The 576716-nt window shown below is 45.0% G+C and overlaps 2 protein-coding genes and 1 pseudogene across 3 annotated transcripts; 1 reads left to right on the top strand and 2 right to left on the bottom strand.

Annotated features, from left to right (window-relative positions):
* Window positions 1-20735: 20735 nt before the first annotated feature.
* LOC308530085 (coiled-coil domain-containing protein 86-like) lies at window positions 20736-36624 on the bottom strand (annotated as a pseudogene). Its single transcript has 2 exons — window positions 36586-36624; window positions 20736-21603 (listed from the first exon to the last, which is right to left on the bottom strand). The product of its transcript is annotated as a coiled-coil domain-containing protein 86-like (transcript).
* A 5282-nt stretch (window positions 36625-41906) lies between these two features.
* On the bottom strand, window positions 41907-42230 carry LOC308530084 (large ribosomal subunit protein P1-like; the record flags this gene model as incomplete). The annotated part of the gene is made up of 1 exon (XM_081106563.1): window positions 41907-42230. One exon carries the CDS (start codon window positions 42228-42230, stop codon window positions 41907-41909), a length of 324 nt encoding a protein of 107 aa, XP_080962689.1.
* A 267807-nt stretch (window positions 42231-310037) lies between these two features.
* Window positions 310038-576202, top strand: PTPRG (protein tyrosine phosphatase receptor type G). Its single transcript, XM_081106576.1, has 28 exons — window positions 310038-310211; window positions 325996-326144; window positions 392425-392520; window positions 437858-437924; window positions 454312-454469; window positions 463904-464096; window positions 485194-485378; window positions 488516-488624; window positions 494297-494346; window positions 496038-496812; window positions 507790-507922; window positions 516026-516112; window positions 526196-526287; window positions 538167-538258; window positions 545164-545260; window positions 550349-550431; window positions 550621-550755; window positions 551678-551812; window positions 553860-554032; window positions 555402-555537; window positions 556288-556434; window positions 558464-558557; window positions 559376-559452; window positions 559947-560075; window positions 563870-564016; window positions 564595-564737; window positions 573847-573982; window positions 574534-576202. Exons 1-28 carry the CDS (start codon window positions 310190-310192, stop codon window positions 574678-574680), a joined length of 3987 nt encoding a protein of 1328 aa, XP_080962702.1. The 5' UTR covers window positions 310038-310189; the 3' UTR covers window positions 574681-576202.
* The last annotated feature ends 514 nt before the right edge of the window (window positions 576203-576716 follow it).

Raw genomic sequence — 576716 nt, 5'->3', positions numbered from 1 at the left:
GAGATGGTTTTCTCAAGCTTTCAGCTCATAATTGAAATAAACCCCGTTGGTTATATTCTTGACCAAAAAGTCAGGTAGTCTGAGCTTGACTGCACCAGCACTGAAGAGCTTATTACTTCACATTGGCAATCTTTTTCATTGTTGGATAAGTTCTTCCTTATTTTGAGGCAATCTGAAGATCAGGTTAGCTTTTCTAGTAATTGTAGTATATTGCTATCTTTATTTAAACATGCAGGCAATTAAATGCTCCATTTTTATTTTATTTTTGTAACAGCTTTATTGAGGTAGAATTCATATACCATGCAGTTTACCCATCTAAAGTGTTTTTCTTATATTCATTGAGTTGAGCAACCATCACAATCAACTTTAGAACATTTCATCACCCTCAAAGGAAGCCCATACCCTTAAGTAGTTATCTCCCATTTTCCATCAACATCCCCTAGCTGTAGGCAACTACTAATCTTTTTTTTTTTTTTTTTAATAAATTTGCCTATTTAGGACACGATAGAAATGAAATGTTACAATATGTGGCCTTTTGTGACTGTCTTCTTTTACTTAACATAATGGTTTCAAGATTCATTTATCTTGTTGCATGTGTCAGATCTTCATTCCTTTTGATGGACAAAAATAGTCCATTTATGAGTATATACCACATTATGTTTATCCATTCATCATTTAATGGACATTTGAGTAGATTCCACTTTTTGGCTATTAAGGATAATGCTGGGCTAAACATTTGTTTTGTTCCAAATGCTTTGTGGACTGAACAGTTTTCTGGTTTTCCCCTGCCCCTATACCCTGTTTGCTTGTTGATTAATCTGAATATACTATTTTACATGGTAAAACCTTAGATAGTTGGTTTCAGTTTGGTTCCATTTTGCTGGATGTTTGAAAAAAATTTTTTTTTAGATAGATTGTGTGATCTGTTCATTCCAACCTTTGTATATCTTGTCAATTGGTTAAACCTCCCATCTCTGTCTTCATCCACATCTTAGTTCATAATACTGTACATGTTGGGTGTGTCTTCTCCAGCACAAGGCTTGTTACTATGGGAGAGGCAGGGCCGTCTCCTCCCAGCCACTGCTCTGTGTACAATCAGGAGACTAACACATTTTTTATGTTCATATGAAGTATTTCAGGTTCTGAAAACATCCTTTTATTTCTGCCAGCACCAAGGTGGCCTGGTATTACAGGGTTATCCATGCCACTTTCTCATCTCTGTTTAGGACTGAATTAGTTGTTTCGTGTTCCAACGCAGATCAGAATTTGAATTGTGGCTCTCGCACCGCTTACTCTCAGATTGACCTTGGGCAAGTTAGCGGAAGCCTAACCTGGTTAATTTTCTCTTGTGGAAAATGGGGGTAATAGAGGCACAGGCTTCACAAAGTTATTGAGAGACTGAAGGAAGGGATTCATGCAGACTACTCATCGAGTGCAGGGCATGCACAGATCAAGTGCAGCCCTTCCTGTGCCTTCCAAGCTCCTTTCCTGGAGGTACCCGTTTCCCAAGGAAATGCAGCACACACCCGTGGAACGTTAGATTTCTTTGGGTTTGACCAGGTTCCACACTGCCCTTCCTCAGCAGTGTAATCCAGCATTTTCGTGTGCACTTATCATCGTTGGCCATTCACTGCAAGGACAGATGTCAGTCACCGCTGAAACTGCTGGTCACCCTGCAGAGAAAACTCGTGCACAGGAACACAGCCCAGCCCTTTGAGGATCTGCCTGCCTAGTGATGGTGATGAGGATAGCCATCTTATCATTCAAGTCTGTGGGTTCTTAGTTATCCAGACTGGAGTCATCTTGTTAAGAGAACTGTGTGTAATCTCCACATCATAATCAGATTTCAGTTACCATTCAGAGCTATGACTCAGTCTTATGGAACTTCAAGGACACAATTTAAAGAAAACATTCCTGTTGCCTTTTAAAAGGTTTTTTTTTTGGTCTTTTGGTTTGTCAAACTTTTGGAAATTATTTTTAAGGTTGTGATACCAAGTTGATATTTGAAGATATTCCACAGCCCAGCCCTTTGAGGCCTTAAAAAAAACAAAAAGACTGAGGGAAGACAGACATCCTTATTGCTAATTCTCTTCAGATGCTGTTATGGAAATGATGTTTTCTGTATTCAAGTTGAAGAATATTTAAGTTAATATTTGTATGTAGTTGTTTTATTTTATGTTTAGCAGAATGTCAGGGCCAAAGCATGGGATGTATTTATCAGATTTATGTACAGACCCCGTAACAAAGGGGGACACATTTTGCAAGAACCCTGTGAATTTATCCAAGCCCCACAAACAAGATACTTAGGTTTCATTGCATGAAAGTGTCTTTTGACTGCCAGTTATCAGGGTTCTTGCCTGGTTTGGTGTTCATAAGACAGAATATTTTATTTTTAGTTTATCATGGATATAAACAATCTTGAACTTGTTGACTTTGGAGAACACCTAGTTAGTTTTTCTAATCCCATTTTGAGAAACCTTGCCCCAGAGGTGAGTCAGCTGGTAGGAAGTGAGGGCTCTGATTGTTCCCAGAAGGCTGCAGTGGTATATTCATGAAGCTCTGGGTCAGGCTATGAGATGCGATCTCTTCTTCTGAGATTTTGTTTGGTTGCAAGTTTGCAGGTAATTTTGTTTAAAAAAATTATGTCTACGTATATGTATATATAACTTAAATATATATATTTGTGCACTCGGGGGTAGGGAGTCCCTCATCCCGGCCTGTGCCCTCTCGCAGTCTGGGACCCCTTGGGGGATGACTACCTGCTGGCTTAGGCCTGCTCCCCGGGGAGGATTGGGCCTAAGCTGGCAGTCAGACATCCCTCTGGCAGCCCGGGAGCCCTCAGGGGATGTCCACTTGCCAGTGGGGAGCAGACCTAAGCTGCAGTCGGACATCCTTAGCACTGCCGCGGAGGCAGGAGAGGCTCCCACTACCACCACCGTACTGGCAGCCATCAGCCTGGCTTGTGGCTGAGCAGAGCTCCCCCATGTGGGAGCACACTGACCACCAGAGGGCAGCTCCTGCATTGAGCATCTGCCCCCTGGTGGTCAGTGTGTGTCATAGTGACCAATCATTCCCAGTCGTTCTGCAGTTAGGGTCAGTTTGCATATTACCCTTTTACTATATAGGATAGAGGCCTGGTGCACGGGTGGGGGCCTGCTGGTTTGCCCTGAAGGGTGTCCCGGATCAGGGTGGGGGTCCCGTTTGGGTGCCTGGCCAGCCTGGGTGAGAGGCTGATGACTGTTTGCAGCTGGTCACACCCCCTTCAGGGTGGGGGTCCCCACTGGGATGCCTGGCCAGTCTGGGTGAGGGGCTGAGGGCCGTTTTCAGGCTGGCCAGCAACTGAAGCTCCCAGCCTCTCCTTTTTTTCTATTTTTTTTTTTTATTCTGGGATTTATTTACCTTCTATAATTGAAACTTTGTTGCCGTCTGCTCGCTCCAGCTCTGAGGCCGCAGCTGGCTGAAAGCAGGTATCTGGGGTTTGCTTGGCTTCTATAATTGAAACTTTGTTGCTTTTGGAGCTGTTGCTTTTGGAGCTTAGAGCAGGCCCTGGCAGGTGGGGAACCTTGGCTTCCTCCATCACTGGAGCAAGCAAGCCTCCTGCTCGCTTCAGCTGCATGGCTGTCGGCCGCCATCTTTGTTGGCAGTTAATTTGCATATCTTGCTGATTAGCCAATGGGAAGCGTAGCGGAAGTACGGTTAATTACCCTTTTTGTCTTTTATTAGATAGGATTATTACTTATTAATGTACTAGGGACCCAATGCATGAAGATTCATGCAAGAATGGCCCTTCTTTCCCCTGGCTGCTGGCACTGCCTTTGCTCCAGCCCGGAGCCGCCTTTCCGCTTTCCCACGCTGCCCAGAGGCCCGGAGCAGCTGGGGCGGTGTGGAATGCCTGCATTATTGCCCTGGCAATGACGCAAGCGTCCTTCCCCACCCCTGGCCTCTTGGCGCCTATTTATGAAAATTAACCCACCATCTTTGTTGGGTTAATTTGCATACTCACGAGTGATTGGCTGGTGGGTGTCACGAAGTTATGGTCAATTTGCATCTTTTCCTTTTATTAGTGTAGATTATTTTCCATCTGAACAACTGTAAACCTACTTTTGCTCCACCCTGCATTTTTAAAGGAAAATCACTGAGTTAATGGACACTCTCATTTAGGTGCTGCTTCTAATTCATTTAAGGCTTATCAGCTTTTGTGTGTTGTCTCACCACAGATGGGCTGTGCTTCTGTTTAAAAGAGGGGCCATTAGTACTTACATAGAAACTTAATCCGGGTTTAGGACTGTCAACAGATGCTTTATGAAATCTGACAGCGATTAAGAAAAGAACCAATTCCTTTGTTTGGTTTGGGAGGGTTGGGGCCCAAATGTAGAAGCATAGTCATTGGCAGTCATTTCAGTGCTCATGCCTTTTAGGAAAATTAAAAGCCGGAAACCTTGCCTTCTGCAGAGATCTGAGGTTTAGGATGGATGGGTCTAATTTGGATTTGCATTAGCATTTAATGGCCCAGGGCCCTTTCCTGTGGCCTGGTGCACATTTAGCTAATGAATCCCTTCAGAGGGGACCTCTTTGGCCACAGGAGGTCATGTCCAGCCTCCCAGTCTGCAAGTGCCAGAAGGAAACCGGGCTCAGCCATCGCAGGGCTCACCTGCAGGGCTGTTTTTGTGCTTCCCATTCCCTGGGATTGTTAGTTTATAAAAATCAAAGGGCCGAGGCAGAAGCCCAAGTGCAGAGCCTGAGTTATTAAGTTGGCTCCTCTGGCCATTTTTCACAGCCTCCAGCCACCTTCCAGCCAGACTCCGCCCCTGCTGTGGTGGACGCCTTTCTCACCTCTGCCTGCGGGTCTGCCTGTAAAGCCCTCATTGAACTGAGTTCAGACTGTTGATTCCACTTTCCCGTGTACAGCTTGTCAGTTCTCTCTGCTCTGCTGCCCTCTGTGAGGACTTTTCCTGGCTGGCCTTGGGGCAATCATCTCTTAGGTTCACAGATGCTGCTTTGTTTGGGGGAGGGGGGTGGCAGCCCAGGGGCCTCTGACCATTCTGGGAAAGTAACTGAAGAGTGGTCTGGACCCCAGAGCCAGCTGGGCCGGAGCAGAGGCGTGGCCTGCTATCCCAGGACAGTTCGGCCTGGTGCGCAGGGAACTGTGGAGCCAGAGCGAGACCCGAGCCTCATGCGGACCCCGTGTGTGTTTTCTTCGCTGCCCTTTGTAACTGAGTGGATGTAAACCCAGCTGCATCCATCCTGACCTTTTGGAGAACTCCCAGACTCCGAATTGGACTTGACAATCATGAAGCTTTGGTTGTGACTTCTGGTGATTCTATATGTGGTGGAGGCTTAGATGTTTAAACGTGTATAGATTTTAAAAATTAAGAGTAGCTTTCCATACTGAGTGACCGAGTAGAAGAGAAGGGAGGTTTTTCCCTCTTTGAATTATAGCTGAAAATGAGGACTGAGTGATGAAAATAAAAGATGGTTATTTTGCAGCTCGATAATGAATCAAGGCATGTGGGCTTCAACGCTTAAATTTTACAACACAGAAAGGGACAGCCAGATATTCGGGGCCCTGGTGGTAAAGCATGTTACCTCCCAGGAAGTGGTCTTGCAACTCCCACCCTCCTCCCCCACATGAAAACAAAAAGACCTGAGTTTCTTCAAGCGTCTAAGAACCAATTTTCAGGAGTGACAAAGGAATAAAAACATGATAAATAGCACTATGGGAATATCATAGGTAAATTCTAGACTGGCCGAAGATCTGGAGTTTTTAATGAAAAAATTGCGAGTGGAGAAATGGGGAGGAGAACCTATAGATTAAGGATTTTAAAAGAGCTGCCTTAGAATCTCTGTATTGATGGTATTTGAATCCTGATTCAATTTGGAAGTTTTTACCCTTGATTGGAAATGGGACAGAATTAGGGAACTATTTAAATTTTTTTTTAGGAGTGAAAATAGTTTTATGTTTTTTGTGTGTGTTTTTTTTTTTTAAATAGCCGTATATTTTAAAATATTTGTGAATGAAATAGTGTAATTAAGATTGATTTCAAATAACATGCCAGGGGAGAATGTGGATGGGCATTGTGAAGTAATACTGACCCTGGGCAGTGAGTGGGAGGGGGAGGGCTTCTGTTTATTTTAATGTTTGTTGGCAATTTTCCATAATTAGAAATAAAAGGGAGAGATATGTAAAGGTATCTCTGAAAAAGCCTTTTCTAATATAAAAGCCACATATGTTCATCATAATAAGTACAGGTAAAGTAATTCTGTCTTTGAGTTAGTTACCTTGAATACCTGTTTATATGTATGTACGTATACTAGTACATGTCAGATTTTTTTGGATAAAAATGAATACTATTGTACTCTGTTGGGACTGTTTATTTAGCCTGTTGTTCTAGGCCAGCCATGGCAAACTACGGCCCGCAGGCCGGATCCGGCCAGTTTGAAATGAATAAAACTAAAAAAAAAAAGAGACCGTACCCTTTTATGTAATGATGTTTACTTTGAATTTATATTAGTTCACACAAACACTCCATCCATGCTTTTGTTCCGGCCCTCCGGTCCAGTTTAAGAACCATTGTGGCCCTCGAGTCAGAAAGTTTTCCCACCCCTGTTCTAGGCGATTAAATACTCTGCTGAAACCTTTAGAATTGACAGTAGAGAAATGTTTGATTTAATGCTTACATTAAATGTGATTTTTATTTAACTATTGCCTTATTGTTAAATAAATGGGTGCTTAAAATTTTGGTTCTTAGGATGAATGCTGTGATGAAAATCCTTCTCAGTAAATCTCAACACCTATCCTTCTTTAAATAAATTCCTTGTGAGTGTTAAGGCAAGATCCATCTCCACTATTTTAGTTAGCTTTTGCTTATAGATATATTCAATATATACATGTAGTAAAGGTGCCATCTTTTTAACTTAGGTTTGGTCATGTAGTATCTGTAAAATACGATGACTATTCAACATTTTCATCAAGCTAAAAACTGATCCCACCCTATGCTCTGACATTCATTAGTCTGAACGTAAAAATTTCCTTGTAAGCAAGGAGCACTGAAGTTGCAATAGAAGATGACCGTCAGTGCTCATATTCCATACAAATTTGGAAAATAACTTAATTTTGTCCTCACCAGTGTTTTAAAATGTGTTGGGTTGTGAGCGTTGGGTGTAGCCATCTGCTAGGGTTGCTAAGGACCTCATAGAAACATGTATTTTGTACTCAGAGTGAAGGAGAATATAGGGGGCAACCTGGGGGGTTAGCAATCTGAAGCTGTGCCAGTAACCAGTATCCTAATGCACATCCTTGTTAGCCTATAATTAAGTCACTGCCCCTTCCTTAGGCAATAATCTGTTTTCCTAAATACTCCCAGTTTACCAGGGCCACAAACCAAGAATTTAACAGTTTAGCCAGAGGGGAGGTCACTGGAACCACCCAGGCCAGACCTTTAGCTGTAATCTTACTTCTCCATCCTAACTAACTTAGGCAGGGCTACAGAAGCCCGGAAGTAAGGAAACAAAGAATTTAGGAATATATATAAAGAGTAATCTCATTGTGTAGGGGGTTCAGGTTTTGGATCTTCGAATGCCCTGAGCCAACAGCGCTGCTTTGAATAAAAATCCCCCCCCACCCTCCCACCCCCGAGTCTTCTGAGTACCCGTTGCGTGTTTTCCAGTCACCTGGTAAATTCTGCAACAAGAGGTCGAGTTCTCCCTCTCCCATATTTCCATCTGTTTTCTCCTTTCCTTACCCCCACCAGCAGTGAGGGACTGGATCATCCTTGAAAGGATGGACATGAAATTGATTTGTGTTTCCAAATTCCACACAAGAGCTCATATATTTCCCATCTCTGGATAAGGGAACTTTTAGTAACTACTGAGTGAGATGTTTGATATCGGAGGTGAGTAGGTAGGGGGTGTTGGAAGAGGTCACTTTGTGCCTTCAGATAACAGGAATATAAGTTTATTTTATTTTTTTATTTTATTTTATTTTATTTATTGTCTAAAGTTTTACATGTGTCTCCTTTTCCCCCCAATTGCCTCCCCCACCCCCCAGCCATTCCCGCCCCGGGCAAACCCCTACTGCCCTAGTGTCTGTGTCCATTGGTTATGTTAATATGCATGCATACAAGGCTTTTGGTTGCTTTCTAACCCTCCACCTCCCCTGCCATTTGTCTCTGGATCTATTTTTGTTCATCAAATTATGTTGGTCATTATATCTCACATATGAGTGAGATCGTGTGATATTTATCTTTCTCCGACTCGCTTATTTCACTTAGCATAATGCTCTCCAGTTCCACCCATGCTGTTGCAAATGGTAAAAGTTCCCTCTTTTTTATAGCAGCATAGTATTCCATTATGTAGACGTACCACAGTTTTTTAATCCACTCATCTGCTGATGGGCACTTAGGTTGTTTCCAAATCTTAGCTATTGTAAATTGTGCTGCTATGAACATAGGGTTGCATCCTTTCTGATTGGTGTTTCTGGTTTCTTGGGATATAGTCCTAGAAGTGGGATTATTGGGTCAAAGGGGAGTTCCATTTTTAACTTTCTGAGATAAGTTTCATTCTTAAAATGAGAAACGGTATGACGCAGAAATGAAGTGGCTCATCTAAAGTCAGTGCTAATGATGAAAACGAGACTCCCACCAGGCCCTGAGAAGGGTAGCCAGCCCCATGAACAGAAGTACCCTGGACCCTTCCTTTAGCCTTACAGACCCACCAATGTGGAGTGTTGCGCAAAGCCTTCAAGGAAAGTTGTGAACTCCAGCTTAGTGGTTTAAAGGCCACGGCTGTACTGTGGACAGAACTGTGTTTGAACACTACTGTGCTACATGGAATTGGCAAATTACATGAACTTGTGTCTCAGCTCCCCCATATGTAAAATGGTGGCTAGCAGTTGGACCTACCTCATAGGGTGGCTCTAAGGAGTAAATAATATAATAAATGGAATAATACACGTGTTTAAAGTGATTAGAGCAGTTCCTGGTGTGTAATAATGGCTTTATAAGTAATTATTGGTATGCTACCTTCCTTAGCAGCATTTTAAGGCATCTGTCTAATCTAGCACAGTGATTGCATCAGCAAGCAATCAGCAAATGCTATTACCTGGCCAGTTTGTATATTATAATGGTAAGTTCAATTTAATTCTTTCAGAACAATGAGGATACCCTTTTTTTCTGAGTTGACCACACCCTATAGAAGAGGACAGATTAGGCTTCTGATTTTCCCCCTCTTGGGCTCTGCAGAATCAGACCCGTTCTGTACAGAGCCCCTACTCTAACACAATCACATTTAAATCATACTGCGCACCTACAGAGCTTCAGCAGATGTGTGGGTATTAAGTTATTAATAACTAATTGGGTGCTAACTGCGTGCCCTGGAGTTCTTGGAGCTGATAAAGAGGTGTCACCTACTGTGCCAGGCCTCTGCTCAGCTCTGGAAAATCATTTGTGGCAGCTGTGCCGAAGACCACGTTTGAGCGTTAGGTTTCAACGTTGTCTCCCACGAGTCTTGGCTTTATTTTTTGCATTGTGAGACCTTTCTGTGAAAGCGATGTGACTTGCTGTAAGTAGAAATCCCATGTACTATTTCCAAAGAAGGGCGTGGCCAATGTTTGACCATAGGTTTTCATCTGTGAGGGGGTAGAACGAAGTGAACTGTGTCATTCAGGGAGGAAATAAACGCTGCTGAAGGGAATTCAAAGGTGGCTCTAAAGCCCAGTGGGTTTTTCTGAAGTGACTGTTTCTGATGGGCCTTTCACGTGGGTCTTACAAGATTTACTTTTAGCACTAAGGATATGCTTCCCCCTCTCATACCTCCAGTTGTTCAAACTCTACCCCAGTTGGTAATATTTGGGCCTTCTTTAACTGTAAGAAATCTTGGAGGTGGAAATCCTGGGTGCAAGTCAGCATGCCAGGAATGATCCATGATACCCAAGATTTATGGAACTATATAAAATCAAAAGAGATATTTTGAATGAGATAATGATTGAAAATTTCCCCCCTTTATCTCTTATTACTTTTAAGCTTTAGATTGCTGGAACTTTCTGCCTCCTGCTTTGAACAGGCAAGATACTCATTTGTCTTCAAGTCAATTCACGGAGAGAAGGTGGTGTTGCTTTATGGTTGACAGAATCCATTTTCTCCTAGGAAGTTGTTAGAACATTAGGGCTGCCTGGTTTGCTTTGTCTTTTAAAATTAGCTTCATAAATGCACACAATTGAAGAGGATCCTGAGCTTGAGTATTTCATTTCCTCTATCAAACTAAGAGCATTTAAAAAAATCGAAGCATTTCCAGACCAGGCATAAAAATATAGTATCAACGATATAAGGGAAAACCGAAGATGAAAATAAATAAATAGAAGCCCAGGCTTAGCAAATATTGACAACGATTAACACCTCTTTTTGGTTAAGTTGGCAGAAAACCCAGTGTTTGGGTTGAACCACAGAAAAGAAAAACTATCCAGTTGTGGTTGATGGCTTTGTCCACACTCCACATATCCCTTCTATGCAGTGCTTGGCTGCCTGCTGTCTGAAGCACCTTTCTGGGTTGGGCCTTTCTGCTCCGAGTCCTGGTGGAGACAGTGTGATGGACAGGTTTCCAGCCTCCCTTGCAGCTAGTGCCTGGAGCATGTGACCTGGACTCCCATCAGTCACATACATCTGCGGCAGACTTTGTTTCTGTTGCTGGTTTTGCAAAGACACAGGGACAGTGGAAAAGCCATTTTGGCAGTGGCTACAGCTTCCTGTTGATAAGGACGGTGGTGACAGTGGAGGGTTCTCAGCACCTTAACTGGCTTAGTTCCTGAACTTGGTTATCTAGCCAGGTGCTGGCTAATCTTTTTATGTAAAAGGCCTGCTGGTAGATAGTACAGGCTCTATGGGACATACGTTCTTTTTTTTGGAATTGCTCAACTCTGCTGAAAGCAGCCATAGGCAATATGTGTTTTGACTAGAGTTTGCCAATCTCTCATCTATCCTATGTAGTGATTTTGGGAGCTGAGCTACCTAATTCTTTTCAATAATTTTTTTTTTCTTCTTAAATCAGGCAGAGTAGGTTTATATTGGTTGTCTCTAGGATACTCACTCTTACTTCCAGACTCCTCAGTCCTAAATTACTGTGTACAGGGACTGTAAAATCCCACCTGGTTTACACAGACACAGGTAGGGGTTGTACCTATCTCCAAAGAGATGACAGCTCTTTTGGGTTAAATATGGCTTACTCCTGACTATCTGCAGTAGATCATTTAATTCTTAACTGTACTTAGCCTCTTTGTTCAAAACCCTTCTTAGAATTACACCCCCAAAACACTTCCATTTGAAAACATTTTTTTTCTCCCCAGGGGATTGCCGTATACCCTTTAATCAGTCTTCCCCAATGGTGCATTCTGTAGGACCATATCAAAACCAGGAAATTGACGTTGTCAAATTCACAAACTTTATTCAGATTTCACCAGTTTTACACATACTTATATATGTGATATGGGTGTGTGTGTGCATGTGTGTAGTTCTGTGCATTTTTATCACACATGTCGATTCATGTAAATCACCACCATAACCAAGACACAGGACTGTTCCATCACCACCAAAATCCCACGTGCTACCCCTTTTTAGCCACAGGGAGCCCTCGCCCTCTTCCCTTACCCCTGGCTATCAGGGATCCATTGTCATTTCAAGAATGTTACATGCTTGGTATATAACTTTTGGGGATTGGCTTTCTTCACTCAGCATAATCCCCCCAACTCATCCAAGTTGTTGGCACCGTTTCATTGCTGAGCAGCATTCCATGGCATGGATGTAGCTGTTTGACCACTCATCTCTTGAAGGACACTTTGGTTTTTCTACTCTCAGGGGCTTTTACACATTAAGCTTCTGTGCATAATCATGTGCAAGTTTCGGAGTGCACCCGAGTTTTCGTATTTCTGAGGTAAATGCCCAAGAGTGCAATTGATGGTCCATGTGGTAAGTGTGTGTTTTGTTTTATAGGAATCAGCTGAACTATTTTTCTTAACTAGACACAGACAACTTGGAATGGTAGTTTCGGACAGTTCTCCGCCTTTCATTTTACTCTCATCCAAACCATAATGGGTATTAATTTTCCCCAAACAGTAATTGCAGTTCTCCTGCATGCCAGGTATACTAAACACCAGACTTTTCGATTTAATCCTCAGAACTCCCCAAAGAAGGGGCAACACCATCATTTCTGTAGAGAGGGAAACTGAGCCACAAAGTGTGTCATTAACCTGTTAAGTCCATCCAGGTCTTTAAGAGGCAGATACAGCAATTCAGACTCTTTTTTTTTTTTAAATATATTTTTATTGACTTTTTACAGAGAGGAAGGGAGAGAGATAGAGAGTTAGAAACATCGATGAGAGAGAATCATCGATCAGCTGCCTCCTGCACATCTCCTACTGGGGATATGCCCGCAACCCAGGTACATGCCCTTGACCGGAATCGAACCTGGGACCTTTCAGTCCGCAGGCCGATGCTCTATCCACTGAGCCAAACCGGTTTCGGCAGCAATTCAGACTCTTGACCGCTTTGGAGCTAGCGCCGTTAGCCACCCTGCTAGACCGCCTTTTAAATACTATTGTATGGCCGGTGTTGCTGAGTGGTTGGCTCTTGGGACCCATGCAGTAAGGGTTGCCGGTTTGATTCTGATCAGGGCACATGCCTGGGTTGCGAGCTTGATCCCCAGGGGGGCATGCAGGAGGCAGCTGATCAATGTTTCCCTTCTCATCGATGTTTCTCTCTCTTTCTCTCTCTCCCTTCTTCTCTCTGTAAAATCAATAAAATAAAATAAAAAAGCCCCACTATATGTTTGATGCACTTGATGTCTTGAGGTGTTCCCTTATCAAGTGACCTGATTCTGATCATGGCTTTTCTTTTTTTTAAGTGCATGAGGAGCTCAGTGTTTGACTGAAGTGATCTGTGCATGGTCACCTGAGAATAGTCTAACAGTGGAAGTAGTAAAGGAAACTGTTGTAGGGTATAATGAATCACAGTGGGAATGAAGACTTTCTGAGATTAAAACAATCCCAACAGATACATGTAGCAGTGGGTTTATTACCCATGTCAGGCCCTCATACTGGATCTTATTTGGACTCAACAGCAACTAAACATTCCAGATTCCCTGGCATCTGTAAGGAACCCATCCTTTCCATCCTCGATTGCCTTCATGTGTTCCAGGCACAGTCCTAGGCTCCAATGCAGATAGAAGACACTTAGCCTGCCCCTGTCAGGGTCCCTATGTGCTTACAAGAAGGGGGGGCGGGGTTTGAAACTGGGCAGCAAGAGAGTATCCAGGGAAAGAATGAAATACTCCCAACTTATTGTGGTGTAAGATAAATTTTCTTCTGGAATACACATCTTGAAATTCCTAAATTCTTCTGTCCTGAAACAAAAAGCATTTCATTTTGTGCCAGTAGCTAAGTGCAGGGTGCTTGCTTAGGTTGAGTCCAGGCTAATGTCCCCAGGGGATGCCTGCCCCTCCTCAGCTTTCTGGAGCAGAGCCCGCCCTCCTGACACACTCACTTGGCTGCCATCTGGAATACACTTCTAAAGAGAAGGGGTAGGAATTGTTCTATTAGGTCCCATTACCCTCTGTCGGAAGAATAATGGCATATTGCTTGAATGTTTCCCAAGAGAATGTTTTCATGTGCTCTTTGTGTATTTCAAACTCCAAATGAGAAGACGAGTAATGGTTTGCAGTAGGGGGTGGGGTGGGATTGGGTAGTGAAGTTCCACTTGGAAATTCTGATCTTTGCTGAAGCAATTATTTATTTAAATGAGAAAATGAAAGATGTTATCCTTGAACTGCCTCCGCAAGCGCACAAGTTAAGAACTGCATACAGGTTCAATATAGTATATTGAGGTACTGGTTCAATATAGTATAGTGATGTGAAGGAGCGCCCAGATGTGAGTTTAAAAGAAACTAGTGCCAATTTTGGGGTTCGATCCGAATCACAACAGGGCTTTATGATGTTAAGTATAGTGCAAGGTTCTTTGTCTGTATCTTGACTCCTCAGAAGTAGGTTGTCCTATTTTATATATGAGCAAAGTGACACTTCCAGTTTTACTACTTTTTTTCAAGATCATATGGCTGGCGACAGCTTGTAATTGGTAGAGCCTGGGGTTTGGTGTTTGGATCCTGCTTTATGTCCCTAAGCCCGTTATTTTAGCCCACGCTCTCTGTTCTGCTTGTCAGATCAGACTATGAATAAAGAACACCCTTTGTAAATAGTAGCCTGAAGGTCCTAATAGACAGGGCACTGGGTTTTACTACCAAACTTAATAAGGTTTCTCTCGATTTCTGCTTGTCCTTAATTCTCCTCTCTTTTCTAACCAAAAGGGGAAATAAAACCCGAACGCACCAGGGATTTCGATGCCTGCTAATTTTGTGTTTCCCTGCAGAAATATGCAGTGTTATACAGTGAGTGTATGCAACACACAGCTGTACGCTGCCGCTGAGAAATGTGATGCATGAGAGTTGAAAAGCTGAGTCAAGGAAGCCAAGGGTGGGACTGCATATACCGTAATCCTCAATCACTGAAAGCCAGCGAAGTCTTACGGAAATGGCCATCGCCACGTACCCCGGAACATGAGCGGGAATGTGTAATACAAGATTTTTGTGGAATGAGACTCATGTTTGAAGGGCAGAGTGGGGAGTTCTGCGTAAAACTGCTGAGAAGCAGCCAAAACAGAGCTGAGGAATGATTGAGCCCTGGCCAGGAGAAGGGAAATTTGGCACCTGATTTAACAGGATGCAATAGTTATCCAACCCTGGGATGCATCTGCATTCTCAGGAGGAAGACCATGAGCCTGGGCGTGATGACTGAGTGAGGGAGAAGTTTTGTGTTGGAGGCCATGTGTTTCTAACCAGCAGTGTCCTTTTCTGAGGAATAAATACTTCTGAGCACTAGTGTGAACATTTATTCAAATTAAATAAACATTTCATCATCAAACGCACCATCGAGTTTTATTTGGAAATTTATTAGTGCAGTCATTTCAACTGCTTTGTGTTGTTTTAACTCTTGATTTGCAAATGAGCATCATTGTCAGATGTGAGCATTTGGAAGGGGCTTTTACCGCTGGATTTATGGCTTGCTTTTCTTGTTTACTTTATGTTGTAAACTAATTTTAACTACCAATAAAAGTTGTAGGAATCCTATTTACATCTGAACAATGATTCAGCAGCTTGAACCTATATTTTTGGCTGTGGAGTTGTCTTGTAAAAAGTTTATATGATTCCATTGACTAATGGCTCACACAAATTATACGTGTATCTGTGTGAATGTTTATATTTCTTTCCGCATTGCCCACATTTTTAGAACTGTACTCACCAATCTCAATTGCACGGGTGCATTTGGACATTCTCTCTCTCATTTTTAAAAAAAGAAAAACATAAATTTCTTTATGCTACCAGATGGGTGTGTTGCCCATAAGATAAAAATCCCAAAATACTTAACAGACCATCTGGTGTCTTGGTTCAGGGTTTAGTTGATTAAGTTCTTGCGTCCTGATTTCCAATCTCAGCAGAGGTGATCTTAACCTCTTTGGATTTCTACTAAAAAAATTGTTTCTACTTTGTCTTATTGTTAGATGGCACCAGCCATTCATTTATGTGCTCATGCAGTGCCCAGTTGACTGGTGCTGGCATGTCCTGAACAGGCCTGATGAGACTAGAGGACGAGGCTTTTAGTTCATGGGACACAGCTTTTTCCAGGAGATGGTAACTGGTCCATACGGACATGACCTTCCCTGGATTCACTGGCAGTGAGCTTAAAACTAAACAATTGCCACAAAACATGTCGGGAGTTTTTGAGTGTTTACATTGTACTCAGCAGGTCACCTCGTGTGTGTCTGGGGCAGTGTTAAACGCTTCCTATACGTTGTCCTGTGTAAGCCATAGAATCATTAAATAAATAGCACTATAAACTTCATTGTGCAGGTGCCAAGAGTTAGCCATTGGCAGGGCTGATCTTCACGACTATCCGTGCCTGACTCTGCAGCTGGCATTTCCTCCCTGGGTTAGCTCTGTGTTGCTCATGGACAGGACACGTCCTAACTCCTGCTCTGAGTCTGGGCAGTGCCGGGATTAGGGGTCCTCAGCAGAACAGATGTTTCCCATCTCTGTGCTTGGTAACAAAACATTTTAAGTGCTGCTACTTCTTCTCTTCTCGGATTTATATTTAGGATAGCTTGTGGCTCCTCACATGATGATTTTCATCCATAATACTCTAAAGCAGGGTTTCTCAATCAACCTCAGGACGATTGATGTTTTGGGGCCAGATAATTCTGTTGTGTGGGTGCGGGCCTGTGCGTTATAGGGTGTTCAGCAGCCTCCCTAACCTCTACTCAATAGATTCCACTAGTGCCCCACCTCGTTGGGACAACAAACAGTGTCTACAGACATTGCCAGATGTTTCCTGGGGGACAAATTCCTGCACTCCTCACCCCAGCCCAGTTGAGAAGCACTGTGCTAAAGTAACTGCTAGCTCTCTGTCACTGGGTGAAGGGTCAGAAGCCTGGCGGGCCGCTGCAGAGTCTCCTCACAGGAAGGGAGGTTTACAGCACAACTGCCCGATGTCACGGAGTTGGAACTTACGTTAACCAATAAATTCCTATTGTAGGATATTTTATGAACACATGTAAGATAGGGAAAAGGCAGTTTTTAAAAAGTACTGATATGCCCTGGCCAGTGTGGCTTGGAACTTCGTCCCATGCATTGAAGGGTTGTGGGTTCCATCCCTGGTCTGGGTGCATGCAGGAGGCAACCGGTTGATGTATCTCTCTCACATCAATGTTTCCCTCCCTCTTCCTTACCCTCTCTCTTTCTAAAAACAAAACAAAACACACACACACACACACACACACACACACGAACATGCAAACTAGTAGGTTGTTGAATTGTAATATCATGCACCTGAAACTTATATACATAAAAAGGTAAGAAGAACATTAAAAAATTCATCTCATAATGTAAAAGAGAACAGACTGATGGAGGCCACAGGGGTGGGGATGGGGTCTCGGAGCTGGTGTAAAAGGTGAAGGGATTGAGAAGTACAAGTTGGTAGTTAAACATAGTCACGGGGATGGAAAGCACAGCACAGGGAATATAGTCAATAATATCGTAATATCTATGTAGGGAGCCAGGTGGTATGAGACTTATCTGGGAGATCACTTTGTAAAGGATATGACAGTCTAACCACTATGTTGGACACCTGAGATCAATATAAAATAATAGTGAATGTAAACTGTAATTGAAAAATGAAAGTTAAAGGGGGAAAATCATATCTCAAGATAACTATGACTTGACATTTTTCTCTTCACCCTTGTAGATTTTTTTATCTATACATATTATATGCTAGTGTAGGAACAACAAGGCATACATCCAGGGATAGAAAAAACATACTACTATCTATGATGTTTCATAGTCTACCATTTCACTTTATATTGTGAACATCTCCCATTCCTTTAGGCCCCCTTTCCATCATGTTTCATAATGGACAATACCTCTTGTCTGCTATTCTACATAATTTTTTTTAACAATTGCAATAGTAGCCCTCCATTAATGGAACAATGCTTATTTTTCTATTATTTGGATGTTGCACATTTAATTTCTTTTCATTTTTCAATGCCTTGATGTATTCAGATACTTATTTATACTGTATTATGTTTCACACACTCCTGTCTCTGGTAGCCCGGTAGAACAAGTGAATAAAACAGGCTCCGGCCCTCGTGGATCTCACAGTCCAGCTCCAGCCTTGTAGCAACATCATTGTATATGTCTTTGTTTTTTGTTTTTTTGTTTTTTTGGGGGGAGGGGGGACTCATTCTGCCTTGCTGTCATATGTGTTGTCTCCTCTGCTCCAGTTTTCTTTGCTCATCTGGGCAACCTCTTCCCAGTGTAAGGAGCCACTAGAGCAGCCGTGGGCAAACTACGGCCCGCGGGCCGGATCCGGCCCGTTTGAAATGAATAAAACTAAAAAAAAAAAAAGACAGTACCCTTTTATGTAATGATGTTTACTTTGAATTTCTATTAGTTCACACAAACACTCCATCCATGCTTTTGTTCCGGCCCTCCGGTACAGTTTAAGAACCCATTGTGGCCCTCGAGTCAAAAAGTTTGCCCACCCCTGCACTAGAGTCTGCTTGTCTGTGAAACTCCTCCCAGTTTTCCAGTGAAATCAGCATGACCCAGAATCTTCTAGAAACAGCATGTGTGTGCTTTGTTAACTGGGGAAACTGTCAAGGAACATGTAAGGCTAATTAAGGAATTTAATCTGTTACACAGGGAGTTGACAGAATGGTCTTTTTCTTGTCCTGCTTTTCATGGCTGGCCTCGTGGGAAGCCGGTGCAGCTCTGAGGGAGGCATGGAGGGGGTATGGATGAGATTGTGTGCCTTTCCTAAGTCTTAATGTGCCTCAGGCATGAAACAGCTCTGGCCACCAACACAGGCATCAAGCTAGGATGAACTAAGGACTGTACATCTGCTTTGCCCCTGATCGATGTAAGAGCAACACCACCAATCAGGTGTCTCCTTGCCCATTGCCAGGGGGTTTTCCTAAGTCTTGACCTTGGCAAATTACTGATATCTTTGGACCTCACTTTACTCTTGTGCCTCATAGAGTTGTGAGAAATGGATCTGATGCGTGAGCAGCCTTTGGCATAGGGTCTGGGAAGTGGTGGCCACTCAAGAGAATGGAGACTGCTCTTGTTCCCACCCCACCTTTGGACAGCCCTTTGAGTCATTCTGTGAGTGCCCGCTGTATGCCAGGTACTTGACATGTGTTCTCAGGTCTTTAGCACAGTTGGAGATAGATGCAGGTAGAATTTTGTAGTTTTTGCTTTGTATATTTTGAGGTTTGGTCGTTAAATGAATATCCTGTATAATAAAAGGCTAATATGCAAATTGTCCCCTTGACTGGGAGTTCGACCAGGGGGCAGGGCTGGCCAGCCAACTGCCTGTGGCCCCTCCCCCTGGCCAGCCCCACCCCTGATTGCCCCCCCCTCCCACCCATGGGGCAGACCGGCTGGATCCCACCCATGCACGAATTTATGCACCAGGCCTCTAGTACATTTATAATATCTTTCTGGTCAATTCACCATTCTATTCTGGGTTCTTGCATTGGTTTAAATTTCCTGCTAGTGACTTCATGGAGGGTTCTTCCATGCTTTCTTATCAGCTTGTCAAGTTGTGATGACAAGATACTCATCCTGTAAGTGGGATGGTTGAGTATTTGTCCCACGCCAGGTACGTCCAGAGTTGCACATGGACACAGCACTGCCTCTCAATGACAGGAAATAGATATTAGTATCTCTCCCTCCATTTCTCTTTATTTCATCACTGATTATTGCCTTCCCAGCATCCAGCCACATTTGCACATTACATTTTCATTTGTTTGTTGATCTGTTCATGATCTTCCTTTACTCTGTGGATTAAAGTGAGGTTGACAGGGACTGTTTCAGTTTTATTCATCCTTATATTGTACGGTCCTGGAACAGTGCTGGCACTTGGTCGGTGCTTTGAAATATGGATTGAACAAATTTTATTATTGAGACACCTCAGTCAAGAAGGAATGTCAGTTATATGCAATTGTTTTTCTTGAAGATATATTCAGGCTGGTAAGTGCTAATGGATAATTGCATAATTTGGCAATTTCACTTTAAATATTGATATTGCTTATTGCATGAACCTGGGTTCTTCCTTTTTTTAAAAAATATATTTTATTGATTTTTTACAGAGAGGAAGGGAGAGGGATAGAGTGTTAGAAACATCGATGGAAAGACATCGATCAGCTGCCTCCTGCACACCCCCTACTGGGGATGTGCCCGAAACCAAGGTACATGCCCTTGACCGGAATTGAACCCGGGACCCTTCAGTCTGCTGGCTGACGCTCTATCCACTGAGCTAAACCAGTCAGGGTGGTTCTTCCTTTTGAGTTTGTGTTTCCTGCTAAAAAGTTGAGGTGACACAGAAGTGGCCTTAGGCTTTGTTATTGGCAAATGTAGAATTAAAATGTTTCTATAGCCCACAATTTACATGTGCGTAACTAAGAGCTGACTATTCCACAAAGTAGGGGGTGGGTTGGCTGAGTCTGTACAAAATTCTTGAATATTGAAGACATTTTCCTTTGTTTCTTTTCTTTAAATTTTCCACCTCCCCCCTTTGTCAACCATCAGCTTGTTCTTTGTACTTATTCATTTGTTTTTTTAGATTCCACATATAAGTGAAATCATATGGTATTCATCTTTGTCTGACTTATTTCACTTAGCATAATATCCTCTAGGTCCGTCTAGGTTGTCACAAATGGCAAGACTTCTTTTTCTAACTTTATGTTACTTGTTTATTATGTTTTCTCCATCCGAATGAAAGCTCCCCAAGGCAGGGACTATCAGATCTTTGGGGCTTCTGCGGAATCTGGTACAGGAAAGGGGGGGCTAGAGAGGAGCCCCCCCACCCCTGTTTTCACCTTTCAGTGTTGAAAAGTGGGTGGAGCTGGGATGGACCCAGGACCTTGAGAATAGAACACATAAATTTGGGGGTCACCCTTCAGTTACCAGCTCCCTGAGGAACCAGAAGAATTGACCCTCCTTGGTTTGAAGGCACTTGGAGAAGGAGGGAGAAGGAGAGAGGAGGGAGCTGAACCTTTTCTCCGCCCGGAGCCCCTAATCTCTGCCAGGCCCAGGCTCCTCTGAGCCTCTGTCTCACAAGGACCCACCTGAAAGCCTGCAAAGGCTCACATCCCCATCCAGAGTGGGTCCCTGTTTTGGAGCCAGAGTGGGAGTGCCGGGTCCGAGGTGCTGCGTCGCACTTGGTGGCCGGCTCCAGGTGGCCTCCGGGCTGTCCTGAGCTCAGACCTTGGCCGCCTCTGGAGCGATTCGCAGCAGGGCCGGGCGTCAGCTAGAGCTTGGATTTGGGTCACTTGCACTCTCTCTGCTTGTACTCGTTCTTGTTCTCCTGCTGGCGTTTCACGTTCCCGGATCTGCACTGTTCCTCCTGCCTGCGCCTCTCCTCCTCCAGGTGCCCGCACAGGCCTTGGCCAGCTTCCTTTCTGCTGGCCCCGTTCCCTCATCTTCCGCTGCCAGGATGTGCACAGGGGCTTGTCCTGGACCATCTGGGAGAACCTCTTCTTGGGGCGGGCCTTCCACACCCGCTGATTTGGGCTTTCCTTTCGGGATTATAGGAGCTTCACCTTCTCCAACTTCTGGGGCGCTGGGCCAGGGCTGAACGAAGATCCTTTTCGCTTCTTTGGCCAAAGGCCATCACTCTCCACACCGGGCAGGCGGTGGCTTGCTGGGCTCATGCTGGGCTCATGCCGACCCGGGGGAGCCAGGTGACAGGTGTCAGCTCCTGCAGTGTTGAGGGCTCCGGTCCTGGGCTCTGGATCTGTGCTTGCTGACTGGGGTAAGGCTCTGGGGATCCTGGGCCCTGCTGCAGCTGCTGTCGGAGGGACCCCCCACCAGTGCCTCCCTATACTCTGGGCCAACTCTGCATTGGGCTCTTCTGGCTCTGGAGGACTTTGGTGAGTCCCCACTTGGCTTTGGCTGACATTGGAGGGGGGAGGGGAATTCATGACTTGACTCTGGCTGTCTTCCTGGAGACTCCTGGGGGGACCCTTAGGCCCGGCTCCAGCCTCCTTTTGGGGGACCCCAGACTTGGGTGATCCCTGGAATGTCTCGGGCTGACATGAGTGGCGGGGGGAAAGGGACTCTAGGCCAGGCTCCCTCCTGTGTTCCGGGTTTGATTGGAACTTTCCCAGTGCTCGTCTGGGGGCAAAATTGAGGAGGAGCTCTGGTAGAGGCAGGCTTTAGGCCTTCCAGCCCCGGGCTGGGCCTCAGCGGTGTACCCATGGCCCAGCCTCAAGATTTCTTTTTTGTTGCTGAAGGATATTCCATTGCATATATGCACCCCATCGTTACCCATTCATCTATTGATTGACACCCAGGTTGCTTCATATCTTGGCTATTCCTAGTAATGCTGCAGTGCACATAGAGGGGCAGATACCTTTTCACATTAGTGCTTTTGTTTTCTCCAGAGAAATCCCCACAAGCGGAATTGCTGGGTTGTATGGCAGCTGCAGTTTTTAATTTGTTGAGGGATCTCCATCTCGTTTTTCCTTAGTTTCTTAATCTTTGCTTTCTGGTCTCAAAGCCTTTAATTTGTTTTACTTTTTTGCTGCTGTAAACAATTTTTATTTATTCCCCAAATACTATTCACAACCTAGTGTATTCTCGGCACCTCTGCTCACTGAGGATAGAACGGTGAGCAAAGCAGATCCCTGGCCTCGTGGAGCTTCCATTGTCGCTCACGCTTGCGGCGAGCTCACCGCATATGTCTTTGCCTTATTTTGTTCGTGTTTCTCTAGTGTTTCCTGTATGTGCTGTGTCCCACCCCTCCAGCTTCCTCGCTCAAAATGAACTCCGTTGATTAAAAATGAAATGACCACCGCAGGCTTTCAGGCAGTTATTCACAAAGAGCATTTGGACTTTCCCTTTGAAAATCAGTTCGCCTGGCTGCTGAGAGGGCCGTGCGTCTTTGTCTTTAAGTTGATTGATAACCGGCATCAGCTGGGAAGATGCATGTACTTTGCTTGTGGAAAAGTGGCTGCGGAGCAGCTGGGGTGCACGTGGCCTGGCCTTGCTGCTGCTGGTGAGTGTGCACTTACACAGCGGTTACTGGGCTTTGCTGGGCACGCACACTGCGTGCCCTATGGATAGGATGTTTTGGAAATATGGGCGTTCCAGGCCCTCCAGTGGGATGGAAAGAGGACCTAACTTTCAGGGGCTTCAGTACAGGAGTGTTCCCGTCTGGACCAAGCAGGTATCAGTGCCTGGAATCCATATGCCCCTGACAAGATGGGATCCCAGGAGAGGGAGTAGGTGAGGCCTCAGGAGCAGGCCCCGGGATTAGGGGTGGCGATACGCCATCATGATCAAGAGCTTGGATTGGCCCTACAGCCAAGTAGCTGTGGGTTCACATACTAGCCCTGACGTTAACCCTTACGCGTGACATTGGCAAAGTTGGATGACAATTTAAATGTATTTCTCCATCTCTAAAATAGGGGTCAGTTGTCAACCTGAGCTACCCTGGTTTCTATTCCCTCTGCATCACCCTCATCACACGAGAGCTTTCAAATATTGTTTTCCGTGTATCTCCTTATGATGATATGTTTTTATTTCTTTTTATTTCCCAATCTAGCACACTAATTCTTTGAGAGTCAGGAATTTGATTTTTTTTTTTGTCACTGTTTTATCCCAGCACCCAGCACCTAAGAGATGAAATGTTTGCAGAATGAAAGAAGAAATTTGCTAGAGGCTCGTGGTCACTATCTTTTGCTCCTTGGACCATATTTCTTTGCTGCTTCCAAGAAAGGATCTCTGAGTAGGAACCCAGTAGCTATGTTTTAGACATCCTGGATTCTGCCCACTGTGCCTGTGGCACTTAACTTCAGAGTCCTTTTCAGACCAGGAATTAAACATTTGGTCCGTGGCTGGCTTTGGGGGGTGTCGTTGGGAATTGCTGCTGACAGCCCTGTACTCAGGGCCATGATCTCTCTGTGCTTTCTCCTGCCTCTGCCCTGTTCCCTGGTCCCCTTTCTCTGACAGCGCCCAGTGCCTGGCAGGGGCACCTGGGGCTCCTGCAGCCCGAGAGACCTGCTGATCTCTGCTTTTCTGGTTCCTGAGCCACGGCCTGAACATCAAAGACAGGATGCTGGCTGTTTTATTATTATTTTTTTTAGCTCCACAACTGTCGGTTTGAATAGATGTTCTCGGGGCTTCGTATAGGCATATAAAATGTATGTTTTCTTTCATCAACAAAGGCTATGATTGTGCAAGTCTAAACAGTGCTGCTTAGTTGAGTATTTTCTAGTTCAATTTTCGGTAGCTCTTGAGGGAGATTGCATTGTGCTTCATCGGAGAGGAAGATGGTTTGATGGTCTGTGTATGCTTCTTTTTTTAATTTATTGGTTTCAAGGGAGGAGGGGAGTGAGGAAGAGAGAGAGAGAAATCCTCACCCAAGGACGTGCTTAGAGAGAGGGTGAGGGAGAGGGGGAAAGAGAGAAAGAAACGTTGACCAGTTACCTTCTGTACATGCCCAGCTGGGGATCTAACCCAGAACTCAGGCATATGCCCTGACTGGGAATCGAACTGGCAACCTTTTGGTGCATGGAAAGACACTCCAACTAACTGAGCCACTCTGACTGGGATGGAGATATATATATATATTAAAGAGAAGTTATTTCTGATGGAGGAGTAGCAAATCTTGACTTTGGTGAATATGTTATTTCTCCCCTAGTTCTGTATGCTCTTTCTTGTGCTTGTGTATATCTTATTTATCTGGCTGCCTGAGGCAGTTTAAAATATGTAAGCATTTATGCAACTGACTATTTCTTAGAATTATGGCATCTTTGGTGAATGACTTTCTAGCCTGAGACATTTTATCATGCTATAAATATCAGAAACACCAGAAATTAAATAATAAGTTTGTTTCACTTTTGTAAATAAATTCTACTCTCTTTATTTTGCAGTGAATAAAGGACTTTGTTTATTTGTTTGTAAATCACCTAGTTTTTTTTTCTTTGTAGAGAGTAAGTAGATAGATATTCATTTTTGCATAGATATCAACATTCTCATATAAAGAATGCAGCCCTGGACACATTAATACCAAGCACCTATGAGATAGTTTTGAAATGTTATTGTGGAAAAGAGAATAATGATTTAGGGACACTGTGCGTCAGAAAACCCAATCTCTTATAGTTTCTTTTCAAATATAATTCAAATTTGAATTAGTACTAGGCCTCATGCCTCATCAAGTATGCTTTTCACACTTCTGTGTTGCTCACCTGTTAACTAGATCCATTAGCAGACCAACCAATAGAAACCACCTTTAAAACCTATTTTCTGTGTCTAGACTTGTAGTTAATAAACTTGAGTTCTCCTGAAGATCGGGTTTCTTCTCATCTTAGAGGACTGTCGGTGGTGAAGATGTGGAATAAAGAGAATTGCTTCTGATTCATCTCCAAGTTGAGTAACTTCCGATGTGACTCATTTACTTCGTTTTCAAAGCCATTGGGAAGAACAAAGACATTGGAATTCCACTCAGCTTTGGATTTGAAATCCAACTTTGCCACTTTAAGACTGTAACCTCTACAGAGGCCAAGATGTGTCTGTCATTCACTTCGGAATGCCTGGTGTCGTGGGACATGAACGGTTCTTAGTAGATACTGGTTGAGTCAGTGAATAAACATCATCATGTGATTTTGAGCCACAGTATCCTGCTCCGTATAATGGGGATAAATAACCCTTCTATTACAAGGTTACTGTAAAGCTTGGAAGTAGTGTGTTTTAAAGCACATGCTAGATTGTCTGGCCTAGAGGAGATGGGCATGTATTTCTCAAAATCCTTAGATTTACTTCTGATTGTGTTGGTTAGAGAATAAACGTGAAGTTTTGTTCATGTTGTACTTTGTGTTTTGGCAGAATTGGTCTGGGTAGTTCAGTTTCTAAATTGCCAGTGATGAATTCAGAAAGTGAACTGTTGGATTGGGTTTCATTTCTGGACCATCCATATTAAATGGATTTTCTCCAAGTTCCCACTCTACACGCTCCTTATTGTCAAGCTGATGTCATACCTCTCTCCTTTCCAAGGGGGCGCTGTTGCAGTTGTGAGTCCTAGTTACCCAGAAGGAAGCCACATTCCTGGGACTCGCTTATAAGGTGGTGGGTGGCAGAGCCCTAGACACTGATGCTCATCCCTTCTTGTCTTGAAATCTTCAGTCCAAGACTGTTTCAGAGTATTTTTCTTTGCACTGAGATTGTTTTAATAAAGGGTCCTGGTGGAAATCTGGATATTCATGAAACACAATTCTCCCTTTGCGCTGTAAATAATATTTATGAATGCTAGTTTGGGGCTTAACCTGGGCATTATGGGAAGATATTGAGTAGGAGTTTTCTGTCTGAAGGGTAATATGAACTTTAACCAATTGGACATACCCTGTTTTTGCGTTACACAAATGGAGTTTTCTGATAAATTTTAGTGCTACTATTAATATGACTCCTGTTTGAACGGAGACTGTCACGAGGGAGGTCATAGTTAATGTCAGGTTCTGTTTTTGAATCGCTGTGCTGTTGTTGGGGGATGAGATTCTGGGGAAGGGAAATCTTGTGTGGGAGGCTGGGGCAATCTCGACCACGCGAGTTCCTACCTGTGCACCTTTCAGAACCTGAGTCCTAGAAGAGCTGAGAATAAACTGTCTGGCCTTCTGAAATGCTTGCCTGTATATACTTCCACATATAAAGGACTTTATTTTTCAAAAAATGAAGTGTGCAGATGAAGCTCTTTTAGTGGGAATTGTGTATATGAATTTGAGAAGTCCTGAAAATGAAATAAAATTAGATTATGATTTGACTGTGGGTGCTGGACACATAATGTAATATACAGATCATGTATCTTAGAGGTGTACACTTCAAACCTATGTGATCTTATTAACCAATATCACCTCGATAAATGTAATTTAAAAAAGAAAAAAGATTACATTGGAGAGAACTGAAGTCTAGCTCTTAAAGCCTTCTTTTTTTTTTTTTTTTTTTGGCTAAAGAAAATGGCTAATTACTCTGGGAACCAGAGACAGGTGTCTGTGAGTGTTAACTGGGTAAATAAAGAATGATGTTAACCTCTCCAGAATGCTGGTGGCTGTAGTTTGGGCAGAAAATCCTATAAAGGAGAAAGCGCTGCCTAGTGTAATAAACTCCCAGGTGCTCGATAAAAGCCCGCTCCTCTTCTGCTGGCTGGCCAAGATCAAGGGCGCTGCTGCCCAGGGAGCGGGGAGGCTCCTCGCTGGTGCGCGGTGATGAGATTTCGCCTCTCCTGCTATCTGTCTGAATTACTGCGGGGCCGACGGAGACGGGCCTCTCTTTTGATAGCAGCTCAGAGACATGGATATCTTATTTTCTTTAAGTTAAACCTACCAGTCTTCATTTGCTAAATAATTTCCACTTCTGGGAAGCCTGTGTGTTAAGCCCGACGAGATTGTGTTCAGTTCTTTGAGGGAGGCCCTGTGCCATCTTTTTTGTCGTCTGTCACTGGACAGAGGAAATGCAGCTTTAGAGTCTTGTTTGAAGGCGAAACGAAATGAGAAACACGTTGGACCTGCCAGGTGGCTTTACTGTTACTGCGTTTCTCTCAGTCTAAGGCAGGGTTTCTCTGCCTGGGCGCTGTTGCTCTTTGGGGCTGGGCAATTCTTTGTTGTGGGGACTGTCCTGCTCATTGTGGGATGTTTAGCAACATTGCTGATCTCTATCCCTAGATCCCAATAGCACTCCAGCCCCCCCCCCCCCTTGTGACACCAAGTATGTCTCCAAATTTGCCCCTGACCATGATAGAGAGGTACTTAATGAAGTCTGACATCAGGTTTCTCCTTTGATCAGAAATGGTGTGGAGTAGTACTTGGAATGAATGGCTTCAATTTAATATGATCGCTGTTATCTAATAAAGAAATGATATGATGGTAGTGACTTTCCCTCCCTTTTCTTATTCATTGATGATTAAAATGGCGTTTTTGAAACTTAGACTCAGCCACCTGCTCCTTCCTGTTGCCTTAAATCAGCATTAATCGCTTTAGGTTGGACATGGAAAACAAGAGCAGAAATGGTGTCCTGTGGACCCTAAGAGAACCACAGATGGTTCTTATAAATAAATAAGCTCAAAACTTAAATGGGTCTTCAACAAGCTACATTTGATTAGATTATGTATTTGATATGACATTTTAACTTCTATAAATCTCATTAAATAAAAATTTGTTTCTAACATGCAAAGACATTGATGAAGAGATGGAGAGAAAACGTCTTTATAATTTTTCCTAGAATGTCTGGCATCTCTGACATAAGTATACTAGAAATAAAAATATGTGTATTGGTACTGGATCTGGGATAATGATATTAGTCCTATTAAAAATAATATTTACTATAAACTTTATGGTACTTAGTATGTGCCAGCTACCGTTCCCATTGTAATTCACTTGCTCCTCAGGACAGTTTTGTGCAGTAGGTTCTGTCATGCCCACATCTCCTTCTGCATGTTACAGACAGGACACTGGACTGGAAAGTTAAGTAACTTGCCTAGAATTACCCAGCTAGTGAGTGCTTGTCTGGTCTACTACTTGTCTCTGACTTCATTTCTGCAGATTCTAAGACCTGATCCTGAAGACCAGTACCAGTGGTTGGCAAACTAGAGCCCATGGGCAAACATCTGGCCCACTGCCTACTTTTGTACATAAGTTTTTTTGAGCATAGTCATGCTGTTTGTTGACTTACTGTCTCTGGCTGTTTTCTTGCTACAATGGCAGAGTTGAGTGGTTGCAACAGTTGACTGGTTGCCAGCCAAGTCTAAAATGTTTACTATCTGCCCACCTCTGCATAAGACCATTCTCACCCACATGTGTGGTCCAGAAAGGTAGGGAAATAAAAGGAATTATAATTCCATAAACTTCCAAATAACTTCACTTAACATTCATTCATGCATTGCATTTTTAATATTGATACCTTCTTCTAGGTACTCATCAGTGAAGGATACCTGCACCCTCTGGATTGGTTATTGAAAATGTTGATGTTAGGTTGAGAGTGGACTGGGCTTTTGCAGATCAAAACAGAAAGTATGAGCAGAAGTATTTGTTTCAGGCTGAGATTTTGCAGTGCCTTATTTCCTGTGGGGTGGGTGGATGACTTTTGTGGCTTAGGCTTGAGATGGTATGACCTACTTATTGAGACCCAGCATTGGCTCGGCAGGACCAATTCCAAACGATGTGGCGTGCCCGGATGCTGGTCTGGGTGAAGCTGGAAGGAACACCGAACATGCTCACAGCATAGTCACACCGTGGCTTCCGGTGTCTGTGGGAGCAGCGACTCCTGTCCTTCCTTTCTGCTCTTCACAGACTTACCAATACAGTTAATTACAGTTCGGTGGCTATTTCAGATATAGTGTTAGTGTACAGTGGGACCCTGGTGCCCACAATATATTGCTGAATGAATGAAAATTTTCCTTTTTGCTTCTTTGAAGCAAGGAATTCCCTGCTTGGAACCACATCACTCAGGCTTATCTTAACATTCTGTAGGACACACATTACTCTACATGAGGCATGTGTTCTCCCCTGACACAAAAAAATCAGTTGCACTGGAGACAGACTGGTACAGGTTGAGAAGGGACTGTGCATATCCTGGCACTGTGGATGATAGTTGGGCAGCAAGAAGGTGGCAGGTGGGACTGGCGGTCCCCCAGGCTAGAAGGTGTGCTGTCAGTGAGGTGGGGCTGCTCCTTTTGGGGAAAAGGTAGCTTGATAAGGGAGTCCAGCTGACCTAGACTTATCTTTGAACCCTGGCTTACTGGCTGTTTGACCTTGGACAACTTTATTCAACCCCTTTCAGTTTTAGTTTCTTGTTTTAGTCCTTTCAGGCTGCTATTAACAAAAATACCATAAACTAGGTGGCTGATAATTTTATATTTCATAGGTCTGGAGGCTAGGGAGTCTTAAGATCAAAGTGCTGGCAGACTTGGTGTTTGGTGAGGGCCGTTTTCTGGTTCATAGATGGTGCCTTCTTGCTGTCTTCTCATATGGTGGAAGGGACGAGTTAGCTCTGTGGGGTCTTTTTTTATAAGGGCACTTATCCCAATCTTGAGGGCCCCATCCTCATGACTTAATCATCTCCCAAGGTCCATCTCCCAATATCATGACCTTAAAGGTTAGAATTTCAACATAAGAATTTGGGCGGGGGCGGGTGGGGGGCACGAAACATTTAGACCACAGCAGTCTCCTTGTCTCTTCGTTGGGGATAAATACCAGCTTCATCTATAATAGCCTCTTGGGAAGGTGTTGAAAAGATCACCACTCAGCATGGTATACAGGAAATTCTCTGTAATTGTTAACAATTTTTTGGTCACTTGAATCTGAATGAATTGAGTTGCATTGGGATTTAGTCTGTAGGTCAGTGTGACTAATGTTCAAAATCCTGGGAAGATACAGGAGGGGGTTGACAGGCTGGAAGGGGTCATCTAAAGATGTTAGAGAATTAACTAGTTTCTAGGGCTCTTAAAATGTCACCGTGCCTTTCAGACATACCCAGGTTATTCTTAAAGAGCTCCTTGCCTGGTAGGAGTCCATTTTGTAATATTTGTTTAAATTATTTGACGGAACATTGCAGACTTGTAATCTGTGCTCGGAATAGCATTATCTGCCCCACTGTTGATCAGCGCCACATCTTTTTACTTGTTTATCTCTGCTTCCCATATGGTCAGGCTCCAAAGCTAGACCTAGAGGAGACCCACTAACTCATTAACCTCTGCGACATGAAACAGAAACCTTCCAGAAGGGAACTGGCCATGGGAGGTATTGTGTTTAAGATCTCTCAGAGCCCCACTGCATTCATTTGCCCTAGTACAAATTTTCATAGCATGCAGGAATTTGTCATGGTCCAGTCTGTGCTGTCATTTGAAAATTATTACTTAGTTCTTTGAGAAGTAATTAAGTAGAACCGTAGGAAAGACCTTCTCATTAATATTTTTTTAAAAAATATGTTTTTATTGATTTTTTTTTTTAGAGAGAGAGAGGAAGGGAGAGGGAGAGAAGGTAGAAATATAGATGAGCTTCCCCTATTGGGTATCAAGCCTGCAACCCAGGCATGTGCCCTGACCGGGAAATGAACCAGCAACCTCTTGGTGCATGGGACAATGTTTTAATCCACTGAGCCACACTGGCTGGGCTCATTAGTGTTGTGTTTTTTCTTTTTTTCTTTTTTTAAATGTTTTTATTGATTTCAGAGAATGGAATATAGAGGGAGAGAGAGTAAAACAGTCAATGATGAGAGAGAATCATGGATCAGCTGCCTCCTGCACGCCCCTTACTGGGGATCAAGCCTGCAACCTGTCCATGTGCCCAGACCGGGTATCGAACCATGTCCTCCTGGTTCCTGGGTCTTTGCTCAACCATCGTTTCTGAATTTTATTGTCACCTAACATAGTTAGAGCCATAAGGAACTCTATAAATGCCCTATTTTTTTTTAAAGGAAGGTAGGAGGAGAAGAGCCCTCAGTTCTCCAAAAAGTTATTTTGAAGTGCTTGCTTTAATTTGATGTAGCAAATGTTATTGAGCACCTGTTTGTTGAATTTGTTGAAAATGAATTTAAAATAATTTCATCTTGACCTTTCCTTTTTGCAGTTTTTGTTGTTGTTGTTATTAATCCTCACTGGAGGATATTTTTTCCTTTTTTTTTTTTTAGATAGAGAGAGGGAGGAAGAGAGTGGGAGAGAGAAAGAGAGAGAAACAGGACATGAGAGAGACACATTGATTGACTGCTTCCTGCACCCACCCTGACCAGGGCCCCCAGGGCCGGGAATCGAACTTACAACCAGGTAAGTGCCCTTGACCAGGAATCTAACATGCCAACCATTCCGTGCATGTGCTGACGCTCCAACCACTGAGAAACACCAGCTAGGGCCCTTTTTTTGCAATTTTTATATCACCTTAGGAGGTAGTTGGAGAAGTTCTGGAATGCCTTTAAACACTGGATGGGAATTAATGATTATAAATTGTCAGATAGTGTCACTAGGTGATAATTCCCCTCTGTGTGAATGTCATGGTTACAGTCTGCTTTTTTGCCTCTAAAAGAACAATTATATTCAAGAAATTTCTTAGTGCATTTAAAAACAGCTGGGTGAAAGCCATTTTAAATCCCCAAATCCAACACATTAGTTCTTTTATGCATTTAATTAAGCAGAAGTTAAAATAAATTAGAACAGAAGACATTCAGTGCTGATTGTTGAATCAACAAAGCAAGAAACAGCCTAGCATTACCCTACCGCAGATGTCTGTCACTCAGCACTGTTGCCCTAGAAATTTGCATCAACTCTTAACATTTTTTGAATAACTATTTCTTTTGTAGTAAAAACTGGCATGTGATGTATAGCAAGTAGTGTTCTTTATATAAAGTTTACTTCGCACGTACGTGTCTGTGTGTGCATATGTGCGTGCTTATCATTTTTTTCCTTTTATACCTTTACATGGTTTTCTTGGATAAATTTTTTTGGGGGGGGGGTGGCGGTAAGGGGACTAGCCTAGAATGACAAAGTTTAGGAAAATATAGAGAACAGAAAAATAAGGTTTAGCAATAAATTTGAATATTATTAGTAAAAATGACTTGAGATTGTTTCATTTTTATACTAAAATATTCTTAAGGACAGGGTGAGTTTGAGTTTTTTTGTGTGTGTGGGTGTGTGTGTGTTTTTAAAAAGAATGTTCCATAAAAGCTGTGCTCATTTCTCACATTAACTGTGTTGGTATAACAGTGGTTATTATGATACAGATTTCAGGTGTACATCACTCTGTCTGACATCTGTGTGTGCTCACCACCCAAGTCTAGTTTTCTTCTGTTACTATGTTTGACCTCCTTTTCTCCCTTCACCCTCCCCACCCCCTCGTTTGTCTTTATAATACAAATAATGTATGGCTGGCTCATTGTTGAGATATTTGATTAAAAACACGTCAGCTGGAAATGAACACCTGTATTCTCATCACCTACAGACATTACTGCTACCTTTCGGTGTATAGGCTTTTTCTTAATATGCATATATATTTTTCTCATGGACAGGATTCTGCCTTATAGGCACTCTTGTAGTACCTTTCCCCCCCACAGAATAGAATATCATGACTGATACAGTGTCTGGTATTGGTTCCAGATAATTGAGGGGGGAGAGGTGAGCTTATGGCTAGTATTTTAGCTGAAACAAGATTTAGTCTTACATTTTTGAAAGTTTTGCCCTACCTGGTTCGGCTCAGTGGACTCAGGGGATAGAGCGTCAGCCTGTGTTCGATTCCAGTCAAGGGCACACACTGGTTGGGGCTTGATCCCAGCCCTGGTCAAGGGCGCATGTGAGAGGCAACCAATCGATGTGTCTCACATGAATGTTTCTCTTTGTCTCTCCCCCTCCTTTCCACTCTCTAAAAATCAATGGAAAAATATCCTCAGGTGAAGATTAACAAAAATAAAAATAAAGAAGTTTGAAAGTTTCTGCTGGGTCATGGATACATGAAGATTCACGATACTCTTAGTTTTGCATAAATTTTTAATTTTCCTTAATAAAAAGTTTACATATGCGTCAGTTAGTCCATAAATATCTTCTCAGTTCTCCGGATCGACATCCATGTAATCATTCTTAGGAGTCACATCTAGTGCCATTGTAGCCTGGACCATAATTTATAGCATGGCCATAAATAACCAAGACCCTATTATTGAATACCTCTGCTCAGTATTTTAGACCATTTTTGCAAATGGATGCAAACTTGTTTGGTTGTCTTCCTAGGTCTTTGTCATTTAAATTTTTTACTTCTGTAAATGATTCAACAAGGAATCTTGAATTATAACCGAAGAGATGAGAACCAGAAATCTTTAATTAGAAAAGTTATTAAAGTACAATCAGTGTGTTCTCTGAATGCAGCATTGTAATTCAATGAATCTTACACACACACACACCCTTTAATCCACCGAATAAGTTTTATTGCCAGAAGTCTTAGTGCACTGATATAGTTTAACTTGACATAGTTGCATTTGCTCTTATGGACACATATGTATTGTACTGAAGATTGAGTAGTTCACGTGTGTTCTGTCATCTTCGTGTTGTTTCTTCATCACAAGCTGCTGATTCCCATTCCTCAGCTGAGGGCTGTTCTAGGCCTATCCCTGATGAAGGGCAGACTCACTAGAAACTGGGTAACTGTGAACATGATCAACACTTTCTTTCTTACCTGCATCCACAGTTCATTAGATTGAGAAACCTGAGTGAGGAAAATCATCCGTCCTCTGAGCCGCAAGTTAATTTGAGTAAGAAGAATACATTTAATGCCCACCACCTCCTCTTGTGAGTGAAGTATGGGGCAGGTTCTGTAATATACCTGGTACCTACTTTATCTGATTGAAACTTTACAGCAACATACAGAGAGATTCTATTATTCTTCCTGTTTTATGAGTGAAGGAATGAGGCCTAGAGAGATAAAGTCGCCAGCTCGGTGGAAGTCCCACTGCTGGCTTCAGATTTTTGGACACCATCGTCAACCCATTGAGTAACTTGGATCAAGATCCCAAAGGATCAGTGGTGAGTTTTTGGTGATTGTGTATTCACTTATTAATTATAATATATGCAAATGGAAATCCCTAGATATAGGCCTGTGATTGTGATTAAAATCTGCCCGTTATGTGTCGAAAAGACTTGAGAAGATGATCATGCCTCAGGGGGTAAGTTTTACCAACTTTGCATTTTCAGTCCATCTTATTTCCATCTGGAATAAACCCAGTTCCCAGTGTGCAGGGTTCCAGAGCGGTGGAGTGGCTTGCTTATTTGATATATTTTTTTAAGTTAGCAATTTTTGGAAGCTGGTAGCCCCTTTGACATGGAACACCTAGAGCATGAGCCGGTTATGAAGAATGTTCGTGACGACCAGGCCTGGCCAGGAAGGTTGGGAAGGGACTGGCGGAGTTTTGAGAGGTAGCGTCTGTACAGCTCTCGCTCATGAATCACAGTTTATGAAAACTGTTTGGGAAACTTGATACCCAGAGGTACAGACACCTGTTGGGAAGGAAACACAACGTGCTCTGTTCGGAGCCTGAGCAGAGAGAGCTGAGTGCCTAGTAGTTTCGGGTGCTTCGTCATCTTTAGACAGTGGTGCCCCCAGGTGGTCAGGAGGGGCTGTGCTGGGGTCGAGGGCTCACCTCTGTCAGCTCCTAGTTGTAGTCTCAGCAGAAAGTCAAGGCCTGGGTGCGGACGTGCTGCCCAAGCTAAAGGGACATGGATGATGGATGTGATTATCTTTTTGAAAGACCGCCCCCCCCCCCCCCAAACCAGCAGCTGAGGAAACCATTTGGAATACCTAAAACAGGGAGCCTGGTTGGTTTTCAAAAATCAAGGAAGGGGCCCTAGCTGGTTTAGCTCAGTGGATACAGTATCTGCCTGAGGACTGAAAGGTCCTGGGTTCGATTCCAGTCAAGGGCACATGCCGGGGTTGCGGGCTCGATCCCCAGTAGGGGGATTGCAGGACGTAGACAATCGATGATTCTCTCTCATCATTGATGTTTCTATCTCTCTCTCCCTCTCTGAAATCAATAAAAAATATATTTTTTAAAAAATGAAGGAAGGGGTAGACGTTTATGTGTGGCCTGGGGAAGCAATCGTCCACTTGTGTTTTAAATCGTCTGCTTAGAGGCCTAGTCTTTACAAATAATCTGGACTGAAAACCTGGAGGGAGTGTCAAAAGCCGGGAGGGACAGGAGGGGTTGGAATTGTTAGGTATTTCCTTCTCCTTTAGAAAGAAGTGCAGTCCAGTGTGGCCTTTCCCTGTGTCTGCATCTTGGGTCTCTCCAGCTTGGAGCATCGCCAGAGAAGGTGGTCACCTCCCTGATAAAACTGTCCTGGCTGAGAACCCAAAGCCAGTTTCCCATCCTGGCTTCTAGGCTTCTCAGCTTGGCATCCGCGTTGCTAGAACAGGATTACCTGCGCCATTTCACGGTCCTGTTATCACCATGTCCCGTGTTGATAACTACTACGAATAACCCCAAACATGCCCACTTTCTGTTGGTTGGTTGACTGCAACTTTCTTTTTGTTCTCCAGAAGTCAATGCCCATTGTAATACCTAATATACTTTCCCAGGCGGCATCCCCATCCCTAAATTTTGGGGTGCCTTTGAATGCCCACCCCTCAATAAGGATCTCTGTAGTGAATACATCCTTTACACTTTTCTGGAGTAGTGGTTTTTAAATTTTTTTTTTCTTAAGACAATTATCCCTAAGTTCAGTTCACTGGACCAAGAAGGAGAGCGTGTTCGCTTAGCGCCCCAGCCCCGTGTGATTGGGAGGCCGATGGGACGCGGCGAGACTGTGCCACAGTCAGATGGGAGCGTTTGGAAAGCGGCTGCCTCGGGTGTGGATAGAAGTGCAAAGTCCCAAATGGTAGATTAATTGATTTTGATTATGTGACTCCAAAGCTTGAGCCTTTCATACTGTTTTCTAACTAATGGCTGCCACCTTTGGCAACGAGCCCAGCGGCACATTGGGCTCGTTTTAAAAGCAGATCGTGACCGCGCACCAGGAGGGGAGGATGCACACGAGGTGTCTGAATAGTTAGTTGCTCAGTTCAGAGGAACGGGCATTGTTTTCCTGAAGAAGTACCATCAATTCCCTCCACCACCAGCCAGGCCGCAGCGCCTCCGGTCAGCCCTTGGAAAACCTTGACAGTGTGGTCTCAAGGTCTCCTCCTTACATGCCCGCTAATAACACCTCCAGGGAGCAGCGGGTTCACGGGGTCCCGTGAAATGCAGTGGGAAGTAGGGGTGACCCCCAGGAGAAGTAAAATCCCTGACTCCTTGTCCTCCTCAACTTGTCCTACTTTCCCTCAAATGCCCGCTCCTGGAACATTTTCTCTCTCCATTTTGATTGTCCCCTTAAGCAATTTACTAATTAGACATTGAAATTTCCCAGCCCCTCAATCCCAAGGCAAAACCGATGAAAACAGCTAACCAAAGCAGTTGGGCTAGAAAAGAACAAAGACGTACCTGCAGAGATTTGAAGCTGGAGCCACGGCTGGTACCCATACGTCCCACTAAGGCCCTTTGTCCTAATGTGTGATTCACGGTGCCCCCTGCACTCGCAGAAAGGCCCCTGTTAGACAGTTCGTTCTGAGGACACACAGCAGTGAGTGAGGCAGGGAGGGCGGAGGTGTGGGGATAGGCAGGCCCTGGTCTCGGGGTGGCTGGTTCTCTGATCCACCAGCAATGCCGTGGGTGACTGTGCACCCACTGTTGCCAGAAGTGAGCCTCAAGAGAAGCCAGGAATAGGGATTTTTAGCCAAATGTCCCAATTTAAACATGTTGGCTTTAGAATGAATATGTGGGAGCAAAACATGTGGGTGATCTGCTGGCTATTTTTGAAGGAATTTCTCTATTCTCTTTATTTTTCTAAACTGCAGGTGATAAGGAGGGAAAAAAGGGAAGACATGGAGATAGGAGCCTCAAGTATGGCCTGGGGGGATGCGCTGCTGAGCAAACTTTTCCTCTGGCTGATCCAATCCAGGTTGCTGGGCAGGGATGACTAGGGATAGAGGATGCAATAGAAATTCGGTGTCTACCCTGTGTAGCTTGGTGGGTAATGGAAATCTGTACATGACATGTGTCTACTGCAACATGGGATGCATTTAATGGGGAACGAGTGGAATAGGAATTACTTCCAAATGTGGTCCTGGCTTTTAGGTCATGAATTTCGTTCCCTTCCATAGCCAGTTTAGACGAATGGCTTTGGTTTTGAGTCAGATTTACATTCGCCTAAAAAAAGCAATGATGGCCAAGCTTCCCGTCAGCCACTTCCGTCTCTGTGAAAAAGGCGATTTAAGGTCCACCCCACCAGGAAAGCTTTTAGGCCGTGAAAAGCTGCTTTTCTTGCTTTTAAAACCTCCCCTCTGTGTTTAGGATAAATGGCATTCCTGGATCTGTTAGATGGGCAGTTAATAACGCCAGGGAAGCTGCCCACTGTCCCGCCACCCCTAAAGCTTGTTCGGGGGACAAGGCATGTGTGGGGATTTTCTGCAGTGATCCAGAGCTGAAGGGCTACCTTCCGCCGTGGCCCTGCGATCTGCATTCTCAGGTGCCTCGTCACACACGGGGAGTATTGATCTGTTTTCGGTTTGTCCTGAAGGTTGACTGGATATTGGTCGTCTATTCGTGGTAGACTGCCTGCCAGGACCAGCTGGACTCAGGGTCCTTAGAAGAAGCATTGTCATGGGGAGAAGTCTGGGGGGGGTGTTTCCCTTTGACGTCGTTTTCAATGCGTCATTGTCTGGGGACGGGTTTTCATGCCTTTTTTTAAAGAAAATGTGGATGATGGGGACTCACACTCCAGGGAGTTTTGATGAGGCATGAATGAGATGATTCATGTAAGAAGCTTGATGAGAACATAATGAGCACCAAATAAATGATGGCCATTACAATTTTCTTACTCTGGATTTAAATTTTTAAAAATTTTGAATTTTGGAGTAGTAATTTTGTTGACCATTGAAGAGAGTTGAAAAAATATATTGCCTTTGTTTTCTTGATTATTGTAAAGCGAACTAGTAATGAAAACAAATGACGGAAATTCGGGGGGTAATTGGTGTAATTTGAATATGGACTGTAAGTTAGATTATGTTATAGCAACGTTGAGTTTCCTGAATTTGATCCTTGTCCAATAGGTAGGTGAGAGAATGTCCTTGATCTTAAGGAGGTTAAAGGGGCATGATGTTGAGGTTAAAGGGGCATGATGTTGAGGAAAAAGTATGTACCTAGAGAATCATAAAGCACATGCAGCTACCTGTTGCCAGTGATGGGTATGGGTGAAATAAATAGGAATCTTTGTACTATTCTTTCTTTCTATCTATCTATCTATCTATCTATCTATCTATCTATCTATCTATCTATCATCTATAATAAAAGTGGGCTGTTGAGGAAAAACGTAGCTAGTCAATGTTTTGTGAAACCAGGTAAAACTGCTGGTGGAGTTCTCTTAGTTTCCCACCCAAAGGTCTCTTTCTCCCCATGAGAGAGCGCCTCCCCCACCTACTCCCTGTTCCCACGCTCCAATTCCTGATGGCTGGGCACAGGGAGTTGAGAAGAGGAACTTCCTGCCCTGCAGTCAGTGTTCCTGCTGTTTCGTCTCCAACGCCCTCCCATAATCCTTTGTTCACGACATTATAATCATCACCACAAGTGGCTAATTGTGATGTCACAAACGGAGGATTATGACTCAGTGAGGAATAAACAGCAGGGGAGGGTGAATTTCTAAGCAAAGAAGAAGATTCTGGTTGGTGCAAATGCCCCAGGGTAATAAAACTGAAAACCCGAAAAAGGCGACAGGAAGGCCAAGCTGAGCATATGTGATCTATTAGCCAAATTGTCTTCAAGTGGAAAACTTTTCTCTCTGTCCTTCTTACTCAATTTTCCATGTGGCACGAATAGCTCCTCTATGGCAGGTAAATGGACTTGGTTTTAGGTATAACAAAGCTCGAGGAGTCTGGCTGACTAATTACAGGGATGTCACACCCGGACTGAAGAGTGAGTCATTAGGGAGCCATGGATGTGGTTTTATATTCCATAAAGTTGAATTGCTCCTTGCAGTCTGCATGGCAAAAGTCAGGCTGTAAAGATCAGCACAGCGGCTGCGCGGACAGCTGTGCGGATGGGCAGCGGCTCCGTCCTGGAGCCCTGGGTAAGGCCGGGGCAGGATGGGGATGGCCTCGGTCACTCAGGCCCAGGACAGTTTCTGAATGGGTTACATGTCAATGAAGCAGTGGTGACAGCTGTTGCTAGGGTTTGGCCTGGAATTAGTAGTCAATTCTCCTCGGAACTGTAATTTTCAATTCCAAGTCAAGAATGTGTTTTTTTCCCTTTTAGGAAATGTGTGGCTCCCATGCTATTTGGCTAACCAAATATCCAAACTCTCCCTTGCAAATGGCACTGACAGCGCCCGTGTCCTTGGGTTGTTTGGCTGTCTCAGGAGCACTTTTGAATTTGTGGCCTTTTCTAAAACCCTGGTTTCAGGAGCCAAACCAAACTGGAAACCCCTTTGAATTGTTTTCCTCTGCACAGGACACAGTGTTCCCTTCTCCCGTGGGGTATATTTAGTTCTCTCCTGTGGGAGCCGGAGCCCTCTCTGGATGAACTCCCCCCCCCCACCCCCCTTCAATTTTGGAGGCCTTCAGGAAAAACATGGGAGAAGGATTTGAGGCTACAGTTTGGCATTCGGAGGAGAGCAAGGAAAGCCACATTTTAAAAACACGGTACATTTAGTTATACTGGAGACTTCCCATTTGAGTCTAGGCATTTAATAATAGCCTTTATGCACCAAGTAGAAATTACGTGATTATCATCTTGGGGCTGTGATTAGAATGTGTCGCCCTATTGGTAACATTCAGGAACGTGGAACTTCATCGGTGGCCCAGGCGGCTCCGTGGGACCAGCAGGCGGAACAGCACGTGGCCTGGCAGTTGCACACTGGTTTGCAGTTCCCTGGAGACCACACAGCGGCGAGAAAGTCGTGCCTCCATTTGCCGCCGTTTCCTCCCTTGTTTCCTGAGGTGACCAGAGATGTTCGCTGTGTTTTAAGATCTCGTTCTCCCGACAGAAGCGGTGCCCTGTGTCGCGCCGGGTGTGTGTGGCGGGGGCGGGGTTGTCCCTGTTCCTGCATTGCAGCCAGCCTTCTGCAGCAAGTGTTGTCTGGGTGCTGGGATGTGCCTCTGTGTCCTTTCAGGAAGAGCCCGCTCTTTCTTTTCTTTATCCTCTTTTATTTATCGACAGTCAGCTCATCTTTCAAAGTGAGTGCACATTTACTTTAATTTTTTTCCTTTGGGTGCCTTGTTTGAGCGTTTAAGGCCCTTCAGAAACGCAGTCATTTTTATGTGGGTTTTCTCCGAGCCAGCATTTGCCACACACCAGTGACGCTGGGAGAAGCATGGGCGTGGCAGGCTCTGGAACCTGCTGTGGCTGCTCCTGCGGGAAGTCTCACCCCGAGGGCTGCGGTGGGACGCACAGAAGTTGTGGAAGGAAGTGGTGGCCTCTCCTCCTGGTCTTCACAGCTCTGATTGGGAGCCAGACTGGGCCACGTGCAACCACCTAGCAGTTCCCAAAGCAGCCAGTGCACGCAGACTAAAGCTGCTTCTGCTCTTCCAAGGGACTAGGAGATTCACATTTTGTCATTTAGGGGAGAAGGGTTCCTGGGGTAGTTGACTTTGGGAACCAGATTTAAAAAGTATCAGTATAGCATGGGGAACACCAGTTTATGATAACAGAGGCAGCTGGATGAGTCCCGTCCCTGGCATTGACTGACCTTGGGACCAATTATTTTACTTAAGTCTAGTCTCTTGGCGACGACATTCCCCCCCCCCCCCCCGACTTTCTCCTTTTTTCTCTTAAGTAGAAGAGTACCTACCTACCCTGTAAGGTAACAATCCTGAGGACTATTTAGGACAGTCCCGCCTTTATTAATTGAGAATTTGGAATTATCGGAGGTTGGCCTCTTGTGGCGGGCAGGTTAGTGAGTTTAGAAAGGAAGGTCTGATGAGGGAGGTGATGGAGTCGGTTAGGGTTAGGGATGCCCTTGATGATCCCAACAGGGTACCCTGCCCATCAGTTCAGGGATACAGACGCTGAATTAGCAGTGCATGGAGTTTGAGGGTTGATGCTTGTGACAGGTAAGGGGGAAGAGGCAGGACTGGACATGGGAACCTCAGACACCCTGCGGCTCTGACTCGGTCTCAGCCAAGACAGTGGGAAGCTGAGGAGCAAAGGTTGCCCACTTTTAGCTTTGGGCAGGAATGGCCAGGCCCCAGGCCCCCACAACCGTTTGCAGCCCTTGTCTGGAGGCTGTTTGCAAAGAGCATCGCCTTGGCCCCAAAGCTGGTGGGATCCTGAAGGTTCCTTGCAGCTGAGCATCAAGATCTGAGTGATACTCTCCACCTCCCAGCCAGGCTCCTCTAGCATCTAAATGGGGACCTCTGTCCTGTCTTATTTTCCATCTTGTTTATTTCCTTCGTGGTGTTTTATCATCAACTGTAATAAAAAGTGTGTACACTGTAATTGGCTGCCAGCACGCCAGTGGGCCAGAGGAGGGCATTTCGTGGCAGCCTGGCATACCGGGAATCGGGTGTCTCCTTGCTGTGATCTCTCATTTGGCCTTGGAAAGCATTGCGAGTGGGAATGCAGTCATGGTGAACATTTGCTTAAGCATTCACAGGAAGTGCATTGTGGATATCTCAGTTACTCTTTCCTGCGTTCCTGCATGGGGAGGGAGTAGCTTGTATTTTTTTATTTCTTAAAGTTCAGCTTTTTATTGAATATGTTACAAAAGAGGTTTATTCAAAAAGACCAAAGCCCATGTCATCATCCGATTCTTCTTTCTTCCCTTCCATTGTCCTCTCCTCAGCTGGGGCACAGGATGGAGGGGCAGGACCTCCTGTTGGGGCGGCACCTGCTGCTGGAGCAGGCCCACCGGCCCCTCCATTGCAGATGAGGCTCCCGATGTTGACATTGGCCAGAGCCTTTGCGAACAAGCCTGGCCAGAAAGGTTCAGCATTTACACCAGCAGCTTTAATAAGGGCATTGATATTATCCTCCGTCACCGTCACTTGGTCACAGTGTGCCCAGTAGATGCAGGTGAGCTCTGAGGCAGAGGCCATGGCGTGGGTGAGTGCTGGGCCGGCACTGCTGGGAGCATTGCTAGTTGTGGGATGAAGTGAGGGCCTCACCCCAGCGCGGCCTGAGCTTCCTTGGAAGGGACTGAACACGGTACTGGCCGCTGAGGGGAGGGGGCGCTTGTATTTTGTCCGTAGAAGAAGGCATGCATGCCGTCCACTTTATGGATGAGGAAACTGAGCTTAGGGACCTTAGATGTGAGGACTCTGCAGGGTCACTGAACTCAGGAGTGGCAGAGTTGGGGCAGCTCTTCTGCCCACCAAGCCCGTGATCTTAATTGCATGCTGCCACAGGGCAGAGAGGGGAGCGGGGGGTACTGGGCCCACTCCAGCCCCCTGATGCCTCGTTGTTCAAGGTGCCAAGGGTAAGGGCCTTTACAAATTGGCCTGTGCTGTAAATCGTTGGTAAGACTGGGGGGAATTGGGATTTTGAAGTTGTTGCAGCTTCTATGAAATCTCAGGCTACTCCCTCACAATCACACACACATGCCCTTTGATCCTGCAGCTCTGCCCCCAGATGTGCATCCTACAGATGAACCGATGTCAGGGTTATCCATCACAGCAGTGCTGGGATTTGGGAAGGCTTGGAAACAGCCCCGTGGCCCATGAACAGGGTTGTCGTAATAAGTGGCAATATGCTAAGTAGTGGCGTGTGTACATTTGTTAAATACGGTGTATAAGCGAAACAACTCCGTCTGAACTGATACATGTGCCTAGTTCTCTCTGCACGCATGTGTCCCTGGGTATCTGTATCTTGTTTATTAGGGGAAAAGCAAGGAGCACAACAGTATCTAGAGTAGGCCTCCTCCTTCTGGGCCATGTCCAGGAGTGTCACTACCATCGTGGGAATAGTGCTGCATTGGGAGGTTTCAGAAAGGGGTGAGCGAAGATGTAGTTTTCACTGTCCATCCTCTTGTACCTTTGACTTTGTTATAATATATGCATTATCAACTCAGGAAATTCAATAAAGAAATCCCCCAAACCAACGACTCAAAAATGAATTGTGGCCCTGGTTGGTGTGTTCAGTGGTTAGAGTGCCGGCCCTCAATCTGAAGGGTCTAGGGTTTGATTCCTGGTCAAGGACATACACCTGGGTTGCGGGTTCGACCCCTTGCCCTGTTCGGGGCGTGTGCAGGAGGCAACCAATCCATGGCTCTCTCATCTATATTTCTCTTTCTCTCTTTCTCTCTCCCTCTCCCTTTCTCCCCACTTCCTCCTTCCCTACCTTCCACTCTCAAAATGAAAGGAAAAAATAACCTTGGGCGAGGATTAACAAAAACAAACAACAACAAAAACAAAAGAATTATGCATTGGCCATTAGGAACAGGAAGGAGAGATCTTATAAAGTTTACCAGTTAGACCAGTGGTTCTCAACCTTCCTAATGCCACGACCCTTTAATACAGTTCCTCATGTTGTGGTGACCCCCAACCATAAAATTATTTTCGTTGCTACTTCATAACTGTAATTTTGCTACTGTTATGAATTGTAATGTAAATATCTGATATGCAGGATGTATTTTCATTGTTACAAATTGAACATAATTAAAGCATAGTGATGAATCACAAAAACAATATGTAATTATATATGTGTTTTCCGATGGTCTTAGGTGACCCCTGTGAAAGGGTCATTCGACCCCCAAAGGGATTGCGACCCACAGGTTGAGAACCGCTGAGTTAGACAATATCTATATTGAAATAAAACAAAATATCTATTTCCCATTGAGAGGAAACCACCAGGGAGATTTTCATTGAATTTGGAGGAAGTGTTGGAAATACTTTGACTTGAAAATCTTATTATCTGCCTTATCTGGAATTTGCATTGGGGGACCTTCAGTGATACCTAAATTGGTACTTAGCCATTTATTGTCCAGAGCACCCACAAACCCAGATTTGAAGTCCGGAGGGGGGAAGGGGGGAGGACGGGGACGGACCTGTGCTGTCTGTGTTAGCTCTGCTCAGGGTAACAGCCAACATCTATTCATGAAAGGCAGGTTGATGATTCTTGTGGGCAGTGCGGGGGAGTCCACCATCCGATGTATTTGTCAAGGCTTAAGTGGACCCCCTCTCCCCGTCTCCCCCCGGGAGCGGGGGGGGGGGGGGGGCATTAGGGGACCTGGCCGGACTTGACTCAATGTGGCTCTGGAACCCTTTTGGAAGTTCCTGGTTAATACTCTTTTTTTTTCTTCCAAAGTGATTGCAATGATAAGAAAATGAATCTGTTGACTTTCATACTTATACAAACATAAGAAAAAGAGTAAGTTAGGAGAGCATGAATTATTTCTTAAGAAGGACTTTGTCGCTTCAATAATTGTCTTAGGAATCTTTATTCAACACATTAGACACACTCTTTAGAGGCCAATTTGCATTCACGTAGAGAAACGTTTGTGGGGGTGGTGCATAATGTGCGACAATACCTGCTCCTTTTCGGAAAATCAATATGTTAAATAGCCCTCAAATTATGGCAGTTTTATGGTAGGTGGGATTAAGACTTTTTTGTTTCCAGGTCTGCTAAAGGGCTAACAGAATGTAAGACAGTTTAAATCACACACCATTGTGTTGATGGGGTAAATCACACACCATTGTGTTGATGGGGTGTGGGGAGCTCACACCAGCTTCCAGAGGTGGAATTGGGTTACAGGGCTTTTCAAAGCAGCTTCGTAGCAGAAGTCATTTAAGTATGGCTCCTGGTAAGTACGTGGTGCAGGGATGTGTCCACTGACCCCCTTCTTCTAAGGGTGTCTGACCTTCCTGGGGGGTGGCCGACATCCCTTCCCTACCTCGGTCCATTGAGGTAGTTGTCAGGGAAGGTGTGTTGCCAGATTAGGGATGTTGTCTCCAGGGAGGGATGGAGGGGAAGGCCTCCCCTGGAGTAACCCATGTTTCCAGCCGGATTTCTATTACGTACATGGGATTAGGCCGGGGCCGGGATTTAGACCAGTGCTGCTCTGGAAAACTGTTTTCTGTCCTCAAATCACACAAGGGGCTGCATGCAACCAACCTGGAGAGCAGGTTCCCAGGGGCAGCCTAGCCTGGGGAGCCCGGCATTTGCCATCCCAGCTGGGGATCTTTGAGGAATCAGCGCTAGCTGAAGCCCGAGCTCATCAGAGGCCCTCTTTCCTGGCTGCCACCATCTTTCCAGAGAGACTCCCGAGGCCACCGGCTGTGGAAGCCGGTCTTGAGCTTTGTCAGTGATTAGCTGCGCGGCGGGAAGGCTCGTAGCGTTTTTTCCTGGCCCCGCAGCCCTTTGGTGGATCCAACAGCCTAATCTGGCCCCGCACTGAGCGGATGTGGCAACTCAGAGCAGAAGAAAGGCGCCATGTCCCTTCTCCCGCCTTATGCTTTTCATACCAAAGGATTTAACGCTTATGTTTGCAAAATTCAATCCTTAGTGCCCTTGTTGACGGGCTGTTTACATTCCCTGTCCTTTTCCTGTTTCTGGGTCATTGGCTGCAAATGGTAAACATTGCCCTATCCATCCAGCTTTCTTTTTCCAGGTCCTCTGTCCGAGGCTGGTCAGTAGCGGAATCTTAGATGGGGGAGGGGTGACTTTGACTTGTCTGCTGAGTTCCTGGACTGTGCTCTTCCCAGGGCCCCGGGGAAACTATCTTGTGTCTGCTTAGAATCTTCTCTTGACAAGGAGGGCGGAGCTTGAGCTTTGGCGATGGAATTGCAGTTGGTTACCATGCTGGCCAGTCGGACGTGCGTTAGCCCGTCCAGAGGCTTCTGTTTGAGGCCTCCTTTTACCATAATAATCCACCACTCTGGGTTTTATTTCCAGAATAAAAATTATATTTACCGTTAGCCTAAGGAGAGCATTTTGCAATTCATATTTGGGACTGCTATCACAAGGCCCCTAATGCCAGCAAGAAGCGATTTGGTGATTGGAGTGACCTATTGGGGGCAATGATTCATACACCCAACCACTCCCTATCGTCCCCCATAATAAAAAGTTGAAATTATGTGTATGAATTCACACATGTGTACACACACAAGAGTATGTGTACTGGATTTATAGAAACTCTAGGATTTTCAACAAGACTAGAGGCATATGTATGATGGTCTGACTGAAATGCAGACTGTATGGCCTAAATGAAATTCACTTTAGAGGAGGCCTCGGGGGAGCACCTCAAATAGATGAATAGGCAACCATGCTCTCCTAGGGCAGCTGGAACCGAGCGAGACCCCGTGAGAGGCGATGAGGCTGCTGAGTCTCTGTTATAGGATGCCGAGCACTGGGGTGGCCTTGGAAATTTAGGCGCCAAAGGTGACATGGCAAGGGCCAGAGTGAACTGCAGGCATTGCTTTGCATCAGATCTGCTTCTCTAGGGCACTTCTTAGTATCAGAAATCCCAGTCTTTGTTTATTTATTTATTTTTGGTTAATCTCACCCGAGGATATGTTTCCATTGCTTTTAGATAGAATGGAAGGAAAGGGGCGGCGGGGGGCGGCGGAGAGGGGGTGTCCCGTAAGTGCCCTGACCATGGTGGGGATGGACCAGCAACCCAGGTATATGCCCTTGTCCCGGAATCAAACCCGAGCCCCTTCAGTGCAGGGGCTGATGCTCTAACCATCATCCATCAACACCAGCCAGGGCAAGTCTTTCTGCTTATTGATGGAAAATAATTTTCTTAAGAAATGGAGGCGAACAAAATGGTATGGAAATCATAAAGATGACAAAGTAGAAGTCTCTCATTATTTAGAGTGTGCTTATTCCATCACTGAAATTAGTTGATCGGAGAAATTGAGGATTTAACCAGCGTTGTTTTCTTTTATACTGTAGTGTTTTGGGAATCTCGGTTTGTTTTCTGAAAATTCTCCAGCTGCTAAGCTTCAGTGGAGTTAGCGATGGTGCTCCTCTTGATGACAGCCCAGCGGAGGAAGGACCCTCAGTAAGGCAAGGGGCAAACCCAGCAGGCGTCATTGTTCTCCCATATGATTGTTCTGCTCCATCTCCTCCCTTCCTCTGGGCACAGTCCAGGTTCTCCCTGCGTCAGACCCACCAAGTCAGATCCCTTTCTGAGTGTTTGCTGCAGGCCAACTCATTAATTGGTTCTCTCCAGGAGAAAAGGCAAATGCTGAATTGTCCCAATGCTCAGTGGGGACACGTGTTACATACAGCACCTGTTCAGGCTCCTGCCTGCCTTGTTTTCCATCTCACTGACATCTGATACATGCAAAGCAGAGAGACTGTGCAAAAGAGTCAAAGACAGGTTGAAGAAACACATAACATCAGGGAAAGCCTGGGACCCTTAAGCTGCTTTTTTTTAAAAAAGTTCTCACCTGAGGATATGTTTTTATTGATTTTTGGGGAGGGAGGGAGGGAAAGATGGAGGGAGAGAGGGAGAGAGAGAGAGAGAGAAAGAGAAAGAAATGTGAGAGAAACATGATTGGTTGCCTCCTGTACTCACCCCGACTGGGGATCAAACCCGCAACCAGGCTTTGTGTCCTGACCAGGAATCGAACCTGAAACCTTTTGGTGTATGGGGGTGACGCTCCAACCATTTGAGACACCCAGTTAGTGTGTTTTTACCCTGAGGGTCTATGAAGGGATGCATTCACCCTCCTTCCCCATCATCGCGCGTTAAGATCAGCATTGTGCCTTGTACAGATTCCACATCCTAAGAGAAAACCATTTGCTCATACGGTTTCTGGTAGTTGACTTCTGTTCTTTGAAATGCCCTTCTAACTCTTTGACCAGAACAAAGCTCTTTGAATAACAGCAATCCTCTGTTGGCTTTTGAGTTTGTAACAGGCTTTTGCTAGAGAGTATCTTTTCTTCTTCTTTTTTTCCAAAGAAATTAAAAGAATGGATGATACATGCAATGCCAGGCACTTTCAGATCTCAGCGGTCTTCCTGGAAGGCACGTTAGCTTATCTCTACATCTCTCAGGCTAATCTGCTTAGAGAATGATTGATTTTTGGGAGAGAATTGCTGTGTTTTTACGTAGACAAAAATAAAATCACATTATCTGTCAATAGAGGGAACAGATGAATAAAATATGGCACAGCAAAACTATGGAACATTGGGCCCCTCCAGTGATGTAAGTATGTATGCTGATGTGAAAAATGCTAACTGTATTGTTGGGCGATAGAAGCAAGATGCAGAACAGTATGGAGTGTTATCCTACTTGTGTAAGGACCGGCCTGTGGTATATGTGTGTCTTTGTGAATGTACATGTATTCACTTAGAAACACGACCAAAAAGCTATGGACAAAACGATGTTCCTGAGGGGCAGGTAGTGGTCTTGGGTGGGAGGGGACAAAGGGTGACCGTCGTGTTTTGTTTGGACGGACAGCCTGTCCTGACCTCGTCCGAGAGTATGTTTGTACCACATGACATACAAGTTCTGGAAAATGTCCCAACAAGGTCAGTGCAGACAGTATGGTGCCTGAGGTCACCATGGGAATTCCCAGCAAGAACATACATCTAGCATCAAGTATTTCAGTAAAATTTTAATACCAGGAAGGGCAGATGGGGCTTTTGCAAGGGCTGGTAGGTACGGTACAGTGGAGTCACATTAACACATTGTATGCGGGAACGTGTTTACACGTTTAGTAGAGCGCGGGACACGTATTAATACGTTTTTTATAGACTAGCGGTAGAATGCGGGTAACGTATAAATACGTAAACTAAAGTTATCGTAATTTTACTGAACGTTGCCATTTGTGCAAAAAATTAGCAAAAATGGCCCGCACCACCTGTTAGCGCGCGATAAAAACTGCCCGCAAACGATGTGTTAAGTAAGGAGGTCTATGTTTCAACCCTGCCTAATAAAGAACATATTGAGGGGGCATGGACAGAGGATGCTATATCACATACAGGTGGAAGATAAATGCAGTTTAGGTTATGGAGGGTGTGTAAGGAACGTAGGATGGAAAATGAGCATTTCATGCTGTATTTCGCTGTACAGTGGGGCCTTGACTTACGAGTGTCCCGACTAACGAGTTTTTCGAGATACGAGCCGTCTCTCGGCCGATTTTTTGCTTTGAGTTGCGAGCTAAAATTCGGGTTACGAGCCAGCTTCAGATACCCCACCGCTAGTTGGCACAGCGAACGTCACAGTGAACGCCACATCAGCCCAGCATCACGTGTCTCACTCGTTCACTTTAATGATTTGACATACGAGTAATTTGAGTTACGAGCTCCGTCACGGAACGAATTAAACTTGTACGTCAAGGCCCCACTGTATTCTTCTTTGTATACGTTCCAGTGCTAAACTGCACACTATCTGATAAATAATGAATATTTTTCTACTACCCTTGTGTCCTCCATCTTTAAGGATTCAGCTGCCCTATAGTATATGTGGTGCTAGTTAATGGCTTGATGAAGAGGTTTGAGTTGCACGTTAAGTTGCAAATGACATTTTTTGAAATTTAAAACATAGACATGTACGTAGCGATAAAAAGCCCACTCCATGGAATGGGACAACCCAGTGTTTATGGTTCCATTGTACCACTTGGTAGCAATACATCCTTGTATTATAAAATGTGAAAAACAAAATTATTTCACTTCATACAGTTGACGTCAGTATTAAGTGAAGTGGTGATAAAAATAACCTACCTACAGTTTGTGGCACATATTTGGGAGCTATTACCTGCTGTTACTGCGTACTGTATAGTGGAAATGATCAGAAGTGAAGAATTCTGCGTAAGCATGTATGAAACGTTTTAGTATGTTGTACATTTTATTCAATATCTTCTCAGCCCTTTTATTAACAGTTGTTTTTATAGCTATTGGATATGATGTGAGACAAAGAATTTATATATTAATTGGTTGCTATTCCTTAGAATAAAATGAAAAAAAGATTAACAATGGAAGAATATAAAAAATGCAATTTGCCCATTCATTACATCAGACAATTTATTTTTATGGAGAGGTAGGCATAATTTTAACATCCATCTATTTAGCAAGATGTATGAATGATTAATATATGAGAAATTTTGAATTTAATACCTGTTCAAAACTTGTTAGAATAAATGATTTCTATGTTTCTATTAGGTTTTGTGATAGGAAAGAAAATATTTTATGTAAGGGAATATTCAGATGCTTCTACTTATTACCCATGCATGGGATGCCCTTAAACTGGGCATTATACACACACACACACACACACACACACACACACACACACACACTAGAGGCCTGGTGCATGAAAATTCATGCACGTGAGAAGGGGGGTCCCTCAGCCCGGCCTGCCCCCTCTCACAGTCTGGGAGCCCTCAGGGGCGGGAGGTGACCCGGTGATCAGGGGAAGGCAACGCCCCCATCACACCTCTATTGCTGCCACTGCTGGCAGTGCAAGCTGGGCCTGCCCTGGTCACCTGAGCCTCGGGTGGCCCTGGGGGGCTGAGGGGACTGGGGGACTCTGGAGGCAGTCGCCCTGGTGGGGCTGAGAGGAGTGGGCGCCGCCATCTTGTGGCTGTGGATGTTGCCATCTTTGAGGGTGTGGTCGTCAATTAGCATATTCCCTCCTTATTGGCTATGGGCGCTGCCTTCTTTGCGACGGTGTGAGGGTCAGTTAGCATATTCCCTCTTTATTAGATAAGATTTCCTAATACACTCCAAACACTTATGGTTAAATGCCCAGGTAATGTGTTATAATTGAGTAAATTTGAATCTGTATTGTCTGTCAGGGGGAAGATAGTGAATGTTTTAGGCAGGTCATGTCATCTCTCTCACAACTTACTCAACTCTGCCCTTAGGTAGCAGGAAAGCAGCCATAGACAATATATAAATGAATGGTGTGACTTTGTCCTAGTAAAATGTTATTACTAAAACCATTTATAAAAGCTGGAATTGGCTCATACACCATATGCAAACAAACATAGCTAGCTGTGTGTGCCAATAAAGCCTTACTTACAAAACCAGGCAGGTTGGACTTAGCCCGTGGGATGGTGTCTGCTGGTGTTTTTTTCTGTGGTAGTGGTTCTCAAACCTTTCAATCACAGGCCCCCTTTGCACTCTTAAAAATGAGGGAGGACCCCTTAAGATATTTATACTTGTATTAAAATTTTAAACAGACATTAAAAATGATTAGTTAATTAAGAAGGACACTAATAAAACCATAGCATGTTAGCACGGACTTCAATGAAAAATTAACTATTTTTCAAAACAATAAATGCTAGCAGGAAGAGTGGCATTGCTTTACCCTCCCGCAAATCTCTTTAATGTCAGGCTCAACAGAAAGCAGCTGGATTTTTGTAACTGCTTCTGCATCCAATCTGTTGTGTTGTTCCACGTCATGTCTCAGGGAAGCTGTCACTGTTGGCAGTGGGTTCTTGGGGCGCTGCTGGAATAAGCATTTTGGGAGGATGAGATATGGCAGGAAGCTGTGTTTTCATGGAATTACATCCTTGTGTATCCCAAGTCCCATTTCCCTTTGTCTAGGCAGAGAAGTGTAGCTGGGGTTCAGTAAAGCGAGAAGCAAAGCCCGTGTCCAGAGTTTCCTTTCCGGAGCTGGGTCCAGTTCAGCATCAGGCTCGTTACAGCCATTAGTCCATTGTGTGGGGAGTCCACATGGCCGTGGGCCATGAGGGCCAGTGCAGGGGAGCATGTCCCCAGCAACAGGAGTCCCAAGGACTCTAGCCGGTTTGGCCCAGTTGACAGAGCATTGGCCTGCGGACCAGAGGGTCCCGGGTTCGATTTCGGTCCAGGGCATGTACCTTGGTTGCAGGCTCCTCCCTTGCCCAGGCTCAGGTTGGGTGTGTGCAGGAGGCAACATCTCACATTGATGTGTCTCTCTGTCTTTACCTCTCTCTCTCTTCCACTCTCCCTAAAAATCAATGGAAAAATATCCTTGGGTGAGGATTAACAACAGCAAAAAGAAGAGTCCCAAGGATCCAGAAAGCACAGGAGGGCTGAATTCCTTTGTTCAGGGGATTACACATCCCCAACGTCCACAAGCTCTGTCCCCTGGTGTGGCTGACAGCAAGCACCTTCCCTAGCTTTACTGGGAAGCCTGAAAGAGTGATTTGCATAAAACGGAAACACTTGAAAAACTCCAGGAAGATAAGATTCAATATAAAAGGAGACTCAACTTTAGTGTGAAATAACTTTTCAGGATTTTCAAGAACAAATGTTTCATCCTTTTGTGTTGAGGGCCCTTGAACTCTAGGGCAGAAATACCTGGAACTCTGCATTCCTTTTGGGGGGGGGGTGCTGTCTCCCTGTTCCCCTTGGAATCGATCCTTATTCCGTGAACAGGTGGTTCAGGAAACCCTGGGAGTCTTCATAACCAATGAGTCCTGATTCCTCTGAGCACTCTCTACCCCCCAGGGATTTCCATATGCTTCTAAGACTTGACTTTTCAAGAGAGAAAAAAATTGAGTCACACATTGCTAAAACCATGCTGTGAAATTCTAGTAAAAAATCCATATATGTGAGATTTTCCTTATAAAAAAAAAAGGCAAAATGATTTATCCAGATCTGTTTTGTTCAAAGATACCCGTGAATGAATAGATTGGGGGACAAACCTTCAATAAGCTGAGAATGTTCAGCAGTAAGCTTTCCTGTAGCCATGACTAGGTAGAAATGAATATTAAAATAATTCAGCATAGTGCTAAAAGCTTGTACCTAATTGCCTTTTCTTTATATTTAGCTTAACTTTAAGGGAAATTTATAACTAAATTGGGCTCAATGAATTCCTTGGTTGCATACTTTTATTACCCATTATAACATATCTCTGTTTAATTTACCTCTTAATAGCAGTGATAACTTTGGTGAGGATGTAACTATGTATTTGAAAGATGGTGACGTGAACTTGACTGCCTTTGTGTTATCCCAGAAATTGGCGAGTCCTCTTCCCCACGGTGTGCTGGGGGTGGGGTCCTTGGGGTATCTTGAGAAAAAGAAACACGGGAGGATGAGCGATTTTTATTTGCGTGGAATTACGTCCCTGGGTTTCCCAAAAGAAAAGCCACTGTGCAGAGTTTCTGCTCCATGTTGCAGCCAGGTCCAGCTCGGCATCAGGCTGGTTGCAGTCCATTAGTCCATTGTGTGTGTGTGTGTGTGTGTGTGTGTGTGTGTGTGAGTGTGTGTTGGGGGTGGGGGGAGGGCATGTGGGCAAAAGCAGGGGAGCCAAGAGACGTGCCCCCTGCAACAAGAGTTCCAACAGCACAAGAGGAGCTAAGAGCACAAGAGAGTGAGTGCCTTTGTTTAGGGAATTAGTATCCCAGATTCCCTCGTGCTTGCAGTGGCCACGCCCATTCTGGCCAATGACCTGTTCCCAGGTGTGACTGACAGACAGGTCCCTTCCTGAGGCCACCCTCATTTTACTGGGCACGTGTCTATTCTCCTCCCTGTCCAGTCCCTTCCCCCCGTGACCTGGGCGAGTAGACTCGGTAGTTCCTTGGGGAGTGTAAAGCTGCAGTGTCCTCGCAGAGCTGCCCAAATGACATGCCCAGATTTGGCCTTTCCTTTGCCCCTTTCCTGTTACTAATAACTAGTTAATTCAAGGGTATCCTTTGGAAGTTGATCTCTAAGGCTTCTCCCCAAACTCCAAACACAGAAAAACAAACAAAAACCCCCAAACAAACAAATAAAAGACCCGGCAGTGAAACCGTTGACCTCATTCTAGAATGTTCACCTTTTGGGTTTTCTCTTCTGATTGTAGAAGGATGGATGAACCCCATTTCTCAGAATCATGTTCTGCTGGGAGCACGCTGCTCCCCGTTAGCATGCCTGCCCCAGGCCTCTGTGCATCTGGAATTGCATGTGTCTGTGCTGCACAGGAAGTACATGTAAACATCCTGACAGCTCTGCTAGAAATACATGTGTGCCCCTCTCATTAAAGCTACCGCTGTGAGGAAGCTTCGCCTCTGTCCAGGTCAGAAGACCCTGCCACGTAAGGAGCCCCAGCAATTAGCAGCCAAGTCAAAACAGTCCTGGCGGGTCAGGCTCCCGATTTCTGAGAACATACGTAGTTGGAGATTCAGTAGTTGCTCTTCTCCCCACCCCAGCCCCTCGCTCGACCCTCGGTTCTGCTTCCTGCCGGCTACATATTTCTTCCTGCGTGTTCATGAGCACGGCACCATCACACCATATGGGCGTTTTCCTCTGGTGATTAATCAGGCGGCATGCTGGGCTCTCTGATTCTCTGGGGACTGTTTCCTCCTGGTCTTGTCAGAACATGCCGAGTAGCAGTGTGGTACTTCTCACAGTCGCACCCGCCGCTAACAGGATCCCCGACAACTGCACCGGCACCCGGGATGCGAGAGGCAGGATGCAGGTTGCAGCGGGCCGAGTGCTGCTTCATTTTCAGGTCTCCGGGAGGTCTGAGTCTGAGGAAGCCCAGGTCACATTTTCTAATATATGTAGCAGCTCTAGTTGCAGGTTTGCTAGTATTATCATACAGGGTGGGCAAAAGTAGGCTTATAGTTGTTCATATGGAAAAATAATACAATAAGTAGTAAGTAATAACACAGGAATAAACTGTTTCATGTACTCACAATTATAAACTTACTTTTGCTCACCCCTTTAATACTATTTACTCTATTTTTGTGGGGCTTTCGTAGGCTAAAAGGTGGGGGTTAAAAAAACAACAACTAAGTCTCGCCTGGCTGGTGTGCTCAGTTGGTTGGTTGTCGTCCCATAGACCTAAAGGCTGTGGCTTTGATTCCTGGTCAGGGCACATGCCTAGATTGTGGGTTTGATCCCCAGTTGGGGCCTGCACAGGAGGCATCTGATCTACGGTTCTCGTTCTCTCTCTCTCTCTCTTCCTTCATCTCTCTTTAAAGTCAATACACACACACACACACACACACACACGTATATAACAGCCCACACTCAGTGGCTAGTTCTTACTTCGATAACATATGAATGAAGAGAAGTAAGTGCAGACACATTTTTAAGAATTATTATCATAATGATGATGACAGAAATCATAGCAGCCTACGGGTTTTGAAGCATCGGGCTAAAATTACACCCGTCCTAACCTGTTTTCTATTTTACTACAACTTGATGAAAATAGGGGTTATTTTATCTCCATTTTAGAGAAGAAAAATTTGAGGCCCAGGAAGTGAAATATCTGGCCTTCAGTGCCTCAGCTAATAAGTGGCAGAGTTGGAATTTTTAAGTTTACTTTTTCAAAAAACAATTGAAAGCTTTTTGGTAATTAAGTTATATACAAATCAATACATAAGTTAGTTTATATATTAATTAACAGGTAATTTAATTATAATATTTACTACATTAAAGTACTATACATAGATATAGTGTATTATAAATACATTTGTAAATGTATCATATAAATATAATATTAAATACTATAGGCCCAGTGCACAAAATTTGTGCATGGGTAGGGCCCTTAGGCCTGGCCAGTGATTGGGGCCGATTGGGGCCGATTGGGGCCTTCTGACTGCCAGCCGGGGCCTTCCTTCCCTGGCTGCCGGCTGCAGGCCAGGGCCTTCTTTTGCTCCACGCCGCCCCCTGGTGGTCAGTGCACATCCTAGTGAGCAATCAAACTCCCAGTCTTCTGGTCGAACTCCCAAGGGATCACTTTGAATATTAGCCTTTTATATACATATAGATAATTATTTTGTGGTCTAAATATATTTTGCACCTACATTGTAATAGTTGATATTTTGTGCACATATATTATAATGTTTAATCCATCAGCATCCCATCTACATCAGCCATTTCTTCCTTCTCCCAGCAAGATGACCACTATTATGATTTCACTCACCATACTTTTGCCTGTTTTGGAACTTCAGATAAATGGAGCCATACAGTTATATACTCTTTTGTGTCTGGCTTGTCTACTTGTTCTTTAGTTTTCCTTGATTATATGAAACATAGCCACAGTTGACCCTCTTTCTTATTGGTATATCTTGGGGTTCTTTCTAGTTTTAGGATTTCAGCTTTTTAGGAATAAAATCTCAAGAATATTCTTGTATATGCATATTGGTGCCCATTTGTAGGCAATTCTCTTGGGTCCCTACCAGGAAGGAATCATAAGCTCTGCACTTGGATTTGAACCTTGGTCCTTTATCTATCACATGAAAATTTTAGGAGGCAACAATCAAACAAAAAGCATTTATTTGGGATCAAAATAATTGTAATTCAGGGAATACAGATTCGGGCAGTAGCCCAAATAGTGTCCCTCCCAGCAGGAGGGACTCATGGATTTTATGGGAAAAGAGGAGGTAAGAAGAGTTAATTGGTGTTAGATGAGGTAGGGATAGATTTGTACTTCAAAGACTGGCTTGAGAGTTGAAAGGTTGGGTTTGTAATTCATTGATTGGTTAACGATTTGGCCATCGGCAGAGTCCAATTTCATCAGTCCTTACAGGATATTCTTGTTCTTACTGACTGGGAGTGTTGGTGGTTTGGTCCAGTTAGGAACATAAAGAAAACAAGGAGTGCAGGGCAGTCACTCTGAAATGGCTCCTCCGGCTCTGTTGTAAGGTGGCTCCACTCATGTCATCCCTCACACCTCAGAGCTTGGCACTGTACCACAGCCCTTTCTTGCTGCCTCTAGTTTAATGATCTCAGGCGATGAAGTCATAGGTTTCCTCTGAAAGTTCAATGAGCTGCTACTTCCACTTGTAGAGAGATACAGCTGTGTTTCTTCCTCTAATCTCAGCTATTACCACACTGGTAGAGCACCCTGACACAAGATGAGTAGGTTTCCCTCACTAGCCATTCTGTATTTCTGTGCGCACCATGACTGGGTGTCCTACAGTTTAACTCAGATCCTGCAGGTTAGGGGACGAGTCCCACCAGACTTCACCCCTTCTCCTCACCATTTCCCCCTGCCCGTGAGCACTTATTCTCCTCTCTCTCTCTCTCTCTCTTTCTCTCTCTCTCTCTCTCTCTCTCTCTCTCTCTCTCTCTCTCTCTCTCTCTCCCTCCCTCCAGATGACAGTTGCATGGTAGGTCTCCAGGTTTACCCAGAACTTCTGTCTAATTTGGCCACAACCCCTTCCTCAGATTCAATCATTTGCTAGAATGGCTCACAGAACTCAGAGAAAAAACTAGATTACTTCCTGGCTTATTACAAAGGATATATTAAAGGACATACGTGAACAGCCAGATATGGGGATCGGAGGATGGGGTCTGGGCCTTGAGCACAGGGGCTCCTGTCCCTGTGGAGCTGGGGGGGCTTTCTGATTCACCAACCGGACAACTCTCTCTGCACCTGGCTTTTCATTGAGGCTTCCTTTTCAAAAGCCACCTCATTACCATCACCTGAGGGGTGGGTGAAAGGGGCATGCTATCAGCAATGAAAGACACTCCTTTGCTTTTAGGAGTTGAGTGTCAGGAACTGGGACAGTGATAAATGCATGTCTTATTCCAGGTCATAGTATCATAAGATGTTTCTCAGCCACTTGTGTGTGGCCCACAGATACAGGTGCCAGACCATTACACGGCCCATCATTTTTAGTTTGTTTTCAGCCCCGTGCCTTTTTGTACAATAGATGAAGGACAGATGTCATTATTGCTTATTTACAAGTCTGTGAAGAAGCTTCAGTTAGAATAATGTCAGAGTCCACAAGATTGGGATTGAGGGGAGCCATGTTGGACCTGTCTGACACTTTTCCTGTTTCGGCTTTATTTTATTTAATATTACGCCTTGGCACGAAAGCAGCGGTTCTCAACCTGTGGGTCGCGATCCCTTTGGGGGTCGAACGACCCATTCACAGGGGTTGCCTAAGACCATCCCAAAACACATATATAATTACATATTGTTTTTGTGATTAATCACTATGCTTTAATTATGTTCAATCTGTAACAATGAAAATACATCCTGCATATCAGATATTTACATTACGAGTCATAACAGTAGCAAAATTACAGTTATGAAGTAGCAACGAAAATAATTTTATGGCTGGGGGTCACCACAACATGAGGAACTGTATTAAAGGGTCGCGGCATTAGGAAGGTTGAGAACCATTGCACTAAAGGTTGAGTGATCCAAATTCAGAAACCAGATACATGTTTCTAAGAAATTCCATTGTTGGGGGAATTGACACCTTTCACAGGCTTCCTTCATGCCTAATTGGTCGTGTGGCCTTGAGAAAACCACTTTCTCCTGCCTTAATTTGTTCAATTTAAGCGGGGGGGGGGGGGAGGGGTGTATGTGGGGGTTGCATTAAGGGTTCTTAACCTTTTGGGAGTTTTTCAATCCCTTTGGTAATTGGAAGGATGACTCTCTCCTTTGAAAATCAAGCAGATTTGTGTCAAATTTTATATGGGCTTGTTCATGCACATTTGCTCAGAGTTCCTTGATTATAAAGGTGTTTCCATTTTTAATATTAGATAAAAGTTCATCTCTCTGCATTTTGGAGGAGATAACTTTTAGTGCATCAGGTTTATTGTCTGGATGCCAGATTATACATATACTGTCATAGCAAAAAAATACTCTGCGGTCACCCTGTAACAAAAGTGAGCTGGATGCATGGTTGATCACAAGTTAAGTCATGTCTTTGTGGACAAGCCCCTAATATTATCTCCGCACCTGGGCAGCCTTGTCCCCTGAGGGTGGAGAAGCCTCCTGGGCTTGTGGTGAGGGAACAGGGTGTGACTTGGTGGAGAGGAGAGGCAAACACTGGTTGTGTGGGAGGCCAGGTAGTGTAATAATGGTGAAGAGAGCAGGCTCCGGAGGGAGACAGGGAGACCAGATTGGAGTCTCAGATCTGCATGGGCCGGTTAACCCCTCTGTGCCACAGTTTATCCATCTGCAAAAAGAGTGTAGTAACCGAACCCCCCATTGAGGATTGGTGGGGCTTTACATGAGTCAATGCAGGCTTACTCAGCCTTGGCACTGTTGACTCTGGACCAGATAGATCATTGTTTGGGAGGACCGTCTTGTGCATTAGCCGCATCCTTGGCCTCTACCCCTCAGATTCCTACAGTTTCATCAGCCAAAATGTCTCTAGGGGTTGCCAAATGTCCCATGGAGGAGGCCAAGCTCCCCTCTTCCCCCAGGGGTCTTGCATGAAATTCAGTTTCATAAATGCTATGGAAAAGCTCTCGGTGACTGTTGTTGCTTTGAAGAAAAACTCCTGTGAATAAGCCGTAATTCTCCACCTGATGCCCTTAAGATAGAAACAAAAAGAAAAAGCTAACCAAGCCCAGGGAACAAAAGTCTGTTCCCTGCTTGCTGAATTATTGATGTAGCGCTTTGAGATGAACTGCATTCATTCAGGTAGGATCAGCACCCACCTGCTCCGTGAGGAACTGCCCCTGGCCCCTGCGTTGTGATGGTTTCTGCTCCCTGACCATTTGCAGCCCAGCTTCCTGGCACCCTGCAAACAGGCTATTTGTGGTCCTTGATCAGAGCAGACCTGTTAAGTCATGATAAAGCCAGGCATCCCTGCCGAGAGCAATAGCCTGCTGGGTGTGTGGGGCCAGGTGCCAGGCAGTGGTGAGCTTGGCTGATGGTATAAAAGCTATGCAGGGGTGACTGAGACACAAGTCCCTAATATTATCTCCTCACCTGTCAATGACTACACACCTCAGAGGTCCACTATGAAGAAGCTGTGTTTGGGGCACCTGAGGCTTAGAGTTGAGTTGGTGAAGATGCCTGTGATGGGCGTGAAGAGCAGGTGGAAATAACGCTGCTGAAACAGCACTTGGAAACTGGGGAGTGAAATGGCAGTGACTGACAGGTTTTGGGTGTTAGGGGAAGGAGTTGGAGGTTGGAAAAAAGGGTAAATAGAGTTTTTTTAAAAGATATATTTTTATTGATTTCAGAGAGGAAGGGAGAGAGATAGAAACATCAATGATGAGAGAGAATCATTGATTGGCTGCCTTCTGCATGCCCCCTGCTGGGGATTGAGCCTGCAACCCAGGCAAGTGCCCTTGACCAGAATCGCACCCAAGACCCTTCTGTCTGCAGGCCAACGCTCTATCCACTGAGCCAGACCAGCTAGGGCGATACTTTTTTTTTTTAAATATGTTTTTATTGATTTCAGAGAAAGGAAGGGAGAGGGATAGAGAGATAAAAACATCAATGATGAGAATCATTGATCAGCTGCCTCCTGTACTCCCCCTACTGGGGATTGAGCCCGCAACCTGGGCATGTGCCCTGAGCAGGAAATGAACTGTGACCTCCTGGTTCATGGGTCAGCGCTCAACCACTGAGCCACAACAGCCAGGTGGTTAGATAGATTCTGGTTATTCTCCATTTATTTGTTCAAGGATGGATGTCATTTGCTTTCCGGCATTGGATTTTTTAGGCTAGTTTAAAATAAGATGGGAGGGTTGATATAAAGTCGTTCCCTGTAAAGTTGTCCAATAGGATGCTTAAAGAAAATAAAAAGATATTTACTGACACTTTTATTGCATAAAATAAAAGGTGTTTTGTCATCAAAGAAGTAGGAGGAACATAAGCAGAGACCAAAGAGGAGTTGCCGGTGGGGAATACATTTGGGGTAATGGAAGGGTGCCCTGGTCCTTATTTTCTCTTCTTTCTCCAGGGCCAGGAGCAGATGTTATCTTAGGCCACCACATCTGTTTTACTGCACACAGTAGGGGTTTGATGCATATTGTTGAGTGACAACCGAATTCACTAACGGTGGTGTCTCACATTTGCCATTCCTGGTGAGGATGGTGGTGGAGCCCGAGGCCTTGTGGTGCCTTACGTTTGAGGTCAGGGGATTCATCTCTCATTTTCCCTACTCTTCCCTTCCCACCCTCTGCTCTTGAACTTTCCCTAAGTGGCTGGCAAGACTGTAGGAACACACGGTGTATTCCCACTTGCCAAGATGTTGCCTCTCTCTCTGCTTTTTGTTTCATCTTGTTTGTTTGCCTCCGAAGGGACAGTTCTGTTGTAGAAGAGTGAGTCCCTGGTGGCCTCCCCACCCCAGGCCTGAAGAGGGCTGGCTGATTGAAGGAGGGGGATGTGATCCCTGCTCATGCAGACAAGAGTAAGTGCTTGCAGTCCATGGACATCCTGAAATTCTTTGGACACTAAGGTTTAAAGAGAGCTTTTAGAATTGGGGACTGCCTTTCACTAAAACACACACACATACACACAAACCCACACATATACCATTCTTAAAATATAAAACCTGGGAGAATACATAGGATGCAGCTGGGAGCTGTGTCATTGAATGAGTATTCAATATGAGCTCCGTCTTCAATCTTTCTTTGACTGATAATTGGACAGTATATAGTGATATAATAGTATCTGTAAAGCTAGCAGCGAAGGGAGACCTTAATTTCTTGCTTTGGAGAATGAGTGTAAAAACGACATTAACTCAATTTCTTTCTTCAGTTTTTATCTTACTCTGCCATTGTATTGATGTTTTTGATTTTTTAAAATATATATACATATATATTTTAAAAATATATTTTATTGATTTTTAACAGAGAGGAAAGGAGAGGGATAGAGAGTTAGAAATATCGATGAGAGAGAAACATCAATCAGCTGCCTCCTGCACACCTCCTACTGGGGATGTGCCCGCAACCAAGGTACATGCCCTTGGCCGGAATCGAACCTGGGACCTTTCAGTCCGCAGGCCAACGCTCTATCCACTGAGCCAAACCGGTTAGGGCTGATTTTTTTGTTTTGTTAAAAAAAATGAATTCCAGACCCCTCTGAAAGATAAATGTTGTGAATTTTGCGCATTTGCTGCACTTTTACATATGGAAAAATAACTAATTTTCATATTACTTAAAAGATATGTGTTCTGTTAGATAACCTATTTTTTCTCTATTAATATATCTTGGAGATCTGTACAGATCATTCCAGAAATAATATCCTCATCCTTCTTAACTGCTACATAATATTCCATAGTAGAGCTCTTCCCTAGTTTATAGAGCACATAGCTATTCATAGTTGTATGCTATTGCCAAGAAATGCTGCAGTAAAGAAATAAACCAGTACATACATCTTCACGCACATGGGTAAGCATGCTGGTAATATTTATATGTAGCAAAACTACAAACACATGCTTGGGAAATTATATAGCAACTTCAGGAATTATAATCAATTGTGTATTGACAGATTATTGACTAAATTGTTTCATGGAAAATAAGTTGAGAGAATGGTGTTCCTTGATATTCCTGGGGTGTTTGTATGCTGGTATTAATAACGTTTTTTCAGCTTTAGGAATTCCCATCCAGTATCCCAAGTCCTGCCTTTCATCCTCCAGGCATTTTGCTGTTTTGTTTTGATTTTCCAATTTTCTTGCAAATTCTTTGAATGCTTGTCCTCTGATCTTTAAGTTCCTATCAGAATTTTGGCAGATTCTTTGAAGCAACAAATACATTTTAAGTCCCTGTAGGTACCCCTCAAATACTTGGTGGGCCAGAGGGGTTGGTACAACAGAGAATGAGATACATAAATAACCTTCCCCATCAAACTTATATTCATAACCTATTTCTCATCCCCCACTCCCATTTAGTGTACTACAACTTTGAAAAAGTGATATTTGCAGTTGTGTAGAGTCAGATTTTACTTGCTGGCCTCTGCGTTCAGCTGTGGTTACCGCCCACCCTGTGTGTGGCAGGCAGTGTGCCCCAGCTTTTGGTTTGTAGAAGGTGGTCACCTTCTCTATTATGTGGCAATGAGGCATCTCCACACTTTTTAAATGGCCTGCGGAAGTTATGTGCCTCCTTTCACTTGTTATTAGACATTGTGCTAATTGCATGGGTGATTTAAATGTTAAAAAGGCATTAAAGCGTTTGTTGTAATAATTAACAAAGGACTGGCAGGTTACAGATGAATGCATAACGCCATATTTTTAAAATACAGCATTAGATGTCTGTGCAAAGTGGTATATGTTATGAAACATTAATATTCAAATGAGAGATTTGAACGGAATGATCTCTCATATCCTTTCTAGTCAGTTCTTTCTGGTTTTTCCAAAGTATTAGCTCTACACCTGCTAATATATTTTGTGAGGCTCCAACTGTGTCGCCATGGCCTACCTTTTGTCATATAGCAGTGTGTTGATGGAGCCTTGGATCATGGACCAGGAATCTCTGATTTTCTTCTTTTCTCAATAATAGAATAATAATAGGTGGATGCAAAGCGGCATGGAATAAAAGACCAGCTTTCTGCCTCCGGGTGAGGTGGGATTTAAATTTAGGCTGATGGGATATAAGTGGAAATGACATGCGATTTCTAGGAAGATTCCTTAAAGGGAAAGAGTCTGTTCTTCCTCGCTCCGGGCTGGCAGGTGGACCCGGTGGCCGAGCTTGAGCAGTTGGTATTACGTGTGGAAGAGGGCAGAGCCACACGATGGAGGCAGCCTGGGCCGCACTATGGATAGAGTTGTGCTGATTGTTTCTTAGAGAAGGGCCTCTGCCTGAGAGGTGAAGGGCCTGGAATTGAATCCAGGCTCTGCTTCCCAAGTTATGTACCTGGAGAAAGGTTGGACCTTTTACTTTGCATGAAAGTGTTAGGTGTGTACTAAGCCAGGTACCTACAAGGCTGCTTTCACCTGGAGCGGGGTACCTTTCCTAATTTATTCAAAGGTACCACAGGAGCCCTGTTACTATGGGGGACTTCCCCATCCCCAGACCTCCCTGCCGCTGAGCTTCGTCAATTCTTCATCCAAGGATATGTTTTTTATTTATTTATTTTAAGAGAGAGAGAGAGAGAGAGGGAGAGAGAGAGAGAGAGAGAGAGAGATCAATTCGTTGCCTCCTATATATGCGCCAACTACCTGTCTGGACAGTAACCCTCAATCTTGTTTTAGCCACTGTTGTGCTGGCATTCCTGGAACGGGTACCTGGACCTACCCTGATAAATACATCACTGTGTTTTTCTCTGCAGGGTTCCCTTGGGTTTTTGTTTGTTTGCACAGGAGATCCTTACTGCCTGCCTGCTGTGCTGGATATGACAGGGGCACAGTGACATGATGGAGAGGGTCCTCCCTGTGGCGACGTCGCCCCGACGCCTGTGATTTGGTTTGTGCGGTGGCATCCAGAGTCACATGGCAGCTGCAGAAATGGCTTTGCAGGCCCAGCCCACTGCCGCCTGTCAGCCCTCTCTCCTTTGTAACTCTCTAGGAATGGTGTGTCTGCCTTTTCTCCAGAACGGGGGCTTATGTCTCAACTCTGAGGGCCTAACCATCTTGAGCCCTGCGGAGACATGTTTCCGCCTGTGAAGTGCTATTTGGTGGTACTTTTATGGCTTTTCCCTATGAATAATTAATCTGGAGAGCCCCAGTGTCTTTGTGTGACAGTGAAGTTTGGTGTTTATCACGGACATGTCTTCACTAGAAGAGAGAAATCAGTTTCTTATTAGAAAGCACAGCAGAGCATGCGCTCGCCTACCGCACGGGAAGGCAGCGTGTTCTATGGCCCTTCTGGGTTATTGTTATTGACGTCAGAAACCCGTGGGTCTGGAAACACAGCGTTGTCCCGTCTCCTACAGAAAACGGTGTATTTATTGCTCTCTTTGTAGGTTTTCTCTACACACCTGTGCTTAAACCATCTTGTAAAAATGTTTGCCTCATCTCTTTCTAAAAGTTCCCAGGGACATTGACTCCATAACCTATGTTGGTGGCCTATTTCTTTTTTTAAGCTCTTCTAGCTCTGATTGTAAGAACTATATTGAGGCTCTTGTTCAATTTTCATAAATATTTCTTGGGGTCAATGTTGTAAAAAGTTTTTGTGCCTCTTTTTTTTTTATATTTTATTGATTTTTACAGAGAGGAAGGGAGAGAGATAGAGAGTTAGAAACGTCGATGAGAGAGAAACATCGATCAGCCGCCTCCTATACATCTCCTACTGGGAATGTGTCCGCAACCCAGGTACATGCCCTTGACCGGAATCCAACCTGGGACCCTTCAGTCCGCAAGCCGACGCTCTATCCACTGAGCCAAACCGGTTTTGGCAGTTTTTGTGCCTCTTAAGTTGAACAGTCCATACTAGCTGTCTCTGCGCCTCTTGTGATTAGCTGCCGAATGCCCAGCGGAAGGTAGGATAGTGGTAATAATGGGAATGCTCACAATTTACTAAGTGCTTCCTAAATGCAGTGTATAATTCTGACCTATTCCCACTTTACAGATGAGGAAATCAAGGCCAGAGGCAAACAGACCCAACACTTGGGAGATGTCTGCCTCAAAACTTGTTCTCTGGGAAATCAAAACCACTTTTCCGTTTTTCTACCACAAATAGTGAATTGATAAATACTTGACGTTTAAGCATGATGGAGTAGGTATAATTGTATGGGATGGCTTGTGTTTTATGATAGGTATTAGAATATATTAAGCTCCTGTGTGGCCCAAATATAGCTTGTGAAAAGTAAGCATCAAGGCTGTAACAGACTTAGAAACTCCAACTTCCTTCTCTCCCTGCTGACCCAGGGAAGAATTTGTTAGGTTAATGCTATTAGTTACTTTATTAAGAGATTTTTTCCCATATCCTGGGCTACTTTTCACTTTAGCCCACAGGCTGTGGTAATGAATGGAAAATGCAAGTGGATTCGTGCTGCATGCTGGAGAAGGCGTGAATCCACATGAGGTATCCACTTGAATGCATTTTTGGCTTTAGTGAATTAAAATGGTATGGTGTTTTTTTCGTGTGTTTTTTAAAAATATTTTTTTATTTCAGAGAAGAAGGGAGAGGAAGAGAGAGACAGAAACATCAGTGATGAGAGAGAATCATTCATCTGCTGCCTCTTGCACTCCCCACATTGGGGATCAGGTCCACAACCTGGGCATGTGCCCCGACCAAGAATTGAACCATGACCTCCTGGTTCATAGGTCTGTGCTCAACCACTGGGCCACACTGGCTGGGCTAAATGGTATGATGTTTTGATGCTGTCCTTTAGTTTTAAAATCTGGACTCTTTTTTATTTGTCATTGGGGTTGAGGAGCAAGCAGGGAAGATGGAAATTTTGCCAGTATCTCTGTCGCTTTGAAACAAATCAAGAAAATTCTTTGTGTCCTGAACAGCATCTTGGGTACTAAGTTGAGTGCCCCTGTGACTTGGATGCTTCTCTTTGGCGATTAGAAATGGCGTTTGGAAGCAGAGGACACGGAAGGGACCTGGAGGCTCACACAACAGGCTGATGAATGAGCCATGGGGAGCCAGCTTTTCAGCAACGTTTTCATAGCCTTTTGTCCTGGTGTCCTGTCCCCTCTCTTCCTTTCCTGTCTGCAATGGAAGCGAGGAATTCAGTGCTGTTGATTTCGTGCCGTCATTGAATTGTGATGCGCTCGGTGCATTTGAAGTTTGGGTCTTAAATTGAAAGGGGATAAACAATCTACATTGAATTCTTACCTGTCACAGCTTTGTTGGCTTCATAAATTGTCCCCAATGATCCCTCAAGAACGGTGCAGATACCAGCCATTACTGGCTTATTCAAAGCCATAGAATTCCCTGGACCTCATTTTAGGCAAGGATTTCCACTTCTACTCTGCAGAAGCTCTCACAAACAACAGGGATTCCATATATGAAACATTGTGTTGCTTTGCCTGCTACCAAGCCATACAATCTTAACCTTGGAGAGAGAAAAGGGACAGTTGAGTGTGAACTGCAGAAATTTTGGGGAAAGAATTTGTTTGTTGACTTGAGTTGTACATGAAGATGTAATTGAGGACTGGCCTTGGGATCAGTTTCTTTACCTAATCTCTTTATAAAAATACTTGACTTTTTTTTATGAAAAGAGATTAGGTAAAGAAAGACTACAGGTAGTCTGAAGCATTTATCAAGGGCCCATGACCTTGGACATGAGAGCATGACTGAGATATGGAGACCTTCTCCTACAGAAGTGCCTGGGGAGTGGCAGCCTCAGAGCCCAGGACCTTTCTCTGGGTTCTTCCTAGAGGCTGTAAGGTCTTCTGCGTCTCCAAGCCTTTAGCCTTCCTGCAGTGCAGCCTGACCAAGGGTCTTCGGTGGCAGGTTCAGAAGTAGCAAAGAAAGGGAACCTGAATGAAGTAGAATAAACCTGCGTGGTGGCCCATGCTTGCCCATTTTGATTCCTACCTTATTTTTCCTCCTCTCCGCCCCCCATCCCATTTCCTCCTGGTAGCAGTTATCTCTCCATCACCTCAAATCTGAAGTCTTGTCTGAGTTGAGTCTATGTTGTGTAAGACTTGGGAAAAGGGGGGCTGACAGTGGATTGGTTTTCTCTGACATCACCAACCCCACTGAATGACACGCAAGTGTCCTGGGTCAGGGAGGAGCAGCCACTTCTCTCCATTCTTACTTCTGCTCTCCCGAATGTTCCTTCAAAAACTCCCCAAGGGCTGTAGTTTCCTGTCTTTTGCAGTATTTCTCAACTGGAGGGTGATTTTGCTTCTCCCGGGACGTTTGGCAGTGTCTGGAGACATTTCGGGTTGTCACATCTTTGGGGGAGGGGTCTTGCTAATGGTATGTAGTGGGTAGAGGCCAGCAACACTGCTAAACATCCTACAGTGCACAGCCCCCATGAACATTATTATCCTGGCCCAGATCTCACTCATGTTCAGGGGCAGAAACCCTGCCCTCCTGAGACAACCCCCTGGCCAGCATAGCAGCCTGTCTTGCCTGGCCCATGCATCATTTGCTGATTTGTGTACTTGAAGTGAATCAACCAGTTAATCATTTTTCTTTTAATTTGGGTTGCAAACTCCTTTTCTAGACAAGACCAAACTAATTGCTGCCCCGAAGGATCACACGTTACAAAGCAGTGAAATCAGAATTAGAGATTTTATTTCATGGGAGATGTGCCAGTTATAAATCATGTAGAGAAAGATGTTTGGATCATCCACGTAGTTTAACAGCATTCTGTGGGATGGTGAGTAAGAGCAGGGATTTTGAAGTTACCTGGTGGTCCAGCTAGTAACTGTGCTCACTTAGGTTGGTCAGTTATTTTGCACCAAGCCATTTTTCCTGCGGGCCTCACCTTGGCTGTCACTTTTTCCAGGAAGCCTTACTTCAGGCCTCAAGGTCAGAGTCCCTGGCCCCTCCCCTGTACCTATTGCTCTGGTAACTTAACTCCTGGAATCACAGTGGCTTGATGTTGACTTTGAGGGGTCAGCCCCCCCCCATCTAGTAATTCATTTCTTTCTGCTGGGCCTCTGTAAATGTAGGGTGTCTCCAAAAATGTATACACACACTTTTAAAAAAATATTTTATTGATTTTTCACAGAGAGGAAGGGAGAGGGATAGAGAGTTAGAAACATCGATGAGAGAGAAACATCGATCAGCTGCCTCCACACTCCCTACCGGGGATGTGCCCCTGACCAAGGTACATGCCCTTGACCAGAATCGAACCTGGGACCCTTCAGTCCCCAGGCCAACGCTCTATCCACTGAGCCAAACCGGTTAGGGCCACTTGAATAATTGTAAAGGCAGTGTTTATTAAAATACGTTTCATTTTCAAAATTGAACTACCAGCTATTGAAGTGCATACCCATTTTTGGGGGGATACTCCGTACTTGGGAAATGACTAACTCAAAGAAAACTGGAAGTCAGCACTTTGCTTAATTACAAAAGGCATTTTAGTGGAAAAAATAGGAACTCAGAGTGAGACCACGTGTCTTGGTGTTGGTTCTCTGACTCTCATTTATCAAACAAGTGGGGTGAAGGAACGATTCTGAATGGGGAGCCTCTGTGTTTTTTTGTGAGCACTGGCGTGTGTACCGAGCTATCGCTATGAAAGTTGAACTGCTTTTCTCCTTTAAAGGCGTTCTGTGTATCTGGAACCAGTAGCGGGCTGCGTATGAAAGCCTGAACTCAGATCCTGCCACTCCTGGTGGACACCCTCCTCCCAAGCGGGAGTTCTGCCAGGAGCGTGGTTCCAGCCCCTTTGACGTTTCTGCTCCTCGCTCTCTCCAGCCACTCTGGCCACCTAGCTGTTCCTCAGGCTTTCCCAGGCACCCTCGGGCCTCAGAGTTTTGTAAATGCTTTCCCCTTCGCCTGGAATGTTCTTCTCCCAGAGAGCTTTGCCTGTCCCTGACGGCCTGTGGCTCTCTGCTCCGATGTCCCATTTTGTGAGGCTCCTCGGGCCACGCTGTCTCAGCTTTCAGCCCACTCCTCACCTGCTCTGCCTCCTCTCCTTGATTTATTTATTTTTCTCCTGAGCACCATTTGGCATTCTGTATATTTTACTTTAACTGATCTCGCTTTATGGTCTCTTCTCCCCATTCTCACCCCTCTTGGACTGCAGGCACCATGAAGGCAGAGGGATTTTTTCTTCATTTTTATTGAATGGTAACTTGCTTGCAGAAAGGTGCACGCACATATTACAGGGAACAGCTGGAGGAGTGATCACAATCTGAGCGTGTCTGTGGAAACAGCCCCAGGTCAAGAAACAACATCACTAGCACTTCAGAAGGCCCCTTCATGTCCCCTTCTAGTCACTTTTTCTCACTTTAAGGGCCTGAGTTCTGACTTCATGGTTGAGATTCCGATGGTAGGGACTTGTGTTTGTTTCTCTCACTGTTGTATTCAGAGCCCACCACAGGCGTGAAGTAAACACTGGTTGAGTGAATTAAGACAATATGATCTCTCTAATTGATTTGAGAGAGAGAGAGAGAGAGAGAGAGAGAGAGAGAGACATTGATGTGAGAAACATCGATTAGATGCCTCCCAGATGTGCCCCAACAGGGAATCGAACCTGAAACCTTTCGGTGTACCAAAGTTCCAACCAACTAAGCTCCCAGGCAAGGTTAAAGCTGATCTCTTTTGTGGATTAATCTCAGTCATTGGAAAGTGCAATTAGAGGCTTTTAAAGTATCTGGTTGAAGACACTGGTTGCTATCACTTAGCCAATTTGATTTGTCACTTGTTTCTGCTGTGTTGGCCTTGATTATTTAAGCATTTTATCTGTGCTCTCTTCAAGTCCACTGTTCTTGCTTGTAATTTTAATGTATTGTCTACTAGAGGCCCCGTGCATGGATTCATGCACATGTGGGGTCCCTCAGCGTGGCCTGCGGTCTGGGACCGCAACATCCAGGACCCCGAAACCTGAAGTTCAACATCCTCCAAGGGATGTAGTAGTGCGCAAAGTGGCAGGTGGCCAGGGAGGAGCCCGAGCCTGGGCCAGGCGTCGCGGCGCCAGGCACAGCACCACTCCCACTCATCCTGGCCCCTCTGTGCCTGCTGCTGCCACCTCTTCTCTGGACAGCGCTGCTGAGGAGGTGGGAGAGGCTCCTGCCACCACAGCTGCACTTGCCAGCCATGAGCCCGGGCTCTGGCGCCCGTTGGTCAGCTGAGTGGTGCTCCCACTGTGGGAGCGCACTGACCACCAGGGGGCAGCTCCTGCTTTGAGCGTCTGCCCCCCTGGTGGTCACTGTGTGTCATAGCGACCAGTCAACTGATTCTAGTATAGACTCTATTTGCTAGGCACTTACTAGTAGGTATTTCTCTGGTGAGGGCTTACAGGATTATTTAACTTCTTTTTATTATGTGAAGTCTTTCCATTTATTTAGAACTTTAATTTCCTTCAACACTGTTTTGCAATTTTCCCCCCTTGAATACAATTTATTAAATTCATTTAAACATGAAATAATCCTGCAATAATTTGATTTGCATGGGATAAAGTTTTTTTTAAAAATAATACAAACATACAATTTTTATTCAAAAACTCACATGTTCTTTGCATGATACTTAAACTTGAACAGCAAGGGCCACCTTGAAAACATTATGACATTATGTAACTGATAAAACTCCTATTTGAACACAGAAACTGTGAGGAATACATATGTTTTCTTTTTTCATATTGCATTTATTGGGGTGACATTGGTTATTAACATTATATATAACATATAGATTTGTACAATTCTATAATACATCGTCTGTATATGGTATTGTGTGTTCTACCACCCCAAGTCAAGTCTTCTTCCATCACTGTTTATCCTCCCTTTACCCTCTTCTATCTCCCCATCCCCTTTTCCTCTGGTAATCATACTATAGTCTGTATCTATGAGTCTGTGAGTTTTTTGTTTGTTCGTTTGCTTAATCCTTTGACCTATTTCACCCAGCAAACCTGCCCCTCCCACACCTGTCAGTCTGTTTTCTGTATCTAAGAGTCTGTTCCTATTTTGATTATTTGTTTATTTTGTTCATTAGATTCCACTTGTAAATGAAATAATATGGTATGTGTCTTTCTCTGTCTGGCTTATTTCACTTATCATAATATTCTCCTGGTCCATCCTTGGGGTCACAAAGGTAAGATTTTCTTCTTTTTTAATAGCCAAATAGAATTCCCCTGTGTAACTGTACCACGGCTTCTTTATTCACTCATCTACTAATGGACAGGTGGGCTGCATACATTTTTTTTTTGAGTCAGTGTTTCGGGTTTTCTTAGGTATATCCCCAGAAGTGGAATCACTGAGTCATAAGGCAGTTCCATTTCTTAATTTTTGAGAAAACTCCATACTGTTTTCCACAGTGGCTGCACCAATCTGCATTCCCTCCAGCAGTACATGAGGACTCCCTTTTCTCCACATCCTCTCCAATGCTACATTGTTGTTGATTTTTTGATGATGGCCACTCTGACAGGTGTGAGGTGATATTTCATTGTGGTTTTAACTTGCATTTCTCTGATGGTTAATGATGTTGAGCATATTTTCATATGTCTATTGGCCATCTGTATATCCTCTTTGGAGAAGAGTCTAGTCAGGTCCTTTGCCCATTTTTTAATCAGATTGATGTTTTTGGTGTTGCATTGTTTGAGTTCTTTATAAATTTTCTATATTAACCCCTTATCAGATTATCATTGGAAAATGTTTTCCCATCCAGTGGGCTGTCTTTTCATTTAGTTGATGGTTTTGTTTGCCATACAAAAGCCTTTTAGTTTGATGTAGTCCCATTTGTTTACTGCTTCCCTTGCCCGAGGAGATATAGCAGAAAAAATATTGCTACGAAAAATGCCTAAGATTTTACTGCCTATGTTTTCTTCTAGGATTTTTATGATTTTCTAACATTTTAGTCTTTAATCCATTTTGAGTTTATTCTTGTGTATTGTGTAAGAAGATTGTCTACTTTCACTTTTTTTTGCACGTATCTGTCCAGTTTTCTGAACACCATTTATTGAATAGACTGTTTTTACCCTATTGTATGTTTTTGCCTCCTTTGTTAAATATTAATTGAACATAAAGGTATGGGTTTATTTCTGGGCTCTCTATTCTGTTCTATTGAGCCATATGTCTGTTTTTATGTCAATATCATGCTGTTTTGATTACTATGGTCTTGTAGTATAGTTTGATATTAGGTAGCGTGATTCTTCCAACTTTATTCTTTCTCTAGATTGGTGTGGCTATTTGTGTGTTTTTTTGTTTGTTTGTTTGTTTCATATACATTTTTGGAATATTTGTTCTAGAATTGTGAAATATGCAATTAGTATTTGGTAGGAATTTTGTTGAATATATGGATTGCTTTAGGTAGTATGGACATTTTAATGATGTGAATTCTTCCTATTCATGAACATGGTATATGCTTCTACTTATTTGTGTTTTCTTCAGTTTCTTTCTTCAGTGTCTTTTAACTTTCTGAATATAGGTTTTATACATCCTTGGTTAAGTTTATTCTTAGATATTTTATTTTATTTTGATGCAATTGTAAATGAGATTGTTTTCTTAGTTCCCCTTTCTAATAGTTCATTATTGATATATAAAAATGCAACTCAATTATCATTGATAGTAGTTTTCTGGTGAATCTTTAGAGTTCTTTGTATACAGAGTATCATGCCATCTGCTTAACTCCTTTTTTAAAAAATACATATTTTTATTGAGTTCAGAGAGGGAGGGAGAGGGAGGGAGAGAGAGTTAGAGATATCAATAATGAGAGCGATTCATTGATCGGCTGCCTCCTGCACACCTCCTACTGGGGATCGAGTCCACAACCTGGGTATGTGTCCTTGACCAAAATCGAACCTGGGACCCTTCAGTCCGCAGGTTGATACTCTATCCATTGAGCCAAACCAGCTAGGGCTGCTTAACTTCTTCTTGCCTTTCAATTACATTGCAAATCAGTCAAGCATAATACATTTGCACCAAATATTACCCTTAGGTCTTGATTCTTTCCTGGCTGGAATTGTACATTTTGTTCTGGTCACTGGCTGCTCTCTGGGACTCCTGGCACTTTGGTCACTGTTCCAGTTGGATGCCCACATTAGAATTGCAGCTTGAATTATTTGGTGCTTTAAGTAATAGAGCGTCCTCAGTTTTGATTGTTCACTAATCATTTGAGATTTGATGAGTTTAAGGAGGCAGGTGCTTCCTAGAAGTGGTTTAGTGTTGTCTTCCGCTGTAGAGATGTCTACAATCTCAAGGATGTGCCATTTACTACAGAAGCCCTAGGTCATTGATGAGTAAAGTTATTAGGTCTCTATTCTGGAAGATTGCCAAGAAGTGTGGCAAGGAAGAGATACCTTTTCTAACGCACACAAAGTAACCATATCAGCTGAAGGTAGGGCTCAGCTATGTATATGATGGAATATTATGCAGTCATTAAAAATAAAGATGAGCATTATATTTTAGGACAAATTTTGTGTTTTATTTCTCATGTTTAACACTATGTCCTATATGCTTTCTAAGTCAGGAATTGCCTGGAGGACTTGATTTCCTTAGAAACCTAAGGGGCCATCCCCTGGGTCAGGCTGCCAGATGAGTAATATCCATGTATCACTTAAGATGCTCTGAGCTGCTAGTGAGGGGAGACGCATCTCTGAGCAGCGAGGACAAAGAAGTGTTACAGTCTCTAATAGAGATCCAGAGGTAGTGGATTTCCAGGTAATTGGTGGCCAACCAGCTTTGTTGGGAACTTGGGCTGTTAGCAGTTGTCCGCTCTGTCATCTGTGTGTCAGGTTTGTCATTGTGGTTCTCCTCAAGGTGGCAAAATGGAGCCGCATAAAGTGCCAGGTCCAGACCAGCAGGAAGGGGTTAGACCAGTCTGGACCACTTAGCTGGTGCTGTGAATTGAGGCACAGCCTGACTGAGGCTCACAGCTGGGTGGTGGAGGGAGAATCCGCAGAGTGTGGGTTCCCATGCGGAGGAGGAAGCAGCTGGTGAGGGTGGAGAACAGATACAACAAGGTGGGCATCCCACCCACCTGCTGGGCTTTGAACTGGGCTTTTGGAGATCTGTCCATGCAGAAGTCTCCCCTGTAAGTGTCAAATTCTAAGCAAATACTTGAAATACGAAAGTCAATATCAAATTTATATTCCCGTTTTCTCTTAATGTTGTTACTACAGCTTCAAAGTGAAGCTATGAGTCTAATTGGGGAATTAATAATGGTCAACTTTTAAATGTTAAGTCTGTTAATTTTGGCTAAAATTTTAAACTTAAACAGATTGCTTTTATAAAAAAAGATTTATTGTACTGTGTGACACACAGATGCCTAATACACAGTTATTTAATCATGAGTATATGAACAAATGTTTTATTTTCTGTTCTTAAAAATTGTTTAAAGGTGCCAGCACGTGTTTTACAGTTATGACAGTAATGTTTCATTTGGAATAATATGAGAGAGAGAAGTGGAACTTGGAGAGGGGGCTTGTGGGGAGGACATATGTGGATGATTAATTCGAAGGAGTTGGTTTTATAACTTGGGTCTGGGTTAGAACTATTTGGTATTCAACCTAGGCCAAATATTTAGGACTGTGTTTATTTCCTTTCTCCTTTCTTTTCAGAAAATGTCTTTGTTTCAGAAATTACATAATCCATCCCTTAATTGCTACATTGTTTAAAGGCCTGGTAATGTGTTAACAAACTTTTGTTTCAGTTCCCAGTATTTTATCAGATGATCGACAGGAAATGACAAATTTAAATTAATGGTGGCTTTTCTATTTTTTTTTTTTCCTGATACAACACCATTAATTTCCATGGTCATATTGTCTGTGAGATACCGTCCCAAGAAATTGGTAAGATTCATGTACTGTGTAGCCCCTCCCCAATATTGCTGTTATAAATGGAATATGTGTTAAATTTGGGGGAGAATAAGAAAAGGGAAAACTGTAATGGTCTTATTGTTTTTAAAGATGCATTCCCCCCCCCCCCCCCGTTATGATTTCCTTATTTTTATGTGGAGTTATCAGAATGAATTGGCTAGAAAGCAAAACAAACAAACAAACAAAAAGTGGCCATTGTTAGGGTGTCAGAGGTTCTACTATTTTAACTTTTAATACTCTATAATAAAAGTCTAATATGCAAATTGTCCCCTTGACCGGGAATTTGACCAGGGGGTGGGGCCTGATTGGCCCCAATTAGGGAGGGCCAGCCGGACCCCGGCCCCCCCCCCCCCCGCCCCCCATGCACAAATTCTTGCATCAGGCCTCTAGTTCTAAAATAATTGTAGATTCACAGAAAGGTGCAAAGTACTAGAGGTCCAGGTACTATGGGACGATGCTCCGACCCCCCCCCTCCCCCCCCCCCCCCAGTTTTCTTCATTGGTTTCATCTTCCATTCTTATGGTGCTGTATCGAAGCCAGGAGTTTGACTTTGGTCCAAGGTGTCTGTACAGTTCTCAGCCATTGTATCACATGTGCAGACTGGTGTAGCCACCGCTGAAATCAAGATACAGCCTGCTCTCGTCACCACAGAGATTTCCCGCATTCTGCCCCTTTTCAGTCACACGCCTCCCCCCACCTTCCTTAGTTCTTGACATCCACTGGTCTGCTGTACGCCTGGACACCTGTGTCATTTCGAGAATGTTCCATGCATGGAACAACACAGTACGTGACCTTTTGAGGTTGGCTTTTGTCCCTGGTGTCCTCCAGATGGTTGTGTCGAGGGTGTAGCTAGCTCACCCTCCCTGCAGAGTCTTGTTCCAGGGCCTGGCTGCCCCAGGGTTCCTTAACCATTCACCTACTGAGCGAGGGCTTTTTTTCCCCCCCCAGATCCTGGTTGCTTCAAAACAGTCAATTATTAACAGGTTTTTGTGTGGACATTAGTTTGTACTTTTCTGGAGTATACTTACTATGTCATATGGTAAATGTTTGTTCGATTTTCTGAAGAAACTGCCGAACTGTTTTCCCGAATTCTCATGCCATTTCCAGAATCCCCGTCTCCGCCGCAATGCGTGAGAGCCAGCCTTTCTCTGTCCCCCCCCCCCCCACCATCTCCCCCCCCGCCCCCCCCTGCTCTGGGTGCCTTTGGAGCTGTTCTGATAGGTGTGCGGCGGTGCTCATTGTGGGCGCAGGTGCATCGCCCTCATGGCTAATGGTGCTGAGCAGCCTTCCCTGGCAGTCCTCTCTGGTAAAATGGCCCTTCTCGTCCCTTGCTCACTTTCTAATTAGATGGTGAGCTTTTTCACTGTTGAGTTTTGAGAGTTCTTCATGCAGTCTAGATGGTAGTCCCCTGTCGGATATGCGCTTTGCAGATGCTTTCTTATTCTGTAGCTTGCCCCCTCATCCTCCCAACAAGGCCCCTTAGAAAAAGTTCTTAATTTCCATGAAGTCTCATTTATTCACTTCTTTCCTGGATCATACCTTTGATGTCGGGGCTAAGAACCCTTGACCAAGCCTCCGGTCCAGCAGATTTTCTCCTTTTCTATTCCCTAAAAGTTTTATAGTTTCCATTGTACATTGAGATTTATGAGCCATTTTGCATTAATATTTGTATAAGGCATGAGTTATAGGTGAAGATTCTTTTTCTCCCCCCTCCCCCCTCCCCCCTCCCCCCCTCCCCCCTCCCCCATATCCACTTGCTCTATAGAGCACCATTTTTTTTTTGAAAGATCGTCCTTCCTCCATTGAATTGCTTTTGTACCTTGGTCACAGATCAGTTGGCTGTACTGTGTCGGCCTCTTGCTGAATTCTCTCTTCTGTTGCATTGATCTGGGTTTCTTTCCGTGTGTGAATACTGCACACTCTCGATTACCGCAGCTTCACAACACATTTTAAAATTGGGCAGAGGGATTCCTCACAAGCTGTCATCCCCTTCTGAAGATTTGGTTCTCATCCCCCCACCCCCCACTGTATGATTTTGTGGTGGTGGTTGTTTGGAGTGTTCTGTACAAACGAGCTCAGTGCCCCCGAGAAGTCTTCACTTTAATGTTGCACGTTTTATCCCGAGGATCAGTTCCGCAGCCTGGTGATGTCTGCTTGTAATCTGTTTTATTTTATCTTCTTTCTGGAATCCAAGTTTGAGCAGCATTGAGCGGACAAGGCCTGGCTCGGCAGGAGACTGCTGTGAAATGGGGCCGATATCTGCCTGGGATTTAGGATAAGCACATGGTGGCAACATGCTGGGTGCGTTTCTATTTTTTTTAAATTCCCACCTGAGGAGGATATGGGTTTTTTTTATTGATTAGAGAGAGAGAAAGAAACATTGATGTGAGAAACATCGATTGGTTGCCTCCCCTAGCATCCCGACCAAGGATTAAACCCGCAACCTAGGTATGTGCCCTGACCAGGAATCGAATCGAACCCACAACCTTTTGGTATATGGGATAATGCTCCAACCAACGGAGCAGCCCGGCCAGGACTGGGTCTTTTTCTTTCTGGTATCAAATTGGCACTGCTGAGTTTTAGTTTTAGCTGGAGAAGAGACCGAAGTTTATGACGGGTTGGGATGGGTTGGAGGACAGACCTTGCCCACACATTTAATCTATAACGTCTCTAGCTTAAATATTTCCAGTGAATCATCCATCATGCTGTGTGACCGTGCAACGTAGATCTGAGCGGAGCTTCTGTGCTTATCTTCCAGCTTGCGCTGAGTGTCATTACTGTGCTTTCCTTGTAACCACCTTGTCTTCTGGGCCCTGGGCCTCCTGCTGTCTGCTGCTCCTCTCCCTTTAAGTGCATGGATATCTTGATCTGTGATTTGGTGGATGTTTTTTCACCATGGGTGGAAATGTGCATGGGTTAATGGTTGAAAACATATGGGATTCAGATGTTAGAGTGTACCTGGAAGAATAGAGTGAGTAATGTTTGGGGAATATATTACCAAATGTTCCTGTGTTAAGGATTTTTATAATGGGAATATACTATCATTAAATGGAAAGCCCCGTAAGCTGGTCCTTTCCTATGGAGGATGCGGCCATTCTGTAACAGCGGTTCTCAACCTGTGGGTCGCGACCCTTTTAGGGGTCGCCTAAGACCATCGGAAAACACATATATAATTACATATTGTTTTTGTGATTAATCACTATGCTTTAATTATGTTCAATTTGTAACAATGAAAATACATCCTGCATATCAGATATTCACATTATGATTCATAACAGTAGCAAAATTACAGTTATGAAGTAGCAACGAAAATAATTTTATGGTTGGCGGTCACCACCACATGAGGAACTGTATTAAAGGGTCGAGGCATTAGGAAGGTTGAGAATCACTGCACTAGAGACTGATGGTTGTATTGTATCTCCTTTAACGCCTGCCTTCTGAATGGCCTGTTTAGATGCCTGAAGTTTCAGCATTAACGGTTGTTATTATTGTATATTGGCATCCCTAGAAATGTCCTGTAGTAGTTTGTTCCCCTGAGTTTGTGATGCGTTAAGCTCTTCCCACTCGTTGAGACTGAGCGATAGAATTCAGTTTTGATTTTCTGTGGCATGTGTCTGTGCAGTAATTTGAAAATGGGAAAGAGGAGAGGGATAGGCCTGGAGCCCAGTGTTCAGGAGAGGGGTTCAAGCCATTGTGGGCAAAATCGTAATTTTCACAAAATTAATGACTCTTACACAAACAATACATATGAAATTCAAAAAGCATTACAGAGGCAAATAATAATAATAATAATATGGTAAAGCTGGTTTGAAGAACTGGGTGTTTGTCGCTAATAAGGTAGGCCAGAATACGATTGCTAGGTTAGAGCCAACAATGGTTAATATCCTGCAGAGTTCTAAAAACGTAACCCATTTTTCTTTTTTGAAACTGGACATAAGTATCCAGGTTAACGATTAATTTCACTAAGTCTGGCATTTAATCTTAGCGGATAGCAAGTCAAACTATGGTGCATTGCCCCAGGCAATTAAATAATTTTTGGTTGACTTTGTTAAATTTGACCCCAATATGGTGTTGAAAGGAAATGCTGCATTCTCTTTACTTTATTTCTTGTTTGGGATCATTTTTCTTATCCGCAGTCTGAGAAGTTTCATGGGGACTGATAATTGCTGCTTTTTATCTACTTTATAGTATTGCTTTCGGCTAATATTGACAGCTGATCTACCCGTCTCCAAGGTGAATCGTTTTACAAACTTGCAATTGAAATATTGGTGATATTTTCTTTGCTTTTCTCCTCTACCGACATTTGGCACTTTCGGTCCCATCTCAGCCCTTACTTCTTTTCATCCTGTTGGAGTGCATGCCTGTCTAAGCTGTCTAGAGATGGGTGACTGGAGAAGAAGGCATTCTATACCGAGTGCTGGCCCACTTACTGACGTGGATGCTCTGAGCTTGGACAGGACTCACTATGTGAACTTGAGCAAAGCACTGAACCTCCAAACCTCCATTTTCTTCACCTGAAATGGGTCGAGCAATGGTGTTTGCTTTGTAGGGATGTAGTGAAGATTAAAAGATTAAATTAAAGGACTAAAATGGTGACCAGCATATAGTAAATTTTCAATTAAGATTATTTCTAGGAGATATGTGTGTGTGTGTGTGTGTGTGTGTGTGTGTGTGTGTGTGTATATATATATATATATATATATATATATATATATTTACATATTTACACATATACACACTGAGTGGCCAGATTATTATGACCTTCCAGATTATTATGACCACCCCATCAGTACTTCATTGACACTTCCAAAAATACTGAATATTGAAAACTTCCTAAGCAAATACCCTCAAGGTTTTATTATTATTATTATTATTTGCATAACTAATTCACTTCATTGTACTGATGGGGTGGTTATTATTATTTGCATAACTAATTCACTTCATTGTACTGATGGGGTGGATATTATTATTATTATTATTATTTGCATAACTAATTCACTTCATTGTACTGATGGGGTGGTCATTATAATCTGGCTGGTCATAATAATCTGGCCACTCAGTGTATACATACCTAACACACACACACACACACACACACAATCTTGCTATTTTACTTAGCAGATGTTTTCTAGAGGATTTGCAGACCCTCTTATTTAAGAGGACCAGGAGGCGCCTGAAATGACTGAGACATCTTGTAAAGGTAAGCATAGGGGCAGGGGCCGCTGACAGCTGTTACCTGGCATCTCAGCTGGGGACAGATGAGTGGTCGGTCAGGACGGTGGTGAAGTTTATATTGAGTGAAGGTGACCCAGACTGTGCATCTGGAGCCAATTGTTGCCATATGGTTCTGTGTGGCTTGATATTAGAATTTCTTGAAGCGAATGCTAAAGTCTGGATGGTCACATGTTGTCAGATGCTGGCGACGGATGCCATGCCGTGCCATGTTTGTGGGGGCTCACCAGGAGAGGCAGAGTTGTTCACATGATACCACGTCAGAGCTGGAAGTGACTGTGCAGTCACTGCCCCAACCCCTGCTGTTTACAGGCCAACAGTTGGACTTGGGCAAAGTCCCATGGCCTGTTAGTGATGGCACTTTTAATTTTTATGGAAATGAGCTTTACTTTTGCACGTTCTTCCACTTCGAGGGTTCATGAGGTGAAACACAGACTCCTTTTTGAAAGATTCACCATCCATTAAAAAAGACCCCATTGATTATTGGAACAGAGGAGGGAAATACACCCACATTTTAACAGTGGTTATGGTTATTTTTATTTTCTTTTTTATGCTTGTTATGTACTCTCCTGTCTACTTAATGTACTCCGCTCATTAATGTACTTTACCTAATGGACTTCTACCACGAATATTTATTGCTTTTATAATCAGAAAAAGCAGTAAATGCTATTAAAAAAAGAATTTATAGTGGGAATGCGTACATGTGTGATATGATTATTGATCAGCTTCATGGCCCCAAGATTGTTGCCAGCACAGTAATGGCTCATTATTCATTTGTTCCAGCAAAAAGATGGTGCATCTTGTTGTGCTGTTTAAATATGTTTAGATGGCTCTTCCTTAGGTCTGCAGTGGCTTCTTGGATGGAATGGGGTTTGCAACCACCGGGGGGTGGGGGGATGGAAGTTGCTGGTCCCACCCCTGGGCAGCTGGCCTGCCAGGGATACAGTCTGTTTTGGCGGAGCCTGGTGCTTCTCCCGCTGGGCTGGAGCCCACCAACTGTTGCAGCCACAGCGCCTCAGCTGTTAGGCTTTTACACTAACTGTTATTAGCCATGCAGACCTTTGTGGTTCAAACAAGGCCACATCTGTTGTGAGTCCCGTGACCTTCAAAACCCAGAGCAGAAAGAAATGCAAAACACACCTTTTTTACCTCCAGGCTTTCTGCAGACCCATCAGTTTAGAGGGCTTAATTAAAATATTTTCTAAACTTGTTTTATAAGAGATATTTATTTTCCTTGGCTTCCATTAACTGTGGATTTTCATTATTGATGATTTGAGCAAATTAGTGTTGCTCAGAATGTGGCCTGTTGACCACCTGCATCTGATCCCAGAAGGAGTTTTAAAAAAATGTATTCCAGAGCCTCACTGTAGACCAAAAAGTCATTATCTCAGGGTGTATTGCTGCACCAGCACGGTGCCAGTCATTTGGGTCCGGGGCCTTGTGCTCCAGGCCCCGTCCTGTCCTCGCAGAGAGCAGGCACGGGGTTAGGAAGAGTAGTTGTGGGGAACTGGGCACCCCAGAATGTCTAGACCTCTTCGAGTGCTTGCTATTGGATAGGAAATTTGGGAAAGGTCCTAAAGTCATGTTACCTGGAAAACGTTCACGCTCATTGCGAGAAGGGGAACTATATTTTCAGGTTCAACATACTGATTTATTTGGTTTTTGTTTTCCAGAGATAGTAATGTCTAAACTCAAACTGTTCTCTGCATATGCTGTGGCCCCTTAGCGTGGTCCCCTCTGAAGAATAGAATGGCCCTCATGCTGAACACTGTGATGTTGTTCCTGCATTCTTCAGTGCCCAGCCATTAGGCCTCCTGTTGATTTATGAGCCTTCCATTTCCATAGCAGAAGCAATGAAGAGATGAGACCAGCGGGCCATATGCCTCCATTAAAGTACTCCCCCCCCCCCCCCCGCCTCCACACACACCCCCTCTCCCTGCTGCTGTTGTCTCTTGTATAGAAGAGGGAAAACAAAAGCAGTTGAGCCCCTAGTTTGTGGGAAGGGGGAGACAGAAGGAAGAGGGAGGGTTTCACTGAAGTATTCTAGATCACATTTTGTACTTGGGCCAGAGCATGATGGGAAATATGTCACAAAAAAAGACAAAGAAGCTGACTTCATAGTGCTAATGTAACGTGTTTCAGACGTGAACCTGGAGATTCTGGTGGTTTTTTTAAATTTCATCCTGTATATCCAAAATATCATTTTAACATGGAGTTCAAGTGAAAAATGTTAATGAGCTATTTTACACTCCCATTTCTCGCTAAGAATTTGAAATCCTGTGTGCATTTTACACTCACAGCACGTCTCAGCTCAGGGTGGCCCTGTGGCTGGAGGCCTCCTGCATTGGCCGTGCAGTTCTAAAGGCTCTTGTACTCCCCAGTTCTCCGCTCAGATGTGAACATGTGCCCGCGTGGAACATTCTTTCCCTCTGTGTAGAGAAAGTGCATTGTTTTCTCAGCAGTTAGTTGGTGTTAGTGTAATGCCTTCCTGTGTAGGCTGTAGTGTTAGAATTCTCTTTTGCAAGCCATATAATAATTTTCAGGAATTACCATGTTTGTTGCAGTATTTTTAGTTGCAACTAGAGAGGTTTAACACTGGGAATCCTTCCAATGGGAAATCTTTTTTTTTTTTAAAACAGTCAACTTTAAAAAAAAATATATTTTATTGATTTTTTTTACAGAGAGGAAGGGAGAGGGATAGAGAGTTAGAAACATCGGTGAGAGAGAAACATCGATCAGCTGCCTCCTGCACATCTCCTACTGGGGATGTGCCCACAACCAAGGTACATGCTCTTGACCGGAATCAAACCTGGGACCTTTCAGTCCGCAGACTGACACTCTATCCACTGAGCCAAACCAGTCAGGGCAAAAGGACCATCAAAAGCACCCTGTTTCTTTTGGGGACACAGGATTGGACATCTAAGTGCCTCGTGGGGTCCTTGAGATGGAATAAGTGAAATTAAAATCACCCATGGGAGTCCTGGTGCAAAGGTCCCTTTGAATCAGTGCAAATATATTCTGTGGTAACATTTTATATTTGGCCATTATGTATGTTTTAAAAGAACCTACATTGGCCATCCATTTCCATATTGCAGACTCTGGATCTTCTAGAGCAGTGATGGCGAACCTATGACACGCGTGTCAGAGGTGACACGTGAACTCATTTTTTTGGTTGATTTTTCTTTGTTAAATGGCATTTAAATATATAAAATAAATATCAAAAATATAAATCTTTGTTTTACTATGGTTGCAGATATCAAAAACTTTCTATATGTGACACGGCACCAGAGTTAAGTTAAGGTTTTTCAAAATGCTGACACGCCGAGCTCAAAAGGTTCGCCATCACTGTTCTAGAGCCTTCCTTTCCCTGTCATGCACGGTGGAACGAGACTGGGACAGGTGCTCAGTTATCTGCTGGGCCTGGGGGACCGGGCATGCTGTGGGGACTTATTACCCCTCAGCCTTCTGGGGAGGATGAAATGAGATAATCCCGCTGGCGAGCTCTGCACATTGTAAGTGCTAAGGAAATACTAGCTATCTTCAGCATCTTTATTAACTTTCTTTGTTAAATTTAGAAACTAAAGCCAGGGCAGGAGGAATTTGAGGAATGAATTTATTTCTTTGACATTGAGAGTTTAAAAAGTATCCCTACTTCTTCCTGAAACACTTATTAAAAAAAAAAATCTTTGTTTCTGCCACAATTTCTTTAGCCCCATTTCTTTTTTTAAAAAAAATATATTTTTATTGATTTCAGAGAGGAAGGGAGAGGGAGAGATAGATAGAAACATCAATGATGAAAGAGAGAATCATTGATCGGCTGCCTCCTGCATGCCCCCACTGGGGATCGAGCCTGCAACCCGGGCATGTGCCTTTGGCCAGAATCGAACCTGGGACCCTTCAGTCTGCAGGCCGATGCTCTTATCTATTGAGCCAGACCAGGTAGGGCTTTAGCCCCATTTCTTTATTCCACCCTCAGTTTTGTCTGGGGTTTGAGCATTTCCATTCGAGTCTTCTCCCCTGCAGAGTGAAGGGACATTTCTAAGTGAATTTCAGAGTGCTTTTTCTTTTTCTGAATTATTGTTTCCCAAATAAACCTCAAATATCATGCATGATTTCTAACAAACCTAAAATCTGCAGCCATTTTTTTTAAAAAAAAGAACAGTTTATTGATTTTTAGAGAGAGGAAGAGAGAGAGAGAGAGGAGAGAGAGAGAGAGAGAGAGAGAGAGATATGTCTACATGAGAGCAAAACATTGATCGGCTGCCTCCTGCATTCCCCCCTCCCCAACCCTCTCCCCCATCCAGGCTCGAGCCCACAACCCGGCATGTGTCCTGATCAGGAATCGAATCAGCAACCTTTGGAGCAGGAGACGACGCCCAACCAACTGAGCCACAGTGGCCAGGGTATAGCTGCAGCCTTTTTGATTCCGTTGTGTTAAATATCAAAGAATGGATTCGCCTGAACATGGCCACGCACAAAAGAAAGACTGAGGTTTCCACTGCTTCCCAAGCCCTTCATATTTCCCACCTTCCACTTGACACACATTGATCACACAGAGTGGATGTGTCAGAGCGAATGCGCTCGATAAGCCTTCGTGAGTAATATTTTAAGGGCGTGTTTTTCAGAATTCGCTCAGGATTTCTGGAATCCGTGGTCCTGTCGCTTGGTACACGTGTTGTACCGATTCGTTCCCGAGGATGCACTGCAGATGCTGTATCTCTCTCGTCTGCTGTTTAAAAACCGGACCAACTATTTGTTTCATTCAGTTTCACCTGAGAGGGAAGCTTCGAAAAATATAAAATTTCCTTTCAGCGGTCACTGTATTTGTAAACATAAAGGAAAGCCTTTTCATCCCCCTTCGGACCCCCAGCTTGCGCTGTAGTCATAAAAGGAGTTACATTCAGAGTTGAAAATGTCTCCTTGCAGTTGATTTCATTCAGATTCTTGTAAACAAACAGGGAGAGGAACAAAAAGGAAAATTGAACTGAAACTTTCAGTTTTGGATTTGCGCTTTCTAAAGTCATAAAACTGCCTTTCCATTTGACTCTTCAAATGTGTTTTTCGGTGTAATTGGTCAGAGTCAGAGGTTTTAGAAAAAGCACACCAAAAATGGAAACAGAAGCAAACTCTTTGTCTATAATAGCTGCCGTTTCTTTGTCAGGAGAAGACTTTTGGTTAAATAGCTCTTTTTCCGAAAAAGAACACCCCCCCCCCCCTCACACCCACACCCACCCACACACACACACATCTTCCCAAGAATTAGTTTAATTTGGCCATCTTTATGTGACCTGGTGAAAGTTTGTACGCAGTTGGAGGTTTGAATTACATCATTGTAGTGAAGAGTCTAACAGCCCGTTTAAGCTGTTTTTGTTGAGACTTGCATCAGTTATTTCAGGCGAATAATTCCTCTTCAAGGCAGAGTGCAAGCTCTTTCTTCTGAAGGTCTCTGTCTACAACCACAGAGAACCGAGCAAACCTCATGCTTTCTGGAAAGGAAGGGACACTAGCCCCTAATGAAAATGGAGATAACAGAAATGAACTTGGAGCCCCAGGGTATTCTCACCAGCAACATGACAATGGTTGCCTGGGCAATGCTACCCAATTCCGGGGGTTAGTATTATTTTTTTCTTTTAAATTTCGGACAGATCTGCATTGATTGAATCAGACAAAGCCTATGGGAGGCCTGTTTTCCGAGCGTCAGGAGGGAGAATTGGTCCTATGCACATTGAATTACAGAGAGAGGGATATTTGGTAATTTATTTCCCTACCAGCCACAAAGCATATTTGTTTCTGAATATATTTTCATGACTAGAGACAGCTCTGAAGACTTACTAAAGACCAACTCTTTGTCATCATTCAGAGATGCATTGCCATAGATTTAATTTATTAATTCCCTTTACTTAGGTCACTTACTATTCCATTGCTCACAGCTACCTGTGGAAGAGAATTTTCTTGTGTGTGTTTTTTTTTAAAGGACTATTTAGGGAGGCAGAGAAACCAAGTCGAGTTTAAAGCCATCCACATGCATGTCTATATGAAAAAATTGTTATTAAAATAATAATCACCTACCTAATCTCATCCAACATCCATAGTAGGTATTATACAGGTAGGTAGTTTTTTTTTTCTTGTATAATATTGAGGGTGTAGTTTTAGGCACGGCATAGCTCTAATATAGTGATAATGTGGGTGGTTTTGTTTTTTTTTGCCTTTTTTTGGCCTCATTTTGTTTGCTAATAGTTGTATCTTGCTTGACTGTCATCAACTGTTGTTTTTTTTTTAATTTTTATTGACATATATAAGCAATTCATTGCCTGGTATATTAGTACAAATCCTAATTCAGGAGATAAAGGGCAAAAGGGTAGTTGCAGAAAATAATAGCAAATAAAACTAAAAACACGACGAGATGGGTAGGCAGTTAGTCAGGTGAATGTCAGGAGACTGTTTGCTCTGAAGTTGGCCTCCAGGAGCATGGGCTGCCTGCACACAGTTGCAAGTACACATTTAATGAACGATTTGTCTGGCCTCACCCTGTGGCCACAGTTTTTGGCTCTTGCCTGCCTCCCTCCAGCCTGTCCCCTTCGTTAGCAGATCACCTTTTTAAAGCATACTTTGATACACGTGTTCTAAAACTAGATTGCTGTTATGGTTGCACAACTTTGTAATTATACTAAAAACCATTACATCTCAGTAAAGCGGTTTTAAAGGAAAGCAGACACTGGTCCTGACTCCTCTTGGGGTCCTTCAAGTTCATGTCAGAGCCTGACAGTCCTGCAGGATCCAGCCCCTCTTCTCCACCAAGCAGCTCCCCAGGCCTCCCCAGGTGGCCTCCTGATGCCACACCTTTGCTGGCTTGACGTCCTCACACCTTGCACTCTGTCGTCGCATCCTGCCAGCGCTTCCAACCAAAGGGACCTCTCCTGCCCTGACTGCGGTCTCCAAGTACATTTCTTCCTTACTGTGTTCTCTGTGGCTCTGTCACGTCTGCTTCATTGAATGGTCATGCTTGTTTCACCATGTGCACAAATGATAATTTAAGTAGTTGTTGGGTGACCCGCCTCCTGGCCTGAAGGTCAGAGGACGGGAGTGATGTGGCGTGAAGGCTCCTGAAGGCCTCGGCGCAGTCACGCCCGACCTTGGCGAGACTGTGAATACCTGCGTACATCTTACCAAACTCCCTCGGGATTCTTTTCTGGCCAGAAGGAGTTAGGAGCTCCTGTGTGTGAAGGTGCAGATGCTTTGCTGACCAGACCCACAGAGTTTTGAGGAATACATAGACAATTATAGGTTACCGGGTGGCCAGGATTTAAGTTTTGTCAACCTAAAAATCTAGGAGGCAATAATTGAACAAAAAGAGGTTATTTGAAATGGAAGGAATTGCAATTCAGAAAGTACAGATTCAGGCAGAAGCCCAAATAGTGGTACCTCACATTCCCCACAGGAGAGGGACTCAGGGTTTTTCTGGGAAAAGAGGAGGAAGATGACATAAGTTTTTTCACGAAGAGTTCATTGGTGCTGCCCTAGCTGGTTTGGCTCAGTAGATAAAGTGTTGGCCTGTGGACTGAAGGGTCCCGGGTTGGATTTGGGTCCAGGGCACATGCCCAGGTTGCGGGATCCTGCGTGCAGGAGGCAGCCAATCAATGATTCTCTCTCATCATCGATGTTTCTATCTCTTTCTCCCTCTCCCTTCCTCTCTGAAATAAATACATATATATGTATTTTTAAAAAGAGTTCATTGGTGCTAGATGAGTTAAGGATAGATCTGTACGCCATAGACTGCCTTGAGCTTCCAAAGGCTGCACTTGCACTTCATTGATTGGTTAACAACAGTTTGGTCATTAGCAGAGTCCACTGTTCTTACCGACAGTATGCTGCCATTTTTACTGACTGGGAGTGTTGGTGGTTTGGTCCTCTTGGGAAGGGAAAGGAAACAAGGTGTGCAGGGCAGTCCCTCTGAAATGGCTCCTCCGGCTCTATTGTAAGGTGGCTTCACTCATGTCACCCCTCACAGTGGTGTCCCTAGTCGGCCCTAGAAGGCTCAGGGTTCACTAAGCCACTCAGCTCTGTCCACAGTTGTGCTGGGTATCTTGAGCCAAGGAAGGGGTATGATGGTTGGAGTGCCCTTTATATTTGACCCCAAACCAGCGCTCACGGCTTGTGACTATGGTTTGGGAATTAATCTTGCTGAGTATTTTTGTCACCAAGATGCTCACTACATCTGAGTTCTGAAATGTGAATCCTGTGCTCAGTGCTGGCACGTTTTGCTGGGGTTGGTAGATGGGCCATGGCTTTAAAATGGGCACCCAACAACATTTAAGTAGGGTTTTTTGGGGTCCATTTCTTTTTGTGCTGTAAAAAAAAATGTCCATTTTATTAAATATTTCTATGCAGTATTTCACAGGGACTATGTATGTAAGTGTCTTAACTGTAGTAGAAGGAGCCCAAGTTATAAAGCTTATCCTTTATTTCTCAGGTATAAAAATTTATTAGGCAGTCATGATTACACACTTTAAAGAGAAGACACAGAGAATTTATTAATGTGTCACTTTGTTTCTCTGACTCCAGTTGTAAGTTAATATTTTGTCTTAAAGTTACTTTCTTTTTTATAGACAATAACCAATGTTTGTATCTTTGTAATTGGGTGTTCTCCACATCAAGTTAGAAAAAATCACTCTCTATTTTTCTGTTAGTGCTATTATAACATGATTTTATATTAGACAATTGCCAATAGTGTTGGGAAGAGTAGACTTGAATTTGTTATGTTATTAGTTTTCTGAGGCCTGCATATAAACTGTTTTTCACTTGTGATGGTTACTTTAGAGCAGGTGGAGTAGCTATTAACACCGATGTTTTTATAAGTCCTAAAATTGAAGTTCGTGAAGAGTAGTTTTACTATGGTGTCAATTATATAGGTTTGAGAGTAATACATGGTTCAGGTCTGTGTATTCTTGGGCAGGTTATACACCATTTCTGAATAATTGTACCTAACCCACAAGATTATTGGGAGAATTATATGAGCCCTTGTATTGATGGTTAATAATGCCTACCTCATAGGCAATACTTGATTTATTTATTTTTAAAATCTATTGATTTTTTACAGAGAGGAAGGGAGAGGGATAAAGAGTTATAAACATCGATGAGAGAGAAACATCAATCAGCTGCCTCCTGCACACCCTCTACTGGGGATGTGCCTGCAACCAGGGTACATGTCTTTGACCGGAATCGAACCTGGGACCTTTCAGTCCGCAGGCCAATGCTCTATCTACCCAGCCAAACCGGTTAGGGCTGGCAATACTTGATTTAGTAAGCGACTTATTACTGAGCCAGGTCATGGGTGGCAAACTTAGATGGCCATACGGACTAGACAGGAAACAAGAATGATCAAATGTGACTGGGTGGGGCCGTGATTCTTCTCTAAAAAACTAGTCATTATTCACCTGGCATCGTGGTGCTATTTGGGGACAAAGTATAGCTCCTATAAAAAAAAAAAAACACAACAACAGATATTGGAGCTCCCACCTAGATTTTCCCCTGTTGGCAAATACTTACACACACATGCAGACACGTACAGTGGGTGAAACAAAACTTCTGGGTTAATGGCTGTATTGAGCCTGGTGGCCGGCCACCAAAATGCAGTCTGGGACCCAGGTGATCTGAATTTGCCAGTTCTGTTGATTATTAAGGATTCAGAGAGATGGTGCAATTGTCAGATTGACAGGAAGAATTTGTTACAATCGACATTAGCAAAACACTCCCCATGATTAATCCTCATTTTCGCAGGAATCTTATAAAATCGAAGGATACGAGTCTTTGAAAACCAAACAGTACTAAAATGGATTGGAAGAGTTGGCTGATTTATTTGCACCTGATGTTATAAAATATTTGAAGTCAGGCATAGAATTCTTTTTTAGGAGGGTGCCTCTGAGCTCCCGTATAAATCCGCTTTCTAGGGTACCTTTCCTTGGACCTGTTGGGAAACATGTATTTTTGTTTCTAAAGTTTTAAAACTGTGATATATTTAAAATTGTGGAGGCACGGCTCTAGTTTTTTGTCTCTTTTAGTCCTGTCTGATTAAAAAGAAAATGGTTTCCACCTTTTGGAATCAGTTACTTTAGAGGAAAATAATGAGAAAATGTCAGTATATTGCGTCTCCCCCTGACCTAAGTCCTTTTTACAAGCCTGTTGTGTGTTCTTTGCCCACTAGTAACTGCATTGCGTGTGCTTCCCCTCCCCTTCAATTACCTGTTTTACCTGAGAGAGACATGGCTCTGTGTGAGGTCTCTTTATCACTTCAGATGATGAAAAAACATATTTTTGTAGTTGGGACAATAAGTACCTTTGACTGTGATAAAATAGGCAATTTACTGTAATGTAATCTATTATATTTGAGGTCAGTTCAGTATCACAAATAACTGAGGGGCTATTTGTAAATGAAGTAGTTACAAAGGAATGCGCTTTTTGATTCTGCTTTCTTGGGACCCTAAGTACGTTTTACTACAATTAATTGAAAGCCAGGCACAAAGGAGATGAGGGGCTGATTGGAATATTGAATTACTTTAACTATAATTTGATACTTTTGCTCATTGTAGGCACAAAAAAGATAAAGATTTATTCATTTTAGACTATTGTGTGGTTTTAATGTTCTTAAATGCTCTTTAAAATGTAGAGAAAATTATGCTTGGTAGCGATTTCTCCATCCTTGAGGGATCTTTAATTAGTTTGTTGTATGAGCTCTTATAATAGATACAAACAGCCTGCTTCGGGTTGCCTGCCGCTCTGGAAGCGGGCATTCTGGGTTTGAAAGCAGGGGTGCTCTTACTGCTTTCCATTGGGCAGGTTTCTGGCAGTGACTCTGGAAGTGAACTAGGACTCTGTGTAGGAACCATCCATCCATCATCCGAAGTAATTTCAATTCTGGCACCAGGGAACCAGAATTTCTTTGTTTTGATGTTTTCAATTTTGAATGGAAGCTGGGCCAATTCTCCCAGGCGTCTAAGTCCTTTGGAATGACCTAGAATTGGACATACAGTTGAAAGTGGAAATACCCTCAAGGGCCACTACACTGTTTTGCTTTGATGGAACTTCGGGCTGTTCTCATCTCAACATACTGGTTTCACCTCTACATAACCTCTGCCATCTAATCACTTCATCCTGTGGGAGATCATGACGTAGCTGGGATCAATGGGCATTGTCGGTTCAACATGGTGAGAGGACACCGCAGGTGGGGGGACGCCGTGGTTCTATGGAAATGCTTGTAGGGACCACGTCTTCCTTTCTGGGTGGGCACCTCAGACTTCCATTCATTTTCAGGTGCACAAGTGCATATACGTAAACACCCCACCTTTGTTAAAAGCAATAAGACGTTAGTTCCACTCTGTAGTTTTCAATTTCTACATTTGGAATTGTGGGAGAAAAATGTTTATTTTACCCCATATAGATGCAGTGACCCTTTTCTCTGACAGTTAAACCGAACAGACATTTTTATCAGGAACGCTGTCTAATGTAGTGTTTGCAGAGGAGCCGGTTTCTTTGTGTGGAGAATGTTCAGCCTGCACATGAACACACAAGAGTTAACTCAACGGGAGACTCTTCCCTCCGCCCTCCCAGGTCAAAATTTCTGTGAAGCCCAGAGAGTAAGGATTATAGAGAACCCTCCTGAAGATTATGGTTGTGGCAGATGGAAAACACATCTGCTTTTATATTCCCAGCATCAAAACATTTCTTCTTGGAAACTGTGTCCGGTGCTCTGGGAAATTAAATCATGCACTTAGGAGTCAGTTTCATTGACATCTTCCGTGGAGGTAGCTCTTAGGATATTTCTGTGGGAAAGACTTGGGACTTTGGGTCAGGAAACTTTTTGTCTTTTTTGCTCCAGGATGGAAATGAGGGGTGCTCGGTAGAAGTTCTCGGAGGTGGTGGCAGAGCTGATGAAAACACCTGCCACTGGCTTAGCCCTCTGCACAGGGACCGGATGCCTCCCGCTGAGTGAGACGTGAGCAGCGGTGGCTGGTTCGTGCTCTTGGTTTTGTGATCTCCGCTGTCATCCTGTCAGATTGAGAGACTCAGAGCGTCCTGGACGGTGGGAGTCGCTGGGCTTTTCCTTTCTAAACTCACTTTATGATTATAATATCCAGACCTTTGAAGGCAGCCCAGTTTGATATTCCTCATGCCCAGGTTAGTCAACATGCGGGTGTGTGTGCATGTGTGTGCGCACCTGCGGTGAAACTCACACTAGACAGGACCTCTTTGAGGAGGAGTCCACCTCAGTGTACAGGCCTGGGCGTCCTCTGTGCCCGCTACCCTTGTCACATCACTGTGGCCCCGGCTCTTCGAAGCGCGGTGACCCCACTTAAAGCCACGCTGTGCTTTCTGCTGACCGACGGCTTCGGCGCCTGCAGTGGGCTTGGTGCTGTAGAACCTGGTAGTTTGTATGACAACAGCACCTCCTTCTTGTTAGACACACGGTAATTAAGGGCAGATTTACACTTATTGTCTGTTCTGAAGAATGAAACTACATCTTTTCATAAGCATTCTCCATTTCTAATTGTGTAATTAAGTTGCTGACATAAACAGGGATGCAATTTTACATTAAGGTAAGGATCCGTAAAGGCATGCATTTGCATAATTTAATTTTCTGCAGGGAAGATATTGAAAATCAATAGCATGATTCATAGCCTTACCATACATATCATCGCCATGCCGCTGTTGGTTGGCTGTTGGAGTTTAGAAGCTACAAAGAGTATTAAAATTGATTGAGTTTGGTGTGCTGAGTCTGTATCTTGGGAACCATGGATTGTTTCTCTCTGCAAATCTCTGCTCCTTGCCAGTAAAGTATTAAGTGCTTTAAGATACTAGATATATCTTTTTGACCGCTGTTCAAATAATAATTTTTAAAAGTTTTTTAAAATAAAAACTTTGTTATACAATTAACATACATTTGGGAACTGAGAGTTTGTTTTGTTTTAAATATGCAAGTGCCAGTAGTCCATGATTATGTTCTTACTCAGGGAAAAAGAAATCACGCATTACTGACATAGAGGAAATGACAGGGAACGCTAAATATAGTCATCTTTATTGCATGGTTTACATGCCAGGGGATAAAGGCCCCTGCTACCCTGTTCATTTCTGAGTTGCTGCCCCAAAGAACTGCTTTGAGGTCCTGGGGTCATTCCTCCCAGCTTCTCTTGTAGGTGTTTGTTGTTTCTGAGAGGGGGGAGTGTCTAGAGAGTGAGACAGTAGGAGAGAAGGTGGTGTTTCCGCTTGTGGTTTATATAAACACAGCATATACGTGTAGATACACATAATCTTACCCCCAACACAGACATCCACCAGCCTTCCCATTTTTCATGTATTTATTAATGTAGTCACTCAGAACTGAACAGCCATCATTTGCAAGGTTCCACCACGGGTGGTAGGTTGTGAGTTCCTAATCTCCAGGGAGCTCAGAGGCCGTGCAGCATGCTCTTCAGAAGCAGGCTTTTTTGCCTGAGGACATGGAGAGAGAGAGAGAGAGAGAGAGAGAGAGAGAGAGAGAGAGAGAGAGAGAGAGAGATATCAGTGAGAGAGAAAGAGAGAGAGAGAGAGATCAGTGAGAGAGAGAGAGATCAGTGAGAGAGAGAGAGAGAGAGAGAGAGAGAGAGAGAGAGATCAGTGAGTGAGAGAGAGAGAGAGAGAGAGAGAGAGAGATCAGTGTGAGAGAGAAACCTCAATTGGTTGCCTTCCCTCTGACCCTGACTGGGGATCTGACCTGTAACCTTTCGGTGCACAGGATGACGTTCAACCACCTGAGCTACTCCAGCCGGGCTTCCTGCCCATTCCAACCCCGCGTTCTACCTCAGCACTCTGGGGGGTGGGATGAAGACAGGGGGACCCACCTTCCTCGAGATGGCCCTGTCCCATATGTTACTGCTTGTTCTTTGGTCTGTATACAGCAAAACAACACCTCTTATTTTTGTTCCAAGTTGAACTACCTCAGACAGGCAGTTCCAGTGCTCACACCAGGGCGATGTGTGCGGATGGCTGGGAAGGTGTCTGCTCTTGGGGGCATGGATGCATTGATTTGCCTTCAGGGGAGGACCTCCAGTATGTAACCCGCTTGTTTCTTGGATGAAATACATCTTTGTAGTTTTGCTTTTTCACTGCTGTTTTAATGGGTTGGGGGAGCTGGCAGGTATTGGAACCCCAAACCTACAGCCTCTGTCCAGTCCAGGTGAACACTTTTGGCCCCAGGGTCTGCTTCTTGCTGCTGGCAGGTTGGCGCACTTACTGATGCAGCTCTGGACCCGTCGCCTTGCTGTCCAGCAGGATGGGCAATGCAGCTGCCAGTGTGGAAGCCACACAAATGAGAGACAGGCTGGCTGCCTTCGTCCTACTTTGCCCCAGCCTGACGTTCTCAAAGGTCCTGGGAAATGGAAAGCATCTCCTTTTCAGAAAAAAAAAGAAAGAAAAAGAAAAAAGGAGGACTGGTTGTGGATACTAGATAACATCTCCTGTAAAAGGCATAGGAGTGAATATCCTTGAGGTTTACCCCATTCCCTTTACGGTGATACCTGCTTCGTTTGTTTGTCAGTTTCCTGGCTAGAACTCTGGCTCAGTTCGGGTTTGTTGGTCTAAATTCTGAGGTTAACACCACCCCCGGGTGATTTCTGCAGCAAGTTGTTTGTTTCTGCCTGGCCAGCTCTTTACGCGTGTTATACTTAACATGTGAAGTTACAGGTTGCAGGGTAGAGGCTGAGAATGAACAGGACCCTAGGTCTGGCTTATCCAGGGAGGTTTGTGCTTCTTATTTCTGGATAACTTTAAAAAACACTGATATCTGCCCCCCCACACCCCCTCCACCCCAACCAATTAAATTCCAGTATCTGCAGGTAGGATCCAGGGTATAGGGTTCTTTATTATTATTATTACTAGAGGCCCGATGCATGAAATTCGTTCAAGAGTAGGCCTTCACAGCCACGGCTGCCTCCGCCCTTGCGGCCCTGCCCCCACCCACAGGTCATCTTGGAAGGTCACTCGGGAAGGTCAACCTGCCGTCTGGCCTAATTAGCATGTTAGCTCTTTATTATATAGGATTATTATTATTATTAAAGCATCCAGAGTTGAGAGCCAGAGCTGGAGTTTAACAATGGCCTTTATGGATGGAGAACTTGATGATCAGAAGCTGATGTGCCTTGTTTGAAGGTCACCAGGTCACAATTTGTATCATTTGGGCATCTTTTGCATATGAGAGACAGAAAAGTAAACTTTGCAGATAGTTGGTTCTTGTAGATTTAAAGCTTCCATGGGGTTGGTTTTAAATTGGCTTTGTTGCCGAAACCGGTTTTGCTCAGTGGCTAGAGCGTCGGCCTGCGGACTGAAGGGTCCCAGGTTCGATTCCGGTCAAGGGCATGTACCTGGGTTGCGGGCACATCCCCCATCGGGGGCATGCAGGAGGCAGCTGATCTATGTTTCTCTCTCATCATTGTTTCTAACTCTCTATCTCTCTCCCTTCCTCTCTGTAAAAAATCAATAAAATATATTTTTTTTAAAAAATAAATAAATTGGCTTTGTCCCTGGCTTAAAATTTGGCAACAGAAATCATGCACAGATTTTGCTTCCTCTGGCTTGGTTCCATTCTTGAGCTCCTCTGCTGACCCCTTGCTGTATCCTCAGTCACGCCCTGAGGCTTCCAGCTCATGCCCTAAGACCTCAGGAAGAGAGGAGAATCTCTCTGATTGGTGGATGTCCCCATTTTTAAACACCTTGTTGGGGGCAGGGGCATGGTCTTACTGGCTTAAGCCAAACTAGTGTCATTCTGTTGCCTCCCTAACTCCCCCATTACACACACACACACACACACACACACACACACACACACATGCACACACGCACGTGCGCGCACACACACAAAATAGCTGGCAGGGAGACAGGGGAGGTAAGGGGCAAGGCTCTCCAATGTATGACTCTGACTAAGGAAGTGAGGGCTATGGTGGTTTCAAAAACAGTGACAGCAACAAATGGCCACTGTGTTACCAGGCATTTAAAAGCACCGTATGCCCATGCTCAGTTAGGTGCTCTGCTCACAATAACTTGTATTTCTAAATAACTATCCTATGGGGTTGGATTTTTAGCTCTATTTTACAGATAAGGAAACTGAGGCTCAATCACATGCCCTAATGGAAGCCACATGGATTATTCCCAAGGCCAAGACACTCTTACTCATTGTCCTGATACTAAGAGGAAGAATTATTTGGGAATAATTAGAGTGAACTAGCTCTAAGATATACAGCAAACAGACACGTGCAAAATCTTCCTATATACATGGACAGTTAACAGTTATTCATTTCATGTGCTTTAGTCTATGGACAAAAAGTAGATGAGGAGATGAGAGATTTAATTTTGATCCATAGAAGCTTAGAATGGTCAACTTCCTGGGGCTTTGTATGGCTCATCTGCAAAAATGAGGACGGAGTGGATGATAGGTACCTAAAACTTCAACATGCTTTAAAAATGAAAAGTGACTTAGATTTCTACTGTGCCATTCAGGACCAATGACTAGGCATAAATGACATCAATTTTGCTTTTTCGATGTGTTTCCGGATTTTAAAAGATTCTTCTTTCCCTCTGAAGGGTTCATCTTACTGGAATATCTTTGTTCTTTGTTTAAGCATTAAACATGTCTTTGCAATTGACATGTAAGCATAAAGTATTTTATATGTTTCCTCATTTACTTCACGACTGTCTCAGTGTCTACATTGCTAATGCCATCATGGTGAGATTATTATTATTATGACTCTGACTAATTTGGAATAGAAAATGTATTATGTTTTCTGGTGCCATCCTAATTTTTAATTGACTGTACTGTTCCCCTAACTGCTTTCTTTGCTTTTTAAAAGCACATTTGATTTTGTTTGGATGCATTTAAATGTTAACATAGACAGCTGGGATGTATTGTTTGAAGCGTAATTCCATTTCATTTTGGATTCTGGGCACCTGTGATATTTGTCTTTTTACACATCAATGCACTCAGGTGTGGGCTCACAACAAAAGAGATTTGCATCCATGATGGGAGGGGAGGGGCGGGCTTTGAACACAAGAGCTGGCAGATGGAAGCCTCCACCATGGGGTCGAAGATCGGATTCAGTTTGAGTTTTCAAAAAATACATCATTAAGCAGTGTTTCTTTCTTTTTTTTTTTTTTAAGTCCTCACCTGAGGATACGTTTATTGATTTTTTTAGAGAGAGAGGGAGAGAGAAACATCGATTGGTTGCTTCTCATACACACCCTGACCAGGGCCTGAACCCACAACCTAGGTATGTGCCCTGACAGGGATTCAAACCTGCAGCCTTTTGGTGGACAGGACAACTCCCCAACCAACAGAGCCACCTGGCCAGGGCAGTGTTTCTTTTCTGTTGCCCTTGGAGGGTTTAAATTTCATATCCTCATGTACAATAGGTGACTGAGTCTTCAGGGTCCAAAGGATGTGGAAGTCTGCCACTCAACCTTGGGAGTCTCCTAGGCTCAGGCTGTGCTGCATGTGGGTGGCAGCAGCCCTGGCTTGGATGTAGGTACTTAAGTTCGGGTCCGTGACCTGCTGCACACTTACCTCCGTGACCTGGGCTCTGAGCCTCACTTCCTCCATCTGTAAAAGAGATGGCGTGACCCTTGCTCTCTGAAGATCAAATGAGGCTGGAGGCCCTTTGCACCCACCACATAGGCTGGATGCAGGCTCCAGGTCTCCCAGTTGTATGACCTTGAGCACATTAAAGAACTTCTCTAAGGTCCAGGTTGACTGTCTGGCAGACTAAGATCCTATATAACAAAGAGCTAATATGCTAATTAGACCGAACAACCGAATGGCCGCCTGGGCTGCGAAGGGCTGTGAGGGCCGGCCGAGGTTGCGAGGGCTGAGCCCCTTGCATGAATTTCGTGCATCGGGCCTCTAGTAATGTATATAAAGTGCCTAGTGCATTGAGCTTCTTGGGTTGTTGTAAGCTGTGATTAATATTAATAGTGACCACGGTAATATCTCCAGAGTCTCCTGTAGCTGTTTTTCTGTAAAACCAATAGGTTCTCTTCGTTATTCCAAGGCTTGTGCTTCCCAGAAGTCACTTACTGGTGTGCATCTGACACCTTCCTGGGCTCAGTGGTGCTGCCGTTGTCTCACTGTGGCTCTCCTGTCTTCCTTCTAGCATTGACCGAAGGCTACGTCGGGTCCCTTCAGGACAGCAGACACAGCAGCTCCTCACAGATCCGCAGGCGCAAGGCCTCTGGGGACCCGTACTGGGCCTACTCCGGTAAGTGACTGTTCTGAGTGGGATCTCGCTGATCAGTAGCCTCTCATTAAACTCGCTGGAAGGTTCACTTTGAATCACCTTCAAGCCAGACTTCTGTCTGTTCATACCTTTTGTGATTCCCTAAAAGTTTAAATATTCAAGCCTGGTTTGCCTCGAGGTTATTAAAGTACCTTAAATTATCCCTCCCACCTGTTTTCTCAATCTGTTTTTCCCCTAAATTTATTTCTGAACTTTACTTGTTAATGAGTTATTGTGCCAAGCTTGTCATTTTCCAAAAGATGCAGCCTTTCCTTTTCTGTCTTTCCAGTGGCTGGGATTTCAGAGGCTAGTCTTGAGCTGCTAGATACCTGCTGAATATTATAGAGCATCACATATCAAAATGATCATTTATGCTTTAATCTAAGAGATGCAACTTTAGTTTCAAGTTGGATCTTAGTCGAATATACTTAAGCCCTCTCTACTATATAGTATTCTGAAGTTCTTTTTCTTTTTCTTTTTACTTTTGGCCTTTGAGCCAGTGAAGAGAGAGCACTACAGGGCAGGCAAAAGTAGGTTTACAGTTGTGAACACACAAACACAGTTTATTCTTTATTAATTACTAGAGGCCCCGTGGATGAAAATTCATGCACTCGGGGAGGGGGATGGTCCCTCAGTCTGGCCTGCGCCCTCTCCCAATCCGGGAGCCCTCAGGGGATATCTGACTGATGGCTTAGGCCCGCTCCCCATAGGGAGCGGGCCTAAGCTGTCAGTCTGGCCTCCCTCTGTGGGAGGCTACTGGTGGCTGATCGGGGGATGGCACCGGCCAGCGAATGGCTGGTCCCACCCCACAATTGCCCCTCCGCTGCAGCTGGTTGCTACCGCCACCTCTCTGATTGCCGTCTCCTCCCTTTGCCTGCTGGCACCCACCTTGGCTGGCCTGGAGCAGCCCACTTGCCAGCCCTGACCCTGCCGACAGGTCATTCCACCATTCGGTCGATTTGCATATTAGGCTTTTATTGTATAGGATTGTATTATGTCCTATACAAACAACTATAGACCTACTTTTGCCCCACCCTGTATTATAACCATGTTGAATATCCTATTGGAAGTAATTTCATTACATTATAAAGGGGGTGGGGGATGAAAACCTATAAGAATACACAGACCTTCTAAATTAATGCCTCTAACAACTAACAGAGATATGATAGGCGATTGCTATTTCTAAAACAGATTTAGATGCTCAATACATGGAACATGTAGCTAATTAAGGAGGAATGCTTGAAGAAAATAGGCCACTTTGGAAATTTCTTTGGCACTGAATAATTTAAATTCTTTGTATGAAAGGGCTGGAAGGCACAAAGCATTAGTCTTAATAATAAACCTATATATTATAGAATGTTGTTGCATACAGAACTGAACGGTATTATTTTCATAATGATACTTGGGTTTTAAATCCTGAATTTCTACCTGCAAATCCTCTTAAATCTATGTCAGTGTAAAATTTATAGGCCTGATCTTTAATTACACCTTATCTATTGGCTTTTTGCATCCTTTTGTCTCTTGATAAATCTCCTGCCCCTACAGGGAGAATAGCCTATCTGTTTTGTTTTGCAAAGAGCAGATAGTGATTCTGAAGTCTTCCATCACACCCAGTTTCTTGTGATTAGAATGATCTAATTAGAGCCTTTTTGTCAACATTTTTGATAAATGAAGGAAATTGGGAGACAAAAGCCAAAATTACATATATAGAGAGCTCCTTGCCAAGAAACCCAAAGAAAATTTATCTTTTTGTACTCTGTGGCTGCAGTTCAGTTAAGAAGCAGCAAAAAGTGGCCTGCTATTTACAGTTCATCAATCTAGGATACTAATGGTGCTAGTCTAGAGTTGGAAGTTACATCCCATCTGCATCTCCAGTGGAAAATGGAGTGAAGGAACGCAAGGCTTACACTCTTCTCATTGCATAGTTAGGAGTGGACATAGTGTGTGATCTCTCGGATGGTGTCATTGTAGATATCTGGTGGACTTAATGCGCCTTCATTTTGTATTTCTGGAATGCCTTGTCTGGATTGGGAATGTTTTCTATGGACGGGAAGTCTAATAGTTCAACTTCAGGGGTTTCATGCTTTTCTGGAAAGATGCAGCTAGTGAATATCTTAGGCTTTGCCGGGCGTGTGGTGTTTACGGCAGCCACTCAGCTCTGCCATTTTAGTGCAAAAGCACCCGTAGGCAATATGGACAAACTGGCTGTGTTCCCATAAAATTGTATTTATGAACACTGAAATTTTAATTCTATTGAATTTTCATGTGTCAGGAAATATTACACTTCTTTTTCTTTTTAAATATATTTTCTGTTGTTGATAGTATTACAGGTATGTCCCATTTCCCCTCCCTTTTCCCCTCATCTTCCCAGCTTCTACTCATTCGCCCAGGATACTTATTATTAATTTTCCCCCCCCCTCAACCATTTAAAAAGATAGAAACCACTCCTGGCAGGTATGTTCAGTGGTTTGAGCGTCAGCCTGTGCACCAGAGGGTCTCAGGCTTGATTCCTGGTCCAGGGCACGTTACCTGGTTTGCAGATTTGATCCCTGTCCCCGTCAGTGCCCGTGTGGGAAGCAGTTGGTATGTCTTTCTCATATTGATGTCTGTCTGTCTGTCTGTCTGTCTGTCTCTCTCCCCCCCCCCCCTTCTCCCCATTACTCCCTCTCTGCTTCCCTCCCTCCCTCTAAAAATCAATGGGAAAAATATTCTCAGGTGAGGATTAACCAAAACTAAGTAAATAAATAACAACAATACGGAAATCATTCTTATTTGTAGGCCATATTCCAATAGCTGGCCAGCTGGATAGGGCCCACAGGCTAAAGTTTGTCAATTCCTATTGTGTTTTCTTTCCTGGAATTGGGGTAGGACAGTCATGTAAGGATGCCCTGAGAGGTACGGGCTGGTTTGGAAGAACCAGGGAGGTCACTTGCTGGCCCCAATTCAGCAACTAAAAGGAGAAGAGAGAATGAAACAGTATCAGTGGATGGTGTGCATTCCTCATGCTTTACACAGTTCTGCCTGAAACGTATACTGAGGTTGCTCCATCAGCAGTTGCTTCACGCCCTTAGAAAGTTCCCCTGGCTGGACTAGTAATCAGAATGGCACAGGCAGATTAACAGGAGGAAATCAGGTTTTAATTACATGTAATAGGGGAACTTACATCAACATAAAAATTTTAAAGACAATATGACAAAATGCGGCATACGTGTAGGTGAGGACTGAGGAAGCGGGGGGGAGTTAGGGGCCTAGCACTTCAGAGGGAAGTAAGGAGATGCAAAGAGGTAATGTTTAGCGAGCTCATGTTTGTTGGGCCGTCCTGAAACAATGGGCGCAGGGAGGACTTTGCTCCAGTGCGCCTTGCTAGGCTCTTTCCTGTCTATGCCGTCTGCTTCGTATTAAACTGTCGTTATCTCTGAGTATCTTTTCTTCATGGGGAAGGTCAAAGGTTTTTCCTGTCTTCTGTTTCTTAAAAGATAACCGCCTTAAAATAATCAACATCCCCAAAGACATATATTGGGGGAGCAAATTCTGCTTCCCCTCACACTAAAGTGGTGGGATATTGGTTCTCATGTCCAGAAGACTTGGGGCCCATCAAAGACATTCCTTAGCAAATGGCAAATGGACAAAGAAAGGGCAGGAAGGAGAAAGAGTTGCTGTCTATTACTTTTGGCACATCAGACCAAGGCATTTATTTTATTAAAATTTTAAAAAATATTTCTTGATTTGAGAGAGAGAGAGAGAGAGAGAAAGAGAGAGAGAGAGAGAGAGAAACATTGATTTGTCCCATTTTTTTAAATGCATTCATTAGTTGATTTCTGTATGTGCCCTGACTGGAGATTGAACTGGCCTCCTTGGTGTATCAGGACAATACTCTAACCAACTGAGCTACCCAGGCGGGGCCAGCCCATAGCCTTGAAACTACAGTAAACCAGATGTTGTGAAAGTGGATAATGAATGGCTCCGGGCTGCCTGTCACTACTTGAGTCAATTAAGCAGATACAGGATGAATCCTATATGAGCATTTTATTTTCCAAAATAGCCAGCAACATGGGAGAGCTGCAGGTCATCCACAAAAATATGCTCTAATTACTCCCCTTCCCCCGTCCCCAGCCAGCTGCATATATTAGATAGAAGGCAAAGATTACATGAGAAAGTAGGCAAAAGGAATTACAGGCATGGGGGAGTAGGCAAAAGGAGTAAGAATAGGTATAACATTGCAGGTTACAGGCAATTCAGGCTGGGGGTTGCGAAGAGCAGGATTCCATTGTTTTGACAACAAGGTTGTTCATCTTTCTGTGATGATAGGCAGTTCTAGGATACGATAGGGAGAATGGACCACATTTCTAGGTTAACCCAGGTCCAGGGCATAAAACTCCCAGCCAGGTCAGAATGTGCTTTCTTTTTTTTGTTTTGTTTCGTTAATCCTCATCTGAGGATATTTTTTCCATTTATTTGTAGAGAGAGTGGAAGAGAGGGAAGGAGAGAGAGAAACATCAGTGTGAGAGAGCCACCTGTAACCTAGGTACGTGCCCTGACCGAGGATTGAACCCGGGACCCTTCAGTGCCCGGGGCCCACTTTCTAACCACTGAGCAACGCCGGTCAGGGCAGAGTGTGCTTTCTTTAATCAGAAAATTTAACGAATTCCCGGCATAAAGTACCTAATATTACTTCGTGCTTGGTTTGCCACCTTTATTATTGTTGTGATTGGAACTCTCAGTGGGTAACTGGGATTGACAGTGGGTGGGGGTAATACTGAGAGCTAAGCAAGCTAAATTCAATTATTTGTATTTCACCAGAATTTCCCATTTGGGATTTGAGAATAAGGGTTATGAAAACTGCCCTCAAGTTCAGGGGTTGGTTGGCAAACTATAAACCACCTCCTATTTTTGAGAGTAAAGTTTTATTGGAACACAACAATTCCTTTGTGTATTTTATTTGGCTAGTTTCAGGGTACAGCTGAAGAGCTGAGTAGCTCACATAGACCTTTGACCAAAAAGTTTGGAATATTATTATCTGCTCCTTTACAGAAAAGGCTTGCCAACTTCTGCTCACACGGATACAGCCCGGGTTTTGGAGCAGATGTTAGCCTGGCTCACACAGAAGTGTTCAGAGATTTGCAACTTATCTTTTTCCCTTTTCTCCCCCTTGGGCCCTGCATTTTCCTTGAGCTGGACTATCCTTGGCAAGTGTTCACTTGGCATTCATTGTGGTTCTGGTGGTCCTGTTTTGGAGAGGACTTGGGAGGAACAAAGATGAGGGAGTGGGGTGGTAGGACATGGAGATGAGTGGGTTATTGGCCATTCTGGGCCCCTGGGTTACTATGTCCTCCTCCTTAGGTCGCCTTCCTGTGGGGGTTTGGTGAATGATGCTGATCGGGTTATTCCAGTGGCATTCCATCCCGGTCACTTGCGGAGAGTTATAAGTATTTGAGCTGTGTATTGCTTGCTTTTAGGATATTGTCATAATAGCAGTTCATTAATGTTAGTGTAACTTTGCACTTTAGAAGTAGCCAAGTAGCATCATCTGGATAATGCATTCATCCTGTTTGTATTTGAAGAGCCAAAAACCTTCACTTCTGTAGGCTTATTAAACAGCGCCATTGTGAACACCCACAGTTCTAGCACAGGGCTGGAGGAGCCCGGAGATACGTGTTCTAGTCCCATTATGATCATCTGAAGATTGGTTATCTCTCTGGTTCTTAATTTGTCTGCTGTAAAAGGTGGGTCTTAATAGCTGAGTTCAATGGGGGAAATATTATGCATCAGAGATATGAAGCAGAACATAAATGTAAGATATTATTGTTAACTGATAATAATAGCAATGTAATTTCAAGATTGCTTTATGTCTTTGGATTTATTTTCTTTATACCAAGATAGGGAAAGAAGGGGAAGGACCTTTATATGTATTTTATGAAGAATTACACTAAAAAAGAGGGGGCAATAGTTCAAGTAAGAGTATCTTATTGGAAATATTAAACCAGTTTCTTTTATATTAATTTTACTCAACTAACATACAGATATTTTTCTGTGTTACTTGAGGTGATGATAGCTTATGAATTTTGGAGTTTGCCCAGAACTTCTGTAATTATGACACAAAAACGAACACATGTTAGGTAGGTCATCATTGTTGGAAAGGGAAATGAGAAACAAATCTGGACCAAGTTTAAGTGGAAATTTGAGGCATTTTCATAAAACTTTGTTCTCTCTCCTCCCCCTCAAAGTCTTGGGAGAAAAACAGGCAGTGGTTTCTCCTCCCACCCCTTTTTTACGTATCCAATTTGGTTCTCTGCAGGTTCTATCTCTTGTTCCTTCTGTGTAGAAAGACTTCATGATTCAAAACAAGGGTAACGTTTCTCATGGTTAGAGGAATACAAACTGAGACATGCAATGACCGGCATTTCTTATAAGAAGCACCTGGTGTTACGCTGGTTGAAGGTCAAGTAGGATTATTCTAGGAGGCATTCATGCTGTGGCCAGGAAATTGTGGGAGGAGATATACGCAAGGTCCTTTCTCATTGTCCTGGGGTTTGATGACTTGCCCAGCTGTAGAATGGCGATAAAAGGACAAACCTTGCAGGGAGGCTTTGAAGAGTAGAGGTGGTGATGTATGTAATCACCTGGTATAATTCTTGGCCTCTGTTCTGAAGTGGAATAGGTATTTACTCAGTTGGCTCTTAACTATATGTCACTGCACTACCCTATTCATATAAGCATCTGGCTTTATAACACACACCTGTGTTGTGTGTGGGGGTCGGTGTATGTCTCATTTCCCCAGCTAAATGTGGAATCCTTGGGGACAAGGATTGGTGTAGGTTATAATTTTTTTTTCCTATTGTGTGCCAGCATATTTCATTTTGTGCATATTTGATGCATATTCTTCAAGTGGATGAGTGGATGGTTAGATAAATGGACTCATGCCAGAGTCTGTTCTTAGGAACTCACTAAGGGGGTCCTGCCATGAAATGCAGATAAATTAGTGGGTGATTTACAAAAGGTTTCACCGTTGGATCCTTTTAAGTAATGAGCTCCTCTGGTGAACTTAAGTTATAATTAAGTTCCTAAAATAACATTTCCATGCCTATTTTTAATAATGTTTATACAGAGTAAAGCAAAATATACATGCCTGCAGAAGCCTGCTTTTGTCTTTAGAACCATGGAAGGCACTGAAGAACCTCAAAGTTTAGTGTTAATATTGTACTATTTGCGGCCCCCGCCCCCTTCCTTCTCTGAAGTCTCAAGGGAATCATTTTCCCAGAGACATTTCCTTTGCAACAGAGACCTTCTGATCTGGTGGAACCACGTGGTTGGGGATGAATCAGCTTTGAGATGCATCTTCCCAAGCCCCAGTTCAAAGGCACCCCACCTTCATGCTTCGCTCGGCCTTTCTCTCCCCAGCTTATTCGTCTCCCCTTTAGTTTTTGCAATTAAAGTTCATCTTGGCTCTATAATTCCCTATTAGCCTATTTACAGTTTATTAACAGTCATTATTTACTTATTCATTCAACATAGTTATTAATTGCTTACTGTATGCCAGCTGTTGTGCTATAAAGGGAGGGGCCGGAGAAGCTCCTCAGAATTGCTACTGCCAGATCCCAGTCCTTAAAGATGGGCGGGCCCGGGAAGCCTTGGGGCATGAAACGATCTGGCAGGGACCAGGGACCTGGGAGCAGCTCAGTGGGTCTAAGGGCATTTGGGAGGGTGGAGAGAATTAGGAGAATAATGAAGAGTATTGGAGTTGGACCATGAAGGGTCCTGACAGGATCCTGCTTGTGTCCTAGAACATCTTTTTGAGGATGATAGGAAGTCGTTAAGGGTTTGTTTCCTGGTGGAAGTGAACAAAGTTGGTTTTATGTTTGAGTGAAACCCTTGGTTGTAGGCTTAGGGAATGGTCAGTGAGGAAGAAGATAGGATGGAAATGATGTGGTTGTTTGTCAAGGATTTGAGAGCTGAAAGGAAAGAGCCCAGGGGAATTCATTACCACTAGTGCAGGAAAGAGAGAGCAGAATGTATTGCCTAGAATGACCCCAAGGTTAATAGGAGGGGGCATTGCTCTCAATTTAAAATGAGTGAGTGAGGGATGGTGGTGTGGTTATACAGATAAAATATATTTGGACTTGGTCCTGCTAAGATGTGGCGTAATGTTTTAGTCATATATTTTACACCCCTTAAACTTGATGCTCTTTGAGCAGAACCTTTGTGTGTAATTAATCTTTGCATTCTCTGTTCTTGCTTACATGTTTTGGAACAGGAGGGCCTCAGGTAGAGGACGTATTGTGGAACAACTGTTTTTTCCTGTAGGTACTCTTTTTTCTTTACACTTGATCGGTGATTACAAGGATAGATAGAGTGAGAAAAAACACATATGGTCACACACGAATCAGGACTTTATGTATAAAAGAGAAAAATGTGTTGCCATATGCTTAGGGCACCGTGAGCATTTTTCAGTACTTGGCTGAATTTGTTTTCTTTTCCGTGCACTGTTTGAAAGAAATTATTTTTACATCTTGGAGATGTCTTTTTTCTTTTAAAACTTTTATTTTAATCCTGGCTGCCTGAGTTCTAAAGTTTCTTGGCATCTTCTCTCTGGAGATGGTTTCACAAGTGTTTGTGAAGGTAATGGATGCCATTGTGTGTTCTAGGAGGACAGCAGTAAATTTCTCAGGGCCCTTGAGACCTCTGAGAAAGCATATTAGGAAGGAAGACGGAACAGTATTCAATGCTGGGTTGATAATAAGTAATGGATATCGGTGATAACAATTTCAGTTGTTGCTATGATGGGACATTTAAAACTTGGGTTAATGGAAGCCTAAGAGGTAGGATTTAAAATTGGCTCTGATGGTAGTGAGTTGATGGAGACTTTTTGATTTTTAAAAAAATTATTTTTAAATTATAGTTGATGTACAATATTACAATAGATTCAGGTATACGGCACAGTAAGTAGACATTTATTCACCTTATGAAGTGAGCCCCACAATAAGCCCAGTGCCCATCTGGCACCATTCATAGTTATTAGGACATTGTTGACCGCATTCCCTATGCTGTACCTGACACCCCCATGACTCATTTTATAACTGGCCCTTCATACTTCTTAATCCCCTTCACCTTTTCCCCACCCCCAGCCCCCATCTGTCAACCATCAGTTAATTCTATCTCTGGCTTTGTTTTCTGTTTTGTTTGTTTATTTATTTTGTTTTTTTTTTAGATTCTATATATAAGCCAAATCATATGGTATTTGTCTTTCTCTGTCTGACTTATTTCACTTAGCATAATATCTTCTAGGGCCATCTATGTTGTCGCAAGTGGCAAGATTTCATTCCTTTTTTATGGCTGAGTAATATTTCATTGTATATCTGTACCACATTTTCTTTATTGATGGAGCCTTTTTGGAGGACTCCTTTCCAATATCTGAGAAAATGTTGAATATTGGTGGTCTTTGATCCAATATTTCTGCTTCTAGGACCCTGTCTGTCAGAAACTCTAGTGCATATCCCCAAAGTGGTCTTGTAGCCAACAGCCCAACAGCCTAAATAACCAGCACTAGGTACTGGGTAAATATAGTGCATCCTTATAATGGAATGCTTACTAAATATCTACCAAATGAAACAGGCTGAGCTACAGATATAATAACATAATAGGGGTAGGAAGTTCCCATTAACGAAGAGAGATAAGAAGTCTGGAACCTCTACATAAATGTTCATTGTGTTTCTCATTGAGAAATGAGAGCTACTGCCTTATATCTCTATAATATTTTAATATCAGATAGAATTATATCTAGGATATTTCAATTTCTTATGCCAGTACATTAACAATATTTTCTAAAATATTTTTTTTTTGCTTTAGTTTTGAATAGATGGCTGAATTGTATAGAATTCATTCAGTTTTCTTTGTAACCATTTTGAGGGAAGAGAAAGCCAGAAGGAAAGCAAAAGCCCTTTTGTTTCTGTAATGGGCTGTATCTAAACTATTTTAGGTAAAACATTTTCACTGGCATTTCAAATTTTATAAAATGCTGATATGAACCATGCAGAAGTTAATGAACTGCTATTGAACTAAGTTTGAAAATGAACATCACGATTTATTGAACAAAGCAGTCAGTAAACAGGGACCTAGGCAGAGATGAGGTCAATATTTGCTTTGATATAACATAAAACCTAATATTCAGTAACCTATAAATTTAGTGGGTCTACAGAAGGCATACAGACGTATCTATGAGTATATATTTTTCATATCTGGATGGAACTGAAACATTTTTCCCCCCCTGGTCATACATTTTGAAGGATGATGCTCTCCCCTTTGAAGCTATCTTCTTGGGGGCAGGGGTGGAGGGAGTGTGGGTTAGTGGAGGGGCATGATTAATTTTAAAGGATAATACACCCAGCCTCATACATGCCTGACAATTGGAGAGCATGATTTGCATGTGCTTTTTTGATTTACTTAGAGGCTATTCATCTTCCTTTCTAACCTGACAAAATGTACTCATTTGTTATATCTGATTTGGTTCATAAAACCCACTCTCTGCCTGTATGAAATGGGAACATCCTATCTTTCCCTTTGGTTACTGTTAAGCTGTTATGTGGATTTTTTTTTTTTTTTTGGCAAATACAATATCATTGGTATGTATCATGTTCAGTAACACTTTATTGGCCTTTTCTTTGTTGAAAATATTGAGTGTGGACTCTTATTGCTTATCCTGTCTCTTCTCTTGGTGGGATGAGCTTGGCAGCAATGCAAGCTAACAGAGAGCTGTGTCTCTGGACTGTGAAGTTTTAGTAAATGGGAGTACAAAGCAGGAATAAGTGTCTAATGCGTGTGTAAACATTGAATTTCCTCTCTGTTTAAATGTAGAGGGGAACTCAGTTCACAAGGTTAGTTGTAATCCTGTACCTGAACAAAAGTTTAGGTCTCATATGGTCCTCTCGTGGTCAGTTCGCCTTGAGTGTTCTTAGGTGAGGTGACAGTGTAGAGAGGAGCTGTTAGTTGTCAGTGCTTTAAGTGATCTGAAATGAACCCCATCTCCATCTCCCAGCTGGTCGTCTCCCAGGGCTCTGTTTGAGGCCAGCAGCACTAAAGGTAGCGTGTCTTCTTGGTCATCTCTTTTGCTACTAAAACCTTTTGCTACCAGGACCTGGTTTAGGTTAAAAAACAAATCAGCGGTACATACATAATGTAGAACTTTGCCTTCTTTAGAGGTTCTTTTAGCAACTGTAGGAACTTTATTAGATGCTTTCTAGTAATTTTACTTTTCACTAATGATACTACAGTGTATAGTAACTACTGTTTTCCCCAAGTGTAGTATTGGATATGATTTTATGTCATATAAAAAATGACTACTCTGATTTAAGGACTTGACTTTAACATAATAAAGTCATTTCTTGTTCAGATATTTATCAAGGAGAAACGCAGAATTTGGTGCTAATAGGTCTGTAATACTCCTGTCACTTGCCGGTATTTCTTTTAATAGAGGTGGATCTTTAGCTGATAGAGTATTCATTCATTGATGGAGAATTTGATCTTGTGGCTTCATTGTTTCTTGGTGACTTTCATATCTGGCAGCCATGCCAATTTTCTATTTCAGTGTGTGAAGTTTCTTATTAATTTTATGTTTAAGATTTTATAAAAACCGAGTCAGTTTAAGGAAAAAATTTAGCTCCGCATTTGTCCAGCTGCGTTCCAGTGTGGAAAAGTACGTCTTCATCTCTTGGAGGTGATCATCACCTCAGAAGATCTGAAAGGCTTCTTCCATGCGGTACAGTTATCCTATACAAAGGGCACAGCGCTTCCTTGAACGGCTTAAGAATTAAGGAAATTATTCTGTGTTCTCATTTTCAAAAGTATAGCTCATTATATGTCCTGTTTCTGTGACAGCCATATAGACGATTACAAATCATCAGAGTAGACACTGGCCCAAATCCCTGACTTTCCTCACCTCGCCTCCCTGGCCACTCCTCTCACTTCGGGACCTCCCCAGGATGGAACAGTGGCCTCTAACTCACCCCCCACCGTCCACTGTGAGTGGTTATTGCCTCCGACTTGCTAAATGCTTTAAACGTTCTCCATGCTTATCACCGTGGAGGGGGTTTTGCAGAGTACAGGGCGGCTGTGGCAGCGCTGTAGGTCGTGTCCTGTGCTCTGTGGCCCACGTGGTGGGCTTAATTGACCTTGAGATCACCCTTGGGCCTGGGAAGCCACTTGGTCCAGATTTTCTGTTTTCGCTGATCCACTTTCTTCCAGTTTGGAGGCCATTGTCTGGGAGGAAAACAAGCTCCTTCTTGAAGCTGCGTGGAGATCTGCTGCTCCCAAAGGTATCATTTCGTGGCTCTGCCCCGATTCCTGTTGGGCTCTTTCCCTCCTGGAGTCGGTTTTCCTCCGTCCCACCCTTCCCCCTCGTCCCAAGCGTGAGGCCTGCGTTCTTCCGTAGGAGGGTGCGCGCGCCGTTACTGCATTCGGTATTGACTGGGCGCCCGGGACATTTCAGCAGGAAGATGAAATATGAACCTGCACTGGGCCGCCCGCCTCGGACCTGCAAAAGCGAGAGGAGCCGCTTACAGTGTTTCTGCTTCCGGGGCTCGCTGTGATAATGGGAGGTATTTTCTCCTCGCAGCTGTGACCCGCATAGCCCGCACGCTCCTGTTGGGGAGGCATTTTGACACTTTTGAAGGCCCTGTGGCTTTTATATTTTTACACCACCTCCTAATGAGCTACCTTCCAGCATTTTTCTCTGGGTAAAGAGCGCCCTTTCTCTCACCATCCACCGGGGTGTGAAAAGGAAGTTTCAGCACTCCGGCCAGTTGGACCAAGCACTTGCACCTGCTGTGCCAGAGGAAGGACTCGGGCTTGCGTCTCTTTGTGATAACAATACTCCTGGCTGGCAGTAATACCAGGATTCTCCCCCCCCCCCCCCCCCCCCCCCGCAAATGCATACCGAAGTCATTTCCAGGAGCTTGTTTGAGTGTGAGGGTTGGTTTTTGTGTCAGTTTCCATGTTTTGTCTCTGAAGGAGACCTCCCCACCCTCCCGGCTTAAGCACGAGGGCAGTTTGTCATTTTGCAGAGGCGTCCAGAGGCAGGGCATCCCCAGGCAGCGCCTTTGCGCCTCTGCCCTCTTTAAGGAACGTTCCTGTGTCTGCGTTCCCATCCTTATGCAGGAGGCTTGACCTGAGAACCACCTTCCTCGTGGCTTTAATATTTCAGCAGCTCCCGAAGTCAGTGCTGAGGTATAAAGCCCAGAGAAAGGAGAGAAAGTGCCCCTCCCCTTTCCTGTATCTCTATTTAAGAACAAGGAAAATGTTACTCAGGGGACCCTACCTCGGGCCAATCAACCCTTCTGGTTCATTGGTCAGAGCTGGATCTCCTGTTCATGCTTAATCCAGTCACTGGCAAGAGAAATGGGATTAGCATGATTGGCTTAGACCGATGAGGGTTTACCCCGAGGTAGCGGGGGAAGGAGTGGCCTTTGGATAAGAAGCCCGTGGTGCCTGCAGCCTTCTTATCGTTTTCGGGTATTAAAATCTAAGCAACCTCATGGCTTAATAGTAATACAAGAAGCCATAGGAAAGAAGTTACTTTTGGAATGAAAAAATTAATTTCAGAAGCCTGACATGTTTGCAAATAAAACAGGAAAGCTCCATGAATTTGGGGTTCTTCACAGTACTTGGGGTTGCACTGTCCTGTTCTGTCGCCACTGGTCATACACGGCTATTGACATTGAAATAATTAAAATTAAGTAAAAACTACATAAGCCAGATTTCAGGTTTTTGGAAGCCGCAGATGGCTAATGGCCACCTTTTCATGCCGCGTAGAACTTCCCGTTCCTGCAGTAGAGCGTTTGCTCCGTTATCCAGTCTGTTCAGAGGACTTGGACGCCACAGGGGAGCCAGCAGGCAACGTTTTCTGAGCGCTGACTCTGGGCTCAGTGCTTTGTCTGTCCCAGTCGCCCTGCACACTAGCCCTCTGAGCTGGGCTGCTTTTGTCGGAAGGGAAACCTTCCTTGCGGGGAAGTGGCTCCCCGGTTAGAAACCTCTCCGGAGTGTTCACACCTGTCTGTGTGCTGTGCTCTCTAAGCCACTGGAACTAAGTGTGGAAGGGAGACAACCAGATATTTGCCAACAGCCTTCCAAGCAGAGAGCCTGCGGCGCAGATGTAAGATCTTCAGGGAAAAGCTTTCCTGTGCTCCAGGTGTATAAGCTCCTCAAATCCAGGGAGACCCCAGGGGGCCCCTCTTCCCTGTGGTGGTTCCAGAAGTTGTGCTGCGCTAGCCACTGAGCAACATTCTGGCCAAGGTTCTGTACATTTGGCTACGTAAATCGGGGACTTAGAGGAGTGACGTGTGTGTTTGTGTGCCTGTCTCCAGTCTTCAGTTCATTGCTCATTCACTGAAAGAGTATTTATCAAACACTGGCCATGAGCCAGGCTCAGTTCTAGACACCTTGGCTACAAAAAGATAGCACAGCAAACAAAATTCTTCTCCTACCTGGTGGAGACCCACAGTGAAGCATGCTCAAAATAATATAAAATCTCACCGATTTTAATGCGAGGGGAAAAGTAGAGCAAGGTAAGGCAACCCAGAGGGATGAGGCGAGTGAGGTACTATTTTGGGGTGAGGTAGGGGGCAGAAAAGGCCTCTCTGATGAGGTGATACTTGAGGAAAGACCTGGATATAGTGCGAGACTGAGCCCTGTGGAGATGGGGGCAGGCCTTCCAGTCATAGGCAAGAGAGGAGAGGATGGAACTTGGAAAGATTAAATGATGAACTGAACCTAAAATCACTCTGCTAATTTCTGTTGGTCTTATTCTAGAACCTTGATGGGCCCGGGATGCTGTGCAACCTCTTACAGGGCACAGAACAGCACTCCCAGTAAAGGATTATCTGACTCCAAGTGCCAGTAGTGTCAAGGCTGAGAAAGCCCCGTGCCAGAGGCTCAGCAGAGCTCGTGGCTTTTGCACTCCGTCACCATGATGCTGTGAGAGTCCCACCTTTCCAGCGGTTATTAATCCCAATTCTTAATTGAGCGAGCATCCCATGGTAGGAACACGGCAGGCGGTGGTGCGCAGGGTGGCTCAGGTATTGCAGAGTCAAGTGGGTGGCATGGTGTTCAGCTCTCTTCGGAGATTCGAGAGGAGAAATGGGCAGCATGGCTGTGTGCCCATTCCAGGTGTCTGTGCATGAAACCATAGAATCTCTGGTTGTGGTGAACAGCCTACCTCTCAGGTTGTGTGAAGGTGATGAATGAGCCACGAAAGAGGTGGTGAGGTTGCTTTTATTATTGTTTTATTTTTGAGGTCCCTGCTGGCTACTCCGCGTGTCCAGCCTTTGATCTAAGAGGCTGCTATGGAATAATATTTGTCTTAGTGTTGCTAGCCAGGAAGGACTCTCTAGAATGGTGGATCTAGCCACTGCAGCACCATAGAAAATCCAGTTACCCGGTGTGAACCCTGACAAGTCACTTGAAGGCTGGGCAGAGCACAGCACTCTTTCTTAAGTGGTCATTTTAAACAAAGGGCATGGGAAAGAAAGCATAGCTGTGGATGGTGACCGGCACTTTCTGTCAAGTGTTAGCAGCTTAATATTTGACATGAGTTATGTAAATGTTGTAATAATGGTCACAGGTTACCCTTCTTTCCGTGTAGGGATTAAACCAAAAATAACCTTGTGGGGGTATAAATGCGCGTGTATTCAGCTACACGTGTCATGGTGCGCTGACCTCTGGAGAGCAGGCGCTTACTCGCTGCTTGCTCTGTCCCAAGTCCTCTTGGACCATGTAGATGTAAAGACAGGTTCATGTGGGCCCTGCCCCCAGTAGGCTCTTTTCCTCTTTCGCTTTTTTTTAAAAAAAAAAATATTTTTATTGATTTCAGAGAGGAAGGAAGAGGGAGAGAGAGATAGAAACATCAATGATGAGAGAGAATCATCGATTGGCTGCCTCCTGCAGGCCTCCCACTGGGGATCGAGTCCACAACCTGGGCATGTGCCCTTTGACCGGAATTGAACCTGGGACCCTTCAGTCCGCAGGCCAAGGCTCTATCCACCGAGCCAAACCAGCTAGGGCTCCTCTTTCGCTTTTGAAAACAATTTCATTATCTGTGATAGCCAGGGACTTTGAAGGTTAAATATGCCAAGATCTAATATGTTTATCCTGACACGCCTATTGTAGGTCTACTGAGAGTTTGAAAAGCCTGGCTCAGAAATACTCTTTGAAATCGGAATGATAACATCTTACCAACGTAGTATTGACATATCTCCTTAACGTCTTCTGACGTGTGTTATTCCAGTTTCCTTGTTCCCTATAGTTTTGGAGCTCCAATCCAGACACCTCCTGATGGTGAAGGTCATGTGAGACCCGCCTGCCCCCCAAAGCGGTGTTGGAATCATTGTAGCATCTTTTTTTTTTTTTCATTCCAGACTAATTCCAAAGGACTTTTCTTCAGTCATTGCTGTTGACAAGAGACTATTTAGTTTTTTTCCTTAGAGTTTAAGTCTGACATCTCTGATTGATACCGCACTTTGCAGATCTCCATCTGTACATGAAAGTAGATTTGGGATTTCAAATCTCTCTGGTGGAAATACAGACTGCATTACAAAAAGAAGTATGTTCCTATCACAAGTGATTTAACACCATGCCATTAAAATAGGCTTTCCTAATTAAAAGTGCTTATTATAAAACACATTCATTATTAAAATATGTTACTTAGAAGAGGAGGATTGCCACACTCCATTTTCTAGTAAGTTTTATTTTAGTGGCATAAAGGTTACACCAGGCTCCTTTATTTTCTTTACTTATTCAAATATGTAATGATTTCACAGTAGTAAACACTTTTTTTCCTAATTTTCCTCTTGTAGACAACTCCAAAATACGTAGATTCTCATTTAAGTAATTTGTCTAAAGGTAGCTCCAACTAAGTGCTGCCCTTTGCAGAAGATGTTTCACAGCATATTAAGAGCTTTTAAAGTATTCTTTCGTATTAATTGCTTGGCATTTAGATGTTTTAGGTAATTAATAAATTAGGCACAGTTGTAATAGAAAAGGTGAAAAATACATGCATTCGGGGCCCAAAGGCACTACAGTGGGTTGCAGAATTCTTAAAATGCAAGCTCAGATAAATACTTGATACTTGCTTTTGAGCTCTCATCACAGAACTGAACAGATTTATGCATTCAGAGGACAGGAAATATAATAATTAAAAATATATCAATAGATTTCAGACTTTTGTCTGTAAAATACTAGTCATGAATACGGTTGTTAGAATCCATATTTATGATATTAGAATTTGATATATATATAGAGAGCTATTTATTCATCAGAAAAGCACCAGCCCTTCCATTGTTTATTGCGAGGAATTGTGAATTATATCTCTGTAACTCACAGGTGTGATGTCTGTCCTGTTTTTTTAGGGGCATTTACTGCAGGGACTAATTTTAGACATTGGGAGACTTTTGCAGCCATTTTAACTGTTAGTTACTTAAAGATTTAAATAATTTTACTGATTTCTCGATGTTGGGCTCTGGGAGTAGAGTTTGTATGAACAGAAGCAGCATGATCTATCCAGAATTGATTATTTCTGTGCTCACCTCTGCTGCGTCTCAGTGTAAGAAATCCTTGGCAAGGGGCCATGAGAAAGATGGTTGCTGAGAGAGTGTTGTCCCAAAGTCGACCTGGAACACCCTGTAAAAAGTGCCTTTTAAAAAGTTAGAACAAATAGGCTGTTAAGAGGCTTTTTATGGCAGTAGATCCTGTGGCCAGGGAAAACTGGGAATTGCTGAAATAAACATAGTGATGCAGATTTCCTGACTGCAGGACTGTTAGAGCCTTTAACATTCCACTGTTAATATCGAATTGAACACCTCGCCTTCACTGTGCACTCACACACTGCCTTAGGGAGGGAGGGGAAAAGAAGAGAGGAAAGGGAGGAGTGTGTGGGCACCTGGGTAGGAGAGGGGTTCTATTGTCTTCTGTCTCATTATTTTCTAACAGCCTTGGGAGTTCTCTGCTGGTGTTGCAGAGTATGGGTATAGGAAAATTTCACTCTGAAACGACGAGTTGCACATGATTCACATGTCAACGATGAAGTAAAATGTAGAGATATGCTTCATTAAAAGGGAAAGCCCTGCCAGTGTACATCAGAAATAGTTTCCTCTTCCTTACTTACTAGAAATGGAGCATTTGCATATGAAAGAATTCCTTGGGGAAATAAAACATCATTTAGTTTAATGTGATAAAAATATGTATTTAAGCTACCATTAATGAAACTATTTACTAGAAGTGACTACATTTAAATTTATGGTCATTTGTTTTGTAGAATACCTTCCTAAAGAAGTATGGGATGGCTTTATGTCATACTGAATTTGGGAATGGTATAGTTGTCACCAACAAATGGTTAGATGAAAGGAAGAAACCCACCAAGAACAATTTGCCACAATAAAGAAGATTTTAGTCAAGCCTGACTACACATGCTTGGGCCTCAGCAGTGAAGGCACTTTAAAGAGGTTAAGGTTGGAAGTTAATTTTTTTAGAGAGAAGAAGGAATGAACCGGGTCTGAAAGTTGTTACTGAAATCAAGGTTCTGCTACCTGCCGCCACAAAACCCAAACTCCTGAGGCAGGTGCTGCCGAAAAAGGAAAGAGGTTCGTTCAAGTGCCAGTCACCTGAGAAGATGGGGGACCCTTGATGCAAAGCCCACCTTAACATCACAGTGCAGGCAGAGGTTTTTATAAGGTGGGAAAGGGAAAGTAGAACTAAGAGATCAAGTGGAAGGGGTTGAAAAGTTCTCTACATGCCAGGCCAATACAGCCATTCCCATAAGGACCTCGAAACTGGTCAAGTGATGGCCTGGTGTGTGTCATCCTGGTTCTATGGTTGAAGGTCAGCAATTCTCCTAGAGCTGGGATGACTGAAGGTCAGAGTCTGTATCTTCTGAAGTTAGGTCCTAGGATCCTTATACAAACAGGCTATTGATCTACAAGCTACATATTAGTCAGAGTCAGCATTTACAGAAACAATGTCAAGAGATTGGTGGGGTGGGTTTACAATCACCATTATTAGAGAGAGAGAAAGAAAGATGGTGACTTACTTTTCTCACTGTCCTTTTGTTCTTTCTGACTGGGAAGAGTGACACATCCACCAATCGGAACAACCAGACATTGCCATGTGCTTCCTCAGGGAGGCAGGAAAAATTGCTCTTGCTTGGAAATCACTGCTATAGAGCATGCAAGACATATAATAATAATAGGTAGTAACAGTACATCGCAGTGTAGGCATATTAGACAGTTAGGTTGTCCACGGTGTTTTAACTAACAGGTTTATTTAGGTAATTGTAAAAGGTTCCTTATTGCAAGTGGGTGATTTTAAGTGTCTTTATTTTTTTTACCATTTGTTGTAACAAATGGGCTTGTATGAAATTTGTCATTCTTTGAGTGATTTTCTTCACTTCACATATACTTTTCCCCCTGAATTTAATTTTGTTTCATTCAGATGGTCTCTAATTTCTGTGGAAATGGCTTCACAAAAAATTTAAAACGAGCTATGATTTGAGATCTTCTTTTAAGAAATGGAAATTACATTTCTGCCGGTTAGAATTTTACCTAGACTTATAGCTTAAAAACTCTTAATATTAACTCAAATTCATATGCTAATCCAATCAAAAGTTGCTTTTTTAAGTTTGGTGCAGAAAGGATGCTTTTTTTTTTTTTTTTTTTTACCTGTCTCGTATCTGTGAAGCAATTTATATATATATTTTTGTGTGTGGACAGCTCTTTTTTACCTTCTACCTTTCTGTCCTGAGCTTTTAAATACTATTTGGCAGAATTTTCTCCCTTCCCCCTTGACCTCCCTTTGGAGCTAGACTAGGCATTTTTCCTCTGGCCCTTGTTTCTGGGACAGCTGAGCTCACCCCTTGCCATGGCCTCCTCCATTTCTTCTTTGTTTGTGTTTCATATTTGACGAGGTTGGTTGGGTGGGGGTGGATTCAAGTTCAGTGAAAAGAAAGTGGACTCATCTCTTTTACACTGTACTGTGCCTTTAAAAAAGTCAGAACAAGGAGGAAATAAGATGCATTATGATGAAACTTTGACACTAGGCCATAATGAAGCTCTTAATTTCCATAATGTTGAGTGGAGCCCAGAAAATGTGCCAACACTCTTATTCTGTGTTCAGCTGAAGTTTGCTCTGGCACCTAAAAGAGAGAAAAGGGGCTGTAGAAAACTGAGTGCTTTATCTTTTTTTCTTTTTACTTTCTACATAAGTTGAAAGTCTTTTTAATTTCATAGTCTGGTAGTTCTTTGAGTTTCATTTTGACCATAAGAGCTAACCTTTACATGTGACTTTGGTCTATGTGCTAACTTACATGTGAAGGTCATTAAGAAGCTTAGGGTTATTATTTGAATCCTTTAGCTTCCTTCCTTATTTTTGTTTTGAATTTTAATTACCATGGAGATGAGATGTAAATCCAATACCAAAGGTAATTATTATGTATATACAGTTTGTATTTTATACCTTGGCTTAGTGTGTTCCTATTTCAGAGAATTGCCTTTGGAACAATGTTAAAATGATATTCCCTTCCCTGGCCCCCTTCTCTTTTCTGTCCTGAACTATGGTAGTGTTGGGGTAGTTTGAACAGATATGAAAACTGCAACAACTGTTCTAACCTTTTTTCATAAAAGCACACACACAACACTTATGTAGCATTCTTTTTTTAACCGTTTTATTTTTGATAATGTCATTCTTTTAACCATGTAGAGTAGCTATTCATCTGAGTCACTACATACAGATCCATAATATTTTAATAACTGCATGTCATCCACAGTATAGATACTCCATAAATTATTCAAACATTTCTTATTGATGGACATTTGCATTGTATCCAGCTTTTGACACTTCCAAAGTTCTCCAGTATTCATTATTGTGTTCTGGTGCTTTTATTTTTGTAGAAGAGATTGTCAAAAATTGGGCTGGTAGATCAAAGACTATGGTGTTTCTTTTTCCTCTGCCCTTTAGTTTGAGGCTTTTCAGCTTTGATTATTTCTCCATTACAAATGGGAGAAATGAAAGGAACAACTCCATAATATATAGACTGAAAATAAGTGATTTGATCAACCGTAAAGGGATTGCTTTTATAGGCAAAGACAACATTTCAAACATCAGATATCGGCTTGCCGACTTTAAAATCAAAACATGCAGATGCATTTCTTCACAAGTATATGTGTTGAGGGCTCGTGGTGTAGGAGGAGAAGGTTCAGGAGTGAAAAACTTCAAAACTTCTGCCTGCCAGCTTGTTCATTTATTCCAGGCTTCGAGAGCATCTAAGTCAGCGGTTCTCAACCTGTGGGTCGCGACCCCTTTGGCGGTCGAACGACCCTTTCACAGGGGTCGCCTAAGACCATCCTGCATATCAGATATTTACATGACGATTCATAACAGTAGCAACATTACAGTTATGAAGCAGCAACGAAAATAATTTTATGGTTGGGTCACAACATGAGGAACTGTATTTAAAGGGCCAGAAGGTTGAGAACCACTGCTCTAAGTGCTTGCAATCCTTCTGCAGACTTGACCACACAGAACACAGGAAAGCCTGGTACCGGAGGAAGATTTTTCTCTAAAACCTAGTTAATTCGCAAAGGCAAAGCCTAAATGAGCCTGGTGATTGAGGGTCTCCGTAATGTGAGACGCTCACGCTGGTCTGGCCAGTATAGTGGGAAAGTGTGCCCAGGACCAGATTGCATAGTTACTCATTTACATGCTTCAGCTATTTATTTGTTGCAGAAATTAGTAGGGATATAAATACCCCATTTGGAGTTGGCCTCCTGGCACTTGAAAATCTGGCTTTTCAAATAAGCGATGTGAGTTGGTCTTGGCACCGTTGCACGAGGACATGGGAGCACGCAGATTCTGGCAGCTCCCACCGATGCAGGTCTCAAGTCTGTTTCCGTTTGTTTCTGCTTATAAGGTTGAACGTGTCGTGACCACTCTTCTGGGAGACTTTAAAGTTGAAATGGGTTTATAATTAGCATGTATATAACCGACGCAGAAGTGAATGGATTTGTGCTTGCAGGCGGCCGGGAGTGCGGGACCGGTTCCTGCTCTTGTCTCCGCCTCACTCCCTGTCCGCATGCGGCTTTTGAGCAGCTTCTGAGGTTATTATGAAAGCACAAGCCTAGAAAGGTTGTTGACAACAAGATTGAAATGGATGCCTACGTGACCAGGGATATCACTGTGACCGACCTGGCCCTCCTCCCTCCGGTTGCAGGTTGGGCCACTTTCCGTGCCTTGTACAGCTCTCAGCTCCCTGGGTGTACCCTCTTCCCTGACCACCAGTTAATGGCGTTTGCCAGCTTGCGATTGTGCATGACATTTTATCCCTTAAAGAAAAGTCTTTCAATATTTGAAATTTGCAAGAGTATAGGAAAGCTCACAAAGCAACATGACCTGCTCTATTTGCTGAATATGGGGGTATCTTTTTTATAGTGTTGGTATAATGTCGCAAGAGAAATGTTTGCCTCTTAAAGAGAATCTTACTTTCGATGATTTAGTTGATATAAAAAGATAGACTGGCTTATCAGGTGTTCAGCACTCTTGAAAGTAGCTTCACATAGTAAGTGGCTCATCTGTAAGTAAAGCAAAGCCCACAACCTGGGTATGTGCCCCGAATGGGAATCAGATCTACCACCTTTTGGGGTCGAGGCTCCAACCCCCCGAGCCACCCAGCCAGGGCCTGGTTTGTGAGATTCCTGAGGGGTCAGCTATAAGTGTCATTCCTCTTTGAATCTCTGCTGGGCCCAACTTGGTACCACAGATAGAGAAGGTCCTAAATAAATATTTGATGTATTTTATTGAATTACATGTCTCTGTGGAACACAGAAATAGCATTTCTTCTAGTCAATACATAATAAAGTGTTTACTTTATAGCTTTATTTTGTAAAGAGCCATACCAGCGCTGTCCAATAGAGTTCTTTATGATGATGGAAATGTCCTGTCCTGGTCTATCCATCACAGCAGCCATTAGGCACAAGTGGCCTTTGAGGACTTGAAATATGGCTAGTGCGGCCGAGGAACTGAACTTTAAGTTTTATTTAATTTTAATTAGTTTAATCCTCAATAGCCACCACTATTGTATTGGACAACACAGGCAGGGAAATAAGTTGCTTTAACCTGGATCTTTTCCTCTTTCATTTCAGCAGTCTTTATTAAGCACCTATTAGGTGACTGCATTTTCTAGGCCCTGGGATACCAAGAAGCATTTGTTAATTCCAGGATTTGAAAGCTCTCACAGTGCTGCAGGGAGACTAATAATCACTCATTAGTCCAGGACGCCAAGTGTGATGCTGTCGGGTGATCAGAGGATTGGCCACATGTGGAAAAGGGAGGAACAGAGCCAGGACTGTTTGCAGCCCAAACCGTGGAATCAGGGGCAAGACTGGGGAGGTCAAGGGTCACTTGAGGTGAGCATATTTTGTGGGACATGGTGGGAGGGCATTAGCAAGGATATGTTTCTGGATACGTGAAACATGGTACAAGTAATCGAGTGATGTGTGAACCGAAGAAAGTCTCCCATGAAGGATCGCCCTCCTAAGTTCTGTTACTTTGTCAGTTTTTTTGACTCCCAGCCTTGACACTTAAATATCCAGGCTTTTAGTTGTGATAGCATAGATGCGGTTAGCTTAAAGTTGACTCTCCACTGCCTAGCACAGTACCTGTCATGCGGAAGGTGTGCAGGAAACTTACAATCATTCGTTCGTTGATTTATTCATATAGCACGTGTTCGGTGGCCTGCTCCATGCCAGGCGCTGTGGCTCTGTGGAGAATGTGACCCTTTTAGTCCGTGTTCCCACCAGATCCCTCTAGTGGGGCAGTCAGGTAAGACATACCTAAAACTGACCTATTGTAGTAGCCAGGAAGAAGAAGGGAATGGGCCAGTGATAGCAGAGGTAGGGATCTATTTTCAGTGGATGGTGGATGAAAGTCGCCCAGTCATATGATCATCAGGGGGGTGCATCATGGAGGAAATTCCCAGGCTGAAGGAATAGCAAGTACAACAAGGAGCATGGAGTGACGAAAGAACATGGCTTGCTCTGGCAACTGGCTGAAGGCCATGGAGCTCAGAGTAAAGTGAGAGAGATGGGAGTCATGTGACATGAGGCCACGGGAGGGATGGAGGAAGGGAGGGAGGGAGGGAGGGAGGGAGGGAGGAAAGGAGGAAAGCAGGAACTAGATTCTACAGAGTCATGTAGGATGCCTCAAAGATCCTCAGGATCATGAGCAATCATTAAAGACTAGAGGCCGAATGCACAAAATTTGTGCAAGAGTAGGCCTTCCTTCCCATGGCTGCCAGCACTGGCTTCCCTCTGGCACCCAGGACCTGGGCCTCACCCCAGCTGCTGGAAGGCACCCGGGACCCGGGCTTCCCTCGCAGCCTCAGCTTTTTCCGGAAGGACATCCAGATGGACTTTCAGCCTAATTAGCATATTATGCTTTTATTATTATAGATGGGCACTCTTTACATTTATGAATGATTTACTTACACACACACACACTCTAAGGGAGTGAAATGTGTAAAGTTTTAGTCCGTTTTACACATCACTGAACACTTCTTATGGTCAATCAGAATGCTATTTTGATATACTCCTTTTGGCCATAGATTAAAATCCATTAAGAAACTGCACAGAGTTCTATATTCTCCTGGGAGTGCTTGGAGCTAAGTAAACGGGGGGAACATCTGATGAATCCTTGGAGAGACGAAAGTGGAGAACTTAATGCTGCACAAGTAGGTTTCAACTCCAGGTCTAATTTTGAGAGTGAGCCTGCTGCGAGAGGCAGTAATTGGCCAGAAGAGTGTGATTGCTCCTAATTGCCTTCCTAATTACACACGCTGGTGTTGGGGGCTGCCGGCCTGGTGCTTGGCACTGTACATCACAGATGACTTATCCCTGGAGAGGTGAGACTAAAATAGCTCCCAAGGATGAGCCTCGTTTTGTAGCCCTCCAGGCAGTGGAGATGCAGATAGGAGATGCAGAGGGATGTGGGTTAAGTAAAGGGTCTTTTGTGGGCAGATTGGCATGAGCCAGCTCAGAGTGTCCAATTCCCACCAAACCTTGTAGCTTTAAGAAGGCTGATTTAATTAACTTTTCTTGTTTAAGCCTTTGCTCATTATCAGTAGTGTATGCCAAGAAGTTGTGGTAGCATAGATGTGGTTAGTACTCTGCCCATTATTTTCTCTTCTCCTCCTCAAAGACATTTTTTGGGGGGTGCACTGGCCCGTTGTCCACCTGCTGGCTCTTGCAGATCTTTGCTGGAAGGTTCTCTATGGCTATGAGAACTTGCACCTGGCACTTGGAAAGGTGCGGTCAAGTTCATGTAGCTTAGGCAGCAGCTTTCAGCCATGAGTTGATTGGTTGAGTAATACTTCTTTGTCTCTTCTCCCTTCCTTATTGTTCCCTGGGTCACCTCCCAAATAAAGTACTAGTGCAGTTGGCCCTTGAACAATCTGGGGGTTAGGGACACCGACCCCCAGCAGAGCCGAAAATCCATGTATAATTTTTGACTTCCCTAAAACTGGACTACTAATGTTACAGAATTTACCAGGCAACCAAAAAATATGCAGGAGTACCGGAGGCACAGGAAAAACCCATTTATTTCCAGATGGTTCACATGTACTGGTACAGTGACTCAGGGGAGTCTGTTTCTCTCCAAATCCTGAGCAAACCAATATGGAGGAAGCTTCCCCTTTTTATCCCTTTGGTTTCTTTGTCCTCCAAATATGGATCATACTTCCGGACCTTTCACAGGCTTTTAGAAAAGCCCTATGGGCTGGGATGGAGGCAGTGAGACCACATCTCAAGGCCTGGCCTGGTGCCAGCACCGATAACTCCTTCTGGGAGTTGTGTATTGTTCATGGTTTATGGCCTTTGTAACATGGGAGTAGTACTTTAGGTAAACAGGTCTTGCAGGACCAGATAAGTAAAGAAGGGCCAGTGACTAGACTATAGGCTAACAAGAAGGTGCATTAGGTTACTGGCACAGATTCAGATTGCTAGCCCCCCGAAAATGTCTCATTTTCCCCATCACTAATACCTTACTGTTGGCCTTGCTCATCATATAAACAGTTGATTAATACTTCATATTTTGTGTATTATATGTATTTTATTCTTACAATAAAGTAAGCTCAGAGAAAGAAAATGTTACTAAGTAAATCATAAAGAAATTACATTTACAATACTTACTGAAAAAAAATATGTGTATACTAGTAAGTGGACCCAAACAGCTTAGACACATTTTGATCAAGGGTCAGCTATTCTTTTTTTATTATTATTTTTTATTTTTTATTTTTTATTTATTTATTTATTTATTTATTTATTTTTAATATATTTTATTGATTTTTCACAGAGAGGAAGAGAGAGAGATAGAGAGTTAGAAACATCGATGAGAGAGAAACATCGACCAGCTGCCTCTTGCACATCTCCCACTGGGGATGTGCCCACAACCAAGGTACATGCCCTTGACTGGAATCGAACCTGGGACCCCTCAGTCCGCAGGCCAACGCTCTATCCACTGAGCCAAACCGGTTTCGGCAAGGGTCAGCTATTCTTAAGTCTTTGCCTCAGTATCTGTTTCTGAGCAACCCCAAACTAAGACACTCATTCTTAAGAAAAGTTGGCATAAACAGTTAATGGCCAAAAGCTTCTTTACCAGACATGGAAGTCACATATAAAACCCAAGTATGTTTCCCTGAATGATACCAAGTCAAGGTTATTAATAAGTGTAACAAGCGATGCTAATTAAGTTGCTTTAAATTAGTCACTTAATCTTCAGAAGCTCAAGGTAATGACGGCCAGACTTGGTTTTGTTGTTTTGCAGAAGGACCTCATCTGAAGCTGGCCAATATCAGAATCTTGAGTGGGGGGCAGGCAGACAAGGCCCTGAGTAAAAATGTTGGGAATGCTTAATGGAGACTGTTGAGTGTTTCCTGCATGTGACTAAATCAGAGGCCAACTTGATTTGTCTCAATTTGGGCTACAAATATTTTGTTTGTTTACATGGTGTTTGTAATGTCTTTGAATTAGTTTCCAGCATTTGAAAATTGGGGATTATAATTTAAAAGGTCAATGTTAATACCTTCCTTAAATTAAAATAGCAGTTCACACCTCTAATGGAAACTGTGGAATCAGGCTGCCTGGCAAAGCTGGGCCGGAATCCCTGCTGAGAACAGAGCTTCCTTCGACCCTACTGCTCCGTGATTCCTTGCATTCACCATTTATATTATGTGCCTGACCCATGAGACCTTTAGATTTGCATTCATGATCTAAGAATTTGTTTTCAGTTCATTAACCATTTGAAAAACTTAATTCTTAGGCCCTCCTGACAATTAGCTTTAAATATGAAGATAAAGGGTCTATGAAATTAAAATGTGTGCCCCTGTCCATCCTCTGCTTTTGACAGGGACTGACTTGATGGCGTGATATTGTTAAGTTAATGGGATTTTGTTAACAAAAGCATTGATTAGCTCCGAGGTCTCCCAGAACGTGCCTCCAGGGGACCTGGAGGAGTTTTTATAATTATGTAGCTCTTAGAATATCTGACTTGGGTCTCTGTAGTTATGTTAGCTAATTTCAGATGACTTAGGAGTGTCTGCCAAAAGGTTGAGGGAACATGTGGATATTAAAAGGATTTGGGAAGGAAATTCTCAGCAATGACCTCTGTAGGCGGAAGGATGCCCTGTGACTACTGGGATATTCATGATTGATTCCCTCCTTCCACCTACATTTAAAAAGTTCATAAACCTTTAGGAATAGAAGAAACAGTGAAATGGAACTTGCAAAATAGGTTTACTTGTGTGTGCTTTTCAGAGTAAACATTGAAGGATGAGTGGGTATATGATTCCAAGTCTTTTTCTAGGAATAGATGATAGGAAAAAACTGTAATTTCAGTTTGGTGACTATCACTGGAAGATAATTATTTGAGATCTGTTACGTCTTTTTGAAACGAATGAGGAATATACTCTGTGTTGTGTGGAACAATAAATTTGGGACATGTCATCTTTTCCATCTCCTGACCCCTCCACTGAAGACAATTTTATCCACGATCAAGGTAGGCTTTTCCTCAGCATAGTTGAAGCATCCAGCTTTACATGTAGACAAACAGTATATTTTCAATTGTGTTATTACAGTATGAGAATTTCGATTACTTGAAGTAACTGAATTTATTAAATAATTATTACTCTTCCCATTTTTCTTAATAAGTATGGTTTAAACCTTTCTGAGGTTTCTGCCCAGCAGAAGTTGACCAATGTGCAGTCTTACTGAATGGATATAATTACAGTCGTAAGCAGAGACACCCAGTAGGTAGGTAGTTTGTATACGGTCTCTGTAATATTGGGAAATAGCATTTCCACTATGACTTTCAGACTTCTAAGGCCAATGAGCAAGGTACTTCATGTTTCCATTGTCCTTTGACTGTCATTAAAATTTGGTGGTGTTTTTTAAAAAAGATTTTTGAGAGAGAGAGAGAGAGAGAGAGAGAGAGAGAGAGAGAGAGAGAGAGAGACTCCTGTATGCCCCCTCCTGGGGATCAGGGATGGAGCCCGCAACACAGGAATCAAACTGACAACCTTTTGGTGCCTGGAACGATGCCCAAGCAACTGAGACACACCGGCCAGGGCTAAAACTTGTTTTAATGAAACACATGTACCTGTCTCATTTACCATTTCCTCAATGTCTGGTGCTGTTTATTTTTCAAATATCACTAGGCTTACTTGACAGTCCAATCAGTGCTAATTTAGTGATAGATGAGGACAGTGCTTTATTCATCGACTGAGTCGTGTTAAATCAGTCAATAACTGAGTGTGAACTGTCAGCCAGCCTGATGATCCCTCCTTTCACACTTAGCTGGTATGGAAGACAGACATGAGACAAATAATTTCACCACTCATTGAGTTAAAAGTATGATGTATGCAAAAAAGAAGTTAGTGTGCACTAGAGAAGGGTGTCTAGTGAGCTCGCTCTGTGAAGTTTGGGAGGGGAGTGATTGATGGCATTCACTGAGGGCAATGGTCGAGAGACAAGGGCCAGAGAGGTTTAGGAGCCATTGGTAACTAGTTGCTCTGGGGCATCATTGAGCTCTTCCTTGCTGATGTGCTATTTAGGCTGAGGGTTATAGCCAGGAACTGCTCTTTTTTCCAAGTTAATAATTACGTGAGTGTTGGTGTTTATCTAATTTTGTGATTCCCCCTTTTGAGTATATTGATTGATAATCCACTTTGTGCTAAACACTGTCCTGAGTACTAAAGCACTTACAGGCTGTTCATTGTAGTTGTGGTGGGAGAGACACAGATGACAGTTCACATAATGACGGCCATGTGAGAACCGCAACGACAGGGAATCTCGGTGTGCTCATGGGGCTTGGCTGTAATCACCCTAACACCGGGTTTGGTGGACGGGTAGTTTTTCTGGGGGTGGTGGTGATACTTGTGCTGAATCATGAGGAGTGCATAGAGACCATCGGATGACGCAGGTGCATTGAGGGTAGAGACTGAGATTGTTTGGTGGTGAGGGTCCTGGGGCAGGTTGGTGCAGTGGACAGAGTGTGGGCCAGGTGTGGAGGTCAGCACTGGCCTGGCTCCTGCCAAGCCACAGGCAGACCCCAAGCCCTGGAAGGAAACTCAGGGCCCTGCAGTGGGGGATAGATGAGCTTGGATCGCCAGGCAGGGGCCTCATCGTTTATTTGTGCCATGTTTTGAACTTGGAAATGGAGAGCCATTAGAGGGATCCGAGCCGGGGGTGTCTTGTTGGTAAAGTCTAGTGGTTGTTGACTTTTTGAGTCTCCATTTTGGGGTTAGCTGAGATGACTGTGCAGAGCAACATCCCCTTGAGAAACAACAGTTTGTAAAGAGCCAGTAAGGGAGAGGAACCCAGAAAGGGAAGGCTAGGAATGGTGGGAAGTACGCAGTGAAGTTATGTGGGATGAGCCAGAAACTGCTTCCGAAGACTTCAGAACACTTCGATCGTGTCAATGGGGCTTCACTCCCAGGAGCTTGACAGCCTGTTCTTAGCTGCTTATCTGAACAGGGAAGTCACATGCTGGTTGTGGTGAGAGGTTTGATGGGGCAAGAAGCAGCGGTCCTTCAGCTAATGGTTTTCTTAATGTGTTCCGTAACATGTCAACATCTTTGGAGACATATCTGCAAAGACATATTTATAACCTCGGTGTGTGTGTGTGTGTGTGTGTGTGTGTGTGTGTGTGTGTGTAAGGAATCGTATAAGTTATTCCTGGGAGGGCGCTGAGAAGGAGGCAGCTGAGGCTGACTTAGAAGCTGACATCTGTGTTTTACTCTCATCTTCTACGAGGCACACACTACATCCAGTTAGTCGATCATCTGAGTCGTTAAGCTTCTTCAAGTTCTTGCTGGGTTGTACTGGGGAATTAGGAGCGAGATAATTTCATTCAGGGACCATGATCTGTTTCTTCTGCCTTCCCATTTTCACATGTGGAAGCAAACATCATTAACAACCAAAATGACCCATTTGCTCTCATTATGAGATACGATTCTTTGAAAGAATTTAGTATGCATATTCTTGACCTTTTTTGGAATTAAAAATTATCTTGAAAATTTACCTCTACATCTGCAATTTCTGTGGTGTGCTCAAGAACAGCTTAATAGTCTGAAAACGGATGAGTTTAAAATTAGAGAGTTGAAGGTCACAACCCAGCAGTGATAACCTGGCTAATGAAATATTCATTTCCGAGCACGGAGTGGCACTGTATATCAATATGTTGTCACTGTCTGCCATTGTTACGTAAAGCACAGGTATGTTTACACATTTGTAAATAGTTGAGGGGGGAAAAGAGGTTAATTACATGCAGAAATGAGACAGAAATTTTCATGGCTAGGCTTCTAATGGCAACTGCTAACCGTTTTTTCAAGCCACGTTTGTGAGTTAAGTATAGGTTCTGCACGTTAACCTCCGTGTTTGGGTTTTACAGTGATGTAATTAAAGGAGGGCAATTGAGGGGACAGGCATGCTTTTTAGGTCATGTTCACACCAGGGGTTTGTTTATACAAATGTAAAATTAAGTGTAGAGTTTATTACTTAGCAAGAAAAATTAAATGAAAAACACTTTTGTTTGAAAAAAATCTAGAAGAGATGCATATTTATATCATTCATGTTACCAATTAAGAATGAATGTACTTTAGCAAAAATCAATGTAATTATCCAGATAATTCAAGCTAATTAAAGTCCTTCCCAAATCCTCAGACCTTAATTAGCTGCATGTCTGGTAAAAGCAGATATTTTTGGTGTTCATTTAGCTTTATAATTCGTGTTGGTCTTGCTCTGTTTTGCTGGTGTAGACCTGGCTTCAGTTGGCGGTGCCCACTTGATAAACTGGTGCTCCTCAGGGAGAAAATGAAATGGGAAATATAGAACATGGCACTTCAAATTGAAAGCATGCGGGCATTCCTGGAGACCGATCTTGGAATCAGAATCTTTATATTCAGAAATAAATGGATGACGGTAGAGAAATCATTAGAAATCATGTAAACTGTGTTGAACACATATGTAGGATCATGGTAATGATACTCTAGTGAACAACCTGTTTCACACACACACACACACACACACACACACACACACCAAACAGGGCCAGTTCTCTGAAACCCCTTCCCTTCCTTTCATTTTTATATTTCCCTGGCCTGTAAGGAACCCCTCCTCCCCATTCCCACTCTCCATTGCCCCTTTCCTCTAGTGCCTTTTTAAACAAAGTGACAGCCATTAATTAGATTTATAGCTAAATGTAGGTTCCCCAAATCCTATTTGCGTCTGGCTTTTCCCTTTCCATTCTCTGTGGAATTTGGCATACCCCCCATCCCGTTATCCGAGAGGGATGGAGAAGGTGGTGTCAGATGTGCCCATCAGAGTGGCCATTCAGAAATTAAAAGAGGAAGGCTGTGCCTCCAGCAGGTGGCTCTGTATTTTAGCTTCTAAAAGTTCATTTTCTTCTTTTTCTTCTTTCTTGATTGTTCCTAGCTTTTCATGTGAGGAACAAGCACAGACTGTAGCTTAGGCTCACCTCGTGATGAGGAGAAGGAAGATGGTAAAACCAAACTTAGTTCAGTACAGTGTTCGGCCTTGTGGGTTGACTTGCTATGTAAGCCTCACAAGGCATTTCATTATCAGCTGGTCATGAGTTTTTGGTCCTTAGTCTTTAGAGAACTTTAAGACAGATTTTTTTTCATGGCTAGGCTGCTGGTCATAATTGTTGGGGGAATGCAAGGGTGGTTGGAGAGTCAATATTGGGAAGATCTGGAAAAGAGGAAAGAAACTCACCCCAAAGTGGCGTGTATCATTGATCAAGTCAAGAATAGACAGCAGGATTATTTTTAGAGCAAAGGCCTACTTTTACCTTTGTGGTCCTTCTGTTTTTAGATTTGTAGCTAATGATTTTTGTAAACATCAGAAATATCATATGCCTATCAAGTTTTGGAATGAATGTATTTAAAAATGACTATTCTCTGTCTGATTAGGTCTTGTAGCTTTAGAATATGCTAAATCTGGGGAAAATCAGCACAGTGTCTTTGAACTGTCCCAGGGGGAATAGAGCCTTACACACTTAGCTTTGCTGAATCGATGGAGGGAAAAGAGATGCCTTCTCAGTTCTCTCTGTGTTACCCCGGAGGTCTTCTCCTCTCGCCGGCCGGCTTTTGTAAGCAAAGGACCACTGCAGTCCTTAGCATGTTACCCAAAAGGGAAATCAGCAGGTGATTGTAAGCACTTCTTCAGACGTGTTTTATGACATAGGCCAAAAAGAATCTCTCATCCTTTCTTACTAGCTGGGCTGTTTGTATGGAAGAGTAAAACAATAAATGGTTTAACTTGAGAAACAAGTTGCTTGTTAAATTGCTCACTCCCCACCCTGCACCTCCAATAAGATGATTGTTACAGAAGGAATCACGCTGATGACTAATTCCTACTGGCTTTTCAGTGTTCATTTATATTTCCTGTTGATGATGAAAGTTAAGGAAAGTTACTTGGGGAAGAGTCCAGAAACAAGAACTCGTTTCTACAAAGAATTATTTAACTTATGCTGCTGTTCGCTTTTCCGCCTTGCTCTGATGGACGTCAGGCAGCACTGATAGAATCGTTTTCTCTTTGTTTGAAAAAACTGCCCTGCGTTTAGTTTCAGTGGACGGGTTATCTCATTGGTGTTCGAAACCGGAAGGGTTCCGAGTGGTATCATGCCTGTTCCGATTTTCAGTGAACTGGTAATCAGAGGTCCCGGCGCAAGGCAGGACAGCGAGGCAGTAACCGGTCTGCTTTATTAGGCCCTTCTGGGAGCTCGTTCGTGATGCTTCATCACTGACCCCATGGACCATAAATGTCTCCCTTTGCCAGTTCTGGACCTTAACGTTCATTGCTTATTAGAAGCCTTTAATTTAGGTGTGATGGACACAATTAGATCACAATGGTTCCTATGGAGTTGTTAAAGTCAATTTGTTCTTAGAAACTTCTTTTAAAGGTCAATTTATTGACTTGATGGGCTGTAAAACTGTTTCAGTCTATTACAAGAAGTACCTTTTTTGGATAGGCATTCGTCCCACGATGGTTGTAGTAATACTTCTCGATACCCAGTGGGGTCCTGTTAAACCTTGAAATTGGGCCGTTTGTTCCCTGAGGACATTGTCTCCACTGTTGTACTTTTGTCTTGAAGATGGTGCCTGCTGTGAGCATGTCGGAGAGCATGTGAGTGTGTCTGAGAGCATGTGAGCGCGTCTGAGAAAAAGAAAGGCTCTGTAGCAATGACCAAAGGCAGCAGCTCCCAGGTCCAGAGCCTCCTAGTGCTAACTTCTAACTGCCCTCAAACTTGCCTTGTTGTCCAACTTCTTTCTCTTTCCCAGTTTAATAGCAACTATTCATTTTCAGGTCACATTTCGTACCTAGGACTACTGTATTTGTACTCTGTATTTTAAATGGCATAAATCGGGCACGTTGGATTACCGAGGGAACTAATGGTATTGATTGGCTAGGCTGAATCAGTTAGATATTATTAAAATTTGTGACTTGCAGTACATGAACATTTTATTAACGTATTATATAATAAAGATCTAATAACAGGCAGAACAACTTTTGTAATATTGAAGTTGTCATGACTGCATAGGACATTTTGAGGTACTTGCAGCAACTGTCATGTGAGTGAATTCTGATGATTATATATTGTCAGGTACTGTTAATAGTACTGTGGTTTTGCCCATGTTTTTAATTTGAAGGAAATGCTGAATGCTGAATTCAACAACCAGTTGACATTGTTGAATAGAAATATATATTTATTCTATTTCAAGTTTATAATCACTGGAATTTTAGCTACAGGTAGTGCTAGACTGAGGCAGGGGTAGAGGGGAAGGTGTCACAGTTTTTTTTTTGGTTTTTTTTTCTGTAAAGAGCTACATAATAAATACTTTGGCTCTGTAGTGTGTATATAGTTCCTGTTGCAAGCATTCAGCTCTGCCATCGGAAAGCAGCCACAGACCATACCCACAGGAATGGTCAGAGCTGTCTGTGTCCTAGTGAAGCTTTAGGTAAACAGAGAGCTGGGGTTGGCCCAGGGGCCCTCATGTGCTGACCTCTTTCCTAGACGACGGCTCTTCATGCCAAGACTCACTCCCCACCCTGGGAGACGAATGCTCACTTTGGGGCTTAATCACGAAAACCATTCTTTGTGATTCTGCACGTGTCTTTCTTATTGCTCATGTCTGGGTGCTGTGTCTTATATTACTTATATATTCCATTCAACTTAATTAGTATATGTTTTGAGCACTAGTATGTCTGGTTTCTTATAATACAAATATGATTTTTAAAGAATTTTTATTTTTCAGTTACAGTTTGCACTCAGTATTATTTTATATTTGTCCCAGCATAGTGGTTAGAAAATCATATACTTTACAGAGTGGTCACGACTAAGGTGACTAACACCTACTCTCTGCCCTTACAGAACCTCATTCTAGTTGGGGAAAGCGACACATAAATCAGTATCTTTAAATATAATGCTATAATTGCTACAGGAGTTAAGCATAAAAAGTCACTGATATTATAATAAAAATGTCATTTCCCTCTTCAGGAGACCTCTAAGTTTGCTTTGCACTCAATCCTTTATGTAAATGTTTTTTAGTTCTTTTCATAACCTAATATACCTGCAAATGACCGTGTCTATATTTAAGTATTTTATTTGTATAGGGTAGAGGGTTCATAAGTGTTTGATTTTGGCAGTGGAAGTTGGTTTCAGAAATAGTGAGTACATACTACTTTGGATGTACTTTTTTCAAGAGTTGCTTTTTATTTTAGCCTTCCGTGTTGTTGTTTTTTAATGTGTCTATATATTTACTTCATTAAAATTATAATAATTTATTATATGTTAACATAAGTGCTTATCACAAAAACATATTTAGTGAGAGGAGTGGCATTATATTATGTTCTTGCAAATAAATCTCTCCAGTGTTTAGTTTAGGAGAAACTAGCTGGATTCTCATATTTATTTTGCATTCAATCTATTACAATACGCTCTTTAAAAATTGAGGTGACATTGGTTATTAACAGTATATAACTTTCAACTGTACAACGTTGTAATTCAGTACGCACTATAGTGGCCTCACCCCTAAAAGTCTAGTTTTCATCTGTCCCCATAGAAGTGACCCTTTCCCATAGGCTTCTGTGTGAAGTGTGCTGTGAGGGAAACATCATGCTTAACACGTAGTCCTTGAATCTGTAGCACTGACTTCTGTGCAAGGAGTGAATTTCCACAACTGGCCCGTGCTTCCCCTCTGAGGCCCTGGACAGCAAGTCATTTAGGGCTTGACTGTCAGCAGCTCTTTCCTGGTACCACTGGGGCCAGTTTGGCGAGTGGGTCCCATTTGCTGTGTTTACGCCTCATGGATTGTGTCCACCTGAGTTTGAGCTCAGTGGGGTGGACTGGGGTGACAGTGCCCATCGTTACCCACCTGTCATGAGCAGTGGGGGACTGAGGGTGGCTGCCCTCTCCCTCCTCACACCTGCACTGGGCGAAGCCTGAGGACAGATTATGTCTTAATTAATTAATTAATTAATTATCTAGTTAGTTAAAATATATTTTTATTGATTTTAGAGAGAAGAAAGGAGAGGGGAAGAGAGATAGAAACATCAATGATGAGAGAGAATCATCCATCTGCTGCCTACTTCACGCCCCCTACTGGGGATCGAGCTGAAACCCCTGGCATGTGCCCTGACCGGGAATCCAATGGTGACCTCCAGGTTCATGGGTCGATGCTCAACCACTGGGCCACACTGGCCGGGCTCTCTTAATTTAGAAAGTCCCCCTCCTCTAAAATGGTTGGACTTGCCGCTGGGTGGTGGACCATGAGGGTTGGTGGCGCCCTCCCTGCGCTCTCCTTGTCTCCTGGTCCAGCACAGGGTGCCTGTCCGAGCCATCTCGTCTCCACAGCTCTTCCAAGGGCCTGTTTCTCATGAACCTGCAGCTGAATGGAAAGGGCTTTCGTTCAGCGATTTAGATTTAAATCACACTTGATGACAACACTCAGACCAGGTGCAATTTTACTGAAAACATCTACACTCAGTGTGTTTCAGCCTGTGCAGTTAGAATAGAAGTATCGTGAGGACAGAATTGCTCCTGGCGTGTTACCGACCTGAATGGATAAAATATTCTTTTGTAAGCTCGCGCATATGCACTTTCCTTTCATTACATGTGATGAAGTTTGGAACAGAAGCACCTTTATAGCTATTTACCCTGCTGTTGGTTTGACTTTAGCTTCACAAAGGCAACTTCTTAGTTCAGAATCTCTTCCATCTCTAAAGTTCTTTGGTTTCTCTGATTTTTTTTTTTTGGGGGGGGGGTGGCGGGAGGGAATTTGAATGAATTTCCTTGTGAAATTCATATTATGATTTAATTATTTTTTTCTAGGTAAGTAGGTCTGAATAACACATTCCTCTCTGCCATAGTAGGTACCATGATTGATTTGTGGAGTCTGCGGATGTCAATAAGATAAAGTATATGTGAAATCTGATCATTTGATCTCTTCTATGTTACCTAAGGAATGCTTGGCTGAAACACATTATAAATCAACACCTTTGTTTTTTCTCTTACTGTGTTAAGAGTTGACATGGGTTATCAGTTTAAAACAACAACAATGCAATCAGTTGTTGCCCTGTTGCGAAAGTATTTATGAAACGGGAAGAAATATGAGGTAATCTTTATTCGACTTTACTTCCCTGTATATCTTTGTATATAATTAATCCTGAGCTGTTGCACTTGAAACACTGAGGATTTTCGGGAAGTCAGGAAGCATCATTTGTGAGGGCAGGACAGAGGGAGTCAGCATTTACAGAGCAGATTAGGCTGTTTTGTTTCTTAGGTTTGCATGCAGGCAGCTTTCAGAGGCTGGGGATCCTTTCCCGTTGTCATGCAGAACTCCTTGCGACGCGCCCCAGCCTTTGCTTTCACATCACCAAGTAAGTCGAGGAACTAAAATGATCCTGTTCTGAAGGTAATTTGCTTGAGGCAGAGATTGGGCGGGAGTATGTAACAGTTTCAGGTGCCCAGGACTGCTGTAGTTATACCAGATTTATTTGTAATCCTTATTCAGTGATTTTTCTACAAACTGCAAATCTCTGCGGTTGTTGGGGCATTTTTTTAAGGTGCTGTCGGTGTTCAGTGGTCTTATTATTAACAAATTACTTTAATCTCATTGCACTCTTCCGACTTTGTTAACTATTTGCAGAGCTTTGAGAGAACACGAGGCAGAAGGGTACATAATTAATGCATCATCGTGAATAATAAGTGGGGTCTTGATTTCCGGAGGCTGGAATTCCTCGATTATTAGAGCTCACCTTTCGGACAAGGTTGCTGTGACCTCAGAGATCGGAGGTTTTTTGGGGAGAGGGGCGGGTGAAAGGGTCTATAATCAAATAGTTGCTACAGTGTCACCGAAGGGGCTCTGGCAAGCACATGCTGCTTTCTCAGCACACAGTCCTGAAGGCCTCCTGTTGGCACATGCCAGATTTCTCTTAGTTCTTGGCCCCTCCCACCAATGAATTCAGGAATTTGAGTTCAAATCTCAGGTGTGCTTTTCACATTTTCCTCAATCTTTTTTCCCTATGGGATATTTTTCTCTCTCTTTTTCTTCCAGCACATAGCTTATCATTCATTTATAATATAAAAAAAAAATGAAAGGGAGGCTTTGAGGTTGGCCCAAGAATATAAACAAGTGGAGGAAAGGTCTGTGGCCTTGGTAAGCAAACTGCAGCTCGCGAGCCACATGCGGCTCTTTGGCCCCTGGAGTGTGGCTCTTCCTAAGCCTTAGGAGTACCCTAATTAAGTTAATAACAAGGTGCCTACCTATGTAGTTTAAGTTTAAAAAATTTGGTTCTCAAAAGAAATTTCAGTCGTTGTACTGTTGATATTTGGCTCTGTTGACTAATGAGTTTGCCGGCCACTGATCTATGGGAATGAATGGTCATAGTATTGGAGACATCTCAAGCTTAGTCTCCCTTGATCCCCTCCCATCCCTTCCCTGAGTCCCCATCACCCCTTCCCCAGGTCCCCTCCACTCCTTCCCCATGGTCCTCTCCCATCCCAACTCTGCACAGTTCTTGGAGGCAGTTCATCAGTCATTCGAACAGGCGTGGGCCAGCCTACCTGGCTGGGTCTCTTTCACGTGGATGGGTGCGTCACCCTGGCTGTCAGAGTGCCTCGCCATAGAATGGCCTCAAGAATGGCCATGTGTCCTAAGCAAGACTGAGTGTCTTCCCTTAGTTTACCAGACGAACTCCTCGTGCATGGAGAGTCTCTCTTTTTTTGGTTGTGTTTCTCATCCAGAGGGAGGGAAGTTGTTGCAGATTTGGCCTTGCGATGGCAACTTGTTGGCTGAAAATTGGAGATAGAACCAGAGACACGATACCTCTGCAGCGCCTGGAACCCGCTGTACCTGAAGCCTCATGCTTTAAACCTTCGAATTCTTTAAATCATTTTAATTTCTTACCTCTCCTTTATTTACTTAGGTTTATGCCTCTTTCAGCAAAAGATATTCAACAACTACCCTGGGGAGAGGGGCACAACCAAGTCACTGATTGAAAAAACCAAAACAAAACAACAAAACACAAAAGCTCTTTTTACCAGCACAGGGCCTTCACGTGCAGGTTGACAGGAGTCCAGGGACAGCTTTCTGGATGCTGTCTACCTGACTCCTCTGTGCCCCTTGCCGCCCCCCCCTCCCCCCCCATTCCCTCCTGCACCCCTCACCTGCATGTCCCCGCCTTCCACCCTGGTTTCCTTTTAGGTGAAAGGATTGAAATTAACCCCAAAATTTGGTTGTAAAAAAGAAACCGTGCATATTCATCTGCTCTCTATTTCTATATGTCAGAAAGAAACATCTTTTCTTGACTATTCAGTTATAGCAACACGGATGCTTCCCATGCACGCCAAACTTGTTTTCACCAGCTGTCTTGTTGGAGTGAGCCGATTTCCGTGGAGGAGGTGACATCCTGAAGGTGGAGAAAGATAGTTTCAGGCGATCACTCCACGCTGAAGGCTCACTTTTGTGTTTGGTTTGCTCAAGTGTCTCAAGACTGTATGAGCACAGCCGATGATTTTGGATAAATGCTTTGACCTAAATCCTATCTTTTTCCACTACCTGCCCCTGTTTCTATCCCTAGCCCCATTTTACTTTTAAAAAACTCAGCATGCAATTTAGTCTCCTTAATTATTATGGACTTGTGTTTGGGATATGTCTTTTTTTTTTTTTAAAGGATGTGTTAGATTTCCTATTATTTTAAAATTCTCCGTGTCTGTATTTTCCTGTTGCCATCTGTCCATTTACATCTCCTCAGCTGGTTCCTGGTTCCCGTCCTCCATGCATTTCCTGGCAGGCGGTTCTCCTGTTCGGACACAGGAGGTCAGGCTTTCAGAAATCTGGCCCCTATGTAACTTCGCTTTCTCTGTAGTCAACACACCGCCTATGCTTTTCGTCTCTGAGGTCTCTGAGCAGATGTTAACTGTTTAAATATTTGGTTGTTTGGGTGTAAAGAAAATGGAAATGTAAGACGTCAGAGAGCATGTTTTGCTTATACCAGAGCAGATTGCTGCCTGCAAACTGAATATGCAGAAGTCTGTAAAACATGAAGTGTTCGTTCCCCTTTTGCATTTGAACCGTAATCTGCAGGTTGTGTACTCTGAAAAATGTTACACTCATCAGGTTAGAATGAAGATTTTTGTGGCGTCTGGAGCACATCTAACCACTGATGTTGTTATTCTCTGAATTAGTTTGCAACAGTGGGACGTTAGTCTTCTCCATGGGAATGAGAAATGAATGGGACTTGTTTTTATACTTTATAATTATTGGTTCATGTTGTATCGATGATGGTATTTTGATTCATTTTGTCATAATGTGAATGGCTAAAATAAATGATAGTAAGTTTCTGATATTTTAAAGTCAGGAAGGTGACATCGCTCTTAGTAGTAGCAGTGGCTTGAGTAGCATCAGTGACCAGCATTCACTGTATGCTTACTGTGTTCTTGACAGCGTGCCAGGATCATTTAGTCCTTCACCCCACTCTGTATGTTCATCCCTATGATGACCCATTTTACAGATGAGGGAACTGAGGCTGAGGAATGGTTAGCTAGCTTTCCTAGGTCATGCAACGAAAAAGTAGTGGAGCTGGAATTTCAGCCGTGTGGTCTGCGTCCGTTGCTCACCAATTGCCCTCTGAAGGGCATTTCTTTGTGGTGTAGGCCTTAGGAGCACAGGCTGTGTAGGTCAGGAGGACTGAAAGTCACTAAATTTAGTCTCTTTCATCAGTAGAAAGTAGATGGGAACAGTATCTACATTCAAAGTGATGACAAGTTCAGTGACAAAGCACAAAAGCCTGGTTGGTAAGTGCTCAGTAAATACCAACTATGATTATTATTAAGGCTGTTGATTAGTGTTATACGGTAGAATTTCATGTATATTTTCTGTGTCGTTCCCCCCCCCCCCCCCCCTCATGAACTAGCCGGTGGATAGTAAAGTTCATTATGGCTTTGAGTGTCATCATATACCTGTGGGTCGATCATGCATCACTACCTCTGTCTTACATAATATAATAAAAAACCTGAACAGCATAGATTTCCCCTTAACTTTATTCAGATTTCATCCTTGCCCCGTTCCTCACCAGCCAACATGAGGAGAAATTTGTAGCTCAGGCCCTCAAGTTGAAAGTGGGCATTAATATGAGCACATTCCCTTTAATAATCACCGCATTAAATTTGATGACCAGAGGGGACGTCCCCATAGCTTATAACTGAAAATAATGTCTCTTGGAGACAAGGGAGAGTTTCCCAAATGTTAACCACTGAGCAAGATTAAAGAGCCCGAGGACTCGCAGGCCTGATGGTTGACGTTAATAATCCGATAGTCTGCACTCAGGTAACTCACATCGGGTTTTCGGAGCATGTGTGTCCCTTTCATCTTAGCTGCAGAAATGAAGAAGATTGTAGAAACCTGTCCTAGAGCAAATATTATTAATATTTTTCCCTTTTATATGACTCAAAACAAAAGAGGACAGTCCTAAGTAATGGCTCTGATCTGTGGTTATTGAAGAGGAATCGTTAAACCCAGCAGCCAGGAGACCTGAAGACCTGATCGTTGTCAGTATGAGAGCCTGAAAGGGCAGAACTTGGTTCCTGGGGCAAATCAAGCTGTGTAGTCGCTTCGAGGGGACACACGCCTGCATAGCCCTTGTGTGGGAGATGCACATTTTGGCAAGAATTGAGGGCAGCGGAGGGGTGCTCCCGCATGCTCTTGACCCAGCTTTGGACCCTTGGGTGCATGGTTCCCTCTGCCTTTTTCTTTTCATGGCTGAATCCTCTCTGTCCAGGTTACAGGTTCAATGTTGGTTCTTAAGCGTGGCCCCTGCAGAGCACTCGTATCTCAATACATCGCCTTCTTTGTGTTCTTGCTCTGAGCTTGTTTATTGGTTTTTTCTCTCTTCCTAGACACCAAGGCGAGGATTTTGTTCTCCACCATCTACTGGGGCTCACCACAGGGCCCTGGGGACACATACTAAGAACTCAAAACACTTTAGCAAGCAAATGTCAACGACTGGGTTATTCCATATAACCATTGTTTTATCCCAGGTGAGAGGGTAGATTTTGGACCCAACTTTATATGTGTGGAAATAAGATATAAAGTGAAAGACTGATGGGAAAGGTAGGAAGCACGTCCCGGACCTGTCAGGTGTTGAAGGCCAGAGTCGTGGGCATGTTGCATGCCAGGGGCTAAGACGTCCATCGTCGGCTCTTTACGTCTGGTTTCCATTTCGTCTGTGAGCTGCAGAGGTGGTGGTGACTGTGTGGTTGGCTTCCCCTGAGGATTAGCTGATGCAGATTTCATTTCTGTGGAGATTTATTTTTTCCACATTTTAACATGTCTGAAGTCAGGATGTAATTTTCATTTTGTAGTGTTTAAAAACTAGTTCATCCTTTTGGTCAGTTAAGAAGAGTTCTTTGGGTGTTGAAAGTAATGTCAGGCATGAAATTACTTCTTCAGGGTAATTAATGCTGGTCAACATCCTGTACAACTTACTGCTCTTCCTCTGAGACTGTGCACAAAATATTTCTCAGAAAGGAATACAATATTTTTTTGTCATTTTGCATTTTAAAAACCCTTTTTTTTTTTTTTTTAACCACCCTCTTAAGGTATTCAATTTTTTTTTTTTTTTTTTTTTTTTTTTTTTTTTTTTACCTCTGTATGATTTTGAATGTTTTCATTTTTACCTTTGGAAGAGGCTTCTTAATGAAGTTTTTTTTTTTTTTAATTTGTAAAATGTTTTCAGTTAATAATTGGTTCAAAAATAGCTAGTCTGCCCTAGCTCCTCTCCCCCCAGCCGGTCCCGCTCCTGATCTGCCCGATCATCGGGATGGGCTGGCCGGGCCCCACCGTGCACGAATGATGAGGGGAGTAACCTATATTATATGTATCACTAGAGGCCTGGTGCACGAATTCGTGCACGGTGGGGCCCGGCCAGCCCATCCCGATGATCGGGCAGATCAGGAGTGGGACCGGCTGGGGGGAGAGGTCGCAGGCAAAAATAGCTATCCACTGCCACACTCAGTGGATAGAGTGTCAGCCTGTGGACTGAAGGGCCCCAGGTTCGATTCCAGTCAAGGGCACATGCCCAGGATTCGGGCTCAGTCCCCAGTGAAGGGCGTGCAGGAGGCAGCCAATCAATGATTCTCTCTCATCATTGATGTTTCTATCTCTCTCTCCCTCTCTGAAAACAGATGATGTCCAGTTCCCTGTGCGGCCATGGCACCCTGTGTCTCAGGACTGGTGCTTCCAGCTGAAGGGAGAGGGAAGCGCTGTCAGGACCACGTTGGGGGTGGAGAAAGGAGAGGGGCTGGTGGTGTGGACAGAGCTACACAGTTCTCAGCGTCCCTCGGGGCAGTGGCGTCCTGGTGAGGCAAAAAGTGTGGCACCAGCTGCTTCTACAAAACAGAGGCCCTGGCAGCTCCAGGAGTGTTTGCGAGGTGGGAGTGGCTGCCACTGCGTAGTTTAGCTTCAGAGGCACATAGCCTCCATGTCTCCTCCCCCAGGGCCTGTACCTGGAGGGTAGATGGTGTGTGTGTGTGTGTGTGTGTGTGTGTGTGTACATACCCATTTACCCTCCAGGCACAGATCACTGTGATGAGGGGAGTAACCTATATTATATGTATCACTAGAGGCCTGGTGCACGAATTCGTGCACGGTGGGGCCCGGCCAGCCCATCCCGATGATCGGGCAGATCAGGAGCGGGACCGGCTGGGGGGAGAGGTCGCAGGCAGTTGGCTGGCCGGCCCTGCCCCCTGGTCGAACTCCCGGTCGAGGGGACAATTTGCATATTAGCCTTTTATTATATAGGATTATTATTTTTGCACAGAGAAAGTGAAAGGAGGGGAGGAGGGGTGGCTGAGGAAGGGGAAGGCAGGTGATGGTTAAGTGAATAACCATGTCAGGTGCAAGTAGCAGAACCTCAAGTTGGTTTCAACAGAAAAGGAAAAGAAAAAAGTGTGTGTTGTCCTCAGATTTGCTTTGGTCCTGCAGCCCAAGAATGAGGTCAAGGCCGCTGTTTATTTCTGCCCCTGGTTTCTGCCACCCGCAGTGTCAGCATTATCCGAATGCTGGCTGCCCACCGCAGTGGCAATGCCATGTCTGTGTCCGCAGTGAGGGGGTCAGGGGGTGTTTGGGGAAGAATGGCCTCAGATCCCGGGAGCTCAGGGTTTCTGGCTGTCAGGTGCCTCCAGGCTCCGCTGTGTGTGCAGCTGGTTAGTAGGCTAACCGAGGTGCATGCTGTAACCCCGAGTCCCCGTATAACCTTGAAAAAACGTTTTTTAAACTCTGGAGATGATCCGTGATTCACAGAAGTAGAGGCAGTAGTGTAATAAGCCCCATGTACTCATTACTCAGCCTGAGTGGGACCTTTAAAAATCGCCAGTCCGTGGCTTGGATAGGGAAGGTGTTGACTATCTAAACCAGTGGTTCTCAACCTTCTGGCCCTTTAAATACAGTTCTCATGTTGTGACCCAACCATAAAATTATTTTCGTTGCTACTTCATAACTGTAATGTTGCTACTGTTATGAATCGTCGTGTAAATATCTGATATGCAGGATAGTCTTAGGCGACCCCTGTGAAAGGGTCGTTTGACCACCAAAGGGGTTGCGACCCACAGGTTGAGAACCGATGGTCTAGACTAAGCCAGGATTGTCACTAGGGATGCTGAAATGGAGAGTGGGACGTGAGCAGAGAGCAGGGGAAGCCCACCGGTGTTCATGCCACAGACGGCGAGGGGGGCAGGCTTACACATGACCGACAGGGCTCAGTTAATACAGTGCCCTTCAGAGGAAGCGCCACCAGCTCTCCCCATCCTTGTTTATGTCTGCATTTGGAGAAAGTTGACCCAGTTTTTATTGTAGGCCTTGGTTCCTTATCAGGAGGATAACTGTACATTCTGGTGCACGCCTGCTGTCCAGATATAATTATTAATTATGTCTCCTTTCATTCTCAGAATTGATTTTGTTTGGATGATAAATTATATGGTCAACTAACTTGGCCCCCGATAGAAACTCCCATTATCTGATTCCATTACTGTCTGGCTCCTTGTATGACACCAGCTTTACAGCAGGAATGTAAATGCGCACAGCCGTTGCACGGAGAAGGCCAGTTCCCTCGGGGAGAGATGGGGGGACTGGGGAGCGGATCACCCATGCCCAGTCTAAATGCATTCACGTTCAGATTTGCTTAAAGCCCCTACTGGGTCCCAAAACATTATCTCCAGGCTGACTCCATCCCCGGGTCCCTGGTATTTGTCTTCTTCCCGTAGGAACTGCTGATGACCCGGACCTGAGAAGGTACACCAGGACTCGCAGACCACATCCACCTGCCCTCTTGTAAATGAAATGTCACTGGAATACAGCCATGCCAGTGTGTTTATATATTGTTTGTGGCTGCTTTGGCACCAGAGACAGAGCCCAAAATATGGACTGTCAGGCCCTTCTAGAAAGTTTGCTGACTCCTATTCTAGAACAGCGCTGCCATTAGAAATATCCCATGAGTCATCAATGTGATTTACATATGTAATTTAAATTTTCTATGGCCACATTAAAAAAGTAAAAAAAGAAGCAGGTGAAATGAAATTTAATAGTATATTTTATTCAACTCAAGATCTCCGAAATATTATTTCAGCATCTGATCAATAAAAAATTATTGGTGTGATATTTTACATTCTCTGTTTTTGCTAAGTCTTTGAAATCCAGTGTGTGTTATATATGTAAGCACATCTCAATTCCCAGCCACATTTCACGTGTCTAATTGGCCACATGTGGCGAACAGCCACTGCACTGGACAACGTGGTTCTAGGTTTTAGAAGGTGTGTCTGAAGCACTTCTCTGAGAATACTGCAACTCACAGGACAGTGCTCTTTCGACTTAAGTTCAGGCTTTATCACACACCGATATTTTTTTGCCCGAAGGATTTTCTTCGTTGCCTCCTGAATGTTGGGATATGAACATCTCGTGGTGGGCGAGGCTCTCTCACTGGGTGACATGTCTTTAGGCTCCAGCTTCCAGGTCCTGGCAAGTTGTCTCTTTCTCAAGGGATTTCCAAGCCTTTGCCGTGATCACCTGGGTCTGTTAGAACAACCGCCAAGCGTTTGGAAAGTTAAAAGTTGCAAAGCCGGGGTCCTTTGCACTTCCTCTAGGACATAGCTGTCAGCTATGACAAATCTACTGTGGCTAAATCCATTTGTTGTATTAATCACTACCTTTCCCTTAGAGTTGATTTACGGTTCAGTGGGAAGTTATGGAAAATGCTTGGTGCAAACATGACCACGTTTATTCATGGAGAAAGAGTGGAATGCAGGTTTGAAGTAAAGAAAAATGACATTTCCCAAGGCCCCTGAGAAAAAGCGTTTGCTCACGTAAATTCCCATGAGCTTCCTTTCCTGTAAGTAACATCAAACCACTGGTCTGCAGATTGGTTGTCCAGCCCAGTCCTTATAACAGCGGGAGGGGGGGGTGGGGGGGGGAGTGTTAATTACCCTGGGCCAATTCACTGTTGAAAGTAATTAGTTTCCACTGTCCGAGATTACATATAAGACCGGCTGTCCAGAGTACGCCACAACTCCTGTTAGAAAGTTGCTCACTTTGTGGGCAGTCTGGGGGTTCATGGTTCGACCTAGCTCAGCTCCCTCTTTCCTGTGGCGTGAGGAACCCAGTGTCTTGGGCAAGGAATGGAACCTCAGGTTTTCGTTTTCAAGCTGCCAGACTTGGTTTTGCTTTGGTATCCCCAAGCAGTACTGGAACCTTCTATAGCCCCACAGAACCTTGTGACAGTTAGACAGCATTCGGCAACCTCCTCCTGCCAAGGGGTTAAAATAAATCGGTCTCATCAGAGCCGTTTTGTTTAAGGGCAGCTTGAAAGTGCTGATGGTTAGCTTTTCTTCTTCATCTGCTCATTCTTTATTTTTACTCCAGGAGTTACTGACTTTTTTTTCTGTCTCTCTTAAAAAAAAACCTTCATTGATATGTCAGAAAGATTAAAAGATGTTATAAACATACTTTGACTTTTTCTTTGCTTCGATACGCCCCCACCCCCACTTTTAAAAATAGGTCTCAGAGCATCAGCCATTTGCCAAAGCAGCAGTTTTGACGGGTAGGATTTTTTCCTTTCCTGATGTATAAATGCTAATTCTCCTCCCCCCTTTGCAGACACAGGCATTTTTCCTTGTGGGTTTTAGTTTTATGATCGCACATTACGAAGGGTTGACAGATCCCTTGAGACCAAAGTTTGTAGAAATAGTTGCAGGTGATCTTGGCTCCCAGCTTCAGTGGTGACGGGGACACAGGCCCTGGAAACCCACAGAGGCTGGACAGACCCACCGCCCTCCTCCGCCAGCAACGCCAGGTCTAACTGTAGTCATTGTAGGTGGGCCATCTCTTTGCCTCTAAAGCAGTGGTTCTGACCGGGGCAATTTTATCTTCAAGGGGACATTGGACTATGTCTGGCGATATTTTTGGTTTTTACAATAGGGCTGCGGCTCCCCGAAAGGATCGGGGCCAGGGATGTTGCTAAACATCCTGCAACGTGTAGGACAGGACAGCCTCCGCAGCAAAGAATTACCCAGCTCACATTGTCACTAGTGTCCAGAACCCTGCGTTAAGGGATGCTTTCTAGGATTGAACTGTGGCCTGTGTGTTTCTCTTCTCTGCCCCTCCCCCACCCCCGTTAAAAATTATGCAGTCAATGAAAAGCCACCAACTATATTCATAGCAAATTGCCTCTTAAAGAAAACCCCAGGTCTATTCTTTCTGCAAAAAGAAAAGAAAAGAAAGTCGAAGTGGTCCCCTGGTACAAGTTCCCCACTGATAACATCTCCCTCAGGGGACGTTTTCTGGGTTGGGGTAATTAACAGGCCCAAGGTTGTGAAGTCTGTGTTAAAGGGTGTCATAGAGCCAGTCCCCAGATGGGCCACCCCGCTGGGATGTACGGCAGAATGAACTGCAGTCAAGGCTCATAGTGTTTTTACTTTGAAATGGGAAGAAAATAAAGGCGTGCTCTTTAGTTATTCTTTACCAGAGCAAATCTTGTAGTTTTCATTTTGATGTGATTTCTTATGAAGGGTAGAGGCTGGGTAGTGGAAAGGGGGAAATGAATTTACAAATCTTGTACTTGGCAAAGTGTGACGTGACCTTTTGTTTTTATATTGTGAATTATGTTTTCTATTAAAGCCGTCGATCATATTCCCCCTTTGCCATTTAAGAAAAAGGAAACACAGACCTCTTTGTGGACTTTAGTACACGCTGACAGCGTTTGGTGGGATGATTGCTTAAGTTCCGGGACAGGCCCCTGGCGCTGGTTTCTTTTGAATGGACAAGAATCAAATGTACTGAAGACAGCGTTGTGCGCCTGGGTCTCTACTAGAGTTTGCATGCCACTTTCAGCCCGAGCTCATGGGGCAGGGATAACGGGAATGCTATTTCAGCGTTATCATTTTGGTCTTTCAGAATGAAGGGGGGCAGGGAGAAGGGGACGACACAGAATCAGTTATGGCAAGCATACTTGATTGAATAATCTTAGAATGGGCTTTGTGAGCAGTAATGGTGTTGGTGAGAAAGGAAGTTGGGTTTCGGAAGTTAGTGAGCCCTCATGCAAGTGCATCTGTCTAGCCAAGGCCTCCCCAGAGTAATTGAAAGGGTATTGTGATGGGCGGGTGAAGACTTTGTTTCGCCATCCTCCTCATCCAAGTTCTACATACATATGCCCTGTCTGCTTCGGGACTCTTTTTAGATGCAAGGAGTGGAAAATTGAGTTTAATGATTAAGGCCCTTTGATTTCCGAGTCATGGAAATCCTTGTGCTAATTTTTGTACTGCTGGATTTACAGTGCATCTTAATGAATACCATTTTTTTTTCCTTCTTACAGTATCTTAAGGATGTGCTAGAGGAGTTAGGAGGCTGTGCTGATTTACATCTGCAGGGGAAGGAAGGAGAAGGAGGAGACAACAGGTTCCCACAGGCCCGGGGTGAACCCCAGAGGGGTCGTTATTCTTTAAACACTAAAAGAGGGTTTTCCCCATTAAAAGCCGCATAAAACCAGTGTCCACCCTCGATCTGATTTTTCTGTTGATGCAATTTTAGGAAATCGAATGAACCGAGATGGAAATTAGGTTTGGTTCGTGGTGGCTTGTGTCCCTGGTACGTTCTATTAGATTTAATAGAGTTTTGCAGGTGGAGACACAGCAGGGCTGCAGCTTTCATCACTTCAGAGCGCAGGCCCTTCGTAGACACAGGATGCAAAGTCTTGCCTTTTATCTTGCCATTTAAAAATTCTTCATTTTCTAGGCCCAGGTTATTTATCACATGCATGGAGAGGACAATTCAGGATATTGTATTTCGAAAAAGGGAAAGAGAAGCCATTCAAATTCCTATTAAAGTGAATTGCATGAGCTGTACATCACTTTCTAATTTCTGATGCTGTTTGTAAATCATAGGGGAGAGGACATTCTGCCATTGGTCAGGGAGGGGAAATGGGAAATTTAATACTTTGTCAGAGATTAATAAGAAAGGATTACTACTTGGAAGAGACTCTGACTTGGTTTTGAGCAAGTATGTTTTGAACTTCATTAAGCTTATAAGCAGATGGAGTTTAATTAAAGTTACTTGTCATTACTCAAGTTTGCCAATTTCACTGTGTCCTGGGGACAGAAGTTATGCCAGTGACATTGTCAGAACTTAGCTTTGACCTTGAGAACTGTGGATTGTTCTTTCACTCTCTTCCCATTTCTCTTTCATCATTTAGGAACTGACAAATATCTTCCAGTTGTGGTCAGTTCTGTGTCACAAATCCTGAGCGTTTAAGTCCCAGTGGTTAATTTTATTTCTTTATTTTATTACTTTACTAGAGGCCCAGTGCAGGATTCATGCACGGGTGGGGTCTGGTTGTCCGCCCAGATGGGGGCCCGATTGGGGCTGGGCTGGTGGGGTGGGGCAAGGGAGGGGATGGATGGTGGGCACGGGTGGTTGGGAGGGCCGATCAGGGCCCCAATTGGGCCTGTTGGCCACCGCAATGTGCGTCATAGCTACTGGTCGTTAAGGTCGCTTGGCTTTTATATATATATATATAGATGTTTTCATTAATTTTTTTAGCTGATGCTGATTCATGTTGAAGTAGTCTTTAAGACTGCCAGGAAATAACTAGTATATGTATGTAAATCCTGTAAACACACACGTACACACATGTCAATACCATATTGAGAAAAACCATATTGTAAACAGAATCAAATATGTGTGTACATATATATGTGAGCGTATGTGTGCATACATCACGTGTGTGTGTGTGCGTGTGTGTGTGTGTGCGTGTGCGTGTGTGTATTATTGAATGTTACCAGGCTGTTTCTTCTTTTAAACTCTGAACTGTGTGTTGAGATGTGTCATCATTATAAGCATAGCCCGTTCTTTCCCTAGGGTTCCGGGGAAGCTCAGAGAATGCCTGCCTGCCTGCCTCGGGGAGGCCGCATTTGATCTTGGGGGGCTGGAGCGCCCCGACATGGTTTGACAGCGGCGCGTGGGCTCAGGCGCCCTCCCCCTGTGGTGCTCCTGTTAGTGCCTGTTTATCAGATTATTGAAAGGCAAGCTGCTTTCCTTGGAACATGCTTCCCCCTCCAGGGCTTGTGTAATCCGACCGGACACCGTCCTCACATCGCTGCACAAGCAGAACTCTCAGCAGGCACCGCCCAAACCCGGAGGATGGGCTCTGCGGGACCAGGCCTTCGTGTGGGTGTCACCAAACAGCGGGGCGACGCAACAGGCGCAGCCAGGAGCGCCTCAGAATCGCAGTCAGTGGAGACTCAGGCCAAACACGACGAGAAAACCCACTGACTTTTTGTTGGATTATTTTTAAACTAAGTCCAGAAGTGTTGGCACTTCAGGTGTGGACTGGACTTGAGTTCAGTGGTTCTCGAGTTTTACAGAAACCTCTGGGGACCGTTCTAAATGGCCCTTACACTGTTCCCTAACTGTGATATCGATTATTCTTTTCAAGCACCCCAGTCATTTCTTATTCAAGTGGTCCCTTGGTCCACGTTGGAAACTCCTAAAATAGGTTGTCTACGGCATCATCACCTTCCCAAGGAGGAATCAGTTTCTTTGAATGTAAGTCATGTAAATTCCTCAATGTGATTTGGATATTAAAGCAGATTTAATTATGCAAGACAGACGGTCCTTTTCACAAAACACAGGGTTTTAAGTTAGGCCTAACGTCTCTGGAACACAGGTGCATCGGGCACAGACCCGCTGCCTACGTAGCACTCATTTAAATGCCCCCGTTTCCTGCCCTCCCGCGTAGCAGTCGGCCAGGGCGCACTGACGGCTCTCACACCCAAGCCTGTTGTCAGATCTGGCCCTGAACAGGGCTTTGAAAGGTGGGTCCACGCCTGATGGAGGCTTGGCCCAAGCACTTCAGAGTTAGACCTTTGGTGCTTCAGCTGATGCAAACTGGGGTGTAACATCACATTTAAATTTTGTTCATTATTTCTTGCTGAACTTCTTGGATGTGAATCTGTTTTTGCTACCCGGGAGGTGTGTGCCCTTTGGCGGGTGACTCGGTCTTGCCACACTTTTTTCCAATCCTGTAAAACGAGGGTCACAGAATCCGTAAAGTTATTGCAGGAATGAGTATAAGATGGTGTGTAGCAGTGTCAGCTCACCGACTTCCATGGAGTAAAGGCTCAATAATAACTGCTGTCGGTTATTGTTACCCTGAGGGGGGTGGGCGGTGGAGAAAGTTACAAATGAATGAGCAGCAGATCTGACCTTAGGCAAGAGCTTGCAGCCTCAACTTTTGCAGAAGGTGCGATTAAATTACCGCAGCGCAAGTAGGAGGCTGGCAGTCATAAGGGAAGAAGAGAAAAAAAATGATTGCACTGTTTTTGGGAGGAGAATGTGATTGCTTATGGCATGTCCAGTCCTGCCTGCGCCCAGTGCTGGAAATGACCGCCTTTCACAGAGCAGCCCTGGCTTTCGTATTCTGACTAACAAAGGCGATGGACACCGTTAGACTTTATTTGAAGGTGTGATGGCTGTGTCAGTCAGATAAGGAAGAAATCGTGCCATGGGCCTTTTCCGAATTCCCACAGGCATAACATACCCCCACCGCCTCCCTCGCGGGCCGCACTCCTGGCCCGGTGCCAGAGCTCACGCTGGTTTGCTCCTGGCCCGGTGCCGGGATAGCACAGGTTACAGATCAGATCCATCGTTCATCATGAGCTCGGCGCTTTCTCTCCATCAGTTGTGTCATCACAGAAATAATTTCATTTATTAGTGGGCCCATCTTCCAAAGGAGCTTTTATTTTAAAATGTGCTTGAGGCCACAGTGGGGAAACGGCCAGCCTGCCCAGGCGTTTCAGAAGGTTGGCTGGAAGTGCTCGGAGAGGAGCCTGAACCCTGACACGGCACAACTTTACTGCAAAGAACAGATTTTCTGGCAACTTCTTTCGGGTACTTTAGATTTTTTTGTTTGTTTGTTTTAGGGTGTCAGAACCATGCTTTTAGATTTACTGTCTGAGAGGTAATTGAGCAACCATACTGACATTCTTCATGCACTTTGTCAATCCATCTCTCAGCCATCAACACATATTTATTCTCTGCTTTCTTTTCGGGTACAATCAATTTTCCTTTTGTACATAGTAATTTTTCATACAAGGTTGAAGATTATTCAAAATGGATATGTACATTTTATAATACAATGAAAAATCATCATTTAAAACCCAGACATGTTATTAAATTTCCTGTTTCCACATAGCACCTCAGTTAGCAGCCTTCTACATTAGAGTGAGGATTACTCTAAACAAACATACACCTTTACTTACCAACGTAAACTCCGAGTCATCACTCAATTCCCAGGTTCCCAGGTAGCTCCACGGTTAGCTGCTTTCCACAGTGGAGAGTCTGTCAGCAAAATGGCTCTGGGTCTTAAACAATTACTGTGCCCCTAGGGCTCCTCGGAAAGCTAGGCTCAGTCCTGCCATGTTGGTCCAGCCCCCGGTGAGGGGGACAGGAGTGGAAGAAGTGTTTGATAGCAGTGAGGCAGGTAAAAATGCTGCCAACACCTATTTTGCTGGTTTGAGGACTATTTATTGTACTGGTTCAGGATGCTGGATTCATTTAATTGTGCATACCTGTCCTAGGGTCTTAAATGCTCCATACTTTATGGGCACATTTAAATTTTAAATCCTATAATCAGCTTTGTTATATGCAATGAATAATTGCTTATAGAGTACCCTAAATGGCTTCCCATCCATTATTGTTCAGCAAAGAGCAGGGTCTTGACTTACCTGGACAGGTAGTGAGGAAGAACATAGTAAAAACCTTCAGCATGAAGTATTGCACAGACTCAACTTAATGGCAGAGGATGGGGTCCGAGACTTTGGAGAGAGTGAGGAATATAAGAACTAAAATCTGTCTGTGCGTATGCATGTGTGTGTGTGTGTGTGTGTGTGTGTGTGAGTGAGATTGTCCTGGTTTCTTTTTCAGCCGTCATGGTTTGAAGAGTTCTGGGCGCCTTTCATTATGGTATTAATAGTCATTTATTGAAAGTATGCTTTATTCCTGACCCAGTGCTATAGTCTCTACATGAAATATCTTGTTCATTGATCCCTACAGTCCTGCCATGAAGGAGCTGTCAATATTTTCACATCACAAAAGAAACAAGGTGGTGTCCCAAGGTAGTGTTTTTGTCTGTGCCTCTTAGACATGAATCCTTACAGAACTCTTAAGCGACCCTATTTTTACAGGTGAGGACATTGAAGTGGAGCAAGTTAAGGTACCGGTCCAAAGGCCACATTCAGCAAGTGGAGGAGGAGGATTTCAACTTGGGCCTCCGTCTCCTGTTGTGGGCTTCTTAACTGTGCCGGTGTTGCCTAGCCCGCCTGGTGGTGGGCTTCGGATGTGCGGTTGGACCATCTTGCTTATGAGCTTGTGCTCAGTAGCCATGACATTATTCCATGTCTCACACAGAAGAACAGATTTAAAGACAAACTATGTCTGTTCTTAACAGAGAGCAGATCTGAAATCCTCGGGAGAACTGTGTATGGTGGTAAATTGCTTTATTGAGGTTCACCTTCTTTCTAGTAGCCTCACGTGTTTTCTACTTGTTGTTGTTTATAGTTTAGGGTCTGGCCTTAAGTCTTCTCCCGCCTCAGGGAACTGTGAGTTCCATGGAAGGCTGCTTAAAATTGCATGAAGTTGGGATTAGCTACCTAGGAGAAAGAACATATGTAAAAAATTGGGTGCCCTATGGGGTTCTCTCTCTCTCTCTCTCTCTCTCTCTCTCTCTCTCTCTCTCTCGACTGGGAGGGGCTCTGGAGAATAAATTTCATTGGTTTTCTGCTTTGCGCCTAGCTCTTTGCGTGCCTGTGCTTTGCATGCCTGCTCTCATTTACCCGGGAGCAGCTCTAGCAGAGAACTCCCATTCTTATCCCTATTGTGCAAATGAAGATGCTCAGGCTCAGGTGGCCAGCAGTGGAGACAGGATTCCCACTCACATCTGCCTAGTTCTGAATCCACTACTTTCCCCTCTGCAGGGCTGTCTCGGATTCAGGCTCTCTATGACCTGCCTGCTAGTGTGGTTGTTAACAGCAGCCGCTTTCTCAGATTTACTTTCATTTATTATTAAAAGAAATCCCATTTTGGTGGCTGTAATCCTGTTTCCAATGCAGTCTAGCGATGGAACACATTATAATGAGGATAACCACTTTCCAGTGTCACCTCTCATTTGAGCTAATAGGAGAAAACGAGCTTATATATTGGCAAGATTGGAGGGACCCAGATGATGGGCTGCATTGTTTTACTGAGCCGAACTGGTTTATGCTCCTTTATTGCCAGTGCTTATTGAGAACCGTATTGCTCTAGGTTCTCAGACATTACCAGGCAAGATGAAAGATACAGTGGCTGGATACAAGGTTAAGGGAGGCCCGTGCATCCATGTGACACATATGTATAAAGCCCCTGTCACAGGCCAGGCACTGTCATAGGCACTGGGTGACTGCAGTGCACAAAGCAGGCCGGTTTCCTGGTTTTCCCTAGAAACAGAACTAGTGTTTAGAAATTCTAGAAGAGACCTGCCATTATTTTCATTTTTATTTAGTTATAGGCTACATTACTTCATAAAAATCACTGGCTACTGGCCATCTTAACCCCTGAAAATATCACTGCAAGTGAAGATTTTTTCTTTCTTTTTTTTTTTTTAAAAAATATATTTATTGATTTTTTACAGAGAGGAAGGGAGAGGGATAGAAAGTTAGAAACATCGATGAGAGAGAAACATCGATCAGCTGCCTTCTGCACACCCCGCACTGGGGATGTGCCCGAAGGGTCCCAGAATCAAACCTGGGACCCTTCAGTCAGCAGGCCAACGCTGTATCCACTGAGCCAAACCGGTTATGGCTAAGTGAAGATTTTTCTATAGCAAAACATGCCTTTAATTTAACTTTATTATGAAATCTGTAAGATAATGCCAAGTTCTTGTATTTACTAGATGCGGAAATGGAGGTCCAGGGAGGAGAAGTTGAAATAGCCACGTAACTTAGTTCAGAGTAGGATTTCGGACTTGCTGCTGTTTTGTGTCTTGGCATTCCTGAAGAGAATTCATCAACACAGAAAAAAATGGTGGGCTGTTCCCTGTATCCCGTCTACTAGTGTCTACTAGACATGATAGCTCTATTGGTCCTTAAGGTTTTGGGGCCAACGACACCTTGGACTCCTTTTCCCTAGAAAAATACGCATGGTCACATATATTCAAGTTGTTTATACATTATTTGAAAATGGATTGAAGAGGGACATCCATGGCCATGTTCGCAGTGGCCTTGGTAAGAGATGGCAAAAGTTTGGTTGAGGGTTAAATGGGGGAATGCAGAGAAGTGACCAGATCTGAAAGCTTTGCTGAGACAGCTCCTGTGTGGATTATATATCACTATTAGAGGAACTCAGAAAGGAAGAATAGAAGTAATCTGGAAATAATATAGAAATAAAACTGTGACTATAGAGATTAAGAGTAAAGTAGAAAAAATGTAAGGAAACACAAGCGTTAATACTTAAAAGTAGAGGAGTAGATGGAACATTTTAATAATCAAAGACAAATGCAGAAATGAAAAAATGTTTGAGGAAAAATTTTATAGAAACTGTCCAAAAGTGAACCAAACATATATATTAGGAGTCCTACAAGAAAAAATGGAAATTAAACAGAAGGAAACAATATAAAAGTCATAAACATTTACTGGAATAAGAGTCCTTGAAGCTACATATTAGAAGGACTACTTTGTTCCTCGCTGTATGGTCTTTAATGAAAGGAAAAAACCTTTGAGCATCCAGGAAAAAGGACTTAACTATATACGGGGAAGAAAATTAGATTCTCATGAGACTTTTTAGATAGCAATGTTTTATGCAAAAAAAAAAAAAAGTATAATATTTAAGATAATCATGGAAAGAAAATGTTAGCCATGAAAGTTAGAACTAGCTAAACTGATCTTCAGAAATAAACCAGCAGGCAAATTGTTGTCAATGTTGTAGAAATATGGAGATGTTTTTCCTGTGAGCTCTTCTTGAAGAATTCAATAGAGAATAAGCTTCAGACAACTTTAAAACTTGGGGAGGAAGCATTGACGTTCAGAGTACAGGCAGGTAACTAAATGGTTGATGAAGGATCTTTCTCTGTATAGAAGTGTTTCAGCTTTATTAGCTTTATTCAGGTTTACCTTTGTGATCATCATTGTAGTTTCTGGCAAATTCAGGGACGCTTACACCAGTGGTGATGGTGATGTACCACTGCGGGTACATTCATGGATCTAGGCTGTGATCTTTAAGGGCCGCTAGCATTACAGATGCAAAGCCACGTGGGCACAGTGTACTTCTTCCTAGGTGTACACAGCACTGCCTGGGAAGTAGTCTTGTCAGAAAGATACGGGGCTTTACATCTGATCAAGCTTCTAGATCTAGCTGCCATATACAGAAAATAGTGGGGCTGTCGTCAGCAAAACGGGTGAAATCAGACCACGGGAACCTTTACAATAAAAAAGATTTAGTTTTAAAACAAAGGGGGCAAAGGAAATGAAACAGGAACCTGTAGATTAAAGGGATTTAGGAGTTCATCAATTTATCTTAACGTGTGGGCCTTTTTAGGAACCTGAATCGAGCAACTAAATTGTAAAATAGAAAAATACATAATGTAATTGGGAAAATGTGAATACTGGATGTTTAGGACTTGACAATTCATATTTTAAGTGTTTTGTGACATTTGGCTTTGATTAGTAATAATTAAAAACAATAAACGAAGGGGGAAAGGGTTTGAGTAACAAAATAGAGAACATGGGATGCCGAATAACTCACTTGAAATCGTAGCATGTGTTAGAGTTCACCAGAGAAGCCGAACCAATAATATATAGATAAACCAAAATAAAGCAACCCAAGCAAATCAAAATGAGAGATGAGTTATGTGGAATTGGCTCAGGTGATTTCGGAGGCTGAAGAGTCCCAGGAGACCCCGAGGAGCAGGTGGTGTAAGTTCCGTCTGAGTCCAAAGGCCTCAGAAGACCGGTGTCTCAGCCCAACACTCAGACTTTATTCCCCTGCCTTTTTGTTCTGTCCAGGCCCTCAACAGATTGCAGGATGCTCACTCACCTTGGGGAAGGCTGTCTGCTTTCCGAAGTCTATCCATTTAAATGCTAATCTCATCTAGAAACACCTTAACAGACACACACACCTGGAAATAATGTTTCACCAAAATCTATGCAGCCAAGTTGACACATAAAATTAATCATCACCGCAGAAAGCGCATTTTTTATTTTCCATCCCTGTGCCTTTTGTCCCCTTGGCCGTAGGTGATCACACAGTAATTCACTGGTGTGGAATCACTGTGGTCATCAAAATGGAAAACGCAGGCTTCCTGTTCTGTATGTGGAGGCCCCTGGTGGCTGGGGATTGTGCAAATAACATCCGCAGGGGTTCCTTTTTTGCACTTCTTCTGTGAGGGTAGTGAGAAATTGTATGTGAGTGTGATTTCCTAGGGTTTGCGGGCCCCTTGAAGAACTTGATTACTTGTTACCTCTAACACCTTTATAAGACACGGTTTTTTTTTTTTTGGTTTTTTTTTTTTATGCACTGACTGTGAACATTTGTGGGCTTATTCCTTTTTGTCCACCAAATTTTAAAAAATTTGCTTTTCTTAGATTTTTAAAATGCCATGTTCTAATGGACTTTGTCTACATTTTCTAGAATCCATCTCAATGCAAATTTTCTCTCATCTTAGCCGTAAGACTCTTAATTTTTAAAATATAGGAACAATGATAACAACAAGGAAATCATCCTTGTTTTGTTCTCGTTTGTTTTCAATCAGTTCTCCTGTGTACGCTCTTCTCAGGTTGGAGGAAAACCAGAGCAGTTGTACATTTTCTGCATTTTTTAATCCTCTTTCTTTCGTTTTGAATGCCAGAAAACTGATGCCTAAAAGATAACTGACTTGTTCTGAGTCAAAAGATAAAGAGAGAAAAATAAGATGACTCTAAGGGTACTAGAAAGAGGCATAAGAAGAGGGAGAGAAAGGAAGGTTCTCGCGGTGTAAACAGTAGGGGGCAGTGAGTTGTGAAGTATTCTAACAACAGGAGGAGTAATGATGCTGTTAATGATCATGCTGATAGACAACATTCTCCCACGAAGTGTGCTAAGAGCTTTGTAGGTTTGTGCCACTAGATTTCATAGCGCTTTTATGAGGGCGTCATCATTACGTTCTCCATTTTACAGATGGGCAAACAGAGCCCCTAGGATATTTTGAAACATACACTGGGCAGGCTTAGCAGTAATAATCACCTGCCTCCTCCTGCCCATCATAGTAATGCCTGACTCCTTCTCCCAGGGCTCAGCAACCCGGCCAGGCTGAGTAACTGCCCTAAGCACTTGCGTTTCAATCAGTGGCAGAGCCAAGAAAAGAATCTCTGTTTTCTGACCGGGAAGCCGTGTGAGTTTGTTCAGTGAGTTTGTTTTTGGAATAGCTCCTCTAAGGCAACATTCTTGTCTTTTCTGTCCTGTCTCTGTGACTTCCTCGCCCGGTTCTTCTTGTTCACCTCTTCACTTTCCATCCACGTTCCCAAGTGTGAAGTAAGTCACTGCTGGGTTTCACATTATAATTGGGGCAGATAAAAGGCGGCCTGAAAATAATCTGGCCCGTTGGGAATCTTGGCTTGATGTTTAGAGAATTTCTTTCTTGTCCCTGGCTTTCGACTTAACTTTCCTGCTAATGAGGAGTAACACGGTAATGTTGTCCCTGAACTTTTACTCACTAATAATTCACCCATGGAAGCAGTCACAGCCAGCTCTGGTAATGAATGTAGAACAGCGACCTTCTGTAGAAAAGGAAAGAAAAGAATCTTTTCTGTTCTCACAGGGATCCTTCCTGTGTGGAAAAACCAAACAGAACAAGAAAAATAAATCAGGCACTTGAAGGAAAGGAGCGACATCGTGAGAAGGTTATATTTGTAAAAATTCGAATAGCCCCGAGGTTACTTCCCAGTTTAAGCAGTGAGGAATTTTCCGACGTGAGATTATTCTCCACATGGCCACGAAGAGGGTATTTTTGGTGCTAAAATAATTGCTGGTTCTTGGTGTAGTGATCTTTACCCTTCCAGCCACATGTAGTAGGAGAATTTTCTCTGTACCTGTGTCCTCAGACCTCCCCGCCTTCCCCACAAAAAGACACAGGAAAAGCTATAGAGGGGAAAAAATTACCATATTTAATGGTATTTGTTTTAGACCAGTGGTTCTCAACCTTCTGGCCCTTTAAATACAGTTCCTCATGTTGTGACCCAACCATAAAATTATTTTCGTTGCTACTTCATAACTGTAATGTTGCTACTGTTATGAATCGTCATGTAAATACCTGATATGCAGGATGGTCTTAGGCGACCCCTGTGAAAGGGTCGTTCGACCGCCAAAGGGGTCGGGACCCACAGGTTGAGAACCACTGTTTTAGACAGATCCTTTACATGATGCAGGTGTTTGAGAACACCTTTGCTATGTTGCTCTTCAAGGGAAAGAGAAGAACAAGGGTGAGGATCCATTCTCTCTGACAGTTAAGGGTCATCATCCCGGAGATATTCTTCGTGTTGTATTTCCCGTCCGGAGTTCTGGAGGCATTTGATGAATATTTCCCATCGCTCACCTTATCCCATTTGGTGCCCTTGGCACCTGAAAGTTTGGTCACCCGGGGAGATTGATGGAGCTGCAGCTAGTGAACCAGTTGCCCCAGGGTTATTAATTAGTGAAATGATGCTACTCAATGCAAAGGAGTAAGTAGAAGCTAGCTGTGCTATGCATTTTTGGTATAAGAAATCTGTAATTAAAATGAAAAAAAGATTTTAACTTTACAGAAGCGATGGGAAAACAAAGCTATCTTTGTTTATGTTATTTTTATTTTGTTAGCTAGATATTAGGCGAAACAGAGGAAAACAAAACAAAAGAAAACCCACCCCAAAATCCTGTTCCTCTTGGAGATAAAATCCACAATCCAAGTAGAAGTCGATAAAGTAGAACAACAGAGAGGTATCTTCAATTCTTCGGTTTGTATATCCAACAAATTTGAAATCTGTGTGATTTAAAAACTTTTTATTCTTTAATTTCAGCTTTATTGAGGTATCAATGATAAATAAAATCATAAGACATTTAAAATATATGTCATGAATATTTGATATACACATACTATATCAGTGTTTTAATGATTTTGGAAAATTTGTGACATTGGGAGATTTGGGTCAGATAACTTGAATATTTTCACAAACCAGGCAATAGCAAGTATTCCTGTTGAATTATTTTAGATTATTTTGTAGCCTTCCCATAGAAAATACTTGCAATATTTATAGTTGAACATGTTCATTCGGCCTAGGAAGCCAGGTTGAGTTTTCATTTGTTTGCTTCCTTGGCGAGTAAGATTGTACTTTATAAAATGGTAAGCAAACCCCGAAGGGCAGTGCGGGTGCTCTGGCGGGACAGTGATGTAGAAGCGAACCTAGATTTACCACGAAGATGGCTTCCCCTGCAGCACGGAAAACACAGCTGCCAGTTCATTCTCACTTTCTGTGAGATGTTTACGTAAAAGTAGGATTTTACATAATCAGGAACATTTTGCAAGAGGTAGACTAGAACCCCTTCACTAGCTGCTTCCCGTGTTCATAAGCCATAAAACGTTCCACTGGCTTCCTAGTTTCGTGACCCACTTAAGACAGTGCCCGGGCAGTGGGGGGAATGCGCTTGACAGCCAGGGGACTTGTCAGGCGTGGCTCGGGCCTGTCCGGAGAGGTGGCAGTGCAAGCTGAAGGAGACAGTCTAGAGTAGAGAGAGGGACCGTCTTCCCATGCTGGCTGCTGTGTCTGCTCGGAGGGGGATTTGTGAGAAGGGTCAGGCCAGGAAGATGCACCGGAGAACTGGAGAGACTTTCTGGGCTCTGTCAGAACTTGGTGACATCACGCATCACACAGATCACCAGTTCAGAGCAACCCAGAGGGCCTGCCACCCTCTCGGTTTTACTTTGAAACTTGTAAGTTAAATGCTTCAAGTAGAAGGTTGGTCATACTGATCGCAATAAACAGAACGACAACAGGAAAGTGCAAGTAGGTACCTGGGGTTAGTGAAGAGATGAATTTGCTTCTGGTCATAATCTGTGGAAATAGCAAGAACCAGAACATACAGAAGGGAAATGTGGGTGTTTAAGTATTCCATATCTACTGATTTGGTGATTTTAAAATATGCATTATAGTTAATTAAAAATACACACACACACATAACATTGTGTGGTAGTTAAATTTTACAAAATTGAAGTCAGACTAAGATTTGATTATGGTTCTATTATTGCAGATTCCATCATCTTGTTAACAAATTGATAATAATAATAACAATTTCATAAGATTCATAGAAATAATCCATGTAAGTTACCAGCAGTGTGCCTGGCACATGGACAGGACTCACATTTTGGGGCCCTAATTGTTATTACCAACTATCTGTATAGTTTTGAGAGGATTAAATAGATTTCTGAAAAATTGAAAATTAAAAACATTGGTGAGTGTGGGTTTTGGAAAAGCCCCTTCCTTTGTTTTTCTTCTGGAGGTTCAGTGTCTGTCAGCTAAAATATTCACCCTTTTTCTGTCGGAGGGACCTCTCTCCCCACGGTGTCCTGCATATGGCCACTATCACTGCAAAGACATTGTAATCATGGAGGCGCCGGGGGACGGGCCTGTGGTGTTGCTAAGTGGATGCAACATGACAGGGATCTGGAGGTTACTGGTGATGAATGCCGGTCACCGGGGATCACTGGGCAATGCATTTGTCCTTTCACTTGGCCCTCTCACCTGCACAGAAATGTTTGGCAGGAATCTCGATGTCACCTAGTTCATGTCTCCACACATTCCAGAACCTGAAATTCGGGTATCTGTACTGTTTTCCCCTTCCCACTTTTGCTGGCTGCTAATTTGTTGAAAACATAAGAAACGTTAGATGTCTAATGTTTATGTTAGTGGCAACCTGGAATTTTTTTACGGCATTTTCTTTAAGGTGATAAAACTAGTTGCTTCTCACCCTCCCACTTGATGATTCCTGCAGCCTGCTTAACTTTTTCTCAGCAAAGACAAGTGACTCTTCTCTTTTCCACCTGTTAAGTTCTGTAGGCCTAAAGCCCCTGAGATGCTCAAATCTAAAATTTTCTGAAAATGGAAAATTATTTTTTTCCATTGGTCAGATGATGGAGAAATCTAACGTATCCTGAAATCATTTGGAGACTGCAGTAGTAATTACTGCGGTCCCAGAAATAGCTTTAGCTGGACTCCTGTAGGAGGATGGTGGCATCACACTTCCCTGCCCTCTTCTAAGCTGGGCGTGGCCCTGAGCCCTGAGCCCTGAGCGGTGTAGCTGGAATGCGAGTGGGGTGAGCAGTGCTACCTGTAGGTGACTCTCAGAGTGGCGCGTGCTTTGCTAGGTTCTCCGTGTTCAGTTCTCTGCAGTCTGGCAGGTGGGAAGGTCAAGCTTCCCTCAGCCCCAGCACCTGAGGGAGGGAGATGCTGAGCGCAGACTCCTAGAGGGTGCATTCGCAAGAAGACACCTGTATTAGGTTTCTGCTTTGGAGGACTGATTGTTCGTCAGTTAATAACTTAATTTACCCTGAGGAATAGGGGTCAACAAAAAGCCTTCCATTTTTCGTCTTTAATGCAATTCAGTACACATTTTGGAGAAAAGGTTCAATTCCTGGTTCCCAGTGTGACCTTTCTACCCTTTGTTCCTAATTGGGCTCCATCATCTCCCTCCCCCACCAGCAGAGCAGCCCACATCCCGAGGGAGTTCAGAACCTGGGGTTGCCAGTCTCACTCATAGATTCAAGGGCAGATGTTTTCTAGGTCCTGTGTAGCCATTGAGGACTCTCTCCTGGCTCCTTGGCATCCAGTGCCAGCCCTAATCTGTCCTTCAGTCCATGCCCCTGGCTGTCGGGATAGTTTCTTAACATATATGTGTATATGTTTATATATAAAAATTCTTCATAGATCTATATATCTAGAAGGATCTATCTATCTAGCCATTCAGCTACTTCCTAGTATTAGACTGTACAGTTATGAAAGGATATAAATATTAATAGCAAGTACATAAAATACAAAGATTTTCTATTCTAAAGTACAGGTTGTCGCTGGTAGTCCTTTATATAGCTAGCTTAGAGAGCCAAGGAAATATTATGTACATTTGTACAATTAGTTCAAGAATGGAGTATGTGCTGTGCCCACTATGAGTACCTTAACAATGTCTATGTTAAGAGATAATAAAATATCATATTATCCCACGTGTACTATTTGAGGAGCTATTGGTCTTATTTTATTTATTTGGACACATTAGGTACTGTTCTTACCATTACAGTATATTTTTTCTTAAATCATTCCTTAAATCAACTCATGATTATTAAATCAAGGCAGTTATGCATTTTTGGCTTAAGTTCCACGTACAAAACTTAGTTTTTGTTTTGCTGTTGTACTGAGTCATTGCTACATTTTTGTGGTAAGTATATGGTTTTACTCTCTACATGGCCTTTCTTCTCAGTGTAGCAGCTCAGGTTATATGAATTGTATGTTCCAAGCATTTCTATGAAATAAAATAATTGTCAATCACATTTTAAAGGTTTAAAATCCTGGACTGGAAAAGGGGTAAGTTACGTTCTCACATGCAGTAATCAAACCTGGTGACACAGTAGGAAAGGTATTTCAGGTCTGTGTGCACATGCGTACATCCTTTTGTATAGCTATATAGTCATGTGCTCCCCTACAGTGGAGGCGGAGGCGGTAGCATCTGGGAATACACAGAGGAAGGAGTCCCAAGTCCTCCCTGCTCCGTGGGGAGAATGACTCCAGACTGGAACACGGTAGACAGGGTCTGCTTGGACGTGGTGTGACCTCTTCCTTATGTGCACAGGGCCTGGCAAATGGTTAGCAGCAAATGGTGATTGAGTGAGTGCATGGGCCTGTCACCGACAACTGCCAGGCACCCAACAGGTGCTGGAGCTCGTCTCTCAAGGAGCCGGGGGTGGGGGTGGCAACATGTGCATGGCTGGCTGGGGTGTGTTGGGAAGGTTTCAGGTAGGGTGCTGTTGGACTCGGGCCCGTGGGAACTGGCTTGGTGAGGACACCGGGGTGTGTGTGTAGGCAGGGGGGAGGCGGGGGAGAAGGGCGTGCCTTGCCCACAGTGACAGCAGTTTGTGTGAAGAAGGCGCCTGGCAGGGACTCAGTGAATAGGGCAAGCTGTGGTTGTCTTTTCTCTGAGAGATCTCTTTATTTGGGCCAACATCTTTTGTGTTTCCTTTTTTTCTTGTTCACGGGGATAATGTACTTACCTATGTGACCGATCCTCTGCTCAGAAGAGGATCAAGCCTGGAACGGACCATTTCTCCAGTATTTTTCATATGATGTTGTGTTGGTATCAGCCTGCTTTGATACAGATATACAGCCTTAGCACACGGAGTGTGTGTGTGACGCATGTGAGCGTGCACGTGAGAGGAGGCAGAGACTCGGTGTGTATCATGAGAAATGAAGACATTAGCGTTTGCTCAGACCTGCATCCCAACGAAGGAAGTAAATGTCTCTGGTATCCCACACAAAACATAAGCACTGAGGGATATTGAGAGAGCCTCGCTGAGCCCTCCACCAGCAGTGCATTCATGCTGAGAAAGTGTTGAGGAATTCCCAGAGGGCATTGCAGTTCCAGAATGACCCTTCTCCATCACACCTGTGCACTCTGTTCGCATTGGGTGATGAACGACCTTTCTGGTTCCGTGGCCAAGGCCAGAGGACCTGTGTCGCCTCTGGTGCCGGCTGGGGTCATTCCTCATGCCTCACTTAGCCGATCACTGCCTTAAAGGACACCACAGGGGTACACTCCTGCTTAAGGGATCAGTTACAAAGAAAGTCTTCGTGGGTTAACTATCAAAAGCAAAGACTGTCTGATCCTCCCTGCTGCGCCGCCCTTCCCCGCCCGCGCCCCCCCCCCCCCCCCATTTGACTCTACCAGAGTTTGAATGGAATCACTTGACCAGGAGAGTGTATTAAGCCACAAATACGTGTTTTTCCAATGCTGATGACCGGCAGGGTTTCGTTGTCCTGTTTTTGTATGGCAAACCTACCTTTTTTTTTTTTTTTTTAATACCAAAAATTTCTATCAACTTTCACGTAAGAGGCCTGCAGCCCACAAACTCGCTTAGTAATTTGAATTCACTGGTCCTGAAGTTGGGGTGAAGGATTGTTATGCCCGTGGTCTGTTTGGCTGTTGGCTCAGCCTGCACCTGAGGAAGACCATGTCATCCATTGTGGCTGGTGATGCCACGGGGCTGTCGCACCCTCCAGATGGCGCGTGGCCTATGGGAGGGCAGACAAAACCTTTGCGTGGGATGATTATGATACTGCAGCGTGAAGACAGCACCTTTGTTCAACACAGTAGTTGTTCAGAAAAGTTCGATTTACATCAAAGGCTGGTCAAATTTATTCTCTTAAAAATGTATTTCACAGTTGGCTCTGAGAAATGCTGTGATGTCACCTGGCATAGCCCTAGGAGCACTGCCGGTTCTGAAAACCTGTGTAGCAAATCAGAATTGCAGTATTTTTGGAAACTTCACTGTGAATTCTCCTGTGCTTTGGAATTACACGGGGTGAGCTGCCTCACTCTCCTGTACTGAAGGATGCTGTTGTCTTTTGAGTTGATCCTGGTTTAGTTGTGTTTGTATATCAAACATAAAACCAATTTTCTCGATATATATATAAACATACACATATGAAACATGAACCACATATGTTATATACAGTATACACATAAGTATATTAATTTTTAATGAAAAACATACTTTAGTGTCTTCTCTAGGTTGGCTGGTTTTTGGCAGGTTTGTTGACAATTTTCTCTCCATTTTGACTGCATTGGTGAAAACTGGTGATGGGTCCAGCTGGCGTGGCTCAGTGGTTGAGCGTCAACCTATGAACCAGGGGGTCAGGGTTCAATTCCCGGTTGCGGTGTATGCTGGGAGACGGGCTCCGTCTCTACTGTGGGCTGTGCAGGAGACAACCAGTCAATGATTCTCTCTCATCATTGATGTTGCGATCTCTCTCTCCCTCTCCGTTCCTCTCTGAAATCAATAACAAACAAACAAAACAACAACGACTGGTGATGGTTCTCTTCTCTTCAGGAGCAAACAGCACACTATGATTTATGGAGCCAAAGTGAAGTTTGGGCTTTGTCTTACTATTATTTTTTAATAAATATATGCTTTTATTGGTTTCCGAGAGGAAAAGAGAGGGAGAAGGAGATAGAAACATCACTGATGAGAGAGAATCATGGATCGGCTGCCTCCTGCACACCCCACACTGGGAATCAAGCCCACAACCAGGGCATGCGCCCTTGACCGGAACCAAACCCAGGACCCTTCAGTCTGCAGGCCCTGGAATCAAACCCAGGACCCTTCAGTCCGCAGGCCGATGTTCTATCCACTGAGTGAAACCAGCTAGGGCTGGGCTTTGTCTTTGCTATAGTGGCTTCCTGTCATTATGACCCAATGGCCATGTGTAAGTAACAAACACTCCTGTTCATCCTTTGAGGCCTTAACTTGCACAGCCTGGTGTTCTCATGTTTTTGAGACGTATTAGGAGAGTGATGGACATTTTGCTGTGAAGTATATTTCTTCCATGATCTGCATACTTAACTCTGAGAGAAGGCCATATGGTTTTCTATCATTTTTATGGAGGAATCAAATTCAGGCACAGCTCAGCATGCTCCTAGCTTTTGTTGCAAACTTTTTCACTAAAATATATTAATAATGTGTGTAAACATCTGTCTCCCAAAACTTGTGTGAGAACACAATATCCATTTATGGTGAAGAGAAGGGAGAAGCTGTTAAATAAAGCAGTTACATGAACAATTTTAAGTCATATAATTTTCAAACAATCATAGGGTAATTTTTGCCCAACACAAATATGTCAAAAATTGAACAAACTTCTTGCTCCATTTTGTAATTCTGGTGATAACCTGTCTTTTTTACCCCATATCACTTCCTTTGCTTGATGCTTAACCCAGGTGAAAGTGAAATTAGACTCAAGCTGCCATTCATTCTTCTTCTTGGCTCTTCATTTTTCTCTCAAAGATTCCACCCACCTGTTATATTTTTCCTATGTTAATTTATTTGCTCCATCTATAAGTGTTTCTCACTTGGGAATGGATGAGTTGGGATAATGCCAGTAACCATTGAAACAGACAAAGTACTACCAAATTCTGGGTGTTTTTCACTTCTCTCTTATGGGTGATGATTTTTTTGTGATGTTTTCCCCATTGAAAAGAGGATATATAATTTTATTAGTAATTATTGGTTCTAATATTGTGTGTTTTTATACATATAGCTATACACATAGACGTACAATGTGTGTGTGTGTGTGTGTGTGTGTGTGTATATATATATATATATATATATATATATATATATACACACATCTCCATATGGTGCATATTTATGGTGGTAAATTTTGTTAATTGCTTCAGAAAGAAGACTAAAAAATTACTTATTAAATAAGAAAAGAGGATAAACTCACATCTTGTTTATAACTATTCTAGAGGGAATGGTCTTTGAAAACTCAATATTTAAAAATATTCCCAGATGAAGAATTTTATTTATACATTGATTTCTACAGTTGTAGCTTATAAAATACCCCAGAAGGAGTCAATCATGAAATTATATCAGCCAAAATAAGTGTAATCATGTTTCCCAGCTTAAGAAGGAGGAGGAGGTACTTTGCATGCACAATTCCATGCAAATGAATTCATATTTCCATCTAGCTGTAACGGGCATATTCTCTCCGCAGCTGTGCTTTTAGTTTTGATGTGGTGATAGAAACTCCACTTTCAAAATTACTGGATTTGGAAATAGGATTTGGAATATTGAATTTGCTGCCGAAAATAATGATGCTATCGCTCTCCCTTTATTTTTCAAAAAATGTTCCTACATAAAAGACATTGCTCAAAACCCTTTGCCTTTGAATTCTAATAACAGCCCCATGAGTTGGGTACTGGTACAGTCTCATTTTTGATGGAAATCTTGAGGCACAGAGAGGTTAAGCCTTTGGCTCAGGGTCACACAGCTGGTAGGAGACTGGGTGGACTTTGAACCCAGGCCTTTTGGCTTCAGAGCTATCCCTGTGAACCACTGTGACTGACATGCTGCCATCAGGGGATCAGCCCCTTACTTCACACTCTAGCCTCTTTCCCCCAGTCCTAATGGGTATTATCTTCACTTTACAGCTGAGGAAACTGAGACTCAGATGAATTCCCTGGGACGCAGCAGTTACCAACCAATGGTCTGTGGACCACCAGTGGTCTGTGAGGTCCGAAAGGTTGGCAACTGCTGGACTAGAGAGTTGGAACTCTTTTTTTTTTAAAATATGTTTTTATTTATTTCAAAGAGGAAGGGAGAGGGAGAGGGAGATAAAAACATCAAGGATAAGAGAATCATTGACTGGCTGCCTCCTGCACACCCTTACTGGGGATCGAGCCAGCAACCCAGGCATGCGCCTTGACCGATAATGGAACCGTGACCTCCTGGTTCATGGATGGCCACTCAACCACTAAGCCACACCAGCTGGGCAAGAGAGCTGGTACTCTTATCCTCCATTTTCTTGCTCTTTTTGTTGTTGTTGGACAGACGGAGCAGAATTGGTCTTAGGTGTAGGTGGAGTTTCTTGATGGGAAGTTTTTCAGTGAATTCTACAGGAGTTCCTACATATTCTATAGGCATGTACTTTAATACAATTTTGCAGGGCAGTCTGCTACACCTATTAAAACTTGGCATGCAGACTTTTGATTTTGAAAATCTGCTTAGAAACTCACAGAAGAAATCATAAGAACGTTTACTGGCTAATTTCTAGTTAATTTCAGCAGTTTAGCTTTTGTATCTGCGGTAGTGTTTGCAGTTACGCTATACCTAATACAAAGAGAGATCTGCTGGGTTATACCGAGCACGTGTACCCATTCCCAGATGTGCCCTTCGCCAGATGTATATTTTGTAACTTTAGTGCTGAGGTGTTCTCCATACAAGCTCACCTATGAAAGGAGAGCTCTGTCTAAATGTAGGTATTATTGTCCTCAAGGTTATGGGGTTTCTTTGTTTCTTACCTACACGCCTGCTTCAGTCAGTCCCACCGCAGTAACTTAGTATGATTAATGAATTGAAGGTCAGCTTTAGGACTTCAGAAAGTATTGTTCTTGGGCAGATAAAGATTTCAGATAGTTTATTCTTATGTTCTTTCTTTTAGCTTATTTGTCAAAAAAGAGATTTGCCTTGAAAGGAAATGTTTGTTTTAGCATCTTCTTTGGACAGGTTGCCGCTCTCAAGGCATTTCTTCACACACACACACATACACACACACACACACACACACACACACACACACACCCCGACTGTGGTTACAGTTGTTGGAATGAGCTTTGATAAAAATTGGTAAGAACCATCTGGGAGATTTTATTGTCAAGTTTGTTCATAAAGATTTCTTTATTTTGGCTTTCAGATTACTTTTCTCTCAAAAATATTCTCCCTAGTGTGTGGTTGTGGGTGGGTGGGGGGGGGCGGCGGTGGGCGGGGGTTGGCAGTTTATAGTACAAAGCTTTCTTTTCTGTTGGGCTTAATTTATTTAAAAATCTGGTTCTGACATGCGATGCTGATTTTGGTTTTTCATCCTGAAACTTTTTCTGAAGTGGACATACCAGCAGTGCCAGGCTTAGGGCTCACACAGGCGGCTTTAACTTGAGACACATTGTCATTCCTAGCAATGAAGCCTTAATTTGTCAACTTATTTATTTATATTTTGGGCTTTGTTTCATGTTGACATTTCCTTTGATTGCTTTCCATCTTCAATTCAGCTACATAGAGAAGTACACCTAAGGTCCAGCATCCTAAATGTCAGCTTTCCTGAGAGATTATGTACATTTGTATTCAGAATTATGTTGTCACCTTTGGGGTGTTGCCTTTGGTGACTCTTTTACAGTGACTTCTCCTTAAAGTTTTTTTCCAAGAAAAGGGCTCAGGTTGTTGCATCAGCTTCTGGCCAGCCCTTCCTGTGACTAGTGTTCTGTCATGGAGTCATTTTTCTTCCTCAATAGGGTCATGTCATGGTCACCATGCAAGTCATTGCTGGTCTGGCCTTGTTGGCAGCCCACACCAGTGGCTCTCACCCCTGGCTTTCCACCCCTGTGCCCCACCGCAAAGGAATAGCCCTTCAGGTGTTCTCCGGCCTTGTTCTTAGAGCTGTGACCGGGAACCACTGCTGAGTCTCCACCTTCACAGCCTCTTCTGCTGAAACTCTTGTTCTTGGTGTGTGGCTCCGTGTTGGCATGCACCTCTTACCTGTCTCATCCACCAGCCTGTGAGCTCTCTGGTACCGGCACACCTCAGCTCACACTGTGGAAGTCTTGGTGTGTGGCTCCGTGTTGGCATGCACCTCTTACCTGTCTCATCCACCAGCCTCTGGCCTCTCTGGTACCGGCACACCTCAGCTCACACTGTGGAAGCAGTGGTTGAGATGAGTGCGTTTGCGATGGTAATATCGTATTCTGGGGCCTGCTGTTGGTGTAAAGGGAGGTAGGCTCATTCCAGAACGAGCTAAGTCTCCTCTCTCCTGCCTTTACGTGGTGTACTTAGTGGCACAGCAGCTTCTATGTGCTGTGCTCTCTCTTCTAGTCACCCCGCTCCGTGCCTTTACAAATATATCTATTGATTTCAGAGAGGAAGGGAGAGGGAGAGAGAGATAGAAACATCAGTGATGAGTGAGAATCACTGATTGTCTTCTTCCCGCATGCCCCCTACTGGGGATCGAGTCTGCAACCTGGGCAGGTGCCCTGACTGGGAATCGAACCATGACCTCCTGGTTCATAGATTGATGCTCAACCACTGAGCCACAACAGCCAGGCATGCTTCATGCCTTTTTAATTTTCAACTATGCGGTGTTTTCCGTGTTCCATTTTGAGGGATCATCCAAAGTACATGAAGAAACCGAAGGCAGGTGTATTAACCTACTAGGGCTGCAGTAACAAAATACAGCCGACTTAAACAACCAATTGTGTTTTGTCAGTTTGGGAGGCTGAAGTCCGAGATCAATTTGTGGGAAGGTTTGGGTTCTCCGGAGGCCTTCCTCCTAGGCTTGCAGACTGCCACCTTCTCGCTGTGTCCTCATGTGTCCTCTCCTTAGAGGAACACCAGTCCTATTGGATTAGGGCTGCACCCATTTGCCCTCATTTATCCTTCATTACCCCTTTAAGGGGCCCGTCTTCAAGTACCATCACATTGGGAATTAGGGCTTCAATAGGTGAATTTGGGGGGACACAGTTCAGTCCATAGCATGAGGGGAGGTTAAATGACTGACCTGAGATGCCACACATGGTGAGTGGGAGGGAGGCAGGCATTGGAGAACTTGAGTTGAGCACTTGTCTTGAGCGTGGTAAGTGAGGAGCAGCTTCCAGGAGGGGTGTGCTGTCGTGTTGGGTGGCCTACCTCAGATCAACTGCAAAGTTACTTTTATTTTAAATGATTAATTCTAGAGGTTGGTCCTGAATATAAATAAAGGCCACCAAATCTACACGGGCATGTATACTTTTTTTTCTTGGAAAGGACCATTTTAGATTTCATTACAAAATAAGGTCGCCAGATTTAACCTCTAGTAAGTTTTAGCATGCCTTTGAATTTTCTACATTTTCCATTCAGTTAGCTTGACTGCCTCCGTAAGCCTGGTCTAAAAGGGACAGCAGAGTGCCTCCAATGCATATGCTGGCTACCTGGGTGATAAAAACAAGTCTTTCCCTTTAAACCTCTACATAGCAGTTTATGGCTGTGAATTTCTATAGTAAAGACAATTCCTTAAGTGATGACTTAATTTGCTTGTGTGGACTGGACCTTTAGAATCAAGTACCAACTTAGAAAAACTTAAAAAAATAGTTGACTAAGGTTTGTTTTTTTTCAATAGTACCATTATATTCTATGTCAAACGACTGCTTAAAATTGAGTGTTTTTACGGTTCCCCTAAGCTTTTTCTTCATTTGCTTTCGCTTGCTAAATTTGTCATTTGGAATTATTTCTTGTTTTGTGTTTCTGTAAATAAAATAGATAGCATGTTATCAGTGTCTTTGTTTCCAGGATTCGGAGAGATAGCCCTTAAAAAGGAGCTGTATAAAAATCTAAGCTTTTCATGCTTCATAGGCTGGTCTTTAAGTGAACAGTAGTGTGAAGTTAGCACATATTACTTAAAATGCCTGGAAAACGGGTGCTTTATGTATTCAGTAATGGTTGAGAGAAGGACGCAGGGTTCTGATTTATGTGTTTTCATCAGAGAATTTTTAATGTTGTAAGCAAATCTAAAACCAACAGCATATATCTTCGGTAAGATAATAAGTACTTTTCATTTATGGGTTTTAAGAAGCTGAATTGTAAAATAAGGACTTTTGTTTCACAGAAAATTTTCATTTTTATTGGTGGCAGGAGAAACTTACAGGGTGTTCCCCAAAAATGTATACACACTTAGCAGCTGATAGCTCAATCGATGTTTTTTTCTTTTCAGATTTAACTCATTGGAGTGAATAATTATTCAAAGTGTGAATACATCTTTTTGGGACACCTTGTAATTGATGTGTTAACTGTATTAAATAGCCCTTGAGTTGATTACACCTGGAAGTATTTATTGTTAGATAGACATGAGTTTGGCCTCTGTAGAAAGTAGGACTGTTTTCAGATGCACAGATAGCAGTGGACACGAGAGTGTTCTACAATATTGTTCTGCTTCTTTAAAAATGTGTCCAGCTGCTCCTGGACACCCGAGGTCATCAAGGAAGATGCAGAAACAAACTCATGTAAAATGGTAACTATTCTCCAGCTGCCGGAGCAGTGGAATTTCTAGGATGGACCAGCTCCAAAAGCTTGGCCTGAAATGTTTCAAACCGCCAGTGACTGAATTGAGGCTCGAGCTGAAAAGATAGGAATTTGCCTAACACAGCTTTATATAGCAACGTTGCTTTCTTGTTTGAAAGAAAAACTTTAAAAATGGTTTTGTTGATGTTTAAGATTATAGAGGCGATGTGTGCTCAATATAGAGAAGTTGCAAAATTTTTAAAAAGCGAGAAATAAAAATTGTTAATGATATGGAGGAAAAAATTATTTTTGACATTTTGTGTATTTTATTCCAGTACTGTTCTCCCACTGTGTTCTCTCTCAGCTCTCACCCTTGTACTCTTGCTTACATATTTTATTCATTATAAAATTCACCCTTCTCACACATTTGGGTTCTTTTGTAGTCTTAGTGCATCTTGGAGTTGTGTGTTCTTTACGTGGTGCTATTTCTTTTTCCTCCAAAAAAGAAGTTGCTTTTAAAATGACTTTCAGAATTCATGCAGTTTTAGAATGTAGGGAATATAGCAAATATATATATTTATGTATACATTTCTAATTTGTATGCACATATATGTTAGGTGTGTGCTTGCATTACCCCCTGGATATTGAATCTTAAGCATTTTCTAGTTGTATCAAGGGTTTGGCACTCATAATGGCTAAATCATATCACTTTGTACAGTTGTGCCTTAGTTGATATGATTTTGCTTTCATTATTTAGGTTGCCCTTAGTATCTTGATTAAATATAATTGACTGTCTTAAGAATATTCTTTGTTAATTTTCTGCCTTAATATTCAGGACCTATATTGGTTTGTATTTTACCAGTTATTAAATCTTCAAAGTTTAAAGTATTGAGGGTTTTAAACCCATGTTATCTAAAAAGTGAATGTCTTACATATTGAATTATGATTTGGGCAAATGAATGTTATTATTCTAAGGCAGCAAAACACTAGGCTTTTATCTCTTAAGCTAAGTGATTTAATAAGCAGTTTATAGGTGAGTAATGAGGATGCTTTCGGTTTTATAATAAATGTTGTCAGAGTATTAATTGTATATCTATTTTTTGCGTTGGTCATGATGATTTAAGCCTGAGGAAAGTATTCTTTTATTAATCAAAGAATCATTGAGTGCCTACACATTCTGGATGCAGGTGAATGGGCAGAGAAGTGTTTTATTTTTTGGAGCTTACATCGGAGGAGGGAGGAATGGCATTGAGATACTACATAAGAAAACAGATATATAAGATATAGATCATTTCAGAGAGATAGCTCTAAATTTTCTGTAATACCTTTGATACTTCCATTGATTATTTTACCAACTATAAGGAAGAGAAAAAATAGACATCAACTCATGCAGTGTTGCTGTTATAGAAATTAAAACAAAAACTGTTCAAGAGGTGTTTTATATATATTTAAGATAACCATATTACAGTGAGCTGGGAAACACCTTTTATTTGGTTTTCCAAGTCAAATGTGTATTGAAAGACAGGAGTTAAAGTGAGGATTTGAGTGCATGCTCTACGAGGAGAAATTTAGAGCTTTTTAAAATAGTTTAGTTTTGTGAGGTTTAGTTTTTGTTTTTGTTCTTTAAAGAAAGAGAAAAATAATCTTTGTCTTGAAGGTATAAAGTCATTACTCGGACTAATGGGGCATTGAACTAACCAGAAGTACAAGATGGACTCTTTTTAAACCTTTTTATTGAATACTTTTGACTATTGGGTGAGGTGGAAGGAGATGTAATTAAAGTTAGTCTCCCTCCCCAATCCTTCTGTTCCCAAGAAATGTTTTCATGCTTAAGCAATGGCACCAAAAAGGGACAATTATGTGCTTCCATCCATTGGCCATATACTGAGTGAAATTAACTGAAAGTAAGAGACAGAGAGAATACCATGGAATGGTCAAGTTGCTTGAGTACAGGTAAGTGGGTAAACAAGGACCATAAATGGATGTGCCACCTGGTGAGGGGAGCTCAGTGTAAGTCTGACTTAGGAGCTGTGATCTCCCTAAGAATCTACCCTGAGGTGCTGGAGGCAGAGGAAGCCGGACCCAACGGAGCTTTCTTGAGGCACAGTTGGGGTAAATCAAGTGTTTATCTTCGTGGAACCAAGAAGGGAGTGTGGGCTGCCAAGGGCTGTGCAGCTGGGGAGGTGCAGGAGTCCTGGGGAAGGCTAGGACCAACAGTGGGAACTGGAAGAGAAGGCTGTAGCCTTCCGGATGCTCAGGGCTCGGTGGTATAGGAGCCCCGCCTCAATGTAGTGTCAGAGTGGACGGACAGAGGCATGAGACGGAAGACAGGTGAGACCGGGGACCCACATATTGGAATCTCTTAAAATTAGAGTTAGAAATTGGTATGTAGATTTTAGGCAAACCCAGTCAAAATACTGCCAGGCATTTTAAATAGAAATTGGCAACCCAGTTCTAAAATGTATTGGAGGTATACAGAACCTAGGATAGCCAAACAAATTGGAAAAAGAGTTCGGGGATTGAAATGACCTGATTTCAAGACTTCAAGATTTCAATACTTACTGTAAGGCTACAGTAAACACAACAGTAAGGTCTACAAAAAATGTAAGTGTTTATAATTGCCAAACACTGGAAGCGACTCAAATATACATCAACTGCTGATAAATTTATACAGTGAAATTCAAGTCAGCAGTAGAACAAAAGGTACTACAAGTACATGCAACAAATTGGATGAACCTCAGAAACATGATGTTGAGGGAAAGAAGCCAGGCATAAAAGATGACATAATGTATGATTCCATTTTTGCAAAATTCTGGAAAACATAACTAATGATGGAAATCACCTGGGTAGTCTATAAGCACAGTGTTAGGGAAGAAATTGACTACAAGGGGCTTGAAGGAACATCTTGGGGTTATGTAAATGTTATATAACTTGATTGTGGTGCAAATGTTTTATAACTTGATTTGTGGTACCAAACTGTACACTTAAAATGAGTGGATTTTATTTTACATAAATTATACCTTAATTAAGTTGACTGAAAATTACAACGAGGAGTACTTCTATCTCCTACTTTCTTCTTTGAAGTCATACCTGAAAGGAAGGTTTGGAAAGGTATTCGTTTTAGTAGCTGTGGATGTGAATTTTCTAAGCTACACGGGACATGAGCATAAACTACCATGTTATTTTACTTTGCCTGCATTTGGTAGCATTTTATTTTATTTTATTTTTTTTAAAATATATTTTATTGATTTTTTACAGAGAGGAAGGGAGAGAGATAGAGAGTTAGAAACATCGATGAGAGAGGAACATCGATCAGCTGCCTTCTGCACATCTCCTACTGGGGATGTGCCCGCAACCCAGGTACATGCCCTTGACCGGAATCGAACCTGGGACCCTTCAGTCCGCAAGCCGACGCTCTATCCACTGGCCAAGCCGGTTTCGGCATGGTAGCATTTTACATGCAAGGAATTGATAACTTGGAGAATTTTTTTCTTTTTTAAGAGGCATTCAATTTTTAAGAGATTTTTCTGCTCCAGTACCTTGGGTATCAGGTGTTGGTATCAACTACTAACGTATTTCACTTTATCCCTGTTAGAGGAGGATTTGAACTAACATTTCAGAGTTGTAAAGGAAAACTCTTTTCTAGTCAATGGAATCCTGCCGATAAAATAGATATTTTGGGGATGGTAGTTTGAAAAAAGAGAGGAAAATTGCCTCAGGGATATATACTTCTTGGATTTGGGAAGGACAGAAGAATTTGGGAACGGCCAAAGTTATTAAAATACATTAGATATAAGCTTAATCAGCATTTTAGCTTCTTCAATAAAACGTTTCAATTAATTTTTCCTACTGTGAGTTGTCTCAAAATATTCTCTGAGGGTAGGTGCCATTTTATATTGATTTATATCTCTCTTAGTTTCCGTTTGTACAGGGTCTGTTTCTAGGCCCTGCGTGTATATTTTATTTTTCTCTATCATTTTGGTAGTACCACAGCGGAGGGTATGCTTTTCTTGTAATGCAAACCCTTTGTCTTTATTTTTCTTCTTTCAAATTTTTCATGGTGATTCTCGTTCCAGATGAATTTTGTAAACTTAACTTAGCCACTTCCACATATGATGATAACATAGCTTATGAAAGTTTAAATTGACATATTCAGCAAAACTGGATTTTCTTTGCATAATGAGTCAACATGAAACTGAGATAAAAGATTTTTTTCTAAAGTAGGGAAGTATTATAAATCAGGCTGGAGTGACACAGTTATAGAGAGATTTCATTAAATTCCATTTCATAAAATATAATTGAGATTTCCATTTGCATTGCAATGGCATGGGAACTTATTAATAGAAATGTTAGCTGAAACATGATAAAACAGTTTGCTTTTAACTCATGCTAAGTTAGTCATTCAGGTCCAGGCTGTCACTCATGGAGGCAGGCTCCTTCTGTCTTGTAGCTCTGCATCCCCTTGTAGCTTGGGTTGGGCCTAGAATTGATGTACATCACTTGCCACATTCCATTGACCTACATGATTTCTGTTGTGCACTCCTGCCCTGGAATGAGGTACTTTGGGAATTTCACTATAGTTGTGTCATCAGGAAGAAAGAGAAACAAGTTTTATTGTAGCAATGTAAGTCTTTGCTGCAGCATTTAAATAAGCGCCCTGCACATATTAAATATAAACCTGGCTGCTTTAATGTGGTCCCTCAGAATATTGCCTTTGGAATACAGATGGCATGTAGTGAAAGTGGACTTAGACCACCCTCGCATGGGGACATTTCTGGTGCTGTCAGGGGTCAAGATTGAAGACATGAGTCAAGAACTGATGAGAGAATGTATTTGTGTCTGTGTATGCATGTACTGGTATATGTCACAATGAATCCACCACCTTTCAAGTGCCTGGCATTCCCTCTAGAAACAAGAAATTTTACTGCTGCTGGTGATGGGTGCACATAGAATTGATGGATCCTTGGAGGGGCAGGTTACTAGCCTTGACTCTTTTGGATTAAATGTGATACAGGGTGTGATAGCATACTCCAAGACATGTTATTTATCTCTGGCTCTGTTCAACACTGCACTGTTTCCTGTAACTGTTTATCAGGTAAATCCAGAAACCGCAATCTCATAAGCCGAACTTGAGCTAAACCTTCCATTTTTTTGTTCACTTATGGGGTGCCATTCACAACTGTCCTGGAGTTCCATGGTGACCCAGGTTCTCTTCGTTAATACACTTTAACACAAGGATTGGAATGTGGTAGTTAGCCGGAAGTTAGCAACTCTTAGAGCTCTGGTACAAAAATCAATATTTCATATTTGTTCTGCAACTTAATATTAATGACCAGACCATATGCTATGTTTGCCAGGTAAAATATAAGACATGCTTGTACTCAAATATTGTTTATCTGAAGTTCAAGTTTAACTGGTCATTTGAATTTTATGTGCTAAATCTGGCAACTGTAGTTTCTGGAACTGTATCGTTATGTAACTAAAATAGGTATTAAATGGTTCGACAGTCTGGGGTTAACTACATTAAATATTATAACATTGAAAGATTTTTAAGTCTCTTTGTACTGGGTAAGGCTGTATCTGACTTATCTGTTGCTCGATTCCTAGTCTTATCACAGTGATTGTCGCATAGGAAGTGCCCAGTACCCATTTCTTCCTGGATTGTGTTTGAATAAAGGGAAAATTGATCCATTCATTCTGTGTGTTGTTTTGTTTTGTAGGTTTGTCACACTTTCCCTCGGGCCCCCTTATAAGCATCTTGTCGTTGGAGATTGTTTCATGTTCTTCTTTTGTGTTTTCGTATTAATGATTTGAAAAGCACCTTGTAGGTCACTGCTAGGAGCTCTGTGAGTGAGCACATACCGATCCAGGGTTTTCAGTGGGTGTGCGACGCTGAGGGAGGGCGCTTATTTGGGAGAGGAGCTTGTGGTTACCCTGTTGGAATTTAGCAGAAAGAATTTGAGGCTGTAGATGAGGAGGAAAAACCTGACAGTGAGGATGATTAAGCTGCGGGGTGGCCTCTTGAGGCGAACGGCAGAGACTGCTGCTTCAGCCAGGCGAAGGCAAATGCCTCCATTGGGAAGTTGTCTATTGATCTTATTATCTGGGGACTTGAAATAACATTTCAATTTTCCCCTTGAAAAGCCATGATGTTGTTATTTAAAATCACATACTTTATCCTCAAACTCTCATGCAAGCCTATTACTTGTGCCAAACCTTTGTCACCAGAAATCTCTATAAGGAACACCCTTGGTGTAAGGCTGTAGGTTGTGGAATTATTAGGAAAGAAAGGATTTGCGTTTTCTGTGTTAACATGGCACGGGGGCTGTGAAGATCTTCATGTCACATACCGTGTTCGCCATTATTTTTATTGGCACATGAGCATATGTTTGAATAAGTTGTATGTACTCAGATGGCAGAGTGGGTCAGGGAGAGAGATTGGAATCCAGGCGGATGTGAGTTGGGGTCCACGCATTTGCTTTGTTATCTGAAGCCATTCGCTTAACTTTTTCAAAGCCTCGGTTTGCTCATCTATTAAATAGGGATAGTAACAGTAATTAGTGTCAGGATTGAAGAATATCTGTATAAAATGCTCACGTCAGTGTCTAACATCTGATAAATGCTGCAAAAATTTGGATTGTTATATTATTTATACATGTGCTCTTTAAGAGATAATTATTGTTACATTATTAAGAGCCAGCGTGGCACAATAGCAAGTAATTAACCCCTGTAATAGCAATTAATATCTGAGTGGTGAATTGTCTTCACATAGAGGCAGCTAGGAACGTAATCGCTCGTGGCACTGTGGCCTGTCCCGGGACCGGTCCGGAAGTTCAATCGTAAAGGAAGCGCTGCCGGGTCGGCTTTGGGGTGAAAAATCTCCACGCCCTGATGCGTGTCCTGACTTTTTGACCTTGAACAATGTCCTTGAACTAATACATACTTGGTTCTTATGTATTTATTTTGAATTTACTCTATGAACTGAGACTTCCTCCTTGGGTTGCTATGGTGACAGTACCTTCCGTGCACAGAGTTTCACAGAGCCTGAGCCCTGGGTGCAGGAGGGCAAGTCCGGGTGGAACTATTTTGGTGGCTGTGTTGTCCAGTGCAGAAGCTGCTAGCCACTTGGCCATTTAAATTCAAATGAATCAGAATGAAGTAAAAATAAGTTCCACAGTCTTTTGTTTTGAATTGTTCTCCCCCAAATTTATATGTTGGGGTCCTAACCCCCAGTAGTTCAGAACGTACAGCTTGGCCAGCAGCTGTATAAAAGAGGACATTTGGACGCAGACGCACACACAGGGAGAACATTGGAACATGAAGGTGGAGATTAGGGTGATGCTCCCACAAGCCAAGGAGCGCCAGAGATTGCCTGTAAGCCACCAGAAACTAGGAAAGGGGCCTGGAGCAGATTTCCTCACGGTCCTCAGAAGAGCCAGCCTTGTCCACCCCGTGAGCTGGGACTGCCAGCCTGCAGAATTGCGCGACAGTAGATTGCAGTTTTGTAAGTCACCCATGTCACACTTCTGTCATGCAGCCCTAGCAGTGACTGCACAGAGTCCCGCCAGCTGTGTTGCTGGCCATGTTTCCAGGTTCTGAGAGAACAGCCACATGTGGCTGGCGCTGCTGCACTGCATGGCGAAGGGATTGGACATGGCTCTCCCCGCAGGCACTTCCACCGGGCAGTACTTTTGGGGGCATTTAAGGCTGCTCATAGCTTTAACAGCGTCAGCTAAAAAAGGACGAAAGGTTGATTGGATTCTATGAAGTATGTTCTTTGTCCTGAAATCCAGAGCAAAAAACATAAATGATTTAAAGGAAAAAAGAAAAAAAAAAGCTCTGCATTAACACTGGGCTGGTCAGCCAGCCAGATATTGGCAGGACTTCCTGTCCTGGAGGCGGTGGAGCACGTGGCCCAGAGCCTGGTCCTCCGTGCAGGGAGAATTTCTGCCTCTGCTCCGCAGCTCAGCTCTGAGCAGGATCACACTCTGTCTGTAGAGCTTCCCTTTGTATCCAGCGCTGCTTTCCCGTTTCCTTCTGCAGAACGCGCACAGCTTTTGCAGCGACTCCTTGCCCACTCCGTGAGCTGCAGACAGACGGGCCGACGAGGGTTTGCTGCTCTACTTTCCCAGCTGTTTCAGGGTGTGCAGGGGTCCTGGAGCCTTTTCGAGTTCCCAGCCATGGCCAAGGGCGCAGTACCAAACTCTCTGTACCCTTTGTTTTTGGCTGGAGAGCGGGTGCCAGGGAACCTGTCTCTGTGGCTCAGGACTGGCTGGCAGTGAAAGGCCTTGCAGGCTGGTGGAGAGCTGAGCACCTCCCTGTGGGGACTGAGCCTCTTCCCGGGTGGGGATTTGGACTTGCTGGAGATGGTTGTGACCTGTGATGGGGGAAGTTGCCATCTTCTCTGCAGTCTTTGCCCTTTTTTCAAGCCTTGGATGCTAGACGGGCTTTCCCTGTCCCTGGTCAATTTAGAACTGTGTGCACCTGACCCCCAGCCGTGCCTCTCAGCCCTGAAATGCCCTTGTTGGCAAATGTGGCCTTCAGTGAGTCAGGATGAAAGGGAAAATGCTGAAGGAATATTTGCATTTTATACCTTTTTTAAAAAATCATTTGTCTTTATTGTTGAAAGTATTACAGATGTCCCCTTTATTTGTATTTTTTTCCCATTGACCCCCCTTTACCCCGTACCCCATTTTTTACCTTTTCAAATTAAGGATGTTCTTTTGAAAGCAGAGTTATACTTTAGAGTATCTATAATATATATTTTATAGCAACTAATAGGGTCTTGAACAATTATCTTTTCATATTAGAATTATTTCAGATTTTTTTTTATTCATTAGGCATTCTAGTAAGCTGAAGTCATTGCTCTAATGAATATGGAACAGAAAGAGCTGCTCTTTCTGACATAGCTCAGTGTACTCTGTCTTAGCTGTGTTGTACTCCATCTAATGTCTATTTTTGAAAAATTATCTCACTGTGTGTGTTATATATAAAACCATTATGGTGCCCTGCTATGAGCAAGGCATCTGCTAAGCACAGTGCATTCATTTTAATCCTTATGAGCCATCTTACAAAGAGGCTGGCATAATCCCGTTTTCTAACCAACATGAGGAATCTGAGGAACTGATCTACTGACCAGAGAAGGACATGAAGCTCATAGACGTCACGGCACAGACCCCTGCCAGAGAGCTTGAGAAAGGGCGAGTTTGTGAAACATGGTTAAAAGCAAAGTTGTGTTTGTTCTTGCAGTCTTGGGAGCACATGGGGCCTTGTGCAGCCTGGACAAGCCCATTTCCTCTCTCAGCGGGAAACACTCCAATATTCCTCTGGAAACAAAACGCCAAGGATTATTTTTGCAGACTTCTGTGGAGTCGTGTTTTGGACAACACCCTGGAACAGGAAACCACAGCTTCTCCTGAGTGTGTCCAGGATGGAAGTAGATAGCATTCTCCACGGAACCACTGCCACAATTCGTGCTTTCAAATCAGCTTAATGGCAGATGGTCTGATTTGTGTATTTCTCGACTGAATAAATTATTGGAACCTGCCACGTAGGAAGTTCATGAATAATTTCACAGGGCTTTCCTTTATAAACTAGAAATGTAGCAAAAAGACGTGTGCAGTTGAGGGAAAAGAGCACTCCATGATTTAAGCTATTTGAGAGCTTGCCCTGGAAAATGGATCTGAAATAAAACGGGACACTGCACCATCCGCGCTGAGAACGCAGTTGGCTGTGGCTTCCCGAGGCCCAGGTACTGCTCACTGTTACCGGAGCGAATGTGATGTACTGATAGGACACGAGGATGCATGAGGGAAGCCAACACAGTAATCAGAAGGTGGCTGCACTCAGGCATTGGGGTTTTCCTGGTTACAGTACAGTAGCCAAAGCTAATTCTAGAACAGTCCCAGGTTTACCTAAGGACCGGCGCACTAGGGCCACCGTAGTCTTTGTGCCTGGACTCTGATGCTCTTTTTATATTTCCTTCTGCTTTCTGAAAAGTTCCAATAGCTGAGTTAACTTAAACTGAATTAAAAATTTTCAGGCTCAAAAAAATTTTTTTTCTGGCTGTAACATTTTTAGGACTAGTTTTTAATTATTGTAAGGAATACGTGGTTATATTCTCCTGGTTAAAAAAGGAATGTTTTGTACAAATCTCATTCCCTACTTGTTCCCTATCCCAGACCCTTTTCCTTGTTCCCTATCCCAGATGAAATCTACCACTGGTTTTGTGAATGTAGTGCTAGTTTGCTTTTAATGTGCATACAAAGTATCTTCATATCCCCTTGGGAAATATTTACATGGTTGTTCTTTTATTTTTAAAGATAAAAGGTATAACACGTTTGTGTGTATATAGATGTGTGTATAAATATCCTACTTTTAAAAGTTGATGTTTGGCCCATTTGTGCCTTGTGCATGTTGTTTGCTTAGTTCTTATGTATTTATTTTGAAAGTAGTGCTACGTAGTACTTTGCTCTCTTGGCGATTCTGTGGTTGTGTATTTGCTTCTCCATTATTAGAGGTTTGGATTTTTTACATTTTCTTGACATTAAGGTTGATCCTTGACTGAACACCTGTCTACAGTGTGTCCTTGTACAGTTCAAATGTTAACAGACACTGCACGTGTTTCAGGGACCCTTTTTGCAAAGCAAAACCTTTGTATGAAATAGTCTAGAAGGAAAAGTAGGTGTCATTGTGGGTTCCCTATGACGGGCTGGTAAACGGAAGCTGACGTGGGTGCGTGCTGTCAGTTGGTATCCAGAGGGCACAGCGCCGAGGCCTCGGTGCCACGTAGGGGCTCCTCTCAGCATGGGAACAAGCAGGCCTCTTCCTGCCCGCTCACCGGCAGCACGGTGCCCGGCTGCTGGACAGCTGCCGCCCGGGACTACCACCGGGCCCACAAGCAATACCAGCTCATCTTAGCGCGCGCCAGTCGGTGTCGCAGACAACCCGGGCTCCCCTGGCTAAGCATAAGCAGAGATGGACTTTGGTGCAGGAAGACAGGGCGGCTGGTGAAATCTCTAGGAAAGCTGAAAACCCAGCTCAGCACGGGCTCGATTCGGGGAACGGCCTGGCGCTACCTGCTCCGATGCCATTTTCACTGCTGGTGTTTAAAAGTCTCCGGGTTGTAAGATGGGCCTAGGGAAGGGAAAAGGGAATGCATACCTTGCTTAAATGGCCCATTAAGAAAAGATCCAGTCTGGAAAACCTAGTAACGCCAAAGGAAACCCAGCTGCTTTGAGCAGCAGGAGGAAGACAGCTGCCGGGCGGCCAGACACCTCGGTATCCGCCGCCCCTGACTCGTTTCCCATTGCACCTCACAGCTGGTTTCTTCAGCACCTATCATTTTCAGATTGGTTTTCACATCTAATGCGTGTTTACTCACACGGTGGGGAACTGATTGTTTGAATTAAGTATGATATCTAGTTTCAAAAAAATTAGGTTAAGGTGAAGTGTATATAAAACACATTGGAATTGCAAAGTACCTGAGAATTGGCGCCAGGAGGCCTGGCCCTGTGAGACTGTTCTTGATGGGTTCCTGGCCACTTCTTTCCAGTGACAGGAAAGTATTCTGATTGGGGTTCTGGTCTGGCTCCACAATCACTTTGTTCTTTTCTCTTTGGCTTTCGATGGCCTCATTTTGAAAGTAAGAAATTGGAAGGTGTGCTTAAGAAATGATAACCTCACGTAATTTGCTAATGTTTTCTGATTACCGTTATTTAGATTGGCTGGCTCTCAGAAGCATGGTGTAGCGCCCTAACCGGTCTGGCTCAGTGGATTAGAGCATCGGCCTATGGACTGAAGGGTCCCAGGTTCGATTTCAGTCAAGAGCACATACCTAAGTTGCAGACTCAGTCACCTGCCCCGGTCAGGGCACATGCGTGAGGCAACCAGTCGATGTGTTTCTCTCACATTGACGTTTCTCTCTCTCTGCCTCTTTCCCTCCCTTCCACTCTTTCTAAAAATCAATGGAAAAATATTCTCTAGTGAGGATTAACAATACACACACACACACACACACACACACACACACGGAAAAAAGACAAAAAACGTGATATAGCAAATGTTAGTGGTTTTAAGCCACTAACTTTCAAGTAATTTGTTATGTAATCATTGATAACAAATACAGGATGGACACAATTGGACTACATTTCTGGTCGATGGAAAAGATTTCTGATAAGTTTTTGACTAGATTTTGGAGAGTTTAACAAAACCCTTCGTATTGACGGCCTTCTCTCTATGATGTGTAGACAATACTAGGTCCTGTGTTTCTCTCTCTGTCTCCACCCTGCTCTAAACAAAATCTTTGAGAGGGAGGCGCTTTGCTGGTGGTTCACTTGCTTTTCCAAGGCTCCGACTTTCTCTTCTCGTGGTGAGTTCTAACATTGCACCGGGGTTACCTTGTCCTCTCCTGAGAGTCTGTCCTGGTGGATTTTATTTCGAGCAGGTTGTACCGTGATGTTAAGATGGGCTCAGTGCCAGGGAAAAGAATTTAAAAACAGAATCTGACGTTCAGATGCAGGCCTGTGTGTCGATGCAGCCACTTGCACAATTAGGATTTCCTTACCTGAGCAGACTTTTCAGAAACCCTAGTCAGATGCTGTCACCTCCAGCCTCGGCGACGTTATAATAGAGTTGAGCTCCTTGGTATAAATATGTTACGTCTTATGAGCACTGACAGCCGAGTCCCACAGAGGTGAGGGGAGAGCCTCCAGTTCACCCTGTTAGAAGTCACACGCTGTCACTCCTGCCATGTTCTGCCCGTCACACCGCCCAGCCGTGACTCTCGGTGGGAAGACATCAGGGAAGCGTGCGGACACTGGAAAGTGAGGATCGGTGGGGCCGTGGGAGGGCTGGCACACGTCTTATTCAACATTTCCATTATCTCGTAACTCCTGCTTTAATATTTCCTCTGTTGAACTCAGCACTCATCTACTTGTTCCTTCGCCTCACTCCTGGCCTGTTTCCCTCAGGAGAATGTGAGCTGCAAGGACAGGGACTTGTGTGTGTTTGGTTCACTGTGCTGTCCCTTCTGAGACCAGGCCAGAGAGCATGCGGCTACTGTCGCTGGCTGTTTGCTCTGGAGCAAGCTGACCACCGATCAGGGGACGTGGGAAGAAGTGAGGCTGCCGCCAGCCACCAGCTCGGTTTTGCCAGCCACGTGACCGAGCCGCTTTGGAGATGGATGGTCCCGTCCCCGTTCAGCCTCAGGGGGTTGCAGGCCCAGCAGACATCTTGGTTGCAGCCTCATTAGAACGGGAGCCAGAAACAGCCACCTGAGCCGTTGCCAAATACTGACCGGATGGAGACGGTGACAGAGAGTAAACGTGCACGGATGTTTCAAGCCACTGAGTTTGGGCGGATTTTGTGACCCAGCAATTGAGAAGCAATGGTGGGCGCCAGGCCAGCTCGGCATGAAAAGGCTTTGAGAAACACCTGTGCCCTCCTGCCCTTCCTCCAGGTCGCTGCGTCCTGGGGGGGCCGTTCCTTCTCCCGGGCTCCAGGAGTGGGTGAGGGGCCCAGGCCTGGGCGTTCAGGGTCTCAGTGCTTTGACTGGAGACTCAGGTCTCTACTTTCCATCAAGTGACCAGCAGCCCTTTGTGCTGCGGGTTCTGTGACGATTGGACCGCCAGCCCGGAACTCCGGGGGCTCCTCGCGGGGAAGGCCTGCCTGCCAGTGCCGCCTGGAAGCAGAAGGGAGCGGGCAGGAGGGGGCGCTGTGATGGGAGACTCCTCGGGATGTCGCGGTGCCATGCTCGCACACGAGGCGCCCGAGCATTTCTGTTAGGGGAGCCAGGCGGCCTTTGCCCCTTAGTTTTGTCTTCTTGAAGCCGATTTGAGGTGGATTTGTTTTATTTTTTCTTCTTCTATAAAATGGGTCTGATTTTACCTATTTCAGCCTATGTGTTGTGAGACGTTAATGAGGGAAGGTATATAAAACATTTCTCTGTTCCCTCTATTAATTCATTTCCCTTCCCCAACCCTGGACTCCATTTCAAAACACTGAGATTTTTTTTCTCTTAAGGTTCATACCTCTTGAATGTGTGTGTGTGTGTGTGTGTATCTCCCTATATATACATAGCTAGAGACCTATAAATATATCTATGTCTGTACACCTTTTTTTAACTTGTTCTATTAGGAAGACTAAAAGTCCACTATTATATATCAATCTGCAGGCTTAAGAGCTGTTCTAGTGGACAGATAATAAGACACAGCTGTAATCCGAGCTATCCGAGTGGTCAGTCCTCGGCCAGCTTTAAATCGGGTGTCAGGTACCGCCCCCCGGAGAAGCCCGTGTCCTGACAATCAGTGATGTGGGGTGTGCAGAGGAAGAGACTGCGGCCAGGGCCTCAGGGAGGGCTAGTTGATGTTTCTGGTTCACCGAGAGAGCCGAAGCTGTGTCTGCATGCTACACTTTTGAATGTAAGATTCAAAATTCCATCTGTTGTAGGTTCTTTTTCGGACAGAGTTCAATATTTGCCTTAATTTCTGCAGCGAAGCTGGGGAGATGCTGGTTTGTGGAGGTATGCAGTGTTTTGGAGGTGGCTGGGTTGTTTTTGCCTATTTTCATGGCACTGGAGAAAGCATGGTTACGGTACGGTTCTCACGTTTGACAGTAAGCCTTGTCGTGTCTGTTCCCTGCCTGGATCTGCTTTTAGGGTCCTCGACAGACCGCTGAGCTCTCTTGTCGTTGTAACTGCTGACCTCACTCCATGAACCCCGGGGGCGGGGAGGGGGACAGCAGCAGGATATAAAGATTTCACAGCTGGACAGTCGGACTCCATTCTTTCATCCCTGCCCTTCTTTTTCCTGTTAGAATTTTCTGAAGTGATTCCCTGAGAACCATGGGTTTTGAGGTCAACTCACTGCAACTCACACCTTCAGTCTTTTGTAAACATGCCCCCTGTTGGTTTTCAAAGTGTGTTCTAGAATTCTGTGGTTCCCTGGAGCCTTACAAATGTCACTTTTCTGTATTTTGGTCTTCCACGTAAAACTTCAAAACTCAGTTTGAAGAAAGACATGAAATAGCTTTAAAAAGTTTGTCACGTCCTCTTTATAGTTCTGTAATGCTTTAGATAGGGATATAAAGCAATGTAATAGGGGAGACCTTTTAAAAACGAAGCACGTTGGCAATTATAGTAATTTCACACTTTTACTTCCCAAGTTCTTGGTTTGAAAAGTGCTCCAGGCCTCACGACAGGGAGCTCGCTGGGGCTGAAAGCTGCAGGTTGGCTGAACCCTGTCTTGCTGGGGGTCCTGGGGACCTTGCGTTTGACAGACATGAAACCAAGGAAACTCCGGGAGAGACAACTGCTGCACATCAGGCGGCGTGGGACCTGGGCTCGGGTTCCCTTGCGTTAGGGAGAAGCTGATGTCTGTGTCTCCCCAGGCACACGTCCCCCTCTCATCCCTAGACGCCCTCAGAGGTCCCTTCCTTCTGTTCAGCACTTTCCTTTATTGGCCTAATATCTAATGGTGGAGTGCTAGTGCTCTTGGTTTCAGACTCTTTATCCATAGAGAACACTCAGAACGAGGACTTTTAAAATGGCAAAGTACACAGGACATAAACTTTAACACTGTAACCATTCTACACTGACAGCTCAGTGGCACTCGGGACATTCACAGGCTGATGCTACGGGCACCGCTATCTAGCTCCAGAGGCTTCTTCATCCTCCACAGGGAAACGCCATGCTCACGAGCAGCCACTCCCCATTGCCTACCGCCCACCCCCCACTCCCTGGCAGCCTCTAATCTAAGACCAAGAATTTTTGAGACTATTTTAAAATGATAAGATCGGTCTTCTAAGCTGTAGCATAAGAATAAGCCAAAAGGGCGAGTTATGCTGAAATGAACCCCCTAATCTAATACACAGTTTCATTCTTCTTTTTGCCACTCCTGCTGTTCCATTCAACCTCGGTGCTGAGCATTTTGGGGTGCGTCCCTTCACACTTTTTTTCTCATTTCATGCGCACTTATGCGTTCACACGTCTTCGGTTCATTCTCTTATTGCTTGTGACTATGGGGTGATGGTGCACCCTTCCCTCTGCAGCTAGCTTCGTGTGAACATACTCTGAGCAGTGCTGCAGGGAGTCCATCCATTACTCAGTCAGGCTGCCCGTGGGGCCCCGTGAAGAATTAGTAATTAATATAAGCAGTGGTCCTCAACCTTCTGGCCCTTTAAATACAGTTCCTCATGTTTTGACCCAACCATAAAATTATTTTCGTTGCTACTTCATAACTGTCATGTTGCTACTGTTATGAATCGTAATGTAAATATCTGATATGCAGGATGGTCTTAGGCGACCCCTGTGAAAGGGTCGTTCGACCGCCAAAGGGGTTGCGACCCACAGGTTGAGAACTGCTGATCTAGAGGAAGTCCTGTGAGGCGGGTCAGGCAGGACGAATCAGCCCCCTTTGTATGTTAGGACACTGACCCTCAGAGAGAGGTTAAATCGCTAAGTCACAGACTCTGTACTGCTCCATGACAGTGTGACTCACACTGAGGCCTTACGAAGCGAATTCCAGTGCATTTTCTCTGTTATATGCTATTCCTTTATTTTTAAAGATAAATCACCTCTCCCTCCCTCTTTTTGTTGGCCGTTTCTTTTTCTGGTCAATTCCCACCCTACTCTCATATTCCTGTGTGTGTCTGATCAATCGTTCTTCTTCACTCCCTTCACATAGCCTCATACACTGAGCGTTTGGCGGTTTGGCAGTTCATTACTCCAGAAGGCTCTTAGTGCAACATCTGGTTTGGAATTAGAATTGAAAGACCCTTTCTGTGTGTTATATAGTGAGGGACATAGACCCAGACGAGATTAAGTGACTTGCTGACATTAACACAGCCCTCCAGTGGCCAAGGCAGGACTTGAACCCACCCCTCCTGAAATCACATGCCATCCTGAAGGCCAGATAAGACGGCATCTCCCATGCCAGTCCCGTGGCCTGGAACACCATGTGAGGAAGATTCTGACTTTGATTAATGACGTCTGCTATACATGGGAAGGAAGGGATGACCGAATGGTGATACAGATGCCCCATCACACCAGGCTGACAGTGACAGTTCCTGAGTGTGGCCAGGGAATTCTACTTCAAGCGACAGCCTGGGGAGCAGTCACAAATTCAGGTTGAGATCTTACGGGTTGTAAAGCTGGGAGGCTACTTAGCCAATGTTGCCTTATTTTCTCTAAGTGGTCGAATTCTAAGTTGCTAATTGGCGCTGCACTGGTGTCTTCATGCTAATCTTGGGAAGATTGATGCAGTCCCTAATGTTTTATGCACTTTGAATCAATGTATTGCTGGGAATGATGGGTTTCTGAAATCGGCTTTATGTTTTCTGCAATCAGATATGGCTTTCTCTTTCCAGGAGAAGAGATGGTACTGGTTTTGGTTAAACCTGGCTGTCTCAGCCTCAGCATTTTCCACATTGGGCTGGATAATTCTTTGGGTGGGTGGGGGGATACAGTGCTGTGTATTGTAGGATGTTTAGCAGCATCTCTGACGTCTATCTATTAGAATTCAGTAGCACACACACCTCAATCTTGACAACTGTAGTTCCTCCAGACTTTGCCAGATGCCTCGGGGGCAAACTCACCAATGGGTAAAGTCCACTGGTGCATGCTTTAAGTGGGTTGTAATACAGTTTTAAAGGTCATTTTCTCTGTGGTCCATTTGTATTTTGGTGTTAGAAGTGCCAAGAAAGCAGGGAGGAAAGTAAACAATCTATCTTTGGAAAGACAGCGGGACGCTTGGCTTCCCTGCAGGACGGAGCAGGAAAACCACACACACAAATGCTGCTCTCAACGATAGGTGGCACTGCTCTCAGGCGCTCCTGCAGAACTCGGCCTGGGAGGTGCTTTCAGGAGACAATGCATTGCTGTCCATTTTTATTAACAGTATTACCAACTCTTGTATTTATTGTAAAAGGATATTCTACTGTAACACTGCTTCTACCGCCAATTTTATTCTTAAAATCGAGTACAAATTTTCTACTTAGTGTAAAAAAAACAACCTATAATCAATACAGTGTTTATAATACAAAGAGCCTAGCCTACCTGGAGTAAACCAAGTAACATTATTTAATGTGCGGATTACTTTCTCAGTGCAGTACAGAATAATGCTTTTTTTTTTTTTTAAACATTTCCTAGGGTATTAGGTGTTCCATGTGTGGTTTTTTGAAGAGGTACATGCTTTATTATTCTGGTTAAGAAGCTCACTATTATTATATATGGCTTCTGTTGGAAATAGGTCATCAGATGCCCATTGTGGGAGCTGAAATTATGGCAGGCCAGTTCCCACTTTACCAGGAAAAGTAAATATCCTACACTTTCAATTCTGATGCCTTCATGTGCCATTGGAGAAGACTATAAATTGAATTTTAAAGGTGGTAACGACAATGTTTATATCTAGCACGGAAGACTAGTTCATTACAAACTCCTTTTATTATATTGTTCACTAACATCAAAACTGCCCTTTGCTTTTCCTGATTTAGGAACCATCACTTCCAGTGTTTTGCATATGCAAGTTGTGATGAAAAAATTAGAAGATGGGGTCAAAAATTTCCTTAATGACTATTTATACTTTTATTGTTGTGTCTCTATAACTTTTTTAGGGGTTGGTTTGAAAAAAACACACAAACTTTAAGTGGAATAAAGTCTAATCTATTGAAGAACAAAAAGAATGATAATCTAATACTTACTCAAAATAATTCTATGTTAAATACATTTTAACAGTAATGTTTTTTAAAATCGTTAAAGATGCTTAGGTTCTTTATTATCAGAATATCTTTATCCTTTATACTTTTGATCATTTAGTACAGCGGTTGCCAACCATTTGGACCTCCCGGACCACTGATTTAGTACATACCGACTATGTGCCAGGCATTGTTTAACAGGGTTGGGGAACCCTTTTCCTGCCAAGGGCCATTTGGATATTTATAACATCATTCTCAGGCGATACAAAATTATCAACTTAAAAATTATGTTGCTATGAAAAAAGCTCATTAAGATTTATTGAATTGCAAGTCCTGCCTGCGGTTGCCTTGGCAGGGCCAGACCAAAGGATTCGGCCTGTAGGCCGGATGGATGTTCCCCACCCCTGGCGTAAGACCTTAAGGAGATTTTTCTCATTGTAATTAATAATCTATATAAATTGGTAGGAATGAAGAAATTGAGCCCCAAGGATGAGTCTTAAGAAGCTCATGTCACAACGTTACTACGTCACGGAGCGGAGGTTTAAATCCAGGTCTGATTTTAAATGATCCTTTACCTAAAATCGTAGAATGTCACCTCCAGGACAAGTCAGAGCATCATGAAATAAAGCCTTACTTATTCCCACACTCTTGTTCCCCTGCCTCCTTCCGTTAGGCATGGAGACCTTTGTTCAAGTAACAATCACAAGGGAGCCGTGTACGCGAACACAGGAGCGCTTCTTGGTCCAGGCCGTGGTGGGCAGCCCAGGGTGTGGCTGCTACGTCCTGAGGAGTCTGGGTTGTCAACTGCTAAACTGGTCAAGATTCTTAATTTTTTTTTTTTAAATACACAAGAAAATTTAAGAACAGAAAATTTGGTAAATGAGAAGCATATTGAGCAGTGGTAGAACTAATGACCTGGACTCAGTAACTGCTCTTGTCTTGTGTCCTCCATTTTTCTCATAGGACGCATTATCTGTTAACTACCATTTCCTTTTAAAATTTCGTGAACTCTGGGAAAACCCTGAGGGATTCCAGTTTGGATGTCCATGCATAAAATCTGATGTTATTGCTTTGTCATGTCACTAAAGATGCTGAGATACCGTGGAGGAAACATTCTATGTACATTTCAGAGTGAAAAGCTCCGCCTCCAGGTAGGATGTGAAATTGAGACAGTTGATAAGAGTGCCAGACTGAGAAGGAATCCTTTCCCTAAATTTTTATGTCCTTAATCACCGTATTCCATCTCTTGACAGTTGGGCTTGTCTTTTCAGCTGTCACAGATTCTTAGATGATTCTTTTCTGCTGTTAGCGGAAAATGGCTCCCCTCCCCCCACCCCCCGGGCATAGAAGTGTAGCTCATTTTTTAAAATTAAAACTTGAGATAACTGATGCTTTACATATAGTTGTATACCTTTGCTAGTTAACTGGGGAGTGCCTCCCGTGGAAACATTTGCAGAAGTGTAGTGTCATATCACAACCAGGATATTGACATTGATACCATCCAGCTGTTTTATTCAGATTCACACTTCTCCCAGTTTCTTCTCCCTCTCTCTCTCTCTCTCTCTCTCTCTCTCTCTCAAGTTCTATACACTTTCATCACTCCCCCCCGCCTTTTTTTTTTTTACCACCACAGTCAAGATTCTGAACAGAATAGAATCATACAGTAAGTACCTTTTGGAATTGCCTTTTTTCATTCAGTCTGATTTTTCTGGTGAATCATCCAGATTGTTGAGTATATCAGTCAGTGTTTTGCCTTCTTTTTTTTTTTTTTTTTTTTTAAATTACCAGCTATGCATGGTCATACTAAGACAGTCCTTTAGGAACCAAGCTTTAGTTATGGTATTTTCAGTGACCTAAGGTGCTGAAGGCAGAGTGTTTGCAAAAACTGTTGTTCTTCAGAGTTTCCACTAAGTAGCTTTTATTTATTTATTGTTTTTTTAGTAAAAACAATAAAAATTAAAAAAAAATTGCCACAGACATTGCTCCTAAAAGCTTTTGTCAAACTGTAGGTTGAAAACAGAATTCAGGAAGACTGAGATCAAAAATCCCATTGTAGGCGGAGTCCTGGGGGCAGAGAAGCGCCGTCTTATCTGCCTTTTGTGGCCCTGGCTGTCCCCGGAGTCCTGTCCTTTGTCTCCCGAGCTCAGGAGAGATGCTACACGTGAAAGAAATGACTTCGGGGCCACCGTGGAGGCTTGCTTTTGCCGCTGTGCAGTGGCGAGTATTGTTCTGTGCTATTGGCAGAGTAATTTCCAGCTCAGGGTGAACCCACAGCAGCCAGGCTGGTTTTCACAAGCCGGGGGGCGGCCTGGAGTGGTGCTAATTGGGATGCGCAGGGAGGGCAGTGTTGGCACAATCACTGCGGCCCCCCAGGGGCTGGGCATCCTCAGTCCTGGCTGCAGGAGCTCAGCCAGTGCTTGCGGATACCCAGGGGTTCTATCAGTTACGGAAGTTTCCTGCCGCGCGTGGTAGGCCTGCACTGCCGCTCAGACTTGCTTTTGGGTTGTGAAATTAGACTGAAAAAATGTTATGGGGCAGGATTACTTTACGGCACAAGCAGAGGCTAAAAGGGTAGAAGTTGTTATACTTCGAAGCTGTATCCTCATGTGTTGAAACTCTTTGATATTGTCACCTACAAGAATGGTCTCCCTGGAACTTTGGCCGAGGAACCATACTTAGTATTAGATGGCAATGCGGGTGTTTCCCAGATTTAAAGAATGACAGAGTACAGCTACCTTTTACTCATCGGGACTCTGTTTTCTAGGCCTGCTTGGAACAACCAGGTTCAAGGGATTCCCTTCCTGCTTTTCTTAGTTTCTGTCTGTCATCCACCCGAACAGTATTGCTGTGAAGTCTCAAGGTGGTTTATTGGAAGGTTCTAAGTTCCCTGCTAACATGTGACTCTGGACGTGGCATTTAGCGTCTTGGGTCTCACTTGCCTCGAGTGAAAAAATAAAAGATCAGACTTCACTGGATGACCCCCAAGCTCCCCTCGGGTTTAGCAGTCAGTGAAATCCATGGGCCTAAAGCCTGAACCTGGGGCCCTTTTCTGAAGCGAGATTCAGAGACTGTGCGGGCCTGGGGCTTCTGGTGCCGACTCGGCCGCTGCCTGTCTAGTGAACGGAGCAGTGTCTCAGGGTCCCCGCGCTCGGGGCCAAGCACAGCAAGGACTTCCCACGCTGTGAGGAACAGGTTGGCCATGGACTGGTACTGTCTGTACAGCACCTTGCTCCACCCTCCTCCTTTATGCGGATGTTTGCCTGCCTCACCTGTGTGCTTGCTTGGTGATGGCAATGAATGCGTTTAGGTGGTGAGCATGCAGGTACTGACTATAAAATTCGTTTAACTTTATTGTACATTTGAACATTTTCTTAGTAATATATAGGGGAAAAAAATCTAGTGGGAATTTATTGGTTAAACCTTGAGAGCAAATCAGAGTTGTGTGTTTAGCTCAGCTGTGGGCAAACTACGGCCCGCGGGCCGGATCCGGCCCATTTGAAATGAATAAAACTATTGGAAAAAAAAGACCGTTCCCTTTTATGTAATGATGTTTACTTTGAATTTATATTAGTTCACACAAACACTCCATCCATGCTTTTGTTCCGGCCCTCCGGTCCAGTTTAAGGACCCATTGCGGCCCTCGAGTCAAAAAGTTTGCCCACCCCTGGTTTAGCTGCAGGTTCCAGTTGCATAGACTTAATTTCTAACCCCCCTCAGGCCCATCAGGCATGCCTCCGGAGAGACCAATGTCTACAGCAAGCATGTCAAACTCGTGGCCCACAACGAATATTTTTGCGGTCCCGCCAATATAACCCTGTGAGCAGTTATTTACAATTATGAAAGGAAATAAGTCTCCTGTCAGATCCAGAATTACTGTGCACAAGATTTCCTCCGAAGTAGGAAATATAGTGGCAGAGAAGAGATGCCAAGTGTCAGGAAGAAAACATTATCCTCTTATATAATAAAAGTCTAATATGGTAATTGTCCCCTTGACCAGGAGTTTGACCAGGGGGTGGGGCCAGCCAACCGCCTGTGGCTCCTCCCCCTAGCCGGCCCCGCTCCTGATTAGGGCGGGGTCTGCTGGATCTCACCTGTGCACAAATTCGTGTGCCGGACCTCTGGTAGTGTTTATGAAAATTGAAGCTTTTGTTTTTTTGCGGCCCACATAAACTTAAACCTTGTTTATTTGTCCCGTGTTAGCCTTTGAATTTGACAAGCTTGGTCTACAGGGCAGGAGTGACGGGTCTTCGCCCATGTCCCCTCTCTCTGCTCTGCGTGCTTGCTGTGCAAGGGCCTGCATCCCAGCTTTCCATCCTGGGCTCAGGAGTTTCTGTGATTCGTGGAACAGCGTGACACTGGGTTCCTAAGACAGGACTCTAATGCCCCCTGCTCTTTCCACACCCTGGATGAGTGCAGTTTTCACCTAGGTTGCCTGACATTCAGAACATGGCATTTAAGGCCAGCTTTGCATGCGTAGTGAATATGCAGCTCACCTTGTTTTTCGCTTCCACTGGGAAAGCGGCAGTTGAGCATATTGGGAATTACCTGACATGAGCCTCAGAGCTTTCTTCTGTCGTCAGCAGAGTTTACATATCAGAACCTACTCTGAGCAGGTTGCTCTAGGTCAGGTTCAAACTGGTTAAGGAAAATGGCAGTTGAACCGGACCTCTGGGTCCTAATCTTAGACTTACCTTCTCCTCAGTTATGGACTTTAGCAAGTCATGTAATTCCTTCGGATCCCCAGCTCTTCTTCCCCTTGTAAGTCGGGGATAGTAAAAGTATCTACCACATGGGAATTATTATGAGAACAAAATCAAACCATCACTTTAATATTTCTTTGCACCTGTCATTGGTAATACCCAGTAAATGTTACCTGGGGTGGTAGAATTCATCCTGCTAGCTAATTAATTGAGACCTTTTGTATAATTTTACCCCTTTATTTATTCACCCAGGTTTTAGGCAATACCCCAGGAGACAAAGGTATTTTGTTCTCACAGCAACATAGGGACTATGTCTGGGGACAGTGATCTCTAAAGATGTCCTTTCTGCCTGATAAATAGGTAAGAGGACAGTGTTTCCCTTGACCCCGGGTCCCTGGGTGCGGAGGTTCCGAACCTTCTAATGCTGCCCAGTTGTAAGCAAAGCAGCTGAGGTTTCTGGGAGAATTAAGGCAGGTCCCAGGGGCATTAGGGAACCAGAGTCATTTGCGTGTCACTTGATCTTTCTCTAATGAACTATCAAGCTCAGCTTTGCGTGGTGAACTGAATTTGTTTCAGCTGCTGATTTTGCACCTTGCAGCGAGGCCCCGGCTGCCTTTGCTGTCTTTAGCTCTGGTTCACCAGCCGCCTAGAGCGTTCAGTAACCCAGGCGTTTTAAGGTTTCACTTCAACATCTGTGCTCTGCACACGGAGAGGAGGCCGCGGTGTTGGAATACACTGCGGAGGAGGCAGGGACGCCGCGGGGTCCATCTCCTCGTAATGTGCAGGGTCTGTTTTCTCCTCTCCAGGTAGTTTCACAGCGCTGCTCTCTGCCCCGAGATTTCAGTGGCTCTGCGGCAGCTCTGTGGTGAGGCTTAGGCGTCCTAGAAGGACGGCCTTGTAGCATGCCGCTGTCACGTGGGCGCGCTCAGTCAATCATTCTCTTGCTTGCATGCTCTGAGGCTGTTCCCTCCCTCGCTCCCGCGGGCTGCAAGCTTGAGCATTTAAAAAATATATATATTTTTATTGATTTCAGAGAAGAAGGGAGAGAGGGAGAGAGATAGAAACATCAATGATGAGAGAGAATCATGGATCGGCTGCCTCCTGCACGCCCCCCAACTGGGGATCCAGCCTGCAACCCGGGCATGTGCCCTTGACTGGAATCGAACCTGGGACCTTTCAGTCCGCAGGCAGATGCTCTAGCCACTGAGCCAAACTGGCTAGGACAGCTTGAGCATTTGGCAATGTCTGGGTGTCCAGGGAGGGGGGCCCTTTTTGCTGATCAGTGCGGAGGATGGTGCTTTTGTCCAGGAGCAGACTGGGGAGCTGCTTTGTGTATATGGCTGGCGTCTCTGTGGGGTCAGGACATTGCAAATGAGGCTGCTGTTATCCAGCGTCTGTTTATCTCAGCTCTGTCCCTGCACCCACCACCATCGTGATAGTAACTGATGAAAGCAGCTCCCAGGGAGCGAGCTGTGTTGTTTTGAGGTCTCTTTCATTTTCTAAAGCAGCGTTCTCAACCAGTGGGTCGCGACCCCTTTGGGGGTCGAACGACCCTTTCACAGGGGTCGCCTGAGACCATCGGAAAACACATATATAATTACATATTGTTTTTGTGATTAATCACTATGCTTTAATTGTGTTCAATTTGTAACAATGAAATTGGGGGGTCACCACAACATGAGGAACTGTGTTAAAGGGCGGCGGCATTAGGAAGGTTGAGGACCCCTGCTCTAAAGAGTCCTGTGGGAAAGTACTGTTGTTTCTCCATTTTTTAGATGTGAAACCGGAGTGCGAGAGGTCTCCGCCCAATACACATGTCTAGTAGTAGGTGGTGAAGCCAGGACTTGAACTCAGACCTACGTTTGTACCCCGTGCTTGGTTCCCTGACGTTACCCTCAGGTGTGGAGCCTGTTGGGGAGGGCTTGCTGTCTTCATAGGGATGGTCTCATCCTGTTTGGGGCTTGGGCACCCGCACGCTGGCTGGGCAGGTGGCAGCGAGCCGCCTCCGCTGCGGGAGCCTGGCAGAACCCATTGGCCTCCTCACTGACTCAGTCCTCCTTTTCCGCCCGTGGAGCCAGATTTCCGAGCCCACTGCCCGCAGGACCCAGTGTGTTTCCTGTGAAGGTCCTGTAGCCAGAGCAGCCGCAGGAGGCCTGGGTGCTGTCCTGCTCTTCCAGGCAGTGCCGAGGTCCAGCAGCTGTTCAAAGGCCCTGACAGCTGGTTACCATCCTCTGGGCTGTTGCCATAACAAGTCAGCAGAGGTGAGTCCGTCACAGGGCTCTGTTTGTACAGAAGGACGTTGGGAAGGCTCCCAGGACAGTTTTATACAAGAGCCGGGAAGCCCCTCCGGGCCTGCTTAACGGTGGCGTGGACGATTCATGCAGGTGGCATTCCCGCTGCATGGGGAAGGGCTGCCTTCGATCTGTCCACTACTTAGGGGCACTGCCCGCAGCTGCTTTCACTGGGTGTCATTTTGTTACTATGTTGCCTGTTGAACACCTGTATGTCCCTTTTCCCTCAGGTCTTGGCACACAGGGAGGAAAGCTCTTCACATTGCCCACAGTAACACTCATCTGTTTGCACTTGACCATGATCTTTGTCTTTAACTACTAAAGGAGCAGACGGTGATGTTGGTCAGGAACTGGGAAGCTTCGGAGACTGCTGCCAGGTGGTGGGGCTGTGGCTGTAGCCGAAAAAGGACCAGCAGGGAAAGGGGGAACGTGCCCCCACTTTCAATCCCCTGGCCGGGAGGTGGGAGAGAATCAGAGCTCCTTTCTTATAAAAATTAACAGTTATGCTCTTTTATCCCAGCAGAGACTGTTTGTGTGGGAGAGAGGTGGGGGTGATCACAGTCAGAGAAGGGTTTGACAGGAGAATCAGGATTCCTGTTGACGGGGTAGAACATCAGCCTCCGAGCCAGGATTGGAAAGGGAGCAGCACCAGATGGCCTCCTGGCTCTGGGAGCCTGCTTGTCGCTGTGGTTCAGCAGCAGTAAGCTCTGATGGCGCCCCTGCTGGGTGCCTGGCAGCCCTCCCACCTCCTGCTTCCCATTCTGCAGCCGGCCTCTGTGGCCAAGGAGTGACTGGGTGAGGAGACACACCAGCAGCCCCCACTGAGCTGACTTGGTTGCCTGAAGTGAGAATGGCAAATGGATGGAAGCGAAAAGCCAAGAGAAGGGGCGCCCTGTCGGGTAACTGGTTAATTACGAGGCTGTGAATATACGGCGAGGCCGACGGCGGTGACATTTCCCGAAGCAGAAGTTCGTGAGTCCTTCCCCTTCTCTTCTTTCTCCCAGAAGTGGTTTTGTTCCTCTGTGGCTGTCCTGTTGATGTGGTTGGTGAGCAGGATCTGTGCTTACGGAAGGTTTCTGTTCACGTAAGCCTCTTCCCTCCGCCCTTGGATTCTCCCTTAACCAGTGAAGAAGTGCAAAGAAGAGAGGGGGCATGTCTTGAGACCTGGCTTTGTACCGGGCTCTGGACTGTGCATTTCAGATCTTAGTTATCCCTTGCCGCTCTCACTAAACCTCTGCAGTGGGTCGTGTTCAGTCTAATCTTGCGGTAGAAGGGCCCCAAGATCGAGAGTGTGAAGTATCTGTTGTTACTTCTCTGCTCACGACCCTCTCGTGATGCCGTGCCTCTCTGAAAATCCATTTCAGAATCCCTGCGTTCCAGGAGAAAGGCCTTCTAGAACCTTCCCTGGTTATCTCCTTGACTTTACTTCCTGCCACTCTGCGGGCACCTGGCCTCTTTGCTGCCCCTCGACATGCTGTGGACGTCCCACCTGGGCCCTGGCTTTCAATGTCCTCTTCCCCTCCTGGTTTCTCCTTCTGTGATGTTGATTTTGAAGGTTTTGGTGGGCAAAGGGAACACATTTGGTTTATAGAATTACCCTGAGGTTAATTTGTAACAGAAAATTGTTGGTAAAGTGATTTCTTTTTGTTTGAGTAAGCCCCAGTAAGGCAGATAACCCAGGGTCAAGGTCAAATACAGGTTCTTACAGATTTCAGGTTTCTAGGGATAGGTTCTCTAGATTTCCTTTGGGCATGGGTCTTTGTACCTGAAATAGCCTCATATTTAATTCAATGTGCACATTTATTACAGCGTCTTCCTGTTTGATGACTTGCTCAGAACTGTGGGGGTTTTTTTAGATTTCAGCAGAGTATGGGATTTCTGGTTTGGGGTTGGTCACCTCTAAGAACTCTTTTGGTAAAACTAATCTGGTCTCCTCTGTGGCCCACCTTGTCTCCCTGCTTTGCAGACCATGAGGAGGATGGGATTTCACTTGCTAGTCACTGTGGCCTTACATGCTGCTAATTTTACTGGTGCCCTGAGACCATTCACCATCACTGGTCCATTCACCATCATTCTGTGTGGGTGCTGCTGTCTGTGATGGCCTGGACCATGCGACGAACACGCCAGATCCCTCCGCATAGCCATTTCCCACTTCTTTGAAGTGTCTACATGGAATTCAGAATTTATTTTCTATTTTGACTTGGGGTGTCCTTTCACAAATCACTGGGTCTTCTTTTGCAAGAAGCACAGAACAAAAAGTTCTTGAGGTTGGTCTGTGGGCAGATCTTTGTGAGAAATTAAATCATGTGTCCATATTTTGGCTCCACGACTAAAAAAATGTCAGTACCCAGAATGAATATTTGTTTTCGATCAGGTGACTGCACACTTTTCAGATCACGCCAGTGGATTCTTCAGTGTGTTCATCTGTGAACATCCCAAAGTTGCCTGCCTCAGGCTCTGGAGCCTGGGGGCCAGTTCTTGACTATGTCCCATAAATGCTCCTTGTCACTCTCTCCTCCCTCTTACCCCTTCTGCCACCAGCATCCTCGCCCTCCTGCCCTTCTGCCCCTTCTGCTTGTCTCCAGCGCCCATTGAGCTCCCCGGCCCTCTGTCTGTGCACTTTTCTCAACAGCTTCTCAGATGTGGGCTGTGTGGCTCAGAGCAGGGATTGCTAACCCTTTCCTGGAAGGGGCCCAGTGGTCAATGTTTCAGCCTCGTGGCCCCTCATTTTGTTTGCAGGCACTCACCTCTGTGGCCGTAGCAGAAAAGTAGCCATGAGACGGCACATAATGAGTGAGGGGCTCTGCTTGGGAACAGTCTGTAGGTGGCTGACCTCTGGCTTGGAGAGGTCACTTGTCCAAGAATAGGGAGCTGTAAGTGCCCGGAGCGAGACTGGAACCCTGCAGTCCAATTCTGCAGCCTCTCTGTGCACCTCATAAGAGACCTACTGGACTGCTCAGCAACTCATTTGAGCCTTAACTCTTTTCCCTAGGAAATACACTTACCAATTTATTCCTAGATTATTGTAAGAGTCACATGCAGCATAGGGAAGGGTTTGTTAAGCAAATGAATAATGTTACATAGAAAGTAATTTAGGTTCCTAGTAGATCAGTAATGATTACATAAATTTTTTATTCTGCCTTTTCTTTTGACTTTTAATTATTGAAATGCTAGGGAGCAGATAGAAAATCAGTTATGTATGTTATTGTATGAAAACACAGATTACCTATTTATTAGCCTTAGTGTAGATTGAGGTGTATGCTGATCAAAGAGATGTTTTGACTTTTCACAGATCTTTCTAACTTTTCCTAAGACCATCGGAAAACACATATATAATTACATATTGTTTTTGTGATTAATCACTATGCTTTAATTATGTTCAATTTGTTACAATGAAAATACATCCTGCATATCAGATATTTACATTACGATTCATAACAGTAGCAAGATTACAGTTATGAACTAGCAACGAAAATAATTTTATGGTTGGGGGTCACCACAACATGAGGAACTGCATTAAAGGGTCGCAGCATTAGGAAGGTTGAGAACCACTGCTATAAATGGACTATAAATGGACTCCTACGATATGTACATTGCGATGCCTGGGTTTTTCTCTCAGCATTGTAGTTGCATATCATACCTGTTTGTTCTCTTTTTGCCGTGCCTTTTTCTCTGCATGCTGGTACCACAGTTTGTTTATCTCCCCTCCTATTGATGGATATTTGGTGTTTCCATTTTGAGGCTGGAGTAAATCAAGGTGCTGTGAACTTAAATGTAAATGTTATTTTTGTGGATATATATGTGTATATATTTATTTCTCTTGGATAAGTATATTAGTCTTCTTTCTAGTAGAGGAGATTGGAATATTTGTATTTGAGGGGTGTTTAATAGTAAGAGCCATTGCAGAAGACTTAGGTTTATTCCAGATATGTGCATATTAGGGGTTTAAGATAAAAACACATAAATAATGTAATTCTGAAAATATTGCAAGTATTTTTTTAAATGAAGGAGTAAACATGAAGATGTATATTGTCTTAGTTAATTAAACTACAATACTGTGATTTAAAATCATCCAAGCAAGGATACATATGAAGTGAAAATGCCCAGCATTATTGTTCCCACCGTTTTAGAACAGAAGTGTGTATATGCTATTGTATAAATACCCTTGTTTTCTTGCCTTTGTTGAGACTATATATAAATAGTTTTTCTGCACAAATACCCTTTGCTGATGCTCAATTTTCTGTTGTAAAGTGGGAAAAATGATTTTCACCTTCCAGTTTTGAGCATTGGATGATTATATAAATGCTCTAAAAGTGCTGTATAAACCATAAAGTTCTATTGAAACGTTGGCTGAAATAGAAGCAATCATCATCATAATAACTGGGTTGGGTTAGGAGTCTGTTTGTGAAATAAATTAGGTCATTTACCGAAAGCTCAATTAATGAATGTGACTAGGAATTTTTTTAAATCACATTTTAGATCTCAGCAGAATGGAAGTTTAGATGAAAATTCAATTCAGAGGTTTTAGGAAAAACCTAGAGTAGTTTGTTGAGATTGTCAGTCTCCTGGTGCTTCATGCTCTTGTTTCCAGAATGAAGGGGCCACCAGCAGAGCCTCTTGAAGGTCCCTCCCAGCACTCCACTGTCCCCACATTCCTTCTACCGTCAAAAATTGGATTCTAGTACAGAGATTTCACCCTCTGGGTCCAGTTGGATCATGGGGTGTATTTGACAGAATCTGTAGTAACTTCTATTTTTTAAAAAAGACAGTTTTGTTGATATGATAAAATTATTTTATTTCCTCTGGCAGGACCTAACTGTTCAGTTAGGTTTCAGGTAACTAACCTTAAAAGTGACAGGTTTACACGGCGGGGGGGGGAAAAAGACTGTTTCTTTCTAGCCTTCCATATATACACTGAGTGGCCAGATTATTATGACCACCCCATCAGTACTTCGTTGGCCACCTTTTGCCTTCAATACTGCAGCGATTCTTCTTGGCATTGACTCCACGAGATGTTGAAAGGTGATGCGAAGAATCTGACACCGTGCCTGATGAATAGCACTGTCCAGTTCTGTGAGATTTGATGGCTGTGGAACCAGCTGCCTGATGGCCCTTTTAACTTCATCCCACAAATGCTCAATTGGATTGAGATCTGGTGATTGTGGGGGCCACCTGAGCAAGGTGAAGTCTCCCTCATGTTCTTGAAAGCACTCCTGCACAATACGAGCACCGTGGCATGGCGCATTGTCTTGTTGGAAGAAGCCGTCTCCATTGGGATACACCATCAGCATGATAGGATGAACTTGATCAGCAGCGATACTTAGGTATGTTGTGCTATTCAGACGTTTATAATGGTCTGGCCCTCTAGCAACTTCAGTGCGAAATTATAGCTAATTTGCCTACAAACGTCAGGTGGTCATAATAATCTGGCCACTCAGAGTGTGTGTGTGTGTGTATTTTTTTTAAATTGATTTTAGAGAGGAATGGACAGGGAGAGATAGAAACATTAATGGGAGATAATCATTGATCAGCTGCCTCCTGCACGCCCCCTGGTGGGGAATTGAACCGTGACTTCCTGGTTCATAGGTCAGCACTCAATTGCTGAGCCAGGCCAGGGGGGCTCTAGCCTTATACTTTTGAATTCATCTTGGGTCCCACTTCCCCTCGTTTGTGGGGGTGGTAGCTTTGGTGGTCAAGGCAGTGGTTCTGGAAATCACCAGGGCCATACATGTCTGTCTGTCTGCCTGTCTCTGTTTTTCTTTCTGTCTTTCTCAGCAAGGCTTTTAAACGTTAAAGGCCGTAAGCACTAAGGAACCGGGGCTCTGTATTTAAAGCTGAGTGTTCTTGCCCCCCATTTCAGAAGCCAAACTCAAAGCTCTGAGCAGCTGAAAACACCCCTTCGTTTATTCAACCACTGTGGAAGCAGCTGATAACGGAGTTTTCTCATGCACTCCGTTTACTGTTGGAACCTCATAAGGCAAACACTGTTCAAAAGTCTTGTTATGGAGAGGATCGGGCCAAATAAATGTATTTCTTGTGGAAAAGGACGCACACTTGTAGTGCAGGGCAGTCGCTGGAGCGTATAAGAGTAATTGGTTCTGGAGGTAGAATGAGTTGCATTTCTAGTGTTTGGCTCTGGGGCTCACTAGCTTTGGGATCTTGGGCAAGTTACTTATTGTCTTCATACATGGAGAAACCCCATTTCTCCATGTATGAAGTGGGTCACACTTGTTCTGAGGATGGCTGAGAGGTGCAGGCACAGCTTGCCTGGCCCAGCAGGAGCCACACTTTCCTTTTTCTTGGCCTTTTTCCTTTTTGATGGCTCTGTGAGGAGCATCATCATATATTTGTAAAAAGGGCACATCATTTTCTCCTGGGAGTTTCCAGCGTCTGCTTCGGGGAGCTGTAGTGCGTTTTCTTGAGAAGGGAGCAGTCCCCGGGCGGGTTTGTATGTGAGGCTTCAGCAGGTCCCGTCTGTGTATTCCCAGAAACATCCAGACGCTGAGCAGAAGTAAAGGCCCCAGCCCGCTGAAAGCACTACACGGAATTTCCTTGAAATTGTATTTCTCATTTGAGATCCATCCTTAGAAAATCAAGGGGTTGATTTGCCATCAGGCCTATCCATCACTGGAATGATGAAGAGTCAAAAAATGAAATAACGGAGTTGGGAAGTGTGACTTGTTTTCTTTTAGCGGAGCCATTGAGTGGGAGTGACTAGATACAACCATTTGGACAAGCTGTTTAGTAATTCAGTAGTGTTAACATGTCTGTGCTTCATGATCAGGTAATTTCATTTGTAGCTCAGAGGAACTCTTGATACTTGTAGCCTGGGTGACATGTACAAGATTGTTCATCACAGTTGACGATGGGGAAACTGGCTACAACCTGAATGACTTTCACTAGGCAGTAGTTTAATATATGAGGTTTACTCATCCGTTGGTGGGGACCATGTAGCCGCTAAAATGAATAAACAAATCCAGCAAATCAAGGTGGATAAGGTTTTAGCTTTACCTATAAATTCTATATCTTTAATATTAAATCATCTCAAGCAAACAGAGCAAAACATTAAATCTTGTTAAATAATAGTAGTGGCTGTGTTATTGTCAGTTATATTGTCTCTGAGCATTCAAAACGTTTCTTAATTTTAGATAGCTGGTAGAAAAAAACAAAAAAAGGAACACCCGGTAGGCTGTGTTGTGGCTGTATTTATTTTGTTATAAAACAGTATTTCCTTGAGGAGAATACATTGATCACGTGTGGCACATGGAGTGTTTTGTGTGAATGTGGCTATTTTCTGTGGGAGGGGGCAGGTAGTTTTCCCCACCCATGGTCTACCTCCATGAAGACATTTGCCCTCCTCGGCGCTCTGATGTGAGAAAAGCTGAGTGCCAGGTCGGAAGGCGGTGAGTGGCTGGCTGGGTGACCCAGACGCTGAGTCGGGCACTGCGTCGGCCACTGCGGGTTTCCGCCTGGAACCCCACGCAGAGCGAGGCTGCGGGTTTCCGCCTGGAACCCCACGCAGAGCGAGGTGCGGGTTTCCGCCTGGAACCCCACGCAGAGCGAGGCTGCGGGTTTCCGCCTGGAACCCCACGCCGAGCGAGGCTGCGGGTTTCCGCCTGGAACCCCACGCCGAGCGAGGCTGCGGGTTTCCGCCTGGAACCCCACGCAGAGCGAGGCTGCGGGTTTCCGTTTGGAACCCCACGCAGAGCGAGGCTGCGGGGATGGGGCTCGGCCCCTAACTTCAGCCCCGCTGTGTGTCAAGAGGTGTCCAGGGTGGGAGGCAGGGAATGGGATTATTTTGATTCAAATACCAGACAGTGTTTGACACAGACCGGGTGTTCGCTCTTTTCCCTGTTGGAGTTCGCTGAGGGAAAAGGCACTTGGGCCGGCAGCAGTGGCAGCCTGAGCCAGAGCCTGGGGCCCCAGGGACCGCGGCCCTAGCCCAGCTGCCCCACCTGCTCCCCCGCAGCATGGCAGTTAGGTGCTGCCCTCTTTCCTCCCGGCCACTCCTTAGCTGCCGGGGGCAGAGCCCAGCAGCCAGTTCTAGGAAGCCTGGTGACATGCACAAGAATATTCATAACCCTCCGTGATGGGGAAGCTGACTACAGCCTGGATGACTTTCACCAGACACCAGTGAAGGGTGTCTTGTCCACTGTAAAGTAAGTCTCCTAGGCGTTCCCTCACCGAAAAAGGTTAATTTGGGGGGGAAAAAGGAGTGCAGTCTTGAGGAACCACATGGAGGTCTGGGCTGGGGTGAGGCCCAGGGTGTCCTGTGCAAGCCCTGTGAGCACTCACCAGTGACATCACCGGCGAGCTCCGCCCACAGGCCGCGGCTCCGCCCACAGGCTCCCCGTGCTCTGTCCAGGTTGAGGTCTGTCATAAATATTAAGTTTCATCGAATGCGTTTCTCTCCAGGGCGTTATCTAGCTTATGCAAATATGTTTTCAGTGTTGCTGATGGACTGGGTATTTAAAGGCACCCAGATAATATCAAAATGAGTGGGCACTCCAGGGGTGGGGGTGCCTTTTGAGTCAGAGAGGTCACTCCCCTCCCCGTTCCCTCCCATGCCCACAGGGCTGGTCCCCATTCTTCCTTCTCCTTACACTCACACGCGCAGTTGAAGTCTGTAGGGCTTGCCCTGGGACGGCGGTGGGTTCTCAGCCCGGAGCGCTGCTCCCCAGGCCGCATGTGGCCCTGTCTGAAGGCAGTTTTGACTGTTAGGACTTGAGGCCCAGGATGTGCCGCTGGCCGCAGTGGGTCCAGGCGGGGGATGCTGCTGACACCCTCCAGCGCCCAGGAATTCCCATGTCCCTAAGTGCTGAGGATCAGACATCCTGCCCGGGCCTCCTGAGGGAGCCGTAGGTCAGGCCTCATCACATTGGTGTCATTTCCGTGTAAGACAAATCTGGCATCAAAGACCGACTTTCATATGGAGATGAAAGACAAAGCAGGTCCCGGGAGGGGCAAACCTGTCCCGTGTGTCCTGGGGACCTTTGGGAATCCGCCCTCCTCCTCTGGAGAATTCTCCCGCTGCCCTGGGCCCTTCTCTAAAGAAGGGAGAGTCGAGTGGATGAGGAGCCGATGGAAGATGTTGCTCTGGCTTTTGATTTCTCTTCTCAGTTTCTTTTTCCTTTTTATTGTGTGGAAATCATCAGTCGAAGTGCAGACCTGCTTAGAGTACCTATTTAATAAAGGCTGGAGCCTTCTTCCCGCCGCACTCTGGCTCAGCACTGACACCTGAGGAAGTGTTTCCTGTTGATATGGCTCAGGAAGCCGGTCCAGAAGGGCCCTGGAGTGCCCAGGGATGGCGTCGGAAGCACTCGAATTCCATCTGCAAGGCAAAGGCTTTTGAGAGAGAGGGAATCCTCTTTTTGAGGAATCATAATGTTTTTAATGTTAATTTGCAGGCTACTTGATAAATCAGTAAACTCCCGTCTTTACATATAAGGGCAACTGTTTCAAACCGAAGGTACCTAGTGGCTTGCAAAAGCTATTTGCTCTGTGATTATATTCTGGGACTTGGGTAGCTATCAGGATGGAGGGCTGTCTGCGTGGATTTGTGGCTCAGACATTGCCTTCCCCCGCCACACACACACTTTGTAGACTGTCAGTCCTTCTCTTCTTATATTTTAAAATGTCACTGTTCCTTGCAGTGGTGTAACTGGAAACACAGCTTGCAGAGATAGTTAAATTGTTTTTCACTCCTACCTTTTAGAGGTGTAGATTTAAGGTGAAGTATAAGCTACATTCCTTTTGGTTCTTCACGCCCTTTGATAAGAACCCAAGGTGCAGGTCACCAGTGGCAGCGGGGAAACCTTGTAATTGAAACCCCATCCCTACGTTTTCAAGCCTTAATCATGATCGACTCATTGCAGTTTTTCTTTAAAAATAAAAATTATAAATGGTGCTTAAAAGGTTCATTATTTGGTAGCTCAATGTCAATGACAGGCATTTTTACAATAAAAAAAAACAGTAATTAGGAAGGACACAACATCACTTTCATGGTTTTCTTGCCAAACATGCCTCACCTCATTCCCCTCCTGGGTGACATCAGACAGGCCAAATAGAAGGACATTCTGTTACTGGTTGGGGTTATCGGCTGGGACCTTGGATCTTCTCGTCGACGCAGAAAAGATTTTAAGGTCAACAAAAATGAAAATAAATCAAAGTGGGATTTATTAAAGATACACTCCGAGTGACGATTGGGCCCATCGAGAGAGACGGTAAGGCCCCTCTGAGGCATGTCCTCTTTCTCTGAGCTTGCACCAAGAACCGGCCGGCTCTGAGTCTACCCGCTGGCGGTCTGCTGGCTGCATAGAGGGGCGATCTGAAGGCAGTGTTGGTCCTCCCCCTGTCAGGACCCCTTGGCAGGCCCCACCCCAGCCGCTCTGTCTAACTTCCTATCTAACGATGCTACAGTAACTGATCAAGAGGACTCCCTTGTCAATTTATGAATGAGCATGAGAAGAAATAACTAAATGCTATATGGGATCCCGGAATTGGATAAGGACATTCAAGGAAAAGCTGGTACAATTCAAATAAGCTCTGTCTTTCAGTTCAGTAATGCCATGCCAGTGTGAATGTCCTGGTTTTGTGAGACCCCCGAAGAGGGACCCTCACTCTGTCCCATAGATTGACGGCGACCCCAATCATCCGCAGGAGACATCACTTGATGCAATCAGCAAGAGGCTTTATTCCAGCATGCTGGGGCACAACTCGTACTCACGCAGGAGCAGAGGAGTTGGGCCCCCAGCAAGGGGTCTTTCAGCTATTTATATGCAAAAATCACACATCAGGGAGGGGTTGCATGCAGGAGGGTGTCTTGATAGGGTTAGGGCATTCCTGCCTGGTGTTTTTACAACCTGTTTATCTCAAGGTTGATTGAAGCCTGGTTTACTCAGCCTGCCCTTTGTTGGGGCTATCTCCTGGAGGAACAGCCTTGGGGAGGGCGTCATTCTCTCTGTTCCTATCTCTAGTGGGGGAAGCCTAGGGAGTTGAGATAAAACAGGCAGCTAGGCCTGGCAGCTGGGCCTGTGCAGTTTGTAACATTCTTTCAGTTTTAATCTTTGTATTGTGGTTATGTAAGATGACAGCATTTTGGGATGCTGGGTGAGGGATATATGGAAACTCTATAATTTTACAACTTTCCTGTAATTCTAAAATTTGTTCTATCCAAATTGGTTGTTTTAAAAAGCAGTATGTAGTAAGTATAAAAACCAACAGATTCTGTTGTTTTTCCAATCTAGATAGCACTTTCAATAACATTTCACATAAATAGTTCACAAATGTGTTGTATGAGTGGCAAATTAATGTATTAAATTTAAGGGATTTACATTAGTAAGCTTTTTGAGGTTAATGCTTAACATTTTAAAATATTATTCTGGCCCAGCCTATGTGGCTCAGTGGTTGAGCGTCCACCTATGAACTAGGAGGTCACAGTTCGATCCCCAGTAGGGCTCAAGCCTGGACATGCAGGAGGCAGCTGATCAATGATTCTCTCTCATCATCTATCTTTCCCTCTCCCTTCCTCTCTGAAATCAATAAAATATATTAAAAAATATTATTCTGAAAGTAATAGACTTACAAAAGTGATAGTGAAAAATTGAGTAGTATAAAGTAGAAAAGAATATTTTCCTCCTAGTAAAATCCTATCTTCACTCCCTCTGACATTATCACCGTACCACCCCCACTCTCCAGGAATTCAAGTTCACAAACCTGTGTCTTAGTAATATTTATTAATCAGAATGTGATCATTCTGTATAAGTCTTTCTAAAACTTGCCTCCTTCCTTCCCACTTATCAGTAATTCATGGCTTTCTTCAGTACACAGATTTCTACCTATGTAATTTACCTGCTGTAAAACATTACATTTTTAATCTGTCATAATGTATTTATGGGAATTTCAGCTGTCTCAGAAATCATTCATAAAGTGTTGAACATCTCTTCTCTGTGTAGTCCCCTTTTTTGATGTTAACAAATGTAGCTCTTAATTTGGGCCTACATTTTTTTAAAAATATATTTTTATTGATTTCAGAGAGGGAGAGGGTGAGAGAGAGAGAAACATCAATGATGAGAGAGATTCATCGGCTGCCCCTTGCATGTCCCCTACTCGGGATCGAGCCCAAAACCCAGGCATATGCCCCGGACTGGAATCAAACTTGGGCCGACACTCTATCCCACTGAGCCAAACCGGCGAGGGCCGGGCCTACATTTTTGTATCAGAAAGGGAATATGTAGTCTTTGCCGTTTGCAATCCTTTTAAATTATTTTGTATCTAAAGTGTAATTTCCAAGATATCAACTGTCTGGGTTCACATATGAAAACGTTTTACATTTAACCTCCTAAGAAGAAAAGTCATCTTTAAATTATGCAATTTCCAGCTTTTATGCAATTTTTCAAAGTACTTTTATTTTTTTAAATAGGTTTTATTTTATTTTATTTTTTTGAGAAAAAGAAGGGAGAGAGACAGAGAGACAGAAATATTGATCAACTGCCTCTTACAGACCCCTTGCTGGGGATTGAGCATGTGACCTGGAATGGAACTGTGACCTCCTGGTTCATAGGTCAACACTCAGCCACTGAGCCACTCTGGCCAGGCTCCGGCTTTTATGCAATTTTTAGACCAGCAGGGAGCCCAGAAGCTGACTGAAGTGTTTGGGTACTTGCTCCCTGAGTGTTGAGACTGTGAGTGTCTGCAGTGGTGGAGAGGTGTATGGGAATGGAGGCCCATCCATCAGAAGTTAATTTTGTGTTTTTAAACTTTGCTGCAAATGCTTAGGCCCCCAGCAGGGGGTTAGTAAGTCAACCACAGAGAAGCCACACAGGTGCCTTTATAGTTTCGGTTCCTTTAAAGTTTATAGACCAGAAATTGGGGGGGAGGGGGGGGAGGATGCTGATTGAACACTTTGCAGAAATTTATCATATTTGAGTGTTTAGTAAAACTATTCTAAACAGAATAAACTTCAGTGGTTGTGTGCAGGCCTTGGTAGAAAAAGCAGTAACTATTTAATTGCGTGTCAGAAACACACTCATGGAATGCTAACATATTTACACAGATAAATGTGGGACTGAAATAATGAAAATGCTGGCACTAAGGAGAATAGCTAATAGGAATGAATGCTTGTTGATGAAAAAAAATTGTCATTTTAGTTCCAAAATATTTAAACTCGGAACAAGCTGTGTGTGTTGTGCAATGTATTGGGTTATTGGTGACACCTTTCAAAATGACGAAGAAGTTGTGTTCTTGAATATTAGAAGGACGGCGTAATGACTGAAAGCACAGTAAATGCCCCATCATTCCTTGGGTTTCATCTTAAGTAGCTCCTTGCACAATAGAGTATTTAATTTGAAATGCTGCCAACGCTTATTAAGTGAGAGAAGTACTTCCTGAGCCCTCCGTTGTTAAATGTGGAACTTTCTGTATGAGATCATTTTCACTAGAAATGTCAGGGTACCAGAATGGTTGAGCATATTCTGGCATTTATCACTAAAACTCAGCAAAAACACTTAACATTTTCTGTTTTATGGATGGGGCCTTTTATGAATATTGGGAATGTACTGCATCACATGGAAAGAAATGAATCTGGGGAGGCCTGACAAGTCTTCTGAGTGATAGATCCATTTGCCCTGCAGAGCTGCCTCGTTCAATGACTTGGGTGGTAGTTGGATTTAATTCTCTTATCTCTGATTGTCGGTTTTCTATCATTGCTAACTGCTGAGTCAGGTTAGGAAATGTAAAATGTGAACACTGGTTTTCTGTGGCTTGCATTTCTGTCTTGGTTGTGACTTGACCAAAGTTTGTAACATTCAGTAGCATTCTGCAGCTTTTGGAGTTGGAGTGCGCGGTATTTTAATACGGTTTGACAGTTTGCAGATGTATCAGCGACATGGTTTAGCTTTAGCCAGTAATGCATGTTATGCCATAAGATCACTAAACCTGTGTATATTAGGATTCCCTGGTCTTTTCAACTATTTCCGTATAGAATAGAAAGAAAATGAAAATCCAATTAAGAGTATAAGAGACTGAACAGCAGTCATAAAAAATCAACATAAGTTTGGCAGAATAAATCCCGTGGAGCTTATCTTATTTCATTTTTTGATAAGAAATAAATTAAAGTTCTAAAATACTTTTACAAAAGTGAATGGGAAATGTGAGCTGTGTGTCCATAAGGCTGTTTACGTTCCACGGTGTGATCACACCTGAATGTTGATGAACAAGGCCATGAAAGCCGAGATGGATGGGCAGCATTTTTGTTGGCGTCCGGGCTGCTTATCTGTGAGTCCTCAGGATCAGTTAGTTCAGACTGGAAAACTGGAACAGTTTGAAGCCTTCTGATAACTAAACATGTGATGTCTTTCCATTTATTTAGGACTAATTTCTTTCCATTAAACTTTGTATTTTTCAGCATGCAAGTCTTGAACTTTTTTAAATAAAATTTATTCTCATATATTTTATTATTATTTTTTTTAACAGAATGTTTTTCTTGATTTCATTTTTGGATTCTTTATTGCTGTGTATAGAAAAACCACTGAGCTCTGTGTATTGATCTAACCTGCAAACTGCTGAATTTGTTTTTCTCGTGTGTTTTTTTAGCTCTTACTTGTGTTTCGATGGTTTTCTGTAGGATTTTCTATATATAAGATCACGCCGTGTGCTAGCCGAGATAGTTTGACTTACTCATGTCTAGTCTGGACGCTTTTTATTTTTCCTGTTGCCTAATTGCCCTGGTTAGAACTTCCAGGACGGGGTTGACTGGAAGTGTTGAGAGCGGGCCTCCTTGGCCTCTTACTGTTTTTCAGGGTGTCTTTCTTCTCCTTGGACTGTGTATACAATCTTGGTGGTGCTTCTTGAAGTCTTTACATTATAATGAAACGAACTGCAATTCCTTCCAGAGCTGAGGAAGGCTGAGGCGGAGGTCTCTCCTGCAGCGCACTGACCTTTTCGGACTTGGCTTGTTATGTTTATATGAAAAGTGATCCAGCAGTGGTTCTGGTGACAGTTCCTTTTCTGCATCTTCACTGCATTGCAGTGTGAAAAGGAGCTTCACATTCTCTGGCTCTATCAGGTGAACTAATAAGATATTTTAATTCATTTCTTCACCAGATCGTTTTTGATTGCTTACCAAATACCAGGCATAATTGATGTTCTGGAGAAATAGCAGCTCATAAGAAATTTAGAGTCTAGTTGCTAGAGGCAGACAAATTAACAACTAAATTAATAAATATATAGTTTGTCTAGAATTCCTGTTTTATCATGCATTCAGCAACAGCCGTGTGGCAGGGCGAGAAGGCCTGTAACCGTGTGATACGAGAAGAGCCAAGAGGAGTGATTGTATGATGTTGAGCCAAGAATCTTGGGATATGGAAGAGGAAGGAAGGAAATTACAGGATAGTAATTGCAAATATTTGTCCTCTGGACACAGTAGCATTTTGATCAGCATGTAGACTGATGGCCAGTAGGGGATTTCCAATGATTCTTTCCTTGGAACAGGTTGAACTGGGTAGCCACTGGGTATTCTTTATTGCCACAGCCCTTTGAAATAAGTGATCATTTTAGAGTTTTAATCACCTTTCATAGTACCTACTCCTATGAAGTATATTCTTGCAAACCCCTACCCTCACCCACATGACCACAGACATAACACACAGATGTAACAGAACTGCTGCTTTCTCCTGGAGTCTTGTATTAGGAGTCAGGCCTCTGCAGGATGGGAATTCCACGTTTGATGAACTCCTCCTTACATGGCATCGGTCCTGACAGTGTCCCTCCTTCTCAATAAAGGACATGCCAGTCCCGATCTTTCATTTCCTGAGAACATAAGCTGGGAACAATTTTCCAAATGGAAAAATCATTTGGCATTTTGAAACATAATTAAAGAGCATCTGGGCAACTCATAAATTGTGGGTCAGTCACTGCATGTGCTTTTCACACAATGCCAATAACTAGATGGAAAGCTGTTCTTCCTGAAAGGAACGGCTTGCTCAGATGGATTTACTTCTGAAAGACTAAGTTTGGTAAAATAAGTTGATACACGTTGGGAGCCATAATGTCATGCCTGGAAACTGTACTTCCCTGATATGACATACTTTGAAGTTATATGAATACACTTACTGTGGAGTGCTCCCAAGGGCATTAGGTAGATGAGTCAGTGACCTTGGAGATGAGGATTTGGCTTGGTTAAATCTTGGTGAAACAGTGAGCAGGGGGTATTCTGGGTTTTTAAGCTTTGAGCCATTTCACTTATCTCGATTTTCCCAGAAAAGTTTAGAAGTCCCACACACTCCTATGAATGTTAAAACTTGTTGTCATCGATTTATGCATCTAAATATTTTCTACCTCATGCCAGTTGATATCTTAATTTTAATTTTTTAAGACTTTATTGATTTCCGGAGAGAGAGAGAGAGAGAGAGAGAGAGAGAGAGAGAGAGAGAGAGATTAATGTGAGAGCAAAACATTAATGAGCTGCCTTCTGCAGGGCCCCTACTGGGCATGGAGCCACAATCCTGCAGGGCCCCTACTGGGCATGGAGCCACAATCCAGGCATGTACCCTGATGACTAGGAATCCAACCTGTGACCTTTAGGTGCATGGGATGACACCCAACAACTGAGCCACACCGACCAGGGTGACATATTAATTTTTAGAGTATTTCTCTCTGAATTCAGAGTGTTCCGCGTTTACCTCTGTAAGAATCCCTGTTACACTGTGTTGCCATCGCCTGTTCACTTGTTCGTCTTTTCTACCAGGTTGTGTTCTGCTAAGCACTTGTTTTTGTGTATTTCTATATCGTGCATGACCCTAAAGAAAGTAGACACACAGGAAATGGCTGCTGATGACATGAGTGTCCTGGTTCTTCCTTCTTAACCTCTTTCAGTCCTTCTCCACCGCCTTCCTCTACATCTGCTGCCAGCTCAGGTCTCTGCCATCCTGGCTGGGCCATTCTAATAGGTGCTGGATGGTCACCCTAATGCAGTCTTCCTCTTAGAAGACACTTTATAACCTTCAACTCCAGTGTTCTGACTTTTCAGGAAGGCTGTCCATGTCCACAGGTGGCCCCCAGCAGTTGAATGCCTTGGCTATTCATATGGACAGGTTTCTGAGGCTGGGCCACCAGGTTGTATGTCCTTGTTAGGGATTTCCAAAAGAATTTCAGTCATCACTGTAAAGGAACGAATGCCTTGGAGAATAAAAGAAAAACTATACAAAACTTTCATGCTGACCTACATATCCTATCTTTTCACTAAATCACCCCTCCACTTCCTTCTGTTCCCATGAATTAGGACATCAGGAGCTTTAACACCTGTGTGCTGGTGAGGATCCTGTGTTCCCTCTCAGATTGTCCTTCCCTGTGGTTCTCCATCCGGGGAGCGCCAGCCCATCCCAGAAGTCCGACATCTGGAAAGCTTCTCATGGCTCTCCAGGCATTTAGTAATGCAGAGCTCATGTTGTTCCCGAAAAAAAAATAAGAGTCAGTAAGAATTCCTTGGGGACAAAAACCAGTAGTGTTGTTGAGGGTTAAGATCTGAAACATAGCCAGAAATGAGTTTAATATAAAAATGCATGTTTAAGATTTCCTGTTTTATTGAGATGGAATCGCCATTCAGCACTATGTAAGTTTAGGTTGTACAGCCCAATAATTTGACTTACATGAAATAAGTACTGCAATATGTTTAGTTAACATCTGTCATTTCATATAAAAAAGAAACACTTTTCCCCTTATGATGAGAACACTTTGGATCTATTCTCTTAACAACGTTCCTATATCACACGGTAGTGTCAGCTGTAGCCATCATTGTGAACCTGACACCTTAGCGCTTTTTAAGCTCACAACTGAAAGTTTGTTCCTTTGACCACCTTTATCCATCTCTGTTGTATTCTTGTTGTTTTCACTGAGAAGCTTTTGGTGAGCCATCTTTGGGACATTTGTAGCCCTTTTCTCTTGCCTTGAAAATATTTTCTGGATTTTTACATCTTTTTCTCCTGCCTTTTCTCTCAAGCCCCTTTTGAAACTTACCTGCCTGGTCGCTAAATTGATACCTATGTTCCCGTCATCAAGTGCTGTAGGAGACAGAATATCGATTTAGTCATTGCAGTGAAGTTGGTGTTGTTCACCTTGTATAAAAGCAAGTGCACCAGCCAAGTGTAATGAGTGCTAAAATAATGAGTCTAAGTCAGAGGAACAAGGGCATTAAATGGTTAGAAATTGGGATCGCCCTTTGGAGGACAGAAAGGTCCGAGCCTGTTGATCTGTTGTGAATAGACATTGTGAGAGATATTCTTAGGGTTGTGTTTAGGCTGCACAACCAACCATTGAGACAACATGAGGTTTTTCTTGGTTGTTGGGGGTTGTTGTCTCTGGCGGAGGGTCCAGTTTACCCACAGCCCCAGGGCTGGCATTACCCTGATGTGCTTGAAGAAGTGAGGAATATCTGTGAATCTAGGTTAATAATTTGAACTTCTTCTTGGAAATGTTGACATTCTTTAAAGGCATGAATTTTGTTTCTTTGAAGGTCCCCAGCTCTTTTTGATTTGAAAGAGCAGGTGTGTGTACAAGGGTCCATGGGCCTTTGAGGTTCCCACATGCCACTTGTACTAAACACTAAGGGAGCGAACCTCAAATCTGATTCTTGACAGATTGAAAATGCCCCTAGCAAGTGAAAACGCCAGAGAAAAACATGGTTAGAGCTTGGGAAAGTGGATGCTTCAGGCTTAATCAGAATGCCTGCCCCTCTGCCCAGGGCCGCTCAGAGATCTGTCCTGCATGTGTAGTCGGTAAATAATCTTGACATGTGGTGTTGGCTTTCATTGTTGGCTGGAGCAAAATGTCACTTATTTCACTCTGCCAATTTGAAACCCATGTTCTTTTATGAAAATACAAGTAGACGAGGTGTGGAGGTGGGGTTTTTGCTGTCTCTTCCACCAATTTGCAAATTTCATAGATCATATAACAGGCTAAACTCTGACAGTTTTGCTTAGACTGAGACACTGGGTAAAATTGGTTGTGAGTTTTTGCCTATAAATCTTCATGCTGCTGTTTGTCACAAAAAACACTAGTGTGAGTTTTTTCTTTTTAATACTGTGGAATATTTGGAAAATACACTAAAGCCTTAAGAAGCAAAATAATGACTCCTCATTCTTTTGACTCTAAGAGCTAACTATTATTAGGAGGATCTTCTTTTAGTTTCTTTATATGTGCACATTCACACTAATTGGTGCAGGAACTGGTGTGTGTGCAGCCTTATTATCCCTTTGTCAGGCTCACACCCTTCTCCCAGTAGTCTCAACAGTTGTCAGATCAGACTCACCAAGTCATCAGTGGCGATGCTGAATTGAATAGCACCACTGGGATCACCAGTCACACTGGAGCACTTTTCTAGTTTTCCCTTGAGCCTGAGTTCTGGGACCTATCCATGCAGAGACAGGGTATGCAAGGTAGACCTAGAGCAGTTAGACAGCAAGAACACGACTCTACATGTCACATACGGGGCGGGGGGGGGGGGGGGGCGGGGGGGGAGGAGGGTGCGGAGAGAAGAGATATAGGATATTAGAACTTATCATGGACAAGCTATCCCTAAATTTAGAGAACCTGTAAGATACTTCAATATACCTATTAGGTCCCTCCTTCCAGTTAGAAATCGGAAATGGAGAAATTATTACTTTCCTCTTATAGGGGATGGAGTATAAAAGCATTTCCTCCCATGGTCCTTTAATGATACACAGAAAAGTAGGCGTTTCCTCTTTGAATTTTCAAATCTTAACGTCTGGTTTAATGGCTATCTAATTCATTTTTTGTGTGCCTTTTTATGGTGAATGTTATTTTTGTTTGTTTTATTTGGTTTGAGATGACAAGGGAACCATTGCAAAAGAATGGGCGAGCTGGATATGTAGGATAGTGTTCAAGGACATCGGTATCTGATGCTGGTTGTTCTACATCTGCTTCTCCGTGCCTGCTAGAGCCCAGGGTAGCTGTGAGGGGGCAAGGAAGTCTGAGAGGGAACGGTGGGCCATTCTAATCAGGTAATCAGCCAGCTGGAGGGAAGGGATATCTGACACAAGACATGCTGCTGGACAAATACTTTCTGGATAGTCATGACCCAGGACTATTTTGAGCTACATTAACTAGCCTTTCCTTTTTCTGTTTCTTTTCAGATTTGTGTTTTATAGATAATCTTCTTTCAAATACTAGTAGAAGGGTTTTTATTTTCTGCTTAATTGAGTGTAAACAATTGATTACATGTTTGCTTCACAGGGTCTGAGTGTTGTGGCCTTTTTCTGTTGTTGGATAATTGATCAGTAAGAGGACTGGACTTCTCCTTTTTAAAGTGAGGTTTTTTGTGTTTTTTAAAAATTTATTTTATTTTTTAATTCTTTATTGTTGAAAGTATTACATATGTCTCTTTTCCCCCCATTGACTTCTCCCCGGCCGTTCCTACACCCGCCCCACCCCCACCCCCCCAGCACATGCCCTCACCCCCCTACTGTCTGTATCCATGGGTTATGCTTATATGCATGCATACAAGTCCTTTGGTTGCTCTTCCCCCGCCCCTGCTCCCCCCCACCCCCCACCCCCGCCTCCCCTCATAGAAGCATCGAACAGACCTTCCAACTTAGGTGAGGTTTTGATTAGGGATGAAGTCCAACAGCGCTCAGCGTCCGTGGATGATCAAGCAAAGCAACGAAGCATCTTGTGTGCTCCGCTAATAAGAGGGAAAAACTCTCTGGTTCCAATTTTCTGATTGTCTTCCTCTTAAACATTGTCTGTAAATACGATTTCTCAAGTATAAATAACTCTAACGTCTTATTTTTAAGTGCCTTCATGAAATACTCATTTCAGCTGAGGAAAACAAATTCAGCCCTTCCCAAGGACAGGAGGGAATGCTGGAAGCCAATCTGCAGGATGAGACTCTGCTGTGATTTCTAAACCCCTGGCCGTCATTTTGTATTTCTAACCAAGAGCCATGAAAGCAATTTAAACAAGACCTCCAGACACAGTGAAAAGCATATGCTAAGAATAAAGAGTCCAGCAAAACTATGAAGATTTTCTCACTTAGAGATTTCCCAGCGCACTATTTACAAGCATGTCCTCTATCTTGATGAGTATTTAGATTATCTTAAGGCTGGTGGGCGTCGGGGGAAGCACCACATACACACACCAGAAGGGAAATTTATTTACCAATTAGAGAAATTCTTGGAACTCTGGATGGGAACTGCTGTTCACCATTTTGTTGCTGTGTGGTAGCTTCAAGCAGTGACCACTGTATATAGTTGGACTGCTATTGTTTGGCAAATTCTAAGCCATATGTTAACAGGCTTTATAATTATAGATGATGACTTTCAGTAGCCACCCCCCCCCCAAAAAAAAAAAAGGAGGGGGGAATTTAAAAAGAGCTGACTGGTAAATCATCTATATTTATTTAGGGCAAAAAAGAGGACTTCTGAGTATATTTGCATTTATTCTTTACTCCTAAACAAAAATGAATACATCACTTACCTAAATATTGCTGAGGTCACATTCCTGGAAATGTGAAGATATTAGAGGAAGGTTACTCAGAATCTAATTTTTCATAGGGACAATGCTATAGATTCAATCAGAGAGTTCTGGAGAATCCTAAAATGGATTAAGGTGATATCAAATAAGGGAGATATGTTTAAAAAAAAAATAGAACCAAACAGAGTGAAAGAGATAGAAGTTACTCAAATAATGTGTTTCATGACCAAGTAAATTATTCATGTCTTTCTCTAGACTCAAGAATATTTTTGGGTACCTTTGTATTTTTACATAAGTTCAAACTTTAAGTTTAAAGAATAGTACAAAACCATCTCTGTACCTTGGATCCAGATTCACCAATTTTATCAGGTTTTTTTCCTCTGTGTGTGTATTTATTTTATAAAGCTTTAAGCATTATCCCCCACTACTTACAAATATTTCACTGTCTATCTCCTGGGAAAAGGATATTTTCGTACACAACAACATAAAGATTCTGAATTAGGAAGTTCAGTCTGCCTGATTCTATTATCTAAGTCCACATTCCACATTCACATTCTGCCAGTCACTTCCATTGTGTCCTTCATGGTGGTTCTCACTCCAATCCAAGGTGACTTAATGCATTTAGTTGTCACGCGTTTTTAGTCTTCTATAATTTGGAACGGTTTCTCATTCTGTCTGTCTTTGCACTTTATGAAATTGGCATCTTGAGAAGTAAAAGCTAGTTTGTTTTTTTGATTGTTTGCTTTTCTACAGGATGTTTGCTTTTCTACAATGTCCCTAAAATTAGGCTTCTCTGATATTTCCTTATAAGTAGATTTAGGTGATGCATTTTTGACTGGAATTATCACAGCCAGTGTGTGTTTTTCAGTGCCTTGGATGCCAGGTGAAATCCATCAGGTTTCTCAGTTGTAAAGCTACCATTTTCCCGAGTTATTACGTATTTGTTGATGATGCTTTGCATCTGTGTAAATATGCTCTACCCACTAGTTTTAACACCACTTGATAATTGTTGTTGGTACCATGACAGTGGCCAAATGGTGCTTTTCTAACTCTGTGATTCCTTTACACTATTTCTCTACATTGGTTGGCATGCTATTGGAAGGAAGTACTTCTCCCCTCCCGCCCCCCAATTATATATTATTCACTCATTGATAAGCATGAATTCACTCATTGATGTTTATCATTAGGACTCATTACTCTCATTATTTTGGTGTTCAATTAGATTGTCCCTGACTTGCCTAGTGGGATCCCTTCCAGCTGATTCCTGGGTCATTTGTACATGTCCCCATCATGTCTAACATGATTAAGCAAGTTAAATCTTAACACAGTAGTGTAATATTTATATGTGAAAATTTAATGGCTGTAATGTTGCTCTGTTCCCTCTACTACCAGTATTATTATGTCGCTTGTACCAAAGGCTGTTATTATTTCTGGTGCATATATATGAATTGTTAGCTGGTCTAGACTTTATAGTTTACTTAAAGTTAATTAATCTTGTCTTAATATGGAATCTTCCAATAAGTGGATGATTCTTGGGGGGATAGCATTGCAAGCTACCCCAGAAGTCAGCCATGCCCTGCTAAACTATTTGCATAATGAACTGCAGATACAATTTAGTGAGAATTTTCTTGTCATTTTAATATTTAGCTTATTTCCCCTGTCACTTCTGCAGCAGCCCATATTGATAATCTGGGTTTAATTAAAAAAAGAGACTTACAGACGTACCTGCACACAAGTCAAGAATCAGTGTCAGGGAGCAGAGGGAGGGTAGGGAGGAGTCTCGATGAAACATCTGGAATCATTTTAGCAAGTGATCTGTCAAGAGGCCGCCAAATCTTGAGGTTTTGCACCTAAGTTTTCTCATATGGTTAGAAGAAAGTTATTTTCAGCTTTCCCACTTGAAGCTTTTCTGCCGGGTACATAGGGACAGCTGTTGCATTCTTTTACTAGCAGAATAGGATGCATATTGCTATCTGAAGTTCAGACTTGAACTGCAATTACTATCCTTAAGGTATTTGTTGGATGGAAAGGAATCCATAGCTTGGGATTTAAGATGAACCGCATTGCCTGATTTAACTACAGGAACAATTTAGCAGAGGATGCTGTCATTTCTATGCTCCGATTCTATCTGTCTCCTTTTTCTGTGATTCCCTGTCTTAGCCTTTTGGATTAACCAGCATTTTCCCACACAAGGTGTTTGGGGACGGAAATGTTTACTAGTTTTTGCTTTGTCTTTGTTCTTTTTAGCCTTTTTTTTAGGTTTTGTCAGTGTTCTTTTCAGGTTCTAACTCAAAAGCCCTGCTGTCTTTGATCAAAGACTTCTGGCCGCTCTAGCAAGAGTGAAATTACAGGCATTCCTTGAAATAGCTATGCTACTGCGCTCCGTCCCTTCTTAGTTCCAAAGGTGCAGAGGGTTGAAATCCAGTCTCCATCTTGAACTCTTGAATTCGAGAAAGGGAATTTGGTATAAAATTTGCTTTTAAAATCCAAACCCAACCTGAGTCCTATCAGCCATGGAGATTCTAACAAAAGACATTGCTTATGTCTGTGTGAGAGATGAGGAATGTTCTACAAATAGTGTTAAAACTGTTAAATCAGTGTAAAAAGATAGCTCTTTGTTTGATAATTCGTAATGTACTTTCACCAACTTTGACCAGTTTAATATCATTTCATTGGTTCTTGAGAAGTCACTGTTTTTATGGATAGAGAGCTGTTGGTTTTAGGTGTCTGTTTTATCTGTTTAAAATTTTTCAAATTTGATATTACAGTGACCTTTCTCTTCCTTCGTCCCCACCCTGCATTGGATCTCAGCTTACTCGACACCCTGAGAGACCTTTTCCTGAATCCTCTGAATGACAGGAGGCCACAATGAGGTTCTATGTGCAATCCATTTAATTATGTCTAGTAGTGGAAACACAGCTCCACACTTATTCTTTCAGTCTTATACATTTTTTGGTGAATTGACCTGGTGATTGTCTAATGTTGGTGAATAAATACATGAGTCAAAGGATAAAGTTATAGATCAAGATGTGCTTTTATGTACACACTTGCCTTCTGGAAGGCAAAGGCAGTAGTGATGACTAGATGTTGGTTTTCAATAGAAAAGACTATCATCTAAGCAAGCATGTCAAACTCGCGGCCTGCGAGCCTCGTGCCTGGTTTATTTGGCCCCTGTTAGCTTTTGAGTTCGACGTGCTTGATCTAAAGTCTTTAAAGAGATGGTTTTAGTACAGGCCAGAGTGACTGGGAAATAAATGTGTATTTGCTTACTGATTGTTTTTGGCCCTTTAACTTGCTATGGGAAGACACTCAGATCTCACTTTCATGGAATGTGTTCACCCACACGAGTGTCAGTCCTTCTGGAAGTTAGTACTTTGCAGAGAACAGTTGTGTGATTTCACTAAATTGTTAGCACAAACCCATCATTCATTTTCCATATAAATGAATGTGGCTGATTTAAAAAATAATTTCCTAGCTGCCACTAGGAAAATGACAATAGCTTAGTTTTACTGAGTGATGATCATGTGCCTAGGCATTGTGCTCGTTTTAAGAAAGACTTTCATTCATTGTTCTCAGTAGCTTTGTGAAGGAGTTAATATTGTGATCTCCATTTTATAGATGGGAAGGGTGTATCTCAGCTTGATGAACATTCCCTAATCCATCTAGCTGAAGTTAAAGTCGTAGAAATTCACTGTATGTAGGTAGTTATCTGGACCCCTCTAGCTTATGATCAATATCGACATGTATTAATGAATGGGATAATATATCAGGGACACTTTGTTCAGTTTTGAATTAGATGGCCTTAAGGGTGTAGGCTGGCTAGTAACTAAGGAGAAGTTGTAATGCAGAATAAGAATCAACCTTGATGTGTTCAAAGCCTCCACTCCCAGTTTCCAGCCCAGAGATGTAGCAGATGCTACTGCGTTTAGACTGTTATCTCGATAGGTGGCACGTCGTTATGGGCAACTGCTGATGGGGAGCAGATGAATGCTCCCAGGAGCCGCGTGCCGCAGGGGAGGGCGTTCTAATTGGAGTGCTCGGAGTTCGGAAAAGGTAAGAGCTTATCGAGGTTTCGGGAGGCAGCATATTTAGCAGGTAGCAAGTGGGTCTGCAAGCTCCTGAAAGATGTTATGGTAGACATGTTGGAGAATCCAGAACTCTGAGACGCAAGGTTGCAGAATTCAAATTCCTTTGCTAATAAGGGTAATGGCAGCACTACCCCTTGAGCACCGGGTACCGTTCAACTGCATTGAACGAATTTAATCTTCGTAAGGACCCCATGAAGTAGGTACTGCTTTATCTCTTATTAGCATTCTGAGCAAATAAGACCCATCGTGGTTTGGGTGTATGGATTGTAGGTGGAGGAGCCACTCAGTGTTTGAATTCTTAACTCCTATGCTATAGGTCAGCTGGCACTGTGGTTTGATGGCTCCTGCAAAGATCCATTTGAAGATTGGATAATATTTCTTTTTTCAGAAAAGGATTTCCTTCATCTATCTGATTAGACTACGGTGTGTTTTGGCATCTTTAGGTACAAACAGTTCCTTTCGAACCTTGAAGTGGTGCCTGTGTGTTCACCACTTTCTTCTGAGTGTCCGGCACAGCCAGGCCTCTGTGATGTGCAATGAGTCTGTGTTGGCCAGACTCGCACGCCTGAGCTAAGGCATCTAGGTGATGTGGCCAGGGACCAAAGGAAACACTTTGATTGTGCAAACACCTCTTAAGGGATTTATCTGCCAAACGTTTCCTTGGTGTCAGTCTCGTGAACTGCTGCTTGGATCATAGGGAAGGCGCTTTCCTCCGAAGGCGCGCTACCCCTGCATGAGCGGACTGGGGAAGTGACTCGAGGGGCTGGTGAGGATACTGGGCAGGTTGTCCACAGCGAGAGCAGCTGGCACCTGGCACTGAGTTTATAGAAATGGGCAGCCCCTGTCTAGTGCCAGAGGAGAGGAAACCCGTTTACAGATGAATGGAATTGAACCTGAGAAAGATGAAGTATCAGAAACGGTTCACTTCTTTGGCCGGTGAAAAATAATAAATATGGGGGTGATTAAGGGTGAGAGTTCATTGACAACAATAAAGCACATTTATGCCTGGGGTCTATGCAGAGTCTCCGAGACAGCCAGATCGTACTTATTTTCATTCTCCTACCAGCTCTTAGAGGGAAGAGCAGTTATGAATTCCCCTTTCAGATAATAAATGGATACCCACCATAGGTAATTACCTACTTTAATGTCACCCAGATATTAAGCGGCAGGACGGGGATTCTGGCTTGGATTTTGTGGCTCTGGAATTGATGCTTTAAAGCTCAATGACCACCAAGAGAACCCTCTTCCTGGGGCCAAATCAGCCGGAAGAGGGTGAAAGGAGTAAGAGCTACCTATGCCCTTGGAGGTGTGACCTCCGCTTATTAGCTCTGACTTACTAAGTCTGTTCCACATGTTTATGGTACGCGAGTCTTCCTCTTGTTAAAGCCAATGCAAGTGTCCTCTGTGTCGGGGAGTTTCGACCTCAGCACGAGTAGTTCTGTGTCTGGTGACTGTCCTGTGCCTGTAGGACATTTAGCTGCACCCCGGTCTCTACCCACTGGAGGCCACTGGCACAGCCACCTCACTGCACTCCCCGGTTGCACCGACCAGAGCTTCTGCCGACTGCTCTGTATGATGAAGAAAGCGATAAGCCGTCAGCGAGCAGTTATTTTAACAGGGGCTCTGAAACTTGCTGGGTGTGAAGTCACTCGATGTCTGTTCCCAGCGTTTCTTTCCTAGCATTGCTCTGCCTTAGAAGGTCTGGGCAGGAGCCGAGGAGACCTGCAGAGGATTGACCCGGGGTGTAGTTGGAGCACATGTTCAGAGGAAGTGACCACAAGGAGATGGAACTCCCGTGCTCCCCGAAAGGCCAGCCATGCTTTCTACTTAGCTACACAGGGTGGTAGCTTTGCGGCGTTTATTTGCTTTTCTCTCTGTCCTTTTAATCTTCCTCTGATCTCTTGGCCTGTCTTGCCAGTGATTAAGTTTACAGTTCATCTAACGCTGCGCTCTCGGTTTCCCAGCTTGTAAAACTGTATGCCGTGCATATCAATGTGTAGGATTTTGACCTTATAAACCAAGAAGCAATTATCTGCATATGTTTTGACTTTGAAAATATCACCAGGAAGGCATTTTATTTTAGGAAGTCAAGTTTTGTGTTCTTAAGCATCTGTTTATTGGACTTCTTGGTAGCAATTTAAGGCAACAATTTATTGGGAATAGAGGCTCAAACAATTGATGAAAACGAAGTATGGGATAAAGCGATGTGACTTCATTTTTAGGTGGTGTTTCATCCCTGTTGCTGCAGGTAAGCAAGCCTGGCTCTCTGGGTGAGTCCTCTTATTCAGTATTCAGTGTGTTCTTATCCAAACCTCAGTTTAGAAGGCATTGCATTGGGAGGGGATCCTTTACCTTAAAAAGGCACCGTTTGCACCCTGGCCAGGTAGCTCAGTTGCTTAAAGTGTCGTCCGGATACCCAAGGTTGCAGGTTCAATCCTGCATCTTTTTTTTTTTTTTAAATAAATGTCACTTTTTTTATTTTATTGAGTTTTTACAGAGAGAAAGCGGAGGGATAGAGAGTTAGAAACATCAATGAGAGAAAAACATCAACAGCTGCCTTCTGCACCCCCCCCCCCCCAACGAAGGTACATGCCCCTGACCGGAATCGAACCTGGGACCCTTCAGTCCACAGGCCGACACTCTATCCCCTGAGCCAAACTGGTTAGGGCAATTCTGCATCTTTTAAGAAAATATATTTTATTGAGATATTACATTCATTTGCAATTGTACAAAATAATACAGAATAATCTCTTATATATAACCTCTTAATATACTTTGCCCAGGTACCCCATCTTAACATTTAATAAAACTTTAGTATATTATAGGGTCTACTATATATATATATATATATATATATATATATATATATATTACATATATATCCTGCTGATCTTATCTAGCTTTCTTGAGGTTAATTTATATTTAGTTGTGTGTGTGTATTAAGTTCTACACAATTATATCGCCTGTGTAGGGTCATGTACCCACCAGCATAATAGTCAAGATACTCAGTAGTTCCAGCACCGTCAGGCTCCCTCATGATTCCTTTCTGTACTCATACCCACCTCTTTCCTCCCTCCCCAACTCCTAGAAACTTCTAATATGCCCTCCATTTCTAGAAATGTTGTCACTTCAAAAATGTTGTGTACGTGGAGTCATACAGCATATATCTTGAGAAATCGACTTTTTTCATCAGTAATTTGGGGGGGATTCATCTCAGTTGTATCATCCCTAGCTTTTCTCTTTTTAGGGCTGAGTAATATTCCCAGGCGTGGCTATGCCTCCGGGTAACCTTCTCCCTGCGGAAGGACATGCGGGCTGACTTCAGTGTGGGCTATTAGAGATAAAGCTGCCGCCCGCCAGCATTCCTGTGCAGGCTTCTGTGTGAGCCGTTTCCATTCCTGGGATAAATGACCACGAGCGCAGTTGCCGGGTTGTGTGGCCGCTGCATGTGTCCTTTATAAGGAACTGGGGAGTGATTTTCCAGAGTGGCAGCGCTCTCACATTCTCACAGCTTTATGGGGGATCCAGTTTCTCTGCATCTCCTCCAGTTTTTCTTTTGCCACTGTTTCTTTATTTTACCCATGTTGTTAGGAATATAGTGATAATCTCATCGTGAATTTAATTTTCATTGTGATGGCTAATCATATTGGCCTTTTTGTTATGTGCTTAATTTTCATCTGTATATATTTATTCTGTTTTTTTAATTATTGATTTTAGAGAGAGAGGAAGGGAGAGGGATAAAGAGATAAAAACATCGATGGGAAAGAGACATCAATCTGCTGCCTCCTGCACGCCCCCTACTGGGGATCAAGCCTGAAACCCAGGCATGTGCCCTGACTGAGAATGGAACCAGTGACCCCTTGTTTCATGGGTTGAGAACCACTGAGCCACACTGGTTGGGCTCATCTGTATATTCTTTTTAGTGTAATGCCTTTTCTTGTCTTCTGTTCATTTTCTCTTCTAATTGGGCTATGTTTTTTCTGACTTCTGAATCTTGAGTATATGTATTCAGATTTTTGGTTTGCAAGCGATCTCCCTAGTCTGTAACTTGTCTTTTTATTCTTTTCCTGTGGGCTTGCAAAGAGCAAAAGCTTTTAATTTTGATTATCTTCAATTTACCAGCTTTTCCTTCATAGATCATGCTGCTGGTTCAAGTCTGACAACTCCTTTCTATGTCCTAGATCCCAAGAAATGTTTCCTATGTTATTTTTTTTTTCAAATGTTAGAGTTTTGCATTTTACCTTTAAATCCATGATCCCTGTAGTGTTAATTTTTGTGTAAGGTCGATGTTTGTTTCCTTTCCCTTGGCCTATGGATGTCTGGTTACTTCAGCACCATCTGTTGAAAAGGCTATCCTTCCTTCGTTAATGTTAACCCTTCCTTAAAGAGTTGAGCATCGTTGTGCTGGTCCCTTTCTGGGTTCTCTTTCCTGTTCCATTGAATTATGTGTCTGTTCCTCCTCCAATGCCGCACCGTCTTGATTACTGGGACTATATGGTAAGTGTTAATATCAGGCAGAGTCACGCCTCCCTCTTTATTTTCACTGTCAAGATTGTTTTAGCTGTGCTAGGGTTGTGCCTCTCCATATAAATTTTATAAGAAGCTACTTTACGTCCACACAAACTTTGCTGAGGTTTTTACGGGAATTTCATTAACACTATAGATCAGTTTGTGGGGCATCGGCATTTTTACTGTCTTGTGTCACACTGTCCATGAACACTGTGAGTCTCCATTTATTGGGATCTTTCATTTCTTTCAACACCATTGGAATTCTCAGCATACAGATCCTGTACGTGTTTTGTTTAGTGTATGCCTAAGTATTATTTCATTTTCCGTGGAGCAATTGTAAACAGCATCATTTTTGTTTTGTTTGTTCATTGTTAGTGTGTAGCAATGTGAATTATTTTCATGTGCTGATCTTTTACTCTGATACCTTACTTAGCTCACTAGTGCTAGGAGGTTTTCCTTTGTAGATTCCTCGGGATTTTCTGTGTGGACAATTGTGTCTGCACATAGAGATCATTTTACTTCTTTTTTTCCCCCCTGACATGCTTTTAGTTCTTTTCCATGCTTTATTTTTGGGGCTAAAACTTCCAGTACTATGATGAAGGAGAGTGAAGGGAGCAGCCATCCTTGCCTTGTTCCTTATCTTAGAGGGAAGATATTCAGTTCTTTGGGAAATGTGGTGCTAGCTGTAGGTTTTTCACAGGTGAGTTTTTCGATGCTTTTTATCACATTGAGGTAGTTCCTCTTTATTTGTAAGTTCCTGAGAATTTTTATTGTGAATGACTATTGGAGTTTGTCATATGCTTTTCCTAAGGCCCTGATAAGATCACACGATTTTTCTTATGCAGGTTGTTGGTATGTAGGACTGCATAGCCTCCATCTTTTTTAATCCTTCCATTTTATCTTTTCTTTTCATGACATTGGGTTTGGGAAGGAAAGGAGTCTTGAAGCCTCTCTCTTTTTAAACATTTCACGAGGCGCACTTGCTCCTGTTTGCCCTTGTGCCCTTCGATTTCTCTTGGCTCCCTCTTGTTCTGACTTTATCTTTGTTTCTCTTGTTACGGCTTTACAGGTTATGCCTCAGATAGTCCAGGCTGTCCCTGCTGGAGCAGGTGCTATTGTTGTATGCATCGGATCGTATGAGTTCATATTTAAACCTTACTTTTCTTGATTTGGCAGTGGAAGTAGCTGCTGCATGTGGCATTGCGTTGCTTTCCCAGGCCCTACTCATCCTATGAGTTTGCAGTGGATTCTCTTTTGTCATTGGCTGAAGCCTATGGGGAGGGACTTTACACGCAAAGAGCGCCATTTCTTAATGGTTCACTAGATGCTGAAGTGATTGAATCAGGGAAATAAAGAGCAAAGGATTAATTTAAATAAGAATACAAAAGAAAATGATTATATTCATTCCGAGGTCCGATGAACATATCTTGGACCTGGGTTCTGGGAATGAGTATGTCCCTGGGCAACTTTCTCAGTCCTTATAAAAGTTTTAAATCTGTGAAATGGGGGCATCACTCTCAAGGTGGGTTAATGCAGGTTGCCCGCCCTGCCAGTTTCCTGGTTAGCTCTGGCCCTGGGCTGCTGTCTGCACATGGATGGAATGGCTGAATGAATAATCTTAGCAGGGAAGAAGAATGACACCTAAGAAGGTAGTTGTGAAATGAATGCTGGCATGGAATTGCTGCCGTTTGGTGTAAAAAGAACACACAGGAAGATTTTTCAGGAAAAAAAAGGCTCAAATGCCTGAAACTGTTGTGTTTGAGAGGAACATGGTGGGAACTCTGGAAGGAAAGTGGTTTCAAATGGTTTGTTACGGCTGCTTCTTGAGAGAGAGCCGCCAGGTTCTGCTGTGCGGAGGTCACGCCTGGGTGCAGACTGCGGCCCGCTCTTCTGCCTGTTGTTAGCTGCCTGCTCTTCTGCCTGTTCTCCGCACCCTGTTCTCGGCTGCCTGGAGGAGTGGGCTGAGCATCAGGAAGACCCCAGCTCCAGGTCCAGCCTGAGAGCCCCGCAGGCTCCGCTGGGCATAGCTGTTACAGGAGTAGATTTGGGGCCTGGATCCTAAGTCAGCAGGTTTGGGGGAGGGCCCGGAACTCTGTATATGTTCACTGAGAGGAAGATCCCAGGAAATTCTGAAATGGAGTCAAAAGAGGAATGAGTACCAGCGGGATGAAGTCGCCCTTTGAGGTTTCACAGCGGTGGGGACATTGTAAGTTCTGCTGCCGACTGTGCGTGCACGCCCAGGAAAATCACTTAACCTTTCTGTACTTTTCTCCACTCAGCCTTTTGAGAAGGGAGGCATAAGGGGAAGAAACCCTGACCTACTTTACATGGTTGTTGTTACGAATTATTCTTAGAAAAATAACTGGAAAGCATCTTGCAAATAGGAATTGCTCAGTAAATGCCTTTTTAAAGAAATGTAATTTTCCAACACAGTTTTAAACACAAATAGTTTTGTTGGGTGCATCGGCTCAAATTACAAGCATCCGATGACCTGGTAGCATGATGCCTGGAACCCAGAGCTGGAGGCATTGAGCAAACAACGTAAGGTTGTAATGTTTCCTTTTATCTGTATCATCGTGAAAAATATAGTGCTGACATTAACCTCTAAAATCCACATTTCCTCGTTTAGTTTGTTCTGTATTTTTAATAGGATACTCCCACCAATTTGAGAATTTAATTAGAAAAATAAATGACTTCCACCCTGGCTACTGTGCTGTTTGTCCTGCTCTCTCCCCCTCCCCCCGCCGCCCCCCCCATCTCTCAATTCAAGGCCCGCTCCTTCTGTCTCAGACTCGCCTGTGACCTGCTAGGAGTCTGTGAATTGGTATACACCTGCAGAGCTGACGAGGACACTGTTAGTCTGGCCTCTGAGGCAAGGTGTTCTGTTCTTCATCCATCCCAGCAGGAGCACCTGAAGTTCAGGTACGCGGCCTGCAGCACCCAGGCCGCCCTTCCTCCAGTGTTAAAATGGTGAGGCCCATTCATGCAGAGGTACATGAGTTAAGTTTAAGATTTACAGCTTATAAACTCGTTTTTTAAAAATATATATATTTTTATTGATTTCAGAGAGGAAGGGAGAGGGAGAGAGAGACAGAAACATCAATGATGAGAGAGAGCCATTGATTGCTGCCTTGTGCACGTCCCACACCAGGGATTAAGCCCACCACTCAGGCATGCACCCTGACTGGGAATTGAGCCGTGACCTCCTGGCTCATGGGTCAGTGCTCAACCATTGAGCCATGCTGGCCCGGCTATAAACTCATTTTCCACCTCAAAATTTGATGACAGCATCGTTGAGTGGTAACAACTGTCAGACAGGTTAGGGGGTAGAGTCCATGGGCAATCAGAATGCATTATTTTAGGCAGCTGTTGGTATATTCATGTCCTGTAGTTTAAAAAAATGAAGGTGGCAGTTCTGACTAATTGTTCTGGAGTTGGTCTGGCCCCGTACAAGTCTGCAACCCATTGTGGCCTTAGGCAAGGGAGCAAACCTCAGCAGTCTCCATCTTCAGTCTGAGGATGCTACAAAGGGCAGTGGAAATTGGCATAGCGAGTTCCTAGCTGGGGCTTGGCTCACGTGCTGTGCTCCACCTCGCTGAGCAGTCTTACCTGCTGACAAAGGCCACGGTGCCTTGTAGAAATCAAAAGCAAAGCAGGTAAATAAATGTGGATCTCAGAGGCTGTAGTAGCCTGCATTTAAATATTAAGTCCAGAAACCAGTAAATGTATCTGTAAGTATTGTGTACATTTTGTGGGATTTTCTCTTTAGTTTTATTTTGCTACCATGTCGGTGTATGTTTGCAGTTCTTTGGTGTAGGTGAAACCGCACAAAGTGAGGCTCGGTGGTTTTCCACAGTGCGTTCTTTATAGGATAATGAGCTTGAACCTTGGATTGGTAAGTAGAGAGCTGCCTCTGTGTGTGAGTTTTGTGCACAAAATTATTGGGTGGCTTTCTACTCCTAATTGGTGGCTATGTCTGTAGACTGCTGATGATGGCAAAGTGGATTAATTGCCCACTCTGGGTAATATACCAGGAGGTCAGGTAGAATTGAAAATAAATAAGAAAAACTTTCAAGATTGTGGTTTAGGTTCCTTGGAAGCTGTAAATTGGAAGGAAAAGCTGCATGATACGTACATGATTTTTATGCTCCCCAACTTCAGCTGGAGACCCCTCACCCCCAGAGAAGCGGCCCCTCCAGCACTGTCCACTGAGATTGCAGTGTGTTAATAGCTTCCCAGGGCCTGCAGCCGGGAGCTGGGATAAGCTGCAGTCCTTTTCACACTGCCCGAGAGAAGCCAATCTGCCAGCTGCTTTCCTAGGGTGCCCACCTGTCCCTAGGTCTCCTCCATCCTGCTTTAGACCAGTTCAGTATCCTTGTTTTGTAGAATGCCTTTCCTCTATGTTTTCAGCGTTGATATCCTTGACCCGTATTTGCACCATTAAAAAAGCAAAAGGAGTCTAGTAAAAAATGACATTTTCAAGTAACATTACCTCATAGTTTTGATCGCTTATTTTTATGCCTTTTTACTCCTCAGTGAAGATTGTTATCTTGTAATGAAACATGGCTGTAAGGAGCAGATTGGTGAGAAGGTACTTTACCTTCCTACCAGCTCAGCGTGGAGAGAATGAAACATTAAGTGGACCCGGCTTGGTTGGTTATGGCCCAGTGTGGGCTGTCCGTCTGTCCCTCCGTGCAGAGGTTCACCTGCAGACCAGTTAGCCTGTCTGGAGGCCCGGGGGGAGCCGCTCTGCTCTGTCTCTAGGCTGATGGGGACTGAGGAGGGGTCAGGTGTCTCTGGTGGTGGCCTCACTGCCTTTCTGCCCGGCTGTGAGGAAAGGATTAGGTGGACAACATCCAGAGAGCAACTTTCCGAAGCGTGGCTGTTGTCACTGTGGAGCTGAGCAGCCTGTGCTTGGAGACAGGTGCGTGGGGCCCGGGGAGCAACCTTAAGTTCATGGAGCCCTAGTTTCCATCACCTGCACCCTGAGATTTCTCATTCTTTTCTTTTATCAAATTGAGTATTACTCATACTTTTATTTCACAGTTGTTTGTAAAACTTACCACTTTTTTTTATGTACCACTAGGGAAGAAATTTCATGTATTGCTAAGGATGCCATCAACTCTAAGCTCTCTCCTGATTTCAGAGAGATAAAGATAAGAGTTGTAAAAATAAGGAAGCGATCACAAGTTTATAAGGACCGTAATAGCTAATACTTGTAAAACCTGAGCCGTGTATTAACATATAGTGAGTGTTCAGTTATCATTACCTTCTTTCCTCCTCTCTCCCAGTGCTGTTTTCTTCCAAATCAATCAAGAAATCTTTTTTTTTTAAAAGATTTTTATTGATTTTTTTAGAGAGAGGAAGGGAGAGGGTGAGAGAGAAACATCGATGTGAGAGTGGAACATCAATTGGCTGTCTCCTGCACACACCTCAGCGGGATCGAGCCCTCAACCCGGATATGTACCCCCAGCCTGGAACCTAACCATCAACCCTTCAGTGCATCGGACACCACCCAACCAAATGAGTCACATGGGCATGTCTTTGGGACTTGATTATGTGTGTCAGTAGCATGTACATAAAGATCTACCAGACTCCTTAGAGTTCATTACTCTCCAGCATTTTCTCTGTACCTTGCACTCCGGGTAAGCTGATGGCTCATCTCAAATCTCAAACCATGCCATGCCTCCCTCTTCTCCCCCCCCCCCCCTTTTTTTTCCTTTCCCTCCGGTGTTTCCTTCCCTCAGCCATGAACATGCAGCTTCCCCAGCAATCCCAGAAGCCACCTCCTTCCTGATGCCTTTCCTAGGCCTTCCATCTGAATATCTTTTATCTCCTCAGGCCTTTCCCACTGTGCGCTTGCACATTTGCTGCTAATACAGTGCTGTACTGGAGATAGGCTCCTTAAGGGAAACCGAGTCAACAACAATTGCAGGCCAGAGATACGTGTTTTATTAATGCGCATCAGCAAGTCGTGTTGAATTAGACAAATGCAGATTCTCTATTTTAAAGGAATCAAGTCCAGGGCCTTCTAGTTGGGTCATATGGCAGTCCTGCTCTTAATTATTTTTACATTTTATAACGGGAAGCTCGTCATTAAAATCTGAAGGCTGTCCCCACCCCTTTCCTTTTAATATGTGTCTTTTCTATTTTCTCACATTTCTGGATCCACTTACACTTGTCAGCCTGAAAGATGGATGTCACTCAGGTACTGGCAGGAGGAGATGCTTCTGTAAAGAGTCTTTTTCACATCTGGGTGCTCAGTCCTCCGGCTCGGGCTGCGGGGAGCTGACGAGCTTTGTATGTTTTTTCCGTCCCCAGGACAGACGGAGCCTGTGCTGCTCGGTGCTTCCGCTCTGTAACCTCATCCTGTTCTTGCTCGTTTTCAACACCCAAGTGCAGCTGTGGGGCCCGGCATCCGCCTCAGCCTTGCCAGAACCCACCACTTGAAACTGGGCCCTGCTGTGATTCTCAGTCTCCTTCCAGAAGGAGCTGGGTGGTTTTTTTTTCCCCCTCGGGACTCAAGAGACTGTGAACGTCTCAGGAAAAGGAAAACTTTTGTGCCAAGAGAAAGAGGTGCAAACACTCTCTGTTTTCTGCCTTTAAAGCGGGGCCAGTGGTTTCCACTCCATGTTTTTTTTTTTATGTCATTTGACTAACCATCTCCTTACAGGCCCGAGCTCATGTGGGCAGTGCTGGCCGAGCCCCCGGGGCCCCCCGAGAGGGACTGTGATACGGTATTTTACTGCATCATGACTACGGCTGTCCTCTTCACAGGATTGAAAACCTTCCTGTCCATGCCCGCAGGCGTCCAGCTGGCTCATAGCTGCCTACTTCTGTGGCCAGCTTTCTAACTCTTACATAACCCGCAAGCACACAGCTGCATGTTTCACTGCATTTACATTCTTACTCAGAATTTAATGTCGTCTTTTCAAAAAGTCATCCCCCAGGTGGTTTAAAAAGGTGTAAATGCAGTCTATAAAAGCCTCAAAAGGCAAGTATATGAGTACAGTTGGCATATATATATATATTTTATATTGGCAATTCACATATTTTTTTTCCAGTTGACAAAATTCAACCCAGTACTTTTACACTGGGTTTCCATCCCAGGAAAGTAAGTTGTTAAGTATTACCAGTGTCCAGTGATCTTTCATTTTAATCAGAAGACATTCTTTTTGACGCTCAAGAGCAAATTTGTAAGTGGGCAAAGCAGTTTACATCGGTTCCTCTGTCTGCCTTCCCCACGCTGTGCTGAGGGGAAGGCTTTTCTCAGCACATGGAAGGCCTCAAAGAAGCTCCTTTTTTGTAAAGGAACAGGCTCCTCCCTGCTCCAAAAATTGCCGCACTATTTATAATTAGATAATTGAAAACCAGATGTAGTAATTTAGGTTATTCTGCTAATCTGATGGCACTGACCCATGTCGTTTATATTAGACTCATATGTATGTTACCCCATGAGAGCCAGGCAGGGCACATATACTTCAGTGGAGGTAAACTGAGGTTAGAGAGGGCCCGTGATCTTATGACCAATGTGTCATATGATTCAGTTCCCCTCTTTTAGGGGCCTTGCCCCACACTTTCCAGGAGTCACGTCGAATCTGATGGCTCAGACCAGGTCTAAGGCTGGGCAGTCCTCTCAGGATCACCTCCCCACTTGACTCTTGACGCTGTTTATCTACACTTCAGGATTCTGTGCCTCCTAGACTTCATTCCCGGGATCGGATGTTCCTCTTCTGAGGGTGCACATGCTCTTTCAACAGCTGCTGGCCATCATTTACTCGCTCTGCCATTCATTTGTTAAACGCTTAACACAAATCCCAGGACTCAAGGGACGTCGGTGCACCTCCCAGAAGGTCCTCAGTTTTGGCTGGTCTCTGAGTGATGGATCACGTTCAAAGGACGGCTTCTGACACCACACCAGGCAGGGTCAGATATCTGCCTGACGTGGCTGATTTTTAGTCCTGCTCTGCTGGAATAAACCGTGGCCAGATTAGAAATAATAAACTGTGGTCATATTAGAAGACTTTGAGCTGAGTTAATAAAAATTAAAGCAAGGACCAAAGTGTCTTCACTCTTCATCTTTGTCCATTTGATTTTCCAAATACTTCTTCTATGGAGGAAATAGAGCATATATGCTATTTAACACTCACTTAGATTCATTATGTATCAAGGAAGGAGGTCCTTTGTGTTTGGGAGAAACTGTGTTATTCAGAAATAATTATGGAACTATTAATTTTTTTCTTTAATGTGTTTCATTTTGGAGGGCCATGAATGTATTAACCTTATTTTTAGGTTTTCATTTAGCTCCAGAGTAGCAAGTGCAATCATTAAAGTTGGAAAATTCTTTTTTGCCATGGAGAAAGTGAAGTCATATTTGAAGAAAACATTTGAACACCTGCTATGTAAAAGCTATGGGGTTGTTATTTTTATTGCAGACTTCTAACATATTTGAGTTTTGTTCCTAAAGTTCTATCTGGCTACTGTTGCTCCTAGTTAAAGCATTTAGAAAAATGTAGCTTTCTCTATGGCAAAGAGCTCGATTTTTCGTCCTTTATAAAAAATAGAATTAATTGAGCCATTAAATGAAATTACTGCAGTTTTCATTTGGACAACTTAAAACATTCAATATTGAAATTGTAAAGAATTTTCTTGGGGTAACATTTGGTTTCCCTCCTTTTTTACATTCAATAACTATTGTTTTACAATATGCCTGCTTTGTACTGTTGCTAAGAAAAGCGTAGGGTGACTTTCAAATCTAAGATTTTTTAAAAACTCAATAGTTAGAAAGCCTTCATCTGGCCCAGCTGGTGTGGCTCAGCGGATTGAGGGTAATCACGTGGACCAAGAGGTCCCGGGTTCAGTTCTCAGTCAGGGCACATGCCCGGTTGTGGGCTTGATCCCCAGTAGGGGGCGTGGGGGAGGCAGCAGATCTATGTGTCTCTCTCATGGATGTTTCTCTCTCTTCTCCCTTCTTCTCTATCTAAAAATAAATAAAAAGATATTTTAAAAAAGAAAGCCTTTGTCTGGATCACAGGCACTTCCCTGTGTCCACGCTCCTGGGAGACATCACCCAGTCAGCCTCCCTGTCAGAGCCCAGAGAGACCCCTGGTCCCTTCCCCCTGCTCTGCCAGCTGCCTGCCTCCCCCAGGCCAGCTTAAATTTCTCTCTCCGGTCTTTGAATGAGAGTGTCTTTATTGAAGGTCCTTCTGTGGGCAACACCCTGTGCTGAAGGGAGGTACAGAAGAAATTTTTTATTCTAGAAATTTATATTTCTGGTTGGGAAGGTTATCCCAACAATGGACAAAACCACAAGTGAAGCTCCTGTAATGAAGAGACACGGATGACCACTGTCTGCCCAGGAAAGTCCCGAGTTGCTATGATTTTATCCACAAATTGTCATTGGAACTTCTTTCTCAATTGTGGTAAAGACGGAAAACCTGTGTTCTCTGTAAGTTTTTGAGCAAGCACCAAGGTACAGGTGTGAACCAACATTTAAAATCAGTATTTTAGAAATGGAAATCCTAGTTGTGATATAGACAGGGTGGGGCAAAAGTAGGTTTACCATTGTGAATACGTGAAACAGCTTATTCTTGTTTTATTTATTCGTTTGTGTATTATTTTCCATACGAATAGCTGTAATCCTACTTTCGCCCCTCCCCGTATATGTTGGGAGGCCACTGGCTGCATTTGGCTCCAGATCTACACAGGCACTTTGGTTGGAGTTTTCAATGGTTTAGGATCCACAATTTACTCCTGTATTATTTAGTGACTCAGCACAGTAATAAAACCTGGAACCTTCTGCTTCTGTGTTTCTTCTGCAGGAATTAAAGGCAGATAGGAAGAAGGCAAACATGAATTAATTTGATTTCATGTGCCTAAGCAGACATAATGAGAATCTGTTGGTGTGGCAGAAGTTACCACCAATCTGCATAAAAATGAAAAACACTGACATTCAATGAAAGAGCACTAGTTATGTTGTGATTGCAGACTTGCAGCATTTCAGGGGCAGTGCTTACACCGAAGTCTCAGGTCCCCGGATTTGTTGGATATCACATGGCAGCCAGGATGGGGGAGGGTCTGAATATTGCCCTGTCTCTCTCAAGTGAAACTTCCTGGTGTTCTTCCACTTTGTAACCCTTCGAGAAATAATGCTATCTTTTCTCAGAAAGACTACAAGGGCTTTTGTGTTTGAAAGAACAGGAATAAACTGGGTTTTCCCACCCCTTGAATGACCAGGTGCTTTTAATAGTAAGGCTAAGTTTGGCTTCATTTCTTGGCCAATACTGTGATTTTTTTTTTTTTTTTGAGCATGTTGGCACCCACATGCTCAGTAGCAGTTCTTGAGTAGAAAATTCAAAGATGAGTTACCAAGAATTCCAGATTTCTTGTTACAAGAGATCAATGATACAAGTTACCTAAGTATTTCTTGGAGAGAAAGGAGCTGTTCTCCGAGGCTCATGTGCCCTTCAGCTAGCTGGCATGAATCTCTGTCCTCTCAGGTTCTAATCTTTAGTGCACTTCAGATGTGAAAGACGGCAAAATCATTAAAAAATGCCCAGCTGGCGTGACTCAGTGTTTGAGAGTTGACCTATTAACCAGGAAGATCATGGTTCAATTCCCGGTCAGGGCACATGCACAGGTTGCTGGCTTGATCCCCAGTAGATGGTGTGCAGGAGGCAGCCAATCAATGATTCTCTCATCATCGATGTTTACTATCCCTCCCTCTCTCTCCCTTCCTCTCTTAAATCAATAAAAACATATTAAAAAATATAAAAATACCCAGCTAGAATTGATATTTGTTAGAAAATATAATTGCTAATATTGCTGCCATGAAATTTGTATATGATAAAATATTAAGTGAGGTTTTTAAAAAAATCACTGGTAAAGATTAAAGTTTGCTTCAAAATCATTTAGAAATTTTACTATAAAAATTTGTGTGTACGATTCAGAGGGTATCCTATACTTTCTGGTATATTATCCTTTCTGGTTTGTGTAGAGGCCTTTTGTGGTTTGTTTTATCTTTATTATTTTTCTCCTTCGCTCTGCTTTCATTCCTGTTCCTCTAAAGATTGTTGCTTGTGATGTTTTTAATTCAGCTGAATGTACTATAGATCTCATTCTATTATTATGCATTTTTAATCAGTGTAATCTTTGAAAATCTATTCGCTTTGTTTTATATACATCTTGATAATTGCTTTCGGTTGCTAGGTAAATTTCCAGGCATCCATCAGTCCCATGTCATTTATTCCCCCAGGGAAGGACACCTTGGTTGTCTATAACCTGTTGCCTTTAGCATCTTTATACTAGTATATAAAGATGTGTATATATGTATATGTATCCATCTATCCATCCATCCATCCATCCATCCATCCAAAAGTGAGTTTCTTGTATTTTTGGTGAATTGATAAATTTTGCACTTAACCAAATTAGTGAATTTGGTTACTGATGCATTTCACCAAAATCTGCTCTCTTACCTGCTAGAATGACTGTTTTATTCTATACCACCATTGTTTGTATATGAATTCACGTGAGCTTACCAATAACGAATTATCTGAAATTCTAGTTTCGCCAACCCAGTGGATAACTCAGTCTTTTAAAAATATATACATATATTTTTTTATTGATTTCAGAGAGGAAGAGAGAGATAGAAACATCAATGATGAGAATCATTGATCAGCTGCCTCCTGCACGCCTCACACTGGGGATCGAGCCCGCAACCCGGGCATGTGCCCTGTGACATCTTGGTTCATAGGTCGACGCTCAACCACTGAGTCACGCCGGCTGGACATACACTCTTTTAATTCTGCTTTTCTCTTGTTGCGGTTGAACATCATCTTATATCTTTAACCGCCTAGAAATGGCCTATTCAAATCTGTTTCTGTTCTAAAATCTGTGTTTCCTTTTCTTGGAGCGGTTACTGTTTAGCTGTTTAAGAAGTTGAGCATGAAGTGAGGTACTTCTTGCAGCCCTTGGGGCAGACCCCGTGACTGAAATACCCCTGTGTTTACTCCTTACATTTCCTTCTGCCTTTTAACAGCTCAAGTCTTGCTGGTCCCTGTGCACTTGTTCCCCACCTGCTTTCCCCACAGAAGCTCCAGCTGCCTGCAGTGCAGCCAAGAAAACACAAGCCGACCCATGGGGTCATTGCTTTGCTTAAAGCCTTCAGTGGGCTTGTTAGGCATTTGGGAGAAAGGCCTGGATCTTTGCTGGGTCTCAGGCTCCCCTTGAGTTAATCCTTGACTCTGGGCATCCCTGTGCCGTGTCTGGCCTCTCTGGCCCAGCACATGCGGTTCCCTCTGCTCCCATTGCTGCCCTTATGTACCCGGGGCTAATGTTTACTCTCCAAGTTTCTCATGGCATCATCACACTAGGATAGATCTCTGTGTCTCCCAATGTAACCCCTGCTTCCTTCCTTGAAACTCCTTCTGCACTTACAGTATTCAATACATTATTTTTAATAAAAAGGGTGGGGGCAGAGGCATTTGGGAACTCCATGAGTTCAGTCACTGCATCTTTGTTTTTCTCTGCTGTACCCCAAGCATCTAGTTTAGCAGTTGAGACACAGAAGTGCCATTAATATTTGTTGACAGAGGGATAAACATGTATGCACATTAAATGCTAATTCTATGACTTTCGCTATGTGTCTCATTTTTACTAAAATATTGGGATCGTTAGTCCATTTGGACCTACTTTTGATTCTGCCTTTTACATTCATGATATAAATACATTTAATTGCATTTGCTTGTTGATCAGATACATATATTTAAATACATTTCTCCCTGTTTGCATTGTCTACAGGTTTATTTTTAATAGTGATGTGTGTGCATATTACTGGCTTACGTATCCTATACTGTGCTGCTCTGTCATGGTTTGTACAATTGTTTCCTTATTTTGAAGCATTAGGTTGTTTCCAATTTCATTACTTTATAATGAAATATAATATTTCTTGGCATAAATTAATTTCCTTTTCCCGCAAGCTATTTCTTTGGAATTACTGCTTTCGAACAGCTCTTATTAAAGGCTGATAGATTGTTTGGAAAGATTGAAGTGGTTTCATTGCGAGGCAGTTTGTACCTGTTTACCCATAGTTCCACCAAAATTCAGCTTCCGAATTTCTTTGTATTTTAATAGCTCTGAAATATAACTTTAAAGTTGTTTCAGTTTGCATTTCTTTCTCTGCTGGTAATCTGTGCATTTACACTGTGATCATTTACACCCTCAGTTTCCTCGATGTCCTCCAATGTCATCAAATTTTGTCTCTCTGTGAGTAAAGACCAGGTAGTCAGGATCCAGCTAACTACTTTTTGGAGTATTTTTGGAGATTCGAATGATTTGCTTGTAAGAATATTCTTTGACAGTCTTAGAAAATATGCAACAATGTCAACTCACCTTCAGAAATACTTCTTTATAAGTAATTCCCATTTAAATGTAGTTAAGGCCCCTTAGCACTCTTAAAACCAAACCAGAACAGTAAGTTTTCTTCGTTTGGGTGAGAAATACTCCACTGAAAAGATAGAAATTCATATAATGGAGAGTGTTTTCTGGGTTCCCTTTAAAATGTAAAAGTTATGTATGGATTTGCATTCCATAATGTCCCACCATCATTTAGAATTAGGCTTTGCTTTCTGAACTCAAACTCCACTTAAGCATGACTCAATTACCCTTTAATGTACAAAAAAAAAAAGCAAAGAAAAAAAAAATCCGTCAGCATTTGTCATTATGATTGATTCTTGTGCACAGAAGACTGGCAATCTTCCCCCAAACTTTCATAGTTTTTTTTTTTTTATCTTTTGCCTTTTTGTTTGATATACTTGAATAATCTACATGGTTTTGATATTTAATTCCCCTTGTTCTTGATCAGTGGGGAGCTAGAATTGGGAGGCTGGTATTTATCCTCCATGCAGTTAGGGGTTTTCTCTAACGCATTTAAATGATGCAGAGCCTAGAATTATTTCAAGAGTGGTTTGATAAGGGTATTTGAGTTTACTGGGAAGGAATCAGACTTCATGGATTTAAAGCAAGTCATAGCTTGATGTTTAGGTTTTAAGTTATTTTCTGTACCATTTAAAAATATTTTCTCTTCCAGTTTCTCTTCTTCTTGCTGTATTTTTCTCATGCAGCCCTTCGCATGACCTTTTACACGTGAAGGGCGGCCATGGAGAGCTGGGCAAGATGCTCACGGTGTGAGCTGCTCGCTGTGGAGAGCACTGGCCAAGGGCAAATGGTGGCTGCGTCCCCCAACAAACCATCGCTGGGGCCTATGACGTTACCAGTTGCTGAGCGTTCTCTGCGTTTTGTGTTTCTATTTGAGTTCCCTTTGTCTTTGGATAGCTTTGCTTTTGTGATCCTCAGGTGTCTGGGCCTTTTTTCTTTCTTATTTATAGCGTGTTCCTCGATAAGTGAGCACCCTTGGCTGGATCATCATTACCCCGTTCATTTAGCCTCAAGTGGGTGTACCCCATTGTATTCGTAAAGCTCCGAGGGAACACTCCCCAGCCTTTCGTTCTTTCTGCTGCTTTCTTCTCACCAGTGGAAATGTCTGATTTTTCAAAGCCAGGTAAACTGAGAGGCGCCGTGTTAGCAAAAAGCTCAGTTCTCAGATTGGCACACACATCCTAAAGGGTTTTCTTTTGTGTCGGGGCTATCACAAAAGGAACCCTCCCTTGCTTTTCAGCCTAATTGAGTGTATTTCACAGCGGGATCACTGTGAATGGAGCTCTGGTTTATTTCCCAGGGCGGGGGACACCTTGGGTCATGGAGTTGGCTTTCTTCTCGTCCGAAGCTCTTGCCTGCCTCTCTGGAGTGGAACAGGAAGGGCTGCCGGGCGGTGGTCCTGTCATTGGCTTCCCAGCCAGAAATCAGACGAGGTCAAGATAGAGACGCCACTGGCCCCTGCCCTTTTTACTTCCTTGGCCCACGTCCCCTGGGTTGGAAATGGTTAATTTTCCCGTGGCAAAGCCTTTCTTTATGATTCCATGCTGGTTGCTGGCATCAGATAGAAAGTTCATTGTTCTTGGAGACCTAGATCAAGTCAGTGCCCTCTGGGGACTTCACCTGCCTGCCTGCCTCTGGCTCGATGTTCGAGAAATGTGCTGGGACGCAGCCACAGTGGGCAGCTCTTGGCCGGCTGGTGGCCGTCACTGTCTACATCCCCTCCATGCTATGGAGACAGCTGTGGAGAAGGGGATGTCTGCCCCTCTCTGGTTTGCCTGTTCCACGTTTAAGCATCTGAACGTCTTCTTCCTGAGCAAGTCAGAATAGCCTCTGTCTTTATGAATAGAGATGTTGTTCGCAGATGACATTGTTTTTTTCTCTTTGGAGTGCCATGTCTACCTGGTTTCGTCAGATCCATTTTCTTCTTAGCGTATAACCAAGGAAATAAAAGGTTGTCCCTAAAGAGAAGGTATGAGTGCCTCAGTATGTTAGTCAGTTACAGAAAGAGACCTGAAAGGGTATACATAGACCTAGTCTTCCACAAGGCGGGGGAGGGAACGGGCCGGGGGCACACCGGCTTTCTCAGGGAAGTATTTTGTTTCACCAAAATGACTGTATTGTTTGACTCGTTGAAAATGGGAATCTATTTAACTTACAAAATAAATTTTTACATGGACAAAATTTTAAAAGAAATTGTTTTAATCTTAACGTCTCTGTGGGTCATCCTGCATCCCCTCTCCTCCGGCCGTGTTCGCAGCAAGGCAGTGTGTCCTGGCCACTCTGCCCGCTCTGTTTCCGGATAGTCCAGGACACCTCTCCCTTCCTCCCGGTGGCTCAGCGTGGCAGAGGGGGCGCGGTGCCGAATCCTGGCTAATGGGGGAGTATTGCTGTTTCTGTACCGCTTGTAGCAAGGGAAGGCTTCAGTTGGAGGATGGTGCGGCGGGCTGTAAATAGACCGTCGGAATCTGTCTTATTTGTCATCATCTTATTCCTGGGCCTGTTTCTGCAGCTCGGTGAATCAAATGTGTGACTCCTTCTTCAGAAGCTGTAGTGTGAGCCTCTCTGAGAGTGACGGGCCTTACAGGAGTGTGCCTGTCCCCATCCGCACACCCGAAATCCAGAAATTGCTTGTGTCCGATTACCTGATTATTTTTCAGATATTCAATGTAACTGGAAATTAAATTTTCAGTAAGAGCACTGAATCTTACTGGATGTTATTAGAGAACAAAGCATCACGTCATCACTTGATTTAAAGTCAACTACCTGACCAGAATCATATAGAAAATCCCAAATAGTGACGGTGTCATAAGGCAGCCTGGGCTGCATTCAGGAGCAGCACACATTGCAGGTCCTTGTGGAATGGATGTGTCTGGGCCCGTGTGCCTTCGCACAGAGGAGGGAAAAGTCGGCGAGTAAACGATTCAACTGTGGTTAATTCTTACGGATAGAAAATACACAGAGCACTGCGAAGTCAGACACGAGCGCCGTGGCACTTTAATTCCTCCGCCCAAATGGAGCGGCTGCATTTGACGCTGGAGAAATTTTAATTTACCTTTTAGTCGGGAAGCTGAAGAAACAGTCTCCTCTGGAGCCATTAAAACTTGGCTCGCTATTTTTCTTCGCTGGCGTTTGTAAATGGAGGTTTTCATAGCGTCCTGGGCTGATTTGAGGCTTTATACAGAGAGCCCTGATATCTAATGAAAATATAATTTGATTTAGAATCAGAGCAGTGTTGAAAATTATTTTAGTAATAAGGTTATCACAGTTATAAATTAATCTTGAAAATCCTCATTTGAGTGCTAGATGGCACCCAAGAGACCATCTATTTGAAACCCCTCTGTGTTTTTTAAAATTGATTTCTGGAAGCGGGGCTGAGGCAGGACTGTGCTGCGAATAAAATCTCACTCTCAACTCAGGCACCTCTGCATGGGACTCTGGGTCACACATGGAGTTCTGTGGAAGCCTGTGTAATTAACTCTCTTTAAACCTATTTGAGGAGAAAAGTTTTAAGTATACCTTACTATGTTTATCTATGCATTTCAGTCATTATACATTTTTAGTCTTTCACTTGTATTGGGCTCCATACATATCCAAAATCCCAATTAAATTATATGTATATGTAATTGTCATAATAGTCATGTGACACAGGCAGTGTGATCATGCCCATTCAAAAACGAAGATACTGAGGTATAGGAATAGTGAGTAACTCGCCTTGGGATCAGTGAACTGTGGTTGAATGTGGTAAATGCATTTCCATTCCAGGTCTCAAGCTTTTGATCACTATTTATGAAACTCTAGCCGCTAGCAGTGTCTTTAGATTTTAAAAAATGATAACATTCTGAAAGTGTCAAAATAGGGGAATCAAAGCAGTGGTGAAGGATGTCCTTTCTTGTGGGTAAATTCCTCTTGTGTGCTGAGCCATTCATTCCCCGATAGAGCCTCTGACCTGTCTTTGTCCCTGTGATGTGGGGACTGGAACTCTATGGCATCAGTGGTACTGGCTGGTTGGTGGCGGTTGCATCTTGGGTCAAGGTGGCAGCCAGTGCTTTCGGGGTCCCCACAGCTGTTGAGACGATATGAGTCTCTGCTATGGAGGTCTGCCAAGTTGGCCTCCCAGCTCCTCATTACGGCTCGGGAACTCACACTTTGCGCAAGCCTGCTGCCCCGCAGCCGCTCACATCAGTGCATTGCTATGTCAGGCTGAATAATTCGCAGCATTTAGCACTTAAATTGGCTCATTGCAGACAATCCAATTAGAATAAAGTCTATTATCGTTTTGGTACCTTGGAATGAAATGGAGTGTTTAAGCGATGAACATGCCACGTTGCCTGGCAGTCTCTCCACGTCTAACTCATCTTCGTCTTGCAGGTTCTTCGCGTCCTGCTAGAATGACACCCTGTACGAGCCATGCATGAAGCTCGCTGACACGTTTTTCTCACCCAGACTTTCTTTTGATGTGTCCGTGTTTGGAAGCTCCTCAGAGCTCGACAAACACCTCTCAGGAGCTCCGTTCCATGTCTTGCTAACAAGGGAACATTCAGTTAAGGTTTATTTTCAGATTGAAGTCAAGAACCCAAACAGGCATTGATAAAAGAGGTAGTGGAGAGAGGACCCAAGAAAGATGCTACACAAAAAGCACCTGCATTGGGTTCAGGATAGAGCGCTGGTCTCTGGTCGGTTTACGAGTTCTGATGTCTACATGAAAGTGTGGCATTCTTGGGAGACTCGCCCAGAAAGAAACCATCAGCTGTTCTAGTAAAGTGATGTCATAAGGACATAGGGACATTTGGACTCATAAGGCCATAAATAAGAAAAGTAACCAATTATTGACTGGAGATATATTTTTATTTATGTATTTTTAATTGCCCTAAGAAGCATCGCAGTACTCTGGAAAAGCATTGGGTTCCAGAACTGGATTTGACATTCATCTCCATTGTCTTCCAGTCGTATGACATACCAGCTAGAGAGAGGCGTGCCAACGAACCCTTCAGGCTTTATCTAAGAGGAGTATGACATCCCCCTGTACAATAGTAGTGAGGGTAGGAGGTGGTATGTAAATGCTACTTGCATTTAGTAGAATCCATAAATGTTGTCTGTTTATTTCAGCTGCAAGCTCAGAAATCACGTTGATAGGAAGGTGACCGGAATAGCTTCCTCTATCCTTTTAAGACTTTGAAAGGGCTGTGTTTTAATCAGACACCCAGATTGGATTGGAGGGTGGGAGGAGGGAAATGCCCTCGCCATTCACTGAGTGTGGCAGTGATTGAAACCATCTCTCTCTGCCTCTTTTTCCTTTTTGTCTAACGTACATTTTCTATTGCTGGCCAGCTGATCCTTATTGATTTCTTTTACACGGAGTCGAAAAGGCCACCTCATTTCCTGGGGAGAGCCTGGTTCTGTAAATACCCTTTTATTTCTCTGTAAATGCTGTTAATGGCTTCTCGAGGAGAGTCCAGTGGTTGTGACCGTGGAGCTGGGAATCTCTGCAGTCAGCTCCCACACTGCAGCGGGTGAGCTGGTGGTTAACTTGGTTCTCGATGGAAATGCCCCTGAAAGGCCAGGACAGTGGTGCACGAAGTCTTGTGATCGCCTGCATTTGAAGTCAGAGGCCTGAGCTGCAGTAGCCGGGCGCTGTCCTTGGGCGGCACAGCTTTGGAGTTGCTAAAGGAGTGTTGCTTTTATGGGGCCTCTCAGAGGAGTGTTGCTTTTATGATGCCTTAGCTCTGGCTTCATTTCAGATGATGCACAGAGGGCTGGAGATGCCCATGTGGTCGTTTGTGGCTGGATGAATTTGGGGAGTGTTTTGGGTCTTTCCAAAATAAGGATGCTACAGAAATACAGGACTTTAGGAGAATGGTCAAATGGCTACTTTCCGTATATGTTGCAACACATAGAAAGCAAATGAAAAGCCAGACATTATCCATTTTCACTTGCCCAGGGACTTCCTTATCCACTAATCTTACTGTGGATTAAACAAGGAGGCCATGAGACTGAGGTGGCTCTAATGCCTTGGCAGCCTATGGACCAACCCAAACCAAAGCCTGTAAATGCCTCAAGGTTACAAACAAAGGACAACCAGTCACAAACCTGAAGGCCAAGCAGCCTTTACGTTTCCTGACTTTGCCTCCGTTTTTTCTCTATAGAAGTCTCTCCCCAGCTTCTGTGGGTGGATTGCTGGTAACTGTTTTCGGTTTGGTGCTGACCTGTTCAAATCTACCTTTGCTCAAACAAACCCTTAACATTTCTAACACGCTTCAGTCTATCTTTAAACACTACCTATCCGCCGTGTGTGAGAAAGCAGCATTTTAAAAACAGAAATGCTTCCAGTTTTGGCTAAAATATGATTGCCCCTGCTTTCCTTCACCCATCCCTGCTCAGCATGGCCTTAGGGCACAGTCACCCTCACAGAGCCGGCCCTGAGAGCAGTCACCATAGTAACTCTGTTAATCCTGCTCGGCACCCCTGAGAAGGACAAGAAATGGTCACATGGAGGTGCTGGGATCCAGGCCCCGCTTGGGGAATTCTCTTGATTTTTGCTCGTAACAGGAGGAGCTGTGAGTGTGAAAGTCCACTGTCCAGCCCACAGGTGGCCTCAGAGTGTGGGGAACTCTGGTTGGAGAGGGAGGCGGTCCCGTGTGAAGAGAGGTTTTTCTCAGAAGGAGACGGAGCGTGCCTGCGCTTGTCCCGCACATCTCAGTCCCGGAACAAACCCATGCTCACTTGTCAAATGTGCTTCCCAGAGTATTTCCGCTCCGTGTAGGGGAGGGCGTGTCCAGAAATCTTCTATAGCCTCCATCATTCGCAAGCTCCTCTCAAATGCGTGAGTGTACATGGGTGAGATTCTGCTGAGTATTTTAAGAAATTTTAAAATAATTCCCAAATACCACCTGTTCCCGCCTAAGCATAGCCTCCCTCATTCTGCACATCCCCCACCGGAGTGGACCGTTTGTTATGAGCCTACATTGATACATCATAATCTCCCAAAGTCCAGTTTACGTCTGGGCTCACTCTGGGTGTTGTACATTCTGTGGATTCCTACAAATGTGTAATGACATATATTCACTATTGCAGTGCCATACAGAGTGTTTCACAGCCCTAAGTCCTGTTTTCCTCCTGTTCACCCGTCTCTGCCTCCCAAGCCCTAGCAACCTCTGATCATTTTTATGATCGCCATAGTTTTGCCTTGTCAAGAATGTCAGATAGTTGGAATTGTACACTCTATCGCCTTTTCAGAGTGGCTTCTTTCACTTAGTAATATGCGTTTAAAGTTCCTCCGTATCTTTTCATGGCTTGATAGTTCATTTCTTGTTAGTGCTGACTATTACTTCATTGTCTGAATGTATTACAGTGTATCTGTCCATTCACCCACTGAAGGACATCCTGGATGCTTTCAGGTTTTGGCAATTATGAATAAAGTTGTTATAAACATTTGTGTGCGGGCTTTTGTGCGGACATAAGCTTTCAATAGTGTGATAGTTGGATCTTATGGTAAGAGTATGTTTAGTTTTGTAAGAATCTGCCAGCATGCCTTCCAGAGTGGCTGTATGCATTTGCCATTCCCACCAGCAATGAAGGAGAATTCCTATCTCCACATCTGTGTCAGCATTTGTTGTTATCAGGGTTTCAATTTTGGCGGTTTTAATACGTGTATTTGCTGAGTGTTTTGGTAGATGTATTCCATTTTAAGTTAGACATATTAAGATAATTATAGCATTTAAAATGGAAAGTGGGAGAGGCTGGTAAAGAGTACAAACTTTCAGTTAGAAGATGAATAACAATAAAAAATTAGATGTACATTTTAACATTTAAAAAATAAGTGCATTTTTTAAACATTGGGGTGCTATTTATTAAAGAACTAGAGGCCCAGCGCACGATTAAATCGTGCAGTTAGGATCCCTAGGCCCAGCTGCAATCAGGGCCATGTCTGCAGCCCAGCATTGCTCCTCCACCTGCATGGCCCCTGCCCATGAACCTCCACACTCACAGCCCCTGCCCCGCGAGGCTCCTCTGCCTCAGCTACCCCGGGAAGTTCAATACTAACAACCCCTGCCCCACGAGGCTCCTCAGCCTCAGCTGCCCCATGAAGCTCCATGCTCACAGCCCCGGCCCCACCCCGCCATGCTGTGAGAGCCAGACCGGTCCTTTGGTCATTTGGGCCCACAGTTCCCTCCTCCCACTGCTGCGCCATGGGCGGCCAGGGACTCACAACTCCCACTCCCTCAACTCCCTAGCCTGCTGTTTGGTCGTCCATCCGGTCATGATGGCACCTGGCTATTTATATATATTAGGATTGGGAATACTTTAAGAATTATAATGATGCAGTTAATAAAGGTTAATTTTGAAGTGATGGCATTGTAGATTTGGTGAATTATGATGTTTTTCTTTGGCTTCTTCTGTTCAATTATAAGTTCCCTTCCGCATCCCCACTGCCCTGGAAAAAAAAAAAAAAAAAAAAAAAAGCACTCTTTTATTCCATTGAACACCACAAACCTTGGTTTACAACAGGCAACTTTATGTCGCAGCACACGGAGCGGGCCTTGTTACAGTAAAATAATTAAGAGTTGATTTCTTCTTTTTCCCTCCCTCCCTCCTTCCTTCCTTCCAGTTAGTGCCTTATTAATAACAGATTAGAAGACAAGAATTGGACAGTGTGCTCATTTGGTTTCAGGAAAGTGTCATTGTCTTCCGTGCTTTTAATTTAACCGTAGGCTGCTGTAAAAGTAAACCTGGATGAAAAGAAAATCTGATGCAATTGAAGTAGTGACGGAAGGAGAAGGTACGTGGGTGTTACAGAGGACGGTAGAAACAGGTCTGGCAGGGCGAATGGCACATTGGAAGGTCACGCCTCGCCGAGGGATAGTCCTGGGTTCTGTACTCATAGGTCAGAAAGTTGGCTTCCTTCCACACAGTCTTCATGGAAAGCAGAAAGCAGAGTGCACGGGCACAGAGCTCAATGAAAACAGACCTTAACCTTCACATGTCACTTCACGTTGCCTCTGTGTGTTTAGCATGATACATTAAGCATTCAGACCTGTTTTTAATTGTATCAAACATGAATCTAGATTCATTATAAAAAAAAGCTCTTTCTAAAATGCAAACTGCAGTAATTAGACGCCATGTCTGAGTTAGTAGGCGTGATCTGCTACTGAGCGACTTAGTCCAGTGCATGGGATCTGCCTCTAGGGTGCTTCCCAGCATGCTGCCTGTCCGCCAGGGTTATACCGTCCCCGTATGGACTTGACTGGGGTAAACTTTACACATAATTCTTGAAAACGTTGCTTTCCTGGATCACTCTCCTGCATATTCATCTGGAAAATTTTCTGTTACTCCTCTAACATTTCATGAATGTTTGTGCCAAAATGCGAGGCAAACAAGCTTTGGGCCTTCTGGGGTACATGGACTGGAGTGGGAGATGGGTGAGAGCGCTGGGCACAATAGAGGGGTTCACAGGGAGGGAACCAGGGGGCACGGAGGTGAAGATCCTCCCTGGTGAAGGAGTGAGTGTGTGTGTGTGTGTGAGGGAGAGAGAGAGAGAGAGAGAGAGAGAGAGAGAGAGAGAGAGAGAGAGAGGAGAGAGAGACACTATGAGTATGAGTGGGTGTGAGTGGGTGTGAGTGGGTGTGAATATGAGTGAGTGAGTGTGTGTGTGTGTGTGTGTGTGTGTGTGTGATTGTTTTGGGAGCCAAGGCAGGCCCTCCTTTGGCACTGGCTCAGGGGCGTGCATGTCCTGTTTTCTGTCTGGAATGTGATTTTCTCTTTACCCCTCCTCCCCTTCCACCCCCAGGTGCATAACTTGCTCCTTCACTCCATTCTGTGTTCAAACCTCACCTTCCCAGAGAGATGCACCAATAAGCCTCGCCTTCCCAGAGAGATGCACCAATAAGCCTCGCCTTCCCAGAGAGATGCACCAATAAGCCTCGCCTTCCCAGAGAGACACACCAATAAGCCCTCTAAGTGCTCTCTCATTCCTTGTTCCTTTCTCCCCACGTCCTTTAATTTTCTTCAGAAAACGTATCCCACCCGCCATGCTGTCAGACTCCTCCAATAGACTTTAACTCTTAGAAGCCCGATGTTTTCCCGCTGCCTACAGCTTGGTAGGAACCGATTGAAATTTAAGTTACTTAATCCTGAGATGTCAGTTCAGTCTTCTTCATAAATTTGAGCCCTTCAACTAACTATTTGTGTGTCTTTCCTGCAAATATCACAAAACTAAGCTGTGTTTTGCAGGTGTGTAGGTGGAGGCCCTGGGCTACATAATGATAAATAACAATTTTAGAATTGTGCTAAGGGTGGATTTTAAAGTACATTGTATTTCGTTACTTGCTGAGTGGAGTCATCTGGGTTTCCCCAAAGGAAAGGCCTCATATTGCAACCTTTTCTTATTCATGTTCCCTTGAGGAGGAATATTCAGACCCAGCCTGCAGTGGATTATTAATGATCAGCTTATATGTTACTTGTAATACCTTTTTCAGGCACAGGTAAATGGTATGGGATGTGGCGGGGGGGGGGGGGGGGGCGGGGGGAGTTGCAATATAGAAAATGAATGGTTTGATGTCAATATAGTGTATGTAAGAGGAAAGGCACTCAAGTGTTTAAAAGGGTAAAAGGTTGTTAGGTCATGTATTTGAATGATTTTCTATATTTTCACTTTAAAAATGAAACGGCAACCACAATATCTTTTTATCACCTAAGAAGTATTCATCTCACAAATATATAGTAGAGGTCTTAGTATTATACCTATTTTATGGATTAGAAACTGAGGCTCGGAAAGTAAAAATGATGTTCCCAGGTGCCCATGCAGGAACTCCAGCAGGCTCCGACTCCACAGCCGTGTGGTTTGTTTCCTCGCTGTGCTGTTGTGCTGTAAGTTATAATAAAAGGAATGTATTGGCTGCTTTTTTTCTTTAATCCTCACCCGAGGACATGCTTAGAGAAAGGAAGAGAGAAAGAGAGATGTGAGAGAGGAACAGCGAGCAGTCGCCTTCTGTATGTGCCTCAAATGGGGGATCGAACCTGCAACCACGTATGTGCCCTGACCAGATTCTAAATGGCAACCTTTTGGTGCACAGGACGGCACTCAACCAACTGAGCCACACCAGCCAGGCTCAACGGCTACTTTTATCAAGGGCATTATTTCTCTTTGAAAATAACTAGTAAGCATAGTCTCCATCATACTGGTCTGCAAGAACACACTTAGAGGTCTCTTTAAGATTTCCTGTAGTAGCTCCAATGCTAGAGGACAGTGATTTTCAGCTGGTTGCTGCAAGGATTTTTAAAACATGCAATAACCAACTATTTAATCAACTAGCCTCTTTTCCCTTAGATTGTCAAATAAGTCAGTGACAACAGCCAACACAACCATAGCCATCTGGTGTGAATGCATCAAAATTATACCTCTATTTTTTGTCAGATTGGCAAAAATATCTTTTTTTGGTGTGCTGCAGAATTTTAGTAATTAGTTTATATGCGCCATGAGATATAAAAGGTTGAAAATCGCTGCTGTAGGAAGTTGAGGCTTTTATCATTGTTGGATCTTCGACTTCTTTTTTCTTTTCTTCCTTTATTCAAACTTTATGTTTCCTGTTGGGCTCATAAAAAGCCACCCGCTGCGGTGTGTTGTCTCTGGTGCGCACTCAAGTTGGCCAGAGCCCAGGCCGTCTGTTCTGCTGTTTGCCAGGGGCCCGGTGGTCATGCGACCTCCGACCTGGACTTCCAGGTCTCGGGTCCCCTGCTGCTGGATGCAGCCAGTCCACATTTGGAACCTCCAGACTGTCCTGCCTGCAGAAGGAAGGAAACGGAGTTTGTGGAGGATGCAAAGTGGGTTGTTGTTGTTAGTAATAGGGGTTATATTAAGAACTGTCATTTTTAGCATATTCTCAACGCCTTAAATTGAAGCGCCAGATAAGGAAACAGAAACTTCAGAACATCTTGATTAAAAAATATAGACTTAATTACAATTTGTTCAACTTACTGAGCAGCTCCTATGTGCCGGGTACTGTGCTAAAGGCTGACGTGTAGTAGTAAGCCAAGTAGCTGAGGCGTTTACTCTGCATCAGGGAAGACAGCGAATGGAGAAGAAGTGCTGCTGCTGAATTGCTACCAAGGTGGAATGGAGGGTGGACGGAAGCATATGGGTGGGTGATTTAATGATCTTGGCTAAGGGTCAGCAAACTTCTGAAAAGGGCCGGCGAGTACACATTTTAAGCTTCTAGAGCCATATGGTCTCTACCGCAGATACTCATTTTTGCAACCAAAGCACAAACACAACCACATACAGTCAGTAAACAGATGAATGTGGCCCTGCTCCAATAAAACTTTATTTACAAAAACAGCTGGCAGTCCTCATTTGGCTTGTGGCTCACAGCTTGCTGTCCCCTGATCTTGGCTCTTTTTTTTTACTTTCACTCTATTGTCCTCTATGTGTGTCCTTTCTCCCGCATTCTTGTCACCTTGTGGTTCCAAGATTACTCCTAGAGCCTCTTTTAGCCCAACCTCCCATGGCAGAGGCAAAGCAAGAGCTAAGGAGGGAATGGGACTTTTTCATCACAGGAACTCCAGTTGGCTTCTTTACAAGTCATTGGCCCGATGCTAGTGTGGAGCAGAGGGGACTCCCAGGATCGGTTGGTGCCAGCATGAGTCATCCTTGGGTGGAGTACATTGCTGTTCCAATGGCATCAAGGACCTCTGATGGAGGAGAAAGGAGAAGGCTGTTGGTTTGGTAGCCCATAGTGTTTCCGTATGAACAACCTGTCTGCTCTCAGCTTGACCCTCTGACGAGCGGAATCACACCACTGGGGGCTTGTTAGAAGTGCACAACCTCACAGCCTGCCCACAACCACCCAATCAGAACCCAGCCTGCATTTTCACAAAATCCTCAGGTGATCTGCAGAGACATCAGAGTTTCAGAAGTGCCTCCAGGGTCATGCAAGGCCACCGTGAGGATGGCTAAACCAAGACTTGGAGAGAGTGGATTGGTGGCCCCTTCCTGACTCTTATTCATATAAGGCCTTTATCAATTCCGTTCTGTGATGGCACTTCACGTTTCCAATCTTAACTTCATTTCATGGTGTTCAGTGTTCACAGTGGACCATGATTATTTGTAGGACCCACCCTATTGCTTCCCCCCTCCCCCCTCCCAGCAGTGTTCATGGTGTTATGAGGTTGGGGCGGGGTGGGGGAGTGGAACACAGTCTAGGGGAGTAAGGCAAAGTCTATAAACGTCCTTTTTACCCATATTCATATTACAGTGCACATAGGTGACCTGGTCCTTCCTTATTTGAGCATAACTCGCCATCATCCATGATAGGCAACTGCAAGAATGCGTATGACTGTCAGGTGTCTGGATTCTATTTTTGACCACAGGAAACTCCACAGTGAAGCAACCCAATTCCATTTCAGAATTCTGTTTCTATTTTCTGTTCTGTTCATTTGATCTTTTCCTTCGGCAGACACATTAGCTTCCAAAGCATCAGTATTTTTTTTCCTACTCAAAACTCTGAGGGCTTTTCCAAGAACTGAAAGCCTGGCTAACAGGAAGTGTGGTTGGTCTCATGGTACATGTTTAGGTCCCAAACAACAGGTCTGTGCCAGGAGTTATCTTTGCAAGACTTGCTACACATTCTAAGGCAGAGCTCTCCGCGGTCCCTTGGAATTTCAATAACCGTGTACTCTTGTGAGCTAAATATGGGGAGAGGCCTATTGAAGACTGTCCTTGCCAGCTGGGCAGGTCTCCCACTTGGCTGTTCTGAGGATGATTATATCCTGTCCTGTTGAAACAGGATGAACTTGGCCATGAGTGTCGGCCAGAAGCCCTCTATCCCATTTGTGCGGCTGTGCTGGCTGGGTTCTGAGAAGTGCATGATTTCATTTGGGAACTCGCTGTGGTTTGCTGCTAACCTTCTGAGTCTGCAAAATGATGCCTTTTAAGCATGACCGGGACAAAATAACCCTGGGGCTGTGTTTGGTGTGGTTTGTCGCAGGGTTTAAAAGCTCGCTATAGGATTTTCTTGCTTTGTAAAATTGAGGCCTTCTTTAAAGCTGTGTCCTTGCTATGGTTTGTAAATCAGATTATCTTCCTTTTGTAATGGTGGTAGTTTAATGTTTAGTAGAAATTGGAGATAAGATTCCCCTGTAAATATTTCGTAATTGTTTGGTAAAATTGGATGCTTTCCACACGTCCACTCAGTTAGACTTGGGCTGGGGTCATTGGGAGGGAAAAGGGGTGTCAGGAAGCCATCTGTAGCTTGGGGTGTTTTTGTGTCTCTTGGCCACCATCTGAATCTGAAGGGGAGTTTTCCAGGACGTTGTGGAGGAAGATAAGTTAGCCAGATGATGGATTGCCCGCCATCTTCCTTCAGCAGTAAGGAACAGGAGGCGAGAGGTTAATTGACCAACAAGCAGTCACTTCATTTGTCAGTGGGAGGACACAGTGGCTCGCACGGCCTGTCGGGGTTCCTTGTGCTCACACCCAGCTGCTCACCGTGTCCCTACCGGTTCCTTCTCTGTCTTGGCCTGAGAACTTACCTGAGATACCTGGACAGCAGGCAGCAGATGCCCCTGACGAAGGCATCCCCACCCCAGAACTCACAGGACACCGAGGACCCCCAGTGTGTGTGTTACCCACACGAAGGTGACAGTTTCCCGTCTCCAGTGAATGTGGAATGAAACCCAACCTCATTTTCAAATCAGACTTGTTACCTGGCCTGCCTGCTCATTTCTGTATCCCCTGCTTTCCACGGGGAGGATTCGATTACGTGAATTTACTGAAAGAAAAATCATAGCAGTTGTCACACTGCGAGAGGGTGGGATTATGCATCTTCCATGGATGGGACCAATATTTCCTAGGATCAGTTTCTGAAGTTTATGAGCTTTTAAATTATAGGATGTTGTTTGGGAGTCACTATAAACCTTAACTTGTCTACCCCTGGACCCTGAGAAGACCGAGGCAATGGTGGCTTAATTTTTTCCCCTTTTGGTTTTCACTCGCATTTAAAAGTTTTAGGTTTATTTATTTATTTTTTATTATTATTTTTTATATTTTTATTTATTTCAGAGAGGAAGGGAGAAGGATGGAAAGACAGAAACATCAATGATCCTCATGCCCCACACTGGGGACTGAGCCTGCAATCCAGGCATGTGCCCTTGACCAGAATCGAACCTGGGACCCTTCAGTCCGCAGGCCGACACTCTCTCCACTGAGCCAAACCGGCTAGGTTTATTTTTTAAATTACAAACATGTTGGAGATAAGGACGCTGAACGTGTCTTATCTCTTTTCAGAATTGATATGTTTATATAAAGGCGTCAACGGTATGGTGACGGTCTCTGGTAGGGTAGCGATTCTCCCTGAAGGTGGGTTCTGTGTCCCCTCCTGGAACATTAGGCCATGTCCTGAGACTTCTGTGCTTGCCACACAGGGAGACATGCCGCTGCTGGCATCTAGTGGGCAGAGGCCAGGGATGCTGCTAAAATAAACATCCTACCAGGCACGGGCACCAGTGAATTGTGTGGCTCGAAATGTCAGCAGGTGTGCTACTGAGAACCTGGCGTAACCAAACCCAATGTGCTGCCCCCGGCTGTTACTTCATATGACCTTTCAGACATTACCATGAACTTGTCTGAAGCGTTTCACCCCTTTACCCAATGCAAAAAGCATTGCTTTTTTCAAGTAACAAACGTGAGCCTTCGAGCTCAACTTTTTCCTAGAGGTTGTTCCGACTTGGGGAATAAAGACCGAGGAGTTCTTTTCACATTACAAAATCGTAGTTTTCGAAGAAGTATCCTCTTTAATTCAGTGATTTTCAAACGATGCCATATTTAGTCCTATGGTTTCTTTCCGAGACTGGAACTCAGCATTTCATTGTAAAATGAATAGCCCGTTCTGCTTCTGTATGGTTTTCATTGTGAGCTTCCTTTTAGAAAAGCCCATTAATTGAGCCAGAGTGCCCTTTGGGTGTGAGTTTTTCATTGTGGATCCCTACCCAAAAGGTGATGAATTAATCGTTTTAGTTTTGACCTGAGCTGAACACACATGCGTAGGGTAAATGGAACACAGGTTGCTTACCAGCCGATGGGACCCTCACCCTCAGACTCATTGCAGATCTCGCTGCATCCTCGCCCCTCCGGCCTGTGCCCATTGAGCAGAAAGAGCTATTGCCGGGCTCTTTGCCAAGTGACATCCTCTTGACCTTGAACTGCACTAAAGGTTTTTTTGTGTACAGTTCCAGCTCCTTGATTTTTGTTTTCCTTTGGTGCGTATCATATGAGTACAGATTCATATATACCAGTTTGTACTAAATAAAAGGCATCGAATTGCCAGTAACGATCTCTCAGGCTTTAACGTTAGTAGCAATGCCCTTTCTTGCCCTGGGTACTTAGCTATTGGGAGTGTTCTCAATGATAGAATAACAGCATGTGGTCTTATTTGAGTCGTACAAATGGCTTTCAATTCTTCATGATCAGGTTGACAAATGCACTGTACTTATTTATAGGCACAGAGGACGATGGGGCTGCCTACACTGCATCTATAAATACAGCCGAATGTACAAAACGTGATGGCAGCAAGTCTCCTTACTATGTCAGATGTGCGTGTTTTTAGGATGTTTGAATATAGAACATTTATGCTTATATGAATTCGTTTTTGTACTTTGTGTGGCTTTTTACTTTCAAGGGTGACTTTGAAAGACGTTTTGACCCAAGGACACCAGAGGAATTAGTCCCAATGAATTTCACCCTGAAGAATAAGAATGTTGGTGATTTTCTGATGGTCGGAGTTGTGACTTGTTCTCCCTCTCTTCTCTCTCTCTCTCTCTCTCTCTCTCTCTCTCTCTCTCTCTCCTCTGCTTCACATTCACCTTCCTTTTTGTTTCTGCTTCCTCTGGCTGAGAGGCTCAGCTCCTGGCTTCTGTTCACCCTCAGTGTCTCTGCTTAAGGTTCATGTCTTGTTGGGGCTAACGCCAAGTTATCTTGTTGACTTCTGAGTTGCTTTAGAATTATTCAGTACAGTTTCCACCTCAGGAATGTCAATCCTGTATGGAGAGAGCTTGTCCCTCCCCACTCCCCTGTGCTCTACCCTTGCCCACCCCATGGAGTGAGTGCTCAGTAAATATTTGTTGAATGGATGAAATATTTTGTACCCCAAATAATTTATGTGATTGCAAATGTAATGTTTAAAGGAGCAGACACCCATTTTCTGGAATTCTGCTTGACAGTATTTGAGAAGTAGACTGTGGTTTAGCACAGATTGCTTTAACATTTCTTCTGCTAACCAGGAGATGGCCTGTACCCAGTCAGTAGATTCCTTCCTTCCCAAGTTGTGACCATTGGTGACCACTCTGTCCTCCATGCTACCTCCAGAGATAAGCTAGTCACTGGATCTTCTCACCCCAACTGGGTTATTGCTCAGAGCACAAGCCCTTGTCCCCTAGCCCCAGTCAGGAACTAAGCCACCTGATTGCATGGTTTGAGGACAGCCAAACTAGCAATGGACTCAACTCTGTTTACTTGTGGTAGCTTAAAAACAAAAGAGTATGCCCTCCATCGAAAACAAACAAACAAACACAGACAGTGCCAGTAGATTGTTCAAGAGTGATGACCACGTTAACCTTTTTCGGAGTTTAGTCCGTGAGAGTTGCTGGATGCATAGCATCTTTACTTAACAGCATCTGTCCTGTCCTCGGCGCCAAGCGGAGACCTTTGGGCCTGGAGGGTTTTCTAAGATTACATTTGAAACATTACTCTTCTGTGTTGTCTTCCTTTCTCATCAACCAGCACCGTTTATTTTTAGCCTATTTTTTGCCATCCAGTAAATATGGCAGTTTTTCTTTATTTGTATTTTTATTTTTTCACTTACTTTTTTGTTATTTAAGACATATTTCCCCCACCCAAACCTGTTTGCTTTTTAACAATGAATAAGATCAGATTTCCCCACCAAGTGCATGTAAGATGAGGTGAGGTCTGAGGCTGTGGGGCTGTGGGGCTGGGGCCCCTTTCCGAAGCCGCTGTTTCGTAGAGCTTTTCCGGCCTGGGCGCTGCATCTTTGGACTGGCTATTGCATAAATTCTTGTTACCAGTCCTGCATGGAATTATCCCCGTGTGGGCATCGGTGTTGAACACAGCAGACCATAAAATTCCATTTCGTTTCTGCTGCATAAACGTAGGATCACAAATAGTGTGATTATTTCTGGCAGCCTCGGGCATCTTCGCTGGGAGGAAGATGTAGGAAAATATGAATACTTAAATGCATTATGAGTTTCCCAGCGTGAGCCGACAAAGTGCCTTTGGCACTACCAGCCTTAAAGGGGTCAAATATAAAAACGTCTAATTCCGTCGTTTGCCGAGTTCTTCACCGTGTGCCAGGCACTGTCTTCATGGCTGCATGCGCCTTCGCACAGCTTGTCCTCCGCATTATAGTATCTTCAAGTTTCCTTTTACATCCGAGGGAGCGGGGGCCCACCGAGGTCGTGACACTTGGCTCAGTGGCACAGGATCAGAAGGAGGCGGGATTTGAATCCATATCCGTTGACCCCCAATCTTGTAACCACAGTCAGAAAGAATTCACCATCTCACTGTTTCTCTGACTTTACTGGCGCTCCCTTGCAGACTGCGGGGATTCCGTGTCCCAGCTCTTCCTCATCCCAGTTCTCTTGAGAGGCAGGCCGCCCCTCAGAGAGCAGAGCTGGGAGAAGCCAGTGAAAGCCCCCACCTGCTGCTTTGAGCTAAAGAAGCTCAAGTCCAGAAAAGTTATTACGCTGGCCGTCTGGAGAGGCGACTGCCAATTAGGAAACCCATATGGCTCAGAATTTGTGGTCAGACAAGCAAACCTGTTTGAGAACGCCCCCTCCCCTTTTTTCCCCCCTTTTTTCTTTTTCCCTCAAAAGCCACTGTCTGCAGGAAGCCAGTCGGGGTTATGAATATGTCAAAAGGGAGGTAGGAGATAGGAGGGAATGGTGGCACCTGGGCTACTTGGCCACCCGGTGCCACCCAGAGAGAAGCTGCGGGCAAGTGTGTGGTGAAGACAAGGGGTTGATCAAAAGCTCATGCTCTCGTCCACTTCAGGTGAAGAAAATAACAACAGTGCATCTTAAAACTTGGTGGCGATCAGAATGTTGCGGGGGTTCGAACTTGTGCCTCTGCAGCTACAACACTCGTCTCTAAGGCAGCGGTTCTCAACCTGTGGGTCATTCGACCCCCCAAAACGACCCTTTCACAGGGGTCGCCTAAGACCATCGGAAAACACATATATAATTACATATTGTTTTTGTGATTAATCACTATGCTTCAATTATGTTCAATTTGTAACAATGAAAATACATCCTGCATATCAGATATTTACATTAGGATTCATAAGAGTAGCAAAATTACAGTTATGAAGTAGCAACAAAAATAATTTTATGGTTGGGGGTCACCACAACATGAGGAACTGTATTAAAGGGTCGCGGCATCAGGAAGGTTGAGAACCACTGCTCTGAGGTCTGTTCTTCACCTGTTAGTCATTGCACACAGTATTCCGTAGGCGCGCTTTCAATGTTTTCCATAAATTGTCAGCTGGAGTTGTCTCTCCTGTAAAATGGTCATGATAACACTTCACAGCTCAGGATTTTTGAGGGATAAACTGAGATTCTCAAAGTACACTTTGCTTCTAGTGCAACCGTGGGCAAACTACGGCCCGTGGGCCGGATCCGGCCAGTTTGAAATGAATAAAACTAAAAAAAAAAAAAAAGACGGTACCCTTGTATGTAATGATGTTTACGTTGAATTTATATTAGTTCACACAAACACTCCATCCACGCTTTCGTTCCGGCCTCCGGTCCAGTTTAAGAACCCATTGTGGCCCTCGAGTCAGAAAGTTTGCCCACCCCTGGGCTAGTGTCTGGTCAAGGGTAAGTGATAACTAAAGTGTTTGCTAATAGTTTCCAGTGGTTGATTAATTGATTTCTACCCTGTTATTCCCTTGCTTATTTGGCAGCGATAAACTTTGGAAATGATCACCCAAGGTCTTTTCACATTCACAGTGGTGACTGTCTCACATCTTCTGCTGCTCTTGTTTTTAACCAAAAATTTTTTTAACAATTACCTTTGCATTCAATATTATTTTGTATTAGTTTCAGGTGTACAGCATAGTGGTCAGTCACATACCCTATAACGTGTTCCCGCCGAAGTCTCCAGTACCTGACTCACACCATACACAGTTATTTCAATATTACTGACTCTGTTCCCTACGCTGTACTGTGCATCCTCATGACTGTGTGTGACCACCAATCTGTATTTCTCAATCCCTTCCCCTTTTCCACCCACCTCCCCTCCCCTTCCCCTCCGGCAACCATCAGTCTGTTCTCTGTATTTGAGTCTGTTTTTGTTTTGTTTGTTTATATTGTCCTTTAAATTCTACATATAAGTGAAATCATATGGTATTTGTAGGTCTTTGACTGACTCATTTCACTGAGCATAATACCATGTAGATCCATCCAAACTGTCACAAATGGAAAGATTTCGTTCTTCTTTATGGCTGAGTAATATTCCATTGTATGCATGTACCACAGCTTTTTTATCCACTCTTCTATTGATGGGCACTTGGGTTGCTTCCATAACATGGCCATTGTAAATAACGCTGCCATGAACATAGGGATGCACCTATTCTTTCAAATTAGAGTTTTGGGCCGGCGCTCTATCCACTGAGCCAAACCAACCAGGGCTGTTTGTTTGATGAAGTTGTAAAAAGGGATTGTTTTCTTCGTTTCCCTTTCTGATAGTTCATTATTGGTTTATAAAAATGCAACTGGCTTCTGGATATTTATTTTGTTTTGTGCTATTTACTGAATTTGTTTATCAGTTCCAGTAGTTTTTTTAGTGGAATCTTTAGGATTCTTTATATGCGGTGTCATGTCATCTCCAAATAATGAGATATCTTACTTCTTCCTTTTCAATTTGGATGCTTTTTATTTCTTCTTTTTTGATTGCTGAGGCCAGGACTTCTAGTACTGTGTTTAGTAAGAGGGGTGGAAGTGGGCATCCCTGTTTTGTTCCTGATCTTAAGGTAGGGTGAAGCTTTTGCATTCCCCCGTGCTGATTCTGTACGGAGGGTAGTGGTCCACCCTGAACGGTGGCATCTGCAGTGGGGGGGAGGGACTCAGCACAGGGATCCTGGTGGCTGTCCCTTCAGCTCTCTCCCAAGAGCTACAAATTCCAATCTCTCCTCACAGGACTCTAGTCCACGCCACCCTTTCTCCACCGGATCCAGGGTGAGTTGCTCTGAATGACATTCAAGAGGGTGCCTTGTCTCTATTCTGGAAGACAGCATCCCTGCTGATTTGTACAGCCAGATGTTGCATGGGCACCTTTTCCTGACTGTGGTGCTCCGAGCTGGGTCGCTAGGTGTGGGGCTAAGACCCCGCGCTTCTCAGGTGGGAAACTTTGCAGCTGAGATATCCTTCCGAAACCTCAGCTGCAGCCCGTGGGTACGGACCGAGCCCTTTTGCCTCTTTGCCCTTCTTACCAGTCTCATTGTGGCTTCTTGTGTAAATCCTTGGTTATGAGACTTCTGTTCAGCTGCTGTTCAGTTGGTTGATTTATATTTTAGTTGTAAGTTTAGTTTGGTCCTGGAAGGAGGTGAGGGTAACATCCCCTTACTCTCCTGCCATCTTGGGTCTTCTGCTGCTGCTCTTTTAATCCCATTGTTTCTCTACATTTTCTGGAGTGCTTTTCAGATTCTACTATTAGATCTCGCCTGTAGCAATGAGATAATCTCATCGGTTTTCCCCTTGTCTCCTCATTGAAACAAGTCTTTTCTTTATTGGCATTTATATTCAAGCATGTAATCAGTTGATCAGCCAGTTTGAAAATAGCCTCCATTTTTAAATTCACCCCATTAGATATCTGAGCCATCACGCCCAGGGCAAGCAAATTTCCTCTCTTCAAGTGAGCCCTATGTGGATCAGGCTGGGGGGCCTGGCTTTCACTCCTGCACCTGTGTTTTCGTTCCTGAATATTTTATGGACTCCGGGATGCAGTTGTATTATAGTTGCCTCGCTTTGTGAACACATTAGCTTGTTTTCTTGGGTGTTTTGATTCTCGTTGTATTCCAGTTATATATCCTCGTTAGAGTAAGAGGAATGGTGTCTGTCTTATACTCAACTCTCATGACATATAGCATATGAATTAGAACAGAATCACTGACATTGCTTATTCTGATGAATGTCAGATTGCTCCTGGAGGTGCCTGCTTAAGGGATCGACAAAGTAGAATATTCTTGCAGTTGCTTTGAGACTTGGACTTTCTAATACTGATCTGCCACTTACAAAATCAATGTTTTTTTGTAGGCATGTGAATTTGGAATCCTGTTCATCTGCTACAATAATAGCCCAAGTAATAGTGGCTTAAACAATTTGGTGAACTTAATTCTCATGTAATAGTCTACAGCCAAGTAATTCAGTATAGAGTAGCAATACAGAGTTCCAGGCTCCTTCTGTCCTGTTCCTCACCACCCACAGCATGTCTGGTGATCTGAGGTCAGAGCCCTAGCACCAGCTATTATAGTTGCTCTCTAGCCAGCTGGAAGGTGTGTGTAAAGGGGAAGTGGAGGGTATGTCCCATTCTCTTTAAGTATAATTACTTTGAGCTGTACACGCTGCTCCCACTCTTGTCCTGTTGGTCAGAATTTATTCACATTTGCATACATAGCTGCAAGGGAAGCTGGGAAAAGTCAATTGGGTGGCCATTGGGGTTCTATTACTCACTTTTTTTTCCAGCTGAGTAAACATAGTTTATTATCTTACTATGAGGAGCCTGTGTGTCCTTTTGAATGCTCAGCTCAGTGGTTGGCACATCACCAGTGCATTGCTTGAAGCAGTGAATAAAATGGAGCCCATCTCATCTTTGGAACTTTCTGAATTCCACGTAATTCTCTTTCACTTCCCTCTTGTTGCTCTTCTTTGTGCTCCAGGGGTGCACAGAACAACCCCATTACCCATCCTACGAATTGTGCCTGTATTGCTTTGAAGACAATTGCCAGCTGCAGCTCTTCCTACCTCCCCCACCACCAGGCTCAGAAGGCTCGGGACCCAAATTTCTTTGAACTATTGCATGTTTTCATAAACTGAGGCTCTTCCCCATACTTGCCTCTCACCTCCAAGCACCTTCCCGCTTTGCTCATTTCTCATTTAATGGTGTGATTGATCTACAGCATGGAGCACAGCTTCTCAGCTTTGCACGTAACAGGTGGACAGAAAGCAGTCTGCTTCCTGAGCTTTTGATGTGCACCCTGACAGCTTCTTTTCTGTGTGGCACAGATTGGCAAATGTATACACAGGCATACATACCCACTGACATGCTGCCTGACCAGAAACACACATGAAATGAGGAATGAACTTCCCTGACCCTTCTCTAGAAGCTGGGAGAAGCCCCTGCAGCTGAGTCCAGGCGCATTGCCTCGCTGGGTCAGTGGTGCATTCACACCACTCTCAGTGTGGTAGCACCAATGTAGGGGTTCATTTTGACCACTGGGTTTGCTGCTGTTAACTCTTTTTGCCTGCCCTCATTCTCAGATGCCCTCACCCCCCCCCCTTTTTAAATATGTTTTCTACATATTTATAAGTTGTTTCAATTTTATGAAGACACTGATTATATTAAGTCTGTCTATTTAAAAATTATATTAATATTAGCCACCCTTGCCTAACCCTTGTTCTGACCTGAGCATTGTTCCCCAAGCACTTTATTTAGAATATTTAATAACTCTTTGGGGTATTTTCCTCCTCCTCAGGAATATTGAGGTTGAGTTACTCAAGCAACTTGTGCCATTTTCCTGTTGGGAAATGAGACTCACTCCAGGTCTGATTCCAGATGTCTTACTCTTGAGCGATCATTAAGCTCTACAGTCTCACTGTGACTCTGAAGCTTGGCTTTTACCAGGGCAACCTGTGGCTTGCATCACAGTTCAGTTTGCATTAAATAAGCGATAAATAAAGCCAGAAAATAAATGCAGCCCCCCAACCCCCCTTGCCACACCTCCCCTCCTGCACACAAGGGCATGTATATGCAAACACACTGGTCAAAACAGAACCATGCCCAGTCTGCTGAGGTACAAATGCGGTCCCAGCGGGGAGAGCTCTGTGTGGAAAAGGCCTTTATTTCCATTGCAGCTATGTTGCTCAAATCATGCTTTTTTGCTTTTTCTTCGTGTGTCTTCAGCAAAGTGGGCATAATCACACTCCTTCTGCCAACACGGTGAGGGCTCTGGGTTACATCTCAGTCCCTTAAGCTCTGGATGTGGGCATTGCGTCTCATTTATAGCTGAAACGTGACGAGGATTATCAGAAGTGATGACAGGGAAGGAATACCTTCTGTGGCTTTTCTTTATAAAAGGCAACTGCAACCACATCCCCTTGATAAACTCATGCCAAGGAGTAGGATCTTTGTCTTAGAAGCCAAACTTGATCCTTGAAGAAGTTCAGAAAAGTAAGGTACACTCAGCATTTCTTGCTTAGTCCCCTCAGGTGTCTTGCAAATCCAGTGGCCAGGCGGGTTGAGGCTTTCATTTTAAACATCCCTCTGCGTGTTCGGAGCTAAAATAAGAGGCTTCTTCTCTAAACACAGTGCATCAGCCTGGCCAGTGTGGCTCCGTTGGTTGGCTGCCGCGCTGTGCATGAAAGGTTGGCAGTTCAGTTCCTGCTCAGGACACCTGACTAGGTTGTGGGCTTGATCCCTGGTAGGGGATGTGCAGGAGGCAGCAGATAGATGCTTCTCTCACATGGATCTCTCCCTCTTTCTTCTAAAAATCAATAAATTACTTATTTATTTATTTATTTTTTGTTAAAGAATGCAGCACTGCCCAGTCACTTAACTTAGAAATAGGATCAATAGAAAGCTCTCAGGACATTTCAGTTGCAAATGTCTTCCCTTGAAATACCTGGGTCTTGGAGGAGACCTAACCTGGGGGAGTCAGAGTCAGAAAGTAGAGGGATTGAATTTGCCCCACAGATGTGGCTCCCTGGCCAGTTCCTTCTCATGGAAAATTACCGGCCATTCATTTATACTCTCCTCTCTCCCTGTTGCAGACTGGCCTTCCGCAAGGCTTGCTCATTCTCCCGTCATGGCGATGCTGCGCGCCAGGCCCTGGAAACTACACTTGCATTCTGGGCCAGACCATCCCTCAGATACTGGTGATCAGATCCAGGGTCTTGGAAGCCATTGGAAAAACCCTTATCCTCACTAAGGAGATAAAGCTCATCATATGTCCATTATTCTGAGCAAACACTTACAGAGGCAAAACCAACTTGCCTTTGATGCAGGCAGCTGAAGCAGCCTCCCTTTCTGAGTTCTCTGTTCTCTTCTTTGAGGCCTGGAAACTTGGAAACATTTTCACAGCTTCTTGCTTATTTTAGAGGCAAGAAACAGGCAGTCAGAGTGATCACATTTTTAGATTTATAACAGGTGACGGCAAAGGACAACACTGTGCTCATCGAGCTGCCGCTGCCGCTCCCAACCACCAGCCTCCGGTATATTTATTAACATCTTTTGAGTAAAGCCTTAAAATTATCTATCAGGCATAATTTTTCACCCTTTCTGACAGATTACTGGTGCTGCCAAGAAGCTTTTAAGCTGTAAATGAAAAGGAAAAACAATCCGGCATTTGATCTTGGTTTCTTTTTCCCCCTCCTGTGAATTATCTGAGAATAGAATTTTGCTCTGGGTGCTTTTATTGGAATTTTAAACTATAATGCCACCTTTCCTTCTGTCTGGAATTAAGGTTTCCCACTGTTCTAAGACTGCGTGTGTTTGAAGTTATCTATCTTATCTTAGTAACAGCTTTAAAAATGCTCTTGCTTTTAATCTAAATTTCTTTTCTCTGTAGTTAACCAAACCTGAAGGGCTCATTTTAACAAAGCTTCAATATATTTTTTTTTCCTACACTTTTTTTTTTTTCCCTCTTCCCTTTTCCAGTCTTTTTATTTTTTTGACATTTAAATTTTCTTTCCAGATTGGCTTGGATAACTACATGGTATGGGTGTAGAAACTTTTTTGTGTGTCCATAAAATTTGAAAATGGGCTTAAAGAAAGTATTTGCACCATCTTACGCTGCAAATTAGAGACTTTCTGATCTGGAAAAAGACTTTTGGTATGCCTTATATATTTCCCTGGAGTTTTATGCAAATTGAAATTTATTATGAATCAAGTTCTATTTTAGGTGTTCTTGAGGAATCTGTAAATGCCAGGAGAGAAGGGAAATTGATTTAGCTCTCAGCACTCTATGGTGAATATTGTGTTTGAAATGTGTGAAGGTTCCACGTATATTAGTTATATATTTTTTAATAACCTTTCAGAAGAGCCTGCTAATGAAAGCTGTTACCAGTTTTTCACTTAGGGTGTGGTCATTTCCAATAGTTACTGTTGCTCTATACTTTGTACAAAATGAAGTATAAAATAAAAAATAACAATGATTATGATATTGGTCTATTTTCCTAGAAGAAGTTCACAGTTAGATCTTCCGGGAGGAGAAGAGGTGCCAGCACTGGTTAACATTTTCATCATTCAGGGTTCAGGGTGATCTGTGTCCAGATTTTTGGGTTTGTGTGTCAAAAATTGTCTAAGGAGTTTTTAATTTTCAGTCATTAATGCAAAAACAGCTCTTTTCCTATGAATGGAAACTAAAGTCAGACATCAATAATAATTCCTTGAGATGGCCTGCTTACGTCCACTGTGAGGGTGTCGCTCCAGTCCTTCTGTGTAGACGTTACCAAAGCCTGTGGCAAAACCAACGTTGGTACAGCGCAGGGTCCACACTCTTGGTTTTGACAGCTGTTTGGATCCTGTGCCGATGAGGCCAGACATTTGCAGTGTGTTTGGGAGCATTTTTTTGGTACAAATTGAGGAAACTTTTAAAAATAAGATGTTTACTGAGGCAGAGCAGTTCTGTTTACTCACTCCAGGCTTGCAAATCTCAGTGGAATAACTTGTCATAAGGTGCCTCCAAGCAGACCTCAAACATGCTCCTTACCTGCAGTGAGTTTAGAACAAGGATGCTTGCATCTCCAAACGGAGGGAACACCTGCAGAGCTCACGCAAAGTCATACGTGACTGAACCTAAGAAACAGCCAGTGCTTGAGGAGATCACCATGTGAATGGAGGTGTATGGCTGCATGTACTGTCAGAGCCAATTCCCAGGAAACGCAGAGAATTTGCCGAAGATTTTTTGAGGTGTGGGCATTAACAGACGTAAGGTGCCGCATTGTGGAGAAAGTAAATTACACTCTGTTTCTGAAATCACGGGCTTCCATTTTTGTTAATAGCTCGGGAGAAGTTGGAGAGGTGTGTTTATTCTCCTGTTTTGATCCAGGGGTCCAAATGTTGCTGACTTGTTGTTTATGAAATAATAGTGATCTCTTTTGAGAGGCCAAAGAGAACTCCAGCTTCCCCTCTCATGAAGAGGAGGAGTTTCTGAGGGGTGTCCACCATGGTAGATGGAGACAGGGACGCAGCTTGACTTTCTGACAGACTGACTCTCCCTTTTCCAAGGGCCAGACCGCCTCAGCCTCACTATAATCCGGTGGCTGTGATTCCAGCCTTTTGAATTCATCAGGGAATGGCCGGGGTAGTTGTCAGGCTTTGTCTTCCCAACGTATAATCTTGAAAAAAAATTTTTTTCCCCAATTTTAATCGACAGTCTTTTCCTCTGGAATGTGCTATTACCTGCGATAGACTGGCTCTGATTAAAAAAATGGTTTTCCTTGCGCGGTCCAACCTGCACCTGCTGGTGTTAGCTGCGGTGTTCACTGCGGATTCAGGGGCGCCTTTGCCAGCTGGCACCCCACCCCTCTGAAGTTCCCTGGGGTTAAAGGTGGTGTTTTGTAAAGTTCGCTGAGATGTGTCCTGTAGACGGCAGTGGTTTTGCTGAGGAAGACGGGGAGTATATTATGTCACAGTATGTATTGCGAGGACCTGGTCATTGTGAGAAGTGCCTTGGACAGCCACGCTCTTACACAGAATAGCAGCACGTGTTTTAAGGTACATAGTCGTGGTCAACAAAGTATAAACCAAACACTAGGAGATCTCAGTCTAGTACAGTGGTCGGCAAACTCATTAGTCAACAGAGCCAATTATCAACAGTACAACAATTGAAATTTCTTTTGAGAGCCAAATTTTTTAAACTTAAACTATATAGGTAGGTACATTGTTATTAACTTAATTAGGGTACTCCTAAGCTGGCCTTTGCTAAAAACATCCTCCAATCTGATTGAGGTACGTTCGCTGAGGTCGACCCCTTCCAACTCTCCCATCCACACTCCTCTTGTATACTTGTTTCGTCTACCTCCTTTCCGAAAACCGACTTCTGTGCACGGGCCACGAAGTTTCAATCGCACTGTACGTGCGCTCATGCACGTGGTATTTTGTGGAAGAGCCACACTGAAAGGGCCAAAGGGCCACATGTGGCTCACGAGCCACGGTTTGCCGACCACGGGTCTAGTAGGAAGCTTTGTCTACTCTTCCAGACACCCATTGAGACGCGTGATCCAGCTGACACTGAAGTCCTGAAGGGCAATGTTACACTCAGGCCCTCCTGGGAGGCCTCGGGACTCATCTGAGCCACGAGGGTTTCATCTGCAGGCTTCTCTGGGCTACCTTAGTCAGACGCTATAACCGTACACTTGTTTCCTCTGTTCAAGTGATTTTGCTAATTTTGTATTGTTAAAAAGGGCCACCTTTTATTGAGCACGTACTGTGTATCCTGGCACTGTCCTGAGAATTCTGAGTGTAGAATTAAAACTGACAGGGACCATGAGGATGGGCCCAGCAGTTGACGTGGTTACTGTTTGTATCCCAGGTGATCAAGTTATTAATCATCCATTAGGTTATTAATCATCGCTAGCCAAGTTTTTTTGAGTGACTCAGTCATTCATTGTATTTTTAGCATTGTTTCTTCCCTTTTATGAACTATAAATTGTCACTTAGAGTAGTGGACTTGTGATTTAGTTACTGAATATTCAGGCAGCACAAAATCAAAAACTCCTTTTGCTGGGAGGCCCTTAAGGCTCGGCTGGGATTAGTATTTTGTGTCCTCCTCGTGTAATAATTCCAAAAGCAGCTCCACCTTCACTCACGGTAAATAAAGAGCACACAGGATGAGTTTCAGCTTCTCTGTCTACCAGATGGATAATCAGGCCTGGGCTCCGAGAGTGACTCCACAACTGGCAGAAGCTATGAAGCAGAAGACATGTCTTAATGCGATAAAAATGTTAATTCCTACTGTGTTTGAGAGGTTTGGAATGAGGAACAGAAAAGGAATTAATTTAGGGAGCAGAGGAAGGTTTAGTTTGATTTCACAGAGACTTAGGTTATAATTAAGAAGAACGAAGGCCCACAACCCCACACTGTCCTCTGGGGCCTTTCATAACCGGTCTGCGGCTGCCTTCAGAAGTGCTCTCCGTACCTCATGAATTGCATTGAGATCTCATTCCCAAGGGGATGCCGATTTGCAGATAAGCCAAGTGCAGGTATATTCCATCACCATGGATTTAGCTCTGTCTTGATTTTGTAAACAGGAGGCCCAAAATACCTGTGCTCAGTAATTAGTACCGCCTATTGCATCCATGTGTTATTTTGGCACCACGCTCTTCTGTTGCAGAAATTTGAAGACATCTGTTTACCTTCAACTCTGAAAGACCTTTTCAAGCATCCTAAATAAGTAGGACACGAGCAGGTTCTTCCATTAGATTTCCTTTCGGTATCTTATCTCTTCTAGAACATTTTCCCCAAATTATTGCAAATTAGTGAAAACATTTGAACAGATTTAGACACGGTCTGATGAGAAATGACAGCTCCTCATAAAAGAACGGGTGTTCTGCCAACATCTGTTCTTGGGGAGTGTGAGCGCTGGTTCCGCTGGGAAGAGGTTCAGAGGTTTCCAGCAGAGATTCGTTTATAGAAAAGGCCCCGGTTCCTTTTAAAAATCACCAAAGCGAGCTGACCGGAATGACGGTGCTTTTATGAACTGTGATAATTAGTCCAGCTTAAGTATGTCAGCCTTTGGGCTTTTGATCCCGTGCTTATCTGTGGGCCTGCAGATGGAGATTAGCTTTTGTGGACTAAAGGTCAGTTCTGTGGTTGGCCTGTGTAATGAGCGTCTCTTCAAAGGACTGTGCAAAAATTCACATCAACTTTCAAAACTCCCTCACGATGGAATGGACATGGGTTGATTTATGCCTGAGGGATTACACGTATGAAATGCCTGATACTGGGGTGGATTAATTTCAGCAGCAGTGTTTCTGAGCAGTCCCTGGGCAATGTGGGAAGGACAGATTGAGACAGAATGCTGTGAGGTATGCCGTGAGGGCTTGCTGGTGACATGTAGGACGGCTTCGGATTGGGGGTTGTCCAGATGAAGGTAAGGAGTCACATGTATCCTTTAGGACTTGTTCAGGAGCATGTCGCAGAAAATCCAGAACAAACTGGACTGAAGCAAAAATTGGAATTTATGGGCTGAAATGACTTAAAAGTCTGGGTCTCAGCTTGACTGGGCCTTGTGTGCATCTGCCTGCGGCGGCCTCCTTTCTAACAGAGTGGGGTTGTGTCCGTTCTGTAAGTTGACTGAAATGATCCTTAGGGCTTGCAATACTAATGGACCAGGAGCTCCTTTCCCTAACATCTCCTGTGCAGTTCTGATCCTTGGACTACTCTCTCTCCATCCTTACATGAGTCTAATTGTTAGGTCCGGATTGTTGTCTGCCTCTGTATTCAGAGGTCCTGACACCTGGCTTGGCCTTTTCAGAAAGACTGGGTATGGATTGAGCCGGTGGTTCCCCAAAAGGAAATGTGTGTGGTCAATGCTGGCTAGGCAAGAGCTGTACCTCTTATGTAAGGACCTAGGAAGGAAACCGTGGTTCGTTCATTCAGTCATTCATTTGTTCACTCATCCTTTCAACCTAGAATTATTGAGCACCTACTCTATCTAGGCATCATTTGAGGTGCTGGGAGTTCCACAGTGCACAGAACATCTCCAAATCTCTTTCTTTATTGAGCTTCTTATGTCTTCATGTTATTGTTGGAGGGGTCAAGAGTGGGGTATGTTCTTTAGATATGGACTGATGGTTGCTGTAGATGCAATAAAGGGCAGAGGGGTTGACTGGTTCTGGAGTAGCACAAATAATCCAGGGAGAGTAGACTGGGTGTATTCGAGAAACAGAGAGAAATGATGGCGCGAGGTTTGACTACCTCTGAAGAGGAGGCTGGTCCTAGGTGCCCGGAGCAGTGTATACAGCACAGAGGGCTGTAGCTGACATGTGAGGAGCCTTTTTGTTAATTGGGAGCGAGATTTAATGTATTTACCTTTGAGAATGCAGTCATGATACTGTGTTATTTTCGATACTTGGCCCGCCCTGGGAGAAGCACCGAGCTGATGATCTAATAGCTTGTTACCACTGTTAATATCTAGGATTATCTTTGTCACAGTGGGAATATAGCTGTCAGGGAAAGAAAAAGGCATTGCTTTTTCACTTTCAGTAACAGAGCTCAACTTGCTAACACTCCAGAGACTCAAAGGCACACTCAACTACAAAAAAATAATAAGGAAAATGATGCCATGAGATGGTAATGGGAATCTCAAATGGTCTCACCAAAGGCCTGACCCCCCCCCCCCGCCCCCAGGGCCTTTCTTGTGTAGAGTATTACCTGATGACTTTAAAAACAACAACAACTAAAAAACGGTGTGATAGGGCTTTTTATAACTGAGAAAAAAAAGGGGGGGGGATTTAAATGAGGAGGTGGAAAATTAAAATAACACACTTTTTCTTACTGGTAGTAAAACAATGAGGATTCTGTCGCTATGTATTTTTTGAGGGTACGGCTATGAAGGGGAGGATCTGAATCAGGCCGTCTGATGAAGGATAGCAGCTTCAGAAAGTAAGGATCTGGGCATTGTTGGGGGGGGAGAATCTGTAATTCAGCAGGGGCTTTGTGTACCATTTACCCCATGCTACTTGCCTCACAAGGGTCCAGTCTCTCACCTTTCACACAGCTCATGCTGCCTGGGAACCAGTGTTGTCCTAAATGTACAAGTGCGGAGTTTGGGACAGAGAGAGGGTAAGGAAGTAAGTTTCCTATGCCTTCTGTTTTTAACCACCCCCTGGACTGCCCCAGATCGTCTGATAAACCTTGGAAAGGTGGTCAGGACCCTGCCTCCAGGATTCCCTGAGTGGCTTTGCGTGTTGGTAAGATAAAGACTTAAATTGCTTTGCGTGGGTTACAAAGTTCTTTCTGACCCCGCGCCTGCTCCTGCAGGCGGCTCCCTGGCCTGCAGGGAATGGTGCTGTCTGTCCTGACACTCATCCGGCTCCCTCCTCTCCTGCCCCTGAACTGCCCCACCTTGATGGCTGTGCAGTCTTCTCATACCTCTGGTGGGAGGATGATGCCTCCCGTTCTTTTTCCCTCTTGCTTGGCTGTGGGAACTTCTGGGGGTTTCAGTCTTGCACAAGTTGTATCCTGTGATCCCCCCCCCCCCCCCCCCCCCCCCGCCGAGAGTAGGTGTTCAAAGAAGTAAATGCTGAAAGAAAAAGTGTAAATGGTAGGTTTGCGAGAGCAGATAATCCTTACTAGTATTTCTTTTCAAATTTGAGCCTGAAGAAGAACTTTAGGAGCAGCAATCATGTCTTAAATGGTTATTAATAATATAACTTAAAATCACTGACCACAGGGTTTTGTTAGTTTAGTTTTGTATGGTTGTGTTAAGGACAGATTGCATTTGCTTTCTTGTTCCCTAAGTATGGAAACCGCCCTCCCCCCCATTTATCCGGGGGGTTCATGGTTTTAGTTATCCATGTTCAACCTTGGTCCAAAAATGTTAAATGGAAACAAAATTCTAGAAATAAACAATTCATAAGTTTTAAATGGTGCACCGTTCTTAGTAGCATGATGAAATCTCGTGCTATCCTGCTCTGTTCTGCCTGGGACGGGCATCATCCCTTTGTCCGGCATCTCCATGCTGTTATAATCGCCCGCCGCACTTGGTAGCTATCTCGGTTATCAGATCTGCTGTCACGCATCACAGCGCTTGTGTTCAAGTGAGCCTTATTTTACTTAATAACGGCCTTAACATGCACAAGTAGCGATGCTGGCAATTCAGACATGCCAGAGAGAAGCCCTAAAAGTGCCTCCTCTCAAGTGAAAGAAAAGTTCTCAACTTAATAAGGAAAGAAGAAATATCGTAAGTAGAGCTTGTTAAATCTATGGCAAGAACAAATCTTCTCTCCATGAGATTGCCTAATTTATAATTAAACTTTACCATAGGTATGTACGTATAGGGGAAGCCATAGACAGTAAATATCGGCTTCAGTAGTAGCTGTCGTTTTAGGCACCCACTTTGGAACGTGTCCCCAGCTGATAAGGGGTGCTGCTGAAATTGGGTGAAAAAGTCTTCATTCACCTGGGAAATCTTGGTTCATACCTGAACTGGCTGATGCAACCCTCATGTTTATTTCACTGTATTTATGCCTGCCACAGAAAAGGTGAAATTGTTTAATTTTAGATTCAAAGGTTTAAATTATTGATAGAAGGAGTCAGACCTGGAAAGGGCTCAGTTGCTACTAGTATGCTATATCTAGAAACATCCTCATATTGAAGAATAGGGTGTGGGATGAACCATGGCAAGCTTTGCCGCAGGCCCTGGTCCGGGGGTGGGGATACGGCTCTCCGTGTGCAGGGCCCCCAGGCTCCCAGCCCTGCCACCCTTCCCTTCCAGGTCGCTGTCTTGCCGGACTTGCATTGAGGAAACTTGGGACTTAGATAAAAAGCCGCGTTCCTGAGGAGGGCAGGAGGCTATGGATTCCCAGTTCGCTCTAGGGACAGTAGTCACTGTCAGAGGTGACGATGCCACGCCCACTCAGGAGGGACCCATGCCTGGGTCTCCTTCAGCTCCTGAGCTTTTCTGTTCATTAGGAGCCTTCTCCCCTCCCAGCTGAGCTCCCTGTCCTAGCTCCCAGGATTGGAGGTGACAGTCATTGCTAATCTAGCCTGCCCAGTGCTTTTTAGGCGGCCTCTTCTGGAGCTATTTAGAAGTCTGATGCCCTTTTCTATTGGTTTCTTATGGGGCTCCTCAAACTATAGTTTTTAGTGTTGTTTCATAATAATCCTCTCTTTTCAGAATTTGCTTGGAATTCCTGTTTCTTTAACTTATTTTAGAAACAGATCCTTTCACTTAGTGCTCGGTATCCCGTCAAAGCTGCGTATTTTCTTCAAGCAGCCTTTTTGGTAGCGTTCTTCCTCCGTGTCTGGTGGTAGGAATTCAAGTGATGGCATCTGGACCGGGCAGCAGCGGGACGCACCCCACTCTGCCGTCTTTGGCTCTGGGAGCGTGGGGGGCTCTGCGGATTTCCTGTCTGTCACCAGCACCCGTTCCAGTGCCTGGCTCAGAGGCATCCACAGGAAATGTCTGCGGGGATTGTGCAAGGATTTCTTCTTGGCAACAGCTTACTAACTTCTGGTTTCCCCCCAAGTGCAGAAAGTGTGTACTATGTTACCCAGGGAGTTGTTTATTTGTTCCTAAGAAGTTCACTTTGTCTCACTGCGATTACTCAAACCCAAATCAAAAGTAATAGAATCAGAATCCACTGTTTTTCAGCTCATTCTTAGCAGCCTGAGAGAGCACTTCAAGCCAGGGGTCCAGAAAGGCAGCACTGACCTCAGGTTGTTCCCTTTGGCCCTTGACCTGTCAGCCAGGATTTAAAATTGTTGCTTTGAGTGCTCAAGGGGGATTCTTTGAAGTTTTGTGATCAGTGAGTGACAAGCCATTATTTCAACCACATCAAGGCTCTGCATGATAAAAGGGTTGAGTCATTGTCAGTCATTAAGTTCATTGAACTGCTGGCATTCCTCTAAGGATCCCTGTGGAGGCCCCTTCTCAGCTCACTCTGTACCCTGTCTTACCCAGCAGCCTCAGGGTGGCCTGTTGCCATCTATTCTAAGAGCACTCTCAGGTTGATATTTCTGGCTGAGCTCTCCCTTTTGATCCTAAGCCTGGGTAGCCTACTTGCTTCTTGACATGGGACCATTGGGGTTCCTCAGGGGACCTTAAAGTTGAGCTCAGTATCCACATCCTCCGCTATTTTGCCTCCAACCTGTTGCTCTCCCTGTGCTTCCTGTCCCATTGATGGCGGAACCATAGTCTGTTTGCATTCGCTCCAAACCTGGCGTTCCTTTGTCCCTCCATGTACATGAACCGTTAGCTGGCCATGTCAGTGTTGCCTCTGAATGTCTCTCGATTCCGGTTTTACCCCTACGCACTGCCACGGCTCAGCTCTATAAGTTCTTGCCTAGGTGACTGTGGGAGCCTCAGGACATCCCTCTAGATTTACTTTTTTGTGACCTCACTCTTTTGCACAGATACCTGGAGCATCTTTTAAAATATCACTGTGTTACTCCTTTGTTGACAACCTCCTCTTTGGTGGCTTTCCATTGGTCTGAGGATGCAATCCAGGGCCCAGAATGGCTTGTCTTCTTGATCTCCCTGCTTTCCTCCCTGGCCCCACACCACGTCCACACTTTCCCAGCAAGCTCTAATTCTGCAGCCACATCTACTTGAAAATCTTCTGCTCCCCCAGCCTTACCTTTCACCCTCACTGGTTATCCTAACTCACGCATTAGACCTGAACTTAAACTACTTCCTTTACGAGGCTTCTCTCCCACTGAAGCCAGAGCCTTGCTTGTCTTCCCAACACCCTGCACCACCTTTGTTAGGATGGTTAAGGATTACTGGGGAGCGGCAAAAATGCAGAGCAAAGAGGTACTGGTGTAGCTGGTCAGGCAAAAGGAATGGTTAGAGAAGGAATTGAGGGTAAGCCTTTTGTTATTGAATTTGTCGTTTGGTATTTAAAAACCAGGGCATAACCTAAAAGACAATATACCACATGATATTCTAGAACTCTTAGAGACAGTACTAGACAGCTCAGTGATTGACAGGTTGGAGAGGGGGGAAGGGATGAATAGGCAGAGCACAGAGGATTCTTAGGGCAGTAAAAATACCCTTTGTGCTGCTGTTATTGCCTGTGATTACACCAAACCCATACACTGTGCAGCACCAAGAGTGAACCTAAGGCAAACTGTGGCTTTTGGGCGATAATGATGAGTTGATGTATGCTCATTAGCTGTGACAGAGTCACCACCCTGTGTGGGAGGTTGATGTTTGGAGAGGCTATGCACCTGTGGGACAGGGGGTATATGGGAAATCTCTGTGCCTTCCTTACCTTCCTCTCTGTTTTGCTATGAACCTAAAACTGCTCTAAACACACACACACACACACACACACACACACAACAACAACAACAACAACAACAACAACAACAACCCCAAACCCGGGCAGAATCCCTAGTCTTACTCTGCAGGAGCCTGAACACTTTTGATCCCAAGCAGCACTTCTACGGGTTTTCGTAAGGGCTCCCTAGGAACCTAATATTGGATATGGCCATGGCATTTCGGCAGTGTAATAAGTAAAGCTGTTGTGGTTGTTCTGTGGGGAAGGGGAGACTCATCCTGCAGGCTGCGCTGGGCATATTCCCTACTGCTCTTCTAATTAACAGAACCTCTACCCCAAGGCTCACTGCTGAGCTTTCTCTTATGTAGGACTACGGAGATTCCCTTGCACTTAACATTTTTTTTAAAAACGTAAATGTATTGGGGTGACATTGGTTAATGCAGTTATATAGGTTTTCAATATACCAGTTCTATACTGCATCATCTGCCTATTGCATTGTCTGTTTACCACCCAAAGTCAAATCTTCTATCACCATATATTTGACCCCCTTTACCCTTTACTAATCTCCAACCCCTTTCCTCCTGTGTCTATGAAGTTTTGTCTGTCGTGATGTTCATTTGTTGCTTTCAATTTTATATCCCACATATCAATGAAATCATATGGTTCTTGACATTTTCTGTCTGACTTATTTCTCTTAGCATGGCATTTTCAAGATCCATCCATGCTGTGGCGAATGGCAATATTTCATATTTTCTTAAGGTGGAATAGTAATCCATTGTATGTATGTACCACATCTTCTTTATCCAGTCATCTATCTAAGGACACTTTTGTTGTTCTATGTCTTGGCCACCATGAATAATGCTGCATTGAACATAGGGGTGCATATATCTTTACGAATAAATGTTTTCAAATTTTTAGGGTAGCTACCCAGAAGAGGGGTTGCTGGATCATGTGGTAGCTCTGTTTTGAATTTGAGGAACCCCCATACTGTTTTCCCCAGTGGCTGTTCCAGCATACATTTTAAAATCATATTCAGCTATACTGAGTGAGAGTGAGGGGAGAGGAAACACAGGCCTTGTATGTAAATAGTGCACGTGATTGAACCAACCACTCACCTCTAAAGCACATTGGTCTGAGGAAACCGTTTTCCAGAGAACATCTGAGGGGCGATGTGCGAATCTGCTGCTCCCAGATATTGCAACGTCTTCATACAGTGACCCTCACATGATTCTGAATTTAAAGATATGTCTAGTTCCTAACCAAGGCCAAGTTGTAAGCCAGCTTGTATTTAGTGCTCCCTGGACAAACAGTGATGGGTTGGATCACTGGGGAAAGCAAACCTTGTAGAGCTTTTCTATTAATGAAGTAAGCGATAGGGGCCTACAGAGATTCATGGGGAGGGTGATTCTTCCGACCCTGAAAAATGGCACAGCTTGGGCAGGCAAGATTGGAGAGGGGAGACTGGACTCGAGATGCAGGCAGAAAATTTAAGGCGAAGATTTCTTGGATGCTGACACTCGTAACATACCTCCCTTTATTCTTTATGAAACCCCAACTACATCCATTTTTCTTTCTGGAGCTAAGTTATAGCAGAGGTCTGCTGGAAATATCTTGTGGTGAAATGATGGGAATTCTGCAGCATAAATTAGAAAGATCAGGAGATGTACAGGAAAGAACATCTCAATGACACGAGGAGCAGAGGGCTTAGCAAATCAGATGGGCAAGGGGACGCTCGCAAGGAAATCAATTCAGGTGAAAGGGAGGCCTGCATCTGAGATTGATTGAACAACACCCACATGTCCTGGGAAACTCATAATAATGGTCTGATCGAATCTCCTTGCTACACTGTTATAATCACAGGATTATTTCAATTTAATGACCATACATACTAGCATCTCCCAGCAATTAATCTGACATTAACCCCCACCTTAGTCCGTGGATATAAACTATAGTTTGCGCTGAAAACATGATGGACAAGAATCACTGGCAGCTCTAGACCTGTGCACTGTCTGTCATCTCCTTCAACTTGATTGTTTTTTCTACTTCAGTCTGTGGCCCAGTGGGATGTTAGATGTTTTTAACTGAAAAAAAAAAATGTTAATGATCATTTTTTATGAGAAGTAAATGTTTAGTATAAATTGAATTTTAATGCTTTTACTGTCCCAGAGGAAGATAAAAACCATTAGCTAATGACGATGTTAATGTCCAAATTGTTTTTAATTTTAAAATAATATTTATGCCCTGTAATACTGTGCCGTTTCATTTTAGACGTAGGAAACACTTAGGAACATCTACATAAATGTATGTGAATTAGGCATCAGGAAAAAATGGCTTAAAAATGCAACCATGGCTTCAATATATGTATGTGCATATTTGGAATCTGAGCAGCATGGGTAGTTATCTGGCTAGAAACCTGCCTGCTCAATTAAAACTAAATGTCAAATTTCCCTACAGTAACCCATTATTAAAAATATCTTTGTCTTGAATTTATTTTGAGAGGGACTGTGCTCGGTGATGATCATACTGTGTTACTCTGGGGAATTAAAGATTTATATAATGTTTCTGTTCCACTGGAGTAGTAGCATTTCCAGGCACACACGTGTCTGTGTGTGTCTACAGATGGACTCGAGAAAGCTCTCCTTTAACAGGAGATGATTTAATGTTGTCTGAATTTTTTTTTTAAAGCATTGTTTCATATCACTGTGGAATGTCCCAGAATTTTATTTTTTCTTCTCTCCTAAAATAGGTAACACAACATATTATGTTGTGCTCAATTAAAGAACAGAATTTTAGTTTCAGTGATAGGGTTGCCAAGTTCATTACTTCTGGGGAAAGGAACAAATCTCAACCCCTTAGTTTAACCTGAACTAATGAAATGTATTTATTAAAAGATGGAATTTTCAAAAAAAAAAAAAAAAGGATGGAATTTTCTGTCTTAGAATTGTCTTGTCTGTCTTTATTTCCAGCAGACATGTGATTACCATCCTCCAAACAGTGCCTGGAGGAGTTATCTTATATTTTTTTTCCTTAATTATTTGTATTGCATGCATCACCGTTTAACACCCATCCTTCATACACATACGAACACGCTCACTGCACACTGACACATTTATTTTATAGGGAGAGTAATGGAAGACATAATTACTGATACTAATATTCCAGCATGTGCAGAACCATTTCAGAATCTTCTTACTGAACATTTACTATTATTGCCTCTCAGTGTCGCTATTTATTGAAAAAATTATTAATGAGGATCTCCTAGTTCACAGTCTGGTTAGTTTAGAGAGAACTAGAAAGACTGATCATTGACCAATCCCTACTCTAAAATTGAGTTAAACATTCAACCCAGTGGATATACCAGACCCTGGATCTGGAGGCTGAGTAGGGAAATTGAAAGCTAATGATGTGAGGAGGGTGAAGCCAAGCAAGAAGGGTTGCTATTGATAGGTTAAAATGAAGCCATATACTAAGACTTCCATACCCATATGTGGAGATTTTTCCCTTGTCCACAATAGAAGAGTATAATTGCATACCGTTATTTTCAGAGCCATTTCAGGATGTAGCAACGTTTCTGACCTGACTAGTTATGTGACATTCCGGCGGGGTTTTGAGTTACTGTCTACATAGCTGTGGTTGTCATCAGTAGTACCTCAGCATGCCTCTCCCTCCTTAATGAAATTGCGTCCTGTCACACCAGCCCTATGATTTGCTTCTTTCATTCTGTTGACTTGCTTAAGGAAGTTGGGTTGGAAACTTGTTAGTATTCCACATTTATGTCAACTCGGCGTCTCGCCCGTGTATCACTAAATCACCACAAATAAAAACTGGCTCTGTGACGTATATTGTTTGCCTATAAACATCACCTGAAACAGAGAGCAAATAAAGCCGTGTATGTTTAACGTGGAATAGCTGAGAATTAATGCTAAATTAAAATATTGTCACACAGCTTAGTGGAGGCATCCTCACAAGCCAGTCTCCGATGTCTCTCTCTGCTGCGAACACTGAATAATAATTATCTTATGAAGGTAGTGCATTGTAAATATTTATAAACAGAAATGTAAAACAGTGAGACCACAGTGAATAAATTATTTTGAAATATTTTAAAATCCAGTTTTTATATGCTTTTTAGTCAAAATTATTCATGGTGATCAATATTTCTTTCTCACTTGCCATCTGCTCGGATCTGTGGCCGTGCAGCTCGCGGCGAATGAGGCACCGCGCTGCATAATGCCCTGCGCACACGCGCTGACTTGGGGGCAGCGTTTTCATGGAGAGCGTGCATTCGCGCCATCACCCAACATGGGCGCTCTGGTGCAGGCAGTTGCCAGTTCTTGGCACCTCATTAGGCCCGCAGCCGGTTGCCTGGCCTCCTCCCTTCTTCCTGCAGGTGTGGTTCTGTAGGTCCTCTATCAGAAAGTGGAAGAAGTTCATTCCACGTAGTCCTGGGGTGCCTGGTCAAAGGGGATTCATCCGACCCTCCTCTCACAGGCCATTTCCGTATTTCTCCTTTGCGTCCGTTAGTGAAGAGCCCCTATTTGCCTGCAACTCCATTCTAATGGGCTTTTCAGCAGCCAGTTGTGCACTATTGAACGGGCCCGCCTGCCAGCCTCAGAGAGGGTCTCTGGGCTGAGACAATGGCACTTAGGTGGGTAGACCCCCCCCCTTTCTTAATCTGAAAGCAGGTGTCTGTAGCCAGTTAATAATCTGTGACTCTTGTACTTCCTCTCCTTATCGGGCTTGGAGGATTTTCCTTAATGAGGTTGATGTCTTTTGCTGGTTTATTGGATACACTTTCCATTTCCCCAAGCAGACCGTTGCAGACCTTATTATGACCACTTTTATTCTGCACGTCATTGGGCTGGCTACAAATATTTAAGGAATTTTCTTGAATCAGGTAAAATAATAGTAACCTAGGGAGGTTGCTTATGTCTGAGGACAGATGAGGGCCCAGGGTCCTTAATGCTGCCCTCCTCTGAAGCCGCCTTTGATTCGAGTGGCCCTCTTTGGTATGTTCCCATAGCTCCTGGTTTTCATCGGTGGTTTTCTTTTATGAGGCCACTTGGCGAGAGTTGCCTTAATGATTGTCTGTGTACCGGATGGCAGAGTCTTTGGAGACAGGAACTGAGTCTTACTCATCTTGGCTTTGCTCTGCTGATCACAGAATATGCACTCGATAATGACTTGTTAAATCGGAGATGGCCACATTTCCTAGACTAAATGCCCTCGGAACCTTCCTTGTATCAGTCAGGGATCATTGGGTTGGAGAATGGAAATCCACGTAAACTTTCTTTAGGCAAAGGCAGTTTATTTGGAGAATTCACGTGTGTCCCTAAGACTGGAGGCTGGGAACACCTCCAGTCAGGACTCAGGGCTGGATGGGGCCACTGATGGGAATGTCCTGGGGACCCCCCTCCACTCTGGAACTAATGGTGCCACTGTGCCAGGGTCCCAGCGTCTGTCTGTCTGTCTGTCAATAGATCTTTCTTTCTCTTCCTGGGCCACTAAAGCCCAGAGTGAGCTTGCTTTTCTTTACACTAGAGAGTCCTACATTCCGTTCATTTCATGTCTACTTGGGCCCAGCCCTGCCCTGCTCCCCAACTGTCTGTGCTATGCTATTCTTGCCCTTGTCTCCTGTATTACAGCTTCTGTTCATGCTGTCCCATGGGCCTGGAATGCCTCCCCTCACCTTTTATGTCCATCAGGGCTGAGCTTAAATGTTACCTCTTCAAGAGACCCTATATTTTGTAGAACTCCTGATCATTTTACTTTACATTCTGTTATTTCATATTCTTTTCCACAAGTTGCATACATTTGTTCTTGTTTACTTTTTCATGCCTTTCTCTCCCACTAGAATGCAAGCTCCCCACAGTTTGGGCCCTCTCTGCTTTGTTCACCTTGGAACCTGGTGCTTGGTATACAGCGGGAGCGCCGTAAATGTCTCTTCCACGTGCAGTTTTCTGGCTGTCAGACTCCTCCCAGAGGTGTGACGCAGCCACTGCTTAAATGACTGAACGTGAGCCCTGCGCCGGGGCCATCTATATCAGGGTGACCAAGTCCCTGTTTGTGTAGTCAGCTGTCCTGCCATGAACGCAGCCTTCTGCAATGTGCATAATAGGATCATTTAGCTTTTGGGGTTGTTTTTCTGCATCATTTGAACAAGTCAAGTTATGAAGTCAATTGTAGAGACTCAGTAACACAAACCCATGAGATCTGTTTCAGGAGCAAGCGTCCCAGTGCAGGACTAATCGTCCAAATGTGACAAAAGGTGGTTTTGAGTTTGTTTTTGATGAACAAGGTAGGCAGTTTTGTCCCCTCTACTTCTGAATCGGAGGACAGGATGGGTTTTAGCTGGTTACGTTGTTGAAGTGAGAAATTACAACTTTATTGGGACACATGGGAGGGATCTTACATCCCTGTGTTCCGACTAGTGCCCCTTATACTCGGGTCTGAAATTCCTACAGTTAAGGGCAGCTAATGGTAGGGGGTCCAAGCTTGCACACTAGAGACTGAGTTCAAATCCCAGCTCCTTCACTGGTCTGCTTCACCGCTGGCTCAGTAGTATTATGGGGTCGGGTCTAGCCCACTGCAGTAAATCGAGTCGCAATCTTTTTGCTGGTGGCGGGTCTTGCCTTCAGTTTGTAAGAAATGCAACATTTGTGAAGTGCAGTAAAGCGAAGCACAATGAAACAGGTGCGCCTGTATTATCTTGAGCAAGTTAATCCATTAGCTTCCATTTTTCATTTATAACGTGGGCATAATAATAGTATTGTCTATGCTGGGATCTAGTAAGGATTCATTAGGATGATAAGTATTCTCAGCACAAAGCCAAACCGACAGCTAAGCATGGTATAAACTGTATCATCACCAGTGTCTTCATCATCTTCATCTCTCCAGGAGACCCTGAAAAGGTGCAACAGGTGTGACCTGGAAGGAGGCCAGGAAGGGAGAAAGGAGTTACTTATACACATGACCTTGGGCAAGATAAACACCTATCAGCGTGTGTTCATTGATTATTTCTTGCTTTGAATTTAGCTTGCCTCCTTGTTTCCGAATGGCATCTTTAGGGGCTGAGTGTGGAGATGGGTGTGCACACAAGCTTCTCTCAGCAGTGGGAAGGTACCTATGGGCTGAGGTACATACCGGCTTCTCAAAATTCTACACTTTGCTTGGCTCAGTGCATTTTATTTAATTTTATCGCCTACCTCAGGTTGAGTTCTGTTTTCTTGGGTAAAATGTGGCTTAATGCTTTGTTTCGGCCCCTACATAATAAAGGTTGGACATATTGGTCTCCATCTATTTGATTTACATACTATTATAAAATAGAATGGGGAAAATCTAGCCTTGCTTGAAAAGTATTAGGGTTTCTGTGGATCTAAGTTTCTCCATTGCAACCATGGGCTGGAGCCGAGTGGAAATGACTCCCCTTAGACCAGCTGTTCTCACAGTGTGGTCTCTGGACCCGCAGCCTCAGCATCGCCTGGGAGCTTGTAGGAGACGCAGGTTTCCAGGGCCCACCCCAAGGCTTCTACGTGAGGGCGTCTGAGGCTGGGCCAGCGGCCTCTCTGGGCCCCTCTGCAGATGCTCCTGTAGCCAGAGGCCAAAGAGCACCGTTTGGGGCAGAGCTGGTGCCTTCCCTGTCAGCATACCCCCATCTCCCCTCACTGAGTGAGGTTACCTCCCTGCTACCTGAGACTTTTTGTCTGGGAACTGGTGTGGATTTCAGGGTTGGGCTGAATGTGTGTTGATTTGTGTTCTGCCTCAGATAGATCTGACACCTTAAGCTTTTAAGTCCCCTAAGCTTCTGTAAGCCTGAGTAAGAAATTCACTTTGAGAGGATGTGCCTCTCAGAGTATGTTTAACATTATGGACAACTGTTGACAGCTGTGTTGACTCTTAAGACAAGATCTGGATAATAGACTGTCTAAAACAGTGGTTCTCACCCTCTGGCCCTTTAAATACAGTGCCTCATGTTGTGACCCAACCATAAAATTATTTTCGTTGCTACTTCATAACTGTAATGTTGCTACTGTTATGAATCTGATATGCAGGATGGTCTTAGGCGACCCCTGTGAAAGGGTCATTTGACCGCCAAAGGGGTTGCGACCCACAGGTTGAGAACCGCTGGTCTAAAAGGAGAATGTATTATTTTATTCTTTAAGATATAAGGGAATTAGCTCTAGTGACTAGAAAACTGGTTACAGTTTTAGAATTGGGTGCCCCGGGTTGCAAAAGCTCATCTTTGCTCCTGAAACTGATTGGCATGAATGAGCATTTTTAACCTCTCTGAACACAGCTTTCCTGACCTATGAAGTGGGTTTACTATAACCCAGCTCAAAAAGAAATGGTGAGAGTTGTGTGATATGCATACAGGAAACTTGTTCTTCAAGATTAATTTTTCATATAATCAAGTTTATCAAGCTTTTCTGAAGAATGAACACAGACTTTAGGAATATAGTCAAAATTGGTGCACTTATTTGTTGATTAATGTCATTTATTTAACTATATATTTATGTGTATGTAATAAATATAAAAATTATAAATCATATTGAATTATAAAAATGATGTGAATCCTTTTTAGTTTTTCTAATGCTTAATATATGGAGCAGGCACTGGTCTAGAAGCTGGGACACAGAGAGCTATCCAGATCAGATCCCTGTGTTTACGGTCATGTAGAGAGGAGACAGTAAACAGCATCTGAAATAAAGGAATGTTGTGGTTTCACTGATTCTTCCAAATAGCATTCTATCTGGTACTTTAGTAACTGTAGCTTATTTAATGCTGCCAGGAACTAGCTGGAAGGCAGATTTTATTAGTAAAAATAGAATTGCAAGTGTCACGTGGAGTCCGCTTGGGGAGGTGTAGACCACAGCAGTTAACACACTATCTTTTCAGGAATGCAAAGCTAAGTTGATGAGACAGAGAGAACAATTTCATTCTATAATCACTAACGTGGTTTGGAGACTTTCCCAAAGGTATTGGCAGGATGGCTGTATAACATAAACCATGACCTGGAGAGGATAAAATCAATTAGCTCTTTCTGCTGAGGTATAAAGTAGTGAATGAGGTGGGAAATGTCACGGAAAGATCCTTTCATGAACATTGGGGAAATATTTTGGATGGTTCTGCCATGGTGTCCGGTCCTGGGCAGCATTGCACCTGTATGTATTGCTGTGGGTTATGAGTTAACCCCCAACTCCATGGCCTCTGCCACAACAAAATGTTTCTTAAAGATCAAACCCCAAGCCTGCCCTAGCCAGTTTGGCTCAGTGGGTAGAGCATAGGCCTGCCGACCAAAAGGTCCTGGATTTGATTCCAGGGCTTGTAACTTGGTTGTGGGGTCCATCTCTGGCCTGGGCCTTAGTCAGGGTGCGTGCAGGAAGCAACCAATCAATGTGTTTCTCTCACATAGATGTTTCTCTCTGTGTTTCCCTCTCTCTTCTACCCTCTCTAAAAGATCAATAGGAAAATACCCTCAGGTGAGGATTAAAAAAAAGAAAAAAGAATGCATGCCCAACGTTGTTGAATTCCAAACCACTGAACTACCCTTCACTGCCCTTCACTGCAAAGGGAAAGGCTGCGGCCTGTCCTGTGTTTCCGCGAGCCCGTAAAGCCCATGACCCGCCATCCCTGCGCGTCTCCTCTTGTCTCTATGACCTCAGCCCCTTTCCGCTCTTTATTGCACTAGTTGCCGTGTCGTCCTTGCTGTTTAGTGGTGGGGCTCAGCCTGAGCTCCAGGCTGTGTTCTTTTTAAATGCCTTTTTGATGAGTTGCTGGGTCATTCCAACCCACTATTGTCATTTGATCGCATATCGTCTCATTGACCTTGAATTGTAGAAGAAAATGCCGTCTAGAGTAGTGTCTCTGAATTATTCAGCTTTTTAAAAAATCCTACAAAAATGGAATAATTGTGTAGTTAGTAAGGAACTGGGGATGAGTTGAAGCTTTCAGGAGAGGCCCACCTTCATGAGTGCAGAATGTCCGAGTTGTTTGTAAGTGCTCCTCCTCCTAAAGTATCTGCAGAAATCACGTTTCACGTGTGTCAGTCAGTCCGTCAGTCATCCCGTGGGCCTACCATGTGCTCAGTTTCAGGGAAGAATAACGCTCAGAGTGCTAACAGCTACTGTTTCATACGCAGTGTGCTCAGTATTGGCAAGGCTTTGCTTTGAGCACTTTATTTCGTCCTAGTGCTATGAGTTAGGCACTATCCCTATCCCTACTATTCCAACAAGGAAAATGAAGTGCAGAGGATTCAGGTAATCTGCCCAGGGTGGCTCACCTACCAAGGGGCACAGGTGAGATTCAGAGTCCAGTTCTGGAGCTCACGGCTTTTATCTCGGGGCTCTGTGTGCACGTGTGGCGTCTTTCCTTATTGAACGTGTCGTCTAGGCACACGTGATCCACACAGCTTTATTTTCGGGACTCTGAAAGCAAGCCTGTTTTCCGCAGAAAAAGCAAGTCTTTCTCTTGTTCCGTCTACATTAACGCAGCACCCGAATGAATGCAGTTCAGAGGAGTGAGATTTACCTATAGTCACAGGCCTCCGCACCTGACATGTGACTTGTATGTCAACAAGGTCTTCCATATTGACTTGACACTTACATGCGATATTTGATTATTGAGTTCAACTTGGGACTTGGCTTGCTTGCTTAGTCCCTGCTTGGGAATGTTTCAATGCCATGGAATGTGTCAGGGCCAGTGAAGCTGTGCGAGTTAATTACTCGCATGCACAGCAGAAGGTGCTACAAGCAGGTAGCCACCTGCAATCGGAGGGCAGGGCATTGCCTGAGACCCTGAGATTGGGCTGTCCATGAGTCATCCTGGTCAGGAGGGAATGGGGATGTCAAGATGGTTCTGTTCTGGTGGGATGTTTAGCCAGGGAGCCAAACCATTGCTTTAGGGATGTGTGCTGATGGGAGGTTGCCTTCTGGTGGCACCAGTGGAGTTATATGACAGGGATTCAGAATTTATAATGCCTCACCAGCTGCTTAGGGACAGCATGGATTAAGATGTATGGAGCCAGCAACTTAGTTCCCATTCATTTATTAGTTCGTTTCTCACGTTACTCACTCAAGAAAGATGGACGGGGTGCTGTTATGTGCCAGATACTTTTTCTACACTCTGTGGGAACAGTGAAGACCAAAACAGGTAGGTGGGCTCTGGAATTTCTACAGAAGGTCCAGCCACTATAGTCTGGGTGCACGTTGGAGCTGTTGGGATCTGTCTTGCAGCAACACTTGTGCAGCAAGCACGCTGCTTTTCCTTAACTTGGATGTTCAGTTAGGTGACTTTGGGAGCCCCATGGCCAAAGTCCTCTCCTCGCTCCTTGTCGGAGCGGCCATGAGACTTATTCTTGGGCTGGTGGAAAATAGGAGTGACAAGCAACATAGGTTCAGATTCTTTGAAGCAAATGAATAAAACTAAGATTAGTGGTCCCAAAGGACAGCATTGTGGTTGTCTGAAGCTTATGACAACGCAAACTGGCCTTAGAATGGGGGGAAAAGGACCAATTTCTTGACAAAGGGACTTTTCTGCTGCAATTTGAATATGTGGCACTAACCTCAGCCTGACCTGGCCATTGTGACACCAGACCCAAGGCCTGCGCGGGTGTCAAGGGGCTTCTGCTGATCTGTGATTTGACCTCTCACATGGAGTTGAAAAGCCTTTCTAACAAAGTAGGCAGAATGAAGAGTTAAAAACCTCCATTAAAAGAATATTATTACTCATCTTATCAGCAAGATCTTCAGTTCATCTCAGCGTTTTCAACTCCCTAATCTCTGTTCTACTTGTCAAAAGTAGTAAGAAATATTAGCCTGCCATAGGAATGCTCTCAAGCCTCAATTCAAATGTTAGTAATGCATCAAAACCCTTGGTCTTGTATTAGCTGCCTTTCAGATGTCTACATTTATCCCCTTACAGAGAAGAAAAGGAATATAGCTAGAAGCAGAAAATGGCTAATGGCAATAACTGATAGCCATGGCCTTCTGATCAGAAAAGAGTGACATTCCCCCACATTTAGTACACATGACTGTCACTCACACCGATCATTCATCTATTTAATTTAAACAAATGCTTTCCATGTTGGTTAAGACAGCTATGTCTATCTCTGACTATTGCTGTAGGAAAACATTCTTTGAAGTGTAATTCGTGCTCAAAGTGAGTGGATGTTTTTAAAGATGTATAAGAAACAAAAGGTTGTGTTTTGTGAATACATGTATATGTATATATGTATATACATACACACACAGATGATTTAGATTTTTCTCTAGTGAGTATGTGAAACATGTACTTTATGTCATAATAAAAATGGTGTCTAACTTTATTTATTTTTACTTATTGATTGATTTGAGAGAGACACAGAGAGAGAGATTTTGTTGTTCCATTTATTTATGCATTTATTGGTTGTTTCTTTATGTGCCCTGACCAAGTATTGAAGAATCAACCTTAATGTTTTGGTATGACGTTCTAGCCAATTGAGCTACTCGGCCAGGGCCAACTGGTTAACTTTAGATATAAAATCTTGGACTCTCATGGGAAGACATGTCAGGCATGCCTTATTAAAGTCCGAATAAAGAGAAATTCCTTGCAATAACCTCTTATTTTTCCATGAAATAATTGCTTCCTACATTAAGCTAAATGCCATTGATCATGATCAAGGTCTACATTTGGCTAACAAAATTATCTGAACTTTTAAATGTAAAGAATTTATATCTACCCTTTGTTGCTGTTATCATCATGGTGGATTTTTAACTTAATTAATTAATTTATTTCCTCACCCAAGGATGTATTTATTGATTTTAGAGAGAATAAGGGAGGAAGGAAGAGAGAGGGAGTGTGATGTGGGGGAGAAAATGGGGGGACCAGGGATCGAACCCATGACCTAGGTATGTGCCTTGACTGAGAATTGAACCTGCAACCTTTTGGTGTACAGGACAATGCTTCAACCAACTGAGCCACCCAACCGGGCATATCTGCATTTTGTAACCATTTCCCTTGTAGAATCATCTTAACTGTTATGTTTCAGAGCTCTGCTATATTCCACCTGGTGAATGTGCCTGCCCACTACTGGGCCAGGCCATATGTCCTTCTTTTCTGGCATAAGCCAACTGTGCACAGCTCTCTGCTTTCACTAAATTGGCCTTTCTTAGGTGCTGAGATTTTCACATATAGGCTCACTGGTGTTTTATGTGCAAATTGTTAACCCTTTCATACATATTGTGAGAATACTACCTCCAAAAGAACATTGAACGAATTAGCAATATATCAATAAAGGATTATCCGTATGTTACAATAATTAATTATTCTTCTTGGGGGAATATTAATTAAATACATGGATTCAAAAATAGCAGTTGGCTCACAGGAGTCCAATACTGAATTGTGTGATGCAAATGATCTTTCTCAGAAAACGTATTGAAGAAGAGGGGGAAGGCTTCATAGAGAGGAGCAGCATGTGGGCAGTTGGTTAGTGGAAGGGGCTCAGGGAACAAGGTGAGGAGGTGGGGTGAAACTGGGCTTTCCAGACCCCTCCTTTTAGAATGACTTTCCTATCAGACCCTGCAGTCTCAGTGGCCTTCATTTCTTCCTTTTGCACGTGATTTGTGGACGCTGGTGAGGACGTCTCACCTCTCAGGACTACACATGCGGCATCTTTCAGCTGCACACAGCCAACCTGGGTAGCAAGCCACGGGCCCAGCATGCCTCAGGCCTGTGATGGGGGAGGAGGAATAGGGGATGCAGGCTTTCGCCTGGGAAAGCTGCAGTGGGAGGTGGAACACGCCCCTCTGCTCTGGCAGTTCTATCTGCGGGACAGATTTATTTACACGGGTGTGCAAATCAATCTGAAATCTCCGAGGTTGTTTTGAAGATTACCTTTCAAAATAAGTTTGAGATAATGTTGAGGCAGATCTGTCTCCAGCTATGGGCTCCTGTTATTTCATTTTAGCACGGATAATTGTTCACTTGACTTCAGTCATAAATATTCGTAAGCAGTGTAATGAAATGCCATTTTGTGGAGCCGTGTGAAATATTTCTTCTGGTTGTTTGCGTTAATAATGTCAATTCAAGTTAGTTTGTTTCACCAGCATGGAGGAGCTGGGAGACTTCTGGGCTGTGTTGAGAACCTCCAGCTCTCAAGAGGAAAAGAAAGACTGATCAGTAACTCCTTTGTCATCTCCTGATTTCTGTCTGTTAGTTTTAGTGTTGGGAAGAAAATCATTTTTTTTTAATATATTTTATTGATTTTCCACAGAGAGGAAGGGAGAGAGATAGAGAGTTAGAAACATCGATGAGAGAGAAACATCGATCAGCTGCCTCCTGCACATCTACTGGGGATATGCCCGCAACCCAGGTACATGCCCTTGACCGGAATCGAACCCGGGACCTTTCAGTCCGCAGGCCGACGCTCTATCCACTGAGCCAAACCGGTTTCGGCAAAAATCATTTTTGAGGAGTATTTTTTTTCTTTTTTGATTTTAAAAGTTACCATGAAATTCAAAATATAGAAACAAATTTGGTGTTACTGTTTGCAACTTTTGAAAGCCAATTTAATAGCTTTGTCTGCAAACATAAGTAATATTTGAAAGGACAGCTAGCCAATGTGTGCTTTGCTTTGAGATTCTATTTGTTAATGTGTAACAATACCATAAATTTGGAATTGGAAAAAATACCTTTGGGTTTAGTAGTTTTTTATTCTGTGGGGTTTTTTTGTTTTTGTTTTTTTACATAATTAATAGTAAAGGCAGATTAGTAGTGGTGTCTTAATTGTGATTTTTAGGATGGATATTTAGAATTTATTTTGAACTCTCAATGAAAACTTTAGGATCTGGTTCTGCATCTTAAAGTCATATTGAACTCTTGGCTTTGAACTCAGCAAAGTTAGGAAAGAAACACCCACAACGGAATTTGAGCCAGTGGGCTCATACATGGGCAGTTATACCTGCCACTATTCTGAGTTTCCTGAAACCTTGGGAAACCTAAGGTTAACAACGAGAGGTTGATTCGCTTTTTATGTATTTTCTGTTCTACCATTAATGTCAAAGGGTGGTCTAAATATTAGTGAATGATAGTTTCAGAAAGGGCAGGTTGCTATCCTGGAAGGACATGACTGGGACTATATCCAGCCATTCAAGTGGAGAAAAGCCTTCCCCGCTGTGGTAGAGCTAGTGCTAGGAAATCAGTATTTGTATGTTGATTTCCTGTGTATGTTACTTAATGTTTCTGGTAAAGGAGCAGGATTCAAGTTCCACTCATCTTATTTCAGCTGCTCTCACAGTGCTGAGTACTGTGAATCAAAAGAAAATCATAGATTGATGACTAACAGTGGTCTAGGAGCAAGTACTTCAAAAAACGTGTTTCTAGACGTTTGATTGCATTGTACAACAAGAGGGGAGATGGAGTGTAGATACGTTTCGAGTTAAAAATCCGTCTCTGGACCAGTTGGTGGAATGGAAGTGTTCTGAAACGGAATTGTCGGGATGGTTGTACAACTTTATGAATTTACTAAAGAACGTTCCATTGTGCACTTGAAAGGATTAGATTTCAGCACGAATGTTATATATCGGGGACGGTGTTTAAAGCCTCGCTGAGACTTCCTGGTTGTGTATGGTGTTTGGAGTATTCGTTGGGCTCTGTGTGCACAGCAGCAGGTCGGGGAGCATCGCCGTCCTTTGGAGTTCGCAGTCCGGTGGGTGCCGTGGACAGACAGCAGACGGTATACAAAACACATCGTGTGTATAATTTTAGGAGGTGAGTGCAATGGAGGAAAAAATATAAAGAGGAAGAAAGCACATTGAGATGAGGGGCTTTGCCCAGAGAGAGGTGGCTGACCCTCGTTTGACCTTTTATACAGCAAATTCAGAATGAAATGGTAGGAGCAGTGCTGTCAGTGATGCTTGGAACCACAGTGGTTAGACGTCTGTTCATGTGACCCGTAGGCATGGTTAAGAGCCTGCTGTTTAAAGAAATGTTTATACTTTATCAAATGGGCCTTTTTGTCCTTGTCTTTCTGAGTTTGGTGTTTTCGGAGGGAGTTGGGACAACATTTGATGCTAATAAATGAAAAGAACCTCTCCCACCTGCAAAGGTCTCATCCTTTCCCCCGCAGAAAGGATGGAAGCGGGTGACAGCCGCCTCCTCCCCCTTGTCCAGCGTCTTCTGAAAATGCTTATATTATGTTGCGGCTTTGTCTGCATTAGCGGTGTTATCTTCAAGGAAGAGACTTCTAATTTGCTAATTACAGAGCCTGTTTTTCACAATCAGGATCCTACTGACTTAGGAGATCACAAAGCGTTTTCTGTGGGACGGGAGCTCCTGAACTGAAAAACTGCAGCTAAGTTCACCGATGTGGTGAACCCTTCAGATTTGTCCTCTAGAATCCAGAGGGAAAAGTGTGATGTTCTCTCTCCTGCTTTGTCACAAGCTCTGGGTCCGAACTTTTGTTTCTTATGAATTCTGTTTCTTTATGCATTTTGCTAAATAGGATTCTTCATTGTATTGTCTAAAAAAATGAGTCCTTTCTTCTTTTTTTCCGGAGTTCCAGACTTTTTGTAAGCCCCCATTTAACTGTCAAACTATGCTCTGTCTTCTTAGTCATGCATGGCGCATGTGGTCAGGGCTATTTTTTCCTCGTGGAATCAGTGATAGTTAATCAGCTAGTTGAATTATTTCTGAACCAGCACCACACAGCCCCACCTTCAGGCAGAGATTTGTGTTTTCATCTCAGTGTTTCCTGGGGTGATTTCCCCAGGAAATCTTTAAATATATATTTAAAGATCTTTATCTTTAAATATATATTTTATTGAATTTTTACAGAGAGGAAGGGAGAGAGATAGAGAGTTAGAAACATCGATGAGAGAGAAACATCGATCAGCCGCCTCCTGCACACCTCCTACTGGGGATGTGCCCGCAACCAAGGTACATGCCCTTGACCGGAATCGAACCTGGGATCTTTCAGTCCGCAGGCTGACACTCTATCCACTGAGCCAAACCGGTTACGGCAGGGTTATCTTTAGAGTGAGTTGGCATTGTTTTAAAAACTTTTAAATCTTTTGTTACCTTAATTTGGACAGACCCTCTTGAGAACACAAAGTTGTGTGATTTGAATTCGGTGGACACGTAGTTTCCCCACCAGTTTTTCCTTCCATCTTAGTCTCGCAAGGTGTATGTCATGGGTCTTTCCAAATGCAGTCGGTGATTGCGGGGCCTTGTGTCTTCCTGTGAAAGGCTGCCTGTAGACAACAAAAGCAGACGGTTACTCACTTCATGTTCCTTTATCTGCCCACTTAGCTGCGTGCCCCACTAGGCTGTTCTCCCTGCTTATCGCCTTGGCTGAGAGATTCAGTTCTTTGTGGAACAGCATTTTGGACGCAGACATGCACTCCGAATCGATACTGATTTCCAGATTTGACTGATATCAGAACTGCCCAGAAGTGTCCAGCCGTTTAGATTTTACTATAGCGGGATGTTTCATCAGTGTTTCTGGAGCCAGCTATCTGAGTTTGAATCCTGGCTCACTACTTGCTTAAATTAAAGATGTGATCTAAATACCAAATCATTTTACCTTTCGAGGCTGCAGTATCTTCATCCTTAAGGTAGGGATAGCATTGCCAGGAGCCGATGGCACCATCCATGGACATTGGTTCACTGCCGGTGGCCTGGAACCGTTAGCTGTGTGTAAAGAACAGGCCGGAAGTGGAGGGTTGGTAGCTTCTTACTTGGAGAGCGATCATGGACAGGTTACCCTCTGACCCTCAACATTCCTCGTCTGTTTAACAGGGATGAAGTTTATAGCTTCCGCTGATGTGAGAATTATGTGAGGTGGTTCCTGTAAAGCACTGAGTACCTCACTGTCAGCTCTTATTAGTACTTACTATTCATGGCTGTTTTCATTGTTCCCACAGCGCAGTTTCCCGGACCCCACTCTCGGAGATGCTGACAGGGGGGCTCAGGAATGTGGGTTTCATTTTTAATTCTGGTTTTTGGCTCAGCCTTTGGGAGCCATTGTTTTCATTGTCCACAGCTCCATCTTGCCACTTAAATCCTGACATGAAAGCTTGCTTCACGTACAAAAACCATCCTGCTATCTTTATATGGGAGGCCTTTTTTTAAATTATTTTTATGCTGACCACCTTCTTTGCTGTCAATGTAAGTAGATCCCGTCTACAACTCTTACACTTGCTTTTGTTTCTTCTCCGTCAATGATCACTCAAGTCCCTAAAGATATAATAGTGATCCTTTATGAGGAGTTTTATCAGACATTTTCTTTGACCCCAAATAAATGAATGAAAAAGAGGACAGCTGGCCATTTTGTGCTTTCTCAGATTTATATTTTCATATTTCCCTTGTGTGCCTCATTTATTTCATGCAACCGTATTTATCCAGTGCCTGCTCTGCCGGGCGTGGGTAAGAAGGGTGAGGAGGTACACCTGTGCCTTGCCCCCAAAGCCCCATGTGCTGGTGTTCTTCCAGGAAGTTCTTTGCTATCCCCTCCCCGTCTTAGAGTTCTGCCATGAGTTGAAAACATTACAAGATTTTCCAGTGCAACCAACATGGGCGTCAGGGTTTCAGAGAGAGAGCCTTGACACAGTGTGTCTTGAGATTCTCAGAGCTGAGATGAGGAAAAGAGGATTTGTAGTAGATTGAAAAATTCTTCCCAGGGAGTCCTGATGCAGCACTGTAAGATGGAGAGTTCTGTCATTGGCCCCGGCCTTTGGAGCCTTTTTATCTGCCCCTGGACAAAGGAGATGGCTTTATTAGGTTTGTGAATGGCAGGTGGCTGGGAGGCATGGGTGTGATATTAGGTGACAAAACCAGGATCTCCCCAGTTCCCGAGTGGCAGGAGTAATGGGTGAAAAGTAAATATGACTTAGTGGGGAAGCAACAGGGAGGGCAGCCAAATGGAAGAGCTGTGCAGATCCCAGCTGTGTTTGCTCAGCTAGTCAGTTGCGCCTCAGTTTCCCATTGGTAACAATGGGTGTATTACTAACTTACAGGGTTTTCATATGGGGTAAATATAAAATCCCAGTGAGAACCATAATGACTTCTTGATACTATTGGCTTTCTGAAATACTCTTCTCCTCATTTTAAGGCTAAAATAGAAAATCTGCTTTAATATGGATCTGACTTAACAGTCACATGAAAAACACCAGAGGATCTTTGTTGCCCACATCATTCCAGAATCCTTTTTCCTCAAACTCGTTTTCTTCCCCAAAATGCCTTTTTAGACATATTTTTCCCCCTGACCAACCCCTAGCCCTTGAACTTTTAATACCAGAGATCGACTGTATATCTGATCACGGACTCTGTGCATATGTGTGCTTTAGAGATAGAAAATGGTAACGAAAAGCCCACTCCACTCTCGCGTGCACTGGTGCCTGTTGAGAGTATCTGCCAGGATTCACGACCTCAGAGGTCCAGCTTTTATCCAGAATGTTCTCAGGTCAAGGCTTTAGGAGTGTATGTGTCCACTTTTTAAAAATTAGTTGTTGTTGCTGTTAATTACAGAAGTGCTACATGTATGTATTCACAAAATAAAAACCTTTGAACCTTCCATCCCAAAGTAACCACCATGCACACAGTTCAGCAAGTTTCCCTGTAATCTTTGTGCCCTTTCAGGCACGGATTTGGTTTGTATATAATTTTTCTTTATGTGATACCATGTAATTTCATAATAATTCCTTTGCCGCTAGCTTCCCCCCCCCCCCCCTGCACTGAATGGTGTCAGATACTTCTTCCTCCATTTAAAATTTCTATGAATTTTTGAAATTTCACTTTTAAATAACTAATATATTAGCATGGCTTAAGTTTGAAGAGTAAAAGGAAGGAAGTAGTGAAAAATCTCCCCCTTTCTCCATCGTCTACTGGCGTTATGGCTTCTTTGTATGTGTAGTATGGCCATACAATAAATATATATGGTCATTTATCTCGTCACTGCCTAAACAAATGGTAGCATATTATCATGTATATTAGGTTTTACACTAAAAAGTACAACTTTTAAGTTTTACCACTTTAGCTTAAGGAGGTTTCTTTTTATGTTCCAGTTCTGCACTGTTCTCTTACACTGGTTTGCCATAATTTAGTTAATTAGCCCATCGGTGATGGACATTAATCTTGCTTCCAACCTTGGATGTTTCCAGCGCTGCTGCCTTGACTGACCTTATCCTTGCATGAACGCCAGTGCGTCTGTCTAATTAACACCAGGGGCACGGGCGTGCACATTCGTCATTTCAATAGTTGATGCCAAATTTTCTTTTATAAAGATTGTGTCAGTCTCTCCGGGGCCGTAAATGGAAGTGCCTATTTGAATCCATCCTTGCTGACAGTGTGCAATCAGACATCTTGATGTTTACATTTAGCATGCGAAAGAACGCATCTACACAACTTTAATTTGTGTGTCTCATTATTAGTGACGTACAGCAACTCTTCCTACATCAAGGGACCACTTGTATTTCTTTTTTTGAACTGTTGGTTCATATCCCTTGCCCATTTTTATGCAGTATTTTGGGCTTATCAATGACTAGAATCTCTTGATATATTAAAGAACTTTCCCTTTTGTGGTCTGAATTACAAATGTTTTCGCTGATTTTATTTGATGTTCTTGATGGTGCTTTCTGTAATCAGAAAATTTAATGTTTCTTTAATGTATTTGATGTTGTCAGTGTTTTCTGCCTTTGGGATATAGAGATACTTAAAAATGCTTTCCCAACTCCAAATTTTTTTCCCAACTGCTTATGTTACCAGTCAGAAGGGATCCGTTTGCCAGCAGGCACCTGAGCCCAATAAGACAGTGCCAGGAGTTTGCACCAAGAAAGCAAGGTTTATTAAGGACCTAGCGCCTTGCCTGGAGTCACAGGTGAGCTCCTGCCCAAAGACGGGGCTCCCGGTTGGCTCCCAGGGGATGGGTGTGTAGGGGAAATCGTTAATCATGGGGACTAATACAGCCTGGCCTCTACTGGTTGGTTGGTACTAGGGGGTGATTGGGTAATTGATCATTGCATCTGGTCCTGAGGCCAGCCATGGAGTTGTTCTATCCAATTTCAAAAGGATTTGTTCTGTGGGCTCTTTTTGCTTTCCTGGGTTCTGGATCTAAAACACAACTGAGTCAGATACTATGTTTAGTTGCTTGAAAACTCAATGGTCAGTAGACCCAGGACCTTGTTTCCAAGACTACTGGGTGCTGACCAGAACCTCACTGTCCTGAGAGCTCAATGATTAAGCAAGGGACAAGCAGATGGGTGAGCCAGGGTGCTAGGCGAGGCTGGTTTGAGTCAAAGGGAAAAAAATCAGATTAAAAAGGCAGATTAAAGAAAATAAGGTTTCTGTGTGGTTACACTTTTTGTACTTTTATTTATTTATTCTAAATATTTAAATTTGGATTCACTTGGAATTTATCCTCAAGTAGGATTATCTACTGTTTTTTATAGTTTTTGAAAACAAGTTTTTATTGATTCTAGAGAGAGAAGAAGGAAGTGGGAGGGAGAGAAACATCAATGTGATGTGAGAGAGAAACACTGATCAGTTGCCTCCTGTACCCACCCCGATCAGGACCAAACGCACAACCTGGGCTTGTGTCCTGGTGGGAATCGAACTGGTGAGCTTTCGGTGCTCAGGAGATGCTCAACCAACGGAGCTAGATGAGCCAGGGTTTAGGATTATCTACTTTTGAGGCGTTGTATAGTATCAAGTAATGGACATCTTTTGTTTAGCAAGTTCCTACTGATAGATATTTACATTATTGCCAGTTCTTTCATACTATAATTTTGTAGGTTTTGTTTTCTCTTCCACAGCTGTTCAAGTCTGGTGTTATAGCTTGAAAGCAACCATAGACTATACTTAAATGAATGGAGGAGTTGGTGTTTTAATAAAACTTTATTTACAAAACAGGTGGTGGGCTTGGTTTGGCCCACATGCCATAGTTTGGGATTCCTGTCTTAGAGATTTCATATGTCTGGAATTCATGTTTTTAAAAATATATTTTATTGATTTTTTACAGAGAGGAAGGGAGAGGGATAGAGAGTTAGAAACATCGATGAGAGAGAAACATCGATCAGCTGCCTCCTGCACACGCCCTACTGGGGATGTGCCTGCAACCAAGGCACATGCCCTTGACCGGAATCGAACCTGGGACCCTTCAGTTCACAGTCCGACGCTCTATCCAATGAGCCAAACCGGTTAGGGCTGGAATTCATTTTTTAAAAAAAATATGTATATTTTTACTAATTTCAGAGAGGAAGGAAGAAGGATAGACAGATAGAAACATCAATGATGAGAGTCATCGATCGGTTGCCTCCTGCACACCCCGCACTGGGGATCAAGCCAGCAACCCAGGCATGTACTCTTGGCCAGAATTGAACCTGGGACCCTTCAGTTTGCAGGCCGATGCTCTATCCACTGAGCCAAACCAGCTAGGGCCACTTTTTATCTTTTACTGTATGAGGGCACATTTCCAGCTTCAGAACCTCAGTTTATTCATGTGTGAAAGGGGAAACGAGTACATTCTTGCTGTAAGTTGTTGAAAAGATTAAAGAAGATAAAAATGTGGTAAATGTTCCTCTCGATGCCTGGCACATAGTGAGTTTTCTCCCAGTGGATGATGCCTTATTGGTGTCATTTTCTTGATGTGCCCTATTAAATGTCACTCTCATTTATAGTAGGGATGGGACTAGGGTGTCACAAAACTCATCAATCAAGATAAATTATATTTTAATGCCATATTTTTTATTACTGATTTTTCCTTTTGCCTGCGACTTCCATCTGACTTTGTACAGCACTGTTACTGATATTACTAGTAACTTCGTTTAGATTTTTAATGTTTTGTTTGTCATGGATTTTTTTTTTTTGCATTCATTTTAAACTTTAGAATATTGCATTAAAATCTTATTTGTCTTGATAACTGAATCTTTGGTGAATGCCTCACCCTAACCCTAGACCCCAGGATGAGACGTGACTGGGGTTGAGGACAGAGACAGGGGGTTGTGCTGGGTGGTTAGTGGAGCTTCCTGTGGTGAGTGGAATGGAGTTCTTTTGTCCTGTTACTTCTGCTGAGTCTCTCCAATCTTCCTCTAGACCCGCTATATTGTAGTTACTTACACTACAAGTTTATTGCAATAGAGAAACGTACAAGTGAAACACAGGATCCGTCCTGTTGTTTTGGCCCCTCCTCATAAATGTGGCGCTTTATGTCTAGACATTTCCCCAGAGAGCATTTAATAGTTAACGCGTTTTGGAGCATGCATTCCTCCTTTTATAGTTGTCTAGGCAGGGTGTTAATCATCCTGTCTGCGCCCTCTGAAGTGTTTTCCAGCCCACGCCCTCCACGCCAGGCCCCTCAGCTGTTGAGTGAGTGCCTCGTAAAACTGCCTGTAGTATTTTTGTTCTTTTCCCTCAGCCCTTATGTCAGTAGGTTGGTATACAGACCATCGTCCTCTCAAAGAGCAAACTCCCCAATTCTGTCTCTGGGAATTTCCGCCTTTTCCTACTTGTGACGGGAATTTCTCATGAACTGGAGCAGTTTCTATCTGACTTTACCTTGTGGGGCATGACGCTGAAGACGGAGAGCAGTTGGGGGGAAAGGCCTTCCATGCAGAGACCGGAAATCCCAGCTTATGGCCAGTTTTGTTTCCCTGCCTGGGGTGCAGCCCTGACTTTGGGGAATAAAGCATGGTCCCCTCAGCAAGTCTTCCCTGCACAAAAGCATGTGCCGTGGCTCTGTGCAGAGGCAGGCCTGGTGCGAGGCCCAGGCAGCGGTTCCCATGAAGCCTTTTGGGGATTCTGATGCAGGGACTGGTCTCTCTCCTTTTGTCTAAATGAGATCTTTAAACCCTTACCCAAGTTCATTCCTCTTCTATAGGGAGAAAGTAGGAAGAAAAAGAGGGGAGGGGAGAGGAATCGGGAGATGTTATCCTTATATATTTCATCCAGCACGCCGTCTTGATTTTTATCTTTATAATTTGACATTTTCGTCTTAGTGATGAATGTGGAAAGAATTGAATAATTTCATGTTGGTATTTTTAAACCAACATTCTGATTATATCATATATTTTTTAGTTGCAAATAGCAGAAGGCCTACTGGAGCTATTTTAAATACAAAGACACTTAAAATTGAAAAGTCTAGAGATAAAATTTAAATTTCAGGAATGGTTTGATCAGGACCTACCTGTATTTTCTTTCCCCCCTTTTTTCCCCCCTCCAGCCTTTTTACTTGTCAGCTTTGGCCTCCAGCTGCTTCCCACTTGGTTTCTCCCCAGTCCACTTTCTTCCTCTTTCTTTACCTTCAGGGAGGAAGGCGGGGTCTTCCCTCAGGCTCTGAACTAGAGTCTGCTGTTTCATTTTGCTTGTACCAACCTAATTGGCTTAGTCCTGGATTAACATCCCTCCCCAGCCAATCTCTTTGTCAAGGAGGAGAGGATTAAACTAATTGCCAAATACCAAGTGGGAGCTATTTCTGGGTCCCAGGAGCAGGCTCACACCATCTAGAGCTTAGGGTTTGATTGTGGTTCTCAAAAGAAAGTGTAGATAATCATATTTATTGAACCGTTAGTATGTGCCAAGTACTGCTGGACCTGCTCTGCATGTAATAATTAACTTATTCCTCATCACGTCCCTGTGGTTACTTTTAGGGAGGTATCAGTGGGGTTGAATGTTTGCTGGACTATTAACAAATGTTTTCTGTGACTTGTGGGTTCTTCCAGGTGTTGTAAGAAGTGTTTCATAAAATTTAGAACCCTTCTGAATTTTAGAGATGTGACAGAATCTTAGAATTTGTGTGTAAGGAATTTGAATCATTGTTAAGACTTGACACTGCCTCTTTCAACTCCACTTTCCAGAGTTGAAACTGGAATGGACGAGCTTTTTGTTTTTTGTGACATGGCTGTCACCACGTGGTCCTCTGGTATCCTTGACGGACATTGCCAATTGTCTTGTCTTTATGGATAAGTAATCATATAGCACCTAGCACTAACGTGTCAGTTACAGTTTATTTACATGCTTGAACTAGAATTCAAGTCGCTAGACTGGTTACCCAGGGTTTTTCTACTATGCCATATGACCTTCTTAGTCCTGGGGGAATAGTGCATGTCAGGTTTCATGGGACAGTCCATATTCTGAAAGAACAGGCCTTTGTCACATGGAGAGTGCTGACTGCCTGAAGACAAACTTGACTTGAAGGTTGGAAACTTGAGGTCTGGAACAAACTTACCGACATTTTATAAACACTTAAGATGTTTGGCATTGGACAAGAAGAATTGTGATTTTTTGTTTACAGCTCAGAAGATTTTTGTAACCAATTCCATGAACTATGCACAAGGAAGCAAAAATAAAGTTGGCCCAACTTTAAATAGTATAATAAACTCTTCCAATTAGTAGTAGAAATTTTGATTGCATGGTTGGAGCTGGGTAGATTCAACTTGAGAGAGATAACTTTTTAAACTCAGGTACATCCAAATGTGCACAGGACTTTGTCTTTGATGAATCTTTAGGATCCTCCAGTCTGTGAATTGCATGCATAGGCACGGTGCCTGCTTTCCTATTGTCATCTCACTCGCCTATGCAGACATCACTAATCAATCAGCCTGAAAGTCTATGGCTCTGAACTCCTCAGTAGTTATGATTGGCATCTTCACTCTTTGTAATACTTTCATTTTTTAACACAGTAAACTAGGCTCTAGAGCAGCAGTTCTCAACCTGTTGGTCACGACCCCTTTGGGGGTCGAACGACCCTTTCACAGGGGTCGCCTAAGACCATCAGAAAACACATATATAATTACATACTGTTTTTGTGACTAATCACTATGTTTTAATTATGTTCAATTTGTAACAATGAAATTGGGGGTCACCACAACATGAGGAACTGTATTAAAGGGTCGCGGCATTAGGAAAGTTGAGATCCACTGCTCTAGAGAGAGCTTCAGCATCAGGGTTAGAATCTGAGAACCCTATTTAGAGATTTGTGCTGTTTCACATTTGACCTGAAATTAATTAGAATGTTCAGCCCTAAGATAGCGATCCTGGGAAATAAAACAAACAATAGTTGGTATTTTTAAAAAATGAATAAAATGGTTCCCATTTCTGGTGTTATTCTATGATATATTTCTAGTATTATGGTTAGGTAATGTAATACAATTTGTGTGAAATGGGGACATTAAGTTTTTATACCTAAAATTTAGAAATGAAAAATTTACCAAACTATTTTATTATTTGGAAAATAAATTTACCTTCTTAACTGGCTTAACAATTTGAATATTCCTATCAACAGAATTAAAAAACTTCATAATTATATAGGAATAAAATGAAAACAGTAGACATTAGCAATATGGATGCTTTTTCTTTTCATATATGCAACAATTAGTGCACAAAAGTTAATTAAGTTACCAGTAGTGGAAAATGCAAAAGAATTTTAAGCTAAATCCAATAAAGCTTTTTTTAATTAAGAAATGGAATAGCTTAAAGATGCCTTTTTGATTTGGGAGAACAAGCATTAATTATGCTATTAGTAACAAAAGGAATACTCATATTTTTGGACTGTTACTGTTGGTGAAGAGTAGACAACAAGATGCAGAGTAATAACCCTGAATCTAGGTAACATTTTCGATATAAATTCCTTGAGGAAGGCGTTAATAGGCATGTTTGACTAGAAACAGCACATAACATGTATATTAGTTTTGTTTTTAATTAGATTTAGACAGGATTCATTATTTTTAATGTCTTTTCATTAGTGAATAGAAACCATTATTTAAATGTATTATGACAAAATAAATTCAAGGTATATGCATATTTTCTGCAAAGAACCTCTTATGTATTTAAAGAAACCATTGTTTGGGACACAAATCATAGATCGACATTCGAAATTCCTTGCTTTTAGACAAAAGTGTGATTTATATGCTCTAAAAGTAGTCCTTTTATCTTTTTTCTCAGGTTAAGTATTAATAGCAAACTATATTAAAGTGAGACAGTCAAATTGTAGATAAGTCTTTTACTAACCAGTTATATTTGTTCATATTTGGATTTTTCACGTAATATTGCTGAAGGTGGTAGGCAAAATGAACTGTTTCCCTCAGATTTTTATTATATTTTTATTTGAACAGAATAAATAGTTTGGCTCAAAATGTATGTCTGGCAACCAAGTTTTTGGGTTAAATCTGCCTTAAAGAAGCAGGAACATCAAGTGGCGTCTCAGATGCAAGCCCAGATTTACAGTATTTGTCATTATTTGCACGTGGGGAATGCCGCCCGCCTGAAACAGGCCAGTTAGAATCAATCTGCAGTTGTGTGATTTATTCACCCTCCTGTAGAAATATGTCTTCCCGTTGCTGGTCCACTGCATTGGAGCATCCGAAAATGGGAAAATACAGTGACTTGTTAATGGTGCACCAAGGAGGTAGAATTGGGTTCCTTTAATGGACAAATGAGCCATAAATTAAGGTAACAGCGTTGTTCCTTAAGTATAATTTTTAAAGGTGAATTTCTCCAACTTTATAAGGTGTTTATATAACCTTATCGAATGGAATGTCAGCCACAAGCTTGTTGTGTATTCCAGGCCAGCCTTACGTTTCCTTTGGCTTTGCTCTGTGCAACTCTTTTTATGCAAAGATGATAGGACAACCATCTCGGCGTTATCTGTAAATCAGTTCCATGTCCTTCATGCCATAGGCTTTAGATCTGCCCCCAAGTGTGTAATAGTAAGTCCAGCAAAATCTGGATATGAAAATATAACCCATTTAACAAAGCTCACAGTGTATTAGGCTTCTGTATGGCTTTATAAATATTTCTTCATCTTGTTGCCAAAGTAACCACCAAAAATGACCATATAGACCAGGGTCAATGAGGAAACTTACAATGTTGTGTTCTCATTAACTGAACTCCAAACTTTATTCAGAGCTCTTGAGTTTTCCCGCCAATTTCCATTTTGGTTCCACCGATCTAGAATGCCACGTTGCATTTTGTTGTGACTCTTAGACTTCTTTGGTCTGGGACAGTTTTTGTTTTTTTGTTTTTTTAGTCTTTCCTTGTTTTTCATGACCTTGGCCTTTTGGAGAAGTGTCGGCCGAGCATTTTGTAGAATGTTCCTCAGTTGGGGTTTGTCTGATGGTTCCCTTGTGATTGGACTACGGTTATGGATTTGTAGACAGAATCCCACAGAGGCCTTGAGCCTTCTTATCACTTCCTACCAGGATGTGCGCGATGATCCGCATATCCCAAGTGCCATTACCTGCACCAGCCTCCTCCGCCCGAAGCTGCTGATTGTCTGCTTCCCTGCTCTGCTCTGTGGACGCTGGTCACTAAACCAGCCGGTGCTGGGTCAAGTCCACCTCACAGGGGGCCCAATCATGTTGTTGATTCTTGTCCTCTGCTCAAGTGGGAAGCACCAGGGAGTGAGTGCCCTCAAGTGTCACCTCCTCTCTAAGTCCTGTCCTCAGGGAGGGACCCCCTCTCTCTTTGCCTGTCACCACGTGCCTGCCTCCTCCTGCCGTAGCCCCAGGTGGGACTGCACGTTTGCTTCCTCCATTGTGTAGCCAGGTTCGCCAGGGCTGACTGCACGGTTGTTCAGTCACAGTGGCATTCACTGCAGCAGCAGCACTTGAGAGTTCTGTTGTTTGGCATGCCAACCGTCCTTTACGTGGGTGATCTCCTGTCACTCCCACCACCCGCTGAGGTGGACCATTAGTGTTCCCTGTTGTACAGATGAGAAGCCTGGGCCGCAGGCAGCGGTCATTGCCCAAGGGAACTGGGGCAACCTTGCTCCCTCGCGCCCATTTCTCAGCCGGGTGTCTGGTAACCAGCAAGTGTGGAATCAGTATTTAAATGCATACAGTGATGAATTGATTAGCAAGACTAATTTTCCTCCTTGATTGACCTTCTTTGATTAAGGAACTCCGTTAAAACATAGAAAAAAAAAGAACTTAAAAAATAATCAGGCTTCATAAAAGGCACTGAAAGCAAAGTTCTTTCACACTCCTTCCCTTTCAACTCTACAGTCACCCTTGGCGGGCTTGTTAGAGTGGCGCGCTGGTTCCAGCATGCACATTGCATATTTGCAGCTTATTTTACCTTATCACCGTTCAGACTAATTTAATGTATTAGTGAGCAGGGACAGGAATATTTAATTTCAAATTTAACATCCTGATTCTTGAGATGAAGGGAATGAACAAGAGTCAGTAAGAAGTCAGAGGGTAGACTTAAAGCCAAAATAATGCACAGGGAACATGCTATAGTGTCCTTAGCGGACAGAACTGTACAATTCTTTGATTCCATCTTCCAATTCATTTATTTGTGCCAAAAAAAATCTTGATGCAAGGCCATGTGCTAGACTAGAATAAACAAATGTGAACAAGATGGAGAAGGAACCTGTTCTCATACAGTAGCCACCTCGTGGGGAGACAGACACGAAGGCATAGACAGTGAATTGCATAGTAATAAGCTGTCCAAGGAAACCAGGACTCGCTGCCAGGATGGTGCGGATCCGCCGCGGCCGCGCCTTTCTCCCAGAAGCCTTTCTTCCCGGCAGGGGATCAAATCTGGATCCGGACGTTTCAGATGCGTTTGTTGAATTCATTAAAAACAAAATATTTCTCAGCATAGTTGAGTGAGAAACTCAGCCTAAACTGTTAGACTCTTAGTACTGATATGTTGGCAGTATGTCTCCATCGAGATCTCCTCCCTGCATGAGTCCCAGCGTGGGAAATTGCTCCTGGCAGTCCAAACTGCCTGTGGTTTCTATCCGGGCCTCACCGCCCCTGCCTTGTAGATTCGGTTGCCACGTCAAGAGTTGGCGAGCTGTTCAAAATGGGCCCAGCTGCCAAAATGTGAATTTCCTGCTCCTTCAAGCAAGTCGGCGAGAGAAGCTAAAGTGCAAACGCCTTTCACTTCTCATAGTAGGAGGGCAGAGTCATACCCGAGAGAGGAAGGCTTCTTGCTTATTTGTGTCTTCTCTCCCCCCCCCCCCCAAGATAATCTAGGTTTAAGTTAACCACAATCTTTATTTAGTGTCATGTTTTTAACTTAAAAGCATTTATTCAAAGTTTTGGAAAACAAAGCATTCAATACTCTGAGACTTGTGCAAGAGCAAATGATTAATGACATACTTCCCAGTCCTTTGTAAAGTGTCTTAACACTGAAGAGATTTATACAGTGTGGACTGGCCGGGGAGCTCCGATGTGAGAGTAGATAATCAATACCCGCAAGCCTGGGAAAGGTGTTCTATTTCCTCCACTAATGACATTGGGGTTCTGCAAGGCGAAGGTGTCTGGAGCATGAAGCACTGCGAAGAAGAATTAATTTAAAATCTGAAGTGGAAGATCAGTTTCAATTAAAATTGCATTTGAACGTATATTGGGTGGAAGTGTGAAAGCAAGCATGTAGTCGGCTAAATCTCCAGATTGTTACCAGTGAATAAATGAATCCACTGGTAGGAGCCCCGATTACATTTTTATAGAGAGCTGGGTTGTATTTCACCCACACTAGAAGGTGAGGAGAAGTAATACAGACAGCAAGTTCTTCTCAGAGGTTGCACGGGATCTTTTGCTTTATTTGTTAATTATCAGATGTCTGTGTTTCTATAAGTGATGGGTTGCATTCTTACTTCTTTGGGTCAAACATGTTTCGATTTATTTTACCATGCATCCTTTTCCCTCCCCCTTGCTTCTAATCTTATTATACTAGTGAGTTTCCAAAAGGCATCACTCTCACATACACACATGATATGAAAACATTAGTTTCCATATTTCGAAAATACAGGCCCAATTGTAACTAACCACCATTTTGGTCAGCCACCAAATATATAAACTTTACATAGTTTCTCATTGGTTTTCCAATTTATTCCGTTTTTCAGTGTTGTGGGTTTTTTTGTTGTGGTGTTTTGGGCATCTGGAAGAGAATGTAAAGAGTGGTCAGGATAATTGGAGCCATTCATTAAGGTCCTGTTTCCCCTCTTCCTTTTCCTTCAAATATACTGATTCGACATGAAAGTGAAGTTTTCTTGAACACAGGCAAATGCACGCTGTTCCTTTAGGCCTCATCACAGTCTTCAGGGAATTGGCCCAAGAAGCTAAGTGATATGAGTGAGAAGACCTGATCATTCCAAATGTAGTGGAATCCTCCAGTAACTACACGGTGCAGCTAGCTTTTGCTAGAGAGTGTTATGGCACTTGTAAATGATTTCGAAAAGTGCCCCAAGGTTGCTCAGGCTTTGCCAATCATTGAACACGTTTTTCTCTGATAGTATCCTTTATCTTACTGTTTGGATGAGGATTAGAGAAAGGACCCAGGCGTAGAATGAGACCAGAGCTAATTGCCAGATAGCAAGACGCTGAATCATTTTTAGGGAGCTACATCAACTGTTCTTGCAGCCATGAAGCTTCCATTAGCATGACCAAAAAGATTTTCTGTGTCTGTCCCTCTTTATATGGATCCATTATTATTTCAGTTATGAGCTCAATCAGGCTTCAGGGGATGGGGAAACCCATTGCAAATAAGTATGCGGCGGTGGGTTGGGCACAGGTTTGGGCTCTATTTAGTAGTAGAGAGACTTACCAGGAGGTATTTTTGTGGTCCATCATGCAAGGCGAGGTATAGAGCAAGGCTCCAAAATATGGGTTGTTGGTGGGTTGATCTCATCTCCTAAAATCATTTTGGTCATTACCCTCTTCTGTCCGAGATGTGAAGAAATGTAAGACTAAAGAACCCAGGAGCACATGTGTGCATACATGTATGTGTATACACACAGTACACTTCATTGAGTGGGCAGCCTAATGCGATCTTCTCAATATTGTAAAGTTTAGACTTCACTCTGTATTAAACTCCGAAAAAGAGATTTATTGTGATCTTTCTAGCAAAGGATTTTTTTTTTCAACAAGGTACTCCTGGTTTGTCATGCCAAGAAAGTTAAAGATTGGAGACAGAAAAATCTCAGAGCTGTTAATCAACTTAATAGACATCGCCCCCAGAATAGTTCACTGGCTCATGAGGCAGAGAAGCATGTGCAGTGTGTTTTCCTGCTCCTCACTGGTACTCATCAGGGCCAGCGTGATAGTTGCATTCTCTTCCTTTATTTCTGAGTCTTTATCCGAGTGCTGAGTCCAACCTGAAGTAACCTCATAGCCCCATCTCCAGTGATGGAGGGGGACTGAGGAGAGTGCATGCCTTATCCACCAGTGTACAAACTCGGGCCAAAGTGAGCAATCTTTCAGTTAGCCAAGGAAAACCCTGTCATTGCCTACATTATTCGTGATGCTTCTTGTCCAGTATTGTGTTCCTTTAACTTTTACTGTTTTCCTTTTCCAGTTCAGTCACTCCCAGAAACTGAGAGTTGTGTTTTGTGTTTTCTGGTGAATAACTCTGACAGCCTTTCTGTTCAACTCTTTTAATCTGATGACCAATAAAGTTAGCAAATATTCGATTACAAATCACAAACCCAGCTATCTTAAGTCACTTATCTTTTCTTAATCTTCTTACCCTGTCAAGCAAAGGGCTTGGATCCAGTTTCCAATGCACTGATGTCTTGGGGTTGGGGACATATAGGAAAATGTACCATGAGAGATGTAGGACTTGGCTTCCTACTTCTTATGTGTTCCATCGTTGACCATTGAGCCCTGAGGATTGAAGAATTGTTTTCTTTCACAGGTGCCTATGGGCCTGAGCACTGGGTGACGTCTAGTGTCAGCTGCGGGGGCCACCACCAGTCTCCCATAGACATTTTAGACCAGCATGCTCGTGTCGGCGAGGAGTACCAGGAGCTGCAACTTGATGGCTTCGACAATGAGTCTTCTAACAAAACCTGGATGAAGAACACAGGGAAAACAGGTAGAACATGTCTTTATCTATCCACAAACAACATGAAATATTTCTGGATGTCAGCCTGAAGTGTACTGCACAGAGCTATAGAGAATGTATAGCTTGGCAAGAGCTGTGCAATCAGCCCTTGGAGAAACAGCCTCTTGCTTTACTGGCTGTGTGATTTGGGCAAATTCATTGACCACTCTGTGCCTCAAATTTTAAAAATATGATACATGTGGATAATAAAATTGTATCAACCTCATAGGGTTGTAAGGATTAAATGAGTCAATATATGTAAAGAATATAGAATGGGCTTTCAAAAATCTGTTCTGTCCAATATGGTGGCCACTGGCCACATGTGAATATTTAAATTTTAATTCATTTAAAATAAGTAAGATTAAAATTCACTACACCAGTTTTATTAGCCTAATATTGCCCCTCCCAACCACGTTTTCTTAGGTTGTCTATTTGCAATGTTTTAAAGCAAAGATGATACACATTTAAATCTGTGGGTTGTTTTTTTTTTTTGGGTGGATTCACTTCACTTATTTTTTTCTAGGCTTATTGAAATATAACTGACATATAACATTATGCCTATTTATTTACTTGTTTATTTTTTGTTAATCCTAACCTGAGGATATTTTCCATTGATTTTTAGAGAGAGTAGAAGAGAGGGGGAGAGACAAAGAGATAGAAATGTTGATATGAGAGAAACATATCTTTTTTACCCAGTGCCCCAATCCTAACCCTTTACCCTAAGGCTTTAATCCATTTCAAATTAATTTTTGTGAGTGGTATAGGTAGGGGTCCATATTCATTCCTTGCATGTGAGTATCCCATTTTCCCATCATCTTTTATTAAAGAAACTCTCCTTTCCACATTGAATATTCTTGGCGACTTTGTCAAATATTAGTTGACTAAATATGCCTGGGTTTATTTCTGGCCTCTAGAGATTCTCTTCTGTTGGTCTGTGTGTCTGTCTCTATGCGAGTACCATGCTATTTGATTACGGTAGCTTTTTAGTATAGTTTGAAATTAGGAAGTATAATACCTTCAGCTCTGTTCTTTTTTGTCAGGATTGTTTTGGCTATTTGGGATCATTTGTCATTCTAAAGGAATTTTAGGATTGTTTTTACTATTTCTGTGAGGAATGCCATTAAGATTTTGATAGGGATTGCATTGAACCTGTATAGCCCTGTGAATAGTATTTCACTAGCCACAGTTCAGGTGCTTAGTGGCCAGATAGCTACCTTAACCATATCATGCAGCACAGATAGAGAGCATTCTATCATTGAAGAAATTTCTACTGGACAGTGCTCTGCAAGTGCACAAATTAAAATAAAATTCTTGGTCCGGCCAGTGTGACTTAGTGGTTGAGTGTTGACCCAGTAACCTTGAAGTCATGGCTCAATTCCCAAGTTGTGGGCTCGATCCCCAGTAGTGGGCACGAGGAGACAGCTGACATATGATGTTTCTCTCTCATCTTTCTATCCCTCTCCCTTCCTCTCTCTTTAAAAATCAATATAAACATATATATATTTTTTAATTCTTATGTTACTTGAGATTTTGCTTTGTTGGTGTTTCTTATTACATTAGAATGCAGATGAACATTTTGTCATCCCCTTGGTGGTCTCATCCCTCAGACCAGCAATTTGACTCTCTTGCTTTCTTGTACCCACCTCTGTGAATTGGGCTTTGGGCTCTGTGAATATGAAATATCATATTTTCACCATTGCTAATGCAAAGAGCTGGCTCCCTCTTAGTCACTATTATACAACTACGAGAGGCCCAGTCCATAAAAATTCATGCACTGGAAGGGGGTCCTTCAGCTTGGCCTGCCCCCTCTCACAGTCCAGGAACCCTCAGGGTGGGAGGCGACGTGTCCATCAGGGGAAGGTGATGCCCCATCACACCTCTGCTGCTGCCACTGCCGGCAGCACAAGCCTCGGCTGGCCCTGGTTACCTGAGCCTCAGGCGGCCCAGGGTGGCTGGGCAGCCAACATCTGAGGCTTGCCTGTGTCTCGGGCGTTGGCTGGGCAAACACTGTCTGAGGCTTGCCTGGCCCTCGGGCTGGCCCTCGGCAGCTGGGCAGTCGCCATCCGAGGCTTGCCTGTGCCTTGGGCCAGCCCTGGGTGGCTGGGGGGTTGAGGGGACTGGGGATTCCAGAGGCAGGCGCCCCGGTGGGGCTGAGGGGACTGGGTGCCGCCATCTTTGAGGGTGTGGCAGTCAACTAGCGTATTCCCTCCTTATTGGCTGTGGGTGCCGCCATCTTTGAGGACGAGGTGGTTAATGAGCACATTCCCTTCTTATTGGCTGTGGGCGCTGCCATCTTTGCGATGGTGTGAGGGTCAATTAGCATATTCCCTCTTTATTAGATAGGATAGGATTATAGGTTGAAGTAGTAGAGAATACTTTGTTGTGCCCCACCGTCTGGGCTGAAAACAAACATTGTGATCTTGTGATACATCTCTGCCTAATGCTACCTAGGTTTTTGTTGGTGCTTAAGATATGCTTCATATCTTAATTCTGAACTCTTATAACCCTGACTCCATAAAACAAACGTGTGCTCTCACTCTCCCTCCCTTCTTTCCCCCCCCCCCCCCCCAATGATTCCTTTGTTCTTGCCCCTTTAGGAGCCCTGGCTGCCGGAAGCCCTTTTGCCTGGCTAAAGTGACTTCACCATCAGGCCTTTGGTCCCATTCATGTATGGGTCACAGCGTTGGTTTTTCTTTTAACCTAACTGGCTGCACATGCAACTTCCGGGATTTATTTTCTTTTTCCAAAGCAGCATTTGTCAGAGATTATCCGTGGTTGATTGCTTTGGCTTGGCCTGATTTGGTCACAGAATTGCTTCCCACTCACTCAGCACAGTGATTCCTGGCTCTGGGCACTTTTTCATAACGTCCCCATAAACAATTCCTGTTCATGCTTTTCGAGCAGGCCGCCCTGTCCTGTCCTTGTTTCACCCATCTGAGTAGCTGTTCAGCACAAACATGTGAACCTGTATGTTATTTGTGCACAACTTTTCATGCCACCCCCTCCACGCTCCCAATGGAGATGCGTGCCTATGTTACAATTTGTCATTTCTCTACCAGTGGTCCTGCTTTGTATTTCACATAGGTGTGACCTTCGGAGAACTGTGATGGGAGAGTGACCCCTCAGACTACCTGAATGCGGTGGGTGGGAGCTTGGTGTAATCAGATCTTGGAGCCGAGTGCCACCTCAGCGCCACATCTTGGAAGCCTGCCAAGGCCAATTCACTGGGCTCTCTGATCTGGTTTTCTACTTGACTTGCAATGCTTGACAGCCTTCTGCAAAGATAACACATTCCTCTTGCAGCTTTCAGCTTGGGATCTCCGGTGACAGGTTTTAGACGAGTAGAGGGTTCACTCAATGCAAGCTGATTCATGACCTTGGTCTTCCAGGGGCTGATTATCCATCAGTCTGTCACTCTGCTGGCTTCCTGGAGTGAGCCACAACTTGTTGCGTGTCTGTGAGTGCCGAGCGCCGGTGCTTGATCTGGTTTTAGACTCAGCTCTCCAAAAAGAACAAACAGTCTCAGAAACTTCAGAAGAAGCACAGCGCTGAGAAGTAGAAAGAAATCCTTGTTTCTTCCCAAACCGTGCTCATTCCTATGAAATTGATGACATCCAACTAGATGGGCCAATATCGCATAAATAATCTAAGATGATTCTAGGAGTGGCTTTTTAAAAGTGGCAGCCATTTATAGGCAATTTGGAACAAGGACATGGAATTGTTTTTCCAGAAAGATTTCAGCATATGGTGGTTTAGAAACTTGGGTGCAGAGATCAACCTGCTTTGTTCTTTGTATTTATTTGATAAGCACAAACCTGAAAACTTTTCTCATTTTGTAAACTTTAAAGTGTCAAGTGAGTTCATAAATTTGTCAGTGTTTTAGAGAAATGACGATTCAGTTGCTTTGTCTGTTATGCACGGATTGTATAAGTTCAGGTGAATGACCGGCCATGTGTGGTTCAAGGCTCAGTGTGTCTAAATTAAAGGGGGAGGTGTGCCCTAGCTGGTTTAGCTCAGTGGATAGAGCATCGGCCTATGGACTGAAGGGTCCCGAGTTCAATTCCAGTCAAGGGCACATGCCAGGGTTGCATGCTCGATCCCCAGTAGGGGGTATGCAGGAAGCAGCCGATCAATGATTCTCTCTCATCATTGATGTTTCTATCTCTTTCTCCCTCTCCCTTCCTCTCTGAAATCATAAAAATATATTTAAAAAACAAAAACAGAAAACATAAAGGGGAGATTGCTAATATTACAGTGGGTAGTATTGATAGGCAACCTGGAGATTATCAGTTTTAAAACACAACTGTTATTGTACTGTAGTTTTGTAAGATGTTCCCATTTGTAGAAACTAGATAAGGAGACACAGGTCCTCTGTATTATTTCTTACAACTGCATGTGAATCTATAATTATCAGAAAAATTGAGACGTTAATGAATAAAACCCCATGTCGTAAGCCACATGGCCTGTCTTTGTTACAGCCATTTATTTTATATCTAAGTTGTCTGCTTAGATGAAGAAAAAACGTTAATCATTAATTTTTATTTTTCTTCTCCAAATGTCTTTTCTTGAAACTTGTACTTTTAGAAAATAAATTAGGAAGTAGTATTTGTTTTTTCTGATGGAAATTTAGAGGCCACTTATCTGTAAAATAGACTGTCTTTTGGATATTAAAATATGAATTTAGAAAGTTAATATTTAAAGCGGCTTAGTACGTACAGACAGTAACTTCCCCATAAAACAGCTTTAGGGCGCCTATCTGTCTTCCCCCAGGCGAGTGCTATATATCCAGTGCAGCATAATCAATGGAGCAAGTTGGTTGCAGGTAGCCCACTTCTCAAAAGTTGTCTAAAATATCTTTACAAGACAGATAGCATCTCTCTATTTCTTCCCGCGGAGCCATAACTGTCTATTGTGCCAGTTCTCATTCGATTTCATCTAAAGTTATTTTCCTTTCATTTTTGTGGAATGAAAAGATAATGCATTCATCAAGAACATTTCAAGATAAGCTTGCTGTTCTAGCATTAGCTTATAGCTAAGGATCACAACTTAAGACTTAGATGATGTTTCTGATGTATTTCATAAGCCATGGCCTCCTATGCATTTTAAACATTGGAGGGCTTTTGGGTTTGTTTGTTTGTTTTTTGTTTTTACAATTCTTTTTCTTTCATTCCACACAAAGAGCAAATAGTAAATGCATTTGTCATAATGCATGTTACTTCTACTTTCCCATTTTCTTTTCTTCTTCTTCTTCTTCTTCTTCTTCTTCTTCTTCTTCTTCTTCTTCTTCTTCTTCTCTCTCTCTCTCTCTCTCTCTCTCTCTCTCTCTCTCTCTCTCTCCCTCCCTCCCTCCCTCCCTCCCTCCCTCCCTCCCTCCCTCTCTCTCCCATGCATTTTCTCCTGTTAGACAAATACCATGACCACAGTGATTGGCTTAGATGGGACAAGAAATAGTTGCTGACATTAATACAACAGTAGATCCATGGTATGGAAAGTGGGTGTGGATTAATAGGTCAGGAACCATGTCCTACTATGTTATGAGCCCATAAAATGTAGACAAAGTTTAGAGGGCTGTCACATTCACTTTATTTTCCCTGGCCTTTGGAACTTTTTTTTTTAAATCCTTAAGTATATGTTTCTCCTTGATTAGAGAGAGAGAGAGGAAAGGAGAGGGAGAGGGAGGGAGAATAGGAGAAAGGGAGAGAGAGAGAAAAAAACATCAATTGATTGCCTCCCACTCGCCCCTGGGATTGAATCTGCAACCTGGGTATGTGCCTTGACTGGGAATCAACCCAGCTACCATGTGGTGCAGGGGACAACGCATCAACCTACTGAGCCACACTGTCCAGGGCTGGCCCTTGGAACTGTTATCTTACATCAGCACCTGAGACCCCACAGGCTTAACCTGAGAAATGCAAGCTGTTGACGGTTGGTAAAGATAAGTACAAGATCTTAACCTCAGTTTCCATGTGCTGCTGCCCTAATCCAGCATGCGACCTCTGCCCTTGTGAAGGGAGCTTTGGCCCTGTGCCTCTGCCTGTCCACAGGGCGAGGTTCCCCCCAGGGCACACAAAGGCCGGACATTCAAGGAAACTGCTGCAGGTCCCTGAGGTTCGCAGCTGAAGCTCACGGTTGCCTCTGTGCTGCCCTGGAGGGCAGCGTTCTGTCCCCAGGCGGGGACACTGATATGGGTCTGAGGGTCGGCACTGAGGGCCACTGCGAGCACCTTTCAGGGCGGTCAGCGGCTGTCTCCGTGATGCCTGATTGCGCCCACGTTGATGCACCTGAATGCTTACCTCTCGCTCAAGATGCAGCTGCCCAGGGGTAACACATGGAGAAGCCTTTAGCGATTGAAATTGGTCAGGAGGGAGTCTAGGACAGCCATTTTCAAAGGTTCTTGCCACAGGAATTTTTAACACATGCAGTTCCTTCCTACTTAGTTAGGGGCAGTGCCCTCTTTCCCCTTGGATTAGCAAATCAAAGAATGGCCACAGCCAACACACTAATAGCCATTTGACATGAATAAGTCAACAGTATACATTTGAGGGAGGGGGTTAGGAGTAGGGTGGAGGGAGTCAATGGGGGAGGGAAGAAGGGGACATCTGTCATACATTCAGCAGTAAAGATAAAAAATAAAAATAAAAACAAAAATAGGGAAAACAAAGAGTATACCTTTTTTGTGTCAGGTGGACAAAAATAGACTATATTTTTTGTTATGCTACAGAAGTTTAGTAATTAGCTTATGCGTGCCATGAGATGCACACGGGTGAAGCTCACTGGTTAGAAAGTCTTTGGGTGGTGTGTTGGTCTTTCCATTGGGTTTGCTCTTTCTGTTCCTGTTCTGTTGCTGGTCTAGGTGTGGGTCTCCCCTTGTATCTCTCCATGAGCGCCCCCCCCTTTTGTTTTTTTAACAGCAGCAACATTTTTAATATCTAATCTAATAAAAGAGAAACATGGTAATTGGCGTACGACCGCTACCCTTCCCATTGGCTAATCAGGGAGATATGCAAATTAACTGTCAGCCAAGATGGCGGCCGGCAGCCAGGCAGCTTGAAACTAACATGGGGCTTGCTTGCTTCAGTGATGGAGGAAGCCAATGTTCCCCGCCTGCCTTGCAGGCCTCTGAGCTGGCAGTTTGAAACATTTTAACAAATATAGAAGCTAAAAAAACACCCCCAGAAACCAGCTTTCAGTGAGCTGGGATCTCAGAGCTGGAGTCAGAGCTGGAGTTATACATTGTTTCGAACCGAAACAAACCAGATACCTACTTTCAGCAGTGGACGCCTAAGAGCTGGAGCCTCAGAGCTAAAGCTGGCCCAGAATAAAAAAAAAAAAAGAAAAAAAGGAGCGGTTGGGAGCTTCAGTCACCCCCAGCCTGAAAACAGCCCTCAGCCCCTCACCCAGACTGGCCAGGCACCCCAGTGGGGACCCCCACCCTGAAGGGTGTGTGACCAGCTGCAAATAGCCATCATCCCCTCACCCAGGCTGGCCAGGCACCCCAGTGGGGACCCCCACCCTGATCCAGGACACCCTTCAGGGCAAACCAGCCAGCCCCACCCATGCACCAGGCCTCTATCCTATATAGTAAAAGGGTAATATGCCTCCCAGCACCGGGATCAGTGGAGCCGAGAGGCCTCCCGGCACCGAGATCAGCGTGACGGGGGCAGCGCCCAAACCCCCTGATCGCCCTGCGGCTCTGTGTGTGACGGGGAAGGCGCCCCAACCTCCTGATCAGCCCTGCTCTGTGCCTGATACGGGGGAGCTCCCCAACCTCTGATCGCCCTGCGGCTCTGTGTGTGACAGGGTGCGGCGCCCCAACCCCCTGATCGGCCCTGCTCTGTGTGTGACAGGGTGCAGCGCCCCAACTCGCCCCCCCCCCCCGCCCCACCACGGGCCCTGCTCTGTGTGTGACAGGGTAGAGCCATAACCTCCCCATCGGCCCTGCCCTGAGTGTGAGAGTGGCGGCACCCCAACCCCCTGATCGGACCTGCTCTGTGGGTGATAGAGGGCGGCGCCACAACCCCCACCCCTCCCACGGGCCCTGCTCTGTGTGTGATGGGGTAGAGCCATAACCTCCCCATCGGCCCTGCCCTGAGTGTGAGAGTGGTGGTGTCCCAACCCCCTGATCGGCCCTGCTCTGTGGGTGATAGAGGGTGGCGCCCCAACCCCCTGATCCTCCCTGCTCTGTGTGTGACAGGGGGCGGTGCCCCAACTCCCCTATAGGCCCTACTCTGTGAGTGACAGGGGGGAGCTCCTCAACCCCCTGATGGGCCCTGCTCTGTGCGTGACTGGGGGTGGCATCCCTACCTCCCGATCCGCCCTGCTCTGTGCATGACAGGGGGCGGCGCCCCAACTCCCCAATCGGCCCTGCTCTGAGCCCGACCAGGGGCTGCACCTAGAGATTGGGCCTGCCCTCTGCCATCCGGGAGCAGGCCTAAGCCAGCAGGTCATTATCTCCTGAGGGGTCCCAGACTGCGAGAGGGCACAGGCCAGGCTGAGGGACCCCCCCCCCCCCCCGCTTTCCCCCTGAGTGCACAAATTTTTGTGCACCGGGCCTCTAGTCCTATATAATAAGAGCCTAATATGCAAATTGTCCCCTTGGATGGGAGTTCAGCAGGGAGGCCAGGAGTTCGACTGCTTGCTATGACATGCGCTGACCACCAGGGGACGGCGCGGAACGTTGCTGGCATTGGCAATGCACTGTGACCTCTTGCTGGCTACCTGGGAGCGGGTGTGACAGGGATGGAGGTGCTGTAAGAATGCCAGCTCGTTCTCACTCCCCCTGCAGCCCTCCCCCGGGACGCCAGGGCTTGCCCGCCAGGGAAGCCCCTGAGCTCAGGTGCTGGGTGCCCAGGAGGAGCCCGCCCCGCCCCCGCACAACCTCTTTCAGGTGAGCCAGCCACAGCAGCCAGGACCCCAGGGGCCTGTGGGCTCCTGGTGGGTTCGAGCAGGAGCTGGTCTGCAAGGCCGGCCAGGAGAGAGCGGGCTGCCCTCCCTGCTTCCGGGGGACGCCACTGGGCGGCCCGCAGTGTCCGGCATGCTCACCGCCTCTCCGTGTGGAGACTTGGGCACCGTGACTCAGGTGCGGGGGTGGGGGAATGCGCGGGGCCAGGGGCCCAGATGCTGCCCTGGGCCCAGAGGTCAGCTGTGACCTGCAGCGTCCCCTTTTTTGCTGTTTCCTTCTCTTGTCCTTCCTCCCTGTCTCTTGAATGTCCCGCCCCTGTCCATCTCCTGTCCACTGTTTTCTGTCTTTGGTCCCTTCTCCCCCTGTTTCCTGTCTTCCTCCCTTTCATCTGGCAACAGATGAGACCCAGGGCTGTAATAGTGTTTTTATTTATTGGATTCATGGACTGGAGATTGTGATGTTGGTGGGGAGTAACTTCTCATTTCAGTAAAACCTCTCTAGCCCTGATATATTGCTGGGGAGGGCCTGCGTGGTTGAAATGCACATGAGTCCCCAAGCATATGTTCTTGGAGTTTCCAAATATGTTTGATATCAAACCATGAAATATTTTCATTCTGTTGTTGTCGCGCCCCCCCCCCCCCCAGTTCTGAATGACCCTTCATAGGTATAAATATAAATGTGGGCACTGAAGTTGGACTTGCTGGGGGTCCTCATTTCTGGACGAGTTTTTTTGTTTAGCTCTGAGTTTTGTGTCACCAACGAAATGGTCATTTCACTCACAAAGAGGCTGCCAAGCTTTCTGATTAAAAGCACACCATCAGGCAAGTAGACAGGTGTTTGGAAACATCTGGGTGGTTAGCACCATTTACATTATGTGTGTCCAATCCTGACTTTGTAATACCCGGGAGCTCTCTAGGTAGTTCAGCTACCCCCTCCCCCCCCCCCCAAAAAAAAATACATTTAAATTCAATTTTAAAGGACTCGTTCTTCTTTGGGGCATGCTAAGTGTGCTTGGCTCTTCACTTTTCAGATTTTCCTATTTTAAATGTCTTAATTTTTAGGTCTCTTCATCCTATTACTGTTCAGTCTTGCCCGAACCCCGGAATTTAAATCAGAGCCATTTCACTGGGCCTCTTTTTGGCAAGACACACTCTGAGGTTTGTTTCATGTTTGCTAAGCTCATGTCCTTTCTCTCATTCCTACAGCTCCAGGCCCCGCATTCACGTGATAGAAACTAATTTCGTAAACAGAAGTCTAATTTACCAATTACATAATGGGAAGACAAGTGCTGTATTGCACAGATAGACTTTTGTAAATTGAGAATTTTGAGGGTCATTTTTAAAGCCCATCTTCCTTTAGGGGGCACAGAACCCCCTGCTAGACTGTCATCTGTCTTATCTTCTATGATTAAAGGCTCACCTAGTCCACTGGGTTCATCTTGCTCAGTTTAGTATTGAGCTCACCCAGACCCAGGGTAGCCCTGCGGCGTGACCTCTGTTGGGATCTGAGCTTGTTCCAACTCCGCAAGCCCAGCCTCTCCACCGAACGACTGCGGCAACTTCCATCCAGCTTTCCCCGGGCCTCCCCACCAGGCAGCCACATACTCTCCTTAATTTTAATCTAATCACGTCTCTGTCTCTCGCTCCCTATCATATCAAGGCTTTTCTCTCAGCCATTTCTCTTAGGGATAAAGACAGACTGCTCCCTGTGCCCGCCTCATTCTTTAGTCTCTAGTTTATTCTCTGGGCAGTATTCACTGACCTCCTACTTACTTCCCCTGCCACAGGGCCTTTGCGTGAGCTCCCGTCTGGTCAGCACTGCCCACCATGGCTCCTTTAATTCTCAGGGGATTCCGTCAGTCCTTCTCCTGTCTGGGGTTGCAAGTTCACCTGTCCCCACCTGTCCCCACCTGTCCCCACCTGTCACCACCTGTCCCCACCTGTCACCACCTGTCCCCACCTGTCCCCACCTGTCACCACCTGTCCCCACCTGTCACCACCTGTCACCACCTGTCCCCACCTGTCCCCACCTGTCCCCACCTGTCACCACCTGTCACCACCTGTCCCCACCTGTCACCACCTGTCCCCACCTGTCCCCACCTGTCCCCACCTGTCCCGCGTGCAGGTTCGCTTCTGTTGGTTGAGTTGTTGGGGCCTATCCTTCCTACCAACCGCATTCTTCATGAGGCAGGTGCTGGGTCTGACTTCCTTACCTTTGGTTCCCTAGCAATTACTCAGTAAACAATTGAAAAAATAAGTATCTGTGCCCCCAGGGAAGTGAGGAGAAGGCTGGAGTTAGAGCTCATGTGTCTTGACATCCAAGTCAGAGGGTTTCCCTTTTCACCAGGGACCCGGAGTGTCCCCCGCAGACACTGGTGTTGCGGGTGGTCTGGGCCCCAGTCGTCCGGTCCAGTAACGGTAGTCTCTTCCCATCCTAGCGTGAAAAAGTAGTCGGAGACGGTGGAGGGAAGATATTAAGCAGCTCGTTTTCTGTCTCATGAATTTTTATTTAACTTCTGACACCTGCGCTGTTGACTGGGATTTTGTTGGGAACATGTGTTTAGCCCGCATGACATAGACATGTTGAGCTAAATTTGTAAGCGGTTGGTAGATACCCTGCAAAGCAAGCCACGAATGCCAGGTCCTCGGTTCTCCCTTCAAGCTCAGGAGACAACTACATTCTTTTCCATGGTGAGACTCCCCCTGCCCCTGCCCCTGCTCCTGCCCCTGCCCTTCCCCTGCTCCTGTCCTTGCTCTGCCCCTGTTCTGCCCCTGCCCCTGTCCCTGCCCTTCCCCTGCCCCTGCCCCTGCCCTGCCCCTTCCCCTGTCCCTGCCCCTGCCCTGCCCCTTCCCCTGTCCCTGCCCCTTCCCCTGCCCTGCCCCTGCTCCTGTCCTTGCCCTGCCCCTGTTCTGCCCCTTCCCCTGTCCCTGCCCCTTCCCCTGCCCTGCCCCTGCCCCTGTCCCTGCCCTGCCCCTTCCCCTGTCCCTGCCCCTTCCCCTGCCCTTCCCCTGCCCTGTCCCTGCCCCTGCCCCTGCCCCTTCTCCTGCCCCTGCCCTGTCCCTGCCCTGCCCCTTTCCCCTGTCCCTGCCCCTTCCCCTGCGCTGACCCTTCCCCTGCCCTGCCCCTGCCCCTGCCCTGTCCCTGCCCCTACTCCTGCCCCTTCTCCTGCCCCTGCCCTGTCCCTGCCCCTGCCCCTGCCCCAGGGCACAGCAGTTTCACATAAGGCCCTAGACACGGGGCTGTGTGGAAGCTACAGCTCCTCTCCCCAGGGTAATAACCTTTCTAAGCAGCACAGCAAATGCAATCTTTATGCCATGAAGTCCTGTGTGAATTACTGTTCTCAACAGTTTGTCTGTGTCAACCCTGGCGATCTCATGGCAGACGAGTGAGGTTCCTATTGTATTTTTTCCGTTTTGGGGAACTAGACCCGAGGCACCAAGGACTGCAGCATGTTTTCCACAACTGGACAGTGGGCAGTCCAGACTCAAATTCACACTCGCTGGGTATAGAGTCTAGTGCTCTCTCTCTCTCCTCTCTCTTCTCTCTTCTGTCTCTCTCTCTCTCTCTCTCTCTCTCTCTCTCTCTCTCTCTCTATATATATATATATATATATATATATATATATATATATATATATCCATGCTCAGAATTTTACTTTCTGTGTCAGGAGGGTAGCTATGAGAAGGGCTTGGTCTCTGGGTTAAGGAATCCTGAATTTGAAGTCCTAGCTCTTTCCATGCCCTCCATCCTTCTGCTTTGGTGTGATCACAACCATGTTAGCAGTTTAAGAGCTGGAGGGCCTAGTTCTAGAAAGTTCTCTCCCGGGCACCTTTCCTTCCTCCCCCTCCCATCCCACTGTTCTTTAGTCTTTAGCTGTTGCTTGTTAGCTTCCCAATGGTCACCTTATCCAAATTCAACTCTTACTGCTGTTTTAAAATTTAAATGTTTCCTTCAATTCACTTACAGTACTTTAAATTAACAAACTGGTTTTAAGAGAAAACTTTTTATCAGCACCATAATGGGAAAACCTATGCTATACAACATGGATAGACTAATGTAAAAAAATGTCTATAATCAATGAGAAGAAGTTATATTTACCACAGTTATTAAATTCTAGCATAATATCTACCCTTCGGTGAAAGTTGGAAATGAATGAGTATCAGGTGAGTGTGGAGGACATATTAGCACCAAATTAGGATTTTATTTTCCTTGATGTGACTATTGGATAGGAATACTAAAGAAAAGGAAAACAGTTTTTCTCTGGGTTTTACTGATCTCAGAACATCTACTCTGCACTTAAGATCTCCTCCCAGAGTGTGGCCACGCCCACCAGGTGTGCCCGGCCTGCAGGCTTCTCACCATATGGCTTTACCATTTCACTCTCTGACAATGGGGCAGATTCCTGCGCAGTCCTTCTCTGCTGGGTTTGAGCTCCTCCACATCTCGAGAAATATGCTTGACAGCAGCCGCCAGGGCGTGTGTGCACGCTGAGTTTCTGTCACTGTCACCTGCTTCCCACGTGGGATTTCTCAGGCGTGACTTCCTTCGGGTCTGAGTGCCAGGTAGGCACTGTGGGGACAGTCGTGGGAGCCGAGGCCCAGAGGAGTGCGGTAGCTTCCCAAGGTCACACCACTTACGTGACAGAATTGGAGTCCAGCCCAGGCGTATCCGTCACCTGAGCTCCTGGTGCCCAGTACACCTGTGCTCTGAAGTGACTGCCGTGGGTGCATTTCGTGTCGAAACAGAGCCGTGTCATCAGGGGTCACAGAAAGTTGCTCCACAGCAGCTGGGAAAGTTCTCTGTTCCCAGTTTCATAGGTGAGCAGAAATAGAAGCCACTTTGCGAGCAGGGTGGGTGCATGTAGCATGCCGTGTGCTCCAGTGAGAAGTACTGTGAAATGAAAAATGAGATTAATGTTTCAGATTGTACAGTTCCCTAATTATGCTTTAATTATTCATATAAAACAAGTAAAATGACCCCTGACAGAGACATAAATGATTTAGGTGAAATCAAATATTAATAAGATGCTGCGTGTCCCTGGGTGTATTGTAACAGATGCACTCAAAATGCTTTGCCTTCGTCCTTCAGATGTAAAAAATTATCTATAGGATTTATAGCAGACTGAGAATGATCAGTGGTATTGAAGACACTGCTGAGCTAGTTCCTATGCATTTTGGCGTTGAAACTAAAGGTGTAAGACTAGTTTAACATATTTTATTTTCTAAAATATCATATTGTATTTTAGAGATCTCCAAGTGGCCTCCCCCCCCCCCTTTTGTTTTGTTTTGCTTTTTTTAGTGGTTGGAAAAAAATCAAAAGGATGATAATATTTCATGACACATGAAAATATATCCAAATTTCAGTGTGGATTAGTAAAGTTTTATTCAACATAGCCTGACCCATTCACTTACGTAGTATGTTTGGCTACATCTCTGCTACAAAGATGAGGTTGAATCGTTGCAACCTCAACTGGGACCAGAGAGCCCAGAAAACCTTACATATTTCCCATCTCACCCTTCACAGGAACAGTTTTCCAGCTTTTGTTCTAAAACTCACATGGCGTGCCCTAAACGGGGAGCAGTCCCTCAGTGTGTTTAATCAGCATACGAAACACTTGCTTTTACCCCATTTTATTCTTTAATTTGCAATCCCACTAATTGAACATTCATTGTGTATTTTCCAGAAGTTCGAGAAATACTGCCTTTTGAAATGCCATGAAAAGGGGGTTATATGAGCAGGGTTCCTTCACTTGCACTTAATGCGTCCTCTGTATAGAGAAGTGCTGAACATAATGGCATTGTTTCGGCAATAGGTTCCAAGTCTAGCGTCTGTCTTTCATGAAGACCTGATTTTCATGCAGGGTTGGTCTCCGACAGTGGAACTGGACTCCTTTAGGAAGAAGGGACCGTGAGGCTATGAGAGGGTCTCCTGAGCTTCAGCAGGCTTGGCCTTTGATCACAAACCATTCGCTATTGGTTGGCATCTTACACTTAGCAGCCAGAAACTGTTTGGATGAATGAATGAATTCACCTTAGAAATCAAGAAAGGGGGAGATGTATCACTTATAAAATAAAGCCTGTTTTTTATGCATTTGGAGATCACATTCCTTGTGGAAAACATAATTTTTTGTTAGTGTAAGTCCAAGTTCTTTGATCTTGAATTCTCTTTCCCATGTTTCAAGGAAGAGATTTTTGGGTTTGAGTTGATTGAGGCTCCCTGTGGACATGGACATTCATTCATATGTGTTCTTCTACATGGGCGAAGGGAATTTTCTTATACTCGGAATGAATGGAAACGGTAAAGTAAACCTAATCTGCAATGATTTCAGTGACTGAATGAGTAGAGTTTGTGCTATACTTTTCGGCGCACATTTATCAAATGCAATGAACGCTTTACCCAACCCCGTTACCTTTTCACTGTTGTTGCCTTAATAATTGGAAGAACCTGCACATTTTATTTTCTGATATCTTGCCTTTTTCTGATTAAAGTAATGTGCCTCTCACCTTCAGCTTATCGGATATATTTCCCATCTCATTCCAGATCTTGAATCTTGGGGTAGACCCAGGAATCCCACTCTACAGATAATTTTGATCATCAGTCAGTTTTAGGAGACTTACTCTGTCATTGTCTAGAATTTCCCATCTGTTAAATGGATAAGACATTGTGAGACCATTCCCTGGGAGTTTCCATGATTTAGTGAGAGCAATCTGCAGCTACAATGTGCTAATTTATTCAGATGGCTTGTTTTCTATTTGTTTTTTTAACAGGAAGACGAGGAAAGGTGACCATAAACGTTATTTGAAGCAACAGAAGAAACCTATTGAGTTTGCTTTGGACACTCACTTTGTTTCTCTCCCCTTTCACTTCCTACAGTTGCCATCCTTCTGAAAGACGACTATTTCATCAGCGGCGCTGGCCTGCCCGGCAGATTCAAAGCAGAGAAGGTGGAGTTTCACTGGGGCCACAGCAATGGCTCTGCGGGCTCGGAGCACAGCATCAATGGCAGGCGCTTCCCTGTGGAGGTGAGAGAACTGGAAACTCCAGCTGGCAAAGGGCAGCTGTGCTTGGCGTCTTTCCATTAGTGAGATGCTGTGTCTTTACTCCTAGTCACTTTGCAAATCAAACATGTACTGTCTCTCCCTTTGTCTGTGGAAATCCTTCATGTAAGCGTGGCAGGTGACTCTCCACCCTTACGTTCCCCACCCTGTTTAACCAGATGCACAAAGACATCACGGACATCTGGATTAAGTAGATTCAGGTCTGAGCGGTGATTTGCAAGCATTTGTTTCATTTGACACAGTCTCTTTTCCCTGTCCATTTCAGAAACCCTGCGTTTTAAAAATATATATGTTTTTATTGATTTTTTTAGAGGGAAAGGAAGGGAGAGGGAGAGACAGAAACGTCAGTGATAAGAGAGAATTATCTATTGGCTGCCTCCTGCACACCTTCTATTGGGTATGGTGCCTGCAACCCAGGCATGTGCCCTGACTGGGAATCGACCCAGAGACCTCTTGGTCCCTGGGTCAGTGTCCAACCTCTGAGCTGAGACCCTGCTTTCTGAAGGTGAAATTTTGTAGGAAACTCAGATGACTCCATGTTTGCCCTTTGGAATATAGGAAAGTTGGTTGCTCTGTGAAGAACAGACTCGGAAACTTCTCTCAGTAGGGAAGCGGTTTGAAGGCTTGCTTGCTCCTATCAGCTGTTCAAACAAGGCTGTGGCTGTTGGTGGCATGGCTGTGGTTAACTCTGCTGGGATCGATGGTGGCATGTTGCCTCCCCGTGTCAGTTTTCTGAAAGATCCATGCTGCTAGGCAGGAAAAACGTCTGGGTGCAGGGGGTCATGTCTGTCTTTCTGGTGAAGTTGGGAGGGGAAAGAGCAAGCCTCCAAACCTTATTCATGTTGGAGGACAGAACACCTGCCCGTCGCTAACCTTATTTTTGCTTTTAATAATGGTCAGGATGATAGTCTTGTGTTGGGGCAAACGTGTTTGTGGGTCGTTTGGTTCCCCGTGTGGTAAGCATTACGGGTTTGTGGAAGAGCTGAACAGCTGTGCATCCGAGCCTACGGCGGGACGCAAACATGGATAGCTCTTAGTTTTGCAACTTCTCTTAAGTCATGACCTACTTTGATAATCTGATGAATGCTTGAGACCCCTCCCTCCATAGAGAAAATACATGTGTGTACACACAGGTTTGCATATAATTTGTAGGATTTCATCACTCACCTTAGTTCCTCAAGCCCTTTAAATATCCTTAACCTGAAGTGAAAATCCCTATAAGATGAGAAAACCAATATTATTTCTTTATAGATACACGTGTGTGTGTGTGTGTGTATTTGTTTCTTATCCATGATTCCTAGAGAAACGAGATATAGCTACTTCTGTGAATGCTTCATATTTTTTTCTAGTTTAGCTGAGAAATTCTCACTATCAAAATTTTTCTGTACTAGGATGCATCTCTCTGTGGGTCTTCTTGTCCTACTCACATTAATTATAATTCTCATGAGTAGGGTTTCTACTTCATGGGCTTTCCTCCCCCCTGTAAATGGAATGAATCATTTCTTAGAAGAGTTCGCTTTACTTGTGCATGGAAATCTTGATTCCTAGAAACAAGATTGCATCATGTTTTTCAATTTGGTTTTCTCTTCTCCTGCTGAGTATTTCCCATGGGTAGTTTGAGTGGAAGGGATAGTTTGTACCCAACCAGGTTTGCTCCAAAGCCTCTTTATCTTAGAATCGGGGTGCGATTTGTTCAGTTAATGTTGTTCCAGACAAGAGACTTGTGCTGAAAAGTTTGAAAACTTACTTTGGCGTCTGCTGTGAAAAGGAAGAACTCTGGAGCCGGCAACTACAACTTCTGCCTTTTCCCTTATCACATCCACTCATGCCGAGACGAGCCTGTCTCCTCCTCGAATTTGCTTCTGGAAAAATGCATAGACTAGATGCATATTCTTTTGGAAACATTACTTCAAATTAATATTTTGGTTTTCTTTTGCGCAAAGAGTGCCATGAAGCTCAAAACTAATTAGCAATGGAAGCTGCAACGCCCAGACTTACTGTTTGACCAACTTGTTTCAATTTATGCCTTTCAAGTAACATCAGATGCTAAGGCTGCCAGTATTAATTGGGTTTCTCATCCAGTCCCATCTAGTTCATAGTTTGCTTTTTAAAATATGATAAACATGTTAAATTACTTAGTGGATATACTTAGAGGAACTTGAATTTCAGAGATCAAAGGTAATGGGATCAAATTTAACTTTAAAATATGCACAGAAAAATTGCTTACTTTTGCCCAAAACATGTCTGTAGTATTTCATGTTATACTAGAGCCTGGTGCACGGATTCTTGCACATTGAAAGTAAATTAATTAGAAGGTGGCTGGCAGGATGGGGCCGGACTGGGTGAGTTGGGCTGGACACGCCCTGGAGCCAACCTCCCGAAGTCCCTCCCCAGCCACCTGGGGCAGCGCCAGGGTTTCGAAGGGCTTCTGTGGAGTGAGTGGGGTCCCTCCAGCAGGCAGGATCACTCGGCCTGGCCTGTGGGGATCCCTCTCACAATCCAGGACTGCTGGCTCCTAACTGCTCACCTGCCTGCCTGCCTGCCTGATTGCCCCCTAACCGCTCCCCTGCTGGCCTGATCGCCCCCAACTGCCCTCTCCCAGGCCTGATCTCGCCCCCAACTGCCCTCCCCTGCCAGCCTGGTCGCCCCCAATTGCCCTCTCCTGCTGGCCTGTTCGCCCCCAACTGCCCTCCCCTGCTGGCCTGTTCATCCCCAACTGCCCTCCCCTGCCGGACATCTTGTGCTGGCCATCCTGTGGCGGCCACCTTGGGATGATGTCTCCGTGGCCATCTTGTGACGACGTGGCATGATGCCACCTAGGCTTTTATTATATAGGATAGATTGCTTTCTTTGAGCTCTTTATTAATATCAACTTTCCCTGAGATGTTCTCATTATTTGAACATCTCAGACTTGATTTGTTTCTCTCCTTATAACTAAATTTTTAATGGAATTAAAATAAAACTGTGAAAAATTATAATGTATCAAGTAGTAATATATCAGCGTTAGGGACATTGTTTATTTGTCTTGTATGTGGTGTCAGAGAAGAGCCGTTGTTGAGGGTTGTACTGGGATTGGTAGAATACAGCACTGTTCCTAACTGAGTTGTCACTGCTGTGGGCAATGGTAAGGTACTCACATTTACTGGGTAAAGGCCAGGGATGCTGCTAAATATTTCAGTTCATAGGACAGCCTTCACAACAAAGAATTATCCTGCCCCAGTGTCGCAGTCGTGAGTGGAGCATAGGAAGCAGTGCGTTCAGTGGAATCGGACCTTCCTTTATGTGTGTGGCATTGTTTCAAGTACAAGTGAATCATAAGGATTCACAGCTTGAGAAGTGTTCCACCCTCTCATGGTTTTGCGAGAGGAAGTGTACTTGTCTTATGGGTAACGCACCACTGGGCCAGGATCCTCTCCCTTCCTCCCAGATAAAGTCAGGATATGGTTTTCAGCAGCTGCCTTGGCTTTGCTCTGCAGGTGGAATTTGAAGCATCTGCCCCACAAGAATCTGGATCTGCTCCCTTGAGGGTAAATTGCAACAAACCCAATTTTGTAGGTTTTGCTGCTTCCCAGGAATTCTTTGAGGTCATCCACAACTTGTACACATCCAGAAATTAGACCTCTCCACATTTTCCTGGCCGAAATCCTAGACTTGGTCTTGTAGTTCCTACACTTAAAAATGTCCAGTCTAATAGAAAAATAATGTCCTTGTAAAAATAAAATCGAAGCCCTTCAATAGCCAACATTCTTTACAGCTCAATTAATGCTAGAAAAGAAATTAGGAATTCTATTACCAGCCATACCTAGGAGACTAGACCCCCTTTGGATTCTCAGATGTCCTCACCCCCTATTATTCAGCTTTATTCCTCGCCCTGCAGCAATTTCCCCCTAAGTGCCTTTTGTTCTGTAGGTGCTGGGTTACAAAGGTAAACCAGAGGACTGAGTCCCCACCCTTCAGGTAGTTACAGTCTAGTCATGACACAGAAACTGAACCAGCAGTCATGTAAGTAGCTGTGTAATATCAGTAGTGATCTCGGAATGAGGGGCATTTGTCATAAGCTGGAAGACCTCTGTGGAGGCAGATGTTTATTAAGATAAAAGATTTTTACTGAACGACGTTGACTAAGATAGAAGAGATGAATTGGAGCCTGCCTGTAGAACAGGGATAAGCAAAGGCAAGTTAATGCTTGGCGAATTTAAGGAATAAAAATCAGTGGCGGTTTTGGTGGGCAGGATAATGGTACCCCCCAAAACCATCCACCCCATAATCCCAGGAACTGTGGATGTATTGGTTTACATGATAAAAGAGCCGTTGAAGATGTCTTTCCGGATCCTGAAGTCAGAAGGCTCAGGATAAGCCAGTGGTTAAAACAGTGAGGTCAGAGGGTCCTGTTCTGGTTCTTGCTTGGCTTACTTGCTTTGTGTTATCCGTCTAATCACAGTTATCTAGTGTGGCTTCTAGGCTGTCCTACGTCTTCTCCCTGTCCCATACTCTTTCCCTGTCCTGTGCTTGGTAACTTAACTAAATGCTCATGTGACACTAATAGGGATTGAATCATGTGGTGTTTCCACTAATAGCTCACGCTGGAGTTAATGCAAAGAGAAATCTCCAGATAAAACCTCTGAGAGCGCCATTAAAGTGCAGGTTCATTGCATGCTTGTTGTCTGAGGTAATTAAAATCTTGTTTATTACAATAAGAGATCACAGGAGTTGTTGATTTAGACTTATTGGTGCTTTATGAGTTGAAGTCTTCAATAAGCTTAAATGATCCAAATTGATTGTGTGTGCCCTTTCCAGTGAAACTCACAGCTGGTTCATTTCAGCTCTGTTTAGAGCATCCTTGTAAGTGAATAGAGGCAACGACTTTTTTCCTAATACATACCAAGTACACATTACCATCTGGTACAGGTCTGCAGTCCCTTCGCTGAGAGCCTTGAGGCCAGATGTTTTAGACTTCAGAATCTCTTTTCTAGAAAGGTTTTATGTGCATATGCCCTGTATATTACAGAGCACATATAGTAGGGTCTGGAACTATACCCCTTGAATACATTAATATTTCTGCAACATGCAGGTGAACGTTTACACTAAGTAGGAAATATCAGTATTCAAAATAGCTTCATATCTCTTCACATCAGGTTTTACCCCCGAATTACTTTTTGCACCAAAATCATAAATAACAACAGTAACAAAACACCTTTGGTATTAGAAGCTTTTGAGATTTCATAATTGCTGATAAAGGGTTTGTGGACCTGTGTTTTAAAAACTGGTTCCATAGCATGGCACCACCGATTTATGTCCCAAAGAGCCTGGGTTAGTTGCAACCATCACACAAGCACGTTAGATTATGTGTCTACCCGGTAGGTGAGGCGTGTCCAGGTTTGTTCAGAGGCAAGAAGTCTCTAGCCTGAAACTGGCCTTTCCTGTGATTTCCATTGTAGCATCCATTGGGGGCTGCTGTTGCCTTCAGTAACCGCAGCCTTGGTATGCTTCCTTGACCTGCTGCTGTATTCTTCCCTTTTCCCCAGCTTCTACCTTCCTGCCCAGATCACACTAATGATTTGCCTTTTATTTTGTGAAATGGATCTTGGTTCTGCTTCTGTTACATTTTGGTTAGAGGACAATCTTGCACTGGATTTCCAGGTTGTGTCTCAGTGACCTACATCTGCCTTCCTTCTCCCAGGCAAGCTCACGCACTTGTGACACACACGAGGGTGTCCCACAGCGTCCCCCTGTCTACACCGATGCAAGCATGGCAGGCAGATGTGCCAGAGACTGAGCTCCCACACGGGCCCCCTTGTTTCTGTAGCCTGAGCTTCTAGAGCAGGGACTAGATGTTCAGTTTGTCCAGCACTTTTTATGTGTCTCTTCTGTTTTGCAGGAAATGAATTTAGACTTGTTAAATGCCTTCTTGGAGATTTATTTTATGCATATTATAAAAAAAGCTTTGAAGAGTCCCCCATGGAAGGATTCAGTTTATCTTTGTCTAACTCAGTGTTTCCAGCCGTATTTGGCCACGCCCCGTCTCCTATTTTCATGTAAGTTAGTGATACCAGTCCCTGGGAAATGAGGCTTATATAACTTTCTTCTCTCCTCCTTTAGTCCGTATTCCTTCTAAGACATGGAGCCCTGTTCAAGTAAATGTTTTCAGTGGACACCGATGATGATTTGGGTTTTAATTATCTTGAAAATTATAGCACCTGCTTTTCTTGTTCACAAGCAAGTTGTCCAGTGTCTGTGGATTTGATAGTGTTGCTTTGTCCGTAGGGTGAACTGTCATGAAAGGGAGACTGAGCACTTCCTATTAAAAACAGATTTTTCAATGTCACACATTTTCTTTGGCCCTGCCTTGCCCTTTACTTAAAGTCCTGGGATTTATGTCACATGTTCTTGGAAACATTGCTTTGTTCACGCAGAGCGCTTGGTCCACGGCGCTCACGGCGGAGTCTGGTTTCCTGGCCCTGCCCCTCCCGGACGGGTGGGAGGCTGTCCCCTGGTTATGTGGTGTGTTATTCTGTGGGGCAGTCGATCATGTTTACTTCCGTAGTGATTTCCATCAAGTGGCAAGGGAATTGGTTGAAATTTGCTTAATGACTTTATTGAAATAAAGATTCCATTTTACAGCAGAATGTTTCATCCTTTACTCGTGAAATATTTAATTTCCGTCCATCGGCTGATGTTTTATGTGTCTGTCCTATGGCAATTAAGAACACGTGAGGAGGCCCCGTCATTGGGTGTGCGAGGTTGGAGAAGTTCGTGCCTGACGGTGCAAAGCTGAAGAACTGGTCTGTGAGTTCAAAGCAGCCCTGGCCCCTGGTGGGGTGCATCTCTGTGAGGTCTGAGGGTCCTCTCCACACACCACCCTCCTTAGGTGTGAACTTGGCTCGGGCTGTTCGTTGGTGTGTCACTGACACGTGTGTGCGGATAACTGATCTGTACTGAGAATTGCAAACAAGCAGGTGACATTCTCTAAGATGAAAACCAGTTAAATTAGAGATATTCTCGATAGAGAAACGGGGCCCTTAGACAACCAAAGGGAAGGCTTAGGGTACAGGGATGGTGTTGGAGCGGTGCTGGTGGTGTGACTGTCCGGGTAATACTGTAGACACCAGGTGATAAGCATGTCCTGTGTCATCAACACTCCAGATGTTACCGCATTAATTTTCTCACCAGCCTGATGAGAGAGGTGTTCTGGGAAGGTGATTAGTTTGGCTGAGGTGGCTGCTAAGTCCCCCGGGACCTAGGCTCCAGCGTCTCCAAAACCTGAACCAGGTTGCTTTCTATTTGACAGGTGATTTCGTTGTTTTTCTTGTCCTGGCTTTAGTTGCTTTTCGAATCACCGATGCAGTGGAAATGATTTTGTTGGAAGCCTAACTGCTGCCTGTTGTATAGCGGGAAAGAAAAACATTAAAGAGCTGCAGTTGTTCAGAGATGGTTGAACCAGCAGTAAAACTCACAGAGCAGCGAGGGCAGGGGACAGAGATCCTCTGGCTGTTAACCTGGAGATATCCGTGGACAACGCAGCACACGTGTCTGGACTGAGCACTGCAGCCTGTGGTTAAGGACACAGACAACACTGTCTGATAGCAAATCTACTGTGAGCCATACATGGTCATTTTAAAGTTTGGGGAGCCACATTAAAAGACGTGAAAAGAAACAAGTCATTCTATTTGATTTGAATAATTTATTTTATACAATTTATAGTGTATAACAATTATTCCATACTAAATTCAAATTTAATTAATTTTAATGACCTGTTTTTACCCTAATACACTAAAATGTTAGTATTTCAACATGTAATCAATATAAAAAAAGACATTTCTTTTTTAAAAATATATTTATATTGATTTCAGAGAGAAGAGGGGAGAGGAAGAGAGAGAAACATCAATGATGAGAGAGAACCATTGATCGGCTGCCTCCTGCACACCCCCTACTGGGGATTGAGCCTCAAGCCAGGCAGGTGCCCTGACTGAGAATCAAAGCCTGACTCCTGGTTCACAGGTCTATGCTCAGCCACTGAGCCACGCCCGCCAGGCTGGAGGCATTTCTTATTCTTCGGTTGTACTGTCTTTGAGTCAGATATGGACCTTACAGCGGATCTCAGCTGAGACTGGCCACAATGCCCATGCTCGAGCCATGCAGCCTGTGGTGACTGTACCGAAATACGCTGATGGTGTTTCCATGCACACTAACGGGGTTTAGAGAGTAAACTCGCCTAACGTCTAACTAATTCTTTGGGGGCAATTTTTTTGCCGAGTTTGTGGTAATTACCACACTTTTTCGCTACCAACAAAGAAACACATAGAATAATTCAGTTTTGTATTTGGATCTGACTCGCTTATTGAAAATCCTTCGCTGGATTGGGTACAGATTTTGTCCTTTATAAATAACTTTAAGTTCTTTCTATCTCTCAGTCTATCTATCTACCTACCTACCTACCTACCTACCTATCATCTATTGAACATTTGTTTCTGGGGCTTTGAACACTGTTCGTCTTCGAATACATTTCCAAGCTGCGGGCCTCACATAGAGCTGGCTGGGGAGCCCTTTGTGCACAGACCAGAGACCTCAGGCGGCCAGAGCAGGTGCATTGTAAGACGGCCAGGGGGGTTTATGGGCATATGGCTCGGGACTGCCCCTCCTCCCACTTTTTTTTTGTCCTGTCAAAATTTGAGCAGGAAGGTTTCAAACCATCTTAAATCTAAAGCCTTTCGCAAGTACTTTTGTATCATCGTCACTCAGAAAGGGCAGTCAGAAAGATTTATAAGGAATAGAAAGAAGTCAAGATTGAATGAAAGTCCATTTCCTGGCTCCCCTTTCAATCCCCGGCTTAGAATGTCACAGTGCCCCCCACTCACGGGGATGTGGGAGGAATTCCTAAACGGACCTGCGGATGCGTGGCTGGCACTGTCCGGACCACAGCTATTGCTCCGGGTCCCTTTACCGTGATACACAGAGACCAGCTGGGCAGATTCACCAAAACCCTGTTATTTAAAAATATAAATTTCATCTCGTGGATGTTTGAGGATGTCTGAGAAAAAAGGGCTTTAAAACTCAGGTTAATACATGAAAGATATTTGGGTTAATAGTGAAATAACTTCTAAATTCCAGCTCTTGCTACACGGGTAGAGCCGACAGTTTTGAACCTCCCCGTGAACACCTTCGCTGCATTGCTTTATAAAGTCCAGTATTTCAGGGAAGTTTCCCAATTTATGCCTCAGTGTCCACTCCAAGGTTTGGGGTGAAAGAAAATTCACCCTCAGATCTTCTGATATTTCTGCCTTTGAATTTGCTTCTCTCTCCCTCTTTCTCTTTTTCACCACTTTATTTATTTAAATTTATTTATTGTCAGCATAAGTGTGGGTGGAGATATCATAACCATACATAGGCAGCACTCTTAGAAAATTATGCTCCCGGGATAATTTTCTGGATTCTTGTTAGTTGATCAAAATGCTCTGCATAAAAAGTGACCTGTGGTCAGATATGTTTGAGAAATGCTGTGTAATATGTCTTCCTCTTACAGCTTGATATTGGGCTAACAGTAAAATTTTAAAGGAATATCTCAGTAGAGCAGCGATGTAATTGCCATTTAACCAGCAATCTCCCAAAATCAGCTGGCCAGGGAAATCTTCTTATTTGCATATCCTGAGAGGCTACTGATGCGGTGAATACATAGTGACTTCCAATCGCATGTTGAATAGATGCATGAAGACACTACAGTGCCGCCCCAGTAGCTCAGTGGAGAGCCCTCTTCAATGCTGGTGCTCTGTAGGATATTTAAATTACTTCCTTACACCTCTTCAGTTTCTGAGTTATCAACAGTGTTTGCTCATTCAGGGGATTAACAGAGCCTTCATGCAAAGTGCCCCAGTCTCAAGGGACTTTTATTTCAGCAGGTGCGAAGGCCCTGAGGCAGAAGCCTGCCTGGCCAGTTAGAGCAAGGGAAGGGCAGAGTGATGGGAATGCAGTGCCTTGTGGACCATGGGAAGCTCTGTGCTTCCAGGAGAGATAGGAAGCCCTTGGAGTGTTCTCAGTGGAAGAGTGATGTAATCTGGCATATATAGCCCTAATATGCAAATAGACTGAACAACCGGTCGCTATGACGAGTGCTGATCACCTGGGGGCACGCATGCTCGCGGAACATGGTGGGTGTTGGCCCCGGTGGGATGGTAGAGCATGTGAGTGGGGGTGCCAGACCAAGACAGGGCACTGGTCGCTGTCATCTCAACAAGTCTCTGGTGGTTACTGAAAATTCTTTGCTCCCTCACCGTGGGCCTACCAGGCGCTCGCACCTGCTGACAGGGCCCACCCCAATAGCTCTGCACTGTCAGTGGGTGGAGTGGGGCTGCTGGCAGACAGGGGATCAGGGTACAGCAGGAGGGGCCGAGTGGGGTACGGAGGATGGGCCGAGACCTGCCCCTGTACCCACCGCAGCCTCATGGCCCACAGTTCCTTTCAGGTTACACGAATTCGTGCACTGGGCCCCTAGTATATATATAAAATGTATTATGTATATTATATTTTTTTTCCCTCACCTGAGGAGATGTGTGGTTTTTAAATTATTATTATTGATTTTAGAGAGAGAGGAAGGGAGAGGGAGAGAGAGAAATATTGATCAGCTGCATCATGCACACACCCTGACCAGGGATCAAACCCACAACCTGGGTATGTGCCCTGACCGGTAATGGGACCCATGACCCTTGGATGCACGGGGTGCCCCTCCAACCAAGTGAGCCATACCAGCCACTTGGTGTATTTCTATATTTTAGAAGGATCCCTTTGGCTGCACTCGAGCCATAGGAAGGCCTGTGGGCACTGAAGTCAGAAAATGATGGCAGTATTCCAAGAGATGATGGTGGCTGGGACCAGGCGTAGTGCAGTGGGAAGAGGTTGAATTCTGACTGTTTTAGGGAAGAACATGCTAATCGAGGTAGAAATGATAGTGATGTTATCTCAGGTGATAAATCTTGTATTTCTTCATTTTAACAAATCAGGGAGAGGAAGTCATAGATAACTAACTGATCTGTAATATTTTATGGTAATATTTCATTCAGTTTTAAAATTTTCTTTTAAATTTTTGATTATGTAATGTTCAAAATTTATTTTGTAATATGTATTACATATCAGTTTTCCTTACATAATGATACACGCTAAAGGAGAATGTAACATAGCAAGATGATTAAACACAATGATAATAAACCTCCCTGAAGGCTTATTTGATAAATAGATGAAGAGTGCTGTGAGCATTTCCCAAGTTCATCAGTGTCGCTCATTAATGCTATGTCCACATCTTCCCCTTACATTAGACAGCAGGTCCTGGATCCATCCCTCCTCTGTCTCTTTTCTTTTCCACTATTTCCATCCTGGTTCGAGCCATCGGCATCATGTAGATTCCTAAACCGTTTCTGTTCACCCCACAATTTACTTCTTACCCAGGAACCAGAGTTTGAAGTACATGCATTGCATTGCACTTTCCCTTTCCTTAAAATCTTCCTGTGATTTCTGATCACATGTTAAATAACTGAAAAGATCCTCGCTCTACAAGGCCTCCTTGGTCTTGCTCCTAAATCACCCCACACCCATGCTCCTCCCCCTCTCATTTTACTGGCTGTTTCCTCAATCCAGAATGTTCTCCCCTGCTTATTCCTCCTTGTGGCTCCTTCCTTTCCAAATCCTACCCTTTAGAACAGCGGTTCTCAACCTGTGGGTTGTGAACCCTTCGGTGGTCGAACGACCCTTTCACAGGGGTCGCCTAAGACCATCCTGCATATCAGATATTTACATTACGATTCATAACAGTAGCAACATTACAGTTATGAAGTAGCAACGAAAATAATGTTATGGCTGGGTCACAACATGAGAACTGTATTTAAAGGGCCAGAAGGTTGAGAACCACTGCTTTAGAACATTGCATGCTCTCTCCCTTTTCAGCTGTCACATTCCTTCCTGTTACCCAGTTTCATTTTCTTCGGAGCACCCATCACTTTTTGAAATTACTTATTGATTTGTTTACCTGTTTATTAACTCGCCTCCTCCTCCCACACACATACACGGCATGCAATCTTCTGGAGGAGAGAGGCGTCCGTCTGTCTTGTTCACGGCAGAATCTCGGCTGCTGATGGATGCGGTCCCATAAAAGGGGAAGCAGTGGTACGTGTTAGGGAACCAACATGCTCGTATTCTATCTTCATCTTGTTGCCTCAGTGGTGTAGAAGGCAAGGAGCTCTAACCCGAGATGGAGAACCTGTCATTCGTTCATAAAAGAGTCGCTTAACGAAGCAAGTCCTCCCCCAAAACTACCTCTTGTATTAAGAATGTGAAAGACCCAAATAAATTAGTTCCTCCCAAATAAACACATTTATCCTGGGGCTGAGGGTTAGCCGTGCAGCTAGCAAAGTGATCTTTTCAAGGTGTCTGCTTCCAGCGTGTAGCTGGTATTAACTACCATTATATCTGCATATCAAGACAGATTATTCCAATTAGTTGATGAGGCCCACGTTTTTTGAGAGCCATTAATATGTACATGAGCAATTACTGTAGCGGAGTTAAAAGGCTCGCCTTTGGGGATTTTACGTTGAGATGATCAGTTTATTCATAAGCCCTGCGAATTGTTTGCCGCATTTCTCTGCAGGTCCATTCACTAGAAGGTTCTGCAGTGCCCATCCATATAGAGTAAGGAAGTTCCCAGGCCTGTGCCCACCCTCCCCTTAGCCCAGACATCGCCTGGATCTGTGCTCATTGAAAACTAGACAACTGTGATCAGCGTTCCAGAGTTTCAAAATGAAAAAGAAAAACAAGCTCATTGACTTTATGGCACCTAAGAGGCCAGCAGAGTGAATCTTAGCCAGAATTTATGTCAAAATTAAGTGAGCATTTTTAATTTTTCTTTTTACCTTCCAAAACCAAATTCAAGTAATTTTGACTCGTTCCTTCTTCTTGGTAAGTAGAACACAAAACAAAACAAACAAACAAACAAGCTCTCACTGGATAGTCTGTTTTCCACATTCAGGTAAAATGCTCTCAGTCCTTAACGTGAACACCCTGCCTCTCCATCAGTTCATAGACCCCATGATGTAAGCAGCAGCTGGATGGAGTCAGGAAACAGATTTATAGACTCTGGGGGTGTCCCCCCCCCTTTTTTAGTAGGTCAGTATCTTTGAATGCTTCATTTAGGGCAACCAAGTTGATCTCAAAAAATGCCGGAAATTCCACCAGTTGAGTTCAGGTATTGCTGCCTCACCAAATGCTAACAGAAAGGAAAGAGCAACATGAAAGAGTTCCGTCTTTATTGAGCACGTTAATAAAACTGCTTGGATCCTGCTCCCATGGGAGCTTGCGAAGAGCAAGCATCACTTGAGTAAGATACATAGGAGTGCACGCTGGGAGGACACAGGTGGGGTGGCTGAGGCGCTTCCCGGGGAAGAAGGAGGGAGAGGAAGTGTTAGAGCCAGAAGGCACCCTGGTGTGTGCCTGATCTGGAGAGCATGTGATTGGCGTGAACGGTGGTGTCCACAGAGTGGCAGTGTGTCTGGATAGTTTTGAAGGGATGCTTGTGGAAGAAGCATGGACTCAGTCTTTGGGGACCCAGCTTGGAACTAGGACCTATGAAAGCAGGCTGTATAAGGAAACTGGTTACAACTCAGGCACAGCTCCCGGGCCAGCAGCAGGTGCTTATCAGGGGCTTGTCTCTGTCAGGTAATTCAGGGGAGATTTTTCAAAATCTCATTTTTTTTTCAGTCCCCCTGGGGGCCTCCTGAATCAGGTGTTCCGAAATAAACAATATTCCCCCATAATCCTTCTATCAAGAACAACTCCCGGGACAACAATAATAGTTACGTTTTCAAGAAGTACTTACTATGTGAACTTAGAGCACTCAACACTTTGTGTCATTCAGTCATCACTTATAAATACATCTCTTATGAAACCAGCAGTTAATAACCAGTGTCTCTATTTGTCAGATAAAACTGAGGTGAGTAGGAAAGTCAATCTGATGGAAATCTCAGCAGAGCCTAATGTTCATTGTCTTGGTAGAAATCATTGAAGAGCCTGAGTGTGAGCTCTGCTGTGGCTTTGTACTGATCGCAATGAGCCCTGTTAGCATTTTCATCAAATTTCTTCCCATGCGTGGCTGGGGGTAAGGGAAAGATGAAAATATACTAAGTATCAAAGTGAATATGATCGTACCTGCTGTATCACTACGCAGATTATGAATATTTTCCAAAATGAAATCTAATTTTCTTACTTTCGTCTTGCTTCATTCTACCAGTTTTTTACAATTAATATATTTTACTGTAAGATTAGGGAAGAGTCCTGGCCGGGTGGCTCAGTTGGTTGGAGCATTGTTCTGTACAACAAAAGGTTGCACATAAACTGATGGATGTTTCACATCAATGTTTCTCTCTCTCTAAAAACATGTAAAAATATATTTGAAAAAAAATTAGGGAAGAAATAATAGAACAATGAGCCTGATTTAATGTCATTTCTGAGACCTTATTTTCCTAAGCAGAAAAAAGTACAAAGTTAGCATAGGAAAGCATAAAAAATAATTTTCTTCAAAATGCAAATGGTTTCATAGTCTTTTGATTATCAAAGTAATATATGTTTATTATGTATTTGTGAATTACCTAATAATTATTACATAATGAGATTATGAATTATGCAATAATTCAAACAATATATGAGCTAAGAAGAAAGTATGTGTTTATTCTGCAAAGTATGTGTTATTACTGAAAACACATAGCACTCTATAGAAATGTCAGTTTGCTGCATGTAGTTTTATAGGCTCATTCTCACATCCTAGAGGATAGAATCTTCCATTGTCAATAAGCAGCTATCTACACTATGAGCCAGATTACAGGGGTTCAAATTTCATTATTAACTATGAGATTTGGGGCATTTATTTAACCTGTGCCTTTATCTATAGACTTATATTTAATATCTACCTGATGAGAGTTTTTATATCTATAATAATAAAAGCATCATATGCTAATTAGACCGGGTGTCCTTCCAGAAAAAGCCAGGGCTATGACCAACCAGCAGGCTGTGGCAGGTGGGCGGGGCCTCCCTCTGCAAGGGAAACCTGCATCTCAGGTGCCAGAGGGAAGCTGGTGCTGGCAGCCAGGGGAAGGAAGGCCTACTCTTGCAGGAATTTTGTGCATTGGACCTCTAGAGTGTGTGTGTGTGTGTGTGTGTGTGTGTGTGTATTTAATTGATTTCAGAGAGTAGAGGAGAGGGAGAGAGAAATAGAAAAAATAATGATGAGAGAGAATCATTGATTGGCTGCCTCCTGCACTCCCCACGCCAGGATGGAGCCTGCAACCCTGGCATGTGCCCTGACCAGGAATCAAAACTATGACCTCCTCATTCCTAGGTCAAGACTTGACCACTGTGCCACACTGGCTGGGCAAGAATTTTTAGATGAGTTAAAAGTTTAATATTTATAAAATGCCTAGTTTAGCATCACTTAGTAGGTGATCAATACATTTTTGCTTCTCCTCATGATGCAGATACGACAATTTATTTTAACAATGCCTTGATGGAGATTTTGGCTCCTTCCATTTTCCCTGGTTCTCCCTGTTATAAATGTCACAGCTATGTGCAGTATGTATTTGGGATAAACTCAGATTCTCTAGGGACCAGCCGTATGACATGAAGGTGAAAGGTAGGAATTGTTTCAATTGCTATTTGGTTTGTTGACATTTGGGAAAATAAGCCAACATTAGTCAGTAGTTCTGGCTTTTTCAAAAGAACCTGGAAATCTCTGTTTGAAAAAGCCAAAGTCTCTGTATTTATGTGTATACTACACACTTTATGTAAAACACATGGTCTTGGCCTTCACAAGTGACTGGTGGGCTAGAATTGGTGATCAGTTAGCCGGTATGTTCCATCTCAATGCCAAAGTTATTTGGGTTACAGCTCCCTATGTTTGTTTTTACTTCATGAATTAAGAATGTTCCGATGCCATATGGAGTTAATTGGTTTTGTATTCTATGGAATATAATTTGGTGGCTTTGTATATAAATTCTGCAGCTGTCTGCAATAATAATTACTTTTTTCCACCAGGTAGCAAAGTTACTAATCTGAGGTTAATAAACCTCCTGAAATTGCATATGAAATTTTGTATATTTAGGAGTGTTCTTATTTTTTTGCATGTAAAGCTTCATTCATACTCTCGTATTGTGTTCTGATACTCCTTGTCCCACCTCACTCCCCAAATAGGAAAGAATCCAGAGAGAAAGAGACCTTTTTTTTCTATAGCAGTAATTTGTCTTTTACTTTCTAATGTACAGAAAATATAAAATTTACATAAAGTTTTATTCAGACCCTCGTTACTAGTCTCAGGAATTTTCTAGAGTTCTGAAAGCTCACAGTGCAAGCTGCGGAAGTGACTGTCCTCCCAGCCTCAGTGGCCAGGGACAAAGCTGGTCTCCCGTTAGCTTCAATGACCTCAGGGTCAAGCGCAGCTGCTAGAACCTTGTAGGTGACATATTTAAATTTTTGGTAAAGTAAAGGAATGAATCTGCTGCTCTTAATTCATTTGGGCATATAAGGATTCTTTTAGCTTAGGTGTACAATAGCTAGCTCACAAAATGTCTATCTTTTTGTGAAATCTGGTTCTAATTGCCAGTCCTTGGCATACCAGAAGCAGTATTGATGGGCATTTTGTTTTGACATGCTGACTGGCAGGCACAATGCTTGTCACCTACCCTTGGCTTAGGAGAGGGTAGAAAGTTCAGCAGGTTTTACCCAACAGGCTTTGTTCAATTTAAGTAGATTATGGTGTGAACGATGGAGTTGGAGAGCAGAGCTGGCAGGGAGCTGGGGTTTGAATAGGACCCTCAATTTGTTTGACGTGGCTAATGTTCTTACGAATGGGATGGAACCGGGTTTTTGGTGATTGGTAGAAAGATTGGCTCCAGGATTGATAGGAGCCTTGGGTGGATTAGTCAATTGATTTGCTAAGAGCTAGAATGATACGCCCTTTGAGTCTGACATTCACCCAGCAACAGCTTAAGATAAAAAAATCTAGTGGCACTAGTGTTTCAAAGGTATTTTGCACATAAACTACAAGAGGTTTTTCTGTAGGACTCTTATTCCTGCAAAAGTGAAAACCATTATTTTAGTTAGTAAAAACCGATAATTAATTGCTCGGTGATAGGTTGTTTATTTGAAGCCTTTTATTTTTTGGCTGTTCTCTTTTAAAATTTGTTCTTCAACCTTATGGCATGTTTATTAAAATAATGTGATCAATAAACTCAAAACAAAACGAACACATTACTTAAGAAGATGCTTCATTAATGAATTAAATGTCACCTCAAAGGCAGCAGTCAAACTGTATTGCTACATGTGTAACCTCTTCTAAATAGTTTAATTAAATAGAAAAAAATGACTACAGTGCCTATTATCTTTTCGGTAAATTATGCCTCTGTGTTGTACTTACAACATAATCCCGAATCAATCTCAAATATAAACATATTAATAAAAAGATATTGAGGTTTGTATCTTCCTAGTCCTGATGCCTGACTAAGGATGGAGTTGATGGAAAGCAGAGTGGGATGGCGTTTCCCTGACCGGCGGTGAGCACTGCTAATACGAATATGTGTGTATGTGTATGTCCGCAGTGCAGCCATTTGGACATTCAGCCAAAGATGCTGCCTCTCCCATTCTTACAGCTTCTTGCTGGCTTTCTGCAGCATTTTTTTTCTCCTACTTATTATTAGTAAGTGCTTCATTTGGTTTGGACTGTTTCTTCTTGCTGTGCATGTCTCCAAGTGTTACCTTTGAATGTATTTCTTTTGTCTCTCTTTGTCATTCTTGTTTATTTATATGTAAGTAAACAAAATTATAATTCTTAGGCACAGTTACCAAAAATGACTAAACTTCCTGGAATTCAGATGTGTTTAACATCTTCTCTTTTTCACTGACATGGAAACCCAGAGAATCCGGGTCCAACGTTGGCAATGCCAGGCCTGAGTATGAAGAGATTAAAATCTGCTTTCCTGGCCTATGGCAAACGTTCCAGAATGTACTGGTTGTTACAGTGTCTTAGACCATAGTAAACCCAGGAATGTAAGGTTTTTAAAAAAATACAAGATTAGAACAACATACGGTGCAAAAATCAATAATGCTCTTATTAACCACATTTCTGTTGGGGAGTAATTGAATCTAAGGTTTCTCTTAGGACATAGAGTTGCTTTCTCAGTCAGCAAGAGGCTCAAAGAAGTCTGACTTTGGTCATTATTAGAAAAACAGATGAAATAAGGGTGTTTGGAGCGGGTCTGTTTCGTGGTCACTAACTCAGTCTCATCCTTTTCCCAGCCCTTTTTGCCTTAATTCACATAGGTACTTTATTTTAACCGCGCCTGGTGGTAGTAATGAATGAATTCCTATTTCTGTCAAGACGCTGTTCCCATTCCCCCACTTTTCCATGATGTACTTTATTGTTACTGTAGCCATAGCTATAATGGAAGTCCGCTGCTTTATCTTTGTGGTATGTTTACGAGGAAAAACTGTGCAGAACATGTGCTGTTTGAATGCCACGCAACTTCAGGAGAACATTTGGTGGCCTGCACTGCCTGCCTTTCAGCAGCGCTGGCATGGGATGGATTCTCGACTCACAGCAGAGCTGCTCTGGGTTCCATTCGCTGCGTGTGGATTTTGCAGGGGAATCATTTTGGCCATCTCACCACCTACTACTCTCTTGATCAAGTGGGTATCTGAAGAAAGAAAGTAAACATTTTTGGACACAGTCATCCTTCTCTAACGCGTTAGCTGATAAAGATTGATCGACTTATGAATAAATTTAAACTCAGTAAATCTGATACATGCTTTAGACTTTATATTTCTGGCTGTGGGACCTTACACAGGGCTTTGCTTTGTGTTTTGTGACACGAGACTTTCCAGTTTGCCCATATGGGCTAATAGGAAGTTACTCCTCATTTCCAGCAAGAACCTGTCTTTAAAAGTAAGTCCTGTGTTGTTCTGACCTAAGCGCCACCATTTCCTGTTCTTTATTCGCGTGAGCTGAGCGCTATCTTCCTGGAGTGTGTGAATCTACTTGTGAGCGCAGGTAGAAGGAAGATGTTTAGGTAGCAGTAGGCTTGGAGTTCGACCAGAGGTTTTCATAGGTGGGCACTGAGGTCAGAGTTAGACTCCAACAGGTAGTGGGATGAAGCACTAAAAAATTTTAATACGTGGTGTCTTAGCTGTCACTACCCACCTCTGTGCTTAAGAACTTAATTGTGAAAAAAAAAACCCAAAAAACTAGAGGTCTGGCCCTGGCCGGTGTGGCTCATTTGGTTGGAGTGTCATCCTGGGCACTGAAGGGACGTATGTTTGATTTCCCAGTTGGGTCACATACCCATGTTGCGAGGAGGCAACCCATGGGTGTTTCTCTCTCAGTCGAGATCTCTCTCTCTCTCTCTCTCTCTCTCTCTCTCTCTAAAAATCAATAAAAACATATCCTTGAGTGAGGATTAGGCAAAAAAAATATTTTTAATGATTTCAAAATTAATTATAGGTCTGAATGCATATATATATATATATATGGCAACACACATGTTCTTGATGCAAATGCACTAATCTTACTGTGGGGAGCTTTGCTTTACATTTTTGCTTTGGCATTTGAGAGCTTAGTTCTGCAACCTTGGCAGAAGGACCTGGAAGGACTGAGAATGTTTGGTGTCTGTGTTCCTTTATAATTAATTTTTTATGAATTCTCAATTCAGTACTATGGAAAATTATATTTCTAGTCCTTTTGATGCTGTTTTTCCTTTATTACACTAACCCAGCAGTTCTCAACCTGGGGGTCGCCAACCTGTGGGTCGTGACCCTTTCACAGGGGTCGCCTAAGACCATCAGAAAACACATATATAATTACATCTTGTTTTTGTGATTAATCACTATGCTTTAATTATGTTCAATTTGTAACAATGAAAATACATCCTGAATATCAGATATTTACATTACAATTCATAACAGTAGCAACATTACAGTTATGAAGTAGCAACAAAAATAATTTTATGGTTGGGGGTCACCACAACATGAGGAACTGTATTAAAGGGTCGTGGCATTAGGAAGGTTGAGAACCACTGCACTAACCAAAGTTTCCATGATTTTTTTTTTTTAATTGACACCACCTAGCTTTAAGTTATTAGAGCTTCAAAAGGGACCCAGGATTTTGTCTTGTTGACAAGTGTAAAATGTAACCATTCTGGAGTAATATTTCCCATTTGAATTCTTTTCATGACTCCAGTTATTCTAATGGTTTTTCCCTTGAGTTTCTCTCTATCCCTCAAATTAACCATGTTTCAGAATAACTCTCTTTTGAACTAATGTAAACATCAATGTGTTAGTATAAAGACACAATGAAAATTCATCTGATTGGAAATAGTGGCTGGGATAGATAGGTTATGTAGAGTCTTCAGTGTTGACCTGGCTGTCATCAGAGTTCCAAGAGAAAATCTCAAGTGGTGTCTTCCTCAGGTGTTGGCTTTTAGGAGGCAAAAACATTTTTATATTCATTCTCGGATTTTACTGATGCATTTCTAATCACAAGTTTTTCAAAAGGTTAATAGAACTTGCCATGCTTTATTGTCATGATGTTTAAATGATTTCTTTTTCAATAAAGGGTATGCTATTAAAGAGAGAAGTGATTTTGCAACCCATGCATTAAACTATGCAATGCCATTTGTCTTAAGTCTTGGTAATCAATGGTGCGAGTGGGCCTGGTTTATTTCCCATAGTTACTAGCATCGCTGCGTAAATAGCCACAATGGAATTGATCTCTGAGGTTCACGCAGATTTTACCACATACAAGGGTTTGATGATGACTGTATTAAGCGTTGGGCCTGGATTAGTATTGGTTGTCATTGAATACAGAGGTTTTAGAAACTTCATACTTATGGATTGAAAATACAATATTATGGGCGTGAAAACTTTTTTACATTAACTACTTGCCCATGTATTTTACTTCCTAGACAAGTCCTTGTACTGCATGTATCTTGACTTTTCTGAAGCTCAATAAAGTATTATGGTTACCACGGGCACCCCTTTTGTGCACATCTCAGAGGCACGAAGAATGATGTGGTCAGCGAGTGTGTGGGATGGGAACTCAGACATGTGCCTGGGTTTTGGATGCCACCCCTTCATGTAACTTTCCTTCTGCAAGCCTCAGTTTCCTCATCTTCAAAATGGGAATGAAAAGCCTACTTAGAAGATTGTTGTATAAAACAAAATAGATATGTGTTGATGGTACTTGGCAGGGTGCCTGATGTATAGCCAAATGAATGGGAACAATGACTATATCTGTTCTTATTGTCACCGCTGCTGAGTCAAAACGAGGCTCATTCCAGTCATCATTTGGAATGAGCATAGGTATTGAGGAAAAGGGGCCCCTGACTGTTCAAATTTTGTTTCCTTTTCCTTTTTTTCATGTGTTTATTTCTCAATGGCTCTTTTATAGGGTAATTGGGGAATGAAACTTATTATATTCATTCAAAATTGTTTTTCTGCAGAAGATTAAAAATCTCTAATTAATAGGGCAGAGAAGATAAGACCTCCCTGGTGGGCCTGGGGAACATTTGAGGGCAGGGAGGTCTGTGTTCTTGCAGCGCCCTCGCTCTCTCCAGAACAGTCCCCCTTAAACCGGCCTCCACTGCCTAGTGCTCGATTCTGATTGTGGTGATAGCGGCGACTGGCTGCTTCACCCTGCTTCAGAGCCACAGCCTGCTTAGACCACCCCCCTGCTCCCCAGGAAAATGCCGTTTCCACCCAGGGGGCTTGTGTCAGAGTAAACCAGCTCCCCAGACACCCTCCCACAACCAGGGCCTCAGATGTGCAGAACCGTGGCTGAAAGCAAGTGTCTGCTTACAAATAATTTGTCCCTTACCTGAACAGGCCTCGACGCCATGCTAAATCGAATTTCTCCCAATATTTTCCAGGGCCGACTCATATTTTAAGCCAAGCAGCTGACAGAAATTTACCTGAAGGCTAGTTCAGTCAGATTTTTACCTAGTCAGAGGCTGCACCAAAGAAATAAACTTACTTCATGAGCACAGATTTTCAAATGCATCAGAAAAAAAGACGCCCCAGAGCCAGTGTGATTTTTAAAGAAAGGATTTGCTAAATGGTCATCTGGGAAATGTGTGCTCATCTGCAGGACAAGGCCCGGTGAGAAGGCAGGCGCGTTTTTGTGTTTCAGTAAGTCATTTTCCTTGTTACAATAACAAGTCACATCCATTGCTGGAAACCTGGTTGGTGCCCAAATGCTCCGGACAGTGTTTGCGACTCGTGATTACTTATCCCCCCGGTCTTTCTAGATGTGCTCTCTGTGAATCAGCCCAGACTGCATTTAAGGCTTGAAAAATGTTCCTCCGGACTCCTTGCTATCAAAGCATCCATTAATTACCGAAAGGATAAAAGATAGTGGTTTACTGGAAGTCAGATCTGCATGGCTCTTTGTTCTGAAGGGGGGGAGGAGAGACGGCTCTGTAGAAAGGAGATCCACTTTTAAAGGTACCCTTTTAATGTCCTTTTCAAAGATAAGCATTTTTAAACTTTTTATAGATAGTTCTTTGAAAGTGATCTTTCTCTGGTGACATCCACATTCTACTGGAAGACATTCTTGGGTTTCTAGCAATGATCCATTAATTACCACCTATACGTGTTAATAGTTTACTCTGTCATAGTCTATGAGAGAAGTGTTTCTGATTCCACACAAAATGGAAATGCATGAGCAAACACATTATGAAATTTGTGGTTTCATTAACTCCTGTTGTTAATTCGGTCAGGAGAAAATTGTTTCCTTCAAACAGAGAACAGGAGGCTGAGGGGTAGTGTTCCAAATCTGTACACACCTTACTGTTCGTAGTCAGACCTCGCTGCCATGTTAGGTTTTGTTGTCTGGTAGCCATCAAACAAGGATGTCCCATCAGGATCCGAGCGCAGAATGCTGTTATGTGCTGTAGCTTTGTTAGCACGCGCGGGGTACATTGAACAGAAACCAACTCAAGTCAGCTTAAGCATAAAAGGGCAGTTTCTTATAAAGGTATAGGAGTGTCTCATGCAACTCAAGCGCACACATGTGGCCAGAACAAGCTGGCGGGCAGATGGAAGCTTCCTTTACGTCCGCAGTTTCTGTTTGTGTCTTCAGGTTCCTTCTTTTGTATCTTGTCCATCAGCAGTTCTCGCAGTGGGGGTGATGCATTCTGGTTCCCGATACTTTTTGTATTTGTAGATTAGGGGTTAAGACCAGCAGTCTTTCGGGCCTGATTCCAAAGACCCAGGAAAGACACCTGGTTGGTCCAGTGGTCAGGTGGTCCATGCCTGGTCCAGTTGGCTGTGGCCTTCATGTAGAGAACAAGTATGGCAGGAAAAATACCTGATTGGGCAGTGGTCAGATGGTCCATTCCTGGTCCAGTTGGCTGTGGCCTTCATGTAGAGAACAAGTATGGCAGGAAAAGTACCTGATTGGGCAGTGGTCAGGGGGTCCATTCCTGGTCCAGATGGCTCTGCTCATGGTATAGAGAACAAATGTGGCCGACCAGTGATTCTCTGTATCGGTGTTTCCAGTGAGATGGGAGCTGGCTGAGTCCCTAAACTGATTTTTCTCTCACATACTGAGAACCTACTCATTTTGTCCTTTGCAAGACTATTTGCATCCAATCTCAAGAGTGGTGGTCTTGCAAGAGCTCTCTGTTATCTTCTGGACGTGGCTTAGTAGAAGCTTGACTCATGGGTCTGCATGAGACTCTGTTTGGACACACCGCTTGTTACTTCATTCGCACAGATCTCCCATCTTCAGAAGTTTCAACTTTGCCTCCCACAACAGGAGAGATCGGTGTCTATTATTTAAGGACAGGCTCATTATCAAAAGGTGACCAGAGGTGTCCCAGCTACAATTCACATTCCTAGCACGCCCTTAAAAATGGCTAAAACCCCAGGTATTATTTATGAACGAGTCACTTTAGCAGCATGTCCTCTGAAGGGATGCCTGGGTTATTTATTTATTAATTTACCCATCTCCCTTGGAAAACGTACCATCTGGATGCTGTCCACATTTTAAAAACACATAAATTAAAATCCAAGGCAAATTGACTACAACGTGGGCGACCTTCAAACCTCCTCTTATCCCAACCAGCTAGTTCCCATTCTGATGGTTCTGAAAGGCAGGGTGGGGGGGAGTGTGGAAAAGGGAAGGTGCATATATATATATATATATATATATATATATATATCCCCTCCCGTTTACTTGGTGAGATTAGGTCTTCTTTCATAAGACCTTGCATTTACTTTAGACTTTATTATAGGCGATGACACAATGTGAATTATGAATCCCGTGCAAGGGTAACGTTTATAAGTACCACAGTGCATGCCTCTTGCCTGCCACCTTCCACCTGTCGCAAGGCTCTGTCCATTCTGATTTTCCAGCTTGCCTTTTCTGGCTCTGGTTGAGTGACTTTATAAATTGCTTTCATGATAATTCTTACATTACCGTTAAAGGATATAGGTTTGATGAGTAAATATGTTGTTCACAATTTACCTCAATCATTCGTGTATTCGGAGTGACTTCAATTTTAAATTGCACAAGGCTATGAATGCAATAATGTGTATCCAAACACAGATATGTATTCTGAATATATTCACAGTTCTAAAAAGAGAGAAAAATTCTCCCTGTATTTTTCTAACTTAAGTCATTTTTTTATACCCAAGTAAGTCCATTTTGATGTGTTAACGAAAGAAGTTTATTAAAATTTTTTGTTGTTACTGATATTTACATGTTAACCTAATATTAACCAGTCAAAATCCTCATAAATTACTTGTAAAGACAGTCTAATTGAAATATTGCCGTAGGGAATTATTAGAGGTAGGTATGAGGACAAAATATACAGAAGATGAATTAGTATTTTTAATGCATGGTACAACATTCCTATAAGTAAAGACTTTAGCCTAGGGATTTATTGTAGAGTTGTGGTTAAATGGGTATTAGCTTGAGCATGTTTCATAATTACGGGTAAAGGGAATCGGGCTTTTACTGGAAATGCCATCATTGGTCAGTCAGTTGACTTTCAAATGAGTGTTGAGGAGGCGTAGGTCTTGGAGTGGTGGGGGATTCATAAATCATAAAATCCAGTTTCGGGTGTGAGATGCACTCATGAACTGTTAAAAAACAGCAAACATGAAATGAAGAATGTTGAGTTACAGACAAACCCGAGGATATGGCGTGAGTGTCTATAATGGAATTAATTGTGCAAAATATGAACAAGGCAAGGAATTGTCATTGGCTTCATAGGGCATGAAGGCCGATTCGCCTCTGGAATGGAGCGGGAATTTAGACGGAGCCCCACTGCCTGTGTAACAGTCAACAAAGGGGTATTGAGCACTGAGCTTATGCTGGTCTCCATGCTAGGTGCATGAGGCAGAGCAAGAACCCTAAATACAGGTAGAGGGACACAGTGGACCTACAGGCGACATTGGCAGAAAGTGAACTGAGTGGTTTACCTAGCCTGGAAGCTCAGGGACAGCTTCCTGAGAGGAGTTACATACTCTGTGAAACCTAAAGAATGTAGAAGAGTTGGATGAGGGGACCCGCGGGGAGGTGTGTCCCAGGGACAGGGAACAGCATATCGAGGCCCAGAGTTTAGGGAGTGAATGGCACTTTGAGGAAAAGTTCAGGTTAGTGAATGGACCAAGTACTAAAAGCATAATAAGAGCGTGCTGGCCAGGTAGCTCATTTGATTTGAGCATGGTCCCAGTACTCCAAGTTTGTGAGTTTGATCCCTGGTCAGAGCACATACAAGAATCATTCAGCACATTCAAGAATCATTCAATGAATGCATGAATAAGTGGAACAACAAATTGATGTTTCTCTCTCTTTCTTTCCCCTCTCTCTCTCTCTCTCTCCCTCTCTCTCTCTCTCTCTCTCTCTCTCTCCCCCTATTCTCCCCAAAATCAATCAATCAATAATTTTTTAAATAAAGCATAATAAGAGGGAAGACTAGTGATGGTGTCAGAGGATATGAGTTAGGATTTTATCTTAAGGGAAATGAGAATCCTTGAAAGTGATTTGTGGAGGAAGAGTGATGTGATCAGAGTTATCTACCAGGCAGTGACTGGGACTGTGGTGGGGACAGGCGAATGGACTGAGGAGGCCTACAATCTGAGGTCACCTCTGGAGGCTCCTGAAGTTATACAGTAAGTGATGATGGTTACTTACCTAGATCTGACAGGGGCAGGGACCAGGGAAAGTAGTGGGCTGGTGTGAGGGATATTTGGGAAATGAGGGTGACAACTCTTAGTGCTGGAGTGGAGAGAAGATAGAGATGACGCGAAGGTTTGGGTTTGCACAGCTGGGTCCAAGGCCTTGCTCCCTTGAGTCAGTGAGCCCAGCGAGGGGCGGGATGCATTCTGTAGGAGACACACAAGTAATATCTATTGAAGATGTCTAACAAACCGATTGGTTTGATGGATCTGCCTCTCAGGAGATGTCTGAACTGGAAATAATGATGTGAGAGGCGTCGCATGCATGTAGAAATCAAATGCCTCTGTGATGAGAGTGCCTAGGGGCCGTTGGGTTGAGTTTAGGACTGATCATCCTGAGCTGGGAGTCACAGCCTTGAGGAGACACTGAGGAGAAGAGGGGCCTACGGTGAAGACACAAGTGAAATAGCCAGAGACGTGGACAGAAGACTGTGCTCACACACGCGAGAGGCACGTTTGTTTTGAGAGATGCAGGAGCCGTCAGCAGCCTCAAATGTTCCCTCAGAGTCACGTGAGGATAAGGTCTGTAAGGGAATTCAGCTACGAGAAAACTTACTGATGGCCTTCCCACAAGCAGTTGCTTCATTTAGATTTCATAAATATACATTTAAATAGAAATATCCAACATCCATTTGCTAAACAATCCTGAATACTGATATACCATGACAGGAAATTCTGAAGTCTCCAATGGCTAAATTGGCAACTCTAATAGACCTTTTGTGGCCCAGGAAGGAAGGAAATAACTGGCTTTTATGAAGAGCATTTCCATTTTACAAAAGTATTGAAGGAAGGAGGGAAGCAACAAATCTGATTTAGTGAAGACATTTTCCTTGACAGCAAGATTTACTCCTGGGTTATAAATTCGCCATGATCGAGACTCAAATGCAGCGAAAGTTAAATTCCACCTATATCTCACTCAACGCCTAACATGATTTAAATGACAAGATTTTAGAAGTGACATGTAGCCTTGGATCTAAATATATTTTTTATGGCTGGAAATTTTAATTTCAGATCAGTGAAAAGTCATGGCGCCTCTCCATGTGTGAGAGGCTTAGAGTGGCGTGGCCCCGGGCGCTGGCCGGTGGGACAGAGCCATGCGCGCTGAGGCCAGTGGGTGGCAGAATTTGCACGGGCTCGGCTGCAGCCTCCTCCTGCAGGATCATGCGGAGATGGTTGAATGACCCACCTAGTTCTGAGACAGACGTGATGAGCTCATCTTGTTTTCATCTCACAGGGGATGTTCAGTTTGCCAGTGATGCGCTGGCGTAGGACCCCATAAAGCATCACACGTGCATGACGCGCCCCTGCCTTCCAGCCCGGCTGCTTCTAGAAACACTCTTTCCCAGTTCTGGTCGCTCCAGTGTCCCTGTTACTCTCGTTGCCCCCGGTACTGTTTTGAGTAAATGCAAATTAGGGTGGGAGGGGAAAAGGGAGACAGTTTGGTAACAGCCACCTTGACTGCCCTTGAGGTTTCCAGGGACCCTTGTTAATTGACGATTCTCCTGGAGAAAATGAGAATACTAGTTTGTGTGTCCGAGCGCTCATTATGTGCTGAGTATATGGATTATTTTAATCCTCACAGGCACCGATGATGACAGTATTATCTTCATGTACCTTATGTGAGGAAACTGAGGTACAAAGAGGTTTTATCACCAGCCTCGGGTCACTCACTAAGCCAGTGGTTCTCAACCTTGGCTGCACCTTAGAATCACCTGGGAATCTTTTTAAAATCCTGATTTCTGGGCCGCATCCTCCAGAAATTCTGTTTCTTTGTTATGGGGTGGGGCCACAACATTAGTAACAAAGAAACAGAATTTCCGGAGGATGAGGCCCAGAAATCAGGATTTTAAAAAGATTCCCAGGTGATTCTAAGGTGCAGCCAAGTCTTAGAACCACTGCTAAGCAGTAGGTGCCTATTGAGAGTCCTCCCAGCTGGTGTCAATTTCTGTTGTGATGGTGACCAGTCTGGTCAAGTGAAAGAGCGAAAGGAATTAGGGCCAAGTCAGCACCCCTACCTCTAAAAGCAAGTTGAAAAATATCCATTCCAGCAGAATAAAACTATGAGCAATTTAAAAATAAATCAAATCAACACCATGGCTTTGCTGGGTTTCCCCTATGATGGTTGCGGTGGGCGTGGCCTCCACAGCAGCCAGTCACTGGAGGGGCCGGCTCCATAGTGCAATGCGAGCAACCTCACCTGTCCCTTTTAAATTAGTTTGGTCCTTATGGCTGTCCTTGTCCATGGCTCCTCTGTGGGAAGCAGGACTGTGATGTACTGACTCGGTGATGGGTGAGAATATTAAACATTCTGAGGCAGGACAGGAGCCCCGTGTCCTGGGCTCCACCCCTGGCCTCTGAGTAAGTTACTGTTGGTGTTGTCAGGTGAGAACAGCACAATCCTGGGGTCAATTTAAAGTTGGCATCTGAACATCGGGGCTCTGCTTGGAGCGTGAAAATGGCACTGTTTCGACACTGCATTGGAAGACTTGGTCTCAGGCCAAGGCCAAGGCCAAGCCGGAAGAGGGTGGCGTGCATTCCTGCCTGCCAGGCCAGCCCGCTCTTTCCAAAGCTCAGCAGCACCTCAACAGGAAGGCGGCACCCTCCAACATGAACCCAACAGAAAGGTTGCAGCTCCGAGTTCTTGCCCTGAAAATGGACGGTGTGGGGTGGGGTGAGAACATGTAAGGATTCTCCCAGGTCATTTCAGAATAATTGTAACAATAATGCATTAAAGTGTCAGCAGAGGAATGACTAATTGAATTTGCCTTCATTTTTCTCATTTATTTGCTTTCGGTCCTGTCTTCACCATCCTCTATTAAAAAAAAACTACAAGCCGTGCTGCCCTGCCCCGTCCCCAGCACTTTCGCTGAAGTCCTTTATTACTGCTGAGTGACATGTGAAACCTTGCCACTGACATTCATAGACTCGGAATCCGACTCCTTCAATTGCTTTATTAATGCATTGGCTTTCAGCGGAAAAGCCAGCACATTGCAGCGCACGGGACATTTCTGATTATGACAATGACATTTATCATTCTCTAATGGAAGAGCCGTGGCTTCTAGGTGGGAAGTTGGCGGGTGCATCCAGTGCGAAATCCTCATTTTAGATGCAGTCCTTGCTGAGTAGCTGTTCTCTGGGGCCCTGGAGAGAACTGCAGCCTCACACCGTCTGTAGGTGCACGCCCAGCAGTGGGGGGAGCTCTGTTACTGCTCTTTCACTCTACCCTTTATAAGTGAAGGATTCATGCCACATGAATTCAGTGATATGCTCAACACACCACCTTTGCTCTCTGTAAACCAGACACTGTCTGTGCCCTTGAGATGATATCTCAGTGAATAGATAAAAATTCTTGGCATCATGGCGCTTACATTCTAGCAAGGGGTAGGGAAACCAAAAAAACATCATAAATTACCATATGTTGGAAAGGTACAAAATACTTGGGAAAATAAGGTAGGTGAAGGGGCATCAGTTTGGCCATGGATTTGTTGGGAGTCGGGGTTGAGCTTTAATGGGCCTCCCTGGAAAGTGACTTTGAAGCAGGGCCTGGAAGGTGAGTCTGCTCTGGAACCTCTCAGAGCTCACAGCAACTCCAGACTAGCTTGGCAAGAAAGCCTTGTTGGAGGAGAATAGATCCTGAGTTAGTGGAAACTAAAAATGCTTCTTTTTCCTTCCTGTTCAACTTCTGAGTCCTGTTTCCTTCTGTCCATGCCCTGGCGCTGTTCGGGGGACCAAGACTGACCCTCCTTCCATTCCTCACTCCACTGGGGATTGGATTGAATTGGGGGAATTCAGAATCTATGTGTGGGTGCATTTACAGTGTGTCATAAAATGCAGTCAAGAGTTAAGCAAAGGGAGGGTGTTGGCTTCGGGCAGGCTTTGCCTCACTTCTGTGCCGTCAATGTGATTCACTGGCCTAATTCAGTTCTAATGGTTCACTTATATATGCAACTTCTTGGGAAGGAAAAAGATAAAGATGTCCCCAGAGCAGTTTTACTGAGATGTTGGTCCAAAAAGCAGCAGTGTAAATAAACGGCAAGAATAGCTGTAGCTAAGGCAGCATGCTCAGGACAAGCCGGAAGACGAATGCTGCTCCTTTGACCACCCTCTGATTACATGGCCATGAGCGAGTCAGCAGCCTCCGGGGCACACTCCATTCCTCTTGGTCGTGGCTGTGGGAGGACACAGGCAAGCGCGGAGCCCTGCACCTGCCCTCAGATAACTCTGCCTGCGTTTGCCATCACTTCCCACCACCCTCGTTCAGTGCTGCCCCCTCAGTGTCCCCCAGGTACAGGAGCTGGTAAGGGTGATTATCCAGTGATAATATTCTTCCGCTGCATTGCCTCATCTCACCTGATTAGAGACCTGCTTTTTATCTTCAGTTTATGGCTGTGGAAACGGAGGCCATGGGTGGTTACCTCAGTGAGCTCTGGTGCTTACAGCTAGTTAGGTGATGGCATGAGGATGGGTGGCAGGCAGTCTGGCTGCAAAAGGCACTAATATATTCAATTCTATCCAGATAGGTCCTTACTGGCATGATGCCAGATTATGGAGTTGATGGAATTTGTACCTTAATCTCTCCTTGCCTAGGTGTCCTTCTGCTAGGATGTCCCCTCTCTCTAAAAACCTGGAGAGTTTATGCCTGTTTATAAAATAGGTCACCTTTCCTGCCATAATTTTCTCAGTGTTTCCAAGAAATTTATTTCCTTTTGTTGAATATGAACGCATCTGGAGGAGGACCAGTAACCCGGTTTTTCTTTGTAGACACCAGCAGTGTCTGGCCAAGTGGGTGCTCAGTAAGTACCTATGGAATTCATCCAGGTATTTATTCAACAGCATTTATTGAGTACCTATTATATGCCAGGCAGTGCTCCAGGTTCGCAAACTCAACAGCACTGACCTTTTGGGTGGGATAATTCTGTGTTGTGGGGCACAGTCCTGTGATTGTGGGGTGTCTAGTGGCATCTACTCACTGGATGCCAGTAGCACCCCCTCTAAGTTTTGGCAATCAAACGTGTCTCCAGATACTACTAACTGTCCCTTGGGGGTGACATTACTCCTGTTTGAGAACCTCTGGTTGAGATGCTCAGGCTGCACAGACCTGCCCTCCTTCATGTGCCAAAATCTAAGTCTTAATATCTGGTCAAAATTCTGGTCCATCTAGGAACTGTGCAGTGTGACTGAGTGTATTAGTCAGCTCGGCTGCCATAACAGAATACCAGAGACCAGAAGGCTTCACCAACAGAAATTTACTTCTCACAGATTGGGAGGCTTGTGGTTGTGAGAATTAAATGAACTGATGCTGAAGTTTTCTGCTCAGCACACACAGATATTAAGTATTCATTAAATACTGACTGTCCATATTTGGTATGTGTGCAGTTGAAAAGCAGAGTTAAGGTACCTGCCAGCAAGATGAGTTTCCTTCCGAGGCCTCTTCTCTTGGCTTCTGGTAGCTTCCATGTCCGTTTGCTCATGCGAGCTCTTCTCCAGGCCCTTGGATGGAGTGAGCGAGCTGGCTGTCTTATACCGGCGTCTGAGAGCCTTACCCCCCTGACATCTTATCCTAATGACCCCTTCGAAGATGCCATCTCTCTGGGTGTTAGGGATTCAACATAGGAATTTAAAGGGGGGACACAGACATTCATTCTGACTGTGAGCATGAGTCAGGCAGATGAGACCACTCATGTTCCAGCTTATTATTTGGACACATTATTTAGCCTAATTCCTGACCTGCTAAATGATAATAATGGCCTTAAGGGTTTGTTTTGGAGAGTAAATGAAACAATCTGTCCTAAGAAGTGCAATTTTTAACAGGAAAGAGGTTTTGGTTTTTTCTTTTCTCTCCAAAAGTCTCTCCATACATACCCTTGGGTAGTTGATAGAGACCTCCCTTCCTTCTAGATTAGGAAAACACACCAAAGTAAGTTTGCAGCACTTGGTGTAGTTTTTTTCAGAGCATTTGATTAACTGTATTATAATTTATCCGGTGAATAATTATGCTTTATTTCTTAGTTCCCAAAAGTATCACAATTGAAATGAAGCAGAGATGTCTATGTGTGAGAAGGGAGGGGGGGAGCGGCAAGGGGGGGGGGGGGGGAAGAAGTGTTTATTTGTACTACTGAAGTAAAAAAAAAAAAAAAAAGTAGAAACTTCTGGAAAGTTCCTTACCATATCTGGTAAGAATCAGTGTGTTCATGCAATGAGGAAAAAATATATATATTTTCCTCTAATAAAATTGTGGAAACAAGATGAGTAATAGCAACACGAAAGCGTAAAATGTTTTTCCAAAGACTTTGCTGTTTGTCCCACTTTTCCCTTCACTTGAGGCACCTTCGTGGCCTTTACACAAACTTAACCTTCAGATCAGTTTTCGGTAGATCTGCAGCGTGTCCGTGTACAGACTGTTGTGTGCCACCCTGGCCAGTTAATTTCATAGATGATCGTTAAACCCGTGTGGCTGTGTGTTAAATTGATTTCAGAATCCCTTTGGGGTCATCAGCCACTTGGGGACTCCTGCAGCTGGTGGCCCTAACTCTGCCGCACGGAGCCCCGGGCCGCATTCAGTGCAGCTGTAAACACTGGGCGCCTGGGCTTGTGATAGCTGCGGCCCTTGCCTCCCCCGCCCCCCTCACCCTCATGAGAGCATCACGTTAAATATTTTAAAATGTTGTTTTACTCAGTGAGACGCGCTTGACGTTAAATAGATTAAATAAGAAATTGTTGGTTTCTGGTGGTTTTCAGCGTTAAGTATTTTTTATAGGTAGTTACTTTTCCAGCTGACAACCAGCTTCAAGTCGTTAATATTTAAAAAGTTGCTTTTATAGCTGCTTGGCGCATCTGTGTATACACCATAATGTGAGATTGCCTCTAAATTTTGAAAGACTCCTCCTAATGAACACGAGAAGAAAGTGTTTTTATTTTCGAAGCATATTTATATTTCATCCACCAAAGTGGATTCTGAGTTTCACAAATTGGAGACAGTTTCCCCCCAAAATCGGTTTTAATGTCTTGTAAGATGCCAGACACAAAGGCACACTTGAGAGAGATGTTTATTTCGCATTGAGCAACTACAGGGAACGCGCTGCGGGTAATGATTAAGACATCATTCTGTTTCCCTCGGAAGCTCTCTGAGACTTTACAGATGAGTCAATCTGCCTTCACAGTTTATTCGTAGTTGCACGTGGTTCTCATGAGTAGAGTTTTAAAGTGGAACATAGGGTAGGGAAGTACAGCCATTCAGACCTTGTTCAATACGTCAGATGGAGCCTGGTCCACACATTGACTTCTGTTCTGGGAGCACTTCATTCGGGCCGCTGCAGTGGTCGGGGGGGTGCTCTGTACATTTACTAGTTTCAGTCATTTTGCACTTTGATTGGGATGCCTCCTTAGGCAAGCGCTGGAGTTGCCAGGATGCAGGAGACGGATGTAGAGATGAGGTAGAGGGGATGATGCTGAACCTACCAAGCCTGGCTCTGCCCTTTTGGCTAAGCCGGAGTCAAGACACTTAACCTCTCAGTGTGTTCACCTCTTCCTGTAAAGTGTGGATGGTGACATCTCGTTCCTGTGTTGGTTTTGAGTATTAAATGAGCTGAGGCATATTGGCGCTTTCTGCCCAGCACTCACCGATCTTGAATATTCATTAAGTACTCGCTGTCTTTATTGTGTGTGTGCAGTTGAATAGCAGTTAATTCCTTGCAGCAATGCATCAGAGAAGGGTTGGCTTGGCGACCTAGAAGCCTCTTCGGATGCCACGTTTGATAAATCTAGAACACAGAATGTCGTTTCTTCTCTTCTGGCACTCCAAGAACGCCAGCATATTCCCCAAGTGTGAGTGGGCTGGTGTCAGAGGTGGAGATGATGCCATTCATGAACTCGAGAAACATACAGGACTCTCCGCCCGAAATTAACAAGGAATCGAGGATGTCCTTGGATAGCTTCCCCTTTGTAATAAAGGGAAACTCTCCAAAGTCTTTCCCTGTAGGTAAAAACCTACTCCTCCTTGGAATATTCAGGTTTCTACCACTGTGTTTAGAAACCACCTTTTGGCCTGTATTCCCACCCCCCCCCCCCCCATCCCTCGCCCCTCATCTGAAATTCTGAGAGATTCTCTTGGATGAAAGTGGTGAGCTACAAGGAACTTCTGATTTCTGCCTGCAAAACCTTCCACTGGACCGTTGTGCCCAGATATGATGCGGGTGGTGCTGGTTGCTATGGTGATGGTTGTGACTGAAAGGAGAGAATGGTGGTGGTGATGGTGATGGTGATAGCAGTGGTGGTAGTGATAACAATTTTGATGATGACGACTTTGGTGATAGTGGTGGTTTTGGTGATGCTGGTGAATATGAGGGTGGTCCTTCCCTGGAGTTGACTGCTACCATGTTAGTGGCACAGTGCTAAGTACTTAGCCTGCGTTATCTCATTTCACCTTCAGAGCCTCTTCTTAATTCGGCATCATCATCATCCCTCTCAGAAGGACAGGCTTTCGTTTACCCAAAGCTTTACCCCGGGAAATGGGGAGCCGAGGTCGGAACCGGACCTGTCCTAGCTCTGGCCTGCTGAGTGTGCTGCCTCTCAGGGTCACTGGGAGTCGGGCATGGCTGGCCACCAGTTACTTCGAGCCTCCCAGGATTTGAGGTCAATCCAGAGATGGGCCGATTTGGGCTGCAGCTTCCCCTCCAGGTGTGGAGGCTGAGGTGAGAACAGTGTCTCCAGCAGGAACACGGCCTCTCCAAGCCGGGCCCAGGGACTGGTGTGGATAACCTGGACGTGGAGGGTCGGATCCCATGACCATTTGCCTTCAGCACAAGTCCCAGGCTGGTTCACTGTCCATGTTTTAAAGACATGATTTCTACAGTATGTCCTTGTGCTGGAGCCCTTCCTACATTTAGCCTCTCTGGTCTCTTTCTATATAATGTCCTGAAGCATGATGTTTCTTTGCCTGAAACTTTCTTCCTTCTACTCCCCCACACAACATGGCCAGTTTTGACTGTTAATTATCCTCTGGGTGTCATCCTAATTGCTTTGTGCTAGAAGCCTTGAGACTTCCGACTTCCCACTCGGTGCCTAGTCCTAGGGGTAATCCTGGCAGCTTCCCCTTGCCTGAGCCCCTGTCCCCTTTCCTAGCCACACTGTGGGGGCGGGGCTTGTTTTCTTCTGTCTTTCTCTTGAGACCATGAGCTTCCAGAGATTCGAACTCTTCCTGGAGATGCCCATCCCTTTATGCTCCGCCTCAGCCACATGCTTTGGCACAGGATAGGTGCTCTGTAAATATTAGCAGCCTTGCTTGAATGAATACATGTCATATTTGCACATCAGAACCACGTCAGGATGACAGGATAAGGAGTTAGGGGTGTGACCTTTTGACCCTTTGACCTACATCTTAAAAGGATCAAATCCTTTACTTACATATAAGTAACCGCCTTGTCGTAAAAATAAACTTCCATATAGAAAGCACTCTTTAGGGTGCACTTTGTTGTTGTTGAGTGACTTGTGTCAAGGAGGTTGTTAGGCTAGGTGGGGTAATGAGTGCATCAGTTTGAAATCTTTATTGTTCACAGAGAGAAGGCTTCCATAAAGGAAGGCAAAACTCCTTTCCCTATTCTGTTTAATTTGACCTCATAAAATTACATCAACAAATACAAGGAAGCCAAATATGTCTTTTCATAAGGCTTCAATATTTATTTTGTAGAATCAAGTCTATAGGTATACATACCTCCATCATCCTGTCTTCCAAAGCACAATATTGTTTATTTGATTTTCAAATCAACATGCATTTATCACCAAATGACTTTTCTGCCTACTTCAGAATGATATTAATGTGGCGGTATTTACTTTATTAAAGATTTTTTTTTTATCTGCCCTGGGATAATGCAATTAGAATTATTCCCTATGCCATCACTTAGAACCCTTTGCACCAGAGAGTAAAGACAACAGTGAGGGAAAGAGGTTTTGTTTGATTTTAAAAGGGCATTGTCCTCTTTTTAAGGATACTGTCCTCTGTTTTAAAAGGTCTTTTTTGGCCCTGTGTTGAAAATTCAGTCAAACAGGGCACTACATTATACGTTTAGAACTTAGGGCGTCCTGACTGAGGTGTAGAAAAATGAGCTTTAGTCACGGCACAATATTTTCCCTAAAGTTCTGCCGGTTTTACTATTGGGATAGGGATAGCTTCTCATAGGTTTCAAAAAAGTAAAAGACCCACCCCCTGTCCAAGTGTGGTGTAATTTACTCAGGAAGAAAATGCAAGAAAGAAAGTGTAAAATTGTCAGTGAAATAAAGTTCTGAAATCTCCATCAGAGGCCGTTAGAACACAGGGCGGCCTTTCCACAAATTGTCGTGGCTCAGTGCAGACAGTGCATGTACAAAAAGCTAGAGGCAACATGGAAGGTGAGGGTGGAAATTTTCCGTTTTCTTGGGTAAGGCATTAGGAGAATAATTTTGTTCCCTGTGATAATGGAGCCAGTACCTTCTTACCTGGCCATGAGCCCCTCTTACTTTTCTTCGCATCTCTCTCTGGAACCTTTTTATTCTATGGCCACATTTCAGATGCTTGCCATTTTCAGAGGCAGAATGGCCAGCATCTAATTATGAATGTGGCTCCTCAGCTTTGCGCCTTACTAGCTGTGCAGAATTGAGCAAGTCACATAACCTCCCTGTGCACTTTTTGCCCGTCTTTAAATTTGAGTTAATAGTGATGCTTAGCTTTTGAGATTATTGTAAGATTAAATGACTATTGCATTTAAAGCAATTCGTTCAGGGTGACAGTAAATATTCCTGAAATCTTAGCTGTGGCTATTAGTAAAAAAGAGAATCAGTAACATATATTATGCAGCCAAATTATCATCATTGTTAATATCCTTCTAATCGTAGATATGTCAACCCTTCTATTAAGCTTTCCCTCTTCACCCATTGGATTAATTAATTACCCTTCTGTATTTTTATTTACTTATTCCTGTATGTTTATTATGGCCCTTAATATTTAATCCATTTTATTACGTATGTCCTGGAAACTTGGGACCATTTCTTATCCTTTTAATCAATCCTGAACGTCATGATTATTTTACATTGAATGGCATTGTAGAGGAGAGGATAAAGGAGTGTGACCAGGGTGAGTGATTTAACTTGTTTTCTTTGCAAGAATGGGGGAGGGGCGTTTCCAGATGAAAGGAGCCATTTGGTGAACTCACAGGAGTTGCCTCAGAATGCTACCTTGACTCTTAGCTGTGTGCTTGGGTGTTAGCTTAGATTCCTTGTTGCTATTCAAATGATGCAAACTCTGCCTTTGGTCGGGGAATATTCGTTATCCAATTCAGGAAGAAGTTTCCCCAGATGGGGAGCCTTGAATTATTTATGCAGTGTTTATCTCTGCGTTTACTTCCCATCACAACCAATTAAGGCTATTTGGTTTCATTAAAAATAGCATTTTCTCAGTTGGGAAAACATTTATCTGAAGGAAATTTAAATTTACCCACTTGGAGGCTCCAAAGCTGGTGTTGAGTTAGCTGTACAGCCCTTAGCCAAGAAACAGAAAACGGATGCATTTTTTGCTCGCTGGACTTTTTCTTTTTTAAAAAAATTCTTCCAATGACATGAATTATGTGGAGTCCAACCTCATTTTGTCCAGCATTTAGATTTAAAGCTCTACAAATCAGCAGCATACACATTGCACACGTAAGTAGATTGCCTTACCCTGGAAGCTCTTGTTTCCTGTACACGTCTGTGCCCTTAGTAATGAGTTACAACGCCTTAATACGTGTGGAGTAGGACCCGTCACTCAGCGCTTGCCATCATTCTCCAGTCATTACCGTGAATGAAATATGCTCGGTCTTGTCTTAGCAGGCCGAGGCCTCTGTCAGTCATGGCTCTGCGCTCCTCCCTCCCCCAGGCCTGGTGGTCTTCCATTGAAAATGGTTTTCAAACTCTACCTGTATTTATGCAAGCAGTGCATTGATTCGTAAACAGAGTTTTTGAAATGAGACTGAGTTTTAACAAGACCAAGCCGTAGGGCCAGAGGCTGAGTGATCACTCAGCCGGGGCATCTCAAGGACAGTGCTCTCCTAGATGTGGTTGCCCCCTCACCCTCCCACAGGAGACCATTACCATCAAGCAGCATTCACCCCTCCAGGTTATTGAAGGCCATAGCTGTCAACTGTGGGATGCGCCAGTGACCTCATCAGCGCCCTCTCCCCCCTCTGTAGACCCGCAGAAGGTCAGTTCTAACCTGTTAGGTAGGAGTGGAATGGGAGCAAGACCTACATTGGCTGATGACTGGTGACACCCGGTGGTCTCCCCCAGAGGACATCCTTGTGTGCTCTCATGCACCCTGCCACATCCATGCTGGGAAGGTGCACGTGGGGATAGGCCCTGCCGGGTTTCTACTGCTCTTGTCCCTTCGTGTGATTGTCCACCTGCCATTGACCATTTCTTTCCTTAGGAGAATGACAGCAGTATGTACGGAAGGAATAACAAGCACCGTATGAATGCACTTCCTGGGCCTATGCTAGACCTCACTAATTGATTACAGAATCCTCTCCTCTGAGACTGATGGGATTTCCTAATCCTTCATAGATTGGAGCCGAGCAGCCACCACCAATAGGCAGCTTTCAATGCTAGATTAAACCTATTAGCTGCCTTCAATTTAAGTTCAAGTCTTTCTTCACATTCAGCCTGGGGAACTTTCTTTCTCTTCCCATTATTGTGCTGATTTTTTAAAAGTCAAACTTTCAAAATTCATGCCTGAACTAGCCACATTTTCTCATGCAAAAATCTTTGTATGACTTCCTTCAAAGGAAAAATATTTTTAAAAAATCTTTTGGGAAAATTGCCCTTAAGTTTAGTGATAGATGTTTATTTATCTAGATTGTTTTGACCCTCCCTTAAAAGATGTTTTAGACCTGCTGAATGCATCGGGAAAATATGCTAATAATTGCTCTAGCTGGTTTGGCTGAGTGGATAGTGTTGGCCTATGGACCAAAGGGTCCCAGGTTTAATTCCGGTCACGGACAAGTACCTGGATTTCAGGCTCCTCCCCTGCCAGGGCCCTGATTGGGGTTCACGCAGGAGGCAGCCAATCGGTGTGTTTCTATTACATCATTATTTCTGTCTTCCCCTCTCTCTTCCACCCTCTCTAAAAATCAATGGCAAAATATCCTCAGGTGAGGATTTTTTAAAATGCTAATAATTTATTGGGCACTTACCTGGGTGCAAGATTATGTGCTGAGCTAATTATGAACCTTATGTCATTTAATTCTCATAAATGTGCTAAGTGGGTATTATTACCATCCCATATTATGGATGCTGTAAGTGGGTTGGACAGGGTTATTTGCCCATGTGTGTTAAGTGCCAGAGTCACAAATAGAGCTCAGAAGTAGAACCCATTTCTGTTGGGTTTGTAAGCTTTATCTCAAACGTAAATCATACTCCTTCTGTTTAAAATATGCTGCCTGGCATGACCCCAGGTACTTCTACTAGTACATAATTACCCTATGCTGATTTAAAAGTAGCTTCGAGAATGGAGGGAATATTTGGATCCCTTGGTTCACATGCCCAACTTCCTGTTTTTTAAATAGTTTCCCTGAATGCCTTGCTCACAGTTTGGCTTGCATGAAGTTCCAGTTTTATAGGAGACTTTGCGACCCCACTCAGCTGTCCCCCTCGGTAATAGGCATTTCCTCCTCTCTACAATGCTGGATGTCAATGCAGAGCTCCTCGGGAGAGCAAGTGCCCCTGGGTGGTGGGACCACTCCATCCTAGATGGAAATCACCCAGAGGCTTTGTGTTCATAAATGCAGTAAGCTTTTCTCTCTTCCTGACCCCTCCAATCCCTCCGCCACCTTGTAAAAGTGGATTTCAGGTTTAGATTTACATGAATGCAAAAAAGCCAGCACAGTTTTTTAGCTCCAGTCTGCACTTAAAACAGTGGGATGCAAGGCTAATTTCACTCGTATTTTTTCACATGTGCATTAGTGACCTGACACTCCACTAATTACTGTATTTCATATTGAGAAGCTAAGCTTGCTTTTCTTAGAAGCCTGCTGAAAGTAAGACCATTTACCTCCGCAAGCCACCTCTGAGCATTTCATATTTAATGTAACATGTTAACATAATAATGCTGTTTTATGGAGAAAAGAGGTGAATTTACATGCTGATGATAGAAAGCCTGCTCTAAGGTTTTTTAAAGAAAAGAAGGCAATTCGAGATTACACAGGATGAGAGCAAACACACCCACGTGAGACAGTATCTACACACACGCCAAAAAAAAGCTAACCCGGTTCAAGCGGGTAATGGATTTTATAACCTACTTGTTTGGCATTTTATAACGTCTCTGCTGCTTGCCTTTGGTTCTCAGGGAGTGCAGGTGAGAGGAACAAAACGGTCTAGAGCAGCGGTCGCCAGCCTTTCGGACCTCACAGACCAGCAGTGGTCCGCGGACCACCGGTTGGCAACCGCTGGTCTAGAAGGCACCCTTATTTCTCCCAAGATGCAGGTCTTGCGATTGCTCCTTGTAGGCGAGAAGGTGGCAAGTAAGTCCTCCTGTCTGTTCGATGGGAAACTGCGATAGCTGTTAATTACGTCTCGGAAAGTGGCGACGTAGGAAAACACGGTGGTGTTACCAGCGGGAAGGACAGCCTTTTACAAAAACGTTGGTAGGCTGAAATGGAAGGAAAACGGTGTGGCTTACTTCTCCCTCTAGAGCAGTGGTTCTCAACCTTCCCGATGCCGCGACCCTTTAATACAGTTCCTCATGTTGTGGTGACCCCCCCAATTTCATTGTTACGAATTGAACATAATTAAAGCATAGTGATTAATCACAAAAACAATATGTAATTATATATGTGTTTTCCGATGGTCTTAGGCGACCCCTGTGAAAGGGTCGTTCGACCCCCAAAGGGGTCGCGACCCACTGGTTGAGAACCGCTGCTCTAGAGCCATGCCAGTTACCCGCATGACATAATTGCTGTGTCATCACCTTTCACCCGATCTGCAAAGGTGAATGTGGGCGAATGTGTTCTTTTTCCCCTCCTGCAAGGAAGAGAGCTGGAGGGGATGTACAATTCAAAAATAGGCCCCATGACGGCACATAGCTTTCATTTAATTAAAGGCTCTGAGCAAAGGAAGTTTGAGATAAGCGTGAACCAGTGGCCTGCTGCCCGTTTCTCTCCGGCCTTTGCAAAGGGGATACAATGTGCAACTGAATATTTTGCGAGGTGAGGTGAATGAGGAAATACCAGACAGGAGAAATGGCTCTAACACGAATTTGAAGTTGATAACCTTGAAAGTGAGTGAGAAGGTGAAAGGCCTAAAAAAGTAGTTTTTTGTTTTTTGTTTTAAAAAAAAACCAGAATCTGAGGAAAAGAAAATTTTCTCATTGTTCCCCTTTGTACCTGCGGCTGCTCAGGCTGTTACCTGCCCATCTGAGAGCCGGACCATGTGCCATTTTAAGGTTTTTCCCCAGGTTATGCGAGCCTCATCTGAAAATGAGTCTTGGGTTATGGAATTTCTCCACTTTCAAATGCAGTAAATCAATGAGGTGTTTGTTCCGAAGTAATTTTCGAAGTCCCAGTGTGGTAAAAAGGTCTCTCCCTTTTGGTACATTGACATGGAAGTGCGTGTATAATGGAAGTTGACTTTGAAGATGATCGCTGTTTCGTATAATCGGCTGTTTCTTTCCTCAGTAGCTTTCCAAGTGATGTGTAGGATTTTCATTGTTTTGTGCCCATTAAAACCATCTACTGGAGTGGAACGCCTAGATATGTCCCAGAAGATGCTGGGAGGTAATGTGTTCTTGAACTTGCATGAGTATCACAACATGTTGATGGGAAAACTTCTGGGGAAACGTACACGGGAACGTTGTGTGAATTCCGCAGCCCTCAGCCTGCATGCTAAGTCAGAGGGAATTGAGAGCAGCGAAGGAATGTGTCTGAGCTGTTCAGAGACACTCTGAGGAGAGCCAGTATTTGTTAGTTGACGTAGAAGGGTGTTAGGGAGTAATTTTCATGTGGCTTTCTATGGGGTTGTTTCTCCTGGACCCTGGAACACATCAAAAATAACGTGTTAATTTGGGGAAATATTAGAAATAATTGAATATCTGCTTAAAGTGACACCAAGGAGTTTTTTTGAAGCTGTCAATTGATTGGAAAAATTAAGCTTGTTGAGGTTTTAGTGAATGTCAACAGTACCAGAAAAAGGATAATATCTAAATAGGGAAACTTTTTAAAAAAGAGGTAAAACAGTAAATCTATCATATGAAAAAAAATATATGGAGGCTCTTGACGTACGTAGAATGTAATAGAAATGCAGGCTTGGCCGGTTTTGCTGGACGGCCCGGCCACCTTGGTTTTCTCAGAAGGAAAGGGAGGAGCAGGTGGCTTGCACAGGTGTGTCATGCCGTTTTGATTGGGAACTACAGACTCTGTCTCCGTCTAACTGAAGAACAAAGTGCAAATTCAGTGGTTCAGATCTGAAAAGTCCAGGGGTCGGACTGATTTGTGGTAATAAACACAAGTTATCCGGACCCCTCTCCGTGGCCTGGCTCCTCTTTCTGAAGCAGCCTGTCTTTGGGGTTCCCTCCTGTACCTCCAGCCTCCATCCTCCCGGGCTCAAACCCAAAGGAAAGGAACACTTTTCCACTGTCCCCTGGAAAATCACCCCTTCATTGCTACTGGGTCTGAATGGATCACATTTCCATCCCTGTAGCCCAAGGCTTCACAGGAAGCTTTTCTTCCAAGGATGGGGAAGGAGTTGTTACCCAAAAATCTGGGATTTCGTTTCCAGAGGTGGGCGGAAAAACCCACAGGTGTCCCAGGTGTCCCATAGGCGGTGGTAGAGGCCGATGGGTGGCAGGTAGAGTGCTTGGGCAGGACTGGGGCTCCCCTCCAGGCTCCTGACTCCACAGCAACTGCCCTTCATTCCATTGGTCCCCTTAATCCAGCAACTAAGTATTTATTGTCACCCAGGAGCCAGAGAAAATAGCAACCGAGCCCAGTCAGCGTGGCTCAGTGGTTGAGCATTGACCTACGAACAAGAAGGTGAGGGTTCGATTCCTGGTCAGGGCATGTGCCCGGGTTACTGGCTCGATCCCCAGGGTGGGGCATGCAGGAGGCAGATGATCGATGACTCTCTCTCATCATTGATGTTTCTCTCTCTCTCCCCCTCTCCATTTCTCTCTGAAATCAATAAAAATATATTAAAAAAAAGAAAGTAGCAACAGTTTCACTCCAAATGGATTCGAGGTTGAACTGGAGCGGCAGCAGGTTACTAGGTCCTACTGGGTGCTATGGAATTTGTGGGCTCCGCTGCTGTGGACCGACTTGATCAGGATTTCTGGGAGCCCAGACCCTGACGTGCAGTCAGGTGAGGAACCACTGTGCCAGGAAGGAGTGCTCTGACTGTGAGCAGGGCCTTCCTACTGGCCCTGTGCCTATGATTTCTGCCATACCTGCAAGCCATGGTGAAATTCCTCAAAGCTAGGGGCACGGAGCACCTGGTGTGGGATGATCATGTGAAACTCTTCAGATTCAAGGGCCCACTCTGGACCTATTGGAATTTCCGATCTTGGGCCAAGGAATCTGTATTTACTTTAAACTACCCCAAGGGGTTTCTGATCTGTGATAAAATTATTCTCCAGAATGGGTTGCATAACATTGAACCATTGGGGTCAGGGAAGAGTGTTTGTTAGAATGTTACTTTTATGTTTTGTCAGTTAAGAAAGCATCATTAATATCTGGTAGATACGTGGCAGCTGGCACCCTCTGTGTGCCAGGAGGTCACACGTCTTCTGTGCGAGTATCCAGTAGAGAGAATGGTAGTGCCAAGTTACATGGCATTCAGTAGCTTTCAGCATATTGCAACCAGTTGCATTTTATGTGTGCCTCAATAAGTGAGTGTATGTGATAATATTATGTTTTAACTAAACCACCGCTCCCAAAATAGACAATGACTTAATCAACATGCCTCTGTCAGCCACCTTATGGGTAAAAATTAATGAGGATCTAATCAGTTCTGACACGAAAATTATAAATGATCAAGATAATTTTGTTGTGTGCTTTTAAGTCCCTTGTCATTAACCATCAAACTCACCTGAAATATATTTTGTAAATTATTATCAAATGGTAAAGATAGCATGCTATTTTAAAATAATGTTTATCTTTCCCTCACTGCATCCATTTTTTATTTCTACTTTTGTATATTTTAGAAACACATATTGTGTTATTTTAATACTGTAATCCAAATATATAATTTATCAGTAAGCCAAAGCAGTGGGAATGCATGCACACACAAAGGCACATGATCTGAAAAAATAGAGAGCACTTCTCTGCGAAAGAAGACATGGGCAAGCTTTGGAACTGTGGCTCCTGCAGATATAATAATAAAAGCATAATATGCTAATTAGACCTGATGGCCTTCCTGAGGAAGCCAGGGATGCGAGGGAAGCCCAGATCCCGGGTATCTGCCGGTGGCCAGGGTGAAGCCCGAGTTCTGGGTTCCAGAGTGAGGCTGGTGCCAGCAGCGGGGGAAGGAAAGCCTACTCTTGCACGAATTTTGTGCATTGGGCCTCTCGTTATGGTATATTTGGTTTGCCTTTCATTTCCTTATTGCTTGGTTTTCAAAAGACAAAACAGCCTAACTGGCGTGGCGTTTAGGAGGCAGTCGATCAATGATTCTATCTCATCGTTGATGTTTCTGTCTCTCTTACTCTCCCTGCCTCTCTTTGAAATCAGTAAAAACATATTTAAAAAATTTTTAAAGGGCAAAAGAGAAGAAGAAATAAATTGTCATTTAGTGTTAGATTTAAGCCAGAAGGAAGGTACCTCACCTGTATTTATACCTTCATAAGTTGCCTTCACCCTGTCAGATTTACATACTGTTTTGTTGATAGCACATAGGGAGATACCCAGGGTGGCCAGAAAGCTCAGCTCATGCCACACATTAATTTTAAACTATTCTTTAGATCAGGATCTCTTAAATCCAGGTGTATTTCCAGTTTCAATAGCATTTGACAGAAGGAGGTATTAGTGTGCTTTCTCTGGCTTCGAAAAATTGGTTCTAAGGATACATCAAACTTGACACATACTTGAGTGTCATTTTTCTTGGTTTAATATAGACCGTATTCATATTTATAAATGTAATTGCTCTCTAAAGGAAATCAGTAATTTGTAAGCGATTATCTGTATTTTGAATTTCACTGCTTGCGTGTATATATTTGAAACTTCTCTAGCTGTTGCTTAATATTCTGAAGGCATGAATCTGTTTGCTGTGCGAAAGATAAGCATGACATTGGGTCCACAGCTGCCATGTTGGGATCAGAGGTGTAGCTATGTCTCCCGGGAACGGTCTCTGTTCTGAGGTTCCTTCTCATCTAAATGTAAACGAAAATATAGACACCCCTGTGTTCTCCCTCACCCTTGGGGCTTCTGAAAGGCCAGGAGGCTCAGACCGGTGTGAGATAATTTGCCTTGCTAGCTCTGTGAAGCCAGCTGTTGATACAACACTGAGTTTTTAAAGCTTTGCATTGAGGTATAACATACCTGTAGTAAAGTTTCAAGTTCTAAGTGTACAGCTTAATAGATTTTACGTTTGTGCACCACGTAGCCACGTTCCTGTAAGATGTGCCACGTTTCCATCACTCCTGACGTCTCCCTTGTGCCCCTTCCCTGTCAGCTTCACCCACAGTTACTGCTCTTCTGACTTTGGCCCTCTTCTGCCTCTTCTTGGGTGACTCAAATCTCTATAACTTCAGTAGCTCTGAGCCAGGGAGAAGTCCTATCTAGCTACAGAATCTTCTGGAAGGCCTTCAATAGTACTTGAAGTGTTCATTGTCGGCCACTATTTTGGATTATGGCTGTATCCCTCCATTTGGTCTTTTCTCTGTGCAATTGGCCTTTAATGTGCATGGCACCAGTTCAGTGTAGCTTGTGAAGATCTCAGTGTCTGCAGACTCATTGGTGAAGATCAGTTGATTTGATTAGCTTGCTGTTTCCTCACAGTATTGGGGGGCCAGGTGATTTAATGCAGAGAGCAGAATCAGGAGAGTCCTGCTTCTTCTGGTGTCTCTTGACTTCGCCTGGTCTCCCGAGAAGACTGTCAGGAGGAAGAGGCAACATTAACAGTGAAGGTCTAGGCAGCAGCCTGGTCACCATCTCTTTGGGCCATTTGAATTATTTCAGTTTTATGGAAATGGGAATTCCTAGTATGTTTATGCCTTTTAAAAATCACATTTAATGGTCTTAACAAGCTGCATTATTCCTTCACATACTGAGCGCACGGCAGCATGTGGCAGGCTTTGTGGCTCTGACTAGCCAGTGCCCACTCCGGAGGGGCCTGGGTGCTGCCAACCTGGGTCACAGACTTGTCATTAAGGCTGAATAGCAGCTGGTAACGGGAGCAGAAAGTAGTCCCTGCCTCTGGGGGTCAGGTCGTGGGAGTGATAGCTCATTGCCCAGGAGATGCTTCACAGAGCAGCTGATACTTAGTTTGAGTCCTGAAAGATGAGTGGGAGTTGCCCAGGTAGAGGAAGCTCTCCTGTTTCTGGTTGTTCTGAAATGATACACTCACATCATACATTGCAATTGTGGCTAATACTGTAATTAAGGCCCAATTATGTTTCAAGTATTAGTGGAATTGAGTCCATGCTTTTACTGTGTTGCAAAATTTAAAGCTGTAATTAATATAGGGCTATTATTTAGCACTAGAGGCCTGGTGTATGAATTCATGCATGGGTGGGGTCCCTCAGCCTGCCTGGCAATCGGGATCAATCGGGGCATCTCACCCAGTCCTGATCAGACGATTGGGGTCAGCCAGCTGGGGGAGGGGCCACAGGAGGGTGGCTGTGGGAGCGCACTGACCACCAGGGGGCAGCTCCTGCATTGAGTGTCTGCCCTCTGGTGGTCAGTGCGCATCATAGTGACTGGCTGTTCCCGTTGTTCCTGTCGTTCGGTCGTAATGGTCGCTTAGGCTTTTATATATATAGATGACACTCATTTTCAAGATGCCACTGTACTTACATTTTTACATTTGCTATTAGATCTGGGAAATGTGTTAGGAAAAAGGGTGACTTGCAGCAGACGTAGCCCTAAAAGCACTCAGAGCAGTGAGGCCGGGTGTCCTTATGGGAGGGCAGCTGTTGCTTGTTGAGCATCTAAGGCAGCTAATCACTTTGCTTCACTTTGTCACATCTGCTTTCCAAAGCAACCTTAAGCACTACATACTATTGTGTTTCATTTCATTTAATATAGAAAATGAAGGCACTTACGTAGCTCCCTGTGTTGGTTTGCTAGGCTACCATAGCAAAGTGCCATCAACAGCAGAACTTAAAACAACTGGAATGCACTGTCTCTCAGTCCTTGTGGCTGGAAGTCAGAGATCCCAGGTGTCCGCAGGGGTGGTTTTTCCTGAGGGTTGTGGGAGAAAATCTGTTTGGGCTCCTCTCTCGGCTTCTGGTGATTTTCTGGAAATCACTGGCATTCCCCGGCTGGTGGTTGCATCATCTGCCTTCATCTTCGCAGAGGGTGCTCCCTGTGTCTTTGTGTCCGCACTTCTTCTTTTAGAAGGAATTGGGGTAGAGCCATTCTGATGACCCCGTCTTAACTTGATCATCTGCAAAGACCCTATTTCTAAATAAAGGCACATTGACAAGCACTGGTGTGTAGGACTACAACATCTTTTTTAGGGGGGACAGTTCAAACCATAACATTGCGTAAGCTCACCCAGCCAGTAAGCAGTAGAGACGGAATTCAAACTCAACTCCATGTGACATCACAGCCTAAGGCTCTTACAGCAGGGCCCTCACCCACAGGGACTGTGTCCATATTCAAGTATGTGTGCACTCTTAACCCAACAGTCAGTAGGCAGACTTCATGGTCTGAACATCTTGTTCAGACAGGAGGGAATGTGCCCTGGGGGGAAGTGTGAGACTGTTCCCCCAGCTGTCACGGGACTGGAGGTGTGTGATCTGCACTGAGATAGGGGTTCCGGGCCCTGTGTTGGGTGCAGAAGCATATCCATCGTCGTCTCTTTAGTGTAAGTGGAACATGGTAGCGCAGCCTTGGCACCGACGGGCGGGGTAATTCTTCACTGTGTCGTGTACACTGGAGTGCGTTTCCTGGCAGCCTGGGCCTCTATTACTATATGCCAGTAGCCCCCCGCCACGGTTATGATGACCAGAAATGTCTCCACACTTTGCCAGATCCTCCAGGGTGCCGGGGTGAGCGAGGGCACCGTTTGAGAACCACCGGTTGGAAAGGTAAGGATGGCATCGTGGCTACACTGCTGGCCTGGCCCTTGCTGAGCTTTGCTTAGACGTCCTGTTTATGCAGGCTGGCTGCGGTGATGTGTGTGAGGAGGGCAGCCACCCTTGTGGAATTGGCTGGGGGCTCTGTGACATCTGTGGATAGGGGGAGGACAACAGAGAAAATGGAGAGTTAAAGACCAAAGCATCTTCTGCATGCTTTCTGTCTAGTTTGCGATTTTTCAAAGCATGCTAGTGGTTTGGGCATAAATGTGAAATATAAGTAAAGGTATTTCATCAGATCAGCAAGGGATTGCCCGTGTTTCCAGAAAAAAAGCAGTTGATTCTCATGGAAGACCAGAATGTAATGTTTTTATTTACTATTTTGGGAGATATTTGCCATTAAGATCAGGGTTTTAAATGGGCCTTCCGTTTTAGGGAGAAGGGGTGGGGAACCCTGGTTACACCTGCGGGACAGCTTGTGAGGGTTTTATCCTGTTCTTCCTGGTGAGAAGCGCTAGCCATTGTCAGCCGGACCTGGGAGCATTGCCCAGAAATCCTGACTTGCGGCTCCCCCGCAGCCTTCAGCCTTCAGCTCCTGCTGTTTTCCTTTCTACTGCGCAAGAAGGTGAAGTATTGAGCTTCGTTTGGAAAAATGTTTCTATGTGGGCTGATTTGCCGGGGCACCCACGGGACTGTTTCCTGCAACGTGTTGGTGGATCTGCACCTCGGGGTGTCCTCATGCCCCCACACCAGTCAGTCCTGTTCTCCTGTTCCCAGCCCTAACGTGGTTGGGGAGCACTGTTAACACCCCACAGAACTGGGAACTGCACTCTCTACTGCAGGGGAACGCCAACCAGCAGAGACAACTGCCCATGCAGCGTCCGGACAGGTGCACGGCTCTGGTCCCGGGGACAGCCTGGGCATCCAATAGAAGGGGCTTGAAAAAGGAAGAAATCCATGCACTGTGCTGTTGATGTTCCAAGCAGATAATGCCCACAAACTCAGGGCCGTGATGTGCTGCTTCAGACTCGGGAATCTCCACCCTGCGCTCTCAGGCAGGGACAAGAAATAGATCTCCTCCAGTGCAAATACAGGGTCACGTGGAGGGTTCCGTGGGCAGAATTATTGAGCCAACACGTTAGAAGCACTCGCGGTGTAGGCGTTAGAAGAAATAATAAAGCTCCGTACTCCAACCTTCAGCAGGACCTGGGGCTGTATTAAGATGGAATACAATGCTCTGAATAAAAATGAAACCCCTACGGAGACCCCTTTGAAAATTCAACAATGCGTGTGTGGATGTGTTTCCCCTGCATGCACATCCCCACGGGCCCAGCCTTTCCCTCTGCAGCTCAGAGTGGGGTGGGAAAGTGCGTTCACCCGCCCTGTGTCTTTATTGTGCTGTGTCGGTGCAACCCCATTCCTAACCTCCACGTAGGGACTTTGGGAGTGAGCCTCAGTTGCCTGATGGTGGGGAGGGAGCTTGACAGATGATGACAATTAGATGTTCAGTTTAAATAAGTCTGTTCTTTTATTCTAAAGCCCCCCCCTCGTTTGTTAGGGGCCAGGTTGTATCTGCTAGGGATTCTGCTGGCCCTTGGTCTTGCCCTGTGTTTATGCCCCTGGGGAGTGTGTGTGCCAGGTGTGTGGGCAATGGGTCTGTGCTGGGCTGCAGTGCATGCCTCGGTGCTGCTGGTTGGCGTGACCCTAATAGAGGGCAGGGACCAGAGTCACTAACAGCATCTGGCAGATGGGACAAGCTTGAAGTCTGACTGTAGATGCTGTGAGACAAACCAGGTCCAAGCTCCATGAAGAAAGGAAGCAGCCCCAGTGATGAGACTCCGCGGAAGCTGAGCGCTGATCCCTGATCCCAGGCAAGGGCTGTTTGTGGTGTCTGCCTGGTTCGTCCTGCCATTCGCAGGCTTCCTGGCAGCATGCTGCTCTCGATGGGTGAAGTGAATAATCCTCCGATGGGGCACATCCCCATGTGCCCGATCTGTTGGGGAGGAGCAAGTCTGGAGCATTAACAGGGGATGTGCAATTCCATGGGGATGTGCATGCAGGGGAAACACATCCGTACACGCATTGTTGAATTTTCAGAGGGATCTCCTGCACACAGTTCCTACATTTTTCTAAGCCTCCTTTTCCCAGTCTGTAAAATGGGGAAGGGAATTGTCACAAAGATAAAATTCCTTATTCTTTGTGAAGCCCGTGGCCTGGCAGCTATTTCATAAATGGAGCTCACAAAAGTGTAGATTATGATTTTTAGACTTGGAATTTTCCAAATTCTGGTTCCTTGGAACCCCATCCCATCTACCTTCCCAGCAATCACCTTGGAAATAGCTGTATAGGTTGCCCTCTGAACACTCTGATGCCACTTCCTACAGAGCCCCCAGCATCCATACAACAAGCCAGGGAGCAAGAGATAACTGGTCAACCTTGTCAACCTTGTCAGAATGTGGGCCGAGGCCTGCTATGAAAATAGAGGATTTACTTGAAAGCATCGTAGAATCTCTAGCTTAGAATGAGGTCAGGAGAATGAGTCTTCGCTGGTGGAAGTCAGAAGATGGTTACTCCTGGTTGAGGATAGTGACTAGATAGGAGCGCGTGAGCTTCTGGGCCACGTGAGTATGGTCCCTCTGAAACTCCATCAAGATTAATTACTTACCTTGGTGTGCTTATGATGTGCACTCTCCTGTATGTATGTCAGTACTTTGTTAAGTTTGATATCAAATCTTGTCATCCATGTTGGTTTCGTTTTAATCTTTCTTTGAGTTTGTTCTCATTTACTGATTATTTGAAATATTTACAATAGAAATTCTTCTCCTTGAAAAATCCTTAAATAGTACTGATTGTATGGAGTAAAAGCTGAAGGGTAAAACCATTGTTTCACCCCTCTCTTCGTTTTCAGAGCTCACCACATTTAAATTTCTTGTAGGTTGTTCTAGTTCTTTTCCTCCCTAGGTCTTTCTGTATTTTTTCCTCTTTACTTGAAAAATGAATATGATCATGTACATAGTGTTTCATAACTTGCCTTTTTAAACTCAATAATATATTGTGGGCTTAATCCTTGCATATCAGACCTAGAACTCAGATCATTCTTTTTTAAGAGCTGTGTGATAGTCCACAGTGTGCATGCACCCAATTTATTTAGTCATTCTATTGATTGGCAGTGAACTTGTCTACAGTATTTTGCTATTATAAATAATGCTTCTTGAACACCATGAATCTTCCTAGTAACACTTCTCGAATTCCAGCTAAGGCCACCAATTTTAACCTCCTTTTGATCTAAAATACCTTCTTCATTTAGAAGATTTTGGACTGGAGTTTAGTGGGAATGACTCTATGGTGGCTGAATCTCAAATTTGGAGATAATGAACCAGGCTTACTGGGTAGACTCTTGGGTGTGTTCACTGTTACATTATATACTGTAGGTTCCAGACAAGTAAAACAAGTGTTTGAGCACAATTATATTTAATGCATAGTTTCTCTGAATGTGTTCTGATATTAGCTAATCAAGATGAGATGTGAATGGAGCTAATCAATAACATGATTATTAGTTGACACTCTCTCCTGTAGACTCTTGGCTTCATAAAGCCATTGCTTTGATATTTTGTTTTTAATCCCCTACCTTAAACTCTGTCTTTATTCCAAATTATTAACAGTTCCCCGCTGAGATGTAGCTATCAGGCTCTCAAGATGTTCTCATTAATAGAGTTATTAACCCACTTGCAAACCAGCAAGGCTTTCTCTGGCTTGGACTCAAAGCCTGAAACACATTGCTTGGCCTTCTCTTCATGCTGAGGTTACTAGTTTGACAATGGCTGCCTGTCGGAGTTTTTTTCTTTAAAACTCAGTATCGGATTAAATGGAAGGATAGAAAAATGGACTGTTGTTAGATAAAGTAAGCATATTAAAATATAAATGGTAGCACCTCGGTGATGATATAAAGGTGTTCACAGTAATATTCTTTCAACTTTGATCTTATATTTAAAATTTTTCATAATGTTGGGGCAGAGGAAAAATACGAAACAGAATGGGAAATAGAAAAGTCTAATCAAAGCACTTGATCTAAAGTCAAACAATCAGTGAAATCAGTACCAATTAATGTATTGAACAGAGACACTTAATTTTTTTAAAAGAAGGTTTATATAATAATTGTAATATTATAGGAATAATGAGGGAGCAAATATTGATAATATCTCATGGTTTTGTGGCATTCTTATTTTCCTGTGGTATTTAATCCTAACATCAAACCTTTTTTAATTCATCATCATCCAAACTAACCTACTAACATTGTCTCAAAATTTCCATCTTTGGAAATGGGAACTTATAAATACATATATTTTAAACATTTTATTGATTTCAGAGAGAAGAAGGCAGAGGAAGAGGAAGATAGAAACATCTATGAGAGAGAAACATCCATCGACTGCCTCCTGCACACCCACTACTGGGCATTGAGTCCCCAATCCAGGCATATATGCCCTGACTTGCAGTAACCTCCTGATGCATGGCTCGGTCAACACCCAACCACTGAGCCGAATGGACCTAGAAATATTAAGTGATTTGTCTGAGGTCGTTATACCAGATGAGGCAGAGCTTGAACTTACATTTTCTAATCACATCTTTGCTCCTCCATCATGTGTTTGCTCTAATTGTAAGATTCTGACATTTAAAATCATACTCTGGGGAATTCATGAAGAGGAGGATCTCTTAGCCAAGAGTGTTTTGAACTATGATCAAACCAATGCTGGTGGCAGAGCCTCCTCCCTCCTCACCTGGGGCCTTCAACCCTAAGTCATTCCTTTCAGATTGTGCCCAGTCATCATCAAAATCGCCGCTCTGCCCAGCTCTGGGCAGCCTTGTTTTCCTCCCTAATTGGCTGGCGTTTTCCGACCAAAGGTATGGGCTGGGAGAAATAGCAATTTGTGCTTACCAGGTGTGCACATTGTAATTTTATGGCTAGGTAGTCTAAGTAAATATATTTTGAAACAGATTGGTTGGCGGTTGCATTAAATGAGTTGAGTAGTCTGTGTAGATCAGAAACAGTAGCTCAGTCTTTTCTGTGTTTCCTCCCTCATTTGGAGTGTTAGTGAGCTTGAGTCATTGCAGCAGAAATGTAGGTGGAGAGTGAATTGTGTCAGTGTGAGGTCAGGAGTAAGGAGGGTCCGAGCCTGTGTGCTGCTGGGCTGTCCGTCGCTTCGGAGCACTTTGCTGATGGACCCGCCCTCTGAGTTGGGTCCCAGATGAACCCATTAGCTTCACTTTCTCCCTCTGCAGCGGTGGTGGGGATTTTGGTTTTGTTCTTTTCTTTTATAGTTTTTCTTTTTTTCTCATTTTAAAGGAGATTTCCCCCACCCCCCGCCCCCAGATGAGTTATTATTTAGAACCAGCAAATATTTATTTTACTTCTTGTTAATCCTCACCCAAGGATATTTTTTCCATTGATTTTTAGAGAGAGTGGAAGGGAGGGGAAGAGACAGGGAGGTAGAAACATCGATGTGAGAGAGACAGATTGATTGATTGCCTCCTGCACATGCCCCAACCGGGGATCTGGGATCAAGCCTGCAACCGAGGTACATGCCCTTGACTGGAATTGAAATCGGAACCCTTCAGTCCACAGGCTGACGCTCTGTCCACTGAGCCAAACTGGCCAGGGCAGAATCAGCAAGTATTTTAAACAGTTGCAATAAAACAAACCACCTTTCTTGGCCCCAAAGCAATCCAAGCCCCCTCCCTACAGAGAACCACTCTTAGAGTTGTGTTCCTTTCCAGAGCCTTCTTTCCCTCCCTTAGTTCTGTGTATCTGCGGCTACAAATATCACACGTACAGTGTTTTGTCGTAGGGCTTCTTTTCTCATTCAAATGTGTGTTTACTTTTCATCCTGACTTTCTTCATTAACAGTATATCTTTGAGAACTTTTCATCATCAGTGCCTTTTTGGTCAATTTCTTTTCTCCCCTCTGTAGGTTATTTTACCAGTTCTTCTATATACCATGTGTGACTTTTTTTTTTTCCTGATACCAACAATGGTGGGGCAAATGTACTTGTATGTTTGTCTTTGTATTTGCAACACTTGTGGCAAAGCTTTAATTTTCTGAATAAAGAGCCTCCTTAAATTATAAAAAGAAAATAATTAGAAAAATTAAGCACAGATCCTTGATTCTTTATTGGTTATTAGAAAAATTAAAAGTGAGAAGGTAGGTATCCATCCAGTGGGTAAAAAAGGAGGCTCCGTAAACCCGTGGGTAGCGATGGTGTGGGAAGCTTGGTGTTCTCTTACTGTGCTGTCTGGAGTGCAGAGGGTGTGGACCCTTTAGGGGCAGGGCTGGAACCAGATCTAGCATCTGTCTCATAAAGCATTCTGTGCTCTGAGAGGCATATTCTCCTATGTTCTCTGTAGCAATGATTCCTAACCTTTCTGGCTTGCAGAGCCCTTGAAGGGTTCAGTGGGAACCACAGACCGTGGCTCAGGGCTGACGATCTGTCGTGAGGAGCCGTCAGCCTGTCGTAATAGATGGGGCTGTGAGAGTTCACCTGGGCCAAGTGATCGGCACTGCCCAGTGCACATGTGCACGCCCTTGGCAGCGTTACAGATGTGCAGTCCTTCTGGACGCCAAGCCCATGGCTCTATGACGTCTCCCCCTCTACCTGTCAGCTCCCCAGAGCTGTGGTCTCTACGGGGGACTTAGTAATGAGAGACGTTCCAAATGGAGGTAATGTGGCGCATTTCCTCCCTTGAGGTAGAGGAGATATAACTTCCATTGATTTATTGCACAGCCATTTAATGAGTGTCTATGACAGTGGTTCTCAACCTTCCTAATGCCACGACCCTTTAACATAGTTCCTTATGTTGTGGTGACCCCCAATTTCATTGTTACAAATTGAGCATAAAGCATAGTGATGAATCACAAAAACAGTATGTAATTATATATGTGTTTTCCGATGGTCTTAGGTGACCCCTGTGAAAGGGTCATTCGACCCCCAAAGGGGTCACGACCCACAGGTTGAGAACCGCTGGTCTATGTCCTATGTGCTTGGACCCAGGGCCAGCCCCGCCCCGTGGGAGAGGGCCCCGCATACTGTACCCAGAAGCAAGGGTGCATTGTAGGGGAATCCTCTCCTGAATGCAACACCTGAGGGGCAGAGAGCTGTTTGAAGAACAGATATTCTGGTTCCGTAGGCTCAGCTCGTTTTACACAGGCTGCACAGGGTAGCCTGTCCTGAACACGGCAGGGGGTGGTTCTGGTGTATAGAACTCCGAAGCATTTGGCAGTAATGGTAATACTGCCATTGCTTTGGAAATTGTTGTTGTTGTTGTTTTAAGAAGCATTTGTGAAGTGACCAGGTTGTCTTGGATGTGTGTTTTGCACGAGCCTTTTCCTGTGGCGCCCCAGACTTGGCAACATGCGGCTGTGCAGGGAAAAGGCAATTTTCTGGGTAAAACCACCCATCTTGGTGCACAGGCCTCCTTGTGGGTTCCAGGCCGGGAGAAGGGGCGGAATGCAACCCACTCTACCTGTGCTCATTTTATGTCGCTTAATTGCAAATTCTTGGCATCATCATTTCCCCAAAGCCTATTATGGGCTAGAAATACAATACCAGAAGTGAGAAAAGGAACTCTAATGGGAACATTGGGTGAGTTAGGAACAAATAAACTGCATTTCAGGTTTCTTGTATTTTAAAACGGGAGACATATTGCTGATTCCTAGTTGGTTTTGAATGATTTATCACCTTTTATTTGTGGTTGAGTGTCGCAGTCTATGTTGTCATGGAAATTCTATTGAATTTATAGGCCCATTTATCCAAAATGATTTTCCAGACTTCATTTCATGGTGAATCATGTGGCTGTTACTCCCAAATACAAAGCAATTTCTAAAAAGTTTCATATTACAAAGAGCACAAACACCGCGGTGGTGATTTTCGTGTTTTTGAAACACAAATGAGTTCCAGATGCACCTGGGGACCCTCCCTCTCCACCGTGTCCAAGATGTTCGGCTCCACTGCATTTCAGAACCAACTGGATGTCTAAAATCGCTATGCAAGCCGGAAAGCTTGTTTTAATAGAAGAGATGGTTATTACAGTAACTGGGAAAAGGGAAGTGGTCTGGAAGTACCTGTTTTATGGGAGGGGGCAGACTGCGCTCCCAGTCTTTGGGCCCCAATCACATCTTCGTACCTGTCCCCTTAAAGCTCAGAAGCGAGAATGAGAGAGAAAAACGAAGGGCTTTGCCATACCCATCGGCTAGATTTCATGTGACAGAGGGTGTAGGCAAGGTTTCTACCCCTCAGCGCTATAGACAGTCTGGACAGGATAACTGTTTGCGGGGAGAGGGTCTCCCTGTGCACTGTAGGGTGTTCAGCTGTCTCCCTGACCTCCACCCACTAGATGCCAGTGGCATCTCCTGCCCAATTATGATAACCAAAAGTGTCTCCAGACATTGACAAATGCCCCGGTGTCCAAATCGTCCCGGGTGAGAACCGCGGGTCGGACAGCCCTGCGCTAAGGCCTAGAGAGAATGGATGGGTAGTTCCCATGGCCCGTGGGAATTCTGGGCAGGATGCTGTGCGGAGAGGATTTTAAATGTGTGGCCTCCGCAGTCAGATGCCCGAGTTGAGTCCCAGCTTTATTACTTCTGAGACAAGACCTAGTCATCTCAGCCTTAACTTCCTTTTGTAAACAATGAGGAAAAGGCTAGTAACAACCCCAAAACGTGATCGTAAGGATTGAAGGAATTAATGCATGAAAGTGTGGTAAGGTTGGGATGCAGCCCTCCTGGGATGTTTCGTGGAGGAGGCTGTCTCCTGGCCGCATTTGCAGTGTCTGCCTGGAGGTACCGACTGGAAGAAGCAGGGCTTGGTCCGTGATTGTTGCTGGGTCCTGGGCCAGCGAGATTCCCCACACCAGATGCGGCCCCCTTCGTTTGCGCCAACAGATGGGTTCTCAGACCCTGCCCTGTGGTTCCGAGCGGCCTCCGTGGCATCCAATGGTGCAGGGACCAGAAGCAGACAGCCCTGCCCTACTCTCAGGACACCCGGTTTTAAAGCGCAGCTATTTCGCCAGTTTTATTTATTATTAAAGTGTAATATGCAAAGAGGGAAATTCACACATATTGAGTGTACAACTGAACGAATTTTCATACTCTTGCAGTCAGACCCCAGATCGAGAAAGAGCACTTACTGGCTGCCCCAGACCCGCTTCCAGTACTGCCCCCCAGGGGTGACCGCTGTGTGGGCTGCTGGCTGCAGGAGTTCTTGGTTTTGTGCGTCATTCCAGGGGACTCACATGGTATATCTTTTTCTTTTTTTTAACTGGCTTATTGGGCTCAGCATTGAGATCTGTGTGTATCGTCACCAGTACCAAGTTGGGGCCACTGCTCATAGCCCTTTCACTGATTTATTCGTGTTTTTTCCTTTCTTTTCCCCCTTTAACTAATTTTTAAAGACATGAATCGGACCTACAGTGTGCAGGCCTAGGAGGTGTTTGTTTATTTAAGTTTTTTGTAACCAGGGATGTAGTTCTTTTTTTGTTTGTTTGTTTGTTGTTGTTAATCCTCACCAGAGGATATATTTTTCCATTGATTTTTAGGAAAAGTGGAAGAGAGAGGGAAAGACAGAGAGAAACATCAATGTGAGAGAGACACATCGATTGGTTGCCTCCTGCACACACCCGAGCCAGAGCCAGGCATCAAGCCTGCAACCGAAGTACGTGCCCTTGACCGGAATTGAACCACGGACCCTTTGGTCCGCAGGCTGATGCTCTATCCACTGAGCCAGACTGGCTAGGGCACCAGCGATGCTTTTCTTATCCTCCGTTTACTCGTGGGACCACTAAGGCACAGGGTGACCACTGCAACCTGATCACACAGCAGTTAGGGTCAGCCAGGTACTGAACCCACATGGCTTGTGTCCAAACTTACGCTGAACTGTTAGAAATAATCGTTAGAAATAACTCATGAATTATACATAGTAAGTCCCTGACAGACTCAAACTACTGTGAGCAAAGGCCCGAAGTCTTTCCCAAGGAGAAATTCCAAGGATTTGACATTCATTTGCGTAATCAGATGCATCTCCGAGTCAGAAATTCCAAAAATCAACTAATAAATAGACTTACCGTATAGTAGCATAAAGAAGTTACACACAAAGGCCGCTAGAAGGGATCCTGAAACGTCGCCACACCTGAGTGCGAATGAGCCCTAGCCCTGTGTGCACATGGGATCTTCCTCCAAAATGCCCCGTTCCTGCTGGAAACAGTTGGAGACAATTCCATTTAGGTGAATTGAAAGGGGGGAAATAATGAAGGAATAGTGCGCTCTGTGATTCCTGAGATTGTTTGTATAAGCAAACATTTCAGCATGTTCATCTCAGTGCTACCTTGCTTGCACAAGTGCTGAATACCGGCGATTCTTCTCAAAAGATTCTTCCAGCGAAGGCTGCGTGGAGCCCACACACAGGCTTCTTGGCTACACCTGTGGCATGACTCACTGGGGTGTTGGCTGGCCCGTGAAACAATTTGCTTTCATCTTAATTTACATCTCTCTTCTGGTCATGAAGAAAGTAGCAAAGATACGTAATAATAAAAAGTGAGAGCTGTTTAGTTGGTTCTTACTTCTCCCCAGTGCATGTGAGTAGTGAACCTTCGTTGCAGCGATGCCGTGAGGTAAGCATTACTTCTGTTTACAGAGGACACTGAGCCCTGGAGATCTGCAGTGTCTTCAGTGGACAGACCAGGTCTCCTGCTGTAGCCCACGTTGCTTGATCTGCATTTAACATCACCCAGCCACGTAGGCCGCCACCTTCATGGGCATTTCCTATAAGTCACAAGAGGGTGAAGTGGGTTGTAACAGGGGCTCCATTCTCTAGGGGGAAGCCTGTTAGAAGTGAGTAAGAAGGATAGAGCTCAAAGAAGCTCAAAAAGTAACTGGGTGCAGAATGGTTTTATATTGTGGTGCACAGACACATCTACCTCTATCTGGGTATGTTTGCTTCAAATCAGCATGACATTGGGACTGTACTCGTCAGGGTTATAGACATATACTTATTATATAGATCTAGAGGAGGCTGGTGCTGAGAGCGGTATATCTCGTGTGGGATAGGAGAGAACGAGAAAGAGAGATTGGGATTGTAAGGGATCCGCTCACTCATTTGTGAAGGTGGGCAAGAATGAAATTTGCAATGTGGCTGAGAATTCTAGCAAGGGTTTGGTTTCTATTGCAGTCGTAAGTCCAAAGGCTGGAAACTCAGGGAGAACTCCTGTGTTGCAGAAATAACCTTGACAAATAACCTTTACAACATCTATTCAAACATCTAGAATAATGCTTGACTAAACAGCTGGGCACCATAGCCTAGCCAAGTTGACACAAAATTAACTATCAAGCTAACCATCATGGGGGTAAAAGTATAATAATGATCTTGTAAATAGAAAACTGGGAGTAAAAAGTGTTTAGAATACAAGTATTATAATTCTAAATTGTGCTATATGTTTTTATATAGTATATAGAGTGTGTTCTTATCCTTTTCCTCCATAATATAAATCAAAAGATTTTCTTTTATTGGAGCATTAAAATTTCAGACTGGAGTTGCTTGGATAGGAAATTATTTGAATTGCCTGCAGATTAAAGAGAAAGTAATATAACCTGTGTTTAGCATAACCACACCTGGGGCCACTTAGCCATTTCACAGTGACTTTGGCATATATGAGCATTTTCTCTTTAAATCCACCTGTTCTCTTAATATTCTGATCTATCCTTGCTGCTCACCTTGTTCTGTATTCCTGGAGGTAGCAAGAACCTCATTACTGGTATAGTGTTTGGGCTTTATCATTTGCCAGTCCTTGCTTCCAGTCACTCAGAGCCCCCATTCATTTTATTGACTTCAAATATAAGTGACTAGTGTTTATAATGAGCATCACTGTTCAAGACCAGCCTTGAACTAGGCAGATAGATGTCCTGCCTGCATTGATCTTCCTGTCTGATGGCAATGGCAGAATTAAATAATTAGAACAGGCGGCGTTAAGCATGTGATCTGGTCAATAGCAGTAAAGGTACAGCGCGATCCAAAACTCAAGTAATATTAACAACACTTACCAAAACCTTCATCTGGCTGTATCCTGTACAAATCCCCCAGCAGTGGAACCTGCAAGTCATTAACTGGGTTGGATTTCCACTGTGCCTTCGCGACACATATTCATTCTTAGGCAACTGTTTCTCGTCCACCTCCACGTGCCCAACTGGCCTTCTGCAGGTGAGTGCCAGTGTGATTAGAAAAATACCTCTCACCTCTTCCTTCTCTTATCTACTGCCTCCTATGTGATAGCCTTTTCCGTTACCATCTTCACTTCCTCCTGTTCACATCTCATCTGTTATTTTCCTGTGGCTTTTCCTTTGGGTTCTTTCACTCTCATTTCAGGTGCCCAAGAGTATCCCGGAAATGTCTGGTGAATTATCAGTAAATTGCTGTTTCCTTACTTACTTCATCATGAGTTTTTCTTGGGCCATGTATGTGGGGGGACGGGGGTGCATGTGAAGAAGTATACGGTGGTTTTCTTAGAGGAAATGAAAATGTAGCATCTTCTAAATCACAAAATAAGGTCCTGTTGGATTGTCCATTGTGTTGGGATAGTTCCTTTTGCCACCATTGTCACAGAGATTTGAGAGCTGATGATATGTAAGAATAGGAAGTCCACCTTCAATGAAATGTCCCCTCTTGCCCATTGCCATAATATTTTAGTATTCATTTAATATATGCTTTACTTGACCATGAGCCATTTTTGCCTGATGCTTTTTTCTGATGCATTTGTCTGTGACTCAGCTTTGGCATTCAAGGGGGAAAAGTTAACCTTGTCTTAATATTGATATGTTGGTCTTCCCAAGAGCAATTGTGTCTTTATCTATCATAGTGCCCTATCCATAATACACAGTAAGTTTGCCTTTTGGAAGGAAGCACAGTGATGAAGGTCTTGATCAACTAGGATTGGAGAGATTAGGTTTCACAATCCCACCCTCTATCCTTATGAGCCTGTAAAGTTAGAAATGCTTGCCTCCTTTGGCTATAAAATGAGGATTGTGGTGGTACCCACCTCAGTGAGTGTTAAAGAATAATAGTACAGTGCCTGGCATACAGTGGGAACTCACTAACTGTTTGAAAACCAGCATTCATAAAAATATAGAAGACTTCAGTGTGCAGATTTGTTGTTTTCTATTCATTCAACTCAATACAGAGATACAAATTGGAAACCAGGGATATACATGGTTTTTAAATCAAATTACAACTAGAGTTATTTTACAGGTAAGGCAGATTAAAGGGGAAGCTAAGCAGACGTTTTGTCATGACTCTGCATGCATCATATTAGTACCCAAACCAATAAAACATTGACCGCCAGCAACCCTATGCTCACGGTACCCATTTCATCTCCTTCCCATTACGTGTTATGTTAGCATTTGTTTAGGCATTTCCATATCTATATTTTAACGCATGCTTCCTGCTCAGTCGTAGGGCTTTTCCCCCTGTAAATTCGATTTTCCACCGGCCAGGTTAGACCATATTATACTCTATGTTATCTGCTACCTTGATCTGGCTGGAGAAATGCCTGGGGTTTTTTCCACTGCAGCCATTTCATAAGGTAGAAATGAATGATGTATCCAGGCCTGTGATTCTTGCTCATGTATTGGAAAGGTTGCTTAGAACTGGTCCCTTGATTGTGGCCAGGTACACAACAGTCTGCAGTGCCTTTGTAGTTGAGCTTCATGCAGTTTGTTTGTGTTGATGGGAGACTTACATATTCCACGGCACTGTGCCTGGTGAGGGACACCCATTAAACAAAGTTGATTCAACTTTCTTTCCGTGCAAAAAGGGTCCTGCTTGGAATAGGTATATAGTTTTCTTGAAGAACCGAAGTATTCTAATCTCAAAAATATTTGGAAAGCACTGAATTAGTGATATTTGGTCTTTAAATTCCATTCCTCATCAAAAGGGACCAGGGTTCACTCAAGAAATGACCAGTTTTAGGACCAAAGCAGGGAAAATACATAATGAGCTGAGGAGGAGGTCTTAACTAATGGAAATGGTAGGAGCGTGGCAGTATGACCGAGGAATCTGTTTGAAGTCTCCTATTGGGCAGATCTGAGACAGTTTGGGCATCAGCAATACTGATAGTGATAGATTATAACCCGCTGGATACAATAAAAACAAAAATAAATGATTCCTTATTGATATAGACGAATGAAGGAGTGAATAAACTGGAGACGGGAAGGCAATTTCTTACACAAGAATGCCATGAATGGACATAGGAATATGGCAGAGTGAGAAAATCATCAATGGATACTAAAACTGGTAGGTTAAGGTTAGCTGAGGAAGAGGATATTTATGTAATTCAAAATATTTCTACAAAGTACTTTTTAATTACAAAAGGAGAATTAATAATGTTATAGTAGAGTAGCCTAGCAGACATCACCTTAACCATGTGATCAAGTTCAACACCCATTTACTGTGCTTCCTGGCATGGTGCGCTGTGAAGACACAGTATTACTACTGTGGTAACCTACCCAAATGTACCCTGTAACCTAGTCCTAAAAACCATGAGACAGGCCCCAATTCTGCACGATAACTGGCCTGTACACTTCACCCCACCAGAGTGAAGAAAGGCTAAGGGGCTGCTCCAGATGAAGGTTGGGGGTGGGAGGGGTCAGCATAGAGACATGACAACTAATGCAAAGTTTGATCATAGATTGGATTCCTGGGCTGAGAAGCCATATAAGGACCCACAATGGGCTTATTTGGGCACTTGCCAGAAAAATGCACTATAAATGAGATAATAGTGTTGCATCAAAGTGAAATTTGCTAATTTTATAATTATACTGTAGTAATATTTAAGAGAACATCCGTATGCTTAGAAATTATGCACTTAAGTATTTATAGGTGAAGGGGTATATTATCTCCCATGTAGTAGGAAATTACTCAGAAAATGTCTTGCATGTGGGGAGATAGAGAAGACGCAAGTGGAGTAAAATGTAAGTAGTTGCTGGTAGCAGTGGGTGAAAGATATGTGCGTGCAACAGTTAATCGGTCTCTTTATTGCTGCGTTTTCCACATCCTTTCAGCTTATGTGCATCATGGTTTTTCAGGAAGATGACTGCTGGGCAGTGGGCGTCACTTACTTTCACACCATTAGGAAGAACACACTTTGGAGGATGCTCTGAGTGTGGCTCTGGAGAGCAGGCACAGAATGTTGATGGGCTACTCAAGGTATTTAGTAGCCACCCAACTCCTTCCAAAGGTACTTTTGGAAAATAGGTTTCTAGCCTTTTCTCAAATATGTCTCATCAAGAATAAAACTAAGATAACTTAAAGTCCATTTCACTCAGCAAAACTCCATCTACTTATTTACTCTCCTATTGAAGATAGCTTCAAACGTTAGCATAATTCAGTAGACTACAACTTGAGAGGACTAGCCAGGAAAACTGATATTTCCAACTTGTGCTGCCGTTCTTTTTATGAGACATTGCATTATCCTGATGGGTGGAGCCATGACTCAAAAACATTTTCTAAAAATGAATTTTCTCACCCAGTTGTAAATGAAAGTGCCCTTGAAGAAGACTTAAAGTATTTTGTATCAGACACTATTCAGGTGATGCATTACACAATGCCCCCCGGCACATATGCCAAAGAATAAGAAAACCTTCTGTGAACTTACTTAATTTGAGGGCCTGAGTTTTAAAAGGAAAGTGAAGTGTAATTTTCTGACTATACTTCTGTGGAGTATCTTCCTTGGGATAGTAGCCATGTACCCAAAGCAATTCACCCAGCATTAAACTGTTTTAATCTGCACCTCATTGAATGGATTTTTCGCAGTATAAATTCATGATGTCTAAAGCTGTCCAAACCCAAATACAACACATTTGTAAGAAGCTGCAGTCTCAGTGGGAATTCGCAGTCTGAGGAAAATAATTCACTGTAAGAAAGAAAATCCTCGAAAAGAATCTACCTATTCTTCTACCATTTACTTGGGTACCTGTGTTCTTCTAGACAGTGTCCTGATTTAGATACCAGATTTCACCCTTCAGAAAAGAAATGTCACCTTGTTCTTATTGGTGAACTCAATTAACATCTTGGTTAAATCAGTCGACAGGACTCTGTTTACCTTTGACCTGTACTTCTGCTAGTCTCTATGATTATGTTTTCCCCACTGGGAATTTATCATTAATCAGTATAAACTCTCCAAACTCCATCTGGGGTGTGGTTGTTCAGTCTATTACAGCAAATAGCATCATGTCATTTGGAAAAATGGGGAAAAGAGGTCATGGAAGAGATCTAATAATATAGGAGATTTGGTTTACTATAAGGAGCAGGGTCAATCTGTAAGACTCAGTGGAATCACATTCTTGTTACAACTTTTAAGATGTCTACCAATCGTTAACTTTACAATATGTGTTGGTGGTAGTAGTGACGATGATGATGGTGGTGGTGATGGTGATGGTAGTGATTGTGGTGGTGGTGGTAGCGGTGGTTATGATAATGATGGTGGTGGTGGTGGTGGTGATGGTGGTGGTAGTGGTAGTGGTGGTGATGGTAGTGATGGTGGTAGCAGTGGTGATGGTGGTGGTGGTGGTGGTGGTGGTGGCAGTGATCACGGTGGTGGTGGTCATGGTGATGGTAGTGATGGTGGTAGTGGTGGTGATGGTAATGATTGGTGGTGGTGGTCATGGTGATGGTGCTGGTGGTGCTGGTGGTGGTGGTGGTGGTGGTGGTGATAGTGATTTGTTGAGCACTGATGAGGTCTAGGCATGGTGCTATATACGCTAACTTGTTTGGTCCCCATACCCACCCTACCAAGGGTAAATACTTGATTCTGTACATGAGGAAGCTGATGCTCAGAAATTAGCTTGCTTACCTGAGGTCTCACTGGCAAGTAAATGAGGAAACTGTAATAGAAACCCAGATCTGTTATTTTTATCATAAATGTGGTCTCAGGAGAATACTCTGTGGTCTCTTTTTGTTCTCTGAATTGTGTGAATTATCAGAATGTTCAAGCATTAAAATTTCATAATGATTTAAGTTGATTTATCTCTATTCTGCTTTTTGAATAAGAAATCCTAGCCAAATGTAAGAGAAATTATCTAAGGTTGGGCTGAGAGCATCTAGATTTTACATTCTTCCCCTGATGTTTAATCTTAGCCAAGATAACATCAACTTTCTGAAGCCCTAGTTCCTCATTTATAACCGAGTGCAGTAATTTCTGCTCTATCTTCACAGGCATTGTTAGATGGATTGAGTGAAATAATGAATGAGCTGGCTTTTCCCAAACTGTGAAGGCATTATTATCATTACCATTATATTCCTTTGTGGAGTCCCTGAAATTCAGGCTATTTCTCCAGGTTACTGAGAGACCCCTTCAAATTCTCATCCTTAGAACGGGTGGTGTTCATACAGATGTGCCCATCTGAACATTTATAATTTTAACATGTGGACTGAATCTCACAGCTCAGTTTTTTACTTCAACGTGTATAACTCCATTAAAAATTTGCTTCTTAATCAGGAACTTCCACCATAACATGAGCATCAGATAATAAGAAGGTGCTGGTGTTTTTATTTTGTTGTTATGTGAGAAGATGTGTGTTTTGGTGATGTCTGCTGAAGTAATTTTGTAATGAAAAAATATGGACAGATGAATAATCTTAGTAAGTGGGAAATGGATTCATTGTACTGATCTCTCTACTTTAGTGTAGGTGTGGAAATGTTACCAATACACTTTTAATTACTCTTTTTCAGATGCAGCTTTTCTTTTACAATCCAGACGACTTTGACAGCTTTCAAACTGCCATTTCTGAAAACAGAATAATCGGAGCCATGGCCATATTTTTCCAAGTAAGTTAACAGTGGCCCCAGTACCTCATCCAGAGAGTTCTTCGAGTATTTTTTTTTAATTCACCGAATTGTTCTGTGTATAACGAACGCATCTGTTTTCTAGTTCACACCTGTCTAAATGAAAGATATTTCATATTGTCTAATGTGTGATTTAAAATGTAAATAAGTATGTTTAGAAACATAATGAAAATTTTTGCATGAATTATCCTGATTTTATTGCCACTTGACTGGTACACAGATTGAAGAACACATTTATCATCTAAGTTACTTTCACTGCTGAAGCGTTTTGAACAGGTTCCTTCAGCATATTAAGAGGCTGATGTAAAGGAAAAAAAGTGGTTTTCTTTGGAACAACTTCAAAATTTGACATTATGTGCAAGTAGATTAATAAATGGCATCAGTCACTTCTCTGAAGAGACCCCTCTTCATTCGCTCCCAGAAATCCCCAACTGAAGTACATATTGAGACCAAATCATACTCTGCTTATGATTTGCCATCTTTTCTTTCTCTTTTTAAATGTGGGCTATTTGCATTAATGAGTGTTCCTGGCTCCTGTATTGATTTTGTTCCCAGGAGCCAAACTTCATCCTTCCACGGGTAATGTTGTTGAGACTTGTTAATGTCAAATCAAATTAATATTGACCAAGTAGCCTAGAGAGACCGGGTGCTTTATTGTGTGGAAGGTAACCTGAGTAGTAGGTATGTGACTTGCTTTTCAGTCTTAAAATTTGCCAAAGACCACATACAGGTGTTCCTTTACCAGTGACTAATTATATCTTCCTGACAAGTCAAAGGAACATCCAAGACATCAGCACCTTCCCTGACATGGTCCTTTAACCTCTGCCTTTTGGGGCAAGCTCCTTTGTCATCAAGATGGAGCTGCTCTTGTTTCTAGTAATTTCACTACTCTTTTTCGTATAAAAATAAAATGATGGAAAATTCTCTCCACTGCTTATCTCTCCCTCTTAACTACCCTCTCTCCCTTCTTTTGAATAAAGGCACAAATTGGAGGAGACTATATGTAAAAAATTGGAAAACAAATATTCTACTCAAACATCAAACACAATAACAGTGGTTGGTGGTCATCAACCTGGTTCATGGTACTTGTTTTCCAACTGTGGGTTCGGACCTTCTGGTGGGCTGTGAAGTCATGTACGTGAGACCTGACCAGCATTTTAAAAGTACTGACATAGAATAGAAAAAAATCAGAAAATATTAGTATGTCACACATAGTGAGCTTAATTATGTTTGTAACACTTTTCTTTAGTTGTTTATATCCAGAGCGACGCAGGGACTATGTACTGGGTCATGTTATAACATGTGTTGGTTTTATTGTGGTTAATCGACAGATATTTTGGAAATCATCTTTTGTATTGTACATTGGGCTGATCTCTCCATTGTCCCCATTGTCCTCCCCCACATACTTTTTTCCTGTACTTTTCATGAACCGTAGTAGAGTGTAGAGTTTTAAGAGTTTATTCACTGGAGGAAATACTGTTTTCTTTGAATCCCGTCTCTTCTACTTAACATCTATATAATGGCGACTTAGTAATTTAAACTTTCCAACCTCAGTATCCTTATCTGTGAGGTGGGGGTGGCAACTTCTACACAATCAAGATTGTAGAAGTCATTACATGGAGTCCCTAGTATCGGTCCTGGCACATAGTCAACACTGGGACATGACAAATAATATGTGTCCATGTCATCCATCTCTCACTATGGGATAGAGACCTCATGATGTGCGAGTCTTCTTTGCAGGAACAGATGACTATTCTGGACCCTGTCCTGTTGGCAGCTCATTTGGGTTCTGGCAGGTCCCCTTCTGCTTCTAAGCCATGATTAGGTTGCCTTTGACAATCCTGGGGTCACTTGAAACGTTCCTAAACAATTCCCAGCTGTGTGGTTCATCCCTTGTTTTCTGTTACTGCCCTCTTGGCATGGTGCTTTTCAGGTAGTTGGACCTCTACTCCCCTAGCCCTGCCCGCTAATCTAACCCCCTCCTCCCCTGTCATGCCCACCATGACCAGCTCAGCCAGGCCCTGGGTCATCTTTCTTGTGGGAAAAATGCATTTTAAAATTGTTTTTAGGAGCACTAACAGGGCTGGTTCACAGCATGCTCTACCCCAAAGCATTTTATTTTTCTCATTCTGTAAACTTGTTAAATATAAGACCAATTAGTCTCAGGCAGGGAAAGCACGTTGGTGTACAAACCGCAAAACACCTCAATGGGAAATCCAGGATTTGAATTTTAAAGGATTCCTAGGGCAGGACTACTAGCTCACATGCAAAGAAATTTAGATGCATTTTATTTAGTAAGTTCCTCTCTGAATTTTGGCTTCCTGTCCTCTAGACACAAAATAGCGGGCAGATAACCTGGAATGGGACAGAATTGCTGTGGTGAGCTGCCCCCATAGTTTCCCTTAGAAATGCAGTTGTACATCAGTTCATTTGTACGTCTGAGTTCAGACTGTGACATGCAATGGAAAGGGAAGCTTTACTTTTGTGATTTTAATTTCACAGTCCAGTTAGATCCCATACTGTGAGATCTTTGTATTTTGAGTCTTTCCATAGGAATGTTAAATTTGGGAGCTTGGTATTTCTCCCTCAAATAGTCAGTTAAATCTTGGTATATATTTCCCTGTTCAAACCTGGCATCACACCTGTTGGCATTGAAGGAGTATTTACCATCCCTTCAGCACTGATTCAGAGCCAGGAATACTACCACGTGCACCATTAGATAAAATACATGGGATCAGCACCTGCCCACTAGGACCCCACAGTCCCACGTGATCGTGGCCAGAAAGCGGGGAGTGGAGAAGCTTCCCCACTTGTGACGAGGCTGTGCTCTGACTTGATGCCTATGAGCCCACCTATTCATTATCCCGAGGGCCATGATGCCAGTGGCCCAAGCTCATGCCTAGGCAAGGCTAAGCCCACGCAGATGTTGTAGCCTTGATGCTGACTCACATTAGAATAATTTTTTTACATTCATTTTTTCATTATATTTGTTTCTTTTTCCTTCCTCATCATGTGCCCATTATTTCATGTAATTTTAGCTCTCTCACTGTCTTTGCTATGATTAGATAGGATGAAGTTCATGTTTCCAAAACAAACACAAGCCTAAGGGGCACATAGTTGACCAAACCATAGTTGACCTAGAGTAGAGGTTGTCTGCAGGCAGGCCTCTTGTGGTTCACAGGAGTAATGTCTGAACAGACATAGCATTTACAATTCTTTTCTTTAGTTAAACATGGGAGGTGTTACACATGACATGTAGATGATATAGCAGCAATCAAAATCTGAGTAGAGGCTGTTGGTCTACTTTGAAGGGGCCTTGCTTTCCCATTGCAGCAGTCTTCCTCATGCCTTCATGTCAGCATGACCTTCAGATCAGGATCCCAAGCTGGATCCCAGTAACTCTGAGTGGTAGCAGACATCTTTCAGTTGCAGGCAGAGTTGAAGGTCAGTGTCAATGCTGAAAGGTGAGCCAGGTCTTTCTGAGTGCTTGGTGTGAACATCAGTGAAGGAAGGAATGACTACCTCCCCGTATGGAAGATAGCGAACCTTGGAGCCGTGTATGGTTGTGTGCATTTGGGCCCACAGAGCTCTACAAGGTGCATCTACTTCATAGCCACTGGTAGGTGGAATATTTATTACAATTCTCCCACTCGTGTTAGTAGTGTGTCTGGAAGAAAGAACGCCTTGTTTTCCAGTTCATATACACCTTCGCACCAGCAACCCTCTGGAAGATATAGTGGAAAGTAAGGATAACATTTGATTTTAAAGGATTTTCAAATTAATCATGTTAAGAAACTGGCAAGGGATGAAGACATTTGTTGTTAATCCACTGAAGAAATAATTAAATGCTTGTTTAACTAAGTTATGTAAGGCAAAAATTAAAATGATTATTTTCCGTTTGTTAAAGTAGAATCTCCAGTATTCTTGACCATTAGTCTGATTTGAATTCCTGTAAAAATGTAAAATACCAAAAGTCATTAAAATGTTCTTTTAAAATATTTTATTATTCTGACAATACTCTACCTGGGTTTAAGGTAGTAAAAAATAAGAAAACAATGTTTACAGGAAAGCTAAATACAATAGTGGAATGATTAGACAATTTGTAAAGGATACTTCAGTTTGAAAATAACTGGAAATATTTTATTAGCTCTGATGTAAGATTATGGAGTCGAGAGTACCAGTACTCTCAGAGACCTTCCTTTCACTAGTAAGTAGGCATGTGTGTTTTAAGTTTGAATCTTCCATCATAACTCTCTGAATTGGATTCTGATTTGTTTTTCCTTTTTATGATCTTTTCTTCATCATTCCTCATGAACATCTCCCTCATTTACGCACCAGAACTGAAATGCCTTCGAACCATGCAACTATCTTACTGACTTTCAATCCGATGCTCATAGATGCTGGGTAACCCCAAACTTCTTATGGTTTTGATTATTGTCGTTTTTTCAAGAAGCACGTAATCATCTTTGAATTTTGGTTTGGAACATCTCATTAATGTTATGGCTTTTGAATACCTAAAATTTTAGTTCTATTTCCTGATTCCATTGAACTTTGGAGTTATAAATGCATGATCCTTTAAGAGCACCTACATTTACCAACTTTTTGTGATATTCTTTGCGGCTTCCTTGTTAGACCTGTTTGGGTGTAGTCACTTCTGAAAAATTGGCATCAGACACAAAGATATAATATTTTCGTCATGTCTGATCCAGAGGCCCATTCAATGGCACTGTTCTTGTACATTTCAGAAATAACTAAATTGCATCCCGTTTTATTTAAAGCTTGTCTGAAAAGACTTCTTTTGAAGACTCAACAGTTCTACCGAGGTTTCTTCATTCAATGTTAACAGTTTTACTTCTCCTGGGAGAGCTGAGCCCCTTTGCACCAGTATTTATTTTTTTAAAATTTCTATTTAAATTTCTACCCAGAATCTACCTGCAGTCGTTTGGTCTTCCCCAAGGTCCGTAACTCAGTCATTGGCCCCCTGTTCATTTATACCCTTATTTCAGAGTTGAAAGCAAACTTAAAAACTGAAATGTTTCGCAAGTGGCTGCCACATTCTTTATGTCATGTCGGTGCCGACTGCTTAATTATTTCCCTCCATCTGGAGCAGCTTCGTAATTAAATGAAATGGCAGCACCTGGGATTATTTATAGACACCCGAGAAGGCAAGGGGAGTTCTTGATGACTCATCCATCCAGGGCTAGCCAGGAAGCCTTCCCTCCACCTCTCTGCGTTTCACCTTCCCTCTACCCACCCCACCCCCAAGGTAGATGTGATTTGTCCTTCCTGTAATCCCTGTTTCTCTTAGCTGCCATTGGGCATTAAGCCTATAGTTTTAAGTGCCTTCTTCTGCCCTTGTACTGTGAGACCATTGAGGACTTGGGTCTTACTCCTCACTTTTGATCTCTTGCAGGAGGCTAACTCTGGGGCTTTGTTGTGCAAATACTGAACTGAATTTTGTGAAAACATATTTAGATTCTGTAGTCTTGATTACAAAGGAACAACTTGACAACCTATGAATGGCCTGTTAGAAGTAGGCACTAAGAGCTGTGAGGTTTGCAGTCTGAGTCTTGTTTTTCTTCACTTTGTATCCCATCGCCAACCTTTCCCTAGGCCTCACATCAGTATCTTCACCTAAATTACACCTCAGGACTGAGTTATTGGGAACTTCTCAGGATGCTTACCATAACATTAATGATTTGAATCTTGGAAAAGCATATCTAGGTGGATATGTCAGCATCACCTAAAAACGATGGTTATATCAGAAGTATAAGACCCTTGAGATGGCCAAGGAAGGACATTAAACTGAAGAGTGTAGGTCCGCTGATTTATTGAGGACGGTAACTTTCTGACATGGGCTCCATTGGGTCTAACATGCTATTAAAGGGATGTATCTCCTTTTATGCTTGTAGTTGTGAAAAAGCAACAGAGCCTTAAAAATCTTAAAGTAGTAGTGCATTCAGAGACTTTATTGCCAACACTATCTGGGTATGTCTGTCTCTGGATGTTTTAATAAAGTTTTCTATCAAAATGCTTTTATCTCAGCTGGAGAGACTCTGAATTTTTGCTGTTTGTTTTTCTAGCTTGCCTCTATCTCTAGTAATTCCTTCCTAGGGTCTGTCTGTGAAGGTTAATGGAGTAGTTTCTGTGTGCTTCAGCAAACATGTATGTATGTTTCTTGGTATTGCTATTCTTTACATGTCTATGTTTTTCTCCCCCCCCCCTTTTTTCCTATCAGATTCTCTAAGTAAACAAAATGTAATATTTTCTCATCTATTTATTCATGTTCTCATTTGCTAACTCATTTGCTCATTCTGCAATATTTATTAAGCACCTTCTTTATAGCATTCTCCATGAACATTACAAATACAGGCTCAGATTTGTGGCCTGACCTCAGAGTTTATGAGAAACTTTGAGCTGGCTTTTGAATTCTATCATTGAGAGTAGCATTATTTTGTCATTGGGAGGTAGGAGAAGATGAAATGTCAATAAATTAATACAAGAATTGTATCTTGTGTATAATTTCAAAGAGGTAAATATTTTATTTTGTGAGTATGAAGTTCCTATCTGTAAATTTTAGAATTGGACTCTCCTTTCTCTATTTATCTTTCACTTCTTCCAATTTTTTACATAGCAAAACTTCACCATTAAAGTATCGGTTGTCCCATGGTGACCTAAATTGATCTTGTTGATATTTTTTTAACCATCCTGAGGAATCTTTTTCTTCTTTTAATGAAGAATAATTTAATTCTATCCTTACTATAGGTCTATTTATTTTATTTTGTTTTTATTACTTTACTTTTGAGTGATCCTCTTGGCAAGGATCACTACTCCATAGGAAGGAAGGGAAGAAAGGACAGAGAGATAAGAAGGAGGGAGGGCCTTGGCCAGTGTTTCTAAGTGGTTAGAGCACTGGCACACACACACCAAAGGGTCTTGGGTTCAATTCCTGGTCAAGGGCACATACCTGGGTTGCAGGCTCAATCCCTGACCCTGGTCAGGGGTCATGGAGGAGGCAACCAATTGATGTGTCACTCTCACATGGATGTTTCTCTCTCTCTCTCTCTCTCTCTCTCTCTCTCTCTCTCTCCCTCTCCCTCTCCCTCTCCCTCTCCCTCTCCCTCCCCCTCCCTCTCTCCCTCTCTCTCTCTCCAACACTCTCCCTTAAAAAAAAAGATCAATGGAAAAAATATCCTTGGGTGAGGATTAAGAAAAAAGAGGGAGGGAGGGAGGGAAGAAAGAAAGAAAAAAGTAATTATACTCATCTACCCAACACCCACCACAGAAAAACGAATAAGTTTTTTTTTTTAAATATATTTTATTGATCTTTTACAGAGAGGAAGGGAGAGAGAGAGTTAGAAACATCGATGAGAGAGAAACATCGATCAGCTGCCTCCTGCACATCTCCTACTGGGGATGTGCCCGCAACCCAGGTACATGCCCTTGACCGGAATCGAACCTGGGACCTTTCAGTCCGCAGGCCGACGCTCTATCCACTGAGCCAAACCGGTTTCGGCAGAATAAGTATTTTGAATTGGAAACCATATGAATTGATGCCTGAGAGTAGTGATAGGTTGTTAAAACCTCCTTCTTACACTGCTTTTCAGGATAATTGCAATAAACTAATATGATTCTTAATTTATTCCTTCCCAGTTGCTGCTGTTTGAATATCATCTTTCTCACATTTTCCACATCCTTGGTTTTATCCAGTTATAAGTTCAATTCTTTCACTACATTACCTAAAAGTGTAATTTCAGAATGTTTTGGGTTGATTAAGAAGACTTTTTTTATACACACACAAAAATTAAAATACATATGTTCCAATTAAACTATTTTAACAGCTAATTGGTTTCATAGGACTTGTCATTAAGTGAAGGCCAGAGTCATCTTTAATGTTCAGATGCAATTTTAGAGCAGATTTGTGGATGTACAACATTGAATTTATAGTCTATCAGGTGTTTTCAGTGCATCTCCTGGCTGCAAATGGCCTGTAATTCAAACTTCCTCTTAACGAGCATTACCGAAGACTATTTAATAATTGGCGAAGCATTGCATAGTTAAGAAGCTTTGAGTTCTTTGAATGTGACCATGTGAAAATCTTCTTTAATTAAATCATTGCACTTCAAGGACAGTTAGCAAGTACTTTGCCTTCATCATAACCAGATAGTTTAGTATCTTCATTTAGTTTAGAATTTACTTGTTTTGACCATTAGTTCTCATACACGTCCTATAGTTTTTCATAGTCTCAGAGAAAATCTCAGGAACTCCGTAGTGATCTCCCTAAAATGAAGTGAGATACCTGGCCTCTAAGGGGTTAAGGGGTTAAGATCCTGTAGCTCTGGAATATACCAAGCGGAGGATTCTAGTTTCATGACTCTCAATCCAGTTGTCTTGTTTTCCCTAAGTGTGTCCTCCCTGGAGTGTGAACTAGTAGATTCCCTAGCTGATTAGACCTCTTGGAGAACTCTACCCATAAAGTATTTTGCATCCCAAGAGTAGAAGCGACTGGCAACTCTCCTCTCCCCACTCTTCCTCTCCAAGATAAACTAGTTGAAAAAGTGCTTCTAGATAGAATACAAATAGTGTTAATAACAATTAGCATTTATTGTGGACTTATTTTATGTAAAATGCTAAAATGAAGCCCCTACATTAAGTATCATCCGATTTAATCTTCTCTTCGGACCCTCTCAAGGTGTTGTTATGCCCATTTTACAGGTGCAGAAGCTAAGGCATGGAGCTTTTTCAATATAAATTCCTCAAGATTCCACAGCCCAGTAAATGTTGGAGCCAGTATTCAACAGAAATAGTATACCTCCAGAGTCTGTGCTCTTAGAGGAGTACCAACTGGGAAAAGTTGCGTATTCAGTTGAAGAGGGTAGAGAAGGAAGTCTATATCACTTGGTCCCTGTTATTATCATCTATATATAGAAAAGCCCAGCGACCAGAATGGCACTGTGGCAGCCAACCAGCCTGACCCGGGGCCTGATTAGCCCCCAACACCCGATTGGGGGCGGGTTAGTTTGGCCAACCACCAGTGGCCCCTTCCCCACCCCCCTGCAGGTCCCACCCCTGATTGGTTCCCAACACCCTGATCAGGGGCAGGGCCAGCTGGCCAACTGCCTGTGTCCCCTCCCCCTCTCTGGCCCAGCCCGATGGGCCCCATAGGGCAGGCCAGCCGGACCCCACCTGTGCACCAATTCGTGCACCGGGCTTATAGTGTGTATATAAGTGCTTTAGGGACTTGTCAATTATGCTGGAGCCTGAAAAGTTATTTTCTTGTAACTTAAAATTGTGTTCTTATTCTTTCCCCCCATAATTAAATCCTTTGATCCTATTCTAAATTCTCTCTGGCTCTGCACCTGTAGTTATTTTATAGATCTGAAGACAAGTTTGTTGGTTTGGTTTTTCTTTTTCTTTCTTTTTTTTCATGTAAAGGCTATAAAGAATATTGAATGGATTGCGTGGTTAGATAAGGACAGTGTGAATGAATGGGGTAGGGCTTTAAACAGTGATTTAAGAACTTTTTTAATGGAAGTAGTTCTTTCGGAGAGGAGGAGGAGGAGGGAGGGGGGAACAGAGGATTTTGCCCCCCGAGGGACAGGTGGCCATGCCTGAAGACACTCGCTGTCACACTGGGGTGGCCAGTGTTACGGTGGTGGAGACTAGAAATGCTGCTCAGCATCCTACAATGTGCAGGCTGCCCCGTCGTGGAAAACTGTCTGGCCTAAAATGTCTGTGGTGAGGTTGATATACCTGCTGCCTGGTAATTAACTGTTTGAGGGCACCTGAATGTTTTAATCTCAGTAGGTTGTGGGGGAGCGGGTGCATCGGTGGCTATTTGGGTTATACATAAGCTGATAGGAATAAATAATGATAATAATAACTACAATCTCATGTCTGAGAATCCCCTAGTCCCCTGCCAACCAAGGTTTAGTCAACTGGATTCTAAGATCAGGTGTAAAGATTTAAATGCAATTTAAATGGATGTCTCCCACAGTTGTGTGGAGGATCATTTGGAAGAGGAGAAAGAGAAGGGCAGAGGTGCAGAACAAGCAGAGCCAAAAAACCACTTAGGATTCTGGCTCAGCATCCCTAGCAAGAACGGTGGATGAGGCAATAGGAACTACAGAAATAGCAAACCCAAGACGTATTTAGCAAATAAAATCAGCCAGATTTGGTGACCGATTGGATATGGATGTCAGAGTTGAGAAGGATCCGTGGGTGAAGTGAGGACCACAGGGCAGGAGCTGTGCAGGAAAGAATGGCCTGAGATGCCAGCGAGATTTCTAAATACAGATGCTCTGTAGATATTTACAGGTGTGAGGTTTAATCTCGGGGGAAAGCGGGGCTAGAAAAGAATACGGAATCATTTATATGTATGTGTCAGCTGAGATCAGGAGAATTTTTGAAGTCAAACAAAAAAGGTTTAAGTCGAGAACATTCTGGAACAGCAATATTATGGGACAGAATTCAGCCAAATTGTAAGGAAATTTTGCTAGCCTGTTGCTAAATGCAGCCATTATAAAATATCAAATTGTACAAACTTAAAACTATAACTTAATTTTTAAAAAAAGGTAATAAGTAGGGGGAAAAAATTAAACTTACATGCCAAAATGCTGAAATTGGCATTTTCTGCGTATTCCAGCTTCATCTTGGTGCCCTTCAATTACACTCATATGGGTATGCGTTCCCCAGACACTGCAATGATTTGTGAAATAAGCACCAATTTAGTAGGACATTTATTTGGCCATAAAAATGGTAAACAAAGATAAGAACATGTGCAAACGCCTTTGAACTCGATATCAGAGGGAGCTGGTTGGAAAAACTGGAAGATCAATGCAACTCCCTTTGGCAGTTGTAGGAAAATCTGCCCCCGACACCCACATCCCTGCGCTACCCGGTTCCCGTGGTGCCACAGAAGTCGTTCCCCGGGGCAGGCTTTTAAAGCTGTCCATGCTGGTTCTACTTTAGAGGTTTGTTACTGTGTCTTCCCAGATCTTTTTTCTCTCTGGCCATCTAGGCATTGCCTCAGAAATGATTAACCACCTTTCACTGTGTGAAGCTTGCTGCTCCTCACTCGGGGTGCTGCTCCGTGGGGCTGCTCTTACTGCAAGAAGCTTGCGGCTCTCTTAGATTTAGGGTTTACACTAACGCTGCTGTTTGTTTTTTCTGTCTGTAGTGTCTTAAAATCTATGGTGCGTCTGCACCATCCGAAGCCCAGTGCCCTTGTTCGTCTGTGTATTCCGGATGATGCCTGCCTGTTTCTTGCCTGGCCCTCTGACCTCCCAAAGCACTTGTCACGTGCACCACGTGGCCTAACTATAAAGACAGAGGGCAGCTGGTGTGCACAGATCTTTCGTGGGTGGTGGGCCGATTCAGTCACTCATACACGACGTGACAGCAGACTGGGAAACTTAATCTGTCCATCTCTGTGAAACCTTTTGTGATTTACCCAGTGCCCCTTTCTTCTCTAACACCTTGATCGTGGTAAGACTGCTTGGCCAACTGTGCTATTTTTCAGGAGTGCAACTCCTGTGTTTGTGAGGGATTAGGAAACAGAGACTGTGGGAGAAATTCCGTAATAGAAATATTTTATCCTTCATGCCTTTTCACTTGCGACAAATGTGATACCGTGAAAGGCACAGTAGTTGGGACTCACGCTGTTTCTTTATGTTGCCTGCCCAGGTGTCTTTTGAGAAAAGTATTAGGACAGAATCTTCCTGTTTAGGGTTTTGTAGGGGCTGAGAAGTATACCTAGGCATCGACTGGCATGGCACATGTGGACAGTAGATTCTGTACCCAGCCCTTCTTGCTCTCTAAATAGGCACTATGTTACCTGATTTTGGTGTTTGTTTGCAAATTCTTTTGCAGCTGTGTATACAATGATGAGTAGAGCTAATTAACTTTATATCTTCCTTGTTTGGAATTTGGGTTTGTCCAAAATTGAAGTAAGCCAGGACTTGCTTAAGAAAGTGTTGATTGGGTACATCAATACTATAAATCACTTTGCAATGGAAGGGATTTGCTCAATTTTTGTGTATCAGTTGGGTATTATCACCTGATTTCATACAGTTTTCATTTGATAGTAGTCCTTTGGTTATAACAAAGAACTCACATCATACATACGGATTTGGTGAGGGATCTCCTAGAATCACAGTGCTAGTGTGAACCACATATAATGAAATATAATTGCTTATCTCAAAAGCAATAACCAGTTCTGACTGATCATTTAATTCTGGGATTTCTCAATCCATACCATTGGGGTATAGGCATCCTTGGGCACCATTCTAATGTGGTTTCAACCAATTATTTCTATTTTTAGGTCCTGGTTCTTTTTTTTTTTTTTTAACTGAACCAATTACAGGCACACCTCACTGTATGGTGTTTCGCTGAGAATGCGTTTTCATCAATGTTGAGGCAAAAGGTTCCACTAACAAAAAGATTAGAACTCATTGAAGGCTCGAATGATGTTTAGAATTTTTTAGCAATAAAGCGTTTTCAATTGAGGTACATACCTTGTGTTTTTAGACACAATGCTGTTGCACACTTAATAGTGCCGCCCAGTGTACATATAACTTTGATATGTACTGAGAAAACAAAAAATTTGTGACGTGATTTATTGCTGATACTCACTTTGTTGTGGAGGCCTGAAACCAAATTCACAATATCTCTGAGGTATTCCAGTGTAGGGTTTAGCACCAGAGGGCTTAGAAATGTTTGCAGCTAGCGGACACAAAGCCAGTTCCTAAACCTTTCAAGACAGGAAGGGAATGGTTAGAGCCCCATCTGAACTTGGTAGCTTGGCTACCCTCTTTTTTTCTTTCTTTCTTTTTCATGGAAATCAGCCTGACGCCCGGGTTCTTCTGTATTTTGAGTTATACAGGCAAAAGCTGCCCTCATCCCTGTGAACTCTGCAGACAGGTGAACCCCAGGCCTTCTAACAAGGGAGTTCCAGTTTCTGATTGTCTTTTAATATAAACAATAATTTAAAAAAAAATAGGTGATAGTTACGGACGTGGGTCATGTATCAAGCCCGCTGCCCATTCTGCCAAGCGCCCCACATACATTCGCCTACCTGATGCTCATGGCACTTCTCTGAGGAGGAGCATCTGCTCCCGGTACCTCCCCAGAGGCTGTGATGCCCTTTGAGTGCGAAATCACAGTCTAGGAGAGCCAGGAAAGGCTTGGGGGTTGGAGTGAGAAGGTCTGTGCTAAAATCCTGTCTTGCCACATACTGCCTTGCTCCCCCTCTGCCTTCGTTCCTTTGTGCAGTGCATGGAAATGTTGATATCTGCCTGCTTTGCTGTGAACTTGGGGTGAAAGCATGCATGTGAAAACACTATAGAGCAGACGGAAGCACTAAACATTTGTCAAAATAATAATAGTTTGATCATGATGATAATTACTCACAGGTGGAGTTAAAATGCTGCAATAAAAGGGGTTATTTTGAATGATTGCTTTCCCAGAAGCCTGGCCTGGAATGGACACGTTAAGGTAAACACATTGTGTTGGTGCATCGAGTATGTGCACCATCCCCGTCCGCCTGCGTTGTGGTGCCAGTGCTTTAGCTCCCTGGTCGCCTTGGCCTGGGGATGAGGTTCTGAAGTGTTGTTGGTGGTGCTGTGACCCCGTCAGTCAGGAGGAGGCAACCAAATCCAATTCCTCGAGGAGCATCTGCATATCTCTCTTGCTGCTTTGCGGAGGAGCTCAAGTAATTGGTCATAACGCCCTGGATGGTGAGATAAATAGTCACTTAATTGGAGGGGCTGGTCAGCTGGAGAGAAGGTAACACATTGACATGGGCCCAGATGCCGCACATGGTGGGGACGCCATTTGGAAGGAAGGGTCCCCATCACCTTTTTTTCTGGCCCCCAAGTGCCTGCCTAATTCATAGTAGTGAGTCCCTTTCCAGGGCTGAAGTTGTAAGCCAGGCGGCCTTTTGGTGGCCTTGCCGGTGCTGGGAGCGTGTTCTCTTTTATGGGTGTCTTCTTGGTTACAGGCGATGCAGCAATAATAATGCTGTGGTCGGCACAGGTTTTACCTGCTGTGGTGTGTGAGGAATTGCCGGACCTGGGGATTCATTCCACTCGTCCCCGGGTCAGTGTGGACCGAAGGTTGGGGTTGTAAGTGGGAGGTGCATTCCCTTCTTCACTCGGCAGCTGTGACTATTCCCTCATCTAAAGGGATGAGATCACCCCACATGCACACCCCTCCCTCCTTCGCTCTTGATGCCCTTCCGTTGCCTTCTGTGTTCGTTCCCTTTGCAAAGTCACTGTGGTGTCCCATACACAATGGCCAGCACCGTGTCCAGAGGATAAATAACTAATACAGCACGATCCCTGTCATCAAGGAGGTTTCTTCGTACACACACACACACACACACACACACACACCCTGTAACTCTCTAAGACCAGGACCTGTGCTTGTGGGATGCTGTAATCTCAGTGCTTACAGAGAGAGGGGATGAAAGCAGAGGAGATCCCTTGAGAGTCTGCGTAATGAAGAAGAGCCTCTAGGTCCACACTGTTTGACTAAGTCCCACTTTTCCCCATTAGGAGTAGCAGACTTCAGCCACGTTCACCTAACCTTTCCATCCCTCGGTTTTCTCACCTGGAAAATGGAGAAAGCCATGAAAGACCAGCCTTGGAGCGTTGGCGTGAGGCTTGTATTAGTTAATGCGGGTGAAGTGGACCTGTCCCTGGCACATTGTAAGACTTCACTAGTGTTAGCGCTCATAACTCAAACACTAGCACGTACTGTCATGGATGCCGGCAAGCATCAGCCACCGGGTGCAGCAAAGCTTAGTTATGTGGGAGTTAGTGTGAGGAACCTGCCTGTATGAGAGGCAAGGCGTTCTCGCCTCAGTAGCGTGTCACCTGGCATTTGGGCTGAGCGCGCCTGGACCAGTCGTCCTCAACAGTGGCTGCATGTTGGAGTCACGGAGCCAGCTTTAACTTGTTCTCATGCTGGGGAGACCCCCCACACTCAGGGTCAGAGCTGCTCAGGAAGTTCTTCAGGGCAGTGCAGGCTGAGACCTGCTAGTGTGGCCGGGCCCACCCCCACCCCACCAGCTCTCTGCCTGGACAGTCCGTTCATTTGGGTTCCAGTCTTCCTGTGAGGGGGGACCCTGATGCCCCTCCCTGCCTCCACGTCTCATTCCCCCCCCACCCCCCCCCCAGTCCCACTTGGATTCTGTTCCTATTTTGTAAGGAAAGGCTTCAGGATGTGCCCTTGTCTGTCGCGGACTCCGCCTTGCTGTATTATGCAAAATAGGAACATTCTCCTAGGTGTCAGGGAGCCACATGATTTGTCCCACCTCCTAGTTTGAGCCAGGAGAAAGCCAAGGGTGAGATTTGTGGGCGATGAGGGGGATGGAGGAGGACTGCTGGCCCCAGAGCTCTTCTGTCTCCGAATTTCTTTCCTGCGGGGGATGAGCCAGCAGAGGACGGCCAAGCCCTTTACTAACCCCAGGACAGTGGCCCCGCCTGGGGTCTTGGCCTAGCCCTGCATCTGCTTAATGCTGGCGGTGGAAGCCAGGACATTCCCTCTGGAGGCTGCGGCTGGGAGCTGGGCAGGCACAGGGCTGGGCTTGCTTTACTTTCAGAGGCCCCGGTGTAAGGGGCTCCCCCTGCCTTGGAGCTGGGGGGGGGGGGGGGGGGCGGTGGAGCAGAGTTGGGAGCTGGGAGCTGGAGGGGGAAGAACTTCTTCCCAGTCACCAGGTGTGTGTGGTACGAATTCCTGCTTCCTGAGCCCAGGCGGGAATGTGGAGGGAGGGCAGCAGGTTTGTACCGCCCCTGCCCTGCTCCTTCTGTCTCTCCTGTTACGTTACAGAGGAGACTGACGCATCTGTGGGCCAGTTTACACCCGTTATCTCCTTTGGTGCCTCAGACTTGTGCGCCAGGAACGCCTGTTTCTAACTGAAAAATGGGGAAACAAAGTCACAGACCTACTCGAAATTGCCCAAAGTCACAGGACTAGAAAATGGCATCATTTGAACCCACATCTTTCTTTCTCTGGACCGCTTCCCCTCGGCCTAACCTCAGTCTTGGGTTGCTCCCAGGAGTATGACCTAGGGTGGGTGCCCTAGTAACAGTACTTGGGACTTGAAGGAAAAGTCTTTATTGGGGAAACCTGTATTGTTGGACCACTTTTCCTGCCAGCAGACCTCTTAAAATTTGGAGAATCTAAGGCTCTGTGAGTTTTATGTTCTCACTAGCCTGCCTAGGGAACCTAGCTTCAAGCTCATCACAATTGGCTTTTTATGGTTTTTGCCATGTGTCTCCCCCAGCCCTGCTGCTTCAGTAAAGGATGTAAATGTGCTAGAATGTTCCAAGCCCAGGCAGCACCTGCTAGAGGTCTCAGTGGCAGAGCCAGGCCAACCCCAGCCTGACGCCTGCCAAGGCCATCCAGGGGCCGTGCTGGGAACTCACCAAGGGCCTGGAGAGACCGGGAGGCTCAGGGGGTTCTCCGTGGGCTGGCACAGCTCTTGGCTGCTGCTGAAACTTTCTGGAAGCTCGGGAGCAGTTCCGCGCACATCTGGCTATGTTCTGCCCGGAGGCGTTTGGGACCTGCCCAGGCCGGGAAGGCGGGACCTGCGCACAGGAGCTTATATCCACCCACAGGCTTATGGAGCAGAATGCTCACCACCTCCCTGCGGCCTCCTCCAGAGCCCGGCGGTGTAATCGTCCTCTCCTCTTGGCGTTATATATGATGAAACGTCGCACAGCGCTCTTCTGTCGGGCAAATATGTAAAATCAGCCTGGGTACCTGGCAAAGTACCTTCACTTACATCCTTGTTAGAAAAGCTTCATTTAAAAATCTCTGGGCCATAAAGCAACGCGAGCGCAGTGTTTGCCGTCTGTGTCGAGGGGGCCCTTTTAGGCAGTGTTGCTCTCAGTTATGGAGGATGTCAAAGCTTACTCCCCCCCCACCCCACCCCACCCCTGCCCCGGGGCCTGGAGTGAGGCCACCAGCAGCTGTCCAAGAGGACATTTTTGCGACTTGGTTTAGGTGCCGCCCACCCAGGCTGTCTGGATACACATGACAGTGGTTGGACATCACCGCTGTGCCGTGGCTGAGGGCCGCCCTGCGCTCTCCTTGGGAGAAGAGTGTGGCTCTCCGCCCTTTCCACTTTACGCAGAGTGGCCTCTCCGTAGTCATTCACCAAATGGTCCTGGTAGCCCGGTGTGTGCCCGGCACTCGGCCAGGCTCTAGGCTGCCCTGCTGGGACAGCCACGTGGCCTCGGTCCTTCTGGAACCACAGTCTGTCAGGTGACTTGGTGCTGATCACGTAGAGGTGCCGACGGACCTGTGATTTCACGTGTTGCGTCAGTGCCCAGAGAGCATGTGACGGGGGTCACGCCCAGTTTGGAGGTCACGAACGGCTACCAGAGACAAGAGTGAGCAGCATTTAGCTGGATCAAGATGTTCTCAGCACACAGGGCAGCGTGTGAGCTGCCCCAAGGCAGGAGAACTGAGCGTCGGGGGACCTGAAGGATGCCAGTAGGGCTGCAGCTGGACCCCACGGGGACTTGAAGGCCATCGGCTCTGGACTCTTACGGGGGAGCCATTGCAGAACTGGCTGGGTGGGGACAAACTTGGCCAGCATTTGGGAGCAGATCGGGACGGATGTGGTAAGAAGACCGAGCTGGAAAGAAGCTGGGAGGTTGCACTGCCATCCATTTGTCATCAATAAAAGAGATGGTGGGAGCTGGGACCTGGGGGGAAATGATCTCTTTCTATTACCGAGATTGTCGGAATTTTATGTTCTATGTAGGAGGAAGAAAATTAGTTTCAGGCTCTGGGAACATGCATTTTGAAGCAACTTGGTGACTAATGAAAATAACACTCTGGGGTAAGAAAGCTGGTCAGACCGGGTTTTATAAATGCCACTCACGACCGAGTTTGTAGAAATATCCTCGTTTTTTTTTTTGATACTGGCAATTTTTCTGCGCTCGCTCTTTGTGGCTTTTTACATTTGCCGTTTTCTCCTCTTGTGTTTGCCTCTTTACGTGTTTTGTGTGCGCTGTGTGAGTGTATTGAGTGGGCCTTCTGTCTTCTTCGGGTTCCATTTTAATTTTGGAGGGTTGGGTAGGAGGGTGGTCAGGATTGTTGGGGAGCCAGGCAGAAGGGTGGTCAGGATTGTTGGGGAGCCAGGCAGAAGGGTAATCAGGACTCTCTGTTCCTGTGCACATTTTGCTGTTGGTTGTCTCTGCAAATAGAAGTGGCTATTTCCACTGTGGAAGTTAATTTTGCAGCCATATTGTATCAAACCTCTTGGGGATTCCATTAGTGTGTTTGCAAGTAGTCCTTGGATGCCTAATATATAAAAATTACAGCCATCATTTATAGTATCGCATCATGTCTCCACTCTGTGTGTTTTACTACAGACTGACAATGACCAGGCAGAAGCCTGTTTATAATCTATAATAATAAAAGCGTAATATGCTAATTAGACCAGACAGCCGAACGACCTTCTGGACGTTGTTCTGGACAAAGCCGTGGTGGCAGGGGCTGAGGCAGAGGCGGTTAGGGGCCATCAGGCAGGCAGGCAGGCATAGTGGTTAGGGGTAATCAGGCAGGCAGGCAGGCGAGCAGTTAGGAGCCAGCAATCCCAGATTGCAAGAAGGTGCAGGCCAGGCTGAGGCCCCCCCCCCCCCTGCCACCATGCACGAATTTTGTGCACTGGGCCTCTAGTTAGTCAGAATAAAAGAACAAATTGAGTGGATGGTCCCCAGCTGGAGGGCCCTTTACTGCTGATCACATTTTATTCCCATTTACAGTTTACAGTTCAGATAGCACACAAGAAAACACAGTCTGCCAGCTCATCCTAAAAACACAAAGCAAAAAGCCATTCATCTTCAATGTGAAATCCTCGGGCCAAGCCAGCGTATGATTAGGAACCCACTGTCAGAAACAGAAAAGCCTCCAGCTGGCCCTTACGATCACTGTGCATTTACGCAAAGGGTGAACTCGGATCCTCTCTGTCACTGACTGCCTTGTGCCACTTAGGACTGTAAAAACCCGATGGTGTGGAACAGACTTGGTAAAGGGCGGCCTTCCCAGGTCCGGTAGCTCTTCCAGCGAGAAGTGAGAACATGACTCCTGTAAAGTGCAGGTCGGGATGTTCTGCCAAAGGCGATATCGCTCCAGACCCGAGACTGTTTCAGCAAATGAAAACCTAAGTAAACCCGCAAAAGTACCTGGTGTTCTCTCAAGGACTCCTGGCTGAGCATGTCCACATAAACAAACTCTTGGGAGTAAGGGTGCGTTTTTACAGGCTCATGTTACTGGTAGGTAGGTGTGGATGGGGGGCTCACACCTCTTTTAGAGGCAGAGTTCCTCTACACCCCTTCCCCAAGTTAGAAAACACCCAAGCATAGTAGGGATCTGTTAAAAAAAACAAACAAACAAATTGCTAGAGGGTATCCCTTGTATGAAATAAAGTTCACTCCATCTTTTGTACTATCTGTATCTAGAATGCTCAGAAACCAGAATTTCCGAGAATCCCCACGTCCCATAGGGGACGTCCCCACACTGCGTATGTGTATTAAATAATAAGGAAAATAATATTAAGTTATATATTTAGTACATAATAAGTATTGAATAATGTGATCAGGAAATACCTAAAAACTAGAAATTCGTTTTCCTAAAGAACCTCTCCTGTGGGATTTTTATTGTACCATAGTCTTTTCTGGTTTGAAACCTGGGTTAAATGAAACGATGCGTTTTTAATACACAGATGTGGTATTGATTTTCTTCTTTAGTTCTCTTTCAATTTTCCATTATTTTATAAGGCACACCAAGCATATCATTGGTGCTTTTAGAAAGATTTTAGTGGGATGACCAGCATGGCCAAACATGCCCGCACAAAGCACTCTCTGAAAGAGGAGGCACTTGAGATCCTCAGAAACACTTTTTTGTAAAACACTTTCAAATCCATAGCATAATGCTAGGAAATTAACTCCACTTATTAAAGTGAGGTATAAATATCTCAGAATAATAATTACCACCATCCTAGTTTCCCAGGTTTGAATGGTTGCTGTCTTAGAGATTTACTAATTCTAATTAGAAATTATCTTCATTATGAATATTAAGCTTTTGAAAGATTACATGGCTAATTGATGAAAGAACTAGAACAAATATTTTAATATCAATTTACCTTTGTACAGGGCTTGGCAATTTATCCCATGCCTTTACCTACATCATTTGAGCTGTAAGACAAGTAGACAGATAGGCTCTGTGGCTCCCATTCCATCCTGCATCCTGGCCCCAGCTTTTTCCTGGTCATTTTTCTTAACAGACTTGGGGAAAAGAAAGAACAGAAGTCACGTGACTTGCTGAAGTTCACCAAGCTGGAGTTAGCACCCAGACCTCTCGTTTTTATGCTGTTCTTTACTGCCTTCCAGGAAAGCTTTTGGCCTTCTCTGAGGTGTCACGGTGGACAGGTCGGGAATACGAGGCCCTTGTCTTGGATTTGACTGGATAAGGAGGATTTGCTTGTACTTGTGACTAGAATCCAAGGCTGGATTAGTTTGGGATTTTCATAAGCATCTTTCGTCTTTCAACACAGACTGGTCTAAGCAAACCCTTATTGTAGAATCTAATTTTGTGAAACCTTATCATCCATCACTACTTACACTAGTCTTTCAAAATGGTATTTTAGGCCTGAAATGTAATCCTAAGAGAATAATTCAAACATTGGAAAAGTTTTCGGCACACAATTGTTGATTAGACTGTTATTTATGGTAGCGCAATAGGTGTAACAAACCCAAATTCCCACCATTTGGGGAAGGGTCAGTGAATTAGGCAAATCCTGAAACTGGAGTATCTTGTAGCCATTAAAAGTTGTGCTTATGGAGACTTTTAATGACTTAAGGCACGTTATTAATTAATATTATTATGATAAAATGTTAAATACTATAAGTGAACAAAGCAATTTGGAATCGCAAGCACATACATGGTAACTGTAACCACGCAGTCATCCCTGCACTTGACATGTATCAGTCACTTTGAGGTGAGTGCTCATCGTACTTACCGGGGAAGCCCTTTTTTGGTAACTTCATGTTCAGATGCAGAAAAGGGAGTCCAGATACCAGGTCACACACCTAGTAAGCGGAGAAGGGGTCATTCGAACCCCTGACCTTAGCCACTGCTGCTGTTCTGCCCAGTGTAGTGTTTATAGCACATGATCGCACACAGGCTGTGAAATACGTTCATGAGGGGAAAGTTTGGAAGGGTGTATGACCCAGTTTCCAGCACTGGTGACCTAGGTGCTAGTCTTCCCTGTATCTTATAAAGAGTGTGTGATATCTGTGTCACAGAACAAAAGGCAGGTTTAAATAAGTTGATAGATGGGAGGCTTTTTTATACCTCCCAGCATTTCCTTGTCCCTGCGTGAACACCCACTGTAGGCTGAGGTTTCTGTGACTGCCAGCTTCTGTGCAGTCAAACCACAGTGGCCAGGCTCCCTCCCGCCCTGACTGGGCGTCGCTTTAGTGAGAGAGGGGATGTGGACACACACCAAATGGGCCTGGACACTGTCCTGCTCTCCAGTCACAAAGCACAAGCCCAAGAGACGCACAGAAATGTATGGTCTGAATTCATCCCCCCTCAGTTCTCATCTCATAAGTTTTTAGCTGATTTGGCTAAGTGCTTGGGCATTGGAGCTGTGAAATAAATACCCGTAAAGGCTTTATGGAATAAACAGTGGGAAGCATCTTCAAATGGTGCACCCCTTTTATTGAGCTGTGGACAGATGGGTTGTTTATGCTGTTTCAAATAGTTTTCTGTGTCTTTTGTGTTTTCATTGTTGTTGTTGTTGTTGTTGTTTTGTTTTGTGGGGGTTTTTTTTTGGGGGGGGGTGGTCTTTTGCTATTGAAAGTAGAATCAGAGGACCAGAGTTCTTTAAGGTTTTTTCCATACCTCTCTGCTAAAGCATATTAAAACTTTTGCCTCTATAAACTATAATTTGGAACAAAGTAGTATTTCAAATGTTAAAGGAATCTGTTTCTTTTAAAAGTATATATGAAAGTATTTACCAACAAAATAATGATTGACAGTTTACTTCAACATAATCAAAGGAGTGTGATGACACAGACGAAAGAAGTTTGGTCATGGAGCTGAGTGATGGGTACATGGGAGGTCATTAGGCCATTCTTTCTGCTTTGTCTATGTTGAAAAATTATCACAAGAAAATGAAGGAGACACCTAACTGCTATCTCAGTGACTGTATTGCATCAAGACATGAAACAAATTTAATTTGAATTATGTTCTGAGAAGTTTCATAGGACTTTATAGAATTTACAAAACAAGCAGTTGACATGTGAGAATTTCTAACATTCTATCACATTGTTTGCAGACAGGGCTGAAACCAGGCCAAAGGCCAATTTGACTATTTTTTTCAACTCAACTAATCTTACAATAATAATATTCATGGTTGGGACATGTATAAGTCTGGCTTTGAGCTGGAAGCCTTACCATCTTATCTCTGCACTTTGGTAAAGTGTCTTAAATGTTCGCTTTGACTTCTGACTCAGCCTTCCAAGCCCCATCCTACATGGTCCCTCAAAACTGGTAGCTCTGGGCCTTTTTCATTCTCTTCGTCTAGAACAGCTGTTCTCAACCTGTGGGTCGTGACCCCTTTGGCGGTTGAATGACCCTTTCACAGGGGTCGCCTAAGACCATCCTGCATATCAGATATTTACATTACGATTCATAACAGTAGCAACGTTACAGTTATGAAGTAGCAACGAAAATAATTTTATGATTGGGCCACAACATGAGGAATTATATTTAAAGGGCCAGAAGGTTGAGAACCACTGGTCTAGAACTTAGCAGTGGATCTCGGCACCTGTGAAGGAAATCCAGGTGTTTTCGTCTGGCCCAAACCTGCAGTTGATTTCTTCTCCTACAAACCACTTCCCAGAGATGGAACCACATAGTCAAGGAGAATGAGCTACTTAAACATTCTTGAGACTTATTTCCAAACCGTCTTCTGAAAGGGTTGTGTCAGTCAGTCTGTGCTCCCACCACGTGTGCAACAGCCCCTTCCACCCTAAGCAAGTAAAGAATGGGGCATTCGTAGTTTTCAAAAACATCTCCTTATATGACAGGCAAAAAAAAAAAAAAATCTTTTTAAAAGTATCGCTGAGGGTGGACATTTTTCAAATTTCTATTGACATGTATTGTTTTTTATTTAAAATGTATTTGTTCATACCTCCTTCTGTTTTACCATTGCCATACTCTACACTGATATTTCACAGCAGGATACAGGTTCATCCTCCATTCTCAAGTGTACACCTCCTCAGGGGTCCTGTTATCTGACGTATTTTTGCAGCATCCTTGGTACCTGGTCTAGTGCCTAATGCAGGGTAGGTCCTTAAATATCTGTCCTTAGCTTTTAACACCTTCTTTAAAAATGAAAAGAATGGAGTGGTGTCGGTTTTGAGCAGGAATTTCTGTAATACTCGTTGCTAGGAAACCTGTTCTTTTTCATTTTGACTCCTGAGAGGTGGCCCCTGGAGAAGTCTGAGCGGGCAGGGCAGCGGCTGTGCCCGGAGTGATTGCTCTTCTCATTTGGAAGCTCGCTCCCCATCCTGGGTGTGTGATGCGGGAGAAGGAAGTGTGCGTGGCTGAAACGGGGAATCGGTCGTCCTCCGTGGCCATCATCTATATTGAAGGTTCGGTGTGATTAGCACGTTTTCAGACTTTTTATAGCTTGTTGCTCTGGATGGTTTCAGTGGCATTATTTTTTCCATTTCTCGGTTTTGGTACTACAAATTAGGGATTCAAATGCGGCTGTTCTGTTGCAGCCTGCTGGCCATCTTTTATGGCACCCTGCTTCCCTTCTTTCCGCCAGGATTTTTGGTCCCATAAAATCACTTTTAAAATAGGCATTGTTTCAAAAATCCTGTTTCTCAGCTATTTCCCATCACATTTTCTTGGTTTTGTATTTCCAGTCGTTACATACTGACCCTAAAGACCGTGGTCTCCCTGTGGTGTGCTTGGGCTCCCACAACACGGGGAAGCCAGTGTTCTGCTCTGACTGTTCCGGGTAGATGTCCATTAGCTCCACCTCCAAATGAGCTTTGTGGCTCCAGCTCTCACAGTTCACTGCCAGTTACAGTGCCCAGCAGAGTTTTGCCTTCTCTTCCCACACGTGTCTCTAATGAATTCTAAAGGAGGAAAATAAGAGTGATACACCTAAAACACCCGATTCCAATCTCACCTTTTAAAAAGTATCTTTCCTGTTTCCATAGTCGGAAATGTACCTAGAAAGGCCACCCCAGAAAGGAATATTTAATACCCCCAGTTTGTCCCATCTCCTCGGTTCCCATGAAGAAATTCAAGCCTAAGATGCTTTCTCCTTTTCATTCTGGTGTCATTTTGTGACAGGTGGTCAATGAAAGCAGCAAGCCCGGGCCAGGTGGTAGAGTATCTGTGTCTGCATTTTGATGTCACCTGTCACTGGAGAATCCAGGCACACAGACTGAGATAGTGTTCGGGGACAAGGCAGAGGAAGTGGGCAGCTGAGTTGTATTAGGGTCTCAAAGGCTTATGTAATTTTGCCTTGCCCGGGTGGCTCAGTTGGTCAGAGCATCGTCCCATACACTGAAAGGCTGTTGCTTCAATGACCAGTCAGGGCACATCCCTAGGTTGCAGGTTTGATCCCGGGTCAGGTGAGTATGGGAGGGGGCAAATGATCAATGTTTCTCTCTCCCTTTCTCTCTCTCTTAAAAAAAAAAAAAAAAATCAATGAAAACATGTCCCCAGGTGAGGATAAAAATAAATCAAGAAATAATTTTGAAAATTAAAAGAATAAGCTTATGTTATTTTTTCAATCAGACCCAAACATTTAGTTAAGCAACCTGCGTTTTGCCAGAGTTGGTCATAATTTGAGTCCTGTTTTCTCTCACTTGTTCACCATCAGGTGCAAGATCTACTGCAGTACAATCATCAGTGCAATAAGAGTGCCATCAGCATCCTTCTAATAGCGCAGTGTGGCTAGCTCAGGTTCTAGAGGACTAGGTGTACTTGTGATTCTCCAGCACAGCTGCCCAGCACGCTGCTCTGGTAGAGTTGGTTGGAATTTCCCCCGAAATCTGTTAGCAAATCCACATGGCATTTTCAAGTCCCTTGGACTAGCCAACGTAGACTGATCCACCAGCAAAGTTCTGCCCTTATCTGCTTGCCAAGCTAACATTCTGGAGGGGGGGAGGGGAGTGCAAAAATGGAACAGCTGATAATTTTGACCTTTTGACATTATAGGCTTTTCTGACACAAGGCAAAGAAGGAAGAGTATGCTTCAATGTTCTCTGTAATCAGCTGCGTCTTTCTGTTGGCTTCCTGGTACTCTAGTTTTCTCTTCCTCCTCTCCCTCTCCCTGTCTCTCTCCTCTCCCCTCTCTCTCATGATTGTATGTATATATTATTTAGCTACTCAAAGTCTCTTGAATGTCGCCAATAGTCCATTCTAAGATGCTGAAATTACAGCAGCGTTCTACCAGCTCTGCCCAGTAAAACGGGACTCGGCGTGGCTGCAGTACCCTGACCATCTGGGCAGAGAGGAGCTGTGCCTGGTCGGGACTAGGAAGGGAGCTATGTGGCATGTTCGTCTCGCTCGGGTTATCATTTGCCTGTTGCCGTTGGCTTCAGGGCACACCACACCACAGCCTGTACTCTCAGGTGCATTGCTTTTTTTCTGCCAGACACAAAGTGCACTTTATGACAAGCCTAGGCTTGAAACTTGCAGGGATTTTATCATTGTTATAAATGCCAGAAGGACATTGTTGTGCTGTTTCAGCCAGCTCCTGGACTCGGGCGCCGTGTCAGGGTGGAATCACAGTGTTTGAGCACCGCTCTTTCAATCCTGTGCTGCCTTGTTTTGTGCGCCAAACGGGAGATTTGGACATGTAGTCCCACAGCTTTGGAAATTCCAGGTTCCCTCTCTAATGGCCAAATTAAGTTGCAATCTACATGATCCCGAGAAGTCTGACCTAAAGGGCTTGCAGGCCGTTGCCTTGTTAGCTGGGAATTGTCTTTCTCTTGGTCATTGCCTTGGCTTTCCTCATTTGTGATTTGTTTATTCACTAAGTAAATTCTGATGACATACTGGGCGTGTACCAGGCATGTTAGACTGTCTCACAGTGTCCGTGCCCAGTGAAGAAGTGCGGATGGTGTGCATGTTTATGCATCGAGGACCAGCTGAAATCAGGGACCTCAGCATGATTCTCTGTGACGTCATTAGGTTGCTTTCGGTGAGGAGCAGAGGTCACACAAACAAATGCTTCGTTAGGGTGGACGTCCTGAACACAGCTCATGGGAGGGGAATCGGAACAGAGTGGGTGCGGTGCCAGTGTGGCTATCTGAGTTCAAAACTAGAGCTTGGCAGATTTTTTTAAATCTAAAAAATCTAACTCTAGACATTTATTCTAAGGAAATTAATATGAATATGCACATAGCTGTACAGATGTTCACTCGAACTCTAAAAATTAATAGTGAAACTTAAAAATAATCTATGTATTCCAACAGTGGGATGGGCTACATACCTTTGGTCTATCTGTGCAGTGGAATCATAAGCAAAAAGTGACATTTAATAATATTTAATAACCTGAAAATGAAATGTTTATGCATATACTTTTAATATATTTGGGAAACAGGATAATGTAGGGGACACTTGGGAATCTGACTTCTCTCTTGACCCTTGGCAAGTCTTAACATCCATATACCTGAATTTCTTTATCTATAAAATGGCAATACTTTATCAATTGCATAGGGGCATTGTGAAAATTAATGAGATAATTCTCATAAAGAGCTTAGCATAGCAGTTGCCACACAATGATTGGATGTTGCATTGAATAAAGACTGGTAGTTTATATATCAAAATATTAATGTTGTTTATATCTAGATGATAGGATAAAATTTGATTTTGATATTTTTCTTATTTACCTATAAGTAGTTTCTAAATTTTTTGCAATTAACACATCTTAGTTAATGATGATTATTATAAAGAAACTAGAGGCCTGGTGCATGAATTCATGCACAGTTGGGTCTGGCCAGCCTGCACTGATTGGGGCCAATTGGGGCCAGGCCGGCTGGGGGCAGAGGATGTGGGAGGTTGGCCGCTGGCCCCAACCCCGATCAGAGTGGGGGTGGGGGGCTTATCGGGGTGGGGCCCACCAGAGGGAGAGGTTGTGGGCAGTTGGCTGGCCAGCCCCACCCTTGATCGAAGTGGAGGGGGCCGATCGGGGCTGCAGTGCGTGTCAAAGCAACCAGTCATTCCGGAGTTCTGGTCACTTGGCTTTTATATAGATAGATGATTCTTTTAACTATAGTTTAAGGCAATGGTCTGCAAACTCATTAGTCAACAGAGCCAAATATCAACAACAGTACAATGATTGAAATTTCTTTTGAGAGCCAAGTTTTTTAAACTTAAAACTATATAGGTAGGTACATTGTTATTAACTTAATTAGGGTACTCCTAAGCTGGCCTTTGCTAAAAATGTCCTCAGTCTGATTGAGGTATGTTTGCTGAGGTCGACCACTTCTAACTCTCCCATCCACACTCGTCTTGTATACTTGTTTCGTCTATCTCCTTTCGTTCATCCTCTCTATATGTCCAAACCATCTCAACATACCTTTCTCAATCCTTGACACTACATCTTTCACTCCACAACATTCCCTAAAATTAACTTAATAAACTTTACTTAAAGTTTTAAGTCAACTTCGCATTGTACATGCGCGCCTGCATGTGGTATTTTGTGGAAGAGCCACACTCAAGGGGCCAAAGAGCCTCATGTGGCTCGCGAGCCGCGGTTTGCCGACCACTGGTTTAGGGGGAAACACCTCAGTTAAAGAAGCATGGTCATTTTGGAGTTAGGAGTATCTGTATTTTTTTTGATTGATAAATGTGGGAATGTTAGTATTGTAGTGGAATTGGAGGGCTGAAACAGTTGTCCACTGAAATTTATGGCTAGAGTTTCATTAAGCCAATTAACATTCCTTAGTCATTGTCGGTGGGAAAATTCATTGTATTTCTGGGGCATCTGTATTAGCATTGGCCGAAGAGCTACGTTAATGTTCTGGTGTGCGATTTGGGTTAATTACTGTCATAGTTTTATTAGGCTTTGACATGACTTTAGTTTTCAGCAAATAAAACTTGAGGAAATTCAAGATTAGCATTAACTATCATACTGCAAATGAATTTCTAATATGGACACCTAAAACCAACAGCTGTAAAACTGCACTGCCAATGGGAGAGGAAGAGTTCCAGCTACAGACTCAGCATAGAAAGCCTCATTTTGATGTTGACTTCCCTTTGGAAATGTGTGAGTTCACTTGCCTAGAGAGGCATGTAAGACCAGAAAGTTCTGGGAAGACCATCTGGAGAAGGGACTGGTGGAGTTATGTCCAGGTGGATAAGAAACTAGCTTCAGGGAGCACCTGGTAGCGACTTAATTTGGGTGGATTCAATATTTTCAGTTTTGGCAGTAAAGGGTCTACAGTTTCATATATTACGACTTTTAGAGATAACATGGAACTAATCAATTCCCTAGTAGCAAGTTGTCCATCATTCACACATCAACTTGGAACTGGGTCTCTTCTGAGCATTATTAATTCATTCACTTGATAAACGTCCCATGAACACTGCACTATCTGTGTATTATACAGCAGTGAACATGACACATGCAATTTCTGCTTCAATGTCAGAATTTCTGGTACAATTACTTTCTGAAGTAATAGTCACAAATCTAGGGATTATTGCTACTTTTCTTATAGACATCAAGGCTGTGTCACAGTAACCGATCTTTGTCATCATGTATCTAAAATAGAATTCCCAGATTTTTCCAATCAGTTAAGCCGAATTATATTCCATATATATATATATATATATATATATATATATATATATTTTTTTTTTACCCAGGTAAAATCACATTCTCTATTGAAAACCTGAAAAGGAGGTGATATGGGCAGATTTTCTACCACCTCTGTGGTTTTGTCATCATGGGCACAGAAATGGAATCTAGAGAGGGGCAGGGACGAGCCACTGGTTCATGTGGGTGATTCTGCTGAAATGTTAGGTAGACTCTAGCATCGGGGTTAGGTAGCAGGTTTGTGGACCATTTCAGCAGATACCACACACTAGACAGAGAAACACTGACAGCCCCACCCCAGGCAGGAACCTGAGACCAGGCTAGGGAGACTCTGTGAGGTGTCTAGGACTGAGTGGGTGTGGTCTCGCTTGGGGTGTTGATGTGATTCCCTTCCGGTCCTAGTTCTGACTTTACCTGGTCCCCTGCACTGTCTTTAGTAAAACGGCTGTGCACTGAGACAGGTACTGATGTTTCGAGTCGCATGGTTCTGGGATGTGGAAGTTTCATAAGGAAAAGATCTTTTTAATTTGATCAGTTTGTAGCACTGAATTTTGGGCAGGTGTACAACTTGCACCCTGTCTCCTTTCTAAGGGTTCATGTGTGGTTTTGTGAGAATAATTTAATAATTTATATTAATATTAGAATGTTGCTGAAAAGAGAACTATTTGCTGTCTCTATTCTTGATTATCTTCACTAGAAACCTTGGTGTCATGCTGCTCTCAGCATTTAGTACTTAATTTCCTGTACAGTATTAAACCAGGATCTCTCTTACCTATAAATGAAAGGTGTTCCAATTAATTTTGAGGATAAGAGAAATGTGAAACAGCTAGTGGTAGAAATAGAAATTCCAGGCATTGGCTGCTTATATCTCACCTTTCACGGTGGACATGCCTGTGCTGGATTATGTCTCAATAAAAATTTTGTCAATAGAATTAGATTCGTAGGTGCATCATGGGAGTCTGCTGTTCCAACGATTTGTGTGGCAGAGCATTTATACAAGGAAGCATACTTCTTTCTGTAAAATGATAACTCACTTCCAAACTTCAGTGGAGATTTTTGTGTCCCCTTGTTTTCATAAAAAGGAGGTTTCTGGGCCACTGAAGGTGTACTGACATGCTTATACCATTAAAGGCCTGTGTATGAGATACTGCTGCAGCACATATGGTGATAAAGACTGCTTTTTAACATTGCACTAAAATGTATCTAAGTTCCAAGCGATAACCTATGTTAAATTGAAGAAATGTTTGTTTTGGCTATACGTGCCATTTTATAAAATGGATCAAGACCTCTCTAGAGATTTTTCCCATGTGTATTTAGTTTTGAGAAATATGTTACATATGAACATTTTCTTAACTGCTCTTATAACAAAGAAAGTGGGCAAAATACAATTTCTTGGATCGGAGTCCTGACGTTCCCTCCAGAATCTGGCAGACTAACCAGAGTCATGTCCAAAGGCAAGACACCAAGAACATTTGCTCATTTGTTGACTATACACTTACTGAGCACCTGCTCGTATGAAGCATTGTACTAAGTGCTTACTGTTTCTTACTTCTCCTGTTACAGAGAAAACACCTTGAATCGGTGCCTTACAGAATTTTTGGCATCTTTGATGACAAATCAGTGGCAAGCCCCGCCTTCTCACTCAAGCTCTAATGGGAAGGGTGTCATGTAGCCATTTATTGCCTCTCAGTTTCAGATCTACCTTTCTTTGCCCATTGTTGTGATATTTGAGCCCTGTAAACACATCTTTGGTAACTGGCACAGTGGCAAGCTCTGTCACAGAGGGCACTGCCAGGGTGAGGGTTCTTCTGCGTCTGTGGCACATGGCACGGCAGGCAGCTGATCAGCAGTAGGGAGGCCCAGTGGCAACGCTCACGACAGCGACAGCCGCATACGCCAGCAGCTGTCTTCACCACTAGGTAGGCTGCTACCTACATTCTCAGCATTTTATGTGTAAATCTCTCCACCGCCCAACACACCCGTCTTCCAGTGTGGCCAGGCCAGGCCAGTCCCCTGGATCATTGTCAGCCCATACCCTCTGGCAGGTTCCTTGGCCTGGATTGCATGTCCCGTAATACCCATGCCCTCCCTAAAGAGGTCTGAATGCCAACCTCGTGGCCAGGGTCCTCTTCTGGGTTCTTATTTTCATTCTTGCTCACTCCCTCTCTGTTCCTGAGGTAGTGGCCTTTGCTTTCCCTATTCCCCTTACACCCTCTTTATTCCCCGTTGTGTTAGCGGACCACCTTTTACTTGCTCACTATTCTTAACATTCAAATTGCTGATGTGATTTCTGTCTCCTGACTGGACCGTGGCTGAAGGAGAAGGGACAAGGAAAGAGCCACTTGCAAAAAGCATCACTTGCCACTGAACCGCCAGCTCGTGACCAACACCCTGTTTCCTTCGGCGTGCCCAGTGACTGATTTTATTTCAGTGCGGATTGCATCTGACATTCCAGAATCAGGTGCTGAATATTCCCCCCAGCGTTACTGCAGCGAGAGCAGAATGAGTACACACTCCTTTATGCCTCCATCATATGAAGGCATTTATCCACTCAGCAGAGATTTATTCAGCACCATCAGCGGGCTGGGCCCTGGAGTGGGTGCTAAAAATGGAATGATGCTTCGGCCTCCTCGCAAGGGTGTCGGGGAGAGAGGACCTGGTGTGTGCAAAGTGGACCAACAGTGCATAGCGTTTGCACAGCCCATTAGCATTTGTATAGCTTCCTATTTCTAGACTGTAAGTGATGTTGCAGAACACAGGTTTCTGTTCTGTGCAATCGGCCACACCTCTAAGTGCATGGGCATTCATTTATCTTCTCTATTGTTCCCATTTTCTGTACGTACACAGTGCTTGCTGGTGGGAATTTCAGGGGCTGCAAATTGGTAGGTCTTCTGTAATCAGTGAACATCGTTTATGCACAATCTTTGGAATGTGTCTGAATATGCACACTTTGGGCTTGAGGAGGCAAAGTCTTTTACCTGATGAATTGCTGGGGGCCAGCTGTGCGGATGGAGCGGGGTGCTTGGTGGAATGTCATTGGTTCGGAGAGCGTAAGGCTCCCTGTGAGGAGGTTGTAGTTTTGGAGGCTTTACACAGGCGACATTCACGGAGTGAGAGCCTGGTCCCTTCATACAGGTATATGCAGAATAATATTGAAGGAGTTACCCTTCCAGATTGTTCTAGAGAGGCCCTCCAGTGGAATTGTGTGCCTTGCCTTGTAGGGACATTAAATCCCACTGACAGACAATGCCCTCGCCTTTTGAAATTCTGAACCTTGCTGAAGGTGATGCTCTGAATCCTTCAGACCAGCCTTTCCCACGGTGAGGGAACCTGTCATTTTTCACCATGGTTTTCCTGAAATATTGTTCACCCTGGTTACTGTTTCCCCCTAAATATCTATTGTTCCACCGAAATAATGTTCCCCCTGCAATAATTAGGACACCTGTTGTTTGTGCATATCTGTCTATAAAGCCTTCACGTGTGTGTGTGTGTGTGTGTGTGTGTGTGTGTGTGAGAGAGAGAGAGAGAGAGAGAGAGAGAGAACCTGGATGGCTTTTAAAAGGGTTTTTGGTGGCTCCTGCCATCCTTAAGAATGAGAAGGATTGGATACCTGGTCTTGTGGGGCCTGGGAGGGGAACAGTGCACCTGGGGTGTCACCGTTATGATGTGGGCAATGGCTTAGGTCAGCAGTCACCAACCTTTTGGACCTCACGGGCCACCAGTGGTCTGTGGACCACCGGTTGGTGACCGCTGGCTTAAGTTGTACCAGAAAGTCCATGACCTTGGGTTTGAAACCTACACTGCCACTTTCTAGCTGTGACTTTGGGCAATTTACTTGTTCTCACAAAACCTTGTTACCAGATCTGTGCTATGAGAATAATTACTTGATCTTACCGCATAGGGTTGTTGCAAGCAAAATGAAAGCGTGAACGTAAAGCACTTGGTGTTGCGTGTGGCACATTATAACTCCCCAGGGGCTACCCTGATACTAACTGTTCTTATTTGGAAGAAGGTTAGATCGTGGTCAGCATTTGGGACGGTCCCCTGCGCATCTTGCCTGGGAGTGCAGAGGCAGTAACAGAAATCAGTTTGAACTAGGTTTGCCCAGGGCCTGCTGCAGAATTGGAAGTGACTGTAACTGACACCAGGGAAAGCCAGAAACATTGCTGTGTCCCTACAGTGTGTGTGTGTTCATGTCTGCAATGAGGGGTCCTTGGCGACACGGAGAGGAAAACAACTCACGTCGAGGTTGCTCCTCCAGTTTGGGGTCACTTGTCAACTCGTCATCCGCTGCTGTGACTCTCCTGACACCCGCTTTGAGTGTAGCTCTTCAGGTCTTCCCTGCCTTTAGTGGACCCTGTCTCCTTAAACCCTTTTCCAGTATAAAGGACCACAGGCATCTCCAGCTACAGGAGGAGCATTGATTTCAACCTGGGCCTGTTTGGGAAAACATTTTCTGCTCTCCTTGCCCAAGTCACGGGGAGGCCAGGCTCCCTAATGTCTACAGAGCTATTCAGTGTGGGCATTTTCTTCCCCATCCAGGTCCACGTGGAGGAGAGGGGATTAGAGATTAGTGGTGTGGGACTGTGGTCTGTTCCCGGCCACGGAGAAGTCACGCTCTGGTTTGACAACCTCTGGCCTATCAAAGATAGCAACACAGTGGGAACCACGGCAGCCTGTTGCCCTCACTGGCCCTGGGTTGTCTTTGCCAGATGCTTGCTGTAATACAGGCGTGTGTGACCTAATTCATTTATTGTTTATAGATTTGATACAAATATACCAAATTTGAAAAATATATAAATCAAAATCACAAAATATACACATCAAATTTTATGTGTATACAAGTATTATCATAACTTATATATACAGGTCTATCAGCATTTAAATACAATGGTTTTGCAAAATGTAATTAATTTTTTTCCGGTTCTAAAAATAATTGTACAAATTTCAAGCAGCATGGGGGTCCATTAAGAAGAAGGGAAAAGTAAGATGCCTTGATCCCAACCTCCGGAGGGAACGAGTGATGTATGTTCTATCTGCTCTCATACGTTTTAATAATCTTTCATTAATTGCATCACCTAAATAGGATGAAACTACTATAAAGTGGCTTTGACCCTAATAATGTGTCCTAGTCATGTCTTGATGTTGGTAGATAGAGCTTTTCCTTATCCCTTTTAACCATTTTATAGTGTTACATTGAACAGATGATACCATAATTTATTTAACTTCTTAGCTATTAATGGTGTGTTTTGTTGTTGTTGTTGTTGTTGCTGTTCTTTCTAATCTTTTCCGGTAATGAGTAACACCGAAGCGTTGCATTCACATGTTTGTGCCCTTTTTCCTTTACCCAAGGTTTTTCTCCACATAAATTCTTTGAAGTAAATTTCCCAGGTCAATGAGCATGCCCAGTATGAATTTTGATAGGCTGTCCCAGAAGAATACTACTCTAGCCAAGTATGCCTGTACCGGTTGACAAGTGTCTCATCAGCACGGGGCAGCTTGATTTGGAGTCACTATTTTAACTCACGAGGTTTTGTGCTATTCTTGCGTCTCCTATCTGCAGCAGCCGAATGATTCCATGCACTTCAGCTGCTCGTTACATAAGAAAGTCAGTAGGAAACAAAAAGGAAGTGTTGAACTCTAAAGATACTGAGTTAATGTAAAGCTAACTATTTTTTAAACAGAAAGTGAATGGCCATGTATACTCTTGGGCAGGTAGTAGTGGATATATCCTTGCTAAAATGGCACTCAACCGAATGCTTCAGTTATACACAGCATTTTCCGAGCCTGTAGAGTTTCAGGCCATCATCACATATGTCTCTTCTTTTATCATCCTACCCTCTCATTATTCTGTGTCCCAGTGGCCTGACCTCCAACCAGGGAGGATTTGAATCTCCTTCTGGTTTCAGGGAGGTGGTAGACAGAGTATCTAAAGTTCACAGATAAACCTCCTGCTGGTTTATCTCCTGCACACTTGCAAATGACTGGAAGTCACAAACAAGACATTTCCTTCTCCCTCAGGACTGTGGTCGGCAAACTGCGGCTCGTGAGCCACATGTGGCTCTTTGGCCCCTTGAGTGTGGCTCTTCCTAAGCCTTAGGAGTACCCTAATTAACTTAATAACAATGTCCCTACCTATATAGTTTAAGTTTTGAAAATTTGGCTTCCTGCATTCCTGAAACGGGACACCCTTTCTGATGTGCTTTATTGGCTGAGGACTTCCATAACTGCATCACGTTGGTGACAGTTTATATGGCAGGAAGAGAAATAATTTCTCAATAAAACAACAAATCGACGGATAAATAAATCATGGTATTTTCATATGGTGAGATTATTTACGGCAATAAAAAAAGAACAAACCACTGCTACCTGGAACATGGGTGACTCTCAGAGATGCAGTGGTTAAGTGAAAGCAGATAAAACAAGACTGGTGTAGGGTTCCATTGTTATTTATATGGAGCTATCAGCTGGGGGCGGGGTATACGGGAGGCTTCTGGGGTATTACCCATGTTTTCCATCTGGACTGAGGTTGCATCTGAGCAAATTCATACCGCTGTACACTTTAGATGTGTGCACTTTACTATATTATGGTATTCTTGAATTAAAAATGAACATAATAAGTAAATAACAACTCATTTCATCCAGGGTCTCAGTGTCTATAAGAGGATCCTTTTAATTTAAGGACCTGCATCTTAGAGTTGATGCTTAATGAAACCAACTTACATGTGAGCAGTTACCTGGCAATCTTGAGAAGGTCATACACAGGCAGAAACTTAAAATAATTTTTGAGGCCCTGGCCGGTGTGGCTCATTGGTTGGGGCGTCGTCCTGCACACCAAAGAGTTGCTGATTGGATTCCTGGTCAGGGTACATCCCCGTGACTACACAGCTATTCCGTGGAAGAGCAAGATGTGAACCTGGGTTTACCAGCCTGGTTTCAGGAACTCTGCACTCCCCCACCACACGGGTCTTACCTACCCAAGTGGCTGTTCAAAATGAGCTCATCACACTGAACTGCAAGAGCTCGTTTTCGAAGGAGTGACTTACTCTCAATTGCCATCGCAGGCAGCTTTCATAAGATAAGCTTCTGCCTGCCTAAGTGTTCCCTACACCTCCCGCGTGGGGGCCATTTTCTTCCAACCGAGCTGCTACAGGAATTGAAAGATGCTGAGCACATGTTAGTAGACTACATGCTCTATGAAGAAATCATACTATTTTCTCAAAGGAGAGAAAGTTGGCCCAGTGAGGCAGTGATGGCTGGGAACAAACTTTCTGGCTTTCCATTTTGTTCCACTACAAGTGGCACATTCTATCAATCAGGGCCTGCTGGGAAAGATTTTTGTCTTTCTTCCTTGCAATTTAATTTTATCCTCTGTTGAACTCAGGTGCATTTTAAATGCAAAGCCGAGCCGTTCAGTTAGCATTAATCCGTATCCTCCGGGAGCTGGCCCGGCATTTGTTTAGACTGCCACTTACTTGCAAGGAATTTCCCTAATTCGTGGATTTGAAGACATGTGTCCACTTATAAGCTTTTTGTGTCCCCCACACCCTCCCCCGAGACCTTGCTTTCCAAAGGCTCTTAAATCAGCTGCTGGGGTGGCTCTAAGGCTGTCAAGAGAAAACACTGCTCATTGCTTTGTCAGTGGATGAAGTGGAATGTTTCGGTGAGGTAACGGGTTGATTTCAGAAGGACAGTGACAGGGACCTGAAGCCCCCCTTACAGTAATAGGATCAGGCACCAGAGTGCTCACGTGAGCGTGGTTTAGGACAGAGGAAGCCCTGTGAGGTGTTGCCTGGGAGAGCGGATTGATACGTAGTAATCAATCTTCAGAGGCGATGGTGCGGTAGCGGTCATGCGGAGCTCCGGCAAGCACGGAGCAGAGAGCCCCTCCCAGAAGGCATCGGGGTGTGTAATTAGTTGGCACTCAGCTTGGCTGCTATGAATTAGAAACCACAGCTGCTCACGCCAGTGCATTTTGCTGTACACCTTGCCCAGGGACATCTTTCATTAAGAAGGTTTGATGCTGTAATTTATTGTCTTTTTATGTTTGTTTAAACACAAAAGCTACTAAAGCTCTTTGTCCCTGAATTATCGATGTCTGTTTGCATCATTTGGGGTTTGCTCATTATTTTTGCCACGTGTTCCCGGTTGGAACTTGGATTCTGAACATATCATTTCCCTTCAAACTCTAGAAACTGTGAATTAACACAGCAGCTCAGGTTTGTGAGGGGCAAGCGTTTATTCGCAAGGATTGGAGTAGACTTTTAATAGCTGATCCACCAGAGTAAGGTAAATGGTGGGGCATGGACTCTTCATGGGAGCCACAGCCCTCATCCCTCTGTGGGAGGTAAAGCTGCACTTTCAGCTCTGAAGGAGAAGCACTGATCTATTCGTTATCATATCCTGGTGCCCAGTTCTTGGCACGTGGATATCTATTGCTGTGCAGCACATTTCTGCAGGCTTAGCAGCTAAAACAGCACACATTTACCATCCCACGCTTTCTGTGGGCCCTCGCCTCCTGGTTTCTCAGGAGGCTGCAGGCCAGGTGTCAGCCGGGTGGGGTCTCATCCGAAAGTCAGGTGGGGAAGGGCCCGCTTCCATGCTCCCTTGGGTTGTTGGCAGAATTCAGCTGCTCAAGGACCTCAGTTTCCCTTCAGTTCCCAGCTGGGCTTTTCTGGCATGGCCATTTGCTTCGCCACGGTGTGTAAGCCAAGTAGACAGTGAGATGGAGATTAGACTCTCCTGTAACCTATTCACCGAAGTGATTTCCCTCTGCCTTTGCCACATTCTACTTACTGGCTAAAAGTTAGCTACTCGATCAGCCCACCCTCCAGGGGAGGAGCTTACATGGGGCTTGAATACCTGGGGCAAGGGATCCTGGGAGTCTTCTTTAGTCAGCCGCCACAGCATGCGGTGGGCCCCCTGTGAATATCGGTTGTGAGTGGATGTTAAGAGCTAGGTTCATGTGATTTGAACTAAGGACACCATACCATTTTCTCCCTGTCACCTCTTTATACAACTATCTGAAAAAGCAAGGTTGTTTTAATATTTTATATACTAGAGGCCTGGTGCCTGAAATTTACACACAGGTAGGGTCTGTAGGCCTGGCTGGTGATCAGGGCCAATTGGGGCCTTCCTTCCCCCGGCTGCCAGCTGCTGGCCAGGGCCTTCTTTCATTCCGTGTGGCCTCCTGGTTGTCAGCACACATCATAGTGGGTCCTGGTCAGTCGAACTCCCGAGGGGACAATTTGCATGTTAGCCTTTTATTATATAGGACTAGGGGCCCAGTGCACGAAGTTGTGCACCTTGAAAAGAACTGTGGACCGTGAGGCTGTGGTAGGCATACGGGTGGGCCTCAACCCATCCTCCACGCTCCTGTCCAGCCTCTCCTGCCACAGCCCCCGGTCCCCTGTCTGCTGGCAGCCCTGTTCCTGACACCGCCACTCCCATGCACTGATGGCGCCAGCCCTGCTTGCACCCGCTGAAGGCGCAGAGTGATTGGGGCCAGTGCCAGCAGTGGGTGCAAGGCAGGGCCAGCACCATCAGTGAGTACAAGCAGCAGCTGCTGCCCCTCTCGCCCCTCAGGAGCAGGGGGAGGTAGAGAAGTCCTCAGGGGCCATCAGGGCCAGCAATGGGTGTGAGAGGCGGCTGCTAACCCCGATCTCCCCTCAGGAGCAGGGGGAGGTAGAGAATCCCTGAGGGGCAACTGGGTCTGGCAGCCGCTGCTCACACCAGCTGACAGCACCAAGCGATCGAGGCTGGCGCTGGGTGCTAGCAGTGGGTGCAAGCGGCGGCTCCGGCGCTGGCAGTGGGTGCGAGTGGGGCCAGCGCCGGCAGCAGGTGCAGGCGGCATGCTGGAGCAAAGAATTTTCAGTAACCACCAGAGGCTCGCCCTGATGGCAGTGACCTGCATTCCGCCTTGTTCTGGCGCCCCGGCTCACCTGCTCCACCATACCGCTACGGCTGACGCCTGCCATGTTCTGCGCACACCCCCTGGTGGTCAGTGCATGTCATAGCGATCGGTTGTTCCCATTGTTCCCCAGTTCAGTCTATTTACATATTAGCCTTTTATTATATAGGATGATACCTACATGATATTCACATAGTTCTCCCCACCCCTCATAATGCCATCTGGACGCTTGGTTACTGAACTTCAGTTGTATCCTACGTGATGACCCTACCTGCTGCTAAGAGAAAAATTTTTTCAAGAGAAGGATCAATCCAGCGACCCCTTTAATCCTGTATGTCCGGTCTCTTGATATTTTTCTTGCTGCATACATGGCAGAGATTTAAAACAGTCTTCACACAGTGCTTTTTTGATTCTCAGTCTTTTGTAAACGGAGTGCCCTGAGCAGCTTTTTGCTTGGGGGGAATGAAAAGGCAAGGGTGAGAGTTCACGTCTAATGTGTTTTGGTTGAAGTCACTTGAGATGTGTGGCCAAGCAGCTCTGCTTTCCCCCCCAAACCTTTGATACTGTTGGGCTTTTTAGTGCATGTCCGGCTTATTAAGGAGAGAGAGCCAGCGCTGTCCACATGGCCACACCGATCGAGAGAAACTCAGGCGAGTCGGGGAACCTGAAATAAGCTTCTCTTGCCCCAGGCTCCCCCAGATGGCGTGCTTTTTTATATTATTATTCAAAGGTCATGACAATACCTGTGTGAAGTGGTTTGCACTGTAGCTTAAGACTCGAGGTTGTCGTGTGCTAAGTTAGAATTTCCTTTTTGCTTCTCCACTTTGAGTGGCCTGGCAGGGGTGGGCAGGTGGGCTCTGAGACGCTCTTGAACTGCTGTGACAGGTTCCCACTACCTGCCTGGCCCTCAGCACAATGCCTTCGAAAGACGAAGGAGGACGAAGATCACCAGGTGGGCCCCTGTGAAAGTTGCATTTGCCTGGACCCCAGCCTGCCCACCCCGCTTCCTGCTTTGGCTTTGAAATTGAGGGCTGGGACAAAGCCAGGGGAAATAGCATTGTGCACCCAGCCCGGGACAGTTTGACCCTGGTGACCATGAGAATGAACATGGGAATGTCCTGTATTGACAGTAGGCGAGCCTGGTGCTGGCAGGTGGGCCTCGCTGTCACCCCGCGGCTTGTTTTTGTGTGTGTGTGTGTGTGTGTGTGTGTGTTTTTCAGCAACAGGCTCTTCCCAGCTGAGTCTGAGAATTAAATAATAAATACTCTGGTGGGCCGGAGATGTGGGGGCAGAGGGATAGAGAATGGCCGTTTTAGGTAGACCAGGAGCATTAAATTCATTTCCTCTGTGGCCTTCTCTGACCACGAACCTCGATTCTCTGGAGATGAGTAACTTGTGCATTGACTAGTTTCCACTGATACTATGAGATCATTGTGAGTAAGCGTGTCCGGGCTCAAGCTCCATTGGGGGCGGGGGGGAGGATACATGCTATTAGCAGTTATAATCGTGTTGCCTTTTCATATTAATCGCACCCCGTGGCCAAGGAATTTGGAGTTTTCTCGTCTGTGGGTGGAAACCAGCCCCAGAGAGTGTGTGTCAAGTGCCTGGGATGGATGAGGATCGCCGTACCCCGTCCTCTGACAGGCTCTCCATCTCCTGTGAGCTGCCTCTGGCGTGTTTTGCATATATCTGTGGACCAGGCTGAAAGTGCGTGCTGGAAATTGATGAGTGGAAGTTAGACCAAGCCTCCTGGCCAGGAGTCCACACTTGGTTGCTTGCCATTAGCTAATGGGGAGACCTCCCTCCTTCATTTCCTGAGATGGCCCAGCTTCCCGGGGCCACACCCCACGCCAGGCGCACCTCGCTCTCCTCTGAGTTTATTCCGGACGGTTCGGGATGCTTAGTGCCCCACCCGCTCTGATGCCGCTTTATGTCATCTCACTGCAGCAGTGACAGGAGAGAAGAGAAAATGTCGCGTGTCAAAGAGGACAGAAAGAAAACTTAGGCTTCAGAAATAGTGAGACAAGCAGGAGAATCATATTTGTGAGTATTTTTTAAAAAGGAAATTCAGGAAAAGAACAGTGCTGTCAGGATAGGCCAGTGATTGGTGGTTTGATGCTATTATTGCCTCCTTGTACACAGGCACCTTTCCTAAATGATTGACAAGTGTTTAATTTATGAACAAAGGCATCTGTGCTCTGTCTCAAGGAAGGCCTGACTGAAATGCAGTGGTGTGAACATAGCCACGTTGTAAATGGTTTGTGCCAGGAAGTTCTTGACAGCAACTTGAACCCAAGACCGGTGAATGGTAGCCAAGGTTAAAGTGAGAAGGGGAGAAGATGCAGCATCCTGGCCACGTGGCTCTCTAGGGAGGAGCAGGGGCAGGAGAGGAGAATCAGATCTGAAATCCGATCTGAGGAGAAGTACTGGCCCTTGTCCTGATCAGACACTGAGCTTCTGAAAGCACAGTGACCTGCTAACCATCAGCGAGGACAGATCGTGGAAGGCCGTGCGGAGTCTCCGGTCCTGCTGTTTTCCCTTTCCTCTGCAGCCATGGCTAATGGTGCAGCCATCACCCGCAGCAGGCATAAATCCTTCCTCCCACAAGAGGATCTTGGCTGGATGTGACGTTTATAGGACTATAGGAGCAGCTGGCGATGTCGGATTCAAGGCAAGTAGGTTGTCTTGGATGTCCTATTTAGCAGATGGCCAAGACTTGATAGATTGAAGATTATTAGGATCCCAGTCAAGGGCCAAATGGCACAATGGGCAGGAAAAGTAAATGGCAGTGCATATCGGAGCCCAGGCACGTGCAGTCTGAGAGGGCTCTTGGCCTCCCTTTCATTTTGCTTCAAGAATGAATAAAATACAGGCCCGCCTAGAGCCTGGGTTATAGACACATCTTCAGAGATTATCGATTACTTGGTTATTAATGTGATAGTTGGTTGAACGCTTCCGGTGAGCTACTTGGAAAGAAAATTTTATGAAGTTTGGATTTCATCAGCATTTATATACATTTGACCTTTTACCAAACCTGCGTGTCATGGTTTCCTGTATGGCTGATGTCTGTATGGATTTTGGTTCTAAGCCAGTGGTTCTCAACCTTCCGGCCCTTTAAATACAGTTCCTCATGTTGTGACCCAACCATAAAATTATTTTCGTTTGCTACTTCATAACTGTCATGTTGCTACTGTTATGAATCGTAATGTAAATATCTGGCATGCAGGATGGTCTTAGGCGACCCCTGTGAAAGGGTCGTTCTACCGCCAAAGGGGTTGCGACCCACAGGTTGAGAACCGCTGTCTAAACACACTTCAAAGCTTTAACTCAAGCCCTAGGTTGCATCTGTGTGCCATCCTTCTTGAAGATGACAAGTGTCATGGAAGCTGTGCCCAAATGGAAGTTTTGCAACGAGAGCACCCGACTGCCGGGAAAGGGGTGTCCATTTCTCCTCGTCCATCCGAAGCTCATTTGTGCAATCGCTGCCTCCTCGGCATCACTGCATAACTCCTTTGATCTTAAAGTGGGAGGAAGCAAATGTCAAGAGCCAGGAGCACTCCTCATGTGGCTTGAAAAGGAGTAGCATAATAGGCAATTGAGCGGATGTCAAATAAAACATAACTTTGGATTTTTTTTTTTAATTTGAACTCAAGTAGGTGCTACTTCTAGAGCTAAGTGCACTGAGAAGTCCAGGGATACAATTGCTGTTGTTTGACAATGATTCAAATTTGAGTGTTTGGGTCAAGTTGTTTCCCAGTCATATCTACCCCTATTGAATGTTGCATCTGTACTCAGCTTTATACCCTGAGCTTTACACATTTACTTTCAGTTAGGGTCATGCCTTACTGGAACAAATCTACTTATGAGCATGCTATGTGGATCCTCACCCTGAGCTTTGCAACCAAGACATCAACTAGAGAATGAGCTTAGTATTATTACTAAGTTACCTTGACTGGCCAATAATCTCCATTTTCTTCTCCCTTTCTCCTCACCCATTTTCTCAACCCCAGCCACATAAATTAGCAATGGAGGCAGTGGAGGTGAATGGGCATTGCAGGAGGCATTCCATTTATGGGCTTGCTTTGAATCTGGGGTCAGGCCCTTGAGCTTGAATGAGGCCAGGCCTGAGTAATCAGACACAGGGACACTGTAGTCAGAAGTGACCAGAAATTGAACTTGGGTTTGATGGTCTGCTTATTTCCTTCTTGCATGGGCTACAGATGTGATTGGTGGGTGTAGTCAGGGAGGATTAGGAACACTATTTTTGAGCTTTCACATTATCATATAAAACTAAGTGCACTTAAGGGTCCCCATAAATACAAAATATTCCCCTGTCTGCAGTGTTCCCATTGGAGAGGGGGGTGACTCAGTTTTAGAGAAGCATATGAGTTGATCAGGTTGACAGCAGATGCTGTATCTTGTGACATTGAATTCCACTGATAAACCTTGAGGACAAACCATAAGCAAAGGGTATTGGTTACGAAAATTATTGCTATCTTAGCCTGTCCCCTATCCTCTAACTCTACACACTCATAGAAGCTCTAACAGCTAAGTTTTGCTCTGTAACAAATGATCCCAAATAATTAAAACAATAATGATGTAATTACTCTATGATTCCCGTTTGGGTCAGCTTGACTGGTCTCTGCAAACTGAAGTTCTTCTGGGGCTGGGTGGTCTCGGATGGAGAACAACCTTGGCTGAGTCTGTCTGTGTCTGCTCATCCTCCAGTGGGCTAGCCTGGGATTGCTCACCTGGCGGTCTCAGGATTTCAAAGAGTAACGAGAGAGTATAAACCCCTTTACTTAAGTCCTACAGAAACCTCTTCCTGTATCACGTTTGCTAGCATCACATTGGCCAAAACAAGTCACGTGATCAAGCCCAGTTTCAGAGAGAGATTTACTATATAGGACCAAATCCCACATTATTTTATTAGTCTATAAACATAATACCATATATAATGGCACCCAGAGATCCAGACAGTAATAGATAATCACTGCATCTAACCCGGTTACTCCACCCCAACTTCCACACTGTTATCTTGAACAGTTGGGGGTGGGGGACCCATTCTCAGCATTATGGGATGTTTAGCAGCAGCCCTGCCTCTACCCACTTGATGCTAGTAGCCTCTCCTCCTCCACCGCTGCTTGTGACAACCGACAATGTCTGTGGACATGGCCAAATGTCCCCCGTAGGGATGGGGAGTGGGAGATAGGCAAGATTGCCTCCAGCTGGGAACAACTGCTCTAACCTGGAGACGCTGAAGCAGAAGAAAAAAAGAAACTTGTGAAGCACAGGTTATTATCAAAGAGCAAACTGGAAGCAGCAGCCCAGCAGGGAGACTGTAAGTGGGGAAGGAGAGTAGACATTTTTCAGTTACCTTAAAATCTAACCCAAGATGGCCCCGGATTCCTCTAGATAACTAGGAAACATCAAGGTGGGTCTTGCTGCACATTGAAAGATTCATCAATATCTCAACTTCATTATGTTACAAGTGGATTAAAAGAAAATACCTTCCCTGAAAAAAAAAAATTCAGGAGCTATGCTGGCCACAGATAATGGATTTTGAAAAACTCTTTATTTGGGAGAAGTTAAACATACACAGAAGTAGAGAAAATTGTATCGTGATCCATCCAATACTCATCACCCAAGGTCATAAATGATTGATGAGTGGCCAGTCTTGTTATATCTATATTCTGCTCACTTCCCCTACTATTCAGTCCTGCATTATTTTGAAGCAAATTCCAGTCATTTCATTTCACTGGTAAATATTCAATGTGTCTTTTAAAAAAGTACCTAGAAACCAAAATTATAATATGCTGGTGGAATTTTAAACTTCTAGAAAGGGCAAGAATGAGAATTTATGCTGAGTAGTATCAGAAAGTTAAGGGAAAGAGTGGGTGATGGTCAAGATCAAAGAGGCTTGACTTATGGGGAGATTTAAAACCCCAGAAGGAAATGAAGGTAGGAGACACTGTCTCTTCGAACTCTTCTGTCCTCTCCTCTCCTCTCACCTTGCCTGCTCTGAGGGACTCTTAGAAACGCCCTTTGTAGGATGTGATAAGACACAGGAGACCAGGGTTCTTAGAAGGAGAGTAAGCTGGCAGGGAACAGATCATTTTCTTAAAAGAAAAGAAATAAACACAATCACAATAAGGCATTGAAATATTCAGTCAGTGATGGATTGCTCTCTGACGACTTTCAATGACTTTGGCCGATCAGGGTCTATCTATTTTTAATAAAACAAAGAAGGAGGACAGAGTCTTGCTGTTGCTTTTTAAAATTTTGCGAGGACTATGGTATTTCTTACCCCGCTCTCATGTATTCTGAGAAGTTTCTTTCTTTTGATTTAGACTTCCTCACTTGATTTTATTATGCCATAAATCTATGTTTGGCGAGAGCCAGGGTATATGTGAGACCTAAACAGCTTGCTAGATAACATCTATCTCCCCCTCCTTATCTTTGGAAGATTAAACTGAGACTGTTGTGTCTGATGCCAGAATAGATTTAACCAATCATGTTTCCTTTACATGTAGGTCAGTCCAAGGGACAATTCTGCGCTGGATCCTATTATCCATGGGTTGAAGGGCGTCGTACATCATGGTAAGTAAGCCACGTTCACTTCCTTTTGCTGGGAGGTGAAGGGCTAAGATCTTCCTACAGAAATGGGTTATCTTGCAGAGGACAGAGGGTGACACTCATTCCTCATCCCCTGATGTTGAAGGGCATTAGAGCCATTATTTGATGGGTAAGGAGCACGCCCATTTATTACCTACAAATGGATCTGGGTTAACAGTAAGCAATTTATTTCTTTTCAGGTACCACTCTGAATGCCTGTGTCATAAATCAAAATGCCCTGAGATGTACCTACCATTCATATGCTTTGAACCTGCCACTTGTCTCATCTCTCTTCAAAAAATAGTCTTCTTTCAAGTATCTTTTAATTTATACATTTCTTGATTTGCCTCTCAGATTGAGAGGGAAAATTTTAAGTAGCTGTGACAAGTCATTAAACTTTGCCGCATGTGAGCAGGCACCATCAGCTCCTCGAACGAAGAGAGCCCGGCCGTAGTTCTGTGCGGCAGACGTCTTATCCCGGGGCATAAAACTGGGAGAGAAAGTAAGATAAATGGGTTCTGTCTTTCCCAACTGGTTTTTATTGGAGAGATTTTCCTGCAACTTTATTATCGGTAATACATCATTACCTATGACATCAGGATCCTCCAATTTTAAAAGCACCCTTGTCGCAGCGAGGGGCGGAGTCTGGATTAAATGTAATGATTTTCAAAGGTTTAATAATCTAAGTAGAATTTCAAAGACATTGACGGAGATAGCATTAGTAATCATAATAAATCTCCCCTTATCTCCACGCTGTGCTAAAATGTCTTGCACCGGCTGGGAGGATTGTCTTTAGACATTAGCCAACTCTGCAGTATTTAACTATCCCACCTCCCCCCTTTTAAGGGAAATTAAAACCAGCTGTCAGTGTTTGGTTGCCGCAGGTGAAATTTTGGATCGATCTGCTCCTTATCACCCAGCAGGTGACAAGAGTAAAACCTCATCACAGTAGAGAAAAGACGCCATAGAGGTGTTCATTGTAGGAAGTGTCTACGGCCTCCTCAGTTTCCGTTTGTTTTGTCTTTGAAGCAGACCTCACAGAGCTGCGAAGTAGGTCGTATGACAGGCCCCCTAGGGAACAAGGCACCGTTGCCAAAACTGCTTCTGTCTGCACGTTTGTGTGTGATGTTGGCCGCAGAGTGGAGTGTGGGCAGCTTCGGCGGTGCAGAGAAAGCTGGTGTGTGGGCACCACGATGTGTATTCTGAGCTCCTTTCCCCAAAGGTCCCCTTGCACACGCCATTGATCAGACTCCTTCTTGACATTCCGGTCCATAGTGTAGATTCTGAGTTTGGGTGTTTGAAAAACATAGTAAATGATAATATTAGGTCTTCCTTTCCCAGACGAGTCTTCCTTTTTTTAAACCAACACACTGGAAAGAATTCTAGAAACTTCAAAACAGACACCTGTTCTTCAGCCAGAGAGGACGTGCTCCACCAGCTGTGGCATCTGAGTAGCCCCGGGTGTGCTCACTTCCACAGAGATATGGAAGGAGATCCCCTATGTTACCGACAGCGTTGGGCTCCCTTGAACTCTCAGATCCCCAAATCTCAGCACACTCACTGCATGGTCACCCTTCAGTTCATCAGCTGTGTCCTGGCACAATCCTGGCGTCTTTCCTCCTTACCCACCATGGCCTCCAAGGCGCTGTCACGTGTAGGGAGACTCTCCTGGACACAGGAGGGTAGCAGGCGTCTGGGCTGCAGTTTCTGCCCCAGCTTCGGATTGACAACCCAGAGGAGACCTGCAAAAAAGCAATTACCTGCAAAGTCCGTGCACTAACTTTTTCAGTAAGAGCATGGCACATCTACTCTGTGACCTCACAGGGCTGGCCCGTTGACTGGGACCCACACAGGCCAGCCCTCAGGGACCTGGCAGGGAAGCGAAGTGCTGCCTCCCCGGGGCCCAGCCCTTTCAGCCTGTGCACTGCCTGTTTCTTTTTCCTCTGTCAGGAAGGTTCTGGAAGTCCCTTAGCTCACAGCAAGGAGGTCGCCCTCTTACTGTTTCTGTTCTCAGTTCAGACCCTGCCTCCTCAGAAAGTTCTTAACCATCTTAGCAAATTACCCACCCTCTCCCCGCTCCCTGTCACATCATCCTAGGTTTCTTTCCTCAAAGCACTTAGAAGTATCTGCAATTACCTTGTTTGCTCACCACTCACATATTACCTACGAAAGCATACGCTTCATGAGGGCGAGAACCCGTGCGTGTGCGGCAAATAGTAGATGCTCAGTAAACATTAACCAAATGAGTGGGGGTCAAGCATACACATAAGAGAAAATATCAAAACGTAAGACTGGAAGAAAGGGAGGGGACACCAGAGGGCCCTCGGGGTTTGCTTCAGTTGGGAAGAGAAAGGAGTGGAGATCCCGCCCTTGGTTCTCAGGCTGTTGCTGACTTCCGTGGTGACAACCCTCATCACGTCCGTCATTCTTGCAAAGGAGAATGGGCTTCAAATGGCTAAAAAAGAAGGTTGTTGTTGTGGGAACTAGAAGCATTTTCAGTTGCAGGCCCAGTGAGGGCTTTGAGTGCTTTGCCTATTTGATGGGACATGAGTAATCGTGCCCTTCACAGAATCTCTGGCTTGGGAATGATGACAGAGATGTGTAAAGAAGAACAAGTCAATATGGATTTTTGTTGTAGTTCAGAATTAGCTTTGATTTCTTCAGCTTGGGGAGTCATATCGTAGAATATTGATGTCTCATTAAGTGAATGTTTTATTAATGGGAGGAATCTTCTGTTCCTTCAGCCAAGATGGGAATGAGTAATCTGGTCACTCCAGCCAGTCATCCCTGGCCCTTGATCTCTAGGGTTCTCTGTGAAGCAGACGCCGAGATGGAGTTTTAATTGCAGGAGGGCTCTTGTGGGGAGGGACTTCCTGCAAAGGATGAAGAGAAGAGGCAGCAGGAGCAGGTGGGGCGAGCGTGGGACCGCGGCGCAGGTCTGCACCTCTGAGAGGGGTCAGGAGGCAGGAGGATGGCTGAGGAAGGCCTGGCCAGGCTGCTGGAGAACCGCAGGGCAGGCTGCGGGCAGGAGTTGTATGTTGGGCGGGAGCGGCCCAGCCCCGGTCCCCAGCGTGTTGTCATTGTCTGGAGCACCCAGCGGCGTGGTGTCCACGTGGACGCAGTGGTGGGTCCCGAGGCCCGGCGCCTGCAGGCTGTCCACCCGCGGAAGGAGGGTCCGCGGGGAGCATTCCCACACCTGGCACGGAGGTTCTCGTCCTTCTGAGGACATTTTCCTAATCACCTTCCGGTCCTCTCGCTTTTAAAAGACTCCGTGGTTGGCCCAGCTGGCTTGGCATAGCTGTGATCTTATCAACAATAAAAAATATATTAAAAATAATAAAACATAACAAATATATAAAAAAATAAAAGCCTCCGAGGTTCATACCGCAGTGCTGTTCCCAGGAGAAATAACCCACACAGGACTCGTACGTGGGAGCTTTGTGCCTCACCGTCCCACAGTGGGTATGTGGCCAGTGCCAAGAGATGGACATGATCTCCCATGTCAATTAAAAAGTGTTTACTTTTTTCTTTCAAGTTTTTGGGTCACCTACTCTTGTTCTTTTTCGTGGTGTCCACCCAAACAGCAGGCTGTTTTGGTACATGTTCTAGAAAACTGTCAAAAGGCACCGAAACACTAGCCACTCCCTCTTTCGTTATGTCAAAAAGACCAGTTTTTTATTTTTGAAAGGAAACTTGCTGTTGAGCTTTGACTACCTGCCCTCTTTTCCTGTCCCCCTCCTTGCCATCACTTCTTACTTCCCAAATGGACCACTTTGCAGTGCATGGGTGCATGGGAAGTGGGGGGAGGGGGGACAGTTAGAAACGGCCTCAGGTACTGGCCAGAGTGAGATGGCTCGGCGTCCTGTCCTTGCTCCCCAGGCTCTTCTGAGAAAGCCATCAGTGAGAGTACCAGTAAATTATTACCTGAGAACACTCTTGTGAATGTCACAAAATGAGGCTCCTGGAAGCTTCTGTTAACACTGTGCAAGTTGGGGCTATGACAAGATCAAAAGATTCTTTGTAGCCTGGCCTGTGTCCTCAGTGGTTGGGTGTTGACCCCATGAACCAGGAGGTCAAGGTTCGATTTCCAGTCTGGGCACATGCCTGGGTTGTGGGTTCGATCCCCAGTAGGGGGCGTGCAGGAGGCAGCCCTTCAACGATTTTCTCTCATCATTGATGTTTCTATCCCTCTCTTCCACTCCCTTCCTCTTTCTGAAATCAATGGAGACATATTTAAAAAAAAAAGTTTTTTTTGCAAAATAGCTTCCCTAACTGACTTATTTCCTGGTCTCACCTTTGCGGTGCTTTCCACCCATTTTCTCCCCTGCCCTGGGTGCTCGTCAGCAACTCCCCACATCTGTGGACAAGGTCATGGAACAGCTGGAGTCAGTCCAGGCATCTGGCAGGCAGGGAAGAGAGGGAGTGAACTGCCAAGTGCCGACCTGGCCAAGCGATTTCATGTGGCATCAGAGCTGGTGCCGCCTCGCCTGTCCCACCTGCTGGCGTGGAGGTTCCTACAACCAAGCACATCCTGTGAGCGTCTCTAGACCCCGAGCAATCTGCAGTCCTAACTGGGTGGGCTTCACCCGCCTCACTAGCCACCAGCCCCAGGGTGTGGGCTCCTGGCACCCCACCCTGCTGTGCGGATGCAGGTGGTGCCACCAATCAAAGGCCACGTGGGCCTTTTCTGCCAGAGTCACCCATGTCGTACCTGCCGAGCCAGCAATGGCACATGTAGGTAGAGACCCAGGAGAAATACCCACACAAGACTTGTACACGGGAGCTTTGTTCCTAACCATCCACAATGGAAACAGCCCAGATGTCTACCAGTGGGGGCTGGGTATACAGGTTGTAGTGTATTCATTCCAGGGAATAGTATTACCCAGCAATTAAAAATAACGAACCATTTGATATACACAAGTGCAAATAACACATTTATGTAAAGTTCAGGAGCAGGCAAAACTAATCTATGGTGACAAAAGTCAGAAAGTGGGGTGAAGGGGTATATGGAATGAGAAAGGGATAAAAGGGAACTTTTTTAGGTGATAAAAATAGTATATATCTTGATGTGGAATATGGCTACATAGGTAGAATATAAAAATATATAAAATATCCCCTTAGATTTGTGCATTTTACTATTTGTAAATTAAAGGATAGCCTATATGTATTATACATTAATTTCTCCCGAGATCAGACGAGATCGGGCGCGTTCAGGGTGGTATGGCCGTAGACTATACATTAATTTCTCAATGATATTTCATGCACAGAGCTCAAAACTAATCTAGCAGCACGCACCACATAGCTAACTGTGAAGAGCCCTGACAGTGGCACGTGTTGGCAGGATATGAATGCCAGGATCTCTAATACAGTGGGGCCTTGACTTACGAGTTTAATTCGTTCTGTGATGGAGCTCGTAACTCAAATTACTCATATGTCGAATCAAAAAGTGAAGGAGTGAGACACGTGATGCTGGGCTGATGCTGTGGCGTTCACTGTGACATTCGCTGCGCCAACTAGTGGTGGGGTATCTGAAGCTGGCTCGTAACCCGAATTTTAGCTCGCAACTCAAAGCAAAAAATCGGCCGAGAGACAGCTCATATCTCAAAAAACTCGTTAGTCCGGACACTCGTAAGTCAAGGCCCCACTGTACTGGCTGGAAACAGTGTGGGAACTTCATTGAGCAGTGCCCCTCCCATGTGTGTCCCCTAGAGCAGCGGTCGGCACCTTTCGGACCACAGGTTGGTGACGGCTGCCCTAGAGAAACCCAGACAGGTGCATGCCAGGGGAAGTGTACAAAGGTGTCTGTGGCATGGTGTTGCCTAACTGCCCAAACCTGGAGATGCCCCACGTGGCTGTGGGTTGATACAGCATGGTGCCATCTTATGACAGAACGTTTCACCGATGGATGGAAAGGGCGAGAATCTGCCTCTCCCCCGCCTGGGCACCTCCGAGAGCCACAGAGTGAAGGGGAGTCTGAAGACCACATGGCGTGTTCCTCAACCTGAGGTTCAGAAAGTGAGAAACCCGCTCCTGTGTGGTTTAGGGGTGCACCTGTAGGTGTAAAACTAAAAGAAATGCAAAGCACTGAGAATTTAAAAAGAGGCCAGTGGCTACTTTTTGGGGTGGAATGAGGAAGAGTTGAGGGTCTGGACTGGCTCAGGGAGGGGACCAGGGCTCCCCCTGTTCTGAGTGGAGGTCACACCGGGGCTCACATGGTTACTTGTCACCGGTGCATTTGTTTTGTGCGGCTTTCGGCACGTGTGTTGAATTTCACAGTCGAAGACGACAGTGAGTATTAGGATTAGCCTTATAGAGTAGGAGAGTCAGACAAGGCTTTCCTCTGGGACAGTCAAGTACCGAGTGGCCCACCGACAAGCAGAGGGGAGTGACAGGACTTCTTAATGAACGATTCACCATAAGCAGCCTTGGCAGGCTGTTTGTTCTCTCTACAGCTTGATTGCAGGCCATAGAAGGATCTGCAGCTGCCTCGGGATTGTATCGTTAAGAGATGAATTGGGGAGCCAATACCTCCTTTCAGAACTTAGAAAAAGGAAGTCAGAAACCACGGGGGTGGGATGTTGGGTGGCGGGACTGAAAGCAAAGGCCTCTCGCTGCTGCTGTGCTGGTGGCTGGCTCTGCTGAGTGAGGGTCTAGTTAGCCCGGAAAGCACCAGAGTCCTCCTGCCGCCCTCTGAGCTACTGTCATGCCCCCAGTACAGAACCAGGAAAGCAGGCCGCCGCTCGGGGCTTGAACCAGAGTCCTTGTGATGTCAGACTGGCCCTCACATCTCCCACACCACCGCCTCTGTTCCCTGCCAGTCACTGCATTTTTCGGTCTCGATTGAGGCTCGTCCTCTAGACTGTTGACGGGCGAGTGAAGAAATACATAGACCGTGGCCTGTCCTCACACTCCAGCACCAGTGGCATTGTCCCTGGGCTCGAACATCTTGGCATAAACTGTCTGAGGCTAAATGGCTCAAGTTTCTAAAAAATATCTTATCTGGACTTTGGGAGAAGAGGACAAATCCTAGAATAAGGGGCTTCTGGGGAAAAAATAAACCACTGGGCAGAAATAGGGGTCTGCCTCTGCACAGACTGGCAGCAAGAAGAGGGGACAGAGGTGAGTTAGGGGTTTGAGCGGTCCTGGCCTGTTTTGCGCATGTGAACTTTAGGCCCCTTTAATCACGGCCTCTGTTCATCCTCCCGTCCATCCGTGCCTAGTAAGTGCTGGTCAGGGTGTTGAGGGGAAGCTGTGAACGAGATGCCCCCTCCCTTTGGGAAAATTTTAATCTCATGAGGAATTGGGGGGGGCTTGCTATTCTTGGTGCTAAAGGTCAAAAAGACTAATATTATTTGCCTGCAGAGTAATCTTATGTGCGCATGAATAAGCAGGTAGGACTTTGGAATGAGTTTTTATAAAAAGCCTGCATTATGGAGTACTCGTAAAGAAATGGAATTTGTTAACACCACTAAACAAGGAATCTGGAACAGGCTGCCTGGGGTTTGACTTCGGGCTCGCCAGCTAGGGAGCTGTGTGATCCTGTACAAATTGCTGCACCTCTCTGTCCCCGAGGTCCCACCTTGGGGATAATGAAAGTACCTGCCTCGAGTGTGTTCATGCTGAATGAATAGGACAAGGAAAGTACCTACAGGGAGGGGCCTGGCATGTGTTCACTGTCCTCCAAATCACAGGTCAGCAAGCACAACCTGCTGGCCAAGTCTGGCCTGCAGTCTGTTGTGGTAAATAAAGTTTTATTGGAACTCAACCACACTCATTTATTTACATATGTCTATGACTGCTTTCACGATACAAGGGCAGAGTGCTTGCGAAAGTACTCTGACACTATCTGGCCTGCAAAGCCTTAAATATTTACTCTTCCACTCTTTTTTTATGATAAAGGTTTTTTGGGGTTTTTTAAATGTTTTTATTGATTTTTTAGAGAGAGAAGAAGGGAGAGAGAGAGAGATAGAAGCATTGATGAGAGAGAAATATTGATCAGCTGCCTCCTCTATGCCATCTGCTGGGGGCGTTGAGCTAGCAACCTGGGCCTGTGCCCTGACTGGGAATCGAGCTGGTGACCTCCTGGTTCAGGGGCCAGTGTTGAACCACTGAGCCACACCAGCGGGTTACTCTCTGACTCTACACAAAATGTTTGTCCACCTGCCTAGTCTGTATAGAAGCTATTATAGTAGCTCTACTGTCACTGTTGTCTTCCCACAGTGGATTGTTAATGCCGGGACAGTGTGAACACCCTCTCAGGTCCCCCCTTACCATTTGGTAGACTTTACAGAGATGGACTTGATTTTGCCCAAATCACCAAGTGATCAAAATGTATTTCAACTGAATTCAGGAGGGTTCTATTTTAGTGTTTACCTTAAAGAGAGAAATCATTCCAATTACTGTCTCCCTTTTGGGTGGGAAAGGTCTTGCTGCATTATCTACAGCCCACTGGTAGTTTTGAACATCTTAACACGTGAGAGTTTCCCATGTGAAGTTTATGTTTGCCTCATTTAATTATATGGAACTTTCCTGAAGTGTGCTAAAAATAGGAGCTCCGTGGTCTTGACTAATTGGCTCATGTCTGTTATGGATCCAGGAAGGGCAGATGCTTATCTGGACACTTTTGATCTCAGAATCTTCTAGAAACAGGCGCACTCAGGCCATTTCCAGTTTCCTGGGTTTCAGTGTGTCCAAACCTCCACCATAACTGTTAGGTATTTCCATTTCTTTTCTTAGCCACAGCCAGGAAATGGGATGCTGGGAGGCTTCTGTTCTATCATTAATAGTGCTGCTAACAATAGTGTTAAGACAGAAAAATACTTCAAAGGTGATTCCTCTGGGGCTACGTTTGAATTTGAGGCTGGTTCTCATTTGACCAGCCTTCTCTGTCAATATTTTGTCTTTGAACCAAGTTACAAGAGCCCAGGGAAATGTGCTTTTCCTGGACGTTTCGATGGGATGTGGAGAGCAAAGAGAGTATAAAAATATGCCCTCAGTTACCTTCGCAGGAGTGCTTGCCGAAGCCCTCGAGGCTGCCGCGTGATGCTCTGACCCGCTGCCTGCGAACCCCGTGGTGTTGGAGGCCTGTTGTGTAGCGGCCAAGAGCACAGACTCTGGGTTTGAATGTCAGTTCTGCTCTTCGCTAGTTGTACAACCTGCTCTTTGTGGCTCAGTTTCCTCAACTGTATAATGAGCTAATAATAATGATAATACCAACCTTATTGGTTTGTTCTGAGAAGCCAGGGAGAGAGGCCGTGTGGCAGTAGGAAATGACGTTGGAGTTCCGAGTTCTGCCTCCATCACCACCTGGCTATTGAAATAGGATGCGTGCTGCTTGACTCAGTTGGGTCATAGAAAAATAAAATGACATGGTGGAGACAATGGTGAGAAAGATGACGAGGTTCGGGGAAGGTCAGGAGGAAAAGGGTGGTGGATACGGAACCAGAAAGCGGGAGAAAGGAAGAAGCAGGAGGCCTCTGCGGTTCACCCCTGGCCCGGCTGGGTGCCTGGCAGGCCGGAGGGGCTGCACGTGCAGTCATATTCAGTCCACAGCAGCACAGTGAGAGAAGAGTTTCTAATCCCGTGGGAAAGATGGGTAAACTGAGGTTCAGAGAGATGGGCGCGTTTGTCCCTGCTCATGCCGCAGAGCGATGCTTTGAGCCCAGTGTTACTGGACTCCAAAATGCCCTCTCGCATTGACGTAACTTCCTAATCATTGTCAAGGTCACTTACCTGTTGTGTGTCTCGGTTTCCCCTCTGTGAATTAAGACATTGACTGAGCATCAGAAGGAAGCTACAAGAATGTACATATGCCAGTTATGGCCCCAGAGAGAGGCAAGGAATGGACCTGTACAGGGATAACAAGGATTCTGTCACTAGGTGACTCTGTATCAGGCCAGTCCTACCCAGTGATTTTAAGTGTTTAAAGAGAAATTGATAGTTTTTTCTTATAAAAAGTTTTGGGGAATCCTGAGGAACTAAACAATCATTGGGCTAATAGAAAGCTCGGGCTTTCTATTGTTAGTTTAGCTTATACACGTCACTAAAACTGGTTGATTCCTTGTTTTTGGTGTTTTTCTCTAAAGACCACCACATTCTGACCATATACCTTCCGGTGTAATACTTTGTTCATTGGTGTGTGTGTGTGTGTGTGTGCGCGCGTGTGCCTGTGTGTGTGTGTGCGCGTGCGTGTGTGCATGTGTGCACGTTTTCAGAGTAATTCCATAATTCTTAGTTACTGCTGTATAGTCTTGTCTATATGTTGATTGTTCATCATATCTTATAAAGGGTTTTCTTTTCCTATATAACTAAAGCATTGAAAATATTAGGTTATTAACACACTGCAAAATGCAATCAATCAGATGATTATCATCTAATGTTTTAATGATCACATTTTTAATCCAATTATGCATGTTTGAATCTTTCAAATTTTCTTTAATTAAAGATTGCCTCCTGGCACTGCTATCAGAAATAAGAAATTGAACAGAATTGAGCCAGTTATAATTGAATGTTGAAAGGAAGCTTCCAGGATAACTGGGCCACGCCGGGCTTAATGGCTGACCATGGCTTGAAAGCCCTCATACAAAATTTCCTAATTGATAAGAAAAATTTAATCATCGTCGGATAGACTCCGTTTGCATTCAAATAGCTATTTCTTGTTCTAAATAAACCTCCCCTAACTGATTATTCATATTGTCACTCAGAATGCTTAAAAGCGAAAGACAGAGTTGGGTGAAATGTAGACTCCTTAATACAGTGTGTATTTAATATAAAAGTCATACATTATTCATTTTTGCAATTTGAATAACTTTGAATTTAGCATCCCTGTTCCTCATCTTTCTCTTTGATGAACAATTAATTATTAAAATATAATATTGTCTGCACATGGCACTGGGATCCTTGAGAGGGGGCTGTGAGGTGCACTGTTCTTCAGTTCTTTTATCTAGTAACGCACAGCACCTGCTCATCATGATCTCGTGGAATGAGTGTAGTGTAAGTAGAGTGTTTCAGATATTTTTCTCAACTAGTTAAGTGGCTGGGATAGGAATGTTTTGACTTCAAATTACTAATTAGGATAGAAGTTGGAGGCAGAAGGCTCTGATCAGGATGGGTTTGAAGTCAAACTGGCCTTTTATAGTGAGATTCCTTTAACAAGCACTTCTATGTGCTTTTCCTAGGTCTAAGCCTGGAACTAGTGTTAATTCATTCAATATTCACAATCTCCTTAGGAGGTTGATAATATGAGAATCCCAGTTTACAGATGAGGGTTCAGTTACAGGGAGGTGCAATAACTTGTCTGAGGTCAGACCTTAAGGTAAACAAGGTAGGATTCAAATCTGGGGACCTGGTTCTAGCACTTCCCTCCGTTTTACAATATCTACATATTACGACTTTCTTGAGTTCTTAGGGGGAAGGTGCATTCCTCCTTCCCACAAGCTGTGTATCAGGGACTCTCCGTTTGGGGTCCAGCCGTTGAGCGCCTTGTGGCTTAGGTGAGCTTTGTGGACAGCGCCGGAAATGCAGGCCACCATGTCTAACACTATTTCTGACTGAGTATGAAGCATCATGAGTACCCCATTTGTCAGCGGACGCCATCTGTGGGACTGAGCAGGAAATGGCATTTTGAGGCAGATCAGTAAAAATTAATGTTAAATTTGAACTTTAAATCTCAAGGGGCAAAGAAAGCAACTCAAGATTTAATTCTTTAATGTCTGTTCACAAAAGAAATGATCATTAGTGGTGGAGGCACCTGAACATGTTCTAGTTATGACTATCTAGGTGGCTTCCTAACATTTACCCTCAGCCCCCGGCAGAGTTTAAAACAGGGGACGGGTGGCTCAGTTAGTTGACGTGTAGTCTCATACACCACAGGGTTTCGGGTTCAATCCCTGGTTGGGGTGGGGAGTGGGCCAGTCAATCTATGTTTCTCTCTCTCTCTCTCTCTCCTCTTTCTTATCAGTGAACATACCCTTGGGAGAGGATAATAATAATAATAATAATAATAATGAGTGTAAACTGTGCTCTGGGGGCCAGTCAGTTCTGCTGCCTGTTTTTATATGGCCCTAAACTCAGGATGGTTCTTACGTTTGAACCCTAATTAAATGAATGGCATTTCTCCCCAAAAGAATTCCATTTTTATTACAGAAGACCCATATTTTAAAAATTGTCCTCAGTGATAATTAGCATTTTGAATAATGTTATAAGGTTGTGGAAATGTTTGTTACATAAGTACCCCCTTGGCCTGCAAAACCTAAAGTACTTATTACCTGGCACTTTGCAGAAAACATTTGCTAATGCCTGGGGTCAAACACAGGGTGAGCCGGCCTGCTCTCCGCCATTGCTGGCCTTGATAAGTCAGGGTGCACAGGGCCCTGTGCCAAGCCTCTCACATTTATTAGCTCGCTCCGTTGTCACAGCCGCCCTGAGCAGTAAATGCCCTCAGCGTCCCCATTTTACAGATGAGGGAACTACCAGTGAGGCTAAGATCTTTCCCTGAAGTCACACAGCTGTTAAATGTCAGCTGGTTCCAAAACTATGCTAGAGCTTCGGCAAAGAGAACGCGAAAATTCTATCCTGTACTCCTCAGGTGGGTGAAGAATGTGGCAGGTGGGATGTGCCTTTTCGGCTCTAGTAATCCAGTATTTTAAAAAAGCAAGACATATGCTCAAACACTTAAAGGAAATACATGGTTACGGTCACGTAAGATGTACGTGGTGAGGCTTCGGTAGTTTAGAGGAATAATAATAATACAAGTAATAATTAAAATAATGATATTAATTGTTTACGACATGTTTACTATGTTTCACGTCTTCCTGAACCCCTTTCTTGTAATGATTTATTTAATTCTCAGGACAGCCCGGGAAGGTTTGGTAACTGAGATCGCGCAGCTCCCATGTAGGAGAGTCGGGATTTGAACCCTCGGACTGAGAATCCGCTCCCTTCTCCAGCCCCTGTAGGGATGGAGTGAAGGGCCAAGGAGGGCAGTGGTGTGATTGCGGTTTTCAGCACTCAGTGGCTTTTCCTGCTCCCAGGCTCACTGCTGCAGATTCTAAGGGGTTTCCCTGAACAAAGAATCCCATCCGAGTGTCTGTATTCTCCCCCAGTTTTTACTTTGGCTCCATTACTTCACCCTGGTCTTCCACTTCCCTAGCAGTAAAATTAAAGAATTAGACCAAAGTGGTGCTTTTCAGTATCCTGGGCTCCCAGCTCAGCTTCAGCCTGGGTGGCTGCACGTTCAGCCGTCGTAGGTGCCCAGCTCCTGCGTGGATTTTGTTTGAAAAAAGGGCTCCTGAAGCCACTGAACTAGGGACCTTCCGGGTCTCAGAGCTCTGAGATCCGAGTGGTAGACAGTAGTGGAAGGAACAGGAACAGAGAGCCACCTCTCTGTGCCCCTTCGCCAGGTCTGCCCGCCTGCCCACCCATCTGATCCACCTTCTAACCAGTAAAGCCAGCACCTGCCCTTGTCGGTCAAGGACGGAGAAGCCCTCGCATCCATAGCAGTGGTCACGGCCGCCGTTTCCATGTGTCCCTGTTGAAGTCACTGGCCCATCCGGGGACAGAGTTGCCTTTGAAATCTAGCCCCTGAGGCTGGCAGCACAGGCCTTTCTGCTGTAGCTTTTATGTTCTTTAAAGCCCGGCCACTTGCTCGTGTGGGTACTTCACGGGCTTTGCCTCGGTGTGGGTTGCCGGGACTTCTGCTCACTCCCCGCCTGCCTGCGGTGTTCTTAACTGCAGCCCTTAGGTAGGGTCAGACCCCTGGGAAAACTGAAGATGTTCTGCTCCTTCCGACCCCAGCCCTTGAACCTGAGGCAGGTGGTTCGAAGGCAGGTGTGCTGCAAAGCCAAATTCACCTTCAACATGAGGGAGAAATGAAGGTGGTGATTTTCTGGCCTCAATGTCAAGCCCTACGCACCCTCCGTTGCTTCCACAGCCCGGAAGTACAAGCAGATGCCAACATATTTCCTGCTCTTAGGCCGGCAGCCCCAGCCAAGCGCGCTTGCAGGGATCCCCATCATTAGGCGGCGGGAACCAGGTTTAAATTAAAGCCCAGACTTGCCAGTGGGCACAGGGACAATCCCATTGTGTCCAGCCTTTTGTCAAACAGAAACCGCTTTTGTCGTTTCGATTATGGAGCCCTGTAATTTGAGGACTTTTGTCTTGATGGTTAATATTTAATACTTCCTTCAGAGAAGAGAATTGAAAACCCATGCCAGAACCAAGCCAAGGTTTCTGAGCCTCATGGATAACTGCAGCTCCTTCGCTGTTCCCCGGTGGCCTTGGCTGTAGTTATTGAACCTTTCGGTGCCTCGTTTCCACGGGTGTGAAATGGTCGTATTAAAAGTACGTGAAGCGAGAGTGCAGTGATGGTTCATTAGAATGGAAGCCTGCCCGGTGGTGTGGCTCAGTGGGATGGGCACCATTCCGTGCACCGAAAAGTTGCGGGTTTGATTCCTGGTCAGGGCATGTGCCAGGGCTGAGGGCTTAATCCCCAGTAGGGGGCGTGCAGGAGTTAGCCCATAGATGTTCCCTTCCTCTCTCTCTAAAAATCAATTAAAAATCTTTTTAGAAGAAGAAGAATGGAAGCCTGGATTCTGAGCTGCCTGGTTCTGCATTCCAGCTGTGTAAATAGTTAGTAATAAATAATAGGACCCACTTCACAGGGCTGTTTTAAGTATTAGATAAATTAGTCTTTATACTCAGACCTGTGCCTGGCACATACAGGAAATGCTGTTTAAATGTGCTCAACATATAAAAACTCAGACTAGAGCCCTAACTGGTTTGGCTCAGTGGATAGAGCGTCAGCCTGTGGACTGAAAGGTCCCAGGTTCGATTCCGGCCAAGGGCATGTACCTTGGTTTCGGGCACATCCCCAGTAGGAGGTGTGCAAGAGGCAGTTGATCAATGTTTCTCTCTCATTGATGTTTCTCTCTATCCCCTCTCCCTTCCTCTCTGTAAAAAATCAATAAAATATATATTTTTAAAAAAATAAAATAAATAAATAAATAAAAACTCAGACTAGAGCCTGGCATTTAGTAAATGTTGTGTTCGACTGATTTCTACTAAGAGGAGATGCAGTTTTAATGATTCTAATGTAGTCTGTTTCTCTTGGGGGTTTTGTATCATTCCCATTACCTAGGCCTCTTGAGTTTAGGGATACACATTTCCCCCAAACCTGCACTATTGGTTCCGTAAGAAAGAAGAGGGAGGAGGCATGAGGCTTGGGACGAATGTTCCTGTAGGCACAGGTGTGTCCATGAAGTAACCTGGGTGCCTGAAGTCCCCCAGGAATGTGCTGGGGTCCAGGGAGGGTGGAGGCCAGTATGGAGTTAAGGCAAGACATTCGCAGGTGCCGTAGCCTAAAAGGAATGAGAAAGACACCGCAGACTTAAACTCAGGTCAGGGCTAGACCTTTGCAGCCCCAGGGGGAGACTAGAACTTTCTCTGGTTTGTGAAAGAAGCTGGATGATCGGGGAGCCTGGTTGGGAGAATTACAACACCGAGCCCTCACCTATGTTGCACTGTTCCTTCCTGCCTCAGGACCTTCACACATGCTGTTCCAAGGCCTAAAATGCTCTTCTCCTCTCCCGCCCCCACCCTTCAACACGCACCTAGCACGCTTCAACTCCTTTGGCTGCAAGCTCCGGGGTCCCCCTGCCTCTGCTCTGACCCCAGCTTTGCCCCGTAGAAGCTCTGTGACCTTGGGGAGGTACTCACCCCTTCTGTGCCTGTTTCCTCACAGAGTGACTGTGAGGGATCATTGTTGGGTCCCAGCTGAAATAGGTCATTTCTTCTACATCAGTGAAGACCCTTCCCCTCCACTTTTGTACAAGGCCAGGGCCACCACTTTGTAAGTTCTGGGTCGTTCCTAGGTTAGGTTTCACTTCCATCTCCCCAGGCCCGGGGTGAGAGCAAAGTGATGTAACCGACTCTGGAGCTGCACCCTGACTCACAGCTCTTTCTCCCCCCAGTTCTCTCATGGGGGCCCCGACATTTGCCCCTCTGGTTATTCGTCCTAAAGTATTGTATAGAGAAGGGCTCTCTGGTGAGACGAGATTGTGAGGGTTTGGGTTAAACAGAGTCAAGCCTGTTGCTTCTCTCGGGGCCGCTCAGCGACTTCACTGCTGGTGTTGTGTCCATTTCCTGGGGAGCATTGCTCATCATGGAACCTGTTTTCATGAGCCGCAGTGCAGCCCGAGGACACGCCCCGGGACCCGCTCCTGTGTGTCCGCGGCTTTCCCACCGCCAGTGCTGTGCCTCCCGGGAAGTTGCAGACAAGCTTGTGATGTGGCGCCAGCATGCAGGGGTCTGCCTGTGGGTCTGCAGCACGCTACGACTGACCGTTTACTTTTCTTTTGCCTCTTCCCCCACACAGAGAAGGAGACCTTCCTGGATCCTTTCGTCCTCCGGGACCTCCTGCCTGCATCCCTGGGCAGCTATTACCGGTACACGGGTTCTCTGACCACCCCTCCGTGTAGCGAAATCGTGGAGTGGATAGTCTTCCGGAAGCCCGTCCCCATCTCTTACCACCAGGTAGACATCCGGCCCCCACAGGGGGCTTCTGTGTTTGTTTGCTTGTTTTGTGTTGTCTTGACTATCTGACGTTGCTAGATAGGATTTGTTTTTTTTTAATTTTTTGGATCTTCTGATCCTCGCTGATTCATTCTTTCCAACAAACATGTTTTTGAAACTAAGAATTGTAAAATATAAAACATGGTTTTTCAGCTGTAAATTAACTAGCTAGAGAGACGTGCAGGCATGAAATCGGACGGTATTTTGACCTCAAGCAGCTAACAGCTCTCCTCAGTGGTGGTGGGATCTTGTGCCAGGAACTCGTCTATGCCCCTGACATGTGGTAACACATTTCATTCTCATGAACAACAGTGTCATGGGGTAGCTACTGTTGGTCCCCACTTCACAGAGGAGAGACACAGAAATGCAGTTACTTGCCCAAGGTCACACGCCGATTACCAAGCCATGGTGTCTAATCCCAAAGGTCATGCTCAGAACCACTCACCCTACCCAACATTCAGAAAAGGGAGAGATTTGTATACATGAAGAAAGAAAAGGAAAACACCCTGATGGAGTTCTCTGTGTGCCAATCACGCCACTGAACACATTATATATGTTCCATCTAATTGCAAAACAATGTTGAAAGATGGGTTTGACACTAAGATTGGACACATAAGGCCATGGAGGTGTGGAAAGACTGGGTAACATGCCCCGGTATTCATGGTTCATGAATGTTGAAGCCAGAAACCAAGCCTGGCTTTGTCTGATTTCAAAACCCATGCTGCTAACCTCGACACTGAACTGCTTATCTCTGAGTGTGGCCTGGGCAATTTCCATAGGAAGCTGAATTTAGCCTGCTGATAACTGTGGGCAGGAATTGCTGAAATGGACATGGGGTTGGGGGCAATGTCAGAGGAAGAGGAGCCTCCAGGGGTCTTGAAGTCACCTCATCAGGAATAAGAGATGAATGGAGAAAGCTCTCAGAGGGATTATCTTAGTCACCAAAGAATGCAGCCTACACTGAGGTAGCAGAAGCATCGATTTCTTCTCCATAATTCCAGAAAATAGAGCCAGGAACAATGGGAAGGATGTGTAAGAAAGACATTTGAGCCATTAACCAGCAATGTCTAAAAACAGGAGGTTCCTATCCAGAGGTTCCTATCTGGCCGTTCCTAGAAACGCCTCCCCAGAGCCTGACAGCCAGGGTAGGGATGTAGCACAGGGAAATGCGAGGTTTGGGAATGACGTGATAATATCAGTAATATAATTGAAGACACCGGCGGCAAGGTTATGAACCTGACTGGCCTGGAAAGGAGTCCAAAGATTTTCTAAGGACAGAGGATGGAATAGGAAGTAGGGGTAGTTGGTGGATGGTGAGCTGGTCAGGTCTCTTTCGGAATAAGAAACAGAAACCCCTTTCAGGGGTAGCTCATGTGGAGGGAGTATTTTCAGGAAACAGTGGTGGGGGGATCCTGAAGCCATCCTGACCAGGAATATAACTAGCAAGTGAGGTTCATGCTTCACTCGCTCAGGGGCCACGCAGGCTCTTACATCTTGGCGTTTCTGCTATGGCTTTGTGATTCGGTACTTTTGCAAAATTCTGGTTCCTTCTCTCCCAGGTGTTTGTTTGTTTTTTTTTCTTTCCCAATATGGTTAGTGTAATACCTGTTGACCTTTCAACTCAAGGGGTAGTGACCAGCTGACAGCAGTCTGGATCTTAGTCAGATAGTATGCAGGAAGATAGGCCCAGTAGACATTGGCCAACGAGTTGGCGGGTCTTGGGTCATGTGCCCGATGTGAATAAATCAGCAGTCACTTCCTAGGACATGAGGGTTGCCCCTGGGGGTAAGAGGAGCAGTTGTGCAGGAGCGACACCACATCTCACTGAGGAGTTAGGTGGCGTGGGCCCAGGCCAAGCAGATGTATTTGGCCTCACTGCCATTAGCAAACATTTGACTGTCAGAGTTTTTTCTTTTAATTCTGCTCTTATCAAAAAAGAAGGACTAATGCCCTGGCCATTGTGGCTCAGCTGGTTGAGCGTCATCCCATGCACCGAAAGGTCGCCGATCCAATTCCTGGTCAGGGCACATGCCCAGGTTGTGGGTTCCGTCCCAGGTCAGGGTACGTACTGGAGGCGGCCGGTCGATGCTTCTCTCTCTCTATCTAAAATGAATAAAAGCACACTACAGGAAAGAAGGACTAGCAATTTGGTTTCCGAACAGGACCTGCCAGCCTCCAGGAGATAAGGAACTATGAAGTGAATTTCCTTCCTACTGGTGAAGCCAGCATCGTTTGATCAAAATAAAATTCCAGTCCATGTGTTTGCATCCTCAGGGTTGGGGAGGAGCTTTGTGGATTAAGGTAAATGCTTTGTCTTCAAAGATATAAAGGCTTGGGATAAGGAGGTTAAGAAAGCCAAGCCTGGCCCTGTGAGGGGCAGAGGCAGAGAGTGGCGGTTGTCAGGGTGGGGAGCCATCGGACGCATGCTGGGTTTTACTGCGGTCTCCAGTTTTAGGCTTGTGTCTTGCCAAGTATGTGTCAGTTAGAAGCATTTTGATATTTGGTGACTGGGCCTTCTTCTTTGTTAAGACTGGTTTACCCTCAAACTCCCTGCCACCCACACACTCAAAGAGAAGACATGAGGACAGAGTTTTCCTCTCTGACTTTCAATAGATGACTTCTCTGTAGCTATTAATTATTGTTTCAAGAAAATTGTGAAGAAATAAATGAATCATATCGGCTCCTTGTGTCTTTACTATAAACCATCTTCAGATAAGACTTGCCTTGATGAGGCACAGCTTCATAGATCCCTGTCTGTCTCCCAGGGAGGAAACAGCTCGTGTCTATGTGGCCCCGCTGGGCCCCTACCGGCCCGCTGCGTGAGGTCACAGCATGTCCGCCCTGGGAAGGAAGGCATTCGCCGTCCCAGCGGTGGCGCGGCAGACCTCCCGGCCCTGCCAACATTCTTTCTGAAGTTAGCACAACATGTTCATTTCAGAAGGGCAGCTGGCCAACTTGGAGGAGCCAAGCAGACAATTCCATGTCTGCGTCTGTCGGAAAGGGGGCGTCCCCAATCCTTCATCCCTCTCGCTGTCTCCGCTCCTCTCTCACACGCTGCGTGCCTGAAGCAGCCAGGATGAGAGCATGTTCACCATGAAGTATTGTGGTTGGCGCGGACTGTTGGCTGCTAGGATGTGGGTTTCTTTGAAATCTTCCAGAGTAAATAGGAGCAACTACTTTATTTTTTTCTCCTTTGTGAGTCTACTTGGACCTTCAAACCGGGCTTGGCGCCAGTGAACCCTGACTCCGCTTCGTGTGACAACCTAGAACTGAACACGGTGTGGCCGATGAAATCACACGCGGGCTTCGGGGGCCAGCACTCAGGGTAGTTTGTGTGGCTTCATTAAACACGCATTGTTAATAAGCAGAAACCGGGCCGTGGCTTTGTCACCCAGACACTATGGTGACACTCAGTCCTGGTGTCGGAGGTCAGAGAGCAGGACTGGTGCATTGGGAAGGTGCCAGCTGTGTCCTCACCAGACAGGACGTGGGCGCGGATGTGCTTTATTCTAGGACAGAGGCTCTCAAATGCTGGTGCTCGGGCCTTTGCAGACCATCCGGCCTTCCCTTTCCAGGACTGGTTGCTTCCTGTGGTTTAAAATATGACACTGCCTGTCATTTTCCTGAGCGTGCACTTTATCTTAGTGCTTCTTAGGGACACTATAGAAAGGCAGTAAATGTCTAAATATGTCCAGTTTGTTTACTTTTGTTGTTGTTTTTTTCAAGTATATTTTTATTAATCTCAGAGAGGAAAGGAAAGGGAGAGAGACATAAGAAACATCAACGATGAGAGAGAATCATTGATCAGCTGCCTCCTGTACACTCCACACCAAGGATTGAGCCCACAACCCAGGTATATTCCCAGACCGGGAATGGAACCATGACCTCCTGGTTCATAAATCGATGCTCAATCCCTAAGCCAAGCCAGGCGGGCAAGTTTGTTTACTTTCGGATGCTTGATTTTTCCCCCCTAAGAATAAGTTGGAGTGGATAGGGAAGGTTTATTTGCGTGATTTTTTTTTATATCAATGTTGTCTCTTTCTTAAACAATGGAGCAACTCTTTTGAATTAACACCATTTACCGTCTGGAGCCAAACTGCGTGGGGTCCCACTCCTGGCGCGAGTCTTCAGACTCTCTGCCTTGGTTTCCGTCTGTAAAAGGGGGGTGATACTAATGCCCACGCTGGAGTCTTTCCCGAGCTTCCGTGGTGGAATGTGTGTGGAGCGCTGGGCCCGGCCCTGGCACCGCAGCAGGGGCTCGGGAGACACTGGGCGGGGCTTGTTGCTGCTCCCACCTGCTCGCCAAGGCTCTAGGGCAGCACTGTCGGTATAAATAAGACAAAAGCCATGAACATCGTTCAACATTTCCTAGTAACCACCATGAAATGTAAAGAGAAACAGGTGAAATTCATTTTACTGTATTTTATTTAGCCCATTTTCCCCCAGGTATTATTATTGCAACCTGTAGGGCTAGCCCCGTTCTGGGGGGAATAGCCACGTGTAGCTACTGGCTGTGAGGCTCTAGTGTTTATCTCAAAGCCATAATCACCAGCAAATCGCTTCCTTCAGAATGTTTCTCTTCCAGCACTCCGTGATGGGCAGTGCGTGCACATAAAGGTTCTTTTAAGTAGTGGCTGAAGGTGTCATTATTAATCCACAGCATATAGCTTTCTTTGTTCATTATGGTTCAATCCTTTCCTGTCTGCAAGGATTTCTATAATCACCTTCATGAAAAGCTGTCTGTAGCTATGGGGTCCGGTGGGAGTGGGGGATGGTCCCGGGGATAGCTGGCTATTCTTGGATTTTATTTGGCAGCCATGTTTCAGTGAGTAAACCTTTGGATGCTACAGGCTATTGAGAATGTAATATTCCATCATGACTTGTTTGGTAACGAGCCAACAAAACAGCACCCCCCCCCCACCCGTCACCTCTCAAATGCATGGTGAAAAAGTGTTTCTATGACTCTGGGCGTGACATTTCAGTCCCCGGGGCATGTCCTGGGGGTTCTTCCTCTGCTTATAGTGGACGCTGGCATTGTTTCATTGCCATCGCCTACCCCTTCTGTAAAATACTGTGCGCATTGCCTCTCCACGGCTCAGAATGTCGCTCTGATTTTCCCTCACGTCCCCCTTCAGCCACAATGGTCCACTCCCGCGTCCCCTGGACCAGCGCTCTGGCTGCGCACGGCGGCATGAATACATTTCAGCTTTCCTTTCATTCGAACCAACAGATTAAAAACTAATTATTCTCTGTAATATTTTTATAATAAAAACTAAGCTGAAATGATTTATATACACTTCCCGCTAAGACATTTGCAATTCAAGGTTAAAATTGTTCTTGAAACAGCACCAGTTAAAATGCAATTACAGCTCCCCGAGCAGGGATAAAAGGAAGAGATGTTTTACATGGTCACTTCCAAAGTTAAAAAGTCCATTGAATGTTATAGAAATAAAAACTTCCATTTAGCTTTACTCCATGATAAAGGCTTCATTCGTTATGGTGAAGTAAAGATAAACTCAGGTGTGTTTGTTAGCTGTGCCCGCCAAAGAATGAGTGAATAAAACGCAGGCTTGGTGAGGTGGGTGGCATCTTGGCCTGGTGTCACCGTCCTGGTCACACGCCCGGCCTCTTGTGCTGGCCGGAGGCTGGTCTTCCCAGGGCGCCCCCAGTGCAGGCAGTTATGTGGCCGTCCGTCGGTGTCTTGCGGAAGTGGTATTTGGGGATTAGCTAAGGGGAATTGTTCTCTTATCACCACATCAGTTTCCCCCACAGTGTGACCCCGCGAGGAATGCTGTGGGCCCGCAATGTGTTTGGCGTGAAGCCGCTGCGAGCATGAAAAAGAGTCACCTCTTGGTTCCTGGGTGACCTTGGGCAGGTGATTTAATGTCTCTAAGACCAGTTTCCTCACCAGTCGAGAGTCATAATGATACGTTAGTACCTCTGACCTTATGGGATTTCTGTGAGGAGTTAAGAAGAGAGAGCACATGACCCTCTTACTTAGCACAATGCCTTGTGCCTAATAAATGCTCAGTAAGTATAAGATGCTAGTGTTAATGTCATAATGCTATTAATAATGTTACTTTAATATTATTTAAGCTAAAAATAAGTTAGGAACCAAAATAGCGTTTGTAAAGTGCATAACCAAGTACATGGCACATGATGGGTGTGATGGAGAAGCAGATGGCACTAGGTTGTTGGGAGCTTAGAGTACAGTCGTCATGACCACATTCCCATAAAGCAGTAATAATAGTAATCGTAGTGATGATAATATGGGCTCCCCTCGCCAACCCAGGGACCAGGGAGGGTTTCCAGTCCCTACTCAGGCGTGCCAGTTACCAACGAGAGGCCACTGGCAATTTCACTCAACGTTCAGGAATGACAGGGTTTTCCTGAATGCTGCCATGCTAGCGAAGGATCGTGGCTGAGTCTGCTAAGAGTCCTCCTTTTCCTCTTTTGTGCGACTGCCGAGCGAAGGTGTGATCCAGTTGACAATATAATATCATTCAGGTCATTGGTTCACTCTGTGAGAACCGTCGCATCCTCCCTTCGAAATCTTAGGGCAAGGTGAGTTAATGACAAGGAAGTGGCCAAGCTTTTAAACCATAGCACGCCATTAAACTGTAAGAAGCAATTGAAGCATTTTTGTGTTAAGTTCAGAACCTGCCCGTTTTCATAATTATATGACTAATTCTTTCCGGAGGCATCAGAAATAAACTTTTTAGGAGAACTAAATGCTGTCTTGTGGAAGAAGCAACTATTCTAGAGGAGAAACAAACTTCAGATCGAATTGCTGAGGCATCTCGCAGGCCATCCTGTCCTGGCATCTTGGAGATTAAACTATTTCAGGGCAGATGGCTGTCTTTTCCAGAAAAATCTCTGTTCTAATGTGCTATGTATGGCTTCCCAGTCTATTTTTTTAAAAAAACACTCTGAAAGTTAAGGAATTCCTTCCTCTATTCAGCTCACATCTCCAAGGCTGTAATTTAAACCAATTTCCTCTTATTCGGCCTTCTCTGGACACGGAGAAGAGCTGGTCAGCATCTTCCACGTACAAAGGCCTTTAATCAAATTCCTCCTTATTCACCGGTTCTGCCGGCTGCACTATCCCACTTCCTCTGACCTTTCACACAGGACTTACTCTCCGTCCCCTAAATCATTTTGGTTAGTCTTTCCCTAGACCATTGGTCGGCAAACTCATTAGTCAACAGAGCCAAATATCAACAGTACAACGATCGAAGTTTCCTTTGAGAGCCAAATTTTTTAAACCTAAACTATATAGGTAGGTACATTGTTATTAACTTAATTAGGGTACTCCTAAGGCTTAGGAAGAGCCACACTCAAGGGGCCAAAGAGCCGCATGTGGCTAGCGAACCGCTGTTTGCCGACCACGGCCCTAGACTGTTTCCAGAGGGTCTTTACTTTGCTTCATGTAATTTTAAGAAGCTATTTTCTCTAAGAAAATCTGAAACCTCCTCTCATTTTTGGGCGCATTCAGTCCAGACTTTGGTCGTCCCCACGTGGGTGTGCCGTGCCTGGGGATTTGCTTTCCAGCACCTCCCTCATCTTGCATCCAAGGGGGTCACAGTTGGACAGAGTAAGCCATCTGACCTTTGATTGCCTCTCTCCCTCCACTATAAATACAGAAGGAACATCTGAAGGAAGGATGGGGGAGGGGAGGCACATTCTGCCTGGCAATGCTGGGAGCTGTGAGAGGAGACGCTGTGTGAATAGCAGAGAGTTGGAGTAACTCGATAATAATGTGCTCCTTTTACGTGGAGGCTGGTTGAGAGACCGTCTGGTTCTATTACTTTGATGAAAAAGCAGAGAGGTTTCACGGTTTATTATCACTTCACATTTGCAGAATTGGAGGGAAGGTGGGATGATAGGTGAACCCGTATACTTGAATGATTCTTGGCTAAAATCACTCTGTACTTCACTTACGTATTCATTACTTTCTGATGCGAAGAGAGGGCATTTCAGAAGGAAGCAGGCTGTTCTCGGCCGGCTTCTGCGAGGCCGTTTGAGAAACACTGGGGTTAGTTCCAGGCTTCAGGATGACCATCCGAAACCGAGGCGGCAATTCTCTTGTTTGTTCATGCCTTGGTGGCAGCCACCCCCTGGCCCCGAGACCGAGGGCAGCCACTCTAAGTGCCAGGGAGGCATCGTCTACCCATCACACCTGGGAACAGCGATCTGACCCACATTCAAGGGGCCAGGTGTTCCAGGAAGAGGTCGTTTGGTCTCTCTCTTCTTCACTCCATTCCTTCCCCCACATCCAGGAGTTAGATTTTCGGTGGCTGGCAATGTTAGGCTACGGTCCATTTCTTTGGTGACAAGAATAGCTCTGTGGTCTGTTGGGAACTAACCTCTGCCCCCAGCCCCTGCCCTTCCTGCGACCTGCTCCCATGAGTGGAATGACGAGAGCCGGTGGGGGTGCTTTTTGCCATAGAAATAGGATCCTGGAGTTGGGAGTGTTTTTTTCTCTGCTTTCCCATGGAAGTTTGGTCAGCAGTCTTGTGGGAAATGGCCCTTAATAATGTCACTAATAATGATAGCTGCGGACCTTCACTGAGGCTCTCCGGGGGCTAGGTGATGAACGTAGATTTTAATCTTTTCCATCACCTGGTAAGATAGATACTAGTATTATGTCTGTTTTACAGATGAGGAAACTGGAGATGCAGAAAGCTTGACTATCTGACTGTGCTGGCCTGCCTGGTAGCTGCTGACCTTCGGGGGAGGGGGGAGGGAGGGGGCGCAGTTAACTGGCAAGCCATGCATTTAGCAACTTTGTGACTTAGCGACTCGGATGCCCTGGATCCCCTGGATATAAGGAGAAGCTCAGGACAAATTAGATCATTGATATTTATTGAGGCCTATGTGCCAGGAACCTGGCACTGCACATGGATGATCTCATTTAATGTTGACTTGAACCCTATCGCGCGGATGCTGCTGTGATTATCACCACTTTATTGAGGAGATTTTGAGGCTCCGAGAAGTTGAGCATCTTTCTCAGCGTCACAGAGTGGTAGAGCCATGGGGCTAGAATTCCCCCCCAAGCAGTCTGGCTCCAGAGCCTCCCAGTTTCACCAAAACTCAATGTTCCTGTAATATCAGAGGCCGGGGCCGGGGCCAGAGCTGCGGAAAACATGGGACTCTGAGACATGGACTGAGAGTTCTCCACACCTCAAAACCCTCCAATGAAGGGTTTTCCTGGGTAGTTGGTGGGACAGAGGCCTCAGCCAGACGAGCCAAAGCCTGTGTCCCGCGGGGTGTGTCAGACGCGGCCTGGGGCACGTCCTATCATTATTGTGTTCTTGTCGCCCCCACCCGCTTGGGACCTCGGAGCTCTTCTAACTGATGTTCTTTTTCTCTCCCCTCGCTGGTTCTCTGTGCAGCTCGAGGCTTTCTATTCTATCTTCACCACGGAGCAGCAAGACCACGTCAAGTCAGTGGAGTACCTGAGAAATAACTTCCGGCCGCAGCAGGGTCTGAACGGCAGGGTGGTGTCCAAGTCCGCCGTCCGCGACGCCTGGAACCATGACCTGACAGACTTCCTCGATAACCCACTGGGGACGGAAGCCTCCAAAGGTACCTTCGGATCAGTGCCCTTGCCCCAGGGAGATTCCTGATCATAAATTACTCCAATTGAAAAGGAGTTCAAAACCAGCCAAGAACTGGGACTTGGTGTTAAGCGTATGCCCTTCTGCTGAAGGGACGCGGGTGGTTGCTAAGGAGAAACAGGTGTGGGAATAACTAGTTAACTAGGTAAGTTCAAAACTGCCCTGTTGATGAGGAATATAGGGGTCATTCTCTCGGATTCTGTACCTTGCGACATCAGCACTAGTTAGTTCATGTCTAAAGAGAGCTTCGGGGGTGTCTTACTGCTTAACTGTTTTCCTGTTGGGGTCAGGAGTTTGTCTCAGGGCCTGGACTTGCTCCCAGGGCCCCTGTCTGCAGCGTCCTTAACAACATGCAGCCCAGACAAGGACTCCAGGCAGCTCTGCCCCTCTAGGCACCACCTGGCCTTTGAAATTATCACATAACAGTTTAATGTCCGTGTCTGATAAACCTAAGTTCATAATTTCCAGCCATCGGATCTTTTCCATTTCTACTTTCTTAATGTGAAATGAGCATGAGTTTCTCTCCCAGGAAACTAGAAAGTCGACTCTACCCTGGCAGCCCGCCCTCCCAGCTCTGTGATTTGTCATAATTGTGGCTCAGAGCTTGGGGAACGCTTAGCGGAATAAGGCTGATCGAAGCCCGGGTGCCTGGAAGGGAGGGGGGAAGAACAGGCGTTTTTATGATCTCTCTCAAGCCAGTGCTCTCCTTCTTCATAACTGTGAACTTGGGTGATGCAGGGTGAGCTTGTATCGTCTATCAGCACTGGAGTTCAGTGGGGGGAGTTACATGGAGAAGTTTGGCAAGAGTGCCCCCATCCCCAATGAAAGGGGCCTGGCTGCTGGCACACGGCCTTTGTGGGAACAGGGGGACTGAGATTCTGTCCACAAATAACCGCATTGACCTGCCCTTTGATGGTCAGAATAAGCCCATTTTCCAGGCTCATAGCTGAACAGGAGCCAGCAGAAGAGGCGAGGATGTTTAAGAGTGTGACCCTCTCCCTCTGGTCCGCTTTTGTTTGGGGATGGGGAGGAGGAGCTAGTCTGGCCACGTTCTGTCAAGAACCGCTGGAGATTCCAGTAATATGGGGCGGACACCTTGTCAAGGGCATCATTTGTCAGCCTGGAACAATGGAGGGCTAAGAAGCACACAGACCTTAAAATACCTTCAGTTGGGCCGCCATAGAAAACCGCACGCGGGCTCATTTTTTTTTTTTTCTTCACCGAGCTAAAAATAAAAGAAAACCACTGAACTCCAGCGCTTCCTCCCGCGGGAACTGGCTTGGGAAATAGCTCGTGGGGGCTGACTGTCTTGTGAGACGTGAATGTGCAGGACGCGTGGGGGGTGAGGAATTTATATCACAAGGGAGCGCCGGATTGGGGAGCTCAGAGCTGCTGAGGATGTGGCAGCTGCAAAGTGCTTTCCTTAAAAACGGGCTGAGGATGCGATGTTCGTCAGCCATGCAGAGAGGAATGCGAGGCCCTTCATACCCAGGGAAGTGGAGACAGTGGTTTCCCCTGGCACCAAATGGTCGAAGCGGGCAAGAGCCTCCGCTGAGTTCGCGCGGAGCCCTGGGCCCGTCCTGCCATGTCAGGGCCAGCTCTGCATCCGCAGGCTTGTGGCAGTGACCACAGTGCCCACTGCTGACTCCTAAGGTGTGTGGATGTGAAGATGTTTGTGATCTTGCGAGAAGCAGAGAGAGATGTAGGTGCAGGCCTATGTCTTCTTTTTTAATCCTCTCCCAAGGATGTTTTTCCATTGATTTTTAGAGAGAGTGGGAGAGGGAAAGACAGAAAGAAATATCGATGTGAGAGAAATACATTGATTGGTTGCCTCCTGCAGTAACCCCAACCAGGGCCCAGGCCAGGGAGGAGCCTGCAGCCGCAGTACGCACCCTTGACCGGAATCGAACCCGAGACCCTTTGGTCTGCAGTCCAACACTCTATCCACTGAGCCAAACCGACTAGGGCCCTACATCTTTTTTAAACAGAGTGTCAGTGTTAACACACAAGAAAACATGCCTATACTACATGGACAGCTTGATGAGTTTTCACAAACTGAATGCACTTGAGTCACAAACACCCAGATCCCGAAGCTCACGCCACCAGCTTCCCAGGAGCACCTGCGTCTCTTGTTCCTGGTCACGGACTGTGCCCAAGGGCGGCCATGGCCGTGAGCTAGCCTTGCCTGCAGGTCAGTTTCATGGAAACAGCCATGCAGGGTGACCTTTCTGTGTCTTGCTCCTTGTGCTCTCCTGGCTTTGAGAGTCATCTATGCTGTCCCATGCAGTTGTACTTTGTTCTTCCTTATCGCTGAATTTCCTTGTGTGACTGTACCTGGATTGTTTACCTCTTTCAATAGACATGGGTGTATGGGTGATTATGAAAATTCTTGAACATGTCTTGTAATGAGCGTATGGACACATCTCTGCAGGGTATGCACCCAGGAGTAAAGGCTGCACTCAGCGTACACATACATGTTCAGATTTGGTTACATGTGGCCAGACAGTTCCCCAAAGGGATTGTATGTACCCACAGTATATATAGTTCCTGTTTTTACAGCCTTTGGGTGTCTTTTTTTTTTTAAGGCATAATCTACATATCATAAAATTCAGTGATTGCAATTGTACAAGTCAATAATTTTCAGCGAATTTATAGTTTTACAGCCATTTTTATCGCCCCAGAAAGATCGTCATGTCCACGTGCAGCCAGTTCTTCCTCCTGTGGTCTCTTCCAGCCACCGCCGATGTGCTTCATCTTTCCCTTGGTGTGAGGAGCTTAAGATTTATCCAGGATGTATATGCATGTATCGTAGCGTATTGCTTTTTATTGCTAATAGTCTATTTGTTTTATATTTTTAATAACAGCTTTACTGAGATTTAATCTACATACCATAAAGTTCATTCTTTTAAAGTGTGCACTTCATTGATTTTTAGTATTTTCACAAAGTTGTACAGTCGTCACAACTCTGTATCTGCTTTCAGAACATTTTCATCACCCCACGAAGAAACCCCGGGCCCATCAGCTGTCACTCCGATTCTCTTTCCTCTCCTTTCCCCCACCTCCCCTCAAGTTCCCTCCAACCACTACTGTGCTTTCTGTCTCTCTGGACTTGGCTGTTCTGGGTAGCTCATATAAATGGAATCATACAATAGATGGCTTTTTCTTCTCGAGCCGATTTCACTTAGCATCATATTTTCAAGGTTCACCCATATTCAAGCACGTATCAGAATTGCGTTTCATTTTACTAAATACTATACCATTGTATAGATATGCCACGTTTTTATCCATTTATCAATTGATAGACATTTGAGTTTTTTCCACGTCTTGGCTGTTATGAACAGTGCTGTTAGGAACATCCGTATTTCAGTTTTTGTGTGGACATAGTTACTCTCCTGGATGTAACCCAGGAGTAGAGTTGCTGAGTCATCCTCTGTGCTTACTGTGTTGAAGAACTGACACACTGTGCCCCGAGTGGCTGTCCCCGTTGCCTTTCCCGTCAGCAGTGTAGGAGGCTCTGACTTCCCCACATCCTCACCAGATCTTCCACCTCTTTCGTTTTGCCATCCTACGGGAGGGGGAGTAGTATCTCTTTGGGGTTGTGACTTGCACTGCCCTAATGTCTCATGATGTCCTATTTGCTATTCAGTGCACATGCCATGGAACCATGGTCCACGTGCCCCAATGTTTCTCCTTCCTTCCGCCCCAGAAGACTCGGTTCCAGGGCACGACAGGCCAAGGGCCACCCGCAGGTGCTGGCATCACCAGGCAGTGGGAGGACTGAGATTGTTAACTTTAGAGAATAAATAGCCAAGACAGGAAGAGTTCCTTCTCTTCAATCTTCCACAAAAAAAAAAAGATTTCAGAAAGAGAAGGATGATATTCTGTAATTTTCAGGTAATTCAAAAGGAACCGATCCTGTCTGATTGACAGTCTCTATCCAGTCATTACTGGGAAGCTCTCAGTGCCTGGAAGAGCCATGATGTTGAGCATGGAGCTACGCACTTATCGGGCTATTGTCACAGAAGAAAGAAAAATCAATTAATCATATAGGACAAGAGTCAATAAACATCTTTGTCTGAGTACCAGACAGTGGATCCTGTGGTCTCTTTTGCAACTACTTAGTTCTGCCACTGTAGCATTAAGGCAGCCATTGTCAGTATATAAGATGACTGGATGTAGAAATAAAAAACTTAACTTTGCTCTGGCTGATTTGGTTCAGCGGATAGAGCGTTGGCCAGTGGACTAAAGGGTCCCGGGTTCGATTCCGGTAAGGGCACATACCCGGGTTGTGGGCTCCATCTCCAGTAGGGGGTGTGCAGGACGCAGCCAATGAATGATTCTCTCTCATCATTGATGTTTCTGTCTCTCTCTCTTCCTCTCCCTTCCTCTCTGAAATCAATAATATACACACACACACACACACACACACACACATATATATATACATACATATATATGTATGTATATGTGTGTGTGTGTGTGTGTATATATATATATATATATATATATATATATATATATTTAACTTAATTTACAAAAAATAGGTGACAGGCTGGATTTGGCTTGGGAACCACAGTTTAGTGACCCTCTAATGGATGGCTTTAAATTTGCTTTAAAGTAACTATTTTCTTGAAGATGATAGTAGCTATGACTGTGAAAGTGCCCATTGGTTGGTTTTATTCTTCCATCCCACTACAAGACCCTAGGACTAATGAGCCTGTTACCTTGGTAACCAACCACTCAGCAGTTCACCTTAGCACCTGGTCATTTGCCACCAGAAGTGTAAGCAGAGCCGCAGCAGACGGAGTACAGCACCCACCTCCTCGTTCCCCTGCTGCGCTCTCCAACTCCTGTGCACTGAGCAACCTGGGGGGGCTGCCTGCGCTTCTGCGCCCCATCCTGCCCTCTGTCAGGGTGATTGGATGTACAGGAATAGAGAAAACGGAATCAAGCCTTTTGATGCCAAGAATGAGACACATTGGCCGTGTGAGACACCAGAGACAAGAGGGCAAAGTCATCTTAACATTGTATTCTTGCCCAAGAAGGACTTGTAATGGATGTCACCCAAAAAAAGTCTAAAGCTTTCGTTCCAGTAAATGGAAACAGTATTTAGGCTTGTTTAAGGGCCATGGAGTTGGCCAGCCTGCCCTGTATCGGTAAATAACGTGGACAGACTTGAGGATTTAATGGGCTGTCATTTCCGTTATTCTGCAACACACCCGGGGCACTCGGAAGATGGTTTTGTGATTAAGTGCTGAATGCTGCCCATTGTGAAGACTTTTGGAACAGCGAACAGAGAGAAATAGCTTTCCTCCCAACAACATGAAACATATGGTTTATTAATTTAATGAAATCTGTTCGAATCACAGTGGGATCAAAACCACTTGATCTGATAAATTGATTGGATGAATTAATTAAAGTGACACTGTATGACGTAATGAAAGCAGAGGAAGTGGCAGGGACACTGGCCTGCCCGTGGATCCCGTTCTCCTAAGCCAGGGCCGTGCTTTCTGGAAAATGGTCTTTGCTTCTGTTGATGGAGGGATCCCTTTTTAGCTACATTTTCAGTTCGTGTTTTGGTTAACAGCAGTGTAAGGACATGTACCACCGCGTGAGAATGCTGAGGGCCTAGCCTGCTTCCAGCCGGCACACACTGAGAGCGAGCTTTAACTTCCACCCAAAGTAACGAAGAAGTGAATCCGAGATTGCTTTCTCAGATGAGGACATTGACATCGGGGTTGTCTGCTATTTGGGGAGAAAATACTAATGTTGTTCTATTTTCGGTTTGATCATTTCCACTCACCATGCTAATGAGCTTGCGTTATTTTCTCATTAGGAGTAGCTCTGATAGGAGCACCTAATTCCTTGGGAGGAGCTGTCACCCCAAAACTTGTCCCTCCGTTGGCTTGCTCCTTGCAGAACCTTTCACCCAGGGAAGTGCAGGGAAGCACCTGGTTGTGCAGCCTCCTCCTTTTACAAGTAACTACCATTTAGCTGTTACTTTTCCCCCTGAGGAGGGATCAAGAACGAAGGCAAAAAGTAGGACTGGTTTAAGGCTGTCCACACTTCTGGTTCCTCCCCGTTTTGAAGGTTATGCCATGTTACATCAAACATTTGTACATGCTTGGACATCCCGTGAGTTACTATAATTTTATGTTCTTCTTATTTTATTTATTTATTTATTTATTTTTTGCAAGCCTCGCGTAGCAGTTAATTCTGAATTGACCAGCATTTGGCACTATGAACATCGTCTCATTCCTTGAGATGTGTTCCTTTTGAAAAACAGGATTCTAGAGAACGTGCATTCTAAACTATTGCAGACGTCTCTTTTTAAAATCTTTATTGTTGAAAGTATTACATATGTCCCCTTACAAAGAAAGGTGCCTTTGATGACTGGCGTGGAGTTGATATTTCACAGACACTGCATGTAGCATTAACTGCCTTGGCTTCGTGTTTGTAGCCAGTGAGTCTCTTGTCATCTGTCAGGCATCTCGCTTCCGGCTCCAGGCTGTGCCCGGAGCGCCTGCAGCTGAAAGGCTGTGGGAGGGGTTTGTGTACCTGATGCTGTGTGAGCCTCCTTCGTGCTAGTGTTTGATTTACTCCCCCAGACAACCTCTGTCGGGACTCAGTTTCTTTTATTTTTTATTTTCTAATCCTCACCTGAAGATATGTTTATTGATTTTTATATTTTTTATAGAGAGAGAGGGAGAGAGAGAGAGAGAGAGAGAGAGAGATGAGAGACTGGGGATCGAACCCACAACCTAGTTTTGGGTTTTTTTGTTTTTGTTTTTTTGGGTGTTTTTTTTAAAATATATTTTATTGATTTTTTACAGAGAGGAAGAGAGAGGGATAGAGAGTCAGAAACATCGATGAGAGAGAAACATCGATCAGCTGCCTCCTGCACCTCTCCTACTGGGGATATGCCCGCAACCCAGGTACATGCCCTTGACCGGAATCGAACCTGGGACCCTTCAGTCCGCAGGCCGACGCTCTATCCACTGAGCCAAACCGGTTTTGGCGACCACACCTAGTTTTGTGCCCTGACCGGGAATTAAACCTGCAGCCTTTTGGTGAACTGGATGACACCTGGCCAGGGCAGAACTCGCCTTCCATTTATCAAATATTTGTTGAGCATCTACTATGGCACTAGACACGAGGGAGAGGAGTTCCTCATCTCGGGAGGACATTTTAGTGGCGAGAAAGAAATCAATTGGCACATGTCAACCAATGGAAGAACTTCGTGTTGTTGCGAGATTGCATCAGGTGGTGAGTAAGTGATAGGAGTGGGGGGCAGTGGGAAAGGGATCTAGGGACCTGCCCTGGACAGGACAGGTGGTGCCAGGGAGCCAGCCCGGCAAAGTTCTTAGAGGGAGAGGTCATTTGCAAAGGCCCTGGGGCCTGGGAGGCAGCATGGAGAGGTGGGCAAGCGAGGGTGAAGGGCAGGAAAGACTTTCCTTGCTAAGGATCTAAGGTTGTATTCTTAGAGCAGTGGGAGGCCTCGGGAGGGGCCAAAGCAGGGCTATCGAATGAGCTGAAAGGTGTGTGAGCCCTCACTCTGTGATGTGAGGAGTGTTTGCAGAGGACCTGGGGTGGAGTCTGCGAGACCACCGGAGGCTGATAGAAATATTCCGGGCAGGATGCCAGCGGTTGGATGCCAGCAATCCTGGCGAAGGTAGAAGTGATCCTTAGGGATGGATTTTGGACTAGAGCATCTGAGGTTTCTAACAGTTTGGAGGGAAGGTTGCGGGGGTGCAAAGAGAGAAACGCGGTGTTGTTGTTTCTCTTTAATAGATGAGGGGACTGGGACTCAGAGAGAGCAGGTGATTGTCCAGAGCCTTTCGCCAGGAAGTGGCAGAGCTGCGCTGTGAGCCCAGACCCTCTTCTGTGCAAAGGCAGCGTCCGCTCAGTTTCCAAGGACTGCCAGGCTCCGATGAACCCACGGCGGAGGCCTTTCTGTTCCAGCTGCCAGCAGGCGGCTCCAACACAGTTTGCAGGCTCCCGACACAGGAGCTTTACAGCTGGATGCGCTGTGGGGATAGGGTGCTCTTCCTGAAGACCGGGGGTAGCTTTTCACAAGGAACCAGCCTTTGTTTGCTTGGCGTGCTTTTGGCAGGTGATGCTGGGTGCGCAGGGCACAGGCTGCTGAGGCCTTGATCCTAGGCTCGGTCCCTGGAAGGGCCGGTGCACCCTGTCTATCTGGGCCATGGGGCCTTCTCGGCTGATGACCTTGTGCATCCATGAATCAGCAGGGCCTCACACAGTGCCTAGGGCATAGTGGCGAACAGTCATTGTTCATTGAATGAATAAGGGAATGAGTGAATGAATGATGAGACAATATGAGGCACTGGGTAAGAATATAGATTTTGTAGTCAAGCACACCTGGACTGAAATTCCGGGCCAACCATTAACTTTTAAATCTTTGCCCTAGTTAATGTCTAAGTCTTGGTTTCCTTGTCTGTAAATGAAGATCATAATTACATTCCCTCCTTGGCTTGTGGCCCTTTAAGTGAATCAGTGCAGGGAACATCAATGGCAGAGCCTGGGACATGGGAAGTACTCTGCAAATAATTGTGCTTTCTTTTTTGTTGGTGTTAATCCTCACTCAAGGGTATTTTTCCCATTGATTTTCAAAGAGATTGGACGGGAGGGGGAGATACACACACACACACACACACACAGAGAAACATCAGTGTGAGAGAGACGACATCTGTTGGTTGCCTCCCGCACATGCCCCAACCAGGGCAAGGGATCGAACCCATAATCGAGGCACGTGCCCTTGACTAGAATCACAGCCTTCAGTCCAAGGGCTGATGCTCAAACCACTGAGCCAACACCAGCGAAGGCTAATCGTACTTTCCTGTTTGTAGGTCAGCAGTGGCTTCTTTGTATGTTTCAGAACAACCTGCTTCATGTGACGTGATCACTGGAGAGCCACCTTCAGAACAGGGGACCATGCTCTCTTCCTGGTGGAAGTGCACAGCCAGGTTGTTAGAAATCGCTAAAACCTTTCCAGTGAAATCCACAATCATCGGTGTGGCCTCCACACCCTGCCTCCCTCCCCAGCCCCATCTTGCACGTCACTTCCCTTGGCATCCACCCCTTCAGTCCATGAGCTGTTCCTTCTGCCTGGAAGGCCCTGCCCACCTCTGTGCCTGAGCAGCCCCTCTCAGCCTCCATAGCGCAGGTCCCGGGTCCCGTCCCCAGGGAGGCTTCCTGGCGGCCTCGGCCCAGCCCCTTGTGTCTAAACACCAGTACGTTCTCTTTCAGCCTCATGTCCATGCATCTGTGTGATTTTTTCCCCTAATATTTAGTTCTCCCATTCCCACATAAGCTCCATGAGACTGTCTTTTTGTCTTTTTTGTTATTGGAGCGAGTAGTGTTCACTGTTAGCTTCTCAGTAAATATTGGATGGATGGATGGAAGGATGAATGGAGGAGGGAGGGAGGTGTGGACGGAAGGTGAGGAGGGAGGGACAGATGGACCGAGCTAACCCACACAGGCCACGTGGCCAGGAGTAAGAAGATTCCTTTCACAAGAGGAGACAGTGGGGCATGGGATCTCGCCGGGCTGCGTGCTCCCGTGGGAAAAGGCTGGCCAGGCGTTTGGAGGAGGATTCCATGTCACTTCCCGGAATCGGAAAGGCTCCTAGGATTGGGGAAGCCATCTTCATCTTACCATAAGCCACTTGGATGGGAGCGTTCATCTCAGACACCCTGGAGAGAGGGCTTTCCTGTCCTTCCCAGGAGCAGCCGCCCTGCCCACCTCACAGTGAGAATGAGGCATGTGGAGGTGCAGGCGCCGTGGCCGACGCTGCCTGGCAGCCCTGCTCCTGGCTGGGGAGCTGGGGAGCTGATACCTGTAACAGGCGCGAGGGCGTCTGTCGTCTTCACACTGTAAATATTACCTAATTACTTAAGCCTCCGTCTCCAGGCAGGTGTGGCAGTGTGATTTTCAAGGCCGCCTTGGCCACCCTCCTATGGCTTCAGCTTTTCTTTGCTCTAGAAAAATCTTCCTTAGCGTGGGCTTTGTGTGGGCGCTGTGGTGCTCACAGACGACGTCTGGAAACTAACCAAGGCCATCAGCACTCTTTCCCAGAGTGACCCACTCCCCCCGTCTCGCTAACCAGGGAGCATGAGGCCGGAGGTGTGTGCGTCTCCTTGGATCACAGGAGGAGCCCCGCGGAGACAGGTCTGTCTTCCCCACTCTCCCGCTCTCTCCACAGACACTCGCTGGTTACGGTGGTTTTTCTTCAGGGACAGTAACTTGGACAGAACCCTGGCTCTCTCCTGTCACAAGAAAGTCTCTCCCTGGCCGGCGGCTCTGTTGGTTGGAGCATCGTCCCAAACACCCCTGGGATTCGATCCCTGTCAGGGCGCAGACGGGAGGCAGCTGACCCATGTTTCTCTCTCACATCGATGTTTCTCTCTCTCTCTCTTCCTCTCCCTCTGAAAATCAATGAACATGTCCTCCGGTGAGGATAAAAAAAAAGAAACGGTCTCACCTCATCCGCCCTGAGGCCTGAGATTTAAAGACTGTCTGTCCATTGGAAGCCCCCATGGAGCCCTCTCAGCACAGCTGGTGGTTGTCATGGTTGCCACATCAGTCTGGGGCCCTCTCCGGACTGGTGTGTGATTCCCAAGCACCGGCGTGGACCAAAACGAGTGTCTTGGCTGTTCTGTTTAAAATCTATGCCTGTGTTCCGAAAGCGCTGTCTGTCTGTCTGACACTAAGTACCAACAGGTGTTATTTATCAAGAGCACGGTGCCTGCAGTTCCCATGCCCCTGAGCTGGCACCTGCCAAGGCTTCCCGGGAGAGGGAGGAAGAGAGACCCTGTTCAGAGAAGAGAGTAGTATCCACTGAGAGCTGGGCACTCACCAGCCAGCCAGAGCCCAGCTCCTCGGAGCAGAGGGACCCTGATTCCGGAGGGTGAGTGGCCGGTCCCGCCCAGGTGCTGCACATGTGATTCCCCATGAGGGGCACTGCCTGCGCAGAGCTTGGTCTGTCCATGCTAGTGCCAACCCCCCCCCCCCGCCCCCCGCGCTCCATTTTCCTCTGGGTCCTCTTCACCAAGCCCCAGCAGAGCCACTTGACGCCAGTTCCCAGGTGAGGGAGACGCTGGAGCCATACCATTGAGGGCATCCTTACCACAGGCCAGTTGGGGCAGGTGCCACATCTAGGGGTCAGGCCCCGGCTGGCATCCCAACAATCAGGCTCATCCTGCGGCCTCCCTGAGCCAGAACTGATAACGAGGCAGGTGCCAAAGCTTTTTAGTCGAATGTCAGGCAAGACCCAGGACACTCCTTTTAAATATATTAGGTAGCAGGCCTCGGTGATACCTAATTCTAAGAGAAAAGTTATTTTAGGGCCAAATAAGAAACAGACGAGGGCACCCTGGCCTCTGTCTCATAATCACGTAGAGTCAGTGGTTTAATGGAGCCTGGCCAAGCTGTCCGTGTGGGTCACTGATGGTTGCTCGCCATGGCCATGGCCATTGGGGTTGCTGACAGACAGCTCCTGGGGCCCTAGATCTGGGTGGGGTGTGGGTGACAGTCTCCAGTTCCCGCGGGCAGCTGTGGCCTCTAAGTGACCCGGTGTTTCTTCAGGATAAACAGGCCGTAACGATTCTCAGTGGTGGCGAGTGGGAGACTCAGCTAGAGGAAGCTCAGCTCCAGTGCAGGGTACTCGCACGTGCCCACCCGGCCTGCACCGGCCTCTGGTACAGACTCTAGGCTCAGACTACCTCAAGGCAGTGGGAAGCCTTGGAAGTTAAAAGGTGTCACGTGGCAAGGATGCTGTGTTCGGTGAGAGAGGGAGATGTCCACGTGGCCCTTTTGGCAGGAAATCACAGCAGCTTCAAGTTGAAGGAGGGAAGGGCCCCCGGGTACATGGGACCCAGCCCTCCACCCAGGGTTCCAGAGGCAGCTGTCGTCAAGTGGGGCCGGGACGACGCACCATTCTGAACTTTGCCACCTCCCTTAGCGCCAAGCTGAACAATGCGTTTTCCTGCACAGGACATGGACACCTCCCATGGCCATTAGCTCGCAGAGGAAGAGGGAGGTGGCGTAGGAAAGAAGACTTTAAGGCGGTGGGAGAGGTCAGGAATAGTATCATGGGGAGAGTCAGAGCCACGTGTCCCCCTCTGCGCCCCCCGCCCCACAGGCTGCTGCTGTGGGATTGAGCGTGTGGCTCTGTTACATGCACAGCAGACACAGTGCACGGCGCCCTGGTGGGATAAGGAAGTTTTCAGACTTGCTGTCTTCCATGGCAGTTGCTACACAGAGATCGAATACTCCGTCGTTGGCTGGGAAGCAGAATTGCACACCAGGGCTTGTTTGTGGAATGGAGCGGGTGCCGTTGGTGGCATAGAGGAAACTCCACAAGTGAAGTAGGAAATGTTCTTCCTCCTGAGAAGGGAAATAGCACCCTGTCCACCTCCTGTCTTTCTTCTTCACTTTCACACAGCACACTTCACTTCTAACACTTCTGGTCACCACATGTGACCAGCAGTTCTCTGCGACACCAGCTGGGTGTCCTACAGTTTAACTCAGTTCTGACACCATTTACCTGGAGATAGTGTCAGATCCCACAGGTTGAGGCCTCAGTCCCACAGACTCCTCCCACCCACGTCAGATGCCATTCACAAGTAACAGATCCCCAGGTTACCCACAACTTCTGTCTGACTTGGGTACACATCAGAGGTTCCCACAAGTTCCTCTTTGGGTTCCATTAATTTGTTAGAGTGGCTCACAGAACTCAGGGAACCGCGATCACCAGTTGATTAAAGGATGTGATTAAGGAAACAGATGAACAGCCAGATTGGAAGCTCCCTGAACCCCATACTTTGGGGATTATTATAGAGGCTTTGTCACGTAGGCATATCAATTATTAAGTCTATTTCCAGACCCCCTGCCCTCTCTGTTCTAATCATGGCTTGGTTTTTCCAGTGACCAGCCTTAATCCAGAAGGTACCCAAGCCCACACAGTCACCTCCATGGAACAAAAGATGCTGCTAGTGCTCTGATGACTAGGAATTTACAAGGAGTTTAGGAGCGCTTTGTCAGGGACTGGGGACAAAGACCAAATCCTATATAATAAAAGGCTAATGTGCAAATCAACCGAACAGCGGAATGACCAGTCGCTATGATGTGCATTGACCACCAGGAGGCAGACGCTTAAGGCAGGAACTTTCCCCTGGTAGTCAGTGCGCTCTCACAGGGGGAGCGCCGCTCAGCCAGAAGCTGGGCTCACGGCTAGCAAGTGCAGCGGGGGTGGCGGGAACCTCTCCCACCTCCACAGCAGCACTAAGGATGTCTGACTGACAGCTTAGGCCTGCTCCCCTTGGATGTTGTCAGTCAGTCATCCCCCAAGAGCTCCTGGACTGCAAAAGGGAACAGGCTGGTCTGAGAGATCACACCCCCACTCCACAAGTGCATGAATTTTGTGCACTGGGCCTCTAGTATTAGAATAAGAGAAGACATGCAAATAGCCAACAGGTACATGAAAAGAAGATACTCAGCATCATTAATCATCAGGAAATGCAAATTGCAAGGACAAGGAGCTATCACCTCAGGCCTGTTAGAATGGCTATCATCAGAAAGACAAGAAATAGCCCTAGCTGGTTTGCTCAGTGGGTAGAGGGGTTTCCTTTGGACTAAAAGGTCCTCCAGTTCCATTCCGGTCAAGGGCACATTCCTGGGTTGCCGGCCCAATCCCCAGGAGGGGGTGTGCCAGAGGCAGCCGATCAATGATTCTCATCATTGATGTTTTTATCTCTCCCTTTCCTTCTCCCTCTCTGAAATCAATAAAAATAAAAAAGAGACAAGAAATAACAAGTGCTGGCAAGGTTGCAGGTGGCAATGCAAATTGATGCAGCCTCTGTGGAAAACAGTGTGGAGGTTCCTCAAAAAAGTAAAAGTAGAACTACCATGTGATCCAGCAATCCCACTTCTGGGTGCTTATAAGAAGGAAACGAAAATCCTGACAATGAAAGATAGCTGCACTCCAGTGTTCACTGCAGAATTAGTCAAAATTAGCAAGGCATGGAAACAACCTAAGTGTCCATAGATGGATGGAAGGATCAAGAAATTGTGGCATATATACAGTAGCCTGTTATTCAGCCATGAAAAAAGAATGAAATCGTGCAACAACATGGATGGACCAGAGGGTATTGTGCTAAGTGAAATAAATTAGACGAGAAAGATCCATACTATACTAGTTCTCTTATATGTGGAATCTAAAAACAAACATGTTTATAGATACAGAACTGATTGGTGGGGCTTAAGTGGTGGGTGCGTTTCCCCCTATGGGCCGTAATCTCCAGGAGGTCAAGAGCCATGTCAACTTGTGTTCACCTTTGTGGCTAGTTCCTGGGCAGGGTCCTGGCGTATAGCAGGTGCTCAATAACTGTATAACAATAGCTACTCCTTAGAGCACACTTTCTACGCGTCAGCCAGCAGGCGCTTGGGCACGTCACTCATTTATCCAAGACCACGTAGCTGGTACTTCCAGAACTGAAGTAGTCTGACGCCCGAGTGAATACGAGGATGAATGACCCCTTGGATCTCGGTCTCTAAAACAGACGTGAGCAGACGTGATGATGGGGCCAGCAGCCCCACTGAATTACAGTGAGGACTTGATGACATAATCGGTGAAATGCGCTAACTCAGCCCGGAGCCAGGCTTGGACTTGGTACTATTGCTGTGTCAGCACAGACTGGCACCGAGGGAAGGCCTTGGGCGTGGTCAGCCTGCACACTACGTACATTTCCAGCATCCCTGTGAGAGCTTGAGGGACCTGGAACTTAATGTGCATTTCTGATGGGGGAGGATGGTGATTGGGCAGCAGCGGGTGTTAGAGTGGGGCCTTGGAAGAGGTGAAGGCTGGAAATTGCAGACCCTGGACTCTGATCTGTCACTGAGAACAGAGAAGCTGGGAAAACAGAGAGGAGGAAAGGAAAGGAAGCTTTTTTGTGCGAAGGATTGTTAACCCACAGAAGCAGCCGTGGACCTGAGGCTCCAATAGGCCCATAGCCCTTCGTGGGGCCGTTTTCGTTCTTTAAGCACTTTGACGAACCCTCCTGGCAGCCTGATTCCCACCTGCAGATAGGAAGGCAGATGAGGGAGGTGTCTGAGGCTGGAGTGCACATGACCCTCCGGTGTGGGATGTGGCAGATGGGGTCCCCGCTCTGAGCCCTCCTGACAGCCTGATTCCCACCTGCAGATAGGAAGGCAGATGAGGGAGGTGTCTGAGGCTGGAATGCGCACAACCCTCCGGTGTGGGATGTGGCAGATGGGGTCCCCGCTCTGAGCCCTCCTCCCCACTGTGTCCTTGGCCAGCCTGGGACCCCGGTGCCCTCACTCATCTTGAGTGGGGAGAGTAACTGAAGTGCCTCCTGGATCACCTGAGAGGAACCCCCGGCCGGCCCACCGGTGTCCTAGGCAGCTGGCAGCTCCAGCCAGATCCTGTTGGGAGCTGTAACTCCCCCGGATGCTGGAGCGGGTCCCACTGCGATCCCCTCCCTCTGGTTCTGGCACCTGGCCCTGCATACTCCCTCTCGGGAGACCTTGGGCAGGAGGGGAGGGAGGGGACCAGGTTCCAGGTTTGCAGTTCTGCCTGGTCGGCTGGGGGGATTTCGTGTTCACGGAGCCCTCTTTGATACAGCCCTTCAAAAGGGAAGTCCTTCCCCGAGGCCATTTCTTTGGAAGTTTCCCCTAACCGACTCCATATTCAAGGTTTCGAGCTGAGCTGGGGCGAGAAAGGAAACACAGGCATTTGAGCGGGGGAGGGAAGGGGGGCTGAGGTGCTGTTCCATTGGAACGGTCCCCTCTGCCTGAGAAGGGACAGTGCCAGCTCTCTCCCTGCCCGCTCCCCTCCCCTGGCTCAGGCCAGGCTGGCCGGACAACACCCTTGGGGTGTATGATCTCGCACCCCACCCCACCCCCAGTTTCATTCTGCTGACAAGCGTGGTGGAATAGTGGCACCACGCGGCTGTGTTTGAGCTGTGCTATCTACCTCTCGGACACCTGACCAATAATTGGCCTGTTGCCTCCGGAGAGAAAAGGAGGAGGCAGGGTGCCTGGGAGGACCTTCAGCTCAGTAGTTTAAGGCACTTGGAAATTACACCAACTTCACACCACGGATCACAGTGGTGTATCTAACACCCCAAATGTAGAGGGGTGGGGTGGGATGAGGTGGGGTGGGGTGGGGCACCTCCCGTGCACTTGTGGAGCCACTGAGAAAATACCCTGGACGTTGCTTTAGAGCCAGAGGACCCTGGGCTCTGCTAGAAGCCTCTTCACTATCCAGGAAAGTCTCTAGGATCAGAGTCAAAGGTGGTTCAGATTGAAGGCAGAACTTCTCAGGGCTGGCGTGGGCATCGTCCGAGGGCTGTGGGAAGCAGGCAGACACCAGTGGGAATGGAAGCAGCCCGAGGAGGGGAGCACCTCGCAGGGGGGTGTGTTTAGAGAGGCTGCCAGGTGTGCCGGGGACAGAGGTCAGTGCTGAGGACACACGTGTCAGCAAAGGTGTGGCCTTCCTGTACCTTCGAGGCCTGGGATCAGCAAACCCAGACTCACGCACCACCACCGTTTGTACGGCCATAAGCTGGGAATGGTTTTTATGTTTTAAACGGTTGAAAAATCACAGGCAGTGGAAGACTTACTCACACGTGACCAGGATGTGAAATTGACATGCAGCGTCCATGAGAGAAGTTTGATTGGCGCACAGCCACACTCGTCCCCATGCATGCCGCCTGGGCTGTCTGTGCTTCGAAGGCACAGTTGTGTATTTGTGATGTACGGAGACTGTATGGCCCGCAAAACAAAAATATTTACTGCCGGCTCTTGGCAGAACAACTTGGCCAGTCCTGCTCTGAGTCCTCCAGGTGCTCTGCAAATGCCCCCTCCGGGTCTGGCCACAGGGCTCCTCCCCCTCAGCGAGGTGGTGGAGGGAGACAGACAGCAGAAGGGATATGTCTGTTCCACCTGCCCGCCCCATACATCTGGATGCCACTCCCGACCTGCAGACCACCGGCCCCGCAGCTCAGAAGTGGCCTGGAGGCCAATGGGGAACGGAAGTCCTGCCCTGGTGGGTGGTCCCGTCAGAGGGAGAACAGACGTGCCTCCGTCGTGGACTCAGTGCAGTACTTTCTGGTACATTGAGGCGGTGGGGTTCTGTCTCTTCATTCCAAGCAGGGATACCAGGCTCCATTCGCCGACCAGGAGGCATCTGCATGACTTACTGAGCAGAGCCCACAGCAGCAGTAAAACCCCAGCTGCGATGCTGTAATGTATCATCCCCCTTTACATCAGATCGTGTGTCTGCTTTTCCGCGGGTAGGAAGAGATACCTGGGCACCGACTCCCCAGCTAGCTAAGGATACTCATCTCTGGGCGCTGGAATTTGGGGAGATTTTAAAAAACAAAAAAAACAAAACTTTCCTCTTACTTTTTTTGTACTACTTGGGTTTCTTTTTAAAAACATTAACATGAATCATCTTAATCAGCAAAGAGAACCCAGCTATTTTAATTTTAAAGAATACATAACAGAGGTTGCATCTGCGTGTGGGTGACAGAATTATTTATGTGGTGATGATGTAACCATGAGAGCTACGTGCATCCCATGCGGCCCACTGCCGGTCAGCATAAGGGGGTGAATGGGACTGTGGCAGGAGCTGAGAGAAGATGCAGAAGTCAGGGAGTCTGACATGGTCGTCACTGCAAAGAACCGGAGCTCCCAGTCTATCAATCTTGGTTCATTATTGGCATGTGCAGGTCTTTTCCTGACTTTCCCCGGCTCTGCCTTCCTGAGAAACTTGAAGGTTGGGGTACTTGAACGGTATGTGAGTGCCCCCTAGTGTCCGCGCTGCCACTCAGCCTCGTCCCTGTGGAGCCCTCGCTCACACTCTTTGTTTGATGTCCCTGCTCTGGTGGCATTTGTGTGGCAGGCGGCGCGATGCCCCCAGGGTTCTCTGGGGCAGTGGGGATGCCTCATTAATTTATCCTTCCTCCTGTCGCAGCCACAAAGCAGAGCTCTCGGCTGCAGCGTGATTTGGCAGTTGAAGAGCGAGCGGATGCCTCCCTGTCAGAACCGATGTCCTCTTTTCTCCAGCGGCCAGCTCCTCACAGCAGGCCCGGTGCCCCCGGCGGGGACGCCGCCCTGCTCCCTGGGGCGGCCTGGGGCTCGGGGTTCTTGGGGAAGCTGGCTATGGTGGGCTCCTGGGAGACACCACAGCCACGTCATGTCCCCTGGCTTACCTCCTCCCCTCACCACCCCTCCCGCCCCAGTGCCGTCCTCACTCTAACCGTTCGCTCTTGAACCGCAGTTCTTCGTGTGTCCCCCCCCCCCCCCCCCCCCCCCCCCCCCCCCCCCGGTCTCCAGCAGCGAGCAGCCGGCAGCACCTGCTCCCCGGCTCCCTCCTCACTCCAGTCCCCCAGGTTCCGGCTCAGCTGAAGCTCGAGGGATCTCTGCAAAGTGCAAACCCGCCTGTGCCCTTCTCTGTTCACGTCTTTCCCGGGGCTTCTGGGTGCTCTTGGGATGAGGACCGGCCGTTTTAGCTGGGCCTCTGCGGCTCCCACTGAGCTGCCCGGTTTCCTCCCGCCTCTTTCTCTGAGCCTTGGCCCAGGCCTGGCTTCCCTCAGCCCCCAGGCCCCTCCCTCCCGTGGTCCCTGGGCCTGCCCTCCTCTCTCCCCCTGACTCAGCTCCCAGGGTACCCTCCGCAGTCTTCCCCAGGCCCATAGCTGGGTCCAGGCCCCCATGCTGGGCTTGGACAGTACTGAGTGCCTCTCCTCCCATCCAGGCAGGAATATCAGCTCCACGGGTGGGATCCTTTGGGGAACCCCCATCTCCCCATTTAGACTGCTGGTTCTCAGCCGGGGGTAATTGCCCACCCCCTGTCCCGGGGCCATTTGGCATTACCGGGGGCATTATTGATTGTTATAATTGGGGAGGGGGTGCTAAAGGCATCTAATGAGTGGAGGCCAAGGATGCTGCTAAACACCCTACAGTGTCAGCCCCCCAAGAGCAAACAGTATCTGGCCCAAATATCAATAGTCCCAAGGTTGAGAGACCCAGCCCCGACTCCGTGCCCAGTGGTGGCAGGAACCCCAGGGGCTGGGAAAGTGCACACTTGGAACTAAAACGTCGCTATTAAAGGCTGACTTGATAGCTCAGCCCTTTGGTAGGTGGATATAGAACCCGTGTCCCTTCAAACCTGCCCCACAAGGAAGAGGAAGGAGGGTGAGCCTGGCTTTCCCTATGCCCATGTCAGGGAATTATTCCATGAGGCCCTGCTGGGCCAGCCTGTGTGTGTGTGTGTGTGTGTGTGTGTGTGTGTGTGTGCGCGCGCGCGCGCGCGCGCGCGCGCCTTTGCTTTAAACTTATTTAATGTCTCATTTTAAATTTATTTCCTCTGATCTGCTTACAGTGGTGTTTGATCTACAATTTTAGTTGGTTGGGGTACCCCACAGGGCCAATGGCCTGGTTTCTACAAAAAAGTCATCAAGGGAAAAGATCAGGTGACTCTGCTAGATTAAAAGAGGCTAAAGCTGCCCTGGCCGGTGGCTCAGTGGGTCAGAGCATCGTCCCGTACACCGGAAGCTTGCGGGTTTGACTCCTGGTCAGAGAATATACCTAGGTTGTAGGTTCAGTCCAGGCAACCTATCAATGTTTCTCTCTCACATAGATGTTTCTCTCTCTCTCTCTCTCTCTCTCTCTCTCTCTCTCTCTCTTTCTCCCCCTTCCTCTCTCTCTAAAAAGTCAATGAAAATGTCCTCAGATGAGGATAAAACAGTAAATAAATAAATTTTTAAAAAGAGACTAAAGCCTTGTATAATGAAATGCAACTCTGGTAAGGGGGACATGGCCATAAACAATCTTTTGGAGCCGATGGGGGAAGTTTGAACATGGGCTGTGCATCAGATAGTACTGTTGAATTGCTGTTTATGTTCTTAGGCATGGTCATGGTTCTAGGGTTTTGTCTTCGCTCAGGTTGCTGTAACAAACTCCTATGGGCTGGGTGGCTTACAAACAATAGAAATTTGTTTCTCAGGCTCCTGGAGGCTGGGAAGTCCAAGATCAGGCCCCGCAGGTGCCCTGTCCGGTGAGAGCCCACCTCCTGGTGCATAGTGCTGCGTCCTCACTATGTCCTCCCCGAGGAGGGCAGGGAGCTCGCTGGGACCTCTTCATAAGGACACTAATCCCACCCATGAGGGCTCCACCCTCATGACCTAATTGCTTTACAAAGCCCCACCTCCCAGTGCCACCACATTTGGGATTAGGTTTCAACATGAATTTGGGGGCACGAAACATTCGGTCTCTTGCAATCAGATGGGGAATGTCCTTAGTCTTAGGAGAGGCAGGGTGGGCTATGAAGGAGTGAAGTGTCAGGGAATCTGAAACTCGCTTATGATGCCTTCGCAGGAAAACAGTTGTATGTGTGACTGTGTGTGTGTGCGTGTGTGTGTGATTGTGATTGTGTGTGTGATTGTGTGTGTGTGTGATTGTGTGTGTGTGTGATTGTGATTGTGTGTGTGTGATTGTGTGTGTGTGATTGTGTGTGTGTGATTGTGTGAGTGTGTGTGTGATTGTGTGATTGTGTGTGTTGAAAGAGGGAGGGAGCCCTAGCTGGTTTGGCTCAGTGGATAGAGCGTCGGCCTGCAGACTGAAGCGTCCTGGGTTCAAGTCCAGTCAAGGTCACGTATCTTTGTTGCAGGCTCCTCCCTAGTCCAGACCCTGGTCAGGGCTCATGCAGGAGGCAACCAATCAATGTGTTTCTCTCACATCAATGTTTCTGTCTTTCCCTCTCTCTTCTACTCTCTCTCTACAAAACATCAATGGCAAAATATCCTCAGGTGAAGATTTTAAAATAATAATAATAATTTTTAAAAAAGAAAGAAAGAAAGAGGGAGGGAGGAGAGATGTGGCAAAATGTTGAGGGCAGGTTCAGGTGACGGGAGTGGGTGTTGTGTGTTGCTCTGTCAGGTTTCCGGGCTGGGCTCTGGGGACACAGGGCGGGCCATTGCGGGGTGTGGTGGCCCGGAGCCCACTGAGTCTGCGTCTGCCTTCAGTCTGCAGCTCGCCGCCCATCCACATGAAGGTGCAGCCCCTGAACCAGACGGCGCTGCAGGTGTCCTGGAGCCGGCCCGAGACCGTCTACCACCCGCCCATCATGAACTACATGGTCTCCTACAGCTGGACCAAGAACGAGGACGAGAAGGAGAAGACCTTCACGAAGGACAGCGACAAAGACCTGGTAAAAGTCGGGGTGCCTGCTGCCCTTGCAGTGAGGAGAGGGACTCCCGCCGCATCCCTGCCAGGCCCTGCAGGCAGGCCCCGGCCTCACGCTGCCACAGGGCAATAGCTCCCGGTGTGGCCCGTGGCCGAGCCTGCCTGGACCCCATCCGCCCTCACCCTCACCCCCCAACGCCACCCGGGAAAGCTAGTTCCTTTTTTTATAATTGGGCCCTTTAAACAAACTCCTGTCTTTCATTCTATAGACACAGAAAGCTCTGTTAAGGCCTTTCCATCCGACAGGGTTATTGTGGATGTGAGATGCTGTGTGCACGTGCAACAGACTCTGGCCCGGGAAGCAGTGTGTAAGGACCCGCTGGTATTGCTGCAGCGATTCCTCCTCTTGCTCTTTCCCATGTCACCGCCACCATGCAGCTGCCCACTGCCCGCACTCCCTTCCCCATCGGATCCCCTCACCTTCCTGCCTGGGGGATCCCTGGGACCATGGAATGCTTAGCCACTGTTCTCAGCCTCTCAGACACTCTGGCATCGGACCTCACCGTGAGCTCCTGTGCGGTTCCACTCTCCATAAAATGTGCAGAAATGTTTAGTGGCCAACCCCCCAGCAAGCCCTTCCGAGCAGGTGTTTGTAGCCGCTCTTCCTCCCCTGGGAAAGCAAAGCCTCCAGCCAGCGCTAGTCTTCCCGTCTCTGCAGAGAAACTCAGCGTGACACAGTCGGGTTGGAGCGCCTCTGCTTTCATTGTTAATCAAAGGAGGGCTTTGGAATAATGAAACCCGTACCTGTGTGTGCACGAGGCGAATGCAGTCGCACAGAGTGGGATTCTTAATGATCATTCCCACTTTCCCTCCCGGCACAGAGTCCCCGGGGCCCATTCAATCAGTGACAGAATAAAACTTGGCGTGTTCCTTTAGATGAAGATTCTTTTTCTTCATTTTCACTTATATTTTCAATTTCCCCACTAGACATAGTGATCTGGGTCCCCTTGAAATCAGAGAGGAACCTGCCGGAAGTTCCCCGAGGTTGTGATGTGTTTTGACCTTCCTCTTGTCGCCGCTGGGAACCCAGGAGGGGTTTTCCCTCTGAAGTAAAGATGGCTGCATTAATCAGCAGAAGCCGCGTAGGCGCTTAGGCGGGTCTTGTTCTAAGTGAAAAATAATTAAACACGCGAAGATGAATAGATACTGGCTTGGCGTGAATCCAGTAAATCCCTGTGTCGGTGGAGCGGGGACTTTGTCCTGAACAGGAGACGGGGTCAGAGGTTTGGAGGAAGAGGCGTGAATTGGGTTTAGAGAAAGAGAGCGATGCATTGAAAAATATGCTCTAATGGCAAGGTCTTTTTTTTTCCTGAGAATTTCTAGGGGTGGCTAGTTTCTTTTGGGACACACAAGATTAATTTTCTTAATTCCTCGGGAAGCCAAGTGTGCTGACTTAGCAGCAACAAAACTATTCTCCATCTGATGGTTGCTGTGGCCTGGAAGCCTCAGAGGAATATGTAAGGTCAGGGCGGCCTTTTCCAGGTCGCGTGCCTCTTCCCCATACTCCTCCCGTTAACCTTCTCCGAAAGAGATGCATGAGGCTTACCGTTCACTGAGGGGACGTCACCTGCTGCCCTCACAGCAGCCGGGGGCTAGGCCGCAGCAGCAGGTGTGGCCACGGGACCACTTAACGCCGGTCAGAGGTTTCGGTGGCTGCACCGGGAAACCGCCCAGCGGTTAAGCTCCAAGAACCCAGAACCCAGAACCCAGAACCCACATTTCAGTGGCAAGACATTCACCCATTAGGGAAGTCTTCGGACTCAGTTGCTTTTTTTGTTAGTTTCTTCACAAAGCAAGCGCTGTCTGTTTTTCAGGTACTTTCTCTTTTCTCATTTTTTAAAGGCCCTGGGAATAAAGCTCTGAAGAATGGGGACCTGGGTTTGACAGGTGTCTAATGACTAGGGATTGGCAAACATTTTCTAGAAAGAGCCAGGTTGTAAAGATTTTAGGGTTTATGGGGCATAAGGTTGTTGTGGCAACAACTCAACCCTGCCATTATAGATACCACCGTAGGTATAGGAATGTAAAGGAATGGGCGTGGCTGTGTGCCAATAAAACTTTATTGACAAAAACAGACAGGGGGCCAGATTTGGCCTGTGAGCTCGAGCTGGCCAGCCCTGTGTTAGACCAGGGCCATTCTTTCAGTGGTGTGGTGTGGGCTATGTATGAACAGGTTTCCCTGGCCTGTGTCACCTTGCTTTCACAAGGACCCTGTGAGGTCGATGTTTCTCTCCTATTTTACACGGGAGGGCAGCAGAGGCCAAAGACTGAGCCCCTGGCCCAGGATCAGCCTGTGAGTGGGTGAAAAGGCTGCATCTCACCTTTCCTGACCCTTAGCCAGGTGTCCTTCCTAGCATCTTGCCCCGTATTACCCATGGAGAATGTATGACAAGACCGTAACACTGCAAAGACAGACATGCAGACATCTTGTTGCAGATGTTTAGACTCTGTCTGGCTCTGGAAAGCAGTCCACTTGGTGATTTGAGAGGCCGTCTCGGGTAAATAATGGCAGTCTATAAGGGATATTAGTGATGGAAGGAGTCCAAGACTCATGAGTATAAAGGGGGCCTAAGACACAGTCCGAGCCTCAGTTAAGCATCGGGGAGTCCAGACTGATTTGGTTCCGTCTTATCCTGCACATTTCAGTGTTGGAAGCAGATTCCCAGGCCAGGTTCTCTCTGACCACTCTTCCCTTCAAGAGGGAGCCTTTGGTCCATGGGAGCATCGTGTCCAGCAGGTGTTGCCGTGGCAACACAAACCTGAACGTGGTTCTTAACATTACTTTAGGTTTGGCCTAGAACAGTGATGGCGAACCTATGACATGCCATCATTTCTAGGTGACACGCGAACTCATTTTTTTGGTTGATTTTTCTTTGTTAAATGGCATTTAAATATATAAAATAAATGTCAACAATGTAAGTCTTTGTTTTACTATGGTTGCAGATATCAAAAAATTTCTATATGTGACACGGCACCAGAGTTAAGTTAGGGTTTTTCAAAATGCAGACACGCCGAGCTCAAAAGGTTCCCCATCACTGGCTTAGAAGGTGGGCGTGTGCTGGCCTCCACACCTGCTCACTGCTCTTCTTTCTTCACCTACAGAAAGCCACCATTAGCCACGTCTCACCTGACAGCCTTTACCTGTTCCGCGTCCAGGCCGTGTGCCGGAACGACATGCGCAGCGACTTCAGCCAGACGATGCTCTTTCAAGGTAAGGCCGGGTGCCCTGCGCCCCGCCCCTGGTGCTTGGTTTTTCCTGCCCGGGGGCTTGGGCAGACGCACACAAGCCTGGCCTAGGAATCTGTGGGGCTTTAAATCCCGCCTTTTAGAGTTTCATAGGCCCGGAGAGGGAAGAAGAGGGAAGTGGTGATTTGTACTATCCTGTGCATCTGGCTGTGTCAGACCACAGAACCCCTCTTGGATCTAGCGTGACCCTAGAACCAGAGCCCAGACACACACCGCTCACCTTCCAGCTGGCGAGCCACACTCGGGCCCTGCTTGCAGGACCTTTGAGCATCTTGAGAAATAGGTATTTGTTCCTGTGCATTTGGGGGACTGGCAGAAAGTTCTAGGGCCAGGGCTAGGCTGAGGCAAGGGAGGCATTCATCTAGGTGCAAAATTTAAAGGGCTGCAAAAAACGCGGTAATTAAGACACATGATATTTTAATGGAATATTTTTTTAAAAGCAAAGTCAATTAAAACAATTCATGAACATCATATCAGAATTTTAAATAAAGACAGGAATTCACTCTGACTTACTCGCTCTAACCCAGTTATTTTCAACCCGTGTGCTAGGAGAAATTTTAAAACATGCAATGCCTGACGAATTAGTCAGGGGCACTGACTTCCTTTCCCTTAGTTTGTCAAATAAAAAGATGAAAAGAGCCAACACAGCCATGGCCGTCCTGTATGAATGAACCAAAATTATACCTATTTCTTTGTCAGGTTGGTAAAAATACATTTTTTGGTGGGCTGCAGAATTTTAGCAGTTAGTTTGTCTGTGCCAGGAGATGAAAAAGGTGGACGATCACTGCCCCAACCCCATTCCAGTCCTAGTTCCAATAAAACTTTGTTTACAAAACCGGCTGCCAGCCTGTGGGCCGTGGCTGCGGAACGGGTTTGCGACGTGGGCTTAGGCGTGGGCCTTGCTCGGCCAGACCCAGGCCCTCCCTGTGAGGTCCTCCTCTCGGGTCCTCAGTTTCAGGGAAACCTCCTACCAGGCCAGTGGTCCTTCACCTTTTTGAGTCCTGTATCTGGTGAAGGCGTTTCCCTGGAAAATGCCAAAACTGAGCATTTTCAGGGCCCTGGAAAGCCTGTAGGACCGGCAGCAGCGTTGGCTGAAGCCTGTGAGAAAGGCCCATCCGGGACCCTCCCAGATCGGGACCCTCCCAGATCAGCCCCCTCAGCATTTCTGGGGGCAGTGGGGGTGGTCTGAGTCCTAACCAGACGTCTGGGTGACTGGCAGGCACACTGAAGACAGAAGTCCCCATTGAGAACTGGGGTCCTGGAGGGAGGCCCCAAGTTTGAGTCCCGGCTGCACTTTGTATTTCTGCAAACCTGAGCATGTTTATTAGCTTTTCTAAGCTTCAGTTTCACAGTCCGACATGTGGTTGTGTTAATGGTACTGACCTCACAGCATCCTTACGGAATGCCATGGGCTGATGCCTGTTAAGTAGTTCGCACAGTGTCTCTGGTACCAACTATAAATATCCCCTTACTGTTAGGTTTGATTTTAAAAGTACTGAATGCTAAAGCCCGGGTAAGCAGCCCTCCAGCCTAGATGCCCTCCATGGATCCCTTCCAGCCCTACCATTTTGCATTTAGTCTTTAAATGTTCTTTGCATTTAATGTTCGCATTATCTCATCCTTTCGTTTAAACTAATTGAAGTTAGCATGCTGTATTTTTTCACAAAGAACTCATGCTTGTGTGCCCACCTGGGCTCTGAACATGTTGGCCCCTTGCCTGTGCTGAGGAGGGAGCTCAGGCCACAGCCAGGCCTGTGCCGGCCCCGGGAGAGAGAGAACAGGCCGGAGAGGGCGCCCGCTGCAGGCGGGGCGGGAACCTTGGACACACACGTGACCGGATTGCATGCATCCAGATGTGGTCTCCGTGGGCTCCGACCGGGAGCTGGGATCCACAGAACTGCCTTTCCTGACTAACAGGCCCCATGAGCTTGCTGGCTTCTGGGTGGACTTTGAAAAATGAAATGTTTTTAATGTAATATAATTCAAAAAGGCCTTGTCAGCTACAAGCTCTAAGCGTGGAGTATTTAAAACGTCTGATCGCAGGGCTTGTTGAAATGGCTGCCGTCTCCAGTGTCCGTAGGCTCCTCTGTTCAGCAGTGGACGTGAGCTCGCTCCCTGTCTGTGCTGTTTGTCCCCACAGGGGGACGAGGGGCACGGACCCTTCGCTCCTCCCACAGCGGCTTCAGCATGTACCCCGCAGCATCCAAAGGAAAGTTCATGAAATCGAAGTCTTAGTGGAACCAGCCGGCTGAGCCGAGGAGAGCTATGAGCAGTAGAGGCCAGTGGACAACACTAACTCGCAGGACTTCAGCTCGAACAGGGAAAGGAAAAGGCTTAGAGAATTTATGGGTGCCTTCTTTGGGTAAACTTCACCTGTGGGTTGTTAAAAATATATTTTGTTAATATGAGGAAGCCACATGGAATGTTTTCCTTATCATAGTAAATATGCCAATATTTATGTTCTAAATGTGTTACATTTACCTTACTGTGACCAATGTAATAGTAATAATACAGGGTGAGTCCTAGTTACAGAGCGTTTGCCCATAAGTTGTGTCATCTAACCTCATGGCAGGTGTAACACGGGTGGTATTTATTGTTCAGAAGGGAAATGGTGCTGGGGCCGGTGAGCAACCTGTGAAAAATCAGTTGGCTGCTACTCCAGGTCTGGATTCCTTTTTCCAGAGCTGATCATTTCTGCACAGCAATGGACCGTCCCCAAAGAGTAAGCATCAGCCACGTGCCCCAGTCTCCAACAAACACGTAACGTCCTGAGTTATTGTTCAGAGCCTCTCTGTAACTCTCCACAGTCACGGAAAATAGGGATTCCTGAGATTCTGTGTGAGCCACAGGCCTGTGTAGGCAGCCTGCTGCAAAGCTGATGGATTCTCTCTTAAGATGATCCTATTTAATAAAAGCCTAAGATGCTAAGTGTCCTGTCGTCCAGTTGGCCGTTCAACCAATCATTTAGCTAATGATATGCTAAAGCCGCTCAACTGTTCGCTATGACATGTACTGACCACCAGGGGGCAGACACTCCAACCAGTAGGTTAGCTTGCTGCTGGGGTCCGACCTATCAGGACTGAGCAAGACGGGCTGGACACACCCTAGAGCCCTCCCGCAGCCCCTCCCTGGCTGGCCAACCTCCAATGTCCCTCCCCAACCCCAATCGTGCACTAGTGGGGTCCCTCGGCCTGGCCTGCGCCCTCTCACAATCTGGGACCCCTCGGGGGATGTCAGAGAGCCAGTTTTGGCCTGACGGCAGAACGATTGGTTGCTATGACACACACTGACCACCAAGGGGCAGACACTCAATGCAGGAGCTGCCCCCTGGTGGTCAGTGCACTCCCTGAAGCCGGGCTCATGGGTGGCGAGCGCAGTGGCGGTGGTGGGCGCAGGACTAAACCGTCAATCAGACATCCCCTGAGGGCTCCTGGACTGCGAGAGGGCACAGGCCAGGTTGAGGGGAACCACCCCCCCCCTTCCCCCCAGTGCATGAATTCTGTGCACCGAGCCTCTAGTTTTAAATTAAAAAGTAAAATACACGGTGGCACAAAAATCTCCACTTTCAGTCCGAGACAGAGTCCTAGGTCCTGCCATGCAGCTGAGGTCTGCTGCTGTGTGCACCGGGAAGGAAGGGATGCGTCTCAGGAGAGCTTAGGGGCAGTGCCCTGTCATTGTCCCCGCCCCTGAGTCCCCTTAGGCCTGTGGACCAGGTGAAGGGAAAGGGGCTGTAGGAGTGTCCTGGTCCCCACGGCCAGAGCCGTCCCCACCGGAAATTGTTCAGGATTAATGAGAAGCGGGCCTGCGGGTGGAGTGGCTGTGGAGTTGGTCGGCCTTAATCAGAGCCTTTGGGAAGGGCAGGCGAAGCAGGTCTCCTGGGAACTTTTGTTCCGTCTTAACAAAGGGAGGTGCACGTGCAGACCTGTCTGAGGCCTCCGTGCAGCACCACCGATGGCGCAGCACAAAGGAAGGTGGGAGGCCTGCTGAGTCCTGGCCGGAGCCCGTTGCTTCCTGGGCTGCCTCCTGTGACCTGGTGGTGGTGACGTCTCCAGTCTGTTCTCCATTTGTCCCTTTGCACCTTTCACTTTCCGCTTTGCAAAACGAATGCATGGTGAGGTCAGGGGTTGCAAACTCGGGTGCCCGGGGCCAGGCAGGGAACATGGACAGAGGAGGGAGGGCCGTGGGTGGGAGAGGAGGTCCTGTGCCACTGAGCAGGGTGACGGACACCTGAGCAGAGGGGACGGACACTTAGCTCTGGTTGAATGTTGCCGTGCAGGAAGGCGAGCTCAGTTTGGACAAATATTGTGATTTTTCAGGATAAATAGGCCAGAATTTAGGAGGTTTTTTTCAGATGAAAGCAGTTCAGTGCTTACAAACTTACTGTATACAATGGCAACAAAGTTATTTTTTTTTTAAATAGCTTGCAGGCCAAACAAGTTATGTTGGTCACCTGCCACCTCTGGTTTAGATAAAAATAACAGCAGGCTCAAATGTTTTTTATTGTGGCATTTAGCGTGTTTTTTGCTAATTTCTCAGGGCCATGTGTGGTATAGGAAGCATACTTTTAGTATATGTAGCCCTATTGGTTTTTTAGATAAAGACAAAGACACAGTTTGGTATGTCCTTTTTAAAAAAGTTATATTGTTTAGCATTCTTCACGATAGCGGAAAGGTAGAAATAGCCCAAACACCCACCAGTAATGAATTAGTAAATAAAATGTGGTGCACGTACCATGCAGTGTTGTTCAGCCTTAAAAAGGGATGAGGTTCTGACACTGGGAGGCACCGTGAGGACACTGTGCTAAGTGCAATAATCACACATGGGTGAACAGAACTTCATGAAGGAACGAACACCAGGGAGAGTAATGCGTGGTTAGCATAAAAGAATTTGACCACTTAAAGCAACGATGGGTTTTACAACTTATGTGGAAATAAAGTATATGACGATGCACAAAAAGTGAGGTAGGCCAATGGAATTTAAAAATTGTATATTTCTCCCATTCTTAGGAGGTATTAAAAGTGCTAATTTAAGGTAAACTATCATAAATTTAGGATGTATATTGTAATCACTGAAAGGATCATGTAAGAAATTATCAACAAAAAGCAAATAGAGAGGAACAAGGAAATAATATGATTCCACTTATATGAAGTTCAAAACTAGAATTCTGACCGAGGTCAGAATGTGGGTGTGTTGGGGAAAGGGGGTGGGTGGGGCACAAGCAGAGCAGCTGGGGTGCGGGAGCATGCCTGTACTCAGTGTGGGTGTAGTCACACAGGTGTTTACAGGGGTAAACATTAATTGGACTATACACTTAAGACTTGTACATTTTACTCTATGTAAGCTTTCCCTCAGTAAGTCAGAAATCAGTAACAATTCTTAAAAATTTTAAACTAACAGCTTAAGACAAGATTCAGCAAATTATGGCCCATTGCGTGCATATGCAGCCCTCTGCGTGTTTTTTAATGACTCACAGTCTGAGAAGCGTTTGTTGTTCTTAAGTGGCTGGGAGAAAATCTAAAAAGGAATGATATTTCATTCCATGCAAATTGTATGTAATTCACAATTATGTCTGTAAGGTTTTGTTGGAACAAAAACAACAAAATTCATGGTTTACAATGTAATTTCTTTGTTTCTCAGCTAATACCACTCGAATATTCCAAGGGACCAGGATTGTGAAAACAGGAGTGGTAAGTAGTTAATTGTTTTGTCCTGGTTGTTAACTTGCATGCAGTTGAAACTGTCACCACGAGGTGGCAGTATGATGTTGTGAAACTGCTTCATGGGAAAAAGTGAAGATACAGAAACACTATGTATAATTCAATCCATTAGGAAAACAAGCTGTGCAGCAGAGTTAAAGCAGTAGCGTTATATGGTATAATTTTTGTCAAGGTGAAAAATTCTCCGGTTTTTAATTCTTTATTATCTGTAGGATCATAGGATGTAGGATTGCACAGGTCAGCCAGCTCCAAGCCCTTGGTTGGACATACGCTGAAATTCCCAGAGGTTGTCATTTGCCCAAAGCTATGTGGATTTTCAAATTTCTGTAGCCTCAATCAATATTTTAAGTTTTCCCATTTCCAGTGCAACTAATAATCATAACAGTGATCACATGGTTGATGATAACAACAATAGCCTAACACTCAGCATTTCCTGGGTTTCAAGCACAGGTTATTTTATTATTTTATTTACTCCTCACAGCCTCCCACAAGACTGGTGTTACTGTTATTCCCCTTTTATGGTTCAGGAAACCGAGGCTCCCTGGGTTGTGGTGATGTGCCCAGCATCACCCGGAGAGCGTGAGGGGTCTTCGCTCAGCCGGGGCTGCCTGACTTCGTTGATTGAGTGCCCCATCGTGTGTGGCATCGGGCTTTCATTAACCAACTTAAGAACTCTACATTTGCTAACTCGATCCTCTTTGAACTACAGAGTTTTCTAATTAAAACCTCGCGATAAAACGATAAAATCTAAGGTGTCCTGGCATATTGTTTTGAACGGATTTCTGGCTGTCAGAACCAACATTAAGCTCAAAACTCCGCGGCCCTGGCCATTTCCCCAGCTCCCGCCCTGGTGCAGTCCCACCCTTAGCGCAGCCCCATCTTTCAGTACCAGGTTAGCCCGGTGGGGAGAGTGAGCTGCGGTTTGGCCACAAGCTGCCCTTGACATCTCTGTGCCTCAGTTTCCTCCTCTGTAAAATGGGTGATGACCATCCCGGATGGTGTGGGAAGCCCGGCACGTTGCTGGCAGCTGTTAAGTGGAGCAGTGATCGCTGTCATGTCCGTGGGCAAAGGTTTTGCCCTGGATAAACCCAGAGACTCTGAAGGGTGCAGGACGTGGGGTGCGGGCTGTGAACAGGTCCCAGAGCCTGCAGGGTGGCCCGCCCCGCAGGCGTGGATGGGACACTCCCCTGTCCCTCTACTTCCTCCCTGTCAGATGGCGGGACCCAGTCCAGGAGGGCCTTCTGGACCCAAGAGCAGGATCTTGTCCACAAGCGCCAGAGACATAAGAAAGCGAGGCCTCCAGCTGCGTCCAGGGCCACCCAAGAGCAGCTGACCAGCTGGTGTTGCCAACTGACCACTCGTTTGATATTTGTCTTTCGGCCTAATTTAATGCTACTCACTTTTGGGCCACTTAGCTCCTCCTGAGCAATCGCAGTGAAAGCGGGGCTTGCTCTATGTGCGAAGGGACTGTAAACCATTAGAGCGGAGGTGGCCGTCCGTGGTCACCTGAGTCAGCTTTGGCGCCGAGCTTCGGGAAGTAAAACAAAAACCCGCAAAACCCTCTGCGGGTCGTAGCCAGGACCTCCCTCCCAGCCTAATGACCGACGCTTCTCTGCTCTCTCTTCTTTGTTCCTCCCCCCACCCCTGGTGGCCCTTTCAAGCCCACGGCGTCTCCTGCCTCTTCGGCCGACATGGCCCCCATCAGCTCGGGGTCTTCGACCTGGACATCCTCCGGCATCCCCTTCTCATTCGTTTCCATGGCGACCGGGATGGGCCCGTCCTCCAGCGGCAGCCAGGCGACGGTGGCCTCGGTGGTGACCAGCACGCTCCTGGCCGGCCTGGGCTTCGGCGGCGGCGGCATCTCCTCCTTCCCCAGCACCGTGTGGCCCACGCGCCTCCCCACGGCCGCGGCGGCCAGCAAGCAGGCGGGCAGGCCGGTCCTGGCCACCACCGAGGCCGTGGCTTCTCCGGCCCCGGACGGCGACGCCGCACCGAGCAGGGACGGCGAGGGCACCGAGGAAGGGGCAAAGGATGAGAAGAGTGAGAGTGAGGACGGGGAGCGGGAGCACGAGGAGGAGGGGGAGAAGGACTCCGAGAAGAAGGAGAAGAGCGGGGAGACCCACGCCGCCCAGGGCCCGAGCCAGGCCGAGCCCACCCCCGTGCCCTCGTCTTCCGGTAGAACTGCCCAGGACGGGGGGCATCAGACTATACCGGGGCCCCAGCGCGACCACACTGCCGTCCCCACGGACCAGCCCGATGACACGAGGGGTGCCCGCCTGGGCTCCGAGTCGGTCACCTCCACCCAAGTGCCCCCCACAGTCACAGAGGAGCCCTACGAAGGGAGTGATCACAAGAGTCCCGCACTGCCATCTAGAAAGCCCATGTCCCGAGGGGACCGCTTTTCCGAGGACAGCAAGTTCATCACTGTCAACCCAGGTAGGTGGCATCCTCATCCGGCTCCGTGCTCTGTGAGGAGCCTTGCCCTTTAAAAATAATTGGGTTAGGTGTGCCGATCCAGAACGTGCCAGTGCTCCCGGAATGCCTGTGCCAGGGACAGAAGACGTGTGTGTGTGTGTGTGTGTGTGTGTGTGTGTGTGTCTGTGTGTCTGTGTGTCTGTGTGTCTGTGTGTGTCTGTGTTTTATTCCAGTAAGAGTAACCTGCTTCTTTACTGTTGTTGGAATAAGTCTTGCCTTGATCTTTGTTCCTGGTTAAATCCACTTTCCTCAAAGTAACTCTAAGGATTTCAACTGCGCAATGAAGTACATGACTGAAGATGGCATCAATACTAAATTTATCCATTAAGATGTAATTCCTTACTCACTTATTCAACCTGTGATGACGGACTGCCTGCTTGGTGCCAGACACCGGGCAGGGTGCTGACCCAGGTGAGCCTGGCCCCGCCCCCTGAAGTTCATGGTGCAGAGGAGACGGAGGTGCTGGCAGGTACTGGGGTGCACGCCAGGAAGCGGGAGGCGGCATGGCAGAGAGCAAGCAAGGAAGGCGGCTGGAGGCAGAAAACGAGCTCACGGAGGGTGGAGGCTGTGAAACGGGAACAGAGGGAAGAGGGTGCTGTGGGAGAGGATAGTGAGCAGGGACGTGGAGAGTGGCGTTCACATGGAGCCTAACGGATGAGCGGCTCACGTCGGGAGAGCTGGTATAGCCCGCGGTCCCACCCAAGAAACAGGGCTCTCCACCCAGAGCCCCAGGCTACAGGGGTGAGGCCAGGGTGTGGCTGGTCAGGCCTCCTCGGTGAGGGTGTGATCTGTCACTCTGACCGGTGGCAGTTTTGCTTTGTCATATGTTCAGATGTTAATGAACTCCCCCCACACACACACACACACCCCTCATGGTGTCTCCGAGGAAGCCTTGAGCATCAGGGGTTGTTACTGTTGTGAGGTGTTTTCTTAATAAGAAGTCCTTCCTTTTGCCAGACTACAAGATGTTTAACAACAATTTTTTGCATCTAAGCTGTTTGGGAGTTATAAGAGTGCAAAAAAAAAAAAAAAGCAACTGGTAAATATTTATTTGCTTTTGCACTTGTAAACATTAAAATTCATCTAAAGCTGAGATCTCGTATGTTAAGATACAACTTAGAATAAATTTTCATGTTTTGAATTGTGTGCTCCCGAAAGCCGGGCTGGCCTCCTTTCTGGAAGTGCGGGCTCCTGTGGGTGCGCACAGTGGGTCCTGGTTTAGGGGAAGGTGCCGAGCAGCTTCCGCAGAACTAAGCGCAGGGAAGACCTGTCCACCTGTGAGGCTGTTGGAAGCCATTCCTACACGAACCGTGACATTCCCTCTAGGAATCGCTGTGAAAAAGTCGAATTTCTTAGAGTGGAAGATATTAAGGAAATATTTATGGAGTACCCAGTGTGTACCAGGCACTGAACTAGGCGTTAGGAATAGAACACAGATCAAAATGGGCCCCTGCTCTTCTGGGGTTTAGGCTCTAGCGGGGGCGCTGGAATATTCCAGGAAACAAATGCTTAACTCCACAGAGTGGTCAGTGCCAGAGTGGGCACAGCGACCGTGGAGCCTGGAGTGGTGAAGGAGTGACGTTTGAGCAGAGACCCAAGTATGAGAAGGAGCTGGCCATGCAGAGATCCATGTAGGAACCTTCCAGAGACCCAAAGGAGGTGCTACTTGGAGCAGTCGGGGAGCCGTGGCCAGTCTGGCTACCAGTCAGGAGGGGGATGTGGGATGGCTCAAGCGGGAAGGGGCTCATCAGCCAGGCTGAGGACTGGGCACTGACAGACGGAAAACCAGTGGTGGATTTCAGTAGAAGACAGTCAGCCATGAGCTCTTGGGGGAGATGGCTCAGTCTCGGGGTGGAGATTATGGGGTGGGAGAGGGGGACGCAAGAGTGGACACAGGAATCCCAGTTCGGAGGTGATGGTGATGGTGCTGGTGCTGGTGGCTGGCCAGCGTGGTTCTCCTAAGACAAGTGGTGGCCCTGGAACTGATGCTCGAGCTTGAGCGGTTCAGGCTCTGCCCCGAGGGCTCGCAGAGCAGTGGCCTCGGAGGCTCCTCTACGCACTGCTCTCCCACCTCCTGAGACAGGTGACGGCTGAGGGCTGCGGTGGCAGCATTCACATTGTGAGAGGCTGCGGTGGGAGTGTTCACATTGTGAGAGGCTGTGGTGGGAGTGTTCACATTGTGAGAGGCTGCGGTGGGAGTGTTCACACTGTGAGAGGCTGCAGTGGGAGTGTTCACACTATGAGAGGCTGCAGTGGGAGTGTTCACACTATGAGAGGCTGCGGTGGGAGTGTTCACACTGTGAGAGGCCGCGGTGGGAGTGTTCACACTGTGAGAGGCTGTGGTGGGAGTGTTCACACTGTGAGAGGCTGCGGTGGCAGTGTTCACACTGAGAGGCTGCGGTGGGAGTGTTCACACTGAGAGGCTGCGGTGGGAGTGTTCACACTGTGAGAGGCCGCGGTGGCAGTGTTCACACTGTGAGAGGCTGCGGTGGGAGTGTTCACACTGTGAGAGGCCGCAGTGGCAGTGTTCACATTGTGAGAGGCGGCGGTGGGAGTGTTCACACTGTGAGAGGCTGCGGTGGGAGTGTTCACACTGTGAGAGGCTGCAGTGGGAGTGTTCACACTGTGAGAGGCTGCGGTGGGAGTGTTCACACTGAGAGGCTGCGGTGGCAGTGTTCGCACTGTGAGAGGCTGCGGTGGGAGTGTTCACACTGTGAGAGGCCGCGGTGGCAGTGTTCACACTGTGAGAGGCCGCGGTGGGAGTGTTCACACTGTGAGAGGCCGCGGTGGGAGTGTTCACACTGTGAGAGGCCGCGGTGGGAGTGTTCGCACTGTGAGAGGCCGCGGTGGCAGTGTTCGCACTGTGAGAGGCCGCGGTGGGAGTGTTCACACTGTGAGAGGCCGCGGTGGGAGTGTTCACACTGTGAGAGGCTGCGGTGGGAGTGTTCACACTGTGAGAGGCTGCGGTGGGAGTGTTCACACTGAGAGGCTGCGGTGGGAGTGTTCACACTGTGAGAGGCTGCAGTGGGAGTGTTCACACTGTGAGAGGCTGCGGTGGGGCGGCCCTGGGGCGCGTCCCAGGTGAGGGAATGAGTCATGGCAGCTGGACTCCAATCCCAGCTCCCGGAGAGAGTGGTGAAGGAACAGATGTCAGCCTGGGGGCGTCCCGGCTCCAGGTGTGGGCGTGTGGGTCCCCAGCTTCAACCGTCAGGAGTCGCAGAGTCTGCGATCTTGGCAGATTTGCTTTTGGAGTCAGATCACCCAGAAGGCTCTGTGCCTTGTCCACTCAGGGTCCTTGGGCCCGTCTTTGCTCAGGGTCCTTCTGTCCTAACAGCCGTTAGTGCAGCAGGAAGTGTCGATAAACCGAGTCACCTGTCTGTGACGAGGAGGGAGGAGCCCAGTCGAGATGGGGGCTATGAGGAGGCCCCAGCTGGCCTGCGTTTCACGGGCATCCTGGACCTTGAGGAGCAGGAGAAGACTGGTCCCCAACGAACTGGCATTGAAAATGACACCCCAGAACTCTGCTCCGTCCCCAACACTGCAAATCAGAGCGCCTCCCTCGGCACCTCTGTTTCAGTGGGAAGGTTCGCTGCTTCCCGAGAGGAAAGCGATCCTGCTTTAGAATTCCAGGCCATTCAAGTTTGAGAGTGGGGGTGGTGACTGTGCAAGCCAGAGGCCAGCCAGCGTGTTCCGCAAAGGGCCAGGCAGTAACATTGTCAGGTCTGTGGGCCATCGGTCTGTGTTGCACCTACTCCACGCCACCGTGGGGCCCAGAAGTAACCAATCAACACTGAGCAGATGCGGTCAGCTCCACCCAAACTCTTTACAAAAACAGACAGTGGGCCAGGTTTGATCTGCGAGCCGTCCGTTGCTGACCGACCCCTCGTTTATGCAGCAATGTCTGTGCCTGTTTGTCAGGAAAGGGTGTAAGTTGAGGGTAAAACGCACAAATCCCCCTCAGTTTGCTTCCCTCCATCCCTCGCTTTCCCCTGTCTGCCTCCTCCAGCTTGGTATTTATTTTTGAATTGAATTCACTGTCGTTTTTATCTTAGTTGTGACTTACTTCAAAGACCTTTGCATGTACATTTTTAAAAATGTATTCCACATTTATTTTTTTCTTCACATTAAGTAAAAACAACTATTGCGATCAATATTTACTATGTGAAGAAAAGTGTTAGCATTTAAAGTTACAAACTATGTTTTTACCAGCATTTCCAAGAGACTTGTTTAAATTCACTTGATGTTTGATAACATCTTTCCAAGGCCTATGAGTGGTAGCTTTATATATTAATTCACAAGGAAAGAGAGGAGGAGGAATTTCTCTGTTGATGAAATGGCACAAATGTAGGCACCTACAGAAATCAGACAAGTGATATCCATGAGAGAAGAGGACCAGGTGCTAGACATTAGGGAGTGGTGAGGACTACGGCAAACTAGACAGCACATGTCCTTTCTAAAGAGGCCACCTCAGTTCCAACTGGTTGCAGTCAGTGAGAATGCCTAGCGAGCCAGAAATCCAGGTCTTTGTGCAGCATCTCCCAATTTTTCAGTGAATTCATATTTTTTAAACAATTCCATTTTTGTCTTATTTTTCCCCCCTTCATATGTGCCAACAGGTAGGAACCGTGGTGCTTGGCCTCTGCAGTAGCGTTGATCGCCATAGTTGCACCTGCCCTAGAAGCTGATCAGGCGGATTGGAGGCCTGCATGCAGGCCCGCTGCCCCTCACCACGCGTTTTGTCAGCATCTATTTAGTGCGAAGCCCTCAGTGGGATGTGTGCTGCATGGAAATGCAATACGGTCCCTCTGTCCGCAGCCACAGCCTGAATGTGGTAGAGACACCCCCAGAATTCACTAGATGTGGGAAAACGTTCTTGGGGCGGGTGCAGAACAGAATGCCCTGAGGAAGCATGTCAGGGTGGGCACCATCTACACACCCAGCACTTAGTGCCAGGGTTTCCTTTGTGGCCTCCACGAATCAAGGAAACCGTTTTTCCGGACTGAATCCTGCTCAGAACCCCAGTTTAAACACCCCTCCCCGAAAGCTCCTCCGGACCGGCCCTGAGCCAGTGCTGAAGGAGCGGCCGGTTCAGGGGTCAGCAAACAGTCTTCAGGCCACACCTGGCCCATGGGAGATGTTGTCTGGCTCAGGAGCTAAGACTGGACAGGGCTGGTCAGAGCCTGGGGCTGCTGTGCTGCTCTCAGCCCGAGTGGGGGGTGCTGAGCCCCAGCCACCCCTCCGCTCAGCTGGGCAAAGCCTGAGAACCTCTGGCACTCTCCAGCTCTGAGGAACCCAGCTGAGAACCTCTGATTATGGACACAATGACCCCCGAGTTAGCATTCATTCCGGGCTGTGCCAGTTACCCTGCAGCGCCCCCGCAAGGGCTGTGCTGGCGTTGCTGCCATTGGGCCAGCGGGGAAACTGAGGCCCCGAGGCTAAGGAAGGTGCCCTGGACGACACAGCCCATGGCAGACAGGGCTCAAACAGGCCCTGAGTCCCGGGTCAGGGGAGGCCCATGGGCGCTCCTTCCCCGTGCTTTAGGCTTATTCCCCGAGCGGAGAACACGGGATGATCGCAGATGAAATGTTCATTATTTAGTGAATAGTTGAGTGTGTGCTTTAAAAAAAGATAGCAGTTTTCCATTTATGGCAGAGTTCTCAACCATATATGATCCCCCCGCCCGCCCCCTCAGGACATGTGGCAACACCTGGTTACGTTTTGGGGGGTCCTGACGGGAGGGGCTGCTGCACCCGACAGTGCGCAGGGCAGTCCCCACAGCACAGACCTCCTGGTCCGGAATGCCCGCAGGGCCGAGGTTGAGAGCCTGATTCACAGGATTAGCAGAAAGTTTCCTTTTCCGAGAAGCTGATGTGAGGGAAACAAGAGTCGTTCATGCAAGAACAAAAAGAAGTCATGGTAAGGCCCGTGGAGATAGGGGAGGAACAGGATCCTCCGTTGGAGGACTGCAGGTGGGGAAAACAGCCTCCTTTACTTAAACCCCCGCAACCCCTGCGTGATCACCGCCTGAAGCCGTTGAGCCTGGCGGGTGCTGTTGGCCAGCTCCCTTTGTGGGAGATGCTTCCCGGAGTGAGAGGAGGAGCCCGCTTGGCGTGTTTTGGGGGCCACTCGGGGCCAGTGTGGCTCAGTTTCCTCCCAGAAAGTAGCTGGGTCCTTGGAAGTTCCCACCCTGCTGGGGGCTCGTCAACCGAGGGCAGATCGTATGTCTCACTGTGTGGGAACCCAGGCGCGTGCAGAGCGCGGGGCCTCGGAGCGCACAGTCAGGAGCGCACAGTCAGGAGCTCACAGTCAGGAGCGCACAGTCGGGAGCGCAGGGTGAAAGGGTGTTTGACTTGCGGCGTTAGGCACGCAGCTCGCAGCTGCTGTCAGACTGATGGCGGGGCACCTGTGTCTGAGGTGCCGGGTGACTCAGGACCAGCCTGGAATTTACCGAACGCCCTCGTGTTCCAACACCCTGTTGAAGCAGACATGACAGACTGCGGCTGATAGTCTGAGTGTGATGAGGTGGCTCCGGGGGATGTCAGGCGTGGGGTTCACGAGAACTCCAGGGAGGGTAGGGATGGAAATGGGGGGCCCTGCTCCCGCTCAGGTGATGGGAACCCGGAACCAGGGTGCCGTCGCAGGGGCGTGTGGACTGGTCACCGACAGTCACGTCTCTGCAACAGTGGTTTACAGAATGTCAGGGCCCGAGAGCAATAAAGACGAATGCCACGGCCCCTTAAAGAAGCAGCCGCCTTTTCACCTCACACCTGTTAGGGGGGCTACTATCAAAACGCAAAACAAGGCAAAACAGAAAATGACAAGGGCTGGAGAGGGTGTGGGGAAGTCGGAGCCCTTGTGCACTGTGGGTGGGAGTGTAGACTGGCCAGTCACTATGGAAAGCAGGATGGTGGTTCCTCAAAACTAGAACTACCCTGTGATCCAGCGTCAGGGTACCCGCCCCAAAGAACGGCAAGCGGGGTCTTGAAGAGACACTGGTGCTCATGCTCCTAGCGGCAATATGTACAGAAGCCAAGGGGAGAAGCCACCCAGATGCCCTGATGAGTGGGTAGACACAGTGTGGGACGTACACCCAATCATTAGATTCTAATGAATATTATTCAGCCTTAAAAAAGCACATGCTCCGTGTGGATGAGCCTTGAGGAACTCACGCTAAGTGACATGAGCCAGTCACAGAGACAAGTACCTGTGATTCCACTGACCCGGGTGCCCAGAGCAGTCAGTCACCGCGACAGGAAGTAGAGTGGGGGCTGCAGGGCGAGGGGGGTGCGGATAATGGGGACAGATTTTCAGTTTTGCAGATTAAAACAGGTTCTGGAGACTGGTTGCCCAACGGTGTGAATATACTCCACACTGCTAAGCTGGACTCTTAGAAAGGGCAAAAATGGGAACTTTGATGTGTTTTTTACCACAGTTGTAGAAAGCAGCCGCCTTAATTCACAGATGAGGGTGGTTTTCACTCAGAACCAATGCAGTCAAGTTGCCCGCGATCGAGCCAGGCTAGAGAGTCACGCATGGGCGGCTTGTCCCTCCCTGGGTCTTTCTGGAAAAGGGAAGGAATCCTGCGTCCTCCCCCCGGTCAGTGGGCCGTGGGCGCCAAGCCCCTTCCGTCCTGCCGACGGGTTGCTGTCCTGCCGCGGGAGCGCCCTCCCTGCAGCGCTCTCCGCCTTGATGTGCTGCTGGGATGAGAGCCAAGCCGGGAAAAGGCAAACAGATTAATTCGGCGGTGACATATGCCACTGAAAACTGGTTTTCTTTTCTTTTTTTTAAATTTTTTAAAAGGCAGAGTGGAGGCACTTGCCTGGGTTCTGAAATGGAACCTGGAGGAAGGAGAGCGGTCTGCCGAGGGGGTGGCTACTCCCTCGCCCCTGCAGGTGCTCTGGGAGGCTAGCCGCACCTTCCTCGGGGTCTCACTTGGAAGATGGTTCAGACAAAGGCCCCCCCCCCCCTCTCTCTCTCTGAGTCCCGGCCCCACTGTCCCACCAGCAGCCCTTCATCTGCGCCCACAGAGAGGTGCACCCCACAGAGAGGTCCGTGTGGAGGGGCTGTTTGGACCAAGAGCCCCTTTCAGTGGTAAGATGAGTAGCACGTGGGGTTTGCATTCTGCCCACCGTCTACCCTGTAGAGTAAGGAGGTGGGAGGAGATGTGACACGGGGTCCCTCAGGGACTCAAGGCCCTGCCCGGGTGGACTCTGAGGTCACTGGGCGCGTAGCCTATAGCGTCGGCCTCCTGCCCTATTTTCTGTGCGCAGGAGCTCAGGTCTTTGAGAGACTTGCCCGTCTGGCGCCCCCTGCTGGAGCCCCCCAAATTCTTCGCATCTGCGGCTGATGTCTCTGGCCTGGTGATGGCGAACCCTTTGAGCTCGGCGTGTCAGCATTTTGAAAAACCCTAACTTAACTCTGGTGCCGTGTCGCATATAGAAATTTTTTTTGATATTTGCAACCATAGTAAAACAGAGACATATATTTTTGATATTTATTTTATATATTTAAATGCCATTTAACAAAGAAAAATCAACCAAAAAAAATGAGTTCGCGTGTCACCTCTGACACGCGTGTCATGGGTTCGCCATCACTGCTCTGGCCCGTCCCCAGAGCTTTGCTGTGAGAGGGATACATGGAGGGAGAATGGACGCTTCCATTGCCCTGGGACTCATCCCTGTTCTCGATTCAGCCAGCAAAGCCCTGGCTGACGTGGCCTCTGACTCTGCAGCTGGTCCCCTCTCCTCGTTCTCATACTCCCACCCCTTTAATTCTCTGTTCAGACCCCGTCCTTCCTGCCCTCGGCCTGGCTCACGCCCAGGTCTCACCCTCACGTCAGGGAGCCCCCTCCAGAGCCCCTGGGCTAGAGCAGCTGTTCCCCCTTCCCTTTATTCTAATCGCTCGCTCCTGTGTCTGCCTCTCCCCCTTTAAATGATTTGTACTCCTCCCCCCACGCCGCCTGCGTCTTTCTGGTGCCTCCGCAGCCCTGAGCACATGCCCTGCACACAGTAGGGCTTGGCAGATACGGGCAGGCCTCATTTTGTGCTTCACTGCTCTTCGGGGTTACTGTGTTTTTTTACAAATTGAAGGCAAGACTCTCCACCGGCAGGAAGATTGCGACTCGCTTTATTGTGATACTCCCTTAGTTTGGGGGTCTGGACCCGAACCCGTAGTGGCTCCGAGGTGTGCCTGTAGCTGTCCAACAAAACGTGTGCAGCTGTGGGTGCGGAGGAGTGGCTGCCACTCTGGGAAGGCAGGTATGAACGCGGAGGGCTCTGCTGTGGTTTAATCGGGTGTGCCCACCTGCCCGGCCTCCTCCCCGTGAGCTGGGCAGAAATGGGGCGCTGCCTGCTTCACGAGGCGCTGCCTGCGCACAGGGCCCGGCAGGAGGCGGAGGGGACCCAGACCCGCGGCGCTCCAGGGAACCGGTGGAGGCTGCGACACACTCCCTTACTCGGGAGCCTGGCCTCTTTAAACGTGCTCCCAAGGCCGCTGTCCCTCTCTGCTCGGCCCACCTTCTCTTGCTCAGAAACGCAGCCCGATTAGCCCTCCCTCTAGACCAGTGGTTCTCAATCTTGGCTGCACATTAGAATCACCTGGGAATCGTTTTTAAAATCCTGATTTCTGGGCCTCATCCTCCGGAAATTCCGTTTCTTTGTTATGGGGTGGGGCCACAACATGAGGAACAAAGAAACAGAATTTCCGGAGGATGAGGCCCAGAAATCAGGATTTTAAAAAGATTCCCAGGTGATTCTAACGTGCAGCCAAGGTGGAGAACCCCTGCTCTAGTCCATCCTGAGAGGGACTCGCTGGCGGAGGCTGGCCTCCTTTCCCAGCGCAGGAGTCCTGGCGAGCACACGGCAGCCTGAGCCGGCTTTGGTTCTGTCCGGCGGCTTCTCCGCGGTCGCAGTTAACCTTGGCTTTCTCACCACCTGCCTCCCACCTACGCCCCTGCTCACCCGTGCTCTCCCCAGCCCCGCACCACACCTGTACTCCATTCGGGCCCCCTGGAGGCTTCCAGGCACCTGCCCACGTCACGCGAGAGAGCAGGCTTTCCCCCAACCCAGGCTCCCGGGCCTGAGACAGGCAGGTGCTGCCGGGTAAGAGCAGGCTCGGCTCCCCTGTGGACCCCTCGCCCTGGCTGCTGCTCCCAGGCAGGCTTGCTGGGCAGCGTGGGGCAGGGCGTCCTCCGCCGCTGCAGCTTAGAGCTTTCGGGCGGGTGGGGGAGGGTGATGCCATCAAAGGCAACGCTGGAGAGACAGGAACTCCAGGGCTCTGGGTGCTGAGGACTGAGGGCTGCCCAGGTAGGGGGGCAGGGGCTCCTGCTGGGCTGGGCTGGGTGCTGAGGTTCCAGGGCCGGAGCACCCTGGTCCTTGCTGCAGCCACAATCACCTCGGCTGGGACACTGGGGGCCCCTCCATGACTGTCTGTTAGGGAGCGGCAGCTCCCCAGCGCAGAATTGGGGTGCTCTTATTAGGGGAAGGTAATGGCTGCTGAGCTCCCAGAGAATATTCATAACTGTTGTCTTCAGAGCCGGTTCCTGTAGCAAACCCATCATGCCCTTTCTCCTGCCCTGCGCCAGCGAGCCCAGAGGCGCCGGCCTCTCCAGGGGTGCCGGTGCTGCCGCCTTCAGGCTCCACGTCTCCCCAGTGTCCAGGCCGCTCTGGCTCAGCGACGTCCTTGCAGTGAGGTGCGGTGCCTGTCTCCGCAGCTCTCCTTACAGCCACCTTGAACTCTGCCTGCAAACCCACCCCACTGGTGGTGCAGGTGCCGCCTGCAGGAAAGGCCGGCTTTGGGTTGGACTCGGTAGGACATGTGTGGGCTGCAGGTGCCCCTCCTGTCACCGGGCAGTCAGCGCGGGAGCCCAGGTCTGTGTGGCCACCCTGGCGCCCCTCCCTGCCGGCTCTGTCCTCTAACTGGCATGGTCTCTCTTTGCAGCAGAAAAGAACACCTCTGGGATGATAAGCCGCCCTTCCCCGGGGAGGATGGAGTGGATCATCCCCCTGATTGTGGTGTCAGCCTTGACCTTTGTGTGCCTCATCCTTCTCATCGCTGTGCTGGTTTACTGGAGGTGAGTGAGCCGGGCAGCACCTGTGTGTGTGTGGGGGGTGGGGGGGGGCGGGGGGCGGGGGGCGGCGGGAGTAGAGGCCTTGGCCCCTTCTCTCTGAAAGGAGAGGCAGCTGGAGAGCTGCTCCTGTCAACACCTGGGGGAGCTGTAGCAGGAGGAAGCCAGTGGGTAGAGCGGCTCTGAGGTCAGGGCACCTAGGAGGAGCTTCTGGGATCTAGTGCCCCAGAGGCTGTGCTTGGGAACCAGGGGGATCCGGGTCCGGATCCCAGCCCTGCTTCTTGCTGGTGCTGCCCCGTCTCCACGTGGAGCTCCTGTGTCTAACCCTGCCACAGGAGCTAATGAGCTCCATGGCTTTCCGGTTCCTCTGAGGCCGTGCCTCACTGTCACATCCGCATAAGACCTCTTCCCCTTGGTTTCCTGTAGCTCGTTGCTGAAAATGGAGCGATAGGAACACATTGAGCATGCTCTGTGGCACTTGGACATGTGAGATACAAATGGCTGATGGTAAGCCATCCTTGTACACCAGTGTCCTGGACCAGGTCTCACTGCTTCCCCCGGAAGCCTGCTGGCAGCTTCCACTTGGAAGTTGGGTGTTTCTCAGCTCCCCCCTCAGCCAGGTGTAGCTGCGGGAGGAGGCGGCCCACGTGGTCAGCCTGGCTGCTTTCACCTCTCAGACAAACCGGAGGCTCCTGCCCTTTATCTAAGAGCTTCCTCAGTGAGGGGCAGGTGTCGTATCCCTCCCTCCCTCCTTCCCTTCAGTCAGTGCCTTGGGAGCCCCCGCTGTGGGCCAGGCGCTCTTCTGGGCCCTGGTGATACACAATGAGCCAAACTAGACAGAAATCCCTGCTCTCAGGGGCTTACATTCCAGAGAGGGAGACAGGCAGTAAACAGCACTTCTGAATAAAGGAGGTAACACCCAAGGTGGTGTTGCACCATCTGCTTAGCACGTGTCTCGTATGACAAATATCCAATAAGAGACAGTGAGACCAAAGATAGTTATTGGGTAGGGACGAGTGTTCAGAGTAGATAAGGGAGGTGTAACTGGCGAGTGGTATTGGAGCAGAGACCTAAAGGAAGAAGGAAATGCGCTCCATTTGGGACAGGTTCCAAGCAGGGAAGCAGCATGTGCAAAGGCCCTGAGGCAGGAGCGTGCCTGGCATGTTCTAGGAAGAGCAAGGCATCTGCCACCCTCCCCGTACTCCCTGTGGTAGGAGAGGGTGTCAGGAAGAAACAGAGCAGAGGGGAGTCGGGTTGAGTGCAGCCTTGTGCGCCATTGTAAGCGCATTGCCTTTTGCTCTAAGATAAGTAGGGTTTGATACCTAAGGATGTTGCAATCTGGCTTCAAGATTCCTTGGTTGCTGTGTTGTGAAGAGACTGAGTTGGATCAAGGGCAGAAGTGGAGAGGCCAGCGAGGAGACTCCTACACTAGTCCAAAGAGGAAGTGATGACGGCTTAGATGAGGGTTGCAGTCCAGTAATGGGAACTGATTAAAGGTCAACAGAACCTCTCCCAAATAAGTTTGTTGACTTTTATTGGCTGATCATGATCCTTGGTCTGCTCTGTTGGGTAGAACAGGGGACAGGAAGGGGGTATCTCGGGCTTCGCAGGTGTCCAGCAGTAGCCACAGCACCGTTAATGCTACAGACCAGCCAGGTTAGGAGTGACACTGCGTTTCGGGGTGCGCCTGGGAACACTAGGTTCACCTCTGGGCCATCCCTTCTCCAGAACAAAGCGGTTTGCAGACCAGCATTTGGAGCCCGTTGGTGAACTGGAGGCTGCTGGTGTGGGTGTGACTGAGCACGTGGAGGTGGTGGAAGGTCTGCATGAGCAGCTCTGCTCTGCGCTGTGCCATCTGGTTTAGTCTCAGACTCCCACGCAGGACGGAGAGGCCACAGCTGCCACAGGCTGCGTGACCCTCACTTAGCAGCCTCATATGAAAATTCATGGCCCAAGCGATTCTAGCCAAAACTGGTTGTTTCTGATTGGCCCACCCTGGTCCTCTGCCCAGCCCAGAACAGATCTCCGTGGCCGAGCAGACGAAACCAGGCTGCCCCAGCGTGCATGCTGACTGCAGGCTGCTCGTGGGAAGCGACTGTGAAATGGACTAAAGAGAGGTTTTAGAGCCTTCCACTCAAGATGTGCTTTTCTCATTAGAAAATAACAACTCTGCACTTTGTTTACACACACACACACACACACACACACACACACACACACACACACAGTGTCTGAATCTGTTCGTATATTCAGAGCTTGGTTTCAAGGAACCAGAGCTTTAAACATCATCCCATGGACGCAGCCTCTGAGCTTTTCCCGAATTCCTCAGGCTGGTGCACAAGTGAGTATAAGGAGAACATTCTCAGAGGGTGGCAAGCAAAGCTGAACTGGCATTTGGACAGATGAGGGGCTCAGCATGAGAACAGCCTAGGGGGGCAGGGACCTGTTTCTGTCCTTTTTTTTCATTGATGTGAAGGAAGGGAGCGTTGGGGGCTCACACAGGAAATTGGGAAATGCGAAGAGCCGCGCGCTTCCCCTTGGCGGTGCAGCTTTGAAGGGACAGCGACAGCGCGTCTCTTCGCCGTTGGAGGCCCAGTGAGAGCGGGTGACTGATGAACAGACTTGACATAGCAGGGCACCGAGGCGGATCAAAGCCTCCCGGCCGTGTCCCTGGTGGGCAGGCCTGGCCCCCGGGGTTGAAACCAGCTCTACAACCAAGGACTGACCCTGCGCAGCTCTTGTTCTGGGTCCTGAGTGCGTTCGCTTAGAGGGGTCGACGCTGCCGTTTCACGGGTTCAGGAAAGAGTAGAAAATGAACCCCGATGTCGCCAAGTCTGGGCCTCCACGGCACGATGGTGTTAGCGCTTGCGAGTGTCCACCAGTTCTCGGTTAGCGCCAGGCACCGTGCCAAGCCCCTGGGTGGCACCATCTCATGTGGCTCTTCCCACAGACCTGTGTGGTAGGGACGGTGGCTGTCCCCACTGTGCAGTGTGCGGTGGGTGCTGGGAGAAGTGCTGTGTGCAGGGTGTCCGTTCTGCACGGAGGACACGCAGCTCGTTGACTTAGTACCCTGTCCCCGAGAAGAGCTTCGCGAGGGACAGCGGAGTCCACCTACAGTTGTGAGCGCTGCGAAGGCGTTTGTAACCGGTGGGCTTTTCTGTCCTCTCAAGGAACATGCTTTGAGTGTAGCTCTCTCTCTGGTCAGCAGTCTCACCCCGAAAAGGTTTTGCGTATCTGAGGGCCTACCAGCCAGGAATCTTTTATTGGATACTTGTCCTACGAGACACGTGCTCAGCAGATGGCATTCCTACCTGATCCGCATTCAGGTTCTAGGGATTCTGGTCTCCACTGGGCAGATCAGAAAACGGGGGCTTGGTGACGTGCCCACGTCAGAGGATTGCTCTTTGGTGGGTCCTGGATTCGAAGGCAGCCAGTTCAACAGCATAGCCACCGCCTTCCTCTTGACGTTGCTCTGCCTGGCTGAGGAGTGGGCTGCCCGAAGGCACTGACCTCCTCCCACAGCCTGTCTTTATAGTGCATGTGTTTGCGTGTCTTAAGCTCCTGTGGTCTGGAATTTCTGGAAGAAAGCATCAGAGGACCAACTATATGTTCGGGTGTTCTAGAAGCTGAGTAGATTTTGATGTTGAGTAATACCACCTGTTTGTTTTATCTTAGTCCCAGCTGTTCCGTGCTGGCTCCCCGGATGACAGATTGAGCGTCTCATTGACCATAATGCTAGCCTAGGAAAGAACTTTCCGGAAGGGTAGAGACTCAATAGGGCTGATCGAAGTACACAGACTCGGGAACAGAAAACTAGAAGCTCCTAAGTGGGGATTGTAACATCTGACCTAGGTTTGTTCAAGTGCGGAGCTAGGGGAAGCTCGGACCGAGAAGTTCACGTCCCCGCTCAGCGCATGACCGAGCCCCCTGTAAATTCCGTAGTAAGTTAGTCGATGCCAATTTAGCTTCAGAGGCGGATAGAAAAAGGTGCCTCCTTACTCCCATCTTTAGACTCAGAAGTGCTGCCATGTGTTGGTGTTGCCTCATTAAGGATGCTGTTCATGGAAACAAGTGGGTTCTGTGGACATTGCCATTTTTTCCTCCCCTGGATGTTCAGTGGGAGACAGTAGCCTAAGTATGAAGGGTGCAGACTGCGAATGTGTGCGGGGCTGTGTCATAGTGGAGGCTCCAGCAAACAGACGATGCGTGTGGAGTGTGGGCACGTGCTCACACCCCTCTCGCTCACGAAATGACCACCCGCGGCCCCGTGGAGCGCGGGCCCCGCCCGTATTCCCAGGGGGGCAGCAGTAACCCGGAGCTGCTGCGGCCGGGGCACGCTCTCCGCCATCTGCTCCGGCAGCCGGCACTTCCGTTCACTCGGTGGAGCCTGGGTTAGTGCGGACACTTGCTCCTCTTCCCCCAGCAAAGCCACAGAGGAGACAAGTGCAGCAGGAATGGGCTCTCCATGCAGGTGACTGTTCACAGTCGGCCGAGGGGAAACATCGCTAATCACAGCAACCCTCAGGGTAGAATTAATACCAAGCACAGGTCACACACACACAGAATAACACAGCCCCCCCCCCCACACACACACACACCCCACATTATTTTACAGCCAGGAGTGCGAGCCAGGGCAGCGGGACCGCGTCACCCTCTTCCCCACAGAGGAAGGTCCCAGCGGGGAAGTGACCTGCCCAGGGTCACACGGCTAGTGTGCTTTGGAGGTGATCGCACCTGGAGTTTTGTTGTGTTTGTTGAACTAAGACCCTTTCTGGCTGCCCCATGTGTTCCTTCTTTGCTCAGTCATTCAGAGACGTTTCTTAGCCATCAGTTTGTGGCAGGCATGGGGGGTTCAGTGAGGAGTCGGACTTCCGGTCTTCAGGAAGCTTGTAGCTCCTGGAGGAGACGAGCAGATGACAAAGGTAATCCCAAACGGGGGTGAAACTCTGGTGGCCTCCAGACCTGTTTTCTTTAGCTGGCATTGTCCTTAAAAATCTGGATTGATTTAAAAATGGGAGGATTTTACATCGAACCTCAGCTGTCCGCGTGTGATAGAGTGGGAGCGCTGCAGCATTGTTCTCCCATCCTGTGGCACTGGGGGCTGGCCGAGTGCCCCGTGGTGGCCCTTTTCCGGGCACCCCCTCAGTGGACAGTCTGCCTCCTCTGCCCCCCTTTCCCCCACACACATACACACAGACCCCTGCCCGGCCTCCCTCTGTGGGTAGTTAAGTTCTCGAGTCGCAGTGGTGGGTGGTGACAACAAAGACACTGCTCTGGGAGGCACGCTGGCCACCATGCGGTGGGGTGGGCAGAGACCCAGCCAGGAAAGGCTTGGGCGAGGGAAGGTTTGGCTGTGGTTCTCCCAGAACAGAGGAAAGGACAAATGCTCTGGGCAGAGGGCACTGTGCCGGAACTGACCAGGAGGCACACAGTCCTGGGGCGTTCAGGATGGTGAGAGAAAACGCCCTCAAACGGCCCTTCTCTGTGGGAGCTGAAGTCCGTCCTGGGCAGAACCAGTCCCCTCCAGGGTTCTGCCCGTGCGGGGTCAGTCCCGGCCGCTCCTGCGAGGGCGGGCGTAGGAAACGGAAGCCTAGAAAAGTCCGAGCTTTCAGTCACACTTTTTGTGGTTTTGTGTGCTCACCTGTATCTTTTCTGCAAACAGACTGTTCAGAACACAGGTGTTCCGGCACCATTTTTTCTGTTAGAGCCGGTGAGGGGCCTGACACTCCTCTTTATGGAACCCCTCTTACTGTGGCCATAATTCAGTAATTTATTGATCATTAGGAGTAATTTTTTTAAAAAATATATCTTTATTGATTTCAGAGAGAAGGGAGAGGGAAAGAGAGAGAGAAACATCAATGATGAGAGAGAATCATGGATCGGCTGCCTCCTGCATACCTCACGCTGGGAATCAAGCCCACAACCAGGGCATGTGCCCTTGACCGGAATCAAACACAGGACCCTTCAGTCCACAGACTGACGCTCTATCCACTTGAGCTAAACCAGCCAGGGCTAGGAGTAATTTTTGCAAACCAGCTCTCCCAAACCTGACCATGTGTGAAGCCCATGGCGAGAGCTCAGGTGCGTTTCATGATGGCAGAGCCTGGCTTGCCTGAGCTTTGAGTTCAGCATGACCACAGCTGCACTGCCTTCCTCTGAGATGCGGAGCCGCTTGGGGGCGGAGCCTGGAGGTGGGCACCTCTCCCTCCTTTCTCCCTCAGCCACCCTGGGTGATCCGGCCACGTGGCAGCTCATGCCGCCGATCCGGCAACTTTTTGCTCAATAACTGTCTCGCAAATGGCTACTTGGGGAGCGGTGGGGGGGGGGGGGGTAGTTGTTCAGATTTCAAGAGAACTGTCTGTTGTTATAGTAACCGGCCCCCTGCTGCCGCCTTGGCCCTGAGATACAGTCACAGCCCTTGGAGCCGCTAACATGTGGTCATTAGACAAAAGCAGGGAGAGAGTCGCTGCAAAGGTTTCCACTGAAACCTCCTCGTGATGTTTGAAAGACGGACTGATTCTGGGAAGGAGACGTGGATGGGCGTGTTTTGAAACCTAGCTCGCGTTCCCGGAGGGGCAAACCCGTGTGTGCCCGCCCGACGCACATCCCCAGCGCCTCCCCCGGGATTTCTCAGAAGGAAGCGTCCTCTCTCCCAGGACTGACGGCGTCTGTGGTCGGTTTGCTCAGGTAGCCTCCGCGATTGTTCGAGGTATTAGTTGTCGGTTTGCTGGCATTTGCCTCGCAGCGAAGTGCTGTCAGTTGCCGGTGGGAGTTTTGAGCCTGTGATTGTGTGTGAGGGAAACTGCAGAAATGCCGGCGCGGCTCCAAACTCCCGCAACAGCGAGTCTGGCAGGATTCGGAGGAGGCTAAGGGTTGCGAAGAAGTCTAAACATTTTGGGAAGCTGCAAATTTCAAGTTTTTATGAAAATTTGCAAAAACACTCCAACACACTCGTGATTTCTTCAGATTAGTGTTTGTAGCCGCACGGAGTAGGGTCCTGGTGTTTGGGGACAGCTGTCGTTCCAGAACGTGCTCAGTAGAGGGAGACAAGAAGTTCTGAATTACACACACACACACACACACACACACACACACCATTCATCAGAGTCCCAAGTTTTGATTTTCCCCAACTTTCGTTTCTTTGCCAAGCCCCTTTATCCAATATGGAGCCTAATAATTATCAAAATAGAGGAACGCTTGTATTAAGGGAGCATAAAACCCCAACACTTGAGAATCAGAGGAGCCTCATTCCGGAAGTAAAAAGCCACCAAGTCCATCAGAAGTTAGCAGTGTTCTCTGGAATTCACACCTGAACTCAGAGTTCTGCCTGGGACTCATCGGAGCTGCCCAAAAAGAGAACCTCCGGAAACCCCAGTTTGTCTTTGCTGGTCTCGTGTCGGAGTTTAGAAGTCATGTGACATCCGAGAGCCCAGGTGGTTAGGGGTTCAAATAAATGAAAGAAGTGCTTTCCGGTGTTCTTGCGACAAAGGGGCATCTCTCCAACGCTAGAGCCAGGTCTCAGGGGCTACGGTCAGTGCATCATCGGGACGAGGTAGCAGCTGCTTGCCCCCTCCCCTGAGTGCCGCGCCCAGGCCTTCCAGTTGTGAGTCAGTAAGACTGTCCCGCAGGGAGAGGGCTGCCTGGGGAAAAGCCATCAAATCCAGGGAAATCGGTGCCAGCAGGGAGGTCAGAGGATACCCACTGGATGCCTGCTACGCCCTGTTCATTCCCGGGGTGTTTTATGCCATCCCGTTTGCCGGGACAGCATGTCTAAGGTGGAAAGAAGCATACGAGTTAGAAAGGGCATTATTGGTTTGTGATGTTCTAACCTTCTGTTAACCCGGGGCGGGGGGGGGGGGGGGGGGGGGTGCAGGTTTCTAACATGTGAAGATGGCCTTTTAAGAGCAAAGCTCCCATTTCGTGTTTCTTACCTCAGCATAAAAAAACTAAAATAAAACCAGCCCCCTTTGTGTACGCTTTCTGTAGACAGGAGGCCTGAGGAGGGGGGTGCCAGTGTTAGAAGGCGGGAGGGCATTTGTTGGAACTCTTGGTGGTGAATTGAAAATGCTGTCTTCTACATCTGTTCTTTTTTTTTTTTTGTCCATTTAGAGGGTGTAACAAAGTACAGTCGAAGGGCTTTCCCAGACGCTCCCGTGAAGTGCCTTCTTCTGGGGAGAGAGGAGAGAAGGGGAGCAGGTGAGGGCGGTCAAGCTTCCGGGGCATCTCTGTGCTGGGACTGGCTTGCTGGACTTTTGTTTTGTTGCCATGGCGATTAAAGTCCTCTTGACAGCACATGCGCAAACTCACCTGTTTCTAACTCGCCCAGCCCCAAAGTAAGACTTGCAAACACCAGTGCAGCTCTGCGGGCAGCTGGTAGCAATTCAAGTGTGTGCTGCGCGGGCTTGCTTTGCTGTCTTGTGCTGTTTTATGGGGCGCTTTTTGTTTCTAAGATGGTACATACTGGGGGTGTTCTTTGTTTGTGTGTCTGTATGTCTATTGCATCCATTTCCTTTGCAAAATTTCAGATGTTTGCATGTTTGCAAGTTAAAAAATAACCCAGTGCATGTATTTAGCTGTACAAGTGACAAATATCTTTTAGAAACCTAAATGCATAGATAAGTTAGGGAAGAAGAGTAGGACAGAAAGAGTAAAGTGAGCAAATGGGGGCAGATCATGTGTTTTTCCATAAGGCTGAAATGTAAAAATGAAATAAAGGCTTAAGTAACTGGGAAAATGTGTGTCCTGGAAAATTCATAGAAAAACCTTTAGAAGCCGTGCTGATGCAATCTTAGTCACCACACATGAGCCTCTTGGAGGGGATTTCTGTAGGACTTACCACTTACTACTAATATGGCAATTAATACTCTTGTTATCTTAATTGGCAGTTTAATATTAATCAATATTGTGAGTAATCCCTTATTACTTTCAATGAGCCAATCGGTAGAATTTCTATTAGAATTTTTACATGGAATGATTTGTCTCCATGTAAAATCTGCAGGTAAATCAGATTATTGGTGAAATGTTCACTGTCCACCCGCTATAATCAGGTCTGCCCCTGAGATCTCAGGGGTATCGTACAGAACTATGGAAGGTGGACTCTGCTCTGTCGTCTTTGCGCTGCACGGGGACGTTCCGGCCTCGCGGGGGAGGCAGTAGCCTCTGACACTGTGACACCACTCTTCTTTCTATGACCTCTCTTTACTTACTGAAGTCTTCAGTGTCTAATCCATTTTCAAAGCTCCAAGGGCGAAAACAGAAATAGAAACCCCTCTGTATAGCTTTAGAGTCAGAGATCGAATCTTAACAGAGAGAACCTTGGACATCACGTCGATGCCTAACTTTCGTGCTTAGTCCGTTATGAATGTAATGAGTTTTTTCACTGTAACTCAACCCGATTTCTAAGTCCTCTCCGGGAATGATGCCATGGCCGGGGACTGTATTCCCTCCCGTGGACGTGCTGGCCCAGGAGCAGGGGTGGGCTTGCTGTCGCTGTGCTTGCGGTCCTGAGGGGCTGTCTTTTGTTACAGTGGCTCAGTCCCTCTGGCATCATGCCTCAGAGGCTTGGGGGAAGCACCTTTCTTGTAGGTCTAGCAATGGAGAACCCTCTCGGGAACCCACCAGAGTGTCTATAGAACCCACCGGCTGTGAGTCATGTCATTTCCTTCTGTAATGTAGTAGCTCAGAAGGACCGACTTTAGCTCCAGAGACATGGGATCTAACTGCAGCTCTTCCTGGCTCTGTGACCTTGAGCAACTTACCAAAGCCCTCCGGGCCTCAATTTCCTCATCTCGAAAATGGGTCTAATGATAGTTCCTTCTCTGAGTGAGGTCAGGAACGTAAAATGCTTCGTGTGTGGAACAGATGACCCCACTGAGAAGACGAGGAAGCTGAGGCTCTGAGAAGTCCTCGGCTGGGCCTGCCTGCTTAGGCGGTCCTGAGCCCTGACCCTTCGCACAGCACCGCGCTCTGTGACGCCCACTCCAGATCCTGCCCCCAGTCTCCGCTCTTCCTTATGCAGCTACCCGGCCGGGCTGTCTTCCTCCAGAGCCACAGCCCTCGTTCCTCCTGAGGGCTCTGTGCACTGAACACCACCCACCCACCCACCCACCCCTGCCGCCCCCACCATGCCCAGGAGCTTCCGTGGCCGCCTCCTGGCCCAGGTCCATCCTCCACTGCTCTGGGGAAAAGCCTTCAGACAGGGGCCGTTTCCTCCTCCACCAGGCGCTGCGGGAGCCTGGGGTGCGGGAGGCTGGGGTGCAGGAGGCTGGGGTGCAGGAGGCTGGGGTGCGGAAGGGAGGCACTCCTGTGTCCACTCTCCCTTCCTCTCCAGGCCTGTGTCTCCGTCCACACTGTGGCAGGGAACCAGGAGAAGAGCCTCAAAAGCCGGCTAAATGTTTAAACCTGCAAACACTTAAAATAGCTGTTGCCAAGTCCACGCACATGTCCCGAAGGGCGGTACCCACTGGCCCCTTTGTCGGTCGAACCTCCCACGCGGGAGGACGGGGCTGCAAGAAGTAGGAGCCGATAATCCCCAGGAGGCAGGAGAAAGCAGACCCAAGTATTTAATTTTTCAAAAAGTTGTTAAATTTTGAATAGTTAGTACTAGACACAGCTCAAAAAGGAAGACGCTTAAAATTATATCTATGTCCCTAGAGCTCCACCCGCCACCCACCGTTCTGCCCCGCCTCCTCGCAGACAGGTGACCGCTCCTACTAGTGGGCTGTCTGTTCTTCTAGCCATGTGTGTGCGCCCCAGTTGGGGCAGGGCAGAAGTTGGCTTCCAGCTGTGAGTGCTCTAAACAGCACATTCTTGTATTATTATTTATTAGTTATTGTATTACTTCCACAGAACAACTCTAAACCTACTGTGCCCGCCCTGTATGAACCCGTATCCCCTTCTCTACACGGCACAGCGCTCGCTCACTGCCACAGACCCCCTTTCACGTGCACGTGGAGTTCTCCCCTGGGCACGGGCAGTTTGGCATTCATTTCCACAGAAGCCTGCTGTTCCTCTGCACAGAGGTGTGGTGATGGACTTAACCCGTCCCCTGCGGCTGTCACTGTGGTTGTTGGCAGTCTTTCGTTATTGCAAACAGTACCCTGGTACTGTTTATAACTGTATGTGTCATTTTCAAACAGATAAGTCCAACTGTAGGATAAATGCAAGACACTGGCGGTGTCACAAGCCACACGCATTTTACTCTTTTTTTTCTTAATGGAAGCATTTTTAATATTTTTTTAAAATTTATTTCAGAGAGGAAGGGAGTGGTGGAGAGAGATAGAAACATCAGTGATGAGAGAGAATCATTGATTGGCTGCCTCCTGCACATCCCCTACAGGGGATTGACCCCCACAACCCGGGCAGGTGCCCTTGACCGGAATCGAACCTGGGACCCTTCAGCCTGCAGGCCAATACTCTATCCACTGAGTCACACCAGCTGGATGGATGGCTCCACACTGCCCCCCCCCCCCCCCGGGGGTGGGTTACCGAGGCGGCCTCTATCAGAGACACAGGAGCCTGCCTGTTCCGAGCAGCTTCCCCAGCGCTGGGCACTGTCAGGCTTTGGTGTTCTTGCTCACCTCGGTGGTGAAAAAAGTGGTGTCTCAGTGTAGCTTCAGTGCGTTTGCTCTCAGTGATGAGTGAGGTGGAGCAACTCTCATGTGTGGGTCATTTGTCTTCCTTTTGCTGTAAACCAGTGGTTCTCAACCTTGGCTGCACATTAGAATCACCTTGGAATCTTGTTAAAATCCTGATTTCTGGACCTCCTCATTAGTAACAAAGAAACAGAATTTCTGGAGGATGAGGCCCAGAAATCAGGATTTTTTTAAAATAAATTTTTTTATTGATTTTTTTTACAGAGAGGAAGGGAGAGGGATGGAGAGCCAGAAACATCGATGAGAGAGAAACATCGATCAGCTGCCTCCTGCATGCCCCCTACTGGGGATGTGCTTGCAACCAAGGTACATGCCCTTGACCGGAATCGAACCCGGGACCCTTCAGTCCGCAGGCCAACGCTCTATCCACTGAGCCAGACCGGTTCTGGCCAGAAATCAGGATTTTAACAAGATTCCCAGATGATTCCAATGTGCAGCCAAGGCTGAGAACCACGGCTGTAAACTGTTTGTCTTTTGCTCATTCTCCTTTTGCGTTGTTGGTCTTTTTCTAATCGAGAGAGAGATCCATCGTCAGCAATATGGTTGCCAAAGCTCTTTCCTAATCCCTTTTGACTGTGTTTATGCTGCTGCTTGTATAGAGTCAGATGTCTCCATAAATTTCTTTTCTGAGTCTTCATTAGGAAGTTAGAGGTTACTTTTTCTTTCAGGTACTTTTATGGTTTCAAATTTTAATATTAACTTCTTAAATCATTTGGAATATAACCTGGTTAATGGTGTCATATGTGAATCAACTTTTTCCCCCAGATGGTCCCAAGTATTTAAAAAGTGCTACAATCTGGGGCTGCCGAGTGAGGAGGCACGTAAATCCTCCTCAAAATAGCACTGAGTGCGCACGTCTGACTGACTTATCTCAGTCAGTATGCTAACGAAATACGCAGTTGCCAATGGTTTCTTACCAGGCCATTCTCAGCTATGGATACGGAGTCATCTATGCATTTCCATTTCCCACCGCCGGCCCAAAACGAGTGGGGCCATCAGGCCCTCATTTCCCTCCCCAGTTAGTGGGGGGTTGTGTCCGTGCCCTCAAACAGTGGCAGGATGAGCTGGAGGAGCCTTCAGGCCTCAGTCAGAAAGTCAGAGCACTCCAGGGTCCTGACTGAGTGTGGGAGACCCCCGAAACCCCCCTACACACACTCCCCGGAAGCCCCGCCTGCAAGCCGTCTTTTCTGCCCACAGCTGGGAGCCCTGGGACGGGCTGTCCAGAGCTCACTGCTCAGAGCCAGCTGTCACGTCAGAACGTCCCGCTCAGGCACTTGGTCTTTGATTCCCTGGAAAGTATGGCCAGGACTTCGGTCACTCCCGGGTGCCTGCAAGGACTTCGCGGCAAGCTTCATGCTTAGCGAGAACGTATGTTGCCCGAGACCTCTTATGCGTATATGATTTGTTCATTTTCTCCCGCTTTCCTGAGCTGTTCGTTGCCGACAGCTCGTATCCTCCTGTGAAACTCTCACTGCGGGAATCGGATTGTTGTCACTCCCAGGGGGGGGGCGCAGTGGACTGGGCGTCTCTCCTCCCATGTGAGATCCGGTATTTTGAAGTGTTTTTTCCTCATCTGGTAGCTGTGTCCTCTCACACCCCATGCATCTCATTGTGTCCGCTTCCCCTTCCCTCCCCCCTTCATCTCCTCACATCTGGCGAGCCCTGTGTGTCCAAGGTATGACAGCCAGATGTCCCAGGGCCTCCAGCTCAGTCCTCACGTGAAATGTGTCATTTGATTATCCCCAAACGCACATTCATAGTTGTCAGCTCACATGTCCCTTTAATGGTTTGGGCAGCATGCAGATGAGAGGACCGCTCTGACTTCTCTTTGTGGACGATTCCTTCCTGAAAAAGACACTGCAAGTGCACACTGAGCCTACAAAGTCATTTAACCAACAGTGAGGAGACGTAACAGCACATGCATGGCTGCTCGTGAAAAATCTCAACTCAGAACTCGCTTTCCAAGCAGGACCCGAGTTAGTTCAAGCAGTTACTCCTCTTTGAAGAAAAGCCCAGCAAGCCCTGGGCAGGTGGCTCAGTTGGTTGGAGCATTGGTCCTGCGCGCCACAAGGTGGCGGGTTCGATTCCCGGTCAGGGCACATTCCCAGGTTGTAGGTCCATTCCCCGGTCGGAAGGCAACCTATTGATGTTTCTCTCTCCCTTCCTCTCTCTAAAATCAATTGAAAAAGAGGAACAAAAAGCCCAAAACACCCACAGCCTTTTCCTCCTATTGTTGTCCTTGGCGCTTCAGTTTCTGGAAATGTTTTGCCCTAATGAGTAATCCGCGTCTTCCTAACTCAGCACCGTTGTCTCCCTCGAAGGCACGAGAGCGGTTTCAGCGTCTGTTTGCAAGTGGCTCTCGTTCATACATGGCTTACTCCAGCCGATCCATTTACAAAAGTAAATATTAATGTGATTCCTGTGCTCCACAGCCGGGGAGTAAATGGGAGTATTAGCAGGTGTGCCACGGCACATTTAAATGAGGGCAGTCTATAAATCAGTTAAGATTGCTTAATTAAGATTCAGCAGCCGCTCAGCCAACTGCCCGTCCTGGTCTGCAATTAGCATTGTGAGCGGCACAGCCCTGACAAACACCTTGTCACCCTGATGTGACTCCAAACCCACTGAGCTCAATGTGAAGATGGTGCCTTGGTTTCTAACCCTTATGTCAGCCCTCGGTTCTTCTGTAGCCGTGGCTTCCATGGGAGCCTGGGAATTGTGTTGGGATCCTGCTCTGGTCACGCCCAGCAGTCACGGTTTGGCGAGGGCAGTGCTGCCGTAAGCCATGCACCCTGGCTGAGGACACTGACCCCTCAGGCTCGCCAGAGGGATGTGCGTTTTGACCCGCATGTCTGTCGACCTCAGAACCCCCTCCTGGTCGCAGGATGGGAAGCCCCCGCTGGAGGAGCTGAGTGGCGGTCCAGACATTTCCAGGACTGGTTTTCTGGACTCGGGATCAGCACTTTTTTTTTTTTAAAGATATATTTTATTGATTTTTTTACAGAGAGGAAGGGAGAGGGATAGAGAGATAGAAACATCGATGAGAGAGAAACATCGATTAGCTGCCTCCTGCACACCCCCCACTGGGGATGTGCCCACAACCAAGGTACATGTCCTTGACCAGAATGGAACCTGGGACCCTTGAGTCCACAGGCTGACGCTCTATCCACTGAGCCAAACCGGTCAGGGCAGGATCAGCACTTTTTGATTTTGAAAAGTATCAGCCACCTGAAGTGTCCCCAGATTCTTGTTGGAGGGGCGTATACTGCTTGATCCCTTCACATTTGTATGTCTAAAGCTACCCAAACCAAAGAGTTAAGCACTGCTGGTTGATAACCACAACTTAACTGAAACTTTACGTGTGTGTGTGTGTGTGTGTGTGTGTGTGTGTGTGAGAGAGAGAGAGAGAGAGAGAGAGAGAGAGAGAGAGAAAGAAAATGCACCATGTGGGCAGGGACCTTTTGCACCTCATCGTCAGTGATCAAGAAATAGTCAATAAATCAGGAAAAGTGTGGAGCAATATTTCCCAAACTGTTAATATGATGCTCACTGTGAGAGGATTTAGGATAATTCCAGTAGACCTTCTCTGCACAGATCGTGTGTGATGTAGAGAACTCTTTCTAAATTACTTGTTTTAGGAAGTGGTTTTAAGGCTCCTGGGCAGCTGCTGTGCAGTGGGAGCTGAATGAGTGTTCCCCAAGTTTCTAAGGGCAGACGTCTCCCCCGAGGTGGTGGGGTTAGGTTCCCGCACCAGCCCTGCTGGTCCCGGGAGGCGGGCGTGCGCCAGGCATGAGGTGCAGCTGTGGAGAGCCGGCTGCCTCTACCCTCAGCCCCAGGCCATGCTCCTCGCTGCAGCCACAGTCCTGCTGCTCCAGGAAAATCCACGACCAGCAGCACCTGGGCCACAGGAGTGTGGCTGGCTCTTGTACACACAGGCTTTCTCCAAAGTGGAGCCTGTGGGTCCACGTGTGACGGGGACCGGATGACTGCCTGCCGTCCTCTTCCAGGGAGAGATGGACGGTGCCCGGCGGCCTCTCTAAGCCACACGACGTCCACGTTCCCTGGCCAGTACCGGTCCTTTTTACTCCCAGCTTTATGTTTTAGGAATGTTGGTCCTGACGTGGAAGACTTATTTTGTTGTGGGATCTGTTTTTCTGTTAGTTGAAGTGTGGCCTGGTAAATTGGGAGGTGTTCATTTCAGGGGCATAGAGCATTTCTTTGGGTTAATAAATACTTTTGAGTGTCCCGATATCTCAACAAGAGCAGCTTTTTCTTAGCTCTGACTCTGGGTCGTTAAAGTTCTAGTTCATGTGTGAAGTCCATAAGCTGTGTTTTAACTCTAATGTTACATTCTGGAAAATGGTGCAAATTGGGTGGGGGGAGGGAGTACTCAAGAACAGAAAACTTTATTACGAATTTAGAAACAGAAGATATACCTCTAACATCAAAATGATGGGACTTTTTTTTTCTTGTGGCTTTCTATACGGTCACACCCAGCAGATTACCACCGGAAGCCTAAAGTATTTTGTGCATTTCACATCCTAGGGCTTAAGTTAGCCTGACTGATTTTCCAAATGTAGGTAAAGGCAGCTGAACAAGTGATGAAAACTTGTTTTGTTGTTTATATTACCAATTCCAGGTAATTCAGAGAAATATGTTATTTTTCAGTGCTATGTAAGAGCAGTCCTCCGAGACATGTGCCAAGAGTGGGAGGATGTATGTTAGAGCCCCGTGTGGCATGGACCAGCAGTCCAGGTGCTTCTAGAACAGGGCCCGAGGGGTGTGGACCAGCAGTCCAGGTGCTTCTAGAACAGGGCCCGAGGGGTGTGGACCAGCAGTCCAGGTGCTTCTAGAACAGGGCCCGAGGGGTGTGGACCAGCAGTCCAGGTGCTTCTAGAACAGGGCCCGAGGGGTGTGGACCAGCAGTCCAGGTGCTTCTAGAACAGGGCCCGAGGGGTGTGGACCAGCAGTCCAGGTGCTTCTAGAACAGGGCCCGAGGGGTGTGGACCAGCAGTCCAGGTGCTTCTAGAGCAGTGGTTCTCAACCTTCCTAATGCCGCGACCCTTTAATACAGTTCCTCATGTTGTGGTGACCCCCAGTTTCATTGTTACAAATTGAACATAATTAAAGCATAATGATTAATCACAAAAACAATATGTAATTAATTATGTATGTGTTTTCCGATGGTCTTAGGCGACCCCTGTGAAAGGGTCATTCGACCCCCAAAGGGGTCTCGACCCACAGGTTGAAAACCGCTGTTCTAGAGCAGGGCCCGAGGGGTGTGGACCAGGGTCCAGGTGCCTCCAGAGCAGGGCCCGATGGACAGTCGCTCAGAGCTTTCTTCCATCTGAGACGAGGCACCGCTCACAGAAAACCACTGCACGCTGAGACGTGATTCTCTCTGACGGCGCGTGGAATGACAGCTGAGGTGTGACACCTGTGTGACCCGGAGGCTCCCCTCCCCCCTGGCAGCACAGAGCTGTTGGATTTTCCAGCTCCCCGAACGCCCCCTCCCTGGTGTTGTAGAAACACAACGTACCCAACAGAAGCATCCCAGGTCACCTTCGGTTAGATGAGCAGGTCAACCCGGGAGACAAGCTGCCTTGGTCCCGGGGCTGGAGGACGGGAAGCGCAGCGGCCGTGCTGTGTGCATGGGCGGGCGTGCGATGCTGGGTGGACGCATCCCAGTGCCAGGGCACCAGACGGAGGCCGCCTGCTGGGCTGAAAGGCCCGGCAGTGGGTCCGCTATTGTGCAGCCCCTCCGCCAGATGAACAGGGACCCTTCCCTGGTCACAATAGCCATTCAAGCCGAGCAGCCTCATTAAATATTCAGCCTGTGCTTCCGGCAGCTCATTAGGGCCGCAGTGAGCGGTGACGTGGGTGCTGGGAAGCCCAGGCCGCGGCGTCAGAGCAGAGGCTGAGGGAGCCGCGGCGGCTTCTCCGCGCTGCCCGTCCCACGATGACCGGGGTGTGCTCCCTGCTGTGCCTGAAGTACAGGTAACAACAGGGCAGACCAGCCACGCAGAGGACACTCGGGGGCTGGGTCCTCATCTCTGATCTGTCTTGGGGGCCTCGGATTTTGAGTGTTTTCTCACCCCCACCTCCGCCCCCAAGCCCTCTGACCCCTCAGGGAACTGTCTGCAGCTTTGGGAGTCTTTGCAGAGTCCTGACAGTGTGGTGCTATTGTGTCCGTGGCTGTGTGATGACTGTGTTTGGGAGGGTTCAAAGTGTGGTTTTGAACTTGGTGCTGGGGGTGTCGAATAGCAGATTATTCCTCTGTAACATGTCAGATGTAGACATGTGGTGGGGTCAATCCTAGCAGTTTGTGGAGCAAGTGGACTCCATCCGAGCCAAGTTTTCCTGCCTCTGAGTGGTTCCTTACTAAGCCTCCCCCGTTTGACGGTCAGGATAGGTAGGCATCATACAAAGCAAATATTCATCAGCTGTTTGGGGCTCTTCCAGTGGGCGAATGCTGTCCTTCTGTGTAGCTCGTTACTTTGTTGCTGGGAGCTGTGCGGCTTGGGAAGCTGGAAGGTCTGCGAGGGGCGCACTGAACAATGACGAGCTCGGACAAAGTGCATTTCTTTGGTCTCACTGTGGGCATGTGTTTCTCTTTCCTGCACAGAAAATGCTTCCAGACGGCTCACTTCTACGTGGAGGACAGCAGCTCCCCTCGGGTGGTCCCCAATGAGAGCATCCCCATTATCCCCATCCCGGGTGAGTGCGACCCTGCCCCTCTTCCCAGCGGCTAATTGTTCCTCTCTTTTGTTCTCCGCCGTGCGTGACAGCCACGACAAGTTATTATTTGCACAGCCTGGTGACGCTTGTCCAGTTTCAGAGATCTTAACTCGGGGCAAGTTAATGAAATCTGTGCCCCTTTACGTATCTGCTAAGTGATGAAATCCTCCTTCCCAGGAACAAGTGACTGTGACCAGATGCATCGGAGGGAGGGAGGGAACGGTAGGAAAAGGAGAAACGTACACTTTAGCAATCTACTTGGACCAAATCTCATTTTCATAGGTATTTGTGTCTAGATTTTTTTAAAAATCATCATGTGCAATACATTTTTAAGATTGAATTTCCTTCTGTGATTCCTCACTCTGAAAGTCATTTGTGTTAGAGCTGGAAGTTTGGGATCTTAAGGTGTTTGTGTGGAGGTCGAGGGGTATGGGCTTGGTCTGGAATGTATTTCATTTGTCCTCCAGTGGAAAGATCGAGCACTCGGTCAGGGCGAGGGGTGGTGGTGGGGTGTGGGGGGCAGCCTGTGGTAAATAAGTGGCCCTGCAGGAGTTCCACAGTGGCTGAGCCAGATGGGCAGCCTGTGGGATTGGAAGGTGTCCCCACTCTAGGAGAGCTTCCTAAAGGCACGTGGGGTCTCCCTAGTGTAAAAGAATACCTGGCACATAGTAGGCATTCTTTATCTCTGTGAGAGAAAGAGGAGGGGCGGGGGGGGGGGGGAGAATATGTCAGAAAACCTTCCTGGAAGGCCACAGCTGCGAAGCTCCGAGGCAGTCAGCCGTTCTCTGAGCGCCGGGGAGGGCGGCTGCTATTGTTTGCAGACCCTCACCAGGTGCGGTCACGGTCGGGGCCTCCCCTGCCCTGTATGTGTCTGCGTGTGCTTACTCATTAGATGTTGTTGGAATTGGACATGTTCTCCCCATCTAGTCAGCTTCTCTCACTAAAGCCTGTCCCCCCAGAAACAAGTGGGGAGCAGGAAGTCTCTGATTAACTTCTCCACGGACCATTTTGTGGCCTCGGGGTCCGTCTTGTGTTAGCCCGCGTCCTTCTTGGCTGTACCCCTCCTGCACGGTGGAGGGAACCGCACTGTGGCGTTGAGAGGAGAGGGAGCAGGCAGGAGGTGCCAGGCTCCCACCCGGGAGGAAGTCGTTCTGTCGGGCCTGCGGGTCTGTGCAGCCGTGTGAGGATAAGCCTTTTCCTCCTGCATCACCGAGAACATCTGTTGACCTCGGGAAAGTGCCTGGGAGCCTCTCTCCCCTGAACTGATTCATGGGACCGGCGGCTGTTGGGTAGCCGTGCAGTTGAAATCCGTTCTCAAAGGTTAAATGGTGAGATACTTCCTGTGCCGTCTTCGTTTTCATTTTCTTCTCCCACGGGGTTAGGAATCAGAAAGCCGAGCGTCTCGCTCTGTGTCCGCCGGGAGGCCTTCGGTCAGCGACCTCCCCTCTCTGAGCTCTGGTCTCAGAATCTGTGAAGTGAGCAGGCTGCCTGCCCGACCTGCACTGGGGGCAGCGATAAGGCTCCCCGGGGGTGGTGAGCCAAAGCACTTGGCGCAGTGAGCCGTGTCTGCTGGACCCTGTGCTGTTGGTCCCGCAGCCCTGGAGAGCCAGCGCTCACCGGTTCTCGGGTTGGGATCCCCCTCACCCTGGCCACCCCCACTGGGAGTGCCCACCGTGCCACGCTCTTTGGCATGGGCTTTAGGCTTCTGAACCCCCCAGGATCCTAGGACATGCCATCAGTCATGCCTGCCTTGCCATCCACACCTCGGAGGAATCTTAGACCAGAGACACTTTTGAATCTTTTCTGGTTCATGTCCCAGCTCCCTATTCATGACCAAGTAAAATTCAACCCAAAGGCCTTCCTTAAACACGGCTTTCTGCCAGTTCTTACCCACTGTAGCACCTGGGAATAAAACGTCTTCAAATTCTCCACTGACTGGGGGATCCCTGTGCTCGGCTGTACCTCAGTTGGCATCGTAGATGTGTCCTTGACAAGTTGTTGCACGCTTGTAAAGATGAATGACCTTCGCTGTAATGCAGGGTGGTGGTCAAGGACCTGCCTAGTGAAGCCAAGAGAGATTCCCCTCTCTGTTTTCCCAGGTAGGAGAGCCTTCCTAACTATGAAGAGGTGCCTGGGCAAACTCGTTTCACCCTTGACTGGGAAGGTTCACAGGTTCCATTCCCCGTCAGGGCACAAGCCCAGGTAGGGGGCGTGCGGGAGGCAGCCGATCGATGATTCTATCTCTGACTCCCTCTCCTTTCCTCTCTGAAATCAATATATTATATTAAAAAATAATAACAATTGCCCTAACCGGTTTGGCTCAGTGGATAGAGCATCGGTCTGTGGACTGAAAGGTCCCAGGTTCGATTCCGGTCAAGGGCATGTACCTTGGTTGCAGGCACATCCCTAGTAGGAGGTGTGCAGGAGGCAGCTGATCGATGTTTCTCTCTCATCAATGTTTCTGATTCTCTCTCCCTCTCCCTCCCTCTCTGTAAAAAATCAATAAAACATATTTAAAAATAATAATAATTAAATTTATAAAATGTAATTTATGAAGCACTTTAACCATTGTTATTCTCTTTATTCTTGTGGTTTCTTCTGGTTATTACAGTACAAACTCTCTCTTACATGAGGAAATTAATTATAAGAAAAACACAATTTAAAGAAATTTCTGAGTTATTTTCATTCTGTTTAAACTCTCAATCCAACTTTTTTCTAATGGAGACCTCCTTGGGATGATTTTAAATCATTTACCTTGGGAATTTTCTCATTGTTCTTGTTTCCAAAAATAATAGGCTATTTATAGAGGTCATATAGAATACTAATTTTGCCCATTGGATCTGTTACATCTCATCGTTGTCCAAAACCTAATAATGGGTCTACAGGCCCAGATTTATCAACTAATTGTATCACTGGAATGCCTCATTTTTATAATTGACTTTCAAAAATATATTTCTAGACAACTACCTGGAAACTGAATCACCATACTGGTTAAAAATGTGTGCAGCAGGGTAAGATTGAAAATTCAGGTGCCAAGCTGTTGCCAAACAGAGCTCCTGAGCCAGCAGTGTGGAATGTGGAGTATACAGGACTCTGTTCCAAGGCCTTATTTTACATTTAACCTTTTTTTAGAAAACATCACCCTCACCACCTAATATTTGAGCATTTACCAACTTCATGCTTTGTCTTTATTTTCACTGTGGCCCAGTAGAGGCTGGGGCAGGTGATACCCCGTTTGACAGGCGGAGAAACTGAGGCTCAGAGTTACTGAACTTGCCCGAGGTGACACAGAGAAATGGCGGAGAGAGAGCATTATAATTCTGTGACTTCAGGGCACAGATGCTTACACATGGCCCTGCCACCTCTTGGGGTGCTGTTTTGGCCGTCCTCAGATCTCAGGTCTTGGGGCTCCTCTTTTGGATATCTCTTCATTCAATCAAGGCCTCTTCAGATTCAAAATGTGAATATTCTGTAGTTTTTTTCTGAGTTGTTCTTTATCCTTACTTTCACTAACACTAACCATCAGCTTCTGCACTAAATTCTCGTTCATTGTCTTGGAATTCATCATCCTTCTGTTAACCATTTGTACGCCATAAGCGTCTATAGACGCAAGCAGCGGGCCTTCTTTACTAGTATTTAAATGCAAACTATCGTGGCAGTTAACTGGTTGAAGTTTCCTCCATATCAAAGACCCTCTCCCCTTACCTTTCTTTGTTCCCTGGTCATTTTTATTCTCTTCCTTCTTAAGGAAGAGACTCAACCCACTAGTACTTTTATTCCCTGTGTGATTTAAATGACTCCAGGAGGATTCATAAACATGTTGAATGTTGACTAAATTTAGACATTAAATCAGCAATTTTGGGATGATTCTGCTGTGGTTAAAATTCGTAAATAAATAGCTCTGATCTTTCTATTCCAAAGCATAAGGAGAATCAGTAAGTTATGCTGACTTCAGAGAAGTAAAATAAAATAGACAAATGGTTAAGGAAAGCTTTGCTAACCTTTCTAGAGTTCAGCCCTTGCAGACAGCAGTTTATGGGGTTTTTAAAATAATTTTATTGATTTCAGAGACGAATGGAGAGGGAGAGGGAGAGAAACATCAATGATAAAGAATCATTGATTGGCTGCCTCCTACATTGCTCCCCACCCCCACCCCCTAGGGATTAAGCCTGCAACCTGGGCCTGTGCCCTTGACCAGAATCAAACCTGGGACCCTGCAGTCCCCAGGCTGACGCTCTATCCACTGAGCCGAACAGGATAGGGCTATAGGTATTTTTGAGAATTTTAAGTTAATCAATCATACAAAGTTTAACATATTGAGGAGTTTAGACTCTTCAGTGTACATAGTCTTATAAGAGTATAGATAGTTTATCCTGGTCTCACCTACACTTATGTAAAATGTGGTGGCTAATGCAACAGGATTTATCCAACATGAAAGAAGTGCTTTTGAGGTCACATTCCAATCACTGTAGAAGTGACATCAATTCTTTATCACGATAACTGGGAATTGCAGTGTCTGCTCCCTCCCTATGTGATGTTTAGGGAAAGTGCCCTCCCTCCCCCAGATAAGTTAAATTGTACCTGGGAATATTGTTTCAAACAATAAACTTGAATAATATTTTCCCTGCAGTTATTAATGAAGCCTGGTGTACATATGTCATCTACAACTTATATTCACTGTATTTTTTTAAAAAATATTATGTTTTGCCCTAACCAGTTTGGCTGAGCGGATAGAGCATCGGCCTGCGAACTGAAGGGTCCCAGGTTCGATTCCAGTCAAGGGCATGTACCTTGGTTGTGGGCACATCCCCAGTAGGGGGTGTGCAGGAGGCAGCTGATCGATGTTTCTCTCTCATCGATGTTTCTAATTCTCTCTCCCTCTCCCTTCCTCTCTCTGAAATCAATAAAAACATAATATTTTTTAAAAAATATATTTTATTGATTTTTGTACAGAGAGGAAGGGAGAGGGATAGAGAGATAAAAACATCAATGATGAGAATCATCGATCAGCTGCCTCCTGCACACCCCCTACTGGGGATGTGCCCACAACCTCGGCATGTGCCCTGACCAGGAATCGAACCGTGACCTCCTGGTTCATGGGTCAACACTCAACCACTGAGCCATCCTGGTGGGGCTATTCACTATATTATATTACTTATTCCTTTACACTTTCGTCATATATAGCTTTTTAAAATCAGAACTTAGCTTATGCTTTTCTCTGGAAGTTAGAAAATCTCACTTTCTACTAAGAGCATTACAGTACAAAATGTTGTTGCTAGTCAGTAGCTTAGAAATCCAGAAGTGGTTCGTGCCTCTCTGGTAGTTAAAACAGACTTTAATGGAAGGTCCCCGGCTTCGGCAGGGTGCCAGCATATAAAAGGGTTTTAAACGTGCAGTTTAAGCCAACCTTGTTGGCATATTTTATTTATGCAGAGATTATCTCCAAAGAAGATTCATTGGTCTTTTGACTATAAGGAAGCCTTTCTTTATTGACTTCACTGTGTAACAAATGAAAAGAGATTTCTTTTTATGGCAGGAAATAAAATGTTCCAACCTCCCAACACTCCTTGCCTCCTGAGAGTCCGGACAAAAATCCACTTGTGTCCTGACTCAGGGACTGAAATCTCGGTAACGACCCCGTGTTTCATAGTTGCCATATCTTCCTAAATGGATACAGAGGTATTACCGGCACAGCGAGGCCTGAGCGTGGCCTTGGGGCGCAGGGGGAGGCAAGAAGGACACTGCGTTCCTACGTTCGAGGTCTGTCCACGAGAGGAGTGGGTAACGCTGTCTGCTCACAGCCCGGTCCTGGGACGTGGCGTTGGGGAGGGTCCGAGCAGGAATGACCTCGGCCACGCATTGTGCTGGGACTTTGTAGGTTCTCCTCCCCACGGACAGGTTTGGCTGGAATTTGGAATGGGGCTGAGGGAACCACTACGGGCTACATGAACTTGACAGAGAGTGATCACCGAGTGAGCGACTTAGCCCCTTGGACTCTAAATGGTAATGATAGACCCACACACTGCCCGAGTAAGCAAGCAGGAACATGTGCTCAACAGCCCTGCAGCAGGCAGCTCCCTGCTGGGTTCTCTGCCCTCTCTAACCATGTATTTTCCTTTTTGTTGTTTTGTTACTCCTCACCCGAGGATATTTTTTCCATTGATTTTTAGAGAAAGTGGAAGGAAGGGAAGGAGGAGAGAGAGAGAAAGAAACATCGATGTGAGAGAGACACATTGATTGGTTGCCTCCCGCACGTACCTCATGGGGCTGGGGATTGAACCTGCAACCATGTATGTGTCCTTGACCGGGAATCAAACCTTTGACCCTTTGGTGCACAGGCAAACGCTCTAACCACTGCTCAGGGCTAACCATGTATTTTCAGCTGAAGGTCTAAAGGGGTCTATCAAGTGGAAGAAGCCGGCCTTGGGGTCAGCTTTGACCCCATCCTTGGCTCAGCACCTTAGGCTCTGAGCCCATTTCCCCATCTATTAAATGAAGGTGATGACAGCCCCTAGATCTCAGGGGGTCATACGCATAAAGCCATTAGCACCGAACAGTAAATCACAATGATGACATATTTGCTAAAGGCCCAGCGCTCTTACAAGTACTTCTGTTATCTAGTTCGCTTTTCATGCCACTCTGTTCGTTCCTGTCGTTACCCCCATTTTAGAGAGGCAGAAGGGGATCGCACAGAGGTGGGCACCCCCCGCCTCTGTGCCCGGCACTCGGGCGTGTCCGTCACCGTGGCGGGCAGCAGGGCGGCTGCAGGAGGTCACTGACTCACAGACTGGAGCGCCTCCTGGAGGTGTCCCGGGCTGGGCCTCGGCAGTGCCCCCCTGGGTGGCCGATATTTCCTTTCGAATATCACACTGAAAACTGCCAACAAGAAAGGTAAGGTTTTCCACTTGTGTTTGATGACCAGCAATTTCAGCACACGCGAGCGGTTAGAAGCGTAGACGGAGTCCGGGCGCGTCCCCCCATGACCTTGAACGTGTGAGCACAGCAGGGACCTGGCCGCAGGTTTTGGAACCAGCTTTCTTTGTGTGTTCAAATCCACTTTTCCTTATTTCCCTCCCTGCTGCGTTTGCGGTCACGCTACTCCGCCCTCTTTTTCCTCCTGAGAACCCTGGGCTTCGGCACCTTCTGTGAGGAGGTGCTCGCCCCCGCCTTCGGGCCTGCGGACCAGAGGTCAATCTCAACTTCCTCAGAAGTGGTCCGCGGGGCTTTTGTTGCCGACTGGCCAAAATAAAAGGCCTCTTCCTACAGCTTTAGTTCCAACCTCAAAGGGCCAAAATCTGGGGAAAAGTATAAATAGTATCATTTCATAGCAGGCCCACGGCAGGTGCTGATTTGCAGCAGACACTCAGACACTTTATAGTGGGGTGCTTTCGTGCTGACAGTAGCAGCCCCATTTTTGCCTAATGGAATATACCTTTGTGATGTGAAAAGCCAGTAAGTAAGACTTTTGGCACAAAATTACAAAGTACCGTTTCACCAGGTTGCTGAGCTGTTCTCATGCCTCGCTTTTCCTTGACGCCGTGGGTCTTGGAGAGTGAACCTCGGCACATAGGAGCGCAGGTTTGGGCTCAGGGCACCTGATTCGAATCTCAGCTCTACCACTGAGTGATGGTGTCACTAGAACAAGTCCCCTTGATTTCCTTGTGTGTGATGGGAGGATAGCAAGGTCCCCTTTGCCTAGTTGTTACGAAGATAAATCTATGAAAAAGCATGTGGCACAGTCCCTGGCAGCCAGTGAGGGTTAATAAATGGTGGCCGCCTTCTCTTTGTACCGACTGCCTCAGACCGTAACAATCTCCTGTGAGGCAGGTGTTTAGTGCGAGCATCCTCACTGGGATCCCACTCAGCTCTTGGTCTTCGTGTCTCCCCCATCACCACTGCATCAGGGACAGGCACCCTCACGTGAGCCACCACTGCATCAGGGACAGGCACCCTCACCTGACTGAGCCTCCACTGCATCAGGGACAGGCACCCTCACCTGACTGAGCCTCCACTGCATCAGGGACAGGCACCCTCACCTGAGCCACCACTGCATCAGGGACAGGCACCCTCACGTGAGCCACCACTGCATCAGGGACAGGCACCCTCACCTGACTGAGCCACCGCTGCATCAGGGACAGACACCCTCACCTGACTGAGCCTCCACTGCATCAGGGACAGGCACCCTCACCTGACTGAGCCTCCACTGCATCAGGGACAGGCACCCTCACCTGACTGAGCCTCCACTGCATCAGGGACAGGCACCCTCACCTGAGCCACCGCTGCATCAGGGACAGGCACCCTCACCTGACTGAGCCTCCACTGCATCAGGGACAGGCACCCTCACCTGAGCCACCACTGCATCAGGGACAGGCACCCTCACCTGACTGAGCCTCCACTGCATCAGGGACAGGCACCCTCACCTGAGCCACCACTGCATCAGGGACAGGCACCCTCACCTGAGCCTCCACTGCCTTAGGGACAGGCACCCTCACCTGACTGAGCCACCACTGCATCAGGGACAGGCACCCTCACCTGAGCCTCCACTGCCTTAGGGACAGGCACCCTCACCTGACTGAGCCTCCACTGCATCAGGGACAGGCACTCTCACCTGACTGAGTCACCACTGCATCAGGGACAGGCACCCTCACCTGACTGAGCCTCCACTGCATCAGGGACAGGCACCCTCACCTGAGCCACCACTGCATCAGGGACAGGCACCCTCACCTGACTGAGCCTCCACTGCATCAGGGACAGGCACCCTCACCTGAGCCACCACTGCATCAGGGACAGGCACCCTCACCTGACTGAGCCTCCACTGCATCAGGGACAGGCACCCTCACCTGAGCCACCACTGCATCAGGGACAGGCACCCTCACCTGACTGAGCCTCCACTGCATCAGGGACAGGCACCCTCACCTGAGCCACCAGCTCCATTCGTTTGATGGCACTTCTGTCCTCACCATGTGGTTAAATGCAGTCCCCGCATTCACTTTCCCACACAAAGGTTCCCTTGGGCAGAGGCCACCCACTTCCCTCTGGCTGAGTCCTGGGTGCTCAGTCAGTGCCTCAGCCGGGTCTCCCATTTACTCTGACATACCCGGTCTCACCGAGCCAGAGCGTCTGGGCCTTGGGTCGGTGGCCAGCTTTTGCAGCCATACTGCAGCCTTCAGTTAATCTTTCTGAGCTGTCTCTCCACTCTAAGGTGAGTGTGCAAACCATACATGTCAATGCATGTGCTACATACAAGGCACAGAAAGCACCTGGTCCATGGCTTTGCCTAATATTCTCTGCACTCGTTGATGGAACTCAGATGTTTCGGTGGCAGTAACATCTTTCAGATGGATGTGTTCCTGGAACAGGGGAGGGGGTCTGTCCAGATGAAAATCGAGCAGCTCAGGTCTGTGATGATGATGCCCTAATTGCCTGGCCTTCTGCTGGAAACAGCAATTTCATAATTATCTGGCTCGTGCTGAAAGACATTTAATAGAAAAACTGTGTAAGAGGGAAACTATTAGGACTTCTAATTAGTCATAGCCTTATATTCATCTTAATATCGAGAAACAAGATTTATGCCCCCTCTGTTTCATTTGTCTTGATTAAAAGACAAATAATGTGTTATCTGGGTAGCTGACGGTGGCCAGTACAGCGTATATGTGGGGTGTGCGCCTGTGTGTGTGCATGTATGTGTTTGTGTGTGTGTGTGTCTGTGTCTGTGTGTCTCTATCTGTCTGCCAGTTTCGTGGTGTCTCTGGTGATGCCTGGAAACCCGAGGGAAGTGGTTAGACTTCCCTGGATAAAGGAGCGAATTGGAGAGGCTAGTGAGTCATCTCTTGCCAGGATGAGTGTGCTGAGCCCTGGGGCAGAGGGCAGCCTGGTTCCTGGGCATGGATGGCATTAGCCTGGATGTTACAGATGAGCACTTTGCAGGGGGAAAAAGGCCTGTTAACATTAAAGCATGGTTTTAATGACTTGAGGGAGGCTGTGACCTCTAAACTGCTGTGGCTTGTCCCTTGCGGAGTAAAATAGCTCTAAAGCTAACATGGTTTTAGTTTGAACTAGAGTCCGTGTGCTCAGTCACGGCACCATGACTTTGTTAGGAATCTACAGTCCTAACCTGTCATTGTCCTCCACCTATTACACTATTAACAACACTCTGCCCTTGGAAACAGGAATGTCCCATTTCACAGTGAACCGGAGAGAAATGCTGGAGTCTGTGTCCGGGAGCGTTTGAGGGGGCTAGATGCATGCCATCTCACTTATTTTGCCTCTTGTTTGAAGATGAGGTTATTCTCGGGTTAATCTTTTAGCGACTCTCCAATTTTGTACATAATTAACCCCTTTTTCAACCCAAGCTAACTTATTTGCCATTTGATCATTATTTTAGAATTTGCTTACTTCTGAACATTTTAAGTGAACTGATCAGATAATGTGGGAAACATTTTTTTAACTGCATTCTGCTAAATATTCTGGGGAAACATTTTGGCTCTGCTTACTTAGCTAATGCCGGTTACATCATCACGGAGCTATAGATTTCTTGGGCGTGCAACGTAATTGCATATTCATGAACAGCTTCAATCCTGAAATATTGGTAAATAACTTGGCAATTTTTTCGTAAGGTGGCCTATTAAAATGATTAGGTCTTTAATTGTTCACACAGAAGGAATGTGTGCTTACAGAGCAGCACCTGTTTGACAAGCAGCATCTCTTGTGCTAAGCAGTTTGGAGTATGAACACATAAATCACCTTCCTTAAACGAACTATAAGAGATGCTATTTTCCGCGTAAGAATGATTCAAGTTTGAAAATGTCAATAGATGCAAAAAGCCACCCTGGAGCTTTGCTCTCGAGAGAGAAAGGAGAGAAGGAATGACATAGTCCATGTTAGCTGTCACCAGATGAAGGGAAATCAGATTGTCAGGCCCGGATCTCTAACATTCTTGCCAAAGTAGGACCCATTTACACATACAGATCTTCATACCCTTTGCTAAGAAAAGCATCTGTGGCAGTTTAGATGTTTGTGCGTTTGCCAAAGATCTTTCACTCTGAATAAAGTAAATGTCATGTCTGTTGTTTATCTCAAATTCAGCGGAGTCTTTTTTAAAGGAAATATTGGTGGGGGAGGGGAGAGGTTGGGGAGCTCTGGTTCTCGGGGCGTGGCAGTTTCTCCGGGGCCCTCCGGCATCGGCCGGGATCGGGGTAAAGCAGCTTGAAGCACACGTGGGTCAGGAACTGAGAGCGCCCTCGTGGAGTGACAACAAAACAAATTGGAACGTGGATTCCTCCTGAATCCATACCTAGGCTGTCGGCACCAAAAAACTCCCGTTACTTCAGCCAAACTGATTACTTGGCATCGTGTGGACACAGCTGTCTTGAACTAAAATCTTGAATACTTAACATAGATGGCATTGAACCCTAAGGCGGCTTGTACGTGGCATCTATCTGTAATGGCGTCTATAGATTGCTTAGCCTGCAGAGATTGCAAATAGAACTTAAATCGCCCCAACTTCAAGCTGGGCCCCATTGAATAGCAATTAAAAAAAAAAACACCAACGAGGTTGTGATAAAATGTCTTGACTAATAGGTACCCTTGATAAGATCAGACCTTTAGTTAAGAGTGTGTGGCAGTTTATGATTTGTTAAATGTACCTTTTTAAAAAACCGTATTTAACCATAAACGTTCAAAATCGCAGTGAGGCCCTAACGGAAAGTGAACCCCGATGCTTGTCTCAGGACATCTATTCCAGGTGACACGTGGTGTCACTCCTTCCGGAAACCACACATTTGTCCTCCGCCCCGCTTACCGGTGCTGCTTGTTCTGCGGAGATAGGTGTGTGACTCTGAGTGTCATTCTATTCCCAGATGACATGGAGGCCATCCCGGTCAAACAGTTTGTGAAACACATCGGGGAGCTCTATTCCAATAACCAGCACGGCTTCTCCGAGGATTTTGAGGTATGTGTCAGAGTGAAGTGTCCAGAGACCTCATTCTCATTTTACAGGGGGTTTTGTAAACCTGAAACGCATGGACTTCAAGCATAACCATGAGGAAAGCAGAAATCGTGTATCGTTTTCTTTTTTTCCTTACACTTACATTTTCACAGGCATTCTTTCCTGAATAAAAATTAGGTGTCACATGTCCCCGACACGCACTTCCGTGAAAGAACAGGCTGAGAGGTGGAAAGGCGAACTCGGGCTCCGTCTTCACTTTAATCCTAAGTGGGCGGCAGCCACCACAAGGACAGGGCTCCGCCCCCCCCTCCCCCCCCCCCCCGCCCCACTCCCACCGGGGATGTCCAGGGGGCACAGCTGTGGCGGGGCCTGCAGATTTGGAATCTGAGGATCGCGATGCTGGCTCCACCCATAATGAGCTGTGCCACCCTTGGGCCAGTCACTGCGTCTCTGATCCCAGCATCCTCTTTTCTAAAATGGCCCCAGTGTCACCTACATCCTAAAGTTGGGGAAAATGAGTGATTAACTTCATCTTTGAAAGTGCTGGGGTCACGGCGCGGGGGGCCTGCGCAGGTGGGTGCTGCCTGGACTCGGAATCCTGGGAGAGGAGCCGGCTAACAGGCGTCTGGCTCCAGCACTGGGTGCAGCAAAGAAGGTAGCGCGCAGCGCGCAGCCGCCTGCCAGCTCTGGGGTCCCTGCCAGTTCACAGTGACAGGGTGGCGATGGGAGCGATTAAACAGACTAGACTGCCCTTTTCCCCACCGAGGCGCCGCGCTAGGCACATCCCTGGCAGCAGGAGCTGTGCCGAGGAGGCCAAGTGTTCATGGCAGCTCAGCTGTCTGCTAGCTTTCCGGGCAAGTCGGTTCCTCCCTCTGTCTCATTTCTACTGAAAATGGAGGCGATGATGAGGATGCTAGCCTGCCCACCTCTCTTCACAAATGGGCATGAGGATGAGTTGAAGGGATGGAAGGCAAGCCCTTTGAGGTTCTCGAGCCGCACAGCTGCGAGGTGTGGTGATTCCGCATGGAGGATGAGCAATAGCAATAGGGCCAGAGTCCCGTCTCTGCAGATTCCGAGTCCCAAAGGCCATCACCAGGCAGTGACAGCAACAACTCGTGTTAAAGAAAGCCTTTCTCTTAGGGCCTGTTAAAAACATGTCAAGTATGTAATGTCCCTAACCCTTCCCCAAAAAGGAGCCTCTTCAGCTGCAGAGGACATGGTTTAAAGTCAAACGTTTTGTATTCATGAGGACAGCAACTGTGTGTGGTGTTCTAGTGATTTAGTTCAATTGGCTGTTGGCTGGATGACTGAGCGAGAATATTGGGGCATTTAACAATGTTGATGGTATTCAGGACAAACATTTATCCTCGAGAGAACAGAATTTGATCAGGATGATCAAATGCAACTCCAGTTTCTCAATTATTTATGATTTGAGACCCCAGTGCTATTCATCACAGCTGGCTTCGACACCATTTAATTATTCAAAATAATCAGCTACACCTCTGTAAACTTGATGGGACTTAAAATGGCTTTGCTGCACCAAAACCATGCCTGTTATCAAATCCCGGGCATCTGCACCCTATTGCTAGCCTAAAGAAAAAAGACGGAAGGCAGCAGCTTTTGGAGCCTGAATTGAGCTTTAGAGCTTAAATCTCTGAGCAGGTAGTTAGGGAGGGAGGGGGGACGGAGTGGGAAGGCGTTGCTCTGCTGGTGTCATTTCACAGTCTGTCCGGTTTGAAAGGTTGAAAACCAGAGCCGCTCAGAACAGGAGGCGTCTCCTTCCTTCTCAAGAGAACAGGAAGGGAGCAATGCGAAGGGGAATGAGACACAGCAGGAGAGCTCACGGATACACTGCCGGCTTCTAACTGAGGAGCAATGGGCAGTGTTTAAAAACAGTAATAGTATTGCTTTTGGTTTGCTCTGCTAGAAAGGAAAACTGGTAACAGGCTGTGGAAGGAGGTGTTGAGGCTGGTTTAGAAACGGGAGATAGTCATGGGCTATAAAAGGAAGGTCAGGGAAAGAGACCGTGTGTGATTTTAAAAACACAAAACAAAACCCTCCTCATGGTAAGGGAGCAGTAGTAACCTCACCCGGATTGCCAGCTCTTCTCACTGGAATGGTGACGGCCAGCCTGCGCCTCGCTCCTCAGGACCACCCAGGAGGGGGCTGCTTTATTGTCCCCATCTTACAGATGAGGCAACTGGGCCATGAGAAAACGAAGGCTTTGGGAGGACTCCTTTTGAAATGACAGCCACAGGTGGTAAGTCCCAGGCTTTCTGAAGCGAGCCCACATGCTGAACCTCGACACGTTCAAGACTTCCCTCAGTGTCTGTGATGAGCTGATGTCAGCGGAGAAAAACCAGGATTACCAGGGATTGTCTGAGACCCATCATGCCGCTGACGGGTCAACCATCGCCTTGGCGAGTGAAAACGGGGCAGGGGGAGGAGCCAAAATTCAGGAGCCCCCACTGAGAATACCAGCAGCCCATGACATGGTCTTTTTGGTCTAGAGCCTTCCCAGATTTCTGGGAATCTGACTTATAAAAATCTTATGTAACATCTGAATAAAGCCCTAAAATTAATTTTAAGATTATAGAGAAATACCACTTGCCAGTGATATTTGGCCACTAAGGATAGAACAGCTCATCTAACAGGGAGGAGTGCCTGGTCATCTCTGCCACAATGTAAAGTACGAGGAGGAGTGAAAGAGCGACCCTGCCCTCAGGGTCAGGGTGCTGGGTGCAGGCCGGCGTGTACTCCAGCGAAGGCAGAGGGCGAAGCAACGTAAGTGCTAACACAGACACAGCATCCGGAGGAGCGCAGAGGAGCAGATCCCTGTGAAATGACTGGGTATTTCACCGAAAGTTCTATGTGCCCCATCTTGTTAAAAAATCATGGATGGCAGTTGGGGGGAAAATTGTGGCGAATAGCTGTTCCATTCTCAGAACTTATGCTGCTTGGAGGAGAAGGAGGAAAACGGTTCCCTGGTAATTCTGGTGGTGCTGAAAGCAAGCTTTTTGTCCTGCCGGGTAAAGTTTGGAGCCTGTGAGAAGCTGGCGACATGATACCTCTGGCGGCTTTTGCAGTCACCGGCAATGACATCAATCATTGTCCCGGGAGGCGTTCAGTGACTCTGTGCCCTTGGCGGCCTGGGCTGACTTCAGCCTCAGTCTCCCAGGCTCCACCATCACAATCCAGGGCTCCCTCAGGCGCAGTGCTCGCCTGACCCTTCACAAAGGGGAGCTCGGGCCCCTGGGGTCGACAGGATGAATAGGCGGGGGGCAGGAGAGTGCAGGGTGAGGCCAGAGGGCCGGGACCCTTGACCAGATCCTTGGGGGCATGGCCTCGGTTACAATTAACTCCAGCTGAGCTAAATTTGGGCCCGTTGCTCATCTTAAATCCAGAGAACAAAGCCGTGTCCACCTGAGCCCCTGCCCTGAGGGACCAGCGGCCACGGTCACTTTATGTGAGATGCAGAGTGCGTGTGGCCCGGGCCATCAGGGGAACCGAGGGGGGATGCTGCGTGCAGCCCGCCACCTGCCAGGAAAGATGCCGTAGAGTTTCCTGAGCCTCAGGGAGAAAATGCCAGTTTGGATCTTAAATGTCTTGAAGAAAAGCATTTTTAAACCCTTACTATGAAGAAAACCATGGTTGATTAAGTGGAGGTTCATACGAAGGGTGAGACAAAAGTGAGTGAGCCAAGTTCCACAAATTGCGTAGAAAAGATCATTTCATCTTGCGATGACGCTCCAGAGACGGGCTGGCTTTCTGGAGCTGTGAGGCGGCGGTTTTCCATAGACCTCTGGGTAGCGAGGGGGGGGGGGGGGTGTGGCGGTCGACAGAGGACCAGCATAGGGAGCTAGGAGCTAGGTAAGTGGCAGGAAGCAGAGCACAGGAGTCAGAGGGCACAGAGCTAACACCATCTGGGTACGGGGAGGGGGTGGGGGAGGGTGGGGTGGGCACTGGGGAGGCTGCTAGGAATGTGGGACCCCCCGCCCCGGGGGTTTCTGAGGGAGAGGATACAGCGTCAGGGCAGCGTCGGAAGGAAATCGTGGGCAGCAGTTTGCGGCCTGAGCGGAGTCCAGGCGGGGTGATGCGGTGTGACCAGCAGCTGGCTGAACCCGGCCCCGAGAATAGTACACGCTCGGCCTCACACGGGTCAGCAGGCCCAGATGTTCTCGGCCTGCTGGTGACGGAGGCAGCCGAGAGATGTCCGGGTGCATTTTTGTCCAGATATTCATTCCAATTGTGCCTCCGATGGCAGGACAGTAGGCCTCTACGCAGAGGGGGATAATGCTGCTTCACCTCCCAGGAATCCTGAGACTCTTTCAGCTTTTAGAGTTTTTGTGTGTGTTCATTTTTGAAGTTGCACCGTGTTTTAAATCTCTTCTGTGGTTATGTGCCTCTTGGTGCTAAGGATGTCGTTTTGAGAATGCCAGCTTTGCTATATAGACAGTAAAATAGTTGTAAACTCAACTCCTAAACTATTGGTCAGAGTGCTAAGTAGGCAACTTCCCTATGCACACTCCGTCCGCCACTGTCCCTTGGAAGGCACAGCACCTGTGAAAATCACATTGACTCTGAAGTGCCAGTTCTGATGGGGGAAGCCGCTCTCAGAGACCAGGGGATGTTCTCATCCGAATGAGCCAGGCAGCACTGCAAGGAATTACAGATGACATCACCATCAACAAGACAGAATCACAAGGCCTTAGGCAAACGCCCTGGTTTCTAATAAAATCGGATTTAACATGGTTTATGATGATTCTTTGTTTTCTGTCATTCACATAATTGGAAAAGTGAAACAGAGGCAACAGATCCGATGGAGGGTTTTAGACAACCAAGAGTCTGATTGGCCATATCGGATGACTGCTGTAAGCAGGGCGGACAGCTGCTCCCACGCAGGCTCGGTCAATTGCATTACATTATAATAGAGGCTCAACCTCAGTCCCTGGCTAAGGGTGGTCAGACTTGCACCGTGGGGGGAAATACCAGCAAACAACATGCATCTCCGGCTACAGCACTAAAAGCTGGGGTCTCTCGGCACACCGCCTTCCAGCAGCTCAGCCCTGAAGAGGTACTTGCCAGCCCATGACCTTCAAAACCCAGAAGCAAAGGGTGTCATGTTCAGGGATCTGTGCATGGATTGAATTCATGTTTTCCGGAATACAGATCCATTTTCAAAGGTTCTCTGCCCTGATACTGTTCAAAAGAGTCTACCTCGGGCTTTCTAGATGATTCCGAAGGCCCATTCATTCCCCAGATGCGCTGAGCATGGCGAGCATGGCTGTGCTCTTGTCCATGTTGAGATCTCAGACTCATCGCTTTGTGCCCAACACTGTATCTCGTTTTAGGGAAAAGAGCCAACGGCAGCCTTAGGCCTCTTTAAGCCAGCATTTGCCAAGCCATAGATTATAAATCACTAGACTAGAAATTATCAGAGCTTATCACACTTCATGAGAGTAAGAAAAGGGTAGGCATTGTCATGAAACACGGAAGTGTGTTGGATTCATGCCTGTGGGCTTTTTTTTTTTTTAATGAACGAATGGGAAGGCCCACAATTATGAAAAATTCCCATCTACGGCGTCCCAGAATCGGGAGCCCGTGAATGTGGTTTCTTTCACTAGATGGCGCCCCTTTGTTTTTATACTAGTGCTGCTTTGATTAAAGTGGGTTCCTCCTCGGAGAGGAGAGGCCTGGTCACCGGAAGTCCTCTGTGAACGTGAAAGCCGTGTGTTCGTGGTGCCCGATGACAACACTGTGGGAAACCGCACAAGGCTTCTGCAGCTCCTCCGTGAAGGAGCGTCTGCGAGCTCCTGAACGCTGCTACGTCCGCCACGTGGAACTGTCCCCTGATGAGCGGGCCACTTCGCTCCTGTCTGTAGCAGCTGCGCGCTGCCAAGGACTTCCCGTATGAGTTAGCTCCAGCACTTTCACGGGTTTGAAGCATAACAGTGTAGAAAAATTTGACTGTTCAGCACCTTGTTTAGGCTAATGGATGATGCTTAGACCCATGGCACAGGTAGCCAATGAGATTGCTGCCTCTGCTGTTTTTGTAAAGACGGGTGATTTAAATGAAATCAGAGCTCACAGATAATTCTCAGAGACATATATTTTAGCCAGATATGACGATTGGGCTATATATCAGTGTCATTTCAGGACTGAGTCTTTATAGTCAATTTGCAATCTGATAGTTATAAAATGAGGCTAGGTAGCTCTGGTCAGGTAGCTAGACCATCGTTCCAATACACCAAGGTTGTGGGTTTGATCTGGGGTCAAGGCACATCCAAGAAGCTACCAGTGAATGTATAAATAAGTGAAACAACAAATCAATATTTCTCTCTCTCTCCTTCCTTCTCCCTCTCCCTCCTTTCCCTCCTTCTACTCCTTCCTCCCCTCTCTTTCAAAGAAATAAAATTTTAAGTGAGACTATATAATTGATAAGCATATTGCAACTCATGGTGGGGCTTTATACGTCTGCCTGGAAAATGCTGGCTTATTCTTTAGGACCCGTGAAGGGTCTCTCATCTGAAACATTCCTCTATGCTCTGACCCTAATTTCTTCAGGCCTCTTTTCTGTTAATCACGCTTGACTATCATCATCTTTTTGCATGGTTTTCTCCCCCATGAGACTGTGACAGACTTAAAAAGAGATACTCCTTTGTAATCCCCATGTCTAGGGACAAATCTGTATTAAAGTAGATGATTGATGAATTAGTAAAGAATGAAATCCTTTTATCTTGTTCACATCCCTCGTACGTTTGTTAGGACTATGTCAGTACTAATTATTTCTAAAGTTGTTTGGGGAGGTAACAGTGGCAGTGGCTAGGGACTGAGTGAATACTTTGTACTTGTTGTTCAACATCTCGAGTGTGTCTAAAACCTCTGAAATCTTTTGCTTTCTTCACTAGGAAGTCCAACGCTGTACGGCTGACATGAACATCACCGCAGAACATTCCAATCATCCAGATAACAAGCACAAAAACAGATACATCAACATTTTAGCATGTGAGTAATCAACTCCGAGCTCTCTTCAACTGCGAGGAGATTAGATCTTCATGCTGGGAGTAAGTTGAAAGCCAAGCAGTCAGAATCAGGGTGCCAACAAAGAGCTACCCTTGCAAGTTACCTGTCACTCACCTGTCTTCAACAGTACCCAGGAAGAAATGGGGACATTTTCTGCCCCCTTCGTCTTTCATTAAGCTGTAGGATCTCTTTCATTAATCTTAATAATAAGATGATTAAAAGAAAATGTTCTGAACTTCACTGTTTTCACATGATTCCATATGTGAAACCAAAACATTTTAATGTCATGTGGCTATCTTGACATTGTTTTAACCAGCGAGAGCCAAATCTTTTAATACAAATAGAAATTCTGAAATTGAATCAAGTAAATTGACTTTCAAAGCCATCTTTCTGAGACTAGGTAATTGGTCTCTGCCCTAGGTGATAAGCCTCCAGTCCTTGTGGCCCACGTGTTTAGTCCTATCCAATATATTTCCAGGATCAAGAGTATCCTGAAGATCCCGGGCTCAAATAAGTGTTATTCTTTTTTTTTTTTTTAATATGTTTTTATTGATTTCAGAAAGGAAGGGAAAGGGAGATAGAAACATCAATTCTGAGAGAGAATCATTGATCAGCTGCCTCTTGCATGCCCCCCATTGGAGATCAAGCCTGCAATCCGGGCATGTGCCCTTGACTGGAATCGAACCTGAGACCCTTCAATCCGCAGGCCGACACTCTATCCACTGAGCCAAACCGGCCAGGACAAATAAGTGTTATTCTTATGGAGCCCAGGAATACCATAGGAGCACAGGCCGCTTCTATGGCTTGATTGCCACTTTTCGTAGACACCCGTGCTTGGGTCACTGGCAGATAATATATCTGTGCTATTAAGGGCAGGGGCACAGGTGTTTATGGTTAACATACATGATGGTAAGGAACACATTACAGAATTCTATGTAATAGTGCATTTAAGTTGGACCACTTAAATTTGAACAGTGCTGGAGTCTGTAATACTTCAGTGAGATATAATTCACATACCATTAAATTCACCCATTTAGAGCTAGTTTACATTCCACTGCTTTTTAGTGGAGTCAGAGTTATACGACCATCACCACTATCTAGCTATAGAACATTCTTAGGAACAAGAAACCCCATTACCCAGCCACACCCAGTTCATCCCTCTCCCTCTAAACTCCCTAGAAACCACTTACCTACTTTCTGTCTCTATGGGTTTGCCTATGTAGACATTTTATATAAATGCAATCAGACAACATGTGGCCCTTTGTGTCTGGCTTCTTCTACATAGCATGATGTGTTCAAGATTTATCCATGTTGTAGCTGTATCAGTATTTAAGTCCTTATAAATAATACCCTGTGCTATAGCTATACCATGTTTTGCTTACTCATTTATCATTTAATGGACATTTGTATTATTATTTCAACTTTTTTATTATGAATAATGCTGCTAGGAACATTTGTATATATGGTTTTGCGTAGACATCTATCTTTAATTCTCTTGGGATTATACTTAGGAATGCAATAGCTAGGTCATGTGGTAAGTTTATAGTTAAAATGTTTAAGAACTCCCAAACTGTTTTTTGAAGTGGCTGCACCACTTTACCTTCCAGCCAGCAATATATTAGGGTTCCAGTGTCTCCACATTCTCATCAACACTTGTTACTTTTTTTTTTTTTTTTATAAGAGCCATCCTAATGCATATGAAGTGGTATCTCACCGTGGTTTAGACTTCCATTTCCCTAGTGATTAGTGATGTTGACCATCTTTTCATGTACTTATTGGCCATTTGTATATTTTCTTTGGAGAAATATCTATTCACATTCTTTGTCCATTTTTAAAATGGATTACCCTTTTTTTTTCTAGTTTGAGTTCTTTAGACATTCTGGATACAAATCCCTGATCGGGCAGATTTGCAAGCATTTTCTCTCATTCTGTGCATTCCCTTCTCACTTTCTTAATGGCGTTTTCCTTTGATGCACATACAAGAGTGTCCCAGAAAAATGTATACGCACTGTAACAGCTGATAGCTCAGTTTTGAGAATGAAATGTATTTTAATAAACACTGCCTTTATTATTAAAATGTGGGTATACATTTATGGGTCACCATATTTTTTTTAATTATGGAGAAATCCTATGTGTGTTTTTTATTTTGTTGCCTATGCTTTTGGTGGCTTACCTAAGAAATCATTGCCTAATGCACGGTCATGATATGGTTTTAGCTTTTATATTTAGTCTTTGATCAATTTTAAATTAATATTTGTATATGGTGTGAGGTAGGGGTCAACTTCATTCTTTGTACATTGATATCCAGTTGTCCCAGTACTCTTCCCTATTGAATTGTCTTAGGACCTTTAATGAAAATTAACTGACCATAGGTATAAGGGTTTATTTCTGGACTCTCAATTCTATCCCATTAATGTCTATCCTTATATCAGTACTACACTGTCTTGATTACTGACTATAGGTTTGTAATAAGCTTTGAAGTTGGGGAACTGTGAGCCCTCCAACTTTGTTCTTCAAGATTTTTTCCCTGGCTAATCTGGGTGCCTTGTGTTTCCACATGAATTAGCTAAAGGATCAGCTTGTTTATTATCATAAGAAAAAGCATAGCTGGGATTTTGATTGGATTGCATCAAATCTGTAGATTAATTTGGGAAGCACTGCCATCTTAACAATACTCTTTCAATTCATTAAGATGGGATGTCTTTCCATTTACTTAGGTCATCTTTTATTTCTTTCAACAAATGTTTTATAGTCTGCATTTTAAAGGTGCTACATTTTTATGCAATATATTGCTGGGTATTTTATTCTTTTTAATGCTATTGTAAATAGAACTGTCTACTTAATTTTATGTTCAGATTGTTCACTGAATGTATAGAAATACAATAGATTTTTGTATGTTTATATGGTGTCTTACAACCGTGGCTGAACTAATTTATTAGTTCTAATTGTTATTTTTGTGTGGATTTCTTAGCATTTCTAAATGCACTGTTGTGTCATCTATGAATGTAGTTTTATTTCTTCCTCTAGATAAAGTTTTAAAACAACCACAAGTCATTTTTTGATAAGAGAGTATCTCAGTTATCTGAGAGAACGAGTCAGGTAAACAAGAGAACAAGGAAGAAGAGTCAAACTTTTCTTTTCTCTCCATCTGTGAGTGAATTGACTCGGGTAGTATTTGTTGGCCAATCCAGTCAAGGCTCACTGTGCTGAGATTGTGAGGATTTGTAGCTCATTTCTAACCATATGACTAAGGCAGTGATCTCTGCATACATGTGTCTGGCACATGTCCATACATACCTTTCTCTCCACCGCAGCAATCTTTACTTCTAGGGACCTCCCTGTCTTGGCCAAACATGTGGCAAAGCAAAGGGAGGAAATCAAAGCAGCTTCTGTGTGACGTGACCAAGGGTCATGGTTTTGCTGGAAAACCACCGTCTCCACTTAGATGTGGTTATACTTTCACAGGTTCACTGTGACTTTATTTGCACAAATTCAAATCACATGCGGTTCCATTGTTGTGAGTTGGGAGAGTTGGGTTGTGGTGTTCTCCTGGCCATTTGGCCAGGTTCTGGGCATATCACTCATCACCTTGTTCCACCCCTATATTAACACCTATGCATAGCAGAGAGTAGCATGGAAATGTCATGGAACAAGTAAAACGTGTCCTTGAATGTGCCAGAAAAACACCTTTCTCACAAAGCATCACAACTTTTAAGTTATATGTGGATGCCAGCACGCCAACTCCGGCAATGATCTGTTTATCCGTTCTATTACCTTATTAATTAAATGTGAAATTGCAACTTGAAGGATGTTTTTTATTTGTCCCTCTGAGAAATAATTGACAACATAATGCTAAGAACGCAGAACAGTTTGTATACAGGTGCCTTATTGAAATTTTTCATTTGGGGTCTATTTCTATCAGGCAGTCCTGTTCACGTCAACTATAGTCTGAATTTGTCAGAACAAGCAATTCACGGTTCCCAGAAGGTAGGCGGCTTTCAAAAGGTGCTTGATACAGTCAGTCAGTCGTGTCTGGGCTAATCGGTCATTGGGCTTCTTTTTGAACTAGCCTTGGATGGCCATGACTGTACACAGAAATGTGAATTGACTTTTGCCCATTTCTAGCTAGGGAAAATAAAATTACGACCTCAGCTTTATTTTATTTAGTTTGTTATCCTAGAAACACAAGCTCACTCTGTTGGGCAACTAGAGGCACATAGCATCGCCCCCCTTTGGTCACAGCTAAAGTTAAGTGGATCCTAAAATCTGGTCACTGACTTCAGAGCTGTGCAAGGACAGTACCCTTACAGGCAGCTGTAGCTCCCTCAATGTTGAAAGCTCTGCTGGGCTGGCAGGGACTGCGGAATAAGTTAGCAGTGAAAACCGCTGAAAACAGATGCTGTGGACTTGCTAGAACAAAAAATTACTCTATACAAAAATATTGCAAAGACAATATTCTGTACAATAAGAGACTTTTTCCAGTTTTAAAATAACTTCATTTTGATACCATGCTTAACAATTAAATAATTCAACAGTACCTGATAACTATTAAAAATTAGAACAGTAAAAAAATATAATGGTGGATTCATCAAAATCAAAAGCATTCCTAAGAACATTCTTTTAAAACAGATCATTTCTAGGCATGCCTGTGGTCTGAGCCATGCATTTAAGAATGCCCATTACCCAAAAACTTTGTTGTTTCCTAACAATCACTTTTTTAATATCTGTAGTGATGGGGAGTGGAGGAGGGCATGGGCTAATCAAAGGCCTTGGACATTGGTTTTCAAGTGTAGGAGAAGGAAATGTTAGAGGGTCGCAACTTGCAGTGGTTTTAGATGGACCAATAAGGACCTCTGTCTGCATTTTGGAGCTCTCACAGGTCAGAGCATGAGGCTTTGATTTTTACATGAGGTTCAGATGCTGGGTCTTTTAATTTCTGTTCTTCTGACAAAAGATGTCAGGGGTCTTCTGGGAGATGCCACATGACGTCTTGGCCTGTTTTGTGCTTCGGAATGTTGCTGCTTTCTGAATTGTACATCTTGGTCTGCTGTTCTGTTTTCTTCTCCACAGATGATCACAGTAGGGTGAAGTTAAGACCTCTACCAGGAAAAGACTCTAAGCACAGCGACTACATTAATGCAAACTATGTCGATGTAAGTCAGACTGTTTTTGCACACCTGTTTCTGCCCATTGGCGAGGGCCGCGGGGAGGTTCGGATGTGTTGTAATGCTGCCCAGAGCGCTCACCAGAAACACAGCCTGTCCTGCGTGGCCGGCACTTGAATTATTAACTGCTCTGTGACCCTGCTTCCCCTCTGACTTTGTGCTGTGTCGTCTTTGAAGGGTTACAACAAAGCAAAAGCCTACATCGCCACCCAGGGACCTTTAAAGTCTACATTTGAAGATTTCTGGAGAATGATTTGGGAACAAAACACTGGAATCATCATCATGATTACAAACCTTGTGGAAAAAGGAAGAGTAAGAGCCTCTTAATCATATATCCTTGTTCAAAAAACATATTTATGGAGCACCTGCTGTGTGGGGGGAGGGGGCTAGGGGGGAGGGCTTGACCAGGCGCGGAGTTAGAGGAATGAGGAGCGTCCCTGCCCTCGCCTGGCCATGCTCGTGCGGAGTGAGCGTGCACTGGTGGGCATGGGTCACCTGTGATGCGGAGAGGAGCAGTATTGGGGCGATGCTGGAAGTGGACGGCTCTGTCTGCTCACACAGACATTTTGAAGTGAGATTTGAACAGTGAGTGAGGAGGAGAGTTGCACGGGCTGAATAGGACAGGAGGGGCGTCCACGTGTCGGGGTAGAGAGAAGCAGGGGAGTTGGAAGAAACAGTGTAGCCAGAGAACTAGTAACGGTTCAGACGGGGAGGTGAAGAGACCGCCTTAATACCCGGGTCAGCATTAAAGGACCCTTTTGAAAGATGATGGTCAGTGTTTTAGCTGTTAGATGATGAACTTATAACCGATGACGCTGATTTGGGCTGGATTGAGGCGAAGTTGCAGGCTCGGTGCTCGAATCACTGCAGCTTCCCTTGGGCCGCTGGAGTCCCCGTTTTGCCTTAGGCAGCCCCAGCTGTGAGTGCGCCCCGCCTTCCTCCCCGCTCCCATTATAACAGGTCCCACCCACATTTCTCACGGGTGCAGCATCCAGGTCTCTTCTTAAGCCCACTTGGTAGTAGATCATGTGTTGAAAGATGATCGTGAATACGGGGCTCATGTCTCTCATGATCTTGCCGGCCTGTGGCTTGCAGCCCGTGAGTCCCTTTTCTGTCGGCTACAGGCGAAACTACCTGCACTTTAACACTGTCTCTTGAAGTTACGTTATCAACAGTACAATTGTGGCACCAATTGCATTTGCCATTTACAACTTTTTTTTTCTTTTTTTTGCAGCGAAAATGTGATCAGTATTGGCCGACAGAGAACAGTGAGGAGTATGGAAACATTATTGTCACACTGAGGAGCACAAAAGTCCACGCCTGCTACACTGTTCGGCGTTTCTCAGTCAGAAACGCAAAAGTGAAGAAGGTATCGAGGCAGGGGGGCGGGCGCCCAGGGCGGCTCTCTGTAAACGTGCATGGAAATGACTGCCCAACCAAGGCCAGTTCTCATAACCAGCTTGGTTTTTTGAAAGTATTTTAAAACATTTTCCACAGCTCTTTGATTGTCATCACTGTGTTGTGTGAAAAAATGTTGGCAAAGTACAGAATAGGGTTTAACTGAGTTCTTTAACCTCTTTATGAAGAAGGCTTCATTTTTGAAAAGGCCCTCTTAGGTTCTGGCACATGGCAGATACGTCAGCATCTGTGTTGTTAGCTTTTGTTTTGTTTTTGTTGTTAATCCTCACCAGAGAGAGTGGAAGGGAGGGGGAGAGAGAGAGAGAGAGAGAGAAAGAAACATCGATGTGCGAGAGACACATCTATCGGTTGCCTCCCGCACCTGCCCCGACCAGGGCTGGGGACTGAACCTGCAGCCGGCACATGCCCTTGACCGGAATCAAACCCGGGATCCTTCAGTCCGTGGCTGACACTCCAGCCACTGAGGCAGTCTGGCCAGGGCTTGCGTTAGCTTTTTAATTCCAATTTTCTGACAGCTTTTAAGGAACGCTAAGCCTACAGGATGCTACTGATAAGTACGGAAAACTAAAGGCTGCATAATCCACATCCCCCTTAGAAAGGTGCAGTGACACGCATGGTCAGAGGGCTGGAGTGAAGAAACCCACTTCACTTTGTTTTGCCCCGTGGAGTTTGGGCAAGAGGACCAGCTAACCTGAAAGCAGCCCATCCACAGGGTGTGAGTCTCGGGCTGTTCACACTCCACGGTCCCAGCGAGACTCAGATGAGGATGGCAGCCCTGGGTCCTCCGCACCGATGCCCCTTGAGGATGCGGACTAGTTACTCTGCGGAGACTTGGAGTATTGGCTGTTCGTAGCACTGCGTCTTGGCCGATTTTTTTTTTCTTTGAGTCTTGGACATCTTTGAGAATGTGATAAAGCTGTAGCCCCCTTACTCCAGAAGAATTCATTTACTCAAATTATTCTATACAATTTCAGTTGCTCTGAAGACCATCTGGGGTCCAAGGCGATTGAGTCCTTTCTTTAGTTTTCCCCCCCCAAGAATGGCAGAAGCATATAAAAGTCAGTATCTGTGTTCTCTCTAACAGAACTGAGCTGGTGCAAGCCAGCAATCAATTCATACTTGCAACGCCCATTACTCAGGGAAGCCCTTGAGGTTTTTAAACGTGGCCCACTTACTCTTAATTTTAGAAACAGCTAAGTCAGGGGAGGAAGTACATCAGAACTTTAGATGTTTCGCACACTGATAAGAGGGTAAAGTCGTAATTGAAAATGAGGAAGAAACAGGAAAATGAGAGTCTACAGAAGAATTATGAAACCAGAGCCGTCGGGGGCCTCGTAGCGCAGGGCCAAGCACCGCACTCAGGCCGCAGTGCTGACTGAGTAATGACCGAGCCAGCAGGCCTTTTTGTTTTGTTTGTTTGTTTTTTAGTTTTTAGAAGAGGGTATATAAGAAAAGCGGTATCACAGTAAGTGATCTGTTTGGGGAAATTTTTCATCTAAAGTAGTTAAAATGTAAAAAGTTCAGCCACTTTAAGGAAAAGGACTCTGAAAAATTCTTATAAAAGTGATAAATTTATAGAGCTTGAGACTCAGTTGTCACTCAGGGTCCGCCTGCACTTGGGCGTGGAGTGCGAGGGGGGTCCCGGCCACAGTCAGCGGGAAGCAAGGCACGGAGGCCTCTGGAGGCGGGGCAGGAGGTCAGGAATGAGGCCTGCAGGCAAATTACAAAGGGCTTTGTGGTTCCACGTCCAAAACCGCATTTTAAACATTCATTCTTGGTATCATCCTAAACCATTCTTTCTTAAACCATGCTTCCTTCTAAGCGATGATGTCTGGTACTTCTCGTCCAGCTGGGAAAATGTCTCCATTTACGGCATGAGATGCCACAGAGCGGAAATAACCGGGCCTGGAGCAGCAGCGGGGGCGCAGGCGGCCAGAGGTGCTGTCACCCGAACGCTCACACTCAGTGTAAAGCTGTCCGTGTTCACCTTTCTCCAGGGTCAGAAGGGGAACCCCAAGGGCCGTCAGAACGAGCGGGTGGTGATCCAGTACCACTACACGCAGTGGCCTGACATGGGCGTCCCCGAGTACGCCCTCCCCGTCCTGACCTTCGTGCGGAGGTCCTCGGCCGCCCGCACGCCGGAGATGGGCCCGGTGCTGGTGCACTGCAGGTAGGCCTGGCTTCCCTTCTCCCGCCTGGGTTCCTGCCAAGGGGGCGGAGCGGGGGTGTGGGCTTGCGCATCTGAACCGCTGAGGTCCTGCTGCTGTCTGATTTAGAACTGAGTCTTCGTTGAAGGCTGGGACCAGTAAGACCTGTTACATAAAACCACCATATTCCCACGATATTAAGAAAGCATCTGCTGCTTTTAAGGTTAAAACAAAATCTACCCTTTACACTCTAATTTTTATAATATTATTATATTAATAACATCTCCATTATGTGTCGGGAAGCTGCAGGCTACTCATATGTAAAAATCTGACCTGAAACACCACTTGACAGCTTCCCACACTAGAGATTTTGAGTTTCTGTAAATGGCTTTTCTAGTGGGTTCCATGAAATAATAATAATCATAGTGTATGAAAGGATTATATTTTCAAAACTTCAGTTTACACGTGCTTTATAAACTTCTAAAAAGCACTGGGAAAGCCTTCTGGAAGCCCACTCTCTCTGCAATACCTTAAACGGCCTTGGTTGGTTGTTTAAAAAGTGCTCTGAGTTTTGTTTGTAATTGTAATCTTGGCCTTTTTTTCACTTTGGTATTCAAGTGGATGTTGCTTACTCTGTGATTTATATTCATAGCTGCACAGCGTTTTCTCAGTACTTGTTTGGGCTGTTCTTATGCTATGCAAGGTCCTTTGCAGAAGTTGGAACCCATCTTCTGTTTAAAGTCCCAGAGAACTCTGCATGTTTGCTAGCCCAGTTAGGAATCACTAAAATAGAGATGAATGGCTATCGGAGGGCTTGGGGATCACACACCGGTGTGAGATGGGGACCTGCCGGGGGGGGGGAGGGTGGGGAAGGTTCTGCCTAAAGAAGCTTGCTACTCGGTACACAGAGCTCAGTACACAAGCACTTTTGTTTAATAAAAAAATGTGAAGAGGAGGCCAGGTTTTCCAGATATGACATTCGTATTCTATACCTGGCGTATTAAAGGAAAGCACCCTTTGAACAGGAGCTTTCTAATACTGAGCAGATGGGAGTTGGGGGGAGCGTTGGGCAGAAAGGGGATTTACTGAAATGACAGTGGGCACCCTCAGAATGACGGGGAGCCTTGGGGAACCAGGCACAGGCCAAATCAGCAAGGGACACTCCCCGGTCCTGCTGCAGCAGCTGTGGAAGGAAGGCAGGCGTGCTCCCCATCGAGACTCAGGAAGTGAGACCTGTGCTGAGAAACTGTTTGGATGCCATCCAGGATGAATGACGTGTCTAAACAGCAGGGTGATTCTATGCTCATCAGCACTTGAGATGGTAATCGTTCCAGTCGCAGTTCATGACATGGGAAAGCAAGAGGTCCTACCGAGTGTCCTCCTGTCTTGCAGCGCTGGCGTGGGCAGGACAGGCACCTACATCGTGATCGACAGCATGCTGCAGCAGATCAAAGACAAAAGCACAGTGAACGTCCTGGGCTTCCTGAAGCACATCAGGACACAGCGCAACTACCTCGTCCAGACGGAGGTAAGCGGCTGCCGGGGCTGCGGACGGGGAATGGCCTCGAGGCGACAGGTTCATTCTCTCAGGGCCTGGAGGAATACACTGGTTGGTATTAGAAGGGATCCTGGCCAGGATACCATTCTTTGGCTTCCAGTTGTCCATTACTGTGTGGATCTTAAATTTGGAATCCTCAGCAACTACACACGCACTTATGTAGCCAATACACTTGGCTCTAGGACGGTGGAGAGTGAAAATATATATGTATAGTATGTGAAAGAATGGCAATAAAGTCCTTCTTTGAACTCCCATTTCTCCATCGCATGCTACACTGAACCTATGGTTTGGGCCAGTGGTACTCAACCTTCCCAATGCCGCGACCCTTTAATACAGTTCCTCATGTTGTGGTGACCCCCAACCATAAAATTATTTTTGCTGCTACTTCATAACTGTAATTTTGCTGTTATGAATCGTAATGTAAATATCTGATATGCAGGATATATTTTCATTGTTCGCAACCCAAAGGTTGAGAACCGCTGGTTTGGGGCATGGTAGGGAATATAGAACTACACTCGGCACAGTCTCTACCCTAAACTAAGTTACAATGGATAAGCAAGTAAGCATGGGGGCAACCCAGATAGGGGTAATGCTTAAAGAAAAACACGGGGAGGTCCCTGCTACAGGAAGAGCTCATCCAAGGTTGATTTTAGGGATGGGGTAGAGGTGGCCGCCCCTTAGCGGCCCTGCTCAGTGACTGCTGTATATTGTGCCTATTAGGAGCAGTACATTTTCATCCACGATGCCTTGTTGGAAGCCATTCTTGGAAAAGAGACTGAAGTATCTTCAAATCAACTGCATAGCTATGTGAACAGCATCCTCATACCAGGAGTAGGAGGAAAGACACGACTGGAAAAACAGTTCAAGGTAGCGTTTTCCTACATTTCTTTGGTGAAAAAGCAAGGAATTAAGAAATACCACGAGTTTGGGGTCATGTCTTCCTTTGCATGAACATACAGACTGAAATGGATTACTGTTTATACTCCTCAACTGTAATGCAAAGAAATACAGAGTTCGACCTCTGTCTGCATTGTTGGGGCCCAAGTAGAGAGTGCGGTGCTGCATTTTCTTCCGACCAATTTACAACTGGATCTGAACGTGGGCACCAGCCCCTGACCACAATGACATAGTGCTTTGGAATCAGTCCCCACTGTCTAAAAAATACCCTACCCTATCTTATCCTTACCAAGAACAGTTATTGAAGACTATCCTAGCAGATAATTTAGAAACTAGGAAAGAGCTGCTAAAGAATACTAGAGAAAAGTTAACTTTTCCTAAACGGTTGTTTTCTTTGATAGGGGCATGACATTTAAAAGCAGTTAAGGTTTATATGGAATGGAGTAAAGGTGGGAAAAGAGACTATAAGGGTGGTTAACATAATTAAGACCAGAAAAGCTGTTACCTCAAAGGATTTATTATAACTTGCTCTAATCTCTAAGTGCTTTTCTATTTCCCAGTCTCTCAGTCTTTTAAATTTTCTGTTTTTGCATTGTTCCATGTGTAATTTCTCATTTTGTATCAAGGTGGGAAGAATGAGATGAGTCTGTACAGTTTTGGTTTTCATGGTAAAACTTTCCATGGACTCTGAAACCTTCATTTGCTTCTCCCCTGAAGAAATGAGACAGCCAAGCAAATTATAGCAAGTGATGTGAAGTGAGGAAGATTAATTTCAGAGTTCAGTCATGACAATTTCATATTTCTAGCTCTCCTTCCATAATATCCAAAGTACTCTAAAAAAACATTTGAGGTAATTAGTGTCTCATTTTATGTTTAAAATGAATTCCTGTAAAATAATTAAGTACCAACATTTTTTAAAGGCTGCCTTTCCTATTTCTGTAATATTTTACATGTACTTTTTTTTTTGAAAACCATATTCTGGCAAAGGACTTATGTCCAAAATGTACAAAGAGCTCTCACAACTCAATCTAAAATGGGCAAAAGTTTTGAATACACATTTTATCAAAGAAAATATACAAATGACCAATAAGCACATGAAAAGATGCTCTACATCATTCATCTTTAGGGAAATGGAAATAAAAACCACAGGAAACCATTTCATACCTATTACAATGTTGGTGCAGTACATGTACTTTTCAAAAAATTCATCAAAGAAATCACTTCATTCCATTGGGAACCAGGTAATTGAACCTTTTACAGACACTAACCTCTTTAGAACTTGAAGGAGAAAAAATAATCAGAAACTTAACGACATCCAGGGCCTTTGACATTAGTATTTAGAGGAGGCCATTCCCATGTATTCTATTAACATGAACCAGAATATAGATATACAGGATTGACAAAGTGGTTCAACCAACTTATATAAACAGGAAGAATAACCAAACTACTGGGCTAATTATTTGTCACAGCCTTACAAAAATGTCAGTTCAGTTCAACAAAAATACTGAGAACTCAGTCAATTCTTTGAGAAGTCGATTAGTGCTTTTTAGCATAGCTCTTATGCCTGAAGGATTCCAAGAAAAAGGTTCACAAAACCAATGACATCAACAGGAAGAATCCACATTCATCCAGTAAATATCTATTACCTAGTACCTATCACAAAGGAGCCAAACCCCTGGTAGAAGAAGTAAGACAAGCATAGAGACAACCAAGGTAACCTAGAGAAATACCACTCGTGAAACAAAAATACTCTCCTAGTTTCTAAATTATCTGCTAGGTAGTAATCTGATTATTGGTATTTTTTTCCCAGATCATCAGGCAAATGCTATCAATTATACTTTTTTGGTTTTATTGTTTTTTACCTTTATTGATAAAATTTAACATATGTTCATCAAAATATCTTGAACTACATATTGCAAAATGATTATCACAACAAGGTTAGTTTGCATGTCCACAACTCTGCCCTTGACTGAAGACTAAAATGTTGTTTTTCCTTCAGCTGGTCACACAATGTAATGCAAAATACGTGGAATGCTTCAGTGCTCAGAAAGAGTGCAACAAAGAGAAGAACAGAAACTCGTCGGTAGTGCCATGTAAGATCTTAAAATCAGTTTGACTTGGTTGGGTGTGTTAGTATCGTTTCCACTGGAGATTAGGTAGCGCTAATATGTAATCGGACACCACCCCGGGGAAGGTGATGCGGCAGGACAACAAAGGCAATTTGATCAAACTGGGGAGGGCCGGCTCTCAGTGCCAGCAAGTCACTGCGGCTGCTTGACATGAAACCTAGTTTCAGTTCACCTCCAAGTGCAAGAACTAGGTTACTTCTGCCATGCGGTAACTATAAAAAAAGTAAAGTGTTATCCGTTATCACTGTGGCATTAACACTCCTTTAAAACTTGGATTCCCAAGACGAACCTGTACAGTGGTGACTATACCATTGAAGTATTCTGCCTATTGAGATCAAAGCACTGTTGCTAGGTGGTGACCTTTGTATAAATAACTCGGGACACGGGCATAGGCGATCATTGGAGAGATGATCTCCCCTGGGAAACGCCACTGTGTTTTAAGCCCTTCATGGGGAGAGAGAGATGGATAAGGGGATGGCAAAAGAGCGAAGTAAAATATGGTGGTGCGATTGTAGGAATGTGAAATCAGAATAAACTTGATCTGAAACCTGCCATCTGCAGAGTATTCGTGAAAACGTCTCCCACAGTAAAATGTTCCTGCACCGCCTATGTCCTGGGAATGTGTAGCGCATTTCATTTTACATCCTGCTAAGCTGCTAACACTTTAGCTTGGCTAAAAAGAAAGGGGAGCCAGGAGGATGTTACCAGGTAAATTTTAGAACGCACTATTGGTTCCGTGTGTGTAATAGGCAGATGTGGTGTTTTCTTTTCGCATGTGACAGCTGAGCGCGCTCGAGTGGGCCTTGCACCGTTGCCTGGAATGAAAGGAACAGATTACATTAATGCTTCTTATATCATGGTGAGAGTCAACCGTTAATTATAAATAAAGTCAATTAAACTGAAAGGTGCTAAAGAGCAGATACCACTTATGTGATTGATTTCATTTTTCAAAGAATTTCTCGATGTGTAATATCAAAATTAGAGAGATTTCCATGTCTTGGAACCTCTAACAAAAGACCCCTAAGCATTTGGGGGTACAAAAATGCTTAAGCTAAGAAAAGTGCTTGTTAAGGAATTAATTTTATTGTTAATTCCACCCATCTCGTCTTTAAATAAATGTTGAAATTACCATTAAGTAAAAACAGCAGGGGCAACTAGAAATGAATTGTACATGGAGAGAAAATTGTCTACACGTGTTAGCAGAAGTGCTTCTAAAAATTAGCCAAATGCACTGAATGCCTCTTTTCAATTATTTCAGTACGGTCCAAACAGTGCTACCTTATTTCATGAATATGTTTTACTACTGCAATGTTAGAATAAAATGATCATAATTGTTTGTCTTCCTACCTGAAGGGCTATTACAGGAGCAATGAATTCATTATCACCCAGCATCCTCTGCCACACACTACGAAAGATTTCTGGCGGATGATTTGGGATCACAATGCGCAGATCATTGTCATGCTGCCGGACAACCAGAGCTTGGTGAGTGAAGCGCATCTGCTGTATGCTAATGAGCCAGGCAGCCTTAAGCATCAATCACTTCGGTACTTGCCACAGGGCTGTGTCGTGTCTGTAGGTGCTAGGGAGGAGCCCAGACCTCTCATCTTTAACCTGCCCCCATTCCTTGTGTAGACTCAGTCCCCCTCCCTGCCAGTTCATTACTTGATTCTCTAATGCTGGTGGTATCGCCCCTCAGTTGCACTGTGCATGGCAGTGCAGCAGCAGGTTTTGAAAAGGTCTTTTTATTAACTTCATTAATGTATGACCTTCACCCGCTGGGGGCCAGCCCCAGCGGGGGTCCAGGGGTTCCCAAAGGTGTGGACGGAGTCGGCGAAGAATGTTTTACAGGGAGACAGCATTCAGAACTCTCTAGCTCTCTTTAGTCTCCGTGGATCTTCCTCTGGGCCTGGCTGAGACCACAGAGAAAGATCCCAAGGCAAGCTGAGCCTTTATTTTATAGTGAGAAGTAAACAAGGCAGTGGTTACCAAAGTTACACTGTTCTTGTGAGTTTCACTTGTTTTGACCATGGTTATACTTCCTGCACTTCCTCAGCCCATTAGCTTCCCAGATAAGATCTAGGGAGTGTTACAAGGTCAAGCCTAATTATGCTAAGAGGACTGTGCCCTCTAAGCTGGGAATTGTTTGTGACTTTGCCCACATGTCAGTCCGAGGCTTAACCCTGTATCAGCTCCCTACATTCACCAACCTCTATAAACAATAATAGCAGCTAACGTTTTGAGAATGTAGCTGTATTTATCACTCCATGTATTTTTTTAACTTATTGGAGTGGCACTGGTTATTAACTCATTCATTCTCCTCTACAGTTGCATAACAGAGGTACTATTAATAGCTGGGGAAACTGAGGGAAGTAAGTTGCTCATGGCATCCATGAATGATCAAACAGAGTCAAGATTTAAACCTGAGTAGCCTGAGCTCATACTTTCAATCATTTTGCTGTAGTGTGTGTCCCAGCCACATCATAGAAGTATCTCCCAGCCACCCCCCCAAAAAAATTGTATAAAAAGTAGTAACACATTGCTTTTCCCTGCCATCGGTAAGGCAGAGCCATTACAGGGAAGGAGAGAAGGAAAGGCTCTCCCATTCCCACTTAAAGGTGTTTAAGAACCTCACTAAGCTACTACCTCTTTCTCTTCTCTTTAGTCCTTCCCTGTTGAGCTCTCTAAACTACGTAAGAGAAGGGTCAGCAAATGTTGTGCTTAGATCTCTTCCTTCCAGAATGAGTTGGGTTCAGAGGTTCCTGTAAGGACATGTGAGCACATGAAGTCTAAACAACACGAGGATCTGCCTCATGAGTGTCAGATGAGTGAGGTTTCGGTCAGGAAAGAACAGTGTGATTGAACCCTAGTCTGGGTGACATGCATTTGACTGTGTGCCCAGTGAGTAGGAACTTCTTTGCTGTCGCATTCTGCTCCAGCTTCAGAATACCAAGGCTGCTTCTGCACCATAGAATGGCAACCGAGTTGAGAAGCTGAAAACCGAGTGTAAATTTTCAAATTAGCTGGCAGTAGGGGTCTGTTCTGTTGGCATGAGGAATTTGGAGGCATGTAGGGCTGTTAAAACATTCATTTGTTGGATGAATTAGTATTTTATTTTCACTTAACAGAGGACAGTCACCAAAAGCATGTACCCAAAAGCTCACTGTATGGGGAGGCTGGACCAAACGCGAGGACACATGGTCTGCAGACAGTGAGGATATAGGAACTGCCCTGGGCCACGTCATCTCAGTATCGCTGAGTTGTAGGGGGGCTGCAGGAGCATCACACTTGTCTGTACTTTCAGCTCCAGTGCCCAAAGTCAGATTCATTTATTGTAGTTTTTCCTAAAAACCATGTCTCTGGCCAGTGGGTCTCAGTGGTTAGGGCATCGGCTGATGCACCAAAGGGCCTTGGGTTCAATCCCCAGCCCTGGTCAGGGTGTGTGCAGGAGGCAACCAACCTATGTATCTTTCTCACACTGATGTTTCTCGCCCCCTCACCCCCTTCTACTCTCTCTAAAAATTAGTGGGGAGAATATCCTTGGGTGAGGATTAACAACAAAACATTTAAAAATGTTTCTGGACTCCTATTTGTTTGTATTACTAGTATAACTTTACAAGACCACAATTCTGTGACTAGCCCAAAAGTCACTGGTTCCTAATGGATAAAGCACTGTTAGAGGTGCCTGGACATCTTTGACCTCTGTAAATATATTTGTCACAAAACAAGCATGAGACCAGGGTGCCTACTGAATTAACAAGTAGCATTTGTTTTTCTCCGTCTTTCAAGATGATCCATTATTCCCGTTTACTACCTGTATTCAAAAGTTTCTCTCTGCCTTCCTTTCACCATAACTAAATCCCTCTGGCAGCCATTAGACCAACTCCATAATTTACTATTCATGTTGTCCTCATAAAAGTTCTTTGAGATAGGTAGTTTTGCTGTTCCCACTTTGCAGCCATGGAATGGAAGGCTCAACTACATTAATTTATTCATGATCACATCCAACCCTAAATCTTATGCTTAGTCTGTGCATATTGGTTAAATTTAGTGGCCTTGTCCATCATCAATTACCTTGTTTTTAATATCTGCTAAAAGGGCCCTACTTCCATCTCCTTTGGATGAAGTTTATTGAAACACTGACAGTTACAGACTTCTTTTGTATAGCCTGAACTCAATCGCTAATCTGCTTCCCCTTATGCTGAGCTTTAAAAATAAAAATGTACTTGGCAATAGCTGTATTGAAACTTGAAAGGGTGATAAGTCTTATTGGACTGTTGGCTCATTTCTAATGCAACATTGTAATATTAAACAAAACCCTCTTTGTTTTGAACACTATTCAGAATTATTTCTGACTTCACTAGCAGTATCTTAGCATTTTCAGGAAAATGCCCAAAGAAAGTTTAGTTTGTCATAGGAACTGATTAGGAAAGGGAGGGGGGCTTATTTTCAAAATCATTGTATTGCTCAGCCAGCAACAATTAACTTTTTTTAGGTCTCCATAGTTTTCAAGGATAGAATTCAAGTACGAAGCCTGAATATTTACTTTTAATCTTAAAATAGATGAACATTTTAAAGCTTGCCTGATTCAAGGCTAAAAGGCTTTCTATGTTATCCCTTTTTGAAACCTAACATCATGTACTAACTTTTCTTTTAAAGAACACTGTGTACCTACAGCCAAATGCTATTTATGTACAGCCTCTGTCCCTTAACATTTATCAGAGATTTTGGCCAACTCATGGCCCTCTCTGGAGTCCTGTAAAGGCCGATGATAAAAATCCCTTACCTCACCAGTATATTGCAATCATTAAATAAGATAGAGAATGTTATTAAAGTCCTTTGCAAAATGTTAACCAACTGTGAACTATTATTAACATAATCCATAGGAAATGACAATTAGCCTGTCGTAGCTGCTTAAGCAATTATGAATAATAGCTTAGAATTAATTGACCTAAATCCCATCTCCTTTTCCATGACAATTATATTACAGAGCACTTCTCAGCTGCGGCCAATGCATCCTCCATAGATGCATTTTGGTTGTTTGAGTGACATAGGTGAGCATTGGTAGAAATGGTTATAATCACGTATGTTTTACAATAGAATACAATAAATAACCAATGAACTCAGCATGATTAGATAAGGATATAATTCTATGAACCTAATTTAAAAGGTGACTTGAGAGGTACGGCAAACATAAATCATTTTGCAAGAGAAAATTCATACACAAATGTTTGACAGCACTGCAGAGGATTTTAATCTATGTATTTTGGTTCCCACAGGCAGAAGATGAGTTTGTGTACTGGCCAAGTCGAGAAGAATCCATGAACTGTGAGGCCTTTACCGTCACCCTTATCAGCAAAGACAGACTGTGCCTCTCTAATGAAGAACAAATCATCATCCACGACTTTATTCTGGAAGCTACTCAGGTAACCTAACCCTCAGTGCTGAGTAATAGCTATATTTGGGCAGATTGGTCTAAGTAACAAGTAATTTACCACCCTCCAGGCAGGTCTAGGCATGTGAGTATGACTTAATTTTAAATATGTATACTTCCCCTTTTTTCACCTTCCCATAGTTGCCAAACATAACCAGCTCCTCTGAGTGAGCACATACAAAGGGGCCTGTTGACATAATTGGAACAAACACTATTCTAGCACTCAGTGTTTTCTTTGCCATCAGAAATGGAAAGCTTGCGGTGTGTTGCAGGGATGATGATGATAAGACTTTTGGTTACACAGTATTTTAATGTGTTGTAACTGCCTTCTTAAGGGACAGGTAAGAGGGGAGCTGGCTTATGATCTCCTAAGCTCTTCCTCTTTTTTTTTTTTTAATTTTAAAGATGAGAAAAATTGTCACATGAAATTTTTGCCTGAATAAAATAGGATCCTGCTGTTTCACTGTCATGAGCTGCTCGCTTTGGTCTTTAGCTGCAAGAAGTGCTTCCTCAGGAGCAGGTTGCTGCCACGGATGGTAGAGTGAAATGAACCCTGTTGTCTTGTTGTAGGATGACTACGTCCTGGAAGTCCGGCACTTTCAGTGTCCCAAGTGGCCTAACCCAGACGCCCCCATCAGCAGTACCTTTGAACTTGTCAACGTCATCAAGGAAGAGGCCTTGACAAGGGATGGCCCCACCATTGTCCACGATGAGTATGTATCTGCTTCTTAAGTTTCAAGTTCACACGGTTGCCTGTTGCATTGCTCCAGCAGCGAAAGGGAAGACATTTTAGACACCCGTTCGTTCCCTCTCAGCGACAATTCTGTGTCATTTCTAACATGTACCTGTGCAGGGTGTTGTGGTCCTGTCTGCACTTTAACGTGTCAAACCCTTCAGGTTCTAGAATTTGTGCTCTAGAAAGGGGCAAGTCCTGTATCTGAGCCCAGAACAATAGATTCACATGCTTTCCAAGGTTTTGTTTCAATAACACAAATCAATTAAATTACTAATTATCTATGTTTAGATAGTTACCTTTATTTTAACACTCCTACACTGAATTTTCAAAGAAATCTAGGGAAAAAACCTTTTTAAATATGGTTTAGTTGATTAGCAGTAAAGTTAAACTACTAGAATTTACAGTGTGCTTTGAAGTTTAGAGTTCTGTCTTTGGGATTTTAAAGGTAAAGAATGTAGGTCTCAAAGAGAAGTTGCTCCTGGCTCAGAGATTCTAAGGTACAAACAGTGCTCAGACCCAGCTCCATCCACTTTACTAAGAGGGAAAGGGCCACAGACAGGCCTCATGGTGTATGGATATCTGGACAAACCTGCGAGTCAGCTGTATAGAACCTCACCAACCTTTAGCCAACATGGCACTAGTGACACATCCTCATCTCTAGTTTAGTTCCCAGGGATCTAGCTTTCTTGGCCCGCAAATTCTCAGTGCATCCATCATACTCATTAAATTACCAACTACTTCAATAGCATAGGTATTAGTTTGAAAATAAAGCTTATGTTGTCCCTCCCCCTGGCCCTTGAATTTATGAAATAATTGAAAGGGCACAAAGATTTTTGACCTAGGTCAGCACCTTTACCTCAAATCCAGAGTTCTCTTCTATCTACAGGAAGCTATTTTACTGGCTGTCTCCTTAGGAAATGGTGACTATTGCAGAACATTGGCCTGACTTAGATTAAGAATTAAGATTAGAACAGCATTATAGTCCAAACTTCAGTTCGTGTGAAAACCGCCAGCAGTGCATAAAAACAGCACACAGACAGCCTCAAAATCACTGGGTAGTTGCTGCTGGCTATGAAACTTTAGGGTAGGCAGTGATAAATTTAGGGCTGATTCTAGAAGCCCCCCCCCCCCCCCCACTAAAGTAAATCATTTTTAAATTACTTCTGGGTGTTACCATCTCCTATTAATTCAGGCCAAATAATAATGTTGCTGCCCAAGTTCTAAGACTCACTTGGATGGTATAATAATACTCCAAGGAATTTTGTCCTAAAATCAATAAAACACTTAATCTTTTAGTTTTATGGTAAGGGAAGGAGAAAAGAAAAAAACACCACCGCCTACTTAAACAGTATTAGCAGAACTGTTTCATTCATTTATTTATATTCAGCTTTTGGGTGTATTACTCAATGATTTTTATTTTATTCCACCTCTGGAATCATCAAAGGTAGCTGTTCTTAGGCCTAAATAAGAAAAGATAAAGTTAACCCTAAACCAATGGGTCTACAAATATCATATAAGTGATGGGGATGAAAACCACCTAAAGCAGTGTGTTCATTCATTTCTCCTTCCACCATCATTAGGTGATAAGCGATTCCACAGAAATTACTTTTCCACATTACTAACGTTAAATTTTTAAACAGCTGCTAGTGCTAGTGCAATACTCTGAATGCCAGTTACCTTTCAGGACCTATATCCCTTCATGATGGCCTTCAAACCCCTATATGTAGCTTATCTGAAACCAAACCTGTCCTCTTCCTGCCGGCCCCATCTACCACCTCTGGTTGCTGCTCCCCACCCTTCCAGCACAGCACAAATTCTCCCACAGTCTGGCCTGCTTCCTCTTCCAGCTGCCAGCCCATCCTCCTACAGGCCACTTTCCCTGCCAAATCTTTCCTCTGAGTGCCCCTTCACTCAACACACTGTTCAAAAAGTCTCACTCATTTCAGAGGTGATCATCAAAATCATTTATAAACATCACATCCTACCAGAGCCGTTCCTATTTATCAGATATTGTAACTATTTGTCCACATGGCTGTTGAGACCAGCAGTGGGAACTCTGTCATCCCAGCCTCCACAGGGTGAGGCCCAGTGCCTGGCACACAGCGGGTACTATGCTTCAGACTGTGATGACCTACAAAAATTCAAGGTTATGTACCCCGATATGAATTTTCGCCAGAGAGCCTTGCACCTGGTTTTTTGTTGGATTTGTCAATTCTTCTGTGAACAGTGAAGCCAATTTACAAAGCATTTTAAACTCAAAATTAGAAGTGAGCTGACTTGGAGAGAAGACCTGAGCGCTTCCACTGTAAGTCAGAGTTTAGCTCTTAGTGCCCAGACTCTGGTCTTCATAGCCATCTTTTTAACACCTGCTTTCAGGATCCTCAGCTGTGTGCCAGGTAGATGACATTTCTAGATCAATGATAAAATTCCTCACCAAAACATAAACTAATGCTCTTTGAGGGCAGGCACAGCATCCTGTATTCATCTGTTTAAGTCAATTCTGTTCAGAGCTGAGCCGTATCATTACTGTCAGGTTTTTACAAGGGAGTCTGTTTCTACAGAAGTTGGGAGATAGGTTCTTACACAGTCTTGTGAGACAGTAGGTTAGGCCCTCACAGCACATTCATTCTGGGGACATATCTGTCACCCTATTGGATATCACAGCCTAATTTCACTAAACGGTTCTCGAAGGGTGTTCTAAGGACACTTGATTGGGAGATTGGAGGGGAAAGGGGGCCAGTCCTCAAGGCCCTTCCATGAGATGGAGATTCAAGAGGTGAACACTATTTTCATAATAATGTAGATACTGTTTGCCTTGTTCACGCCTTCTGCCGCAAGCGAGCATACAGTACAGCGTTCCTGAGCTGTGTGACCTGGGAGGCATCCTCGCTCTGATGCTTAACGGAATGTGTGCTTGCATGGCCTTCCTCAGTTCTAATTTCTGATATTGACAGATAGAGCTCACATAAGCACAAGCTCTTTGGGGGTTTTCAGTAACTTATTTTAATTTGGTCCTGAGATAGTCTATAGGAGATGCAGAAATGTATGGAGTGCCTTCTATACCAGCTGCTGCAAAGACACTCCTTCATCACCAATTCATTTAATCCTCAAATTCACCCTCTGGGAGGGGAGCTGGAGGATCCCTGCTTCACATATGAGAAAACAAGTATAGTGACGCTTAGTAACGGCCTGTGTGCACAGCCAGTAAGTGTCAGAGCTACAATCATTTGTGGGGACCAGTGTAAAATGAAAATGCAGGAACTGTCCAAAAATTAAGAATTTCTACATGGCTACAACAGAGCACTAAACTTAAGTGCAGGACCCTTCTGAGTAGGGGATCTAGCAAAACACTCCCCCCCCCCCCACGCTCCCCGCAACTGAACAGGTGGCGAGGCTAGAAGCTGGCCCTGCCACAGTCAAATCCAGCTACTTTCACAGTAAGCATCCTGCACTCACATCTGTCAGACTGAGTGTTTTCCTACTTTATTTCTCATTCACTTACAAAGTTGTAATTTCTTATAGTACTGCGGAAGGTGTTTGCATTGCTATTTCCCCCCAAGATTGCATTCTTAGCTATCATGTTAAAAACAACCTAAGAGCAAAGCTGTAACAATTGTGAGTAGTTATATGAAATAGTAAAAAGTGATTAAATGGGCATATAGATGTTATACACACTGACTATGCAAGCAACGCTGGTGTGTTACAAAATGTGTATCGGCAGAGCACCTACAAACATTGCACTGGTTGGTACCTTAAAGTGCTTGCATTTCTTTTGATGTCTCTGTGGCGTAGGAAGGGAAAGATGAAAATGCTTCGTTAACAGCACTAGTTAAAAAGCATTGCTTTGCCCTAGCTGGTTTGGCTCAGTGGATAGAGCGTTGGCCTGCAGACTGAAGAGTCCCAGGTTTGATTCCAGTCAAGGGCACATGCCTGGATTGTGGGCTTGATCCCCAGTAGGGGGCGTGCAGGAGGTCGCTGATCAATGATTCTCTCTCATCATTGATGTTTCTATCTCTCCCTCTCCTTTCCTCTCTCTCTAAAAATCAATAAAAACATATTAAAAAAAAAAAAAAAAGCATTGCTTTGAGGGAGTGCAGACAAACTGCCAGAGCCAGGACTTTATATACTCTTCTTACTGATCTAGCTTATAAAGGACCTGCCTCATTTTTTACCACGGACCTCTAATTTTAAGTGCAGATCCATGAAACTTGACAAACATTCTTTAATCCTACTTAACTCCCAAACTGCTGAAAAAAAGAATGGCCTTTCAATCTTTATTCTTTCATATTCGTGCTTGGTTTATAGAGGGTACTTAAAAATATCTGTGCATTTGGTTGATTTGACTTCATTTTTAGTCATGTTTAATGTCTTTTTGCGTATATACTTCATTTTAATTTAGATACTGACTTAAGAGTGGCTAAATATGGGAAAGGCCAGAGCAACCCCACATGGTCTGGATAACTTTAAGAACGAAGGAAGGGGAAAGGGATCCCCAAGTTTAACAGTTTCTCTAGAACAGACTAGCAGAGGTTAAATTCTCCCCCTGGAAAACATCGGCACCGAGCTAAAATGAGAAAGTAGTAAACTCAGTACAACTTAGCATCTGAGGAAAGAGCAATCATAACAGGATTTTAAAATATGCTCAGAGATCTGAAGGAAGACGGTGTGAAATGAATGAAAAGCCTGTGTCGTGTGTCAGGAACAAATTAGAACCTAGGAAATGGAAAGATGTGCTGGTAGTAAAATGGACAAAGCGGAAATCAAACTCAAAGTGGATTCAGAAGTTTCAACATATGTCTAAGAGGTGAGCCCATGGAGAGATGCAAGAGGAAGAAATAAATGGCTGAGGTTTTCTGAGAACTGAATAAAGAGATAAATTCTTGCACAGAATGATCAGGATACATTGGAATAAGACACCTGAATACCACAATTAACAAGACTGAGCTGAACTAACAGTGATATGTAAAAGAGTTTACCTAAGAGACTGTATTGCGAGACCATATAGTCTCTTCACATGCAAATAGTTTAGATAAATTGACCATAAATGGAATTTCAGTACGTTAAAAAAGAATGATGCCACATTCATTGATTACAATGCATTAATATTAAAAACTAATAATGCAATGAGACCCCAAATCCTTATACTAAGACACTGAAGTCCTTATATCTAGAATTGTAGATAACTGATTAAGGTATTGAAAATAGAAATTACAAAATACTTAAAATTAAATGTAGCCAAACTACACTGAGGGAAAAAAAAAATTCTAGCCTAGGCTGTGTTTATTGCAGAAAAGATTAAAAATAAGGCTAACGTTTCACCTCAAGAAAACAGGAAAAAAATAGATAAATTTTTAAAAAAGTTCAAGGAATGAAAAGATAGAAGCCAGCAGTGATGAAATGGGGGCAGGGAGGAGATAATAAGTCTAATGAAAGATAGAACTTTGAAAAATGGTGAAGAAAAAATTTACCATATATCTGTAATTACATGAAAACATTTGAGAATTGTTAATATCCTTAGGTGTGATGATAATGTTTATTTTTTTCAAATCCTTATCTTTTAGAGTTTTATAACAAAATACTTGGGATTTGCTTCAATGTACATGAGGGAGGAAGTAGAGATAAAACAAGGTTTCTCTTGAGCTGGTGACTCTTGTGATTTTTCGAGGGCTACTGTACTATTGTACTTTTATGTAGGTTTGATATTTTCTATAATAAAAGGCTAAAGTAATAGAAGTATTTTAAAGGACACAAATATTTAAAACTATAATTCTATACTAGTAAACTCTTTTATGACTTACCTTTATTGTTGAAAGTATGACGAACATACCACCCTTTCTTCCCCCACGACTACCCCCAAGCTTTTCACTGCACTGTTGTTGGCATCCATATGCATATAAGTTCTTTGGTTAATCTCTTCCGGCCCCTCTCCCTTCAATCATAAGCATAATAAATAATACTTTTTGAACATATGGTAGATGTGCTAATCTCTGTTCCTAGCCATTTACATGTATCAGCTCAAATCTAGGCTCTAGTCACCAGCTATGAGGCTTTGGCCAGTTAATTCACCTGAATGTGCCTTGTTTCTTCAACCTCAAAATGTGGATAATACTAGTACCTAAAAATAGGTTATTGTGAAGGTTAAGTTGATGCATGCTAAATATCTAAAAAAGAGCCACACATTAGCGATGACTAAGAACTGAATAAAAGGATGAGTTCTCCAAACTTTGAAGGCCACTAAGTTCTGACAGGCTGCATCTAAACAACACACAAAACGGACATTAGAATATGGATAAAAATGTCTAAATACTGTCAAATAAGACCAGTGTGTTATATTCAAAGACTTATACATCATGAAAAAGTTAGATTGCTTCTGGGAATGAAGAGCTGGTTAAATATTACCAAAAAACTCAGTGAATTTAGAAAATTATTAAAGGTATTGCTAAAAAATCAATAAATGTTGCAAAGCAAAATAGCCCCTATTTATAATCCCCATCCCCCAAACAAAAACTCAGCAAACTGCAGGTATAAAGCGTCTTCTTTAATTTGATCAATGTTTATCAGAAAAACCTATACCATTTTTATTTAATATTAAAAACTTAGAAGCTTTACCATTAAAGAAAACAGCATGATGTATCCTTGTAGTGCTAGCGTACAAAGCTATCGAGGTCCTGACCAACGCAGTAAAGCAAAATACTTAAGGGTTGAAAAGAGGCAAAACTGGCATTACTAGCAGAAAAGATGTAGCCAACCTAGAGAAACAGTTCACAGATAATTAGACCTTAAAGAGAGTTCTGCCGTGTGGCCAGATACAAGTTCACCATATGAAAATCAACTTTCTATCAACTGAAACCAAACAAAATGCCGTGAGTCCATTCTTAGTAACAAACTTTAAAACACCTAGGAGTTAACCCAGAATGAAATTAGCCAAGACTATGAAGAAAACTATAAATTCTAATTGAAAGCATTAAAAAATATGCTGGAGCAATTAGTTACTCATGAGGAAAAATAACTAAAATCAGACCTTACCTTACACCAGCGGTTCTCAACCTGTGGGTCGCGATCCCTTTGGCGGTCGAATGACCCTTTCACAGGGGTCGCCTAAGACCATCCTGCATATCAGATATTTACATTACGATTCATAACAGTAGCACAATTACAGTTATGAAGTAGCAACAAAAATAATTTTATGGTTGGGGGTCACAACATGAGGAACTGTATTTAAAGGGCCAGAAGGTTGAGAACCACTGCCTTACACCAAAACCAGAATAAAATTCAAATGAATTCATAAAATGTGAAAACAATGTAAAATACTGGACTAGAGAAAGCATTCTCAAACAAGATTCCAAAAAAGCCAAAAATGAGAATTTGATCAACTTGATTACATCTAAACTTCATTACGACGTAAACAACCACAAACAATGTGAACAGAAACTAAAGATTGGAAAAAAATACTTGCAACATGTGCCATAGGTAACATAAAGTAACTTCTATGAATCCATTTAAAAGAGATAAACCTATTAAAGAAATGTCCAAAGTATATTAGTAGTCAGTTTCCGAAGAGGAAATATAGATTGTCAATAAGCAAAAAGATATTCAACTTCCCTGATAAAAAATACAAATTAAAACAATAGTAAGTTTTTCACCCACCAGATTGACAAAATAATTGAACTTTAAATTGATGAGGAAAGCCCTGGCTGGTGTTGCTCAGTGGTTACAGCATAGGCCCGCGCATCAAAGGGTCGTATTCCTGGTCAAGGGCATGTGCCTGGGTTGCAAGTTCGACCCCCAACCTGGTGGGTGGGTATGGGAGGCAACCAATTGATGTGTCTCTCTCACATCAATGTTTTTCTCTCTTTCTCCCCCCCCCTCCCCTTTCCTTTTCCATTCTCTCTAACTGGGTGAGGATTAACCAAAAAATAAATACATAAATTAAATGATGAGGAAAAACCAAATATTCTCATGCTGGGAGAAGTGTAAACAAGTAACAACCACTTGGGAGAGAAACTGGCAATATCTTGAAAACGGAAACAGGCATACCTGTGACCCAGCTCTTCTCCACATGGCTCCTCTTCCGATGCACGCCAGATACACACGTAACCTAAATGTCCGTCCTTGCGTGATGAGGGAGTCTGGTACGCCTGTAGCAGGTGGAAGAATGAGCTGGTTGAAATGCACTGACATACTGACATCTGGAAGGCTGCATCCAAAATTGAAACCGTTTTTTTTTTATCTGTGGATCCTTTACCTCTAAAGTTGGAGTGATTAAAGATGTAAAAATCTGTAATGTTTTCATTTCATGTAAGAATAATGCAGAAACTGCATACTTAATAGTTTTTAACAGCACAGTAAACACAGAGCATCTAAGTTCTAGTCTCATTTGTACCAGAAACACTACCTTGAACAATTGTATTTAATCCTCTGTTTGCTCATCATTCGTGTGGAAACTGCATCGCAGTCCATAGGAAAATGGAGCTGCCGGCCTGGGGAAAAGTCTCCTTCTCCCAAGACTTTTTTAAGCAACGAGAACCATATTTTTCAAAGAATTTACAGAAGATGCTATCGTTTAGAAAGCTTTGTGCCCAAAATACTTAAGATGGAACTCGTTTTGAGAATTCTCTGATTGCATTTGAGCATTGTATGTCCATTTTTATTCATATTTTGTAAGTTCAATTTAACTGTTTGGGATTATTCAAAAAAAAAAAAAAACAACTTGTAGAGCCTTTCACCTTTCTACTTGTTCAATGGTTTACAGTTAAAGTTCTGATATTATTGTTCCGACCATATTATCTAACCCGTCCAGGCATCAGATCTTCTGTATCTCTCTAAAGTCTAATTTTGAACTTCTCCTTTCATCTTAAACATTAAGCTAAGTATCTGATAAAGCCAGTTTGGGAGGTTTTACACTCATAGAGCAATGTCATCTTTATCTCAGGTTTAGCCTCTAAATCTCTTCCCCCGTCCAGTATTTCATTCATTTTTGTGTTTTAGAGTAAGTGTCAATACAGTCTACTTAGCTTCTATGAAAATATGCGAGGGTCATTCCAGTCCCTTAGTAGATCTGAACTAGCATGTCCTTTCTTCCCAAGGTATGGAGCGGTTTCAGCGGGAATGCTATGTGCCCTCACCACCCTGTCCCAGCAGCTAGAGAATGAAAACGCCGTGGATGTTTTCCAGGTTGCAAAAATGATCAATCTTATGAGGCCTGGAGTTTTCACAGATATTGTAAGTACTCTGCTTATTTATGACGACTATACAACATCAGTCAGAACTCAGGCTGCGGAGCAGTGGTTCCCAGCTGGGGGTGATTTGGGCCCCCTCCCCATCCCCAGGGGACATTTGGCAACGTCGAGACACTTTTTTTGGTTGTCACCACTGGAGTTGGAGAGAAGTGCTCTGGCATCCAGTGAGTCCAGGGATGCTGCTGAGCATCCTGCAGTGAATAAGCAGACCTCCAAAACAAAGAGTCGTCTGGGTGGAGAAACTCTGCTCTCTAGGGTATAGGGTTCCCTAGTTACAATAGGCGGATATCCTGTTATCTTAATGGACTCTCGACAGTGAGAATTAGTTCCAAGCTAGCGGAAACCTAAAGGATGTGAAGAAAGCACATATCTTGGTTGTAAAGGATTCATGTGATTTTTTTCAGGCAGCATGAACGTCCATTCCTGTTTCTCTAGTATGTTTTCCAGTTACATTTCTAATTAGTATTCCTGCCTTAGATGAAATGACTCCTCGGCTGCCCTCTGGCTCACGCCGTCTTCCTCTTGTTTTTTCAGGAACAATACCAGTTTGTCTATAAAGCAATGCTCAGCCTGGTCAGCACTAAAGAAAACGGAAACGGGCCCATGGCAGTGGACAAAAATGGTGCTGTTCTCATTGCGGACGAATCGGACCCTGCCGAGAGCATGGAATCTCTGGTGTGACTGCGACCTGCCAGGCGCCTAATTTGTAAAACTTCTGAAGACTGAGAACTTTTTTGAGGCCTTTTTTGCCAGACTCTAGGTTATACAATAACCCAGTTACTTTTTTACACTGATAAAAGTTTTGATATTTATTTTTTGCCATTTTATGTCTTAATGGTATCCTACTGAGCATTTGCACCTCTGTTCACCCCCCACCCCCCGTGAAACGCAATTTGACCTAGTTTGCACTATCTGATCAGTGTTACTGCCTATAATCTAATACTAAAGCAAACCCTGGTGTGACATTCCGTAACAACATACATGCTACTTTTTTAGTTCAGTACAGTGAAGGTCTTTGTTATGACAGTGACTCTTGGTTCTATTATTATTCTTGCTAAAGCAGTTACATTCTACTAGCAGGCAATGCTGTGTTTTTCCTCAGCCCTCTTCTACTATTTTTTTTTTTTTTAGACATTGTTCAATGCTGTATGCCTTCTATATTTTAGTGGATGAGCATTGTTTTCTTTTAAAGAATAGTAGGTTGTTGGGAGCTACTAAGAAGGTCGGTCAACCTCATGGCCTTGAAACAGTTCCATGTATGATGGGGAAGACATCCATTAAGAAATTAGAAGGTTTCAAAGTTGCTTCATGTGAACATCACCTATTAGTTACAAACGTATATTCATAGCTTAAAAATGCCCAACTGTGTCAAAATAAAGGATATCTCTGAATTACGGTTTTCACAGTAGCTATGTGGACAGTGTGTGTTATTTCCATCTGACTCTGAAATAGCTCCACCCTAAAAGCAGGACTACCTTTTACAATAGAGAGATGGCAATATTTTACACAGCTCCGCTAAGAAACCCTTTAGTGACTCTCCATTAATGTTTCGTGGTTTGTAATACCATACCTCACGGCAGGTGGAATATGAAAATTTTTGCAGGTGTGTAATTTTGAAACTAGTCCTCTAAAATTCCTATTACTCTTATCGCAATCTAATAAAAACTACCTATCTAGTTAACATTCTTTTCTTTCCTTTGTTTGCCAAACGTTTCATGATAAATCTCATAATTACATACATTCTTCTACTTAGGATTAGAATGAAAATACTTTATTAGCAAAAGTCTAGGACCATCTAGACTCCCACATGTGGGCAAATCAGATTTGGAGAGAGGAAAATTGAATCTTGGAAAAAACGTGATATCTACATTTTCAAATAGCTTTTAAAAGAGAGAGACAGCTTTGTATGTTTTGTGTAGTTTAGCCTCAAGAACAGACATATTTCACTAAAAGAGGCTGATGATCATCAGCCCCTGCAGCCACATTCACCCCGCTGTACATAATGGGAAAATTAGGAACATTATGAGGAATTTTAGTTCCTTTAGAAAAAAATAACCTACCTACTGAGATCTGTTTCTCCTAGTGCTTGCTTGCTTTCGAGGGACAACTTCTGTCGGGAGTGAAATCACCGCCAGAACTGGACCTGTTTAAAAAAAAAATGGTTTTGATTATTTTTTATGTCAATAAACTTCAACAAAAAGTCGCCACTGGCTATTTTACTATCTTGGTAGGCGTTCGAATAATAATGATCAGCAGCTCTGAGGTCCTATTTCTCTTGCACTGGCTTTCGGGGAAGTTTGTCAGAAGAGTGCTGAAGGGCCAAAGCCACCAAGCAGAGAGAGGCCACAGGCCACGCCCCGAGTTCTTATGCATAGGCCCAGTCAATGGAGTCCTCATGAACTAGGTGATTTTCAGGGCCAGGTTAATCTCATCTACCATGGATTTAGCAACACAGAATATTCCTTGAGAAAAGATGTGAAAATGAGCAAAGTTTGCTAACTCTGAATGTGCTAGATGATTTAAGACACCTTTACAGTCCCCCTGCTCCCATCAGAGGTGATAGAAGGAAGCTCTCCCTCACACTCAAGAATAAAGCTTCAACACTGAAGCACTACAACTGCCAGAAGGCCACAGGGAATCGGGAAGGGAAAGGTTTCAGATTACGAGCTAGATTGTTGTAGTCAATTAAGTAGGTTACTTTGGCTGTATAGAGTATT

Source organism: Myotis nattereri, assembly GCF_964212035.1.
Source record: "Myotis nattereri genome assembly, chromosome: 14".
Taxonomy (NCBI): domain Eukaryota; kingdom Metazoa; phylum Chordata; class Mammalia; order Chiroptera; family Vespertilionidae; genus Myotis; species Myotis nattereri.
This window is presented reverse-complemented; position numbering and strand designations above follow the sequence as displayed.

Bases quoted from the DNA above. Each gene is read 5' to 3' on its own strand.
- PTPRG (XM_081106576.1), top strand. From the start codon at position 310,190: ATGAAGAACACAGGGAAAACAG. The intron at 494,347-496,037 runs GTAAGTAGTTAA...GGCCCTTTCAAG, and splicing joins GGATTGTGAAAACAGGAGTG to CCCACGGCGTCTCCTGCCTC. The intron at 526,288-538,166 runs GTGAGTGCGACC...TTCTATTCCCAG, and splicing joins CCCCATTATCCCCATCCCGG to ATGACATGGAGGCCATCCCG.